Raw genomic sequence first — 576,716 nt, 5'->3', positions numbered from 1 at the left:
TGCATGTTCACACTGTGATTCACACATTCCATCCACTTACCTGGGCCCTGGTTTCTTTCAACTTGCCTGGTTCACCGAATTAATTTTTCCATCTAAAAAATCTGAATTAAAACCATTGTTGGGGTATAAATAGAATAACATCAAATAGACAATAGAGTTAGATTTAGATTTATTTATTAATCACATGTACATCAAAACACACAGTGAACTGTGGAAATGCAGTTAACAACCAACACAATCTAAGGATTTGCTGGGGGTAACTTGCCATATATTCCAGCACTACCATAGAATGCCCACCATGTTCAACAGAACACACAGCCAACACATAACAAGCACCAATGACAAAACCACCACCCCTATCCACACACAGGACAGGCCACCTCCAGACGGTGACCCTGAATTCACCAACCTCGGGCTTCGACCTCCAACTCCTTGAACTTGGGGCTTTGACCTCCAGTCTTCAACCCCTAAGCTTGCTGACCTCTGGGCTTTGTTCCCAGCACTCGCCGTTTCTGACCTCAGGGCTTGCCAACCAACTTCAGACCTCCAGTGCAGGAACTCATTGACTTCAGATCTCCGACTTTCAACCTTTTCAACCTCGGGGATCAATAGCCCTCATTCATTGGGCCTTGAAAAATCCACAAATCTAACACAATTGAAGTCCCAATCATGCCAGATTATCAGAGTTTTACATAATGCATTGCAACTACTTTTGCTGTGGATTTAAATGCCCAACATACTGTTCAGACTGTCCACAGCTCATTTCACATTGATCGCTTTCAATCTTTGGAGGTATAGAAGAGTCTCTTTTCCTCTATCTGTATGTGCCAGAACATCAGAGATGGCTTGGCAAAGTCTTAAACCAACCTGCTTCACTATGCTCCTCTGTCGGGGCTAATTCCACACTGTAGAGTTAATTAAAAACATATCTAAGGTAAAATCTAAAATTACACAGAGAGTGTTGAGTGTCTTGAATGCACTGCCTCGGGTGGTGGTAGAGGCAGATACATTAGGGACTTTTAAGAGGTGTTTAGGTAGGCACATGAATGTGAGAGAAATGGAGGGATATGGACATTGTGCAAGCAGAAAGGATGAGTTTATTTGGTTACTTAATTGGTTGGCTAAAGGACCTGCTCCTGTGCTGTACTGTTCTAAGTTCTAACTCCAGCTGAGGGGAGCAGTTACTTGACATGCAGTGTTAGCAGGAGAGATCAACATTGGTTATCAAACATGATCCCCAAGCAGATAGGAGTGAAAAATATTATTGAAACTGCTGATCTGTTGAACTGGATTATTAAAGAAAAGTTCTATAAAATTTCTTCAGAGAAATATAAACTGTTGCCTCAGTATTCATGGCTTAGATATTAAAATGCCAGAAGCATCAAGGGTTTCATTAATTCTGGTACCTTTTAAAGAGATTTAACCAACTAATATCTTTATTCTCATGAGGTATTCCAAATGCAACGCTCGTTTTTTTTAATAAACAGCAGGAGTACCAACTCGACTTTTGGTCTTAATGCAGCTTGAATACTTGCCAGTGACAGGTAAAATGAAGAATTGGGAACTGGATGTCATAAATGTAATAATCTGCCTAGATATAAGGTGCTCCTGCATATAAATTTACGTATTAGTAAACAAAGTCAGCAAAGCTATGAATTTGCCCTCCCACGCTGTTTGCTACAAACTCAATGGAAACTGCAGTAACTAATTCCCTAAGAACAGAACAAAAAAGCCACCTAAAAAGTGGTGGATACAGCCCAGTCCATCACAGGAAAAGCCCTCCCCTCCATTGATCAAGGAACTACAAGGAGCGCTTCCACAAGAGAGCAGCACGGTAGCGTAGTGGTTAGCCCAATGCTATTACAGGTCAGGGCATTCCGGAGTTCAGAGTTCAATTTCAATGCTATCTGTAAGGAGTCTGTACATCCTCCCAGTGGGTTTTCCCTGGATGCTCCAGTTTTTTCCCACAGTCCAAAGACATACTGGGTAGGTTAATTGATCATTGTAAATTGTCCTGTGATTAGATTAGGGTTAATCAGATTTGTCAGGGTCGCTGGGGCATTCAAAGGGCCAGAGAGCCTACTCTATGCTGTAAGGTTAAATTATAAAAAATAAATAAATGAAGCAGTATCCATCATCAAGGACCCCCACCATCCAAGTCATGTTCTTTTCTCTCTGCCACTATCAGACAGGAGATAGCTTCCACATCACCAGGCTCAGGAACAGTTATTACCCCTCAACCATCAGGTTCTTATGCATTAGTGGATAACTACACCCACCACAACACTGAACTGATTCCATGACCTATGGACTCACTTTCTAGGACTCTGCAACTCATGTAATAAATATTATTTATTATTTGTTTATTTATTTGTTTTATTTATTTATTATAATTGCACAGATTGTCTTCTTTTGCACCATTGGTTGTTTGTCTTTGTATTTCTTTGTATCTACTGTGAATGCCTGCAAGAAAATGAATCGCAGGATAGTATACGGTGACATATACATACTTTGATAATAAATTTACTTTGAACTTTCACCTTGAAGAGGACATTGCCCACTATTATACAGGTGAGAGAGTTACTGCCATTAACGCATTTGGTCCACGGCAGAAAAATGACAAGACATACCCATAAATGGCAAGAGCAAGGGGGCAGGGCTGAAGCTAGATGCAATGCATCCTGATGCCATACACAAGAGATTCTGCAGGTGCTGGAAATCTTGAGGAACATACACGAAATGCTGGAGGAGTTCAGCAGGTCAGACAATATCTGATGACCTCTGTTAATCATGTTCGATCATGGACTTTGTGTTCAAGCTGTTGAAGTCGATATGCAAGCCAGTACAGTAGGATATGGAGAGCAAGCTGCTGCCCATGCAGCAGGCTCCATCTCTCCATGCAGCTGTTGATTTCAAATGGAACTGCAAAGACTGATACTCGTTGGCACCATCAGAGTTGCAGGAGTTGCCAGTCAGTGTTAAGACCACTGCCTTAGGAACTCCAGCTCTGGACTTTTCCTCGGGGTTTACTACCGAAGCTTTCCCATGAGTGAGTATAGCTGCAAGGCAATGGAGGTTTGAGATCAGAGTTTTCCTTCTCTTAGACGAGCTGCCAACCATGGCTGACAAGCCCCATCTGCCCGAAGCGACTGATTTTAAGGGACCAGTAACCCACCTTTGCCTTTTCTCCTGTCATTAGAAACGATTCTGCCGTGTTTAGTGTCACATGTGAAGACCAAGAGCTGGACTTGGTTGTCAGAGGCTATTTGAGATGCACATCACTGGGAGCATTTAATAGGTAGTGGGAGCTTATCCCCACTACCAATCACCCCCCTTAAAGAACCAAACAATGTGCACTGCCCAGCATCTATAGAGGGGAATAAACAGTCAGCGTTTTGGGCAGAAACCCTTCAACAGCACCGGAAAGAAAGGGGGCAGAAACCAGAATAAAAGGTGGGGGGAAGGGGAGGAGTACAAGCTGGTAAGTGATTAAAGAAGAAGGAATGAGATAGGACAGTGGACTATGGGAAAAAGCTAAGGAGGAGGGACACCAGAGGGAGGTGATGGGCAGGGTTGTGTTGTTCCCGGCCAGATTAGAACAGCCCTAACCACATCTGCATTTACAATATATACACTATATAGTAGGAACAACTTTTTTCAGAGATTTTCAATTAAATTTTAATTGCCAGGTTAAAGTTCATTACTTAGTCCTGATGAAGGGTCTAGCCTGAAACCCCAACTGTTTATTTCCCTCCATAACTGAAACCTCAACTGTTTATTTCCTTCCTGTCTGATCTGCTGAGTTCCTCCAACTTTTTGGGTCAGGACTGAGATGGAAGCAGGTACTGTACGTTAGGAGACTTAAAGAGAATCTTTTAAAAGCTCTTCGATAGGTACATGGATGATAGAAAAATAGAGGGCTATATACAAGGGAACGGTTAAATCGATCTTAGAGTATGTTAAAGGATCAGCACAACTTTGTGGACCAAAGTGTCTGTGCAGTTCTATGTTCTATGTTCAAAGTGTAATTACATCAGTACCTTTGAAGGAATGTACTGTAGTCAAGCAGTCCTCGGATTATGACAGGCTCTATTCCTAGCCTTTGTAAATGAACAAAGACAGCACTTGGGAGAGGGTCACAGGAACGGCAGTGAAGGGAGACTGAACAGGCTCAAAAAGAACAGCTGCCAGCCAGCCTGGTGAGACAGTGAGTGAGTCTGCTCATACTCTTGGCTCTGTTCAGAGAAATCAGGAGAGAAGTTACATGGAAATGTCCCTGACCCCATCCCAGCAGCAGCCAGAAAATCTCTCCCCATCCATTCTACTGGGCTCCCAAATGCTCCCTTGTATATACAGTCTGCCCCTAAGTCAAGTGGCGTAACCCAGGAAGGATCTGTAACAGGTTCGCAAAATTCTAATGGACCTTACTGTTTTGCACATTGTCCTTCTTCCCATAATCATCTGACAGAGCAGAGAGGAAAGTCAGACTTATTTTATCAGCAGTACCTCATATTCCTCCGGGGCAGCCACCAACCTGATGACATGAACATTTATTCATTTAACTCCTGGTAATTTCTTCTCCTCATCCTTCTCTTTTTTTCCATTCCCCATTCTGGTTACCCTTTCACCCCTTCCCATTACCTAGCCATCACCTCCCTCCTTCTTCAGCTCTTTACTTCGTCTACCTATCACCTCCCAGCTTCTTACTTCCTCCCCCCACCCACCAGCCTGCCCCCTCACCTGGTTTCACCTCTCACCTGCCAGTTTGTACTCCCTTCCCTTCCCTCCCACCTTCTTATTATGGCTTCTTCCTAATTCCCTTCAAGTAGTGATGCAAGGTCTCAGTCCATAACATCAACCTTTTGCTCCTCTCCATAGATACAGTCATGGCTGACCTGCTGAGTTCCTACAACACTTTGTGTGCGTTGCTTATTTTATCAGACCATTAAATTAAAAACAAAGCACCTTTCAGTCCAGCATTTCCTCACGAGTACATTGGAGAGTCAGCCAGCTCTCTGGATTCAAATGTCTGGAGTGGGAATAGAACCTACAACCTTTTCACTCAAGGGAGACAGAGCAACTGTCAAAGTATTTCATGTAGCAATGAAACAGAATTTTGAAACTATGGCTTAATATTATCACATTTCCCCAGGGGAACATTAACTGTACAGTTTTAACATTTTGTCAAGAATCATTCCAGGAAAGTTATGAATATGATGACATTTTGTATTATTATGGTATGTTGTTTACTGCAGCTGTGCAGAGATATTAATAATTTTTCTGGTTTGTTATTTCTATTCTTTTATAGAATGTTCCAGTTAAATGTAGATCCAAGTTTTATACATAGAAGGAACTAAATGAGGCCTTTCTTGTTCAAATGTTCATGTGTTATGTACACTCAGTGGCCACTTTGAGGTAACTCCTGTATGGCCACAGTGTATGTTTCTGGTCTTCTGCTGCTGTAGCCCATCCACTTCAAGGTTTGACGTCTCGTGCATTCAGAGATACTCTTCTGCACACTTCTGCATGATTATTTGAGTTACTGGCACCTTCCTGTCAGCTTGAACCAGTCTGGTCATTCTTCTCTGACCATTCCCATTAACGAGGCAATTTTGTCCACAGAACTGCCAATTTTTTAAAATGTTTTTCTCACTATTCTCTGTAAACTCTAGAGATTGTTGTGTGTGTGAAAATCCCAGGAGATCAGCAGTTTTTGAGATACTCAAAACATCCCACATTTCACAGGCAAAGTCACAGAACATATTTCTCCCTCATTCTGATGTTTGGTCTAAATAACAACTGAACCTCTCGACCATGTCTGCATGCTTTTATACATTGAGCTCACTTTAGCCTGCAATATGCTTTTGTATTACTTACTACACTAAGAATTTTAATAATATCAGTATGCCTTTCACTCAAATCAGACTGAAAACTGAAATCTTACTGCTTCATTTTTGTGTTTCTTTCCAGTTCTCAAGAACTTATTGGGGCAGTTGTACAAGTGGAAGGAAAATTTACCCTCGCCCCACTTCAATTGCTCACTACAACTGGTTTATCAAGTTTTCAAACATTTCTGACTTCCAAAAGTGCAATTTGCTTGGGTTTCACAAACAGCAATGATGGATTGGTTAACGTCTCGTTAGAGCAGAATAAGTGAAAAAAGGCCACAGGAAAATCCTACCACCAAGGTAATTCACACCAAATTATTATGATATTATGCAATGGATTAGATAACTGGTTGATCAATATCCACATTGATTGCAATAATTGCAGTCACAAATTTGGGAAGCTCTTCTGTCAAAAATTTTAAAATCATCAGTATGTCTGTCCCTCATACTGGACTGAAATCCAGTGCAGAGTTGGTGCTTGAGTTGGTTTAGGAATAGCTTCTTCCCCTCCGCCATCAGATTTCTGAATGGACAATAAACTTATTACACTACCTCAATATTTTTATTTTCTTTTTGCTCTCTTTTTGCACTATTTATTTATTTTAAATATATTTCATTGTAGTTTATAGATTTTTATTATTATCTATTGCAATGGACTGTTACGCAAAGCAACAAATTTCACAACATATGCCAATGATTTTAAACCCGGTTCTGATTCTGATTCTCAGCTGTGTTGCCCTTAGTATCACATCTCAGGGATCTATGAAGGAGCAAAAGATATTTGTATAATTGGGAAGTGTGATAATGTACCACCTGATTGCTCAATCACAAATTTTTGTCTCTCTTTCTGCCTTCTTTAATACAGGTTTAATACAATTTCCAGAGGAGTTTCTCAAGAATGATCCCAAGAATGAAAGGGTTAAAGTATGAGGTGTGTTTGCTTGCTGTGGACCTGTACTCACTGGAGTTTAGAAAAATGAGGGGAGATCTCATTGAAACCAACAGAATATTGAAAACCTTACATAGAGTAGGTGTGGAGACGATGTTTCCTATAGTGGGGGAGTCTAGGACCAGATGGCACAGCCTCAGGATAGAGGGACATCCATTTAGAAAAGAGGAATTTTTTTAGCCAGAAGGTAGTGAATCTGTGGAATTCATTGCTATGGATGGCTGTAGAGGCCAAGTCACTGAGTATATTTAAAGTGAAGGTTAATAGGTTCCTGATTAGTCAGGGTGTCAAAGGTTATGGAGAAAAGTTCGGAGAATGGGATTGAGAGGGATAATAATCAGCCATGATTGAATGGCAGAGTAGCCTCAGTGGGTCAAATGGCCTAATTCAGCCGCTGTGTCTTATTGTCTTATACAGTAAGTTAGTGCACTGGAAAATCTATTGATTTTTGAGGGACCATCAGCAAATCATCACAGTGATATTGAATAAGCTCATGCCAAATTATTAACATCAAGAATGGCACAGTGGTGCAAATAGTGGAGCCACTGCTCGCATCTTCAGTGAGCTGGGGTCAATATGCTTGTGATGTAGCTGCAAGTGAGATTTTCATTGCACTTGTGCACAAAAGTACTTGAGCAGATGTCAATAAATTTGACTTTGACTTTGAATCCTGAACTCAGGGTGCTGTCTGTGTGGAGTTTACACCTTCTACTTGTGACCATATAGGATTTCCATGTGTCCTGGTTTCCTCCCACATCCCAAAGATATGTGGAGTAACAAGCACAAACACAAGAGACTCTGCAGGTGCTAGAAAAACAGAGTAGTACACACAAAATGCTGGAGGAACTCCAGGTCGGGCAGCATTCAAGAAGAAGAATTAAAAGTCGATATTTCAGGCTGAGACCCTTCATCAGTTCCCTCCATAGTCACTCCAGCACTTTGTGTGTGTCAGTCCTAATGCTGGTGAGTGGAATAAGTGTAGATAGCCAAAAATGGTCAGCATGAGCATGGTGGGCTGAAGGATCCATTTAGATCATAACACCTAGGAGCAGAATTAGGCCATTTGGATCATCGAATGTGCTCTGTCATTCCATCATGTCTGACTTATTATGCCTCTCAGTTCCTTTCTCCTGCCTTCTCCATGTAACCATTGACTCTCTGACTATTCAAGATCACATTAACCTCTGCCTTAAATATACCCAGCGACTTGGCTAACACAAATGTCTGTGACAATGAATTCCACAAATTCACATATTTCTGGCTAAAGAATTTTTTCTTCATCTCTATTCTAAATGGGTGTCCCTCAATTCTGAGGCTGTGCCCTCTAGTCTGAGACTCCCCCACTATAGGAAACATCCTCTCCACATCCCCTCTATTCAGAACTTTCAATATTTGATAGGTATAATGAGTTCTCCCCTCATTCTTCTAAACTCCAGCAAATACAGGCTCAGAGCCATCAAATGCTCCTCATGTATTAGCCCTTTCATTCCTGAGATCATTCTCATGAACTTCCGCTAGATTCTCTTCAATGCCAGAATATCCTTTAAGACACACAAAACTGCTCTTAATACTCCAAGCGCAGTGTGACCAATGCCACAAGACCATAAGATATAGGAGCAGAAGTAGGCCATTCGGCCTATCGAGTCTGCTCCTCCATTCAATAATGGGCTGATCCAATTCTTTCAGTCATCCCCACTCCCCTGCCTTCTCCCTAGACCTTTTGATGCCTTGGCTAACCAAGAACCTATCTATCTCTGCCTTAAATACACCCAATGACTTGGTCTCCACTGCCGCATGTGGCAACAAATTCCACAGATTTACCACCCTCTGACTAAAGTAATTTCTCCTCATCTCTGTTCTAAATGGACCCCCTTCAATCCTGAAGTTGTGCCCTTTTGTCCTAGACTGCCCTACCATGGGAAATAACTTTGCCATATCTAATCTGTTTAGACATAGAACATAGAACATAGAATAGTACAGCACAGTACAGGCCCTTCGGCCCACTATGTTGTGCCGACCCACAAACCCTGCCTCCCATATAAGCCCCCACCTTAGATTCCTCCATATACCTGTCTAGTAGTCTCTTAAACTTCACTAGTGTATCTGCCTCCACCACTGACTCAGGCAGTGCATTCCACGCACCAACCACTCTCTGAGTAAAAAAACCTTCCTCTAATATCCCCCTTGAACTTCCCACCCCTTACCTTAAAGCCATGTCCTCTTGTATTGAGCAGTGGTGCCCTATCTATTCCTCTTATTATCTTGTACACCTCTATCATGTCTCCTCTCATCCTCCTTCTCTCCAAAGAGTAAAGCCCTAGCTCCCTTAATCTCTGATCATAATGCATACTTTCTAAACCAGGCAGCATCCTGGTAAATCTCCTCTGTACCCTTTCCAATGCTTCCAAGACCTTTTAACATTGGGAATGTTTCTATGAGATTCCCCCTCATTCTCCTGAACTCCAGGGAATACAGCCCAACAGCTGCCAGATCTTCCTCATACAGTAACCCTTTCATTCCTGGAATCATTCTTGTGAATCTCCTCTGAACCCTCTCCAATGTCAGTATATCCTTTCTAAAATAAGGAGCCCAAAACTGCACACAATACTCCAAGTGTGGTCTCACGAGTGCCTTATAGAGCCTCAACATCGCATCCCTGCTCCTATACTCTATACCTCTAGAAATGAATGCCAACATTGCATTCACTTTCTTCACAACTGACTCAACCTGGAGGTTAACCTTTAGGGTATCTTGCACAAGGACTCCCAAGCCCTTTTGCATCTCTGCATTTTGAATTCCCTCCCCATCTAAATAACAGTCTGCCCATTTATTTCTTACACCAAAGTTCAGGACTGTACACTTTCCAACATTGTATTTCGTTTGCCACTCCTTTGCCCATTCCCCTGAACTATCTAAGTCTCTCTGCAGGCTCTCTGTTTCCTCAACACTACCTGCTCCTCCACCTATCTTTGCATCATCGACAAATTTAGTCACAAATCCATTAATACCATAGCCCAAATCATTGACATACATCGTAAAAAGCAGCAGTCCCAACACCGACCCCTGTGGTACTCCATTGGTAACCGGCAGCCAGTCAGAACAGGATCCCTTTATTCCCACTCTATGATTTCTGCTGACCAGCCAATGTTCCACTAATGCTAGTAACTTCCCTGTATTTCCATGGGCTCTTGTCCTTTCGATACAATGTGTATTCTTGGATGTTAAGCTCCCAGCTGTAACCTTCTTTCAGCCGCGACTCACTGATGCCCACAATGTTATAGCTGCCACTTTCTAACTGTGCTACAAGATCATCTACGTTATTCAGTATAGTATGTGCAATCAAATATAACACCTTCAGTCCAGTATTTGTTGCTTCCTGTTTTAACTGCACCATGCCTCTATTACCACTGGCTGTGGTTAAGCCTCATCTCCTGCCAGTCCTTACTGTTGCACGCCACCTTTGATTTATTTCTGTTTTACCCTTCCTCAGCCCGATCACTCCGGTTCCCATCCCCCTGCCAAATTAGTTTAAACCCTCCCTAACAGTTCTATTAAACCTGCCTGCTAGGATATTGGAACTCTTTGGGTTCAGGTGTAACCCGTCCTTTTTGTACAGGTCGTACCTCCCCCAGAAGAGGCCCCAATGATCCAGGAATCTGAAGCCCTGCCCCCTACACCAGTCTCTCAGCCACACATTAATATGCCTGATCATGCTATTCTTGAACTCGCTAGCACGTGACACAGGCAGCAATCCTGAGATTACTACCCTAGAGGTCCTGCTTTTCAGCTCCCTACCTAACTCCCTGAATTCTCTCTTCAGGACCTCCTCCCTTTTTCTACCTATGTCATTGGTACCAACGTGTACCAAGACTTCTGGCTGTTCACCCTCTTCCTTCTGAATATTCTGCACCCAATCTGAGACATCTTGAACCCTGGCGCCTGGGAGGCAACACACCATGCGGGTATCTCTATCAGGCTGACAAAACCTCCTCTCTGTTTCCCTCACTGTGGAATCCCCTATGACTTCCGCATTCCTCATCTTCCTCTTTCCCTTCTGCAGTGCTAGAGACACGATGCCTTGTAAAGCCTTAGCATTACATCCTTGCTGTTGTATTCTAATCCTCTCGAAAGAAATGATAACATTATATTCCCCCACCCCCCCCACCTTACCACCAACTCAACCTGCAAGTTAACCTTTACGGAATCCTGCAAGAGGACTCTCAAGTCCCTCTGTATCTCCAAATTTGGAATTTTCTCTCCATTTATAAAATAGTCCACACCTTTATTCCTTCTGCCAAAGTGCATGACTATGCACTTCTCTACATTATACTTCATCTGCCACTTCTTTATCTATTCCCCTAATCTGTCGAAGTGCTTCTGCAGATACACTTCCTCAACGTTACCTGCCCTTCCATCAGTCTCCGTACTGTCCACAAACTTGGTCACAAAGCCATCAATTCCTTCATCCAAATCATTGACATGCAACGTGAAAGGAAGCCATCGCAATACTGACCACTGAGCCACACCTCTAGTCACCGGCAGCCAATCAGAAAAAAAATTTTATTCTCACTCTTTGCCTCCTGTCAGTTAGCCAATCTTCTATCTGTGTTAGTATCCTTTTTGTAATAACATGGACTCATATTGAGTTAGGCAGCCACGTGTGTAGCACTATGTTAAAGGCCCTCTGAAAATCCTGGTAAATGGCTCTCCTTTATCTATCCGGCTTGTTATTTCTGCAAAGAATTACAACAGATTTTCTACAAATTCCCTCTCTTGGGATCCAGCACACCAATCGGATTTTCCCAATCTACATCATAATGAAAACCCCTATGATTATTGCAACATTGCCCTTTTTACATGTCTTTTCTATCTCCCATTGTAATTTGTAACCAACATCCTGGCTAACTTTCAGACACCCGTATAGCTCTCATCAGGGTCTTTTTACCCTTGCAGTTTCTTTACTGTACCCACAAGGATTTTACATCTTCCAACCCTATGTCACCTCTTTCTAAGGATTTGATTTCACTCTTTACCTATAGAACCACCTCATCCCCTCTGCCGACCTGCTTGCCCTTTCGATACAATGTGTATCCTTGGACGTTAAGCTCCCAGGTATAACCTTCTTTCAGCCACGACTCACTGATGCCCACAATGTCACAGCTGCCAATCTCTAACTACACTACAAGAACATTTACCTTATTCAGTATACTGTGTGCATTCAAATATAACACCTTCAGTCCTGTATTTGTCACCCTTTTAAATTTTGCTCCCATGATATGGTCCAATTCATCCCACTGACTGCAATTTTGCCATTTTGTATGGCTCTTCTTCCTCACAGTCTCACTACACACTGCATCCACCTGCATTTCAACTGCCACATCCTGAGCCCTATCACTCCAGTTCCCATGACCCTGCCAGATTAGTTTAAACGTTCCCCAAGCTCTACAAACCTGCCTGCAAAGATATATAAAACTCTGGTTAGGCCACACTTGGAGTACTGTGTCTAGTTCTGGTCGCCTCACTATAGGAAGGATGTGGAAGCATTGGAAAGGGTACAGAGGAGATTTACCAGGATGCTGCCTGGTTTAGAGAGTATGCATTATGATCAGAGATTAAGGGAGCTAGGGCTTTACTCTTTGGAGAGAAGGAAGATGAGAGGAGACGTGATAGAGGTGTACAAGATATTAAGAGGAATAGATGGAGTGGACAGCCAGTGCCTCTTCCACAGGACACCACTGCTCAGTACAAGAGGACGTGGCTTTAAGGTAAGGGGTGGGAAGTTCAAGGAGGATATTAGAGAAAGGTTTTTTACACAGAGTTGTTGGTGCATGGAATGCACTGCCTGAGTCAGTTGTGGAGGCAGATACACTCGTGAAATTTAAGAGACTACTGGACAGGTATACGGAGGAACTTAAGGTGGGGGTTTATATAGGAGGCAGGGTTTAAGGGTCGGCACAACATTGTGGGCCGAAGGACCTGTACTGTGCTGTACTATTCTATGTTCTATATTGGTCACCATTGTGTTCAGGTGTAACCTGTCCTTTTTGTGGAGGTCATACCTTTGCTGGAAGAGATCCCAATGATCCAGAAACCTGAAACCCTGCTCCCTGCAACAGTTCCTCAGCCATGCATTCCCACTTGTAGGTCATTCCCTCCGAAAAATATCCACAGCGGTATATGTATTATTATGGGGAACAGCCACAGGGGTACTCTGCACTAATTGCCTATTCCCTTTTCCTCTCCTGACAATCACCCAGGGACCTGCTTCAGCAAATTAAGGGTGACTACCTCTCTGTCGCTACTATCAATCATTGCCTCATTCTGCTGTATGAGCCACAGGTCATCCTTAACATAGTCTCTAAGGAGCTGCAGCTCAATATACTTTGTGCAGATGTAGCTATCAGGGAGACTGAAGGTCTTCCAAATTTACCACATCTCACATAAGGAACATACCACTACTTCCGGGACCATTCTCAGCACACTAGCCATATACTAACAGACAAAAAACTGTAAACTTTTACAAGAAACTTTCTTACTTACTTAGAACCTCCGTTTGTGCTTGCCCAAGCCTGTTCTCACCTAGGTCCATTGAGCCAAAGCTGGACTATCCTAACTTTAACCACTTTAACAATGGCCACTCCACTTAAACCTCCTTTCTTTTATTAGCCCCGTGGGTCATTTCTTTTATTAGCCCCGTGCTGATTGCCACCTGGTGAGAAAAAAGCTGAAAAACACCCTAGCTCTTTTAAAACCTCGTACTGCATCACCAATGAACAACTTCTTGGGCTGATTGCCACCCTCCAAGACTAAAGCCGAAAAACACCCAAGCTCTTTTTAAACCTTGTGTTTCATCACTGATGAGCAACCTCTCATGCTGATTGCCGCCCAATGAGAAAAAAGCCAAAAAGCCCTGTTTAATCCTCGCACTACATCACCAACAAATAACCTCTCACACTGGTTGCTACCTGCTGAGAAAACTTTCAATGCTGAATGAATGTCCCTCATGCAATAGCCAATGTTTTCTCTTCTGAACAGCGAGAATCAGAATCAGAATCAGGTTTATTATCACTGACATGTCATGAAATTTGTCATTTTGTGGCAGCAGTACAGTATAATACATAAAAGATACTATGCTACAATAAGAAATATATTTTTAAAAAGTGGAAAAAGAGTAAAAATAATGAGGTAGTGTTCATTGGTTTATTGTCCATTCAGAAATCTCATGGCAGAGAGGAAGAAGCTTTTCCTAAAAGTATACATCTTCAGGCTGTCTGATGTCAGCCCAAGACCCTGAAGTGGGGATTGAATCCACAATATCGCAACTCTAAGGCTATTTGTGGGGTCAACTGATGCCACCCTAAACACCTTACAGCTATTGCCCATCTCAGAAGACTGCAAATGATCCTATAGTCTTTAGATTACCTAAATAAAGTATGCAGAGTTTCTGCAGATGTTGGAAATCCAGAGCAACACATACAAAATTCTGCAGGAGCTCGGCAGGTCAGGCAGCATCTATGGAGGGGGAATAAACAGTCAACGTTTCAGACTAAGACCCTTTATTGGGACTAAAGGGGAAAGAAGGCTGAATAAGAAGGTGGGGATAGGGGAAAGAGGATAAGCTAGAAGGTGATAGGTGAAAACAGGTGGGTGGGTGAGGGGAATGAAGTGAGAACCTGGGAGGTGATAGATGTAAAAGGTAATGGGTTGAAGAAAAAAAATCTAATCAGAGAAGCGAGTGGACCATGGAAGGAGGAGAGGCACCGGGGAGATAATAGGCAGGTGAGGAGAAGAGGAGAGATAAGAGGGGAATGGAAGAAGAGGGAAGGGGGAGGGGAAAATTACTGAAAGTTAGAGAAATCGATGTTCAGCACAATGGAACTACACAGTGGGTTAATACCTGACTAACTGTGCTTGAAATAATTGGGCTATCATGGTAGAGAGCCTCTTAACATCTACGATCAATGACAGTCACAGACTCTCTCCAATGCTAGCTCTAAAGAAAACTTCAGAGCTTTAAATGCTAATCTAATTCTCTGTGGGATATCAGTCACATAAAGAAGTGCAGAATCTAATTTTGCCCATGTATTCAGTAGACAGAATTGAGGGAACTCAGGCACATTGCTCCCGGTAGACTTGTCTACTGGAATTTTCTAGAAGAGCTAGGATGCACGTTGTTCTCACTGATTAGCCCAGAACTCTGATAGTGATTTTCACCCGTTCCATACTTGGATTATGTTTGAAGATCAGCATAAAAATAGCTGAGCAGTTCTTTTCATTCCAACTCACTAGCATTTAGGTTTTCTTTTTATTCCGCCTGCTCATTCCTTTACACATAATGATGAGTTACATGTCCAATTATACCAGAGGAGGATGCAGGGCTAGGACAGATATGAGATTACAAGGAGAGATTTGAGGGACTGAATTTGAGAAAATTGCACAGAAACATTGAACAACATGAATCGGAGTGTGTAAGCTGAAATACTAATTTCTTATACAGCAGTGGTATTACGTTTGTCTGGAGACTATTTGGGACCAGTTCAAGCAAAGAATTAGGCAATTTACATTCAGTGACCACTTTGTTAGGTGCAGCTGTACACCTGGTCGATAATACAAATATCTAATCAGCCAATCAGGTTGCAGCAACTCATTGCATTAAGGCATTCATACACGGTTAAGATTGTTGTTCAGACCGAAAATTAGAATGGGGAAAAAATGTGATCTAAGTGACTTTGACCATGGAATAATTGTTGGTGCCAGACGGGGTGATTTGAGTATCTCAGAAGCTGCTGATCTCCTGGGATATTCATGCTCAACAGTCTCTGGAGTTAACAAAAAAAAACAAAATAAAAATAAAAACATCCAGTGAGTGGCAGTTCTGTAGGCAAAGATGCCTTGTTAATGAGAGAGATCAGAGGAGAATGGCCAGACTGGTTCAAGCTGACAGGTAGGCAACAGTAACTTAAATAGCCACATGGTACAACAGTGTAACTTAAATAGCCACATGTTACTTAAACAGCCACATGTTACAAATGTGGTGTGCCAAAGAGCAACTCTGAAGTGGATGGGCTACAGCAGCAGAAGACCACAAACATATCCTGATGAAGCCAAGATGGCTGGAAGAACTTTACCAGTCATCATCTAATTGAGGTGATTGAGGTTTTTGTCTTGAGTGACCATTTTCAATGTTCTGGACTTCAAATAAGATTAAGATTTGCTTTATTTTTCACATGTCCATTGAAACATCCAAACCAACACAGTCTGAGGTCTGCAGGGGGTAGCCTGGAAGTGTCACTATGCTTTGGGCACCTACATAGCATGCCTACAAGTTGCTAACCCTATGTATTTGGAATGTGGGAGAAAACTGGAGCACCTGGAGGAAACTCATGTGGTTACGTATAAACATCTTACAGACAGTGTGGAAACCTGAATCTTACAGCTGGTGCTTATAAAGCATTATGCTGCTGTGCTGCTTCAGTTAATATTGCAATGTGGCAATTATGATAGCCAACATATGCAGGAGAGGATCCCCTAAACAGCAAATGACCAAAGAATTGGCCTCAGTAATGTTGCTTGAAGGAACAATGAGCAGATGAACTTATAGGTTGAGTCAGTGGTAAGGAAGGCAAATGCAATGTTAGCATTCATCTCATGGTAGCACAACACAATTGCAGCTTGGGGCATCAGAAATTGGAGTTCAGTTCTGACACTGTCTGTAATAAGTTTGTCTGTTCTTCCTGTGAGCTCATGTATTTCCTCCGGGTGCTCTGGTTTCCTCGCACAATCTAAAGACGTACCGATTATTAGGTTATTTGGTCATTTTAACTTATCATGTGATTAGCCTAGGGTAAAATAGGTGGGTTGCTGGGCAGCGCAGCTCATTGGACTGCAAGGGGCTGTTGCACTCTGAATCTCTAAATAAGTTAAATAAAAGCAAGGATGCAAGGCATTGTAAGACATTGTAACGCTTTATAAGACATTGGTCAGACCACACAGAATATTGAGAGCATTTTTGGGCCCCTTATCTAAGAAAAGATGGCCTGGCATTCGAGAGACTTCAGCAGAGGTTCACAAGAACGGTCCCAGGAATAAAAGGGTTAACATACGAGGTGCATTTGATGGCTCTGGGCCTGCACTCTCTGGGGTTTAGACAAATGAGGGGGGCATCTCTTTGAAACCCATTGAATATTGAAAAACCCAGAAAGAGTGGATGTGGAGAGGATGTTTCCTATAGTGGGGAGGCTAGGAACAGAGGGCACAGCCCAGAAGGACATCCCTTCAGAACAGAGATGATGGGGAACATCATTAACCAGAAGGTGTTAAATCTATGTAATTCATTGCCATAGACAGCTGTGAAGGCCAAGCCATTGGATGAATATAAAATGGACATCGATAGTTTTTTGATTAGTAAGGGCATCAAAGTTTATGGAGAGAAGGCAGGAGAGGGATAATTAATTAGCCATGATGGAATGGTGCAGCAGACTCAATGAGCTAAATGGACTAATTCTGCTTCTATGTCTCATGGTCTTAAATCTTATTTAGTGGAATTCACTGTTTTTTTTTAAGATGCCCAGATGAGCCAAAAGACAGCTTCAACACTTGACTTTGAAGATGCACCTGAGGTAGCTGGATTGACTCCCTCACCACTATCATGGATGAAAGTCAACCCTACTACTTCTTGAGGGAGAGGAGAATGTAGTGCAGATATCCCTTATGTTATTTTGGACAGCGCAAGTATTGCAAGGTGCCCTAATCACACAGCATTGTAAAGTTGCTGCATAGAAATGGAAAGTTACCAGTTACTCATCAAATTCTGATGGGATTTTTTTGCTCTCTTTATTCCTGGATTACAAATGATCTAACTTACAGAAATCCAGCTTTATGGAATTTCTCCCATATTTTTTTAAAAAACACATTTTTCAAGCTAGTATAGGTAATAGGAATAAATTTCTTGATATTTATTATTGACTAGATACAGTGTTTAGTTTATTTATAGATAATGCTGGGGTGATTATTGAAGGAGATGAATAAGATGTATATGTCAGGGACGCTGGAGCAGGGATCCAGTCACAGCCCCAGTACTGTGCACACAGTGATATTAATTGAGTAACAAATCCCGAGGTGCAAACAAAGTCGGCGTCAAAGTTCAGGCACAGATCAAAACATCCCGATTCTGGTTTTTTGGATTTCTCTGGAAACAGGCAGAGTCAATATTCAGATGGTCAGAGTTCAGATACAAATACTGAAAACTCACTGGCACAATCTGGTGAAAACACAGGACTGAAATACACTGAGCAATAAACAGAGAGGCAGATGATAGGTGGAGCACAATGAGACACAGGTGGCAGCAATAATGAGAAACAGGTGAGAGACAGAGTACTCAGTAATACAGGGGCCAGAGCAGAGCAGGCGTGGGGACAGGAGCACATGGCAATACAAAACCACAGACTGACGGCTAGGGGGAGACACACAAAAAGACTGAGTTCAACTGGAGGTACTGACAGTCAAGATTCACTCATTCAGAACTCTTCATGTTCTGTGGGGTTATTCATTCAGTCTAACATGTATTGCTAACGTGCATTTCTTTGAAAGCATTCAAAACTGGAGCACTGAATTACCATCAATATCTGATCATTAGGAAAGACATTGGTATATACTGTATATTATTCAGGCTTACAATGTGATCTTTTTGTGTTACAGTCATAGATACAACAGAGAAATAGGCCTCTTGACCCATCACATTCCCTCTGACCATCAAACACCCAGTTTTACTCCAATCTTACCTTCACTTATTTTATTTTCAGTATATTCACATCAACCCCTTCCAGTTTCTATACTCACTTACATTCTAGGAGCAAGTTTTGTAGGACGATTACCGACTGACATGCATATTCTTGTGAAACTGGTGCACATATGCAGTCACTGTGCTGCCCCAACCTCTAGTATTATTTTGCTGTTTTACTAGAGCACTGGACAGAGCGAGGAAGTGGAATTAGAATAAACTGGTGCAGATGAAAACCTTGAGCAAGCAAAGGAGGACAGGGCAAATTATTTACTTCTGTGTTAGGATCTTGAGGATTCTGCAATAGTTACACAATTTCTTTACCTTATTCAGTCCTTATAATATTAAAAGGAGGATTTATTTTACTATTTTATTGAGTTATTATTCCCTGACCTGTTCAGTCATTCATGAGATGCAGACATTGCTGGCCATGTAGCGGTGTGCTACACACCACACTAGAATAACCACACGGAGTCGGTGAGTTGGAGTTGCGATGAAAGAGATTTATTCAAACTTCGCGGCCCACTTTAAAGCCTTCCCGTTCCCGCCCTCCCTGGGCGGGATTGCTGTGGGGAATGCATATTCCCAGACCCTTTCTGCACGCGGGATTTTCCCCCTGCTGGTGAAGATGGCCTGGTGCCCTTTTTGGGGCCGGCCCTCTGCCTGCGTGTGCTGTTGTGAGCCGGTTCGTGTGTGCTAGAAAGTGGGTCGCCACATAACCCCCCCCACAGAACCGGCGATACCTCCCGCAATGTCCACAGTCTGGATCGGCCTCTGTTTGGGAGGTCTGCCCCTGCGCCGCGGTGCCTGAGCCTGGACCGGCTGTGCCAAGTCCACATGGGCCGGTTTGAGTCGGTCCACCGTGAAAACCTCCTCTCTCTCCCCCCCCCAATGTCCAGCACGAACGTGGACCCGTTGTTCCTGATCACCTTAAACGGTCCCTCGTAGGGCCGCTGTAGCGGTGCCCGGTGTCCGCCCCGTCGTACAAAAAGAAACTTACAGTTCTGCAGGTCTTTGGGTACGCAGGTCGGCCTCTGTCCGTGCTGTGAAGTGGGTATGGGGGCCAGGTTACCGAGCCTCTCCCGTAGTCTGTCCAGGACTGCTGTGGGTTCTTCTTCTTGCCCCCTTGGGGCTGGTATGAACTCTCTTGGGACTACCAGGGGTGCGCCGTACACCAACTCGGCTGACGAGGTGTGTAGATCCTCCTTGGGCGCCGTGCGGATTCCAAGCAGGGCCCAGGGAAGCTCGTCCACCCAGTTAGGCCCCTCCAGGTGGGCCATGAGAGCCGATTTCAGGTGACGGTGGAAGCGTTCCACTCGTCCGTTCGACTGTGGGTGGTAGGCAGTTGTGTGGTGTAGCTGTGTTCCTAAAAGGTTGGCCATACCTGACCACAGACTGGAGGTGAACTGGACGCCCCTGTCGGAGGTAATGTGGGCCGGTACCCCGAAGCGGGCTACCCAGGTTGCGATCAGTGCTCGGGCACAGGATTCGGAGGTGGTGTCGGTGAGCGGGACTGCCTCTGGCCATCTGGTGAACCGGTCTATCATAGTTAGGAGGTACCGCGCTCCTCGTGACACTGGCAGGGGCCCCACGATATCCACATGGATGTGGTCGAACCTCCGGCGGGTGGGTTCGAACCGCTGCGGCGGAGCCTTGGTGTGCCGCTGCACCTTGGCCGTTTGGCACTGAATGCACGTTTTGGCTCATTCACTGACCTGTTTACGAAGCCCATGCCACACGAACCTGTTGGCGACCAGCCGGACGGTTGTCCTGATGGAGGGGTGCGCTAAATTGTGAATGGACTCGAAAACCCGCCGGCGCCAGGCTGCTGGGACGACGGGGCGGGGTTGGCCGGTAGCTACATCACATAGTAGGGTCCTCTCACCTGGGCCTACGGGGAGGTCTTGGAGCTGCAAACCAGAGACTGCAGTCCTGTAACTGGTGATCTCCTCGTCTGCCTGCTGTGCCTCTGCCAGCGCTGCATAGTCCACCCCCTGGGACAGGGCCTGTATGGTACATCTGGATAGTGCGTCCGCCACGACGTTGTCCTTTCCCGAGACATGCTGGATGTCCGTCATGTATTCGGAGATGTAGGACAGATGTCGCTGCTGGCGGGACGACCAGGGGTTGGACACCTTCATGAACGCAAAGGTAAGCGGTTTGTGGTCTGTGAACGTGGTGAAGGGCCTACCTTCTAAGAAGTACCTGAAGTGCCGGATTGCCAGGTATAGTGCCAATAGCTCCCGGTCGAAAGCACTGTATTTGAGTTCAGGTGGTCGTAGGTGTTTGCTGAAGAACGCCAGGGATTGCCAGCGACCCTCAATGAGTTGTTCCAGCACTCCACCGACCGCTGTGTTGGATGCGTCCACCGTGAGGGCAGTAGGAACGTCCGTTCTGGGGTGCACTAGCATTGCGGCGTTTGCTAAGGCTTCTTTGGTTTTAACGAAAGCGATTGCGGCCTCTTCGTCCCAGGTAATGTCCTTACCCTTACCCGACGTCAGGGTGAACAGGGGGCGCATGGTTCGGGCTGCTGAGGGGAGGAAACGGTGGTAAAAACTCACCATACCCACGAATTCCTGCAAGCCTTTGATTGTGTTGGGTCGGGGGAAGTGGCGGACCGCGTCTACCTTGGCGGGCAGCGGGGTTGCCCCATCTTTAGTAATCCTGTGGCCCAGGAAGTCGATGGTGTCGAGTCCGAACTGGCATTTGGCTGGATTGATTGTAAGGCCGAATTCGCTCAGGCGAGAGTAGAGCTGGCGGAGGTGGGACAGATGCTCCTGCCGACTACTGCTGGCTATGAGGATGTCTTCCAAATAGATGAATGCAAAGTCCAGGTCGCGTCCCACCGCGTCCATTAGCCACTGGAAAGTCTGTGCGGCATTCTTTAGACCAAACGGCATTCGGAGGAACTCGAAAAGTCCGAACGGGGTGATAAGTGCTGTTTTGGGGATGTCGTCCGGATGTACCGGAATTTGATGGTATCCCCGGACGAGGTCTACCTTGGAAAAGATCCTTGCGCCATGCAGGTTTGCTGCAAAGTCTTGAATGTGCGGCACAGGGTAGCGGTCTGGCGTTGTAGCCTCGTTCAGTCTGCGGTAGTCACCGCATGGTCTCCAGCCCCCCGTTGCCTTGGGCACCATGTGAAGGGGGGAAGCCCATGGGCTGTCGGACCGTCGTATGATCCCTAATTCCTCCATCTTCTTGAACTCCTCCTTCGCCAGTCGGAGCTTGTCCGGGGGAAGCCGTCGAGCACGGGCGTGGAGGGGTGGTCCCTGGGTCGGGATGTGGTGCTGTACTCCGTGTCTGGGCATGGCTGCCGTGAACTGTGGTGTCAGTACTGGTGGGAAATCCGCCAGGACCCTGGTGAATTCATCGTCGGACAGCGTGATGGAGTCCAGGTTGGGGCTGGCAACTGTGCTTCACCCAGGGAGAACGTTTGAAAAGTCCTGGCGTGGACTAATCGCTTCCCTTGCAGGTCGACCAGCAGGCTGTGGGCTCATAGAAAATCTGCCCCCAGGAGTGGTTGGGCCACGGCGGCCAGTGTGAAGTCCCACGTGAACCTGCTGGAGCTGAACTGTAGCCGCACCGTGCGGGTGCCGTAGGTTCGTATTGTGCTGCCATTTGCCGCCCTCAGGGTGGGTCCCAGTTCTCTGTTGCGGGTGTCATAACTCGTTGGAGGTAAGACGCTGATCTCCGCTCCAGTGTCGACCAAAAAGCGGCGTCCTGACTGCTTGTCCCAGACGTACAGGAGGCTGTCCTGATGGCCAGCCGCCGTAGCCATCAGCGGCGGCTGGCCCTGGCGTTTCCCGGGAATTTGCAGGGTGGTCTGCAGCGGCAGGCCTCTGTGCCCCACCGCTGGTGGTAGAAACACCATTGTTCGTTGGGCTCCTCACTCCCGTCGCCGGGTTTTGTAGGTTCTGCTGCCGGGCCTGGTCTGGCCTGCTGCTGGGCACGCGGCTTGGTGATCTGTGCGACGGATGCCCCTCTCTCTTTCCTGGCGTTCCACAGCACATCTGCTCGGGCCGCCACCTCCCGGGGGTTGCTGAAATCTGTGTCGGACAGCAGCAGGCATATGTCCTTGGGCAGTTGCTCTAGGAACGCCTGCTCAAACATGAGGCAGGGTTTGTGTCCTTCAGCCAGGGCCAGCATCTCGTTCATTAATGCTGACGGCGGCCTGTCTCCCAAACCATCCAGGTGCATTAAGCGGCGTGCTCGTTCGCGCCGTGAGAGTCGGAAAGTCCTTATGAGCAGGGCTTTGAATGCTGTGTATTTGCCGTCCTCCGGGGGCGACTGTATTAACTCCCCAACTTGTGCAGCTGTCTCCTGGTCGAGGGAGCTCAGCACGTAGTAGTAACAAGTGGACTCCGAGGTTATCTGCCGAATGTGGAATTGTGCTTCTGCTTGTTCGAACCATAATTGGGGTCGCAGCGTCCAGAAGCTTGGAAGTTTTAACGAAACTGCGTGAACAGGTACAACGTCGATCATCTCTGGTCCAAATATCGTCTGGGCCGTCGGGGTCACCAATTGTAGCGGCGTGCTACACACAGCGCTAGAATAACCACACGGAGTCGGTGAGTTAGAGTTGCGATGAAAGAGATTTATTCAAACTTCGCGGCCCACTTTAAAGCCTTCCCGTTCCCGCCTTCCCTGGGGCGGGATTGCTGTGGGGAATGCATATTCCCAGACCCTTTCTGCGCGCGGGATTTTCCCCCTGCTGGTGAAGGTGGCCTGGCGCCCTTTTTGGGGCCGGCCCTCTGCCCTCTGTTGTGAGCCAGTTCGTGTGTGCCAGAAAGTGGGTCGCCACAGCCACACCAATATTTCTAATCTATCCCTCTTGAATGGAGTTTTTTCCCAGACCACTACAGAAGTGTGTACTACCTAGAGGCCAGACTAGATAATAATGATAGATTTCCTTCCCTAAAGATGTGACTGAATTAGTTTGGTTTCCAAGACTATCACCGAAACTAACACAAATTTTTGAAAATGTATTTAATTAGCAGAACTTTAATTCACCACAATGGGATTTGAACATGTAACAGGTTCAACGTAGAAGTACAAAGTTCAAAGTAAAATTTATTATCAGATGTTACCACATACAACCCTGAGATTCTTTTTCCGCGGGCATACTTGCAAATCTATAGAACAGTAACTGTAAGCAGTAAACATCAGGAATTGTAAACTGAAAACAAAGTGTGCAAATGCAGATAACAAATAAATAACAATAAAAAACGAGCATGAAATAACAGAGTGTAGTTCTCCCTTTTGTTCAAGAGCCTGATGGATCAAGAATAGTTACTACCCCTCAAGCAAACAGCTGCATAAAATGTATGCACAGTTGAATATATTTACATGGAGCATTGCCACAAAAAACGCAATATCTATCATCAAAGACCGCTGACATCTAGGCCTTGCCCTCTTCTCACAATTGCCATTGGGCAAGAGGTACAGAAGCCTTTGGTCCCACACAGCCAGGTTTAGGAATAGTTTGTGTGTTACTCAGAAATACTTATTGCCATACGATCATCAGGCTCCTAAGTTGACGTGGATAACTTTGTTCACCACAATTCTGAACTGATTCTACAGCTTAAGATTCACTTTAAAAAACTACACAATTCATGTTCTCAGTATATTTTTGATTTGCACAGTTTGACCTCTGTTGCACATTGGTGTTTGCCAGTCTTAGTCTGTTACGTACAGCTTTTCTAAATTCTATTCTATTTGGGAGAGGGTTCAACAGAGGTTCATGAGATTGATCCTGGGAATGAAAGGGTTAATGCACGAGGCATGTTGAATGGTTCTGACTCTGTACTTGCTGGAGTTTAGAAGACTGAGGTGGGAGGGCGGTGGTGGTGGATCTCTTTGAAACATCAAATATTGAAATGTCTTGACAGATTGGACATGGAGAGGATATTTCCTGTAGTGGGGCGTCTGGGGCCAGAGGACATCCTTATCTAACAGAGGTTAGGAAGCGGAACAAGTGCTACACATGCCCTTACACTACGCAGACTGGGATTTGCAGACTACGTTTTGCTGAACACCTATGCTCTGTCCGCCTGAAAAAGCAGGATCTCCCAATGGCTACACATTTTAATTCCACGTCCCATTCCCATTCTGATATGGCTATCCACAGCCTCCCCTACTGTAAAGATGAAGCCACACTCAGGTTGGAGGAACAACACCTTATATTCCGTCTGGGTAGCCTCCAACCTGATGGCATGAACATTGACTTCTCAAACTTCCGCTAATGTCCCACCTCCCCCCCCGTACCCTATCTGTTATTTATTTATATACACACATTCTTTCTCTCTCTCCTTTTTTTCCCTCTGTCCCTCTCACTATACCCCTTGCCCAACCTCTGGGTTTCCCCCCCCCCAACCTTTTCTTTCTCCCTGGGCCTCCTGTCCCATGATCCTCTCATATCCCTTTTGCCAATCACCTATCCAGCTCTTGGCTCCACCCCTCCCCCTCCTGTCTTCTCCTATCATTTTGGATCTTCCCCTCCCACTTTTAAATCTCTTACTAGCTCTTTCTTCAGTTAGTCCTGACGAAGGGTCTCGGCCTGAAACGTCGACTGTACCTCTTCCTAGAGATGCTGCCTGATCTGTTGCATTCACCAGCAACTTTGATATGTGTTGCAGCTCATTCTTCTCCGGGTTTAACTGCACCTGCCACTTCTCAGCCCACTTCTGTATCCTATCATTGTCTCTCTGCAATCTTCGACAATCCTCTACACTATGCACAGCACCACCAACCTTTGTGTTGCCTGCCAACTTACCAACCCACCCTTCTACCCCCACATCCAGGTCGTTAATAAAAATCACGAAAAGTAGAGGTCCCAGAACAGATCCTTGTGGGACACCACTAGTCACAATCCTCCAATCTGAATGTACTCCCTCCACCACAACCCTCTGCTTTCTGCAGGCAAGCCAATTCTGAATCCACCTGGCCAAATTTCCCTGGATCCCATGTCTTCTGACTTTCTGAATAAGCCTACCGTGGGGAACCTTGTCAGGTTTGTTATCAGGTTTGACCTCTAAAGTCCATTCCTGTTTTTTCACATGTCACCATATTGGCAGCATCAGATGTAATGTGAGGCACCATCATGCAGCAAAGTGTATGTTGCTTATCAAGTTTAACTTTTAACCTGGAGGTGAGTTCTTTGCCAATGTTGGAGCGAGGAATTTAAGGAAAGGTAGGGTTGGAAATCTACAAAGTTGCATTTCCTGTATATTTTACAGTATTTATCTGCAGGAGATGTTTTGTTGAGGTTTCCTCCCACAAACTGTCTGAACAGCTCAAAACTTATTCAGAGCTCTACTTCACAAGATCAAAGCATATGAGAGCAGGTTGGTGACTGAGGGGGTTTGAGAAATTGTTGCTGGGTCCAGATCAGAGGGGAAAGGTTCCACTGTGGTTGAGGTTGATCATACTAATACAGAGGAGGCACAGTAGTGCTTTGAGCTCTTGGACTGATGAGATTATGAACTGACTATTTCCATCTAATCAGCTTTGGTTTATTGAATATCTCCATTATCCAAAGTTACAAGAATGCAGTGAGGAATACATTTATTCCGATTGCAATTCTTAAAAGGAATAAACTTGGTTAGACTATATATTACTATGATAAACAGATGAAAACAAACTGGCTCAAAAGGTGGTTCTCCTTATTAATGATTGAACATAACCTAAAACAACAAAGGATCCATATATATAATTTTAAAATACATTTATGTAATTATAGATTTGAAAACCATACCAGCCTTCTCCTTCCCACCCTCCCCCCACCTTCTTTATAGGGCCTCTGCCCCTTCCCTCTACAGTCCTGACGAAAGGTTCCGGCCCGAAACGTCGACTCATCGTTTCCACGAATGCTGCCTGACCTGCTGAGTTCCTCCAGCGTGTTGTGAGTTAACGACTACAAGGAGCCTCAGTTTTCACCAAGCTTGATCTCTGTAACGCCTACCATCTTGTCCGCATCCACAAAGGGGACGAGTGGAAGACGGCCTTCAACACCACCTCAGGCCATTACGAGTATCTGGTCATGCCATTCTCATCATTGTCCCCGCTATCTTCCAAGCCCTGGTAAATGACGTTCTCAGGGGCATGTTGAACCAGTTTGTTTTTGTGTATCTCGATGACATTTAGATTTTTTTTCTAAGTCCCTTGCTGAACACACAGGTCATGTTCACAGAGTTCTCCAGCGCCTTCTGGAGAACCAGCTCTTTGTGAAGGCTGAGAAATGTGAGTTTCATCGCAATAGTCTCCTTCCTGGGGTATGTAATTTCAGGCGGTTCCATTCAGATGGACCAACAGAAGGTCAAGGCGGTGGTCGAATGGCCCCAGCCTTCGACTTGTCGGGAGTTGCAACGTTTCTTCGGCTTCGTTAACTTTTATCACTGTTTCATCAGAAATTACAGTACACTGGCTGCACCACTCACTGCTCTTACCTCATCTGCTGTCAGATTCTCCTGGTCCCCTGCTGCTGAAAAAGCATTCTCTGACCTGAAGGAACGTTTCACCTCTGCCCCCATCCTGATTCAACCCAACACTGACCGGCAGTTCATTGTGGAGGTGATGTGTCTGACATTAGTGTAGGAGCTGTTCTTTCTCAGCGCTCGGCCAAGGATGAGAAGGTACACCCCTGCGCCGCCTTCTCTCACCGCCTCACTCCCACAGAGCAGAATTACAATGTTGGAAACCGGGAGCTGCTGTCTGTGAAGCCAGCTCTGGAGGAGTGGAGGCATTGGCTGGAGGGAGCCAAGGTGCCATTCTTAGACTGGACTGATCACAAGAATCTGGAATATATCTGTACGGCCAAGTGTCTCAACTCCTGTCAAGCTCGTTAGTCCCTGTTATTCTCAAGATTCAATTTTACTCTGTCCTTCCGTCCCAGTTCCAAGAATGGAAAACCTGATGCTTTTTCCCAAAGATTTCCTTTCTCCGGTACCCCTGAGGTACCTGATGTCATCCTCCCTGCTCACTGCCTCGTGGGTGGACATTGAATCCATTGTGCAAGTTGCTCAACAGAACAAGACGGCCCCTAGTCACTGCCCCACTAACCATGTTTATATTCCCAGCTCTGTCCGCTCACAGGTTTTGCAGTGGGGTCATTCTTCCTGGTTATCCTGTCACCCTGGAACCAAGCGTACTCAGGCCTTCATCAGTCGGTGGTTCTGGTGGCCCTCCATGGGAGATGACATCCACAACTTCGTCTCAGCCTGCTCAGTCTGTACTCAAGGCAAAAACTCTAACCAGTCACCTGCTGGCCTGTTACAACCCCTGTCTATCCCCAAGGGACCCTGATCCCACATTGCCCTGGAGTTTGTCACCGGTCTTCCCCCATCAGGTGGTGACACCACCATTCTCACAGCAGTTGGTCATTTGTCCAAATATGTACTCCTCATTCCTTTACCTAAACTCCCTTCTGCCAAAGAAACAGCCAAATTACTAGTACTGCATGTTTTTAAATTACATGGTTTACCTGTAGATGTTGTGTTAGCCAGGGGCTCTCAATTCACATTCAACTTCTGGAGGGTATTCTGTAATCTTCTGGGTGCCTCTGAGTCTGTCTTCCGGATTCCACCCACAGACCAATGGCCAGACCGAGCAGCCAGCCAACAGCTAGAGACAGTATTGCAGTGTCTGGTCTCCCAGAACCCTATGTGGAGTTAGCAGCTACCCTGGGCCGAGTAAGCCATAAACTCTCATCTGTCTTTATCCACTGGTCTGTCCCCCTTCGAGTGCTGCCTTGGCTACCAACCTCCACTGTTTCCTGCCCAGGGAGAGGAGGTTGGCATTCCATCTACCGAGGAATTCATCCGCCATTGTCAGCGGACGTGGAGGCACACTCGCTCTGCCCTTCTCCATGCCTCTGCTAGGATCAAGAGTCAAGCTGACATCCATCGCTCCAAGGCCCCACGTTACCGCCAGGGACAGCGTGTGTGGATTTCAACCCGAGACCTGGCCCCTTTCCCATTGCTAAAGTCATCAGCCCTGCTGCTGTCCATCTCAAGCTCCCCTCCACTCTCCTCCACATTCATCCCACCTTCCATGTGACCCCCATCAAGCCTTTCATGAGATACCCCATATCTAGTCCCCAAACCCCCCTCCCCCATGGCTCGTCAATGGGTCAGAGGCCTTCATGGTGCATCAACTGTTGGACTTCATCGCCAGGGCCATGGCCTCCAGTACCTTGTGGACTGGGAGGTCTATGGTCCTGAGGAGAGGTGCTGGGTCCCTGCCCGTAACATCCTCAACTCCTCTCTCCTCAGGAACTTTCATTGCCAGCACCCAGCTCTACCTGCTGTATTGCCAGGAGGTGTCTGTCGGGGAGGGGTTACTGTCAGTACCTCCAGTTGAACTCTGTCTTTTTGTGTGTTTTTCTCCCTAGCCGTCAGTCTGTGGTTTTGTATTGACATGTGCTCCTATCCCCACTCCTGCTCTACTCCGGCCTCTGTATTACTGAGTACTCTGTCTCTCACCTGTTTCTCATTATTGCTGCCACCTGTGTCTCATTGTGCTCCACCTATCATCTGCCTCTCTGTTTATTGCTCAGTGTATTTCAGTCCTGTGTTTTCACCAGATTGTGCCAGTGAGTTTTCAGTATTTGTATCTGAACTCTGACCATCTGAATATTGACTCTGCCTGTTTGCCGATTCCGTTTTTTGGACTTCTCTTGAATTTTTGATCTCTGCCTGAACTTTGACACTGACCTTGTTGCCCCCCCCCCCCCTGGATTTGCTACTCAGTAAATATCACAGTGTGCACAGTACTTGGTCTGCGATTGGGTCCCTGCTTCAGTGGCTTCAGTGTCCTGACACTCTACTAAATAGTCAAAGAATAGGTATTACCTGGGCAAGGGAGTCCAAGCTGGCCAGGTGATCTTTGTAGTTTTGATTAACTCGCCACGTGTTTCACACAGGGTCACTCATGCCTGTATCTGCAATAGTTATTCTTTGAGGTTACTGCTGCCAGCACACACGAAACATTCACTTCTCTATCCATTCCTTATCAATTCCAATATTGCATTCCAGTGTCATTGGCACAGGCCATGTGTCTGTCCTTTAACACCTTGTTATTGGCTCTGCTCCAAGCCAGCATCCATTTATTACCCTCTTCCCATCAAGTGACAGTCGATAATTTATAGCTCTTTGTTCTCAATCAGTAACCAGCTGGAATCACTCCAGGCCAGTCGCAGACCCCAACATTCACAAATCTGCATATAATATCCAACCAAAGATCGTCTCCCAAATAACTTCTTATTTGGGAATGATCTCCAGTCCAGCAGATTACCTGAAGCATCATTGTGTCTTCTTTAAAACACTGATCAAGTCAAGCACTTCAAGCTCACAAAATGGAGAACAGAGTGTCCTTACAGAATGGCAGCCTCCATCCCAAGCACATGGCAAGAACAAAGACAATTAGTCTGTCTGCTTCCGCTATCCTCGATTCATTTGTATTCACTGATTTGTACTCTGTTGTTCTTTCTGGCCAACGCAATGCTCTGCTACCGCCGATTTCTCTGGGTAACCCAAATGGATACATGTCCTGTGCCTCTTAATGCGGATTTCCAGCATGTGTCCCGTTTGGCCAATATAAGCTGCTCCGCATTCACAGGGAATCCTGTAAACGCCAGCTGTCCTGAGTCCCAGGTCATCTTTGACCCGCATAAGCTGTGATTTGAGTTTCCTTATGGGTTTGCGAATGTTATTAATCCGGTATTTCTTCAGGATCCTGACGATCCTTCCAGAAACCGCGGAAATATAGGGGAGACAGGCACTAGTGACGGGTTCCTCCTAGTTGTTGGGTTTCCAGGTTTTTCCATCTGCTCTTTTAAGGGCCTGATTTGATTCCTTCACCTTGTAGCCATTCTGTAGGAACGTTGTGCGTAATTATCTTATTTCCTCAGGGCGACTCTTTGTGTCCAAAATAGTTTTCACATGGTTAATCAAAGTAGAAAGAACCGCTTGATGTTGAGAGTTGTGTGGTGGCTATTTTTGTTGAGGTATAAGTCCGTGTGAGTTGGTTTCCAATAAACACCATGTCTGAGGCTACCGTCCGGTTTCCGTTGTATTAGAATGTCCGGGAACGGGAGGCAATCATTCTTCTCCATCTCCATTGTAAATTGAATGTTTGGATGTATGATGTTCTGATGGTCGTGGAACTGTTGGAGTGCCTGGAGTACATGAGGCCACACTACAAAAGTATCATTGAGATATCTGAAGAAGCATTTGGAGCATAAGGGCAAACTGTTTTAAACTCCATACATGGCCTCTCACAACTGGGGAAGGCCTCACAGAAACTGGTTGCACTAATGTTTGTGTGGCATGACCTTCGAAAGGTCATGCATGATTCAACTGCAGTCTGTGTGGAGTGCCAGCAGGCAAAAATTAACTGTTATGTCCAGGCACCATTGGAAGATTTTGAGGTCCCTGAGCGATGGTTTGACCGTGTTAATGTAGACCTTGTTGATCCTCTTCCCTTTTCCTGCAGTTTCATGCACCCCCTCACCATGGTGGACCGTACCCCTATGTGTCCCGAGGTTGTCACTCTAGCCTTGACGATGGCCGTAGATGTGGCTCGGGTATTCATCAGCACCTGGGTTGCTCAGTTTAGCACCCATCTGATATTTCCTCTGACTGCGGACCATAATTCATTTCAGTCCTCTGGGCTGGATGTTCCAGAACCTCGGCATTAAGGTACAACACACCACAGCGTATCACCCACAGTCCAACAGCTTATTCGAGCGGTTTTACCATTCCTTAAAGGCTGCTCTGAGGGCTTCCCTGACCAATGAGTGGTGGCCTGATCATTTCCCATGGGTCCTGCTGAGGCTCAGAACAGCTCCAGAAGAGCACCTGTAGTCATCTGCGGCCAAGTTGGTAAACGGACAGCTGTTGCAAGTACCAGCTGATTTAATTTCTGACACTATGACTATCTGGTTGGCCTTTCAACATCGTTTTACCTGCCTCAGTAAATCCAATTCCTTTTCACCTCTTCCTACCTCCCATGATGGCGTGCGGCACTCTGGGGTTCCTGTAGACCTACATTCCACCTCGTTTGATGCACACCAACATCCCTTTGGGTCCCCTTATGATGGCCTGTTCCGCGTTTTGGAATGGGAGTGCAAACTTTATTATAGATAAGAGGGGTAAACCCGAAAGTATTTTGGCAGATTGGAGGCTACCCAGACGGAATATAAAGTGTTGTTCCTCCAACCTGAGTGTGGCTTCATCTTTACAGTAGAGGAGGCCGTGGATAGACATGTCAGAATGGGAATGGGATGTGGAATTAAAATGTGTGGCCACTGGGAGATCCTGCTTTCTCTGGCGGACAGAGCGTAGGTGTTCAGCAAAGCGGTCTCCCAGTCTGCGTCGGGTCTCGCCAATATATAAAAGGCCACATCGGGAGCACCGGACGCAGTATATCACCCCAGTCGACTCACAGGTGAAGTGTCGCCTCACCTGGAAGGACTTTCTGGGGCCCTGAATGGTGGTAAGGGAGGAAGTGTAAGGGCCTGTGTAGCACTTGTTCCGCTTACACGGATAAGTGCCAGGAGGGAGATCGGTGGGGAGGGGATGAGGGGGATGAATGGACAAGGGAGTCGCGTAGAGTGCGATCCCTGTGGAAAGCAGAGAGAGGTGGGGAGGGAAAGATGTGCTTAGTGGTGGGATCCCGTTGGAGGTGGCTGAAGTTACGGAGAATAATATGTTGGACCCGGAGGCTGGTGGGGTGGTAGGTGAGGACAAGGGGAACCCTATTCCTAGTGGGGTGGTGGGAGGATGAAGTGAGAGCAGATGTGCATGAAATGGGGGAGATGCGTTTGAGAGCAGAATTGATGGTGGAGGAAGGGAAGCTCCTTTCTTTAAAAAAGGACATCTCCCTCGTCCTGGAATGAAAAGCATCATCCTGAGAGCAAATGCAGCAGAGACGGAGGAATTGCGTAGGAGGATGGCATTTTTGCAAGAGACAGGGTGAGAACAGGAATAGTCCAGATAGCTGTGAGAGTCAGTCGGCTTATAGTGGACATCAGTAGATAAGCTGTCTCCAGAGATAGAGACAAAAAGATCTAGAAAGGGGAGGGAGGTGTTGGAAATGGACCAGGTAAACTTGAGGGCAAGGTGAAAGTTGGAGGCAAAGTTAATGAAGTCAACGAGCTCAGCATGCATGCAGGAAACAGCGCCAATGCAGTCGTTGATGTAGCGATGGAAAAGTAGGGGACAGATACCAGAATAGGTTTGGAACATAGATTGTTCCACAAAGCCAACAAAAAGGCAGGCATAGCTAGGACCCATATGGGTGTCCATAGCTACACCTTTAGTGACATCAAAGTTGCTGGTGAATGCAGCAGGCTAGGCAGCATCTCTAGGAAGAGGTACAGTCGACGTTTCGGGCCGAGACCCTTCGTCAAGACTAACTGAAAGAAGAGCTAGTAAGAGATTTGAAAGTGGGAGGGGGAAGGGGAGATCCAAAATGATAGGAGAAGACAGGAGGGGGAGGGATGGAGCCGAGAGTTGAACAGTTGATTGGCAAAAAGGATATGAGAGGATCATGGGACAGGAGGTCCAGGGAGAAAGCGGCAGAAGCAGACCACTTCAAAGAGGTTACTTGCAGGTCAGAGAAGCTAGTATAAAAGGAGAGCTTTGCGGGCATTCAGATATTGCAGAGGTTCAATCAGCGGCGGGAGCAGAGCACTGCAAATTAAATAAAAGTACAGAAGGGGTAGGTGAGGCGGCCATTGTTGGGAGTTGGCCAGCAGTGAGGGTAGAAGCATCAGGCTTTGACTCAGAGGCTTCAACGAGAAGAGGCTGAGGCCAAAGGAACAGGTTAGAAGATTTGGTCCTGATTGCCCATTGTACAGTGCAGGCAGGATGGCAGATATGGCAATGGAATGCTCCTCCTGTAGGATGTGGACCTGATAGTCTCCTCAATGACTACGTGTATGGGAAGTGCAGCTAGCTTTGGCTTATGAAAGACCACATTAAGGTGTAGGAGCTGGAGTTGAGTGAACTTAGGATAATCCGGAAGGCAGAACAGTTGATAGATAAGTCTTTTGAGCAGGTGGTTACACCCGGAGTGCAGAATTTGGGGAATAGATGGCTGAACACCGAGAAAGGAGAAAGAAGTCAGTGCAGGGTCCCCTGTGGCCATTTCCCTCAGCAACAGGTATACCCCTTTGGATACTGCTGAGGGGGATGACCTATCTGGGCAAGGCAGCAGCAGCCAGACCAGTAGCATTGTGGTCGGCTCTGAGCCTCAGAAGGTTAGGGTGAAGTCAAGAGGAGCAATTGTCATAGGGGACCCGATGGTTAGGGGGTCAGATAGGAAATTCTGTGGCAGCAAAAACGAAACCAGGATTGTGTGTTGCCTCTCGGATGCTAGGGTCTAGGATGTCTCTGAGCGGTTGCAGAATATGGTACATAGGCAGGAGAGGCATAAAGGTCCTACGCAGTAAGTTTAGGCAGTTAGGAAGGAGGTTGAAGATCAGGAAATCCAAGATGGTAACCTCTGAATTACTCCCAGTACCACGAGCTAGTGAAAGTCAGAACAGGAAGATAACATAGATGAATGAGTGGCTGAGGAGATGGTGTTGGGGGCAAGGTTTCAAGGTCTTGGATCATTTGAACCTTTTCTGGGGAAGGGGTGACCTGTACAAGTAGGATGGGTTGCATCTGAACTCGAGGGGATCCAATATCCTGGGAAGAAGTTTTGCTAATGCTATTAGAGAGGGTTTAAACTAGATTTGCAGCGGGGTGGGAACCGAAGTGAAGTCAGAGGATGGAGCGGTTGGCACACAAGTAGTAACAGCTTGTAGGGAGTTTGAGGAAGGATAGGCTGATGATAGAGCAAAGAAGCACTTAGCCAGATGGTTTGTGGTGTGTCTATTTTAATGCAAGGAATATCATTAACAAGATGGATGAAATTAGAGCGTGGATCAATACGTGGAGCTATGATGTTGTGGCCATTACAGAGACTTGGATGATTCAGGAGCAGGAATGGCTGCTGAGTGTGGTGGGCTTTAGATGTTTCAAAAAGAGCAGAGAAGGAGGCAAAGGAGGTAGGGGGTAGGACTGCTAATCAGGGATGATATCATGGCTGCAGAAAAGGAAGAAGTCATGGAGGGATTGTCTACTGAGTCATTATGAGTGGAAGTCAGAAACAGGAAAGGGGTAATAACTCTACTGGGTGTTTTTTATAGACCCCCCCCCCCCCGCAATAGTACAAAGACATTGAGGAGCAGATAGGGAGGCAGATTCTGGAATGGTGCAACAATAATAATAGGGTTGTTGTGATGGGTGATTTTAACTTTCCTAATATTGACTGGCATGTCAGGTGTCAGATCTCTCAGTGGGAGAGCAATTTGGAGGTCGTGACCATAACTCTGTCTCCTTTATCATAGCACTGGAGAGGGATAGGAGCAAACAATTTTCGAAAACATTTAACTGGGGTGGGGGAAATATAATGATATCAGGCAGGAACTTGGGAGCATAAATTGGGAGCAGATGTTCTCTGGGAAAATGATGGCAGAAATGTGGCAACTGTTCAGGGAACATTTGCATGGCATTCTGCATCGGTGTGTTCCATTGACACAGGGAAAGAATGGGAGGGTAAAAGAACCATGTGTACAAAGGATGTAGAAAGTCTAGTTAAGAAGAAAAGAAAAGCTTATAAAAGGTTCAAGAAACTAGGTACTGTGAGAGCTCTAGAATATTACGAGGGTGCCAGGAAGGAGCTCAAGAATGAAATTAGGAGAGCTAGAAGGGGCCATGAGAAGGCATTGGTGAGCATGATTAAGGAAAACCCCAGGACATTCTACAGGTATGTGAAGAGCAAGAGGATGTGCAATGTGAGAATGGGACCAGTCAGGATTGAGAGTGAAACATGTGTATGGAGCCGGACGAGGCAGCGGAGGTACTTATTAAATACTTTGCTCCAATATTCACCAGTGAAAGTGACTTCGGCAATTGTGGGGATGATTTAGACTGCACTGAAATACCTGAGTGTATAGACATTAAGAAAGAGGATGCGCTGGAGCTTTTGGAAAGCATCAAGTTGGATAAGTCACCTGTAACTTTCCTGTAATTCCATGGGCTCTTATCTTGTTAAGTAGCCTCATGTGTGGCACCTTGTCAAAGGACTTCTGAAAATCCAAATATACAACATCCACTGCATCTCCCTTGTCTCGCCTACTTGTAATTTCCTCAAAAAATTGTAACAGGTTTGTCAGACAGGATTTTCCTTTAAGGAATCCATGCTGAGTTCTGCCTATCTTGTCATATGCCTCCAGGTATTCTGTAAACTAATCCTTGACAATCGACTCCAACAACCTCCCAACCACCGATGTCAAGCTAACAGGTCTATAATTTCCTTTTTGCTTCCTTGCCCCCTTCTTAAATAGCGGAGTGACATTTGCAATCTTCCAGTCCTCCGGAACCATGCCAGAATCTATCGACTTTTGAAAGATCATCACTAATGCCTCCGCAATCTCCATAGCTACTTCCTTCAGAACACGCGGGTGCATTCCATCTGGTCCGGGAGATTTATCTACCTTTAGACTATTCAGCTTCTGGAGTACTTTCTCTGTCGTAATTGTGACTGCGCACACTTCTCTTCCCTGCCACCCTTGAGTGTCCGGTATACTGCTGATGTCTTCCTCAGTGAAGACTGATGCAAAATACTCGTTCAGTTCCTCTGCCATCTCCTTATCTCCCATTACAATTTCTCCAGCATCATTTTCTAACAGTCCAATATCTACTCTCACCTATCTTTTACTCTTTATATACTTGAAAAAGCTTTTAGTATCCTCTTTGATATCATATGATAGCTTCCTTTCATAGTTAATCTTTTCCCTCTTAATGACCTTCTTAGTTTCCTTTTGTAAGCTTTTAAAAACTTCCCAATCCTCTGTCTTCTCACTAATTTTTCCTTCCTTGTATGCCCTCTCCTTTGCTTAAACTTTGGCTTTGACTTCTCTTCTCAGCCACGGTTGCATCCTTTTTCCATTCGAAAATTTCTTCTTTTTTGGAATATACCTGTCTTGCACCTTCCTCACTTCTCGCATAAACTCCAGCCACTGCTGCTCTGCCGTCCTTCCCACCAGTGTCCCTTTCCAGTCAACTTTGGCCAGTTCCTCTCTCATGCCACTATAATTTCCTTTACTCCACTGAAATACCGACACATCAGATTTCGGCTTCTCTTTTTAAAATTTCACAGTGAATTCAATCATGTTATGATCACTGCCTCCTAAGGGTTCCTTCACCTCAATCTCTCTAATCACCAACGGGCAAAGAGACCTTGCTTTGTGGATCCAGAATTGGCTTGCCCCCAAAGGGTGGTTGTAGATGGTTTGTAGATGGCAAAGGGTGGTTGTAGATGGTTTGTATTCTGCACGGAACTTGGTGACCCGTGGTGTTCCACAGGAATCTGTTCTGGGACCCCTCCTCTTTGTGATTTTTATAAATAACTTGGTTGAGGAAGTAGAAGTGTGGGTTAGCAAGTCTGCTGATGACACAAAGGTTGGTGTGTTGTGGATAGTCTGGAGGGTTGTCAGAGGTTACAGCGCGACATTGATAGGATGCAGAACTGGGCTGTGAAGTGGCAGATGAAGTTCAACCCAGATAAGTATGAAATGGTTCATTTGGGTAGGTTAAAGGTAGGACGAAGGGTCTCGGCCTGAAATGTCGACTGTACCTCTTCCTAGAGATGCAGCCTGGCCTGCTGCGTTCACCAGCAACTTTGATGTGTGTTGCTTGAATTTCCAGCATCTGCAGAATTCCTCTTGTTTATAGTTTTAAGGTGTTTGGAAGCAGGGCGATGTCAGGGATAAGTTTTTCACACAGAGAGTGGTGGGTGTGCGGAATGCACTGCCAATGAAGGTGGTTGACGCAGATACAAATAGGGTCTTTTAAGAGACTCTTAAATGCGCACATGGAGATTAGAAAAATAGGTGGCATGCGGTAGGGTAATTTTAGGCAGTTTCTAGAGTAGGTTACATGGTTGGCACAACATTGTGGGCTGAAGGGGCTATAATGTGCTGTAGATTTCTATGTTTCTTTATTTCTTTCCTTCATTGCTGCTTGATGTGCTGAGTTCCTCCGGCATTTTGTGTGTGTGACTCTGGATTTCCAGCACCTGCAGAAAATCTTGTGTTTATGCTGAGTTCCTTCAGTGTCTTGTTTGTTGGTCTGCATTTTTAGTATCAGCAGTGTCTTGGATCTCCATGCCTTTCTTTAAATTCATTGTGCCTTATGTTCAATACATTCTCTTGCAACATGCCACTGCCTTTCATGTTTTCAATGCTTTCATAAAACGCTTGAGGGGCTGTTACAGAGAACCCAGCTCCCCAGAGTCCAGTGGTGAGAGGATCCCGGGTTGAGGTCCTTGACCACAGTATCTCTGTGGTGGCTGTACTAAGCTTCAGTGCATCCCTCAGCATGTACTCCTGCACCCTGGAACATGCCAGCCAGTAACATTCAACTGTGGACTTCTCCTTACCAAACAGTTTTACCCTCCTTCCCTCCTATAAACTCCCACAATAAAATTTTGCCTCCTCTTCAAGAAAACCACCACATCTTTAATCTTCATGTTCTCAGAAAAGCAACTGCGCAAGAAAAGGACTGTGAGAAACCGGACCACACTTTAGAGGAATGCGTGGTATTTAGGGAAAAAAAAATATTTTTCTTTGCATTTACCACAGAAGGACATGGGAAAGGAGACTGAGTATTTTGGGTTGGAGGGTAGTTTCCTCTGTTACACAGTAGGGGGCAGTAATGTTCATTTTTTTCTTATCAGAGGAGAAGTTTGGTCAAATGTTGAGATGGTGCTGACGAACGGTCTAATCTTGCACCCACGTCTCAAATTAATCTTTTCTTCCGTACCAATAGATTCTTTACTGTTTTCTGATGTAAAAAAAAACACAGAAAAGGATGTACTTTAATGCCAGAGCAACCTGAAATCCCAAAAATTTACCATTTGATATTTGACAGTGACCAGTAGGGACTGTACTGAAACCAAAAATATGCAATTTTTTTTACAAAAAAGGAGATCAAAGTTATTGCTGTCAAGTTAACTGAGGCAGAAGAACAAAGACTGTGTTCCACAGAGGAAATGGATTAGTACAGTCTATCTGGAATATGATTCATAAATCAATGACAGTAATATAAATGCATCATTTTAATAGTCACCCATAGAGACCAAGTTTTGCATTAGAAATCAGGATTAGAAAAGAGTTTATATCAGTAGAATGTCATTGCTAACCAGGAAGTCTTGACAATTTGTTTCCTAGTTAGGTCTTTTAAAGGGCAGCTAAAAGAACAGTGTACAGGGTTACATATAGGCCATCTTGAGGAACAGACAGCAGATTTCTTTCCCCTATGGGCAACACAGGCTGTCCCTTGGCCAAAAAAAACTGTTTTATTAGACCAGGGGTTCCCAACATGGCGTCCACGGACCACTTGCTTAATGGTATTGGTCCATGGCATAAAAAAACATGTCGGGAATCCCTGCATTAGGCAAAAGATATTGTTTACTTGGATTTTTGGAAGGAGGTTGACCATGAAGCTGTTAAACAAGATAAAAACCCATGGTATTACAGGAAATATGCCAGCATGGATATAAGATTAGATGATTGGCAGGAGGCAAAGAGTGGGAATAAATTTCTTGTTTGCTGCAGATGACTAGCGGTGTTCCACAGGGGTTGGTATTGGGACCGTTTCTTTTCATGTTGCATGTCAATGACCTGAATGATGGAATTGATAGCCTTGTGGCCGAGTTTCTAAACAGAAACCAGGAAATTATAGACCAATGAGTCTGACATCAGTTGTGGGAAATTTATGGAAGGTATTCAAAGGAAAGGTATTCAAAGTATTTGGATAGTCAGCATGGCCTCGTGTGTGGTAGGTCATGTTGAATCAATCTTACAGAGTTTTTCGAGGAAGTTACCAGGACAGTGGATAAAAGCAAGGCAGTGCATATTGTCTACATGGACTTTAGCAAGACATTTGACAAGATCCCGCATGGGAAGTTGATCAAGAAGATTCAGTCACTCAGCATTCAAAATGAGGTAATAAGTTGAATTAGACATTGGCTTTGTGGGACAAACCAGAGAGTGTTAGTAGATGGTTGCCTCTCTGACTGGAGGCCTGTGACTAGTGGTATGCTACAGGAATCGGTGCTGGGTCTTTTATTGTTTGTCATCTATATCAATGATCTGGATGATAATGTTGTTCACTGGATCAACAAATTTGTGGATGACACCAAGATTGGGGGTGTAGTGTACGGTGAGGAAGGGTATCATGGCTTAGAGAGGGATCTGGATCAGCTGGAAAAGTGGGCTGAAAAATGGCAGATGGAATTTAATACAGACAAGCGGGAGGCATTGCACTTAGGTAGGACCAACCAGAGTAGGTCTGACACAGTGAATGTTAGGGCAGTGGGGAGTATGGTAGAACAAAGGGATCTGGAAATACAGGTCCATAGTTCATTGAAAGTGGTGTCACAGGTAGATACAGTCTCAAAAAGAAAGCTTTTGGCACATTGGCCTTCATAAATCAAAGGACTAATTACAGGAGATGGGATGTTATGTTGAAGTTGTATAAGGCATTAGCGAGGCCTAATTTGGAGTATTGTGTGCAGTTTTGGTCAACCACCAACAGGAAAGATGTAAATAAGGTTGAAAAAGTACAGAGAAAATTTACTATGATGTTGCCGAGACTGGAAGACCTGAGTTATAGGGAGAGATTGAATAGTTTAGGACTTTATTCCTTAGAACGTAGAAGATTGTGAGGAGATTTATAACCATATAACAATTACAGCACAGAAACAGGCCATCTCGGCCCTTCTAGTCTGTGCCGAACACTTACTCTCACCTAGTCCCACTGACCTGCACTCAGCCCATAACCCTCCATTCCTTTCCTGTCCATATATCTATCCAATTTAACTTTAAACGACAACATTGAACCTGCCTCAACCACTTCTGCTGGAAGCTCGTTCCACACAGCTACCACTCTTTGAGTAAAGAAGTTCCCCCTCATGTTACCCCTGAACCTTTGCCCTTTAACTCTCAACTCATGTCCTCTTGTTTGAGTCTCCCCTACTCTTAATAGAAAAAGCCTATCTATGTCAATTCTATCTATTCCCCTCATAATTTTAAATACCTCTATCAAGACCCCCCTCTACCTTCTACGTTCCAAAGAATAAAGACCCAACTTGTTCAACCTTTCTCTGTAACTTAGGTGATGAAACTCAGGTAACATTCGAGTAAATCTTCTTTGTACTCCAGACAGTTCTTCCAGGTGAGGCGACACTTCACCTGTGAGTCGGCTGGGTTCATATACTGCGTCTGGAGCTCCCGATGTGGCCTTCTATATATTGGCGAAACCCTACGCAGACTGGGATATTGTTTCGCTGAACACCTATGCTCTGTCCGCCAGAGAAAGCAGGATCTCTCAGTGGCTACACCATAGAACCATAGAAACCACAGCACAGAAACAGGCCTTTTGGCCATTCTTGGCTGTGCTGAACCATTTTCTGCCTAGTCCCACTGACCTGCACACAGACCATATCCTTCCATACACCTCCCATCCATGTATCTGTCCAATTTATTCTTAAATGTTAAAAAAGAACCCACAGTTACCACCTCGTCTGGCGGCTCATTCCATACTCCCACACTCTCTGTGTGAAGAAGCCCCCGCTAATGTTCCCTTTAAACTATTCCCCCCTCACCCTTAACCCATGTCCTCTGGTTTTTTTCTCCCCTTGCCTCAGTGGAAAAAGCTTGCTTGCATTCACTCTATCAATACCCATCATAATTTTATATACCTCTATCAAATCTCCCCTCATTCTTCTACGCTCCAGGGAATAAAGTCCTAACCTATTCAACCTTTCTCTGTAACTGAGTTTCTCAAGTCCCGGCAACATCCTTGTAAACCTTCTCTGCACTCTTTCAACCTTATTTATATCCTTCCTGTAATTTGGTGACCAAAACTGAACACAATACTCCAGATTCGGCCTCACCAATGCCTTATACAACCTCATCATAACATTCCAGCTCTTATACTCAATACTTTGATTAATAAAGGCCAATGTACCAAAAGCTCTCTTTACAACCCTATCTACCTGTGACGCCACTTTTAGGGAATTTTGTATCTGTATTCCCAGATCCCTCTGTTCCACTGCACTCCTCAGTGCCTTACCATTAACCCTGTATGTTCTACCTTGGTTTGTCCTTCCAACATGCAATACCTCACACTTGTCTGTATTAAACTCCATCTGCCATTTTTCAGCCCATTTTTCCAGCTGGTCCAAGTCCCTCTGCAGGCTCTGAAAACCTTCCTCACTGTCTACCACACCTCCAATCTTTGTATCATCAGCAAACTTGCTGATCCAATTTACCACATTATCATCCAGATCATTGATATAGATGACAAATAACAATGGACCCAGCACTGATCCCTGTGGCACATCACTAGTCACAGGCCTCCACTCGGAGAAGCAATTCTCTACTACCACTCTCTGGCTTCTTCCATTGAGCCAATGTCTAATTCAATTTACCACCTCTCCATGTATACCTAGTGACTGAATATTCCTAACTAACCTCCCATGTGGGACCTTGTCAAAGGCCTTACTGGAGTCCATGTAGACAATATCCACTGCCTTCCCTTCATCCACTTTCCTGGTAACCTCCTCAAAAAACTCCAATAAATTGGTCAAACATGACCTACCACGCACAAAGCCATGTTGACCTCCCTAATAAGTCCCTGTCTATCCAAATGCTTGTAGATCCTGTCTCTTAGTACTCCCTCCAATAACTTACCTACTACCGACGTTAAACTTACTGGCCTATAATTTCCCGGATTACTTTTCGATCCTTTTTTAAACAACGGAACAACATGAGCCACTCTCCAATCCTCCGGCACCTCACCCGTAGACAGCGACATTTTAAATATTTCTGCCAGGGGCCCCCGCAATTTCAACACTAGTCTCCTTCAAGGTCCGAGGGAACACCCTGTCAGGTCCCAGGGATTTATCCACTTTAATTTTCCTCAAGACAGCAAGGACCTCCTCCTTTTCGATCTGTACAGTTTCCATGATCTCACTACTTGTTTCCCTTAATTCCATAGACTTCATGCCAGTTTCCTTAGTAAATACAGACGCAAAAAACCTATTTAAGATCTCCCCCATTTCCTTTGGTTCTGCACATAGCCGACCACTTTGATCTTCAAGAGGACCAATTTTATCCCTTACAATCCTTTTGCTCTTAATATACTTGTAAAAGCTCTTTGGATTATCCTTCACTTTTACTGCCAAGGCAACCTCATGTCTTCTTTTAGCCCTTCTGATTTCTTTCTTAAGTATTTTCTTGCACTTCTTATACTCCTCAAGCACCTTATTCACTCCCTGCTTCCTATACATGTCATACGACTCCCTCTTCTTCTTTATCAGAGTTGCAATATCCCTTGAGAACCAAGGTTCCTTATTCCTATTCACTTTGCCTTTAATCCTGACAGGAACATACAAATTCTGCACTCCCAAAATTTCTCCTTTGAAGGCTTCCCACCTACCGATCACATCCTTGCCAGAGAACAACCTGTCCCAATCCACGCTTTTTAGATCCTTTCTCATTTCTTCAAATTTGGCCTTCTTCCAGTTAAGAACCTCAACCCTAGGACAAGATCTATTCTTGTCCATGATCAAGTTGAAACTAATGGTCTAATGAGCACTGGAACCAAAGTGCTCCCCTACAGAGACTTCTGTCACTTGTCCTAACTCGTTTCCTAATAGGAGATCCAATATTGCATCCCCTCTAGTTGGTCCCTCTATATATTGATTTAGAAAACTTTCCTGAACACATTTTGCAAACTTTAAACCATCTAGACCCCTAACAGTATGGGAGTCCCAATCAATATATGGAAAATTAAAATCCCTTACCACCACAACTTTATGTTTTATTTTAATTCCATTTTAATTCCACGTCCCATTCCCATTCTGATATGTCTATCCATGGCCTCCTCTACTGTAAAGATGAAGCCACACTCAGGTTGGAGGAACAACACCTTATATTCCGTCTGGGTAGCCTCCAACCTGATGGCATGAACATTGACTTCTCAAACTTCTGCTAATGCCCCACCTCCCCCTCATACCCCATCCGTTATTTATTTATATACACACATTCTTTTTCTCTCTCTCTTTTTTCTCCTTCTGTCCCTCTCACTATACCCCTTGCCCATCCTCTGGACTTTTTCCCCCCCTCCCCCTTTTCCTTCTCCCTGGGCCTCCTGGTCCATGATCCTCTCATATCCCTTTTGCCAATCAACTGTCCAGCTCTTGGCTCCATCCCTCCCCCTCCTGTCTTCTCCTATCATTTCCGATCACCCCCTCCCCCTCCCGCTTTCAAATCTCTTACTAGCTCTTCTTTCAGTTAGTCCTTACGAAGGGTCTCGGCCCGAAACGTCGACTGTACCTCTTCCTGGAGATGCTACCTGGCCTGCTGCGTTCACCAGCAACTTTTATGTGTGTTGTCTGTACTCTCTCTATTTTGTTGACATCTTTCCTATAATTGGGTGACCAGAACTGTACACAATACTCCAAATTTGGCTTTACCAATGCCTGGTACAATTTCAAAATTACATTCCAACTCCTATACTCAATGCTCTGATTTATAAAGGCCAGCATACCAAAAGCTTTCTTCACCACCCGATCCACATGAGATTCCACCTTCAGGGAGCTATGCACCATTATTCTTAGATCCCTCTGTTCTACAGCATTCTTCGATGCCCTACCATGTATGTCCTATTTTGATTAGTCCTAGCAAAATGTAGCACCTCAGATTTATCAGCATTAAGCTTCATCTGCCATTCTTCATCTGCCCACTCTTCCAACTGGCCTAAATCTCTCTGCAAGCTTTGAAAGTTATCCACAACTCTACCTATCTTAGTATCATCTGCATACTAACTAATCCAATTTACCACCCCATTATCCAGATCATCAATGTATATGACAAACAACATTGGACCCAGTACAGATCCCTGAGGCACACCACTAGTCACTGTCCTCCAATCTGACACACAGTTATACACCACTACTCTCTGGCATCTCCCATCCAGCCACTGCTGAATCCATTTTACTACTTCAATATTAATACCTAACGATTGAACCTTCCTAACTGACCTTCTGTGTGGAACCTTGTCAAAGGCCTTACTGGAGTCCATATAGACAACATCCACCGCTTTACCCTCGTCAACTTTCCTAGTAACCTCTTCAAAAAATTCAATAAGGTTTGTCAAACATGACCTTCCACACACAAATCCATGTTGACTGTTCCTAATCAGACCCTGTCTATCCAGATAATTATATATACCATCTCTAAGAATACCTTCCATCAATTTACCCACCACTGACATTAAACTCACAGGCCAATAATTGCTAGGTTTACTCTTAGAACCCTTGATGGAGGTATACAAAATTATGAGGGGTATAGATGGAGTAAATGCAAGCAGGCTTTTTCCACTAAAGTTGGGTGGGACTACAATAAGAGATCATGAATTAAGGGTGAAAGGTGAAAAGTTTAAGGGGAACAAGAGAGAAAATGTTTCCACTCAGAGAGTTGTGGGAGTGCAGAATGAGCTGCCAGCATCATCCCAGTGCAGTCAATGGGTGTACATAGTTTTAATGGTTTCTGCATAGACTAGATGTACTTTCCAATGACTTTTCTAGAGGGAGAGTCTAGGACCACAGGACACAGTTTCAGAATAGACATATGTCCTTTTGGAACAGAGATGAGGATGTTCATTAGCCAGGGGGTATTGAATCTGTGGCATTCATTGCCATAGACATCTATGGTGGACATGTCATCGGGGATACAGGTTGAGTACCCCTTATCTGAAATTTTTTGGGCCGGAAGTGTTTTGGATTTCTTCAAGTTTTGCAATGTATAATGAGATATCTTGGGATTACCATAATTTCTTATTCTGAATTTATGTGCTACCAGTAATCAGTCTTTGCCTTACACTTGTCACACCTATGCACTTATCAGTAAAAATCATTACATGCCATTAATATAATGAAAATATAATGTGTGCATGGTAACAAAAGCAGCACAACAGCGTCAGGAGAATACCGGAATCAGCTGTTGAACAACAAAAAACAATGCCAGGCTTTCAGTCTCCACCTACGATGCCGCGTTTTGATTAAAAGTTTATAGTACATTGTATTTCTATTTTACTTTATGTAAAGTATAAGAACAATCAACATTGTAGACTTGTTCTGATAATAGATTTTCACCAGCGACAATCTTTGCAAACTCATCAATGAATTTCTCTACTGCTTTGAGATCCGCAGACGCTTTAAAGTTTAATGCTGTGCCTTTTCTTAAATTTCTGCAACCACCTGCTGAATATTCACAATTACCTTCAATTTTCAGTTCATCGTGATAGATCTTTGCTTGTTTCATGATCAGCATACTGTTAAGCGGCATATATTCACTCCAATGCTGATGAATGCATTCTTTCAATACATATTTGAGATCTTCATTTTTTGCTTAATGCAATGTTTTTCCAATTTTCAATGTTTATTATACAGTATATGTGAGGTCACTTCTCAGAACTGTCGGTGATGCGCAAAGACCTGCTCATCGCCTGGGAACCTTCCCAGTGCCTTATGGAATTTTCTGTTTGTGACATTATGTCAGCACTCGAAAAAAAGTCTGGAGCTTCGATGAGGGGTACTCAACCTGTATTTAAAGCAGATTGTTTTTGATTAGTCAGGATTTCAAAGGATATGGGGTGAAGGTAGGAGAATGGGGTTGAGAGGTATAATAAATCAGCCAGGATGGAATAGTGGGGCAGACTCAGTGACTGAATGGCCTAATTCTACTCCTATGCCTTATGGTCATATGGTCAATTTTGCCTGTATGTTAGAAGATATTCAAAATTCATCCGGTATGGTAACCATATCAACACAGTATCATAATAAATGTTATCAAAGGCACATAGGCTAATACAAAAGAACAATTATTAAGAGTAGGAGAGAGAGGTAATGAGTTCTGCTATTCATAGGAATGAAAGTACGAACATACATCTGAGTAACACACACAATATGCTGGAGCAACTCAACAGATCAGGCTGCATCTATGGAAAGGAATAAACAGCTGATATTTCTGGCCGAGGACTGGAAAGGAAGGGGAAAGAAGACAGAATAAGAAGGTGGGAGGGGGGAAGAGAAGGATTGTAAGTTGGCAGGTTATAAGTTGTAAGTTGGTGGGACCAGATGAGGGGGAAGGTGGGTGGGTGGTATATATACATTTTTTAAATTTAACGTTTATAGGAGCTCATTTGTGTGCAGGGTGTCCATAGGTTGGACATTCATAGTCCAGTGATGGCTTGTAGTGACTTTTCACAATTGTCCAATGGACCTCATTCTTTGCTTTAAGTTTGTTATGCTATCATTTGGATTTAAATCTTCCTGCTGCTATGGTGGAATTTGAACTTGGCTATTTAGCTTACATAGTTAAGGTGATGGGGGGGAAGTCAGAGTACAAAAAATGATGGGTGCATGGAACGCATTGCCAAGCGTGTTGACAGAGGTAAAAACATTAGGAGCATTTAAGAGACTCTTTAATAGGCACATGGATGGATTTTGGTCAAAGTGCCGGCACGACATTATGAGTCAAAGAGCCCATAATGTGATGTACTGTTCTATGTTCTATGTTTCAGGTTCTTTGTCTGCTTGATTACCAGTCCAGTTACTTAATTGCTAAGTAGCCTTCCTTGGTTATGAGATCTTGGAGAGTAAACCAATATTAGCAGCAGTAACTAAGCACAAGAAGTAACAATTGGATATTGAAGGCATTAAAGAATGCAAAGTAAACCATGGGATTGTTGGATTGAGGTGTATAATTGGTGTTTTTCTTGTAGTTTAACTTTCCTACGTTTGTTTGTATTTTTATATAATCGTATATAAACATGTAATTGTTCAGTGAGTTTTCCAGTAGTTATGGTACAGTTACAGTATTTTTCTAGAAACTTCGTTTTCAGTAACAGGGTTAACGCCACCTGAATCAGGCTACTTTAGACCATAAGACATAGGAGCAGAATTAGACCACTTGGCCTATCGGATTTGCTGCGCCTTTTCATCGTGGTTGATTTACTGTCCCTCTCAACCCCAATCTCCTTCCTCCTCCCTGTAACTTTTGACTAATCAAGAACTTATTGTCATAGGGAAGCAGATTTGCGAATTCGGTAAGTAGGACAGAAGACACTGATTGTGAATAAGCACATTAGCCATTTATTCACAACACAAACAGTGAAACACTCAACCAAGCATCATCTGAGTCAGACAAGTACTCATCTACATCTAAGCCACCCTAAGTTACAAAAACTACAACTGCGCAACCTCTAACTCCGACTCCAGCCTGGACCTTGACTAACAGGACGTCCAGGCTGGGTCTTTACGCGCTGCCACTGAAACCCTCGTCTCCCCTTTCCCCACCGCCAATCTGAAATCCCGTCTCTCTGATCCCACTGTCAGCTCTTGGGTCCTTGGAGACTCTATCTTCCTCCCACCACCCCCCTTTCCTGAAAACCCCAACCCTCCCCTCTCCTGTGACACTACCAACCCTCTTCCACATCCGATCCCAGCTCTCATCTGTACCGGGTCTTCACCATCCCCTCAGACCTTCCCCTCTCTGAGACAGAACATTCTGTCCTCTGTAAGGCCCTCACTTTTGTCCCCCTGCACCCACACCTCAGTGAGTTCTGCACCCACCAAGACGCTGATCTTTTCTCCTACCTCCTCTGTGTCCGCGCTTACTTCTTTGGCAAGGGCTCTCCACCCTGCACCAATGATCCCTTCTCATCTCTTCAACCCTCCTCTTCTTCGCAGACACCCCACTCTGGTTTTCTGCCTGCTCTGGACCTTTTTATTGCTAACTGTTGATGGGACATCAATCGTCTTGACCTCACTCCTTCTGAACACACTGCTGTCCACCCTCTCCACACTAATCCTAACCTCACCATCAAATCTGCAGATAGGGGGGTTCTGTGGTGGTCTGGCATACTGACCTCTACCTTGCTGAGGCCCAGCGACATCTCTCAGACACCTCCTCTTGCTTACTGCTCAAAAAGGATCCCACTAAGGAGCACCAGGCTGTTGTCTTCCACAGCATCGCCAACCTTATTGACTCTGGGGACTCTCATCCACTGCCAACAACCTCATAGTTCCCAGACCCCACGCCTCCTGTTTCTACCACCTACCCAAGATCCATAGCCCTGCTTGTCCAGGTAGACCCATTGTTTCAGCTTATTCCTACACCACTGAACTCATATCTGCATACCTTGACTCACCCTTGCTTCAGTCCCTTCCAACCTACATACATGACACTTCACACACTCTAGAGCTTCAAGTTCCCTGGCCCCATCGTCTCATTTTCACTATGGATGCCCACTCCCTATACACGTCCATCACCCATCAAGAGGGCCTTCAAGCTCTTTGCTTCTTTCCAGACAACAGACCCAACCATCTTTATACTTTATTCTTTATTGTCGCCAAACAATTGATACTAGAACGTACAATCATCACAGATACACTTGATTCTGCGCCTCCTGCTCCTTGGATTACAAATCGATAGTAAATATTAAAAATTTAAATTATAAATCATAAATAGAAAATAGAAAAATGGAAAAAAACCGAGAGGCAGGTCCGAATATTTGGAGGGTACGGCCGATCTCCCCTCTGCCTGGCAGAGTTGGTCCTCACACTTAATAATTTCTCCCACTTCCTTCAAACAAAAGGTGTAGCCATGGGCACTCGCATGGCTCCCAGCTATTCCTACTTTTTTGTCAGTTGTGTGGAACAGACTACTCCCCAACTTTTCCTATGCTACATTGAAGACTGCATTGGTGCTCCTTCCTGCACTCATGGTGAGCTCATCAACTTCATCATCTTTGCCTCCAACTTCCATCCTGCTCTCAAATTTACTTAGTCTACTTCTGACACTTCCCTTCACTTTCTCAATCTCTCTATCTCTGGTATCTATCTGTCTCTATCTTCTGATATCTTTTACAAACTCACTGATACTCTCAGCTACCTGGACTCTTCCCACCATGTCATTTGTAAAAGTGCCATCCCCTTCTCTCAGTTCCTCAATCTCTGCCACATCTGCTCTCAGGATGAGGCTTTTCATTCCAGAACCACTGAGATAAGACCATAAGACAAAGGAACAGAAGTCGGCCATTCGGCCCATCGAGTCTGCTCTGCCATTTTATCATGAGCTGATCCATTCTCCCATTTAGTCCCACTTCCCTGCCTTCTCACCATAACCTTTGATGCCCTGGCTACTCAGATACCTATCAATCTCTGCCTTAAATACACCCAATGACTTGGTCTCCACTGCTGCCCGTGGCAACAAATTCCATAGATTGACCACCCTCTGACTAAAAAAATTTCTTCGTATTTCTGTTCTGAATGGGCGCTCTTCAATCCTTAAGTCATGCCCTCTCGTACTAGACTCCCCCATCATGGGAAGCAACTTTGCCACATCCACTCTGTCCATGCCTTTCAACATTCGAAATGTTTCTATGAGGTCTCCCCTCATTCTTCTAAACTCCAAGGAGTACAGTCCAAGAGCAGACAAACGTTCCTCATATGTTAACCCTTTCATTCCCGGAATCATTCTAGTGAATCTTCTCTGTACCCTCTCCAACATCAGCACATTCTTTCTTAAATAAGGAGACCAAAACTGCCCACAGTACTCCAAGTGAGGTCTCACTAGCACCTTATAGAGCCTCAACATCACATCCCTGCTCCTATACTCTATTCCTCTAGAAATGAATGCCAACATTGCATTCGCCTTCTTCATTACCGACTCAACCTGGAGGTTAACCTTAAGGGTATCCTGTACGAGGACTCCCAAGTCCCGTTGCATCTCAGAACTTTGAATTATTTCCCCATTTAATTAATAGTCTGCCCGTTTATTTCTTCTGCCAAAGTGCATAACCACACACTTTCCAACATTGTATTTCATTTGCCACTTCTTTGCCCATTCTTTCAATCTATCCAAGTCTCTCTGCAGACTCTCCGTTTCCTCAGCACTACCGGCCTCTCCATCTATCTTCGTATCGTCAGCAAACTTAGCCACAAAGCCATCTATTCCATAATCCAAATTGTTGATGTACAATGTAAAAAGAAGCGGCCCCAACACGGACCTCTGTGGAACACCACTGGTAACCGGCAGCCAACCAGAATAGGATCCCTTTATTCCCACTCTCTGTTTCCTGCCAATCAGCCAACGCTCTATCCACGTATATAACTTTCCCGTAATTCCATGTGCTCTTATCTTGTTAAGTAGCCTCATGTGTGGCACCTTGTCAAAGGCCTTCTGAAAATCCAAATATATAACATCCACTGCATCTCCCTTGTCTAGCATACTGGTAATTTCCTCAAAAAATTGTAATAGGTTTGTCAGGCAGGATTTTCCTTTAAGGAATCCATGCTGAGTTCTGCCTATCTTGTCATATACCTCCAGGTACTCTGTAACCTCATCCTTGACAATTGACTCCAACAACTTCCCAACCACCGATGTCAAGCTAACAGGTCTATAAAATAGGCCTATAAAATATTTTTAAAAAATACGTCTATAAAACGTATCTGACTTTATCTTCTCCCTCTCAAACTGCAGGGTAAATTCTGAGGTTCCTTTACCGTAATCAAATTTGGTTCATTACACAACACCCAATCTAGCATTTCCCTTATTGGGCTCAACCACAAGCTGCTCTGAAAAGCCATCTCATAGGCATTCTACAAATGTCCTCTCTTGAGATCCAGCACCGACCTGATTTTCTCAATCTACCTGCATATTGAAATCCCCCATGACTACTTAATCATTGCCCTTTTTACAAGCCTTTTCTATCTTCTGTTGCAATTTGTATTGCATATCCTGGCTACTATTTGAAGCCTATCAGGGTCTCTTTACTCTTGCAGTTCCTTATCTCTACCCTCAAAGATTCAACATGTTCCAATCTTACATCATCTTTTTCTATGTGTTTGATTTCATTTTTTACCAACAGAGCCACCTACCTCTGCTGCCTATTGGTACACTGTGTTTCCTTGGATCTTGAGCTCCCAACTATGATCTTCTGTCAGCCACATCTCGCTGATGCCCATGACTGCATAGCTGCCAAGCTCTAACTGCGCTGTAAGATCATCTACCTTATTCCATATACCATGTGTATTCAAATATAATACCTTCAGTCCTGTATTCGTCACCCTTTTCAATTTTGTTCCCATGTTATACTCATCTCACTGACTGCAATTTTGCCCCATCATCTACCTGTCCTTCCTCACAATCTCAGTACGCAATGCATATTTGCTCTCCTTTTGTACTACTTACTTAACTTAATTTTATATATATATTTCTTATTGTAATTTATAGTTTTTAAGAATATATTATGTGTTGGAATGTACTGCTGTATTATTTCAAAACTACAATTTTCACGACATATGCCAGTAATATTAAACCTGGTTCTGAATATCTGTTTTACTGTGAAAGCCTGCAAGAAAATTGATCTCAAGGTAGTACAAGGTGACATATACTTAATTTGATAATAAATTTGCTTTGAACTTTGTACTTTGAACCCTTTGTACTTAACTCACACCATTCTATCCCCTTAGGGCTAAACCTTTTCCCAGACCTCACTGAGTGGAGTGGACAATAATTGGCGTCTAGATCTCAGGAGATAGATCCTGAGGCCCGTCTCCCAGATGTCCTGGTGACCAAAAGATGGCTTGGTACTGTGTAAAGGCTGCTGGATTGTTTATATAAGTCTCTGGCGATCAATGATAGAAATTAATTAAAAACATAAATCTTATGACAAGTGAAGAAAAATACACACAGCAGGTGTAAAGCTGAAGAGAGGACATAAAGTGCTTGCAATGCTTCGGCTCAGCATGGCTAATCTCTGCTCATGAGCTAAATGCTGAGTCTAGCTGAAAGGAAAAGACTGGTATTGGTATTGAAATTGGTTTATTATTGTCACATGCATCAAGCTACAGTGAAAAATTTTGTTGTATATTGTTAATACAGATCAAATCATTACACAGAGCATTGAGCTAGAATAAGATAAAACAATAACAATGCAGCATAAAGTGTAGAAGTTACTGAAAGAGTGCAGTGCAGGTAAAATATAAAGTGGAAGATAATGTGGTAGAATGTGAGGCCATGAGTCCACGAGGTCTGTTCAAGGGTCTGATAACAGTGGGATAGAAGCTGTCCTTGAACCGGGTGGTATGTTCTTTCAGGCTTTTGTATCTTCTTTCTCATGGGAGTGAGGAAAAGAGAGAATGTCTGGTGTGGGTGGGATCTTTGATTATGCTGACTGCTTTACTGAGGCATCAAGAAGTATAGACAGAGTCCATGGAGGGGAGGCTGGTTCCTGTGATGTGCTGAACTATGTCCACAAACTCTCTGCAGTTTCTTGTTGTCATGTGCAGAGCAGTTACCATTATGCAACCAGACAGAATGCTTTCTTTCGTACGTCGATAAAAGGTGATAAGAATTGACGGGGATATGCTGAATTCCTGAGGAAGGTGAACTTTATTGGCCATAATATCAACATGGTTCAACCAAGACAGGCTATTGGTGATACTCACACCTTGGAATTTGAAGCTTTTAAAACTTTCAATCTCAACATTGTTGATGTAGACAGGAGCATATGCACTGCTCCCCTTTCTGAAGTCAATGACAAGCTCTTTTGTTCTGTTGACATTAAAAGAAAGTTGTTGGCATGACACCATGTCACAAACCTCTCTACCTCCTTCATGTACTCCGACTCATCATTACATGAGATGCAGCTCACTGTATCATCTGTAAACCTGTAGATACAGTTAGACCAGAATCCAGCCACCCAGTCATGAGTACACAGAGAGTAGAGTAAGTGACTGAGGATGCAATCTTGTTGAACATCACTATTTAGAATAATCATACTGGAGGTGTTGCTGCCTATCCTCACTGACTGAGGTCTGTTGGTCAGAAAGCAAGGATCTGGTTTCAGATAGAGGTGCCCCATTTCACCATCTGCCCACTTCTGATTTCTGTTTTGCAGTAGTCAGACTCTGATATCAGGAATTCACTGACCCACAAAGAGCACACCCCTGACAGCAGCCTAAGACCCATGCCTTGTGTGACCTGACCCCTCAGAAGCACTTACAGAAAAGCAGGGAAAGAGACAGGTGTTATGTTTCGTTACTCCAAAACATAAAGCTAATTCTAAAGAAACAAGGAGCCGGAAATGCAAGTCCAACTTCATTTTTACTTTAAGTGAGGTGCGCACATATTATGTGATGGCGTGATGGCATATACCATCTATGTACTTTTATATATAACGCATCACGAATTATTTAAACTAACAAGAATGCTTAATCAAGCAATATGTTTACAATATTACTCAAATATTAGTGATATATTAAATGCACAGCACTCCCAACACAATATAGAATGCATTTCAAATTACACACATAGAAATGTAAGATTCATTTATGATCAAAGATTATTATAAAAATTATACAACTTGTGATTTGCTTGCTCACAGGTAGCCACAAAGTAAGAAACCTGAAAGAACACAATTAAAGAAAAAAGAATAAAGATATAAATAAAAGACAAACACTCGATGTGCAAAAGAAAGCAAAAAAATAAAATCATGCAAACAATTTAAGCGAACAACACCAGTATTCCTAATGAAAATTGAATCCTCAGAATCAAACCCCAGAGCAGCCCCAGAGTAGGTTCAAAGCCTCGTTTATCAGCTGATCATATTAGCGGGCATGGAGCACAACAGCCGGTGCAGTCTTCATATACTCAGTGCCATAGAGATGACCATCGTAGAGAATGAGCGAAATTGGCACTCGTCCCAACCGGCACCCTGTCTTTTCAGTATGCTTAAGATGGTGTTTAAGTTGACTCAACAACAGAACAGCGGAAGGCTCCGGGCCCAGGAGTGAAGAGTGAAGATGGTGGAGACCAAGTGAAATTGGCTCTTGCCTCTGATCTGGGCCGACACTTAAATTGTCTAAACAGTGAATCACACCTCATACCAGGCCCAGATCTTTCCTTTCAGCACCCAGAGCAATCCAACCTCACACCTGGGCTAGTTGTACGGGCATCGGAACTCCATCTGCAACGATTCTGCATCACCCCATCTTGGTTCATCCCCAGAACTCACCTCTATATATATATATATATATATGTACAGCCTACTGTATAATGTAACTACTATATAGACATCCACAGAAAAATTTAATCACTATGGAGGATTTCTTCACAGCCTACTGTATAATGTAACTACTATATAGACATCCACAGAAAAATTTAATCACTATGGAGGATTTCTTACTCTTGTTGGATAACATCTTTCCTGACAAAGGAGGTCACTCTGCTCAGCAGATGAAACTTGTGCCTGTGAAACCATTTCAGGTTTGGGGGTCTCCGGCTGTCCCTTGTTTCACTTGGGCTTAATCATAGGCACCTAATGCTCATCTTGGGGCTGGGAATATAAGTGGCCCTGGGTTTGAGTGTGGTTGCTGGTTCGTCTTGTCAGTATCCTGTCCTCGCCTCTGTGGGGTAAGTCAGGCCATCTTTGCCATTACCCTGAGGCTGGACTGTTCCCTTCCCTTCCTCTTCCTTCTGGAGACTTGCCTGCAACCTTGTCACGTTCTACAGCCGAAGCAAGACCGGAGCCTTGCTGCGTCTAGAGAAGGAATTGTTGTTTTGAACTGTCTCTGTGTACACGCCTTCACTAGGTAGGATTGGCCATATGCTGCTACCTACTGTTGTGAATGGTCTCTGTGTCCACGCCTTCGCTAGGGAGGTCTGGCAGTTTGCCACGACCGAGTGTTGGGAACTGTCTCTGTGTCCACACCTTTGCTAGGTAGGTCTGGCCATTTGCCGCTACCTAGTGTTGGGAACTGTCTCATCATGTTCAGCATTCTGTGTGTGAGTCCCGGCCCTACGTCTTGTTCCCAAGGAGGGGTCCCAGCTCTGTGTTCCATCTTCCTGTCTCTCAAGTCCAAGGCTCCATGTTTGCATGCTTGAGACCAAGGCTCTGTGTTCCTGTCCTCCCCAAAGCCAAAGCTCTGTGTTCTGCATTCCTGTGGTCCCAAGTCCAAGGTTCCAAGGTTCCTGTTCCTGTCGTCCCAAGTCCAAGGCTCGGCTGTTCCTGAGTATCAAGTCAAACCTTTGTGTTCTCGGCCTGTCCCTGTCCTCATCCTGTCCTGGAGTTCTTGCCCAGGAGTCTCTCATTCTGTCTTCATGCCTCACCCAGTCCTGCCTCCTAAGACCATGTCATGTCTTCGCCTAGTTCTGGAGTCCGAGCCCAAGTCAAGACCCAGGTTGTGGGTCCTTGTCCAGACTCCAGCTCAGAGTTCGAACCCAAGCCTTGTCATATCCTCGCCACGAAGAACCCAAGCCTCGTCATGTCCTCGCCTTGAAGAGCCCAAGCCTGGTTATGTCCTCACCTCAAAGAACCTAAGCCTCGTCATATCGTCGCCTCGAAGAACCCAAGCCTCGTCATGTCCGCGCCTTGCAGTACCCAGGCCTCGTCATGTCCTCGCCTTGAAGTACCCAAGCCATGAGCTACCCAAGTTTCATCATATCCTCGCCTCGAAGTACCCAAGCCATGAAGTACCCAAGCCTCGTCATGTCCTCGCCTCGAAGTACAAGACCTCGTCATGTCCTCGCCTCAAAGAACACAACCCATGAAGTACCCAAGCCATGAAGTACAAATGCCTCGTCATGTCCTCGCCTCGTCAAGTCCTTGCCTCGAAGTACACAAGCCATGAAGTTCCAAGCCTTGAAGTACCCAAGCCATGAAGTACCCAAGCCTCGTCATGTCCTCACCTCAAAGTACCCAAGCCATGAAGTACCCAAGCCTTGATGCACCCAAGCCATGAAGTAACCAAACCTTGTCATGTCCTCGCCTCGAAGAACCCAAGCCATGAAGGACCCAAACCATGAAGAACCCAAGCCTTGAAGTACCCAAGCCTTGATGCATCCAATCAATGAAGTACCCAAGCCTCGTCATGCCCTCACCTCAAAGTACCAGGCCTCGTCATGTCCTCTCCTCGAAGAACACAAGCCATGAAGTACCAATGCCTCGTCATGTCCTCGCCTCGTCAAGTCCTTGCCTCGAAGTACACAAGCCATGAAGTACCCAAGCCTCGTCATGTCCTCGCCTCAAGATACCCAAGCCTCGTCATGTCCTCGCCTCAAGATACCCAAGCCTCGTCATGTCCTTGCCTTGTAATACCCATGCCCTGGAGAACCCAAGCCTCGTCATACCCAAGCCTCGTCATGTCCTTGCCTTGAAGTACCCAAGCCTTGAATTACCCAAGCCTCGTCATGTCCTCGCCTGAAGGTATCCAAGCCATGGAGTACCCAAACCTCGTCATATTCTTGCCTTGAAGTACCCAAGCCTCGTCATGTCCTCGCCTCAAGATACCCAAGCCTCGTCATGTCCTCGCCTCAAGATACCCAAGCCTCGTCATGTCCTTGCCTTGTAATACCCATGCCCTGGAGAACCCAAGCCTCGTCATACCCAAGCCTCGTCATGTCCTTGCCTTGAAGTACCCAAGCCTTGAATTACCCAAGCCTCGTCATGTCCTCGCCTGAAGGTATCCAAGCCATGGAGTACCCAAACCTCGTCATATTCTTGCCTTGAAGTACCCAAGCCTCGTCATGTCTTCGCCTTGAAGAACACAAGCCTCGAAGAACCCAAGCAATGAAGTACCCAAGCCTCGTCATGTACTTGCCTTGAAGATCCCAATGCCGTGAAGTACCCAAGACTTATCATGTCCTCGCCTCGATGAACCCAAGCATCGATGAACCCAAGCCATGATGTACCCAAGCCATGAAATACACAACCCATGAAGTACCCATGACACATCATGTCCACTCCTCAATTAACCCATGCCATGATGTTCCCAAGCCTCATCATGTCCTTGCCTCGATGTACCCAATCCATGAAGTACCCAAGCCTATTCATGTCCTCGCCTCGAAGAACCCAATCCATAATGTACCCAAGCTATGATGTACCCAAGCCAGGAAGTACCTAAGCCTCGTTATGTCTTTGCCTCAGACTACCCAAGCCATGATGTACCCGAGCTATGAAATACCCAGGCCTCGTCATGTCCTCGCCTCGAAGTACCCAAGCCCCATCATTTCCTCGCCTGGAAGAACCCAAGCCATGAAGTACCCTGGCATCTTCATGTCCTCACTTGGAAGAACCCAATCCATGAGGTACCCATGTCTCATCATGTCATCGCTCGAAGAATCCAAGCCATGAAGTACCCGAGCCTCGTCATGTCCTCGTCTCGAAGATCCCATGCCATGAAGTACCCAAGCCTCGTCATGTCTTCACCTCGAAGAACCCAAGCCATGAAGTACCTAAGCCTCACCATGTACTCGCATCGAAGAACGCAAGCCATGAAGTGGCCAAGCCTCGTCGTGTCCTCACCTCGAAGTACCCAGACCTTGACATTTCCTTGCCTCGAAGTACCAAGCCATGAACTACCCTAGCCATGAAGTACCCAAGCCTCCTCATGTCCTCGCCTCGAAGTACCCCAGCCATGAAGAACACAAGTCTTGAAGTACCCAAGCCATGAAGGACCCAAGCCTCGACATGTTCTCTCCTCGAAGTACCCATGCCATGCAATACCCAAGCCAAGAAGTACCCAAGCCCTGAAGAAAATAAGCCTCTTATAGAACGTAGAACATAGAACATAGAATAGTACAGCACAGTACAGGCCCTAAGGCCCACAACGTTGTGCCGACCCTCAAACCCTGCTTCCCATATAAGCCCCCACCATAGATTCCTCCATATACCTGTCTAGTAGTCTCTTAAACTTCACTAGTGTATCTGCCTCCACCACTGACTCAGGCAGTGCATTCCATGCATCAACCACTTTCTGAGCAAAAAACCTTCCTCTAATATCCCCCTTGAACTTCTCACCCCTTACCTTAAAGCCATGTCCTCTTGTATTGAGCAGTGATGCCCTGGGGAAGAGGCTCTGGCTATCCACTCTATCTATTCTATCTTATCCTCTTCATGTCCTCAGCTCGAATTACCCACGCCATGAAGTACCCAAGCTCTGGAGTAACCAAGCCTCATATGTCCTCGCCATGACGTACCCAAGCCATGAAGTACCCAAGCCTCTTCATGTCCGAGCCTCGAAGTACCCAAGCCATGATATACCCGAGCCATGAATTACCCCAGCCTCGTCATTTCTTCACCTTGAAAACCCCAAGCCATGAAGTACCCAAGCCTCGTCATGTCCTCGCCTCGAAGGACCCAAGCCATGAAGTACCCAGGGCTTGTCATGTCTTCGCCTCGAAGTACCCATGCCATGAAGTACCCAAGCCTTGTCATGTCCTCGCCACGAAGAACCCAAGACATGAAGTACCCAAGCCTCGTCATGTCCTCGCCTCCAAGAACCCAGCCATGAAGTACATAAGCCTCGCCATATCCTTGCCTCGAAGAACACAAGCTAAGAAGTAGCCAAGCCTCATTGTGTCCTCACCTCGAAGTACCCAGGCCTTTTCATGTCCTCGCCTCGAAGTACCCATGCCACAAAGTACCCAAACCTCGTCATGTCCTCCCCTCAAATTACACAAGCCAAGAAGTACCCGAGCCTTGAAGTACCCGAGCCTAGTCATGTCCTCGCCTCAAAGAACCCAAGCCATGGAGCACCGAAACCATGAAGAATCCTCATCACGAAGTACCCAAGCCTCGAAATGTTCTCTCCTTAAAGTACCCATGCCACGCAATACACAAGCCAAGAAGTGCCCAAGGCCTGAAGTAACCAAGCCTCGTCATGTCCTCGCCTCAAAATACCCAAGCCTGATCATGACTTCGCCTTGAAGAACCCAAGCCATGAAGTATCCAAACCTCGTCATATCCTTGACACGAAGAACCCAAGCCTCGAAGAACACAATCCATGAAGTACCCACGCCTCGTCACGTCCTCGCCTCAAAGAACCCAAACCTCGTCAGGTCCTTGCCTCAAAGAACCCAATCAGCAAAGCACCCAGGGTACGAAGTACCCAAGCTGTGAAATACCCCAGCCTTGAAGTACCCAAGCCCTGAAGTACCCAAGCCTCATCATGTCCTCGCCTCGAAGTACCCAAGCCTCATTATGTCCTTGCCTCGATGTACCCAAGCCTCGATGAACCCAAGCCTCGAAGCACCAAAGCACAGATGTACCAAAGCCATGAAATACCCAAACCATGAAGCACGCTAGCATCATCATGTGCTTGCCTCGAAGAACCTAAGCCATGAGGTACACATGCCTCGTCATGTCCTCGCCTCGAAGAATCTATGCCATGAAGTACCCTAGCCATGAAGTACCCAAGCCTCGTCATGTCCTCGCCTCGAAGAACCCATGCGATGAAGTACTCAAGCCTCGTCATGTCTTTACCTCGATGAACCCAAGCCATGAAGCACCCGAGCCATGAAGTACCCAGGCCTCATCATGTCCTCGCCTCGAAGTACCCAAGCCTCGTCATGTCCTCACATCGAAAATCCCCACACCATAAAGTACACAAGACATGACGTACCCAAGTCTTGTCATCTCCTCGCCTCGAAGAACTCTAGCCATGAATTACCCACGCCTCATCATCTCCTCGCGTCAAAGAACCCAACTCTCATCATGTCCTCGCCATGTAGAACCCAAGCCGCGAGGCACCCAAGCCGCAAAACATCCAAGCCGCGAAGTACCCAATCCGCGAAGTGCCCAAGCTTCGAAGTACCCAAACAATGAAGTACAAAAACCTCGGCATGTCCTCGCCTCGAAGTACCCAAACCTCGTCATGTCTTCGCCCTTAAGAACCTAAGCAATGAAGTACCCAAGCCTCGTCATGTCCTCGCCTCAATGAACCGAAGCCTCGATGAACCCAAGCATCGAAGAACCCAAGCCATGATGTACTCAAGCCATGAAATACCCAACCCATGAAGTACTCATGACACATCATGTCCACGCCTCCATTAACCCAAGCCATGATGTTCCCAAGCCTCATCATGTCCTTGCCTCGATGTACCCAATCAATGAAGTACCCAAGTCTCTTCATGGCCTCGCCTCGAAGAACCCAAGCCATGAGGGACCCATGCCTCATCATGTCCTCGCTTCAAAGAATCCAAGCCATGGAGTACCCGAGCCTCGTCATGTCCTCGCCTCGAAGATCCCATGCCATGAAGTACCCAAGCCTCGTCATGTCTTCACCTCGAAGAACCCAAGCCATGATGCACAGGAGCAATGAAGTACCCAGGCCTCGTCATGTCCTTGCCTCGAAGTACCCAATCCATGAAGTACCCAAGCCTCGTCTTGTCCTCACATCGAAGATCCCAAGCCATTATGTACACAAGACATGAAATACCCAAGCCTCATCATGTCCTCGCCTCGAAGAACCCAAGCCACGAAGTACTCCAGCCACGAAGTACCCAGGGCTCGTCATGTCCTCGCCTCGAAATACACATGGCATGAACTACCCATGCCTCGTCATTTCCTCGCCACGAAAAAGCAAGACATGAAGTACCCAAGCTTCGTCATGTCCCTGACTCGATGAACCCTAGCCATGAAGTACCTAAGCCTCACCATATACTCGCCTTGAAGAACACAAGCCATGAAGTAGCCAAGCCTTGTCATTTCCTCGCCTCCAAGAACCCAAGCCATGAAGTACACTAGCATCTTCATGTCCTCGCTTCGAAGAACCCAAGCCATGATGCACCCTAGCCATGAAGTACCTAAGCCTCACCATATACTCGCCTCGAAGAACACAAGCCATGAGGTACCCAAGCCTCGTCGTGTCCTTACCATGAAGTACCAAGGCCTTGTCATGTCCTCACCTTGAAGTACCTAAGCCATGAAGTACCCAAGCCTCGTCATGTCCTTGCCTCGAAGTACCCTGGCCATGAAGAACCCAAGTCTTGAAATACACAAGCCATAAAGTACAGAAGCCTCGTTACGTCTTCGCCTTGACGTACCCTAGCCATGAAGAACCCTGGTCTTGAAGTACCCAAGCCATGAAGGATCCAAGTCTCATCATGTCTTCGCCTCGAAGTACCCTAGCCATGAAATACCCAAGTCTTGAAATGCCCAAGCCCTGAAGGACCGAAGCCTTGTCATGTCCTCACCTCGAAGTACCCAAGCCTAGTCATGTCCTGGCCTCAAATTACCTAATCCATGGAGTACACAAGTCATGAAAAATCCTAGCCGCGAAGTAACCAAGCTTCGTGATGTCCTTGCATCGAAGTACCCATGCCATGAAGTACACAAGCCTCGTCATGTCCTCGCCTCAAAGTACCCAAGCCATGAAGTACCCATACCTCGTCATGTCCTCAGCTTGAAGAACCCAAGCGATGAAGTATCCAAGCCTTGTCATGACCTCACCACGAAGAACACAAGCCTCGAAGAACCCAACACATGAAGTACCCAAGCCTCGTCATGTTTTCACGTTGAAGATCTCAGTGCTATGAAGTACCAAAGACAAATCATGTCCTCACCTAAAGAATGCAAGCCATGAAATATCCGAGCCTCATCATGTCCTCGCCTCGACGAACCGAAGCGATGATGTTCCCAAGCCTCATCATGTCCTCGCCTTGACGTACCCAAGCCATGAAGTACCCAAACCTCTTCATGTCTGAGCCTCAAAGAACCTAAGCCATGAAGTACCCAGGCCTCGTCATGTCTTTCCCTAGAACCTAAGACATGATGTACCCTAGCATCATCATGTCCTCATCTTGAAGAAACCAAGCCATGAGGTACACATGCCTCGTCATGTCCTCACCTCTAAGATTCCAAGCCATGGAGTCCCCAAGCCTAGTCATGTCCTAGCCTCGAAGTACCCAAGCCATGAAGAATCCTAGCCACGAAGTAACCAAGCCTCGTTATGTCCTAGCCACGAAGAACCCAAGACATGAAGTATCCAAGCCTCGTCTTGTCCTCGCCTCGAATGATCCAAGCCATGAAGTACCTCAGCCTCGCCATGTCTTCAACTCAAAGAACACAACCCATGAAGTACCTCAGCCTCGCCATGTCTTCAACTCAAAGAACACAAGCCATGAGGTACCCAAGCCTCTTCGTGTCCTCACCTCGAAGTACCCATCCTCATCATGTCCTCACCTCGAAGAACCCAAGCCATGAAGTACCCGAGGCATGAAGTACGCAGGGCTCGTCATGTCTTCGCCTCGAAGTACCCATGCAATGAAGTACCCAAGCCTCGTCATGTCCTCGCCACGAAGATCCCAAGACATGAAATACCCAAGCCTCGTCATGTCCTCGCCTCGAAGAACATCAGCCATGAAGTACCCAAGCGTCGCCATGTCCTCGCCTCCAAGAACCCAGCCATGAAGTACATAAGCCTCGCCATATCTTTGCCTTGAAGAACACAAACTATGAAGTAGCCAAGCCTCGTCGTGTCCTCACCTCGAAGTACGCAGGCCTTTTCATGTCCTCGCCTCTAAGTACCCATGCCATGAAGTACCCAAAACTCGTCGTGTTCTCGCCTCAAATTACCCAAGCCATGGAATACCCAAGCCAAGAAGTACCCGAGCCCTGAAGTACCCAAGCCTAGTCATGTCCTCGCCTCGAAGAACGCAAGCCATGGAGTACCAAAGCCATGAAGAATCCTCGCCACGATGTAGCCAAGTCTCGTCATGTCCTTGCCTCGAAGTATCCAAGCCATGAAGTACCCAAGCCGCGACATGTTCTCTCCTCAAAGTACCCATGCCACGCAATACACAAGCCAAGAAGTGCCCATGCCCTGAAGAACCCAAACCTCATCATGTCCTTAGCTCAAATTACCCAAGGCCTGAGGTAACCAAGCCTCATCATGTCCTCACCTCGAAATACCCAAGCCTCATCAATAATTTGGCTTGAAGAACCCAAGCCATGAAGTACCCAAGCCTCATCATGTCCTTGACACGAAGAACCCAAGCCTCGAAGAACACAATCCATGAAGTACCCACGCATTGTCATGTCCTTGCCTCAAAGAACCCAAACCTCATCATGTCCTCACCTCAAAGAACCCAATCAGCGAAGCACCCAAGCTGTGAAGTACACAAGCCTCGAAGTACCCAAGCCATGAAGTACCCAAGCCTCATCATGTCCTTGCCTCGATATACCCAAGCCTCAATGAACCCAAGCCTCGAAGAACCAAAGCACAGATGTACTTAAGCCATGAAATACCCAAAGCATGATGCACATTAGCATCATCATGTCCTCGCCTCGAAGAAACCAAGCCATGAGAAACACATGCCTTGTCATGTCCTCGCCTCGAAGAATCTATGCCATGAAGTACCGAAGCCTCGTCATGTCTTCACCTCGAAGAACCCAAGCCATGAAGTACCCAAGCCTCGTCACTTCCTCGCCATGAAGAACCCAAGACATGAAGTACCCAAGCCTCGTCACTTCCTCGCCACGAAGAACCCAAGACATGAAGTACCCAAGCCTCGTCATGTCTTTGCCTCGAAGAACCCAAGCCATGAAGCACCCGAGTCATGAAGTACCCAGGCCTCGTCATGTCCTGACATCGAAGATCCCACGCCATAAATTACACAAAACATGAAGTACCCAAGTCTCATCATGTCCTCTCCTCGAAGAACCCTAGCCATGAATTACCCAAGCCTCGCCATGTCCTCGCCAAGAAGGAGCCACACCTCGAAGAACACAATCCATGAAGTACCCACACCTCGTCATCTCCTCGCCTCAAAGAACCCAACCCTCATCATGTCCTTGCCGTGAAGAACCCAAGCCGCGAAGCACCCAAGCCGCGAAGTACCCAATGCGCAAAGTACCCAAGCTTCCAAGTACCCAAGCAATGAAGTACCCAAACTTCAGCATGTCCTCGCCTCAAAGTACCCAAGCCTCGTCATGCCTTCGCCTCGAAGAACACAAGCCTTGAAGAACCCAAGCAATTAAGTACCCAAGCCTCGTCATGTACTCACCTTGAAGATCCCAATGCCATAAAGTACTCAAGACTCATCATGTCCTCGCCTCGACGAACCCAAGCATCGAATAACCCAAGCTATGATGTACCCAAGCCAGGAAGTACCTAAGCCTCGTCATGTTTTCGCCTCAACGTACCCAAGCCATGATGTATCCAAGCTATGAAGTACCCAGGTCTCGTCATGTCCTCGCCTCGAAGTACCCAAGCCTCATCATTTCCTCGCCTCGAAGAACCCAAGCCATGAAGTACCCTGGCATCTTCATGTCCTCACTTCGAAGAACCCAAACCATGAAGTACCTAAGCCTCACCATATACTCGCATCGAAGAACACAAGCCATGAAGTGGCCAAGCCTCATCGTGTCCTCACCTCGAAGTACCCAGGCCTTGACATTCCCTTGCCTCGAAGTACCAAGCCATGAACTACCCTAGCCATGAAGTACCCTAGCCTCCTCATGTCCTCGCCTCGAAGTACCCCAGCCATGAAGAACACAAGTCTTGAAGTACCCAAGCCATGAAGGACCCAAGCCTCGACATGTTCTCTCCTCGAAGTACCCATGCCATGCAATACCCAAGCCAAGAAGTACCCAAGCCCTGAAGAAAATAAGCCTCTTATAGAACATAGAATATAGAACATAGAATAGTACAGCACAGTACAGGCCCTAAGGCCCACAACGTTGTGCCGACCCTCAAACCCTGCCTCCCATATAAGCCTCCACCTTAGATTCCTCCATATACCTGTCTAGTAGTCTCTTAAACTTCACTAGTGTATCTGCCTCCACCACTGACTCAGGCAGTGCATTCCACGCACCAACCACTCTCTGAGTAAAAAACCTTCCTCTAATATCCCCCTTGAACTTCCCACCCCTTACCTTAAAGCCATGTCCTCTTGTATTGAGCAGTGGTGCCCTGGGGAAGAGGCGCTGGCTATCCACTCTATCTATTCTATCTTATCCTCTTCATGTCCTCAGCTCGAATTACCCACGCCATGAAGTACCCAAGCTCTGGAGTAACCAAGCCTCATATGTCCTCGCCATGACGTACCCAAGCCATGAAGTACCCAAGCCTCTTCATGTCCGAGCCTCGAAGTACCCAAGAGATAAAGTATCCAAGCATTGTCTTGTCCTCGCCTCGAAAGATCCAAGCCATGAAGTACCTCAGCCTCGCCATGTCCTCACCTCGAAGAACACAAGCCATGAGGTACCCTAGCCTCGTCGTGTCCTCACCTCGAAGTACCAAGGCCTTGCCATCTCCTCGCCTCGAAGTACCCAAGCCATGAAGTGCCCAAGCGTCGTCATGTCCTCGCCTTGAAGAACCCAAGCCATGAAGTACCCAGGGCTCGTCATGTCTTCGCCTTGAATTACCCATGCCATGAAGTACCCAAGCCTCGTCACGTCCTCGCCTCCAAGAACCCAGCCATGGAGTACATAAGCCTCGCCATATCCTTGCCTCGAAGAACACAAGCTAAGAAGTAGCCAAACCTCATTGTATCCTCACCTCGAAGAACCCAGGCCTTTTCATGTCCTCGCCTCGAAGTACCCATGCCACGAAGTACCCAAACCTCGTCATGTCCTCCCCTCAAATTACACAAGCCAAGAAGTACCCGAGCCTCGTCATGTCCTCCCCTCAAATTACCCAAGCCAAGAAGTACCCGAGCCCTGAAGTACCCGAGCCTCGTCATATCCTCGCCTCAATGAACCGAAGCCTCGATGAACCCAAGCATCGAAGAATCCAAGCCATGATGTACTCAAGCCATGAAATACCCAACCCATGAAGTACCCATGACACATCATGTCCACGCCTCCATTAACCCAAGCCATGATGTTCCCAAGCCTCATCATGTCCTTGCCTCGATGTACCCAATCAATGAAGTACCCAAGTCTCTTCATGTCCTCGCCTCGAAGAACCCAAGCCATGAGGGACCCATGCCTCATCATGTCCTCGCTTCGAAGAATCCAAGCCATGAAGTACCCGAGCCTCGTCATGTCCTCGCCACGAAGAACCCAAGACATGAAGTATCCAAGCCTCGTCTTGTCCTCGCCTCGAATGATCCAAGCCATGAAATACCTCAGCCTCGCCATGTCTTCAACTCGAAGAACACAAGCCATGAGGTACCCAAGCCTCTTCGTGTCCTCACCTCGAAGTACCCAAGCCTCGTCATGTCCTCGCCTTGAAGAACCCAAGCCATGAAGTACCCGAGGCATGAAGTACGCAGGGCTCGTCATGTCTTCGCCTCGAAGTACCCATGCAATGAAGTACCCAAGCCTTGTCATGTCCTCGCCACGAAGAACCCAAGACATGAAGTACCCAAGCCTCGTCATGTCCTCGCCTCGAAGAACACCAGCCATGAAGTACCCAAGCGTCGCCATGTCCTCGCCTCCAAGAACCCAGCCATGAAGTACATAAGCCTCACCATATCTTTGCCTCGAAGAACACAAACTATGAAGTAGCCAAGCCTCGTCGTGTCCTCACCTCGAAGTACGCAGGCCTTTTCATGTCCTCGCCTCTAAGTATCCATGCCATGAAGTACCCAAAACTCGTCGTGTCCTCGCCTCAAATTACCCAAGCCATGGAATACCCAAGCCAAGAAGTACCCGAGCCCTGAAGTACCCAAGCTTAGTCATGTCTTCACCTCGAAGAACCCAAGCCATGATGCACACTAGCCATGAAGTACCTAAGCCTCACCATATTACACTTCGAAGAACACAAACCATGAAGTAGCCAAGCCTCGTCGTGTCCTCACCTCGAAGTACACAGGCCTTGACATTTCCTCGCCTCGAAGTACCAAACCATGAAGTACCCTGTCCATGAAGTACCCAAGCCTCCTCTTGTCCTCGCCTCGAAGTACCCTAGCCATGAAGAACACAAGTCTTGAAGTACCCAAGCCATGAAGGACCCAAGCCAAGAAGTACCCTGAAGAAAATAAGCCTCTTCATGTCCTCCTCCTCAAGCCATGAAGCACTCAAGCCTCATCATGTCCCCTCCTCAAATTACCCACGCCATGAAATACCCAAGCCCTGAAGTAACCGAGCCTCATACGTCCTCGCCTTGACGTACCCAAGCCATGAAGTACCCAAGCCTCTTCATGTCCGAGCCTTGAAGAACCCAAGCCATGATGTACCCGAGCCATGAAGTACCCCAGCCTCGTCATTTCTTCACCTCGAAAAACCCAAGCAATGAAGTATCCAGGCCTCATTATGTCTTCGCCTCGAAGAACCTAAGACATGAGGTACCCTAGCATCATCGTGTCCTCGCCTCGAAGAAACCAAGCCATGAGGTACACATGCCTCGTCATGTCCTCGCCTCGAAGATTCCAAACCATGAAGGACCCAAGCCTCGTCATGTCCTCACCTCGAAGTACCCAAGCCATGGAGTCCCCAAGGCTAGTCATGTCCTTGCCTCAAAGTACCCAAGCCATGAAGAATCCTAGCCACGAAGTAACCAAGACTCATCATGTCCTTGCCATGAAGAACCGAAGACATGAAGTATCCAAGCCTCGTCTTATCCTCACCTCGAAGGACCCAAGCCATGAAGTACCTCAGCCTCGCCATGTCCTCACCTTGAAGAACACAAGCCATGAGGTACCCAAGCCTGGTCGTGTCCTCACCTTGAGGTACCAAGACCTTGTCATCTCCTCACCTAAAAGTACCCAAGCCATGACGTACCTGAGCTTCGTCATTTCCTCGCCTCGAAGAACCCAACCCATGAAGTACCCGAGGCATGAAGTACTCAGGGCTCATCATGCATCATGTCTTCTCCTCGAAGTATACATGCCATGAAGTACCCAAGCCTCGTCATGTCCTCGCCATGAAGAACCCAAGACATGAAGTAACCAAGCCTCATCATGTCCTCGACTCGAAGAACCCTAGCCATGAAGTACCCAAGCCTCGTCATGTCTTCGCCTCAAAGAACCCAGCCATGAAGTACATAAGCCTCGCCATACCCTTGCCTCGAAGAACATAAGCTATGAAGTAGCCACGCCTCATCGTGTCCTCACCTCGAAGTACCCAGGCCTTTTCATGTCCTCGCCTCAAAGTACCCAGGCCTTTTCATGTCCTCGCCTCAAAGTACCCATGCCATGAAGTACCCAAACCTCGTCATGTCCTCGCCTCAAATTACTCAAGCCATGAAATACCCAAGCCAAGAAGTACCTGAGCCCTGAAGAACCCAAGCCTCATCATGTCCTCAGCTCGAATTACCCAAGGCCTGAAGTAACCAAGCCTCATCATGTCCTCGCCTCGAAATACTCAAGCCTCATCATGTATTCGCCTTGAAGAGCCCAAGCCATGAAGTACCCAAGCCTCGTCATGTCCTTGACATGAAGAACCCAAGCCTCAAAGAACACAATCCATGAAGTACTCCGCCTTGTCATGTCCTCGCCTCAAAGAACCCAAACCTCATCATGTCCTCGCCTCGAAGAACCCAATCAGTGAAGCACCCAAGCTGCGAAGTACCCAAGCCTCGAAGTACCCAAGCTTCGTCATGTCCTCGCTTCGAAGTACCCAAACCATGAAGTACCCAAGCCTTATCATGTCTTTGCCTCGATGTACCCAAGCCTCGATGAACCCAAGCCTCGAAGCACCAAAGCAAAGATGTACCGAAGCCATGAAATACCCAAACCATGAAGCACGCTAGCATCATCATGTCCTCGCCTCGAAGAACCCAAGCCACGAGGTGCATGTGCCTCGTCATGTCCTCGCCTTGAAGAATCTATGCCATGAAGTACCCTAGCCATGAAGTACCGAAGCCTCGTCATGTCCTCACCACGAAGAACCTAAGACATTAAGTACCCAAGCTTTGTCATGTCTTTGCCTCGAAGAACCCAAGCCATGAAGCACCCGAACCATGAAGAACCCAGGCCTCGTCATGTCCTCGCCTCGAAGTACCCAAGCCATAAAATACACAAGCATCGCCAAGCCTCGACATGGGATTGTATTACACACCACCCAATAGTCAACGAGACTTGGAAGAGCAAATCTGCAGAGGCATAGCAGGCAACTGCAGGAAACATTAAGTTGTGTTGGTAGGGGATTTAAATTTTCCATATATTGATTGGGACTCCCATACTGTTAGGGGTCTAGATGGTTTAGAGTTTGTAAAATGTGTTCAGGCAAGTTTTCTAAATCAATATATAGAGCGACCAACTAGAGGGGATGCAATATTGGATCTCCTGTTAGGAAAGGAGTTAGGACAAGTGACAGAAGTCTGTGTAGGGGAGCACTTTGGCTCCAGTGATCATAACACCATTGGTTTCAATTTGATCATGGACAGGGATAGATCTGGTCCTAGGGTTGAGGTTCTGAACTGGAAGAAGGCCAAATTTGAAGAAATGAGAAAGGATCTAGAAAGCGTGGATTGGGACAGGTTGTTCTCTGGCAAAGATGTGATCGGTAGGTGGGAAGCCTTCAAAGGAGAAATTTTCAGAGTGCAGAGTTTGCATGTTCCTGTCAGGATTAAAGGCAAGGTGAATAGGAATAAGGAACCTTGGTTCTCAAGGGATATTGCAACTCTGATAAAGAAGAAGAGGGAGTTGTATGAAATGTATAGGAAACAGGGAGTAAATCAGTTGCTTGAGGAGTATAAGAAGTGCAAGAACATACTTAAGAAAGTAATCAGGAGGGCTAAAAGAAGTCATGAGGTTGCCTTGGCAGTAAAAGTGAAGGATAATCCAAGGAGCTTTTACAGGTATATTAAGAGCAAAAGGATTGTAAGGGATAAAATTGGTCCTCTTGAAGATCAGAGTAGTCGGCTATGTGCGGAACCAAAGGAAATGGGGGAGATCTTAAATAGGTTTTTTGCATCTGTATTTACTAAGGAAACTGGCATGAAGTCTATGGAATTAAAGGAATCAAATAGTGAGATCATGGAAACTGTACAGATTGAAAGGGAGGAGGTTCTTGCTGTCTTGAGGAAAATTAAAGTGGATAAATGCCCGGGACCTGACAGGGTGTTCCCTCGGACCTTGAAGGAGACTAGTGTTGAAATTGCGGGGGCCCTGGCAGAAATATTTAAAATGTCACTGTCTACGGGTGAGGTGCCGGAGGATTGGAGAGTGGCTCATGTTGTTCCGTTGTTTAAAAAAGGATCAAAAAGTAATCCGGGAAATTATAGGCCGGTGAGTTTAACGTCAGTAGTAGGTAAGTTATTGGAGGGAGTACTAAGAGACAGAATCTACAAGCATTTGGATAGACAGGGACTTATTAGGGAGAGTCAACATGGCTTTGTGTGTGGTAGGTCATGTTTGACCAATCTATTGGAGTTTTTGGAGGAGGTTACCAGGAAAGTGGTTGAAGGGAAGGCAGTGGATATTGTCTACATAGACTTCAGTAAGGCCTTTGACAAGGTCCCGCATGGGAGGTTAGTTAGGAAAATTCAGTCGCTAGGTATACATGGAGAGGTTTAAATTGGATCAGCAAATTTGCTGATGATACAAAGATTGGAGGTGTAGTAGACAGTGAGGAAGGTTTTCAGAGCCTTCAGAGGGACTTGGACTAGCTGGAAAAATGGGCTGGAAAATGGCAGATGGAGTTTAATAGTGTGAGGTATTGCATGTTGGAAGGACAAACCAAGGTAGAACATACAGGGTTAATGGTAAGGCACTGTGGAGTGCAGTAGAACAGAGGAATCTGGGAATACAGATACAAAATTCCCTAAAAGTGGCGTCACAGGTAGATAAGGTCGTAAAGAGAGCTTTTGGTACATTGGCCTTTATTAATCAAAGTATTGAGTATAAGAGCTGGAATGTTATGATGAGGTTGTATAAGGCATTGGTGAGGCCGAATCTGGAGTATTGTGTTCAGTTTTGGTCACCAAATTACAGGAAGGATATAAATAAGGTTGAAAGAGTGCAGAGAAGGTTTACAAGGATGTTGCCGGGACTTGAGAAACTCAGTTACAGAGAAAGGTTGAGTAGGTTGGGACTTTATTCCCTAGAGCGTAGAAGAATGAGGGGAGATTTGATAGATGTATATAAAATTATGATGGGTATAGATAGAGTGAATGCAAGTAGGCTTTTTCCACTGAGGCAAGGGGAGAAAGAAACCAGAGGACATGGGTTAAGGGTGAGGGGGGAAAAGTTTAAAGGGAACATTAGCGGGGGCTTCTTCACACAGAGAGTGGTGGGAGTATGGAATGAGCTGCCAGATGAGGTGGTAAATGTGGGTTCTTTTTTAACATTTAAGAATAAATAGGACAGATACATGGATGGGAGGTGTATGGAGGGATATGGTCCATGTGCAGGTCAGTGGGACTAGGCAGAAAATGGTTCGGCACAGCCAAGAAGGGCCAAAAGGCCTGTTTCTGTGCTGTAGTTTTCTATGGTTTCTATGGTTCTAAAAATTTGAAGTAGGAAGTCTGAGAATTGGAGCGGGAGTGCGGAGGTAGCCATTTCTGAATTTTTTGGTTTTTTTTCCCATCGGCGTTCAGAGAGGCAGGACTGTGCAGGCGTGTGACTTCGGGCAGTGCAGCGCAGAAGATTTAAAAGGACAGAAATCCTGCTTCAGGTTTAATTCAAAGAAGGAAGTCTGAGAATCGGAGCAGGAGTGCGGAGGAAGCCATTTTTCAATTTTTTGGATTTTTTTCCCATCAGCGTTCAGAGAGGCGGGACTGTGTGACTTCGGGCAGTGCAGCGCAGAAGATTTAAAAGGAACAGCGCCTCATACAGCGGGCAGAGTAGTTTGCGGGTGGCGGAGTGAGCCGGGAGCAGAGTGAAAGCTTAAGGGCTTCGGTTCAATAGGCTTATTTTGAAACGGGCGAGGCGAGGAAGGTTTGGTATTCATTTTTTGTTGTTATTTGAGGAGAGGGGCAGTATGAGTGTGAGGGCAGTTTGTTGTTCTCGGTGCCGGATGTGGGAGGCCCTGGAGTCTCCAAGCCTCCTGGACGTCCACATCAGCGCCAGGTGCGCTGAGATGCAGCTCCTAAGGGACCACGTTAGGGAACTGGAGCTGCAGCTCGATGACCTTCGTCTGGTCAGGGAGAGTGAGGAGTTGATAGAGAGGAGTTACAGGCAGGTGGTCACTCCAGGGCCACGGGACGGCAGACAAGTGGGTCACGGTTAGGAGGGGGAAGGGGAAGAGTCAGGTAATAGAGAGTACCCCGGTGGCTGTACCCCTTAACAACAGGTACTCCTGTTTGAGTACTGTTGGGGGGGACAGCTTACCCGGGGGAAGCGACAGTGGCCGTGCCTCCGGCACAGAGTTCGGGCCTGTAGCTCAGAAGGGTAGGGAAAGGAAGAAGAGGGCAGTTGTAATAGGGGACTCGATAGTAAGGGGGTCAGGCGATTCTGTGGACGCAGTCCAGAGATCCGGATGGTAGTTTGCCTCCCTGGTGCCAGGGTCCAGGATATTTCTGATCGTGTTCACGATATCCTGAAGTGGGAGGGTGAGGAGCCAGAGGTCGTGGTACATATAGGTACCAATGACATAGGTAGGAAAAGGGAAGAGGTCCTGAAAGGAGAATATAGGGAGTTAGGAAGGGAGTTGAGAAAAAGGACCGCAAAGGTAGTAATCTCGGGATTACTGCCTGTCCCACGCGACAGTGAGAGTAGGAATGCAATGAGGTGGAGGATAAATGCGTGGCTGAGGGATTGGAGCAGGGGGCAGGGGTTCAAGTTTTTGGATCATTGGGACCTCTTTTGGCGCAGGTGTGACCTGTTCAAAAAGGACTGGTTACACTTAGGTGGACCAATATCCTGGCAGGGAGATTTGCGAGGGCTACTGAGGTGACTTTAAACTAGAATGGTTGTGCGGTGGGAATCAAATTAAAGAGACTAGGAGAGAGGAGGTTAGCTCACAACAGGAGGATGGGAACAAGTGCAGAGAGACAGAGGGATGTAAAATGAGGGTAGAAGCAAAAAGTCGTAAGGTGAAAAGTAAAAGTGGCAGGCCGGCAAATCCAGGGCAAAAATCAAAAAGGGCCACTTTTCAACGTAATTGTATAAGGACTAAGAATGTTGTAAAAGCAAGCCTCAAGGCTTTGTGTGTCAATGCAAGGAGCATTCGTTACAAGGTGGATGAATTAAAAGTGCAGATTTTTATTAATGAATATGTTATAGTTGAGATCACAGAGACATGGCTCCATGGTGACCAAGGATGGGAGCTCAACATTTAGGGATATTCAATATTCAGGAGGGATAGACATGAAAGGAAAGGAGGTGGGGTAGCATTGCTGGTTAGACAGGAGATTAACGCAATAGAAAGGAAGGACATTAGCCGGGAGGATGTGGAATAAATATGGGTAGAGCTGCATAACACTAAGGGGCAGAAAACGCTGGTGGCAGTTGTGTACAGGCCACTTAACAGTAGTAGTGAGGTTGGGGATGGTATTAAACTGGAAATTAGAAATGTGTGCAATAAAAGAACAGCAGTTATAATGGGTGACTTCAATCTACATATAGATTGGGTGAACCAAATTGGTAAGCATGCTGAGGAAGAGGATTTCTTGGAATGTATGCGGGATGGTTTTTTGAACCAACATGTCGAGGAACCAACTAGAGAGCAGGCTATTCTAGACTGGGTATTGAGCAATGAGGAAGGGTTAATCTTGTCGTGAGAGGCCCCTTGTGTAAGAGTGACTATAATATGGTGGAATTCTTTATTAAGTTGGAGAGTGACATAGTTAATTCAGAAACAAAGGTTCCGAACTTAAAGAAGGGTAACTTTGAAGGTATGAGACGTGAATTAGCTAAGATAGACTGGCAAATGACACTTAAAGGGTTGACGGTGGATATGCAATGGCAAGCATTTAAAGGTTGCATGGATGAACTACAACAATTGTTCATTCCAGTTTGGCAAAAGAATAAATCAGGGAAGGTAGTGCACCTGTGGCTGACAAGGGAAATTAGGGATAGTATCAATTCCAAAGAAGAAACATACAAATTAGCCAGAAAAAGTGGCTCATCTGAGGACTGGGAGAAATTCAGAGTTCAGCAGAGGAGGACAAAGGGCTTAATTAGGAAGGGGAAAAAAGATTATGAGAGAAAACTGGCAGGGAACATAAAAACTGACTGTAAAAGCTTTTATAGATATGTGAAAAGTAAAAGATTGGTTAAGACAAATGTAGGTCCCGTACAGACAGAAACAGGTGAATTGATTGTGGGGAGCAAGGACATGGCAGACCAATTGAATAACTATTTTGGTTCTGTCATCACTAAGGAGGACATAAATAATCTTCCGGAAATAGGGGACAGAGGGTCCAGTGAGATCGAGGAACTGAGGGAAATACGTGTTAGTAGGGAAATGGTGTTAGGTAAATTGAAGGGATTAAAGGCAGATAAATCCCCAGGGCCAGATGGTCTGCATCCCAGAGTGCTTAAGGAAGTAGCCCAAGAAATAGTGGATGCATTAGTGATAATTTTTCAAAACTCTTTAGATTCTCTACTAGTTCCTGAGGATTGGAGGGTGGCTAATGTAACTCCACTTTTTAAAAAAGGAGGGAGAGAGAAATCGGGGAATTATAGACCGGTTAGCCTAACATCGGTAGTGGGGAAAATGCTAGAGCCAGTTATCAAAGTAATAACAGCACATTTGGAAAGCGGTGAAATCGTCGGACAAAGTCAGCATGGATTTGTGAAAGGAAAATCATGTCTGACGAATCTCATAGAATTTTTTGAAGCTGTAACTAGTAAAGTGGATAGGGGAGAACCAGTGGATGTGGTATATTTGGATTTTCAAAAGGCTTTTGACAAAGTCCCACACAGGAGATTAGTGTGCAAACTTAAAGAACATGGTATTGGGGGTAAGGTATTGATGTGGATAGAGAATTGGGTGGCAGACAGGAAGCAAAGAGTGGGAATAAACGGGACCTTTTCAGAATGGCAGTCAGTGACTTAGTGGGGTACTGCAAGGCTCAGTGCTGGGACCCCAGTTGTTTACAATATAAATTAATGACTTAGATAAGGGAATTAAATGCAGCATCTCCAAGTTTGCAGATGACATGAAGCTTGAGGCAGTGCTTGCTGTGAGGAGGATGCTAAGAGGATGCAGGGTGACTTGGATAGGTTGGGTGAGTGGGCAAATTCATGGCAGATGCAATTTAATGTGGATAAATGTGAGGTTATCCACTTTGGTGGCAAAAACAAGAAACAGATTATTATCTGAATGGTGGCCGATTAGGAAAAGGGGAGGTGCATTATACACCAGTCATTGAAAGTGGGCATGCAGGTACAGCAGGAGGTGAAAAAGGCGAATGTTATGCTGGCATTCATAGCAAGAGGTTTCGAGTACAGGAGCAGGGAGGTACTACTGCAGTTGTACAAGGCCTTGGTGAGACCACACCTGGAGTATTGTGTGCAGTTTTGGTCCCCTAATCTGAGGAAAGGCATCCTTGCCATAGAAGGAGTACAAAGAAGGTTCACCAGATTGATTCCTGGGATGGCAGGACTTTCATATGATGAAAGACTGGATCGCCTATGCTTATGCTCACTGGAATTTAGAAGATTAATGGGGGATCTTATTGAAACATATAAAATCCTAAAGGGATTGGACAGGCTAGATGCAGAAAGATTGTTCCCGATGTTGGGGAAGTCCAGAATGAGGGGTCACAGTTTGAGGATGAGGGGAAACCTTTTAGGACCGATATTAGGAAAAACTTCTTCACACAGAGAGTGGTGAATCTGTGGAATTCTCTGCCACAGGAAACAGTTAAGGCCAGTTCATTGGCTATATTTAAGAGGGAGTTAGATATGGCCCTTGTGGCTAAAGGGATCAGGGGGTATGGAGGGAAGGCTGGTACAGGGTTCTGAGTTGGATGATCAGCCATGATCATACTGAATGGCGGTGCAGGCTCAAAGGGCCGAATGGCCTACTCCTGCACCTATTTTCTATGTTTCTATGTAACCCAAGCCATGAAGTTCCTAAGCCTCGCCACGAAGGACCCACGCCTCGAAGAACACAATCCATGAAGTACCCACGCCTCGTCATCTCCTCGCCTCAAAGAACCCAACCCTCATCATGTCCTTGCCATAAAGAACCCAAGCTGCGAAGTACCCAAGCAATGAAGTACCCAAACCTCGGCATGTCCTCGCCTCGAAGTACCCAAGCCTCGTCATGTCTTCGCCTCGAAAAACCCAAGCAATGAAGTACCCGAGCCTCGTCATGTACTCGCCTTGAAGATCCCAATGCCATCAAGTACCGAAGACTCATCATGTCCTCACCTCGAAGAACCCAAGCCGCAAAGCACCCATGCCTTGAAGTACCCATGCCTTGTTATGTCCTCGCCTCGAAGAACCCAAGCCATAAAGTACCCAAGCCTTGTCATGTCCTCGCCACGAAGAACACAAGCCATGAAGTACCCAAGCATCGTCGTGTCCTCACCTTTAAGTACCCAGGCCTTGACATGTCCTCACCTTGAAGTACCCAAGCCATGAAGTACCTAAGCCTCATCGTGTTCTCGCCTCAAAGAACCCAAGCCATGACGTACCTGAGCTTCGTCATTTCCTCGCCTCGAAGAACCCAACCCATGAAGTACCCAGGCCTCGTCATGGCCTCGCCTCGAAGTACCCAAACTATGAGGTACCCAAGCCTCGTCATGTTCTCGCCTCGAAGAACACAAGCCATGAAGTACCCAAGCCTCCTCGTGTCCACACCTCGAAGTATCCAGGCCTTGTCATCTCCTCGCCTCGAAGTACTCATGCCATGGAGTGCCCATGCCATGAAGAATCTAAGCCATGAAGTACTCAGACCTCGTCATGCCCGCACATTGAAGTACCCAAGCTTCGTCATGTCCTCTCCTTGAAGTACCCATGCCATGAAATATCCAAGTCAAGAAGTACCTGAGCCCTGACATACCCAAGCCTTGTCATGTCCTCACCTCGAATTACCCACGCCATTAAGTACCCAAGTCCTGAAGTAACCAAGCTTCGTCATGTCCTCGCGCTGAAATACCCAAGCCGCATCATGTCCTTGCATCGAATTACTCATGCCTGGTCATGTCTACGCCTCGAAGTACCCAAGCCTCGTCATCTCCTCGCCTCGAAGTACCCAAGCCATGAAGTACCCAAGTTTTGTGATGTCCTCGCCTCAAAGCACCCGACCCTCGTCATGCCCTCGCATCGAAGTACCCAAGCCTCGTCATGTCCTCGCTTCGAAATATCCAAGACTCGTCATGTCCTCGCCTCAAAGTACGCATGCCTCGTCATGTCCTCGCCTCGACGTACCCAAGCCATGAAGTTCCCAAGCTTCGTGATGTCATTGCCTCGAAGCACCCAACCCTCGTCATGTCCTCGCCTCGAAGTACCCAAGCTTTGTGATGTCCTCGCCTCAAAGCACCCAACCCTCGTCATATCCTCGCATCAAAGTACCCGAGCCTTGTCATGTCCTCTCCTCGAAGTACCCAAGCCTCTTCATGTCCTCGCCTCGAAGAACCCAAGCCATGAAGTACCCAAGCCCCGTTCCTCAGGAAGCTGAATAGTCTAAAGGTAGGTAAATCTCCCGGACCAGATGGAATGCACCCTCGTGTTCTGAAGGAAGTAGCTGGGGAGATTGCGGAGGCATTAGCGATGATCTTTCAAAAGTCGATAGATTCTGGCATGGTTCCAGAGGACTGGAAAATTGCAAATGTCACTCCGCTATTTAAGAAGGGGGCAAGGAAGCAAAAAGGAAATTATAGACCTGTTAGCTTGACATCGGTGGTTGGGAAGTTTGTTGGAGTCGATTGTCAAGGATGAGGTTACAGAGTACCTGGAGGCATATGACAAGATAGGCAGGACTCAGCATGGTTTCCTTAAAGGAAAATCCTGCCTGACAAACCAGTTACAATTTTTTGAGGAAATTACAAGTAGGCTAGACAAGTGAGGTGCAGTGGATGTTGTATACTTGGATTTTCAGAAGGCCTTTGACAAGGCGCCACACATGAGGCTACTTAACAAAGATAAGAGCCCATAGAATTACGGGAAAGTTACATACGTCGATAGAGCATTGGCTGATTGGCAGGAAACAGAGAGTAGGAATAAAGGGATCTTATTCTGGTTGGCTGCCGGTTACCAGTGGTGTTCCACAGGGGCCCATGTTGGGGCCATTTCTTTTTACATTGTAAATCAACGATTTGGATTATGGAATAGATGGCTTTGTGGCTAAGTTTGCTGATGATACAAAGATAGGTGGAGGGGCCAGTAGTGCTGAGGCAATGGAGAGTCTGCAGAGAGACTTGGATAGATTGGAAGAATGGGCAAAGAAGTGGCAAATGAAATACAATGTTGGAAAGTGTATGGTTATGCACTTTGGCAGAAGAAATAAACGGGCAGACTATTATTTAAATGGGGAAAGAATTCAAAGTTCTGAGATGCAACGGGACTTGGGAGTCCTTGTACAGCATATCCTTAAAGTTAACCTCCAGGTTGAGTCGGTGGTGAAGAAGGCGAATGCAATGTTGGCATTCATTTCCAGAGGAATAGAGTATAGGAGCAGGAATGTGATGCTGAGGCTCTGTAAGGCGCTGGTGAGACCTCACTTGGAGTACTGTGGGCAGTTTTGGTCTCCTTATTTAAGAAAGGATGTGCTGATGTTGGAGAGGGTACAGAGAAGATTCACTAGAATGATTCCGGGAATGAGAGGGTTAACATATGAGGAATGCTTGTCCGCTCTTGGACTGTATTCCTTGGAGTTTAGAAGAATGAGGGGAGACCTCACAGAAACATTTCGAATGTTGAAAGGCATGGACAGAGTGGATGTGGCAAAGTTGTTTCCCATGATGGGGGAGTCTAGTACAAGAGGGCATGACTTAAGGATTGAAGGGCGCCCATTCAGAACAGAAATGTGAAGAAATTTTTTAGTCAGAGGGTGGTGAATCTATGGAATTTATTGCCACGGGCAGCACTGGAGAGCGAGTCATTGGGTGTATTTAAGGCAGAGATCGATAGGTACCTAAGTAGCCAGGGCATCAAAGGTTACGGTGAGAAGGCGGGGGAGTGGGACTAAATGGGAGAATGTATCAGCTCATGATAAAATGGCGGAGCAGACTCGATGGGATGAATGGCCAACTTCTGCTCCTTTGTCTTATGGTCTTATGGTCATTTCCTCGCCACGAAGAACCCAAGCCTTGAAGAAACCAAGCTTTGAAGAACACAAGCCATCAATTACCCAAGCCTTGACATTTCCTCACCTCGAAGAAACGAAGCCTCATCATGTTCTCGCCTCGAACATCCCAAGCCATGAAGCACCCAAGCCGCAAAGCACCCAAGCCGCGAAGTACCCAAGCCTCGAAGTACCCAAGCCATGAAGTACTCAAGCCTTGTCATGTCCTCGCCTCGAAGTACCCAAGCCATGAAGTACCCATGCCTCGTCATATCTTCGCCTCGAAGAACCCAAGCCATGAATTACCCAAGCCTTGTCATGTATTCGCCACGAAGAACCCAAGCCATGAAGTACCTAAGCTTCGTGATGTCATCGTCTTGAAGCACCCATCCCTCGTCATGCCCTCGCCTAAAAGTACCCAAGCCTCATCATATCCGCACCTCGAAGTACCCAAGCTTCATGATGTCCTCGCCTCGAAGCACCTAATCCATGGAGTACCCAAGCCTCGGCATGACCTCGCCATGAAGAACCCAAGCCTCAAAGAAACCAAGTCTCGAAGAACACAAGCCATGAAGTACCCAAGCCTCGTCATGTCCTCGTCTCGAAGATCCCAAGCCATGAAGATTCCTAGCCACTAAGTAACCAAGCCTTGTCATGTCCTTCCCTCGAAGTACCCAAGCCTTGTCATGTCCTCTCCTTGAAGTACCCATGCCATCAAGCTACATTTCACAAGCAACTGCCTGATTGGCATATCAGAAACTTGCTCATTCTTCTACACTCCCAACCTGCTCAACCTCTTGTCATATCTCAGTCCCTCTGGTCCCAGAAACATCCTCCTAAATCTTCTCTGCACCTTTTCCAGCTTAACAGCATCTTTTCTATAGCAGAGTGATCAAAACCGAACACAATATTCCAAATGCAGTCTCACCAACATCATGTACAACTGCAATCGTGTGTCTATAATGATGCAATGTCTCAGTGAATATTTTATTCTTTTTCAAGTGTTCACATTTTCTTTGCCTGAATAATTTCAATGCATTTACATCTTATCTTAATATTTTATGAGAGCATTAAAAAATAATCCCAGTTGTACTTGCAAATAACAGCTACAATTTTATTACAAAAATAACCTACCAGTCCCCTATGTCTACTGAGCCTACAAAGCTCAGCCAGACTCAGTAACTTAGAGGTCAGGAGGATGAGGATCCTAACTCACTGATCCCACTCTTCTTGTAGGAGGTGGTCATACACTATTCCGTGGAATCAGGGGTGTTTACTGCTGAGAGAAAGCTATCTCCCATTGTTCCATGGACTCCGTTTGTTCTCTGCTGCCCAAATTGACACTCACTGTCTCTCTCTCTCTCTCTCTCTCTTTCCTGTCTCTGTCTGTCGGTCTCTTTTCCCTCTTTCTTCCTTCTCTCTTCTTTGTCTCTTTCTTTCTCACTCTTTTTTTCCTGCTCTTGCTCTTCCCTCTCTTCTCTCTCTTCTCTATCTCTGTATTGATCATTCTCTTTCTTTCTTCCCTCTTTCTTCTCTCTGTCTCTGTCAGTGTCCCTCTGTCTCTATCTGTCTGTCTCTCTCTCACGTCAGGAGCAGAGGAAAATGAGGGGTGATCTCATAGAGGTGTTTAAAATCATGAAGGGCATAAAGGGTGTAAATTGGCACAATCTTTTTCCCCATATTGGCACATCAAGAGCTTGAGGGCATAAGATAAAAGGGGAGAGATTTCATAGGAACCAGTCGGGCATCTTTTTCACCCAGAGGGTGGTATGTATATGGAATGAGCTGCCTGTAGAAGAGGCTGAGGCAAGTACTTTAACAACATTTAAAAGGTTCTTGGACAGATACATGGAAAGGAAAGGTTTCAAGGGATATAGGCCAAATATGGGCAAATGGGGCATTCTTAGATGGGAATCTTGGTTGGACTGGAGTATTTAGGCTGAAGGGCCTGTTTCAGTGCTATATGACCTTATGTCTCTGTCTTTGTCTTTGTCCTTTTCTCTCTCTCTCTCTCTCTCTCTCTGTTTTGCTCTCTCTGTTTGTCTGTCTCTACCTCTGTCTCTGCCTCTTTCTCTGTGTCTGTCCCTATCTTTGTCTCTGTCTCTGTTTCATTGCCTCTTTCTCACTGTCTCTATCTCTGTCTGTCTATCTGTCTATTTCTCTCTCTCTCTTTTCCTCTCTCTTGACTGCATATCACCACCCCAGTGGCAGTACAAATGATAATGCTTTAACCTTCCATAGGCAATTGACTATACAGGCAGACCCCACTGAGACAATCGGCAGAGCGTGCGGTGAGGAACCTAATCCTGCCATCTCAAAACCCTAAAATCATCAACAAAGGAGATGTCAGGAGCTTTCTAGAAGGCTCTGCACTTGTCTGAATGAATGCAGTTCACTAGCATACAGGAAACTCACCGACATCCGGGAAGAAGCAGCCCACTGCTTGTTTTCTGAATGCAAAGGTATAGTCAGGTCAAAACATCAACCACTCCTTTACCCACACGTGTTGTCTGATCTACTGAGTTCCTTCAGCAGCTTGCCCTTTGCTCCTGATCCCAGCTTCTGCAATCTTCTGTTGTCTCACAACTTAGTTTACTGGTTATCTTAAGGTGAAAGGATATGGAATCAGGAAAAGAGTAAAGTGGGGAGAATGAGATCTACAGTGATGCAATTCTGTAAGTCATTAGACTTCTGTGGAAATCCACTTGTTCATCTTGTGCTTTCTTCCTGAGGCCCTTGAGTACTTTGACTGAACTCTCTGCTAGAGCCTTAGATTTTAGATGATGTGGGCTTGAAGCTGTATGTTGAAACACCCCACCCCCCACCAAGCATTGACAAAAGTACTCAAATTCACAGCTTGAAAATAGTGGACTATTGTCTTACTACTTCACATTGAACTCGATGCCTCACAAACACAGTTTTCAGGAAGGCGATGACTGCTTTGCTGGATGTTGATTGCAGTGTTGCACCCTCTGTGTAAATGGAAAAGTAGTCGGTAGCAACAATATGACTCTTCCCATTACAATCAAACAAATCCACTCCAGATTTGAATTACGGCCTGTCTGGTACAGGGTGTTGTATAAGTGGTTCTGCTTGCTGCTTTGGACTGTAGATAATGGTGTGCAATGGTCTGGCTGATATCTTGGTTCACTCTTGGTTTACTCTTCACCAGAACATCACTTCATGAGTTCTATGTTTACATTTTTCCTCACTAAAATACTCTTCATGTATCTTGTGGAGCATTTCCCTGTATAGCGACACTGGAATCACAACTTGTTCCCTTTGAAGACCATAGTTTTCACTACTGACAGTTCAGCTCTGCATGCCCAATAATCCCGAATACATATTGGACAGCCATTCTGACCCTGCTGCTTTCCTAATCTACTGTACTCTATCAGGAGATGCTGGAAGGGAGGTGACAATCATGCATAGGCCTCTATATGTGTGTTAACTCTTGTTCACAGAAACACAGAAACATAGAAAACACAATACAGGCCCTTTGGCCCACAAAGTTGTGCCGAACATGTCCCTACCTTAGAAATTATTAGGCGTACCTATAGCCCTCTGTTTTTCTAAGCTCCATGTACCTATCCAAAAGTTCCTTAAAAGACCCGAACGTATCTGCCTCCACCACCACTGCCGGTAGCCCGTTCCACGCACCCACCACTCTATGAGTAAAAAACTTACCCCTGACATCTCCTCTGTATCTACTCACCAGCTCCTTAAACTGTGTCCTCTTGTGGCAACCATTTCAGCCCTGGGAAAAAGCCTCTGACTATTTACACAATCAATCATCTTATACACCTCTATCAGGTCACCTCTCATTCTTTGCTTTCTTTTCAACTGCTCGAGACAGTGCATCAGCACCAAACATGTATTTTCCTGGTGTATAGATATTCTTCACATCATATTTCTGCAGCCTTATCAACAGGCGCTGTATCCTCATGGGACAGTCATTCAATGGTTTGGATATAATTGAGACCAATGGTTTATGGTCTGTCTCCACTTCAAAAGCTTGTCCACAGATGTACTGATGAAACCTTTCCCATATATATGTGCTGGTGAGAAGCTCTTCCTTTATCTGTGCATAGTTGGCTTCTGCACTTGTAAAAGCCCTTGATGCACAGGCCACAGGTTACCATGTGTCATCATACTGCTGCAGTAGTACTGCTCCAAGACTGTGCCAGGATGCATCAGTTGAGATCCTAGTACATCTTTCCGGATCATAAAACTTCAGCACAAGCATTTCAATTATGAATCTTCTCAGCATCTGGAAACACTCTTCTTGCTCGTAAAGATCAATCCACTCATTTTGCTTCTCAGCAGGTGACCTAAGTGGGGATGACACAGTTGATAATCAAAGGATGAACTAAACCAGGTAAGCCAACATCCCTAAGAAACGTCTCCTCTCCCCTTTATTTTAGGACATCTCCACATTCTCAATGGCTGATGTCTTTCTTGGGTCAGGCTTCACTCCCTCTTCAGATATGACATCGCCTATGAAGATCAGTGTCTTAATGCCAAACTCACATTTCTCTTTGTTTCATTTCAAATTAACGTTCCATGCCACGTCAAGCACTTGTCTCAGTCGTGTATCATGTTCATCCTTGGTGGACCCCCCAGACAATATCAACCCAAATGGTTTCCACACCAGGTGTGCCCTCAAAGATCATGTGGATGGTTTTATGGTAGACCTCTGGTGTGGACAGAATCCCATATGGTAGCTGAAGAAAGTGATACATTCCTTGTGGTGTGTTAAAAGTGCACAGTCTCAAACTTGCCTCATCAAGCTTTATCTGCCAAATCCCAGATGACGTGTCGAGCTTGCTGCATCACTAGGCACCTGTAAACCAGGACATGATGTCCTCCTGGGTTGGTAATTTAAAAAGCTCTCTCTTGATGGCTTCTTGGGTTGAGACATATCGACAATGCTCCATTTTTTTGCACCGTGACCAGTGAGTTCACCCAATCTGTTGGTTCTTCAATTTTCTGTACTACATTCATCCATTCCATGCCTACTAGTTCTTGTTTAAGTTGATCTTGAAGTGGAAACGGAACTTTCCTGCATGCATGGTTAACAGGAGTCACTGTTTCAGCTATATGAATTGTGTCTAAACCAAGTAAGCATTCAAGCCCCTCAAAGACATCTGTGTACACTTCCATGAGTCTTGTGTGATCTTAGGTCTGTGAAGCACTATGAAAAATCTTTTCACCAGGTTAAGCTTTTCATATGCACTCAGACCAAATATTGGCTGTACTCTCTTTTCTGCAATCAGTAGCTGTGGCTTTAGGTGCTGTCCTTTGTACTTGAAGGTCACTATACAGCCCACTTTTACTGGAACGTTCTCTCCATTGTAGCCTGTCACTTTTAACTTCACTGGGTAAATATTGCTCTTTACTGTGAGAGTCTTGTAATCATCCATGGATAACAGATTCACTTGGGCTCTTGTGTCAAGTTTGAATGGAATTACTGTCTCATTCAGTCACTGGAATGGCCCTCCCTGTTTTCCTAGCACTAACAGTCTGCAGAGAATCCACAAAAAATTTCTTCATTTACTCAGCAATTGCGTACATCTTTCTCTTGGTAGCCCCAGCTTTGCAGCACTTTGCAAAATGATTCTTCTTTCCACAATTATTGCAGGACTTTCCATAAACAGAACACATCTTTGGAATGTGATTACCTCCATATTTGCTGCATTTGCTGTTTCAACCTTCCTCTTTGCTCTGCTGTTGCTTTGGGAAATGCCTTGAGCACTGCTCCTCTGTTTTCACAGCATGCTCTGCTGTGTCTACCCTGTGCAGCTCCTTAGCTTGTGCTCATGTGGTCTCTGCTACCCTACACATTCACAGCCTTTTCCATCATCAAATATTTTTCACACAGCAGTCTTTCTCTGAACCCATTATCTGGGATTCTGCAAACTATTATGTAGCTAACCAGTGAATTTCTCAAATCTCCAAATTTACAAGACTTACTCAGTGTGTGAAGCTCAGGCCTTGTTTCTGGTCATAGGGAAAACACTGTCAAACGTGATGTTTTTACTTGGGACAAAATACTCAAATTTTGTCATCAGAGTGTCCAATGTAAAAGCTGGCTCATCAATTTGAAAGCTGTTATGGACATCTAAAGCATCTTCGCTAATTACATGCAGAAAAATAGACATTTTCAATTTTTCAACCTCCTCTCGGCCCTCTACAATACCAGCACATATTTTCTTAGATAAGAGGTACAAAACAGCGCACAATATTCCAAATGTGGAATGGAGGTGTTGCTCAGTCCTATACTTCAGGAAAGTAGCTATTTTTAAGTCTGGTGGTCCAGACATGGATGCTATGCATCCTTCTCCCTGATGGGAGTAGAACAAAGCAGGGTGTGTGGGATCCTTCATGATGTTATTTGACCTTTTCTGGCATTTTTCTGTATATATGTCCTTGATAGAGGGTAGGCTAGTGCCAATTGGGCAATTTTTACCACCTGTTGTAGAGCTTTCTGTTCACTGCAGTGCAGTTTCCATACCATGCAGTGATGCAGCTTGATAGGATGCATGTCTGTAGAATGACGTGAGTATGGATGTGCAAAGTCCGGGTCTCTTCAGCCTCCTCAGAAAGTAAAGGCTTTGGTGAGCTTTCCTGATTGTGTAGGATGTGTTCTGTGACCATGCGAGGTTGAGTGTGATTTGTACTCCCAGGAGTTTGAAACTGCTTGCAGTTTCCACTGCTGTACACAAATGTAAAGAGGGGTGTAAAATGTAAAATGTGGTGAGAGTTTTCCTGTAGATAAATAGCTCCTTTGTCTTGTTGACATTATTCACACATTTTGCCTCCTGCCAAACAGACAATGCTCTATCCATGCTCGTATCTTTATAATAGAACTTTAACTAGCAGCCAATCTGGACATCGGAGGTTTGGAGAGGAGGGGTCTTCAATCAGGTCCACCGTCTGAGGATAAAAGGCAGGAGTGGGTCACGGCAATGTAATAGAGTGTTGACCAGTGACCAATCAGCACTTGGAATTGATTAGTAAGAGCAAATTAAAGGAAGGCAGGGACAAGCTGCAGCAGCCGTCATCTGAGTGGACATAGGCAAAGTGGTGATCTTAAGGCTATAGCTCTTCGAGGCTTCCGCAAAGAGAGGCATCATTCAGAGAAAGCAAAGGAAAAAGAAAAGCTCTTTTTTTTCGTTCAACACTTTATATCTGCTCAGCTAGGACAGTAAGAATGACAGGCAGGATAGTGAAATGCTCCTCTTGCGGAATGTGGGAAGGCAGGGAGACCTCCAGTGTCCCTGATGACTCCAGTGCATCCAGCTGCAGCTTCTAACAAACCGTGTCAAGGAGTTGCAGGTGGAACTGGATGAGCTCCAGATTATCCAGGAGGCAGAGGGAGTGATAGATAAGACATATAGAGAGGTAGTTACACACAAGGACACAGGAAACTGGGTGACAGTCAGGAAGGGGAAGGGGGTTAAGGAGCCAGTGCAGAGTACCCCTGTGGCCATCCCCCTCAAAAACAGGGATATCTCTTTGGATACTGTCAGGGAGGATGATCTAACAGGAAAGTCGCAGTGGGTGAATCTCTGGCACTGAGTCTGCCTCTGTAACTCAGAAGGGAAGGGGAGAGAAGAGGCACGCTGTGGTGATAGGGGATTCGGTGCAAATGAGATTCCCAGATGGTATGTTGCCTTCTGGGTGCTAGGTTATGGAGGCAGATTTTGGTAAGACTTCGGAAAAGTTAGGAATCAAAAGGTTGAGCATGGTACGACTAATATCCTGAGCTGCATATCTTTCAATGCAAGGAAAGGCAGATAATAGTGCTGAAGATGAGCCAGCTGGTTCACAAACAGAGGCAATGTATAATGAGGAGAGGCAGATGACAGGGTAAAATTGCAGTCAACTGGATGAGTTGCAATGTAAAAGGCGGAAAAAATCAAAACGAATGAATACAGGACTAAAGGTGTTGTATTTGAATGAGTGCAGTATACAGAATAGGGTAGATGAACTTGCAGCACAGTTGCAGATTGGCAGCTATGATGCTGCAGGCATCACTGAATCATGGCCGAAAGAAGATTACAGTTGGGAGCTTAACATCCGAGGATACACATTGTATCGAAAGGACAGGCAGATAGGCAGAGGGGGTGATGTTGCTCTGTTGGTAAAAATTGTAATGAAATCATTAGAAAAAAGTGACGTAGCTGTTAAATCATTGTGGATAGAGCTAACGATCTGCAAGGGGAAAAAGACCCTGATGGTACAAATTGCAATGGGAGATAGAAAATGCATGCCAAAAAAGGCAATATTACAATAGTCATGGGGGATTTCAATATGCAGCTAGATTGGAAAATCGAGTTGGTGCAGCATTACAGGAGAGGAAATTTCTAGAATGCCCACAAGATAGTTCTTTAGAGCAGTTTGTGTTTGAGCCTACTAGAGGATCAGCTATTCTAGATTGCGCGTCATGCTGTGAACCAGAATTGATTAGAGAGATTAAGGTAAAATAACCCTTAGGGGAAAGTGATCATAATATAATCAAATTCACCCTGGAATTTGAGAAGGAGAAGCTAAAGTCAGATGTATCATTATTGCTGTGGACTAAAGGGAATTATAGAGGCACGTGATAGGAGATGGCCAGAATTGATTGGAAAAGAACACTGGCAGGGATGATGGCAAAGCATCAATGGCTGGAACTTCTGGAAGCAATACAGAAGGCACAAGATATACACACCCCAAAGAGGAATGAGGACACAACCGTAATAAGAGAAGTCAAAGCCAGCCAGCATAAAAGACAAATTGTATAATTGAGCAAACACTTGTGGGAAGTTAGAGGATCAGGAAGCTTTTAAAAAGTCTTTAAGAAGGTAAAGATGGAATATGAAAGTAATCTAGCTAATAATATTAAAGAAGATACCAAAAGTTTCTTCAGATACACAAAGTGTAAAGGAGAGGCGAGGTATCAGCCACTGGAAAATTATGCCGGAGAAGCAGTAATGTAGACAATAAAATAGCGGATGAACTGAATAGGTATTTTGCATCAGTCTCCATTGGGGAAGACACTTGCAGTATGGAGGAAATTCCAAGTGTCAGAGTCCTAAAGTGTGTAAAGTTACCATAACTAGAGAGAAGGCTCTTAGGGAACTGAATATTCTGAAGGTAGATAAGCCACCTGGACCAGGGTGTACGCCTCAGAGTTCTGAAATAGGTGGCTGAATAGATCGTGAAGGCATTAATAATGATCTTTCAAGAATCACTAGATTCTGGAATGGTTCTGGAAAACTGGAAAATTGCAAATATCAGCCCACTCTTCAAGAAGAGAGAATCTTCGGGAGAATGAGGTGTTTATAGATAGTAGCTTCAGGGAGGTAGTTACGACAAAGGAACAGCGCACAGGTAATTGGGTTACTGTCAGGCGAGGGAAGGGGAAAGGGCAGACAGAGCAGGGTTCCCCTGTGGCCATTCCCCTCAACAACAAGTATACCGCATTGGATACTGTTGGGGGGGATGACTTACCTGGGACAAGCTGCGGCAGCCAGATCTCTGGCACTGAGTCTGGCTCTGCAGTGCAGAAGGGAGAGTGGAAGAAGAGGAGAGCGGTAGTGATAGGGGACTCGATAGCTCGATAGTTAGAGGTACAGGCAGGAGGTTCTATGGTCGTGACAGAGACTCCTGGATGGTTTGTTGCCTCCTGGGTGCCAGGGTCAGGGATGTCTCTGATCGCGTGCACAGAATTCTGAAGTGGAAGGGTGATCAGCCAGATGTCGTGGTGCACATCGGTACCAATGACATAGCAAGAAAGAGTGAGGAGGTCCTGGAGAGTGAGTATAGAGAGCTTGGTAGGAAGTTAAAAAGCAGGACCTCGACGGTGGTAATCTCAAGATTACTACCTGTGCCACGTGCCAGTGAGGGTAGGAATAGGATGCTCTGACGGATGAACACGTGGCTGGGGAAGTGGTGTGGGGGGCAGGGTTTCAGATTTCAGGATCAGTGGGACCTCTTCTGGGGCAGATGGGACCTGTACAAGAGAGACGGGTTACACCTGAACTACAAGGGAACCAATATCCTTGCAGGGAGGTTTGTTAGTGCTTTTGCAGAGGGTTTAAACTAGATTTGCAGGGGGATGGGAACCAGAGTGCCAGAGCAGATAGTGGAGCGGGGGTGAAAATAAATGATGTTAAAAGTTCATGCAAAGTCACAAATAGAAGGGTTTTCTGTGGCGGTAATAATCTCCTGAGATCTATTTCAATGCAAGGAGTATTGTGGAGAAGGCTGACGAGCTGAGGACGTGGATTGACACATGGAATTACAACATTATAGCCATTAGTGAAACTTGACTACAGGAGGGGCAGGACTGGCAGCTTAATGATCCAGGGTTCCGATGTTTCAGACGTGATAGATGCAGAGGAATGAAGGTTGGGGGTGGGGGGCGCGGGAAGGCATTGCTGGTCAGGGAAAATGTTACAGCAGTGCTCAGGCAGGACAGATTAGAGGGCTGGTCTACCGAGGTCATATGGGTGGAGCTGAGAAACAGGAAAGGTATTAATGGGGTTGTATTATAGACCACCCAATAGTCAACGAGAATTGGAGGAGCAAATCTGCAGAGAGGTAGCAGACAACTGCAGGAAACATGAAGTTGTGATAGTAGGGGATTTAAATTTTCCACATATTGATTAGGATTCCAATACTGTTAAAGGTCTAGATGGTTTAGAGTTTGCAAAGTGAGTTCAGGAAAGTTTTCTAAATCAGTATATAGGGGTACCAACTAGAGAGGATGCAATATTAGATCTCCTATGAGGAAACGATTTAGGACAGGTGACGGAGGTGTGTGTAGGGGAACACTTTGGTTCCAGTGATCATAACACCATTAGTTTCAATTTGACCATGGATAAAGACAGATCTGGTCCCCGGGTTGAGGTTCTAAACTGGAAAAAGGCCAAATCTGAAGAACTGAGAAAGGATCTAAAAGGTGCGGATTGGGACAGGTTGTTCTTTGCCAAGGATGTGATTGGTAGGTGGAAGGCCTTCAAAGGAGAAATTTTGAGAGTGCAGAGTTTGTATGTTCCTGTCAGGATTAAAGGTAAAGGGAATAAGAATAAGGAACCTTGGTTCTCAAGGGATATTGGAACACTGATAAAGAAGAAGAGAGAGATGTATGACATGTGTAGGAAACAGAGAGCAAATAAGGTGCTTGAGGAGTATAAAAAATGCAAAAAATACTTAAGAAAGAAATCAGGAGGACTAAAAGAAGACATGAGGTTGCTTTGGCAGTCAAGGTGAAGGATAATCCAAAGAGCTTCTACAAGTATATTAAGAGCAAAAGAATAGTAAGGGATAAAATTGGTCCTCTTGAAGATCAGAGTGGTCGGCTATGTATGGAACCGAAAGGAATGGGGGAGATTTTAAATGGGTTTTTTGCATCTATATTTACTAAGGAAACTGGCATGGAGTCAATGCAAATATTGTAAGGTAAACAAGTAGTGAGGTCATGGAACCTATACAGATTGAGGAGGAGGAGGTGCTTGTTACCTTGAGGCAAATCAGAGTAGATAAATCCCCAGGACCTGACAAGGTATTCCCTCCGACCTTGAAGGAGACTAGTGTTGAAATTGCAGGGGCCCTGGCAGATATATTTAAAATGTCGGTATCTACGGAGGATTGGAGGATAGCTCATGTTGTTCCGTTATTTAAAAAAGGCTCTAAAAGTAATCCAGGAAATTATAGGCCAGTAAATTTGACGTCGGTAGCAGGTAAATTATTGGAAGGAGTACTGAGAGATAGGATCTACAAGTATTTGGACAGACAGGGACTTATTAGGGGGAGTCAACATGGCTTTGTGTGTGGTAGGTCATGTTCAACCAATCTATTAGAGTTTTTTGAGGAGGTTACCAGGAAAGTGGATGAAGAGAAGGCAGTGGATGTTGTCTACATGGACTTCAGTAAGACCTTTGACAAAGTCCCGCATTGGGAGGTTAGTTAGGAAGATGCAGTCACTAGGTATACATGGAGAGGTAGTAAATTGGATTAGACATTGACTCAATGGAAGTAGCCAGAGAATGGTAGTGGAGGAGTGCTTCTCTGAGTGGAGGCCTGTGACTAGTGGTGTGCCACAGGGATCAGTGCTGGGTCCATTGTTATTTGTCATCTATATCAATGATCTGGATGATAATGTGGTTAATTGGATCAGCAAATTTGCTGATGATACAAAGATTGGAGGTGTAGTGGACAGTGAGGAAGGGTTTCAAAGCTTGCAGAGGGATTTGGACCAGCTGGAAAAATGGACTGAAAAAAAAACCCTAATATAGACAAGTGTGAGGTATTGCACTTTGGAAGGACAAACCAAGGTAGAACATACAAGGTAAATTGTAGGGCACTGAGGAGTGCAGTAGAACAGAAGGATCTGGGAATACAGATACAAAATTCCCTAAAAGTGGCGTCACAGGTAGATAGGGTCGTAAAGAGAGTTTTTGGTACATTGGCCTTTATAAATCAAAGTATTGAGTATAAGAGTTACAGAGAAAAGTTGAATAGGTTAGGACGTTATTCCCTGGAGTGTAGAAGAATGAGGGGAGATTTGATAGAGGTATATAAAATTATTATGAGTATAGATAGCGTGAATGCAAACAGGCTTTTTCCACTGAGGCTAGGGGAGAAAAAAAACCAGAGGATATGGGTTAAGGGTGAAGGGGGAAAAGTTTAAAGGGAACGTTAGGGAGGGGCTTCTTCACATGGAGAGTGGTGGGAGTGTGGAGTGAGCTGCCAGATGAATTGGTAAATGCGGGCTCACTTTTAACACTTAAGAAAATCTTGGACAGGTACATGGATGAGAGGTGTGTGGATGGATATGGTCCAGGTGCAGGTCAGTGGGACTAGGCAGAAACATGGTTCAGCACAGCCAAGAAGGGCCAAAAGGCCTGTTTCTATGCTGTAATGTTCTATGGTTCTAAGGGAGAGAGGCAGAAGAAAGGAAGATATAGGCCAGTTAGTCTGACTTCAGTGGTTGGGAAGATGTTGGAGTCAGTTATTAGGGCTTTGGTCTCGGGGTACTCAGGGACACATGATAAAATAAGCCGTAGTCAGCATGCTTTCCTCAAGGGAAAATCTTGCCTGACAAATCTGTTGGAATTCTTTGAAGAAATAACAAGCAGGATAGACAATGGAGAATCGGTCGATGTTGTGTACTTGGATTTTCAGAAGGCCATTGAAAAGGTGCCATGCATGAGGCTGCTTAAGAAACTTCAAGCCCATGGCATTGCAGGAAAGATTCTAGCATGGATAAAACAGTGGCTGATTGGTAGGAAGCAAAATGTGAGAAAAAGGGAGCCGTTTTTGGCTGACTGCCGGTGAGTAGTGGAGTTCCACAGTGGTCTGTGTTGGGACCGAATCTTTTTACATTATATGTTAATAATTTGGATAGTGAAATTGATGACTTTGTCACAAAGGTTGCAGATGATATGAAGATAGGTGGAGTGGCAGGTAGTTTTGAGGAAGTGGATAGGCTACAGAAGGACTTTGACAGATTTGGAGAATGGGCGAAGAAATGGCAGATGGAATACAGTGTCGAAGTATATGGTCATGACTTTTGGTAGAAGAAATTGAAGGGTTGACTGTTTTCTAATGGAGAGTAAATACAAAAGCTGAGGTGCAAGGGGCCTTGGGAGTCCTTGTGCAGGATTCCCTAAAGGTTAAATTGCAGGTGAGTCTGTGGTGAGGAAGGTAAATGCAACGTTAGCATTTATTTCAAGAGGACTAGAATATAAAAGCAAGGATGTAGTGTTAAGACTTTGTAACGCGCTGGTGAGGCCTTACTTGGAGAATTGTGCTTCCTATCTTAGAGAGAATGTGCTGGAACTGGAGAGAGTTCAAAGGAGATTCACGAAAATGATTCCAGGATTGAATGGCTCGTCATATGAAGAACATTTGATGGCTCTGGGTCTGTATGGACTGGAATTCAGAAGAATGAGGGGTGAATTAATTGAAACCTGTTGAATAGTGAAAGTCCTTGATGTGGAGAGGGTGCTTCTTACGGTGGGAGATTCTAAGCTCAGAGGATACAGCTTCAGAATAGAGGGGCATCCTTTTAGAATGGAGATCAGGAGAAATTTGTTTAGCCAGATAGTGGTGTGGAATTCATTTCCACAGGCAGCTGTGCAAGCCATCTTTCTGTGTATTTAAGGCAGAGTTTGATAGTTTCTGGATTAGTCAGAGCATGAAGGAATACGGGGAGAAGGCAGGAGACTGGGGCTGAGAGGAATATTGGATCAGCCTTGATGAAATGGCAGATCAGGGTCGATAGGCCAGATGGCATAATTCTGCTCCTACATATTATGATGTTATGGTCTTATGGTATTTTCTGCAATACCATGGGCTCTTATTTTGTTAACCAGACTCATGTGTAGGACCTTGTCAAAGGCCTTCTGAAAATCCAATTAAGCAACATCCACTGACTCTCCTTTGTCTATCCTGCCTGTTACTTCCACAAAGAATTCTAACAGATTTGTCAGGCAAGATATCCCCTTAAGGAAACCATGCTGACTTCGGCCTGTTTTATCATGTGCCTCCAAATACCCCGAAACCTCATCCTTAATAATAAACACTGAAACCCAAGGTAAATTCTATCATAGATGATCACTGCCTCCTAACTGTTCCCTTACCTCCAAGTTCAAAGTTCAAAGTAAATGTATTATCTAAGTATATATGTGTTGCCATATACAACCCTGGGATTCATTTTCTTGGGAGCATATTGTGCATAATAGAACCAGTGAAAGATCGCACCAACTGGGCGTCCAACTAATGTGCAAAAGACGTCAATCTGTGGAAATACAAAGAGAAAGAAATAATAAATAAATAAGCAATAAATATCGAAAATATGAGATGAAGAGTCCTTGAAATGGAACCATTGGTTGTGGGAAGAGTTCAGTGATGGGGCAAGCAAAGGTGAGTGAAGTTATCCCCTTTGTTTCCAAAGCCTGATGGTTGAGGGGTAATAATTATTCCTGAACCTGATGGTGTGACTTCTGAGACTCCTGTACCTCCTTCCTGACAGGAGCAGCTAGAGGAAACCATGACCTTGAGCTCCCTAATCAAATGTTGATTCATTACATAACACCCAATCCAGAATTGCATTTCCCTTATTGGACTCAACCACAAGCTGCCCTAAAAAGCCATCTTATAAGCATCCTACACAATCCCTTTCTTGGGATCTAGCACCAACTGGATTTCCCCAATCTATCTGCATATTGAAATTCCCCATGACTATTGTAAAATTACCTTTTCGCATGACTTTTCTCTCTCCTGTTGTAATTTGTATCCCACATCAATGCTACTGTTTGGAGGTCTGTATATAACTCCCACCAGGGTTTTCTTGCATTTGGAGTTTCTTAACTCTACCCACAAGCGTAGAGTTCTGACCCTCGCATCTTCCGACCCTATGTCACCCTTTTCTAAGGATTTGATTTCACTTTTTACCAATAGAACCACCACATCCCCTCTGTCTACTTGCTTGTCCTTTCAATACAATGTGTATCCTTGGATGTTAAGCTCCCAGCTATAATTTTCTTTCAGCCACGACTCACTGATGCCCACAATGTCATAGCTGCCAATCTCTAACTGTGCTACAAGATCATCTACCTTAATCAGTGTACTATGTGCATTCAAATATAGCACCTTCAGTCCTGTATTCATCACCCTTTTAAATTTTGCTCCCATGTTACAGTTCAATTCATCCCACTGACTGCAATTTTGCCCTCTCATCTGCCTGTCGATTCTTAGTCTCACCATACACTGCATCTACTTATATACCAACTATTCCATCCTCAGCACTAACACTTCAGTACACTTCCCCCTGCCAAATTAGTTTAAACCCTCCCCAACAGCTGTAGAAAACCTGCCCAAAAGGATATTACCCCCCCTTGGGTATACCTTCCCCTGAAGAGATCCCAATGATCCAGAAATCTGAAACCAGATCCAATCTTGCATCAGTTCCTCAGCCATGCATTCATCTGCCAAATCATCCTATTTTTACCCTCACTGGCATGTGGCACAGGCAGCAATCCAGAGATTACTATCCTGGTGGTCCAGCTTTCCAGCTTTATACCTAAATCCCTATATTCTCTCTTCAAGACCTCCTCCTTTTTCATTCCTATGACATTTGTACCAATATGTACCACGGCTTCTGGCTGCTCACCCTCCCCCTTTAGAATGCTGTGGACCCAGTCCGAGACATCCCTTACCCTAGCAGCAGGAATGCAACATACCATGCACATTTATGACATACATGTGAATGGCTTTAATGAGAGACCATGTGAAGTACGGTGTGGTTTTGTTTACTTATCAATGAACAGATATTATCATCATGGAGAAAGATCTGCAAAGATTTTAGTAATGGTGAGTTTGACATACAAGGAGTAAATTGGGATATCATTCTCTGTAGGGAGTGCTTCCAGAGAAGGGTCTACAGAAATGCTGTCCCATGAAAGGAGCATTAATCATCAAGGACCCCCATCATCCAGGCCATGTTCTTTTCTCACTGCTACCATCAGGAAGGAGGTACAGGAGCCTTAGGTCGCACATCACCAGGTTCAGGAGCAGTTATTACCTCTCAACCATCACCCTGAACGGGCATGGATAACTTCACTCACCTCAAATCTGAAATGTTTCTACAAATTATGGACTGATTTTCAATGACTCTATGTCAGTGTTATTATTTACGTTTCTTTGTATTTGCACAGTTTGTCTTCTTTTGCACATTGGTTGTTTGTCAGTCTTTGAAGTTTTTCATAGATTTAATTATATTTCTGTGTTCTGCTGTGAATGCCTGCAAGAAAAAGAGTTTCAAGGTAATATATGGTGACATTAATAATAAATTTATTAACAGCCTCTCTGTAGATGCTGCCCAACCTGCTGAGATCCTGGAGACACACACAAAATGCCTGCAAGAAAAAGAGTTTCAAGGTAGTATATGGTGACATTAATAATAAGTTTATTAACAGCCTCTCTGTAGATGCTGCCCAACCTGCTGAGATCCTGGAGACACACATAAAATACTGGAGGAACTCCACAGGTCAGGCAGCACCTATGGAAAGGAATAAAGAGTCGATATTTTGGGTCAAGACCCTTCATGAGGACTGAAAAGAAAGGGGGAAAAAGCCAGAATAAGAAAGTGTGGGAAAGGAAGGAGTAACAGCTAGAGGTGATAGGTGAAGTCGGGTGAGGAGGCCAGCATTTTGTCTGTGTTGCTCTAGATTTACAGCATCTGCAGAATCTCTTGTGTTTGTGAATAAAAAGAATAGTCTGTCTTCACCTGAGCAAGGCTGAAATACATCCTTCCTCACCTGCATAACCATGCAATGCAGTAATGCCATTCTGTATGAAATTTAATGCAATGTTAATTAACTCATTCATTCATTAAGTGCCATGTCATATGTTCTGGACTTTCAAGGTCTTGACCATGATTGTTTTGGGAAATTTTTCTACAAAAGTGGTTTGCCATTGTCTTCTTCTGGGCAGTGTTTTCACAAGATGGGTGACCCCAGCTCTTATCAAAATTCTTCAGAGATTGTCTGCCTGGCGTCAGTGGTTGTGATATGTCAGGACTTGTGAGATGCACCAGCTGCTCATATGACCATCCACCACCTGTTCCCATGGCTTCACTTGACACTGATTGGGGGACTAAGCAGGTGCTACACGTTGCCCAATGGTGACCTGTAGGCTAGCGAAGAGAAGGAGTGCAATGCTAATAGTGCTGAAATTCAGAAGCAGAGATCAATGAACACAGAGATGCATTTATGCCTGATCAATCACTCTCTTTTGATCATTCATTCACTCTTCCCACATACACAAGCTCTGTGTCACTTTCTGTCACACAAACATACTCTCTACTCCAATATCTGCGTGGCTGGCATTGATTCTGGTGGCTGCATCAGAATAATACTTTTATAAAAAGACAGCACAGCTATAAAAAGCAATGTTTGCTGGGTGTTTTTAACTCGGCTGCCTGTCTTCATCATTGGATGTTGGCACCATTCCATTCCTCAGATATATGAGCACAGACAAGAGGCCTGTGGATTGTGTAAGACCTAAATCTTCTGTCTCCTTCATTTTGAAGTGATATAATTTTGCTTTAAATTGCTCGATCAGTTTAATTACTGGAGTGGTTAAGCCTGATTATATTTTCTTTTTTGTAATTTACATTCATTGCACTTATCAACGAAAAACATAGATCAAAGATGTTTGAAGTGAGTTACACACACAAAATGCTGCTGGAATGCAGCAGGCCAGACTGCATCCATAGGAAGAAGCACAGTCAGCTTTTCAGGCCGAGACCCTTCGTCAGGACTAACTGAAGGAAGAGTTAGTAAGAGATTTGAAAGTGGGAGGGGGAGGGGAGATCCAAAATGATAGGAGAAGACAGGAGGGGGAGGGATGGAGCCAAGAGCTGGAAAGTTGATTGGCAAAAGGGATACAAGGCTGGAGGCGGGAGAGGATCATGGGACGGGAGGCCTAGGGAGAAAGAAAGGGGGTAGAGAGCATCAGAGAGTGTACCTTAGGGTGTATGTGGCCAATAAACCTTCGTCAGCTGGAAAGACAAGGACAGCAGCTAGCAAAGTATTCCAGTAATTGAATATATTCAGAACTGCGATGGATACATTATTGAACAGTGGGACAACAGAGGGACATTAGGAAAGGGCAGGAAAATGGAATTAAAGCTGATTAAAGTAAAGCAGTCAAGTTACCAATTCAGCTCCTATCTCTTATGTTCTTGCACTTCAATGTCACCTTATGTACTTTCATTGCATGCCACTGTTGTAGCATAGATAACACTATATCAATATTCACACAGAAAGCTCTCACTAAGAGCAATAAGATAATGACTAGTTTGTTTATAATGTTGAGTTAAGTGGCCAGGATAATGGGAATAATATATAACATAGAACATATTTGGAGGGCTATGGTCCAGGTGTAGATCTAGGGGCTTGGCAAAGTAATAGTGTGGCATAGACTAGAAAGGCTGAATGGCCTGCTTTTTTTTTCTTTCTTTCTTTCTTTCTTTCTCTCTCTCTTTCTCTCTCTCTCTGTCTCTCTGTCTCTCTGTCTCTCTGTCTCTCTCTCTCTCTCTTTCTGTCTCTCTCTCTCTCTCTCTTTCTGTCTCAAAAATTGCAGCACAGTACAGGCCTTTTTGCCCACAATGTTGTGCTGACTACTTAACCTACTCTAAGATCAATCTAACACTTCCCTCCTACATAGCCGTCCATTTTTCTGTCATTCACATGCCCAAGGGTTTCTTAAAAGTCTCTAATGTATCTGCCTTTACCACTACTCCTGGAACCCACCAATCTCTGTGCAAAGAACTTATCTCTACCACCTCCAATCACCTTAAAATTATGCCGCCTTGTATTAGCCATTGCCACCTTGGAAAAAGCCTATCTTCCTTCAGAATGCTGCTTGAAGTAAAAATGAATGTACACGGGTTATCTCTCAGCTCCTTTGTTTTTCTTTCAATTATTTTTTATGTTATGGGGAGACAGTGTCAGTTTGACACCTCCGTCAGGGATACAAGAGGAATGTAGTGGAAGCACAAGCAATAAGCAATCTGCTGGTCAAATTTGTTATGCTTTGTAACTATAACATAACAACTAATTAAAAGGAAAACAAAGGAGCTGGGAGATAACCTGTGTAAGTTCATTTTTACTTTAAGCGAGGTATGCACACATCACATGGTGGTGTGAAGACATATGCTACTTATACACTTTTACAGATGACCCACAATTCATTATGTAAACAACAAAGAAAGTTTAATCAAAGAATATATTTACAATATTACTCAAATATTACTGAAATATTAAAGACAGAGACCTCTCTGCTTAGTTATAAATTCCAAATTCATCTCAACTTATATAATGTGATGAGCATTTGGTCCATAATGACAGACAAGGAAGCTTGTTAACTCAATAACTGTGTTATGATGATAAACACAAAACAGACTGGGCACCATGACCCAGAGAGTGAACCTCACTGATGGGGGAGGTGACCATCACACACCCCAGTTAGAGTTAGAGTGACCCACAAATACACAAGCAAATAACTGTATAAACAAAGCTAAAATGTCACAATAAATGAACTGGAACTTTCCACCATAATCCCACAAAAGCGTTTTAACACAAGAACAATACACAGTACTGGTCATTAGAAATGCAGGGGCGGGCAGTCAACCACACTCCCCCCCCCCCCCCCGAACATCACAATACATATACGTATATATAAAGTTGCTTTATATTATATAATAAAACTACTATATAGATGCTGGCTGGTGGCACAGTGAGATCAGCGCCGGACTCCGGAGCGAAGGTTCCCGAGTTTGAATCCAGGTCGGGCCACCCCTGAGCACGCTTTCCATCTGTGCCGGGTTGAGTGTCGAGCTAGCCCCTCAGCCTCATAAAAAAGACAAGGGTCAAGTCAGGAATGTTCATAATGTGACCCGGTTAATCCTGACACCACGTGCCAGACAAGAATGGCTGAATGCCTGGTACAACACGCTTAAAAAAACTATACAGATGTCCACAGCATAGTAAATTTTTAAATTGTTCCATTTAGGCCTAAAGATTTAATCACTTGTGGTGGCTTTCTTATTCTTGTGGGATAACATTTTTCCTGACAAGTGGGGTTACTCTGCTGGGCAGGTGAGATGTGGTTCTGGGTCCTCCTCTGTGGTGGTTGTAGGAGTTCACTCTGAGACTGCATAAGTGGTTCTGACAGATCTAGACCTTTCTTCTCCTTTTCTTGGCTTTACTCTCTCTGGATCTATTTTGATCCTTGCTTCTCTCACGGTCCTGATTCCTTTCTGTCTTTATCCCACTCTCAGTCCCTTTCTAAGTCACGCTCCCTTTCATTATCCTTGGTTCTCTCATGATCCCTATCACAGTCTCGCTCTTGGTCCTGATCCCATTCATGCTCTCATTCCTGCTCTCTTTCTTCCTCACATTCCTTCTCTATTTCACACTTTCGCTCACATTTTTTCTCTCTGCCTCTTCCCTCCTTTTCAACTTCGTCTTTCTTTTTCTCACCTTCCTTTTCCTTCTTCCAGATTTTTGTAAGTATTTGCTAATTTACTGAGAAATTAGCTCTCATTTATCCTCTTCCGTTTCCATAGCACTTACGTCATCCTCCTCTTTCATTTTGTTTTCCTTCTTTCTAGGATGTGCATCTTGATTTTGGAAAGGTGTAATTAGTTCACTGGAATATTTTCTTATTAATCCTTCTATTGCTCCCTTTACAATCTGATCTCTCCTCTTGGTTTCTTTATCCACATCATCTGACGAATTCTCTATTTTCATACCTCCATTGACTTCTTTCTTTCTGGCCTTCCATTCATCCTGCTGGGCTTTGATCTTTTCATCTATGTTTATAAGCAGCTTTTTGTCTCCACTTGAAGTTCATGCAATAACCGTAATGCACGCAGAGTAGATTGTGGTTCTTTACACTCAAAAAAGCCGAATGCTTGCAACTTTCCTGAAGGCCCTTGAACTCCCTTCCAATTTAAAACCAAACCTTATTTTATAAGTAACTACCTGATCAACATATCAGAAACTTTCTCAGATATGTTGCCTACAAAAACTGTTGTAGACAGGCCACTGCTTTCATTACTTTCGTGATTCCTCTGAGCAGTATGGTCCTTTCTTGGTCCATAATGCTTTCCAACCAGAGGCATAGAGGTTGACACCAACAACTGTTTGCCTTCTGCTGGGCAACGGTTCATAGTGTACAGCATGGAGACAGTTGTGGCATTATTGAGTACCTTTCTTAATTCACTTTCAGTTGACTCTATTACAGGGGATGTGGTATGCTAATATCTGATGGATCTCCTATCAAATTGTAGTTGTTTCAGCCAATAGCGTCCCCACAATGCTGGCCCTCCTGTTTTTACCACATACCAGTCTAATGAGACTGGTTGGTTGTTGTATTTCACTGTTATAAATGTTATTCCCACAGGAACTTGTCATGGTCCGGATCGGGGTCCCTTTAAATTTACCTTGTTTATGTTACGATCCGGACCATTGATTCCCTGTTTTCCCGTGTCCCTCGACTTTAGTGATTAGAGGCAATTAACACTCGGCTGAACCAGTAGTTTATAGTCTCCGGCTTTCAGCCGTTCGGCGCGGGAGCGTCTGCAAAGTCACCTAAGGTACGGCGTGCCAATGTCATCTGGCCGAAGCAAGCCTAGTCTCCGCCCGAAGTGAGTGCCGGTAATTCGCCTTTCCTCACCGGAGCAACCCTGTCAAGTCACCTCACCAAAGCGAGCCTGCAGAGTTTCCTCACCGAGGTGGGTCCGTCAGTTAACCCGCCGGAGGGAATCAAGAACCACTGTCTACTGTTCCCAGGTCGAGTCGAGAGCTCGCCACTACCCGGAGGCTCCAAGTCAAATCCTGGCTCCGGAGGCATTCAAGTACCAAGTCAAGTCCTGGCCCTGGCGGCATTCAAGCACCAAGTCCAGTCCTGGCCCTGGCGGCATTCAAGCCCCAAGTCAAGTCCTGGCCCTGGCGGCATTCAAGCACCAAGTCAAGTCCTGATCCTGGTGGCTTCCCAGTTCTGAGAAAAGTCCTAGCCCTGGCGGTCTGTGATTCCTGTCCTACCCCATTGTCTGAATCCCTTCTCTGCCCCTCTCGCCTCTAGCCCTCATCTGCAGCCCCTGCCTACACTTCGGTCTAGTTCCATCACCGGAGCTAGATAGGAACTGTCTGGTGTTCATTCGTGTTGGTCTTGTCTTTTCGTGTCCTCACCTCTGTGGGGTAAGTCAGGCTGTCTTGCCGTTGCCCCGCGGGGAGTCATGTCTTATCTTGTCTTGTCCTCACCTCCGTGGGGTAAGTCAGGCCGTCTTGCCATTGCTTCGCGGGGGGTCATGTCTTGTCTTGTCTTGTCCTCGCCTCCGTGCGGTAAGTCAGGCCATCTTGCCATTGCCCCGCGGGGAGTCATGTCTTGTTGTGTCTTGTCCTCGCCTCCATGGGGGTAAGTCAGGCCGTCTTGCCGTTGCCCCGCGGAGGGTCATGAGTCCCGGCCCGATCTCCTGTACCCAAGGAGGGGTCCCGACTCTGGGTTCTGTGTATGTGTCCATGGTTCCATGTACCTGCTCTCCTGAGACCGAGGCTCTGTTTTCCATGTTCCTCCTCTCCCCAGCCCATATCATGTCCATGCCTGGTTCTGGGGTCCGAGCCTGAGGCAAGACCCAGGTGCCCTAGCCTCTTCATGTCTCCTCTAGTTCTGGGAGCCGATTCCGAGTCCTAGCCCAGACCCTTGGTCCCAGCCTAGTCGTAGTCCTCCGTCCTTGTCCAGTTTGCTACTCCTTCTCCTGCCTAGCTCTCCTGATATCGAACAATAAACTAAGTTTAATTAACCTCACAAGATGTGTCTTGCATTTGGGTCCACCCTTGCTCCCTATGCCCCTGCCATTGTGACAGAACGCTCCCGCCAAACATGAACCCAGCAGACATAAACTGTTTTTCCAAACTCTTGTCAGCCTGAAAGTCAAGGTTTTGTTGTTCTGTTTTGCCCACTGGCCTAATCCCCCCACCCACCCAGGTCATCGATAATATAGGCAAATCTGTTGGTCGCTTGCTGGCTCCCATTGGGAGTGGGGTACTGTCATGGTCCGGATCGGGGTCCCTTTAAATTTACCTTGTTTATGTTACGATCCGGACCATTGATTCCCTGTTTTCCCGTGTCCCTCGACTTTGGTGATTAGAGGCAATTAACACTCGGCTGAACCGGTAGTTTATAGTCTCCGGCTTTCAGCTGTTTGGCATGGGAGCGTCTGCAAAGTCACCAAAGGTACGACATGCTAATGTCATATGGCTGGAGGAAGCCTAGTCTCTGCCCGAAGCAAGTGCCGGTAATTAGCCTTTCCTCACTGGAGCAACCCTGTCAAGTTACCTCGTCAAAGCGAGCCTGCAAAGTTTCCTCACCGAGGTGGGTCTGTCAGTTAACCCGCCGGAGGGAATCAAGAACCGCTGTCTACTGTTCCCCAGTCAAATCGAGAGCTTGCCACTACTCGGAGGCTCCAAGTCAAGTCCTGGCTCCGGTGGCATTCAAGTACCAAGTCAAGTCCTTGTCCTGGCGGCATTCAAGCATCAAGTCATGTCCTGGCCCTGGCGGCATTCAAGCACCAAGTCCAGTCCTGGCCCTGGCGGCATTCAAGCACCAAGACGAGCCCTGGCTCTGGCGGCTTCCCAGTTCTGAGAAAAGTCCTGGCCCTGGTGGTCTGTGATTCCTGTCCTACCCCCTTGTCTGAATCCCTTCTCTGACCCTCTCGCCTCTAGCCCTCATCTGCAGCCCCCGCCTACACTCCGGTCTAGTTCCATCACCGGAGCTAGATAGGTACTGTCTGGTGTTCATTCATGTTGGTCTCGACTTGTCTTGTCCTCACCTCCGTGGGGTAAGTCTGGCCGTCTTGCCATTGCCCCGCGGAGGGTCATGAGTCCCAGCCCTATGTCCTGTACCCAAGGAGGGGTCCCGACTCTGTGTTCTGTGTATGTGCCCATGGTTCCATGTACCTGCTCACCGAAACTGAGGTTCTGTGTTCCCATGTTCCTCCTCTCTCTAGCCCACGTCATGTCCTTGCCTGGTTCTGGGGTCCGAGCCCAAGGCAAGACCCAGGTACTGGGTCCTTGCCCAGTCTCTGGCTCGAGTCCATACCCCAGCCTCTTCATGTCTCCTCTAGTTCTGGGAGCCGATTCCGAGTCCTAGCCCAGACCCTTGGTTCCAGCCCAGTCGTAGTCCTCAGTCCTTGTCCAGTTTGCTACTCCTGCTCCTGCCTAGCTCTCCTGATATCGAACAATAAACTAAATTTGATTAACCTCACAAGATGTGTCTTGCATTTGGGTCCACCCTTGCTCCCTATGCCCCCACCATTGTGACAGAATTATCTTTTCTCCAGTATAAGTTCTTAGTTGGATATCTGCAGTCTTCAGTTTAGTATCTTGTGAAATGCTGTTCAAACTTATTTGGCAGTATGACTGAAACAGCTGATCCAGTGACCAATTCCATTTTAATTAATTTACTGTTCACTTCTGTTGTAAGCCATATTGTGAGTATCCACATTGTAAATCCCAAGGTTACACAACCCTGTGTCACTCTCATCATTATCACAATTTGCTCTGCCAGGCCGGTTTCTGTTTGGATGTTGCAATTTTGCTCATGCTCACTTTCATTCCTGACTACAAATGAATTGTGTGGCTGTCTGCTGTTTCCATCGATAAAGCAACTTCAACTGCTCTTTTAAATGTAAGTTGTGCTGCAGTTTGGAGCTGTTTTTGAATGCTTTCTTTTAAGATTGCACCAACCAAACAATCTCTCAGTGCACATTTATGCCCATTACCAAACTGACAATGCTTAGACAATCTCTTCAGTTCAGCTATGTACACTGAAATAGACTCCCCTTCCTTTTGATTCTGCTTATGAAACCTAAAGCATTGTGCAATCAACAATGGCTTCAGTTCTAAATATTCCTTTATTACTTTCACAATATCAGCAAAGCTCATTCTGGCTGGTTTGGTTGGAACAGCCATATTCCTAAACAAACTATATTTTTTCCCACCCAATGCATTCAGCAAAGCAAGTACTTGTTTCTCATTTGCTTTTCCATTTGTTTAAAATATTGCTAAATTTGTTCCGTATGCAGCAGGTAGTTTGGGAAATCAAACATGTCAATAGTTCTGATGTAACCAGCCATTTCTACTTTTAATTTTATGATTATTATCACCCTGTACTCCACTGTTTATGAACGTGTGAATTTTTGTTTTCTGCCTTTTTTTTCTAACTAGACAGTCTCTGTTCATTCCTGAAGAAGCATATACTGCACTTTTTTTATTTTTTTTGACCATTTCTCACTGTACTTGTTTCAACAAGTAGGTAGTCGCCTTGGGTTCATTTTAAAAATACCTTGTCACCACTGTTACGCTTTAATGCAATAAACCCACAGCAGCCTACTTCGAATGAGACCTTCCACCCTCTGTCTCTGCACTCTGATCTTAATTCTGCATGCTTGGTTAACTTGCGCTCATGGGCTTCATCGATGTTGTCTTCCCAGGGGACTGTGAGTTCACCAATAACCACTTCTCTACTGGTGTCAGACCATACGATTATATCTGGACGCAATGTTGTGAAAGCTATTTGCTCCGGGAAACTGCCTTTCCCGTCCGGGTCAGCCTTGACACACCAATCATTGGCTGAAGAAAGTATGCTTGATCATGAGCCTATGCTGTACACCCTTGACTTGGAGCCTTCTTTCACAAATGATATGCGATGTTCTGTGCAGCATGGGGCATGAGATAAGTTGTGCTGCAGTACTCTCTGCTCAGCTGCTTCTGTTACAACTTTGAGAACATTGTTATGTCTCCAAGTGTACATGCCGCTGGAAAGATTGACTCTGCATGCACTCAAGATATGTTGAAGTGTTCCCTTCTCGCCACAAGCAGCACACCTGTCTGTCTTATCTTCATACCAGGTGCTGAGGTTGGCAGGTGTTGGGAGCAGGTCGTACGCTGCTCTGCATAGAAAAGAAATGCGGAGCAGTTCCATCTGCCACAGAACATTCCAAGATAGATGTCGTTGTTCAACACTTTCCCACCGGGTCCGAGCCCCTTGTTTGGCCAGGCCAGCTGTTTTAGCTAACCTCTTCTCCTCTTTTACTTCTCGTATTTCTTGTGTTGAGAAAATGGTCGGAGGAGGCTTATGAGGCGCTCCAGGGTTGTTTTGAGGGGACAGACTGGCAGGCACTCTGTGAGCCACATGGAGAGGATATTGATGGGCTCACAGAGCGCATCACTGATTACATCAACTTCTGTGTGGACTGCAATGTTCCGACAAGAACTGTCCTTTGTTATTCAAATAACAAGCCATGGGTGACAAAAGACATTAAGGATATCCTGAACGCTAAAAAGAGGGCGTTTAGAGATGAAAATAGGGAGGAGCTGAGGGGAATACAGAGGGACCTGAAAGCCAGGATCAGGGAGGCTAAAGACAGGTACAGGAGGAAGCTTGAGTGGAAACTCCAGCTGAACAACATGAGAGAGGTCTGCAGTGGGATGAGGACCATCACTGGGTTCCGGCAAACTAGTAACAGAGGAGCTGAAGGCAGTGTGGACAGGGCCAACGAACTTAACCTGTTCTTTAACAGATTTGACATTGTGGCCCCTGCCCATCCCCCACATGAGTCATCTGTTGTCGGCCCCCAACCAACACATATTCCACTCTCCCCTCCTACCCCTCCTCACAGTCCCCCACCCTGCTCTCATGACTATACCCCTTCCCCACACGAAACCACCACGGTGGGCTTCACAGCCGAACAGGTGAGAAGACAGCTGAAACGTCTCAACCCAAGCAAGGCTGCAGGACTGGATGGTGTCAGTACCAGGGTGCTCCAAACCTGTGCCCCTCAGCTATGTGGAGTACTTCGCCATGTCTTCAACCTGAGCCTGAGGCTCTGGAGGGTTCCTGTACTGTGGAAGACGTCCTGCCTCGTCCCTGTGCTGAAGATGCGGCGCCCCAGCGGCCTCAATGACTACAGACCGATGGCATTGACCTCCCACATCATTCGTACCCTGGAGGGACTTGTTCTGGAGCTGCTCCGGCCTATGGTCAGGCCACACTTAGATCCCCTCCAGTTCACCTACCAGCCCCGACTAGGAGTTGAGGATGTCATCGTCTACCTGCTGAACCGTGTCTGCGCCCACCTGGACAAGCCAGCGAGCACTGTGAGGGTCATGTTTTTTGACTTCTCCAGTGCATTCAACACCATCCGCCCTGCTCTGCTGGGGGAGAAGCTGACAGCGATGCAGGTGGATGCTTCCCTGGTGTCATGGATTCTTGATTATCTGACTGGCAGACCACAGTACGTGTGCTTGCAACACTATGTGTCCGACAGAGTGATCAGCAGCACTGGGGCTCCACAGGAGACTGCCTTGTCTCCCTTTCTCTTCACCATTTACACCTCGGACTTCAACTACTGCACAGAGTCTTGTCATCTTCAGAAGTTTTCAGATGACTCTGCCATAGTTGGATGCATCAGCAAGGGAGATGAGGCTGAGTACAGGGCTACGGTAGGAAACTTTGTCACATGGTGTGAGCAGAATTATCTGCAGCGTAATGTGAAAAGGTCTAAGGAGCTGGTGGTAGACCTGAGGAGAGCTAAGGTACCGGTGAGCCCTGTTTCCATCCAGGGGGTCAGTGTGGACATGGTGGAGGATTACAAATACCTGGGGATACGAATTGACAATAAACTGGACTGGTCAAAGAATACTGAGGCTGTCTACAAGAAGGGTCAGAGCTGTCTCTATTTCCTGAGCAGACTGAGGTCCTTTAACATCTGCCGGACGATGCTGAAGATGTTCTACGAGTCTGTAGTGGCCAGTGCTATCATGTTTGCTGTTGTGTGCTGGGGCATCAGGCTGAGGGTAGCAGACACCAACAGAATCAACAAACTCATCCGTAAGGCCAGTGATGTTGTGGGGATGGAACTGGACTCTCTCACGGTGGTGTCTGAAAAGAGGATGCTGTCTAAGTTGCGTGCCATCTTGGTCAATGTCTCCCATCCACTACATAATGTACTGGGTGGGCACAGGAGTACATTCAGCCAGAGACTCATTCCACCGAGATGCAGCACTGAGCATCATAGGAAGTCATTCCTGCCTGTGGCCATCAAACTTTACAACTCCCCCCTTGGAGGGTCAGACACCCTGAGCCGATAGGCTGGTCCTGGACTTATTTCATAATTTACTGGCATAATTTACATATTACTATTTAACTATTTATGGTTCTATTACTATTTATTATTTGTGGTGCAACTGTAACGAAAACTGATTTCCCCCAGGATCAATAAAGTATGACTATGACTATGTTACAAGCTCACGGCGCTCCTTACCTGTAGAAGATGACCATCACTTGTGGGTTGTCCATCCAAGTCCCTGGTGGCCTAGCTGGATAGCCCCAACCGTCTCCTTGTGCTTCAATCTAGACTCTGCCTCGTCAACTGCTACACGGGCTGACCACTTCCTGCCTGATCTCACATCCGGCTGGGTGTTCTTGATGACAGGGTCTTTTGAGTCTCGAAGCATCAAGAATGATCTTACCTTGGCTACCTTGACCTCCTCAACAAGGGATTGCACTGGGATGGTAAGCTTTGTCTGGCTGCTGTGGATTGCAACATTGGTGAGGCTGCTCGCTACTCCAAGCCACTTCTTTACATACTTGTTGATCTTCCGTTCCATTGCCTCAACATGGGACATTGCCACTTCATAGACAGTTAGTGGCCACATTATCCGTGGCATCAGTCCCTACTGCAAGCACCACAACTTCAACTTGCCAGGCAAGCCACACTTGTCAACAGACGTCAGACCTCTGCTGATCTGTTCTCCTGTCTCTTGAACCCTCTTGGTGTCTCTCAGCTCCTCTGTGTACCATCGCCTGAGGCTCTTAAATGGTTGGTCCTGAATGGTTGGAATCTCCTCTCCACAAAGGGTGAAATGAAAGTCAACCAGCTTTCCTCTCCTAAGAACAAGGCTCCTTGACTTCTTGGTCTTGAACTTCATTCTTCCCCAATCCATTAGCTCCTCGAGTCTAGGTAGTACATTTTCCACTGCCTCCGTGCTGGGACCCAAAAGGGTAAGATTGTCCATGAATGCTCGTATTGGTGGTAACTCCCCGCCGCCATCAAGTGCGACACCTGGTCCCACTGATTCTGCAGCCCTCACAGTGACCTCCATGGCTAACACAAAAAGGATGAGTGAAATTGCACATCCCATTGGGATTCCAACATCCAAGCTCTGCAACCTAGTTGTAAACTGCTGAGTGGAAAACCTCATCCGGAAATCGTTGTAGTACTGCATAACAAAGTCCCTCACCTTAGCAGGAATCCATAGGAATTCCATCGCAAACTCAATCAGGACATGGGGAACAGAACCATATGCATTTGCCAGATCAAGCCAAACTACAGCCAGATTTCTTCTCAACCTTTTTGACTCCTGGATGGTATGCCATATCATACTAGAATGTTCAAGGTATCCTGGGAAGCCTGATACCCCTGCCTTCAGCACAGATGTTTTTACTAATCCATTCTCTATCACAAATAAAGATATTCTTTCTGACAGAATGCGAAACATAATCTTCCTCTCTACATTCAGGAGTGAAATTGGTCGGAACTGATTCAATGTAGAAGAATTCTCTTCCTTCGGGATGTATACTCCTTCAGCCTCACTCCATGACAAAGGAACAACACCTTGTCTCCACACCACCTTTAACAATCTCCACAAGTATTTCCTCAGCTGTTCACACTTCTTGAACACCTTATACGGCACTCCATTAGGTCCTGGCACTGAGCCTGACCTTGCCTTTCTGATGAACCTTTCAACTTCTGCCGGTTTGGGTTCTGACAGATCGAACTTCACTCCTGGCTTGGTAGGCTTCACAAGCCCTGAAATGTCAAGCAAAGGAGCCTCCCGCTGTTCGTTAGAGTAAATGCTTGCCAGGTGATCCTCAAGTTCTTGTTGAGAGATGTTAAGCTGCCCGCTCATACCTTGTTCAAACAGTTTCTTTGTAAACTCATGAGGGTTCTCAAAGAATGACTTTCTTACCTCCTCTCTCTTCTTTCTCCTACAACTCAAATTACAACTCGAGATAGAAAATGAACGTTGAAAGGGCAATGTGTTACGAAAGTCATGGGGGATTTCAATATGCAGGTAGATTGAGAAAATCAAGTTGGTGCTGGATCCCAAGAGAGGGAATTACTAGAATGCTTATGAGATAGCTTTGTAGAGCAGCTCATGGCTGAGTCCACTGGAGGGTCAGCTATTCTAGATTGCGTGTTGTACAATGAACCAGAATTGATTAGAGAGCTTAAGAAAAAGGAACCCTTAGGGTCAAGTGATCATAATATGATAGAATTCATCCTGTAATTTGAGAAGGAGAAGCTAAAGTCAGATGTATCAATATTACAGTGGAGTAAAGGGAATTACAGAAGCATGAGAGAGGAGCTGACCAAAATCGATCGGAAAAGGACACTAGCAGGGATGACCATCAGACCATAAGATATAGGAGCAGAATTAGGCCATTTGGCCCATCGAGTCTGCCCTGCCATTCAATCTTGGCTGATCCTTTTTATTCTACTCCTCAACCCTCATTTTCCGGCCTTCTCCCCATAATCGTTGATGCCGTCCGATCAAGAACCTATCAATCTCTGCCTTAAATATATTCAATGACCTGGCCTCCACAGCTGCATGTGGCAACAAATTCCACAAATTCACTATCCTATGGCTGAAGAAATTTCTCCATATCTCGATTTTGAATAGATGCCCCTCTATCCTGAGCCTGTGCCCTTTCGTCCTAGACTTTCCCACCATGGGAAGCATCTTTTCAATGCGAACCCCCCTCATCCTTCTAAACTCTAGTGAGTACAGACCCAGAGCCATCAAACATTCCTCGTATGATAACCCTTTCATTCCTGGAATCATCATTTTGAACCTCCTCTGGACCCTCTCCTATGCCAGCACATCTCCTCTAAGATGAGGAGCCCAAAACTGTACACAATACTCAAGGTGAGGCCTTATAAAGACTCAGCATCATATCCCTGCTCTTGTATTTGAGACCTCTTGAAAGGAATGCTAACATTGCATTTGCCTTCCTCACCAACGGCTCAACCTGTAAGTTAACCTTTAGGGTGTTCTGTACAAGGGCTCCCAAGTCCCTTTGCATCTCAGGTTTTTGAATTTTCTCCCCGTTTAGAAAATATTTCTACTACCAAAGTGCATGAAAATGCATTTTCCAACATTATATTTCACTTGCCACTTTCTTGCCCATTCTCCTAATCTGTCTGTCCTTCTTCAACACGACACAACACAACAGTAAATTGGAAACAGATGTTCAAGGGTGAAAGCACAGAAGTAATGTGGAGGAAGTTTAGGGGCCACTTGTGCTGGGTTCAGGATAGGTTTGCCCCACTGAGACAAGGAAAATAATGATAGGAAAAGGGAACTGTGGCTGACAAAATACATGAGACAACTCGTCAAGAGGAAGAAGGAAGCATATGTTAGAAATAAGAAGCAGAAAGCAGTAGGGGCTCATGAGAAATATAGGGTAGCCAGGAAGGAGCTTAAGAAAGGTCTTAGGAGAGCTTGAAGGGAGCATGATAAGGCCTTGGCATGTAGGATTAAGGAGAACCCAAGGCGTTCTATGTGTATGTGAAGAACAGAAGGATGACAAGAATGGAGGTGGGGCCGCTAAAGGATAAAGAAGGCAGCATGTGTCTGGAGGCGGAGAAGGTTGGGGAGGTCCTAAATGAATACTTTGCTTTAGTATTCACAAGTGAAAAGGACCTTGATCTGGTTGAGGTCATAGAAACATAGAAACATAGAAAATAGGTGCAGGAGTAGGCCATTCGGCCCTTCGAGCTTGCACCGCCATTCAGTATGATCATGGCTGATCATCCAACTCAGAACCCTGTACCAGCCTTCCCTCCATACCCCCTGATCCCTTTAGCCACAAGGGCCATATCTAACTCCCTCTTAAACATAGCCAATGAACTGGCCTCAACTGTTTCCTGTGGCAGAGAATTCCACAGATTCACCACTCTCTGTGTGAAGGAGTTTTTCCTAATCTCAGTCCTAAAAGGCTTCGCCTTTATCCTCAAACTGTGACCCCTCCTTCTGGACTTCCCCAACATCGGGAACAATACAATCTTCCTGCATCTAGCTTGTCCAATCCCTTTAGGATTTTATATGTTTCAATAAGATCCCCCCTAAATTCCAACGAGTATCAGCCTAGTCAATCCAGTCTTTCATCATATGAAAGTCCTGCCATCCCAGGAATCAATCTGGTGAACCTTTTTTGTACTCCCTCTATGGCAAGGATGTCTTTCCTCAGGTTAGGGGACCAAAACTGCACACAATACTCCAGGTGTGGTCTCACCAAGGCCTTGTACAACTGCAGTAGTACCTCCCTGTTCCTGTACTCGAATCCTCTTGCTATGAATGCCAGCATACCATTCGCCTTTTTCACCGCCTGCTGTACCTGCATGCCCACTTTCAATGACTGGCATATAATGACACCCAGGTCTCGTTGCACCTCCCCTTTTCCTAATCGGCCACCATTCAGATAATAATCTGTTTTCCTGTTTTTGCCACCATAGTGGATAACTTCACATTTATCCACATTAAATTGCATCTGCCATGAATTTGCCCACTCACCCAACCTATCCAAGTCACTCTGCATCCTCTTAGCATCCTCCTCACAGCTAACACTGCCGCCTAGCTTCGTGTCATCTGCAAACTTGGAGATGCTGCATTTAATTCCCTCGTCTAAGTCATTAATATATATTGTAAACAACTGGGGTCCCAGCACTGAGCCTTGCGGTACCCCACTAGTCACTGCCTGCCATTCTGAAAAGGTCCTGTTTATTCCCACTCTTTGCTTCCTGTCTGCCAACCAATTCTCTATCCACATCAATACCTCACCCCCAATACCGTGTGCTTTAAGTTTGCACACTAATCTCCTGTGTGGGACCCTGTCAAAAGCCTTTTGAAAATCCAAATATACCACATCCACTGGTTCTCCCCTATCCACTCTACTAGTTGCATCCTCAAAAAATTCGATGAGATTCGTCAGACATGATTTTCCTTTCACAAAGCGGCCAGTGCGTGAGCGGGCCAGTGAAGGAGAGGAGCTTTGAGGCTTTGACTCGAGAGATTCTGGCAGTTTTGGCAGTTGGTCTGTACAATCAAGTCAATCAAGTTTTGAGTAGATCAGCAGAAAGCCGGCGATTAGACAATCAAGGTTTGAATAGCTCAGACTCAGCAGAAAGCAGCTGATTGGACAGTCAAGGTCAGGTGACCAAACATTTTGAAAAGGTCAAACAGATAAATAGAGGGATAGCTCAAGTGAAGTGGCCTGTGAGTGAGTGGGCCAGTGAAGGAGTGGAGCTTTGAGGCTTTGACTCGAGAGGCTTCAACGAGAAGAGGCGGAGGACAAACTTGCTCGCAGTTAGTTTTTACAATGTCTCCTGAGACGGTGATGTGCCTCTCATGTGAGATGTGGCAGTCTTGGGGGACTTCCCCTCTACTTCAGAGTCACATCTGCCAGAAGTGCATACGTCTGGTCGATCTGGAAGACTGTGTAAGGAATCTGGAGAAGCAGCTGGATGACCTTCGACTCATAAGGGAGAATGAGGCAGTCATAGATGAGAGCTACAGGGAGGTAGTCACACCTAGGCTGTCGGAAGCAGGTCATTGGGTGACAGTCAGAGCGGGGAAAGCAAAGGTGAGCAGACAGGTAGTGCAGAGCACGCCTGTAGCCATTCCCCTGAATAATAAGTTTACCGTCCTGGATACTGTTGGCAGGGATGACCGACCAGGTGTGAGCCACGGTGGCAGGGCCTCCGGCATTGAGTCTGACCCTGTGGTGCAGAAGGGTGGGATGGAGAAGAGGAGAGCTGTCGTCATTGGAGACTCTATAGTCAGGGGGGCAGACAGGAGATTTTGTGGACGTGAGAAGGACACCCGCATGGTTTGTTGCCTCCCGGGTGCCAGGGTCCGGGATGTCTCTGACCGGGTGCACGACATCCTGGTACAAAAGGGAAAGCAACCAGAAGCCGTGATACATGTTGGGCCCAATGACATAGGCAGGAAGAGGGATGAGGCTCTGAAGTGTGAGTTTTGGGAATTAGGCAGAAGACTGAAGAACAGGACCTCAAGGGTGATGTTCTCAGGATTGCTGCCAGTGCTACGTGACAGTGATGGTAAGAATTGGAGGAGATGGCAGTTGAATGCGTGGCTGAGGAATTGGTGCAGGGAGCAGGGTGTTAGATTTTTAGATCATTGGGATCTCTTCTGGGGAAGGTGGGACCTGTACAGATTGGATGGGTTGCACCTGAACTCGAGGGGGAGCAATATCCTTGCATGTAGGTTTGCTAGCATGGTTCGGGAGGGTTTAAACTAATTTGCAAGGCGGAGGGGACCCAGAGCGATAGAGCAGTGAAAGAAGTGCATGGAGTAAACCCAGATCTAACATACAGAGAGGCTTTGAGGAAAGAGAAGCAGAATAAACTGTGTAAAGACAGTAAGGTAGAAGGGCTGAAATGTGTGCACCTCAATGCAAGAAGCATCAGGAACAAAGGTGATGAACTGAGAGCTTGGATACATACGTGGAATTATGATGTAGTGGCCATTACAGAGACTTGGCTGGCACCAGGGCAGGAATGGATTCTCAATATTCCTGGATTTCAGTGCTTTAAAAGGGATAGAGAGGGCGGAAAAAGGGGAGGAGGGGTGGCATTTACTGGTCAGGGATACTAGTACAGCTACAGAAAGGGTGGGTAATGTAGCAGGATCCTCTTTTGAGTCAATATGGGTGGAAGGTAGGAACAGGAAGGGAGAAGTTACTCTATTGGGGGTATTCTATAGGCCCCCTGGTAGCAGCAGAGAAACAGAGGAGCAGATTGGGAGGCAGATTTTGGAAAGGTGCAAAAATAACAGGGTTGTTAACATGGGTGGCTTTAACTTCCCTAATATTGATTGGCACCTGATTAGTTCCAAGGGTTCAGATGGGGCAGACTTTGTTAAGTGTGTCCAGGATGGATTCCTGTCACAGTATGTGGACAGGCGGACCAGGGGGAATGCCATACTAGATCCAGTACTAAGTAATGAACCGGGTCAGGTCACAGATCTCTCAGTGGGTGAGCATCTGGGGGACAGTGACCACTGCTCCATGGTCTTTAGCATTATCATGGAAAAGGATAGAATCAGAGAGGACAGGAAAATTTTTAATTGGGAAAAGGCAAATTATGAGGCTATAAGGCTAGAACTTGCGGGTGTGAATTGGGATGATGTTTTTGCAAGGAAATGTACTATGGACATGTGGTCAATGAGATCTCTTGCGGGATGTTAGCGATAAATTTGTCCCGGTGAGAAAGATAAAGAATGGTAAGGTGAAGGAACCACGGGTGACAAGTGAGGTGGAAAATCTAGTCAGGTGGAAGAAGGCAGCATACATGAGGTTTAGGAAGCAAGGATCAGATGGGTCTATTGAGGAATATAGGGAGCAAGAAAGGAGCTTAAGAAGGGGCTGAGAAGAGCAAGAAGGAGGCATGAGAAGGCCTTGATGAGTAGGGTAAAGGAAAACCCCAAGGCATTCTTCAATTATGTGAAAGAAAAAAAGGATGACAGGAATGAAGGTAGGACCGATTAGAGATAAAGGTGGGAAGATGTGCCTGGAGGCTGTGGAAGTGAGCAAGGTCCTCAATGAATACTTCTCTTCGGTATTCACCAATGAGAGGGAACTTGATGATGGTGAGGACAATATGTGTGAGGTTGATGTTCTGGAGCACGTTGATATTAAGGGAGAGGAGGTGTTGGAGTTGTTAAAATACATTAGGACAGATAAGTCCCCGGGGCCTGACGACCATGATCGAAACGCTTAGTTACGTTTAGTTTTACACTAAATGTAACACCCTTACGAGCTCTTTTAGGCTTTTCTGATACCTTAGGACTCATCTTGCTAGCAGATACACAAAATAAATCAGATAACGCACGTGTTTAAGCAATGCCAGCTAGAATGCAGTTCCAGGGGAGGAGCTTGGCTGTTTGGGCGTGCGCTGCCTTTTCTTGTAACAGTGAAAACACTTTCTGTTAGCGAAAACAGGTAACTAATGTAGGTCTTTTGTAACAGTGAGGTGTCGTAAATTGAACGTTTGGAAAATGGGGGCCACCTATACGACATCCACCTGTTCCCCTCTATTCACTGCACTCATTATGTCCTCAAGGAACTCCAGTAAGTTTGTCAACAGGACCTGCCCTTTCTGAATCCATGCTGCTACTAATGGAACAACTCCTTTCTAAGTGTTTCGCTATTTCTTCCTTAATGACAGCTTCAAGCATTTTCCTGACTGCAGATGTTAAGCTAACTGGCCTAGTTGCCTGTCTTTTGCCTACATCCTTTTTTAAGAAGTGGCGTGACATTTGCTGTCTTCCAATCCGCCAGGACCTGCCCAGAGTCTAGAGAATTTTGGTAAATGATTACCAACGCGTTTACTATAACCTCTGGCAATTCCCTCAGCACCCTGGGATTCATCCCATCAGGACTAGGGGACTTATCTACCTTCAGGCCCTCTAGTTTGCTCATCACTATTTCTTTAGTGACAGTAATTTTATCGAGGTCCTCACCTCCTATTTCATCCATAACATCATTCTTTGGCATATTAGATGTGTCCTCCACCGTGAAGACCAACAAAGAAGTGGCAGATGGGATGCAGTGTCAGGAAGCGTATGGTCATGCACATTGGAAGAAGAAATAAAACAGTAAACTATTTTCCAAGTGGAAAGAAAATTCAAGAATCTGATGTCCAAAGGGTAGTACTTCTGCAGGATTCCCTAACGGCTAATTTACAAGTTGAGTTGGTGGTGACGAAAGCAAATGCTATGTTGGCATTCGTTTTGAGAGGGCTAGAGTATAAAAGCAAGGATGTAATGTTGAGGCTTTATAATGCACTTGTGAGGCCTAACGGAGTATTGTGAGCAGATTTGGGCCCGTCATCTTAGAAGGGATGTGCTGACATTGGAGAGGGTTCAAAGGAAAGGGAGGTTCACGAAAAAGACTCCGTGATTGAAAGGCTTGTCATATGAAAAGCATTTGATGGCTCTGGACATCTACTCACTGGAATTCAGAAGAATGAGGGGTGATCTCATTGAAACCTATAGAATGTCAAGGAGGAATTTCTTTAGCCAGAGAGTGGTTAATCTGTGGAATTTGTTGCCACAGACATTTGTGGAGGTCAAGACATTGGGTATACTTAAGGCAGAGTTGATAAGTTATTGATTAGTCAGGGCATGAAGGGGTATGGGGAGATGGCAGGAGATAGGGGCTGAGAGGACAAATGTATCAGCCATGATGAAATGGCGGAGAAGACTCAGTGGGTCAATTAACCTAATTCTGGTTCTATATCTTATGTTTTTATGGTCTTATGTAAACAACAAAGAATATTAATCAAACAATGTATTTACAATATTATTCAAATATTGTAAATACAATATTTAAATATTAAATACACATCAGGATTCAGAAGGTTGAGCAGCATCTGTTGGAGTGAAAGAAATCCTCTCTTATGCTGATGAAGGATCTCACTCCAAAACACCAACTGTTTATTATCTTCCATAGATGCTGTCTGACTTGCTGAGTTCCAGCAGCATTTTGTGTGTGTTGCTCTGGAGTTCCAGCATCTGCAGAATTTCTTGTGATAATGCATTGTAATTGGTTGGTGTCAAAGTGACACAGGAGGTAGAGCTGTTGTCTCAAAACTCCAGCAACCATGGTTCAATCCCCACTTCTAATGCTGACTGTAAGCAATGAGAAGATAAAGTCTATTTGAGAGAGAAGAAGTTATAGGTAGTAAGGGTGGTGAATCTATGAAATTCATTACTATAGGTGGCTGAGAAGGCCAACATATTGGTTATATTTAAAGCAGAGGTTGACAGGTTCTTGATTAGTTTAGGGTGTCAAAGATTACAGGAAGAAAGCAGGAGGATGAGGTTGAGAGGGAAAATAACTCAGCCATGTTGGAATGGTAAAACTGACTTGGTAGGCCGAATGGCCTAATTCTGCTTCTGGCCTTCTGGTTACATAACTGGATGTAGTGGGGGAGTTAGGACCAGAGGGTACAGCTTCAGAATAAAAGGATGTCCCTTTCGAGGAGAGGAGACGAGGAATTTCTTTAGTCAGAGAATTGTGAATCTGTGGAATTCATTGCCATGGACAGCTGGGTATATTTAAAACAGAGTTTGATAGGTTCTTGATTAGTAAGGGTGTCAAAGGTTATGGGGGGAAGGCAGGAGAATGGGGTTGAGAAGGAAAATAAATCAGCCATGATGGTATGGTAGAGCAGACTCAATGGACCAAATGGCCTAATTCTGCTCCAATTTCTTGTGGTCTTATGATCTTACTATGGTAAGTGGGGACTTGAATTCACTAGATGCCGATCTCACTTTTACCACCTTGCACTACCATGGACTCTTGCTTTTTTTGTTCTAATTGTGTCTTTTCTTGTAAAAATTGTGTATATATTTTTTATTGTCAATGTTGCGAATCAGATGCTGCTGCAAGTAAGTTTTACATTGCATTTGTGCACACTGTGCATACGACAATAAACTTGACTTTGACTTGCTGGAGCCGCCATCCAGGATTCCATCTGCTCACTTACATCAAGACATGAGAAACCATTTGGCCCATCATGTCCATGCTGGGTTTTAGTGCAATCCTATCCCCACTCCACCCTCCCCCCCCCCACTTACTTCCCTGTAACCTATGGTAGGAGAAGCTTCACAAGAAAGACAGCGGCTTTTCAGGAAGGTAAGAAGGCATCTCACCATCAGCTTCCAAACAGCAGGTCAATAAAGTATGTATGGTAAATGCTGGGTCTGCTGGGAACATGACCCTGAAAGTGAATATTATAAATGAGTAATTTGTACAGAGCAAGATTGCACTAACCAAACAATCTGATCTCAGTAGCAGTAGAGGTCCATGTCAGCATGTCACCTAAAACTTTGACAAACTTCTATAGATGCATAGTGGAGATTATCCTGACTGGTTCCATCACAGCCTGGTAAGGAAGCACCAGTGCTCAGTAACAGTGTAAAAATTACATAAAGAGGTGGATACAGCCCATTCCATCACAGAGAAGTCCTTCCCACCATTGAGCACATCTTCCACAAGAAAATAGCATCCAGCATCAAAGACTCCCTCCATCCAGGCCATGCTCTCTTCTTGCTGCAACCATCAGACAGAAGGTAGGCCTTAGTTCCCACAACATCAGGTTCAGGAACAGTCATTAGCCTACAACTATTAGCTCCTGAAATGGTATGGATAATTACTAGTGACACTTACGGTCTGTCCAGCACAATCCTTGCTGATCTGATTTGATGGAAGTGACACATTTCATTTTTACGATGTACATGTGATTGAATAAAAGCTAATCCATCTTTATTTCTTTAGTGTCATGGAGTCATAGAAGACTACAGCACAGAAACAGGCCCTTTGGCCCATCTTCTCTGTGCCAAACCACTTAAACCGCCTACTCCCATTGACCTGAACCGGGCCCATAGCCCCCCATATCCTTACCATCCATGTACCTATCCAAACTTGCCTTAAATGTTGAAATCAAAATTGCATCCATCACTTGTGCTGGCAGCTCATTCCACACTCTCATCATTCTCTGAGTGAAGAAGTTCCTTATGTTCCTCTTGAATATTTCATCTTTTACCCTTAACCCTTGGCTTCTAGTTGTATTTTCTATGGTTCCCTAAATGTACTTTTGACCTCACAATCACTGATGTATGTTGTTAAATTTGTTGTTTTGCAGCAGCAGTACAATGCAAAACCTGAAACTTGATATAAGTCATAAAATTAAATAGATAGCTGGATGGATGAATGAATGGTACAAAAGAGGAATAATAGTGTTCATCGGTACATGGATCATTCAGAAATCTGATGGCAGAGAGGAAGAAACTCTTCCTAAAACACTGAGTATGGGACTTTGGGCTCCTGTACCTCTTTCCCAATTATAGGAATGAGATGAAAGCATGATATTGTTTTTTCTCATACTGCCTTAGGTGTGTTAGGTTTGTTATGTGTGCTCAAGAAGGTTTCTTGATACAATATGTAGATAAGCCTACAAGAGGAGAGGCTGTACTTGATCTGGTATTGGGAAATGAACCTGGTCAGGTGTCAGATCTCTCAGTGGGAGAGCATTTTGGAGATGGTGATCACAATTCTATCTCCTTTACCGTAGTATCGCAGAGAACAGACAAGTTAGGAAAGTGCTTAACTGGAGTAAGGGGAAATATGAAGCTATCAGGCAGGAACTTGGAAGCATAAATTGGGAAACGTACGGAAGAAATGTGGCAAATGTTCAGGGGATATTTGCATGGAGTTCTGCATAGGTACGTTCCAATGAGACGGAAAGGATGGTAGGGTACAGGAACCATGGTGTACAAAGGCTGTTGTAACTCTAGTCAAGAAGAAAAGAAGAGCGTACGAAAGGTTCAAAAAACTAGGTATTGATAGAACTCTAGAAGATTATAAGGCTAGCAGGAAGAAGCTTAAGAAAGAAAGTAGGAGAGCCAGAAGGGGCCATGAGAAGGCCTTGGCGGACAGGATTAAGGAAAACCCCAAGGCATTCTACAAGTATGTGAAGAGCAAGAGGATAAGGCGTGAGAGAATAGGACCAATCAAGTGTGACGGTGCAAAAGTGTTTATGGAACCGAAGGAGATAGCAGAGGTACTTAATAAGTACTTTGCTTCAGTATTCACTATGAAAAAGGGTCTTGGCAATTGTAGGGATGGCTGACAACGGAATGAAAAGCTTGAGCATATAGACATTAAGAAAGAAGATGTGCTGGAGCTTTTGGAAAACATCAAGTTGGATAAGTCACCAGTACTGGACAAGATGTACTCCAGGCTACTGTGGGTGGCGAGGGAGGAGATTGCTGAGTCTCTGGCGATGATCTTTGCATCATCAATGGGGACAGGAGAGATTCCGGAGGATTGGAGGGTTGAAGATGTTGTTTTATTATTCAAGAAAGGGAGTAGGGATAGCCAGGGAAATTTTAGACCAGTGAGTCTTACTTCAGTGGTTGGTAAGTTATATAACCATATAACAATTACAGCATGGCAACAGGACATCTCAGCCCTCCTAGTCCGTGCCGAACGCTTACTCTCACCTAGTCCCATCTACCTGCACTCAGCCCATAACCCTCCATTCCTTTCCTGTCCATATACATATCCAATTTTTTTTACATGACAAAATCGAACCTGTCTCTACCACTTCTACTGGAAGCTCGTTCCACACAGCGACCACTCTCTGAGTAAAAAAGTTTCCCCTCGTGTTACCCCTAAACTTTTGCCCCTTAACTCTCAACTCATGTCCTCTTGTTTGAATCTCACCTACTCTCAATGGAAAAGCCTATCCACGTCAACTCTATCTATCCCCCTCATAATTTTAAATACCTCTATCAAGTCCCCACTCAACCTTCTACGCTCCAAAGAATAAAGACCCAACCTGTTCAACCTTTCTCTGTAACTTAGGTGCTGAAACACAGGTAACATTCTGGTAAATCTCCTCTGTACTCTCTCTATTTTGTTGACATCTTTCCTATAGTTCAGTGACCAGAACTGTGCACAATACTCCAAATTTGGCCTCACCAATGCCTTGTAGAATTTCAACATTACATCCCAACTCCTATACTCAATGCTCTGATTTATAAAGGCCAGCATACCAAAAGCTTTCTTCACCACCCTATCCACATGAGATTCCACCTTCAGGGAACTATGCACCATTATTCCTAGATCCCTCTGTTCTACAGCATTCTTCAATGCCCTACCATTTACCATGTATGTCCTATTTTGATTAGTCCTACCAAAATGTAGCACCTCAAACTTATAAGCATTAAACTCCATCTGCCATCTTTCAGCCCACTCTTCTAACTGGCCTAAATCTCTCTGCAAGCTTTGAAAACCTACTTCACTATCCACAATGCCATCTATCTTAGTATCATCTGCATACTTACTAATCCAATTTACCACCTCATCATCCAGATCATTAACATATATGACAAACAACATTGGACCCAGTACAGATCCCTGAGGCACAGCACTAGTCACCGGCCTCCAACCTGACAAACTGTTATACACCACTACTCTCTGGCATCTCCTATCCAGTCACTGTTGACTCCATATTAATACCTAACGATTGAACCTTCCTAACTAACCTTCCATGTGGAACCTTGTCAAAGGCCTTACTGAAGACCATATAGACAATATCCACCGCTTTACCCTCGTCAATTTTCCTAGTAACCTCTTCAAGAAATTCAATAAGATTTGTCAAACATGACCTTCCACACACAAATCCATGTTAACTGTTCCTAATCAGACCCTGTCTATCCAGATAATTATATATACCATCTCTAAGACTACTTTCCATTAATTTACCCACCACTGACATCAAACTTACAGGCTGATAATTGCTAGGTTTACTCTTAGAACCCTTTTTACCACATGAGCAGTACACCAATCCTCCGACACCATCCCTGTTTCTAATGACATTTGAAATATTTCTGTCAGAGCCCCTGCTATTTCTACAGTAACTTCCCTCAAGGTCCTAGGGAATATCCTGTCAGGACCTGGAGACTTATCCACTTTTATATTCCTTAAAAGCACCAGTACTTCCTCTTCTTTAATCATCATAGTTTCCATAACTACCCTACTTGTTTCCCTTACCTTACACAATTCAATACCCTTCTCCTTAGTGAATACTGAAGAAAGGAAATTGTTCAAAATCTCCCCCATCTCTTTTGGCTCCACACATAGCTGTCCATTCTGATTCTCTGAGGGATCAATTTTATCCCTCACTATCCTTTTGCTATTAATATAACTGTAGAAACCCTTTGGATTTATTTTCACCTTACTTGCCAAAGCAACCTCATATCTTCTTTTAAATTTTCTAATTTCTTTCTTAAGATTCTTTTTACATTCTTTATATTCCTCGAGCAACCTCATTTACTCCAAGCTGCCTATATTTATTGTAGATCTCTCTCTTTTTCCAAACCAAGTTTCCATTATCCCTTGAAAACCATGGCTCTCTCAAACTTTCAATCTTTCCTTTCAACCTAACAGGAACATAAAGATTCTGTACTCTCAAAATTTCACCTTTAAATGACCTCCATTTCTCAATTACATCCTTCCCATAAAACAATTTGTCCCAATCCACTCCTTCTAAATCATTTCACATCTCCTCAAAGTTAGCCTTTCTCCAATCAAAAATCTCAACCCTGGGTCCAGTCCTATCCTTCTCCATAATTATAATGAAACTAATGGACCCGAAGTGCTCCCCAACACATACATCTGTCACCTGACCTATCTCATTCCCTAACAGGAGATCCAACACTGCCCCTTCTCTAGTTGGTACCTCTATGTATTGCTGCAAAAAACTATCCTGCACATATTTTACAAACTCCAAACCATCCAGCCCTTTTATGGAATGGGCTTCCCAGTCTATGTGTGGATAATTAAAATCTCCCACAATCACAACCTTGTGCTTACTACAAATATCTGCTATCTCCTTACAAATTTGCTCCTCCAATTCTCCCTCCCCATAAGGTGGTCTATAATACACCCCTATAAGCGTTACTACACCTTTCCCATTCCTCAATTCCACCCAAATAGCCTCCCTAGATGAGCCCTCTAATCTATCCTGCCAAAGCACTGCTGTAATATTTTCTCTGACAAGCAATGCAACACCTCCCCCTCTCGTCCCTCTGACTCTATCACACCTGAAGCAACGAATTCCAGGAATATTTATTTGCCAATCACACCCCTCCTGCAACCATGGTTCACTAATAGATACAACATCATATTTCCAGGTATCAATCCATGCTCTAAGCTCATCCACCAATGCTCCTAGCATTAAAATAGATGCATTTAAGAAACTCTCCACCTCTTACTCTGTTTATCCCTAATGGTGTAAACAACTTTATTATCTTTTTCTTCCTTCTCCCCTACATCTTCAGTCTGAGCGCTTCCTTTCTCTGTCACCTGCCTATCCTCCTTCACACACTGTCTACTAGCTAGCTTTCTCTATTTGTGAACTAACCTCCTCTCTCCTAGTCTTTTCAATTTGATTCCCACCCCCCAACCATTCCAGTTTAAAGTCTCCCCAGTAATCTTCGCAAATCTCCCCAGCAGGATATTGGTCCCCCAGGATTCAAGTGCAACCCGTCCATTTTGTACAGGTCACACCTGCTCCAAAAGAGGTCCCAATGATCCAGAAACTTGAATCCCTGCCCCCAGCTCCAATCCCTCAACCACGCTGATGGAGAAGATCCTGAGAGGCAGGATTTATGGACATTTGGAGAGGAATAATATGATAATGAATAATCAGCATGGCTTTGTGAAAGGCAGGTTGTGCCTTAAGCTTCTGATTAAATTTTTTGAGAATATGACTAAATACATTGATGAAGGTAGAGCAGTAGATGTAGTGTATATGAGAAGGTACCCCATGCAAGGCTTATTGAGAAAGTAAGGAGACATGGGTTCCAAGAACACATTGCTTTGTGGATCCAGAAATGGCTTGCCCGCAGAAGGCAAAGAGTGGTTGCAGACAGGTCATATTCTGCATGGAGGTCAGTCACCTGTGGTGTGCCTCAGGGATCTGTTCTGGGACCCCTACCCTTCGTGATTTTTATAAATGACCTGGATGAAGAAGTGGAGGGATGGGTTAGTAAATTTGCTGAAGACACAAAGGTTGGAGGTGTTGTGGATAGTGTGGAGAGCTGTCAAAGGTTACAGCGGGACATTGATAGGATGAAAAACTGGGCTGAGAAGTGGCAGATGGAGTCCAACCCAGATAAGTGCGAGGTGGTTAATTTTGGTAGGTCAAATATGATGACAGAATATAGTATTAATGGGAAGACTCTTGGCAGTGTGGAGGATCAGAGGGATCTTGGGGTCCGAGTCCATCGGACACTCAAAACTGCTGCGCAGGTTGACTCTGTGGTTAAGAAAGCATACAGTGCATTAGACTTTATCAATCGTGGGATTGAGTTTAGGAGCCGAGAGGTAACGTTGCAGCTATATAGGACCCTAGTCAGATACCCCACTTGGAGTACTGTGCTCAGTTCTGGTCGCCTCACTATAGGAGGGATGTGGAAACCATAGAAAAGGTGCAGAGGAGATCTACAAGGATGTTGCCTGGATTGGGGAGCGTGCCTTATGAGAACAGGTTGAATGAACTCGGACTTTTTTCCTTGGAGTGACAGAGGATGAGAGGTGACTTGATAGAGGGGTATAAGATGATGAGAGGCATTGATCATGTAGGTAGTCAGAGACTTTTTCTCAGGGCTGAAATGGCTAGTGCGGGAGGGCACAGTTTTAAGGTGCTTGGAAGTAGGTAAAGAGGAGATGTCAGGGTTAAGTTTTTTATGCGGAGAATGGTGAGTGTGTGGAATGGGCTGCCAGCAATGGGGGTGGAGGCAGATATGGTAGGGTCATTTAAGGGACTCCTGGATAGGTACATGGAGCTCAGAAAAATAGAGGGCTATTGGAAACCCTAGGTAATTTGTAAGGTAAGGTCATGTTCAGCAGAGCTTTGTGGGCTGAAGGGCCTGTATTATGCTGTAGGTTTTCTATGTTTCTATGTTACCTTAATACACAGTTGCAATGAAATAATCTGTATGAATGTCAAACAAAACAAAGTTTTTTCACTGTACCTCAGCACATGTGACAATAATAAACCAATTTACCAACACTGCATGTTTCCAGGAAAGAAAATTTTTAAAAAGTGACACTGCACTAACTCAAGAAGAAAAGGATAAATACCTGGATGGTTCAGATCAGAGACTATAACCCTAACTCTAACCTTTCAGTGTTAAAGGGGTCATGCAATGCAAACACTGCCAACTAGGTGGATACATAATCATAGTCAGCTGAATGTCCTGATCCTTGTCGCGCATCGCCGCAGAGACTCCACGGAAATGTTTGCATAGTAGTTCAGCTGCAGTTTGAAAACTTATGTTGATTCTGGGCTTATTTCCAAGAACTTTTTTAATAGAACAGGAAATGCTGCAGTGCGATTGGACACTGCCCTTTCACCCCTGCTAACCATAAGCATAAGAGAATCTACAGATGCTGGAAATCCAGAGCAACACATACAAAACGCTGGAGGAACTCAGCAGCTCAGACAGCATCTATGGAGGGAAATAAACAGCCAAAGTTTCAGGCCAAGACCCTTCATCAGGACTTGGTTCATCACATTTGTTTCCATTTGAGACCGAAGGAGTGTAAAGCATCCTCCCCTTGTTGTCCATTCGGGGTGTGTAAATTCATGAGTGCCCACTTTATTAGGTACAAGAGGTATCTGTGTGTTTGTGGCCTTCTGTCGCTGTTGCCCATCCGCTTCAAGTTCGACATGTTGTGCATTCAGAGATGTTCTTCTGCACACCACTGTTGTAACGTGTGGTTATTTGAGTTACTGTCGCCTTCCTGTCAGATTGAACCAGTCTGGCCATTCTCCTGTGATCTCTCTAATTAACAAGGTGCTTTCACCCACAGAACTGCTGATCACTGGGTGTTTTTTTTGTTTTTCACACCATTCTCTGCAAACTCTATCCACTATTGCGCATGAAAATCCCGGAAGATCAGCAGTTTCTGAGCTATTCATAGCACCTAGTCTTTCATCAACAATTATTCCACAGTCAAAGTCACTTAGATCACAATTCTTCCCCATTCTGATGCTTGGTCTGAACAGCAACTGAACCTCTTGACCATGTCTGCATTTTGCCCACAGGACTACCACTCACTGGATGTCTTTTGCTTGTTGTACCATTCTCTGTAAATTCCAGAGACTGTTGTACGTGAAAATCCCAGGAGATCAGTAGTTTCTGAGATACTCAAACCACCCCATTTGCCTCAACAATCATTTCACAGTCAAAGTCAGTTAGGTCACATTTTTTGCCCATTCTGATCATCTTGATCATGTATGAATACTTTTATACATTGAGTTGCTACCATGTGATTGGCTGATTAGATATTTGCATTAATAAGCAGATGTACAGGTGTAGCTAATAAAGGTCCATATTCCAGCATCAGCAATCTCTTCTGTCTTCAATAATTGTGGTCAACTTAAATTATCTCAGAGTTGGTGTGAAGGGAGAGCAACAGCTGCAAACCTGGTGAAGCGTCTTGCCCTGAAATGTTGACTGTTTAACACTGACTCAACCTACAATTTAATCTTTAGGCAAATCCTGCACAAACACCCTCATGTTCCTTTGCATCTCAGATTTTTGATTTTTTTCTCTATTTAGAAAATAGTCTATACCTTTATTCCTTCTACAAAAGTGCATGACCATACACTTCCATACAATATATTCCATCTGCCACTTCTATGCGCATTCTCCCAATCTCTCTAGGTCCTTCTGCAGCCTCCCTGTTTTCTCAGTAGTGCCAACCTTTCCACCTATCTTCACATCATTGCTAACTTAGCCAAAGAGACAGCAGTCCATCATCCAAATCATTGACGTACTGTATAATGTGAAAAGAAGTGGTCCCAACACCGACCCATGTGGAACGACACAAGTCACCAGCAGTCAACCTGAAAAGGCCTGTTTATTCCCATTCTATACCTCCTCCAGTCAGCCAGTCTTCTATCCATGCTAGTATCTTTCCTGTAATACCATGGGCTCTTATCTTGTTAAGCAGCCTCATGTGTGGCATCTTGTTAAAGCCCTTCTGAAAATCCAAGTAAGCAACCTCCACTGACTCTCCCTTGTCTATCCTACTTGATATTTCTTCAAATATTTCCAACATATTTGTCAGGCAAGATTTCCCTTTACAGAAACCATGCTAACTATGGCTCATTTTATCATGTGCCTCCAAGTACCTTGAATAATCTATAATGGTGAACAATTAACATCCTTAATAATGGATACCTTCCTGAAGTCAGGCTAACTGGCCTATAATTTCCTTTCTTTTGCCTCCCTCCCTTCTTAAAGAGTAGGTGACATTTGTAACTTTCCAGTCCTCCTGAATCATTCCAGAATCTAGTGATTCTTGAAAGATCATTACTAATGCCTCAATAACCTCTTTAGCTACCTCTTTCAGAACCTTGGGTTGTAGTCTATCTGGTTCAGGTGACTTTGCTTCCTTCAGTACTGCAGTTTCCCAAGCACCTTCTCTTTAGTCCACTGAGTGCAAGTTTTAGGTCTTCTGCTGCTGTAGTCCATCCTCTTCAAGGTTCGACATGTTGTGCATTAAGATATGCTCTTCTGCACATCACTGTTGTAACACATGGTTATTTGTGTTACTATCACCCTCCTGTCATCTGGAACCAGTCTGGCTATTCTTCTCTGACCTCTCTCATTAACAAGGTGTTTTCACCTACAGAACTGCTGCTCACTGGATTTTTTTTTGTTCTTCACAACATTGTGCATAAACTCTAGAGGCTGTTGTGCGTGAAAATCCCAGGAGATCAGCAGTTTCTGAGATACTCAAACCACCCTCTTTATAACCAATGACCATTCCACAGTCTAAGTCACTTAGATCACATTTTTCCCCATTTTGTTCTTTGGTCTGAGTAACAACTGAACCTCTTGACCATGTTTGCATGCTTCTATGCATTGAGTTGCTGCCACATGGTTGGCTGATTAGGTATTTGCATTAATGAGCAGAGGTACAGGTGTGTCTAATAAAGTAGCCACTAGGTGTACTTAATAAAGTGGCTACTGAGTGTACTTGCTTTGCAAGCTATTAAAAAATAGGTTCACAGAATTGATTCCTAGATTGAAGAATTTGTCTTATGAAGGTTAGGTCAGTACTCACTAAAATTTGAGGAGTTATTGGATCTTATTAAATCATACAAGATCCTGCAAGGGATTGACAGGTGGATGCTAAGAGGATATTTCCCCTAGCGATAGGGCATAGGTTGAGGTCACCTATGATAAGAATAAATTTCTTCTCTCAGAAGCCGGTCAGAGTTTAGAATATTCAAAGAGCCATTGAGGGTGAGTCATTGAATATCTTTCAGTGCCAAAAGTGAGGGAGCTCAGGCAAAAAAGTGAAACTGAGGCTGAGATCAAATCAGTCATGATCTTGTTGATTGGCAGAAAATGTTCAAGGGATTATACACCCGGGTGGCCACTTCCATTGAGAAGGGTCAGAGGAGAATGGTCAGATTGGTTCAAGCTGACAGGAAGGCAACAGTAACTCAAATAACCATATGCTATAATAGTGGTGTGCAGAAGAGCATCCTTGAACATACAATACATTGAACCTCGAAGTGGATAGTCTATAGCAGCAAAAGGCCATGAACATATGCTCAGTGACCACTTTGTCATGTGCAGGTACCTAATAAAGTGGCCACTCTGTGTATGATCAACTCCATTTCTTAACAAAAGGGCTAGATTTGAATCTTATCCAGACAACCAGCATAATCAGTCCCTCTTTCAAAGCAAAATTCATTTTGCTTTACTATCTCTGTAATGGCCAACTGGAGCTGAATCATCTCATCACCGTTATCTTATTTGCTTCCTGTATCTGTGAAAACTATTCCCAATGGAGGAAGCTTCAGGAAGCAAGGAAACTGGATCCATTGTCTTTAATGACACAAAATCTTCATCAAAGTGCTCCATTTAACATTAATACTAGATGAGCACAAGCAAAAGCAGGATGAAACCAATGCACTAATGATATCAAAACTGTACGGTCATCATGACAAAGGCAGTTAGGTGGCTCTGGGCCTGTACTCACTGGAATTTAGAAGAATGATAGGGGATCTAATTGAAACCTATTGAATATTGAAAGGCCTAGAGAGAGTGAATGAGGAGAGGATGTTCCCTATAGTGGGGGAGTAAACAGTTTAAATGGTTTTGGGATGGACTAGATGGGCTGTAAGACCTGTTTCTGTGCTGTACTTCAAGGAATTGACAGGTGGATGCTGAGAGGACTCTATGACTCTATGACTAGAGGGTAAAGGCTCAAATAGAGGACATCACATTAGAATAGAGATTAGGAGGAATTTCTGTAGCCAGATGGTAGTGAATCTGTGGAATTGGTTGCCACAGACAGCCTTGGAGGCCAAGTCACTGGCTATATTTAAGGCAGAGGTTGATAGGTTCCTGATTAATAAGGGCAAAAAAGTTTACCGGGAGAAGGCAGGAGAATCCTGGATCACTGGGGCCTCTTCTGGGGGATGTACGACTTGTACAAAAAGGACAGGTTACACCTGAACCCAAAGGTGTCCAATATCCCAGCAGGCAGGTTTAGTAGAGCTGTTAGGGAGGGTTTAAACTAATTTGGCAGGGGGATAGGAATCGTAGTGATAGGGCTGAGGAAGTGGGGTAAGTCAAAGATAGCGTGCAACAGAGATGATAGAAAGGACAGACAGGAGACGAGGCATAATCGCAGTCAGTGGGATGATTTACAGGGTAATAGAGGCGTGGTGCAGTTAAAACAGAAAGCAACAAGTACTGGACTGAAAGTGTTATATTTGAATGCACACAGCATAAGAAATAAAACGAACGATCTTGAAATTCAGCTGCAGATTGGCAGGTATGACGCTGTGTGGCCATCTCTGAAACTTGGCTAAAGGATGGCTGCCATTGGGAGCTGAATGTCCAAGGATATACGGTGTATCAGAAAGATAGGTTAGTTGGCAGAGGGGGTGGTGTGGCCCTGTTTATAAGAAATAATATTAAATCATTAGAAAGAGATGACATAGGATCAGAAGGTGTAGAGTCTCTACGGGTTGAGTTAAGAAATGGCAAGGGTAAAAGGACCCTAATGGCAGTTGTATACAGGCCTCCAAACAGCAGCCAGGATGTGGATTACAAATTACAGCAGAAGATGGAAAAGGCGTGTCAGAAGGGTAATGTCATGATAATCGTTCGGGATTTTAACATGTTATAAAGAAGGCAAGACAACGGCTATACTTTATTAGGAATTTGAAGAGATTTTATTCTATTGGTCCGTGTGCAGGTCAGTGGGACTAGGCAGAAAATGGTTCGGCACAGCCAAGAAGGGCCAAAAGGCCTGTTTCTGTGTTGTAGTTTCTATGGTTCTATGGTTCTATTTGGAATGTCAACAAATACACTCAAAAACTTCTATAGTTGTACTGTGGAGAACATTCTGACAGGCTGCATCACTGTCTGGTTTGGGAGGGGCTACTACACAGGACCGAAAGAAGCTGCAGAAGGTTGTAAATCTAGTCAGCTCCATCTTGGGCACTGGCCTACAAAGTACCCAGGACATCTTCAGGGAGCGGTGTCTCAGAAAGGCAGCATTCATTATTAAGGACCTCCAGCACCCAGGGCATGCCCTTTTCTCACTGTTACCATCAGGTAGGAGGTACAGAAGCCTGAAGGCACACACTCAGCGATTCAGGAACAGCTTCTTCCCCTCTGCCATCCGATTCCTAAATGGACATTGAACCCTTGGACACTACCTCACTTTTTTTAATATACAGTATTTCTGTTTTTACACATTTTTAAATCTATTCAATATATGTAATTGATTTATTTGTTTATTTATTATTATGTTTTATTTTATTTATTATTTTTTTCTCTGTCTGCTAGATTATGTATTGCATTGAACTGGTGCTGCTAAATTAACAGATTTCACGTCATATGCTGGTGATAATAAACCTAATTCTGATTCTGATTCTGAAGTGGATTGGGAAAACCAAGCCAGTACTGGACCTCAAGAGAGAGAATTTGTAGAATGTCTAAGGGATGGCTTTTTAGAACAGCTTGTTATTGAGCCCATTAGGGAATTGGCTGTGCTGGATTGGGTGTTGTGCAATGATCCGGAGGTGATAAGAGAGAGTAAGGTTAAGGAGCCCTTAGGGAACAGTCATCACAATATGATCGCGATCACTTTGAAATTTGAGAAGGAGCAACTAAATTCCAATGTGCCGGTATTTCAGTGGAATAGAGGAAATTACAATGGCATGAGAGGGGAACTGGCCTAAGTTGACTGGAAAGGGATATGAGTTGAAGGACAGCAGAGCAGCAATGGCTGGAGTTTCTGTGAAAAAAGAGGGAAGTGCAAGACAGATATATTCCAAATAAGAAGAAATTTTCGAATGGAAGAAGGACACTATCGTGGCTGACAAGTGAAGTCAGAGCCAAAGTAAAAGCAAAAGAGAGGGCATACAAGGAAACCAAAGCTAGTGAGAAGATAGAGGATTGAGAAGCTTTTAAAAATTTGCAGGAGGAAACTAAGAAGGTCATTAGCAAGGAAAAGATGAATTATGAAAGGAAGCTGGCAACTAACACAAAAAAAAGATACTAAAAGCTTTTTTAAGTATATAGGGAATAAAAGAGAGTTGAGGGTAGATGTAGGACCAATAGAAAATGACGCTTGAGATATTGTAATGAGAGACGCAGAGATGACAGAGGAACTGAATGCGTATTTTGCATCAGTCTTCATAGTGGAAGCCATCTGCAGTATACCGGACATTCAAGAATGTCAGGGAAGCGAAATATGTGCAATGAAAATTACGACTGAGAAGGTGCTCAGGAAACTTAATGGACTGAGGGGGGATAAATCCCTTGGACCTGATGGAATGCACCTTTGGGTTCTGAAGGAAATAGCTCGAGAGATTGCAGAAGCATTAACAATGATCCTTCAAGAATCGATAGGTTCTTGCATTGTACCGGATGGCGGAAAATTGCAAATGTTACTCCACTATTTAAGAAGGGTGGGAGACTGCAGAAAGGAAACTATAGACCTGTTAGCCTGACATCAGTGATTGGGAAGTTGTTGGAATCGATTGTTAGGGATAAGATTACGGAGTACCTGGAGGCACATGACAAGATAGGCCAAAGCCAGCACGGTTTCCTGAAAGGAAAATCCTACCTGACTAACCGACTGCAATTTTTTTGAGGAACTTCCTCAACTGTCTGAGATGAAAGAGGTGCTGTTGTGTCTGTTGTGCCACAGCTGGTGTGCACGGACCATGTGAGATCCTCGGTGATCTGGATGCTGAGGAATCATCCCTCTCAACCCCAGATCCATTGATGCAAATAGGGGTTAGCCCGTCTCCATTCCTCCTGCAATCCACAACCAGCTCCTTTGTTTTTGTGACATTGAGGGAGAGGTTGTTTTCCTGACACCACTGTGTCAGAGGGATGACTTCTTCCCTGTAGGCCACCTCATTATTGTTTGAGATAAAGCCGATCAATGTAGTGTCCTCGGTAAATTTAATTAGCAGGTTAAAGCTGTGGGTGGCAACACAATTATGGATATACAGGGAATAAAGGAGGGGGACTTAACACAGGAGCCCCTCAGGGCTGTGTACTGAGAGTCGGGGGCGGGGGTGGAGGTGAGAGAGCCCACTCTCACCATCTGCCGGTGATCTGACAGGAAGTCCATCATCCAGCTGTACAAGGCAGAGTCAAAGCCAAGGTTTCTGAGCTTCCTGTTGAGCCTGGATGGAATTATGTTGTTGAATGCTGAACTGTAGTCCCAGAACAGCATTCACACATAAGCATCCTTCTTCTCCAGATGTATAAGGACAGTATGTAGAGCAGTGGCTATTGCATTGTCTGTCAGTCTGTTGTGTCGGTAGGCAAATTATCGGGGGTCCATTTTGGATGGTAGCATGCTGCAGATGTAGTCCTTGACCAGCCTCCAAAAGTATTTGCTTATTATTAGATTAGATTAGGTTCAACTTTATTGTCACTGTGCCAAGTACAGATACAAAGCCAATGAAATACAGTTAGCATCTAACCAGAAATGCAAAGAATAGCAAACAACAGCAATTCTGCAGATGCTGGAAATTCAAGCAACACACATCAAAGTTTCTGGTGAACGCAGCAGGCCAGGCAGCATCTCTAGGAAGAGGTAAGGTCGACGTTTCAGACCGAGAATGAAGAGTCCTGACGAAGGGTCTCGGCCTGAAATGTCGACTGTATCTCTTCCTAGAGGTGCTGCCTGGCCTGCTGCGTTCACCAGCAACTTTGATGTGTGATGCAAAGAATAGTGTTATTTACAAAATAACTGCAAATAAATTATTGACGTGAGTGCGACAGGAGGCCAGTTGTTCAGACAAGTTACCTTGGTCTTTTTTAGTACAGGGACAATGGTGGATAATTTGAAGCAGGAAGAGAATAATCCACCCTTCTACCAAAGTGCATGACCATACACTTCCGAACACTAAATTCCTTCTGCCATTTCTTTGTCCATTGCCCTCGTCTGTCTAAATCCTTCAGTAACTTCTGTACTTCCTCAAAACTACCTGCCCATCCAGCTATCTTTGCAACAAAGCTATCAATTCCATCATCTAAATCATTGGTATATAACATGAAAATAATCGGTCCCAACATAGATCCCTGTGGAACACCACTAGTCACCGGTAGCCAGCCAGAAAAGGCTCCCTTTATTCCCAATCAACAAGAATTCTGCAGATGCTGGAAATTCAAGCAACACACATCAAAGTTGCTGGTGAACGCAGCAGGCCAGGCAGCATCTCTAGGAAGAGGTGCAGTCGACGTTTCAGGCCGAGACCCTTCGTCAGGACTAACTGAAGGAAGAGTGAGTAAGGGATTTGAAAGTTGGAGGGGGAAGGGGAGATCCAAAATGATAGGAGAAGACAGGAGGGGGAGGGATGGAGCCAAGAGCTGGACAGGTGATAGGCAAAAGGGATACGAGACGATCATGGGACAGGAGGTCCGGGAAGAAAGACAAGGGGTGGGGGACCCAGAGGATGGGCAAGGGGTATATTCAGAGGGACAGAGGGAGAAAAAGGAGACTGAGAGACTGAGTGTGTATAAAAATAAGTAACAGATGGGGTACAAGGGGGAGGTGGGGCATTAGCGGAAGTTAGAGAAGTCGATGTTCATGCCATCAGGTTGGAGGCTACCCAGACGGAATATAAGGTGAGTGTGGCTTCATCTTTACAGTAGAGGAGGCCGTGGATAGACATGTCAGAATGGGAATGGGATGTGGAATTAAAATGTGTGGCCACTGGGAGATCCTGCTTTCTCTGGCGGACAGAGCATAGGTGTTCAGCAAAGCGGTCTCCCAGTCTGCGTCGGGTCTCGTCAATATATAAAAGGCCACATCGGGAGCACCGGACGCAGTATATCACCCCAGCCGACTCACAGGTGAAGTGTTGCCTCACCTGGAAGGACTGTTTGGGGCCCTGAATGGTGGTAAGGGAGGAAGTGTAAGGGCATGTGTAGCACTTGTTCCGCTTACACGGATAAGTGCCAGGAGGGAGATCAGTGGGGAGGGATGGGGGGGACGAATGGACAAGGGAGTCGCGTAGGGAGCGATCCCTGCGGAATGCAGAGAGAGGTGGGGAGGGAAAGATGTGCTTAGTGGTGGGATCCCGTTGGAGGTGGCGGAAGTTACGGAGAATAATATGTTGGACCCGGAGGCTGGTGGGGTGGTAGGTGAGGACCAGGGGAACCCTATTCCTAGTGGGGTGGCGGGAGGATGGAGTGAGAGCAGATGTACGTGAAATGGGGGAGATGCTTTTAAGAGCAGAGTTGATAGTGGAGGAAGGGAAGCCCCTTTCTTTAAAAAAGGAAGACATCTCCCTCGTCCTAGAATGAAAAGCCTCATCCTGAGAGTAGATGCGGCGGAGACGGAGGAATTGCGAGAAGGGGATGGCGTTTTTGCAAGAGACAGGGTGAGAAGAGGAATAGTCCAGATAGCTGTGAGAGTCAGTAGGCTTATAGTAGACATCAGTGGATAAGCTGTCTCCAGAGACAGAGACAGAAAGATCTAGAAAGGGGAGGGAGGTGTCGGAAATGGACCAGGTAAACTTGAGGGCAGGGTGAAAGTTGGAGGCAAAGTTAATAAAGTCAATGAGCTCTGCACGCGTGCAGGAAGCAGCGCCAATGCAGTCGTCAATGCAGTCGTCCAGACCTAATCAGTTCCCCTCTACCACCACTCTGCTCCGTCTAGCGGAATTAGTCCTTACTCTTAATAATTTCACCTTTGGCTCTTCCCACTTCCTCCAAACTAAAGGTGTAGCTATGGGCACCCATATGGGTCCTAGCTATGCCTGCCTTTTTGTTGGCTTTGTGGAACAATCTATGTTCCGTGCCTATTCTGGTATCTGTCCCCCACCTTTCCTTCGCTACATCGACGACTGCATTGGCGCTGCTTCCTGCATGCATGCTGAGCTCGTTGACTTTATTAATTTTGCCTCCAACTTTCACCCTGCCCTCAAGTTTACCTGGTCCATTTCCGACACCTCCCTCCCCTTTCTAGATCTTTCTGTCTCTGTCTCTGGAGACAGCTTATCCGCTGATGTCTACTATAAGCCTACTGACTCTCACAGCTATCTGGACTATTCCTCTTCTCACCCTGTCTCTTGCAAAAACGCCATCCCCTTCTCGCAATTCCTCCGTCTCCGCCGCATCTGCTCTCAGGATGAGGCTTTTCATTCTAGGACGAGGGAGATGTCTTCCTTTTTTAAAGAAAGGGGCTTCCTTTCCTCCACTATCAACTCTGCTCTTAAACGCATCTCCCCCATTTCACGTACATCTGCTCTCGCTCCATCCTCCCGCCACCCCACTAGGAATAGGGTTCCCCTGGTCCTCACCTACCACCCCACCAGCCTCCGGGTCCAACATATTATTCTCCGTAACTTCCGCCAACTCCAGCAGGATCCCACCACTAAGCACATCTTTCCCTCCCCCCCCCTCTGCATTCCGCAGAGATCACTCCCTACGCGACTCCCTTGTCCATTCGTCCCCCCCATCCCTCCCCACTGATCTCCCTCCTGGCACTTATCCTTGTAAGCGGAACAAGTGTTACACATGCCCTTACACTTCCTCCCTTACCACCATTCAGGGCCCCAAACAGTCCTTCCAGGTGAGGCAACACTTCACCTGTGAGTCGGCTGGGGTGATATACTGCGTCCGGTGCTCCCGATGTGGCCTTTTATATATTGGCGAGACCCGACGCAGACTGGGAGACCGCTTTGCTGAACACCTACGCTCTGTCCGCCAGAGAAAGCAGGATCTCCCAGTGGCCACACATTTTAATTCCACATCCCATTCCCATTCTGACATGTCTATCCACGGCCTCCTCTACTGTAAAGATGAAGCCACACTCAGGTTGGAGGAACAACACCTTATATTCCGTCTGGGTAGCCTCCAACCTGATGGCATGAACATCGACTTCTCTAACTTCCGCTAATGCCCCACCTCCCCCTCGTACCGCATCTGTTACTTATTTTTATACACACATTCTTTCTCTCACTCTCCTTTTTCTCCCTCTGTCCCTCTGACTATACCCCTTGCCCATCCTCTGGTTCCCCCCCCCCCTTGTCTTTCTTCCCGGACCTCCTGTCCCATGTTCCTCTCATATCCCTTTTGCCTATCACCTGTCCAGCTCTTGGCTCCATCCCTCCCTCTCCTGTCTTCTCCTATCATTTTGGATCTCCCCCTCCCCCTCCAACTTTCAAATCCCTTACTCACTCTTCCTTCAGTTAGTCCTGACGAAGGGTCTCGGCCTGAAACGTCGACTGTACCTCTTCCTAGAGATGCTGCCTGGCCTGCTGCGTTCACCAGCAACTTTTATGTGTGTTGCTTTATTCCCAATCGTTGCCTCCTGCCAATCAGTCACTGATCCATGCCAGAATCTTTCCTGTAATACCATGGATTTGTAGCTTGTTAAGCAGCCTCATGTGTGGCACTTTGTCAAAGGCCTTCTGAAAATCCAAGGACACAACATCAACCAATTCTCCTTTATCTATCCTGCTTGTTACATCTCAAAGAATTCCAACAGATTTGTCAGGCAAGGCTTTCCCTTGAGGAAACTATGCTGACTACAGCCTGTTTTATCATGTGCCTCCAAGTACCCCAAAACCACATTCTTAATAATCGACTCCAATCTTCCCAACCACTGAGGTCAGGCTAACTGGCCTATGGTTTCCATTCTTCTACCTCTCTCCCTTCTTGAAGAGTGGAGTGACATTTGCAATTTTCCAGTCTTCCGGAGCCATTCCAAAATCTGGTGATTCTTGAAAGATTATTACGAACGCCTCCACAGCTCTTCAGCCACTTCTTTCAAAACTCTGGGGTGTACACCATCTGATTCAGGTGGCTTATCTATCTTCAGACCTTGCAGTTTCCCAAGCACCTTCTCCCTGGAAATGATAACTTCACCCACTTCATTCCCCCTGACACCTGGAACTTCCAACATACTTCTAATGTCTTCCACAGTGAAGACTGATGTAAAATACTTATGAGTTCATCCGTCATTTTGTTGTTCCAAATTACTACCTTTCCAGCATCATCTTCCAATATCCACTCTCACCTCTCTTTAACACTTTATGTATCTGAAGAAACTTTTGTATTCTCTTTGATATTATTGACTAGGTCACTTTCATATTCCATCTTTACCTTCTTAAAGACTTTTTAGTGGCCTTCTGTTGGTTTTTAAAAGCTTCCCAATCCTCTAATTTACCATTAATCTTTGCTCTATGAAATACCCTCTCTTTGGCTTTTATGTTGAGTATGATGTTCTCCAATGTGTTGGTATTTGTGTGTCTTCATGTTGCTGTATATCCAGGATCCACCTATTCTGACACAATCTTTCCCCCTTCATCACTTGCAGATCACCATAGGACTTAATCTGGCGTTACACCTTTCTGACATGGATTAAGGTTAATTATAGTATCTAAAATATATGTAGGAGGTAACGTCGGAAAGGAAGAGAGTATAGTACTTAGGAAATTTCTAACTTGGAGATATCTAAAAAAATGTATTCTTGGTAAGTTATATTTGTTAGATAATTGTTCAAAAGACATAAGACAAAAGACCTATTATGAAATTTAGGAAAGCTCCATTCGATAAGATGAGGTCAGATTGGGAAAAAGAACTGGGTTTTATTATTCCGGTGGATGACTGGGCGCATATTTTACAACTAGTCAATACTTCCTCTATCTGTTCTAAACACTCCCTAATTCAATTTAAAGTTGTCCATAGAGCACATATGTCCAAAGATAAACTAGCTCGCTTGTGACAGATGTCATGGGGAGATAGCTTCCTTAACTCATATGTTTTGGTCCTGTCCTACTTTAGAAACTTTTTGGAGAGACATTTTTAATATTATTTCAAAGGTATTGAATATAGATATTTCTCCCCATCCTATTACTGCTATTTTTGGATTACCTAAAATTTCTAGTAATCTTTCCCCTTCAGACCGTAGAATGATTGCATTTCTTACTTTAATGGTGAAAAGATGTATTTTACAACATTGGAAGAAGACTAATGCTCCAACTATGTTCTTTTGGTTTTCCCAGACGATACTATGTTTAAATTTGGAGAAAATTAGAAGTAATCTTTATGATACTTTGGTTATATTTGAACAGACCTGGAGATCTTTTATTCAACATTTTCATTTAATGTAACTTTTTTTCTCTCTCTGTCCATATTTACATTCCCTTCTTGCTTTTTAACTGTTTTTAATGGAGGTCGGGTTTGAGGTCGTGATTGTTTTAAGTTGTTTAACTCTACTTGATAGCTACCTAGCCCATTGCTTTGCTTTGCTTTTTAGATTAGTTGCACGGTGGGTTTTTTTGTGTTTTTTTTTTCTTTTCCTTATTGATATGTATGAAAATTAGTATACCTTGTTATTTTATATCTAAACTGCACTGTTTGTACTAATTTCTTTTTGTGTATTAATATCTCTTGTAAAGTTATATTGCAACGGTGTATTAGTGCCTATATAGTTTACCTTTTGTGTACTAATTCAATAAAAAGATTTAAAAAGAAAGGACTTAATCTGGGATGTTAGGCTTGATCCCCTTACTGGTGAATGCATGTGTGTGACTTTATTCAACATGGGGAGGTTGATTCACGGGTAGCTACTACACCGTCCTTGATAGATCAGAGTCAGGGACCATTGGCATGGAGTGCAATATGACTGGGGACCTTTGACTGCTGCAGCCTTCCTCCATCTTCACTGTCGTTGTGATGTGTCATCATCTTCCACTAGCTCCACCTTTGAGATCTTGGTTGGATCACTCTTTGTCTGCAACCTTCTCCTTGAGTTTACTGCCATTGTTGACCTAACAGGAGCTAAGCACCAGATGGATCAATTCCAGATAGCATACTCTGGAGATCTCAGGAACTTAAAAGCCTCTCCACCATAACAAGGAGACCATCTTCAGAGAAGAATTTTGTACCTTAAAAAAATATACTTGCTGTAGAGGGAATTTAGTGAAGATTGAGTCAGGTAGAGCTCTAATTTCAAGAGTTTTGAAAAATGAGAGGGAGTGGGATTGATGGGATTGCTTTGACTCCTGTCATGGAGTTGATAGGCTGAATGGTACTAAGGTATGGTATGCTCAGTTGAAAGTATGCAATCCAATCTGAATTGAGCACACCTCCCTGCTCACCAACCTCCTGACAATTCTGAGTCTCACATGGGGATGGTAATTTTACTGTTGTACCCTGTAGTACCATTCATGATTATTTGTGAAGATGTTGCCAGGACTTGAGAGACTGAGTCAATATACAGGGGTTGAGCAGGTTGGGACATTTTCATTGGAGCCTAGAAGAATAAGGGGTAATCAGAGAGAGGTGCATAAAATTATGAGGAATGTGGATAGGCTGGATGTGCACAAACTTTTTCCCAAGGTTGGGGAATCAAGATCTAAAAGACATAAGTTTTGGATGAAAGGGGAGAGATTTATACAAACCTGGGGAACAATCTTATCATCCAGAATGTGGTCAGTGACTGGAATGAGCTGCCAGAAGAAGTGGTTAAGGCAAGTACAACATTTAAAAGGTACATGGATAGGAAAGATCTAGAGGGCGATGTGCCAAACACAAAGAAATGGAACTAGCTTAGGTGGGAATCTTAGGCCAGTTGGGTTGAAGGGCCTGTTGCTGTGCTGTAAACTCTATGATGTGTGCTATACCATTTTAAAGGGAACCTACAACCAGCTGCCTAAAGCACATGTTTGCTTCAAACATCATTTCATGGTAAGCAGGATCCTGTGAAACAATTGATGAAATAATGTATTTTGTATTTCCTAATATGGGTAGGACATATAATAACTGGCAGAGACCTTGGAAGCATCGTGTATAGAGGGATCTCCAGATGCAGTTTTCTAGCTCCCTGAAAATGATGGCACAGGCGAAGAAGACATTCAACTTGCTTGCCTTCATAGGCAAGAATATTGAGAATAAGAGCTGGGACATCACATTGCAGCTGTCCAAGACATTATAGTTAGTCCACACTTGGGATATTGCACGTACTTCTGGTCACCACACTTTAAAAAAATGTCATAACTCTAGAAAGAGTCAGAAGAGACTCTAGGATTTTGCCTGGATTGGAGGATTTAGTCACAAGGAGAGATTGCCTGTGACTATTCTTACTAGAGCACAGGAAGTTGAGGGGTGACCTTAAAGATGTTTATAAAATTATGAACAGTGTAGATAAGGTAGATATCCTCAGTCTTTTTCCAAGGGTCAGGGCTTCTAAAACAGGAGGACAAGATGCAATTTGAGAGGAACAATCTTTAAAGATCTGAAGGCAAATTTTTCACAGAGGAACTAGTGGGGATATGAAACACATTGCCGGAGGAGGTGGTAAAGCATTTAAGATCTCAATATTTAGAAAGCATTTGGATAGGTATGAGGAAAGGATCTGGGTCAAATGCTGAAAATCTGAAGTTATCGACACTGGTTAGAAAGTCTGATAGCTGAAGGGTAATAACTGCTCTTGAACCTGGTAGTGTGGGACCAAAGGCTCCTTCCCAATTGCAGCAGTCAGAAGAAAGGCTTTACCACTCTTGGACATTAGTGTTTCCATACTAGGCTGTGATGTAACCAGTCAGGATACTCTCCACTGTACATCTATAGAAGTTTGTCAAAATTTTAGATGACATCCTATCCCAAATCAGTGCAAATTTCTAGAAAGTAGAGACGCTGACTGTGTAAAAACTGGGTTCTTTCCTCTCTCTCTCTCCTTAAATGCGATCCTCTAATATTTGACATTACTCATCTCGGAAAAAGATTCTAACCGTCTACCCTATTTATGACTCTCATAATTTTAAAAACTTCCAGTAGGTCTCCCCAGAGTCTCCAACTCCAAAGAATACCACAAGACCATAAGACATTGGAGCAGAAGTAGGCCATTCGGCCCATCAAATCTGTCCCACATTTGATCATAACTGATCCATTTCCCTCTCAACCCTATTCTCTTGCCTTCTCCCCATAACCTTTCACACCCTGACTAAACAAGAACCTATCAACCTCCACCTTAAATACACTCAATCTCCTGGCCTCCACAGACACCTGTGGCAAATAATTCCACAGATTCACCAAACTTTGGCTAAAGAAATTCCTCGTCAATTCCATTCTAAATAGATGTTCCTCTAAACTGAGGTTGTGCTCTCCAGTCCTAGACTTCCCCACTATATGAAACATCCTCTCCACATTCATTCTATCTGGGCCTTTCAAAATTCATAGGTTTCAATGGGATCTCCCTCATTCTTCTAAATTCCAGCGAACACAGGCCCAGAGCCATCAAACTCTTCTATGTGATAAGCCTTTCATTCCAGGAATCATTCTTGTGAACCTCCTCTGGACCCTCTCCAATGTCAGCACATCCTTTCTTAGATAAGGGGCCCCAAACTGCTTACAATACTCCAAATGAGGCCTCACCAGTGCCTTATAAAGCCTCAACATCACAGTCTTGTTTTTATATTCTAGTCCTCTTGAAATGAATGATAACATTGCATTTGCCCTTCTCACAACTAACTGCAAATTAATCTTTAGGGAATCCTGCACAAGGTCTCCCAAGTCCACTTGCACCTCGGATTTTTGAATTTTCTCCCCATTTAGCAAATAATCTACTTTTTATTTCTTCTACCAAAGTGCATGACCGTACACTTCCCGGCACTGCATTTCATCTGCCACTTCTCTGCCCATTCTCCTAATTTGTCTAAGTCCTTCTGCAACCTTGCTGCTTCCTCAACACTATCTGCCCCTCCACTCACCTTTGTATTGTCCGTAAACCAAGCCACAAAGTCATCATTTCCATCATTCTAAATCACTGACATACTACATTAAAAGAAGCGGCTCCAATACCAACCCCAGAAGAACATAACTAATCACCAGCAGCCAATAAGAAAAGGCTCCCTTTATTCCCACTCTTTGCCTCCTGCCAATTAGCCAGTGCTCTATGCATGCTAGTATCTTTCCTGTAATACCATGGGATCTTTTCTTACAAAGCAGCCTCATATACAGCAACTTTTGAAAGGCCTTCTGAAATTCCAAGTGAATAATATCCACAGATTCTCCTTTGTCCGTATTTCATTTTACTTAGAGTCATAGAGTCATAGAAAAATACAGCACAGAAACAGGCCCTTCAGCCATCTAGTCTGTGCCAAATCTTTTAAACTGCCTACTCCCATCAGCCTGTATCTGGATCATGGCCCTCCATACCCCTACCATCCATATACTTATCCAAACTACTCTTAAATATGGAAATTGAACTTGCATCTTATCACTTGTGCTGACAGTTCGTTCCACACTCTTACGACCCACTGAGTGAAGAATTTTCCCCTCATGTTCCGTTTAAACTTTTCACCTTTCACCCTTAACCTATGACCTCTGGTTGCAGTCCTACTCATCCTCAATGGAAAAAGCCTTCTCGCAAAAAGCCAATGTCTAATCCAATATAATACCTCATCTTGAATACCGAGTGACTGAACCTTCTCGACCAACCTCTCATGTGGGACCTTGTCAAATGCCTTGCTGAAGTCCGTGTAAACAACATGCACTGCCTTGCCTTCATCCACTTTCCTGATAACTTCCTCAAAAAACTCTATAAGATTGGTTAGACATGAACTACCATGCACAAAGCTATGCTGTCTATCCGTAATCAGTCCATGTCTATCCAAATAATTAAATATCTGGCCCCTTAGAATACCTTCTAATAACTTTCCCACTTCTGCTGTCAGGCTCACCGACCTATAATTTTCTGGTTTATTTTTAGAGCCTTTCTTAAACAGCAGAACAACATTGGCTGTCCTCCAATCCTCTGGTATCTCACCAGTCGCTAAGGATGATGTAAACGATTTCTGCCCCGGCAATTTTTGCACTTGTCTCCCGCAGGTTCTAGGGGAGCACCTTGTCAGGCTCTGGGGTTTATCCAGCTTAATTTACCTCAGGACAACAAACATCTCCTCCTCTGTAATCTGTATAGTGTCCATGAATTTGATGCTATGTTGCCTCACCTCTGTAGACTCTGTGTCCATCTCCTGAGTAAACATAGATGTAAAAAACACATTTAAGATCTTGCCATCTCTTTTGGCTCCGCACAGGTATTACCATCCTGATCTTTCAGAGGACAAATTTTGTCCCTTGCAATCCTTTTGCTCTTAACATATCTGTAGAATCCCCGAGGATTCTCCTTCACCTTGTTTGTTAGGGCAATCTCATGCTTTCTTTTAGCCTTCCTAATTACTTTCTATGTGTTCTCGTGCATTTCTTATACTCTGTAAGCACCTCATTTGTTCCTATCTGCCTATACTTGCTATGCACCTCCTTTTTTCTCTTAACCAGAGCCTCAACATCTCTTGAAAGCCAAGTTTCCTTACACCATTTTGTGTGTGTTGCTTGAATTTCCAGCATCTGCAGGTTTCCTCGTGTCTGCGTTTCCTTACACCTGTTATCTTTACCTTTTATTCTGACAGGCACATACAAGTTTTGTATTCTCAAAATTTCACTTTTGAAGGCCTCCCACTTAACACTTACCAGTACACTTTTGCCAGAAAACAGCCTGCTCCAATCCACACTTGCCAGATCACCTCTGATATTATCAAAATTGGCAGTTCTCCAACTTAGAATCCCAACCGTGGACCAGACCTATCTTTTTGCATATTTACTTTGAAACTGATGGCATTGTGATCACTAGATGCAAAGTGTTCCCCGATACAAACTTCTGTCACCTGCCCTGTCTCATTCCCTAATAACAGATCAAGTATTGCAAACTCTCTCATTGGGATTTCTACTTACTCAACACATTTGACAAACTCTATCTCATCTAGTCCTGTTATAGTATGGGATTCCCTCTCAATATGTGGAAAGTTAAAATTACTTACTACGCCAACCTTATGTTTCTTGTGATAGTCTGAGGGATTTAGAGGAGCAAATTTGGATAGAGGTTGCCGCTTTAACGTGATCCTGCCTTTCTTATTTCCAGTTCCACGCATAATGTCTCAATAGACGAATTCTCCAGTCTGTCCTGACTGAGCCCTGCCGTGACATTTTCTCTGACTAGTAACGCTGCTCCTCCTCCTTTACTCCTTTAATCCTTCCCACTTTGTCACATGTGAAACAACAGAACCCCAGAATATTGAGCAGCCAGTCCTGCAACCAAGTCTCAGTAATGGCAACAATATCATAATTTCAGGTGTTGATCCATGCCCTGAGCTCATCTGCTTTTCCTACAATGCTTCTTGCATGAAATATATGCAACTCAGGACACTAAATACACCATGCTCAACCTTTTGATTACTGACTTTGTCTGAGGTCTTACAACCTGTCTCCACAACCTCTCCACTAACTGTTCTGGCACTCTGGCTCCCATCCCCATGCAGCATTAACAAACCTTCCCGCTAAGATATTAGTCTCCTTCCAGTTTGGGTGCAAACTGTCTCTTCTGTACAGGTCTCACCTTTCCTGGAAGAGACCCTAACGATCCAAAAATCTCATGCCCACCCTCCTACACCAACTCCTTAGCCATGTGTTAAACTGTATAATCTTCTTAGTTCTGGCCTCACTAGCATGTGGCATGGATAGCAATCCTGAGATCATAACCCTAGAGGTCCTGCCCTTTAGCTTAGCACCTAACTCCCTGAACTCCATTTGCAGAACCTTGTCACTCCTCCTACCTATGTCACTGGACTACGACCTCTGGCTGTTCACCCTGCTACTTAAAAATGCTGAGGACTCCATCAGAGATGTCCCGGTACTCGGGAGGCAACATACCATCTGGGAATCTTGTTCTCGTTCACAGAACCTTCTTTCTGTTCTCCTAACTAACGACTCCCCTATCACCACAGCTTGCCTGTTCTCCCCACTTCGCTTCTGATTTGCAGAGCCAGACTCAATGCCAGAGACCTGACCACTGTGAATTTCCTCTGTTAGGTCATTCCCCCTGCCAACAGTATCCAAAGTGGTATACCTGTTGTTGAGGGGATGGCTATAGGGGTATTCTGCACTGGCTGTTTAATCCCTATCCCTTTCCAGACTGTCATTTAGTTTCATATGCCCTGCACCTTGGGTATAACTATCTCTCTATATGTCCTGTCTATCACCCCTCAACATCCCGAATGATCTAGAGTTCATCCAGTTCCAGCTCCAACTGGATTGTTAGAAGCTGCAGCTGGATGCACTTCTCACAGTTGTGGTCGTTAGGGACACTGGATGTCTTCCTGCCTTCCCACATCCTGCACGAGGAACATTCCACTATCCTGCCTAGCATCTCTACTGTTCTAACTGAGCAAATGTAAATAAGGAAGAACAATAAATGGTGGGGAGGGGCCGGGCTCTACCTACTGCTTTTTTATCTTCTCTCAGTGAAGCCTCTTCTGGCTCCGGATGGGTGGAGAAGATATGGGGTACTGGGTACCAAGAAGCCCAGATTGCAGCATTGGCTCAAGAGTGATGTCCTGAAAAGTACAAAAAGCAGTAAAACAATAAACAATAAACAGTAAGATCTCCAGCCTCCCTGATGGCCACATCTGCACCAGGTGCACTGAGATGCAGCTCCTCAGAGACCGTGTTAGGGATCTGGAGCTGCAGCTTGATGACCCTACTGCTTATTAGGGAAAGTGAAGAGGTGATAGACAGGAGCTACAGGGAGGTAGTCATCCCTAGGCTACAGGGGTCAGAAAACTGGGTCACTGTCAGGAGAGGGAAGGAAAATGCCTGGATAGTGGAGACACCCCTGTGGCTGCCCCCCTCAGCAACAAATATATTGTTCTAGATGCTGTTGAGGGGGATGACATGATGGGGGACGCCCATGGTGACCGGGTCTCTGGCACTGAGCCTGGCGCTGTTGTGCAGGAGGGAAGGAGGGAGAAGAGGAATGCGGTAGTCATAGGGGATTCCATAGTCAGGGGAACGGACAGGAGATTCTGTGAGCCTGATAGAGATACCTGCATGGTGTGTTGCCTCCCAGGTGCCAGAGTACGAGATGTCTCGGATCGGGTCCAGAATATTCTGAAGGGAGAGGGTGAGCAGCCAGTTGTCTTGGTATATGTTGGTACCAATGACATAGATAGGAAAAGGGAGGAGTTCCTGAAGAGAGATTTCCAGGGGTTAGGAAGGAAGCTGAGAAGCAGGACCTCCAGGGTAGTAATCTCGGGATTGTTACCTGTGCCACGTGCTAGTGAGGGCAAGAATAGTAGGATCAGGCAGATGAATGCGTGGCTGAGAGACTGGCGCAGGGGGCAGGGCTTCAGATTCTTGGATAATTGGGATCTCTCCTGGGGGAAGTATGACCTGTTCAAAAAGGACGGGTTACACCTGAACCCAAAGGGGACCAATATCCTAGCGGGAAAGTTTAATAGAGCTGTTAGGGAGGGTTTAAACTAATTTGGCAGGGGGATGGGAACCGGAATGATAGTACAGAGGAGGGGAAAAACAGAAATAAATCTAAGATAGTGAACAGTAAAGATGTCAGGAAGGACAGGCAAGCCTCTTCTCGCTGAAGCCTCAAAGAGTTAAAGCCTAAAAAAATTCTCTATTTTAACTCTGACCATCCCAACAATGGCTGCTCCACTTGTCCCTGCCTTACTTTAATTTGTTCTTGCCAATCACGAACATTGATTGGCCATCGCTCAAAGCACTAAACTGCCATGTGTCGCTACCTTCTCAACTCAGTTGCAGAACCTCAGTGTGCTACATCTTCTCAGGCTTCAGATTTCAAATTTTCTGCTGCTCAAAGAATGCCAACAGATTTGACAGGCAAACATTTCTCTTAAGGACTCTGTGAATCTGTCGTTCCTACACCTTCTTTCCGAGCCCCTTTCACCCACGCTGTTTTTATCAAGGGAGATAGAGCTTTACTCTTTGGAGAGAAGGAGGATGAGAGGAGACATGATAGAGGTGTACAAGATAATAAGAGGAATAGATAGAGTGGATAGCCAGTGCCTCTTCCCCAGGGCACCACTGCTCAATACAAGAGGACATGGCTTTAAGGTAAGGGGTGGGAAGTTCAAGAGGGATATTAGAGGAAGGTTTTTTACTCAGAGAGTGGTTGGTGCGTGGAATGCACTGCCTGAGTCAGTGATGGAGGCAGACATACTAGTGAAGTTTAAGAGACTACTAGACAGGTATATGGAGGAATTTAAGGTGGGGGCTTATATGGGAGGCAGAGTTTAAGGGTCGGCACAGCATTGTGGGCCGAAGGGCTTGTACTGAGCTGTACTATTCTACGTTCTATGTTCTATATTTCATCTTTTCCTTCCTTATGACTTTTTAGTTGCCTTCTATTGGCTTTTAAAAGCTTCCCAATTCTCTAACTTCCCACTAATTTTTGCTCCATTATATACCCTCTCTTTTGCTTTTATGTTGGGGTTGACTTCCCTTGTCATCATCCTGCTTTTAGAGTCATAGAGAGGTACAACACAGAAACAGGATCTTCATCCCATGTAGTCCATGCTGAAGCCATTTAAAGCACTCACGCCTATCAACCTGCACTGGGACCATAACTCTCCGTACACCTACTATCCATTTACCTGATAGACTTAATAGAGTTTAGAACACCTTTTTGTCTTTCCTGTGCCTTCCAAATTTCTCCCAGAAACTCCAGCCATTGCTCCTCTAACATTATCTCTGCTATTGTTCCTTTCTAATTAACTCTGGCCAGCTCCTCTCTGGCCTCTGTAATTCGCTTTACTCCACTGTAATACTGATGCATTTGACTTTAGCTTCTTCCTCTCAAGTTGCAGGGTGAATTCTATCACATTATGATCACCGACTCTTAAGGTTTCCTTTACCTTAAGTTCCCTAATCAAATCCAGTTCACAACACCTCATCCAGAATAGTTGATCCCCTAGTGGGCCTAACCGCCAGCTGCTATAACAAGCCATCTCATAGGCATTCTACAAATTCCCTCTCTTGGGATCCAAATCAGCACCAGCCTGATTTTCCCAATTCACCTTTATATTGAAATCCCCTATGTCTATTGTATTACCCTTTTGACATGCATTTTCGATCTCCTGCTGTGATTTGTCACCTACATCCTGGCTACAGTTCAGAGGCCTGTATATAACTCCCATTAGGGTTTTTTTACCCTTGCAGTATCTTAACTCGACCCACAATTCTAATGTTCTAACCTTAATGGGATCTGATTTCAGATTTTACCAACAGAGCCACCCTACGCCCTCTGCCTGTCTGCCTTTCCTTTCAATACAATGTGTTTTCTTGGACGTTAAGCTCCCAACGATAATCTTCTGAAACCCTTTTTTACCAGGCATCTCTGGAGATGCAGCTCGTTAGCCCTTTGCTAACAGCCACTGGATTCAGCAGTGAGAAAACCACCTTTCTCAAACTCTGCACGTCTAGAGTTGGTATGACCTGGGTCCCACCAAAACCAGGAAGCTGGGATGTCTTGACCACCCAAACCCTGAATTGTGCAAATACTGCCTCCATGCAATTAGCTGTCAGCAAGAAATAACAGGTGCATACAATTATAAAGAAATTATATTTACAAATGTCAGCTTTATTGAACAGTTAGTAGGAAAAAGAAAAGGAAAACCCAGTCCAAATGTGCACATAAGTCGTAGCTCATCTTGCAGTTGTCTTTAACTCACGCACTGGATCCAAGGTCTGCGTGAAAGCACATACCATCTTCTGAATGTCACTCAAAATCCACCTCGAACAAATGGGCTCCCCCATGGGGGTATTAGTCCTTCCTCTTTGAAGTCAAACTACTTGTGCAACAGGGATAACACCCTCAGCCATCTTTCCTCCTGTTTTCTCCCAGCTCCCACCAAAAAGGCCTTGACCCACATCAGTGTCCTTCATCAAATTCTCTCCACCCGGCATTTTCTAGAATGCAATCCCCACTTTGTTGGAGAGTGTCCAGTTCTGTCCTTAACCTTTCCAAGTTCACAATTTTGATCATCTCTGCAGTCCCTCACAAGGACTGCTTGTCAAAGAGTGAAACATCGAACCTCCTTGTTTGAGGAACCCTCAATTTATCGCAACTGTTTGTCCTGCATACTCCTGTGATTTGGTTTGAGGAGATCCAAGCGTTGAATCAAGGGATGGCCCAGGAACAGCACAGCTGTTGAACTATTGACTGTGGAGTGTACTGCATTGCAATATGCAAGGTCAAAATTGATGAACTTCTGATTCAGTGTCAGTGTAGTCTGTTCTGCTGATATTGCTCACAGTGCGTTTTTTAGACTCTGCACAAACCTTTCTGCCAAGCCATTTGTAGCTGGGTATAATGAAGATGTAATATGTCTTATTCCATTCATTTTCAGGAATGACTGAAATTGTTCCACAACAAACTGTCTTCATTGTCACTGACTAAGTGTTCTGGAACACCAGTCCTTGAGAAGAGGCTTCTCAACACATTAAAAGTGTGCAAGGTTGTAGTGGAGGCAATTCTGGCCACTTTGTAGCTACATCCAATCTTACCAAGAAATTTATACCCTGGAATGGTCTGGCAAAATCCACATGAATCCTCTGCCAGGGCAAAGTAGGACATACCCAGGGATGGAGAGGTGCTGCTCTTAGCATCTCCTGGATGTGCTGGCAACCTGAACAGTGCATGGAAAGCTGCTCAATCTACTGATCTATCCCAGGCCTCCAGACAAAGTGTTGAGCCAATGCTTCCATTTTGGCCACACCTAGATGACTGGCATGTACAGTAGTTTCTCCAACACTTCAGCTGTCATTTGGTTGGTACAACAACTCTCAATCCCCATCAAGGGCAAGTTAGAAACTGGAATTTTTGCTGCCATTCAGCAATTTTGGGTTGCCATGTGGACCTGAGACAGTATCGGTTTTTTTCTGGTTTCCTTTTAGATGATCTCTGCCGTAATATAGGGAGACTTTCACTTTGCATTTGGGGAAAGTAGGCACTGCTAGAGATCTAGAAAATTACAAGGATGTCAGGAAGGAGCTCAAGAATTAAATTAGGAGAACCAGAAGGGGCCATGAGAAGGCCTTGATGAGCAGGATTAAGGAAAACCCCAAGGCATTCTACAGGTATGTGAAGAGCAAGAGGATGAGCAATTTTAGAATGGGACCAATCAGCATTGAGAGTGAAACATGCACATGGAGCCGGAGGAGGTAGCAAAGGTACTTAATGAATACCTTGCTTCAGTATTTACCAGTGGAAAGGACCTTGGCAATTGTCGGAATGACTTACAGCGGACTGAAACACTTGAGTGTATAGACATTAACAAAGAGCTTTTGAAAGGTATTAAGTTAGATAAGTCACAGGACTGGATGAGGCTCCTGTGGGAAGCAAGGGAGAAGATTACTGAGCCTCTGACAATGATCTTTGCATCATCAATAGGGACAGGAGAAATACCAGAGGATTGGAAGGTTGCAACCATTGTTCCCTTGCTCAGGAAAGGGCGTAGAGGACCAGGAAATTATAGACCAGTGAGTCTTACTTCAGTGATGGGCAAGTTGTTGGAGAAGATCCTGAGAGGCAGGAATTATGAGCATTTGGAAAGGCATAATCTGATTAGGTCAAATACGATGGCAGAATTATAGCATTAATGGCAAGACTTCTGGCAGTGTGGAGGGTCAGAAAGATCTTGGGGTTTGAGTCCATTTTGGTAGGTCAAATATGATGACAGAATATAGTATTAATGGTAAGACTCTTACTCTTGGCAGTGTGGAGGATGAGGTATCTTGGGGTCCGAGTCCATAGGACACTCAAAGCTGCTGCGCAGGTTGACTCTGTGGTTAAGAAAGCATACAGTGCATTGGACTTCATCAATTGTGGGATTGAGTTTAGGAGCCAAGAGGTAATGTTGCAGCTATATAAGTCCTTGGTCAGACCCCACTTGGAGTACTGTGCTCAGTTCTGGTCGCCTCACTACAGGAAGGATGTGGAAACTATAGAAAGGGTGCAGAGGAGATTTACAAGGATGTTGCCTGGATTGGGGAGCACGCCTTATGAGAATAGGTTGAGTGAAATCGGCCTTTTCTCCTTGGAGTGACAGAGGATGAGAGGTGGCCTGATAGAGGTGTACAAGATAAAGAGAGGCATTGATCATGTGGATAGTCAGAGGCTTTTTTCCCAGGGCTGAAATGACCAGCACAAGAGGACATATTTTTAAGGTGCTTGGAAGTGGGTACAGAGGAGATGTTGGGGTAAGTTTTTTTACGCAGAGAGTGGTGAGTGTGTGAAATGGTCTGCTGGCAGCGGTGATAGAGGTGGAAACGATAGGATCTTTTAAGAGGCTCCTGGATGGATACATGCAGCTTAGGAAAATAGAGGGCTGTGGGTAAGTCTAGGTAGTTCTAAGGTAAGGACATGTTCGGCACAGCTTTATGGGCCAAAGGGCCTGTATTGTGCTGTAGGTTTCCTATGTTTCTATTAGGGATAGTCAGCATGGCTTTGTCAAGGGCAGGTCATGCCTTATGAACCTGATTGAATTATTTGACGATGTAACAAAACACATGGGTGTAGTGTAACACACATCAAAGTTGCTGGTGAACGCAGCAGGCCAGGCAGCATCTCTAGGAAGAGGTACAGTTGACGTTTCGGGCCGAGACCCTTCGTCAGGACTAACTGAAGGAAGAGTTAGTAAGAGATTTGAAAGTGGGAGGGGGAGGGGGAGATCCAAAATGATAGGAAATGACAAAAGGGGAAGGGATGGAGCCAAGAGCTGGACAGGTGATGGGACAGGAGGCCCAGGGAGAAGGAAAAGGGGGAGGGGGGGAAAAACCCAGAGGATGGCAAGGGTATAGTCAGAGGGACAGAGGGAGAAAAAGGAGAGAGAGAGAAAGAATGTATGGGTCCTAGCTATGCCTGCCTTTTTGTTGGCTTTGTGGAACAATCTATGTTCCGTGTCTATTCTGGTATCTGTCCCCCACTTTTCCTTCGCTACATCGACGACTGCATTGGCGCTGCTTCCTGTACGCATGCTGAGCTCGTTGACTTTATTAACTTTGCCTCCAACTTTCACCCTGCCCTCAAGTTTACCTGGTCCATTTCCGACACCTCCCTCCCCTTTCTAGATCTTTCTGTCTCTGTCTCTGGAGACAGCTTACCCACTGATGTCTACTATAAGCCTACTGACTCTCACAGCTATCTGGACTATTCCTCTTCTCACCCTGTCTCTTGCAAAAATGCCATCCCCTTCTCGCAATTCCTCCGTCTCCGCCGCATCTGCTCTCAGGATGAGTCTTTTCATTCCAGGACGAGGGAGATGTCCTCCTTTTTTAAAGAAAGGGGCTTTCTTTCCTCCACCATCAAATCTGCTCTCAAACGCATCTCCCCCATTTCACGCACATCTGCTCTCACTCCATCCTCCTGCCACCCCACTAGGAATAGGGTTCCCCTGGTCCTCACCTACCACCCCACCAGCCTCCGGGTCCAACATATTATTCTCCGTAACTTCCGCCACCTCCAACGGGATCCCACCACTCAGCAGATCTTTCCCTCCCCCCCCCCACCGCTTTCCACAGGGATCGCTCTCTATGCGACTCCCTTGTCCATTTGTCCCCCCCCCCCCCCATCCCTCCCCATTGATCTCCCTCCTGGCACTTATCCTTGTAAGCGGAACAAGTGCTACACATGCCCTTACACTTCCTCCCTTACCACCATTCAGGGTCCCAGACAGTCCTTCCAGGTGAGGCGACACTTCACCTGTGGGTCGGCTGGGGTGATATACTGCATCCGGTGCTCCCGATGTGGCCTTCTATATGTTGGCGAGACCCGACGCAGACTGGGAGACCGCTTTGCTGAACACCTACGCTCTGTCCGCCAGAGAAAGCAGGATCTCCCAGCGGCCACACATTTTAATTCCACATCCCATTCCCATTCTGACATGTCTATCCACGGCCTCCTCTACTGTAAAGATGAAGTCACACTCAGGTTGGAGGAACAACACCTTATATTCCGTCTGGGTAGCCTCCAACCTGATGGCATGAACATCGACTTCTCTAACTTCCGCTAATGCCCCACCTCCCCCTCGTACCGCATCTGTTACTTATTTTTATACACACATTCTTTCTCTCACTCTCCTTTTTCTCCCCCTGTCCCTCTGAATATACCCCTTGCCCATCCTCTGGTTCCCCCCCCCCCCCCCCGTCTTTCTTCCAGGACCTCCTGTCCCATGTTCCTCTCATATCCCTTTTGCCTATCACCTGTCCAGCTCTTGGCTCCATCCCTCCCCCTCCTGTCTTCTCCTATCATTTTGAATCTCCCCCTCCCCCTCCCACTTTCAAATCTCTTACTAACTCTTCCTTCAGTTAGTCCTGACAAAGGGTCTCGGCCCGAAACGTCGACTGTACCTCTTCCTAGAGATGCTGCCTGGCCTGCTGCGTTCACCAGCAACTTTGATGTGTGTTGCTTGAATTTCCAGCATCTGCAGAATTCCTGTTGTTTGGGTGTAGTGTATATGTATTTCTGTAAGGCATCTGTTAAAGTTCCCCATTCGAGGCTCATGCAGAAAGTAATGAGGCATGGGATCCAAGGAGACCTTGCTTTGTGGATCTCGAATTAGCTTGCCCACAGAAGGCAAAGTGTGGTTGTAGATGGTTCTTATTCTGCCTGGAGGTTGGTGACCAGTGGTGTGCCTCAGGGATCTGTCCTGGGACCCCTCCTCTTTGTGATTTTTATAAATGAACTGAATGAGAAAGTAGAAGGGTGGGTTAGTAAGTTTGTTAGTGAAACTAAAGTTGGAGGTGTTGTGGATAGTGTGGAGGGTTGTCAGAGGTTACAGCACGACATCAATAGTATGCATTACTGGGCTGAGAAGTGGCAGATAAGTGTGAGGTGGTTCATTTTGGTCAAATTTGAAGACAGAATATAATATTAATGTTAAGATGCTTGGCAGTGTGGAGGATTTGAGGGATCTTGGGGTCCATGTCCATAGGACACTCAAAGCTGCTGCGCAGGTTGACAGTGCTGTTAAGAAGGCGTATGGTGTGTTGGCCATCATCAACTGTGGGAATGAATTCAAGAGCCGTGAAGTAATGTTACAGCTATATAAGACCTTAATTAGACCCCACTTGGAATACTGTGTTCAGTTCTGGTCACCTCACTACAAGAAGGATGTGGATACTATAGAGAGAGAGCAGAGGAGATCTACAAGGATGTTGCCTGTATTGGAGAGCATGCCTTATGAGAATAGGTTGAGTGAACTTGGCCTTTTCTCCTTGGAGCAATGGAGGATGAGAGGTCACCTGATAGAGGTGTAAAAAATGATGAGATTCATTGATCGTGTGGATAACCAAAGGCTTTTTTCCAGAGCTGAAATGGCTAACACGAGAGGGCACAGTTTTAAGCTAGTTAGAAGTAGGTACAGAGATGTCAGGGGTAAGTTTTTTATGCAAAGAGTGGTGAGTGCTTGGAATGGGCTGCCAGCGAAGTTGATAGAGGCAGATACAAGACGGTCTTTTAAGAGACTCTTAGATAGGTACATGGAGCTTAGAAAGATAGAGGGCTATGCGCTAGGGAAATTCTGTGCACTCTCTATAGTAGGTTACATGGTCTGCACAACATCATGGGCTGAAGGTCCTGTAATGTACTGTAGATTTCTATGTTTCTATGTATCTCCATCTGTAGGTTGGCCTCAGCTAAGTCCACTTTAATAAAGTGTTTTCATCCAGGAAGGTTTGCAAAGATATCCTCTACCTTGTACAGAGGATATTGATCTACTTTCAGTACTGAGTTGATGGTGACTTTAAAATTACTACAATCCAGAAAGACCCATTTTCTTTAGCTACTGGGACCACTGGGCCCCACTCCAACCTGGAGAGAATTCCTTCAACCTCCATGTGATCTAGCTCACTGGTTACTTTATCATAGATGGTATAAGGAATCAGATGGGCTTTGTAAAACTTAGGTGTGGGATTTACATTTACCCTATACATGTTTGAATTTTGTATTACCCTCCTGGAACACTACTGTGGTATCATCTAGTACCTTTCTTGGTTCACTTTCAGTTGAGTCTATAGCAGTGGATGTGGCATGCAACTTGTAGATGGATATACAATCAAGCTGTTGTTTCAACCACTCATAGCCACACAATGATGGCCCTCCTGTTTTTACCACATACAAGCCCAATGTGGCTTGTTGGTTATTGTATTTCATTGTTACAAATGTCATTCCCACGGGAGTTATCTTTTCTCCAGTATAAGTTTTTAGTTGAATACCAGTATTTTGAAATGTCGTTCAAACTCATTTTGTGGAATTACTGAAACAGCCGAGCTAGTGCCTAAATTCATTTTAATTAATTTGCTGTTCACTTTTGGTGTACACCGCATTGCTTGTCTGTCAGTTTTCATAGTGTAAATTTCAAGGCTACGCAGTCCTGTGTTGATCTCAGCATTATCAGATTTCTCATCAACACCATGCAGATTAGTGCTCTTTTTAAAACTGCAGCTTGACTTTTTATCTATTTCTCTTCCCTGTGCAGTCCATTTTTTTTTCTGCCCAACATACCCTTTGTACGTGTCCTAATTTGGTGTATTTTCTGCAAGTTATGCCTTTAAATCTGCATTGGTCTGGTGTATGTGAGCCTCTCCCACAATAGTAACAGCATTTTTCAGCCAGGCCAGCATTCTGTTTAGATGTTTCAATTTTGTTCATACTCACTTTCATTCCTGACTGGAACTCAATTGCATCTCTAGTTGCCGTTTCCATTGATACAGCAACTTCAACTGCTCTTTTAAACGTGAGTTGTGCTTCAGTTAGGAGCCTTTTTTGAATGCTTCTTGTAAGATTCCACTAGCTAAACAATCTCTCAGTGCATCATTAAGCCCATCACTGAACTGACAATGCTCAGACAACTTCTTGAATTCAGCCATGTACGCTGAAATGGACTCTACTTCCTTTTGGAACCACCTATGAAACCAAAAGTATTCAGCATTCAGCAATGATTTTGGTTCTAAACATAGCTGCATGAGAACATAGAGCATAGAAGAGTACAGCACAGGAACACACCTTTCAGCCCTCAATGTTGTGCTGAAAAGTAAATCAAAAACCCCCAAAAAACTAATCCCTCCGACCTACACAATATCCATATCCCTCCATCTTCCTTATATTCATGTGCCTATCTAAACATCACTTTCAAAGCCTCTAATGCATTTGCCTCTACCACCATATCAGGCAGCGCATTCTAGGCATCCACCACTTACTGAGAAAAAAAAACATACCCCTCACATCCCCTTTGAACCTATTTCCTCTCACCTTTAGTGCCCTCTGGTATTAGACATTTCTACCCTGTCAAAAAGTTACTCCCTGTCTCTTCTTCTCACATCTTATAAACCTATCAGCTTGCCCCTCAGCCTCTGTCATTCCAGAAAAAATAGCCTCTCATGATAGCACATGCTCTCTAGGCAGCATACTGGTAAACATTTTCTGCACCCTCTTCAAAGCCTCACCATCCTTCCAATGAAAGGGTGACCAGAATCATATGCAATACTCCATATATGATCTGACCAGAGTTTTATAAAGTTGCAACATAACCTCTTGACTTTTGAACTCAGTGCCTCAACTAATAAATACAAGCATTCCATTAGCCTTCTTAACATCTTGTCAAACTATGTAGCCACTTTTAAGTAGCTATGAATTTGCCCTATCAAGGTGAAACACCTCTCATTTACCTGGGTTAAACTCCAACTGCCATTTCTCTGCCCATATCTTCAACTGTATTCTTTGCCAGTCATCTACACTATCCACAATTTCATGAATCTTGATATCATCTGCACACTTACTAACCCGCCCATCCAGGTCATTCATATACATCACCAACAGCAGAGGTCTCAGCACAGAATCCTGTGGAACACCACCAAATACAGACCTCCAGCTAAAATAAGTCCCTTCAACCTGGCGGTTGGCGGGCGGAGAAGATGGCGACCTCTCCGGTGATGAATATCTGTTATCTGTCAAGTAGGATGCCATGCACAATTCTGATTTGATGGAAGCAGACATGAGAGCACGGAGGAACATCTGGTGAAACTTCGGAAATGCCTGTTTTGCTGCCGCCGCTACTGTGTGAACCGAAATCTCTGGAGTGGAAGGCCCCGAATTCTCGGCTTTGCCAGTTGCTTGGCGGCCGGGGCTGGGGTCGAAGCGCTCGTCAAGGATGGTGCTTGGTGCTCGGTGTCGGAGGGCTGGTTGGAGGCTCAAAGTTTTCGGACGGACTCAGAGTCGGACTGTGGTCGGGTGCTTCCAGGATGCTGCATCGGCAAGTTTGCGGTGCTGGAAGCTTATGGCAGGGAGAGTTTCTCCCTTCTACTGTCTGCGTGAGATGTTGGGCTATCGGGACTTTGAGACTTTTTTTTACAGTGCCCATGGTCTGCTCTTATCAAATTATGGTATTGTTTTGCACTGTTGTAACTACATGTTATAATTATGTGGTTGTTGTCAGTTTTAGTCTTGGTTTGCCTTGTGTTTCTGTGATATCATACTGGAGGAGCATTGTATCATTTTTAATGCATGCATTACTAAATGACAATAAACGAGGACTGAGTGTCCTCATAATCTAAATCTAAACCACTACTATGCGCAAGCCAGTTCTGAATACAAACAGCCAATTCGCTGCGGACACCATGCACCTTAATCTTCTGGATTAGCCTCCCATTAGGGACTTTGTCAAATGTCTTACTAAAATCCATGTAAGCAAAATCTACTTCTCTACCTTCATCAATCTCTATTGTCTCCTTGTCAAAAAACTCAATCAAGTTGATAGGACGTGACTTACAGATGACACCATGATTTGGGGTCTAGTGGACAGTGTGGAAGACTATCAGATCTTGCAGTCTGATCTTGACCAGCTGGAAAAATGGTGGATGGAATTTAATGCACTTTAGCTGTACAAACCAGGATAGGACTTAACGATGAATATTAGGGTACTGAGGAGCGTGGTAGAACAGAGGTATCTGTGAATGCATATCCATTATTCCTTGAAAGTGACATTATAGGTAGATAGGGTCATAAAGAGAGCTTTTGGCACAGTGGTTTCCATAAATTTGAGTACAGGATTGGGATGTTATGTAGGAGTTGTATAAGACATGGGTGAGGCCTAATTAGGAGCATTGTATGCTGTTCTGGTCATGTACAGGAAATATTTCAATAAGATTGATTCAGTACCCCCAATCCAACAAGGATCAATGCTTTCAGAAAAGGAGTAACAGCCCTTAAATCTTCATCCAGTGCCCTGTTTTCTTCTTCATATTGGAAAACAGCAGTACTGTAAAATTTTTTCCAACGATTAGGTCATGGAAATATTGTCTAGCCAGCCTGGTGAACGGTGAACCACTTGGGAGATCTGAGCATGCCTACATCCTGTGTGGTAAAACATTTCAGATTACACATCTGCACTGCCACTTTCTGTGAACACACAGAGATGAATTTATTATCTAATTAGCAAGTTATGCTCTTGATATCCAACATTGAGTTCCTTTAATCAGTCAACTTTTGAACACAGTGCATGAATATTATTTCACAGATGAATCAAAATGCTCATTTGACTCATGTGGATTCTGTAATCTTTCTATTGGGCCCCTGACTGCTAATCTGTGTGGAAAATCTTTATGCAGATGAGACAAGTTCTGAAGAGTGGAAACAGCTCTCAAGAGTGCAGCAGCATGGAAAGCAGGTTAAAGGTACAAAGCAGAGAGTTAACAATTCCAACACAAAGAGTAATGAGGCTGTAAGTTTTCAGAAATGAGTATAAAATGCCTCATGTTGTTTTAAAAAAAACCTAAACAATCAACTTATTGTAATCCAAACACTTAACACAAAGTGCGATAAAAGGACTTCACATAACTACATCATCACGCCAAACCAGCCAGCCTCTTAAAGTGAACCCCAACTCAATGTTGGTGGTTGTGAATATGTACATATCCACAAATTGCATTACCTTACAAGGTATTTAATATGATTAGGAAGAAAAAGGACTGAGAATTTTTTCAGTGCAACTCATTGCTTTGATTAGGAAAGCAGGAAAGCATCAATGAAAGGGTAATGCAAATAGTTTGGATCGAGGATCAACCTTATTCGCCATTTACATTTATATGTATTAGAGATTTGCTGTTGTGACAACATTCAAAAATTACAAGAATAATGAATTATATAAAAATAATGTTAGAGGTTGAATATTAATTTTAACAAATGCATTGAATAAGTATCTAGAAAGGGTTACAAAGTAGAAGTAAAATGGATCTCAAAAAGCAACTACAAATGTGAAACAAATCATCTAAATCTTAACTGCTGATGAGGTCGCTCACTCTTACCATTTACCAGACATTACTCAAATCAGAGTGACGTGTTTCTTAAACTTCTATAGATGCACAGTGAAGAGTATCCTACCTGGTTGCATCATGGGCTGGTGTGGAAACATCAATACCCAGGAACAGAAAAGTCTAGAAGAAGTGGTGGATGCAGTCCAGTCCATCTCAGGCAAAGTCATCCCCACCCTACCACTCGACATATTAAATTAGAGTGCAGCTACAAGAAAGCAATATCCATCATCAAGCACACCCACCAGCCAGACCATGCCCTCTTCTCACTATTACCATCTGGCAAGAAGTACAGGAGCCTTTGGTCCCACACCACCAGGTTCAAGAACAGGCTCCTAAACTGGTGTGGATAACTTCACTCAACACAAACCTGAATTGATTCCACAACCTATAGACTCACTTCCAAGGACTCGATAACTCATGTTCTCAGTATAACTCAGTATTAATTTTTTATTTTCATAATTTGTCTGCTTTTACATATTGGCTGGTGAGTCTTTGTTTATGTATATGTTAGTTCTATTGTATTTCTTTATTTTCCTATACCTTTTTTTATTAAGTGCAGTCGTGAACAATAGCCAGATCAGAAATGCTGATCAAGGCAACTAGTTCCCAAAGAGAACTCTGATAGGCCAATCAGATGGTTCACTGCTGCTCAGCGATAGAACACAAAAAAATCATATGTACAATTAAGAAACATTAAAAACTAGTAGAAATACAGGAGTCATGATGATCATAATGAGGTCTGCTGGAGAGAGATATTTATACACATGCTGTCCTCCATAATTCAAAGAGATTGAAGGATAAGGTTGCAGGGTGACAAAACGTGGCAGGAGCACTTGGAACTAAAAACTAATCCCTACCGGGAGAGAACAGCACCTGTTCTTTCTGCGCTGTTCTCCAGTAGTTTAAGGACTAAGTCCAGCCGGAACATAACTCACAAGTGCTCTTGAAAGTCAGGGATTAACCCTACCTGCAAATTTATTACCTGCAAGAAGATGAATCTCAAGGTAGCATATAATAACATATACGTACTTTGATAATAAATTTTACTTTCACATTTAGACTTTGAATTCAAGCTCTTGGATCTTGATAGAATTGCAGGGAGGAGATGAGACCGCGGGGAGAATAAAATTTATGTAAATAGATGCTTGACAGTCAAATTAGACTCTTGGGCCAAAAGGCTGTTTCCCAGCTGAATGACTCCATGCCTTTATTTTGGTTCCAATACAGCACAGGCATCTATGTTCAGACTCTCTTTATTGGAGTCAACTGTTGCACAACCACTGATACAAAAGCAGATTGACAGTGTAACATGTTTACATTCACATTTTCAATTATAAAATGGAATATAGCAATTTTGAATGAGAAAATATTGGCAAAATGTGTAAGTAAGATTTTTAACATGTCAATAGACCACAGATTCTCAAACGAACCCCATGGATTATTTTTGACAACTTTGCCTGTTCTTCATACATTAAAATCTAAACCTAACTTTGACTTCCACAGGGCAAAACAGTAACAATCAGATAGAGTGTACTTATAATGATCACAAAGGTTATTTTTGACATTTAAATCATATTTCCTAATTTATTTCGTTTATACTTGTAAATTAAGTGTAAGGGGTTTCTTTTTTATGTCAGTGTGTAGTCTAACTAAAATGGCTTCTTTGTTATGTTATAATTGAAAGAGCTTCTTTGTTATGTTAACTGCTGAGAAAGGCCTTCCCGCAAGCAGATTGTTTTGGATTATCTATTGATAAGAGGACGAATGAACCAATTGCGATAGTTGGTATGCTTTTGGTGTGTCTGTAAGATATTGTATGTGTAGGGTTTTGGGGGGGAAGGCGGGAGAGAGAGACAGAGGATGGACCAGGTGCTGTGAGTCCGCTAACGGGGTTGGACCCTGAGTGGGGTGTTCGGCAAGGAGAGGATACGGAGACAGACTCGTGTGGAGTGTCTGGTCGACCACCGCTGTTGGTCCCAGGTGGCTGGTCGAGGTGGTCTGAGGGGTCGCAGGGTGAAGAAGAAGGGTCCTGAGCTCCAACTGTTTGTGCACGAAGAGATTAATCAAAAATAAGTGTCCTTTTAAAACTGCATTTTATATGTATGTGAAATTTGATTAATTTATCAAGAATATAGTGTTCAGATCAGCATAATAATCCTTGGCCATTTCTTCATGGAAAACAACGAAATTTTAATAACGCTGTGCATTACTAAGACTCTGCGTATCTAGCAGAAATATAAATGGGATTAATGATAAGCCTTTAGTTGCAAATTTCCACATATTGCTGGTTGATTCACAGCAGATGCCACTTGGCTTGGACCCACCACATTCACAGCTTTAATCTTAAACACAAGAGATTCTGCAGATGCTGGAATTCCAGAGTAACACACATAAAATTCAGGAGGAATTTAGCATGCATGTCAAGTAGCATCCATGGAGAGGAATAAAGAGTCAACATTCCAGGCAAAGACTCTTCATCGGAACTGGAAAGGAAGGGGGAAGAAGCCAGAATAAGAAGGTAGGGGGAGGGAAGGAGTACAAGCCGGAAGATAAGTGAAGCCAGGTGGGGGGAAGGTGAGTGGGTTGGTGGGGCGGGGGGAGAAGTGATAGGTGGAAAAGGTAATGGGCTGAAGAAGAAGGAATCTTTAATATCCCTGTTTAGCTTTAATCTTCCTGCTTTTGTTGAATTTGCACATTAATTTACCATTAAATTCACCACTGAAATTAGAGTTAGTGATTAAAATTGCAAGGATCCTCACAGTGATCTGACAAATGTGATCTCGTATCTGACAGTAACTCAAATATAAGTATGGCAGTCAAATACAATTACAACTCAAATAGCTATGTGTTACAACAGTGGTGTGCAGAAGAGCATCTATGAATGCACATTGAACCTTGAAGTGGATGGACTACAGCAGCAGAAGACCACGAACATACACTCAGTATTAACCTTTTAGGTGCAGGAGGAGAGATCCAATAAAATGGCCACTGAGAATAATTTTCAGCTTTGATCCTGACTCTGTTGTTTTTTTTTGGTAATTGACTAAAGATTAAGCACTCAATAACCCTATAGTGATTGCACTATAATCAATAATCTTTCAGCAGGGCTTTATCATACATTACAGCTCTGTAGCTCTTTAGTTTTTATAGAACTTGCTTTCTTTGCAAAATTAAAAGACCTAACTGGAAATAAAATCAGTTCAGTGAATTAAATCACCTCTAGGTACAAGGACCCCACTACCTACAACTTCCAAAATGATCATAGGCAGTTGTCTACATCTGGCAGACCATACTTGTCATCTGCTATTATCACTGGATAATTGCAAAGGCTTTGCTTAAAACATATTAGGATGTTGATTACATTGGACAGTTCAATAAATATTGCTCCTTATTAATCTCCTGCAATTATCAATGTAGTAATAAATCCTTGTTTCTTTTTACAGTGCAAAAGGAACTGTATAAATGTTAAGCTGCCCAGTTTGTGCAGATGAATGCTTGTTAATGAATATGCATTTGGACTAAATGAGTTGACATTTTGGCATCAATAATACAGCTGTAACCATCTAAATGAACGATGTTTCTAAGATTTCATTTGGAATGCTGAGACAATGAATGTCCTAAATTCAAGATCAACAGCATTTTTTACAGCAGAGTGCACCATACAGTGAGAAGTAACAAGTTACTTACCCTTATCAAAGGTGCAGCTGTGTGTTTCATTGTGACAGCCTAATACAGTTTTACCATCCATTTCTTAAAGAGAATGACTGTACATGGAATGCCAGCGCTACATGGAATGATTAAGAAAGAAAACCTTTGCTTGGAAATTGATCCCAGCTGGTAATATTGAGTGTCAGCGCATGGTATTCAAGTATCAAAACTCATTCCTTCGGTGTTAATGAAATGAATCTTAGAGGCAGATAGATCCCCAGAACAGGGACATAACTATTTAGTACAGTTAGTGCTGCTAACCAGGAATGAATTTAGAGGGCCTTGTATTAATATAGCATATTTATGGTCTTTAACATATTACCATATATTTATATCATCCATAAGATGCTACATAATACTTTACATACAGCAATTTTTTGAAGGGTGGTCAGAACTGCAATATTATTAAGACAGCATTCAATCTGCACACAGCTGTATTCCAAAAACCACAAAGGAGTAAGGTAACCCAACCATCGAAAGCACCTTCTTGAGGCATTGCCCGAAGACCCAAATGTCCCAGTTCAAGAACTCCTTCTTTCCTACAACCACCAGATTGTTGAACTGACCTGCACAACCTTAACCTAACCTCAGCAATGGAACACTATTGACCACTTCTTGCACCACCATGGACTTCCTTCTGATTGGTCTTTTTGTACTAATGTCTTGTTTTAAAGTCTCTTTCTTCACTGTATGTTCTTTGTGATGTCAAAATCTGCATGCCTATGTCGCTGCTACAAGCAAGTTTTTCATTGCCCCTGTGTCTCACCGTTCTGGTGCACATGACAATAAACTTGACTTGATCACAATGAAGAGATAAAGGTTAGCTGGTACGCGGTAAGGTTTGCTCAATGATGGTACAAAGTCACACTCATCCACGTGATCAGGTACAGAGGGCTGGATTTAGAAACTCATTTGGGAGACAGTAGCTCTGATGTTCAGTACTTCCTCAGTACGCCCTCAAGTTGTGCTCTCTTGGGCAGTTCCTCTACTTGAAGAATAACTTCCACTGAGTAGGAGAAGATATCTTTTAAAGTGAGGTGGCTATTGTACAATGACCCTACATGGATCAATAGAGTTAGATCTTGACCCAGTGGCAGGGAGGAGCAAATGGAGAACAAGCTGTCTGCAGCATGGACAGCAAATGTGCATGAGAGCACACACACACATTTTGAACTAAGCAAACACATAAGTAAGCTTAAACAAAAATTCAGATAGAAGACTCTGCAGATGCTGGAATCTGGAGCAAAAAACAAACAAACTGCTTCAGCAACTCAGCAGGTTGAGTGTCATCTGTGGGTCTTCCCCCACCTGCCACATTTTTCCAATAAGTTGTTTATTTACACTCAACTAAAATGCTGTTGAGATTGGAGATCTAAAATAAAAGCAGAAAGTACAGGAAATATTCAGCATTCACAGAAAAAAAAATGTTCCATGTTTATGGCCTTTCTGCAGACAGCCCTGGTGTGCATGCAAAGTGAGGGTACACAGGTACCTTTTTTGCATATGAAACCCTGTAGATTTATGTAAGAAGGACATATATACAGAAAAGGATCAGTAACATCATGAAGGAATTCACCCACACTGTTCATGGACTGTTTGTTCCACTCCCACCAAGGAGGAGGCTAAGCAGCATTCTTACTAGGACCACTAGATGCAAAAACAGTTACTTTTCCCAAGCAATAAGGTTGATCAACACCTCCACCCACTAACCCACCCCTCCACAACCCCGACCAGCACTACTTTATTACTTACTGTCAGTCACCATATGTATAGACATTCCTGTACCTAGTATCACTTTATGGACATACAATCAATCTATGTATATAAGCAATCTTATGTATTTATAGTTATTGTCTTGTTTATTATTGTGTCCTTTATCTTACTGTGTTTTTTTGTACTGCATCAGATCTGGAGTAGCAATTATTTTGCTTCCCTTTACATTTGTGTATTAGAAATGACATTGAACATTAAATACACCATTCTTGAGAGATCACTTCATCTTGAAATGTAATTTTATCTCTGTATATGTTACTGTAACTTCTGAGGGATTTATTGAGTATGCCCAGAAGAAAATGAATCTCAGGGTTGTATATGGTAACATTATATTTACTTTGAACTTTGAACTTGAATTTTGAGATGCTATATTGGTGCCAGAATATGTGGCGATATTTACACATTTCTAGTATGTGTTACACACATAAAAGTCTGGAGAAACTCAGCAGGTTGGTCAGCCACTATCGATAAGAATAAACACTAATGTTTTGGGTTGAATCCCTTCATCAGGACTAGAAAGAAAGAGGGAAGAAGCCAGAATAAGAAAGTGGGCAGAGTGGAAGGAGTACAAGCTGGTCGGTGATAGGAGAAGCCAGGTGAGGGGAAAAGTAGGGTTGTTGCAAAGGGGGGAATGAATTGAGAAGCTGGGAGGTAATAGGTAGGAAAGATAAAGGACTGAAGAAGGAAGAATCTGTGGACCATGGGAGAAAGGGAAGGAGAAGGGACTCCAGAGGAAGGTGCAAGTCTGGATGAATACATGGTCGAAGAGTTAGAGAGCTGCAGAGATCATAGAGGTTGCATTGATTGTTAACACAAATGATGAATTTTATTGTATGCTTAGATGTACATATTAAAAATAAATCCGAATCTGATTCTTACCAGCAGCCAAGCCGGGAAGGAGGAGATGCACAGATAATGGGACATTCGATCATGAGGGCCACAGAGAGATGCAGAGGAATTCCAAACTTGGTTCTCTACATCAATGAGGATAGCTAAGAGAGGGGGTTATCCCACTCATTGACCTTTCCCCTTCCTCCTCAAGTATGTAGAAATAAAGGGTCAATACAACATTTTTGAAGATAGTGGGAAAAGATTCAGTACAGAGTTAGTGACTACTCAGCCTCAGTATTGAAAGGAGAAAGTTTCCATCAAGAATTTTGAATTGCTTTTTCCACACCCTAATCTTAATTTAACCCCTTCTCTGCCTCACCCTCCATGAATCTGTGCAGTACTTTAGCCTTGACTCTGAACTCTCATCATAATGATGAATATTTGAAATATACACACACTGGTCACTTTATTATGTACCTCTTGTACCTAATTAAGTGGCTACTGAGTGCATGTTTGTGGTCTTCTGCTGCTGTAGTTCATGCTGTTTGACATATTGTGCATTCAGAGATGCTCTCCTGCACACCACTGTTGTAAATTGTGGTTATTTGAGTTACTGTCACCTTCCTATCAGTTTGAACCAATCTGGCCATTCTCCTCTGACCTCTCTCATTAACAAGGCATTTTCGCACACAGAACTACTGCTCACTGGATGTGTTTTTTTTTCACCATTCTCTGTAAACTGTTGTGTATGAAAATCTCAGGAGATCAGCAGTTTCTGAAGTACTCAAATCACCCCATCTGGCACCAACCATCATTTCACAATTTAAGTCACTTAGATCACATTTCTTCCCCATTCTGATGTTTGGTCTAAACAACAACTGAACCTCTTGACCATGTCTGCATGCTTTTATGCACTGAGTTGCTGTCACGTGATTGGTTGATGAGATATTTGCATTAATGAGCATATGTATCTAATAAAGCGGTCAAAATTCAAAACATCTCTCAATCATAGGTAGTGACCCACCACCCCTAAAAACAGATCCATAGTAGTCCTATTTACATGTGTAAAGCAGATAAACTATGTTTCTAGGCCAAGTAACAACTAAGTAACAAGCCATCAAAACATATAGGTCTATCTGCCTCATTATGATCTTTTTCATGCATTGCACTTTTTAGGTCACTTTTACACTTTCATCTATATTGTTATTGTTTTACCTTATTGGAGAATTGTGAGTAGTTTTGGGCTTCTTATTGAAGAAAGGATGTGCTAGCACTGGAGTTGGTCCAGAGAAGGTTCACAAGAATGATCCTGAAGAAACTTTTGCGAAGTGTATGAGGAGTGTTTGATGGCTTTGTGCCTGTACTCCATAAGACCATAAGACCATAAGACCATAAGACAAAGGAGCAGAAGTCGGCCATTCGGTCCATCGAGTCTGCTCTGCCTTTTTATCATGAGCTAATCCATTCTCCCATTTAGTCCCACTCTCCCGCCTTCTCACCATAACCTTTGATGCCCTGGCTACTCAGATACCTATCAATCTCTGCTTTAAATACACCCAATTACTTGGCCTCCACTGCCACCCGTGACAAAAGATTACTCGCTGGAGTTTAGAAGAATGAGGAGAGGATCTCATTGAAACCTATTGAATATTGAAAGGCCTAGATAGAGTGGACATAGAGAAGATACTTATTATAGTGGGGAAATCAAGGACCAGAGGGTACAGCATCAGAATAGAAGGACAACCCTTTGGAACAGAGATGAGGAGAAATTTCTTCAGCCAAAGGGTGCTGATTCTGTGGAATTCATTTCCACAGCCGACCGTAGCAGTTATTAGGTGGATTAGCAAGAGTGGGGAGAAGGCAGAAGAATTGGGTTGAGAGGAATAGGCTGAGTGGATGCTGGGCCAATTGGCATAACTCTCCTCCTAAGCTTTATGGTCTTATGCCCTAAGACAAGTTTTTCACTGGATCTTGGAACACCTAACAATATTAAAATAATTCCAATGCCAAAAAAGAGAAAAGAAAGCTGTGATCAATCACATCTGGGCACATATATTTAGCTTATGTTCATTGTTGGCTAAAATTTAAAAGAAAACTCTTTGTCTTCTCTCCAAGATGCTGAATCATGTTGGCATCTCCTCCCATAGCAGTGTCATTTGATGAGTAAATATCGCACTTTTCTAATTCAGTTAATAGAACATTCACAGTCAGTCTGATCAATGCAAATAAACGGGACTGAATAGAAGATTTCACGAGGAATATTATCGCTACTGAGCCAATCATCTTCAGGTAACTGAAGGCAATTGTAGTAGCTAATTGCTGCTTCCCATCTCACAACTCTACACACACAGGAACATCCAGCACAACATCAGTCCCGATCACATAATACTACCAAACCTTAATACACCCGCCCGCAGTCCGAGCAGCATCGCCCCTTTTCTCAGTTGCAGCCAATCACGGGCGCCGGTCAGGGTATCGTATTTGCAATGGCATATGCTAAAAAGGCGCGAGGAGCCAATCAGCGGGCGAGTGGGTGTGGTTAGGTTGATAATGTATCAAAGTTGTGGAGTGGGAGAAAAATACATATACTGGGCGCCCGTGCAGCTTGGAGATCGCTATACCGGTAATAAATATAGCATAAAAAGCAAACGGGGATTTAAAACCCGCATAAACAGGGTGATGACTGAAAACGAGACGGAAAGCGAACCTCAGAATACAGAACTCCAGAGGTCGCCTGGTTCTGTGTGCAGCCAGCAGGAAACAAAGGTAAGGCAAACGATATTGGGTCAAGTGATGGCAAATACTGGGGTGTGGGTCTGAAATAGGCACATCTTTCAAATAATCGCCATTGACACAGAATGGCCTGAATGACGAGTCTCAATGTTAAACTTTGAAGAAATATTTGCTTACGCCAAATTATTGTGTTAAATTACTTGCCAATAAGTCTGCATTTATATCTCACTTTTCTTTTGCAACGTTGGTGATCTAAAGCTGGGAGGTTACGTGGACAACTGTCCTAAAATAGGTTTTTCCGTTTCTCTTTAATTATTGCATATTTGGAGAGAGGTGGAGAGATTGTAGGCATATGGATACACGCGCTCGTTTCCTCGTTTCATTACTGCTGCTGAAATGCTCATTCGCACGGGAGATGTGCCAGTAACTGATGTACGCCTTTTACAAATTGTAAAAGGTGGGTGGGTGTGATGGGTAATTGCAGAAAGGACGTACACGTGGATGTGAAAATGGGATGGACTGTGACCACTTTCTCTCTGGCCACTCGCTCCACCTTTGTGCATATAACTCTTTATAACTGGGCCAGATACTGAGCCGGTCCGTCCTGGGTACAGTACTTGCGGGGTGTACTGTAGTTGGGCAAGAAATGTTCTTGGAGTTATGTACAAATCAATTAATGTACTCAGTCCTAAGTGTACCTCAGTTCTTCCAACCCTTTGAACACACATATTTCGGAGGACTCGGCATCACATACACGCTGTTGGGCGGAAGAATTAAAATGCTGTCTTCTGTATACAGCGATGATTTCTGGATGATTCACGAAGATCAGATATGAGAGTAGCTGTTAGCCCAACCCTGTGATGCAAGCGTACACTTGCATCACACTGAGACTGAGATTTGCAACAGAACGTGGCACATGGAGTGGATTAATCTAAAGTGCTGAATGACAAAATATATCAGAAATAACCTTCAACTGATCTTATATAATGTTTCAGGCCAGTGTGGGATACTGGATCAGCCTCCAGCTGTTCCAGAGGCTAATCCAGTATCCCACACTGACCTGAAGCAGCTCTTGAATTTAAGTAAATTTCTTGTCTTTTGTGGTACCCTATGAAATAGCTGGATTGTTCTAATATATACTGTACTCCAGGAAAGAAGCTCAGCTGTGCTGACCTGCTCTGATTTGTATGTGACTCCTGACCCTCTATTGTGATTAACTCTTAATGAGCACCTCCATTCCAGGAAGTTAGGACTGACAAATGCTGAATATTTCCAGTAAAGTCAAGGTCTCATGAATAAACAGTTATGTTGGTATCCAAATGTATCACATGATGTTGATTTCATTAGCTCAGTATTACATGCAGAAAATCACTTGATGTCCATTTTAAAATTCTGCATTCAAAATCTTAATGAGCTTCACAGTGCAGAAATGTTACCTCTTCTGCCTGAACTTGAACTTCAACAAATTTTAAAATGCCATCAGCAAATTCATCAGCTGATGCTGAGCCAAAGATTGTATGATTTGTGTATTAAAACACTTGCATATTTTAATTAAATGAAGATTAGTGTTGATGTTCCCGATCTGTCGGGACTGGCCTGTAATCATCAAGACTTGAGCCATTCCCAGAATCCTTATTGCCATCTGGGGGAAATAGAGCCCATGGTATTACAGGAAAGATACTAGCATGGATAGAAGATTGGCTGATTGGCAGGAGGCAAAAAGTGGAAATAAATGGGGCCTATTCTAGTTGGCTGCTGGTGACGAGTGGTGTTTCGCAGGGGTCAGTATTGGGACTGCTTCTTTTCGCATTCATATGTCAGTGACTTGGATGATGGAACTGATGGCTTTGTGGTCAAATTTGCGGATCATACCAAGATAGGTGGAGGGGCAGGTAGTGTTGAGGAAGCAGGGTGTCTGTGGAAGGACTTCGATAGATTGAGGGAATGGGCAAAGAAGTGGCAGATAGAATATAGTGTAGGGAAGTGCATGGTCAAAGGAATGGACTATTTTCTAAGTGGAGAGAAAATTCAAACATCAAAGTATTTGGGCTCGGGATTCCTTGTATAGGATTCACTAAAGGTTAATTACAGGTTGAGCCGGTGTTAGCATTCATTTCGAGAAGACTAGAATACAAAAGTAAGGATGTAATGTTGGGATTTCATAAGGTATTGGTCAGACTGCACTTGGAATATTGTGAGCAGTTTTGGGCCCCATATCTAAGAAAAGGTATGCTGGCATTGGAGAGGCTCATGACGAGATTCACGAAAATGATTCCAGGAATAAAAAGGTTAACATATGAGGAATATTTGGTTTTGGCCCTGTACTCACTGGAGTTTAAAAGAATGAATGGGGCATCTCTTTGAAACCTATCCAATATTGAAAGGCCTAGATAGAGTCGATGTGAAGAGGATGTTTCCTAGGATCAGAGGGCACAATCTCAATAGATGGGGCATCCATTAGAACAGATGAGAAGTAATCTTTTTCAGCCAGAGTGGTGAACCTGCAGAATTCATTGCCATTGAAGGCTGTGAAGGCCAAGTAATTGTGTATATTTAAAGTGAAGGTTTATAGATTCTTGGTTGGTCAGTCTGTCAAAGATTATGGGGAGAATGGGTTGAAAGGGATGTAATCAGCAGATTCGATGGGCTGAGTGGCCTAACTCTGCTCTTGTTTCATGGTCTTATGGAAAATCTTAAGGCTATTCAACAAAATTAGAATCAGGTTTAATATCACTGGCATATATAATGAAATTTGTTTTGTGGCATCAGTATAATGCAATACCTGAAAAAGCTATAAATTACAATCAGAAATGTATAAAACATTAATGCAAAAAGAGAGCAAAAGAAAAGTGAAATGGTATTTGTGTTGGTCCATTGTCCATTCAGAAGTCTGATGGCAGAGGGGAAGAAGCTGATCCTAAAACATTAAGTGTGTGTCTTCAGGCTCCTGTACCTCCTCCCTGATGGTAGCAATGAGAAGAGCATTCTTTAAGCATTATTTATTGATTAAAATCTATTCAATGTTTGGCTAAGTAGATGTTCACACATCTGGAGAATAAATGGCAATTATCACTAAAAAGTGAGTTTTTACTTGTTCTATTTGAGGGTGTTTGTGTGCCCTTTGAAAGTTTTATTTCCTCTGACACTTTTCCACCTTTTAACACCTTGGTGATTTTTCACACATGAGCTCAGACATCAAGAGACAGAAAGCTGTGATATGGCAAGCTACAGTAGTGGTAGGCACTCCCATCAAGTTCCCAACTTGATTGTGGGAAATGATTTTTGTTTTTACTTTTCCTACTTCAGATACATGGGAGCCAACTATAGAACATAAAATGAGTGGGTTCAATTTTGACCAAGTGTAGTGGACCTTGTGCTACTGTTTTTTAATTGTAATCCACCAGATTCAAAAACAGCCAATTCCTTTCAACCATTCTGTTCTTGAACCAACGGGCAAAAACTTAATCACTGCAGTTTGGCAATGCTATTATCATTTCGCACTGAAATGGACCTTATTTTTGTTCTAATTTTATCTCAATAAATAAAATAAACAATGTCGAATAAGTCCTCTGAACTGTCACCCAGCAACCCGATTTAACCCTAGCCTAATCGTGGGGCAATTTACAATGACTTATTAACCTACTAACCGGTACGTCTTTGGATTGTGAGTGAAAACTGGAGCACCCAGAGAAACCCTATGCATTCCACAGGGAGGGCATGCAGACTCCTTGCAGAGGACATTGGAATTGAACTCCAAATTCTGATGCCCTGAACTGTAATAGTGTCATGCTAACCGCTACACTACCACGGTGCTCTGAAAACTGTGCTTTCTGGTAAACGAAATTGTGTGATTCATGTTTAATTTGTTTTTGTGCATATTACTAATATGCAATGTGCCTGTGATGCTACTGTAAGTTTTTCATTGCACCTATGCATACATATACTTGTGCATATGACAATAAACTCAACTCTGACTCAGTTTTTCCTCTATATTTCTTCAATCGCATCTGTGATTTCTGGTCTGAGTGGTCATATCCTGTCTGTGACATGGAATTGCAAAGACTCCATCTTTGAGCAAGGGATGATGGGGAAAAAAGTGTCAATGTCTCTGCTTTTGATTCCCAAAACCTTTGGAATGTTGGACCATATTGTATACTTGTATTGCTGATAGAGTTAACTAACCAGATTGTATGAAAATTTGGTCAACACAGAAACTCTCAGTGTATTTAAAGTGCACAAACCTTGAGGTGTATTATCGATCCGGAGCGAGGTAAAATGGGTTTGGGGTGGAAATGTCTGTCCTGGCATGGACACTGTTAGCTAGTTAATTAAGCCCATCACCCATAATGGGGCACAGGGTGCGAACAGCAGCTTGCCAGAGTCCTCTGTCCTGGGCCAGTCTTTCAGGTTGTCCTTGGGTGCAGATCATCTTTAAAAATCCATCCTCTCCCAGGGATGAGGTCTTTGGAGCTTCTGTCAGGGTTTCTGTAGCTCTGGGTTTTTAACAGGATGGGGTTGCTAGCCCCTTGCCCAACCCTCCTCCTTTCACAGCTGGGGTTGGACGAGCAATGGACAATGTGGACTATGCTATTTTTTATTTTCTCTTTAAAGCTTTTATTTGTATTTTAACTTAATTCCTTCCCACTCCAAACTGGGTGCAGTTACATCAATTGAAAACAGGAAGAACACGAAGCAGTATGAAGTTGCTTTGCTTTCCTATTAAGGGGTCTATTGCAAACTGCTTTAAATAATGGTTGCCCTGTCTCTGGAAATGGAATAGCTTTATTACTTTTGCCGATATTTCAGAACTGTTTTGTTATCCTGATGACTTTTTCTCAGTGTAACTCTGGAGATGTCATTCCTTGAGGTGACCAAGAGTTTTCGACCTGAAATGGCAACTGTTTCTCTTTCCACAGATGCTGTCTATGCCTGCAGGTTTTCATTTTCATTTTATTAGGGAGGGGGACTAATTGCTTCATGGCTTCCAAAGTTTTTGGGATTGTGGAATTAACATCACCATGAAAGTATTGCCCCATAATTTTAAAATGAAGGGTGTACAGTTAGACAAATATTCTGGAGCTATTGATTTTAAAATTCAAAGTACATATATGTCAACATTTACAACCCTGATATTCATTTTCTTGTAGGCATACTCCAAAAAACTATAATAGAATAATAACCATAAGAGAATCAGTGAAGGACCGCACAAACTTGGGTGCAAATACAAAAAGAAATAATCATTGTTTATTATTGAGAACATGAGATGAGTCTTTGAAAATGAGTCCATTGTTTCGGGGAACATTTCAATGATGGGGCAGATGAAGTTGCGTGAAGTTATTCCTTTTGGTTCAAGAGTCTGATGGTTAAGGGGTAATAACTCGGCGGTTGATCGGGACAGGACTGCGCAAGCACGTGCAAGTCAGTCCGTGAGTCAGCGGGAGTATTTAAAAGAGAGCAGTTTGACGGAGCGGGTGATGTTGTAGCAGGCAACGGAGAAGTGGGAGACAGAGTAGGAAGGCTTTGGCTCGAGAGGCTTCGGCGAGCAGAGGCTGAGGACGAGCTTCACTCCAAGTGAGGTAAGGCTGGGTAAGTTCCTTTAAAAGGAGAACGATCTGCAGCGGTATTTTATTTGAAGCAAGGAAGGCGGCGAGGCTGTAGCGTATTGGTTAGGTCATGACAGCTGAGATCGGCCCTGTGGTTTGTTCCTCCTGCAGCATGTGGGAAATCAGGGATACTTCCAGTGTCCCTGACGACTATGTGTGCAGGAAATGTGTCCAGCTGCAGCTTCTGGCAGACCGCATTGAATGGCTGGAGCTGTGATTGGATTCATACTGGAGCATCCGCGATGCTGAGAAAGTCGTGAATAGCACGTTCAGTGAGTTGGCTACACCGTAGGTAAAGGCTAAACAGGCAGAAAGGGAATGGGTGGCCACTAGACAGCGTAGCAGTAGGCAGGTAGTGCAGGAGTCCCCTGAGGTCATCTCCCTCCTAAACAGATATACTGTTTTGGATACTGTTGGGGGAGATGTCTCTATCAGGGGAAGGCAGCAGCAGCCGAGCTCATGGCACCATGGGTGGTTCTGCGGCACAGGAGGGAAGGAAAAGGAGTGGGAGAGCTATAGTGATAGGGGATTTGATTGTAAGGGGAATAGATAGGCGTTTCTACGGCCGCAAACGAGACTCCAGGAGGGTATGTTGCCTCCCTGGTGCAAGGGTCAAGGATGTCTCTGAGTGGCTGCAGGGCATTCTGGAGTGGGAGGGTGAACAGCTAGTGGTCGTGGTGCACATATAGGTAAGAAACGGGATGGGATCCTACAAGGCGAATTTAGGGAGTTAGGAGATAAACTAAAAAGTAGGACCACAAAGGTAATAATCTCTGGATTACTACCAGTGCCACGTGCTAGTCAGAGTAGAAATAGGAGGATATTTCAGATGAATATGTGGCTCGAAAAATGGTGCAAGGGGGAGGGATTCAAATTTCTGGGGCATTCAAACCAGTTCTGGAGGAGGTGGGATCGGTACAAACAGGATGGTCTGCACCTGGGCTGGACTGGAACCAATGTCCTAGGGGGAGCGTTTACTACTGTTGTTCAGGAGGATTTAAACTAATGTGGCAGGGGGATGGGAACAAGTGCAGAGAGACAGGGGTGTAAAATGAGGGTAGAAGCAAAAAGTAGTAAGGTGAATAGTAAAAGTGGCAGGCAGGCAAATCCAGGGCAAAAATAAAAAAGGAACACTCACAATGCGCTGGAGGAACTCAGCAGGTCAGTCAGCATCAGTTGAAAAGATTAGTCGACGTTTCGGGTCGAAACCCTTTGTCAGGACTGAAGGAAGAACTTTGGGGAGGGTTTGAAGAATGCTGGTAGTTGAAAAAAAACAGTAATTTGAGACAAAGGGGAGGGGGAGGGGAAGCAGGGAGGTGATTAGCAGGAGAACAATGTGCAGTAGTAGAAGGAGGCGGAACTATGAGGGAGGTGATGTGAAATGGGGATAAAGGAAGGGAGGGGGGAGGGAATTACCGGAAGTTGGAGAGTCCTATGTTAATACCAAGGGGCTGGAGACTACCTAGACGGTATATGAGGTGTTGCTCCTCCAACCTGAGTTTAGCCTCATCATGGCAGTAGAGGATGCCATGTATGGACATATCTGAATGGGAATGGGAAGCAGAGTTGAAGTGGGTGGCTACCGGAAGATCCTGTCTGTTGTGGCAGACGGAGTGGAGGTGCTCGACGAAGTGGTCTCCCAATCTGCGTTGGGTTTCACCGATGTAGAGGAGGCCGCACCAGGAGCACCGGATGCAATAGATGACCCCAACAGATTCACAAGGGAAGTGTTGCCTCACCTGGAAGGACTGTTTGGGGCCCTGAATGTTGGCAAGAGAGGAGGTGTTGGGACAGGTGTAGCACTTACGCTTACAGGGATAAGTGCCGGGTGGGAGATCCGTGGGGATGGACGTGCGGATAAGTGAAACCCGACGCAGATTGGGGGACCACTTCATCGAGCACCTCCACTCCGTCCGCCACAACAGACAGGATCTTCCGGTAGCCATCCACTTCAACTCTGCTTCCCATTCCCATTCAGATATGTCCATACATGGCCTCCTCTACTGCCATGATGAGGCTAAACTCAGGTTGGAGGAGCAACACCTCATATACCGTCTAGGTAGTCTCCAGCCCCTTGGTATTAACATAGAACTCTCCAACTTCCGGTAATTCCCTCCCCCCTCCCTTCCTCTATCCCTATTTCACATCACCTCCCTCATAGTTCCGCCTCCTTCTACTACTGCGCATTGTTCTCCTGCTAATCACCTCCCTGCTTCCCCTCCCCCTACCCTTTGTCTTTCAAATTACTGTTTTTTTTCAACTACCAGCAATCTTCAAACCCTCCCCAAAGTTCTTCCTTCAGTCCTGACAAAGGGTTTCGACCCGAAACGTCGACTAATCTTTTCAACTGATGCTGACTGACCTGCTGAGTTACTCCAGCGCATTGTGAATGTTCCTTTGACAACAGCATCTGCAGATTATTTTGTGTTTACAAAAATAAAAAAGGGCCACTTTTCAACATAATTGTATAAGTGTTGTAAAAGCAAGCCTGAAGGCTTTGTGTGTCAATGCAAGCAGCATTCGTAACAAGGTGGATGAATTGAATGTGCAGATAGTTATTAATGAATATGATATAGTTGGGATCACAGAGACATGGCTCCAGGGTGACCAAGGATGGGAGCTCAACACTCAGGGATATTCAATATTCAGGAGGAATAGACATGAAAGAAAAGGAGGTGGGTGGTATTGCTGGTTAGAGAGGAGATTAACACAATAGAAAGGAAGGACGTTAGCCGGGAGGATGTGGAATCGATATGGGTAGAGCTGCATAACACTAAGGGGCAGAAAACGCTGGTGGGAGTTGTGTACAGGCCACCTAACAGTAGTAGTGAGGTTGGGGATGGCATTAAACAGGAAATTAGAAATGCGTGCAATAAAGGAACAGCAGTTATAATGGGTGACTTCAATCTACATACAGATTGGGTGAACCAAATTGGTAAGGGTGCTGAGGAAGAGGATTTCTTGGAATGTATGCGGGATGGTTTTTTGAACCAACATGTCGAGGAGCCAACTAGAGAGCAGGCTATTCTGGACTGGGTTTTGAGCAATGAGGAAGGGTTAATTAGCAATCTTGTCGTGAGAGGCCCCTTGGGTAAGAGTGACCATAATATGGTGGAATTCTTCATTAAGATGGAGAGTGACATAGTTAATTCAGAAACAAAGGTTCTGAACTTAAAGAGGGGTAACTTTGAAGGTATGAGACGTGAATTAGCTAAGATAGACTGGCAAATGACACTTAAAGGATTGACAGTGGATATGCAATGGCAAGCATTTAAAGATTGCATGGATGAACTACAACAATTGTTCATCCCAGTTTGGCAAAAGAATAAATCAAGGAAGGTAGTGCACCGGTGGCTGACAAGAGAAATTAGGGATAGTATCAATTCCAAAGAAGAAGCATACAAATTAGCCAGAGAAAGTGGCTCACCTGAGGACTGGGAGAAATTCAGAGTTCAGCAGAGGAGGACAAAGGGCTTAATTAGGAAGGGGAAAAGGATTATGAGAGAAAACTGGCAGGGAACATAAAAACTGACTGTAAAAGCTTTTATAGATATGTAAAAAGGAAAAGACTGGTAAAGACAAATGTAGGTCCCCTACAGACAGAAACAGGTGAATTGTTTATGGGGAGCAAGGACATGACAGACCAATTGAATAATTACTTTGGTTCTGTCTTCACTAAGGAGGACATAAATAATCTTCCAGAAATAGTAGGGGACAGAGGGTCCAGTGAGATGGAGGAACTGAGCGAAATACATGTTAGTAGGGAAGTGGTGTTAGGTAAATTGAAAGGATTGAAGGCAGATAAATCCCCAGGGCCAGATGGTCTGCATCCTAGAGTGCTTAAGGAAGTAGCCCAAGAAATAGTGGATGCATTAGTGATAATTTTTCAAAACTCGTTAGATTCTGGACTAGTTCCTGAGGATTGGAGGGTGGCTAATGTAACCCCACTTTTTAAAAAAAGGAGGGAGAGAGAAACCGGGGAATTATAGACCGGTTAGCCTAACGTCGGTGGTGGAGAAACTGCTGGAGTCAGTTATCAAAGATGTGATAACAGCACATTTGGAAAGCGGTGAAATCATCGGACAAAGTCAGCATGGATTTGTGAAAGGAAAATCATGTCTCACGAATCTCATAGAATTTTTTGAGGATGTAACAAGTAGAGTGGATAGGGGAGAACCAGTGGATGTGGTGTATTTGGATTTTCAAAAGGCTTTTGACAAGGTCCCACACAGGAGATTAGTGTGCAAACTTAAAGCACACGGTATTGGGGGTAAGGTATTGATGTGGATGGAGAATTGGTTAGCAGACAGGAAGCAAAGAGTGGGAATAAACGGGACCTTTTCAGAATGGGAGGCGGTGACTAGTGGGGTACCACAAGGCTCAGTGCTGGGACCCCAGTTGTTTGCAATATATATTAATGGCTTGGATGAGGGAATTAAATGCAGCATCTCCAAGTTTGCGGATGACACGAAGCTGGGCGGCAGTGTTAGCTGTGAGGAGGATGCTAAGAGGATGCAGGGTGACTTGGATAGGTTAGGTGAGTGGGCAAATTCATGGCAGATGCAATTTAATGTGGATAAATGTGAGGTTATCCACTTTGGTGGCAAGAACAGGAAAACAGATTATTATCTGAATGGTGGCCGATTAGGAAAAGGGGAGGTGCAACGAGACCTGGGTGTCATTGTACACCAGTCATTGAAAGTGGGCGTGCAGGTACAGCAGGCGGTGAAAAAGGCGAATGGTATGCTGGCATTCATAACAAGAGGATTCAAGTACAGGAGTAGGGAGGTACTACTGCAATTGTACAAGGCCTTGGTGAGACCACACCTGGAGTATTGTGTGCAGTTTTGGTCCCCTAATCTGAGGAAAGACATTCTTGCTGTAGAGGGGGTACAAAGAAGGTTCACCAGATTGATTCCTGGGATGGCAGGACTTTGATATGATGAAAGACTGGATCGACTAGGCTTATACTCGTTGGAATTTAGAAGATTGAGGGGGGATCTGATTGAAACATATAAAATTCTAAAGGGATTGGACAGGCTAGATGCAGGAAGATTGTTCCTGATCTTGGGGAGGTCCAGAATGAGGGGTCACAGTTTGAGGATAAAGGGGAAACCTTTTAGGACTGAGATGAGGAAAAACTTCTTCACACAGAGAGTGGTGACTCTGTGGAATTCTCTGCCACAGGAAACAGTTGAGGCCAGTTCATTGGCTATATTTAAGAGGAAGTTAGATATGGCCCTTGTGGCTACGGGGATCAGGGGGTATGGAGAGAAGACAGGTGTAGGGTTTTGAGTTGGATGATCAGCCATGATCGTACTGAATGGCAGTGCAGTCTCGAAGGGCTGAATGGCCTACTCCTGCACCTATTTTCTATGTTTTAATGTTTCTATGTAACTGAATCTGTTGGTGTGAGTCCTGAGGCTCCTGTATCACCTTCCTGATGGCAGCGGTAGAAGAGAAAATGCTTTGGGTGATGAGGGTTGCTGCTTTCCTGTGACAATGCTTTGTGTAGATGTGATGGACTGGGCTGTATCCATTAATTTTTGTAGGATTTTCTGTTCAAGGGCATTAGTGTTTCCATACCACGTTGTGATACAACCAGCCAATATACTCACCACTGCACGTCTATAGATTTATCACCTTCTGCCATGGAATGTGGAGGTTGAAAAAGAGGACAACAGTGGAATAATTGGGAAGGAGAATATAACATTTAACCATTTGAGTTTGTTATGCCAGATACAGATTCGTTTATTGTCATACATTCTAGGATGCATTGAAATTCCCTATGAAACAGGACTTCAATCATATTTCTTGCTCACATGAGACCCGCAGAATAAATGTATAATAAAAAGCACAAAAACAGCAAAGGTACAAGGAATAGCAGTTTACAAAGGCATAGTGACACTAACAAAAGAAAATAGATTTAAGTCTTTGACAACATGGCAACACCCTCAGGAAGGGGATAAGAACGAGGTGATTGGCTCCGATATCTGACTGCAGTGGGGAAGAAGTTGTTTTGATTCTGTTAAGTCGTGCCTATCATATCTCTATTTGAATTGCCAGATTTGTATTTAACTCTTTTTACCAAGCTGAAATTGATCAGACTTTATCCTAAGTGATTCAGTTACCTCAGTTTTCATAGATGCTTGCAGTGGATAATGCCAAAATTGTTCAGTGTTTTATTTTAAGTGGGGGAAAAAATTTTCACTTTGCTCCCTAATTTATGATGGGTTCATTTTCTTGCTTGATATGAGTTGAGTTGGAAGATGATAAGATGATGGAAGGAACTAGGTCAATGGGTTAAATTAACTTATTTTATGCCTTTTTTGACATTACAATACAGAAGCTGGGTGAGTGCCATAGTTTACAGAAAGCTCTGGAGCTGATTGCAGGAGGCCATGTAGTTATGCAACACTGTTCAAAATTTGTCATATATTTGAGAGGAATTAAAAAGGAATTATGAAAAATTCAAAATACAAATTGTCACAAGCAAGTAAATAGGATTAGAGCAGAGTGCTCTAGTGTGGAACTAGTATTGACAGTTTTGTGATGAGCAATGCATCCTTCCCCTGTGGAGAGAAATGCAGTTTTTTTAAAAAAAAGAATTTTGACTATGGATAGAAGGAGATCTGCAAATCATTATGTGCCAATCGTGCTTCATTATTCTAGGCAAAGTAAACATTAACACAGGAGGTTCAGCAGATGCTGGAAATCCAGAGAGAGAAACAAAATGCTGGAGGAACTCATCAGGTCAGGCAGCATCTATGGAAAAGAGTAAACAGTCGATGTCAAGCCAGTCCTGATGAAGGATGTCTGCTGAAACGTTGACTGTTTATTCCCCTCCGTAGATGCTGCCTGACCAGATGAGTTCCTCCAGTGTTTTGTGTCTGTGTTGCTCTGGATTTCAAGCATTTGCAGAATCTCTGGTGTTATGAATCACAATTCTACCACCTTTTGGGATTTGAAAGGATTCAGTGGTGGAGAGGCAAGGGGCCAAGAAAATAGTGAAATGATATTGCTTTTCGTCCCCTACACACACATCAATATTACATAACTCTGGCAATTGTACTGAATGTTGGCCGTGACAATGAAACAGATTATCTTAAGTGTCTACAGTAAAACTCCAATTGTCTGCTGTCTGATCCTGTGGAAATCCTCATGCAACACAAAATGCTGGAGGAACTCAGCAGGTCAGTCAGTATCTATGGAGAGGAATAAAGAGGGGATGTTTCAGGCTGAGAGTCTTCAGGATAATCTGACCTCACCTATTACCTTCCAGCTTGTACTTCTTCCCTTCCTCCCCACCTTCTTAATTGGGCTTCTTCCCCCTTCCTTTTCAGTTCTGATGAAGGGTCTTGTCCCAAAAGTTTGTCTGTTTGTTCAATTCTGTTAATGCTGCCTGACCTGAGTTCCTCCTGCATTTTGAATGTGTTGCACCAAAATTTAAATACTGCTAAACTGAAGATGGGTGGAGTCATTTTTACCATGTTAGTAGTGCTATAATAAAGATTCTTTTGAGAACATATCTGAACACAGCTGTTTTCAGAAGACCCGCTGTGATCTGTTTTGGCTATGTTAATGTTGGTACAATGCAAGTACTGTATCTCTGAAGTAAATTTCACATTTTTAATGTTTTAATATACAGTATTTGCAGTGAGAGCTAGAATATTGGTCCCATCATTATCAGTTCTGCTTTGCTTTGTGGTGTTGTAACATTGTAATATTCCAGGACAATAATGCCGCTTCATTACCGAGCATGATTTCCATTCCGGCTCCCCTTTTGCTCATTCTCTTCTCCTCACCTGCCTATCACCTCCCTCTAGTACCCCTCCTCCTTCACTTTCTCCTGCAGTCTACTCTCCTCTCATATCAGATTCATCCTTCAGCCCTTAACTTTTCCACCTATTACCTCCCAGCTTCTCACTTGATCACCCCTTCACCAACCACCTTTCAATTTGCCTGACTTCTTCCCCCTTACTTTCTAGTGCTGATTAAGGATCTTGGCCTGAAACAGTGACTGGTTATTCCTTCCCATAGATGCTGCCTGTCCTGCTGAGATCTTCCAATATTTTGTGTGCTATCCTGTGTTGCTCTGGATTTCCAGAATTTGGAGAAGTGTTGGACTTTTTGAAGTTATTTATCTCACTGTTATTTTTAAGTGTTCATGGAAATAGTTGCATAGACATTGGATACTCCTCATTGCTCCCTCCCATGTACTCCACAAAACAACGTAGAATGACAACAATTGATCAGCTGTTGTATGGACGTTCTTGAGACAAATTCCCAATTAAAATAAGATTATACAAGGGCCAATGAAACTCATTTCGTGTTGGAACAATAGTCAAGAGAGACTTTTATTCCCAAATGCATCAGAAGCTGGAGTTCTAAGGATTATGATGGCAGCCTCTAACTCGTTTTACCTGACACTTAAGATAATCAATTTCATTGTCATGGCCATTTTCAGTACAATAGTGATAAGTGTCCATAGGAGAAAATAAAGCCATTTCACCACTTCCCTGGCCCTTGCCTCTTCACCATTGAATGCTTTCAAATCCCAAAGAAGGTAGAATAGTGACAAAGGAGAATTGACAGATGTTGAGTACTTGGATTTTCAGAAGGCCATATGAGGCTGCTTAACAAGATAGATAGATAGATAGGTATACTTTATTGATCCCGAGGGAAATTGGGTATGAGCCCATGGTATGACAGCATGGATAGAGGAATTGGCTGATTGACAGGAGACGAAGTGGGAATAAAGGGAGCCATTTCTTGTTGGCTGGGTTTGGTTTTGGGTCACTTTTTAAGCTATATGTGAATGATTTCAATGACAAAATTGATGGCTCCACAGCCAAGTTTGCAGATGATATGAAGATAGGTGGAGGGCCAGGTAGTGTTGAGGAAGCAGGGAGGCTGCAGAAGGACTTGTGTTAGGAGAATGGACAAAGAAATGGCAGATTGGATACAGTGTCAGGGAGTATATGGTCATGCACTTTGGTAGAAGAAATAAAAGCGTAGACTGTTTACTAAATGTGCAGAAATTTCAAAAATCAGAGGTGAAAAGGGACTTGAGCCCTTGTACAGGATTCCCTAAAGGATAACTTGCATGTTGAATCTGGTGAGGAAAGTAACTGCAATCTTAGCATTAATTTTGAGAGGACTGGAATATAAAAGCAAGAATGTAATGCTGAGTCTTTATAAGGCACTGGTGTATTATCAGCAATTTTGGGGCCCTTGTCTAAGAAAGGATGTGCTGGCATTAAAGATGGTTCAGAGGAGATTTACGAGAAAGATTCATATGAGGAGCATTTGATGGCTCTGGGCCTGTACATGCTGGAATTTAGAAGAATTGTTGGGGCGGGGGAATGTCATTGAAACTAATCGCATAATTCAAAGTCCTAGATAGAGTGGATGTGGAGAGAATATTTCCTATTGAGGGGGATTCTAGGACCAAAGGGCACAACCTCGGAATAGAGGGACATCCATTTAGAACTGAGATGGGGAATTTGTTTTGACAAAAGGTGGTGAATCTATAGAATTCATTGCCACGGGTGGCTGTGGAGGCCAGGTCATTGAATGTACTTAAAGTGGAGGTTAATAGGTTCTTAATTAGTCAGGTTGTGAAAGGTTAAGGGAAGAAGGCAGGAGAATGGGGTTGAGAGAGAAAACGGATTAGCCATGATAAAATAGCAAAACAGAATGAATAGGCTGAATGGCCTAATTCTGCTCTTATATTTTCTGAGGAACAAACACAATGCTAAAGGAACTTGACAGGTCAGGCAGCGTCTATGGGGGAGGAGTAAACAATCAATGTTGTGGCCTGTGACCCTTCATCAGGACGTGTGATACAAAAGTGGAATTATGATGCTATTTTGCTTCCCAAAGTATAATCTTGTCTTACAATTTATTTGTTTTTAAGTAATCTTTATATAGCAGCCAAGAGATAGTCTAACACAAGACATTGTGTGCAAGAGATTGAATATGCGGAAGTTGATGAGAATTTTGGAGAATAAAATGGGATTTGTGTAGATTTATCCTTGATGATTGATGTGGAGTTAGTGGGCCAATGGGTTTGTTTCCATTGTATATGAATCACTGACTCCAATTCTGATAATGTAATTGGATCTCTTGGAAGACTTCAGTTTTAATCTGACATCAAAATTGGGTTAAAGTATACTTGGAAATGGGTCTCAAGTAACCAGGTTAGAGCAAAGAAGTCAAAATCCTAGTTCATGTTTCAATATTACATATTGTTTCCTGTAGTGGGCACAGCCTCAATAGAAAAACATCTCTGTAGAACAGAGAGGAATTCCTTTAGCCAGAGGGTAGGGAACCTGGAATGCATTGCCACAAACTGCTGTGGAGGTCAAGTCATTTGGGTATATTTAAAGTGGAGTTTGAGAGTTTCTTGATTAGTAAGGGAGTCAAAGGTTACGGGAAAAAGGCAGGGGAATGGGGTTGGGAGGGAAAATAAATCAACCATGATGGAATGGCGAAGACAACTTGATGGGCTAATTCTGTTCTGTCTTGTGGTCTTGATTATCTCTAATTGTGTGTTTATATATGGTTAACCAATTCCTAGTAATGAAACAATGAGTAGCCTTGTAAATTTACATTGCATTCCTATAAATGAAAGTGCAGCTTTAACATTTCATTCAATAACATTTTCAAGGCCCTCTGGCCTCTGTAGTTTGGATAAGACAGGTAGAATATTCTTCTGATTTTGAAAATCATTTGAAGTGCAATGACCTGTCTGTTCTTTGTACAGAAATTAAGCACCAGTCAATAAAATTGAAATTAGTCATAGAAAAGTACAGCACAACAGGCCCTTTAATCTGTGTTCAAACTTTTAAACTTCCTACCCCTATCAGCCTGAAGTGGGACCATATCCCTCCACACCCCTACTATCCATGTACCTATCCAAACTTCTCTTAAATGTTGAAATCGAGCCTGCATGCACCACTTGCACTGAGAACTCATTCCAAACTCTCATGACTACCCTGAGTAAAGAAGTTTCTCCTCGTGTTCCCCTTAAACTTTTCACCTTTAACCTCTTGTAGTCCCACCCAACCTCGGTGGGGGAAGAAAAACCTATTTTAAACATTTACCCTATGTATACCCCTCATAATTTACCTCTATCAAATTTCCCCTCAATCTTCTATGTTCAAAGGAACCTATTCAATCTTTCCTTATAACTTGGATCCTCCAGTCACGGCAACATCACTGTAAATTTTCTCTACTTTTTCAACCTTATTTACATCTTTCCAGTAGGTAGGTGACCAAAACTGCACACAATACTCCAAATTAGGCCCCAACAATGTCTTGTATGACTTCAACATAACATCCATCTCCTGTACTCAATACTTTGATTTATGATGGCAAATATGCCAAAAGCTTTCTTTTTGACCCTATCTACGTGTGACGCCACTTTCAATGAATTGTGGACCTGTATTCCCAGATCCCTTTGTTCCATCGCACATCTCAGTGTCCTACTGTTCACTGGGTAAGATCTGCCCGGGTTGGTCCTACTGAATTGTAGCACCTCGCACTTGCCTGCATTGAATTCCATCTGCCACTTTTGTTTTTTCCCAGCCCCTTTTTCCAGCTGGTCCAGATCCTGCTGCAAGTTCTGATAGTTTTTCTTGCTGCCCAATATATCCCACTTCTTGGTGTCATCTGCAAATTTGCTGATTCAGTTACTACATTATCATCCAGCCCATTGATATAGATGACAAACAACAAATCTAGCACCAATCCTTGCTGCACTCCAGTAGTCACAGGGCTTCAGCCAGAGGTTCAAAGCTTTAACCTTCATCTGCGAGACACAGAAGAAATTTGGCATCTTCCTTTTTGTCAGAGAAGCTCTTGGCATTCAGAATCAAAGGCAAACTACTCAAAATTGAAAATGGATTAACGGGCCTGGGCTTCAATGGTATATCCAACCTACATTCAGTGGCCACTCTTTTTTTTTTGTTTGGGTACAGGAGTGGAACTCGGCTGCTATAGCTAGTCCACTTTAAAGCTCAACATTTGGAGAAGGAAGTCTGAGAATCGGAGCGGGAGTGCGGAGGAAGCCATTTATGAATTTTTCGTTTTTTTTTCCATCGGCGTTCAGAGAGGTGGGACTGCACTGGCATGTGACGTCGGGTAGTGAAGCGCAGAAGATTTAAAAGGAACACAGCCTCATACAGCGGACAGCGTAATTTGCGGGCGGCAGAGTGAGCCGGGAGCAGGGTGAAGGCGAAAGGGCTTCGGCTCAACGGGCTTAGGCGGAAACGGGCGAGGTGAGCAAGGTTTGGTATTCATTTTTTGTTGTTATTTGAGGAGAGGTGAAGTATGAGTGTGAGGGCAGCTTGTTCTCGGTGCCGGATGTGGGAGGTCCTGGAGTCTCCAGGCCTCCCGGTCGTCCACATCTGCGCCAGGTGCACCAAGATGTAGCTCCCAAGAGACCACATTAGGGAACTGGAGCTGCAGTCAGGGAGAGTGAGGAGTTGATAGAGAGGAGTTACAGGCAGGTAGTCACACTGGGGCCACGGGATGCAGACAAGTGGGTCACGGTTAGGAGGGGGAAGGGGAAGAGTCAGGTAATAGAGAGTACCCCGGTGGCTGTGTCCCTTGACAATAGGTACTCCTGTTTGAGTACTGTTGGCGGGGACAGCTTACCTGGGGGAAGCGACAGTGGCCGTGCCTCCGGCACAGAGTCCGGGCCTGTAGCTCAGAAGGGTAGGGAAAGGAAGAGGATGGCAGTTGTAATAGGGGACTCGATAGTAAGGGGGTTAGATAGGCGATTCTGTGGACACAGTCCAGAGACCCGGATGGTAGCTTGCCTTCCTGGTGCCAGGGTCCGGGATATTTCTGATTGCGTCCAAGATATCCTGAAGTGGGAGGGTGAGGAGCCAGAAGTCGTCGTACATATAGGTACCAATGCCATAGGTAGGAAAAGGGAAGAGGTCCTGAAAGGAGAATATAGGGAGTTAGGAAGGGAGTTGAGAAAAAGGACCTCAAAGTAGTAATCTCTGGATTACTGCCTGTGCCACGCGACAGTGAGAGTAGGAATGCAGTGAGGTGCAGGATAAATGTGTGGCTGAGGGATTGGAGCAGGGGGCAGGGATTCAAGTTTTTGGATCATTGGGACCTCTTTTGGCGCAGGTGTGACCTGTACAAAAAGGACGGGTTACACTTGAATCCTAGGGGGACCAATATCCTGGCAGGGAGATTTGCGAGGGCTACTGAGGTGACTTTAAACTAGAATGGTGGCGGGGTGGGAATCAAATTAAAGAGACTAGGAGAGAGGAGGTTAGTTCACAACAGGGGGATGGGAACAAGTGCAGAGAGACAGAGGGTAGAAGCAAAAAGTAGTAAGGTGAAAAGTAAAAGTGGCAGGCCAGCAAATCCAGGGCAAAAATCAAAAAGGGCCACTTTTCAACATAATTGTATAAGGGCTAAGAGTGTTGTAAAAGCGAGCCTGAAGGCTTTGTGTGTCAATGCAAGGAGCATTTGTAACAAGGTGGATGAATTAAAAGTGCAAATTGTTATTAATGAATATGATATAGTTGGGATCACAGAGACATGGCTCCAGGGTGACCAAGGATGGGAGCTCAACATTCAGGGATATTCAATATTCAGGAGGGATAGACATGAAAGAAAAGGAGGTGGGGTGGCATTGCTGGTTAGAGAGGAGATTAACGCAATAGAAAGGAAGGACATTAGCCGGGAGGATGTGAAATCGATATGGGTAGAGCTGCATAACACTAAGGGGCAGAAAACACTGGTGGGAGTTGTGTACAGGCCACCTAACAGTAGTAGTGAGGTTGGGGATGGCATTAAACAGGAAATTAGAAATGCGTGCAATAAAGGAACAGCAGTTATAATGGGTGACTTCAATCTACATACAGACTGGGTGAACTAAATTGGTAAGGGTGCTGAGGAAGAGGATTTCTTGGAATGTATGCAGGATGGTTTTTTGAACCAACATGTCGAGGAACAAACTAGAGAGCAGGCCATTCTCGACTGGGTATTGAGCAATGAGGAAGGATTAATTAGCAATCTTGTCATGAGAGGCCCCTTGGGTAAGAGTGACCATAATGTGGTGGAATTCTTCATTAAGATGGAGAGTGACATAGTTAATTCAGAAACAAAGGTTCCGAACTTAAAGAGGGGTAACTTTGAAGGTATGAGACGTGAATTAGCTAAGATAGACTGGCAAATGACACTTAAAGGATTGACAGTGGATATGCAATGGCAAGCATTTAAAGGTTGCATGGATGATTGAATTAAATTGAAGGGATAAAAGGCAGATAATTCCCCAGGGCCAGTGGTCTGCATCCCAGAGTGCTTAAGGAAGTTGCCCAAGAAATAGTGGATGCATTAGTGATAATTTTTCAAAACTCTTTAGATTCTGGACTAGTTCCTGAGGATTGGAAGGTGGCTAATTTAACCCCACTGTTTAAAAAAGGAGGGAGAGAGAAACTGGGAAATTATAGACCGGTTAGCCTAAAATCAGTGGTGGGGAATATGCTAGAGTCAGTTATCAAAGATGTGATAACAGCACTTTTGGAAAGCGATGAAATCATCAGACAAAGTCAGCATGGATTTGTGAAAGGAAAATCATGTCTGACAAATCTCACAGAATTTTTTGAGAATGTAACTAGTAGAGTGGATGGGGAGAACCAGTGGATGTGGTATATTTGGATTTTCAAAAGGCTTTTGACAAGGTCCCACACAGGAGATTAGTGTGTGAACTTAAAGCACACGGTATTAGGGGTAAGGTGTTGATGTGGATAGAGAATTGGTTGGCAGACAGGAAGCAAAGAGTGGGAATAAACGGGACCTTTTCAGAATGGCAGGCAGTGACTAGTGGGGTACCGCAAGGCTCAGTGCTGGGATCCCAGTTGTTTACAATATATATTAATGACTTAGATGAGGGAATTAAATGCAGCATCTCCAAGTTTGCGGATGACACAAAGCTGGGCGGCAGTGTTAGCTGTGAGGAGGATGCTAAGAGGATGTAGGGTGACTTAGATAGGTTAGGTGAGTGGGCAAATTCATGGCAGATGCAATTTAATGTGGATAAATGTGAGGTTATCCACTTTGGTGGCAAGAACAGGAAAACAGATTATTATTTGAATGGTGGCTGATTCGGAAAGGGGGAGGTGCAATGAGACCTGGGTGTCATTGTACACCAGTCATTGAAAGTGGGCATGCAGGTACAGCAGGTGGTGAAAAAGGCGAATGGTATGCTGGCATTCATCGCAAGGGGATTCGAGTGCAGGAGCAGGGAGGTACTACTCCAGTTGTACAAGGCCTTGGTGAGACCACACTTGGAGTATTGTGAGCAGTTTTGGTCCCCTAATCTGTGGAAAGACATCCTTGCCATAGAGGGAGTACAAAGAAGGTTCACCAGATTGATTGCTGGGATGGCAGGACTTTCATATGACAAAAGACTGGATCGACTAGGCTGATACTCGTTGGAATTTAGTGGGGATCTTATTGAAACGTATAAAATCCTAAAGGGATTGGACAGGCTAGGTGCAGGAAGATTGTTCCCGATGTTGGGGAAGTCCAGAACGAGGGGTCACAGTTTGAGGATAAAGGGGAAGCCTTTTAGGACTGAGATTAGGAAAAACTTCTTCACACAGAGAGTGGTGAATCTGTGGAATTCTCTGCCACAGGAAACAGTTGAGGCCAGTTCATTGGCTATATTTAAGAGGGAGTTAGATATGGCCCTTGTGGCTAAAGGGATCAGGAGGTATGGAGGGAAGGCTGGTGCAGGGTTCTGAGTTGGATGATCAGCCATGATCATACTGAATGGTGGTGTAGGCTCAAAGGGCCAAATGGCCTACTCCTGCACCTATTTTCTATGTTTCTATGTATTTGGAGACGCTCCTCTGCATAACTCTGTAACACATGGTTACTGTAGCCCTCCCGTCAGCTTGAACCAGTCTGGCAGTTCTCTTCTGACCTCTCCCATGAACAAGGCCATTTTTGCCCAAAGAGCAGCCGATCACTGGATGATTTTTTTGTTCTTCGTACAATTCTCTGTAAATTCTGAAGACTGCGTGTGAAAATCCCAGAAGGTCAGCAGTTTCTGAGATACTCAAATCATTTGGCACCAACCATCATTCCATGATCAAAGTCACATAGCTCACATTTCTTCCCCATTCTGATGTTTGGTCTGAACAACAACTGAACCTCTTGACCATGTTTGCACTCTTTATACATTGAGTTGCTGCCACATGATTGGCTGATTAAATATTTGCATTAATGAACAGATGTACCTATTAAAATGACAACTGACTATTTTAAATTTCTGATCATGGGTTTTAAGATGCCATAACATGGACAGCAATGTTATCAGTTATATACCCTGGTTTGGCTTGGACAGAAATGATACCTGAAATTAAAATTATAATCTACGCTAGTTTCTGGCTGAGTATGGAAGGGATGTTAATAATGCTTTCTGTGTCACTTTTAATTTGCTTCTAATACCACAAGGAACAACAGGAGCTCAGACTTAAAATGTAAATGTCTCTGTAAGCATTTGCAGCTTTCATTAGAAAATAGGTTTGAGGGAATTGCAGTTCAATTGAAATTACCATATAAACCATGTAACCATATAACAATTACAGCACGGAAACAGGCCATCTCAGCCCTTCTGGTCCATGCTGAAGTCTTACTCTCACCTAGTCCCACCGACCTACACTCAGCCCATAACCGTCCATTCCTTTCCTGTCCATATAACTATCCAATTTAACTGTAAATGACTATATCAAACCTGCCTCAACCACTTCTGCTGGAAGCTTGTTCCACACAGCTACCACTTTCTGAGTAAAAAAAGTTCCCCCTCATGTTACCCCTAAACTTTTGCCCTTTAACTCTCAACTCATGTCCTCTTGTTTGAATCTCCCCCACTCTCAATGGAAAAAGCCTATCCACGTCAACTCTATCTATCCCCCTCATAATTTTAAATACCTCTATCAAGTCCCCCCTCAACCTTCTACGCTCCAAAGAATAAAGACCTAACTTGTTCAGCCTTTCTCTGTAACTTAGGAGGTGAAACCCAGACAACATTCTTGTAAATCTCCACTGTACTCTCTCAATTTTATTGACATCTTTCCTATAATTTGGTGACCAGAACTGTATACAATACTCCAAATTTGGCCTTACCAATGCCTTATACAATTTTAACATTACATCCCAACTCCTATACTCAATGCTCTGATTTATAAAGGCCAGCATACCAAAATCTTTTTTCATCACCCTATCCACATGAGATTCCACCTTCAGGGAACTATGCACCATTATTCCTAGATCCCGCTGTTCTACAGATTTCTTCAATGCCCAACCATTTACCATGTATGTCCTATTTTGATTAGTCCTACCAAAATGAAGCACCTCACATTTATCAGCATTAAACTCTATATGCCATCTTTCAGTCCACTCTTCTAAGTGGCCTAAATCTCTCTGCAAGCTTTGAAAACCTACTTAATTATCCACAACTCCACCTCTCTTAGTATCATCTGCATACTTACTAATCCAATTTACCACCCCATCATCTAGATCATTAATATATATGACAAACAACATTGGACCCAGCTCAGATCCCCGAGGCACAGCACTAGTCACCGTCCTCCAATCTGACACACAGTTATCCACCACTACTCTCTGGCGTCTCCCATCTAGCCACTGCTGAATCCATTTTACTACTTCGATATTAATGCCTAACGATTAAACCTTCCTAACTAACCTTCTATGTGGAACCTTGTCCATATGGACTTCAGTAAGGCCTTTGACAACATCCACCGCTTTACCCTCGTCAACTTTCCTGGTAACCTCTTCAAAAAATTCAAGAAGATTTGTCAAACATGACCTTCCATGCACAAATCCATGTTGACTGTTCCTAATCAGACCCGTCTATCCAGATAATTATATATACCATCTCTAAGAATACTTTCCATCAATTTACCCACCACTGACATCAAACTCACAGGTTTACTCTTAGAATCCTTTTCAAACAATGGAACAACATGAACAATACACCAATCTTCCGGCACCATCCCAGTTTCTAATGACATTTGAAATATTTCTGTCAGAGCCCCTGCTATTTCCACAGTAACTTCTCTCCAGGTCCTAGGGAATATCCTGTCCGGACCCGGAGACTTATCCACTTTTATATTCTTTAAAAGCGCCAGTACTTCCTCTTCTTTAATTGTCATACTTTCCATAACTACCCTTCTTGTTTCCTTTCCCTTACACAATTCAATATCCTTCTCCTTAGTGAATACTGAAGAAAAGAAATTGTTCAGAATCTCCCCCATCTTTTTTGGCTCTGCACATAGCCATCCACTCTGATTCTCTAAGGGACCAATTTTATCCCTCACTATCCTTTTGCTATTAATATAACTGTAGAAACCCTTTGGATTTATTTTTACCTTACTTGCCAAAGCTGCCTCATATCTTCTTTTAGCTTTTCTAATTTCTTTCTTAAGATTCTTTTTACACTCTTTATATTCCTCGAGCACCTCATTTACTCCAAGCTGCCTATATTTATTGTAGATCCCTCTCTTTTTCTGAACCAAGTTTCCAATATCCCTTGAAAACCATGGCTCTCTCAAACTTTTAACCTCTCCTTTCAGCCTAACAGGAACATAAAGATCCTGTACCCTCAAATTTCCACCTTTAAATGACCTTCATTTCTCTATTACATCCTTCCCATAAAACAAATTGTTCCAACCCACTCCTTCTAAATCCTTTTGCATCTCCTCAAAGTTAGCCTTTCTCCAATCAAAAATCTCAACCAATTACAGTTGCATAATCCAGCCAAACTGAAGATAATTAACCTTAAATTTTGGTATTTGTCTTTGAAATCAGTCCATTTACAATGTTGATTGAAATATGAAATTTCTTCACTCTGCGCATTTGTTAGGAATAATCAAAGCACTTTTCCAATATTGAGCAAACATCTTAATTGGCTAATTTTTATTATCCTGAATGTTCCAAGACTCTTTAGCTCTTTACAGCAAATGAAACACTCCTGATGTAAAGTACAGTTGCAGTGTAACAGCAGCATTGTAGTGTAGCGATTTCACAGCATCAGCGATCACCGATCAGGGTTCAATTCCCGCCACTGTCTGTAAGGAGTTTATGCATTCTCCCTGTCACCACAGGGTTTCATCTGGATGCTCTGGTTTTCCCCTATATTCCAAAGATGTACAGGCTAGGGTTAGTGAGTTGTGATCATGTTATTTTGCTGCCGTAATCCTCGGACTGTGGTCGTTGATGCAAATGATACATTTCACTCTGTGTTTTGCTGTCTATGTGACAAAGCTAATCTCTCTTTTAGAATTGTAGCAGCCAATTTGCACATAGCAATGCCCAATTTAGTTATGTGGCTACCCTGTTGATCTTTAGTGTTGTGGGATTTTTGCCATTAGCAGTGGAATTGGGAAAGGACCTGGTTAACAGTTTCCAACACTTCTGAGTGGAGCTACTAAATGGCCAACACAGCAGTTGGCGTAACACTTGGCCAGCTGTAACATTAGGGTTCAATTGCCACTGCTGTCTTTAAGGAATTTGTACTTTCTCCCCATGACTGTGTGAGTTTCCTCTGGGTGCTCCAGTTTCCTCCCACATTCCATAGACATCCGAGTTAGGATTTAGTAAGTATGCTATGTTGGTGCCAGAAGCATGGTGACACTTGGCTGCCCTCAGTACATCCTTGATGCAAAATGATGCATTTCACTGTATTAGCATTGCGATGTACAAGTAACAAATAAAGCTAATCTTCTCTATAAACCCAATGTGAACCTCACCAGGCCATGGCTAGTTTCAATCAAATGTGAGAAGAGAAATTGTTTTGTTTTCCATGCCCAACCCCACTGTCTGTATATTCAACAGTTTCAGACATGCCGTTGACCTGTCTGAAGTTGAAATACCCAAATATTGATTAGAAAGCAAAGGATCTGTGTAGGAGCTGTAAGTAAATTGCCTGACTATGTACTGGGGAAGGTCGATGAGAATAAAGGACTGACTTGGGACAGTGCTGCTGATTGTGAATGTTTTATTGGAATCCACACCTGACCTTAACCTACTGGACCTAGTTGGGGTCCTATTAGGCTTGGGTCAAAAAGTAGGCACTTAATAGATTTTTTTTGTGCTCAGTCCTCTTGGGAGTGGGACTGAAACCCCCCGAATCTTCTGAGTTGGGACCACAGGGCTACAGTGAAGTAATGAGTGCTTTGATAAAGTGGTAATGAATAAGGATGGATTATGAACTAAATGGGACCTGACTGCTAATTGACAAGTTGTATCGTGATGTGAAATACCACACAAGTTGCTGGCTGCAGGGAGCATCTCCTGCAGTAGGAGATCAACTTTTCTTTTCTGTGACACTTTATTTATTGAAATACAGTGTGAAGTACGTAGTCCCTTCAAGCCACACTGCCCAGCAATCCCCCAATTTAACCCTAGCCCAATCATGAGACAATTTATAATGACCAATTAACCTAACAACCAGTACATTTTTGGACTGTGGAGGAAACCCATGTGGTCACTGGGAGAATTTACAAACTCCTTACAGGCAGTGGTAGGAATTAAACCCTGGTCACCTGTACTGCAAAGTGTTGTGCTAACCACTATGCTACCATGCTGCCCAAAATCTGCTCATAATTCCATAAGACATAGGAGCAGAATTAGGTCATTTGGCCTAGCGAATCTGCTCCCTCAATCAATCATGGATGATCCTTCCCCAGCCCGCACCCCCCCCAGCCTCACTCCCCAGCCTTCTCCCCAGAACCTTTGATGCCGTGTCCAATCAGGAACCAATCAAGCTCTGCCTTAAATAAACCCTATGACCTGGCCTCCACTGCTGCCAGTGGTAATAAATTTCACAAATTCACCACCCTCTGGCTAAAGAAATATCTCCACATCTGTTTTAAATGGGCGCCCTTCTATCCTGAGGCTGTGCTCTCTTGTCCCAGACGTCCCCACCATAGGAAACATCATTTCCATATCTACTGTGTAGGCCTTTCAACATTTGAAAAGTTTCAACAAGATTCCTCTCCCCCGGCACCCCCCCCCCCCCACCACATTATCCATCTATACCCGCTGGAATTTAGACCAAGAGCCATCAAATGTTCCTCGTATGATAATCCATTCATTCCTGGAATCAGCCTTGTGATTCAACTTCCTCTGAACCCTCTTCAATGCCAGCATATCTTTTCTAAGATGAGGGGCCCAAAACTGTTCACAATACTCAAGGTGAGGCCTCACCAGTGCCTTATAAAGCCTCAGCATCATATCCCTGCTCTTGTATTCTAGACCTCTTGAAATGGATGCTAACATTGCATTTGCCTTCCTCACCACCCACTCTACCTGCAAGTTAACCTTTAGGGTGTTCTGCACAAGGGCTCCCAAGACCCTTTGCATTGCAGATTTTTGTAACTTCTCCCCATTTAGAAAGTAGTCTGCACATTTACTTCTATTACCAAAGTGCATGACCATGCACTTTCCAACATTGTATTTCATGCTTGCCCATTCTCCTAATCTGTCTAAGTCCTTCTGCATCCTACCTGTTTCCTCAACAATACCTGCCCCTCCCCCAATCTTTGTATCATCTGCAAACTTGGTAACAAAGCCATCTATTCCATCATCCAAATAATCGATATACAGCATAAAAAGAAACATTCCCAACAACCCGTGCAGAACACCACTAGTCACTGGCAGACAACTAGAAAAGGATCCTTTTATTCCCACTCAGTGCTCCTACCAATCAGCCAATACTCTAACTATGCCAGTAACTTTCCTTAATATCATGTGCTGTTAACTTGGTAAGCAGCCTCATGTGGCACCTTGTCAAAGGCCTTCTGAAAGTCCAAATGTATAATATCCACTGCATCCCCTTTATCTTGCATGTAATCTCCTTAATGAATTCCAACAGGCTCGTCAGGCAAGATGTTCCCATAAGGAAACCATGTTAACTTTGTTCTAACTTGTCCTGTGTAACTTAAGTACTCCATAACCTCATCCTTGCCAATTGACTCCAACATCTTCACTGAGGTCAGGCGAACTGGCTTATAATTTCCTTTCTGCTACCTTTTTCCTTTCTCAAAGAATGGAGTGACATTTGCAATTTTCTGGTCCTCTGGCACCATACTAGTCTCCAATGATTTTTGAAAGATCATCACTTATGCCTCCACAATCTCTATTGCTACCCCTTTCAGAACCCTAAGGTGCAGTTCATCTGGTCCGGGCGACTTGTGTACCCGTGGGTATTTCAGCTGTTTGAGCACCTTCTCCCTTGTAATAGTAACTGCACTCAATTCTCTTCCATCACACCCTGCTAATGTCTTTCACAGTGAAGACTGATTCAAAATACTCATTTAGTTCATCCGTCATCTCCGTGGCCCCCGTTATTAATTCTTCAGACTCGTTTCTAGCAATTCTATATCCACTTTCATCTTTTAAATTTTTACACACTTGAAAAAGTTTTTGCTATCCATTTTGGTATTGTTTGCTAGCTTGCTTTCATATTTCCCTCTTGATGATTCTTTTAGTTGCTCTCTGTAGATTTTTAAAAGCTTCCTAATTCTCTATCTTCCTACTAATTTTTCCATTGTGGCATGCTTTCTCTTTTGCTTTTACATTAGCTTTGACTTCCCTTGTCAGCCATGGTTGTACTATTTTGCCATTCAAGTATTTCTTCATTTTTGGAGTACATCTATCCTGTATCTTTTTAAAAACGCAAACATGAGGAAATCTGCAGATGCTGGAATTTCAAGCAACACACATAAAAGTTGCTGGTGATGAACGCAGCAGGCCAGGCAGCATCTCCAGGAAGAGGTATAGTCAACGTTTCGGTCCGAGACCCGAAACGTGGACCTATACCTCTTCCTGGAGATGCTGCCTGGCCTGCTGCGTTCACCAGCAACTTTTATGTGTGTATCCTGTATCTTTCTCATTTTTCCCAGTAACTCACATCATTGCTGCTTTGCTGTAATCCCTGCCAGCATTTCCTTCTATTTTACGTTAGACAACTCCCCTCTCTATATTCCAAATATTCTTTGAAATAACTCCTCTATATTCCAAATATTCTTGCTATTGGGATTCCTGTTGTAGTTATAAGAGGCTCAATAATATAGGAGTCCTTACAGCTTACTGCCATTAACTATTTCTTGAGCATTGTATGGATGCCTCAGATATTCATCTAGAGAGTGAATTCAAAGATCACATGAACATTTTATTTCACTTCTCCCAGTAATGAAAACATCTGCAATCAGGTGAACTAGATTATTTCTTTTAAGGGATAGAAAAATTGTAATAATATCTTAGGAAGTCCTGAGATTGGGGATGGGTGGCACAGTAACATATCAATTAGTGTAAAGCTATTACAGCACTAGTGACCCGAGCTCGATGCCACCACTGTCTATAAGGAGTTTATACGTTCACCCGGTGACCGCGTGTGTTTTCTCCAGGTGCTCTGGTTTCCTCCAACATTCCAAAGAGGTACAGTTTTGTAGATTAATTGGTCACATGGGTATAATTGGGTGGTGCAGGCTTATTGGGCCAGAAGAACCTGTTGCTGTGCTGCATCTCAAAAAAAACAAATAAATAAGAAAAAAATAATTGACTTTTGTTCCAACTTGGGTTTTGAACATGTGCTCAGTGGCCACTTTACTAGGTACAGGAGTGGAACCCAATGTGGTCTTCATCCACTTCAAGGTTCAACATGTTATGCATTCAGAAGTGAATGCACACCACTGTTGTAACACATGGTTAGTTGAGTCACTGTCACCAGTCTGGCCATTTCCCCCTGACCTTTAACAAGGCATTTTTGCCCACAGAACGGCTGTTCCCTGGACTTATTTATTTATTTTTTTGTTTCATACGCCATTCTCTATAAACTCTTGAGACTGTTATCTGTGAAAATCCCAGGAGATCAGCAGTTTCTGAGATGCTCAAACCACCCCGTCTGGAACCAACAATCATTGCACGGTCAAAGTCACATAGAACATAGAACATGGAATAGTACAGCACAACACAGGCCCTTTGGCCCACAATGCTGTGCCGACCCTCAAACCCTGCCTCCCATATAAGCCTCCCACCTTAAATTCCTCCATATACCTGTCTAGTAGTCTCTTAAACTTCACTAGTGTATCTGCCTCCACCACTGACTCAGGCAGTGCATTCCACGCACCAACCACTCTCTGAGTAAAAAACCTTCCTCTAATATCCCCCTTGAACTTCCCACCCCTTACCTTAAAGCCATGTCCTCTTGTATTGAGCGGTGGTGCCCTGGGGAAGAGGCGCTGGCTATCCACTCTATCTATTCCTCTTATTATCTTGTACACCTCTATCATGTCTCCTCTCATCCTCCTTCTCTCCAAAGAGTAAAGCCCTAGCTCCCTTAATCTCTGATCATAGCGCATACTCTCTAAACCAGGCACATCCTGGTAAATGGTAAATCTCCTCTGTACCCTTTCCAATGCTTCCACATCCTTCCTATAGTGAGGTGACCAGAACTGGACACAGTACTCCAAGTGTGGCCTAACCAGAGTTTTATAGAGCTGCATCATTACATCGCGACTCTTAAACTCTATCCCTCGACTTAAGAAAGCTTATGGGATGTTAGCTTTCATACCTACCCTATCCACCTGTGAGGCAACTTTCAGGAATCTGTGGACATGTACCCCCAGATCCCTCTGCTCCTCCACACTACCAAGTATCCTGCCATTTACTTTGTACTCTGCCTTGGAGTTTGTCCTTCCAAAGTGTACCACCTCACACTTCTCCGGGTTGAACTCCATCTGCCACTTCTCAGCCCACTTCTGCATCCTATCAATGTCTCTCTGCAGTCTTTGACAATCCTCCACACTATCTAAGATAGTCACTTAGATCACATTTCTTCCCTATTCTGATGTTTGGTCTGAACAACAACTGAACCTCTTGACTGTGTCTGCATTCTTTTATGCTGTCATATTGGCTGATTAGATATTTACATTTATGAGCAAGTGTATACGTATACCTAATAATGCGGCCACTGAGTATACATGGACAGTTGTTGAGATACTCTGTTTATATGAAGTCTCTTTAATGCAGAGAGATGTCACAGAAACCCAGACCCAGACAAGGGGAAGCTTATTCTATCTATACCCCTTTTTTTTTATTTTAATTTTTTATTTTGGTCCTTTCTTAATCTCCTACACTCTAGGGAGAAAAGATCTCGCTTCTCTCTAATCGCTCCTTATTCCAGGTGAATCTCCTTTGCATCTTCTCCCATTATAGTACATCTTTCCTATACCTAGCTGGAGTACAGCTGATGTCTGATCAAGATTTTATGAAGTTTGAGTATAGCCTCCCTGCTTCTGTATTCAGCACCCTGACTAATTCCACTTGCCTCCCTGTCCACATTGTCTACCTTCTGGAAACTAAATTTTCTTTCCAGTATTCTTTGCTCCCATTCCACTATTTTGGACATTTGGTGCCTCAGTCCCTCATCCAAGTGGTCATTGTTAAAACCCTTCTGTAGGTGCTTATTAGCCAGTTAGACATGCCTGTCATGGTGAGTGGGCCAGTAAGTAAAATAGATACAGTATGTATCTGTACAGTACTTTTCACAGCATTTTAATATTTGCAATACTAAAGCAATATTTTGTAAAAGAAATGGGAGCAAATTCATTGTAATTAATTTGGGAACGCAGCAGCCAACATGTATACACCCCACCCCCCAAAATAGCAATGGGGACTGGTGTGTTTTGAGTAGGTAACTGAAGGGTATATATTTACAGGCCACTGAAGATAGCTCCTTTGGTCTTCAAAATAATGCAATGGAATTGCGTGCACCACCCAAGGGAGTAGATGTGGCCTCTCTGAAGGATGATGCCTCTAATAATGTGTTGCTCCTTTACTGAAGTGAGAGCCGAGATCCTTTCGCTTTACTCTCCGCAGTTTGTCCCGAACCTATGCCATTCTAGCCCAGAAGTGAGAGAGTATTTATAATGACAGGAAATAAACAAAAACACAATAGAAACAGCACTGACTAGTTTCAACTCATGTTTCTAATGGTAAGAATTTTTTTAATGAAGGTAACTAATAAAGTAAACTAATAAAGCTGGCAGCATTTTAAATTTTGAGGCAAGTTGGTTTTCTCAATGCACAAAATTCCTGAACCAATAGAAGGGATAGTTAACCAGTTTTTTGCCTCCTCGCTCCCAGCATTGAACATCTGTGACTTGCTCATATCAACATGATGTGTGATAAACAAGCAACAATACTATGCAGCATCAGAGCAACTATTTCATTGGAGATGGAACCAAACCAGGGCAATTATATACCTAATAATTTAAAAATAGCTACATTTGCATATGCTTCCTGTCTGTCTTATCACATTTTTCTGACACGTTTAATTATAGACTAGTTGCTTGCGATTGATTTGATTTCTATTTCTTCAACTTTTTTTTTAAAAACGGTCATTAATTGCCCCCGTACAGAGAAATATACTGGAAAAACTTTTTAATGGAAGGTAGCTTGAAACAGGCAGAATATCTGTGATTTCTGATTTAAAATTATTTTTAAACATCCACCTGCAATGGAACTAAAAGTTATAATTGTGCCCTGGAGTGAAACTCACATTCACACCAAACAATTAAACTTCTGACTGGAGCAAAAACAGCCATCGGTCAGTAAATCAAAGTGACCTAAGTGGGGAAATGGATGTTAAGCAAAGCTCCATCTTGTCAGCAATTCCATCTGTAGTCTCCACGATGAAGGACACCATCTTCAATGTAGTCTACAGCCCAATTCTTGCCTGCATGCCTTATGATACATTAATGCATTTTCCACCCTCATTCAGCTTGCTGTGCCATTACTTTTATCACTTCGTCTCTCCTGCACAGTCCTATCACAGGACTTTCCCTTTTTCTTCCCTCTCTATCCACATTTTAAAACTTAGCTCTAGCAGGTACATGGTAAATGGACAGGTACATGGATAGAAATGTTTAGCTGGATATGAGACAAATCTGGGAAAGGGAGAGAAGCTTGAATAAGTTGGACTGAAGGGTCTGTTTCCATGCTGCTTGACTCTTACTGCAATGGTATGAACAATGAACTTTCTAGTTTTGGGTAACCTCCTTCAATGGATTTTCTTTCCCCATTCGAGTCTTCCCAATTTTGGCCCCAAGCCCCATCATCTATCTTTGTCCAACATATAAAAGTCTGGAGGAACCCTGATCAGGTAGCAGCTATGGATAGAAATAAACAATTGACACTTTGGACCTAGACACTTCACAGATGACCTGCAGAATTCCACAAACATTGTATGTGTTTTGCTTAAGATTTCCAGCATCTACAGAATCTCTTGTGTCCATCTTTGTACCCTTCTCCCTTCTGGTTCCATTCACAGTTCACCCACATGCTTTGCCTCCCCACACCCCACTCCTTTCCAAACCTTTCTGCCCCCTCTCTGTTCTGGTTCCAGCTGCCATTTATCTCTAGTCGTTTGCATTATCACCTTTGAATATTGGTGTCCAGCCCATGGTGCTCCTGCTCATCTCCCTCCAGCAGTTGTCTTCAACTGTACCCTATCCTCCTGTCGCCTCACTCCTGGTTAACAATCCATTAAATCTTTGTCTGCCTCCCATCCATCTGTCATTGTCTCTTAGTTCCAGCTTTCCCTGACCTGGCTAGTTGTACACCCTTCCTCAGTCCACCAGTCACCTCAGGATCCTGAATTATCACTCTCCCTATCTTTTATTCTGGCCTTCTCTCCCCTCCACTTTATCTTGGTACTGATTTTTTTTTGACCCAAAACAGCAACCATTTCTTTTGCCCCACCAACACTGCTGAGTTCCTCCATTTTTTTTGTTGCTTTACATGGTATAATGGCACTCTTGTTGTAAAGTAGTCTGTAATGATGACAATGCTCTAGCTAGTAAGGATGGCAATGATTGGCTCATTCAGGATGACATCACTGCAGTAAGTGACTAGATTGGTATTTATTTGTACTACTCATTTGCATTCACTCCATGTTTTCTTGAAAAAAGTCTAGTTTATTTCCTCTGCTCCTTAAATAAATTACTCAGGAAATAATCTGACACTAGTTTGCTACTCAGCAGGTTTCTTATAATCGTGTAATCAGAATCTTTTTCTCCCAGAATGGCAGGTGTGTGGAACAGGCTGCCAGGATAGTGGTGGGAGCAGAAATGATAGGCACATGAATACATATTGAGGAGGGGTATAGATCATGTACAGGCAGAAGAGATTGGGCATTGTGTCTGGTACAGGTATTGTGGCCCAAGGGGCCTGTTCCTGTGCTGTAATGTTTTATATGTCCTGCCTTGCATATAATTTGAGGGCTAGCAAAGTATTAGTAATAAATGCTCTGTAAAAACACAAATGTATACAGTTCACCATAATTTGTGTGAAAAGTATTTTTGAAATGTACATCCAACACTTAAGACTTCATATCCTGTTACTAATGAATTGTGAAATGCTGGCAGAACATGATGTGGTGTGAAATGCATGTCATATTCCAAACTGCAAGTATTCATTTCCTAAGCATAAATTGCATATCTGGCAACATAAAAAGTTATATAATCTGGGACTGAACTGGCATGCTATTTAAGGTAAAAAGGGTTGTGAAGAGCGCTCTGGCACACTGGCTTTCATAAATCAAAGTATTGAGTACAGGCGTTGGGAGAATATGTTGAAGTTGTACAATATGTTGGTGAGGCCAAATTTGGAGTATAGTGTGTAGTTCTGGTCACCTACCTACAGTAAGATTGAAAGAGCGTGATGAAAATTTACAAGGATGCTGTTATGACTTGAGAATCTGAGTTCCAGTGAAAGGTTAAACTTCATTCCCTGGAGCTGAGAACAATGAGGGGTGATTTGATAGAGGTATACAAAATTATGGTGGGTATAGTTAGGGTAAATGCAAACAATCTTTTTCCACTGAAGTTGAGTGAGACTACAATTAGAGGTCATAAGTTGAGGGTTACAGAAGAAATGAGGGGAACCTGAGGGAGCACTTCACTCAGGGTGGTGAGAGTGTGGAATGAGCTGCCAGAGTGGATATTGGTCCCATTGCAACACTGAATGGAATTTTGGGTGTAGGTTGCTGGGACTAGACAAAATAACAATTCAGCATTAACTCTATTTCAAGCATACCATAGCTTGAATCTTACTCCCTAACAACGGTCTGTGAACAGGCAAATTGGATTTGCATTTTCCTCTGTACAACATTGCCAGCATATTGGGTAGTCAACTTTTAAGGAAGAATTGGAAGGGGAAGGTTGTAGAGAATTTTAGAGTTGGAAGCTATGGAACAAGGACAATGCTTTTGCAGTAATTTTAGATTTGGATCTTGGTGATAAATTTAATTAAACATAAAGTCCTTTTTTTAAATGAGAAAAATAATATTGCACATATCTTGATTCAGCTGTGTGGTACTCGCAAATTGGCATGAACAGAAAACTAGGAAGTGACATCCATACAGTCTTTTTTCCCCCAATCATTTAATGTTTTCAGTCACTGAATATGATCAATCTAGGCAGCCACTCTTCTAATTATTCCCTACTCCAATAGCAAATGCCTGCTTTGATGTTCAGTTATTTTGCTCCTGTTACGTCTCTGATCTTAAAAAGTAATTTTCTCTCAAAAAATTAATGATTTGGTCACAGTAATGTAAATCCACAGAGAATTTGTATCATGATCAACATTAAACTAGCATTAAAATACAGTTCTGTACAATTACTGTTCTCAGGTAGCTCCAATGCCTTCCATACATGCTATTGCAAAACTATGTTGAATAAGCTATTACAGGCTGTTAGTTGCTGTTAATTTTTCCATGGTTGCTATGACTTGGATTAATGAACATTATTTCTGAGCAAATCTACAAATCCCAGATATTTGCAATGTTTTAGGAAAGCCATTTTCTCCGGAACTGTTGGGGATTGAGCGATGGACATAGCATTAGTGTAGATATCATATTTCTCTATCATGATAGGGTGGCACAACTCTAAGGATTCTCCTTGAGATGAGCTTGATTTACTGTCTATAGCACCTCATTCTGTCTAGATAGCCTCCAATCTGATGAACACAGACTTCTCTAATTTCTGGTAATTTTTCTCCCCTTTTTCTCCCCCCCCCCTTCCATTTCTCATTCTGGCTCCCCTCCTTAATTGCTCATCACCTCCCTGTGGTTCCACTCCTCCTTCCCTTTCTCCTATGGTCCAATCTCCTCTCTTATCAGACTCCTTTACGGCTGATTTATACTTCTGCGTCAAATTGACGCCGTAGGTACGGCGTCACCGCGAACCCTATGCAGAACTTACGTGGATCCCTACGCCGTAGCCTGACGCACACCTCTCCCAAAATGTAACTACGCGTCGCGGCAACACAGACTGCAACAACTGTGATTGGTCTGCTTGGTAGCATCGCATTTCCTCCTACGCTGCAATAGCTTCCCATTGGGCGACTGAAGGGCAGGGAAGGAACTCTGGCTGCAATGCTTTCCATCAAGCTTTACAGACCTCCGAAATTATGGAGGGCACATTTCGCTTTTACAAAAAAAGATGCTCGCTTTAAACTTGTTTACCCCGAGAAAGACTACCAAGACCATGAAGCCTTGCACGGGCAGGTGTGTGTGCATGCGCGACGTGCCTGAATTGCCGAGCACCTTAGACACACAAACGCACAAGTATAAATGTTCACAACGTGCGTAGGTTACGGTGTCCATTTTACGCACAAGTATATATCAGCCTTTAGCCTTTACCTTGTCTGCCTACCACCTCCCAGCTTCTCATTTGATCACCCCTTCCCCAACCACCATTCTCAGCTGGCTTCACCTGTCGCCTGTCAGCTTGTGCTCCTTCCCCTCTCCCACCACCTTATTTTGGCCTCTTTTTGTTCCCCTTTCGTTCCAGTCCTGATGAATGGTCTCAGCCTGAAACACAGATGCTGCCTGACCTGTTAAGTTCATCCAGCATTTTGTGTGTGTTGCTTTGGATTTCCAGCATCTGTAGAATCTCCAGTGTTTATGTAGCACTCCCTTTAGAACCTTAAGGCAGTAAGGAACCTCCCTGAACTATATTCACTATTGTAACAAAGACAACATAGCAGCCAGCCAGTTCATGACTAGTCCTACTTAATGGAAATATGATGGTAGCCAGACACTAGTTTGTCCTTTTTTTTGTTTAAAAGATGAGCATTGAAACAGAATAGGCCATTCGGCCCCTCTGTTCTGCTGTAAACATTTGATCTTTGTGGATCTGCATTGTATCAAACCAAAACGGGTAGGTGGTATTCAAACACCCCCTAGACATACATGATTAACTTTTTCATTATTCAAGACTTTTTTTATTGGAGGATAGCTCATGTTGTTCCGTTGTTTAAAAAAGGCTCTAAAAGTTATCTGGGAAATTATAGGCCAGTAAGTTTGACGTCGGTAGCAGGTAAATTATTGGAAGGAGTACTGAGAGATAGGATCTACAAGTATTTGGATAGACAGGGACTTATTAGGGATAGTCAACATGGCTTTGTGCGTGGTAGGTCATGTTTAACCAATCCATTAGAGTTTTTCGAGGAGGTTACCAGGAAAGTGGATGAAGGGAAGGCAGTGGATGTTGTCTACATGGACTTCAGTAAGGCCTTTGACAAGGTCCCACATGGGAGGTTAGTTAGGAAGGTTCAGTGGCTAGGTATACATGGAGAGGTAGTAAATTGCATTAGACATTGACTCAGTGGAAGAAGCCAGAGAGTGGTAGTGGAGGATTGCTTCTGTGAGTGGAGGCCAGTGACTAGTGGTGTGCCACAGGGATCAGTGCTGGGTCCATTGTTATTTGTCATCTATATCAATGATCTGGATGATAATGTGGTAAACTGGATCAACAAATTTGCTGATGATACAAAGATTCGAGGTGTAGTGGACAGTGAGGAAGGTTTTCAAAGCTTGCAGAGGGATTCGGACCAGCTGGAAAAATGGGCTGAAAAATGGCAGATGGAGTTTAATACTGACAAGTGTGAGGTATTGCACGTTGGAAGGACAAACCAAGGTAGAACATACAGGGTAAATGGTAAGGCACTGAGGAGTGCAGTAGAACAGAGGAATCTGGGAATACAGATACAAAATTCCCTAAAAGTGGCGTCACAGGTAGATAGGGTTGTAAAGAGAGCTTTTGGTACATTGGCCTTTATAAATCAAAGTATTGAGTATAAGAGCTGGAATGTTATGATGAGGTTGTATAAGGCATTGGTGAGGCCGAATCTGGAGTATTGTGTTCAGTTTTGGTCACCAAATTACAGGAAGGATATAAATAAGGTTGAAGGTTTACAAGGATGTTGCCGGGACTTGAAAAAGTCAGTTACAGAGAAAGGTTGAATAGGTTAGGACTTTATTTCCTGGAGCGTAGAATGAGGGGAGATTTGATAGAGGTATATAAAATTATGATGGGTAAAGATAGAGTGAATGCAGGCAGACTTTTTCCACTGAGGCAAGGGGAGAAAAAAAAAACAGAGGTCATGGGTTAAGTGTGAAGGGGGAAAAGTTTAAAGAGAACATTAGGGGGGCCTTCTTCACACAGAGAATGGTGGGAGTGTGGAATGAGCTGCCAGATGAAGTGGTAAATGCGGGCTCACTTTTAACATTTAAGAAAAACTTGGACGGGTACATGGATGAGAGGTGTATGGAGAGATATGGTCCAGATGTAGGTCAGTGGGACTAGGCAGAAAAATGGTTCGGCACAGCCAAGAAGGGCCAAAAGGCCTGTTTCTGTGCTGTAATGTTCTATGCTTCTATTTTAGGGATACAGCAGAGAACAGGCCCTTCCAGCTCAACAAGCCGTACTGCCAGCAGCCCATCTATATTAACACAAACCTAATCGTGGGACAATTTACAGTGACCTACTAACCCATACATCTTTGGACTGTGGGAGTAAACTGGAGCACTTGGAGGAAACCCACTTGGTCATGAGGGAAAGCTCCTTACAGATGGTGCTGGAATTGAACTCTGAACTCCATCTCCCTGAGCTGTAGCAGTGCTGCACTAACCACTACGCTAACAGTGGTGATGTTTAACTGAACATTGGGGACAATTCCCATGTTAGTTTTGGGGGGAAATGGTGCCATAGGATCATTTGTGTGACATCAGCTTAGTGTCATATTTGAAAGATGACTCTGGCATCAGTAAATCACTCCCACAGTGTCGGGATGAACCTTATACTCTAATTTTCGGAGTGGGACACAAACGTGCAGGTAATATGTCTTTCACTGAGGCTCCCCCACCAATGTGTCTCCAGAGCTAGCAGTGCCATGGCAGCCAACCAAATCTGACCACAATGTGGGCTAGGAAAGTCCTTGGGTTGGTCATGAGTCATGACTTCCAGCTACAACAAGCAGACCATTTGGCCCATCATGTTGCTCAACCATTTAATCACAGCTGATTTATTATCCCTCTCAACCCCATTCTCCTGTCTTCTCCCCATAATCTTTGACACCTTTACTACTCAAGAACCTATCAGTCTCCATTAAATATACCCAATGACTTGGCTTCCACAGCCGTCTGTGGCAATGGATTTCAGATTCACCAGCATCTGGCTAAATAAATTCCTCATCTTTGTTCTAAAGGGTCATCCTCTTCTGAGACATTCTTGCTCTAGATTCTCCCACTATTTGAAACCTCCTCTTCACATCCACTCTGAGACTTTCAGTACTCGAGAGGTTTCATTAAGATTCCCCCCCCCCCATTCTTTTATACTCCAGTGAGTGCACACCTTGAGCCATCATGTGCTCCTCATACATTAATTCTTTCATTCCTGGGATGATGTGTGTAAATGTCCTTTGAACCTTCTCCAACACCAGCACATCCTTGGATAACGGGCCCAAAACTTCTCACAGTACTTCAAATGTCGTCTGATCAATGCCTTATAAAGCCTCAGCATTGTATCCTCTTGTATTCTAATCCTCTCAAAATGAATGCTAACATTGCATTTGCCTTCTCTACTACAGACTCAACCTGCAAGTCAAGCTTTGGGAAATCCTGCATTTGGGTTCCTAAGTCTCTTTGTACCTCTTATTTCTGAGTTCACTCCCCACTTAAAAATTTTAAAAAGAAGTAGAGATAATTGTGGACCCTTTTTACTTGTGTTTTTACCAATGCTGTGTGATAAGCTTCAGTTGATTGAGGTTGGTTGATGCTTTATAGTCAGTGATATTTTTTATGAGGCAATAATCTGGCATTTTACCTACTGTTGGTGTGTTCTTGTTGAATTTAATAATAAAAAATCATCCCTTGGCTCTATTTCACAGGAGTGCTTCGGGTTTAACTTAGAGAATGCAATTGTTGCCACATTATTGTTTGTATAATCATGTTCTACTTGTGTTAACTGTTGGTTATATTACAGCTACTATTGGCTCTGAGACCCTATTGGGGGGGGGGGGTTCCTGAATGGGATGAGGGAGTTGCTATATAAATGCAAACTGTTTTAAAATCTTGTGATGCTTAAACAATGGTGCATATGATTTACAACTTCCTGCACCCATTCTGCACAGTTACTGCAGAGAGGTTTAGACTAATTATAGTTGAGTTTGTTTAGAATGGATGACTCATCTACATCCAAGAAATAAACAAGTCAATGCAAAAACATAATGTGATTTTTGTGCCTACTGTGGGGAACTGCATTGTAAAACAGTTGGAAATTCCTTGTGTGGCATTCTTTTTTAAAATCTGAAGAACGCTAACCAAATCACAGCACAAGACTGTGATAGGAGCATAATTGAGCCATTTGGCCCATCAAGTATGCTCCTCCATTCCATCAAGGCTGATTTCAAAGCTTCAAAGTAAAGTTATTATCAAAGTACATAAGTCACAATATACAACCCTGAGATTTATTTTCTTGTGGACATACTCAATTCATCCAATAACCATAATGGAATTAATGAAAGATTGCACTCAGCAGGGTGACAATCAGTGTGTAAAGGGCAACAGGCTGTGCAAATACAAAAAGGATAAAAAGGTAGATAAATGTAATAATTATTGAGAACATGAGATGAGTGTCCTTGAAAATGAGTTGTGGGAACAGTTCAGTCATGGATCAAGTTATTCCCTCTGGTTGAAGAGCCTGATGGGTGAGGGGTAATAACTGTTACTGAACCTAGTGGTGTGTGTCCTGAGGCTCCTGTACCTTCCTGATGGCAGCAGCAAGAAGAGTGCATGACCTGGTTGGTGGGGGTCCCTGATGATGGGTGCTGGTTTTATGCATTAACTCTCCATGTAGGTGTACTCAATGGTGGGAAGGGCTTTACCTGCAATGGACTGGACCATATCCACTACCTTTTTGTAGGATTTTTTTTTCCAAGGGCACTTTTTTTTTTGATACCTGACTGTGATGCAGGCAGTCGACATACTCTCCACCACACATCTTGTCAAAGTTTTATGTCATGCTGAATCTTAGCAAACTCTTAAGGAAGTAGAGGCCCTGCCATGCATTCTTTATAATTGCACTTTCGTGCTGGGCGCAGGACAGGTCCTCTGAAATGATAACATAAAACCGAGGAAATTAAAATTGCTGACCCTTTCCACCTCTGACTTCCCCCAGTGAGAAGTGGTTCATGGACCTCCAGCTTCCTCTTCCTGAAGTCAATAATCCACTCCTTGCTCTTGCTGACATTGCGTAAGAGATTGTTGTTGTGGCACCAGTCAGTCAGATTGTCAATCTCCCTCCTATATGCTGATTTTTGTCCTATGACCATGGTGTCGTCAGCAAATTTGGATATGGCATTGGAGCTGTGCTTAGCCACAAGTGTAAAGTCATAAGTGTAAAGCGAGTACGGCAGGGGAAATAAGTGTACAGCCTTGTGGTGCACCTGTGCTGATAGAGATTGTGGAGGAGATGTTGTTGCCAATCCAAATTGACTGGAGTCTGCAAGTGAGGAAATCAAGGACCCAATTGCAGAAGGAGGTATTGAGGCCTAGTTTTTGAAGCTTATTTTTTAGTTTTGAGGGGATGATAGTGAATGCCAAGCTATCATTGATAAAGAACATCCTATGTGCATCTTTGCTGTCCAGCAAAGATGTTGTTGAATGCTAAGCTGTAGTCAATAAGAGCATCTTGCTGTCCTGCTGTTTCAGAGTTGAGTGAAGAGCCAATGAGATGGCATCTGCTATGGACCTGTTGCTCTGTTAGGCCAATTGGAGCAGAGACAAGTTGCTTCTCATGCAGGAGTTAATGTTTCATCACCAACCCCTCAAAACATTTCATCACTCCCCCTACTGATGACCCCTTTTCCCATCTCCAACCCTTCTCCTCCTCCTGGACACCCCACCCGGGCCTCCTACCTGCACTTGATCTTTTCATCTCCAACTGTCACAGAGCCATCAACTGTCTCAACTTCACCACTCCTCTTTCCTGTTCTAACCTCACTCCCTCTGAACGCACTGCCCTCCACTCTCTCTGCACTAATCCCAACCTCGCCATCAAATCCGCAGACAAAGGTGGTGCTGTAGTAGTCTGGTGGACTGTCCTCTACCTCACTGTGGCTAAACGGCAGCTCTTGGACACCTCTTACTTACCCCTGGAACAGGACCCCACAAAAAAACACCAAACCATTGTCTCTTGTACCATCACCGTCCTTATCAACTCCGGAAACCTTCCATCCTCAGCCACAAAACTTATAATTCCCACACCCCGCACTGCTCGGTTATATCTCCTCCCCAAGATCCACAAGCCTGACTGTCCCGGTAGACCCATAGTTTCTGCCTGCTCCTGTCCCATCGAACTTGTATCTGCCTACCTGGACTCCATTTTGTCACCCATAGTTCAGTCCCTCCCCACCTACATCCGGGATACATCCCTTGCCTTCCACCTCTTAATAACTTCCAGTTCGCCGGTTCCGACCGCTTCACTTTCACTATGGATGTCCAATCCTTACACTCTTCCATGCCCCATCAAGAAGGCCTCAAAGTCCTCCGCAACTTTCTGGACAATATACCTCACCAGTTCTCCAAAACCACTACCCTCCTCTGGTTGGCAGAACTGGTACTCGCACTTACCTTCTCTTTTGGCTTTTCCCACTTTCTTCAGACCAAGGGTGTAGCTATGGGCATTTGCATGGGTCATGTGGAACAGTCTGTGCTCCAAACCTATTCTGGTATTGCTCCCCAACTTTTCCTTTGGTACATTGACGACTACATTGGTGCTGCTTCCTGCACCCATGCTGAGCTCGTCAATTTCATCGACTTTACTTCAAACTTCTACCCAGCCCTCAAGTTCACTTGGTCTATCTCAGACACTTCTCTCCCCTTTCTCGATCTCTCGGTCTCCATCTCTGGAGACAGACTGTCCACTGACATCTTCTACAAGCCCACTGACTCTCATAACTACCTTGACTATACCTCTTCCCACCCTGCCACATGCAAAACTGCCATTCCCTATTCCCAGTTCCTCCACCTCTGCCGCATCTGCTCTCAGGATGAGGCTTTCCGTTCCAGGGCATCTCAAATGTCCTCTTTCTTTAAGGATCGTGGTTTCCCTTCTGCCGTCATCAATGATGCCCTCACCCACATCTCCTCCATTTCCCGCACTTTGGCCTCACCCCATCCTCCCGTCACCACAACAGGGACAGAGTTCCCCTTGTCCTCACCTACCACCTCACCAGCCTCCAGATCCAGCACATTACCCTCCGCAACTTCTGCCACCTTCAACAGGACCCCACAACTAAGCACATCTTTCCCTCTCCGCTTTCCGCAGGGATCGGTCCCTCCGTGACTCCCTGGTCCACACGTCCCTCCCCACGCATCTCCCACCTGGCACTTATCCCTGTAAGCATAAGTGCTACACCTGTTCCTAATCTCCTCTCTTGCCACCATTCAGGGTCCAGGAGAGGCAACACTTCACTTGTGAGCCTGTTGGGGTCATCTATTGCATCTGGTGCTCCCAGTGTGGCCTCCTCTACATCGGTGAAACCCAACGCAGATTGGGGGACCACTTCGTCGAGCACCTCCGCTCCATCCGCCACAACAGACAGGATCTCCCGGTAGCCACCCACTTCAACTCTGCTTCACATTCCCATTCGGATATGTCCAGATATGGCCTCCTCTACCAATCAAATATCGCTATGATGATTATACGTTCTAGTACCAATTGTTTGGTGACTATAAAGTATAGAAACATAGAAAATAGGTGCAGGAGTAGGCCATTCGGCCCTTCGAGCCTGCACCGCCATTTATTATGATCATGGCTGATCATCCAACTCAGAACCCTGCACCAGCCTTCCCTCCATACCCCCTGATCCCCGTGGCCACAAGGGCCATATCTAACTCCCTCTTAAATATAGCCAATGAACTGGCCTCAACTGTTTCCTGTGGCAGAGAATTCCACAGATTCACCACTCTCTGTGTGAAGAAGTTTTTCCTAATCTCAGTCCTAAAAGGCTTCCCCTTTATCCTCAAACTGTGACCCCTCGCTCTGGACTTCCCCAACATCGGGAACAATCTTCCTGCATCTAGCCTGTCCAATCCCTTTAGGATTTTATACGTTTCAATCAGATCCCCCCTCAATCTTCTAAATTCCAATGAGTATAAGCCTAGCCGATCCAGTCTTTCATCATATGAAAGTCCTGCCATTCAGGAATCAATCTGGTGAACCTTCTTTGTACTCCCTCTATGGCAAGGATGTCTTTCCTCAGATTAGGGGACCAAAACTGCACACAATACTCCAGGTGTGGTCTCACCAAGGCCTTGTACAACTGCAGTAGTACCTCCCTGCTCCTGTACTCGAATCCTCTCGCTATTAATGCCAGCATACCATTCGCCTTTTTCACCGCCTGCTGTACCTGCATGCCCACTTTCAATGACTGGTGTATAATGACACCCAGGTCTCGTTGCACCTCCCCTTTTCCTAATCGGCCACCATTCAGATAATAATCTGTTTTCCTACTTTTGCCACCAAAGTGGATAACTTCACATTTATCCACATTAAATTGCATCTGCCATGAATTTGCCCACTCACCCAACCTATCCAAGTCACTCTGCATCCTCTTAGCATCCTCCTCACAGCTAACACTGCCGCCCAGCTTCATGTCATCCGCAAACTTGGAGATGCTGCATTTAATTCCCTCATCCAAGTCATTAATATATATTGTAAACAACTGGGGTCCCAGCACTGAGCCTTGCGGTACCCCACTAGTCACTGCCTGATGAGGCTAAACTCAGGTTGGAGGAGCAACACCTCAGGTACCGTCTGGGTAGTCTCCAGCCCCTTGGTATGAACATAGAATTCTCCAAATTCCGGTAATTCCCTCCCCCTCTCGTCCCCTATCGCAGTTTCACTCTGCCCCCTCCCCCAACTGTCTATCACCTTGCTCATGGTTCCACCTCCTTCTACTACCCAATGTGTTTTCCCCTATTCCTTCTTCACCTTTCCTGCCTATCACCTCCCTGCTTCCCCTCCCCCACCCCTTTATCTTTCCCCTTACTGATTTTTCACCTGGCACCTACCAGCCTTCTCCTTCCCACCCTCCCCCCACCTTCTTTATAGGGCCTCTGCCCCTTCCCCCTTCAGTCCTGACGAAGGGTTCCGGCTCGAAACATTGACTGATCATTTCCACGGATGCTGCCTGACCTGCCGAGTTCCTCCAGTGTGTTGAGAGTGTTGCTTTGACCCCAGCAGCTGTAGAGTATTTTGTGTTTACGATTCAGCACGGTGCGTCACATTAAGACAGAATTCAGAAGTCAGCTGTCTCATAAAACACTTGTGAATCTGATGTCTTGCAAAATTAACAAATTCATTGACACAGACTGCTATGAGGTTGAGACTTACAGGGAATGCTCAAATCTGCCAAGAAGCCACATCACAGTACAAGGAAAGTTTGCGAAAGAAATAGAAAAGCTATTTGCATTAGCATTTAGCTATTAACATTGAGACTGCCAACAAAATACTCAACAAGGAATATATATAATATGTGTGTGTAAATAGTTTCAATATGGGATCAAATAAATTGTTGTGTTCTTTCATAATCAAATGTCCTGTATACATACACCTTGGAGGTCGACTGGGGGTAGGGGTGGGGGTGGTGGTGCTACCTCCCTGAAATGAGTTTTTGCAGGGTGGAATGTCTGATTAGTACAATATAGGGAAGTGTATGGTCATCCACTTTAGATTAAATAAAGGAATAGACTTTTTTAAAGTGGAGATCAAATTCAGAAATTGGAGGTGCAAAGAACCTGGGAGTCCTCGTGCTGAATGTCCTAAAGATTAACTTGCAGGTTGAGGTGGTAGTAAGGAAGGCTAATACAATGTTAGAATTCATTTAGAGGGCTTGAATATTAGATTATGAGGACACGCAGTCCTTGTTTATTGTCATTTAGAAATGCATGCATTAAGAAATGATACAATGTTCCTCCAATATGATATCACAGAAACACAAGACAGACCAAGACTAAAACTGACAAAAACCACATAATTATAACATAGTTACAACAGTACAAAGCAATACCATAATTTGATAAAGAGCAGACTATGGGTACGGTTTTAAAAAAAGTCTCGAAGTCCCGATAGCCCATCATCTCACGCAGACGGTAGAAGAAACAAACTCCTCCTGCCATGAGCTTCCAGCGCCGCAAACTTGCCGATGCAGCACCCTGGAAGCACCCGACCACAGCCGACTCTGAGTCCGTCCGAAAACTTTGAGCCACCAACCAGCCCCCTGACACCAAGCGTCATCTCTGCCAAGTGTTTTGACCCTGGCCCCGGCCGCCAAGCAATAGGCAAAGCCGAGGATTTGGGGCCTTCCCCTCCGGAGATTCTGGATTGCACAGTAGAAGCGGCAGCAAAACTGGCATTTCAGAAGTTTCACCAGATGTTCCTCCGTGCTCTCATGGCTGTCTCCATCAAATCAGAATTGTGCACCGCATCCTACTTGACAGATAACAGATATTCATCACCGGAGTGGCCGCTGCATGCTGCGTTGCGCTGCCATCTTCTCTTCTTACACGTCCATGAATATAAAAACAAAGATATAACGCTGAGGCTTTTCAACACATTAATCAGACTGTATTTCAATATTGTGATCAGTTTTGGGCCCCACATCCAAGAAAGGATATGCTTCTATTGGAGAGGGTCAAGGGGAGTTTACGAGAATGATCCCGGGGAATGTCAGTGTTAGTATGAGGAGCCATCAAACCAACTGGAGTTTAGAAGAATGATTGGAGGTGGGGGTTGGAATCTCATTGGAAACCTTCTGAATATTGAAAGGCCTAGATAAAGCGGCCTAGATGAAGGGGATGTTTCTAATAGTTGGAAAGTCTATAACTGGCGAGCATAGTTTAAGTAGAAGGATGTCCCTTTTAGAACAGAAATGATGAAGAATTTCTTTAGCTAGAAGGTGGTGAATCTGTGGAATTCATTGCCGCAAACTCCTGTGGAGGGAAAGTCATTGACTATATTTAGAGTGGAGTTGATAGGTTCATAATTAGTAAGGGTGACAAAGGTTATGGGGAGAAGGCAGGAAAATGGGGTTGAGGGGGGAAATAAATTGGCCAAGATCGAATGGCAGAGCATACTCACTGGGCCAAATGGCTTAATCCTGCTCTTGTGTCTTGTGATGCATTGGCAAAGCTGTCACTGCGTTAAGTTTTAAAAATTCTGAATCTGGGAAATTTAAGTTGCTAAAATTGATATATATTAAAATATTACACCTAAAATTAATTTAAATGAGACAAGCTCTGCTTTTAATTATTTCCAAAGGAAAGAAATTACAAGATAACTTTTGCCCATAACCTGTATCCACAAACTCCAGTAAAGAGGGCCCCAGATCCCAGGTCCAGCTTGATGCTGGATCAGAGTGAATTCCCCCAGTATTCTGCTGATGAAACCCAGTGAGACTAAGCTTAATTGTTGGGCTTTGTGTGACAGATGTGTCCCTCCATGCCTAGGGGATCTGCCGGTAATGCCTGGACTTGAGGTCTGGCTTTCTCAGTTCAAGTAATTGAAACACCCTAATTCCTTTTGGAAATGGCTTTGACAGCCCTTTGGTTGAACATTTATCTTACTAAGCCTCCAATGGAAAGAGGCATGGCACGTTAATGAATATTTTGCAGGCCGGGCAGTACGCAAGCAGGGCATGATGGGGTAGCAGGAAAGCTGAGACAAATACTTCAAACCATGAACGTGGTTGATGAACAGTACAGCACAGTATAGGCCTCCCACAAAGTTACGCTGGCCTTTTAACCTACTCTAAAATCTATCTAACATAGCCCTCCATTTTTTTCTATCATTTAAGTTTCTTAAATGCCCTTGATGTATCTGCCTCTTTCACCACCCTGGTAGGGTATTCACCCACCACTCTGTAAAGAACTTGCCTTTAATAACTCCCCTCTACTTTCCTCCAATCATCTTAAAGTTATGCTCCCTGATCTTAGCCTTTTACTCAGATAGTGAAAAGCATTTGTTTGCATGCCACCCTTTAAAATAATATCATTCTTCAGTGCATTGAGGTAGTAAACAGAAAAACAGTGCAGGATATGTTGCCTGGATTAGAGGATATGTACTTTAAGGAGAGGTTGGGCAGGCTAGGGTTGTTTTCCCTGGAGTGGTGGAGTCTGAGACTAGATCTAATGGAGGTTTATGAAATTGATCAGCAGAGATGGGGTGGAAATGTCTATTACTACAGGGCATGCATTTAAAATGAGAGGGGTTTATGGTTGCAGAAGGTTGTAGACTTGGCCAGCTCCATTATGGGTACTAACATTCCACCGTTGAGGAGCTTTTCAAAAGGCAATGCCTCAAGAAGGTGGCATCCATCATGAAGGACCTTGGCCAACTAGGACAAGCCCTCCTCTCATTCCTGCCAACAGGAAGAGGTAAGGAGCCTAAAGACCTACCTTAATGATTCAGAAACAGCTTCTTCCTCTCCACCATCACTTCTGAATGGCCCATGAGCGCTACCTCATTGTTCCTCATTATAGAAACATAGAAAACCTACAGCACAATACAGGTCCTTTGGCCCATAAAGCTATGCCGAGCATGTCCTTACCTTGGAACTACCTGGGCTTATCCATAGCCCTCTATTTTTCTAAGCTCCATGTATCCATCCAGCAGTCTCTTAAAAGACCCTATCATTTCCACCTCCATCGCTGCTGGCAGCTCATTCCACGCACTCACCACTCTCTGCGTTTTTTTTAAAAAAAACCTTACCCCGACATCTCCTCTGTACTTACTTCCAAGCACCTTAAAGCTATGCCCTCTAGTGCTAGCCATTTCAGCCCTGGGAAAAAGCCTCTGACTATCCACAGGATCAATGCCTCTCATAATCTTGTACGCCTCTATCAGGTCACCTCTCATCCTTTGTTGCTTCAAGGAGAAAAGGCAGAGTTCATTCAACCTATTCTCATAAGGCATGCTCCCCAATCCAAGAAATATCCTTGTAAATCTCCTCTGCACCCTTTCTATGGTTTCCACAGTACTCCAAATGGGGTCTGACCAGGGTCCTATTATAGCTGCAATGTTACCTCTCGACCCTTAAACTCAATCCCACGACTGATGAAGGCCAATGCACCGTATGCTTTCTTAACCACAGAGTCAACCTGTGCAGCTGCTTTGAGTGTCCTATGGACTCAGATCCCAAGATCCCTCTGATCGTCCACACTGCCAAGAGTCTTACCAATTAATACTATTTTCTGCCATCATATTTGACCTACCAAAATGAACCACCTCACACTTATCTGGGTTGAACTCTATCTGCCACTTCTCAGCCCAGTTTTGCATCCTATCAATGTCCCACTGTAACCTCTGACAGCCCTCCACACTATCCACAACACCCCCAACCTTGGTTTTCCAAATCCAGAAACAAATTGAAAGAAAAACACAGGAGTCGGGAAAACATTTCTACTTAGTTTTTCTTGAGTGAGGTACTCACAGATGACATGGTGGCAAATAACGCATGCCATTCATGTACTTTTACATATAACCTGTAATGAATTATTCATGAAAAGAATGATTAACCAAATAATATATTTACAATAATACTCTAATATAACCTAAAGATTTGGTACACAACATTCCGTGCTTATCTATGAACAACTTTATATAGAATGCATCTCAATTCAAATATGTAACTCATTGCTCTCTGAAACTGTTCTGCAACAAACTGTGGTCCATTATCATTGACTAAGTGTTCTGGAACACAAGACCTTGAAGGGGATTCTTAAACGCATCAAGTGTGCAAGTCTGTAGTGGAGGCTATTAGTAAAACCTCTGGCCACTTTGTGGCTGCATCCACCACTACCAAGAAATTTGTACCCATGAGTGGTCTAGCAAAATCCACATGAATCCTCTTCCAGGGCAATGCAGGCCATTCTCAGGGATAGAAAGGTGCTGCTTTGATATCCTCTGGACCTGTTGGCATGCTGAACAGTGCATCTATCCCAGGCCATCAGAATCAAAATCATTATCACCGGCATGTGACATGAAATTTGTTAACTTAGCAGCAGCTGTTCAATGCTCTGGCAGAGAGAGAGAGAAACTAATAACGGGACACGACTGCACAAGGGCGTCTAAGTCGGACCGTGAGGCAGTGGGAGTGTTTAAAAGAACAGGTTAACGGAGCGGGGGACATTGTAGCGGGCCGCGGAATAGAGGGAGACACAGTAGGAAGGCTTTGGCTCCTGAGGCTTCGACGAGCAGAGGATGTGGAAGAGCTTCACTCCAAGTGAAGTAAGGCTGGGTAAGTTCCTTTAATAAATCTAATTACCTTAGGAGTAGGTAATGGAGGCAGCAGTTAGAGCAGTTGAGTGCTCCGTTTGCAGGATGTGGGAAGTCAGGGCGAGCACAATCGTCCCTGATAACTACACCTGCGAACGGTGCATTCAGCTGCAGCTCCTGACAAACCGAGTTAGGGAACTGGAGCTGGAGCTGGATGAACTTCGGATCATTCGGGAGGCAGAGGCAGAAATAGAGAGGAGTTACAGGGAGGTAGTCACCCCTAAGAATCAGGAGACAGGTAGCTGGGTGACTGTCAGGAGAGGGAAGGGGAATAGACAGAATGAGCAGAGCACCCCTGTGGCCGTTCCCACCAATAATAAGTACATTGTTTTGGATACTGTTGATGGGGACGACCTACCAGGGACAAGTTGCAGTGGTTGCGTCTCTGAAATGGGACCCTCAACTCAGAAGGGAAGGAAGGAAAAGAGGAGAGCAGTAGTGATAGGGGATTCGATAGTTAGGGGGACAGGTAAGAGGCTCTGTGGAAGAGATCGAGAATCCGGGACGGTCTGTTGCCTCCCTGGTGCCAAGGTCCATGATATCTCGGGTCGAGTTCTCGGTATTCTCAAGAGGGAGGGCGAGCAGCTGGATGTCGTGGTCCATGTAGGGACCAATGACATGGGTAGGACGAGTGAGGAGGTCCTGAAAGGTAAGTTTAGGGAGTTAGGCACCAAGTTAAAGGACAGGACCTCCAGGATAGCAGTCTCAGGATTGCTACCAGTGCCACTTGCAGGAGGGTTTAGAAATAGTAAGATAATGCAGATCAACACGTGGCTGAAGACTTGGTGCAGGAGGGAGGGTTTCAGATTTATAGATAATTGGGCAGTTTTCCAGGGAAGGTGGGACCTGTTCCGGCGGGACGGACTACATCTGAACTGGAGGGGGACAAATATTCTTGCAGGTAGGTTTGCTAGAGAAGCTCTGGTGGATTTAAACTAGATACGAAGGGGGAGGGGAACCAAAGTGTAGGAACAGATGTAGGAAAGAAGGAAGAAAAAGAAAATAGTAATGTTGTTTGCACCGTTAGTGATAAACAGCGAGAAAGAGGTGGAAAATTTCTTAAATGCATTTATTTTAATGCTAGGAGCATTATGAGAAAGGTGGGTGAGCTTAAAGCATGGATTCATACCTGGAAGTATGATGCGGTAGCTATTAGTGAAACATGGTTATATGAGGGGTGTGATTGGCAACTAAATATTCCTGGATTTAATTGCTTCAGGTGTGATAGAATCAGAGGGACAAGAGGGGGAGGTGTTGCATTGCTTGTCAGAGAAAATATTACAGCGGTGGTCTGGCAGGATAGATTAGAGGGCTCGTCTAGGGAGGCTATTTGGGTGGAATTGAGGAATGGGAAAGGTGTAGTAACTCTTATGGGGGTATATTATAGACCACCAAATGGGGAGCAAGAATTGGAGGAGCAAATTTTTAAGGAGATAGCAGAGATTTGTAGTAAGCACAAGGTTGTGATTGTGGGAGAATTTAATTTTCCACACATAGACTGGGAAACCCATACTGTAAAAGGGCTGGATGGTTTGGAGTTCGTAAAATGTTTGCAGGATAGTTTTTTGCAGCAATACATCGAGGTACCAACTAGAGAAGGGGCAGTGTTGGATCTCCTGTTAGGGAATGAGATAGGTCAGGTGACGGAGGTTTGTGTTGGGGAGTCCTTCGGGTCCAGTGATCACAATGCTATTAGTTTCAATATAATTATGGAGAAGGATAGGTCTGGACCCAGGGATGAGATTTTTGATTGGAGAAAGGCTAGCTTTGAGGAGATGTGAAAGGATTTAGAAGGCGTGGATTGGGACAATTTGTTTTATGGGAAGAATGTAATAGAGAAATGGAGGTCATTTAAAGGTGAAATTTTGAGAGTACAGAATCTTTATGTTCCTGTTATGTTGAAAGGTAAAGTTTGAGAGAGCCATGGTTTTCAAGGGATATTGGAAACTTGGTTCGGAAAAAGAGAAATATTTCCAATAAATATAGGCAGCATGGAGTAAGTGCGGTGCTCGAGGAATATAAAGAATGTGAAAAGAATCTTAAGAAAGAAATTAGAAAAACTGAAAGAAGATATGAGGTCACTTTGGCAAGTAAGGTGAAAATAAATCCCAAAGGTTTCTACTATTATATTAGTAGCAAAAGGATAGTGAGGGATAAAATTGGTCCCTTAGAGAATCAGAATGGATGGCTATGTGTGGAGCCAAAAGAGATGGGGGAAATTCTGAACAATTTCTTTTCTTCAGTATTCACTAAGGAGAAGGATATTGAATTGTGTAAGGTAAGGGAAACAGGTAGGGGAGTTATGGAAACTATGATGATTAAAGAAGAGGAATACTGGCGCTTTTAAGGAATATAAAAGTGGATAAATCTCTGGGTTCTGATAGGATATTCCCTAGAACCTTGAGGGAAGTTAGTGTAGAAATAGCAGGGGATCTGACAGAAGTATTTCAAATGTCATGAGAAACGAGGATGGTGCCGGAGGATTGGCGTATTGCTCATGTTGTTCCATTGTTTAAAAAGGGTCCTAAGAGTAAACCTAGCAATTATCGGCCTGTGAGTTTGACGTCAGTGGTGGGTAAATTGATGGAAAACATTCTTAGAGGTGGTATATATAATTATCTGGATAGACAGGGTCTGAATAGGAACAGTCAACATAGATTTGTGCGTGGAAGGTCATGTTTGACAAATCTTCTTGCCTGGACAGTGAGTATAGAGAGCTTGGTAGGAAGTTGAAAAGCAGGACCTCAAGGGTAGTAATCTCAGGATTGCTACCTGTGCTAGGTGCCAGTGAGGGTAGGAATAGGATGCTCTGGAGGAGGAACAAGTGGCTGAGGAACTGGTGTAGGGGGCAGAGTTTCAGATTTCAGGATCATTGGGACCTCTTCTGGGGCAGGTGGGACCTGTACAAGAGAGACGGGTTACACTTGAACCACAGGGGGACCAATATCCTTTCAGAGAGGTTTGTTAGTGCTATTGGGGAGGCTTTAAACTAGATTTGCAGGGGGATGGGAACCAGAGTGCCAGAGCTGACAGTGTGGCTGGGGTGAAAATAAATGATGTTGAAAGTTTAAGCAAATCCGCTGATAGAAAGGTTGTGAGTGGTGGTAAAAATCTTCTGAGGTGTATATATTTCAATGCTAGGAGTATTGCGGGGAAGGCAGATGAGTTGAGGGCATGGATTGACACGTGGAATTATGACGTTATAGCAATTAGTGAAACTTGGCTACAGGAGGGGCAGGACTGGCAGCTTAATATTCCAGGGTTCCGATGTTTCAGATGTGATCGAGGTAGAGGAATGAAGGGTGGGGGAGTAGCATTGCTTGTTAGGGAAAATATTACAGCAGTGCTCAGGCAGGACAGATTAGAGGGCTTGTCTACTGAGTCCTTATGGGTGGAGCTGAGAAACAGGAAAGGTATGGCCACATTAGTGGGATTGTATTACAGACCATCCAATAGTCAACAAGACTTGGAAGAGCAAATCTGCAGAGAGATAGCAGGCAACTGCAGGAAACATAAAGTTGTGGTGGTAGGGGATTTTAATTTTCCATACATTGATTGGGACTCCCATACTGTTAGGGGTCTAGATGGTTTAGAGTTTGTAAAATGTGTTCAGGAAAGTTTTCTAAATCAATATATAGAGGGACTAACTAGAGGGGATGCAATATTGGATCTCCTGTTATGTAACGAATTAGGGCAAGTGACAGAAGTCTGTGTAGGGGAGCACTTTGGTTCCAGTGATCATAACACCATTAGTTTCAATTTGATCATGGACAAGGATAGATCTGGTCCTAGGGTTGAGGTTCTGAACTGGAAGAAGGCCAAATTTGAAGAAATGAGAAAGGATCTAAAATGCGTGGATTGGGACAGGTTGTTCTCTGGCAAAGATGTGATTGGTAGGTGGGAAGCCTTCAAAGGGGAAATTTTGAGAGTGCAGTTTGTATGGTCCTGTCAGGATTAAAGGCAAATTGAATAGGAATAAGGAACCTTGGTTCTCAAGGGATATTGCAACTCTGATAAAGAAGAAGAGGGAGTTGTATGAAATGTATAGGAAACAGGGGGTAAATCAGGTGCTTGAGGAGTATAAGAAGTGCAAGAAAATACTTAAGAAAGAAATCAGGAGGGCTAAAAGAAGACATGAGGTTGCCTTGGCAGTCAAAGTGAAGGATAATCCAAAGAGCTTTTACAAGTATATTAAGAGCAAAAGGATCGTAAGGGATAAAATTGGTCCTCTTGAAGATCAGAGTAGTCGGCTTTGTGCGGAACCAAAGGAAATGGGGGAGATCTTAAATAGGTTTTTTTGCGTCTGTATTTACTAAGGAAGCTGGCATGAAATCTATGGAATTGAGGGAATCAAGTAGTGAGACCATGGAAACTGTACAGATTGAAAAGGAGGAGGTTCTTGCTGTCTTGAGGAAAATTAAAGTGGATAAATCCCCGGGACCTGACAGAGTGTTCCCTCAGACCTTGAAGGAGACTAGTGTTGAAATTGCGGGGGCCCTGGCAGAAATATTTAAAATGTCGCTGTCTACGGGTGAAGTGCTGGAGGATTGGAGAATGGCTCATGTTGTTCCGTTGTTTAAAAAAGGATCGAAAAGTAATCCGGGAAATTATAGGCCGGTGAGTTTAACGTCAGTAGTAGGTAAGTTATTGGAGGGAGTACTAAGAGACAGAATCTACAAGCATTTGGATAGACAGGGGCTTATTAGGGAGAGTCAACATGGCTTTGTGTGTGGTAGGTCATGTTTGACCAATCTGTTGGAGTTTTTCGAGGAGGTTACCAGGAAAGTGGATGAAGGGAAGGCAGTGGATATTGTCTACACGGACTTCAGTAACGCCTTTGACAAGGTCCCGCATGGGAGGTTAGTTAGGAAAATTCAGTCGCTAGGTATACATGGAGAGGTGGTAAATTGGATTAGACATTGGCTCGATGGAAGAAGCCAGAGAGTGGTGGTAGAGAATTGCTTCTCTGAGTGGAGGCCTGTGACTAGTGGTGTGCCACAGGGATCAGTGCTGGGTCCATTGTTATTTGTCATCTATATCAATGATCTGGATGATAATGTGGTAAATTGGATCAGCAAGTTTGCTGATGATGCAAAGATTGGAGGTGTAGTAGACAGTGAGGAAGGTTTTCCGAGCCTGCAGAGGGACTCGGACCAGCTGGAAAAATGGGCTGAAAAATGGCAAATGGAGTTTAATACTGACAAGTGTGAGGTATTGCACGTTGGAAGGACAAACCAACGTAGAACATACAGGGTTAATGGTAAGGCACTGAGGAGTGCAGTGGAACAGAGGGATCTGGGAATACAGATACAAAATTCCCTAAAAGTGTCGTCACAGGTAGATAGGGTCGTAAAGAGAACTTTTGGTACATTGGCCTTTATTAATCGAAGTATTGAGTATAAGAGCTGGAATGTTATGATGAGGTTGTATAAGGCATTGGTGAAGCCGAATCTGGAGTATTGTGTTCAGTTTTGGTCACCAAATTACAAGAAGGATATAAATAAGGTTGAAAGAGTGCAGAGAAGGTTTACAAGGATGTTGCCGGGACTTGAGAAACTCAGTTACAGAGAAAGGTTGAATAGGTTAGGACTTTATTCCCTGGAGTGTAGAAGAATGAGGGGAGATTTGATAGAGGTATATAAAATTATGATGGGTATAGATAGAGTGAATGCAAGCAGGCTTTTTCCACTGAGGCAAGGGAAGAAAAAAACCAGAGCACATGGGTTAAGGGTGAGGGGGGAAATGTTTAAAGGGAACATTAAGGGGGGCTTCTTCACACAGAGAGTGGTGAGAGTATGGAATGAGCTGCCAGACGAGGTGGTAAATGCGGGTTCTTTTTTAACATTTAAGAATAAATTGGACAGATACATGGATGGGAGGTGTATAGAGGGATATGGTCCGTGTGCAGGTCAGTGGGACTAGGCAGAAAATGGGTCGACACAGCCAAGAAGGGCCAAAGGGCCTGTTTCTGTGCTGTAGTTTCTATGGTTCTATGGTTATTAAATTTGTTTGAAGGGTTACTCAGAAAGCTGATGAGGGTAAAGCGGTGGATGTTGTCTATATGGACTTCAGTAAGGCCTTTGACAAGGTCCAACACGGAAGGTTGGTTAGGAAGGTTCAATCATTAGGTATTAATATTGAAGTAGTAAAATGGATTCAGCAGTGGCTGGATGGGAGACGCCAGAGAGTGGTGGTGGATAACTGTGTGTCAGATTGGAGGACGGTGTCTAGAGGTGTGCCTCAGGGATCTGTAGTGGGTCCAATGTTATTATGAGGGGGATAGATAGAGTTGACGTGGATAGGCTTTTTCCATTGAGAGTGGGGGAGATTCAAACAAGAGGACATGAGTTGAGAGTTAAAGGGCAAAAGTTTAGGGGTAACATGAGGGGGAACTTCTTTACTCAGAGAGTGGTAGCTGTGTGGAATGAGCTTCCAGTAGAAGTGGTTGAGGCAGGTTCAGTGTTGTCATTTAAAGTTAAATTAGACAGCTAGATGGACAGGAAAGGAATGGAGGGTTATTGGCTGAGTGCAGGTCGGTGGGACTAGGTGAGAGTAAGAGTTTGGCACGGACTAGAAGGGCCGAGATGGCCTGGTTCCGTGCTGTAATTGTTATATGGTTATATGTTTATAATAATAAAACATAATAAATAAGTGAACAATTTAAAGCAATTTGAACCAATGCTTTCATTTTGACCATGCTGAAATGACTGACATGTAGCTTCTCTAACACTGTAGCTCTCAGCGTGAATGGTACAATAACTCTGAATCTCCTCATAAGGCAACTCCAGTCAAAGAGAAGTTTACCCTAGTACTGATAAAAATGGGGGAACTGGAATTTGTGCTGCACTTTCCAGCCATTTTGCATTGCCATGTAGACCTGAGATGTGAGGAGGTCTTTTCTGAATTCCATTTTGAACATTTGCTGTAATGGGGAGACTTTTGATTTGTGTTAGGGGGAATGTATCAAGAGGAGTGTCCTCTTTCGTAAGTGTTTCAGGTATTTCCTTTCCAAAGGTAAACAGGACAATCCATCAGCATTTCCATGATTAGTTGTCCTCTTGAATTTGAACATGTAATTGTGTCCTCCAAGACAGAGCCCATTTCTGCATTCATGCGTACTCCTGTGGATTGAAAATGGACGCTAGTGGCTGATAATCAGTAATGAGGGCAAACTCTATCCCATACAGGTACTGGTTGAAATACTTTACAACACAACTCAGACTCAAGGCCTCTAGGTCAATCTGTGCATAATTTGTCTCTGCAGCAGGAAGGGAACATAATGGAAAGATTATAGGGCATTCACTTCCATCACTCATAAGATGTGAAATGACTGGACCCTTTACCATAAGGCGAGGTGTCACAGGCAAGCTTCACTGGACAATGTAAATCATAATGAGTGCGTGACATCACCTTTGCTTTTGAAAGCCATCTTGCACTGCTCTGTCCATGGTCATTTCTTCCCTCTCTGTAGTAATGAGTTCAAGGGGCGGAGCACAGTACCCAGATTTGGCAGGAATCTGTTATAGTAATTGACAAATCTGAAAACAACTGCAACTGTGATATGTCCTTTGGCCCTACGGCATCTGCCACTTGGTGTTTTTTTTTAAAGCACACTCATGTAATTCTGTGATGTCACTGGTGTGACCACGTAAGTGTGTTATGCTCTGAGCCCATAATCCTCCAATCCTTATAACACTGTATTGATGTTTTGGAGGTGTTCCTTGTCATCCTCATCAGTCACAATGATGTCATCCAGGTAACAGAGTGCTTGGCCAGTGTTATAGCACCTGGTACATAACTTTTAGCCAGAGTGGAGGTGCAGATGCCACTCCAAAAATAAGCCTATTATAGCAATAAAGTCCTTTGAGTGTTTATGGTGAGAAACACTTTGGACTTCCATCTCTATCTATAATTAGGTCTCAGGTAATTCCACTTTGCTGAAGCGTTTCCCTCTGGAAAGGTTTGCAAAGATATCCTCTATCATGGGCAGAGGGTATTGACCTGCTTTCAGTATTGGGTTGATGGGTTAAAATCACCATAGATCCTACAGACCCATTTTTCTTGGCTACTGAGCCCAATTGCATTGTCCATGGGCTCCACTCCAACTTGGAAAGAATTCCTTCAGCCCTCATGTGATCTAGCTCACTGGTTATTTTATCACGGATGGCATAAAGAACCGGACTGGGTTTTTGTTTACCACATGCAAGTTCAATGTTGGTTGTTGTATTTCATTGTTAGAAATGTCATTTACACAGGATGACTTTTCTCTAGTGTAAGTTCTTGCCACAACACTAATATAATTTGTTCTGCCAGGCTGGTTTCTGTTTAAACATTTTCAATTTTGTTCGCGCTCACTTGTATTCCTGACCAGAACTCAATTGCATCTCTGGCTGCTGTTTCCATTGATGCAGCGATTTCAACTGCTCTTTTAAATGTAAGTTTTTCTTCCAGTTAGGAGCAGTTTTTGAATGCTTTCTTGTAAGATTTCACAAACTTAATAATCTTTCTGTGCATCATTAAACCCATCACTGCTTGGACAACTATTTCAATTCAGCCACGTATGCTGAAATGGACTCCCCTTCCTTTTGATTCTACTTATGAAATTTAAAGCGTTCTGCAGTCAACAATGGCTTCAATTCTAAATGTTCCTGCATTACTTTCATGATATCGGCTAAGTTCATTCTGGCTGATTTAGATGGAGCAGTTGAATTTCTAAGCATAGTATATGCTTTTTCACCTATTACACTCAGCAACACTGGCACTCATTTTTCATCGGCTATTTCATTTGCTTTAAAATACTGCTCAATTTGTTCAGTATATATCATCCAGTTATGTTTTGCAATTGAACGCATCCATCTTTCCAATGTAACCAGCCACTTCTGCTTTATCTGTTTATTTATTATCATCATCTGGTTTATGAACCCATGGCTTGTTAATATTGTCTGTTTACTGATTTTTTTTTTAACTCTAATGTCACTCTCCCCTTGCAAAGAAAAATGTACTGTGCTTCAACAGGTAGGTAGTCATCTTGGCTTCATTTCAAAACATACTTGTTGCCACTGTTGTGTTTTGTAACTCCAGAAGCAAATTACAATGTGTGTACTTAGTTTTTCTTTCTGTGAGGTACTTGTATATGATATGGTGGTATAATGCTGTATGCCATTCACATACTTACATATAACCTAATATGAATTTTGTAAATACACAGAGCTTAATCAAGCAATATATTTATAATATTACTCAAAATTTACTGAAACATTAAATACACTATTTTCACTATTTATTTGTTTTTGCAACTTAGTAACTTTTGTCTTGCACTGTACTGCTGTCACAAAGCAACGGATTTCAAGATGTATGTCAGTGATAATGAGCCTGATTCTGATTCAAAGGAGATGTCTGGGGAACATTTATGTTTACAGTGCCTGGAATACACTGCCAGGGATAGTGGTGTAGGCAGATATGATAGAGGCTTTTAGGAGGCTCTTGATATGCAGAAAATGGAGTGATGTGGACTATGTGTAGACAGAAGGTATTAGGTGTCATGGGCTTAATTAGTTTGGTGCAATATCATGGGCCGAAGGGCATGGTCCTGTGCTGTACTGTCTTGTGTTCTAAATCATGGGATTGCTTTAAATGCCAATATGAACTTGATTGCCCAATGGCTGCCTATGTTATGAGGAAAAGAAGTTCTAGTATATGTGGAAAGAGAGCTAATATTTGAGGTCAATGTGGGTACTCTGAGCATTAACCCTGGTGCTCTCTCCTCAGATGCTTCCTGATCAGTTGAGTATCCATAGCGGTTTGTTTTTATTACTAATGAAACATTTCTCTAAGAGGAAGTGAAACTCTACCATCTCTGAGTACTCAATACATACTCAGTGGCCACTTTATTAGGTACACCTATATACCTGCTCATTAAAGTGAATATTTAATCAACCAATCATGTGGCAGCAACTCAATGCATAAAAGCATACAGACCTGGTCAAGAGGCTCAGTTGTTCAGACCAAACATCAGAATGGGGGAAGAAGTGTGATCTAAGTGACTTTGACTGTGGAATGATTAGTGCCAATCAGTGTAGCTGGACAGTCTCCAAAGATTACAGGGAATAAAGTAATGAACAAAATGTCCTGTAAGTGACAGCTTGTTAATGAGAGAGTGGCCAGACTGGTTCAAGCTGACAGGAAGGCAGGTAGCTCAAACATCTACACAATGGTGTGCAAAAGAACAGTAATCAGAGTTTAATTCCTGCTGCTGTCTGCAAGTTCTCCCCATGACTCTGTGGAATTCCTCCGGGGTCTCCAGTTACCACCCACATTCCAAATGTGTATAGATTAGGGTTAGTAAATTATGGGTATGTTCTATTGCCACACAACACAAGGTTCAACCTTGAAGTGGATGGGCTACAGTAGCGATGGCCATGAACAAACACCTAATGGCCACTTTATTAGGTACCTAATGAAGTGGCCATTAAATGTGAAACATCACCTAGTTCTCACTGTATAAATGCATCTAGAGTGTTTCCAGCATTCTTGTTTTGTTCCTTGCATTAGGGTTAGGGTTGTTATTCTACTTCATAATTTCTAAAAATGAAGTTGTGACATGCTTGCAATTTTTTTAAATGACTTGTCTCTGTTTCAGTGTTGCTGACTAGTTTAAAATAAAACAAAAACTTATTTGACTTTTTAATATTCTGCTGAGTAAGGACTTCATTAATGCTGTACCTGCATTTCATAGTCACATTCCTGGAAGAACTGAGGATGAAAGAAATTCGCAACAATATTGGTGCTGCTTGCGTCAGTCTTTCTCCATGGTATTTTTGGCACTCATCAAGATTTTGTTGCTGAGAAATAAAATAGTTTCACTGCTGACATTGGAAATAGAAAATTCTACTCCACTCCTTTTCTGAAAGGGTCCAATAGTAGTAATTAAGTTGCTGGACTTGTGACCAGGTGGTAAATGCAATGTTAGCATTCATTTCAAGAGGGCTAGAATACAAAAGCAAGGATGTAATACTGAGGCTCTATAAGGCATTACTAAGACAACATTTTGGAGTATTGTGAGCAGTTTTAGGCCGCTTATGCAAAAAAAAAGGATGCACTGGCATTGGAGAGGGTCCAGGAGGGTGTTCACGAGAATGAACTCGGGAATAAAAGGTTTAACATATAAAGAGTGTTTGGCGCTGGGCCTGTACTCACTGCAGTTTAGAAAAATGAGGTGGGGTGAGGGAGAGAACTTCCACTGAAATCTTTCAAATATTGAAAGGCTTGGATAAAAGTGGATGTGGAAAAGATGTTTCCTAGGGCGGGAGAATCTAGAACCAGAGGGCACAGCATCAAAATAGAATGACATCCCTTTAGAACGGAGTTGAGGAGGAATTTCTTTAGCCAGAGGGTGGTGAATCTGTGGAATTCATTGCCATAGACAGCTGCGGAGTGGCCAGGTCATTGGGTGTACTTAAACCAGAAGTTGATAAGTTCTTGATTAGGAAGGGCATCAAGGGGTATGGGGAGAAGGCGGGAGAATGGGGATGACATTGAGGCAACCACACCATGGTTGACACCCAGCAGATTAATCCTATCAGTACAATTTCCCCTCTGCACTTTATTTTCCCCCAATGCTCATCAGCACCCTTTTGATTCTTTGTTACTTGGAGTATATTTAGTGCCTCATGTCTTTGGGCTGTGGACAGCAGCCAGTGATTATTGAGAGAATGTGCGAGTGCTACATGGTACCTAAAGTCAGAATTGAAGGCAAAATTCCTGGAGCTGTGAGGATTTATTTCCCAGAGAAGTAGTTGTGTGGTTATTTGAGTCCAGTATGATATTCTCCTAAGGGGTTCTCTCTTGGTGGGTCCTCAGCAACGTTCCCTCTAAGGTGTGCATGCACACTTTTTTTGCTACTAGCACACACAGGAATTTAAACTTTGCACAAAAGGTTGCTACAATCTACCTCATTAGCATCTTAAGTATATTTCATGATCATACACAATCACATTTCCCTTTCTGGTTTCTGATGCAGATGGTGTTCACAACGTGGAGTTTTCAATAATTTGTCTGCAGATTTTAGAGCTGCCTTATTTATACAGTTTTTATTGAAGAAATTATTCAGTATGCACATGTTGTCACTGGGAAAGATTTTTGTGTACACTGGTCATTACAAATTAGAGGGAACATTGGTCCTTGGGTGGCTGTAGAGACCAATTGGGGATCCACATTCTGGTGATGTTTGGGTGGATTCCCTTGATGACAAACATCTGTGTATGACTCTGTTTAACATGAGGAGGCTGATGCATAAGCAGCTACCGTACAGTCCTTGACAGATCTAGGTCAGGGCCCAGTGACATGGAGTGCAAGATAACTAGGGACCTTTCACCGCTGCAGTCTTCCTCCACCTTAACTGATGTTATGTTGTGTCATCATTTTCTATCAGCTCCACTGTTGAGGCTTTAGTTGGATCACTCTTTGTCTGAAATCTCTGCTTTGATCTTGCCACCATGGGTGACCTTACCAGAAGCAAAGTGGCAGATGGCTAAACTTCAGATGGCATCGCTCTCAGAATTTCAGGAACTCTAACATCTCCACAATAAGGTGATGATCCTTGGAGAAGAGAGTATACAGTGATAACATTGCAACATTGAGAATTAATATTTCAAAGTCTGTGTGAAATACAGGCAGGCGATGCCTCCCTAAAAGATGGCCATTGGAAAGATCTTTCTAACAATTGGCACAACAACCAGCTAGAATCTGATGTGTTTCTATGGACACTTTGGGTGATTTTGGATAAGCATTCTATTCTTAACTTCATTCCCATTGACTAGGTGAGTCTATAACAAGTCACCTATCAATTAAAAAAAATACTGGATGAATTCAGCACATTAAGCAACATCCCATTACTCCAAGTGGGTAAATTCATACATCTTGTGATAGGACGTTTCTTTATATTGCTTGCCAAAGTATTACCTTTAGAAATTTGTTATTTTCAGGCTTCTTATAACTTCTTGCAATGGGTCACTTCATACCAATGTCAACAATCTCTTTAAAATGCAATAAACCGTGAGATGTCTGCTCTCCAACTCAGCATTATAAATCTCTACTTTACATATCCATGTCTGTTATGACAGCTCTGGCTTTCATGATATTGTAGCTCTTTGAAATGTAAAAAGAATGGAAGCAGATATTAGTTTATTGTCCTGTGGGCTGGTTAGGCTTTATTGAATTTAATTGTTTTATGATGTGCATTCTTCAAGTAACAAAGAATGATACATATGCCCACATTGGCAGTAAATATTGCACGCTGCCTCAAAATTCAAGGTTGTTTTTGCCATTCTTCAGTACACAAGTGTAAAGGAGAAGGAAATGATTGTTACTCAGAATCTGAAGTAACATTTCAAAAAAAACTATTCATAAAAAGCACAAATATAAAAGCAGTCCTATAAAACATGATGAACAAGTAACTGTAAAGTGTCAGAGCAAGGGGGGAGCATGTGATGAAGAGTGCTGAGGGGCTGTGCAGAAGAGTGGTTGATATGAATGTAGTGGTGGTGGAGTGCCTTAATAGAAGGTGTTGATCAGCCTGACCGCTTGGGGAAAGGAACTATTTTTTAGTCTACTGTTTAAGGATCTGGATATTAGTGGTATCTATATATGCTTCTCCTTCATCTCCTATTCCACCCACCCCCCCCCCCGCCACTGTATCCCTGCTTCTCTGCTTCCCAACCCCTTAAATACTTCATACTTGCAAGTTGACTTGTCACTATTCTGTTCTAAAGAAATAGGATGTCCCTTTAGAACAGAGATGAGGAGGAATTTTTTCAGCCAGAGGTTGGTGAATCTGGAATTCATTGCTACAGACGGCTGTAGAGACCAAGTCACTGGGTATATTTAAAGTGGAAGTTGATAGGTTCTTATTAGTAAGGGTGTCAAAGGTTATGGCGAGAATGCAGGAAGATGGAGTTGAGGGATAATAAATCAGCTATGGTGGAATGTTGGAACAGACTCAATGGGCTGAGTGACCTTATTCTGCTCCTATGTTTTATGGTCTTGTGTCATTTGATTAGTAAACAGCATGTTCAATATCAACGAAGTGTTTGCCATTAACGCATTGAACTTTCTGTTGTGTTGTTATTTAACACTGGATATTTACACTGTGCACATGTTCATTACAAAAACATTTAGTGTTGGGCAAATACTTAATGTCAGCCAAATATTTACTGTAGATGTTTATTTCATAGTCTTTGGGGTATGAAGTGCTAAAGAAGTTCACATCCTTTGCTGTGTATGCACTTTATTACCAGGAGATGTTGGTGTGCAGTTGATGATTATACTGTTAGGGATGTGAGCCGTGCCAGTAGAGCTGGTGATGCCACAGACTTGTGCCTTTGGCACAAGTACACTTGGGTCTCTTTGCTTTTGCTTGAAGGCTCGCTGTCTCCTTGTATCATGTTGTATGGTTTGGCATCCAGGCCATCAGAAATAATAAAACTTAGAACCATAGAACCTTACAGCACAGAAACATGCCTTTTGACCCTTCTTGGCTGTGTCGAACCATTTTTCTGCCTAGTCCCACTGACCTGCACCTGGACCATATCCCTCCATACACCTCTCATCCATGTACCTGTCCAAGTTTTTCTTAAATGTTAAAAGTGGGCCCACATTTACCACTTCATCTGGCAGCTCACTCCACACTCCCACCACTCTCCGTGTGAAGAAGCCCCCCCCCCAATTTTCCCTTTAAACTTTTCCCCTTCACCCTTAACCCATGTCCTCTGGTTTTTTTTCTCCCCTAGGAATATTGCAATGAGACCTCTCAATTTTACTTAAGTATGTTCACATCAAGCCCTGAAGATTTAGCTGAGCAACTACCTAAAGTAAGCTTGGTCTTCTGGAATTGAAAATCCACTTCAATCAGATGCATATCATCAGCTCAACCAACACAGCACTTAGCTGAATGGCTTTGATACACAGTGGGCAGTTTATTAGGTATACTGCTACACCTGCTTATTAATGCAAATATCTAATGATTAGATAACTCTAAATTTGAGTGAGTACTGACCCAACCATCATAAAGCAAATATTTCAATCCAGGAATCAATTCTGTGAACTTGTTTTGAATAGTGTCCAAAGCAAGTGCACTCGGTGGCCGATTTATTAGGTACACCTGTACCCCTGCTCATTAATGGAAATAGATAATCAGCCAATCATGTGACAGCAACTCGGTACATAAAAAAACATGCAAACATGGTCAAAAGGTTCAGTTATAGTTCAGACCAAACATCAGAATGGGGTAGAAATGTGATCTAAGTGACTTTGACCATGGAATGGTTGTTGGTGCTAGATGGGGTGGTTTGAGTATTTCAGAAACTGCTGATCTCCTGAGACTTTCACGCATAACAGTTTCTAGAGTTTACAGAGAATGTTGTGAAGAACAAAAAAAAAACATCCAGTGAGTGGCAGTTCTGTGAGTGAAAACACCTTGTTGGTGTTTGTCAAAGTCCCTCATGAGAAGCTAATCCAACAGATTTTGCAACTATACAGGGTACTGGTGAGGTCACACCTGGAGTACTGTGTGCAGTTCTGATATCCGTACTTGAAGGCTATACTGGCTTTGGAGGCAATGCAGAGGAGGTTCACCAGGTTGATTCCAGGGATGAAGGGGTTAACCTATGAGGAGGGAAGGAGTTGCCTGGGACTATACTCTCTGGAGTTCAGAAAAATGAGAGGGGATCTTATAGAAACATACAAAATTTTGAAAGGGATAGATAAGATAGAAGTAGGAAAGTTGTTTCCATTGGTAGGTGAGACTAGAACTAGGGGACATTGCCTCAAGATTCAGGGGAGAAGATTTAGGACAGAGATGAGGAGAAATTGTTTTTCCCAGAGAGTGGTGAATCTGTGGAATTCTCTGCCCAGGGAAGCAGCTGAAGCTTCTTCACTAAATATATTTAAGATACAGTTAGATAGGTTTTTACATAGCAAGGGAATTAAGGGTTATGGGGAAAAGGCAGGAAGATGGAGTTGAGTTTATGGGCAGATCAGCCATGATCATATTGAATGGCAGGGCAGGCTCAATGGGCCAGATGGCCTACTCCTGCTCCTATTTCTTATGTTCTTATTAAGATGTGAGGGGTCTGTGCTGAATTGGCTGTTTGGATTCAAAAGGGGCTTGCACATAGAAGAGAGGGTAGTGGTTGAAGGGACTTGTTCGAGTTGAAGATCTGTAATTGGTGGTGTCCCGCAGGGATCTGTGCTAAGACCTCTGCTGTTTGATTTATATAAATGACCTGGGTGAAAATGTGGATGGGTGGGTTAGTAAGTTTGTGGATGATGCCAAGATTGGAATTGTGGACAGTGTAGAAGACTGGCAAAGAAGACATCTGCAACTGATCTATATCATGTTATGGGCAGAGAAATGGCAGATGGAATTTAACCCAGATAAATGAGAGGTGTTGCACCTTGGTAGGGAAAATGTAAGGTTACAGTGCACTTGAGGACAAGACTCTTAACTCCAAGATCACAACTTCTTGAAAGTGGCTACACAGGTTGAAAGGAAAGCACTATTTTCTATGAAAGGAAGGAAATTGCCTTTAAAAATTCACGAGAGAGCATATACCATCAAATTTTTTGCTATTAATGTTTCTGTAGCAGGCAATTTATTTTTTTATAAGGTCGAGTTGCTAGCTCAATGCTCAACCCAGCACGGATGGAAAGTGTGCCTGGGAAGCCGGCTGGATTCAAACTCGGGAGCCTCCACTCCGAAGTCCAGCGCTGATGCCACTACACCACCAGCTGGTGACACGGGTTGATAGAGTGGTTAAGAAAGCTTATGGAATACTTGCTTTTACTAGTCAAGACATTGAGTGCAAAAGTCGAGGTTATGTTGCAACTTTATAAAACTCTGCTTAGGCCGTATAAGACCAAAATATATAGGAGAAGAATTAAGCCCATCGAGTCTGCTCTGCCATTTCATCATGGTTGATCCCTCAGCCCCAATCTCCTGCCTTCTCCTCATATCACTTCCTGTCCTGACCAATCAAGAATCTATCAACCTCTGCCTTGACTATACATAAAGACTTGGCTTCCACAGCCACCTGTGGCAACAAATTCTACAGATTCACCACTCTCTGGCAAAAGAAATTTCTCCTCATCCCTTCTATTCCCTCTATTCTGAGACTGTGTCCTCTTGTCTTAGACTCTCCCACCATAGGAACCATCCTCTCCACATCTACTCTATCAAAGCCTTTCAGCATTCGATAGGTTTCAATTGGGTCGCCCTTTATTCTTCTGAATTCTAGTGAATACAGGCCTAGAGCTATCAAACACTCTTCATATGGAATCATTTTTGTGAACCCCTGAGGATTACATGCGGTTCTGGTTGCCCCACTACAGAAGGACGTTGAGGTTTTGGAGATGGCGCAGAAGAGGTTTACCAAGATGCTGCCTGGTTTAGAGGGCGTGTGCTATCATGGGAGGTTGGATAACCTTGGGTTGTTTTCTCTGGAGCACTGGATGCTGAGAGGGAGACCTGATAGAGATTTATGATTGAGAGGCATAGATAGAATAAATGGGGAGTATCTTTTTCTCAGAGGGCATGCATTGAAAGTGAGAGAGGTAGGTTCAAAGGGCATGTGAAGGGTAAGTGTTTTACTCCAACTGCTGGCTGACTAGAATCTGCTGCCTAGTATGGTGGTAGAGGCAAAGACATTTAGAGGCCTTTAAAATCCTTTTGGGTAGGCACATGTGTATGAGGAAGATGGAGGGATAAGGGCATTGTGTAGGTAGGACGGATTAGTGTTGGTTGTTTTTGATTTGCTTTTTATCATGTTCCTGTACTGTATTGTTCTATGAGAGGTCAGAAGAGAATGGCCAGACCAGGTCAAGATGACAGGAAGGTGACAGTAACTCAAATAACCACACATTAAAACAGTGTTGTGCAGAAGAGCATCTCCAAATGCACAACAAATGCAGTGCTTCCTATATTCACTCCAAAATTTACTTTATTTTGCCTTCCAGTCACTGACTTGCCAAGTAACTGAAATACTTCTTTTCTCTCGTACTCAACTGGTTCCCATATCTGAAATTCCAAGCAAATCACACTTTAACTTCCCAAATCTCTCTTCAAGGGCTCAGTTGCAATAAGGAATTATTTCTACCTTGGAAGATTTTGGGATTTATTGCAAGGTATCCTGGTTAATGATCTTAAAATCTACAAATATATTCTAAGATAACAGAATTTCAAAGTGTACTTGTGTTTAAATGATGATTTTGGTGTGACCTCAGTGATGTGTAAAGGGTTTGAGTTGGAGCCTTTTTTTGCATAACAATTACTGGCACCACTAATTATTTGTCACTGAAGTTAATCATCTCTTCATAAATATTAACACAATTATTGATATAGTGAATTGTAATTTCAAATGCAGATGGCAGTACTATTGTAGCCTATCATATGCCAAATCTGTATACTGCCTGACTGTTCATATTTTCTGATAACATCTGGATGTTCCTTAATTTGTTACTTAATAAAATAAAGACATGGAAATGAACAACATAAATCCCAAAGTGCTTTCTTTCATACCCTCAATTATTCGTGATGAATGCATTGATTTTCATGTGTCAGTGTTGTTGATTTATCAACAGCTGAATTGTGTACAACCAGATCCAACTATCATTACCCCTTCACTGCACATCTATGGACAACTATGCAATAAGCCTTCGGTTTCATTGGGTTGCAATCGGTACTATGAGTAGGTTTCCTCCTACATTCCAAAGGTTAACAATTAGAATTAATGTGTCCTGTCAAAGGCTTTCGGCCTGAAATGTCGATTGTACTTTCTTCCATAGATGCTGCCTGGCCTGCTGAGTTCCTCCAGCATTTTGTGTGTGTGTGTTGATCGCACTTCCAGCATCTGCAGATTTCCTCTTGTTAAGGGTTAATAAACTGTGGTGCCTGAAGCATGACGACACTTGTAGCAAAATCCCCACTGACTTCACTGATGTGATGCAAATGTCACACTTCACTGTATGCTTCAATGTTTTGATGTTAATGTAACAAATAAAGCTAATCTTATCTTTAAGGGATAAATTTGTTAACTTGGGGATTTTCTTTGTGTTAGTCAAAGCTTGAAGGGAACTGACTGACCTCAACATTAAACCTAATGAGACCAGGACAATAAATCCAGTTTAGCTCATTCAATAAAAACACATATTTAAAAAATATATATAATGGAAATACAACAACACACAAAATGCTGGAGGAACTCGGCAATTCAGGCAGCATCGTTGAAGGGGAATAGATGGTTGAGGTTTTGAGCCAAGATCCTTAATTCAATCTCCTTCCTGCTATACTGTTACTCTTGAAGTCTCTTCCCAAACCATCAGCAGCTGCAGATATTGAATGAACAGTTCTTGTATTTTTCTTGTATATTAAGTTCACAGTTCTGGTTACCTTAAGGTTGAGTGTTGTCATTATTTTGCTTTGTGATCATCCTTTGTCTTTTTCTGATTATTAGGGGTACATTTATATTTCAATCCTCAATGTTTCCAGTGGAACTGCAGTATCCGATTTGTATGGGGAAATTATACCATTTGTGCTAGCTCAGAGGTGGAATTTAAGGCACATCTGTTTGGAGGATGAAAAGGCAGATGGTTAGGGAGGGAATTATCGCACTTGGACCGTTGATTGCAATGATTAAAGCTAAAGATTCAGCTGAAGGCAGTGTTGCTGTAGTATAGATAGATGGATGGTTAATGATGTGCAGCACATTACTAGCTCTTCTTTCATTTAGTCCTGACGAAGGGTCTCGACCAGAAACGTTGACTGTACCTCTTCCTAGAGATGCTGCCTGGCCTGCTGTATTCACCAGCAACTTTGATGGGTGTTGCTTGAATTTCCAGCATCTGCAGATTTCCTCATGTTAATGATGTGCAGTCCTTTTTCACCTTTTGTACTGGGCTTCCAGGGCATGGACTCCAGGTTCACAGTGCTTTCATGAATATTTCTTTGTCCACTTTGGGCCAGGGATTTCCAGAAGCTAATGGGAATGTTGCACCTTTCCCAAGCAAAACATCCTAAGGTCTTTTTCCTCTGCTCGCTCATTAATCTTAAGTTGTGATGGAACTTTGAATTGTCCAGTATTGGGCATGGGAGCACTTGGGTGGCACAGTAGTGTAGTGGTTAGCACAACACTTTACAGTAGCAGTAATCAAGGTTTGATTATCCTGTCACTGTCTGCAAGGAATTTGTAAGATCTCCCTGTGACCACTTGGGTTTCCTCTGCATGATCCAGTTTCACCACACATTCAAAAATGTACATGTTGGGGTTAGTAACTTGTGGGTGCTGAAGCACAGGAACAGTTGTGGGCTGCCCCCAGCACATTCGTACTCTGCTGATTGTTGACGCAAATAATACATTTCACTGTAGAGCTAATCAGTCTTCATGATGAGCCTGTCATGGGGACAGTGAACCTTTTGTAGGCTGGAATCAGAGAGTGGCAGATTTTCTTTCTTGAGGATACCAGTTGACTAGATGTGTTTTTAAGACAGTGTATTTCTTAAAATGAATTCCAGATTTGTTTCATAATTTCTATTTATTCTTCAACTACCATGGTAGGATTTCAACTCTCATCACTGGATCAATTTGTCCAAAGCTGTGGTTACTAGTGTGGTAAATTAACTTCTATAGCTCCACACTGGACTCTTCAGGAGGCACTCATGGCGTAAGGTACACTTTGGCTTCGCTCCATTCTCTTTACTTCTTTTACCTGTAACCACCCTTATTTGCATTATCTATACCTACACTAAAGGGTTTATACCACAAATATATCTTTGAACTTCGATTTTAACTTACTGAAAATGCTGACCAGAGGACGAGAAGTTAAAAATGGGAAAGATTCCGGTAGGATCAGGAAAAAAGATGGCGATACCAAAGCAAATTCCATTAACTTTTGAAACAATGTCGAAACTTCTAGAGTAGTGGTCACCAACCTTTTTAAGCCCAAGATCCCATAACTCGACCTCAGTGAAAGACAAGATCTACCTACTAAATCGTTTTGAGAAAAAACAGCTCAGATTGTACTTCCAATTTGAGACCTTTTATTTGGGCGAATTGTATTTGAATTACACCAAATACTTTTGTCAAACTTTCAAATTAATTCAAACAAGAAAACACTGTAACTAGCATATCAAACAGGCCACAGCTGTCTTTCTTTAAGAATATTACAATACTTCACACCTTTAATTCTAAGTTTCATTATTTAATTTTATTTCAACACGAAAAATAAATGAATAAAAATTGACTGTTGCACTCAGTGTGATGACTGGGGCTGAATACTTCCTGCTAGTTCCCTGAAGTTTGGCTCATAACTCAGTAGGGTTGCCAACTGTCCTGTATTCCCCCCGCTAAGGTAAAGCGTTCCTATGAAACCTTTCGTGCCGAAATGCTTTAAGCTGAAGAAGCAATTACCATTAATTTATATGGAAAAAAATTTTGAGCATTCCCAGACCCAAAAAAAACCTACCAAATCATACCAAATAACACATAAAACCTAAAATAACGCTCACATATAGTAAAAGCAGGAATGATGTGGTAAATACACTGCCTATATAAAGTAGAAATAATGAAAATTAAGCCAAAACCGATTCGTGGGGTTAAGAGAAAAATCGGCACGTACACGCATGCGCACACAGGTGCCCGTGCAAGGCTTCATGGTCATGGTAGTCTTTTTGGGTAAACACACATGTCTCGGGATTTGACTGCTACTTTTGTTCGTTATTTAGGAGTGAGAAAGTTGGCAACCCTAGTGAGGTGTCTGTCAGTAAGTCAGTTCCTGTACTTAGATTTAATAATTTTCATCTGTGAAAATGCAATTTCACATAGATAAGTTGACTGGAAGTAGGCACTGACCTTTAGTGGTATAAAACCAACGAGCACACCGCGTATTGCTTGGCCCCATCAATAGTAATTGCCACCAGTTTATGAATGGAGATGTCAGTTTCACGGACATTTTTTTTAAACTCATTGTAAATATCCTCACCTCTCATTCTTTCCTTTAATTGCAAAAGAGTGAGGAAGTCCTCCTTTGTTGTGTTACGTACCTTGTAACTGGGTTGCCAAACCAGCAGAAATGGACCACGTGTTGGAGGCTGGTTTAACAGAAACAAATAAAGTTTTATTAAAAAAAATAAGTAACACAGTACTCTAATTGTAAGGATATAAATGCAACAGGTTAGCAATGATAAAACACACATGTACACAGAACTAGGGTAATAGGAATCAACCAAGCTCTATCGCAGTCTAGGGGTAAAATGATCAGTCTCAAGTGACGCAGAGTTCAGTTCAGCTTAGTACAGTTCGCAGTAATCGCTGTTGTGCCATGGGGGGCGGGGGGAGAGAGAGAGATGCAAATCTGATTCAGCAGACCTTTGATGTTCTTCGCAGTTGGCTTTCGGGCGGACCCTTTTTTACGTCTTCTGTGGTCACCGACTGTGACCCCTCCGTTCCGGATACGACCGTTCTTCCGCGGTGAACCTGGCACCCAGGCAAGGGCGGACACACACACCAGGTCCCCACCGATCGTACCCTATTCACCCTGTGCGTCTATGTTCGGTTCCTGCGATCAGACCTCCAAACTCCACCAACTTGTGGGGGCACACCGCTCTTCCAGGGTCTCATTATCTCGTGATCTCGTGGTGTCTCGTGCCTTAGCAATCCTGTTCTTTTTATCCCCCTGCTGGGGTATCGCCTGTCCATCAAACTTCAAACAGTTCAGGTTCAAAGCAACCGTTCTGTCAATATTCTGAAATGTGTTTCTTTCTTGTTAATCTCTCTCTTCTCTCTTATTAGCATTTTGAATGTTTCTCCACTGTCTCACTTATCTCTCTCTCATTAGCATCAATCTTCTGATAACTTGGTTTTTCGTCACACCCCTAACCTTCAAAGGATTTTTACCGGGGTAAAAATTATGAGCCTGAATACATTATTAGATACACACTAATATACAGGGTCATCAGCTATTCAGCTAATACAGAGAACTTTAAGTTTTCAACACCTTGACAGACGGTTAGCAATCACATTGTCCGTTCCTTTTATATGTATTATTTTAATACCAAATTCCTCTAAGACCAGGGTCCTTTTGTTTTTTTTTTTTATCCTTCATAGTGGCCGAAAACACTAATGGGTTGTGATCAGTGTATATTATAAGTGGTTTCTGTGTCGGACAAATATAACAAAGGTCGTCCCACACAAACTTCGCATTCTTTGGCAAGAGCTTAGTAAGAGGGAGGGTAATATCCACAAAGTTTCTGCAAAACTTCCGATAGTACCCCACCATCCCCAAGAACCTTCTCAGGGCTGTCTTGTCTGTCAGGGTGGGGACTTCAGAGATAGCCCGCACCTTAGCCTGCAGCGGTACCAGCTGCCCCGTCCTACCACAAATCCTATATAAGTGACCTTCGCGTGGCCAAATTCACTTTTTTGCAAGGTTCACTGTCAGGCTGGCTTCAGCCAGCTTCTTAAACAGTTCCTCTACTGCCACAATGTGCTCCTCCCACGTGTCACTCCAGACCACTAATTCGTCAATGTACGCTTCTGCGTTCTTTAGCCCTTTTGTCACTGAATTAATCATCCTATAGGGGTGCTGCTTACTAGGCTGACCTGATCTGACAACAACACCATGTCCCGGCTCTTTGCATCGCTTCAGGACATCCGGACATATGTGTGTGTACCGGTTAATTAGCTTTATCAGCGGCTCGCTCTGTTTGGGGGTTAAGTGAGAGAACTCATCAGCAAAGTTGGCCAAAACAATAGAGTTCTCCCATCTGGCCTGCACCATACTTATCTTTTCACAATGGGTTTTCCCCTTATCAGGTGGCACCCTAGCCTCATTAATTTTCGTGATAACACCGACTAGGTCTGCTCGCTTATCGTGGCAAGCTGTTAGCATATCAATAGCCTGTAACTGTGTTAGCTCACGTCTACAATAGTCAATCACATCCTTCCTCCTATGCGGCCAGTAAAACTCTCTCATGATTCTATCGACTGTCTTCCTCAGCCCAAAATGTCCACCGAGGGGTACCTTGTGGGCCAGGTTAAAAATCTCATGCCTATAAATTTTCGGCACTACTACCTGGTGTACCACCCCCGATTCCTCATCTGCGGGCACGGTACTTTGTCTCCATTTCCTCATTAGTACTCCCTCCTTCACATAATAGCCCACTGGCTCCCTTTTTAATTCTGCTTCGGAGAGAGCTGTCTCCGTCAAAACCATCAGCTCTTTGTCTCATTCCTGTGCCTGTATAAATTCCTTCCTTGCTAATGATAAGTCTACCTCAACTCCCTCACTTCCTTCCACTCCACTATGCTCCTTCTTCTCACTTTCTAACCCCTCTTGGTACAAGGCTGGTAAAAACGTCTCAGCTAAATCTACATTCACCTCGGCAGCCTTTCTGGACATGCGCCCAGTCACTGTGCAAACGGGATAACCCTGTGAGTCCATGGGCGGGGCCTCAATGCTGGTAGGCTGGCTTGTCAATCTTACTGCTGGGTACACCTCTCCGCTGGTGAGGTCATTACCGATTGAGACCTCCATATCTTCATCGGTGTTTGGGCCTCACCCCGATCATGACCGGTCTGGAGACCAAGTCTCTTTTTAGGTGTATCTGGTGCAAAGGTACTGCTTCAGTCCCTTTCCCAAAGCCTTTTATCACACTGACCTCCCCAGTCTCGGTGTCTGAACTAAAGTCTAAAACACTCCTTAAGATCAGTGACTGACAAGCTCCAGTGTCTCTCCAGATCCGCACTGGAACTGGGTTTGACCCCTCCTTCACCGACACCAATCCGGCCGAAATAAACTTCTTGCGCCCTTCCTGAACTCTATCAGACCTCTTCTCCCCTAGCGGTTTGTTTACCAGCTCAATACAGCCAGTCGGAGTCATTTTTCCTTTCCCCATCTCCTCCTTTGGGGCAAAGCACCTGGACGCAAAGTGACCGGCTTTCCCACAATTATAGCATACGACCCCAGGAGACTTCCTATCAAACTGCTTCCTGTCTTCCTTATCCTTCTCACTAGTCCCCGGCTTACTTTCTGACTTTCCCGGCGGACTCTCTCCGCCCTCTCGACTACCCTTGTGGTAGCTTTTACTTGGGATAAACTTTGCCTTGTGTGTTAACGCGTACTCATCCGCTAACTTAGCAGTTGAAGCTAAGGTGTCTGCCTCTTTCTCATCTAGGTAGGGTCTCCTACCTTCAGGGACACAACCTTTAAACTGCTCAATCAGTATTAGCTGTAGCAGTCTGTTATAATCCCCATTGACCCCTTTCGAGGCGCACCAACGCTCACAATACATCTGCATCTCACGGGCAAACTCTAAATACGTGCAGTCCCACTGCTTCCTCACATTCCGGAACCTCTGCCGGTATGCCTCGGGGACCAACTCATAAATCCTGAGTATCACCTCTTTCATCACATCATACCTCTGGGCATCTTCTGCGGACAATGCCGAGTAAGCTTGCTGGACTTTTCCTTTAAGTATGCTCTGAAGCAAAACAGCCCACTTATCCCTCGGCCAGTCCTGACTTGCAGCGACTTTTTCAAAATGTAGAAAGTACCGATCAACATCGGCCTCCTCAAATGGGGGAACTAGCCTAACCTCCTGGGTCGCCCTGAACCCTCCACCTTGGTTCGGCATGGGCCCCTGCTCTAGCGTCATCCTTAACTTCTCCAGCTCAAATTCCCTTTCTCTCTGTTTCTCTCTCGTCGTTCTAACTGCCTCTCTTCTTGTTCTAGCTATTTTATTCTCTCTTCTTGTTCTAACTGCCTGTCCCTCTCTTCTCGTTCCAGCTGTTTTACCCGGAACTCATGCTCGAGTCTCAATTTTTCTATCTGCAACTGTACTGCTTCTCCACCAGGTTTGCCCATAGATTCCACCTCCAGCTCCCCTTGGGGAAACACACCTTTAGATACATAATTAACAATGAAAGCTCTGTGCATCTCCGCTCTCCTCATTGTCGACTTCCCCTTAAAAAGATTCAACCGTTTGGCAACAGTTGCCAATTCTGATTTCCTGGCATCCTCTAATGCTTCCAAGGTTGGCGCCTTTAGAAATTCCTCAATCTCCATTTCTGCTGTTTGCCCTTACTTTCTTCTGGGAATTTTAACCCAACCAATTTACCCAGTCCCAAATTTGGTGTTCAAAATCCCGGATGAGATCCCCACTTATGTTACGTACCCCATAACTGGGTTGCCAAACCAGCAGAAATGGACCACGTGTTGGAGTCTGGTTTAACAGAAACTAATAAAGTTTTATTAAAAAAAAAGTAACACAGTACTCTAATCGTAAGGATATAAATGCAATAGGTTAGCAATGATAAAACACACATGTACACAGAACTAGGGTAATAGGAATCAACCAAGCTCTATCGCAGTCTAGGGGTAAAATGATCAGTCTCAAGTGACGCAGAGTTCAGTTCAGCTTAGTACAGTTCGCAGTAATCGCTGTTGTGTCGTTGGGGAGAGAGAGAGAGAGAGAGATGCAAATCTGATTCAGCAGACCTTTGATGTTCTTCGCAGTTGGCTTTCGGGCAGACCCTTTTTTACGTCTTCTGTGGTCACCGACTGTGATCCCTCCATTCCGGATACGACCGTTCTTCTACTGTGAACCCGGCACCCAGGCCAGGGCGGACACGCACACCAGGTTCCCACCGATCGTACCCTTTTCACCCTGTGCATCTATGGTCATTTCCCGTGACCAGACCTCCAAACTCCCACAAACTTGTGGGGGCACACTGCTCTTCCAGGGTCTCGTTATCTCGTGATCTCGTGGTGTCTCGTGCCTTAGCGAACCTGTTCTTTTTATCCCCCTGCTGGGGTATCGCCTGTCCATCAAACTTCAAACAGTTCAGGTTCAAAGCAACCGGTCTGTCAATATTCTGAAATGTGTTTCTTTCTTGTTAATCTCTCTCTTCTCTCTTATTAGCATTTTGAATGTTTCTCCATTGTCTCACTTATGTCTCTCTCATTAGCATCAATCTTCTGATAACTTGGTTTTTCGTCACAGTTGTAAAATCCTGGAAAGCCATTCTGACAAATACAACAAGCTGAGCTGTTTGCATTACATCCAGGGATTCATTGAACTGTAGTGAAAAATATTCACGTCCTCTGACGGTGACTCTACCCTCCTTGTCACTGTTGCAGGGCCAAGCAGTATATTCTGTATTGCAGTTGTGATGCCGTTTTTGTTTTTAAAGTAATTAAAAACAGTCTCTGCGGTAATGACCATTGCTTCCTTGAATAAATCGCCATCTGTAAAAGGCTTCTTGTGTTCAGCCAAAAGGTGACTTACACGAAATGATGCTTCAATAGCTGCCTTATTTTGAGCAGCACACATCAAAGTTGCTGGTGAACGTAGCAGGCCAGGCAGCATCTTGCGTTCACCAGCAACTTTGATGTGTGTTGCTTGAATTTCCAGCTTCTGCAGAATTCCTCGTGTTTGCATTATTTTGAGCAGCATGTTTTGTGGAAAACGATTGCTGGGCCTTCAATCCCGATTTCAGCTCAACTTTCCAGGCACAAATCGCACTCTTTGGGGGGTACGTGTCTTTAAATTCCTGGTGGTTGGTGTTGCGGTGCTGCTCCAGATTCCCTCTTTTAGTCAGTGCTTGTGTTTGGTGGCACAACATACATACACATGTGTCTTTCACCAAGGTAAATAGAAGTTTCTCTTCCCATTCTGGATGGAATTTGTATGTTTTCACCTTCTTTCGTGGAGCCTCCGCTATGCTATCAGGATATCACAAGCGGTTGCCGATTGCATCGCCTCTGATCTGAGCCGACATTTACGTGCCGTGTGGCACCTAATTAATTATCTTGTTAATTTCGGCATTTTTTCTTAAAGATGTGCTGTGTGCATCCCGACTACCACTGTACCACTACATGCTTCGCGGCCCAGAGGCTGGGGACCACTGCCGTATATTGATGTTTGTGACAGTCTGTACTCTTATCTAATCTGATTGGTCACTTTGATGTAGCACAGGCTACGCTGAAAACGCGGTGCATGGCGGGGGAGCTATACACATGCGCACTGGGCAGGAAGAATGGAACTAAACCCCCGCAACCCGGAAACAATCTCTCTTTACAAACAGCTTTTTAGCGAAAATATTGCTATATTACCATTATCCTAATTAGCATTACTTTCTTTTATAATGCTCACATTACAACAGTATTTGTGTATTTATTTTTGATTTTTCTTTGGGATCTGCTGGGAAAGTCTCAAAAATCGACCGGTCGATCGCGATCAACAGGTTGGCGACCCCTATTCTAGAGGCTACACTTAACCAAAGATTTGCTGTGTTTGAAGAAGTTTTGAAGACGATTCAAGATGACGTTAAATCGTTTAGACGCGAAGTCGATCAACAACAGATTAGAATTTCAGAGCTAGATGAAGCCAGTTAGAAGAAAGACCGAAAATTGAATCTCTCGAGAAAAATCTAGCTTCGACATCTCAGCAGTTGGAACATTATAAATCAAAGATTATCGATCTTGAAAATCGATCTCGGCGACAGAAGCTGCGAATAATCGGGCTTCCCGAAGATGTTGAGATGGGCGATCCATACTTTTCTAAATCGTTAATGGATGTGTTTGGTCCAGAAGTTTTGGCCCCCTCCATTGCTACATCGTACCTTACGCCCCAAACTTCCCAAAGAACTTAAACCGAGATCTGTTCGGTTTCACTGTGTTCACATTAAGGATCAAGTAATATGAGCTGCTTGGTGGAAAGGTATGATCGAATTTCAAAGTTTCAGATTTCGCATCGTTGAGGATTTCAGCCCGGAAGTATTGAGGGAACGGATGGCTTTTAAACCACAGAAGTCAGAACTATATTATAAGGGCTTCAAATTAGCGTTGATGTTCCCAGCATGTCTGAGAATTGTTCTGGTGGATAACTCTCGTCGTTTAAGACTCCAGACAAAGCTCAAAGTTTTCTCGACAATCTGTCTTCCTCTGCTAAGGACTAATTAATGCACTTTTTTTTCTTTTTTCTAACTTGCTTTTCATGTTTTTGGGGGGAAAAACTAATATCCAGCTTACAGATTTAGATTTTTATATTTTGAGTGTCCTTGCCTTAGTTTTGTAGTTTAGGTATTTTTTGTATTTTTGAATAAAAGTATTCTTTTCTCTTTTCGTTAGTGATTTTGTATTTTTCACTTTTAATATTTTGGATCTTGAGAGTAACTAAGTAGTAGATTCAGTGTTTTTCCTTTTCTTTGAAACTTTATTGAAGAAGTATTATATAAGATGGCGGATTGCTCTCTCCTCAGAACTTTTTTTCTTGCTGCATCATTTCTGATCATTTATATATGAAAAAACTAATAATATGAACTGGCGCTTGGTCTCTTTCTTTGAAATATGAGTAAGAAGAAACTATTTTATGTTTGTAATTGTTGTAATGTTTTACATTTATAGTAATCGCTTTTTTACTTTTTTGACCACGAGTGGTATTTTTTAAGAAAAACATTTCTTTTGGGTTGCCTTCTAGAGAAATGGGGTTAGATTTAGCATTGGCCACTTTCTGGCTTTTTTCTGTTTTTTTGTGTGGGGGGGGTATTTTTTTTCTTATTTTTAATTTAGATTTTTTCTTTAAACGGGCTAATTTGAAACTACCAAACTGTCCGAAATGTTGTGACTTCCGGTTCCTCTTTGAAATTTTTTCCTCTTCCGGGGTCATGAGTTTGTATTCTGGTTAACCCTTTACATACCTTATGTTCGATTTCAGTACTATGGATAAGATTACTAATTTGGTTTCTTGGAATACAAATAGTTTAAACCACCCGATTAAACAGAAGAATTTTTTTTTAAGTATTCCATAGGATGAATGCTCATATTACTTGCGTACAAGAAACTCATGTGCGGAAAGAGGATAATCAGCCTTTTTTTAGGTTTTGGAAGAAACAACAGTACCATTCGAATTCACAGGCCAAAGTGTAAGGCGTTTCTATTTTTATAGATCCTTCAATTTTGTTTGTACATTATGAGACTATTTCAGATCCGAATGGTAGATTTTTGTTAATTACTGGTTTGTTATTTAACAAAAAAGTTGTTATGCTTAATGTTTATGCACCAAATGTGAATTGTCCTGAATTTTTTAAACATCTCTTTACATTCTTTCCTAACTTAAGCGATTATATGTTGATTATGGTTGGAGATTTCAACTGTTGTTTAAATCCTTTGATGGATAGATCTATGTCTAATCAGACACTCTCGAACAAATTGGCTACTCTTTTTAACTCTTTTATGGTTGACTCTGGAATTTCAGAAATTTGGAGATTGTTACACCCCAATAATAGAGTTTTTATTCTTTTCACATGTATATCATCATTATTCTAGAACTGATTACTTTCTTATTGACGGTCGATTAATCCCACTTGTTATTGACTGCAAATATGACTCCATTGCTGTCTCCGATCATGCGCCATTGAAGCTATCTATTAAGTCAATGGATACATCTTCTAGTACTAGACAATGGCGATTTAATACCACTCTGCTTCAGAACTTGGACTTTGTTAATTTTATTGAGGAACAGATTAATTTTTTCTTCACAACAAATTTTACAGAGGGAATTTCCAGCGGGGTACTATGCGACACTTTTAAAACATATATTCATGGACAAATTATTTCATATTCTGCTGGACTGAAAAAGCGAACTAATAATGAAATACTTAAGCTGGTTGACAAGATCAAAGAAATTGACAAGAAATATTCTATTGCTCCTATCAGAAGCTTTATAAAGAGAGAGTTGAACTTCAAATGGAACATAGTTTATTACCATCATCTTTGATTGAAAATCAGTTAATTAAAACTAGGGGTCAATTCTACATACATGGTGATAAAACTGGGAAACTACTGGCTAATCAACTGAAATCGGCTTCGGTTAAACACCAGATTGTTAAGATTCGTAAAAAAAGGTGATACTCTGACGGTTGATCATGATGAGATAAACAAATCCTTTCAAGAATTTTATACCTCCCTATACCAATCAGAATTTCCTGATGACTCCACTATAATGCACAAATTTTTAAAGAAATTGGATATTCCAAAATTATCACCCAATGAACATTTAAAACTAGATGTACCTATTACGGTAGAAGAAATAAAAAATGCTATTTCCTCGATGAATTCAGATAAAGCACCTGGTCCAGACGGTTATACAGTCGAATTTTTTAAATCTTTCTCTACTATACTTTCTCCTTGGTTATGTAGAACCTTTAGGGATGCAGTATCTATAGGAAAATTACCTCAATCTTTTTATCGAGTTTCTATTTCCCTAATTCTTAAAAAAGATAAGGATCCTACTGAATGTGCATCTTATACGCCTATATCTTTGCTGAATGTGGATTCTAAGATTTTTTCTAAAATATTGGCAACAAGACTGGAGAATGTATTGCCTCAAATTATTTCTGTCGATCAGACAGGATTTATTAAAAATCGTTACTCCTTCTTTAATATTAGGAGATTAATGAATCTTGTTTATACTTCTTTACCTAGAACCCCAGAATGCGTCATCTCATTGGATGCTGAGAAAACTTTTGATAGAGTGGAATGGACATATTTGTTTAATACACTTGAGAAATTTAATTTTAGTCCGATATTTATATCTTGGATTAAATTGATATACCTTACTCCTTTGGCTTCGGTATTTACCAAAAATTAAAGATCTCCCTTTTTATAGTTATTCCGTGGTACTAGGCAGGGTTGCCCTCTTAGTCCATTATTATTCCATATTGCCCTGGAACCGTTAGCTATTGCTATTCGTGACTCTCCTAATATATTTGGTATTACCCGTGAGAATGAGATACATAAATTATCACTATGTGCAGATGACTTACTATTATATATTTCTAACCCTGAGAAATCCATTCCGGAAGTATTATCTCTGGTTGCTCAGTTTAGTAGTTTTTCTGGTTACAAATTGAATTTTGGTAAGAGCGAACATTTTCCATTAAATATGCAGGTTCCCATTTATAAAGGTTCACCATTCAGATTGATTACTGACTATTTTACTTGGGGGTTAAAATTGCTAAGAGACATAAGGACTTATTCAAGCTCAATATTTCACCATTAATTAGTCAGGTGAAACATAGAAACATAGAAAATAGGTGCAGCAGTAGGCCATTCGGCCCTTCGAGCCTGCACCGCCATTCAGTATGATCATGGCTGATCATCCAATTCAGAATCCTGTACCTGCCTTCTCTCCATACCCCCTGATCCCTTTAGCCACAAGGGCCATATCTAACTCCCTCTTAAATATAGCCAATGAACTGGCCTCAACTGTTTCCTGTGGCAGAGAATTCCACAGATTCACCACTCTCTGTGTGAAGAAGTTTCTCCTCATCTCGGTCCTAAGAGGCTTCCCCTTTATCCTTAAACTGTGACCCCTTGTTCTGGACTTCCCCAATATCGGGAACAAACTTCCTGCATCTAGCCTGTCCAATCCCTTTAGAGTTTTATATGTTTCAATAAGATCCCCCCTCAATCTTCTAAATTCCAGCGAGCATAAGCCTAGTCGATCCAGTCTTTCTTCATATGAAAGTCCTGCCATCCCAGGAATCAATCTGGTGAACCTTCTTTGTACTCTCTCTATGGCAAGAATGTCTTTCCTCAGATTAGGGGACCAAAACTGCACACAATACCCCAGGTGCGGTCTCACCAAGGCCTTGTGCAACTGCTGTAGTACCTCCCTGCTCCTGTACTCGAATCCTCTTGCTATGAATGCCAGCATACCATTCGCCTTTTTCACTGCCTGCTGTACCTGTACAATGACACCCAGGTCTCGTTGCACCTCCCCTTTTCCTAATCGGCCACCATTCAGATAATAATCTGTTTTCCTGTTCTTGCCACCAAAGTGGATAACCTCACATTTATCCACATTAAATTGCATCTGCCATGAATTTGCCCACTCACCTAACCTATCCAAGTCACCCTGCATCCTCTTAGCATCCTCCTCACAGCTAACACTGCCGCCCAGCTTTGTGTCATCCGCAAATTTGGAGATGCTGCATTTAATTCCCTCATCTAAGTCATTAATATATATTGTAAACAACTGGGGTCCCAGCACTGAGCCTTGCGGTACCCCACTAGTCACTGCCTGCCATTCTGAAAAGGTCCCGTTTATTCCCACTCTTTGCTTCCTGTCTGCCAACCAATTCTCTATCCACATCAATACCATACCCGCAATACCGTGTTCCTTAAGTTTGCACACTAATCTCCTCTGTGGGACCTTGTCAAAAGCCCCAAATATACCACATCCACTGGTTCTCCCCTATCCACTCTACTAATTACATCCTCAAAAACTTCCAAGATTCGTCAGACATGATTTTCCTTTCACAAATCCATGCTGACTTTGTCTGATGATTTCGCCGCTTTCCAAATGTGCTGTTATCACATCTTTGATAACTGACTCTAGCATTTTCCCCACCACTGATGTCAGGCTAACCGGTCTATAATTCCTTGGTTTCTCTCTCACTCCTTTTTTAAAAACAATTGCTTACTAAATGTCTTTATTGTCTCTATCAATGCTATTAAAATGATTGTTCTACCTAAATTTTTATATCTATTTCAAGTGGTACCAATTTTTATTCCTAAATCTTTTTTTTGATAGTATTGATTCTAAAATTTCCTCTTGTATATGGCAGAATAAAAATCCCAGGTTAAGTAAAAAATATTTACAGAAGTCCAAGAGAGATGGTGGTTTAGCATTGCCAAATTTAAGATTTTGTTACTGGGCAACTAATATTCAATATTTAGTATTTTGGACATAAGGTGGGATATAATTCCAGTCCACAATGGGTAAACCTTGAAGGTTACTCTGTACAAGGATTTTCATTGGTTTCTATTTTAGGAACTTCACTTTCCTTTGTAATAATTAAAGATACATTACAAATATGGTTTCAATTTTGTAAATTTTTGGGTTTGAACAAATTTATATTATCAAATATATATTATAAATTAATATTAATATTAATAAATATTAATTAATATTATATTATAAATTTATATTTATTTCTATCTAATTTTTTTCCAACCCTCTGTTATGGATCAAGCCTTTTTCATATGGAAAATGAAGGATATAACATGTTTCTGTGATTTATTTCTGAACAACTGTTTCATGTCTTTTGAACAGTTATTTAATAAATATAACTTGCCCAGATCACATTTTTTTAAAGATATTTATAAATAAGAAACTTTTTAAATACCACACTGCCTACCTTTCCAATTTCACACTCTACTGATACCACAGACAAAATTTTAGGTTTAAATCCTTATCAGAAGGGATTAATAGCAACTATTTATGATATAATTATGAAAATACAGCCAGGTATATCTGATAAAATTTAAAATAAATGGGAAAGGTAACTTCAACTTCACTTATCTATAGAGAAATGGGAGAAAATTTTTCAATTAGTTAGCTCTTCCTCCTATATGTGCTATAGATACGCTGATACAATTTAAGGTACTGCATAGGGCCCACATGTCTAAAGATAAACTAGCTTGTTTTCACTCCCATATAAATCCCATTTGTGACAGATGTCACTCTGAGGTGGTTTCTTTTACTCATATGTTCTGGTCCTGCCCCCTTGGAAAAATTTTGGAAAGATATTTTTGATATTATTTCAACAGTTTTGCATTTTGATTTACAACCCCATCCTATTATGGCAATTTTTGGTTTACCAATGACGGAACATAGATCTTTATCCTCTTCAGCTTGTCGGATGATCACATTTGTTACACTAATGGCCAGAAGATCCATTTTATTGAATTGGAAAGAGACCAACCCCCCCCCCACCTACATTTCAATAGTTTTCCCAAACTATATCATGTTTAAATTTAGAAAAAATCAGATGTGTCATTTTTGATCCTTCGGTTAAATTTGAAGAGACTTGGAAGCCATTTATTCAACATTTTCATATAATGTAGTTTGACCTTTTCCGAATGCTTTTTATTAACTTCGAATATATGAATAGAAGAGTGGAGTTGATGACATTAATGAATGTATTTGATCTAATATATTGGTTCAGCCTTGTTTTGTTCTGTTTGCACTTTTTTGGGTTTAGCCATTAGTTTTTTTTGTTTTTTGTTTTTTTCTTTGCAATATCCTTTTTATTTTTTTCTTCATGATTAACTATATCAAGAGTTTGGAAGTCTATTACACTTGTACTATTTGTAGTCCTTTTTGTATATGTTTATTAACAATAAGGTAATTCCAATCTCCTTGTATCACTTATTATTATGTTTATGAACTTGAAAATTAATAAAAAGATTAAAAAAGAAAAGCTCCACACTAAAAACACAGCCCAGAGAAATGAAAGATTTGCCTGAAGGCAGGGTTGCATCATCTGCAGAGCTATGAACAGACATGGGTAAAATGGTAGATGTGGGTAAGTCTAGAACTGGAGGTCATGGGTTAAAGGTGAAAATACTTCACTCAGGATGGTGCAAATGTGGAGCAAATGGCCAGTGGATGGGTTGGATGTGGGTTTGTTTGCAACATTTGAGAGAAGTTTGGATAAGTACATGGATAGGAGGGGTGTGGTGGACTATGGGACTAGGCAGAATAAGTTTGGCACAGACTGGCCTGTTTCTGTGCTGCAGTGTTCTATTACTCTGGGACAGTGATCCCCAACCACTGGGCCGCAAAACACGTGCTACTGGGCCGCAATGTAATGATATGATTTGGCGATATGAAATGATATGAGTCAGCTGCACCTTTCCTCATTCCCTGTCACACACTGTTGAACTTGAACAACCCCCTCCCCCCGTCAGCCGGTCCGCAAGGATATTGTCAATATTAAACTGGTCCGTGGTGCAAAAAAAGTTGGGCACCCCTGCTCTAGGAAGTCAACATTTACGGAGAGAAAACTGGATCAGCAGCAATAGAACATTATTGCCGAACCATGTTCTATCAGAACATTACAGACTACCTCTTGCATTGTGATGGTCTTTGATTTGTTGGCACAAATCAAATCCCCTCCCTCACTTTTGTATAGCTTGTATCTACTTCATCTTCTATGTTATCTGTACCTACGTGCCTGTGCTGGTGCTCAAGCAAGTTATTAAATTGTATTGTACCTGTCCTTCACCATAGTTGCGCACATGGGAAAAAAAACTCAACTCTACTTGACTAAACCATTTATCTCAGGGGGAACTTCGGTTAGTAGTTCATGAGCAGAGTTTCCGAATTAAAGATTAAATAAAGATTATCTTTGTCATGTACGTCAAAATGAACAACGAAATATGTTTATGCCAGCCTGAGAATGTACCGGGAGCAGCTTGCAAGTGTCACAGGTCCTGGTGCTAGCGTAGCATGCCAGACATCCCATCCTGCAAAAACTCATTTCAGGGAGGTAGCATCTTCAATCTGTGGCAGACTCCCGGAATTTCCAGGAGAGGTGGGATGTGTGCAATAGAGCCTGCCCCCCCCGCCCAACACGATCTCTCAAAAAATCGATTTCTGGGATATTGTATATAATTTGCGGGTATCAAGGAGCCACTATCAATATGCTGGAGACTCCAGGAACTTCCGGGAGAGGTGGGGTGTCTGGCATGCCCACAACTTACCAACCCTAACCCATATGCCTTTGGAACATGGGAGGAACTACATGCAGTCAGAGGAGAACATACAAATTCCTTGCAAATGGACAGGAGTTAAACCCCAATTTTAAAGCAATGTAAAGCACTACCCTAACTACTGCAATATCATACTGGTGAAAATTGGAGACAACAGCTTTGCTCTTCATTATGAAATTGGAGGAAATTTCTGCCTATTCTATCTTTAAATCAGAATAATTAAATGAGAAGCAGAAGATGGTGTCAAGAGAGATGAAGGTAAAGAAATAACTTGCAAGCCTGATTGTTCCCTCTGTGCCTTTGACAGTCTGGAGCTTTGTCCTACAGATATAAAAGAAACACATAAAATCATTGTGCCAAAAAAACAAGAATAAATGTTACTAAGTTCTCCCCGTAACAAATAATTGCTGCCTTCTGGAGCAAATTCCCAAAGCTGGGTAAGTTTCTGGGAGATGTCACTTCAAATTACAGAAGCTAAATTGTTGGCTGGGTACACTTGAAGAGAAATTATAACAAGACAGTGGCTTTGCACCAAAACAAACTTAAATAAATTGGACTATAGACACCAGAAAGTTTCTCAAGACCTGTCTTCACCTTCCATCCATGGCATCTAGGAAAAAGTCCACCAAGGTCCACCAGAAAAAATTGGAGAAAGTAATTTCATAAATTTTTGCTGAATTATCTTCAAATTCCCCTGAGTCACTCAAACTACCACACTGGAAATATGTCATTGCTAAGGCAGGAGGGATTAAGAACAGAGCATGAGGGACAATCAACATGTGAGGGGCAGATCAGAGATTTGCTAGGATGATGATGAAGAGATCGTAGAGGCATTAGTAATGATCTTACAAGAATCACTTGATCCCAGCATAGTTCTGGAGGAATCAAAAATTGCAAATATCACTCCACCCTTCAAGAAGGGAAAGAGCTGAAGAAAGGAAATTATAGGCCAGTTAGTCTGACCTCAGTGGTTGAGAAGATGCTGGAGTCAATTGTTGATGTGGTCATGGGGTACTTGGAGGCACATGATAAAATAGGGTGTCATCAGTTTGGTATCCTTAAGAGAAAATCTTGCCTGACAAATCTTTTGGATTTCTTTGAAGAAATAACAAACAGGATGGAGAAAGGAGAATCGGTTGATGTGTACTTGGATTTTCAGAAGGCTTTTGACAAAGTGCCACACATGAGACTGCTTAACAGGCTATGAGCCCATGGTATTACAGGAAAGATTCTACCATGGATAAAGCAGTGGCTGATTGGCAGGAGACAAAGAGTGAGAGTAAAGTCGGCCTTTTCTGCTTGGCTGCAAGTGAATAGTGGTGTTCTACAGGGATCTGTGTTGGGACCGATTCTTTGTTTTTACATTATATGTCACTGATTTGGATAATGGAATTGATGGTTTTGTTGCAAAGTTTGCAGATGATACAAAGACGGGTGGAGGGGCGAATAGGTTTTAAGGAAGTAGAAAGGCAACAGAAGGACTTGGATGGATTTGGAGAATGGGTAAAGAAGAAGCATATGGAATAGTGTCGGGAAGTATATGGTCATGCACTTTGGTAGAAGAAATGAAAGGATTGACTATTTTCTAAACGGAAAGAAAATGCAAAAATTTGAGGTGCAAAGGGACTTTGGGGTCTTTGTGCAGGATTCTCTAAAGGTTAATTTGCAGGATAAGTCTGTGGTGAGAAAGGCAAATGTAATGTTAGCATTCATTTCAAGAAAACGAGGGTATAAAAACAAGGATGTAATGTTGAGACTTAATAAAGCACTGGTGAAGCCTCGCTTGGAGTATTGTGAGCAGTTTTGGTCCACTTAGAAAGGACGTGCTGAAACAGGAATTGAATTGACTTTATTTCTTGCCTCCTTCACAAACATGAGGGGTAAAAATAGAACAGTCAATGTAACATAGAAATACACTCAAATCAGCGTGAGTTAATCAGTCTGATGGCCTGGTAGAAGAAACTGTCCTCCAGCCTGTTGGTCCTGGCTTTTATGCTGCGGTACCGTTTCCCGGATGGTTTCAGATGGAATAGATTGTGGTTGGGGTGATTTGGGCCCCTAATGATCCTTCGGGCCCTTTTTACACACCTGTCTTTGTAAATGTCCTGAATCACGGGAAGTTTACAACTACAGATACACTGGGCTGTCTGCACCACTCTCTGTAGAGTCCTACAATTAAGGGAAGTACAGTTCCCATACTAGGCAGTGATGCAGCCAGTGAGGATGCTCTCAATTGTGTCCCTGCAGAAAGTTCTTAGGATCTGGGGGCCTATACCAAACTTCCTCAACCGCCTGAGGTGAAAGATGTGCTGTTGTGCCTTTTTCACCACACAGCTGCTGTGTACAGACCACGTGAGGTCCTTGGTGATGTGGATGCTGAGGAACTTGAAGCTGTTTACCCTCTCAACCCCAGATCCATTGATGTCAATAGGGGTTAGCCCATCTCCATTCCTGTAATCCACAATCAGCTCCTTTGTTTTTGCGATAGTGATGGAGTTGTTGTCTTGACACCACTGTGTCAGAGAGATGACTTCTTCCTTGTAGGCCACTTTGTTATTGTTTGAGATTAGGCCAATCAATGTAGTGTCCTTGGCAAATTTAATTAGCAGGTTAGAGTTGTGGCTGGCAACACAGTTATGGATATACAGGGAGTAAAGGAGGGGGACTTAATTTAGGACCTCCTCAGGGCTGTGTACTGAGAGGGGGGGTTGGAGGTGAGGGAGCCCATTCTTACCACCTGCCAGTGATCTGACAGGAAGTCTAGGATCCAGCTGCACAAGGCAGGGTCAAGGCCGAGGTCTCTGAGCTTCTTGTCGAGCCTGGATGGAATTATGTTGTTGAACTGTAGTCCAAGAACAGCATTCCCACATAAGCGTCCTTCCTCTCCAGGTGTGAAGAGCTGTGGCTAGTGCACCATCTGTTGATCGGTTGTGTTGGTAGGCGAATTGTAGGGGGTCCAGTTTGGGTGGTAGCAATCTGCAGATGTAGTCCTTGACCAGCCTCTCAAAGCATTTGCTTAATATTGAGGTGAGTGCAACAGGACACCAGTCGTTCAAACATGTCTTTGTTGGTACAGGGACAATAGTGGATAATTTGAAGTAGGAGGGCATTTTACACTGGGAGAGGGAGAAGTTAAACATGTCTGTAAACACACCTACCAGCTGTGCTGCACATATTCTGAGTACTTGCCCTGAGATGCCATCCGGTCCCGCAGCCTTACAACTATCCATTCATTGGAAACATTTCCTCGGAGGTTCAGAGTTAGCAACATTGAACTGTAAAAGCGACTGATCATCTACGAGAGAGGCCTCATTGTTGGTGGCGCCTCTAGGTTTGGCTTTGAATTCTGCGATGGTATGCAACCCTTGCCATAAGTCACATGTGCTATTCGTAGTGAATCTTGACTCAATCTTGTCCCTGTATTGTTCAAACGAGGTTCATGAAAAGGATTTCAGGATTGAATGGCTTGTCATATGAAAAGTGTTTAATAGCTCTTGGCCTGTATTCACTGAAAGTCAGAAGAATGAGGGGTGACCTAATTGAAACCTATTGAATGGTGAAAGGCCTTGATAGTGGATGTGGAGAGGACGTTTCCTATGGTAGGTAAGTCTAACACCAGAGGACACAACCTTAGAATAGAGAGGCGTCCTTTTAGATTGGAGATAAGGAGGAATTTCTTTCACTTGTATGTTTAAGGCAGAAGTTGATAGATTCTTGATTGGTCAGGGCATGAAGGATACTCAGGTGGGGAGGTGCAAGATTGGGCTGAGAGTAAAAATGGATCAGCCATGATGAAATGGCAGAGCAGACTCTATGGGCCAAATGGCCAATTCTACTCCTATGTCTTAACATAAGTTGGAGGACTTCAAAAGTGAAATTTTGAGAGGACAGAGTTTGTATGTTCCTGTCAGAATAAAAGACAAAGATAACAGGTTTAGGGAACCTTGGATTTTGAGACATTGAGGCCCTGGTTAAGAAAAAGGAGGAGATACACAGCAGGTATAGGCAGGGAGGAACAAGTGAGCTACTTGAGTATAAGTGCAAGAAATCACTTAATGAAGGAAATCAGGAGGGCTTAAAGAGGGCATGAAGTTACTCTAGTAGATAAGGTGAAAGAAAATCCCAATGGCTTCAACTGCTAAAGAGCAAAAGAATAGCAAGGAACAAAATTGGTCTTTTGGAAGATCAGAGTGGGCTTCTATGCATGGAGCCAAAAGAGATGGGGAAGATCTTAAATGAATTTTTTTTTGCATCTGTATTCACTCAGGAGGCAGGCATGATCTGTGGAAGTGAGATAAAGTTGCAATCCAATCTTGGATTGTATACACGTTAGAGGAAGAGGTATTTGCTGTCTTGAGGCAAACTGGGGTGGAGTAATTCCCAGGGCCTGATCAGGTGTTTGCTCGGACACTGTAAGAGGCTATTGCTGAAGTTGCAGGGACCTTAGCAGAGCTATTTAAAATGTCCTTAAAATGTGAACTGCCAGAGGATTGGAGGATAACTAATGTTGTTTGGTTGTTTAAGAAAAGCTCATGGATTAAGCCAGGAAATTATAAGCTGGAGTAAGTAACATTAGCAACAGTGGGGAAAGTTATTGGAAGGTATTCTAAGGGACTGGCTAGGTAAGAATTTGGATAGATGGGGACTGATTAGGGATAGTCTACATGGCTTTGTGTGGTAAGATGAGTCCAACCTATCTTAATTTTTCAAGGAAGTTACCAGGAAGTGGATAAAGGCAAAGCAGTGTATGTTGTCTACATGGACTTTAGCAAGTCCTTTGACAAGGTCCCACATAGGAGATTGATTAATAAATTTCAATTGCTTGGCATTCAAGATGAGATATTAAATTGGATTAGACATTGGCTTTGTAAGAAGCCAGAGAGTGGTAGTAGATGGTTGTCTCTCTGAAGACCTGTGTATCAATGAACTGGATGATAATATGGTTGACTGGATCAGCAAATTTGTGGATGATACCATGATTGGGGGTCTAGTGAACAGCGAGGAAGGCTATCATGTGTTGCAGAGGGATCGGCATCAGTTGGAAAAATAGGCTGAAATTGGCAAATGGTGTTTAATGCAGACAAGTGCGTGATATTGAACTCTGTAGGGACAAACCAGGGTGAGGCGTGTGGTTGAACAGAGGGGTCTGGAAATACAGATCCATAATTCCTTGAAAGTGGCGTCGCAGGTAGATAGGGCTGCAAAGAGAACTTTTGGCCTTCATAAACCAAAGCACTAAGTACAGGAGCTGGGATGTTATGTAGAAGCTGTACAAGATGGAGTATTGAATAAATGCAGTTTTGGTCACCTACCTACAGAGAAGATGTCAATAAGATTGAAAGAGTGCTGAGTGTGGTTTATGATCCTTCCATTAAATTCGAAAAGACTTGGAGGCCATTTATTCAGCATTTTCATATGACGTAATTTGACCATTTCCAAACTTATTTTACTTCTCTGTAATGTTGGTTGAGAGGAACGGAGTCACCAACACTAAGGTTTTTCATTTCTCCCATTTTTTTATGATGTTAAAACAGCCCAGGTCTTTTTTTAGCTTAGTTGATTAATTCTGTTTAGATTAGTTTTTTTGGGGGGAGGGTTTTTTCCTTTTTCATGATTTTTGTCTAGTTATTTCTCTTTGCTCTATTATTCATTGATATCCTTTATGATTGGGAGTTTTGTCAATCAAATTTTTAGTTCTATAACTACTCGTTAATTATTCCCAATAACTTTGTATTACTACTATGTCATGTTCATATTTTGTGAAACTAATAAAAGGATTGAAAAAGAAAGAAAAAAAAAAGAGTGCTGAGAAAATTTACAAAGATCTTGACAGGACTTGAGGACCTAAGTTGTAGGGAAAAATTGAATAGGCTTGGACTATATTCCCAAGAGAGAAGATTTGATAGTAGTATACAAAATTAAGTATAGATGAGATAAATGCAAGCACGTTGTGTGAGACTAGAACTAGAGGTTACAGTTTGAGGGTGGAATATTCAAACAGACATGAAGGGGAATTTCAGTCAGAGGGTGGTAAGAATGTAGAATGAGCTGCCAGCACAAGTCATGGATAAGGGGTCGATCTCACCACTTAAGAGAAATTTGGATAGGTACATAGATGGGAGGGACATGGAGAGCTGTGGTATGAGTGCAGTTTGATGGTGCTTCACTAGGTGAATTAATAGTTCAGCATACTAGATGGGCCAAAGGGCCTCTTTCTGCACTGTAGTACACTATGACTCCAAGGTCATAAGGAGGTCCAGGTGCATCGAGGTACAGCTCCTTTGAGATGGTGTTAAAGAGCTGGAGCTGCAGCTCGATGACCTTTGGGTTATTAGGGAAAGTGAGGAGGTGATAGACAGGAGCTACAGGGAGATAGTTGCCCCAAGGCTGCAGGAGACTGATAAGTGGGTGACTGTTGGGAGAGGGAAGGGAGAATGCCAAATACTGGAGAGCACCCAGGTTGCTGTCCCCCTCAACAATAACTACTCCATTTTGAGTACCGTTGGAGGGGACAATCTACTTGGGGGAAGCAACAGTGGCCGTGCCTCTGCCCCTATGGCTCAGAAGGGTAGGGGACTGAAGAAGATGGCAGTAGTAAAAGGGTACTCTATAGTCAGGGTGGCAGATAGGAGGTTCTGTGGATGTGAAAAAGAAACACAGATGGTAGTTTGCCTCCCAGATGCCAGGGTCCATGATGTTACTGCATATGTCTGCAATATCTTGAAAAGGGAGGGTGAGCAGCCAGAGTTGTGGTACATATTGGTACCAACAATGTAGATAGAAAAAGGAGGAGGTCCTGAAAGGAAGCTGAGAAGCAGGACCTCATGGGTTATAATCTTGAGATTTCTACCTGTGCGGATTGGAATAGAGTAAGGTGGCTGAAGAATTTGAGAGGGGTCAGGAAGTACAAGCCAATGATTGGATACAACTGCAGACAGAGCAAGAAATTAAGCTGTACCACAGAGGCAAAATTCATAAGGGTGAAGAATGCAAGACTGATGGTGCTACATTTAATTGCATGTAGCATTCAGAATAAGGTGAATGAACTCGTGGTGCAACTAGAGATTGGCCGGTATGAAGTCGTGGGCATTACTGAGTCGTGGCTGAAAGAAGATCATAGTTGGGAGATTAACATCAAAGGATATACTTTGTATTAAAAGGACAAGCAGGAAGGCATAGGCGGTAGTGTGGCTTTATTAGTAAGAGATGGAACTGCATCTTTAGAAGGAAGTGAGAGGGTTAGAGAATGTCAAATCTTTGTGGGTGGAGTGAAGAAACTGCAAGGGTTTTTTTAAAAAAAAAACAACCATCATATAAGCCTCCAAATAGTAACTGACATGTGGGGTCGAGATTGCAAAAGGAGGTGGAAAAGGCATGCAATAAGGGTAATGTCACAATTGCAATGAGTGACTTCAATATGCAAGAGGATTGGGAAAATCAGGTTGGCGTCAGATCACAAGAAAGGGAATTTGTTGAATGCCTACACTTTTTAGAGCAGCTTGTGCTTGACCCTACTTGGGGGTGGGGGGGGAGTGGGAGGTGTAAAAGGCTATCTTAGATTAGGTGTAGTGTAATAACCCAGATCTTGGGGATTCTCTAGGAGACAATGATCATAATGATTGAATTCATACTGCAATTTGAGAGGGAGAAGCTCAAGTTGCATGCATTAGTATCGGAAATGAATAAAGGAAATTAGAAGCATGAGAGAGGAGCTTGCTCAGGTGGATTGGAGGGGGATACTGGCAGGGATGAGGGCAGAACAGGGGTAGCTGAAGTTTCTGGGAATAATTTAGAAGGCACAAGATAGATATATCCCACAGAAGTAGTAGTTCCCAATAGGCAGAGCTAGGCAACAGTGGATGACATGGGAAGTTAAGGACTGCATAAAAGTCAAGGAAAGAGCATACAAGGTAGCAAAAATGAGTGGGAAGTTGGATAATTGGGAAGTTTTTAATCTAACAAAAGGAAACTAAAAACGCTTTAAGATGGGAAAAGATGAAATATGAGGGCAAACTAGCCAATAATATAAAGCAGGATATAAAGCAGGATACCTAAAGTTTTTTTTTCCCCAGTTATATAAACAGTAAAAGGGAGGTGAGAGTTGATATTGGACTACTGGAAAATGATGCTGGTGAGGTAGTCATGGGGGACAAAGAAATAGCAGATGAACTTAAGTACTTTGCTTCAATCTTTACTGTGGAAGATGCTGGCTGTATGTGAGTGTCAGGGAGCAGGAGTGAGTGCCGTTGATATTACAAAGGGAAAAAGTGTTAGGCAAGCTGAAAGGTCTTAAAGTAGATAAGTCACCTGGACCTCATGCACTACATCCCAGAGCTCTGAAAGAGGTTGCTGAAGAGATCATTGATGCATTGGTCATGATCTTTCAAGAATCACTTGATTCTGGCATGATCCCGGAGGGAAAATGTCACTCCACTCTTTAAAAAGAGAGGAAGACGAGAAAATTATAGGCCAGTTAGTCTGACCTCAGTGGTTGGGAAGATATTGGAATCTATTATTGAGGAAGAGGTTTTGGGGTACTTGGAGATTAATGATAAATAAATCAAAGTCAGCATGGTTTCTGTAAAGAGAAATCTTGCCTGACAAATCTGTTGGAATTCCTTGAAGAAGTAACAAGCAGGGTGGACAAAGGAAAGGCAGTGGCCATCATTTATTTAGATTTTCAGAAAGCATTTGATAAGGTGCCTCTCAGAAGGCTACTTAAGATAAAATTCTATGGTCTTACGGGAAAGATACTGGCATAGCTAGAGGAATAGTTGACAGGCAGGAGGCAGCAAATGGGGATTTTGTGGTTGGCTGCCAGTGACTAGTGGTGTTCCTCAGGGGTCAGTATTGGGAATGCTATTTTTACATTGTTTGTCAATGATTTAAATGGTGGAATTGATGCCTTTGTGGCAAAGTTTGCAGATGATGCGAAGATAGGGAGAGGGTTAGGTAGTGCTGAGGAAGCAATGCGATTGCAGCAGGACTTGGACAAGTTGGAAGAATGGGCAAAAAAGAGGCAGATGGAATACAGTATTGCATTTTGCGGAAACAAATATAATGCACTTTGTTAAAAGGAACAATAGTGCAGACTCTTAACTAAATGGGGAGAAAATTCAAACATCAGAAGTGTAGAGGGACTTGGGAGTTCTTGTGTAAGTCTCCTAGAAGATTAATTCACAGGTGGAGTCTGCGGTAAAGAAGGCAAGTGCAATGTTGGCATTTATTTCAAGGGGAATAGAATATAAAAACAAAGAGGTAGTGCTGAGACTTTATAAGACATTAGTCAGGCCACACCTGGCATATTATCAACAGTTTTGGGCCCCTTACCTCAGAAAGGATGTATTATCAAAGGATGTATTATCCGTCTAGAGGAGGTTCACGAGGATGATTCCGAAAATCGAAAATGAAGGGGTTAGCATATGAGGAGCGTCTGTGGGGGGGGGGGCGGGGGGCATGGGGGAGCAACTCATTGAAACTTGATAAATGTTGGAAGGACTAGATAAAGTGGATGTGGAGAGGATGGTTCCTCTGGTGGGGGTATCCAGAACTAGAAGATGCAGCCTCAAAATTGAGGGGTGTCCTTTTCAAACAGGAGGAATTTTTTTTAGCCAAAGGGTGGTGAATCTGTGGAATGCTCTGTCACACATGGAGGCCAAGTCTGTAGGTATATTTAAAGTGGAAGTTGATAGATTCTTGATTGGTTGGGGCATCAAGGGATATGGTGAGAGGGCAAGTGTATGGGGTTGAATGGGATCCGGATGAAATGGCGGAGCTGGGCTGAATGGCCCAATTCTGCTCCTATGTCTTATGGTCTTCTGGAGATTGGCATCAATGTGGTGGCTATTTTAATTTAGAGAATTCAAAGATAAATTCATTACCAAGGTCACCATTACACTACTCTGAGATTCATTTTCTTGTGGGCATACTCAGTAGATACAAAGAGATACAATAGAATCAATGAAAACTACACAAAGGCAAGAAAACTACCAATTTGCAAAAGATGATGTATTGTGTAGATAGAAAAAGAAAAAACTAATAATAATTAAATAAATAACAAAACATTGAGTACACGTGTTCTTGAAAATGACTCAGGTTGTGGGATCAGCTCAGTGTTGTGGTGAGGGAAATTATCCACACTGGTTCAGGAGTAATAAGTGTTCTTGAACCTGCTGTTCAGTGGCGGCGCTGAGGTAGTGCTAGCTGGTGCTATAGCACCAGTAGTCATTATAATAGCACCACCAAGAAATTAACTGAAATTTGACATACAAATTGCAGCTGCTTTCTCTGTATAGTTTTGAATACAGCTTGTTTCTCCAGTTGATCTAGTGAAACAGCATCCCCAATTACCATAGCACCCACGCAGCAATAAAGTTATAAACTCTGCTGGTCTAAGGTCATATCCACTCTACACTTCTGCTTATTTGTTCATTGCCAATGTCTTGCAGTTGCTGTCCTCAGATCAGTTAAGCTGATCTAAGATCACTTAAGGTTGTGATGTCACTCACTCTCACTCACGTGAGAGATTGATAGCATGCATACATTGTGCAGGATCCAAGCGCAGATCCATGGTCTCGTGAGACTAATGGATGCCACACACACACTCTGTCCTTTTACAAGCTAGCTTGGGCCTGGCACGTGCATTATTTTGGCCAGTGTGAAAAATGGATTGATTTTTAGTGAGAAAACGAACTCATCCAGAGGAATCAGTGCTGTCTCAGCCTGAGCCTGTCTTAATTGAAAGTGACATGCAGAAAGAAGTAAGTGGGATGAGGATGACAGCAGTTCATCGAAGGAGTGTGAGGGCGAAGTAGAGGAACAAGAAATGGAGTTGGATTCGGAAGAGAACATGGATATTGCCCTGACCCCCATAGTGATGAAATGTTTTGAATGGCTTGTCAAGCCTCATATCACAGCCAGCCTCCCCTCATCACTGGATCCTCTACAGTTTGCTTAGCGTCCAAATCGCTCTACGGAGGATGCAATATCCACCACACTGCACACAGTTCTCTCTCACTTGGACAACAAAGACACTTATGCCAGAATCCTGTACATTGATTTCAGTTCAGCATTCAATACCATCATCCCGCAGAGACTAGTGGAGAAACTGTCACTGCTTGGCCTTAGCACTGCCATGTGTCGCTGGATTCTGGATTTCTTGACAGAAAGACCACAGTCATTCCGTGTTGGCGGGAACATCTCTGACTCCATCACACTGAGCACTGGATCCCCACAAGGCTGTGTGCTTAGCCCATTGCTGTTTACACTACTAACACATGACTGTGCAGCCAGATTCAAGGAGAACCTGATCATTAAATTTGCAGATGATCCCACAGTGGTGGGGCTCATCAGTAAAAATGATGAAACTATGTACAGGGAGGAGGTCAAACACCTAGAGAGCTGGTGCAGGGATAACAACTTGATGCTTAATGTCTCCAAAACCAAGGAGATGATCGTCAATTTCAGACGGTCTCAGCCTGAGCACACACCCCTCAGCATCAGCGGCTCCACAGTGGAGAGAGTGGAAAACATCAAGTTCCTTGGGGTGCAGATCTTGGACAATCTCACCTGGTCCAGGAGCACCACTGGGATTGTGAAACGGGCCCTTCAGCCAACATTGTTGTGCTGACCATGCAACCTACTTCAGAAGCTACCTAGAATTTCCCTAAGCTCCATGTACCTATCATTGAGTCTCTTAAAAGACCCTATTGTATCTGCCTCTTCCACCGTCGCTGGCAGTGCATTCCATGCACCACCACTCTGTGGAAAATCTTGCCTCTAGCATCCCCCTCATACCTGCTTCCAAGCACCTTTAAACTATGCGTCATTGTGTTAGCCATTTCAGCCCTGAGGAAAAAGGCCTCTGGCTATCCACATGATCAATGCCTCTCATCTCTATCAGGTTACCTCTCATTCTCTTTCGCTCCAAAGAGAAAAGGCCAAGTTCACTCAACCTATTCTCATAAAGCATGCTCTCATGCTCTCCAATCCAAGCAACATCCTTGTAAATCTCCTCTGCACTCCCTCTATAGTATCCACATCCTTCCTGTAATAATCTCCTCTGCACTCCCTCTATAGTATCCACATCCTTCCTGTAATGAGGTGACCAGAACTGAGCACAGTACTCCAAGTGGGGTCTAACTAACGTCTTGTATAACTTTAACATTACCTCACGACTCTTGAACTCAATCCTGTACTTGATTAAGGCCATTGCACCATACACCTTCTTAACAACACTGTCAACCTGCACAGTAGTTTTGAGTGCCCTATGGATGTGGACCCCAAGATCTCACTGATCCTTCACACTGCCAAGAGTATTACCAATAATATTATATCCTGTCTTCAAATTTGACCTACTGAAATGAACCACTTCGCACTTATCTGGGTTGAACTCCATCTGCCTCTTCTTAGCCCAGTTCTGCATCCTATCAATGTCCCACTGTAACCTCTGACAACCCTCCAGACTATCCACAACACCCCAACTTTTGTGCCATCAGCAAACTTACTAACCCACCCTTCAACTTCCTCATCCAGGTCATTTATTAAAATCACAAAGAGAAGAGGTCCCAGAACAGATCCCTGCAGAACACCACTGGGTACTGTCCTCTGTGCAGGATACAAACTATCTACAACCACCCTTTGCCTTCTGTGGGTAAGCCAATTCTGAATCCACAAAGCAAGGTCTCCTTGGATCCCATGCCTCCTTACTTTCTGAATAAGCATGGTATGGGGAACCTTATCAAATGCCTTACTGAAATTCATTTACACTAAATCCACTGCTCTGCCTTCAACAATGTGTTTCGTTACATCCTCAAAGAATTCAGTCAGGCTCATAAGGCATGACCTTCTGTTGACAAAGCCATGCTGACTATCCCAGATCAGATTACGTCTCTCCAAATGCTCCTAAATCCAGCCTGTTCAACAACTTTCTCACCACTGAAGTAAGACTCACTGGTCTATAATTTCCTGGGTTTTCTCTACTCCCTTTCTTGAACAAGGGGACAACATTTACAACCCTCCAATTCTCTACTACTTCTCCATCCCCATTTATGAAGCAAAATTCTTCATCAGAGGCTCAGCAATTTCCTCCCTCACTTGCCACATCCTCTTGCTCCTCACATACTTGTTGAATGCCTTGGTTTTCCTTAATGCTGCTTGCCAAGGCCTTCTCATGGCCCCTTCTAGGTCTCTAATTTCATTCTCGAGCTCTTTCCTGGCATCCTTGTAATTTTCTAGAGCTCTAACAGTACCTAGTTTCTTGAACCTTTCGTAAGCTTTTCTTCAGGAGTGAATCATTTTATTTATTAGCACTTCTGTCCCAGTGAGCCCATGCCACACGATTACACCCATGTGACCAATTAACCTACTAACCTATACATCTTTGGAATGTGGAAGGAAGCCAGATCACCTGGTGGAAACCCACCTGGTTACAAGTAGAGTGTAAAAACTGCTTACAGACAGTGATGGGAATTGAACCCAGCTCACTGACGGTTAGTGTAAGAGCATTACTCTAACTTTTACAGTACTGTGTTGCCCCATTTGCTGACCTCAGTACATCAGTAGTCTTGCGCTATCTGTGTTGCTCATTGACTCAAGTACAAAGAGACTATGATTAGGAGACAATGATCTCCTGGGTAGCAGTGATCCCCACCTTCCTGTACCTACAGTAGGCTCCTCAAAACACTGGAGAAATACCAATACTACCATTGCAAAATCCTCTGAACCCACCAGCAGAGAAACTAAACTGACCCCAACATCACCAGTATTCAATCCAAATTACCCTGAGATGGTTCCACTGTTGTTACATAGATGTTACCTGACCTGCTGAGTTTCTCCAGCTTTTTGTCTGTGTTGCTCAGGATTTCCAGCATCTGCAGAATCTCTTGTATCATGGTCACATTTTGTTTGGTGATTCCTATGAGTGGGCATCGGGCCTTTATTTTCTCTCGAACCACATTACATAGAGTAGTTGAGGGGAAACATTTCTTGATTTAAAAACAGGCATAGACCTGAGTATTTCTTTCTTTTGTTTTTTTTTGTGTGAGACCATAAGGCATAGCAGAATTAGGCTATTCAGTCCATCGAGTCTGCACTGCCATTCTATCATGGCTGATTTACTACCCCTCTCAACACCATTCTCCAGCCTGCTCCCATAACCTTTGACTTCCTTACTAAAGAACCTATCAACCCAATGACTTTGGTCTCTACAAATGGCTGTGGAGGGTGATGCAGATGTGTGAAGTCTGCTTCTGGTTAAAAGCCATGTAATTTCAGAGCCACCAATAAGATGGTGCTTTCACTATTCCATCAAATAATCCAGATAATATGTGCTTAAATCTTTGTTTGTTAACTTGGAACTTGGAACTTGGTTAATACAATCTGGAGTTAAAAAGCTAATAATGTTTAAAGGTAAATGAATCCATTCTGAAAACTCAGGCACTTCACATTTTCTCTTTTGAACACCGTCATCCTTCAGAGTCTGGGCTATGTGTGATTTGAGTGTTCTGTTTAGTGGCCAAATGAGCTAATTATTTTCATAAAACCATGACTGCCTGTTTAATAAATGAATCATAAATTCGTGCAGTACAGAAACAAGCCCTTCAACCCATCACAGTTAATCAAGCATTAATCACTGTTACTAAATGGGAAAGAGGGCAGAAAAGATTTACAAGGAACTTGTCAGAGCTTGTTGTTGAGTTACAGGGTGAGGTTAGAGAGGCTAGGACTTTATTCCTTGGAGCTCAAGAGACTGAGGTGATCTTATAGAATTGTACAAAATCATGAGGGGCATAGGGTGAATCATTCAATCTTTTTCCTCGAGGTTAGGTAATCAGGAACAAGAATGCATAGGTTTAAGTGGTGGGGGGGGGGAATTTTATTACAACTTGGGGCAGCTTTTTTGTGTGGTATGTACAGTGTAAAAGGTCTTCAGGACATCTATGTATATAGACTTTTACACATACTGTAGTAATTTCATGTACTGAACTACACTGCTGCCACAAAAAAAAAACAAATTTTGTGGCATATGTGAGGAATGACGAGCCTGATTCTGATATGGGTCTCTATTGTGGACTGAGAGTGGGAAGTGGGTAGGGAGAGGGAAATCATGGCTGGAAAGAAGGGAAGGGGGAGGAGAGAGACATTCTGTAATGATCAACAAACTATACATACACAGTATATGTACATGTACCTAAGACATTTTTGCACAGTATTGTATCAGATCAAGTTTAATTATCATTCAAACTATACATGACAACCTCTGTCACCACAGCTGGCTCCACCAACACCAGTGCAGCTACCCAGCTACTCGGATCAATGAACAGCTCACTGATGGAGTAGCCCTGCAATACCTGATGTTCTTGAAGTGGAATTGTCTTTAGATTGTTGGGGGGGGGGGAGAAACAAATTTTACAAAGAAAAAAAAGCACCTTCTGTCGCCCCCTCCCCCCCCCCCGGGGGCCACTGCATTCACTCTTGCCGCCATCTTACCAGAAGAATATGCATATGTAGAATAAGCTGCCAGAGGAAATGATTGTGGCAAATACAAAAACAACACTTAAAAGATATTTAGACAGACAGGAAATGTTTAGAAGTTGATGACAAATGAGACTAGCTTGGATGGCGTATCTTGGTTGATATGAACCTTATTGCTTACTTGCATTCCATGTTTTCTGTAGTTATTCCAGCATGTGGACAGTGGAAGCCATGTAAAATAGCCACACATAATTAGTCAGGAAGTATCTATTTATAATTTAGCAGAATGGCTCCACAAACTCCATTTTCCATTTCCATGATTTTAGTTTTTGACAGTACACGGGAAGATATTTAAAGCAACACTGTCAACTTTATAAAATATTAATCAAGAGGTGGGATTTTGGAATGCATAGCATTCTCTCCTGGTGAAGTAAGTTTAGCATAAAGAGGAAGGAAAAGTGTCCTTGTATAACACACTTAAAGTGCTTTTCAGAGTGTTCCAAGTTGTTTTGCAGCCAATGCAGTACTCTCAGTGCTTAGTGTAGGAACTGCAGCAGCCAATTTCTGCATATCATGCTCCCACAAGCAGCAATGTGATTTGGTCAAATGTATTTTAGAGACATTGACCTGAGGGTCAAATATTGGCAACCACACCAATGTGATCTTTTCTGCCCTGCTACAGAACAATATCATGAAATTTGTTGTATTCATTACCTGCTAAATCTCCTCTGGACCCTGTCCAGGCCCAGTACATCCTTGGATAAGGGGACCAAAAACTTCTCACGCCAAGTGAGGCATCAGCAGTGCTTTATGAAGCCTCAGCAGTACATGCTTGCTTTTATATTCTCATCCTCTTGAAGTGAATGCTGACATTGCATTTGCCTTCCTTGTTACTGACTCAAGCTGCAAATATATCTCAATGTAGGAACGATGTGGAGGCTTTAGAGAGAGTGCAGACAAGATTCACCAGTATGCTGCCTGGATTGGATCATATGTACTATGAGGAGAGGTTGAATAAACTAGGGTTGTTTCCTCTGGAGATGTGGAGTTGATAGAATTGCAGGGCCCAGATAGACTGGATGGCCAGTATCTTTTACCTGTGGTTGAAAGGTCTAATACCAGAGGTGTGCATTCTAGGTCTAGATTCATTTATTTATCATATGTACATTGAAATATATAGTGAAATGTGTAATTTGCATTAACAAACAACACACCTAATGTGATGGGGACAGCTCACAAGTGTCGCCACACATTCAAGTGTCAACATAGCGCCCACAATGTTCAGCAAAACAACACAGAATGCAATGAAACAGAAACACAAGAAGCAGCAAAACAGGCCCTGTTCTTCCCTAGCACATACCCACCCACATCCACATACTGTCCCCAAACCAGAGAACAGTCTGACTTTGGCCTCTAGACATTTTAGGTGAGAGGGAGGGGTAAGTTCAAAGAAGATGTGGGGCAAGATGTATTTATTTAGAGGTGCAGCTTGGAACAGACCCTTCTGGCCCCACTGAATTGTGCTGTCCAGTGACCCACCAATTTAACTCCAGCCTAATCTTAGGATAATTTACAATGACCAATTAACCTACCAATTGGAATGTCTTTGTACTATGGGAGAAAGCTGGAGCACCCGGAAGAAACTCATGCGCACATGGGAGTAATGCCCAAACTTTCTTCCAGAGGACGTTGAATTGAACTCTGAACTCCAATGCCCCGAGCTGTGATAGGGTTGCGCTAACTGCTACACTAAGATGGCGCCCTGAAGCTCTTGGGAATATGAATATGCAGAGAATGGAGGGATATGTTCCATGTGTAGGCAGAAGGGATTAGTTTAATTGTCATTAACTTAGTTCAGCAAAACATCCTGAACTGAAGGGCCTGTTTCTGTGCTGTACTCTTCTGTCCCAGAAAGGAAGTGGACCACCCCTTCCAGTCCTGCTGAAGAGTCTCAGCCCAAAACATCACTCTTTGCTCCTCTCCATAGATGCTGCCTGACTTGGTGACCCCTGATGCTCTAGAATGATTCCAGAATTATTGAACATGTCAGCCAACACAGTCCTTTCGAAACTGCCAGAGTTTTGGGAGCAAAATGCCATTGCTTGGTTTGTACAAGCCAAGGCCTAATTCACACTTTGAGAAATCTTCACCAACAACCCTAAACATTTCTATGTAGTAGCATCACTCAGCAACTCCCATGGCTGCAGGAGTGGTGGGTCTATTAGAACACCAGCCTGAACATGATAAATGCTGATCACTGAAAGCTCTCCTTTTACAGACTTTTGGACTACCGGAGTCTGAGCACACCAATCTGTTGCTCTCCTTGCCTGGCCTTGGTGATAGTAAGCCGTCAGAGCTAATGGATCACATGCTGTCTCTCCTGGAAAATCACCATCCTTGTTTTATTTTTAAAGAACTCTTCATGCAGCAAAAGCCTGATCAAGTCCACATAGCCCTCACTAATGCACCCATGAAGGACTACAGGGAGCTTGCTAAAATGGCTGATGGACTCTCTATTTTAAAAGAAATTAGATTTTCTTTTTGTTTACCTGAATGACGTACTTGTCGCCAGTGCATCCAAATCCGAGCATGTATCTCATCTCCGCACACTTGTCAAGCACTTATGCCAGCGTGGGTTGAATACATACCCTGCTAAATGCCATTTGAGTTGTCAACTGTTGACTTTCTTGCCCATTGCATGACCACAGAAGGTGTGAAACCGCTCCCATCGAAAGTAGTCACTATTATGTGTTTCTTACTTTTAGGCATGGTGAATTTCTATCACCATTTCATTCCGCAAGCTGCTGAACTGATGCTTCGCCCATATAGCGCACTTAAAGGCAATATCCTTAATCACATGCAGTGTTCAGCGGACATAACCAGAGCATCTGGTGATAGCAAACAAGCTCTTTCCAATGTGACCGTATTGGTGCACCTGCTCTCTAATGCACCCATAACCATAACTACTGACACTTCAGACTATGCTGTGGGTGCTGTGCATGAACAATTGGACGCAGGTATGTGGCAGCCTCTTACTGCCTTCATCTGGCAGCTTCACACCCACCCCCCACCCCCCCCATCCCCACCCTGAACGGAAGTACAGTATATTTGACTGTAAGCCTCTCTATTTCAGTCTGGCTGTCTTCTATTTTGTTTTCTTCTAGAGGATCACCATTCCACAATTTTCATTGACTATAAAGCCCTTGTGCACGCGATGGCCAAATTAATAGACCTTTGGTCTGCACAGCAGCGACACCAACTGGGTTCACAACTGATATACAGCTTATCAAGGGGAAAAATAATGCCGTGGCTGATTGCATCTCATGGCCAGCTGTTGAGACCATACACAGGGTTTGACTATGCTGGCATGGCAGCTCACCAAGCTACTGAACCAGAGGTCCAGGTTTACTGACCAGCAGTCATGTCAACTTACAGATGTGGCTCTGGTGTTCATCAGCACCTGAGTTGCTTGGTTTAGCACCTCTGACTGTGGTCCCCTATTCATATCAGACCTCTGGTCTGCGATGGCCTAGAACCTCGTCATTAGGCTACATCACACCACAGTGTATCACCTATAGACTAATGTTGTTTGCCATCGGTTTCACCGCTCCTTAAAGGCTGCTTTGAGGGCTTCCCTGACGATGAGCGCTGGCCTGATCATTTCCCATGGGTCCTGCTGGGACTCAGAACAGCTCCAAAAGAGGACCTGCAATTAGCCTTTGTGTCTGAATTAGTATGCGCGCAGCCATTATGAGTGCCAGGTGATTTTACTGCTGACACCATGACCACCTGGTGGGCCTCTCAACAGCGTTCCCCCCCCCCCAATAAATTCAATTCCTTTTCACATATTCCTACCTCCCATCGTGGTGTTTTGCACTCTTAAGTTCCTGTTGAGCTACACTCTGCCTTGTTTGTTTTCGTCTGCCATGATGCAAGTCCCCTTGGGTCCCCTTACAATGGCCCATTTCACATTTTGGAATGGGGAGAAAAGACTTTTATCATAGATAAAAGGGGTAAACCTGAATGTGTTTTGGTAGATCGCCTTAACTGGCTCACCAACATTTGGAGGATTCCACTACTCTGCCCCTGTCATCACGACGTGACCATGAACGTGTCAACACACCTCTGGATAAGCCAGAGGTACCTGCCGTTCCTCCACCCATGGAACATAGGACTGAGTCTGGCTGCTCATCTGAGCTCCGGAGGGGATCTCAATGCCAGTTTCAGTGAACTCTTGTGGGGCCTGTGTAGGGTAATTGATGGAAATGTACTCAATTCACAACCGCCGACATTGAGTTGGGTGTTCACTTTAAGAGGCTGTTTTGACGCAATGACATTGTTAGGTAAAGTACTTTTACCGCGCTTTGAGTTCAATTTTTCGGCATTCAATAAATTAACTGCTATGGCTTTCCTTAAATGTAAAACACCTCCACTGTTTTATTTGTGAAAATCTACAATTGTGCAGGATGCAAGCTCAACAAGGATTGAAGCAAAGTACTGACTGCTCACTCTACATTTTCCTCTTTGCTGATACAGTGAGGCATTAGATGCACATAACCTCAAAGAGAACCTAGAAGTTTTAGATTGAGTGCAGCTCACTGACAGCCACCCCCCTACCCCTGGTCTGTAATGAGCTTGTGGATGAAGCTTGCACTTCTTTCCACCTTAATTAGACCAAAAGGCCATAAGACAGGAACAGGATTAGAGCATTCTGCCTATAAAGATGGTTCTGTCATTCCATCATTGCTCTCAACCCCATTCTCCGGCATGCTCCCATAACTTTTGACTCCCTAACTAATCAAGAACTTGTTGACCTCCACTTTAAATATATCCAATAATTTGGCCTCCACAGCTGCACATGGTGATGAATTCCACATATTCGCTACTACCGGCTAAAGAAATTGCTCTTCATCTCTGTTCTAAAGGGATGTCCTTCTATTCTGAGACTGCCCTTTCGTCCTGGATTCCTCCACTATAGGAAACATCATCTTCATGTCCACTTTATTGACTCCTAAAATCCAGTTTTCAACACAAGCTGTATTTATTATTCCCTGCATAAAAAAAAGGCATGCCAGTAGCTATACTTCATTAGGAATTTGAAGAGATTTGGCATGTCATCAAATACTGTAGCAAATTTCTACAGATGTACTGTGCAGAGCATTCTGACTGATTGCATCACCATCTGGTATAGAGATACCATTGCACAGGATCAGAAAAAGCTGCAGAAGATTGTAAATTTAGCTAGCTCCATCAGAACCCGGTTTAATATCACTGGCATATGTTTTGAAATTTGTTGTTTTATGGCAGTAGTACATTGCAATACATAATAAAACTATAAGTTACAATAAGTATATATTAAAAGAAATAAATAAGTAGTGGAAAAAGAGTGGGAAAAAGTGAGGTAGTGTTCATGAGTTAATTGAACATTCGGAAATCAGAAATCTGATGGTGGAGAGTAAGAAGCTGTTCCTTCAACATTGTGTGTCTTCAGGCTCCTGTACCACCACCTCAATGGTAGCAATGGGAAGACTGCATGTACTCAGTGATGAAGGACCTGAATGATGGATGCCGCCTTTTTGTCACTGGCAAATTTATAGATGGCATTTCAGTTGTGTCTAGCCACACAGTCATGGGTGTAAAGAGAGTACAGCAGTGGGCTAAGCACACTTGAGGTGTGCCGGTGGTGATTATCAGTGAGAAGGAGAAGTTATTTTCAATCCACACTGACTGTGGTCTCCCAGTGATGAAGTACAGGATCCACTTGCAGAAGAAGGTACAGAGGCTCACGGTTTGGAATTCATTGATTAGAGCTGAAGGAGGCAGCGTCTATCATTATAAGGGCCTCCTCACCATTCAGGACATGCCCTCTTCTTCTTACTACCATCAGGGAGGAGGTATACAAACCTGGAGGCACGCATTCAGCATTTTCGGAACAGCATTTATACTTTACACTTTATTGCTGCCAAACAATTGATACTAGAATGTACAGTCATTACAGTGATATTTGATTCTGTGCTTCCCGCTCCCTGGATTACAAATTGATAGTAAATATTAAAAAAATTTAAATTATAAATCATAAATAGAAAATGGAAAGTAAGGTAGTGCAAAAAAAACTGAGAAGCAGGTCCGGATATTTGAAGGGTACGGCCCAGATCCGGGTCAGGATCCGTTCAGTAGCCTTATCACAGATGGAAAGAAGCTGTTCCCAAATCTGGCCGTACGAGTCTTCAAGCTCCTGAGCCTTCTCCCGGAGGGAAGAGAACAAAAAGCGTGTTGGCTGGGTGGGTTGTGTCCTTGATTATCCTGGCAGCACTGCTCCGACAGCGTGCAGTGTAAAGTGAGTCAAAGGATGGAAGATTGGTTTGTGTGATGTGCTGCGCCGTGTTCACGATCTTCTGCAGCTTCTTCCGGTCTTGGACAGGACAACTTCCATACCAGGTTGTGATGCACCCTAGAAGAATGCTTTCTACGGTGCATCTATAAAAATTAATGAGGGTTTTAGGGGACAGGCCAAATTTCTTTAGTTTTCTCAGGAAGTAAAGGCGCTGGTGGGCCTTCTTGGCAGTGGACTCTGCTTGGTTGGACCAAGTCAGGTCATTTGTGATATTGACCCTGAGGAACTTAAAGCTTTTGACCTGTTCCACTTGCGCACCACCGATGTAAATTGGGTCATACGGTCCGCTACTCCTTCTGAAGTCAACAACCAATTTCTTCGTCTTGCTGACGTTGAGGGATAGGTTATTGTCTTCGCATCATGCCACCAGGTTCTTAATTTCCTCTCTGTACTCAAACTCATCATTACCCGAGATACGGCCTACAATTGTTGTGTCATCAGCAAACTTATATATTGAGTTTGATGGAAACTTGGCTACACAATCATGGGTGTACAGTGAGTACAGCAGGGGGCAGAGTACACAGCCTTGTGGGGCACCGGTGCTCAGAGTGATTGTAGAGGAGAGCTTGTCCCCTATTTTTACAGCCTGGGTCCTGTCTGTGAGGAAGTTGGAGATCCAGCTGCAGATCTGAGTGCTAAGGCCCAGGTTCTGGAGCTTAGGAATCAGTTTATTTGTAATGATGGTATTAAAGGCAGAGCTGTAGTCAATGAAAAGGAGCCTTGCGTATGCATCTTTATTCTCCAGGTGTTCTAAAGAGGAATGTAGTGCCAGGGAGATGGCATCTGCCGTTTACCTGTTGCTCCGGTAGGTGAATTGCAAAGTGTCGAGGTTGACCGGTAGGCTGTGGTTGATGTGTGCCATAACCAATTGCTCGAAGTACTTCAGAGCAATTGATGTCAGAGCCACAGGTCGATAGTCATTCGGGCATGCCACCTTGCTCTTCTTCGGCACTGGGATTATTGTTGCCTTCTTAAGGGGATCTTAGATTGATGCAAGGAGCAGTTGAAGATGTCAGCAAACACTCCAGCTAGCTCGCTTGCACAGGCCCGGAGAACCCATCCCGGGATGCCATCTGGGCCCATCGCCTTCCTTGGATTTATCTTCAGGAAGGTCCTTCTATCGTCCTCCTCGGTGACGATGAATCTCGATGCCACCAGGTCCGGTTCATCCGGAGGGAGTGGGACGCTCCTCTTCTGTTCGAATCTTGCATAGAATACGTTAAGTTCGCCAGGAAGAGAAGCACCACAGTTATTGATATTCCCAGCCTTTTGACCCTGCCATAGCCTACTGGCATCCCTCTGGTTAGCCTGGGCTTCCAACTTGGCTTGATATTTCCTCTTGGCGCCTTAATGGCTTTCCGGAGTTCACGCCTGGATTCCGTGTAGGGACTGGTATCCTGGACCTAAAAGCCACAGCTCTAGCCTTCAAAAGGGACTTGACCTCATAATTCAACTTTCCCCTCTGCCATCAAATTTCTGAACAGTCCATGAGCCTCTGAAAACTACCCCACTGCTCGTCTCTTTTTGCATGATTTATATTTTATATATTTTCTATTGTAACATTACTTTATGTATTGCTGCAAAACAACAAATTTCACAACTTATGTTAGTGATAACAAACCTGATTCTGAATGAAACTGTTGGAATCCTGCACATTTTCCATTACTGTGGGACCAATTTCTGTAGCCCCTGACATGTTGTCATGATCCCTCTTGTTGCTAATTAAAACCAAGTGATACACAAGTCAGCTTCCCTCAGTAAAAGAGCACACACTGTGATGCATTTCTGAAGACTCTCAAGGATCATGCAACCAGACTCCAGCCTCAAGATTTATGAGATTTTATAGCTTGAAGATGAGCAATCATATAGCCCTAATCTGCACTCAATACTTGTAGTAATTCATATTGTGAGCTTCTGTGACACTCAGCTTGATGGAATATGATATAATTGCATATGTGGTGTTATTTTTGTGCTTTGATTCTATTTGCATGTACTGACTGTTGTGTAGCTTGCATAGAGGCTCCACTATTGTGTGGAAGTAATTCAACACTGGGCTCAATCAGGTGGAACTCTACACTTACATCTGGAAAAGCTAATTCAAAAATCTGCTGGAAGGACACACACAAAATAATGCAGGAACTCAGCAAATCAGGCAGCACCAATGGAGGGGTTAAACAATTGATATTTCGGGCCAAGACCCTTTATCAGGACTGGAAAGGAAGGGGGCTGAAGCCAGAATAAGGTGGTGGGAAGAGGGGAAGGAGTACAAGCTGACAGGTGATGAGGAAGATAGGTGGGTGGGGGAGGTGAGAAGCTGCGAGGTGATAGGTGGAAGTAAAGACTGAAGAAGAAAGAATCTAATCGGAGAAGACTGTGAAACATAGAAGGAAGGGAAAAATGGGAACCATAGGGAGGTGATGGGCTCCAGCATTTTGTGTGCACATTGTTCAAAATTTCCAGCACCTGCAGAATCTCCTGTTTATGATAATATGATAATAAGACAATAGTCATAGTCATACTTTATTGATCCTGGGGGAAACTGGTTTTCGTTACAGTTGCACCATAAATAATAAATAGTAATAGAACCATAAATAGTTAAATAGTAATATGTAAATTATGCCAGGAAATAAGTCCAGGACCAGCTCAGGGTGTCTGACCCTCCAAGGGAGGAGTTGTAAAGTTTGATGGCCACAGGCAGGAATGACTTCCTATGACGCTCTGTGCTGCATCTCGGTGGAATGAGTCTCTGGCTGAATGTACTCCTGTGCCCACCCAGTACATTATGCAGTGGATGGGAGACATTGACCAAGATGGCATGCAACTTAGACAGCATCCTCTCTTCAGACACCCACTTGAGAGAGTCCAGTTCCATCCCCACAACATCACTGGCCTTACGAATGAGTTTGTTGACTCTGTTGGTGTCTGCTACTCTCAGCCTGCTGCCCCAGCACACAACAGCAAACATGATAGCACTGGCCACCACAGACTCGTAGAACATCCTCAGCATCGTCTGGCAGATGTTAAAGGACCTCAGTCTCCTCAGGAAATAGAGACGGCTCTAACCCTTCTTGTGGACAGCCTCAGTGTTCTTTGACCTGTCCGGTTTATTGTCAATTCGTATCCCCAGGTGTTTGTAATCCTCCACCATGTCCACACTGACCCCCTGGATGGAAACAGGGGTCACCGGTACCTTAGCTCTCCTCAGGTCTACCACCAGCTCCTTAGTCTTTTTCACATTAAGCTGCAGATAATTCTGCTCACACCATGTAACAAAGTTTCCTACTGTAGCCCTGTACTCAGCCTCATCTTGCTGATGCATCCAACTATGGCAGAGTCATCGAAAACTTCTGAAGATGACAAGACTCTGTGCAGTAGTTGAAGTCCGAAGTGTAAATGGTGAAGAGAAAGGGAGACAAGACAGTCCCCTGTGGAGCCCCAGTGCTGCTTATCACTCTGTCGGACACAGTGTTGCAAGCACACGTACTGTGGTCTGCCAGTCAGGTAATCAAGAATCCATGACACCAGGGAAAAATCCACCTGCATCGCTGCCAGCTTCTCCCCCAGCAGAGCAGGGTGGATGGTGTTGAACGCACTGGAGAAGTCAAAAAACATGACCCTCACAGTGCTCGCTGGCTTGTCCAGGTGGGCGTAGACAATAAGGCATAGGAGCCAAATTAGGCCATTTGGACTCTGCATTTCTATCATGCTGATTTATTATCTGTCACAACCCCATTCTCCTGCCTTCTCCCCGTAACCTTTGATGTCCTGACTAATCAAGAACCTATCAACCCCCATTTTAAATATACTCAATGATCTGGCCTCCATAGCCATCCGTGGCAATAAATTCCTAGATTCACCACTCTCTGGCTAAAGAAATTCTTCCTCATCTCCGTTCTGAATGTACATCCCTCTGTTTTGAGGCTCATCCTACACTCCACACACTATAGGGAACATCCTTTCCACATCCACTCTATCTCGGCCTTCCAATATTCAATAGGCCTCAATGAATATTCTTCCAAACTCCAGCAAATGCTGGCCCAGAGCCCTCAAAACCTTTCCCAACACAAGTGGTACGTGTGAGCTCAATTTCCACGTTTAAGAGAAGTTTGGATAGGTACATGGCTGGTAGAGGTATGGAGGGCTATGGTTCCAGTGCAGGTCAATAGGAATAATAAATGGTTTGGCATGGACCAGATGGGCCAAAGGGTCTGTTTCTGTGCTGTACTTTGCTATGACTCTATAAATGCTCCTCATGCATTAACCTTTTCATTCCTGGAATCATTCTCATGAATTTCTTCTGGACTGTCTCTAATGCCAGCACATTAGTGCCTCTACCTATGTGCCTATTCCCTTTTTTTGGTAAGAGGTTTTAAACCCCATCCCCCCTCGCCTCCCATCCCCAACACTTCTCATTCTCTTGGATACTTCTGACTTTTTTTTTAGATTAGATTATGAGAACATGCAGTCATCTTTTATTGTCATTTAGTAATGCATGCATTAAGAAATGATACAATATTCCTCCGGTGTGATATCTCAGAAACACAGGACAGACCAAGACTGAAAAACTGACAGAAACCACATAACTATAACATGTAGTTACAACAGTGCAAGCAATACCATAAATTGATGAAGAACAGGCCATGGGCACGGTAAAAAAAGTTCAAAGTCTCTCGAAAGCCCCACATCTCACGCAGACGGGAGAAGGAAGAAAACTCTTCCTGCCATACCTGACCACAGTCCAACTCTGAGTCATCCGAAAACTTCGAGCTCCGACCAGCCCTCCCACACCAAGCACCGAGCACCATCTCTGCCGAACGCTTTGACCCCAGCCCCGGTCGCCAGCAGCAGGTAAAGCCGAGGATTTTGGGGCCTTCCTTCCAGAAATTCTCGATTGCACAGTAGCAGCGGCAGCAAACTGGGCATTTCAGAAGTTACTCCAGATGTTCCTCCGTGCTCTCATGGCTGTCTCCATCAAATCAGAATTGTGCACCCACTCTCAACCTCTTAGTTTCCAAATTTTGATGTGACATCAACTGTTTTGACTTCTCCACTCCCTTCACCCAATGCAAACTCGCCCCCTTCAAATGTGCAGCTCTCCTATCAGTTTGAACCAATCCCAACCTTGCATACGGTCCAATTGAAAGGTCTAGACTCTCCATTTCTCTCATGCATACTGCGTGACATGCTGAGTTCCTCCAGCATTTTGTGTGTTGTTCCAGACTTTAGCATCTGTTGTCTCTTGCATCTCCATGGTACCATGAATGGTATAGTTCCTTGCAAATCCACAGCAATTTTCCAGATTATAAAATCAAGCTTATATTCTGTGAAATTTAGATTAAGGGATGATCTGGCCAATGCATGAGCCAATGGATCTGTAATATTTACTATGTTGTTTTGAGATATTGAGTTAGAAAGGGACAATTGTTAATTCTCTAATTGAGCAAAGACTCGTTATAGTAGATCTTATTTAATTGTATCTGGGATATTGATATTGGTAGGAAACCAATCCATCTTAATAATGGTATCTGTTGACTGGTCCTCTTTCACAAACATTGGTGGGCTTCATAGTACTTCTACTTTTTTTTTCTTTAGTTTCAATGGTTAAAGAGATCCCTTTCCTTCAAGACCATCCTCAGAAGCAAGAGCGTTGAAAATTTCTTCCAACGGTCCAATAGTGATGTGAAATTCCCACCAGAGATCCTGCCTCCTCCGCCCACTCCCTCACCAACTCCACCCAGTGCGTTCCAACAAGTGGACCCCGATGTTAACGAACCATCAGCAAGGAAATCCTACCAGGACATTCTGCCCCTCAAATCAGTAAGGACGCACAATTTTCAAGAATTTGTCTTCAAAAAGCCCACATTTTGTGATATCTGCCATCACATGATTGTAGGTATGTTTCATGTTAACTTTAACAGCCATGAGTATCAGATTTACTTAATAATAATGGGTGCGCTTTTGAGTTTGTATGCAACATTTTATAATGCGTCGTTGCATCTGCAGTTCATCATCAACATTAATGGGTAAGCAATACTTATTCAGTAACTATGTAGTTCTAGAAATTAGACTCTACATTCTAGCTGGTTGTGGCTATTGTTTGGCATCTCTGCTAGTGGCTTGTTTGGGTTTCAAATGGAAGATGTAGATTTGTAATTGTTATTACAAGAGGCTTTGCAGATGCTGGAAATCCAAAGTAACACACACAAGATGCTGAAGGAACTCAATAGGTGAGGTAGCATCGATGGAAATGAATATATCAGACTGAGACCCTTATCTAAGAAAAGATGTGCTGGTGTTGAAGAGGGTCCAGAGGAGGTCCATGAGTGATTCCAGGAATGAAAGGGTTAATATATGAAGTGTGTTTGATTCTGAGCCTGTACTCATTTGAGTTGAGAAGAATGAAGGGGGTCTCATTCAAATCTATTGAACATTGAAAGGCCTGCATAGATTGGATGTGGGGAGGATGTTCCCTATAATGGGAGAGTCTAGGACCAGAGGGCACAGCTTCAGAATACAAGGATATCCCTTTAGATCAGAGATGAGTAGGATTTTCTTTAGCCAAAGGGTGGAATTCATTGCGACAGACTGCTATGGAGGCCAACTGATTTAATGTGGAGGTTGATAGGTTCTTCATTAGTAAGGGCGTCAAAGGTTATGGGGAAAAGCCAAGTGAGTAGGGTTGAGAAGGATAATAAATCAGCCATTATGGAATGACAGAGTGGACTTGATGGGCTCCATGTCTTGTGGTCTTATCAGGACTTCATTAGTCCTGATGAAGGGTCTTGGTCAAAATGTTGACTCTTTATTCCTTTCCATAGAAGCTGCCTGACCTGTTGGGTTCCTCCAGCATTTTGTGTGTGTCTTGTAATTGTTGCTCTCTTCATGATGTTCAAATTTCCCTGATGTGCACAACAGCAGAGCAATGTATTCTATGCCTGCCTTGGTAAATGCATGTGCTTCCTATATTCCTGATAATTTTTATCAGACATTGAATTGGAATGACATAGAAATTTTGGAGGGGAAATGAGACTTGTCCAAGAAGAGCTGATACCTGTGTTTATGCTTCATACAAGCTTTCCCCCATTCCTGTTTTTGAAGTAGAAGAGAATGAAGAAATTGGATCTGGACAGGATGCAGTGGGAGAGTCCAGGATCAGAGAGTGCAGCTTTAGAATAGAAGGATATCCCTTTAGATTGGAGATGAGGAAAATTTTAACTTAATATTTGGTTGTAATATGGAATGCACTGCCAGCAGATATGGTGTTGGAAGGTTCTACTGACACTTTCAAAAAGATTTGGATAAATAATGAGGAAAAAATGTCAAGCCTGCAGGAAATGATTGCTGAGTGGAATTGGTAAAAACAGACAGTTGGGCTGAAAGATCCTATGTTGTTTCTTTAAGATGTGCAGTAAGTTCTGATATCCCTTGTCTTAGACTATAAGAGCAGAAGATATAGAAGCAGAAATAGGCCATTCAGCCCATCAAATCTGCTCCACCATTCCATCATGACTGATTTATTATCCCTCTCAACCCCATTCTCCTCATAATCGTTGACACCCTCACTAATCAAGAACCTATTAAAATCTGCTTTAGATATACTCCTTGGCCGTCACAGTCATCTGTGGCAATGAATTCCACAGATTCACCACGCTCTGACTAAAGAAATTCCACCTCATTTCTGTTCTAACTAAAGGAATTTTATTCTAATTTGAGGCTGTGTCCTCTGCTCCTAGACTGTCCCACTATAGGAAAAATCCTCTCCATGTCCACTCTATCTAAGCCTTTCAATATTCAATAAGATCCACCTCATGCTTCTAAACTCCAGCAAGGCCCAGAGCTATCAAACACTCCTCATATGTTAATCCTCAGGATCATTCTCATGAAAATCTTATCTTAATCACAGTCATAGTCATACTTTATTGATCCCGGGGGAAATTGGTTTTCATTACAGTTGCACCATAAATAATAAATAGTAATAGAACCATAAATAGTTAAATAGTAATATGTAAATTATGCCAGTAAATTATGAAATAAGTCCAGGACCAGCTCAGGGTGTCTGACCCTCCAAGGGAGGAGTTGTAAAGTTTGATGGCCACAGGCAGGAATGACTTCCTATGATGCTCTGTGTTGCATCTCGGTGGAATGAGTCTCTGGCTGAATATACTCCTGTGCCCACCCAGTACATTATGTAGTGGATGGGAGACATTGTCCAAGATGGCATGCAACTTAGGCAGCATCCTCTTTTCAGACACCACCGCGAGAGAGTCCAGTTCCATCCCCACAACATCACTGGCCTTATCTTCATCTAGGATGGCCTTATATGGTTCTGTTATTTGACTCAACTGGCCCTGTGGAAGCAACTTCAACCATCGAAGCACTATTTGGATGAACATAGAAACATAGAAAACCTGCAGCAGAATACAGGCCCTTCGGCCCACAAAACTGTGCTGAATATGTCCTTACCTTAGAAATCACCTAGGGTTACCCATAGCCCCCTATTATTCTAAGCTCCATGTATCTGTCCAGGGGTCTCTTAAAAGACCCTGTTGTATCTGCCTCCACCACTGTCGCCGGCAGCCCATTCCATACACGCACCACTCTCTGCGTTAATAAAAAAAAACAACTTCCCCTTGACATTTCCTCTGTACCTACTTCCAAGCACCTTAAAACTGTGCCCTCTCATGCTAGTCATCTCAGTGCTGAGAAAAAGCCTCTGAATATCCAGACGATCAATGCCTCTCATCATCTTATACACCTCTATCGGGTCACGTCTCATCCTCCGTCGCTGCAAGGAAAAAAGGCTGAGTTCACTCAGCCTATTCTCATAAGGCATGCTCCCCAATCCAGGCAACATCCTTGTAAATCTCCTCTGCACCCTTTCTATGGCTTTCACATCCTTCCTGTAGTGAGGTGGCCAGAACTGAGCACAGTACTCCAAGTGGGGTTGACCAGGTTTCTATATAGCTGCAACATTACCTCTCGGCTCCAAACTCAATCCCACGGTTGATGATGGCCAATGCACTGCATGCCTTCTTAACCACAGAGTCAAATTGTGCAGCAGATTTGAGTGTCCTGTGGACTCAGATCCCAAGATCCCTCTGATCCTCCACACTGCCAAGAGTCTTACCAATCAATACTATTTTCTGCCATCATATTTGATCTACCAAAATGAACAACCTCACACTTACCTGGGTTGAACTCCTTCTGCCACTTCTTAGTCCAGTTTTGCATCCTATCAATGTCCTGCTGTAACCTCTGACAACCCTCCACACTATCCACAACACCCCCAACCTTTGCGTCATCAGCAAATTTACTAACCCATCCCTCCAGTTCCTCATCCAGGTCATTTATAAAAATCATGAAGAGAAGCGGTCCCAGAACAGATCCCTGAGGTACACACAAAATATTCTGCAGATGCTGGGGTCAAAGCAACACGCACAAAACGCTGGAGGAATGCAGCAGGTAAGGCAGCATCCATGGAAATGAAAAGTCAATGTTTCGGCCCAAAACGTTGACTGTTCATTTCCACGGATGCTGCCTGACCTGCTGAGTCCTCCAGTGTTTTGTGCATGTCCCTGAGGTACACCACTGGTCACTGACCTCAATGCAGAATATGACCCGTTTACAATTACTCTTCGCCTACTATGGGCAAGCCAATTCTGGATCCACAAAGCAATGTACCCTTGGTTCCCATGCCTCCTTACTTTCTCAATAAGACTTGATGAAATCCATATACACTACATCTACTGCTCTACCTTCATCAATGTGTTTTGTCACATCCTCAAAAAATTCAATCAGGCTCGAAAGGCACGACCCGCCTTTGACAAAGCCATGCTGACTATCCTAATCATATTATGCCTCTTCAAATCTTCATAAATCCTGCCTCTCACGATCTTCCCCATCAACTTACCAACCACTGAAGTAAGACTCACTGGTCTATAATTTCCTGGGCTATCTCTATTCCCTTTCTTGAATAATGGAACAACATCCGCAACCCTCCAATCCTCCGGAAGCTCTCCTATTCCCATTGATGATGCAAAGATCATCACCAGAGGCTCAGCAATCTCCTCCCTCGCCTCCCACAGTAGCCTGGGGTGCATCTCATCTGGTCCCGGTGACTTATTCAACTTGATGCTTTCCAAAAGCTCCAGCACATCCTCTTTCTTAATATCTATATGCTCAAGCTTTCCAGTCCATTGTAAGTCATCCCTACAATTGCCAAGATCCTTTTCCGTAGTGAATACTGAAGCAAAGTACTCATTAAGTACCTCCGGTTCCATACACACTTTTCCACTCTCACACTTGATACGTAGGTCCTATTCTTTCATGTCTTATCCTCTTGCTCTTCACATACTTGTAGAATGCCTTGGGGTTTTCCTTAATCCTGTCTGGCAAGGCCTTCTCATGGCTCCTTGTGGCTCTCCTCATTTCATTCTTAAACTCCTTCCTGCTAGCCTTATAATCTTCTAGATCTTTATCATTACCTAGTTTTTTGAACCTTTCGTAAGCTTTTCTTCTTGACTAGATTTACAACAGACTTTGTACACCACATTTCCTGTACCCTACCATCCTTCCCCTGTCTCATTGGAACGTACCTATGGAGAATTCCACACAAATACCCCTGATCATCTGCCACATTTCTACCGTACATTTCCCTGAGAATATCTGTTCCCAATTTCTGCTTCCACGTTCCTGCCTCATATTTCCCCATAATTCAATTAAAAGCTTTCCTAACTTGTCTGTTCCAATCAGCTCTCCAATGCTATGGTAAAGGAGATAGAATGTGATCAGTATCTCCAAAATGCTGTCCCACTGAGAGACCTGACACCTGTCCAGGTTCATTTCCCAATACCAAATCAAGTACAGTCTCTCCTCTTGTAGGCTTATCTACATATTGTGTCAGGAAACCTTCCTGAACACACTTAACAAACTCCACCCCATCTAAACCCCTTGCTCTCGGGAGATGCCAATCAATGTTTGGGAAATGAAAATCTCCCACCACGACAACCCTGTTATTATTACACCTTTCAAGAATCTGTCTCCCTATCTGTTCCTCGATGTCCCTGTTACTATTGGGTCGTCTCTTAAAAATAAACAATAAAGTTATTGATCCTTTCCTGTTCCTAACTTCCACCCACAGAGACTCCGTAGACAATCCCTCCACGAAGTCCTTTTCTGCAGCCGTGACACTATCTCTGATCAACAGTGCCACACCCCCACCTCTTTTGCCTCCCTCCCTGTCCTTACTGAAACATCTAAAGCCTGGCATTTGAAGTTAACCATTCCTGCCCCTGAGCCATCCAAGTCTCTGTAATGGCCACAATATCATATCTCCAAGTACTGATCCACGGTCTAAGCTCATCCGCTTTGTTCATAATATTCCTTGCATTAAAATAGACACATCTCAAACCATCAATCTGAGCGTCCCTTCTCTATCACCTACCTATCTTCCCTCTCGCAGTCTCCAAGCTTTCTCTGTTTGTGAGTCAACCGCCTCTTGTTCCGTCTCTTCAGTTTGGTCCCCCTGGGATTCAAGTGCAACCTGTCCTTTTTGTATGGGTCACACCTGCCTCAAAAGAGGTCCCAAAGATCCAGAAATATGAATCCCTGCCCCCTGCTCCAATCTCTCAGCCACACATTTATCCTCCACCTCATTCTATTCCTATACTCACTGTCACGTGGCACAGGCTGTAACCCGAGATTATTACCTTGAGTGACATAAATAACAAAATGCTGGAGGAGCTCAGCAGTGTAGGCAGCATATATGGAAAGGAATAATCAGTTGATCTTTCGAACCGAGACCCTTCATCAGGACTGGAAAGGAACAGCTTCTTCCCTATTAACTGTTTATTCCTTTCTATAGATGCTGCCTGTCCTGCAGCGGCTGAAAATGGGAATTCTGGTGAATGAGTTTCCATCCCTTTCCCCAACCTTCCCCTTCACTTGATCTCACCTATCACATGCCAGCTTGAATTCCCTCCCCTCTCTCCACCACCTTATTCTGGCTTCTCCCCCCTTCCTTTCCAGTCCTGATGAAGGGTCTTGGCAAGAAACATCGACTGTCTATTCACCTCCGCAGATGCTGCTTGACCTGCTGAGTTATTTGTTTCTTTGTGTGTTATCCTGGTGAATGCTTGTAAACTGATGAAATGTTTTTTTAAAAACTGCAAATGCTGAAAATCTGAAATAAAACTAAATTGCGGGAAGCACCTAATAGATTCACAGATGCTGCCTGAACTGCTGAGTGTTTACTGTTTCCAGAAATGATGATGCATAGAAATAGTATAATGGACTATCTGACTTGGAGAGGACAAGAAGCAACTTATAAAGGTGCTCTTAAATGTAAAATACACTTCAAAATTCATATTTCTGTCTAAATAATCAAGCTGTCATTTAATTATATTAACTTTTTTTTTATTTATTTGTATTTAGAACTAAAACACATAACAGTCCCTTCCGGCCCAATGAGCTCATGCTGCCTAATTACACCCATGTGACCGATTAACCTTTGCATCTTTGAAATGTGGGAGGAAACCAATGCAGTGACAGGGAGAAACTCCTTATAGGCACCAGTGGGAATTGAACCCTGATCGGTGATGTAGCATGTCCACAACTTACTAATCATAACCTCTACATCTTTGGTATGTGGGAGGAAACTAGAGAACTCAAAGGAAATCCATGCAGTCACAAAGAGAAACTCCTTATAGGCAGCAGTGGGAATTGAACCCTGATCGATGATTGCTTGCACTGTAATACAATGCATTCAATGCTATGCTACAGTGCTGCTCAGTTGGAGTATTTGTCAGTATTTAAGGCTGTGTCTTTATTAACTTGCAATGAAAGTGGGAGCATTATAAATGTGCAAAGAATTGATTGTACTGATGTTGCCAAATTAGGTTTCCTGAGGCAAACATTTTTTTCTCACAAAGCTTTGCAAATTTCTAAGGGATAGTGTTGAAATATTGTGGAATAAGCTGGCATTTTGAGGAGGCAACACCCTTAAACTGTGCACTGATGATGGCTTTTCCATTGGAGCTGAAACATCTGCAAACATTTTGCCAAGCTTGGCAATCAACAACTTCCACTAAGGCAGCGATCCCCAACCACCGGGCTGTGGATTGGTACCGGGCCGCAAAGCATGTGCTACCGGGCCGCGAGGAAATGATATGATTTGGCGATAGGAGTCAGCTGCACCTTTCCTCATTCCCTGTCACGCCCACTGTTGAGCCATTATGCACGCGAGGTCATTACCCGAGCATCATCCATGTCGGTGCGGGAAGGAGATCAACTCCTCCAGCTTGCAAATGACGGCAGGCTGAAAAGTATGTTTGGCATAACATCTCTGCCGGTATTCTGGATCAAAGTCAAGGCTAAGTGTCCTGAGATAGCCATGAAAGCACTGAAAACGTTGCTTCCATTTCCAACATTTTTCTGCGAAGCAGAGTTTTCTGCAAAGAATGCAACAAAAACTAAATTGCAGAATAGACTGGACATAAGGAACCCCGTTCGAGTATCGCTGTCTCTCATCACCCCTCAATAGGACCGTCTTGTTGCAGGGAAACAAGCCCAGGGCTCCCACTGATTCAGCGATGCTGGTGTGGTGCAATGATTTTGTGTGTTCATACGGGGAAAATATGTGCTGTGTGTTTAATATCCAAACGTTACTTAAAATGTTATGATGCTATGGACTTATATAACCATATAACAATTACAGCACGGAAATAGGCCATCTCGGCCCTTCTGGTCCGTGCCGATAGCTACTCTCACCTAGTCCCACCGACCTGCACTCAGCCCATAACCCTCCATTCCTTTCCTGTCCATATACCTATCCAATTTTTCTTTAAATGATAATATCAAACCTGATTCTGCCACTTCTACTGGAAGTTCATTCAACACTTACTTCAAGCTCCCCTGTCCTCCCCTGATAATTGACTTATCACTATATTCATGCGAGGAAAATATGGGCTGTGTGTTTAATATTAAATTCATTAGATAAAGCCTTTTAGAAACGAAATTGAGTGGATTAGCCACTTATCACCTATAATCTGGTCGTGATTAACATCACCACCCACCACCCCCGAACAGAATCGCCAAAAACGATAAGCAGTGAAAAAAAATGGGCATGTGCACGCATGCACATGTCGTGCATGCGCACTGGTGCCCGCGCAAGGCTTCATGGTCATTGTAGTCTTTTCTGGTTAAACACAACTTATTTGACTGCTACTCTTGTCCGTTGGCAACCATACCGTCCCCCCCACCCCCGCCCCCCCCAGTCGGCTGGTCCACAAGAATATTGTCAATATTAAAGCGGTCCACAGTGCAAAAACGGTTGGGGACCCCTGCACTAAGGGATAGAATACTGGCAGCACATAGTTGCTGCAGCAGTGATAAAATAGATGAAGGGGGAATATAGTTAATGGGACAGAGACATCTCCTCAGGATGGTTCTTGGACTGGCTTCACTTGCCTCAATGCTGAACTAACTCCACAGCCTGTGGGCTCACTTTCGGGGACTCTGCAGCTCATGTTCTCAGTATTATTTGTTTACTATCTTTTATTTGAACAATATATCTCTTTTGCACATTAGATGTTTGTTGGTCTTTGCTATGTGTAGTTTTTTTGGATTCCATTGTATTTCTGTTTTCCTGTGGGTGCCAGCAAGAAAACGAATCTCATAATTGTATATGCCATACATACTGTATTTTGATAATAATTTACTTTGAATTTTCTTTTCAAGAATCTGTGGCACAGTAGTGTAGTAGCTAGCATAATGCTTTACAGCCTCAGTGATGACCAGGGTTCAATTCCCGCCTTTGCCTATAAGAATCTTGCACATTCTCCCAATGACCCGACAGATTTCCTCCGGGTGTGCCTGATTCTGCCACATTCCAAAGATGTACAGGTAAACAGTGTCCATGATATCTTGGTGCAGGAAGCATGGCAGCACTTGTGGTCTGTCCCCAGCACATTCCTGGACTGTTGATTGTTGACATAAACATTGCATTTCACTGTGTGTTTCAATGTTTAGATGTACATGTGAGAAATAAAGCTTGTCTTTATCTTTATAGTTCTCCAGCAGTTTTAGACAGGCATCAGTTGTTCTACCCATCTGTTATCGGAAGCCAGATTAGATGGCGTGAAATTGATCTGTGCTGCCAATCCTAGGAATACATTCAACTCCTTTTAACACTCTCCTTTTAAACCCATCATGTGCCTTGAATCCACGAATACTGCAGATGCTGAAAATCTGAAACAAAAGCAGAAAATGTTAGAGCAAAACATACACATACACAGACACACACATACCCCCTACCCCACCCCTACTACCACCCTTACCTGGAGGAACTCAGCAGGTCAGGCAGCATCTACGGAGGGAAATAATCTTGAAATTTTGGGCTGAGACTGATGCAGGGTCTCAACTAGAAACAATCAACTGCTTATTCCCCTCCATAGATGATGCTTAAAGAGATGCAATCATTTTTCATTGCAATGCCTCAGCACCTTTGACACTTCTCTTATAGAGCAATCAGGACCTCTCGTTTAACATCTCGCACGTTGCCAGAACTTGAGGGCTGGAGTTATAGGGAAAGGTGAGCAGGTTAGAACCAAGTTCCCTGGAGTGCAAGAGAATGAGGGGAGATCTTGTATACAAAATTGCAGGATATAGACATGGTAGCCTGGGGACAAAGGAGATGGATTGTAGGTTAATGTTTCAGGCTGCTGACTTTCCCTGGATTTGTAGAATTTTAAAGTTGCCTGTCACATGGCAGATGGGCTGAAAGTTGCAGTATCATTATGGGAAGATCTGGCTGTTACAGAGGAAGCAGAGTGATGAAGGAGAAGGGGATGTTGGGTTGCAGAAAAGTCAAGTACCCTCTGTAAGTCTCCCAAAGAATAAAGTTCTAACCCTTCCAACATTTCTCTTATAGCTTAGGTCCTGCCAAGGTAAGAGGTTGAAGAAAAGGTCCTGTTTGCTGGACAAGAGGTGCCAAAGCTATAAGACTATAAGACCTAGGAGCAGAATTAGGCTATTTGGCCCATGAAGTCTGCTGTGCCATTCAATCATGGCTGATCCTTTCTTTTTTAACCCTCCTCAACCCCATCCCCCTGCTTTCTCCCTGTAACCTTTTGATGCCATGTCCAATCAAGATCCTATCAATCTCTGCCTTAAATACACCAAGCGACCTAACATCCACAGCTGCCTTTGCATCTCAGGTTTTTGAATTTTCTCCCCATTTAGAAAATAGTCTGCACATTTATTTTTGCAACCAAAGTGCATGACCATGCATTTTCCAACATTGTATTTCATTTGCCACTTTCTTGTTGATTCTCCTAATCTGTCTAAGTCCTTCTGCAGCCTATCTGTTTCCTCAACACTACCTGCCCCTCCGCCAATCTTCATATCATCTGCAAACTTGGCAACAAAGACATCTATTCCAACGACTAAATCGTTGATATACATCAAAAAAAGAAGTGGTCCCAACACCGACCCCTGCAGAACACCACTAGTCACTGGCAGCCAACCAGAAAAAGATCCTTTTATTCTCACTCACTGCCTCTACCAATCAGCCAATGCTCTAACCATGCTAGTAACTTTCCTGTAATACCATGGGCTCTTAACTTGGTAAGCAGCCTCATGTGTGGCACCTTGTCAAAGGCCTTCTGAAAGTCCAAATATACAACATCCACTGCATCTTCTTTATCTATTACAACACGTAATCTCCTCAAAGAATTCCAACAGATTTATCAGGCAAGATTTTCCCTTAAGGAAGCCATGCTGACTTTGTCCTAACTTGTCCCATGTCACCAATTAGTCCATTACCTCATCTGTAACAATTGACTCCAACATCTTCCCAACCACTGAGGTCAGGCTAACTGGTCTATAATTTCTTCTGCAGTTTTCCTCCTTTCTTAAAGAGTGGAGTGACATTTGCAATTTTCCAGTCCTCTGGCACCATGCTAGAGTCCAATAATTTTTGAAAGATTGGTGAGTTGTGGGCATGCTGTTGGTGCCAGAATCATAGCAACATTTGTGGGCGGCCCCAGCACATTCCTAGGACTGTGTTGGTTGTTGATGCAAAATGATGAATTTCACTCTGTTTCAATGTAGATGTGTCAAATTATAAAGCTAATCTTTATTCCTTCCAGTTCATTTTATATAGAGCCTTGGAGAGACTGTGTCTGAGTTATTACGTATGTGAGATCTTCATATCTAAAGATGATCGAGAATGTGAGGGAGGGAACTCAATGAAGATTCACTAGTTAGATTCCTGACAAGGGGTCCTAGGCTTATAGAGGAAGGGTTAAGCAGACAGGAGCTATGCTCTCAAGTCTATAAGAATGAAATGTCATTTAGGCATTAAAAATTCTTATGGAAATTGATAGTAAAAGGAGAGATGTTTCCTCTGGTGAGGATTTCAGGGGTAGTGTCTCAAAATAAGGTATTGGCTATTCATAACCAATGAGAGAAAATAATTTATCATATGCCAAGTATATGAATGCACAGCTGCAAAGAAAAACTTACTTGCAATAGTGTCACAGGCACATAGCATCAGAGAAGCAGCATTCACAAAAAAAACATAGATTAAATATAAATTATACACAATTTTCAATTATTTGATTTTTCTTAATCATGTTCTAATAGGTTAATATTTTTGGGAAAACCAGGAAAAGCTAACATTCATAAAAACACATTCTGCTAGTGTAGGAAATCCAGAGTAATACATACAAAATGTTGAAGGGGTTTGTGTTGATCAGGAATGGGCCACAAGACAAAAGCAGGAAAAAGTGAATGGTAGAAGACTATTACACCACAAGATATATGAGCAGAACTAGGCCATTTGGCCCATCGAGCCTGCTCCGCTAGTTCATCATGGCTGAACCTATTTTCCTCTCCATCCCAATCTCCTGCCTTTTTCCCCATATCTCTTCATGCCCTGACCAGTCAAAAATCTATCAATCTCTACCCTAAATATGCATGAAGACCAGGTTAGAATGTTTCCTGTAATAGAACATAGAATAGTACAGCACATTACAGGCCCTTTGGCCCACAATGTTGTGCTGACCCTCAAACCCTGCCTCCCATATAACCCCCCACCTTAAATTCCTCCATATACCTGTCTAGTAGTCTCTTAAACTTCACGAGTGTATCTGCATCCACCACTGACTCAGGCAGTGCATTCCACGCTCCAACCACTCTCTGAGTAAAAAAACCTTCCTCTAATATCCCCCTTGAACTTCCCACCCCTTACCTTAAAGCCATGTCCTCTCGTATTGAGCAGTGGTGCCCTGGGGAAGAGGCGCTGGCTATCCACTCTATCTATTCCTCTTATTATCTTGTACACCTCTATCATGTCTCCTCTCATCCTCCTTCTCTCCAAACAGTAAAGCCCCAGCTCCCTTAATCTCTGATCATAATGTATATTCTCTAAACCAGGCAGCATCCTGGTAAATCTCCTCTGTACCCTTTCTAATGCTTCCACATCCTTCCTATAGTGAGGCGACCAGAACTGGACACAGTACTCCAATTGTGGCCTAACCAGAGTTTTATAGAGCTGCATCATTAGATCGCGACTCTTAAACCCTATCCCTCTACCATGGGCTTGTAGCTTGTGAAACAGCCTCATGTCTAGCACCTTGTCAAAGGGCACAATATCAACCAATTCTCCTTTGACTATCCTTGTTACTTCTTCAAAGAATTCCAACAGATTTGTCAGGCAAGATTTTCCCTTGAGGAAACCATGCTGACTACAGCCTATTTTATCATGTGCCTCCAAGTACTCTCACCCCATATCTAAAATTCTCATAACCCAATGGGCAGAGAATGTTTGTAATTCTATATCCAAGTGGTCTGAGTTGGATCAAGTGCTCAGTATATTCAAGGAAAAATTGACTGATTTTTAAATGTTCAAAAAATCCGGCATCTGTCGTTAGTACAGGAAAATGGCACTGAGATAAATTCAACAATGAGCTTATTGATTACATTCTGGTCACAATTTGGGGAAAAAGAGTTATTTTCCCCAAATTCCCTGCTGGATATTTTAGAGACTGCCTTGATGCGATACCTTTGATTTTTGTCTGCAAATGGAATCATCTTCTCTGTCCGTCTCCTTGATCTAAAGCTTAAACTTGAACACAAAAGATTCTGTAAATGTTGGAAATCCAGAGTAACAGACACAAATGATGAAGGATCTCTGCCTTCTCCATAGATGCTGGCTGACCTCCTGAGTTCTTCCAGAATTTTGTGTGTGTTAACTTTGAATAAATTCTTTGGTTACCTGTCAATCTAAGTCATCTGTGATAAACGTTCAAACTGCTAGGTAGTTACATTTATTAACAGCAGCAAGGCAGAGCTTTTGTGAACTCTTAGCAAGGCAGCCAAGATCTTACAACATACCAATAGCAACTGACCTTCAGCGATTAGGCTGGTGACCATGCTGCCTGGAAGCATCTGAAAGGAGAAAAGCAAAATATTAGAGACACAAAGGCTGATTTCTATCTTCTATAATTTAAAAGAATAATAATAGCAAATATATTCACTCCTGAATCTCATAGTTTATTAATGCCGTGGTTTTTCACCATCACAAAATTTGTTTGCACTGAGAGCAGAAGTGAGATCCTCAGCACCAGAATCTGTGAGACCAACATGGACTAGGTTGTGGGCAGATTCTCCCTACAACTGATCTGATCAGTTGGTTCTACTTTCTTGCCTGTTCCCTTCATTGTAGTCCAAATCTCTCAGCCTCAAGTATATTCAATCCCTTTGCTGCCACAGCATACCGGGTGGAGAAGGGTCGAGGATCAACTTTATTCACCATATACACTCAGTGGCCACTTTATTAGGTACAGGAATGGAACCTGATCTGGGGTTCTGCTGCTGTAGTCTATCTATAGTCATTCTCCCCTGACCCCTCTCATTAACAAGGCATTTTCGCCCACAGGACTGTTGTTCACTGGATGTTTTTTTTCCCTTTATCGCACCAATCTCTGTAAATTATGAAAACTGTAGTGCGTGAAAATCTCAAGAGATCAGCAGTTTCTGAGATACTAAAATCACCCCCATCTGACACCAGTAATCATTCTACTGTCAAAGTTACTGGATCATATTTCTTTCTCATTCTGATGCTTGGTTTGAACAACAACTGAACCTTTTGACCATGTCTGGATGATTTTTGTGCATTGAGTTGAGTTACGTGATTGGCTGATTAGATATTTGCAGTAATGAGCAGAAGTACCTAATAAAGTGGCTCCTGAGTGTACGTAGGAATTTGCAGAGTGAGGCATGCAACAAAAAACATTCAACAATTATGAAAAATGATATAAAAAATAAATTTAGTGGTTAAAGGACAGATATGAAATAAAATATAGAAATACCATCATGTAGTTACAATGTAAACAGCATTATACAAGTGGTTTAAAGTTTTTACGGTGCAGTGACTAAGATAATGGAGAGAGAGTGGGTGAGGGGCTTACTAGAATCATTGATCCGAGTAATTGCCTGTGGGAATTATAAGTAAAACTATGAGGGAATTATAAAGGTTCCCACTCTTTGAGAGAAGAAATTTTTCCTTACCTCCATCTTTTTTATATCCATCTTGGAGAGCATTATGACTTGTTACATCGCCATCTGGTATGGAGGCACCAATGCACAGGATCATAAAAAGCTGCAGAGGTTAGTAGACTCAGCCAGCTCCATTGGCACTAGCCTCTGCACCATAGAGGACACGACACTTTATAAGGACTGGAGAGAATGGGGACAGAAGTCAAAATAAAAAGTGGGAGGAGGGGAAGGAGCAAGCAACAGAAATCAGAGTGGTAATAAAGGTCAAGAACAGTTTCTTCCCCTCCGCTATCAAATTTCTAGATGGACAATGAACACATGAACACTATCTCACTATTTTCGCTCACTTTTTGCACTACTTAATTTTTAATACATCTCTTATTGTAATTGATAGTTTATATTGCAATGTACTGCTGCCACAAAACAACAAATTTCATGAAGTATGTCAGTGATTTTAAACCTAATTCTGGTCCTGAGCAATTTCACAGATAGGAAAGGTTTAGAAGGATACAGGCAAATGGATTTACTCAAGAAGGCATCTTGGTCAACATGGAAGAGTTGGACCAAGGAGTTTATTTCCTTGCTGTATAAATGTATGGAATATAAATCTAGAGAACTGATTCAAATTTCACAATGACATTAGTTAATCTGGAATAGTGAGGGGAAAGAAAACTTTTTATTAGTAAAAGATGAAATTATTAGATTGATATTTTAAAAACCCTTCAGCTTCACAAATCTCCTTCTCGAGAAAATCTGTATCTTGCCTTATAGAGAATTTTTTTTTCAGATCAATGACCTTATTAATCATGTATATTGAAAGGTCTCGATAGAAAGGACATAGAGAGGATGACCAGGGAGCACAGCCTCAGAATGCAAGCACATACCTTTAGAACAGAGATAAGGAGGAATTTATTTAGCCAGAGGGTGATAAATCTGTGGAACTCATTGCCACGAACAGCTGTGCTGAGTTTGATATATTCTTGAATATATTCTTCATCAGTAAGGTTGTCAAAGGTTACGGGGTAAAAGCCGAAGAATGGGGTTGAGAGGGTTAATAAATCAACCATGATTGAATGGCGGAGCAGCAACAATGGGCCGAAGGACCTAATTCTGCTCCTATATCTTATGGGGTGGTATAAAGACACCCTACAGTCATTTTACTCCATGTTAAATGTTGATCCTACAGCTTGCTCTTTTCATGCAGTTGGAGTGGCATTCCTTTTGCTGCTTTGTCTTTCTAGGGTATTCAAAACGTGGATGGCGATGCAAACTCTGTAAAATCAATGCTCACCCGCAGTGTGGAGAGGATGCGTGCAGGCAACAGTGTGTGGGGAAATTGGTGAGTGCTGTCCAGAGTTATTACATTTGCACTGATCACCCATGTGAAATGTGGACTAGTTGTTGCATATTTGATGCTTGAAAGTTTCAAGATGTAAGCAAATACAAAATCAGCCTCTTTAAAATAAATCTGCATTGATTATTTTCCCTGTTGCACTCGGTATCTGTAGAGAGATGTGTATCTAATTTGTACAAACGTGTATAGTGGCATAGAAAGTCAATGAAATAAACACATTTGTAAAAGGAAATTGGGGAAAAACATTGCTTGACTTCAAAGTTAAACTATTGAGACAAATTCTCAGGATCTAAATTATTTCTTGGAATTCATAGACACTGTAAATACACAAAAGAGACCATTTGGTCCATCATGTCTGTTGCCAGCACTTGATCTATAGGAATGCCTTGCCATCTGTCTGAGTCTATGGCCAGGAATTTCTTATTTCAAACCTGACACATTTGGGATGAAAACATATTTCCTACCAATTACTTTAAATCTATGACCCCTTAGCTAAAGGAAATGTGTCCTTCCTCTTTCCCTTATCGAGGTCCCTCATCTTTATACTACTCAATTAAGTCTCCCCATAGCTTCTACTACTCTTAAAGATAAAAACCAAGTAACAAATGATTAAGGAATCTATTCTGCTCTTGATCTTTCCATCACTACTAGTAGTGAATATTAATATACATTCCCAGCTCAGTTAATTGTGCTCTACCATTCTGGGGATGAAATATAAATAAGAGGTCTTGTCAGTCCGAGTACTGACTATGTCTGACACATGCAACCTTCTGCATAAGGAGCTAGCGAAAAAACAGCCACAGAAGGCTTCATATTTAGTGTGGCATATCCTGCCCATTGGTAATAAGGGGAGGATCAAGGATCAACATTATTCTCGGTATACAGTTACATGTTTTAGGAATTTGCTGTAGTGCGTTGGTACAGCATACAACAAAAATGACAGCATTCTAACAATTATATAGCATTGGGAATTACATAAAAATAAAGTTAGAAGTACAGATATGTGCAGAAATACATAAATATTAGGATGTAGTTATAATGTAAGCAGTATTATAAAAAGTGGTTTAAGGTGTTTACTGTGCAGCGCAGTGACTGAGGTAATAGATAGAGGGGCTGGGGGCTAACTAGAATGGTTGATCAGAGGAAGAAACGTTTTAAATGGAGTAAAGTTTTTGTTTTAATAGCTCTATAGCGCTTTTAAGAAGGGAAACTGTCTTTTGGAAAAGACAGTTTGCTGGGTGAGTAGAGTTAGTAATGATTTTATCATCTTTGTCTTGATCTTGTAGTGATGGTATTCATTCTGCAGCCAATAACCTTTTCTGCTGACCTGATAGTTTGCTGGAGTTTTTGTATATTATGAGAAGATGTTTCATCAAGCCAAACAGTAATATGAGGATACTCTCTAATATATCAGTGTAGAATTGCACAGCAAGGGTTACAGGGAGCCTATTCTATCTCTGGCAGGACAATATGTGCATGTTACTTTTCTCCTTGCAGTCATGCTCAGTTAGATGGATAAATCATACCATCTCCCATGCTTATATAATCCCGTTACATTTTTCCTCCATTCTCGTCACCCATGTCTGCTCCACATTTGAATGATCAAGCAAGATATTTGCTAGGTCTTTCATTGAAGATTTAAATGAAGGATAAATGCAAGCAGTTATAAATTGATATAAGTAACACACAGAAAATGCTGGAGGAACTCAGCAGCCCAGAAAGCATCTATGGAAAAAGTACAGTCGCCATTTTGGGCCGAGACCTTTCAGCAGAACAGGTCTTGGCCCGAAACGTTGACTGTACTTTTTTCCATAGATGCTGTCTGGCCTACTGAGTTCCTCCAGCATTTTGTGTGTGTTCTAGCATCTGCAGATTTTCTCTTGTTTGTGTATAAATTGACATGCTTGTTTAAGGCAACACAATAGATGTTTCCAGCCAAGAGGAGGGAAAATAGAAACACAATTGATCAGGACACTGGGCTGGGAGAGGAAAAGTTTGATCACAATATATTGAGTTGGCTCCAGCAGGCTTTGTGTAACTTTAAGTAGTAAGTATCAGAAAGTTATGCAAGGAGTGTGTCCAATGTATAGTCTTAATTTCTACACTGTGTGTGGATATTTTTATAAAATTTTGTGCAAACGTGTCAATGATGTATCACTTGTACTTTTGTGTTCAATGCAGTTTTAATCACTTTATGACTATACATGTGAGTGTGTGACTGTGTGAATACAGTCAGCATTCAGTGCAAATGCCTTACTATTTTTAAAAAATAATTTAATGTATTCTCTCAAAATTCAGAGTTTATTACTGTCTTGTGGAATGCATGTGGATGGGCAATATTTTATCGCAAGTAGCTACACTAGAATCTAAGCCCGGAACTTTCTTATTCCTTTCCATAGATGCTGCCTGACCTCCTGAGTTCCTCCAGCATTTTGTGTGTGTTACTTCTAATGGGAATTATTTTAAGTGCTTAACTTATAGTTCAGCTAAGTGTATGCAAGTAATTTATAGACATGGCCATATGTGCAATAGAAAGCACTGAATGGGGTGGGAGGTTGTATAGTTTGTTTTCCCTGAGCATATTGAGGAATTTAAGAACAGCTTTTTTTTTATTATTTATACATTCACTCATTAAATTCACATGGCCAATGTTTAGATTCATGTGAAATAACCTCTATCCCAGTGGCTAAGCATTCAAAGTTGCAAACAGAACATGTTAAAACACAAATGTTTAAACACTCATTTCTAAGCTGAGTATGAGTGGAACCATGTTAAGTAGAACAAGTTTAGCTTCAAGTCTCTTCAGCACAGGTGATCTCTTTCCCTTGCCTTTCACAGACAGTTCAAAGCATATTCACTTGTTCATGATAAGAAGTGTAACCTAAAGCCAAAAATGAGTATCTCAAGTCAAATTAACAAATATTTGAATAGCTGTAAATGAAATTTTTTGCTACAAATCTAATGTATTGGCAATTTAGATAATGTTACTGGTTTAATGGAATTATTTATAATCCCAGGCAGAGCTGTTGTCATCATTGTTTAGTGTTACAGAAATACAGCATGGAAGCAGACCCTATGGCCCACGGAGTATATAATGATCATCAACCTCCCATTTACATCATTTATCTTCTCCCCACATTTTCATCAACTCGCCTAGACATTCAAGGCAACTTACAGCAGCCAGTTAAAATAAATTAAGTAAATAAACCTACCAATTAATACATCTCTGTGACATGGAAGGAAATTGGAGCACGCAAAGAAAACCCACAGAGGCATTCTGTGGAAAGTGGCCAGTGAAGGAGAGGAGCTTTGAGGCTTTGACTCGAGAGATTCTGGCAGTTTTGGCAGTTGGTCTGTGCAATCAAGTCAATCAAGTTTTGAGTAGATCAGCAGAAAGCCGGCGATTAGACAATCAAGATTTGAATAGCTCAGACTCAGCAGAAAGCAGCTGATTGGACAGTCAAGGTCAGGTGATGAAGCATTTTGAAAAGCTCAAACAGATAAATAGAGGGATAGCTCAAGCGAAGCGACCTGTGAGCGAGTGGGCCAGTGAAGGAGTGGAGCTTTGAGGCTTTGACTCGAGAGGCATCAACGAGAAGAGGTGGAGGACAAGCTGGCTCGCAGTTAGTCTTTACAATGTCTCCTGAGACGGTGATGTGCCTCTCATGTGAGATGTGGCAATCTTGGGAGAACGCTCCTCTCCCGCAGAGTCACATCTGCCAGAAGTGCATATGGCTGGGCGATCTGGAAGACCGAGTAAGGAATCTGGAGCAGCAGCTGGATGATCTTTGACTCATAAGGGAGAATGAAGCAGTCATAGATGGGAGCTACAAGGAGGTAGTCACACCTAGGCTGTCAGAAGCAGGTCATTGGGTAACAGTCAGAGGGGGGAAAGCAAAGGTGAGCAGACAGGTAGTGCAGAGCACCCCTGTAGCCATTCCCCTGAATAATAAGTTTACCGTCCTGGATACTGTTGGCGGGGACGACCGACCAGGTGTGAGCCACGGTGGCAGGGCCTCCGGCATTGAGTCTGACCCGGTGGTGCAGAAGGGTGGGATGGAGAAGAGGAGAGCTGTTGTCATTGGAGACTCTATAGTCAGGGGAGCAGACAGGAGATTTTGTGGACGTGAGAAGGACACCCGCATGGTTTGTTGCCTCCCGGGTGCCAGGGTCTGAGATGTCTCTGACCAGGTGCATGGCATCCTGGTACAAGAGGAAAAGCAACCAGAAGTCGTGATATATGTTGGGACCAATGACATAGGCAGGAAGAGGGATGAGGATTGGAGGGAGGTGAATGTTGTCCCCTTGTTCAAAAAAGGTAGTAGGGATAGTCTGGGTAATTATAGACCAGTGAGCCTTACGTCTGTGGTGGGAAAGCTGTTAGAAAAGATTCTTAGAGATAGGATCTCTGGGCATTTAGAGAATCATGGTCTGATCAGGGATAGTCAGCATGGCTTTTTGAAGGGCAGATCATGTCTAACAAGCCTGATAGTTCTTTGAGGAGGTGACCAGGCATATAGATGAGGGGAGTGCAGTGGATGTGATCTAAGTGGATTTTAGTAAGGCATTTGACAAGGTTCCACATGGTAGGCTTATTCAGAAAGTCAGAAGGCATGGGATCCAGGGAAGTTTGGCCAGGTGGATTCGGAACTGGCTTGCCTGCAGAAGGCAGAGGGTGGTGGTGGAGGGAGTACATTCAGATTGGAGGACTGTGACTAGTGCTGTCCCATAAGTATCTGTTCTGGGACCTCTACTTTTCGTGATTTTTATTAACAACCTGGACGTGGGGGTAGAAGGGTGGGTTGGCAAGTTTGCAGGCGACACAAAGGTTGGTGGTGTTGTAGACAGTGTAGAGGATTGTCAAAGATTGCAGAGAGACATTGATAGGATGCAGAAGTGGGTTGAGAAGTGGCAGATGGAGTTCAACCCGGAGAAGTGTGAGGTGGTACACTTTGGAAGGGCAAACTCCAAGGCAGAGTACAAAGTAAATGGCAGGATACTTGGTAGTGTGGAGGAGCAGAGGGATCTCGGGGTACATGTCCACAGATCCCTGAAAGTTGCCTCACAGGTGGATAGGGTAGTTAAGAAAGCTTATGGGGTGTTAGCTTTCATAAGTCGAGGGACAGAGCTTAAGAGTCGCGATGTAATGATGCAGCTCAGTAAAACTCTGGTTAGGCCATACTTGGAGTACTGTGTCCAGTTCTGGTAACCTCACTATAGGAAGGATGTGGAAGCATTGGAAAGGGTACAGAGGAGATTTACCAGGATGCTGCCTGGTTTAGAAAGTATGCACTATGATCAGAGATTAAGGGAGCTAGGGCTTTACTGTTTGGAGAGAAGGAGGATGAGAGGAGACATGATAGAGGTGTACAAGATAATAAGAGGAATAGGTAAGAGTGGATAGCCAGCGCCTCTTCCCCAGGGCACCACTGCTCAATACAAGAGGACATGGCTTTAAGGTAAGGGGTGGGAAGTTCAAGAGGGATATTAGAGGAAGGTTTTTTTACTCAGAGTGGTTGGTGCATGGAATGCACTGCCTGAGTCAGTGGTGGAGGCAGATACACTAGTGAAGTTTAAGAGACTACTAGACAGGTATATGGAGGAATTTAAGTTGGGGGCTTATATGGGAGGCAGGGTTTGAGGGTCGGCACAACATTGTGGGCCGAAGGGCCTGTACTGTGCGGTACTGTTCTATGTTCTATAACCCACATAGTCACAGGAAGAATGTGCAAACTCCACACAGGTCACACCTGAGGTCAGGATTGAACCTGAGTCTCTGGCGCTGTGAAGCCACAGCGCCACTGACTGGGCCAGAAATCTGTCCCATCAGTAGGATAGAGCACTGAGCACATGAAACAAATGGTTCTTCGTGGGGGAGAGGTGACGGGAAAGGCAATGGTGACTAAGGCAAGGATTCCCTTGTTACCTGAACAGTACATGGTGTGACAAGAATACACATAGATTAAGATGTAGCTGTCCTGTGCTGGCACCAGTGGGATCAGTAGTTGGTCTGCCACCTGACTTCAGGAGAGAGAGAGAGATAAGGTAAACAATGGAGCAGCATGTGGAGATGTTAATGAAGGGACGGTGGAGCTGTCAAGATCGGCTCCCCCTTTGAACACTGAACTGTTTGAAGTGATGGACAGGCGATACCCCAGCAGGGGGATAAAAAGGGACAGGTTCGCTAAGGCAGGACACACGACACCCGAGGTAACAAGACCCTGGAAGCGGTGCGTCTCTCACAAGTCGGTGGGAAGTACCAGGCCATAGACGCACAGGGTGGAAAGGCATGATCGGCGGGAACTTGGTGTGTGTCCACCCTTGCCTGGGTGCCAGGTTCACCGCAGGGAAACGATCGTACCTGGAAATGGAGGGGTCACGGTCGGTGACCTCAGATGACATCACAAAGGACTCGCACGAAAGCTGACTGCGAAGGTCTGTCTGGAAGCCTTGAATATTCATTCGTTTTGCTCTCTCTCTCCTTCCCCCCACACTGTCCATCTCCACGGCAGCGATTACTGCGAACTGAACTGAACTAAATTGAACTGACCTTTGCGTCATTTTGAAACTGGTCATTTACCCCTAGACAACGATAGAGCTTGATTGATCCTGTTATCTTAATTCTGTGTACATGTATGTTTATCATTGCTGAACTGTTGCATTCATTATCCTTTTGATTAGAGTACTGTGTTGCTTGTTTCTTTAATAAAACTTTCTTAGTTCTGGTAATCCAGACTCCAACTGAGTGATCCATTTCTGCTGGTTTGGCAACCCAGTTACGGGGTACATAACAATGGGTTAATGTTTTCTGGAGACTTGTCAGTGTTTTGAACACACAGCCACAAGTCGGCCAAAAAGCACTTTATAGAACAGGAGGTTTGATGGTTTGGGAGGTGGTGCACTCTTTTGGTCATCTTACTGGGCTTCTATGTACTTCCAACAATCGAGCCCACATCCACCACTTCCACTGACAGATTGTTTCACAGTCGTACCTCTCTCTGAGTGATGGAGTTCCTTCTCAGGTTCCCCTTAAATATTTTACAGTTCATCCCTAACCTATGATCTCTAATTCTAGTCTCACCCAACCTCAGTGTAAAAAGGCTGCTTGCATTAACCCTATCTATAAGCCCTTTTTTTTTATATTTATATATATATATATATATATATCTATATATATACCTGATAGCTTCATAAGGATGTTAAGCAACACACATCAAAGTTGCTGGTGAACGTAGCAGGCCAGGCAGCATCTCTAGGAAGAGGTACTGTCGACGTTTCAGGTCGAGACCCTTCGTCAGGACTAACTGAAGGAAGAGCTAGTAAGAGATTTGAAAGTGGGAAGGGGAGGGGGAGATCCAAAATGATAGGAGAAGACAGGAGGGGGAGGGATGGAGCCAAGAGCTGGACAGGTGATTGGCAAAAGGGATATGAGAGGATCATGGGACAGGAGGCCCAGGGAGAAGGAAAAGGGGGAGGGGACCCAGAGGATGGGCAAGGGGTATAGTCAGAAGGACAGAGGGAGAAAAAGGGGAGAGAGAGAAAGAATGTGTGTATATAAATAAATAACGGATGGGGTACGGGGGGAGATGGGGCATTAGCGGAAGTTAGAGAAGTCAATATTCATGCCATCAGGTTGGAGGCTACCCAGACGGAATATAAGGTGTTGTTCCTCCAACCTGAGTGTGGCTTCATCTTTACAGTAGAGGAGGCCGTGAATAGACATATCAGAATGGGATGTGGAATTAAAATGTGTGGCCACTGGGAGATCCTGCTTTCTCTGGCAGACAGAGTGTAGGTGTTCAGCAAAACGATCTCCCAGTCTGCGTCGGGTCTCGCCAATATATAGATTTACATTGGGAGCACCGGACGCAGTATATCACCCCAGCCGACTCTCAGGTGAAGTGTCGCCTCACCTGGAAGGACTGTCTGGGGCCCTGAATGGTGGTAAGGGAGGAAGTGTAAGGGTATGTGTAGCACTTGTTCCGCTTACAAGGATAAGTGCCAGGAGGGAGATCAGTGGAGAGGGATCGGGGGGACGAATGGACAAGGGAGCCACGTAGGGAGCAATCCCTGTGGAAAGCAGAGAGAGGTGGGGAGGGAAAGATGTGCTTAGTGGTGGGATCCCGTTGGAGGTGGCGGAAGTTACGGAGAATAATATGTTGGACCCGGAGGCTGGTGGGGTGGTAGGTGAGGACCAGGGGAACCCTATTCCTAGTGGGGTGACGGGAGGATGGAGTGAGAGCAGATGTGCGTGAAATGGGGGAGATGCGTTTGAGAGCAGAGTTGATAGTGGAGGAAAGGAAGCGCCTTTCTTTAAAAAAGGAGGACATCTCCCTTGTCCTAGAATGAAAAGCCTCATCCTGAGAGCAGATGCGGTGGAGACGGAGGAATTGCAAGAAGGGGATAGCATTTTTGCAAGAGACAGGGTGAGAAGAGGAATAGTCCAGATAGCTGTGAGAGTCAGTAGGCTTATAGTAGACATCAGTAGATAAGCTGTCTCCAGAGATAACATAGGTGACAGGATGTTAATCAACCTTTGGTGCGATATTAGATTTACCACTACTCAGCACTTCTTTCCTCCTTTCCTCCCTCCACTTTCTGTAGGGACCGGTGGTGATAAATCAGCATATAGGAGGAAGATTGAAAATCTGGCTGAGTGGTGCCATGACAACAATCACTTACTCAATGTCAGCAAGACCAAGAAGTCAATTATTGACTTCAGGAAGAGGAATCCAGGGGTCTAAGAGCCAATCTTCATTGAAGAATCAGAGATAGAGAGGGTCAGAAACTCTAAATTCCTTAGTGTTCCTGGGTCCAGCACATAAGTGCAATTATGAAGAAAACATGGCAGCGCCGCTACTTAGTTTGCGAAGATTCAGCATGACATCTAAAACTTTGACAAACTTCTATAGATGTGTGATGGAGAGTGTATTGACCGGCTGCATCACAGCCTGGTATGGAAACACCAGTGTCCTTGAACAAAAAATCCTACAAAAAACAGTAGATATTGCCCAGTCTGTCATGGGTAAAGCCCTCCCACCATTGAGCACATTTACGTGAAATACTGTCACGGGAAAGCAGCATCCATTATCAGGGACCCCCACCACTGAGGACATGCTCTCTTCTCACTACTGCCATCAGGAAGAAGGTACTGGAGCCTCAGGACTCGTATCACTAGGTTCAGGAACAGTTATTACCCCTTTAGCCATCAGGCTCTTAAACCAAAGGGGTTAATTTCACTAAACTTCACTTGTCCCATCACGGAAATGCTGCCACAACCTTGACTCACTTCAAGGACTCCTCATCTCATGTTCTCGATATTTATTGCTTATTCATTTATTATTATTATTATTATTTCTTTCTTGTATTCGCACACTGGTTGAATGCCCAGTTGGTGTGGCCTTTCATTGATTCTGTTATGGTTACTATTATGGATTTATTGAGTATGCCCACAAGAAAATGAATCTCAGGGTTGTATGTGGTGACATATATGTACTTTGATATAAATTTACTTTGAACTTGGACTTTTAAAAGTTGTATGCTTTATTCAAATATTCTTGTTATTGGGAATTGTTGGTAAACTTAAATCAATTTAAATGAATTAATAGAGATGCAAATTACCAGAAGATTGCCTTTCTCCCTCTCAGCCATTCCCCGCTCTTGAAATGAATGGCATTGCTGTGCCAGTTTTGGATGTGACCTAGCATTGCTTCAGTAGACATGGAACCTATAGGAAGCTGGCCCTTCATGATGCGATTCCATAAGTCTTGTTTCAAATAAGTCAGCTGGTCCCAGTAAGAAGTTCTCCATTTACATAGAGCACTGCCTCAAGAAAGCAGCATTCATCATTAAAGACCCCTGCCATCCAGGCTATGCCCTTGTCTTACTACTACTACCGGGAAGGAGATACAGGAGCCTTAGGGCCCCACATGAAACCCATTCTCCTGTCCTCTACCCATAACTTTTGATGTCCTTCCTAATCAAGAACCTATTAACCTCTGCTTTAAATATACTCAATAATTTAGCCTCTACAGCCATTTGTGGCAAAGAATTCGCAGATCTCCATCATTTTTTAAACTTCAGTGAGCATAGGCCTAGGTCTATCAAATGCTTCTCGTACATTAACCCTTTCATTCCCAAGATAATTCTCGTGAGCCTCCTCTGGACCCTCTGCAGTGTCAGCAATCCTTTCTTACATAAGTGGCCCCAAAATGCTCACAATACTCCAAGTGCAGTCTGACCAATGCCTTGTGAAGTCTCAGTTCATTGTCATTGGGTGGCACAGTGCAGCAGGTGCTCTACTGTTGCACAACTTTCAGTGACCCAGTTCTGACCCTGATCTCTGTTGCTCTCTCTGTGGTCTGTAACATTTCTCTCTGTGGTTGCATGAGTTTTCTCTGTTTCTTTTCTTTCATTCCAAAAAATGAGCTGGCTGATTAATTAGATACCATAAATTTCCATTGGTAACTGGCAAAAGAATTGGGTATAGTTAACGGACAAGCGAGTTAATGGGGGTCTCATTAAAGGGTGATTCTTTAATTAGGGTAACTTTTCTGTCACTGGAGTAGATATTCAGGAAAAAAATAGCCTTTACAAAAACAAGTGCTGTAATTTGATAGGTAATGGGAACTCTAAACTTTTAGTATGCTTCATAAATAATATTTCCTGAATTTTTAAGTTTAAAAACTTGAATGTGCCAGAATTTCACTATTTTAAGCTTGTCTCTATCCAGACTCTGTAACTTTGTCTTCAAAATAAAGTAATAATAAGTATTAAACTCATGAGACTTTTAGTTTTTATTTTCTCACAAGAACTTCTTAAAAACATGTCAAATTCATGTGGGTTATTTTTATACAATTTGTAATTTTTTAAAGACAAAGAACCACTGTTCTCAATGCACTTATCCTTACCAACACACAACACACTTTAGAGACCAATCAAGATTTTTCAAACAACTACTTTAAGTGAGTCACTAAAGATTTATACCTTCTGATCTGAGAGTGTGTTTATTATGTGTCATTACCAAACAAGTTATTATTGAGTGCTTTAACTGAAAAATAAATAACTTCACAAACAAGAGAAAATCTGCAGATGCTGGAAATCCAAGCAACACACACAAAATGCCGGAGGAGCTCAGCAGGCCAGGCAGCATCTATGGAAAGGAGTACAGTCGATGTTTCGAGCTGAGATATTTCAGCAGGACTGGAGAAAAAAAGATGAGGGTAGAGTTAAAAGATGGGGGGAGGGGAGGGAGAAACACAAGGTGATAGGTGAAACCTTGGAGGGGGGAGGGGTGAAGTAAAGAGCTGGGAAGTTGATTGGTAAGAGAGCTGGAGAAGGGGAAATCTAATAGCAGAGGACAGAAGATCATGGAAGAAAGAAAAAGGGGAGGAGCACCAGAGGGAGTCAATGGGTAGGCAGGGAGATAAGGTGAGAAAGGGAAAAGGGGATGGGGAGCGGTGAAGGTGGGGGGCATTACTGGAAGTTCGAGAAATTAACATTCATGCCGTCAGGTTGGTGGCTCCCCATACGGAACAAGAGGTGTTGCTCCTCCAACCTGTGTATAGCTCATTGTGACAGTAGAGGAGGCCATGTATTGACATGTCAGAATAGGAAGTGGAATTAAAATGGGTGGCCGCTGGGAGATCCCGCTTTTTCTAGGTGCTCGGCGAAGTGGTCTCCCAATCTACGTGGGATCTCAACAATATACAGGAGGCCACACCGGGTACAGTAATTGACTCCAACAGACTTACGGGTGAAGTGTCGCCTCACCTGGAAGGACTGTTTGTGGCCCTGAATGGCAGTGAGGGAGGAGGTGTAGAGGAAGGTATGGCACTTGTTCCAGAGGGAGATCAGTAGGGAGGGTCAAATGGACAAGGGAGTTGTGTAGGGAGTGATCCCTGCGGAAAGCAGAGAGTGGGGTGTGGGAAAGATGAGGTAGGATCCCATTGGAGATGGTGAAAGTTAGAGATTAATGTGCTGGACACAAAGGCAGGTAGGTGAGGACAAGAAGAACCTTATCCCTGGTGTGGCGGTGGGACAATGGGATGAGAGCAGACGTGCTTGAAATGGAAGAGATGAGGTTGAGGGCAGCGTTGATGGAGGAAAGGAAGCCGCTTTCTTTGAAAAAGGAGGACATCTCATTAGTTTTGGAATGAAGAACCTCATCCTGAGAGCAGATGTGGCAGAGACGGAGGAACTGAGAGAAGGGGATGGTGTTTTAATAAGTAACAGTGTGGGAAGGAGTATCGTCCAGGTAGCTGTGAGAATAAATAACTTCTCTTAATTTCTGTATATTTAAATTACATTTACAAGCTAGCTCTCCAGCTAAGTTAACAAGTGTGAGACTTAGCCAACACAACTGGCAGTGAAGTTGTCAAGGTGGCCCCAAAATCATCAGCAGTCCGATCAAAAAAAAACAGAGACGCAATTAAAGAAGACCTAGTGAAATATTAACAATATCATGAAAGAGAAAGAGAAAGATACAAAAAAGGGAGACAGGAAAACTTAAGATCATCTCACAATTACCAAAGCATGAACAGAGACTGAAGAGATGACAATGGAGAGTTAATCAAAGAAACAAAAGGATTGCTGATGAGAAAAGGCACGCAGTACAGAATTTTATAGCACAGAATACCCCACCAGAATCTCCAGTAGGCCAGCAACAAGAACAGAATGACCTGCATCCTCCTGAGGCTTCATCTATGCACGAATGGAGACTATAAGAAGGTGTTTTAAATTTCAAATGTTGCTTTTTTTTTCCCAGAGTTGTTGAGATTTCTGTGTGTTTCATAAGACTTGATTTTAAAAATGTGTGTGGAAGGTTGAGTAAATGTTATGTCCGTGTTTTTTTAAAAAAAAGTGTTCCCTCCTATGGATAGTTGAAAAATAATTATCTCAATAATCTGTTTGAAATTTGAATTGCTGTTTATTTCAGAGTTGGGGAGGATTAGGCAGATGTTTTGTAAGCATTATTGTTCTTTTTAACAAGACTAGACAATGCCTAGTTTAGCTGGGCTGCCTATGTTCATATTTCACATGGATGTTTTTAACAAAGTTCTCTAGCTGCCTGCCTTAGAAACTGTAGTCTCTTATGCAATTTTGATAAATAGTGCGGACTGTAATGATGTGTTTTTAATTGTAAATGTTGCTTCTAGTTGGACAGATGTTTTGTCAGAATTAATGTTAAAGTAAAACCATTGTTTGGCAATGTCAAAAGTATTCTGTCATTACCATCACAATGCATATTTTGATGGGAAATAAAGTTTTATTCAGTCATATTTGTCTGAACTTATTTGCTGGAGTCAAGTGCTTTGATGCCAAAATTAGCATTCTGTCAAAAAGGGTTAAAATTCTTCTCATCTTTTTTTCTCCAGTCCTGATGAAAAGTTGCAGCCCAAAACGTCGGCTGTTTATTCTTTTCCACAGGTGCTGCCTGGCTTGCTGAGTTCCTCCGGTATTTTCTGTGTGTTGCTTAAAATTCCAATAGTCTAATTAGTAAACAAGTGTTTCATTGTTTAGCCAAGGAAAATATTAACAAACTTAAGAAAACGTCTAAAAAAAAAGTAATCTGAATGTACAGTATTGAAAATGAGTTTAAACAATTTTTTTAAAGAGCATGGTTTTTATTTGCAGGATTAATTTTGAAATCTTTGTCATTTCATCTTAAATTAAATTCAATATTTTGATGGTGTGATGGTAATGACACTCATCCATGATAACTCTGCAAAAGCACCTTAAAATATAAAAGTTCTCTTAAAAGTTTTTCAATGCCAAGATCATTCTAGAGCCTAAAATAAAGGTCATAACATAAACAAAAGAGTTTCAAGAAATTTCATTTTTCAGAATTTCAAGTAGTCAAAAGTGCCCCTAATTGAAGAATCACCTTTAAACCTATCAAATGTTGAAAGGCCTAGATGGAGTGGATGTTTCCTATAGTGGGGTAGTCTAAGACCAGAGGGCACAACCTCAGAATAGAGGGACGTCCTTTTATAACAGAGATGGGGTGGAATTTCTTTAGCCAGAAGGTTGTGAATCTGTGGAATTCTTTGCTACGGGTGGCTGTGGAGGCCAAGTTCTTGTGTATATTTAAAGCAGGGGTTGATGGGTTCTTGATTAGTAAGAACATCAACGTTTACAGGTAGAAAGCAGGAGAATGGGTTTGAGAGAAACCGACTCAATGAGATGAATGGCCTAATTTGGCTTCTTTGGTGAGAAGGAATCAGTACGGAATGGTACTGATGGGATTGTGCTGTGAGGGTGATGTAGGTTTGATGGGATGAATAGTCTCCTGTGTTCTGAATAAATGTAAAATTGCACTAGTAGTGCCACTCATTCTCAGGAAAATCCATCCAGTGTGTTACTTGAAATTCTGTAGTATTATAATAAAGTGGCTGAGTGTATTAATTTTCACTGCAGGTGAGAAGAACCATGTATGTGAACAGATATAGGGAATTCTGTAAAGCTTTTTTCACTGTCCCATTGACAAGCTTTCTGCTTTTGACCAAAAGCAACAGTGTTGGCTATAGTTGTAATGTTTCTGCTATCAAACATTTGACAAAAATGTTTAGCTTTCATCTCAAAATAGTGAAATGGGCTTGATCAGATTTCATTAAAAAAATAAAATTTGAGATTTCACATTGGAGAAATGTAAATGTGTCAATGCAAAGCAATGTGATGAAAATACTCAGTTGAAACGACTCATCAGGTTGGGTGAGAAAAAAAAATAAACATTTCAAGTTGGCCTTTCATCCGAACTGGGAAATGTTATCATCGAGTCGAATTTGACATTACAGAAAAAATGGGAGCATGTTGGCGAGCGCAAAGAGGTCAGGGATATGGTGGGGAATAGGGGAGAGTAAATTCACAAATAATACAGGTGCTGGTCTAAAAGTGTGAATAGGAGATGTGAAACCTGAAATATCAGAAGAGGAAGGAGAAAGTATTGTTTGCTGAAAATCTAAGGTACAAAGCAAGAATGACTGATTATCTGGATTGCTGTTTTCATCAATGCACCTGGAAGGTCGCATTGTAACAAGCCAGAACATCAGGTGTTGTTCTGTGAGCTTTACACTGAAATTCTGAAGGATGCCAAAAACAGACAGCATGGAAGTAGCATGGAAACTCAGTGATTGGCAGTTTATGGTCACCCTTGTCGACTTGATCGAGGCTTTCTGCAAAGTAATCAGAATCAGGTTTATTGTCACTGACCTATGTCATGAAATTTGCTGTTTTGTGGCAGCAGAACAGTAAAAAAATAAACTATAAATCACAATAACAATATAGATAAAAATAAATTTAATAACTGGTGCAAAAAATAGCAAAAATACCCATCTATTTCAGCTTCCCCCGTGTAGTGGAGATCTTGTTATGAAGTTTACTGAGTTGAAAGTACAAACTCTTTTTTTCTGCTTTTATTTTGCAAAATATTTTATTTTGTAACTGTCATCAGATTTCTGAACAGTCCATGACTATTACTTTGTTATTCCATTTCTTGTTGCATTATTTGTTTGTTTATTTACTTTAACTTGATGCCTTTGCACTATACTCCTTCAAGACATGAAATCTCATGTTGCATATGTGAGTGACAATAAATCTGATTATTTGCCAGAGGTGATGAGCTGGATAGGTTTAATGCAGGTCTACTTGCCTTGCATGGACTTCAGACCGAGGTAACTAGATACTGTAATCTGAATCCATAAGACCAATAGCCATTATCCATTTTAATTTTAATTCTCTTCTTATTTTATGTCATAATGGAAAGCCAATGGGATTCCGGCGGAATTTTAGCTCCCCACTTCTCATCTATGAACAGTATGGATTTGTTAAGGAGGCCATGCCAATGGGTGAGTTACAAACCATTAACTTGTGGGAATTCAAGCTGTTATATTGCATGCAGTCTTGTATCATGGAGACACCTTAAGTGCATAAACATCAAGGAAAACATAACACACACTAAATGCTGGAGGAGCTCAACAGGTCTGCCAGCATCTATGGAAAGGAATAAGCAGTCAATGTTTCACGATAAGGCTCTTCATCAGGAGTGGAAAGGAAGGGAGCAGATGCCAGAAAAAGAAAGGGGAGGGGTAGGAGTACAAGACAGGAAGTGATAGGTGAGAGCAGGTAAGGGGGCAGGGAAGTGGCAAGGTTGGGGATGAAGTCAGAAACTGGGAGGTGATAAGTGGAAGAGGTAAAGAGCTGAAGAAGGATCCCTCATTTTCATTTTCTCCTCTTCTTTGGATATCATTCACTTCCCTCTTTTTACAACTCCTGGCAGTCCAGCTAAAATTATCCGGCCATCTCAACCAGCACCCCATCACTGTCATCGCTATGTCTCCATCCAATCAGGGCATTCCCTTTCCCCTCTCCACATCCTCCCCCACTTCTATGCAACTTAAAATGGGTTCTCTCTACTTTTTATTAGTACTGAACGAAGTTATTGACTTGAAATATTAACTCTGTTTAGCCCTGCACAGATGCTACCTGGCCTACTGAGTATTTACATTGCATATTACTTTGTAGGAAGGGGAAGGTTTCCTCTAATAAAATTATTGATGTATTTAATGATCATAGGAAATTGTGCCCTAGTTTGAACACCTGGAGTTTGCATGTGGAATAAAACACATCCTGCATTCACCCATTATTTATAAGTAACTTGTGTATTATTGTCACATTGTGCTGAGATGTAGTGAAAAGCTTTTGTTTGCATGCCACCCAGACAGATCATTCCTAACAAAGGTATATCAAGGTAGCATAGAAAGGAAAAGCTGAATGAAAAATATCATTACAAAGAAAGTGCGAGGGCCATGATTAGATCAATTGTGCGATCAGGAGTTCATCAACCAGTCAAGAATCTGATAACAGCAGAATGGGACATAGCAGTTGCCATACTACTACTATAATCCACCTAGATAGGATACTTCCTATGGTGCATCTGTTAAAAATTAGTAAGAGTCATCAGGGACATGCCAAATTTCATAGAAACATAGAAAATCTACAGCTCAATTCAGGCCCTTTGGCCCACAATGTTGTGCCAAACATGTACTTACTTTAGAAATTACCAGGGTTACCCATAGTCCTTTATTTTTCTAAGCTCCATGTACCTATCCAGGAGTCGCTTAAAAGACCCTATCGTATCTGCCTGCACCACCGTCACCCTATTCCACGCTCTCACCACCCTCTGCGTTTTAAAAAAGAAAACAGCTTACTCCTGACATCTCCTCTGTATCAATTTCCAAGCAACTTAAAACTGTGCCTTCTCGTGTTAGCTATTACAGCCCTGGGAAAAAGCCTCTGACTATCCACACAATCAATGCCTCCCATTCTCTTATACTTCTCTATCAGGTCACATCTCATTCTCCGTCGCTCCAAGGAAAAAAGGCTGAGTTCACTCAACCTATTTTCATAAGGCATGCTCCCCAATCCAGGCAACATCCTTGTAAGTCTCTTCTGCATCCTTTCTATAGTTTCCACATCCTTCCTGTAGTAAGGTGACCAGAACTGAGCACAGTACTCCAAGTGGGGTCTGACCAGGGTCCAATATAGCTGTAACATTACCTCTCGGCTTTTAAACTCAATCCTACTGTATGCCTTCTTAACCACAGAGTCCACCTGCGCAGCAGCTTTGAGTGTCCTATGGACTCGGACTCCAAGATCTCTCTGATCCTCCACACTGCCTAGAGTCTTACCATTCATACTATATTCTGCCATCATATTTGACCTACCAAAGTGAACGACCTGACACTTACCTGGATTGAGCTCCATCTGCCACTTCTCAGCCCAGTTTTGTATCCTATCAATGTCCCGCTGTAACCTCTGACCATAGGACACTACTATCCACAACACCCCAACCTTTGTGTCATCAGCAAATTTACTAACTCGTCCCTCCACTTCCTCATCCAAGTCATTTATAAAAATCATGGTGAAGGGGTCCCAGAACAGATCCCTGAGAGACACCATTGGTTACCGATCTCTATGCAGAATATGACCTGTCTACAACCACTCTTTGCCTGTGGGCAAGCCAATTCTAGATCCACAATGCAATGTCCCCTTGGATCCCATGCTTCCTTACTTTCTCAGTAAGCCATGCATGGGGTACCTTATCAAATGCCTTGCTGAAATCCATATACACTACATCTACTGCTCTACCTTCATCAATGTGTGTAGTCACATCCTCAAAAAAAAAATTCAATCAGGCTCGTAAGGCACAACCTTGGCCTCTGAAGAAGTAATGATGTTGGTGTTATTTCTTGACCATAGTGTTCGCATGATCGGACCAGGGCAATTTTTTGATGATGTTTATACAGAGGAACTTGACACTCTCAACCATCTCCACCTCCAAACCATTGATAGAGATGGTGACGTGTTCTCCACCCTGCTTCTTGAAGTCAAATAGGACGGCATTGTAGTGCAGCTTGTAGAGATACTGCCCCACAGTTCTAAAGACTGTATTTTGATGCTGCCCTCTCTTGCTGCCTGCAGTGTATCCTTACACAGCCCAAAATGTACCAATTAGAAGATGAAGTTAGTGATCATTGCTTGTATGTAGGTGGGTGGTAGAATTGGGAGGGGGGTGGGTTGATGGGAACATAGAGAGAATAGAACAAGTTAAGGTAAATAGATGTTTGATGATCTATGTGACCTCGGTGAGCCAAAGGACATGCAGTATGACTCTGATTTTTTGAAGATTTTCAAATAGAACTTGTAACCATGTTGCCTTTGACTGAAGAGCCCTAACCCATAGGGTTCAAAACTACCAATTCATGGAGAACTCCAGCAACTGGTGGTTACTTTGCAATTACCAGTAATCCCCTTCAACAGTCACACCTTCCAGAGGTGGGAAATTGGCTAAATAAACTGCTGATAAAACAGCAGTCTGTATAGGTGCAGAAGTTTTAAAAGCTTCAACCCTGGGTGAGACATCGAACATATTGGAATACTGGAAAGATCCAGTAGTGAGGAAGTGTAGTCCCATTTGGGATATCGGAAGGTAGGGGTGGGGCTGCGATTTGAATTACAGCTGTATGATAGTTTTAACACCTCCCAGCTCAGAAGAAACTCCTTTGTTCAATATTCACTTCCAGTTTCCTGAGTCTTTTGAGACCAGTGCAACATACAGAGCCTCATCAGTTGGGTATTATTGCAGGAGTGCAGATGTGTAGAATTGGCTCGGAGGTGTGCAACTCTCAAGCATCCATAGAAAGTCTGGCATTTGTTCAGAGAAGTATAGAGATTGTTCCAATTTGTATGTCTGTCTGTCTCTCCTGTGTTTAGCCTCAAGCAGTAAAGTGGACCCAGTGTATGAAGCTCTCCGATTTGGGACTTCTCTTGCCCAGATGAGCAGGTCGAGTTTTGGAAGCTTCTCAGAGTCTCCAACAAAGAATTTGGTAAATATGACATATCCGACAATAGTACCTGCATGTTCCCAAAAAGTCACTTTGTAAGTAAGCCCCTGCTCCCAGAGACTCACTTCATTTGTCCTACACTGCTTGGTGCTGTGAGTAGCTTTATTACCACTCCTGATAACACAGGAAGAAAATATAAGATTCCTGTGGCCAATGCTGAGAGACTTGCACCCCTGTTTGCAAATCCATGTTAAGAGATATCCTAATAGAATAAGGAGTTATACATTTAAGATGGAGATGAGGAAGAATTTTCTCTCAAACAGGGTTGTGGGTTCTTGGAAATTTTTACTTCAGAGGCATGAATCATTGAAAATATTCAAGGCAGGACTGGATTTTGGGTCTACAGGCAAATGGGGATGATGATGGCCAAGGAAGAACGTGGTGCTGAGGCCAGGATTGGAGCATCAACTCAGTAGAAAGATGTGACATGGGTTCAGAAGATGTTGAATCGTTGTGGGTTGAGTTAAGAAACTGCAAGGGTAAAAGGACTCTGATGGCGGTTATACAGGCCTCCCCAACAATAGCTGGATGTGGACTGCAGATTACAACAGGAAATAGAAAAGGGGCATCAAAAGGGCAATCTTATAACAGTCATAGGAGATTTTAATATGCAAGTTGATTGGGAAAATCAGGTTGGTAATGGATCTCAAGAGTAAGTTTGCTGAATGCTTACAAGATAGCTTTTTAGAGCAGTTTGTCATTGAGCCTACTAGGGGATCAGCTGTACTGGATTGGGTGTTATGTAATAAACCAGAGGCGATTAGGGAGCTTAAGATAAAAGAACCCTTAGGAGGCAGTGATCACAATATGATTGAGTTCAACTTGAAATTTCATAGGGAGAAAGTAAAGTCTGATGTAGCAGTATTTCAGTGGAGTAAAAGAAATTACAGTGGTATGTGATATTTGATGGCTTTGGGTTTGTACTTGCTGGAATTTAGAAAGATGAGGAGGGATCTCATTGAAACCTTCCGAATATTGAAAGGCCTAGACAGGGTAGATGTGGAAAGAATGTTTCCCATGAATGTTTCCCACTGCCTCAGGATAGAGGGGAGTCCATTTAAAACAGAGATGCGGAGGAATTTCGTTATCTAGAGGGTAGTGAATTTGTGGAATTTATTACCACAGGCGGCTGTGGAGGCCAGGTCATTGGGTGTATTTAAGGCAGAGATTGATAGGTTGTTGATTGGACACGGCATCAAAGATTACGTGGAGAAGGTCTGGAAGTGGGTCTGAGCAGGGAAAAAGGATCAGCTATGATTGAATTGCAGTGCAGACTTGATGGGCCAAATGGCCAAATTCTGCTCCTATGTCTTATGGTGATCTGAATGGATGAGAGAGTGGAGTTGAGAGACTTAACCCTGCTGCTGATCCTTGCATGTTTAGGCTGATGTTTTTTTCCATTGTCCACAGGGTAACAATGGGGACATTGCAGAAGAGCCAGACCTTGGGACGAATTGCTCTGCAGAGAGTGAGAGCCAGAAAGACACCGGTGAGCCAACAGCCAATGAAATACTTTGGTTACTGTTTCAGATGAGCTGAAAACCAGTTTCCATTACTTCCTGTACCCAATAAAGTAGCCACTGAGTATATGTTCATGGTCTTCTGCTACTGTAGCCTATCCACTTCAAGGTTCAACATGTTGTGCATTCAGAGATACCCTCATGCATACCATTGTTGTAACAGATGTTTATTTGAATTAGTGTCTCCTTCCTGTCAGCTTGAACCACTCTGGCCATTCACCCACAGAACTGCCACTCACTGGATGTTTATTTTTGTTTATCACACCATTCTCTGTAAACTTTAGAGATTGTTGTGCATGAAAATCCCAGGAGATCGGTAGTTTCTAAGATACTCAAACCACTCCATCTGGCACCAACAATTATTAGAGGGATAGACATGAAAGAAAAGAAGGTGGGGTAGCATTGCTGCTTAGAGAGGAGATTAATGCAATAGAAAGGAAGGACATTAGCCGGGAGGATGTGGAATCGATATGGGTAGAGCTGCATAACACTAAGGGGCAGAAAACGCTGGCTGGAGTTGTGTACAGGCCACCTAACAGTAGTAGTGAGGTTGGGGATGGCATTAAACAGAAAATTAGAAATGCGTGCAATAAAGGAACAACAGTTATAATGGGTGACTTCAATCTACATATAGATTGGGTGAACCAAATTGATAAGGATGCTGAGGAAGAGGATTTCCTGGAATGTATGCGGGATGGTTTTTTGAACCAACGTGACCAGGAACCAACTAGAGAGCAGGCTATTCTAGACTGGGTGTTGAGCAATGAGGAATGGTTAATTAGCAATCTTGTCGTGAGAGGCCCCTTGGGTAAGAGTGACCATAATATGGTGGAATTCTTCATTAAGATGGAGAGTGACATATTTAATTCAGAAACATAGGTTCTGAACTTAAAGAAGGGTAACTTTGAAGGTATGAGACATGAATTAGCTAAGATAGACTGGCAAATGACACTTAAAGAGTTGACAGTGGATATGCAACGGTAAGCATTTAAAGATCACATGGATGAGCTGCAACAATTGTTCATCTCAGTTTGGCAAAAGAATAAACCAGGGAAGGTAGTGCACCCGTGGCTGACAAGAGAAATTAGGGATAGTATCAATTCCAAAGAAGAAACATACAAATTAGCCAGAAAAAGTGGCTCACCTGAGGACTGGGAGAAACTCAGAGTCCAGCAGAGGAGGACAAAGGGCTTAATTAGGAAAGGGAAAAAAAAGATTATGAGAGAAAACTGGCAGGGAACATAAAAGCTGACTGTAAAAGCTTTTATAGATATGTGAAAAGAAAAAGATTGGTTAAGACAAATGTAGGTCCCCTACAGACAGAAACAGGTGAATTGATCATGGAGAATAAGGACATGGCAGACCAATTGAATAACTACTTTGGTTCTGTCTTCACTAAGGAGGACATAATTAACCTTCTGGAAATAGTAGGGGACCGAGGTTCTAGTGAGATGGAGGGACTGAGGGAAATACATGTTAGTAGGGAAGTGTTGTTAGGTAAATTGAAGGGATTAAAGGCAGATAAATACCCAGGGCCAGATGGTCTGCATCCCACAGTGCTTAAGAAAGTAGCCCAAGAAATAGTGGATGCATTAGTGATAATTTTTCAAAACTTTTAGATTCTGGACTAGTTCCTGAGGATTGGAGGGTGGCTAATGTAACCCTGCTTTTTAAAAAATGAGGGAGAGAGAAACCGGGGAATTATAGACCGGTTAGCCTAACATCGGTGGTGGGGAAAATGCTGGAGTCAGTTATCAAAGATGTGATAACAGCATATTTGGAAAGCAGTGAAATCATCGGACAAAGTCAGCATGGATTTGTGAAAGGAAAATCATGTCTGACAAATCTCAATTGAATTTTTTGAGGATGTAACTAGTAGAGTGGATAGGAGAGAACCAGTGGATGTGGTATACTTGGATTTTCAAAAGGCTTTTGACAAGGTCCCACACAAGAGATTAGTGTGCGAACTTAAAGCACACGGTATTGGGGGTAAGGTATTGATGTGGATAGCGAATTGGTTGGCAGACAGAAAGCAAAGAGTGGGAATAAATGGGACCTTTTCAGAATGGCAGGCGGTGACTAGTGGGGTACCGCAAGGCTCAGTGCTGGGACCCCAGTTGTTTACAATATATATTAATGACTTAGATGAGGGAATTAAATGCAGCATCTCCAAGTTTGCGGATGACATGAAGCTGGGTGGCAGTGTTAGTTGTGAGGAGGATGCTAAGCGGATGCAGGGTGACTTGGATAGGTTAGGTAAATGGGCAAATTCAAGGCAGATGCAATTTAATGTGGATAAATGTGAAGTTATCCACTTTGGTGGCAAAAATAGGAAAACAGATTATTATCTGAATGGTGGCCGATTAGGAAAAGGGGAGGTGCAACGAGACCTGGATGTCATTATACACCAGACATTGAAAGTGGGCATGCAGGTACAGCAGGCGGCGAAAAAGGCGACTGGTATGCTGGCATTCATAGCAAGAGGGTTCGAGTACAGGAGCAGGGGGGTACTACTGCAGTTGTACAAGGCCTTGGTGAGACCACACCTGGAGTATTGTGTGCAGTTTTGGTCCCCTAATCTGAGGAAGGACATTCCTGCCATAGAGAGAGTACAAAGAAGGTTCACCAGATTGATTCCTGGGATGGCAGGACTTTCATATGATGAAAGACTGGATCAACTAGGCTTATACTCTCTGGAATTTAGAAGATTGAGGGGGGATCTTATTGAAATGTATAAAATCCGAAAGGGATTGGACAGGCTGGATGCAGGAAGATTGTTCCCGATGTTGGGGAAGTCCAGAGCGAGGAGTCACAGTTTGAGGATAAAGGGGAAGCCTTTTAGGACTGAGATTAGGAAAAACTTCTTCACACAGAGAGTGGTGAATCTGTGGAATTCTCTGCCACAGGAAACAATTGAGGCCAGTTCATTGGCTATATTTAAGAGGGAGTTAGATATGGCCCTTGTGGCTAAAGGGATCGGGGGTATGGAGGGAAGGCTGGTACAGGGTTCTGAGTTGGATGATCAGCCATGATCATACTGAATGGTGGTGCAGGCTCGAAGGGCCGAATGGCCTACTCCTGCACCTAATTTCTATGTTTCTATTCCACGGTCAGTCACTTAAATCTCATTTCTTCCCCATTCTAAAGGTTGGTCTGAGCAACAATTGAACATCTTGACCATGTCTGTGTCATTTTATGCACTGAGTTGCTGCCACATGATTAGCTGATTGGACATTTGCATTAATGAGCAACTGTACAGGAGTACCTCAAAGAGTGGCCACTCAGTATAAAGTCATAGAGCACTTCAGAACAGAAATAGCCCTACAGCCTATCTAGTCTGTGCCAAGTCTACCATCTATAAATTTGCTGATGATACAACCAATGTTGGTAGAATCTCAGATGGTGACAAGAGGGCGCACAGGAGTGAGATAGGCCAACTAGCGAAGTGGTGTCACAGAAACAACCTGGTACTCAACGTCAGTAAGATGAAAGAGCTTATTGTGGATTTGTGGATTTCAGGAAGGATAAGACGAAGGAACACATACCGATCCTCATAGAGGGGTCAGAAGTAGAGAGAGTGAGCAGTTTCAAGTTCCTGGGTGTCAAGATCTCTGAGGACTTAACCTGGTCCCAACATATTGACGCAGCTATAAAGAAGGCAAGACAGTGACTATACTTGAAGAGATTTGGTTTATCAACAAATGCACTCAAAAACCTCTATAGATTTACCGTGGAGAGCATTCTGACAGGCTGTATCACTGTCTGGTATGGGGGTGGGGTGGTGGCTACTGCACAGGACCAGGAGAAGCTGCAGAGGGTTGTAAATTTAGTCAGTGCCATCTTGGGTTCTAGCCTACAAAGTACTCAGGACATCTTCAAGGAGCGGTGTCTCAGAAAGGCAGCATCCATTATTAAGGACCTCCAGCACCCAGGGCATGCCCTTTTCTCACTGTTACCATCAGGTAGCGTGTACAGAAGCCTGAAGGCACAACTCAGTGATTCAGGAACAGCTTCTTCCCCTCTGCCATCCAATTCCTAAATGGACATTGAACCCATGAACACTACCTCACTTTTTTAATATATTATTTCTGTTTTTGCACGATTTTAATCTATTCAATATACGTATACTATAATTGATTTATTTATTATTATTATTATTCTCTTCTATATTATGTATTGCATTGAACTAACAAATTTCACGACACATGCCAGTGATAATAAACCTGATTCTGATTCCCATCATCCACACCTGGGCCATCGCCCTCCCAATCACTGAGGAAATGGAGGGATGGGTGAGTAAAGTTGCTGATGGCATAAAGGTTGGGAGGTTAAGAAGGCATACGGTGCATTGGCCATCATCAATCGTGGGATTGAGTTCAAGAGCTGAGAGGTAATGTTGCAGCTATATAGGACCCTGGTCAGACCTCACTGGGAGTACTGTACTCACTTTTGGTCACCTCACTACTAGAAGGATATGGAAAGCATAGAAAGGGTGCAGAGGAGATTTACAAGGATGTTGCCTCGATTGGGGAGCATGCCTTATGAGCATAGGTTGGGTGAACTCGGCCATTTCTCCTTGAAGCAACGGAGGATGAGAGGTGACCTGATAGAGGTGTATAAGTTGATGAGAGGCATTGATCGTGTGGATAGTCAGATGCTTTTTCCCCAGGGCTGTAATGGCTAACACGAGAGGGCACAGTTTTAAGGTGCTTAGAAGCAGGTACAGAAGAGATGTCAGGGGTAAGTTTTTTATACAGAGAGTGGTGAGTACGTGGAATGGGCTGCTGGCAACAGTGGTGGAGGCAGATCTGATAGGGTCTTTTAAGAGGTTCTTGGATGGGTACATGGAGCTCAGAAAAATAGAAGGCTATGGGTAACCCTAGGTAATTTCTAAAGTACATGATTGGCAGAGCATTATGGGTTGAAGGGCCTGTATTGTGCTGTAGGTTTTCTATGTTTCTATATACTTATCCAAACTCCTTTTCAATGCTGAAATTGATTCCACGTCCACCACTTCTACTGGCAGCTTGTTTTACACTCTCACCACCTTCTCAGTGAAGAAGTTCCCCTCAGGTTCCCCTTAAACATTCCACATTTCACCTTTACACTCTAGCTGTAGAGTAACCAAGCTTTCATACCAGCTAGGATACAATGGTAGTGTCACTTCTTTTACTTACTTTTAACGGAGCTATGAATATTGGGTGGGATACTGGAATACACTCCTTCTCCTGTTTTCCAAAACTATAATCGGATCATAAAGTTACAGTTTAATATCTCTATACCATTATGACGTTGTAGCCCTCCCTCTCTACTGTACTGGTCTCACTAGAATTTTGAGTTCGCATTATCCAAGTAACAGTGCTGCTTCCTGCATGTGAGATGTCAGTAATCCTGTTGGATAGGTGATTAAATAATATGAAAAGTTTCACCTTAATCTGATGTTCTTTCTCCCTGCTAACATCACTTTTATTTTTCTTCTCTCTCCCTAAAGAGCCCGTGGGGAATGGAACAATTGAAACAGGAGATAAAAAGGAAAGCTCTGTGTCCATTCAGGTAAACCCAATTAGCATCGAAACTTGGAGAGTGTTAGATGTGTGGGTGGAAGAGTGGACTGAATAACATCACCCTGAGATTGTAATTAAAATCGTAGAAATTGCTAAGTCAGAGGGAGTGTATTGGACCCATGGCATCAATGCTGGTTCTATAAAGCCATAAGACAGAGGAGCAGAATTAGGCCGCTCGGTCCATCGGTTCTGCTCTAACATTCCATTATGACTGATTTATTATTCCTCTCAACCCCATTCTCCTGTCTTCTGCCCGTAACCATTGATATCCTTACTAATCAAGAAGTTATCAACCTCCGCTTTAAATATACCCAGTGATTTGTCCTCCACAGCCATCCCTGTGGCAATGAATTCCAGTACCCAGTTGGTAAAGAAATGCTTCCTCAAATCTGTTCTAAAGGGACGACACTTTATTTTGCGGTTCGGTCCTCTGGTTCTAGCTTCTCCACTACTCTCCACGTCTACTTTATCCCTTTAATATTTGGTGAGATTTCCCCCACCATCCTTCTAAGCTCCAGTGAGTACAGGATGAGAGCCATCAAACACTCATCATAATTACCATTTCATCCCTGTGTCATTCTTGTACAGTATGAGAGGTATAGATTGGGTAGAGAGCCATATATGTCTTCCCAGAGGTGGCATACAGCAATACAGCACTGTGCAAAAGTCATATGTGTGTGTGTGTGTGTGTGTGTGTGTGTGTGTGTGTGTATACACACACAGTGGCATGCAAAAGGTTGGGCACTCGGTCAAAATTTCTGTTACTGTGAATAGCTAAGCAAGTAAAAGATGAGCTGATTTCCAAAAGGCATAAAGTTAAAGATGACACATTTCTTTAATATTTTAAGCAAGAAAACGTTTTTATTTCCATCTTTTACAGTTTCAAAATAACAAAAAAGGAAAAGGGCCTGAAGCAAAAGTTTGGGCACCCTGCATGGTCAGTACTTAGTAACGCCCCCTTTGGCAAGTATCATAACTTGTAAATGCTTTTTATAGCCAGCTAAGAGTCTTTCAATTCTTGTTTTGGGGGATTTTCACCCACTCTTCCTTGCAAAAGGCTTCTAGTTCTGTGAGATTCTTGGGCTGTCTTGCATGCACTGCTCCTTTGAGGTCTATCCACAGATTTTCAATGATGTTTAGGTTGGGGGACTGTGAGGGCCATGGCAAAACCTTCAGCTTGCGCCTCTTGAGGTAGACTATTGTGGATTTTGAGGTACGTTTAGGTTCATTATCCTGTTGTAGAAGCCATCCTCTTTTCATCTTCAGCTTTTTTATAGACGGTGCTTCCAGAATTTGCTGGTATTTAATTGAATTCATTCTTCCCTCTACCAGTAAATGTTCCCCATGCTACTGGCTGCAACACAAGCCCAAAGCATGATCGATCCACCCCCATGCTTAACAGTTGGAGAGGTGTTCTTTTCATGAAATTCTGCACCCTTTTTTCTCCAAACATACCTTTACTCATTGCGGCCAAAAAGTTCTATTCAAAAGGTCCAAAGGGACATCTAAACAAGCCTGATGCATTTTGGAAACAAGTCCTGTGGACTGATGAAGTTAAAATAGAACTTGATGTATATATACATACACACGTATATGTGTGTGTGTATGTATGTGTGTGTGTATGTGTATATATATATATAGATCTAGCGTGCCTTTGACTTTTGCACAATACTGTATTTGTCAATGTGGAATGGAGAGCGAGTTTGTAAATCTGGCGTGAGCAAAGAATGTTTGAAATGATGAGGGTGGAACACTGCAGGAGGGGTGTGGGACAGGTGGCAGAGAAAGAGTGCCAGGGGTGGGGCTTGGCGGTGCAAGTGCAGACACACCCGGCCTTGAGATACCAGGCAAGATTATTTGATTCCAAACAATCGGCTTATTGATCATTACAGAATGTCTCTTTGCCTCCCGCTCTCTCCCCTCTCCCTCTCCCTTCCCCTTTTCCCAACCATGATTCCCCTCTCACGAAGGGTCTCGGCCTGAAACGTTGACTGTACCTCTTCCTAGAGATGCTGCCTGGCCTGCTGCGTTCACCAGCAACTTTGATGTGTGCTGCTTGTTATTTTCCTTCCTGCCCCAGTGTTTATCAACCAGCTTTTAAAGGCATTAAGGTTTTCTGCCTCCACTACCCATTTGGTAATGAGACTTCGACTTGCAATGAAAACAATAAAAATCTGGAATTACTTATCAGGTCAGGTGACATCAAACCACATCTCCATCTGGGTGTCTCCTTTATTAACCAACATCACTGAGGACATGCCCTCTTTGCATTGCTACCATCAGGGGAGAGAGGAGGTACAGGAGACTAAAGACACACACTCAGTGTTTTAGGAACAGCTTCTTCCTCTTCAAATCAGATTTTTGAATGGCCCATGAATCCATGAACACTACCCTTACTGTTTTGTTCTCTTTTTACGCTACTTAATTATTTTCAGTATACATCTCTTAAAAGGAGGATGGAGGAGACTTGAAAGAGATGTACAAGATGATAAGACCCTAGATCGAGTAGATGGCCAGAGATTTTTTTCCAGGGTGGAAATGGCTAATACGAGGGGACCTAATTTCAAGGCGATTGGTGAAAAGTAAAAGGGTGATGTCAGAGGTAAGTTCTTTACATAAAGAGTGATGGGTGTGTGGAACCCATGTGTGATGGTAGAGGCAGATACATTAGGGACATTTAAGAAACTCTTAGATCGGCATATGGATGATAGTAAAATGGAGGGCTATGTGGGAAGGATGGGTTAAATTGATCTTACAGTAGGTTAAAAGATCAGCACAACATTGTGAGCCAAAGGACCTGTAGTGTGCTGTACTGTTTATGTTCTTATTGTAACTTATTTCATTATGTATTGCACTGTACTACTGCTACAAAACGACAAATTTCACTGCATAAGTCATTGACAATAAACTTGTTTCTGATTATGAAAAATAACTCAATTTCCCCTCAAATCCCTTCACCAATAAGTTGACCCCTGGTCATTCACCCCTAAGAGAGGTGGGCCGTTCCTAACCATTCTACCAAAGCAATCAAGGGTGCAGTCTGTGTTGTCATGGTTGCAGTCGGGTTTACTCTGACTCTTAGCAAAGTCATGTGATTAATTGTAACACACAAAGTTTCATTAGGCCATGACAACCGAAAGGGTTACGACCAGCTTTGTATAATATGACCATTCTTGACAGTTGAGGGCATTTTTCCAGCAATTATTTTGCCAGCAGTGAAAACATAAATGAGGTCATTAACTGTTTGCTGCTGAACATATTGGTAATATCTTTTCATCTTCCTTCTAATTAGAGCAGCACACTCTAATGGAGGCCTGATGTGATCTGTCCAAGGGACAATTTGCTTGCAATCAAAGTAATAGCCAATGAATTTTGTTTGGATCTTTCAGTTTCTTGTTTACAAACTCCAAAATTAGCTGAGCAGCAAGTGTCATGATGATTTTCATGGGCTGGAATTTTTTTTTTATCCCCTTAGATTTGCACCCAGAATTTATCGCTCTGCAAACTGCCAGGAGTGCTGGTAGGTAACAGAGCAATGAAGGGCAATGAGGCACCTGGGAACAGTAGGAACCATTAAGAAATAGTACAGGAATTAAGTTGGACTTGCAGACAGGGGAAAAAGAAGGCAGGCTGTATAAGAATAGAAACATAGAAAACCTATAGCACAATACTGTGTGGAACATGTAGTTTCTTTCAAAATTACCCAGGGTTACCCATAGCACTCTATTTTTCTAAAGCTCCATGTACCTTTCCAGGAGTCTCTTCAAAGACCCTTTCCTATCTGCCTCCACCACTGTCGCCGGCAGCCCATTCCACGCACTCACCACTCTCTGCACAAAAAAACTTACCCCTGACATCTCCTCTGTGTCTACTTCCAAGCACCTTAAAACTGTGCCCTCTCGTGCTAGCCATTTCAACCCTGGGAAAAAGCCTCTGACTATCCACACGATCAATGCCTCTCATCATCTTGTACACCTCTATCAGGTCACCTCTCATCCTCCATCGCTCAAAGGAGCAAAGGCAGAGTTCACTCAGCCTATTCTCATAAGGCATGCTCCCCAATCCAGGCAACATCCTTGTAAGTCTCCTCTGCACCCTTTCTATGGTTTCCCCATCCTTCCTGTAGTGAGATGATCAGAACTGAGAACAGTACTTAAGTGGGGTCTGACCAGGGTTGTACACAGCTTCAATATTACATCTCGGCTCTTAAACTCAATCCCACGGTTGATGAAGGCCAATGCACCGTATGCCTTCTTAACCATGCAGTCAACCTACACAGCAGCTTTGAGTGTCCTACGGACTCGGACCCCAAGATCCCTCTGATCCTCCACACCATTAATACTGTATTCTGCCTTCATACTTGACCTACCAAAATTAACCACCTCACACTTACCTGGGTTGAACTCTATCTGACACTTCTCAGCCCAGTTTTGCAGCCTATCAATGTCGTGCTGTAACCTCTGACAGCCCTCCACACTATCCACAACACCCCCAACCTTTGTGTCTTCAGCAAATTTACTAACCCATCCCTCCACCTCCTCATCCAGGTCATTTATAAAAATCATGAAGAGGAGGGGTCCCAGAACAGATCCCTGAGACACTCCACTGGTCACTGGCCTCCATGCAGAATATGACCCGTCTACAACCACATTTTGCCTTCTGTGATCAAGCCAATTCTGAATCCACAAAGCAAGGTCCTGTTGGATCTCATGCCTCCTTACTTTCTCAATAAGCCTTGCATGGGGTACCTTATCAAATGCCTTGCTGAAATCCATAAACACTACATCTTCTGCTCTACCTTCATCAATGTATTTAGTCACATCCTCAAAAAATTCAATCAGGCTAGTAAGGCACAACCTGCCTTTGACAAAGCCATGCTGACTGTTCCTCATCATATTATGCCTCTCAAAATGTTCATAAATCCTGCCTCTCAGGATCTTCTCCATCAACTTACCAACTACTGAAGTAAGACTCGCTGGTCTATAATTTCCTGGGCTATCTCTACTCCCTTTCTTGAATATGGGAACAACCTCTACAACCCACCAATCCTCCAGAACCTCAATGCCAGAGGCTCAGCAATGTCCTCCCTCGCCTCCTATATAGTATACCCCTACCTGGGGTATACCTCATCTGGTCCCAGTGACTTATTCAACTTAATGCTTTCCAAAAGCTCCCACACATTCTCTTTCTTAATGTCTGTATGCTTAAGCTTTTCAATCTGCTGTAAGTCATCCCTACAATCACCAAGATCCTTTTCCATAGTGAATACTGAAGCAAAGTATTCATTAAGTACCTCCACTATCTCCTCGGGTTCCAGAGACACTTTTCCACTGTCACACTTGATTGGTCCTATTCTCTTGCATCTTATCCTCTTGCTCTTCACCTACTTGTAGAATGTCTTGGGGTTTTCCTCAATCCTGCTCGCTGACCTTCTCATGGTCACTTCTGGCTCACCTAATTTCATTCTTAAGCTCTTTCATGCTAGCTTTATAATTTTCTCGATCTCTGTTATTACCTAGTTTTTTGAACTTTTCGTAACCTTTTCTTCTTTACTAGATTTTCAACAGCCTTTGTACACCATGATTCCTGTACCCTACCATCCTTTCCCTGTCTCATTGGAATGTACCTATGCAGAATGCCACGCAAATATCCCCTGAACATTTGCCACATTTCTGCCATACATTTCCCTGCCAACAACTGTTCCCAATTTATGCTTCCAAGTTCCTGCTTGATAGCTTCATATTTCCCCTTACTCCAATTAAATGCTTTCCTAACTTGTCTGTTCTTATCCCTCTGCAATGCTATGGTAAAGGATATCTCCAAGCTGCTCTCCCGCTGAGAGACCTGACACCTGGCCAGGTTCATTTCCCAATACCAGATCAAGTACAGCCTCTCCTCTTGTTGGCTTATCACATATTGTGTCAGGAAACCTTCCTGAACACACTTAACAAACTCCACCCCATCTAAACCCCTTGCTCTAGGGAGATGCCAATCAATATTGGGGAAATTAAAAGCTCCCACCACAACAACGCTGTTATTATTGCATCTTTCCAGAATCTGTCTCTCTATCTGCTCCTCGATGTCCCTGTTACTATTGGGTGGTCTATAAAAAACACCCACTGGAGTTATTGACCCCTTCCCCTTCTGAGTGTATCCCTTTTCTATCACCTGCCTATCCTCCCTCTCACACTGTCTGCAAGCTTCCTTGATTTGTGAGCCAACCGCCTCCTCCTCTGTCTCTTCAGTTCGGTTCCCATCCCCCAGTGATTCTAGTTTAAACTCTCCCTAATAGCCTTAGCAAACCTTTCCGCCAAGATATTTGTCCCCCTTGGATTCAAGTGCAACCCGTCCTTTTTGTACAGGTCACTCCTGCCCCAAAAGAGGTCCCAAAGATCCAGCAATCTGAATCCGTGCCCTGCTCCAATCCCTCAGAATGCGAGAAGAAGAAATTTAAGACAAAGAAAGCACAGGCTATTAAAAGAGATAAATAAGGCTGCACACACTAACATGTAATACCATGCAAGCATAATGATTGTGAACCATCGACGTGGTTGATCATCAGCAGCCTGTTTCCCCGTAAGAAATGTCAAACACTGCAAGTGAGACAAGTGCTATACCTGGTCCTACACATCAAAGTTCAAAGCAACACACATCAAAGTTGCTGGTGAACGCAGTAGGCCAGGCAGCATCTCTAGGAAGAGGTGCAGTCGACGTTTCAGGCCGAAACCCTTCGTCAGGACTAACTGAACGAAGGGTGAGTAAGGGATTTGAAAGTTCAAAGTATATTTATTATTAAGCTATATACATGTCACCATATACAACTCTTTGATTAGTTTTCTTACAGGAAAATAAAGAAATACAATATAGCTTATGAAAAACTATACATAACATCAAAAGGATTACAAAGGAGAACATTGGTCCTCCAGAAGATCAGAATGGTAATCGATGTGTGGAGCCAAAACAGATAGGGAGATCTGAAATGAATTTTTTGTATTTGTATTTCCTTGGGACACTGATACAGAGTCTATAGATGTAAGGCAAAGTAGCATCAACTTCATGGACCCTGCACAGACTTCAGAGAAGGAGGTGCTTGCTATCCTGAGACAAATCCCCAGGGCCTGTCAAGGTTCCCTCAGACCCTACAGGAGGCAAGTGCATAATTTGCCAGGGCCCCCAGCAGAGATATTTAAAGTATTCTTAGTGACAGGAGAGGTACCAGAGAATTGGAGGATAGCCAATGTTGTTCTGCTGTTTAAGAAAGGCTCTAAATAGAAACTAGGAAATTATAGGCCAGTGAGTGGGAGATCAGTTGTGGGAAAGTTATTGGAAGGTATGCTAAGGGACCGGATATACAGTGGCATGCAAAGGTTTAGGCACCCCTGGTCAGAATATCTCTTGCTGTGATTAGCTAAGCGGGTAAAAGATTACCTGACTTCCAAAAGGCATAAAGATAAGTTGACACATTTCTTTAATATTTTAAACAAGATTACTTTTTTATTTCCATCTTTTACAGTTTCGAAATAACAAAAAAGGAAAAGGGCCTGAAGCAAAAGTTTGGGCACCTTGCGTAGTCAGTACTTAGTAACACCCCCTTTGGCAAGTATCACAGCTTGTAAATGCTTTCTGTGGCTAGCTAAGAGTCTTTCAATTCTTGTTTTGGGGGATTTTCACCCATTCTTCCTTGCAAAAGGCTTCTAGTTCTGTGAGATTCTTGGGCTGTCTTGCATGCACTGCTCTTTTGAGGTCTATCTACAGATCTTCGATGATGTTTAGGTCAGGGGACTGTGAGGGCCATGGCAAAACCTTCAGCTTGCACCTCTTGAGGTAGCCCATTGTGGATCTTGAGGTGTGTTTAGGTTCATTATCCTGTTGTAGAAGCCATCCTCTTTTCACCTTCAGCTTTTTTACAGTGTGTGTGAAGTTTGCTTCCAGAATTTGCTGGTAGTTAATTGAATTCACTCTTTCCTCCACCAGTGAAATGTTCCCTGTGCCACTAGCTGCAACACAAGCCCAAAGCATGATCAATCCACCCCATGCTTAATAGTTGGAGAGATATTCTTTTCATGAAATTCTGCACCCTTTTTTCTCCAAACATACATTTGCTCATTGCAGCCAAAAAGTTCTATTTTAATTTCATCAATCCACAGGAATTGTTTCCAAAATGTATCAGGCTTGTTTAGGTGTTCCTTTGCAAACTTCTGATGCTGAATTTTGTGGTGAGGATGCAGGAAAGGTTTTCTTCTGATGACTTTTCCATGAAGGTCATATTTGTGCAGGTGTCGCTGCACAGTAGAACAGTGCACCACCACTCCAGAGTCTGCTAAGTCTTCCTGAAGGTCTTTTGCAGTCAAACGGGGGATTTGATTTGCCTTTCTAGCAATCCTATGAGCAGTTCTTTCAGAAGGTTTTCTTGGTCTTCCAGACCTCAACTTGACCTCCACCCTTCCTGTTAACTGCCATTTCTTAATTACATTATGAACTGAGGAAACAGCCACCTGAAAACACTTTGCTATCTTCTTATAGCCTTCTCCTGCTTTGTGGGCATCATTTATTTTAATTTTCAGAGTGTTATACAGCTGCTTAGAGTAACCCATGGCTGCTGATTGTTGGGACAAGGCTTGAGGAGTTGATATTTATAAAGCTTTGAAATTTGCATCACCTGGCCTTTCCTAATGATGACTGTGAACAAGCCATAGCCCTAACAAGCTAATTAAGGTCTGAGACCTTGGTAAAGGTTATCTGAGAGCCCAAATCTCTTGGGCTGCCCAAACTTTTGCATGGTGCTCCTTTCCTTTTTTCACTCTAAAATTGTACAAAACAAAAATAATACACTAATCTTGCTTAAAATATTGAAAAGGATGTTTCGTCTTTAACTTTATGACTTTTGGAGATCAGTTCATCTTCTATTCACTTAACTATTCACAGTAACAGAAATTTTGACCAGGGGTTCCCAAACTTTTGCATGCCACTGTATAAGTATTTGCATAGACATGGACTGATTAAGGATAGTCAGCATGACTTCATGAGTGGTAGGTTGTGTCTGACCAATCTTATAGTTTTCCAAGGATGTTACCAGGAAGGTAGATGAAAACAAGGCAGTGGATGTTGCCTACATGGACTTTAGCAAGGCATTTGACAAGCTACCACATGGCAGTTTGGTCAAGAAGTTTCAGTCACTTGGCATTCAAGATGAGGTAGTAAATTGGATTAGACATTGGCTTTGTGGGAGAAACCAGAGAGTGGTAGTAGATAGCTACCTCTCTGACTGGAGGCCTGTGACTACTGGTGTGCTGCAGGGATCAGTGCTGGGTCCTGGTGTCAGGGAAGTGAGGTAGGTGCAGTGAAAATTATGACTGAGAAGGTGCTTAGGAAGCTTCATGGTCTGAGGGTAGATAAATCTCCAGGGCCTGATGGAATACACCCTTGGGTTCTGAAGGAGTAACTGGAAAGATTGTGGAGGCAGTAACAATGATCTTTCAAGAATCGATAGATTCTGGCATTGTACTAGATGACTGGAAAATTGCAAATGTTACTCTGCTATTTAAGAAGGGTGGGAGGCAGCAGAAAGGAAACTAGAGACCTGTTAACCTGACATCAGTGGTTGGGAAGTTGTTGGAATCGATTGTTAGGGATGAAATTATGGAGTACCTGGAGGCACATGACAAGATAGGCCAAAGCCAGCATGGTTTCCTGGAAGGAAAATCCTGCCTGACTAACCTACTGCAATTTTTTGAGGAAACTACAATCAGGGTAGACAAAGAAGATGTAGTAGACGTGGTGTACTTGGAATTTCAGAAGGCCTTTCAGCAGCACATGAGGCTGCTTAGCAAGATAAGAGCCCATGGAATTACAGGGGAGTTACTAGCACTGGTGAAGCATTGGCTGGTCGGCAGAAAGCAGAGAGTGTCAATAAAGAGAACCTATTCTAGCTGGCTGCCGGTTACCAGTGGAGTTCCACAGGGGTCGGTGTTGGGACCGCTGCCTTTCGTGATGTCTGTCAATGATTTGGACTGTGGGATGAATGGATTTGTGGCTAAATTTGCCGATAATACAAAGGTAGGTGGGGGAGGGGTAGTGTTGAGGAAACAGAGAGCCTGCAGAGAGACTTAGATAGTTTTGGGGAATGGGCAAAGATCCGGCAAATGAAATACAATGTTGGAAAGTGTATGGTCATGCACTTTGGTGGAAGAAATAAACAGGCAGACTATTATTTAGATGGAGAGAGAATTCAAAATGCAGAGATACAAAGGGACTTGGGAGTCCTTGTGCAGGATACCCTAAAAGTTAACGTCCAAGTTGAGTCGGTGGTGCAGAAGGTGAGTGCAATGTTGGCATTCATTTCTAGAGGTATGGAATATAAGAGCAGGGATGTGATGTTGAAGCTGTACGTAACCGGCAACAATGAATATCAATCGAGACAGGTTATAAAAAAAAACAACCAAACATTTATTAAACACGGATAAATGATTTTAAAAAAAACGAAAACCTTAACCGGAAGTTAACCGCTATGCAGCCGTTCCACAAATCATCACTCGGCACTGGTTCTTAAAGTATTAAATGTGGAAACAGTTCTTAAAGCGGTAAAGTCAGATAAAGTTCTTAAAATGGTAAATTCGAAAGTCCAACAGATTTATACGTTCAATTGGGAGAGACTTCTCTGGAGAAGGATTTCTTCATAGACGCAACTTTCCTGCTGGTTCTGTCCAAAGGATTTACGATGCAGTAAATAAACAGTTTAAAACAACTGACCTTAATTTCTTTTAGAGAGAGCAAATCCCGCATGAACTCTTTGCTCTTTTGGCAAGAGTTATCTGCAATGCAGGTCACTACTCCTTCAACGAAAACTCAATAAGATCGATCCTTTGTTAAACTACCGAACGATACCGACTCCTCTCAATCCTTTGGGTCCTGTACTTCGATAAAGTCTTCACTCTCCCGTACTGCTGCTGGAATAAGGTACATCAATACATCTAGCAAAAATTGCCAATCCAGCACTATTGTACCTTGCAACAGAACGTACACTCCGTTTTAAAAATGAAGCTGCGTCATAAAAACAAATACGCAACAGAAATGGAGACACAGTACGTTCTAGCTGGAAAACTAAAAACTAACCGCATCATCTGGGGTCTTCCCTTATATACCCGTGGTGCACATGTCATCACGTGACCTCACATCGGTGGGAAAATTACATCAGGTGACCTCCAAAAGACCATTACATCATTCTCCCAAGAAAAAAATCACAGATCTCCTTGAGGTATGTAACAAGGCTCTATAAGGCACTTGTGAGACCACACTTGGAGTATTGTGTGCAGTTTTGTGCTCCTTATTTTAGAAAGGATATACTGACATTGGAGAGGGTTCAGAGAAAATTCACGAGAATGATTCCAGGAATGAATGGGTTGCCATATGAAGAACATCTGGCAGCTCTTAGGCTGTATTCCCTGGAGTTTAGGAGAATGAGGGGCGATCTCATAGAAACATTCTGAATGTTAAAAGGCCTGAACAGATTAGATATGGCAAAGTTATTTCCCGTGGTGGGGGAGTCTAGGATAAGAGGGCATGACTTCAGGATTGAAGGACATCCATTTAGAACAGAGATGCAGAGAAATTACTTTAGTCAGAGGGTGGTAAATCTGTGGAATTTGTTGCCATGAGCAGCTGTGGAGACCAAGTCATTGGATGTATTTAAAGCAGAGATATATAGGTTCTTGATTAGCCAGGGCATCAAAGGGTATGGGGAGAAGGCAGGGGAGTGGGGATGACTGGAAAAACTGGATCAGCCCATGATTGAATGGTGGAGCAGACCTGATGGGCTGAATGGCCTACTTCTATATCTTATGGTCTTGTGGTCCTTTGTTGTTTGTCATCTATATCAATGATCTGGATGATAATGTGGTTAACTGGATCAGCAAATTTGTGAATGACATCAAGATTGGGCTGTGTTGTGGACAGTATAGGAGACAATCAGAGCTTGCATAGGGATCTGGATCAGCTGGAAAAATAAGTTGAAAAATGGCAGGTGGAATTTAGTGCAGACAATTGCGTGCTTTTGTGCTTTGGCAGGACCAACCAGGGTAGGTCTTACATAGTGAATGGTAGGGCACTGAGGATTGTGGTGGAACAAAGAGATCTGGGAATACAGATCCATAATGTATTAAAGGTGGCATCACAGGTAGATAGGGTCATAAAGAAAGCCTTTACAAATCAACATATTTAGTGCAGAAGATGGGATGTTATGTTGAAGTTGTACAAGATGTTGGTGAGGCCTAATTTGGTGTAATGTGTGCAGTTCTGGTCACCTACCTACAGGAAAGATGTAAACAAGGTTGAAAGAGTCCAGAGGAAATTTACAAGGATGTTGCCAGGTCTGGAGGACCTGAGTTATAAGGAAAGATTGAATAGGTTAGGTCTGTATTCTTTAGAATTTCGAAGATTAAGAAGAGATTTGATAGAGGTAACACAATTATAAGGGGTACAGGTGGGGTAAATGCAAGCACGCTTGCTCCACTGAGTTTGGGTGGGACTTGAATTAGAGTTCATGGGTTAATGGTGAAAGGTAAGAAGTTTAAGAGGGGAAACTTCTTCACTTAGAGGATCGTGAGAGTGTGGAATGAACTGCCAGTGCAATTGCTGCCTGCGAGCTCGATTTCAAAGTTTAAGCCAAGTTTGATAGGTATATGGAAAGTAGTGGTATTGTCCCAGTGCAGGTCAACGGGAGTAGGCAGTTTAATTGGTTTTGGCATGGACTGGTTGGGCCAAAGTGACTGTATAACTTTACGACAAAGACTGACTAATGTGCAAAATCTAATGTGCAAAAAAAGACAAATCATGCCAATAATTTTCTAAAAAAGTATATAAACAATACTGATAATATGAGTTGTTGAGTCCTCGAAAGTGAGTCTGCCCCCACATCACCCTTCAGGATCCCAAACAGTCCTTCCAGGTGAGGCGCCTCTTCACCCGTGGGTGTGTTGGGGTTATCTACTGTATCCTATGCTTGTGGTGTGGCCTTCTCAACATTGATGAGACCAGACATAGAATGGGGTTCACTTCGTTGAGCACCTTTGCTCTGTCCGCAACAAAAGGTGGGATTTCACAGCGGCCACCCATTTCAATTTGACTTCTCATTCTGATTCTGACAAGTTTGCCCATGACCTTCTCAATTGCTATGATGAGGCAACAGGTTGGAGGAGCAGCACCTTGTATTCTGTCTGGGTAGCCACAACTTGATTGCATAACATCAATTTCTCAAACTTCTGATAATTTCTCCCTCCTTTCCCTTTTCTTCTCTTTTTTCATTCCCAATTACCCATTCCACTTCCCCTCTCATCATCAGCCTATCCATTTCCTCTGGTGCCCCTTCTCATTCAGTTTTCTCCATGGTCTGCTGTCCTCTCCTATTCAATTCCTTCTGCAGCCCTTTAACTCTTTCACCTAACCACTCCCAGCATCTTACTTCATCCCCCTCCCCTCCCCCTACCTTCACCTGCCAGCTTGTATTCTTTCTCCTCTCCCCACCAACTTATTCTGGCCTCCTTCCCCTTCCTTTCCAGTCCTGATGAAACATCTCTATCTGAAACATTGACTGTTTATTCCCCTCCATAGATGCTGCCTGATTTGCTGAGTTACTTCACATTTTGTGGGTATATTGTTAAAACTAGAGGATATAGTTAGGATAAGGGGAAAGATACTTAAAGGGATTTGAGGGAGAATCTTTTCATCCAGTGGCTTGGAAAGTCAGAGTATAGAAACAGGCCCTCCAGTGTAACTTGTACCTGTAGACCAAGATGCCCATCTAATCGGATTTAATATCACTGGCATATGTTGTGAAATTTGTTGCAACACACATAAAAAATGTTGGTGAACGCAGCAGGCCAGGCAGCATCTATAGGAAGAGGTACAGTCGACGTTTCAGGCCGAGACCCTTCGTCAGGGCTAACTGAAAGAAGAGACAGAAAGAGATTTTAAAGTGGGAGGGGGAGGGGAAGATCCGAAATGATAGGAGAAGACAAGAGGGGTAGGGATGGAGCTAAGAGCTGGAAAGTAGATTGGCAAAAGGGATACAAGGCTGGAGAAGGGAGAGGATCATGGGACGGGAGGCCTAGGGAGAAAGAAAGGGGGAGGGGAGCCCAGAGGATGGAGAACAGGTAAATAAATAACGGATGGGATATGAAAGAGAGGTGGGGCATTAACGGAAGTTAGAGAAGTCAATGTTCATGCCATCAGGTTGGAGGCTACCCAGACAGAATATAAGGTGTTGTTCCTCCAACCTGAGTGTGGCTTCATCTTGACAGTAGAGGAGGCCGTGGATAGACATATCAGAATGGGAATGGGACGTGGAATTAAAATGTGTGGTGACTGGGAGATCCTGCTTTCTCTGGCTGACAGAGCGTAGGTGTTCAGCGAAACGATCTCCCAGTCTGCGTCGGGTCTCGCCAATATATAGAAGGCCGCATCGGGAGCACCGGACGCTGTATATCACCCCAGCCAACTCACAAGTGAAGTGTCACCTCACCTGGAATTGACAGTAGAGGAGGCCACGGATAGACATATCAGAATGGGAATGGGACGGAATTAAAATGTGTGGCCACTGGGAGATCCTGCTTTCTCTGGCAGACAGAGCGTAGGTGTTCAGCGAAATGGTCTCCCAGCCTGCGTCGGGTCTCGCCAATGAATAGAAGGTCGCATCGGGAGCACCGGACGCAGTATATCACCCCAGCCGACTCACAGGTGAAGTGTCACCTCACCTGGAAGATGAAGCCACACTCATGTTGGAGGAACAACACCTTATATTCCGTCTGGGTAGCCTCCAACCTGATGGCATGAACATCGACTTCTCTAACTTCCGCTTATGCCCCACCTCCGCTTCATACCCCACCCATCATTTATTTATTTATTTATTTATTATTAATCTCTCCCTCTCTCTCTCTCTCTCTATCTCTCTCTCTTTTCTGGCTCTGTCCCTCTCACCATACTCCTTGCCCATCCTCTGGGCTTCCTCCCTTCTCCTTTCTTTCTTCCTAGGCCTCCTGTCCCATGATCCTCTCATATCCTTTTTGGCAATCAACTTTCCAGCTCTTGGCTCCATCCCTCCCCCTCCTGTCTTCTGCTATCATTTCGGATCTCCCCTCCCCCTCCCACTGTCAAATCTCTTACTAGCTCTTCTTTCAGTTAGTCCTGACAAAGAGTCTCAGCCTGAAACGTCGACTGTACCTCTTCCTATAGATGCTGCCTGGCCTGCTGTGTTCACCAGCATTTTTTATGTGTGTTGCTTGAAATTCCAGCATCTACAGATTTTCTCATGAAATTTGTTGTTTGCCCCTGTACATTGCAGTACATAACAAAAACTGTGAATTACAGTAAGAAGTAAGCATAAAAATTACATAAGTAGTGCAAAAAGAGAGAGGAAAAATAGTGAGATAGTGTTCATGGGTTCACTGTCCATTCAGAAATCTCATGGCAGAGGGGAAGAAGCTGCACCTGAAATATTGAATGTGTGTCTTCAGGCTCCTGTACCACCACCTTGATGGTAGCAATGTCCTGGATGACGGGGAACTCCGCCTTTGTGGGGTATCGCCTTCTAGTCCTATTTGCCCACATTTGGCTTGTGAGTACGTGGAACTCACTGCCTGAGGGGTAGCTGGAAGCAGAGACTCTCACTATGTGTTAGTAGTATTTAGATGAGCAGAAGGCTACAAACCAATTGCTGATAAGTGGGAATTAGTGTAGCTGGGTATTTTATAGTTGGTATAGAAAACGTTGGTTGAGGAACCTGTTTCTGTGCAGTGCAACTTTTATGATATTTTGTGTTTTGCACTGCATAGTTCAGAGCACAGTATCGTAGCAGCTAGTGCAATGCTTTACAGCAGCCAGCTCTTAGATTGGGGTTTGATTCACACCACTGCCTATCAGGGGTTTGTACATTTTCCCTGTAACTGCATGGGTTTCCACTGGGTGCTCTAGTTTCCTCCTGCAGTCCAGAGATATACAGTTGGGGTTAGTGAGTTGTGGGCATGTCATGTTGGCACCAAAAACATGTCGACACTTGTGGGCTGCCTCATCACAAACTTTGGTGATTTGACTTGATGCAAAACAATGCATTTTACTGTATTTTTCAATGTACACGTGCAAATAAAGCTAACCTTTTGGGACATGGTTGTTGACTCTAAAGAAAGGGAGTTGATCACTGAGGGTGTCTGTTTAGTGTACGAATGTTGACTTGGAATGTATAATTATGGGTTGTGGAGCACGCTGGGAAAGCTCAATACTCCAGGGGCAAAGTTTCATGCAATTCTCAGCTGGACTTCAGAGTGAGTTGGAAGCCAAGCTGAGCCATTGGGCAGGGAATATGGCATCCCCTAGCCCAGCAGGGCTGTGATTGTGCTGGGAAAGTATATGTTACATGTGGAGCAACACGCAAAAAGCTGGAGGAACTCAGCAGGTCAGTCACATCTGTGGAGGAAAATGGACAGTCAATGTTCTGGGTTGTGGCCCTTCATCTCAACTCCTCTCTAACTGTCTGCACACCCCCCACCCTCAACCTAGAGCCTCTTTTTTTTGACATCTCTTATTGGGGGTGGGGGAGGTTTCCTACTGTCAACCCTATCAATGGCTCTCTTTCATTGCATTAACATGATAGTGGCCAGTATTTCCTGGAAAGTGCAGGTGAAAGGTCTTGATCTAAAACATCAACTGTTTATTCCTCTCTAGAGATGCTGATTGACCTCGCAAACACAAGGAAATCTGCAGATGCTGGAATTTCAAGCAACACACATAAAAGTTGCTGGTGAACGCAGCAGGCCAAGCAGCATCTACACATTGAACATTGACTTCTCAAAGTTCCGCTAATGCCCCACCTTCCCCTCGTACCCCATCTGTTATTTATTTATTTAATACACACATTCTTTTTCTCTTTCTCCCTTTTCTCCCTCTGTCCCTCTCACTATACCCCTTGCCCATCCTCTGGGTTCCCCCCTCCCCCTTTCTTTCTCCCTAGGCCTCCTGTCCCATGATCCTCTCATATCCCTTTTGCCAATCACCTGTCCAGCTCTTGGCTCCATCCCTCCCCCTCCTGTCTTCTCGTGTCATTTCAGATCTCTCCCTCCCCCTCCCACTTTCAAATCTCTTTCTAGATTTTCTTTCAGTTAGTCCTGACGAAGGGTCTCGGCCCGAAATGTCGACTGTACCTCTTCCTATAGATGCTGCCTGGCCTGCTGCGTTCACCAGCAACTTTTATGTGTGTTGCTGATTGACCTGCTAAGTTTCTTCAGCAGTTTATGGTATGTTACTTATTGACTGTGACAAATAGGCTTAAAAACCCAATAATCAAATTATGTCTTCACCAAAGTTCAATAGTTCCATTTAATATCAGAGAAATGTATGCAATATATATCCTGAAATTCTTGTTCTTTGCAGACATCCATGAAAACAGAAGAGTGCCCCAAAGAGTGAGTGACAGTAAAAATGTTAGAATCCTGAAGTCCCCCATTAACCCTTCCCACATACAAGCAACAGCCAAAGCAAAGTCGCTCCCCCATCCACTCCTACGAAAAAGCATCAGCACCCTCCACCCACAAAGCATGCAATAGCAAAGCTCCCAATAAAGACCATGATCTGCAGTAGAACAAAAACTAATTGTTAACCCAACAATTCAACATGTCACAGGGTCTCTCTCTCGCTAATAAATGGAAAAAGAGGTGTCCCTTTTCAGAGCAAGAGGGGAGACATAACAAAACAACTCACTGATTTATGATGTTAAAAGTCTGTCGCGCCACCTTTTCTCCCCCCAAGTACTCTGCCTGGAGAATTTGGGGTGGAGGGGAGAGGGAAAGGGAGTGAGGGAAGAAGAGAAAAAAGAAAGAATGAACATGAGGTGAAGTGTCCTTGAAAGTGAGTCCATAGGTTGTGATGGGGTGAGTGAAGTTATCCCCTCTGGTTCAGGAGCCTGATTGGTGAGGGGTAGTAACTGGTCTGAACCTGGTGGTGTGAGTCCTGAGGCTCCTGTACTACCTTCCTGAGTAGGGAGTAAATAGCATGACCTGGGTGGCGGGGGTCTCTGATGACAAATGCTGCTTTCCTGCAACGCTCCATGTAGATGTGCTCAATGGTGCGGAAGGGGTTACCTGTGATGGACTGGGTTATATCCGCTACATTTTGTAGGATCTTCTGTTTAAGGGCATTGGTGTTTCCATACCAGGCTATGATGCAACTAGTCAATATACGCTCCACTACACACCTATAGAAGTTGGTCAAAGTTTTAGGTGTCATTAGATTAGATTAGATTAGATTCAACTTTATTGTTATTATGCTGAGTACAGATACAAAGCCAATGAAATGCAGTTAGCATCTAACCAGAAATGCAAAGAATAGTGTTATTTACAAAATAACTGTGAATAAAAAATAAGTGCTACAGCACACAAATATAAAAGTGAATCTTTACAAACTCTTAAGGAAGAAGAGGTGCTGCTGTGCTTTCTTTGTAATTGCAGTTATGTGCTGGATCCAGGACAGGTCCTCTGAAGTGATAACACCAAGGAATTTAAAGTTGTTGACCTTCTCCATCTCTGATTCCCCAATAAGAACTAGCTCATGGACCTCTAGTTTCCTCCTCCTGAAATCAATAATCAGCTCCTTGGTCTTGCTGACATTGAGTGAGAGGTTGTTGTTGTGGAAACACTCAGCCAGATTTTCAATCCGCCCCCCTCCCCCCATAGGCTGATTCGTCATCACCTTTAATTCGGCCTGTGACAGTGGTATCATCAGCAAACTTAAATATGGCATTGGAGCTGTGCTTAGCCACACAGTCATAAGTATAAAACAAGTAGAGCAGGGGGATGAGTACATACACTTGTGATGCACCTGTGCTGATGGAGATTGTGGAGAAGAAGTTGTCAATCCAAACTAACTGGAGTCTGCAAGTGAGGAATTCAAGGGTCCAATTGCACAAGGAAGTATTGAGACCTGGGTCTTGAAGCTGATTGATTAGTTTTGAGGAGATGATAATATTGAATGCTGAGCTGTAATTGATAAAGAGCATCCTGATGTACGCATCTTTGCTGTCCAGATGTTTCAGGGTTGAGTGAAGAGCTAATGAAATGGCAGCTGCTGTGGATCTGTTGTGTCGGTAGGCATATTGGAACTGATCCAAGTTTCTACTCGGGCAGGAGCCGATATCTTTCATCACCAACCTCTCAAAGCACTTCATTACTGTGGCTGTAAGTGCTATTGAATGATAGTCATTGAGGCAGGTTACCATGTTCTTCTTGGGCACCGGTATAAATGAAGCCTGCTTGAAGCAGGTGGGTACCTCAGATTGCCAGAGCGACAGGCTAAAGATATTGGTGAACAGTCCAGACAGTTGATCAGCACGGGTCTTTAATACTTGGCCCATGTACCCTGTCTGGGCTGGATGCTTTCTGTGGATTCCGTGGGTTCACCCTCCTGAAGGATGCTCTCACCTCTGCCTCAGAGACTCAAATCATCAAGGATATGGGAGTTTGTGATGGTTCCACCATGTCTTGATGGCCAAAGTGAGCATTGGGGTCATCTGGAAGCAAAACTCTGTTGTCACCTCTGTCACTTGATTTTACTTTATAATTATTCAAGCCCTGCCATAACTGTCGAGCATCCTTCAGTGATTCAAGATTGGTCTAGAATTGCCACTATGCCCATGAGATAGCATGGCAGGCATTCCCGATCGTCGAAAACAGTGGTCTAGTGTGTTGGGACCTCTGGAGTTACAGGTTGTATGCTGATGGTAATTGGGCAGGGATATCTTCAAACAAGCCTGGTTGAAATCCTTGACTGGGATCGGAAATGTGTTGGGGTGGACTGTTTCTTGTTTGGTGATAGCATCATGTAGTATCTCAGTGCCTGTTTACAGTCTGCCAGTGGTGCAATGTAAACTGTGGTCAGGATCACTGGGAACTCTCTTGGTAAATAGAATGGTTGGCATTTGATCATGAGGTGTTCAAAGTTGGGAGAAAACTACCATATTAGAGCACCACAGAAGATTTATAATGAAATACACACCCCCACCTTTTGCCTTTTATTAATTGGTGGTTCATCGCATCCTGTGTATCAAGAATCCTTCGGGTCTGATTGCTCTATGTGGCATACTCTGAGTAAGGCACATCTCAGTAAAACACAGACACAGCAATTTCTTATTTTCCTTTGAAATAGCAATCTTGCCCTCAGGTTCTCAATTTTGTTCTCTAGCAATTGCAGATTTGCTAACAAGATGCTGGGTAGATGGGTCGCATTGCTCTGCATTTCAGCCTGTCTAGGAGTCCCTCCCCCACTCCCTGCCTTGCTTCTGGCCATGGTGATGAAACTTCAAGTTGTACCTACTTGGTTGAGAGTTAAGTCCACCGAGGTTGGGAACGGAAGGGGTCAATAAATTACTGGGTGTTTTTCATAGGCTGCCCAATAGTAACAGGGATATCGAGGAGCAGACAGGGAAACAGATCCTGGAAAGGTGTAATAATTACAGAGGTGTCATGATGGGAGATTTTAATTTCTCAAATATCGATTGGCATCTCCCTAGAGCAAGGGGTTTAGATGGGGCTTATTATGTGTGTTCAGGAAGGTTTCTTGACACAATATGTAGATAAGCCTACAAGAGGAGAGACTGTACTTGATTTGGTGTTGGGAAATGAACCTGGTCAGGTGTCAGATCTCTCAGTGGGAGAGCATTTTGGAGATAGTGATCATAATTCTATCTCCTTTACAATAGCATTGGAGAGAGATAGGAACAGAAAAGTTAGAAAAGTGTTTAATTGGAGTAAGGGGAATTATGAGGATCTCAGGCAGCAAATTGGAAGCTTAAATTGGAAACAGATGTTCTCAGGGAGAAGTACAGAAGAAATGTGGCAAATGTTCAGGGGATATTTGTGTGGAGTTCTACATCGGTACATTCCAATGAGACAGGGAAGTTATGGTAGCGTACAGGAACTGTGGTGTACAAAGGCTGTAATAAATCCAGTCAAGAAGAAAAGAAAAACTTACAAAAGGTTCACAGAGCTAGGTAATGTTAATGATCTAGAAGATTATAAGGCTAATAGGAAGGAGCTTAAGAAGGAAATTAGGAGAGCCAGAAGAGACCATGAGAAGGCCTTGGCGGGCAGGATTAAGGAAAACCCCAAGGCATTCTACAAGTATGGGAGGAGCAAAAGGATAAGACATGAAAGAATAGGACCTACGTATCAAGTGTGACAGTGGGAAAGTATGTATGGAACGGGAGGAGATAGCAGAGGTACTTAATGAGTACTTTGCTTCAGTATTCACTACGGAAAAGGATCTTGGTGATTGTAGTGATGACTTGAAGCAGACTGAAAAGCTTGAGCATGTAGATATTAAGAAAGAGTATGTGCTGGAGCTTTTGGAAAGTATTAAGTTGGATAAGTCGCTGGGACCAGATGAGATGTACCCCAGGCTACTGTGGGAGGCGAGGGAGGAGGTTGCTGAGCCTCTGGCAATGGTCCTTGCATCATCAATAGGGATGAGAGTGGTTCCGGAGGATTGGAGGGTTGCGGATGTTGTTCCTTTATTCAAGAAAGGGAGTAGAGATAGCGCAGGAAGTTATAGGCCAGTGAGTCTTACTGCAGTGGTTGGTAAGTTGATGAAGAAGGTCCTGAGAGGCAGGATTTATGAACATTTGGAGAGGTATAATATGATTAGGAATAGTCAGCATGGCTTTGTCAAGGGCAGGTCATGCCTTACGAGCCTGATTGAATTTTTTGAGGATGTGACTAAACACATTGATGAAGGAAATGCAGTAGATGTAGTGTATATGGATTTCAACAAGGTATTTGAAAAGATACCCCATGCAAGGCTTATTGAGAACTTAAGGAGGCATGGGATCCAAGGGGACATTGCTTTGTGGATCCAGAACTGGCTTGCCCACAGAAGGCATAGAGTGGTTGTAGATGGGTAATATTCTGCATGGAGGTTGGTCACCAGTGATGTGCCTCAGGGATCAGTTCTGAGACCCTTACTCTTTGTGATTTTTATAAATGACCTAGATGAGGAAGTGGAGGGATGGGTTCGTAAGATCACTGATGACACAAAAGGTTGGAGGTGTTGTGGATAGTGTGGAGGGCTGTCAGAGGTTACAGCGGACATTGATTGGATGCAAAACTGGGCTGCGAAATGGCAGATGGAGTTCAACCCAGACAAGTGTGAGGTGGTTCATTAATGGTAAGACTCTTGGCAGTGTGGAGGATCAGAGGGATATTGGGGTCCGAGTCCATAGAATGCTCAAAGCAGCTGCGCAGGTTGACTCTCTGGTTAAGAAGGCGTACGGTGTATTGGCCTTCATCAATCGTAGAATTGAATTTAGGAACCAAGAAGTAATGTTGCAGCTATATAGGACCCTGGTCAGACCCCACTTGGAGTACTGTGCTCAGTTCTGGTCACCTCACTACAGGAAGGATGTGAAAGCCATAGAAAGGGTGCAGAGGAGATTTACAAGGATGTTACCTGGATTGGGGAGCATGCCTTATGAGAATAGGTTGAGTGATTTTCTCCTTTTCTCCTTGGAGCAGAAATGGTTGCCACAAAAGAACACAGGTTTAAGGTGCTGGGGAGTGGGTACAGAGGAGATGTCAGGGGTAAGTTTTTTTACTCAGTGCTGAGTGTGTGGAATGGGCTGCCGGCAACGGTGGTGGAGGCAGATATGATAGGGTCTTTTAAGAGACTTTTGGATGGAGCTTAGAAAAATAGAGAGCTATAGGTAAGCCTAGTCATTTCTAAGGTTGGGACATGTTTGGCACAACTTTGTGGGCCGAAGGGTCTGTATTGTGCTGTAGGTTTTCTATGTTTCTATGAGTCCTTCAGAAGATGGTCCTTCAATAAATCAATTCAAAAGTAGGTTGCTTAAAGGGCACCAGCCTAATTGGGAGGAAATCGTAATAATTCTATATTCATTCATTGATTTAATGATGAAAATCATGACTGCTTTGTCTGGTAGTAGAATTGTGACAGTATTATTGAAAACGGTCTGAGCATCATTATCAATAGAAATGTTAATGGATCAGAACATTAACATGGGAGTATAGCATAGGCTGATGCAAGACCTACCTTGGTTTGCCCAAATTCTTATCCACGAGGAGCAATATCAAAATTGAGACAGAATGATAGAAGCATTGGGACAGGTGGGTAAGATGCTGGATTCTTGAGCCACAATCAATGCTAGAGAAGCTCAACAGGTTGAGCAGGATCTGTGAGAGGGGGAGAGTGGGTGTGGGAGGGGAAGTCCTGATACACAGTTACAATCAGAAACATCGATAATTCTTTTCCTTCCCAAAGAAGCTGCTCGACCCATTGAGTTCCCACTTTCCCACAATGGTCACTGTGGAAATGGGCTGAGGAGCAGGAGGAGCACTGACTGAAGCCCTCCCTCCCTGTAGAGACCCTGAAGCTTATTTTATTTTATTTAGACTTACTGAACAGTAACAGGCCCTTCCGGATCAATGAGCCTATGCCACCCAATTACATGCATGTGACCAATTAACCTACTAACCCGTATATCTTTGGAATGTGAGAGGAAACTAGAGCACCCAGAGGAAACCCACGTGGTCACTGGGGGAACGTACAAAGTCCTTTTAGACAGCGTGGAAATTGAACCCAGGTCACTGATGCTGTATTGGCATTAAAGCTAACTGCTATGCTACCATGCCGCCCAAGTTGAGTAATGCAATGATACAATTCTCACAATAGAATCACTAACTCAGCAGGCCAGGCAGCATTTGTGGAAAGGGAAACATTGTGTGATAGTGTCATTACTTTCTCTGAAGGTTGCTGTTTTCTCTGCCCTATAGATTAGGAAGCCCTCAGTCCGTAAAGATATGCTGCAGATGCATACGTATGTAGCGCTCTACAAGTTTGTACCGCAGGAGCAAAATGACTTGGGACTACAGTAAGTATATCTTTCAACTTCATTGTGTGATGAAAGAAAATAAACCATTCAATTCAAGTTTAATTGTCATTCAATCATACATGAACACAGCCAAACGGAACAGTGTTACCCTGGGGCCAAGGAGCAAAACACAGTAGCACCACAGTGCAAAGCACACATAGCACATATAAGACAGCAAGCCCAAGTAAGATATCTGTAAGATACAGCCACGCAAAAGGGGGGGGGGGGGGGTGTGAGCAGCACCGTCCCCAGCCTGGATGCGGCTCCTTATCACCCCTGGTGGAGCACATCGGCTCTGAGGCCTCTCTTCTGGCAGCTGTAAACAGGAAACAGGTGACACCACACCTTGGGGACTCATCCTCACTACAACCAAGGCTATGTAGCTCCCCTGCCACCTGCTCTTGCTCTCAGCCAATAAGTCAGTGAATTGAACTTGTGGCATTCCACATTAACAATGTCTAAAAGGATGTTGCAAGCACAAGAAAAGCAACCAAGGCAGTTACTCGCTATTAGAAAGCACAATGTGCAGCTCCTTCATTTTCTCCACCAACGAGCAACTTGCTGATGGGGTAGACCTGCAGTACATTCAGTTCTTAATGTATAGCAGGATCTTATGATCAGAAAACTGTTTAAGGAGGATAATAGCACCCTTTGTTGATCCCGTAGAAGCCGCTGTGATCAAATGCACTGTCATCTTATCGGAACTTTGAAAACTAGCAAACTGTTGTTACTAATTCTTCCTACTGGAAATAGATAGGTGAAAATGCCCACCTAATTTGAGAAAAGTATGGGGAATGTCAAGGGTAAGTTTTTTTTTTACGGAGTGCTGGTTGTGTGGAACACCCCAGAGATACATTAGGGCCTACACTGCACCAAAATATGTGGATCCCTGATTGGTCTCTAAAGTCAACTGAGGACCAACCCCTTAGAAGAACAATATACTTGATTCAAATGTGGCTAAACTTTTAGCTGGATATATTTTTCATCAAGAAGTTTTTATCATGTTAAGACATTATACACTTCCCAGGCAGCACAGTGGCTTAGCAGTTATCACAGCCACCTCATGGCTCCTACAGTCCGACTCCAAACTCGTTCAACCCTCGTTTAATTACATACCAAAGAAATGGAAACAGTTAGTTCCTTGAGCCTGTTCTTTTGAGCCACTTGTTCCAACTTTTTTTTTATCAACTTACCCTTTTTTATTCTTCATGGGCCTAACTTGGACAGCTCCATTGCCTACATTTAAGATAAGATTAGCTTAGCTTTAGATGTCACATATACATTGAAACATAAAAATATCAAATATACTGTGAAATGCCTTGATTGTGTCAATAACTAACACTGTCTGGGAATATGCCAGGAGCAGTCCACAAATGTTACTACGCTTCTGGTGCCAACACAGTATGCCCACATCTCACTAACCCTAACCCATATGTCTTAGGAATGTGGGAAGGAACCAGAGCACTTAAAAGAAATCCATGTGATCACAGGGAGAACAGATGAACTCCTTACAGACAGTGGTGGGAATTGAACCGGGGTTACTGGTGCTGTAAAACATTATGCTAGCCTCTATGCTGCAGTGCCAGCCTTTTTTTTTTGCCACTGTTTTGTGTGAGCTATCAGTCTACAATGGCAGTCTATGTGGTTCAAAATGGCATGCTTCCACTTACTTTGTGAGGGTTCTGAAGTGAGTGCTGTGGGAATAGCAGACTGCCTGAAGGAATGGGACAATACTTTGGGAGGTGCTGGTGTCCTTCTACAATTTGCTCAGGACATTTATCTGCCTCCAGCTTTGGCCCTTGAGGTGCTCAGTGCATCCCATCAACATTGACCAATTAAGAGTTAGCAAATCCCAGGAATCAGTGCAGTTGTGGCCTATTCCCATGGAGGCTTTGAACACCTCTATTATCTTTTCCTCCATCAATCCATATCACTTTGGTAAAAGGAATAAAGACATAGACTAGTTGCTAAACAGAGATAAAATTCAGAAATCAAAGATGCAAAAGGAATTGGGAGTCCTTGTGCAGGATCCCCTCAATGTTAGTTTGTAGGTTGACTCAGTAGTAAGGAAGGCAAATGCAATGTTACATAATTCATTTCGAGGGGGCTAGAATATAAAATGAAGGATGTAATGCTGAGGCTTTATAAGGCACTCGTCAGACCACATGATGTATTGCGAGCAGTTTTGGGAACCTTATCCAAGAAAAGATGTGCTGGCATTGGGGAAGATCCAGAGGAGAGTAACGAGAGTGATTCTGGGAATGAAAGGATTAACATATGAGTAGTGTTTGATGGCTCTGGGCCTGCTCTCGCTTGATTTGGGTGATCTCATTGAAACCTACCGAATCTTGAAAGGCCTAAATGGAGTGGATGTGGAGAGAACGTTTCCTATAGTGGGGTAGTCTCGGATCAGAGGGCATAGCCTCGGAGTACTTCATACTTTATTGTCGCCAAACGATTGATACTAGAACGTGCAATCATCATAGCGATATTTGATTCCGCACTTCCCGCTCCCTGGATTACAAATCGATAGTAAATATTAAAAATTTAAATTTTAAATCATAAGCAGAAAATAGAAAAATGGAAAGTAAGGTAGTGCAAAAAAGACGAGATGCAGGTCCGGATATTTGGGGGGTACGGCAGAGTGAGAGGGGCATCCTATTAGAACAGAGATGAGGAGGAATTTCTTTAGCTAGAGGGTGGTGAATTTGTGGAATTCATTTCAACAGATGGCTGTAGTGGCCAAATTATTGGATATACTTAAAGCAGAGGTTAATGGTTTCTTGATTAGTAAGGTCATCAAATGTTATGGGGAGAAGGCAGGAGAATGAGGTTAAGAGGGTTGGAATGATAGAATGGTAGAGCAAACTCAATCAGCCAAATGGCCTAAATCTTCCCCTATGTCACTTGCCAACACTTCCCCCCCCCACCCCCGAAGAGCAGTATGTGTTTCTCCTGTTGTATTTCTTGCATCTCTATTGCTTACAAGCCCACCCTTCTTTGTATCTTTAGTAAAATTAGATAATGGATGGAGTATTTCATTAATAAATATAGTGAATAATTAAAGGTTCTAATATTTATTTTTGCAGAATATCAGCTGGACGCTGTGCTAGTCTGAGCCTCTGTTCAATTTGCTTTGTCCTTGAATCCCACTCTGCCTGTTTCCTAGTCTGGTTAATAATTTACCTTCAATTCCACTGCTTCATCATTAGCAAGTAATCATATGAGGGGCCTCATCCAATGCTTTTGATCTTTTCAACTATTTCCAGCTGTCTCTGACACATTGGAAATAGCAGGGACAGCCTTTGAGAGAAAGAGCTATCAAAGAGCCAAGAAGGTGGCCTGTAGGAAGGGCTGCTGTTTGTGCTGCTCAAGACTCCCACAGCCCACTCTGTTTAGTGGAATGTCCAGGGTGGTGATGGTAGCTGTGGGAACTATGAAAGACCAGTGCAGGGAGGCTTGCTCAGGCAGTGACTGTGAGCCATGGATCTGAATGAATGCAATCCAACTCGGTTTCTCAGCAAGTGGCTTATCGCCAAACTTCTGTGTAAACTTATCTACGAGAAAACTGATGCCGCCTCTCCTAATGCATTATGTGGTTTGCTGTCAGACTTTGTCCAATAGTGGGATGTGATGGAAGACTTGAAGATTCCTTAATACAAGAGATTCTGCAGATGCTGGAAATCCAGAGTAACATGCACAAAATTTTGGAGGAACTCAGCAGGTCAGACAACATCTATAGAAAGGAATAAAAAGTCAACGTTTCAGGCCAAAACCCTTCATCAGGACTGGAAATGAAGGAGGGAGAAGCCAGAATTCCCTAGCTGTGTCATGTTAATCATTTACTTGTTAGATGTCAGTGTTGTGCCTGCCAGTCTTTGCTGCTCATCTTTAACTACTCATACTAAGTGACATGGGGAACCACTTCCTCGGACGGCTGTGGTGATGGAGTTCCAAGGAAGTGTCAGCCCAAGTGGCTTCCAAAAATAGTGATGACAGCATGGTAGCTTAACAATTAGCACAGTGCACAACAGTGCCAGCTATAACACTGAGGTTCAATTCCCTCTGTTGTCTGTAAGGAACTTGAATGTTCTTTCTCTGACCACATGGGTTTGTTCCATATTCTTGAGTTTCATCCCACATTCCAAAGATGCATGGGTTAGGATTAATGAGTTGTGGGCATGCTATGTTGGTGCCAAAAGTGTTGCAACAATTGCAGGCTACCCCCAGCATATCATCGATGTGCGTTGGTCAATGGTGCAAAACTACCTACTTCACTTTGTGCTTCTATGTTCTGATGTGCATGTGACAAATGAATTCAATCTAATCCTTTTCCCCACAGTACAATGTGGGAAGGGAGCTCTGGGATCTTGGCCCTGCCAAAAAATGAACAATGATGTAGTCAGGATGGCATGTTAGAAAAGAGGGCTCTGGGAGAGGGAATGGGGGAATAAGAATGGCTGACAGATTCTACAGATGACAGAATGGACTTGATGGGCTGAGTAGCTACCTCCTGGCTTCTAACTATTCTGTGATTGTAGTTGCACATGATCGCAATTTGGAAATATTCTCCAGCGTCCATGAACCCCCTACATGGTAGCTCTGGGACTCGTACCATCAGGTATACTGTGGCAGTTGAAGATGGCAGCTCATCATCATGTTCTGGACCATAAGGGGTACAAGATAAAACCATTGATAGCAGCAACTAGGAAATACCTTTTTTTAAAGAACAGAAGGATATACACTCGGTGGTACTTTACTAGGTGCAGTCTATACCTAATAAAGTGGCACTGTGTATATTTTTGTATGTTAATGATCATCTGCTGCTATAGCCCAACCACTTCCAAGTTTCAATGTGTTGTGCATTCAGAGATGCTCTCTGCACCCTGCTGCTGTAACGTGTGGTTATTTGAGTTACTGTTGCCCACCCCCACCCCCTGTCAGCTTGAACCAGTCTGGCCATTCTCCTCTGACCTCTCTAATTAACAACACATTTTCGCCCAAAGAACTGCCAATCACTGGATACTTTTTGTTTTTCACACCATCCTCTGTAAACTCTTACAGATTATTGTATGTGAACATCCCAGGAGATCAGTAATTTCTGAGATACTCATTGTCACTTTGATCACATTCTGATGTTTGGTCCGAACAACAACTAAACCTCTTGACCATCTATATGCTTTTGTGCATTGAGTTGCTGTTACATGATTGACTAATTAGATATTTACATTAACATGCAGGTGGACAGGTGTACCTAATAAAGTGGCCACTGCATGTATACTACAGCCAGAGTCATGGAAGATGCAGATATGATAGAAGCTTATAGGAAGCTGTTAGACAGATGCATCAATGTGCAGAGAATAGACCATGTGCAAGCAGAAGGAATTAATTTAATTAGCCATTTTTAGCTTAATTAATTCAACATAACATCATGGGCAGAAAGTCTTGTTCCTGTGCTGTACACATATTTGTTCTATGCACATCCCTGAGAGGGTGGTGGTGACGTTAGCAGACTGCTAATCAAACTTTTCCAATCCTGTCCAAGGGTTGGAGTAATCTTTCATCCCTGCCTTGCTGCAGTGGCTGTGAACCACCAAGTCTGGATATTTTACATTGGAATACCATTCAGATTCAAAATTCAATTTATTTATCACGTGCACATCAAAACATACAGTGCCAGTAGTCAGTATCCCATCTGAGGCTGACTACAAGAAAGGTCAGAGCCATCTCTATTTCCTGAGGAGACTGAGGTCCTTTAACATCTGCCGGACGATGCTGAGGATGTTCTACGAGTCTGTGGTGGCCAGTGCTATCATGTTTGCTGTTGTGTGCTGGGGCAGCAGGCTGAGGGTAGCAGACACCAACAGAATCAACAAACTCATTCGTAAGGCCAGTGATGTTGTGGGGATGGAACTGGACTCTCTCACGGTGGTGTCCGAAAAGAGGATGCTGTCTAAGTTGCGTGCCATCTTGGACAATGTCTCCCATCCACTACATAATGTACTGGTTGGGCACAGGAGTACATTCAGCCAGAGACTCATTCCACCAAGATGCAACACAGAGCGTGTCATAGGAAGTCATTCCTGCCTGTGGCCATCAAACTTTACAACTCCTCCCTTGGAGGGTCAGACACCTTGAGCCAATAGGCTGGTCCTGGACTTATTTCATAATTTACTGGCATAATTTACATTTTACTATTTAACTATTTATGATTTTATTACTATTTATTATTTGTGGTGCTACTGTAACGAAAACCAATTTCCCCCGGGATCAATAAAGTATGACTATGACTAATGTTTCCAATTGCCCAGCCAAAGTTGGACATCACCCTGTCAATAACTTCACTATTTAAGCTTCCATTCTTGGCAGCAAAGCAGGGATGAAAGATTACTTCTGAACTATACTGGGCTGGAAATTCCACAATAGGCTGTAAAGGAGATGCATTTCCAGGATTGGAAATTGGGGGCAATGTTGAGGGATGGTAAAAGAGGAACAGTGTGTGGTAGTGCCTAGTGGCATACAAATGACCTTTGGGATCAAAGCCTGCAAAGCAGACATGTCCTTGAAACACCACCTGTACCAAGAGAGAATCAGAAAGGAAGAGGAGATTGGAAAGTGAATTATTTGAGGGACAGGGAAGCAGCAGAAATATGAAGGGAATGGATGATCAAGGGAGAGCTTGGAACAGCAGTAAGGAAGATGAGAAAAAAGATGGACAAGTGATGTTAGAGAGGTCAATCATTGAGAGCACCTTGGCATCAGAATGCACTCACGTCCGAGACTCTGTATATATCTCCTTTCCTGTGATGTTAGGCTTGTCACCTCCTGATGGAGATTTACACTTCCCTCATTTTCAAGTAATTTATTGGGGCTGTAGTATACCAACCCATGTCTCCACACACAGTCCAGAACATAGCGTGTTCCTGATCTCACACACAAAATGCTGGAGGAGTTCAGCAAGTCTGGCATCATCTATGGAGAGGAATAAGCAGTCAACATTTTGGGCCAAGATCCTTCATCAAGACTTGATCATGAGTGCTGGTAAGAGGTCTCAGCCTGAAACATCAACTGTTTATTCCCCTCTGTAGATGCTGCCTGACTTGCTGAGTTGCTCTAGTATTTTCTGTATGTTGCTCTGGATCTCTTGTGCCACCCCCCCCCCCCCCAGCCAAAACTTGCTATCTAACTATCTTTGCTGATCACCTCCCTCAAAACCATTTTTATACCCTATCCCCATATCCCTTACTTCCTCAACCTATCAGTCACTCCATTGTTCTCAGGGGTAAGCAGTTCCAAAGACTTTCTGCCCGCTGAGTGAAGAGATTTATCTTCATTTAAGTCTTCACCTCAGGGGAATGATCTCCCCAATTCTATCCTGTCAAACAATCTTTCTCCCCACTTCTATTTGTTTATAAATCTGTTTATAAAAAGGGGTCACCTCTTTAATATAGCTGTTAGGGTTTAAACTAAGTTGGCGGAGGAAAGAAACCAGGGTGTTAGGGTTGAGGAAGAGGAAAATAGAAATAACTCAAAGATACTCTGCAGCAAAGATGGCAAGAAGGATAATTTGCTGTGTGATAGAAATATAACAAAATTGGTAACAGATACTGATCTAAATGCACGCAGCATTAGAAATAAAGTGGATGACCTTGTTGTACAGCTACAGGTTAAAAGATATGACATTGTGGCCATCACCGAGTCATGGCTAAATGATGGATGTGATTGGGAGCTGAATATCCAAGGATACACAGTGTATAGGAAAGATAGGAAGGTGGGTAAAGGGGGTGGCGTGGCCCTGATGGTAAGCAACAATATCAAATCACTAGAAAGCAGGGACATAGGATCAGAAGAGGTAGAATCCTTATGGGTCGAGTTAAGAAATGACAAGGGTAAAAAGACACTAATAGCAGTTATATACAGGTCTCCAAACAGCAGCCAGGATGTGGACTATAAATTACAGCTGGAAATAGAAAAAGTGTGTCAGAAGGAAAATGTCAAGATAATTCTGGGGGATTTTAATATGAAAGTAGATTGGGAAAGTCGGGAAGGTAATGGATCTCAGGAGAAGGAGTTTGTAGAAAGCCTATGGGATGGCTTTTTGGAGCAGCTTGTCTATAAGCCCACCAGGGGATCGGCTGTTTTGGATTGGGTGCTGTGTAATGAACCTGAGGCGATTAGGGAGCTGGAGGTAAAGGAACCCCTTGGAAGTAGTGATCATAATATGATTGAGTTCCATTTCAAATTTGAAAAGGAGAAGCTAGTATCAGGTGTTTCGATATTTCAGTGGGACAAAGGAAATTACAGTGGTATGAGAGAGGAATTGGCCCAAGTCGATTGGAAAAGTAAGCTAGATGGAGGGACAGTAGAGCAGAATTGGATGAAATTCCTACAAGAAATAAGGAAAGTGCAGGAAAAATATATTCCAAGAAAAAAGAAAATCATGAATGGAAAAATGGCACAAATGTGGCTAACAAGAGAAGTTAAGGCTAAAATAAAAGCAAAAGAGACGGCGTACAAGGAAGCAAAAATTAGTGGGAAAACTGAGAACTGGATGACTTTTAAAAACTTACAGAAGGAAACTAAGAAAGTCATTAGGAAAGAAAAGATGAATTATGAAAGGAAGTTGGCAATTAACATAAAAAAGGATACAAAGTTTTTTTTTAAATATATGAAAAGTAAAAGAGTGACACGGGTAGATATAGGACCGATTGAAAATGATGCTGGAAAAATTATAATGGGTAACAAAGAAATGGCAGAGCAACTGAATGAGTATTTTGCATCGGTCTTCACAGTGGAAGACATTAGCAACATACCTGATAGCCAGACGTCTCAGAGAATAGAATTAGGTACAGTCAAGATTACTAGAGAGAAAGTGCTTGGGAAACTAAATGGACTAAGAATAGATAAGTCTCCCGGACCAGATGAGGTGCACCCATGGGTTCCGAAGGAGGTGGCTTTGGAGATTGTGGAGGCATTGGAAATGATCTTCCAGGAATCAGTAGACTCTGGCATGGTTCTGGAGGACTGGAAGGTCGCAAGTGTAGTTCTGCTGCTTAAGAAAGGAGGGAGGCAGCAAACAGAAAGTTACAGACCTATTAGTCTGACATCGGTAGTTGGAAAGTTATTGGAGTCGATCCTCAAGGACGAGGTTATGAAATACCTCGAGGTGCATGACAAGATAGGCTGAAGCCAGCAAGGTTTCATGAAGGGAAGATCCTGCCTTACCAACCTATTGGAATTTTTTGAGGTAATCTTGAATAAGATTGACAAGGGAGAGGCTGTGGATGTTGTGTATTTGGATTTTCAAAAGGCCTTTGATAAGATGCCGCATAAGAGGCTGCTTAATAAGATGAGAGCCCATGGAATTATAGGAAAGATATTGAAATGGGTGGAGCATTGACTGATAGGCAGAAAGCAAAGGGTGGGAATAAAGGGATCCTATTCTGATCGGTTGCCAGTTACTAGTGGTGTTCCGCAGGGGTCGGTGTTGGGGCCGCTTCTTTTTACGATGTATGTCGATGATTTAGCCCATAAGACCATAAGACAAAGGAGCAGAAGTCGGCCATTCGGCCCATCAAGTCTGCTCTGCCACTTTACCATTCTCCCATTTAGTCCCACTCCCCCACCTTCTCACCGTAACCTTTGATGCCCTGGCTACTCAGATACCTATCAATCTCTGCCTTAAATGCACTAGATTTAGATTATGGATTAAATGGTTTTGTGGCTAAGTTTGCGGATGACACCAAGATAGGTGGAGGAGCAGGAAGTGTTGAAGAAACGGAAAGGTTGCAGAGAGACTAGGTCAGTTTAGGAGAGTGGGCAAAGAAATAGCAGATGAAATACATTGTTGAGAAATGTACGGTTGTACATTTTGGAAGAAGAAATAATCAGGCAGATTATTATTTAGATGGGGAGAAAATTCAAAAATCGGAAGTGCAAAGGGTCCTCGTGCAGGATACCCTAAATGTTAACCACCAAGTTGGATTGGCAGTAAGGAAAGCGAATGCTATGTTGGCATTCATTTCAAGAGGAATAGTGTATAAGAGTAAGGAGGTGTTGATGAGGCTCTATGGGGCACTGGTGAGACCTCATTTGGAATACTGTGTGCAGTTTTGGGCCCCCTATCTTAGAAGGGATGTACTGATGTTGGAGAGAGTTCAGAGAAGATTTACGAGGATGATTCCCGGAATGCAGGGGCTAACATATGAGGAGCGTTTGTTGGCTCTTGGACTGTACTCATTAGAGTATAGAAGAATGAGAGGGGATCTCATAGAAACATTTTGAATGTTGAAAGGGTTGGACAGAGTAGACGTGGAAAGGCTGTTTCCCTTGGTGGGTGAGTCCAGGACAAGATGCCACAGACTTAGAATTAGAGGGTACCCATTTAAAACAGAGTTGAGGAGAAATTTTTTTAGCCAAAGGGTCAGGGATTTATGGAATTCATTGCCACATACAGCTGTGGAGGCCCGATCATTGAGGGTGTTTAAGGAGGAGATTGATAGGTATCTAATTAGTCAGGGTATCAAGGGATATAGGGAAAAAGCCGGAAATTGGAACTAGATTGGAGAATAGTTTAGCTCATGGTGGAGTGGCGGAGCAGACTCGACGGGCTGAATGGCCCACTTCTGCTCCTTTGTCTTGTGATCTTTGTTTTTCGCAATTCCAGAGGATGGAAGCCTAGCTTACTCAATCTCTCAGTCATAGTCATAGTCATAGTCATAGTCATACTTTATTGATCCCGGGGGAAATTGGTTTTCGTTACAGTTGCACCATAAATAATAAATAGTAATAGAACCATAAATAGTTAAATAGTAGTATGTAAATTATGCCAGTAAATTATGAAATAAGTCCAGGACCAGCCTATCGGCTCAGGGTGTCTGGCCCTCCAAGGGAGGAGTTGTAAAGTTTGATGGCCACAGGCAGGAATGACTTCCTATGATGCTCTGTGCTGCATTGTGGAGGAATGAGTCTCTGGCTGAATGTACTCCTGTGCCCACCCAGTACATTATGTAGTGGATGGGAGACATTGACCAAGATGGCATGCAACTTAGACAGCATCCTCTTTTCAGACACCACCGTCAGAGAGTCCAGTTCCATCCCTACAACATCACTGGCTTTACGAATAAGTTTGTTGATTCTGGTTGGTGTCTGCTACCCTCAGCCTGCTGCCCCAGCACACAACAGCAAACATGATAGCACTGGCCACCACAGACTCGTAAAACATCCTCAGCATCGTCTGGCAGATGTTAAAGGACCTCAGTCGCCTCAGGAAGTAGAGACGGCTCTGACCCTTCTTGTAGACAGCCTCAGTGTTCTTTGACCAGTCCAGTTTATTGTCAATTCGTATCCCCAGGTATTTGTAATCCTCCACCATGTCCACACTGACCCCCTGGATGGAAACAGGGGTCACCAGTACCTTAGCTCTCCTCAGGTCTACCACTGCCTCCTTAGTCTTTTTCACATTAAGCTGCAGATAATTCTGCTCACACCATGTGACAAAGTTTCCTACCGTAGCCCTGTACTCAGCCTCATCTCCATTGCTGATGCATCCAACTATGGCAGAGTCATCGAAAACTTCTGAAGATGACAAGACTCTGTGCAGTAGTTGAAGTCCGAGGTGTAAATGGTGAAGAGAAAGGGAGACAAGACAGTCCCCTGTGGAGCCCCAGTGCTGCTGATCACTCTGTCGGACACACCGTGTTGCAAGCACATGTACTGTGGTCTGCCAGTCAGATAATCAAGAATCCATGACACCAGGGAAGCATCCACCTGCATCGCTGTCAGCTTCTCCCCCAGCAGAGCAGGGCGGATGGTGTTGAACGCACTGGAGAAGTCAAAAAACATGACCCTCACAGTGCTCGCTGGCTTGTCCAGGTGGGCGCAGACATGGTTCAGCAGGTAGACGAACTGGAGGGGATCTAAGTGTGGCCTGACCATAGACCAGAGCAGCTCCAGAACAAGTCTCTCCAGGGTCTTCATGATGGGGGAGGTCAATGCCTCCTTGTGTGACAGACTCATTTATTCCTGGAAGAGTTCTAGTGAGTCTTTGCTGCGCATCCTCTATATAAAATATTTCAGTGAGGCAACCATAATTGTGTATAACACTCAGGGTAAAGTCTCATCAAGGTCACCATATAGTGATAGTAAGACATCTTCACTCTATTCAAAGTCTCTTGCAACAAAATCTAAACATCATTTCCTAACTACTTGCATTTCCATGTAAGTATTCAGTGATTACTGTACAAGAAAGCAGGCTAAAGATAAATTAGCTTTGTCACATTTGCATCAAAACATACAACAAAATGTGCTGTTTGTGTCAACAACCAATGCAGTCCAAGATGTGCTGGTATCAGCAAGCTTCTATTACCAGTATAGCATGCTCACAACTTATTAACCCTAACCCATATGTCTTTGGAATGTGGGAGGAAATCGGAACACCTGAAGGAAACCTCCGCAGTTACAGAGAGAACAGACAAACCCCTTAGAGGCAGCAGCAAGAATTGAACCCAGTGTTATGTTAACTGCTAGGCTACCATGCTGCTGAGATGCTGGAGGAACTCAATGGGTCAAGCAGCGTCTATGGAGGCAAGGAAACAGTTATCATTTGGGTTGAGACCCCTGCATTAAGACAACATACAAGAACCCACCACATTTTCCAATCTCTCACACTTTAAAGAAAACACGCTTTTCTGGTTTCCTTTCTGCCAAAATGGATAACCATTCAGTTTTGTACACAGTTCTCCATCAGCCATGTTTTCATGCACTCTGCTGTCCATATCCCTCTGAAGCCTCTTGCATTCTCATCACTGCTCACAACGCTCACATAATTGAAGGTGGCTTCATTCGTCGATAGGGTAATAATGAGAATTTTTGACACAGTGCCTTCATAAATCAGAGTATTGAGTACAAGAGTTAGGATGATATGTTGAAGTTTTATAAGTATACACGTTTTACACGTATGTCACTATATACTACACGTATGTCACTATGTACTACATCAGGATTCATTTTCTTGCAGTTTTCCAGGAGAATAAAGAAAAACAATAGAATTTATGAAAAAACTATACATAAACAAAGAATGACAAACAACCACTGTGCAAAAGAAAGCAAACTGTGAAAATGCAAAGCTAAATAAATAATACTGAGAGCATGAATTGTCGACTCCTTGAAAGTGAGTCTATAGTTTGTGGAATCAGTTCAGAGTTGAGGTGAGTGAAGTTATCCACGCCAGTTCAGGAGCCTGATGGTTGTAGGGCAATAGTTGTTCCTGAACCTGGTGGCGTGGGACCTTAGGCTCCTGTACCTCCTGCCCGATGATAGTAGCGAGTTTAGATTTGGAGTATTGTGTGCAGTTGCGGTCACCTACCTACAGGAAAGATGTCAATAAGTTTGAAAGAGTGCAGAGAAAATTTACAAGGATGTTGCTGGGACTTGATGACCTGAATTATAGGGAAAGGTTGAATAGGTTAGGACTTTATTCTCTAGAGCATAAGAGAATGAGGGGAGATTTGTTAGAGGTATACAAAATTATGAGGGGTATACATAGGATAAATGCAAACAGGCTTTATCCACTGAGGTTGGGCAAGAGTAGAACTTGATTCAGGGTGAATGGTGAAATATTTAAGGGAAACCTGAGAGGGAGCTTCTTCATTCAGAGGGTGGAGTGAGCTGCCAGTGAAAGTGGTGGATGTGGGTTTGATTGCAACACTTAAGAGAAGTTTAAGTACATGGATGAGAGAGGTACGGGGGACGCGTGTCGATGGGATTTGGCAGAATAATAGATGGCATAGGCTAGTTGGGCTAAAAGACCTGTTCCTGTGGTGTTGTGTCCTATATTGTATGACTGCAAATTTTTCATGAAACTTGAAAATGTTACATTTGATTCCCATCTGGCCAAAACACTGGATTAGATTGTGAATGGTTGAATCCCCATCCCAAATCACTGTGTAACCACGAGTCTCAGTGTACTTCAGGTAATTCCCTCTCATTCCTATTTTCAATTGTATGGCCTGGGTCAGTTAAGACTAGCCAAGAAGCTATTATTAACACCACAGCTAATATTAAGGATTACATGTAATAGATCATAAAATATTGTAAGAAACTGTAAACAAAAGATATAAATTTACTGCTATATACTGTTCAGAAGTACACTTCTTACCCGAGCAATCTTTCAGAGCTGTAACTCCAATTTCTATTTTGAGTGCAACCCTCCTCGGCAATTAGCCAGTATTCATTCCAATCAATACTGATAATCACTGCAAATTGATTATCACCCCAGACTCTTCAAAATTGAACCCAAATTTATACACCTCCAGTTGTTCTTTTTTTAATATAAAAATCATACTCTGCCAACTAATTGACACAAATACCTTCTTATCCTCAGGTTAGGGTCCGCAGTTATTCCCAACAGGGAGGATGTACACAAGCCTAAAAGCTCACACTCAGTGTTTTAGGAACAGCTTCTTCCCCTTCACCATCAGATTTCCAAATGGTCCATGAATCATGAACACTACCTCACCATTTTGCTGTCTTTTTGCATTATTTTTATATTTCTTATTGTAACTTGTAGTATTTATGTATTGCACTTACTGCTGCCACTTAACAGCAAATTTCATGACATATATCAGTGATAATAAACCTGATTTTGGTTCCATAGAACAGAGGGACCGAAAAGTGAGAGTACATGGTTTTCTGAAAGTGGAAACACAGGAATACAGGATGGCACACTAGCCTTTGCTCAGGGCACTGAGCATAGGAGTTGGTATATTGTCTTGCCATTGCACAGGATGTTGGTGAGGCCGCATTTTTGTCGTCCTGTCAGAGGAAAGATGCTGTTAAGCTTGAAAGGTGTCACTAATGTCAGAATCAGGTGTATTATCACTGTAATTTGTTTTGTGGCAGTAGTACAGTGCAAGACAAAAAATTACAAAGTTACAATAAAAATAAATTGTGGGAAAGAAGAACAGTGGTAGTGTTCATGCACCATTCAGAAATCTGATGGCAGAGGGGAAGAAGCTGTTCCAAAAGCATGAAGTGTGGGTCTTCAGGCTCCTGTACCCCTCCCCTGGTGGTAGTAATGAGAAGACAGCATGTCCTGGGTGATTAAGGTCGTTACTAATGGATGTTGCCTACAGCTTAGTAGTGGGATTATATTTGCTACTCTTCTATTTGCAGGAGTTATTCTAGAATCTTAACCTGTTGTAAGTTGCCAAAGCACGCATCCACTGTTTTAATATCCACACCCTTAAGAACTCTGGAGAATAGGTCACTTGGTCCTTATGACTTTCAGTGCTCAAATTCACCAGCAAAAGTTGATTTTTAATTAGTAATTCATTTCATTTCCTCATTTGCATTAGATACATAGTTCCTTGATATTTCTGCAAAAAACTCATGCTCTCGGTATTATTTATGTATTTGTTTTTTGTTGTATTTGCAGTTTGTATTCTTTGGCACATTAGTTGCTTGTGAGTAATTAGTCTTTGTGAGTAATTTTTCATTGATTCTATTCTATTTACTTGTTCTACTGTGAATGCCTGCAAGTTAGTTAGGGGAACATAAGGGAGGTTCTATGAGTGAGAACGAGATTCCCAGATGATATGTTACCTCCCAGGTGCCAGGAAACAGGACACCTCAGATCAAATCCTCAGCATTCTCAAATGGGAGGGTGAAAAGCTTGAAGTCGTGGCCCATGTAGGTACCAATGACGTGCATAGGACGAGTGACGAAGTTCTGTATAGGGATTGCAGGGAATTGGGTGCTAAGTTAAAGGGCAGGACCTCCAGGGTTGTGATCTCAGGATTGTTACCTGTGCCATGTGCTAGCGAGGCCAGAACTAGGAAGGTTATACATTTTGACTCATGGCTAAGGAACTGGTGTAGGAGAGGGCATAAGATTTTGGAATCATTAGGCTCTCTTCCAGGGAAGGTGAGACCTATACAGAAAAGACGGTTTGCACCTGAACTGCAGGGGGACTAATACCCTAGCAGGAAGGTTTGCTAGTGCTGCACAGTGGGGTGGGAGGGAAACTAGATTTGCAGGGGTCGGGAACCAGTTTGAAGTAGTTAGTGGCAAGGTTGTGAAGACAAATCTTGTTTAGACCTCAGACAAAGTCAGGACTCAAAAGGTTGAGCATGGTGCGACTAATGCCCTGAGCTGTGTATACTTCAATGCAAGCAGTATTGCAGGAAAGGCAGATGAGCTCAGGTCATGGATCAACACATGGAATCATGATATTGTAGCCATTAGCGAGACTTGGCTGCAGGAGGGGCAGGAGTGGCAGCTCAGTATTCCAGGTTCCATTGTTTTTGACGTGATAGAGATGTAAAGGAGGAGCGGTGGTGTTAAAAAATAGAAAAAATATTACAGTAGTGCTCAGTCAGGACAGACTGGAGAACTCACCAAGTGAGGCGTTGTGGGTGGAACTGAGAGATCAGAAAGGTATGACCACATTAATGGGCAATATTACAGACCACCTAACAGTCCTAGGGATTTAGAGGAACAAATTTGTCGAGAGATCACAGACTGTTGCAAGAAACATAAGATTGTTATAGTAAGGTAGGGCCGGCTGGTGGCGCAATGACATCAGCACCGGACTCTGGAACGGAGGGTCCCGGGTTCAAACCCAGCCGGGTCCGCTCCCGAGTATGCTTTCCATCTGTGCCGTGTTGAGTGTCGAGATCGCAACTCCACCTCGTAAAATAAAGGGAAAAATGCTGCGGAGTGTCTGTGTGGGGAGTAGCATGCCACACAGTCTCTCTCTCTTGCTCCGTGCCTTATAAAGGCATGAAAAAGACATTGTCCCGCCAACATCGCACACCGACACACGCACGCAGACGCACATGCCGAAAAAAAGATTGTTATAGTAGGTGATTTTAATTTTCCACATATTGTCTGGGACTCCCATACTGTAAAAGAACTTGATGGGGTAATCAAATGTGTTCAGGAAAATTTCCTTAATCAGTAGCAGAAGTCCCAACAAGAAAGAGTGCAATACTTGATTTGCTATTAGGGAATGAGACAGAGCATGTGACAGAAGCTTGTGTAGGGGAATACTTTGCATCTAGTGACCACAATGCCATTAGTCATGAAGTAAATATGGAAAACGATGGGTCTGATCCATGGGTTGCAACTCTCATTGGAGAAAGGTCAATTTTGATAGTATCAGAAAGGATCTGGCAAATGTGGATTTGGACAGGCTATTTTCTGGCAAAGGTGTACTTGGTAAATGGGAGGCCTTCAAAAGAGAAATTTTGAGAGTGCAAAGCTTGTATGTGCCTGTCAGAATAAAAGGCAAGGATAACTGTTTTAGGGCGATATTGAGGCCCTGGTTTAAAAACAAAAGGAGATGCATAGTAGATATAGGAACACATCAGGTACTTGAAGTGGCTAAGAAATGGAAGAGAACACCTCAGAAAGGAATCAAGAGGGCTACAAGAAGGCAAGAGGTTTGCTCGAGCAGACAAGGTGAAGGAGAATCCTACAGATATGTTAATAGCAAAAGGAGTGTTCGGGACAAAATTGGTCCTCTGGCAGATCAGAATGGTAATCCATGTGTGGAGCTAAAAGAAATGGAAAGAAGAAAGCCCTTAACTCCAATTGGAGTCATCAGGACACCGTCATGAAGGTGTTTTTTTAGCAGGCTTTCTTATTTTTACGAGGCCGAGTTGCTAGCTCGACACTTAACCCAGCATGGATGGAAAGCATGCAAGGGAGCCTGATGGATTCGAACTCAGGAGCACTTCACTCCGAAGTCCGGCGCTGATGCCATTACGCCACCAGCCTAAAAGAGATGGGGGAGATGTTAAATAAAATTTTTGCAGCTGTGTTTACTTAGGAGATGGGCACAGAGTCAATAGAAGTGAGGCAAAGCAGCATCAACTTCATGGACCCTGAACAGATTACAGAGGAGGAGGTGTTTGCTGTCCTGAGGCAAACTAGGGTGGATAAATCCTCAGGGCCTGACGAGATGTTTCTCCTGAGGGAGGCAAGTGCAGAGATTGCTGAGGCCCTACCAGAAATATTTAAATCATCGTAGTGACAGGAGAGGTACCAAAGGATTGGAGGATAGCCAATGTTGTTCCATTGTTTAAGAAAGGCTCTAATCAGAAGCCAGGAAATTATAGGTTAGTGAGCATCAGTTGTGGGCAAATTATTGGAAAGTATTCTAAGGGAACGGATGTATAAGTATTTGTATAGACATGAAACCATAGAAACCATAGAAAAACTACAGCACAGAAACAGGCCTTTTAACCCTTCTTGGCTGTGCTGGACCATTTTCTGCTCAGTCCCACTGACCTGCACATGGACCATATCCCTCCATACACCTCCCATCTATGTATCTGTCCAATTTATTCTTAAATGTTAAAAAAAGAACCCGCATTTACCACCTCGTCTGGCAGCTCATTCCACACTCCCACCACTCTCAGTGTGAAGAAGCCTCCCCTAATGTTCCCTTTAAACTTTTCCCCCTTCACCCTTAACCCATGTCCTCTGTTTTTTTTCTCCCTTTGCCTCAGTGGAAAAAGCCTGCTTGCATCCACTCTATCTATACCCATCATAATTTTATATACCTCTATCAAATCTCCCCTCATTCTTCTACGCTCCAGGGAATAAAGTCCTAGCTTATTCAACCTTTCTCTGTAACTGAGTTTCTCAAGTCCCGGCAACATCCTTGTAAACCTTCTCTGCACTCTTTCAACCTTATTAATATCCTTCCTGTAATTTGGTGACCAAAGCTAAAGACAATACTCCAGATTCGGCCTCACCAATGCCTTAAACAACCTCATCATAACATTCCAGCTCTTATACTCAATACTTTGATTAATAAAGGCCAATGTACCAAAAGCTCTCTTTACGACCCTATCTACCTGTGACGACACTTTTAGGGAATTTTGTATCTGTATTCCCAGATCCCTCTGTTCTACTGCACTCCTCAGTGCCTTACCATTTACCCTATACGTTCTACCTTGGTTTGTCCTTCCAAAGTGCAATACCTCACACTTGTCTGTATTCAACTCCATCTGCCATTTTTCAGCCCATTTTTCCAGCTGGTCCAAGTCCCTGTGCAAGCTTTAAAAACCTTCCTCGCTGTCCACTACATCTCCAACCTTTATATCATCAGCAAATTTGCTGATCCAATTTACCACATTATCATCCAGATCATTGATATAGATGACAAATAACAATGGACCCAGCACTGCTCCCTGTGGCACACCACTAGTCACAGGCCTCCACTCGGAGAAGCAATTCTCTACCACCACTCTTTGGCTTCTTCCATTGAGTCAATGTCTAATCCAATTTACTACCTCTCCATGTATACCTAGCGACTGAATTTTCCTAACTAACCTCCCATGCGGGACCTTGTCAAAGGCCTTACTGAAGTCCATGTAGACAACATCCACTGCCTTCCTTTCATCCACTTTCCTGGTAGCCTCCTCGAAAAACTCCAATAGATTGGTCAAACATGACCTACCACGCACAAAGCCATGTTGACTCTCCCTAATAAGTCCCTGTCTATCCAAACGTTTGTAGATTCTGTCTCTTAGTACTCCCTCCAATAACTTACCCACTACTGACGTTAAACTCACCGGCCTATAATTTCCCGGATTACTTTTCGATCCTTTTTTAAACAACGGAACAACGTGATCCACTCTCCAATCCTCCGGCACCTGACCTGTAGACAGCGACATTTTAAATATTTCTGCCGGGGCCCCCGCAATTTCAACACTAGTCTCCTTCAAGGTCCGAGAGAACACCCTGTCAGGTCCCGGGGATTTATCCACTTTAATTTTCCTCAAGACAGCAAGCACCTCCTCCTTTTCAATCTGTACAGTTTCCATGATCTCACTACTTGTTTCCCTTAATTCCATAGACTTCATGCCAGTTTCCCTAGTAAATACAGACGCAAAAAAAAAAACATTTAAGATCTCCCCTATTTCTTTTGGTTCCGCACATAGCCGGCCGCTCTGATCTTCAAGAAGACCAATTTTATCCCTTACAATCCTTTTACTCTTAATATACCTGTAAAAGCTCTTTGGATTATCCTTCACTTTAACTGCCAAAGCAACCTCATGTCTTCTTTTAGCCCTCCTGATTTCCTTCTTAAGTATTTTCTTGCACTTTTCATACTCCTCAAACACCTTATTTATTCCCTGTTTCCTATACGTGTCATACAACTCTCTCTTCTTCTTTATCAGAGTTGCAATATCCCTTGAGAACCAAGGTTCCTTATTCCTATTCACTTTGCCTTTAATCCTGACAGAAACATACAAGCTCTGCACTCTCAAAATTTCTCCTTTGAAGGCTTCCCACTTACCGATCACATCCTTGCCAGAGAACAACCTGTCCCAATCCACGCATTTTAGATCCTTTCTCATTTCTTCAAATTTGGCCTTCTTCCAGTTCAGAACCTCAATCCTTGGACCAGATCTATCCTTGTCCATGATCAAGTTGCAACTAACGGTGTTATGATCACTGGAACCAAAGTGCTTCCCTACACACACTTCCATACTTGTCCTAACTCGTTTCCTAGAAGGAGATCTAATATTGCATCCCCTGTAGTTGGTACCTCTACATATTGATTTAGAAAACCTTCCTGAACACATTTTACAAACTCTAAACCATCTAGATCCCTAACAGTATGGGAGTCCCAATCTATATGTGGAAAATTAAAATCCCCTACCACGTCAACATTGTTTCATGCAGTTGCCTGCTATCTCTCTGCAGATTTGCTCCTCCAATTCTCGCTGACTATTGGGTAGTCTATAATACAACCCCACTAATGTGGCCATACCTTTCCTGTTTCTCAGCACCACCCATAAGGACTCAGTAGACAAGCCCTCTAATCTGTCCTGCCTGAGCACAGCTGTAACATTTTCCCTGACAAGCAATGCTACCCCCCCCCCCCACCTTTCATTCTTCTACCTCTATCATATCTGAAACAGCGGAACCCTGGAATATTAAGCTGCCAGTCCTGCCCCTCCTGTAGCCAAGTTTCACTAATTGCTATAACGTCATAATTCCACGTGTCAATCCACACCCTCAATTCATCCGCCTTCCCCGCAATACTCCTAGCATTGAAATATATACACCTCAGAAGATTTTTACCACCACTCACAACCTTTCTATTAGCGGATTTGCTTGAACTTTTAACATCATTTATTTTCACCCCAGCCACACTGTCAGCGCTGGCACTCTGGTTTCTATCCCCCTGCAAATCTAGTTTAAAGCCTCCCCAATAGCACTAACAACCTTCCCTGAAAGGTCCCCTTGTAGTTCAAGTGTAACCTGTCTCGCTTGTACAGGTCCCACCTGCCCCAGAAGAGGTCCCAATGATCCTGAAATCTGAAACCCTGCCCACTACACCAGTTCCTCAGCCACTTGTTCATCCTCCAGAGCATCCTATTCTTACCCTTACTGGCATGTAGCACAGGTAGCAATCCTGAGATTACCACCCTCGAGGTCCTGCTTTTCAACTTCCTACCAAGCTCTCTATACTCACTCTCCAGGACCTCCTCACTCTTTCTTGCTATGTCATTGGTACCGATGTGTACCACGACAACTGGCTGATCACCCTCCCAATTCAGAATATCATGCAAGCGATCAGAGACATCCTTGACCCTGGCACCCGGGAGGCAACAAACCATCCTGGATTCTCTGTCATGACCACAGAACCTCCTATCTGTACCTCTAACTATCAAGTCCCCTATCACTACCGCTCTCCTCTTTTTCCACCCTCCCTTCTGCACTGCAGAACCAGACTCAGTGCCAGAGATCTGGCTGCTGCAGCTTGTCCCAGGTAAGTCATCCCCCCCAACAGTATCCAATGCGGTATACTTGTTGTTGAGGGGAATGGCCACAGGGGAACCCTGCTCTGCCTGCCCTTTCCTCTTCCCTCACCTGACAGTGACCCAATTTCCTGTCCTCTGCTCCTTTGGCGTAACTACCTCCCTGTAGCTACTATCTATAATCTCCTCATTCTCCCAAATGATCCGCAGGTCATCCAGCTCCTGCTCCAGTTCCCTAACGCGGTTTGTCAGGAGCTGCAGCTGGATGCACTTCTTGCAGGCGTCATTGTCAGGGACACTGGAGGGCTCCCTGACTTCCCACATCCTGCAAGAGGAGCATTCCAACATCCTGCCTGGCATTCTCTCTACTCTAAACAATCTGAACAAAAAACTTACCGGAAACTACCCTGGCCTCTGCCTGTTGAGCCAAAGCCGTCCCACTCTGCTCCCTCTCACTCCGCTGCCCGCTGTATATGGTGGTCTCTTTTTAAACCTTGGCGAGCTACGTCACGTGCCTACACAGTGCAGACCCTTCTCCCTGACCAGTGTTTAAAAAAAACTTTTTGTACCTGATTTCTTCACTCCCTTCTTCTCAGCTGCTTGCTTCGACTGAAACAAGAACCATTGAAAATTCCTCTTTTTAAACCTTGGCGTGCTACGTCATGCGCCTGCGCAGTGCAGACCCTTCTCCCCGAACAGTGTTTAAAAAAAAATAGACTGATTAAGGATAATTAGCATAGCTTCATGGGTGTTAGGTCATGTTGAATCTTGTAGAGTTTTTCAAGGAAGTTACCAGGAAAGTTGATGAAGGCAAGGCAGTGGATATTGTCTACATGGACTTTAACAAGACGTTTGACAAGGTCCCATATGGGAGGTTGGTCAAGGAGGTTCAGTTGCTTGGCATTCAAGAAGAGGTAGTAAATTGCATTAGACATTGGGTTTTTGAGAGAAGCCAGGTACTCTAGACTTAGCAACATACTTGTAAACTTCCTCTGTACTCTTTGAAACTTGTTTATATCTCTCCTGTATGTAGGTGATAAAAACTGCACACAATACTCCAAATTAGGCCTCACTAACATCTCATACAACTTCAACATCCTGTACTCAATACTTGATTTATGAAGGCCACTGCTCTACACTTTATATACCCATGACTGTGTGGCTAGGCATAGCTCAAATACCATCTATAAATTTGCTGACGATACAACCATTCTTGGTAGAATCTCAAGTGGTGATGAGAGGGTGTACAGGAGTGAGGTATGCCAACTAGTGGAGTAGTGCCACAGCAGCAACCTGGCACTCAACATCAGTAAGACGAAAGAGCTGATTGTGGACTTCAGGAAGGGTAAGACGAAGGAACACATACCAATCCTCATAGAGAGATCAGAAGTGGAGAGAGTGAGCAGCTTCAAGTTCCTGGGTGTCATGATCTCTGAGGATCTAACCTAGTCCCAACATATCAATGTAGTTTTAAAGAAGGCAAGACAGCTGCTATACTTATTAGGAGTTTTAAGAGATTTGGCATGTCAACAAATACACTCAAAAACTTCTAAAGATGTACCTTGGAAAGCATTCTGACAGGCTGCATCACTGTCTGGTATGGAGGGGCTAATGCACAGGACTGAAAGAAGCTGCAGAAGGTTGTAAATCTAGTCAGCTCCATCTTGGGCACTAGCCTACACAGTACCCAGGACATCTTTAGGGAGCGGTGTCTCAGAAAGGCAGCGTCCATTACTAAAGACCTCCAGCACCCAGGGCATGCGCTTTTTTCACTGTTACCATCAGGCAGGAGGTACAGAAGCCTAAAGGCACACACTCAGCGATTCAGGAACTGCTTCTTCCCCTCTACCATCCGATTCATAAATGGACATTGAACCCTTGGACACTACCTCTCTTTTTTTAATATACAGTATTTCTGTTTTTGCACTTTATAAAAATCTATTCAATATACGTAATTGATTTACTTGTTTATTTATTCTTATTATTTTATCTATTATTATTTTTCTTTCTCTCTGCTAGATTATGTATTGCATTGAACTGCTGCTGCTAAGTTAACAAATTTCACGTCACATGCGGGTGATAATAAACCTGATTCTGATTCTAAATAGAATAAGATGCAGGGTTATTGGGAAATAGAGGGAGAATGCAACAAATGGAATTGCTCTGTTGTTAACTGATGAGGAGCTAATGAGCTGAATGGCCTCGTCCTGTGAGCTTATAAGTGAGCAGTGTTTGGGGAAATCAGCCTTTGAGGAACTGCTGCTTGTTATTGAGAAGTCGACCAAACAAAGTCCTTTAAAGGTGACTGCAGATGAAGATGAATGTACACTGGGAATGGATTGAGTGACATACCTGCTCTGCTAATGAGATAAAAATTTCTGGTTGTCAGAGATATAGTACAGTCATAGAACAGCAAATAAAAGGCTAGAGTAATCATCCCAAGGACTGGGCTAACAATCCAGAAACTTGTTTTCAAATCCTGCTATGGAATTTTAGTTAAAAATTTAGGATTGGAAGAAAATTCATTAATGACCACAGAACTGATTTTCATTAAAATTCTCTGGTTTACCAATATCCTTAACCAGTGACTCCAATGTGTTGGACAATGCTCTGGTCAAGCACGATTCGGCCATATGACATAGAAGCAGAATTAGGCCATTCCGCCCATTGAGTCTGCGCTGTCATCCTGTCATAGTTGATTTATTATCCACCTCAACTCCATTCTCCTGCCTTCTTCCCGTTACTTCAGATTTATCATCCTCTGGTTAATGAAATACCGCTTCATCTCAGTTATAAATGGACATCCCTCTGTTCTGAGGCTGTGCCCTCTAGTCCTAGATTCCCCATTGCAGGAAACATCCTCTCAATGTCTTCTCTATCTCGGCCTTCAATATTTAATAGGTTTCAATGTGATTTCCATTCCCCCGCCCCCACAATTCTTCTAAATTCCAGCGAGAACAGGCCCAGAACCATTAAATGTTAACCCTTTCAATCATTCTCATGGACTCCCTCTGGACCCTCTCCAATACCAGAACATCCTTTTTCAGATATGGAGCCCAAAACTACTCACAATACTCCAAGTTCAGTCTGAACAATGCTTTATAAAGCCTTGGAGTTACATCCTTGCTTTTATATTCTAGTCCTCTTGGAATGAATAGTAATGAATAAATGAATTGAATTAAATTAAAAACCTCTAGTTTACCAATATCCTTAGCCAGTGATTCCAGTGTGGTGGACATTGCTTTAGTCAAACATGCCACACTTCAAGGACAATTTGGGATGAGCTGCAAATGGAAGCATTTCCACTGATGCCCAGATATAGAAAAATAAGTATAATACATTTTTAGACATGACTTCTCCCCAAGGTTTGTGGAACATGTTTAAATTTCTTTCAGACATACAAGGGGGGAAAATACCTTGAATGTAGAGATAAGAGATAGTGCAGATGCTAGGAATCCAAAGCAACACACACAAAATGCTGGTGGATCTCAGCACACCATGTGACACCTATGGAAATAAATGAACAGTCAACATTTTGGGCCGGGACCCTTCCTCAGGACTATAAAGGCAGGAGGAATAAGCCAGAAGAATAAGATAGGAGGAGGGAGAGGAGGACAAGCTCAAAGGTGATAGGTGAAGCCAGATGGGTGGGTGATATATGGAGACTAATAATGATCTAGAACCCACTGCATATAGAGCTGGTGATGGAAGCAGTCAATCCATGACTCCAAATGGTAATAGGATAGTTTGCAGAATCAGAAAGAAGCAGGAGATTGAAATTGATGGGATTGTCCAACTAGCTGTCGGCAGAGATTCTGTCTATCTTTAATTTCTCCTTCTGGCTCATGACGATGTCTGCTTTCCAAAGCACCAACCCATTAACACTGAAAATTTGCATTAAGAGTCAGATGCCCTACCCAATTATTTTAATAGCCTGGCAGCGTGAATCATTTCTTAGGAGATGTAGGGAACACGAAGCTGCACAGCTTGAGGCATCTTTTAATAATCTTGTTATTATTTTATTAGGCAAGGAGACAGGATTGTGGTCACGGATGACTCCAATGAAGACTGGTGGAAGGTAAATATCAGATGGCTTAATCAGAATCAAGCTGTCAGTCACAGCAGTAAATATTCAGGAGCCTGTACAGAAACAAACCAGAAAATGGAGCCAATAGATGAATAGGAAAATGCTGTTAACCCTGTGGATTAAAACTGAGCTATCTTATTACTGGTTCACTGCTTTAATATGATCTTTAAGTCATAGTGTTTAAAGCAAGAATCTCTTTTTTGAAAATTATGTCAAAAATAATAAAATTAAATAATAACATAATATATTAAATAATTAGAACAATAATTATTTGATATTAATTAGTATTAATATTGATCTAATATTCTTATTTAATAATACAAATAAAATAATAAAAATAAAATAGCAGTAAAGTTGATCCCTGTACCAGCAGAGCTTGTCAGTGATAAAACCAATGTTTGTTCCACGCTCCTAATCACCCCGAAATGATGTCTGTGAACTGCTCTGTGACCATAAAATGTCGAACAATACACTATCAGTTCCAAACACCACGGCGAATAAAAGTAATTCTCTTCTGCTGCTAGGTGCTCCATTTCCAGCACGTTCATGCATCTTACAAAACAGCCCCTGTTGTACCTACTTGCTCCACTTGGCAGACCCTTTTTTAATAATTTTGTAAACTTCGGTTAGATCTCCCCTCAGCCTCTGACGTTCCAGTGAAAACAGCCCAGATTTGACCAGTCCCTCTTTGTAGTTCATACTCTCTAATCCTGGCAGGATCCTGTTAAAAACATTTTGTACCCTTTCCAAAGCCTTCACACCAGTCTTGATACACTCATATTTCGATAAGGCTGATCTTACCTAGGGTCCAGCTCCCTTCTCTGTTCCATTTCTCCAGGGCCTTCAATTTCCCAACCTTTATGAAATTGGTCTATATGTTTACACCCACTCAGTGGCCACTTAATTAGGTACCTCTGTGGTTATTTGAGTTACTGTCACCTTCCTGTCAGCTTGAACCAGTGTGGCTATTCTCCTCTGACCTCTCTCATTGAAGTGTTTTCACCCACAGAACTGCCACTCACTGATACTTTCTTTGCACCATTCTCTGTCAACTCTAGAGACTGTTATACATGAAAACCCGAGAAAATCAGCAATTTATGAGATACTCAAACCACCCCATCTGGCACCAACAATCATTTCACGGTCAAGATCACTTTGATCACATTTCTTCCCCATTTTGATGTTTGGTTTAAAAAAAGCTAGTGAACCCCTTGACTGTATCTGTATGTGTTTATATGTTGAGTTGCTACCAGATGATTGCAAATATTTAATCAACCATTAATGAGCAGGTGTACCTAATAAAAAGGCCACTGTGTGTGTGTGTGTACAGGTATCAGGTCCCCACAATCCTCTGGCCAGAATTAGAATCATATTTATTAAGGCTGACAAATGTTGTTAAATTTGTTGTTGACCATGAGAAGAAATTCTGAAGCATCTCAATTTTAAAATACCCCACCCTTGCAATTATCTCCCCTTGTTTCAGACTCATTCACTCTCTGCTCTGTCAAGGCCAACACCTACCCTGTCATGCACACTTAGGATCTTGCATTTCAATATGATCACTCCTCATTCTTAAGCACTAAAGAATCTAGATCTAACTTATTTTAGTTGTTCAAGACTGGACTACTCTCTCATACCAGGTATTAACCCAGTAAACCTCTTTTAGACTTGCCTCCAAAGATAATGCATCATAGAAACATAGAAAATAGGTGCAGGAGTAGGCCATTCGGCCCTTCGAGCCTGCACCACCATTTATTATGATCATGGCCGATCATCCAACTCAGAACCCTGCACCAGCCTTCCCTCCATACCCCCTGATCCCCGTAGCCACAAGGGCCATATCTAACTCCCTCTTAAATATAGCCAATGAACTGGCCTCAACTGTTTCCTGTGGCAGAGAATTCCACAGATTCACCACTCTCTGTGTGAAGAAGTTTTTCCTAATCTCAGTCCTAAAAGGCTTCACCTTTATCCTCAAACTGTGACCCCTTGTTCTGGACTTCCCCAACATTGGGAACAATCTTCCTGCGTCTAGCCTGTCCAATCCCTTTAGGATTTTATACGTTTCAATCAGATCCCCCCTCAATCTTCTAAATTCCAACGAGTATAAGCCTAGTTCATCCAGTCTTTCTTCATATGAAAGTCCTGCCATCCCAGGAATCAATCTGGTGAACCTTCTTTATACTCCCTCTATGGCAAGGATGTCTTTCCTCAGATTAGGGGACCAAAACTGCACACAATACTCCAGGTGTGGTCTCACCAAGGCCTTGTACAACTGCAGTAGTACCTCCCTGCTCCTGTACTTGAATCCTCTCGCTATAAATGCCAGCATACCATTCGCCTTTTTCATCGCCTGCTGTACCTGCATGCCCACTTTCAATGACTGGTGTATAATGACACCCAGGTCTCGTTGCACCTCCCCTTTTCCTAATCGGCATCCGTAAATAAGGGGCCAAAACTGTGCATATAACTTGGGTGCAGCCTCACCTTGATTATTGTAATCAAATTTCCCTATTTCTGAACTTCAGAACCTGGCAAGAAGCATCAAGTAGCTGTTTGCCGCCTTAATTGCTTGCTGGGTAACTCTTTATTTCATACACAAGAACCCTTAGGTCTACTTTCAGTACTAAACCCACTTGCAATTTGCACACAATTACTTACAGAGATGCAAGAGATTGTAGATGCTCGAGCAATAAATAGCCTGCTGAAGGAACTCGGTAAATTGCATCCTGATGCAGGATTTTGACTTGAAACGTCAAAAATTCCTTCGCCTCCACAGGGGCTGCTCAACCTGCTGAATTCCTCCAGCAGATTACTTGTTGCAATTAAATAATTGTCTGTCTTTCAGCTTTTATTTTACCTTCCAAAATTTATGAACCTGCTTTCTGCACATGAAACCCCTTATTCACCCACTCACTCTAATATATCCTGTTGTAGAATCCAAGTACTTTCCTGGCAGCATGCCTGCCCAGCTATTGTCCTATCCCATCTCTTCCTTGCATCTCTTCCCAACGTCCGTTACTCCAATGACACTGACCATTTGCCTGTGTTAATAAACTTGATTCTGAAAATGAAATGAGGCCCGATACCTGGTCCCTTGTTTCTGCTGCCTTTCCATTCTGTCCAGTGTATACCCTGCCCTTGAATTGCAAATCACCAGTGATCCACTGTGTAAGGATCTGTGACATTTGCTTTCATAATGGAGTACAAAGCTTCCACACAAATTATCCCAGTGGTTCCGTGCAGACATTACAGAATTTCTGCTGATAATTTATACATGCAGTAAAGATTCAGCCAGTCATTGAAGGCTCTGTTGGCTTTCCCATTTCGGTAATGTGCTCAGTAAACCCAAGGTTGGAAATTTTAGAAGAATAATTGCAGAAGAGAGCAGAAGTTTAAAGATATGAAGACACATGTAGGAATATATCCAGAGTTGGCAACTGTTAGTTCTGACTATTTAATTCTTAGATTAGACTGTTTAATTGATATTTTCTTTGCGGTTTAACGATTAATTATCTGATTGTATTTTAAGCTGTTTTTATATGCATGTAACAGTTCTTGTATGCATGCAAGTTCACAGAACATAGACCATAGAATAGTACAGCACAGTACAGGCCCTTCACAATGGTGTGCCGACCCTTAAACCCTGCCTCCCATATAACCACCCAACTTAAATTCGTCCATATACCTGTCTAGTAGTCTCTTAAATCTCACTAGTGTATCTGCCTCCACCACTGACTCAGGCAGTGCATTCCACACACCAACCACTCTCTGAGTAAAAAACCTTTCTCTAATATCCCCCTTGAACTTACCACCCCTTACCTTAAAGCCATGTCCTCTTGTATTGAGCAGTGGTGGCCTGGGGAAGAGACGCTGGCTGTCCACTCTATCTATTCCTCTTAATATCATGTATACCTCTATTATGTCTCCTCTCATCCTCCTTCTCTCCAAAGAGTAAAGCCCTAGCTCCCTTAATCTCTGATCATAATGCATACTCTCTAAACCAGGAAGCATCCTTGTGCTCCCCTAGTGGCTATCCAAAGTATAATTCTGGAAAGCTCTGGAAGCTTCTTTGTTCTGCATTATTTGAATAATGATTTTCTACTTGGTTAGTTCTTATATATAAATGTGATCAGAATTTTCCTTAAAAATAGTGACCATAAGGCAGTGCCAGTTTCTTTTCTTACTTTCTCTCTTTCCCTTCACTTAGTAGACCTCTATCATTATAAGACCATAAGACAAAGGAACAGAAGTCAGCCATTCGGCCCATCAAGTCTGCTCCGCCATTTTATCATGAGCTGATCCATCCTCCCATTTAGTCCCACTTCCCCGCCTTCTCACTATAACCTTTGATGCCCTGGCTACTCAGATACCTATCAATCTCTGCCTTAAATACACCTAATGACTTGGCCTCCACTGCCGCCAGTGGCAACAAATTCCATAGATTCACCACCCTCTGACTAAAAAAATTTCTTCGTATTTCTGTTCTGAATGGGTGCCCTTCAATCCTTAAGTCATGCCCTCTCGTACTAGACTCCCCCATCATGGGAAACAACTTTGCCACATCCACTCTGTCCATGCCTTTCAACATTCGAAATGTTTCTATGAGGTCTCCCCTCATTCTTCTAAACTCCAAGGAATACAGTCCAAGAGCGGACAAACGTTCCTCATATGTTAACCCTCTCATTCCCAGAATCATTCTAGTGAATCTTCTCTGTACCCTCTCCAATGTCAGCACGTCCCTTCTTAAATAAGGAGACCAAAACTGCCCACAGTACTACAAGTGAGGTCTCACCAGTGCCTTATAGAGCCTCAACATCACATCCCTGCTCCTATGCTCTATTCCTGTAAAAGCTTTTATAGATATGTAAAAAGGAAAAGACTGGTAAAGACAAATGTAGGTCCCCTGCAGGCAGAAACAGGTGAGTTGATTATGGGGAGCATGGACATGGCAGACCAATTGAATAATTATTTTGGTTCTGTCTTCACTAAGGAGGACATAAACAATCTTCCAGAAATAGTAGGGGACAGAGGGTCCAGTGAGATGGAGGAACTGAGCGAAATACATGTTAGTAGGGAAGTGGTGTTAGGTAAATTGAAGGGATTGAAGGCAGATAAATCCCCAGGGCCAGATGGTCTGCATCCCAGGGTGCTTAAGGAAGTAGCCCAAGAAATAGTGGATGCATTAGTGATAATTTTTCAAAACTCGTTAGATTCTGGACTAGTTCCTGAGGATTGGAGGGTGGCTAATGTAACTCCACTTTTTAAAAAAGGAGGGAGAGAGAAACCGGGGAATTATAGACCGGTTAGCCTAAAGTCAGTTGTGGGGAAACTGCTGGAGTCAGTTATCAAGGATGTGATAACAGCACATTTGGAAAGTGGTGAAATGATCGGACAAAGTCAGCATGGATTTGTGAAAGGAAAATCATGTCTGACGAATCTCATAGAATTTTTTGAGGATGTAACTAGTAGCGTGGATAGGGGAGAACCAGTGGATGTGGTATATTTGGATTTTCAGAAGGCTTTTGACAAGGTCCCACACAGGAGATTAGTGTGGAAACTTAAAGCACACGGTATTGGGGGTAAGGTATTGGTGTGGGTGGAGAGTTGGTTAGCAGACAGGAAGCAAAGAGTGGGAATAAACGGGACCTTTTCAGAATGGCAGGCGGTGACTAGTGGGGTACCGCAAGGCTCAGTGCTGGGACCCCAGTTGTTTACAATATATATTAATGACTTGGATGAGGGAATTAAATGCAGCATCTCCAAGTTTGCGGATGACACGAAGCTGGGTGGCAGTGTTAGCTGTGAGGAGGATGCTAAGAGGATGCAGGGTGACTTGGATAGGTTGGGTGAGTGGGCAAATTCATGGCAGATGCAATTTAATGTGGATAAATGTGAAGTTATCCACTTTGGTGGCAAAAATAGGAAAACAGATTATTATCTGAATGGTGGCTGATTAGGAAAAGGGGAGGTGCAATGTGACCTGGGTGTCATTATACACCAGTCATTGAAAGTGGGCATGCAGGTACAGCAGGCGGTGAAAAAGGTGAATGGTATGCTGGCATTTATAGCGAGAGGATTTGAGTACAGGAGCAGGGAGGTACTACTGCAGTTGTACAAGGCCTTGGTGAGACCGCACCTGGAGTATTGTGTGCAGTTTTGGTCCCCTAATCTGAGGAAAGACATTCCTGCCATAGAGGGAGTACAGAGAAGGTTCACCAGATTGATTCCTGGGATGGCAGGACTTTCATATGAAGAAAGAATGGATGAACTGGGCTTGTACTCGTTGGAATTTAGAAGATTGAGGGGGGATCTGATTGAAACGTATAAGATCCTAAAGGGATTGGACAGGCTAGATACAGGAAGATTGTTCCCGATGTTGGGGAAGTCCAGAACGAGGGGTCACAGTTTGAGGATAGAGGGGAAGCCTTTTAGGACCGAGATTAGGAAAAACTTCTTCACACAGAGAGTGGTGAATCTGTGGAATTCTCTGCCACAGGAAACAGTTGAGGCCAGTTCGTTGGCTATATTTAAGAGGGAGTTAGATATGGCCCTTGTGGCTACGGGGGTCAGGGGGTATGGAGGGAAGGCTGGGGCGGTGTTCTGAGTTGGATGATCAGCCATGATCATAATAAATGGCGGTGCAGGCTCGAAGGGCCGAATGGCCTACTCCTGCACCTATTTTCTATGTTTCTATGTTTCTATGTTTTCTCTAGAAATGAATGCCAACATTGCATTTATCTTCTTCGCTACCGACTCAACCTGGAGGTTAACCTTAAGGGTATCCTGTACAAGGGCTCCCAGGTCCCGTTGCATCTCAGAACTTTGAATTCTCTCCCCATTTAAATAATAGTCTGCCCATTTATTTCTTCTGCCAAAGTACATAACCATACACTTTCCAACATTGTATTTCATTTTCCATTTCTTTGCCCATTCTTCCAATATATCCAAGTTTCTCTGCAGACTCTCTGTTTCCTCAGCACTACCGGCCCCTCCACCTATCTTCGTATAATCAGCAAACTTAGCCACAAAGCCACCTATTCCATAATCCAAATCGTTGATGTACAATGTAAAAAGAAGCGGCCCCAACACGGACCCCTATGAAACACCACTGGTGACTGGCAGCCAACCAGAATAGGATCCCTTTACTCCCACTCTCTGTTTCCTGCCAATCAGCCAATGCTCTATCCACGTAACTTTCCCGTAATTCCATGGGCTCTTATCTTGTTAAGTAGCCTCATGTGTGGCACCTTGTCAAGGGCCTTCTGAAAATCCAAATATACAACATCCACTGCATCTCCCTTATCTAGCCTACTGGTAATTTCCTCAAAAAATTGTAATAGGTTTGTCAGGCAGGGTTTTCCTTTAAGGAATCCATGCTGAGTTCTGCCGATCTTGTCATATGCCTCCAGGTTCTCTGTAACCTCATCCTTGACAATCGACTCCAACAACTTCCCAACCACCGATATCAAGCTAACAGGTCTATAATTTCCTTTTTGCTTCCTTGCCGCCTTCTTAAATAGTGGAGTGACATTTGCAATCTTCCAGTCCTCCGGAACCATGCCAGAATCTATCGACTTTTGAAAGATCATCGCCAATGCCTCCGCAATCTCCACAGCTACTTCCTTCAGAACACACGGGTGCATTCCATCTGGTCCAGGAGATTTATCTACCTTTAGACTATTCAGCTTCCTGAATACTTTCTCTGTTGTAATTGTGACTGCGCACACTTCTCTTCCCTGCCACCCTTGAGTGTCTGGTATACTGCTGATGTCTTCCTCAGTGAAGACTGATGCAAAATACTCATTCAGTTCCTCTGCCATCTCCTTATCTCCCATTACAATTTCTCCAGCATCATTTTCTATCGGTCCTATGTCTACTCTCACCTGTCTTTTACTCTCTTATATACTTGAAAAAGCTTTTAGTATCCTCTTTGATATTATTTGCTAGCTTCCTTTCATAGTTAATCTTTTCTCTCTTAATGACCTTCTTAGTTTCCTTTTGTAAGCTTTTAAAAAATTGCCAATCCTCTGTCTTCCCACTAATTTTTGCTTCCTTGTATGCCCTCTCCTTTGCTTTAACTTTGGCTTTGACTTCTCTTGTCAGCCACGGTTGCATCCTTTTTCCATTCAAAAATTTCTTCTTTTTTGGAATATACCTGTCTTGCGCCTTCCTCACTTCTTGCATAAACTCCAGCCACTGCTGCTCTGCCGTCCTTCCCACCAGTGTCCCTTTCCAGTCAACTTTGGCCAGTTCCTCTCTCATGCCACTGTAATTTCCTTTACTCCACTGAAATACCGACACATCGGATTTCGGCTTTTCGTTTTCAAATTTCACGGTGAACTCAATCATGTTATGATCACTGTCTCCTAAGGGTTCCTTCACCTCAATCTCTCTAATCACCTCCGGTTCATTACACAACACCCAATCCAGTACAGCCGATCCCCTAGTGGGCTCAACAACAAGCTGTTCTAAAAAGCCATCTCGCAGACATTCTACAAATTCTCTCTCTTGAGATCCAGTGCCGACCTGATCTTCCCAACCCACTCGCATGTTAAAATCCCCCACAATTATCATAACATTGCCCTTCTGACAAGCCTTTTCTATTTCCTGCTGTAATTTGTCGTCCACATCACTGTTTCAATTTTTTCTGTTTCAATTTCCCTTTGTTTTATTAATGCTTAATATAATGATCATGAAACAACAGGTTTGTGCCTCTTTCCTGACTTCTAAAAGAACCTTGGAATAAACCATCAGAATCCAACACAACCATGGACCCTTTCATATCCCTTCCCCACCTTAGAGATCAGAACCCTACCTTATTCCTTATTATAATTCTAGGGAGTTATTAGTTGGAATCAAGCAGCTTGTTTTGAGTCTGATCGCTCCTCCGGGATCAGTGACAATATGTGATGATGGCCTGGCATTTATTTTAATTTATTCTCAGAGGGAGATGTACAGACAGATCAAGGCATTCATCCAATAAAAATGGCTGATTTACATAGCTACTTCGAATGGTAGAAGAAACAGATGGGATTATTTTTTTTCCTTTTTGTGTTTTGCTTTTACAGTTTTGTTATTTGAAAGATTTCCAACAATTCTGAATCACTGAGTTCCTCAGCATTTTGAAAGCTACACAGTAGTGTTGCAGTTATTGTAACGCTTTACAGCACCAGCGATTGGGGTTGAATTCACACTGCTGCCTGTAAGGAGTTTGTACGTTCTCCCAATGACAGCGTGGGTTTCCCTCAGGTGCTCCAGTTTCCAAAGACATATAGGTTAGGGTTAGTAAGTTGTAGGCATGCTATGTTGCTGCTGGAAGCATGGTGACACTTGTGTGCTGCACCCAGTACATCCTCACATTATGTTGGTCGTTAACGCAAAATTGCGCATTTCATTGTATGCTTCAATGTACATGTGACAAAAAAAGCTAATCTTATCTTGAAACAACTTTGCGCACAACAAGCTCATTGCCTAATTACATAACCATTTCTGACCAGACCGTCTCACTGCCCAAGTTACTGGCTGGCATTAATGCTACATCAATGAACTGTTGTACTGAAAGTTTTATTTTGTTCAACAACTGGCTTTGCAAGAAGTAATTGTTTTTTAGACATTTAAAGGACCTGAAGATGCTGGAAATCTGGAATAAAATAGAAATATTCAGTAAGTCTATGGCAAGAGGAACAGGGCAGCAGGGCACCAGACCTGGAATATCTCGCAGTTAAGTGCCGTCCATTTTACCTACCGCAGGAGATTTCCATGATCATTTTGGTACATTCCACCTCAGGCCAATGTCAATCAGGTTTTAGATGATCTGAGCAATGGGTTCAACATGCACAAAACAGCACACCCTATCACCTTCGCAATCGTTTTGGGGGATTTTAACCAGGCAAGTCTGAAAAAATTACTAAGCAATTACTATCAACAGATCACTTGCAATATCAGGGGAAGCAACACACTGGACCATTGTTACACCACCATCAAGAATGCCTACTGTGCTATTCCACGCCCTCACTTTGGGAAGTCTGATCACCTAGCTGTACTTCTACTCCCTGAGTATAGGCAGAGACTGAAGACTGCAGCACCAGTAGTGACGACCAAGAAGGTTTGGACAAGGGAAGCACAGGAGAGCCTACAGGACTGCTTTGAGTTGGTGGTCTGGACCGTATTCAGGGAGTCATCTTCGAACCTGGATGAGTATGCTGCAGTTGTTACTGACTTCATTAAATCCTATGTGGATGAATGTGTGTCTACAAAGACTTACTGGACATTCCCAAACCAAAAGCCGTGGATGAACCAGGAGGTATGTTGTCTGCTGAAGGCTAGATCTGTGGCATTGAAGTCTGGCAACCCAAGTCTGTACCAGAAAACCAGATATAACTTGCAGAGGGCTATTTTGAATAGAGAGACAATTTTGAATGAGGTTAGAGGCAACATCGGATGTACGACAACTCTGGCAGGGTTAACAAGATATTACTTCCTACAAAGCTAAACCCAATAGCATGAATGGCAGTGATGCTTCACTACCAGATGAATTCAATGCTTCTTATGCCTTCTATGCCCACTTTGAAAAGGAGAATGTAAAAGAAGAAGATTCCTGCTGCATCTGGTGACCCTGTGATCTCTGTCTTGGAGGCCGATGTTGGGCTGTCTTTGAAGAGGGTGAACCCTTGCAAGGCGGAAAGTCCCGATGGAATACCTGGTAAGGCTCTGAAAACTTGCGCCAACTAAGTGGCGGGAGTATTCAAGGAGAATAGCCTACAAAGTACCCAGGACATCTTCAAGAAGCAGTGTCTCAGAAAGGCGGCATCCATTATTAAGGGCCCCCAAGCACCCATGGCATACCCTTTACTTCTTGTTACCATCAGGTAGGAGGTACAGAAGTCTGAAGGCACACACTTGGCGATTCAGGAACAGCCCTTCTGCCATCCAATTCCTAAATGGACATTGAACCCGTGAACATTACCTCAATTTTTTAATATATACTATTTCTGTTTTTGCACTATTTTTGATCTAGTCAATATACACTTATTGTAATTGATATTTTATTTCTTCTTCTATATTTATTCTCCTATGTATTGCATTGACCTGCTGCTGCTAAGTTAACAAATTTCACGACACATGCCGGTGTTAATAATCCTGATTCTGATTCTGTAGCGATTAGCATAATACGATTACAGAGCCAATGACCTGGGTTCAGTTCCTGTCGCTGACTGTAAAGCATTTGTACCTTCCCCCCATTACTGTGTGGGTTTCCTCTCGGTGCTCTGGTTTCCTCCCACAGTCCAAAGAGTACATTGATTAGTCACATGGCGTAATTGGATGGCATGGGCCCTTTGTGTATCTCTATATTAAAGTAAAAGAAAGTTTAAAAATTCAGGTTAATCATTGACCTGAAATATTTCTTACTCTACTGGTGCAATGACCTGCTGAGTATTTCCAGCATTTATCTCTGACATGCAGTCACTATTGTAATTCAGGGACAATTTGCACATCGTAAACTCAAAGAGCAAAGTACTGTATTTGATAATCTCCAGATAGCATTTATCAGTGAGAAACATACAAACTGCTGGAGGAATTTATCTGGCCAAGCAGCTTCTGTGGCAGCAAACAGATGATCGACATACACATCAAAGTTGCTGGTGAATGCAGCAGGCCAGGCAGCATCTCTAGGAAGAGGTACAGTCGACGTTTCAGGCCGAGACCCTTTGTCAGGACTAACTGAAGGAAGAGTGAGTAAGAGATTTGAAAGTGGGAGGGGGAGGGGGAGATCCAAAATGATAGGAGAAGACAGGAGGGGGAGGGATGGAGCCAAGAGCTGGACAGGTGATTGGCAAAGAGGATATGAGAGGATCATAGGACAGGAGGTCCGGAGAGAAAGACAAGGAGCGGGGGAAACCCAGAGGATGGGCAAGGTGTATAGTCAGAGGGACAGAGGGAGAAAAAGGAGAGAGAGAGAAACAATGTATGGGTCCCAGCTATGCCTGCCTTTTTGTTCGCTTTGTGGAACAATCTATGTTCCGTGCCTATTCTGGTATCTGTCCCCCACTTTTCCTTCGCTACATCGACGACTGCATTGGCGCTGCTTTCTGCACACATGCTGAGCTCGTTGACTTTATTAACTTTGCCTCCAACTTTCACCCTGCCCTCAAGTTTACCTGGTCCATTTCCGACACCTCCCTCCCCTTTCTAGATCTTTCTGTCTCTGTCTCTGGAGACAGCTTATCCACTGATGTCTACTATAAGCCTACTGACTCTCACAGCTATCTGGACTATTCCTCTTCTCACCCTGTCTCTTGCAAAAATGCCATCCCCTTCTCGCAATTCCTCCATCTCCGCCACATCTGCTCTCAGGATGAGGCTTTTCATTCCAGGACGAGGGAGATGTCCTCCTTTTTTAAAGAAAGCGGCTTCCCTTCCTCCACCATCAACTCTGCTGTCAAACGCATCTCCCCCATTTCACGTACATCTGCTCTCACTCCATCCTCCCGCCACCCCACTAGGAATAGGGTTCCCCTGGTCCTCACCTACCACCCCACCAGCCTCCAGGTCCAACATATTATTCTCCATAACTTCCGCCACCTCCAACGGGATCACACCACTAAGCACATCTTTCCCTCCCCACCTCTCTCTGCTTTCCACAAGGATCGCTCCCTATGCGACTCCCTTGTCCATTCGTCCCCCTCATCCCTCCCTACTAATCTCCCTCCTGGCACTTATCCTTGTAAGCGGAACAAGTGTTACACATGCCCTTACACTTCCTCCCTTACCACCATTCAGGGCCCCAGACAGTCCTTCCAGGTGAGGCGACACTTCACCTGTGAGTCGGCTGGTGTGATATACTGTGTCCGGTGCTCCCGATGTGGCCTTCTATATATTGGCGATACCCGACGCAGACTGGGAGACCGCTTTGCTGAACACCTATGCTCTGTCCGCCAGAGAAAGCAGGATCTCCCAGTGGCCACACATTTTAATTCCACATCCCATTCCCATTCTGACATGTCTATCCACGGCCTCCTCTACTGCAAAGATGAAGCCACACTCAGGTTGGAGGAACAACACCTTATATTCCGTCTGGGGAGCCTCCAACCTGATGGCATGAACGTCGACTTCTCTAACTTCCGCTAATGCCCCACCTCCCCCTCGTACCCCATCCATTATTTATTTTTATACACACATTCTTTCTCTCACTCTCCTTTTTCTCCCTCTGTCCCTCTGACTATACCCCTTGCCCATCCTCTGGGTTCCACCCCGCTTGTCTTTCTTCCCGGACCTCCTGTCCCATGATCCTCTCATATCCCCTTTGCCAATCACCTGTCCAGCTCTTGGCTCCATCCCTCCCCCTCCTGTCTTCTCCTATCATTTTGGATCTCCCCCTCGCCCTCACACTTTCAAATCTCTTACTAACTCTTCCTTCAGTTAGTCCTGACGAAGGGTCTCGGCCTGAAACGTCTACTGTACCTCTTCCTAGAGATGCTGCCTGGCCTGCTGCGTTCACCAGCAACTTTGATGTGTGTTGCTTGAATTTCCAGCATCTGCAGAATTCCTGTTGTTTGAGATGATCGACATTGTGGGTCAAGACTTTGCAACAGTCCTGAAGCCAGTTTGTGCTTTTGTTTTGAATTTCAATGTTTGCAGATCCTTGAGTGTCTTGTCTATTTCAATGATGTTCAGTTGAGGATTAAATGTTAACTAGAACACCAGAAGTAATTGTCTGGTTCTTCAATGCAGATATTTATTCTCTGTCTCTTGCAGACAGAGTAACTGGTAAGATTCAAAGATTCAAAAAACTTTATTGTCATTCTAACCGTACATCAGTTCTGCAGGGCAGAATGAGACAGCGTTTCCCAGGGGCAGTGCAATCATAACATAACAAACGCAACACTAAATAATAAACATAACAATAAATAGTAAAACACAACAGCCATATGTCAGTTAAAATCAAGTTTTAAGTGCCCAGTGCAAGTTAAAAGTGTCCAAAGCAGAGTCAGGTGGAGCAGCTATTTAGCAGTCTGACTGCCTGTGGGAGGAAGCTGTTTAGTAGCCTTGTGGTTTTAGTTTTGATGCTCCTGTAACATTTGCCTAATAGCAGAAGAACAAACAGTTCATGGAGCGGGTGTGAGGGGTCTTTAATGATGTACCGTGTCTTCTGGAGGCATTGACTCTGAAAGAGGTCTTGGACAGAAGGTAGGGAGACCCCAATACCCTTCTCTGCTCCCCTAACCACCCTCTGCAAGGCTTTTTTGTCAACAGCACTGCAGCTGGAGTACCAGGTTGTGATGCAAAAGGTCAGCACACTCTCGACCACGCCTCTGTAGAATGTAGTTAAGATGTTAGTGGGGAGTGATGCTCGTTTAAGCTTCCTCAGAAAGTGCAATCTCTGCTGGGCCCGTTTCACAATCCCAGTGGTGTTCTGGACCAGGTGAGATTGTCCAAGGTCGGCACCCCAAGGAACTTGATGTTTTCCACTCTCTCCACTGTGGAGCCGCTGATGCTGATACGGAGGGCAAATGCAATGTTAGCATTCATTTTGAGAGGGCTACACCCATGTAACCAATTAACCTACTAACTCACACGTCTTTGGACTGTGGGAGGAAACCCATGCGATCATGGGGAGAACGTACAAACCCCTTACAGACAGTGGCAGGAGTTGAACCAAGGTTGTTGGTGCTGTAGTTATGTTACGCTAACTGCTACGCTCCCATGCCACCCCAGAAGAGGAGGAGGACCATCCAAAAGAAACCCATGGTGGGGAGAGAACGCAAACTAACTCAGACAACAGCCAAGGTCAAGATTAAACTCAGGTCACGAGAGCTGTGAGGCAGCAGTGATGGTTGGTACATCACCCAGTAGTTATTATTAGCAAAGTAACACACACAACATGCTGGAGGAACTCTGTAGGGCAGGCAGCATCTATGGAAAGGACCTGCTGAGTTCATTTAACGTCTTGTGTGTGTTATTCTGGATTTCCAGCACATGCAGAATCTCTTCTAGTTATTATAGTGAATCAGTTTTCATGATGAGATTTGATTGGTTAATTCATATAGTGAATGGCATCATCGGGCGGTCTGTATACCTGGGTTAGTTCTAACTCTCCCTACAACATGTTGCTTGCTGTTTAATGCTTTGTGTGCTATTCACAAGGACTCCCTCATGTAGCTGTTTTTGCTTTGTCTCAGGGTAAAATCGGGGACCGCGTAGGATTTTTTCCAGCCAACTTTGTTCAGCGCATCCGACCTGGAGAGAAAGTCTGGCAGTGCAATAAAACATTTCAAGGCAGCAAAGAGCAGGGGCAGTTGCCCCTGAAGGAACTGCAGGTCAGTTAACATCTGAAGCTGGCAGAGGAGATGAGTCATCCTGAACAGAAGTGTCTTCCCTTAATTCCTGGCCTCCTCTGGAGTAGTGGATGTCTCAGGAGAGATGGTGAGGGCCCTAGCTGTCGTCAATAAATCAGATAAGGGAAATAAGCAGAAAATTCCATCCTGCATTCCTATGCTCACTGCTAACTCTGCTTCTGTTGATATTATGTGACTACAGGAGAGGTCACAGCTGTCACGACCCCACTCCCTTTATGGACAGCTGTTGGCACTTAGAACCTTTTTGAGGATATCCTCAATGGTGTGGAGCCTAGTGGGGGATTGATCCATATTGTTAGGTCTTTGCTGTATCACATGGCTAAAGTTGTAATTTAGATGTTTAATTGACCTTCCTGGGCAAGAATTCACATCAAACAGATGGCTCATTGCAGTTATTATGTACATAGCTCTGTTTCTGGGCCAGTTTCAGCTGAAACTGTCCTCCTGTGAACATGGCAGGGTCTGTGCAGAGCCACAGGACATTGTCCTCCCTGCTCTTGGTTTCCGGTCCTGTAAAGGTGGTGAAGCAGTTAATCAGGCCTTCTGAAGGGAATTGGATGAGCACTTGGGTGCTCTGGTTTTTAGCAACATCCCAAAGACATGCTTGTATGTTCTCCCTGTGACCACATGGGTTTCCATCGGGTACTTCAATTTCCTTCCACATTCCAAGGATGTACAGGTTAGGGTTAGTAAGTTGTAGAACAAGCTATGTTGACACTGGAAGCATGGTGACACTTGCAGGCTGCTCAGCTCAATCCTCGTTGATTTAATTTGAGCAAACAATACATTTCACTGTATGTTTCGATGTGCATGTAACAAATAAAGCTCATCTGTTATATTTTAATCTCCTGTTGAGCTGACATGGTTTGAGTGGGCTGAATGGCCTTCTTTGCTATAGCATGTGAAACAGTGCTAAGTCTTTGGTTGTCACCCGGTAATTAATTAATTGCCCCAGCATACTCTGTTTAAAAGTTATAAAGCCTAGAAGCAGGCCCTGCTCATTAATGTCAACCAAGATGCTCATCCAAATTAGTCCCATTCACCTGTGTATAGCTCATATCCATTTAAGCATTTTTTCATCCATATTCAACTGCTTTTTAAATGTTTTTCTTGTACCCACCCCTACCAGTTCCTCTGGCAGCTCATGCTATATATGCACCATCCTATGAACTAACTTTCAAGGACTCTACAACTCATGTTCTCAATGTTATGTGTTTATGTACTTATTTGTTATATCTGCACAATTTGTATTTTGTACATTAGTTTTTTGTCAATCTTTGTAGTTTCTCGATGATTCTGTTGTATTTCTCTGTACTGTGAATGCTCACAACATAAAAAATCTCCAGGTGACATATACATACTTTGATAATAAATGTATTTTGAACTTTGAACTTTGAACTCTGTGAGAAGAAATTACCCCTATGTCCCTTTTTAAATCTTTCCCATCTTGATTCTCTACTTCATCATAAGAACATTGACGCCAAAATAAGACACCAGGCCTCTCAAGCTGGACACATTGATTGTGGCAAATCTTCTGCCTCGCCACCATTACATCCTCTTTCCCCATAGCCCTTAACTCTATTAATAGCCAGGAATTTATTGATCCCTGTTTCAAATGAGATTCAGATTTATTTACCACATGTATATTGAAGGAAACGAGTGTTGAAATTGCAGGGGCCCTGGCAAATATATTTAAAATGTCAGTATCTATGGGTGAGGTGCCGGAGGATTGGAGGATAGCTCATGTTGTTCCGTTGTTTAAAAAAGGCTCTAAAAGTAATCTGGGAAATTATAGGCCAGTAAATTTGATGCCAGTAGTAGGTAAATTATTGGAAGGAGTACTGAGAGATAGGATCTACAAGCATTTGGATAGACAGGGACTTACTAGGGAGAGTCAACGTGGCTTTGTGCATGGTAGGTCATGATTAACCAATCTAATAGAGTTTTGCGAGGAGGTTACCAGGAAAGTGGATGAAAGGAAGGCAGTGGATATTGTCTACATGGATTTCAGTAAGGCCTTTGACAAGGTCCCGCATGGGAGGTTAGTTAGGAAGATTCAGTGGCTAGGTATACATGGAGAGGTGGTAAATTGGATAAGACATTGGCTCAATGGAAGAAGCCAGAGAGTGGTAGTGGAGGATTGCTTCTCTGAGTGGAAGCCTGTGACTAGTAGTGTGTCACAGGGATCAGTGCTGGGTCCATTGTTATTTGTCATCTATATCAATGATCTGGATGATAATGTGGTAAATTGGATCAGCAAATTTGCTGATGATACAAACATTGGAGGTGTACTGGACAGTGAGGAAGGTTTTCAAAGCTTGCAGAGGGATTTGGAGCAGCTGGAAAAATGGGCTGAAAAATGGCAGATGGAGTTTAATACAGACAAGTATGAAGTATTGCACTTTGGAAGGACAAACCAAGGTAGAAAATACAAGGTAAATGGTAGGGCACTGAGGAGTGCAGTAGAACAGAGGGATCTGGGAATACAGATACAAAATTCCCTAAAAGTGGTGTCACAGGTAGATAGGGTCGTAAAGAGAGCTTTTGGTACATTGACCTTTATTAATCAAAGTATTGAGTATAAGAGCTGGAATGTTATGATGAGGTTGTATAAGGCATTGGTGAGGCTGAATCTGGAGTATTGTGTTCAGTTTTGGTCACCAAATTACAGGAAGGATATTAATAAGGTTGAAAGAGTGCAGAGAAGGTTTACAAGGATGTTGCCGGGACTTGAGAAACTGAGTTGCAGAGAAAGGTTTTACAGGTTAGGACTTTATTCTCTGGAGTGTAGAAGAATGAGGGGAGATTTGATAGAGGTATATAAAATTATGATGGGTATAGATAGAGTGAATGCAAGCAGGCTTTTTCCACTGAGGCAAGGGCAGAAAAAAACTAGAGGATGTGGGTTAAGGGTGAAGGGGGAAAAGTTTAGAACATAGAACATAGAATAGTACAGCACAGTACAGGCCCCCCGGCACACAATGTTGTGCCGACCCTCAAACCCTCAAGCCCCCACCTTAAATTCCTCCATATACCTGTCTAGTAGTCTCTTAAACTTCACTAGTGTATCTGCCTCCACCACTGACTCAGGCAGTGCATTCCACGCACCAACCTCTCTCTGAGTAAAAAACCTTCCTCTAATATCTCCCTTGAACTTCCCACCCCTTACCTTAAAGCCATGTCCTCTTGTATTGAGCAGTGGTGCCCTGGGGAAAAGGCGCTGGCTATCCACTCTATCTATTCCTCTTATTATCTTGTACACCTCTATCATGTCTCCTCTCATCCTCCTTCTCTCCAAAGAGTAAAGCCCTAGCTCCCTTAATCTCTGATCATAATGCATACTCTCTAAACCAGGCAGCATCCTGGTAAATCTCCTCTGTACCCTTTCCAATGCTTCCACATCCTTCCTATAGTGAGGCGACCAGAACTGGACACAGTACTGCAAGTGTGGCCTAACCAGAGTTTTGTAGAGCTGCATCATTACATCACAACTCTTAAACTCTATCCCTCGACTTATGAAAGCTAACACCCCATAAGCTTTCTTAACTACCGTATCCACCTGTGAGGCAACTTTCAGGGATCTGTGGACATGTACCTCGAGATCCCTCTGCTCCTCCACACTACCAAGTATCCTGCCATTTACTTTGTACTCTGCCTTGGAGTTTGTCCTTCCAAAGTGTACCACCTCACACTTCTCCGAGTTGAACTCCATCTGCCACTTCTCAGCCCGCTTCTGCATCCTATCAATGTCTCTCTGCAATCTTTGACAATCCTCTACACTATCTACAACACCACCAACCTTTGTGTCGTCTGCAAACTTGCCAACCCACCCTTCTACCCCCACATCCAGGTCGTTAGTAAAAATCATGAAAAGTAGAGGTCCCAGAACTGATCCTTGTGGGACACCACTAGTCACAATCCTCCAATCTGAATGTACTCCCTCCACCACCACCCTCTGCCTTCTGCAGGCAAGCCAATTCTGAATCCACCTGGCCAAACTTCCCTGGATCCCATGCCTTCTGACTTTCTGAATAAGCCTACCATGTGGAACCTTGTCAAATGCCTTACTAAAATCCATATAGATCACATCCACTGCACTACCCTCATCTAAACATCTCGTCACCTCCTTAAAAAACTCTATCAGGCTTGTTAGACACGATCTGCCCTTCACAAAGCCATGCTGACTGTCCCCGATCAGATCATGATTATCTAAATGCCCAGAGATCCTATCTCTAAGAATCTTTTCCAACAGCTTTCCCACCACAGACGTAAGGCTCACTGGTCTATAATTACCCGGACTATCCCTACTACCTTTTTTGAACAAGGGGACAACATTCGCCTCCCTCCAATCCTCCGGTACCATTCCTGTGGACAACGAGGACATAAAGATCCTAGCCAGAGGCTCAGCAATCTCTTCCCTCGCCTCGTGGAGCAGCCTGGAGAATATTCCGTCAGGCCCCGGGGACTTAACCGTCCTAATGTATTTTAACAACTCCAACACCTCCTCTCCCTTAATATCAACATGCTCCAGAGCATCAACCTCACTCATATTGTCCTCACCATCAAGTTCCCTCTCGTTGGTGAATACCGAAGAGAAGTATTCATTGAGGACCTCGCTGACTTCCACAGCCTCCAGGCACATCCTCCCACCTTTATCTCTAATCAGTCCTACCTTCACTCCTGTCATCCTTTTTTTCTTCACATAATTGAAGAATGCCTTGGGGTTTTCCTTTACCCTACTCACCAAGGCTTTCTCATGCCCCCTTCTTGCTCTTCTCAGCCCCTTCTTAAGCCCCTTTCTTGCTTCCCTATATTCCTCAATAGACCCATCTGATCCTTGCTTCCTAAACCTCATTTATGCTGCCTTCTTCTACCTGACTAGATTTTCCACCTCACTTGTCACCCATGGTTTCTTCACCCTACCATTCTTTATCTTCCTCACCAGGACAAATTTATCCCTAACATCCTGCAAGAGATCACTAAACATCGACCACATGTCCATAGTACATTTCCTTGCAAAAACATCATCCCAGTTCACACCCGCAAGTTCTAGCCTTATAACCTCATAGTTTGCCCTTCCCCAATTAAAAATTTTCCTGTCCTTTCTGATTCTATCCTTTTCCATGATAATGCTAATGTTTAAAGGGAACATTAAGGGGGGCTTCTTCACACAGAGAGTGGTGGGAGTGTGGAATGAGCTGCCAGATGAAGTGGTAAATGTGGGCTCACTTTTAACATTTAAGAAAAACTTGGACAGGTACATGGATGGGAGGTGTATGGAGGGATATGGTTCAGGTGCAGGTCAGTGGGACTAGGCAGAAAAATGGTTCGGCACAGCCAAGAAGGGCCAAAAGGCCTGTTTCTGTGCTGTAATGTTCTATGGTTCTATGAAACACACAGTGAAGTGCATTGTTTGCATTAACAACCAAGGATAGTCCACAAGTATCGTCAAACTTTTTAAGGGTGGCATGGAAGCATAGCGGTTAGTGTCAGACTATTACAGAACCAGCAACCCGGGTACAATTCCTGATAGCGTCTGTAAGGAGCATAGACGTTCCCTCTGTGACCACATGTGTTTCCTCCAGGTGCTCCAGTTTCATCCCACATTCCGAAGATGCACAGATTAGTAGGTAATTGCTCACGTGTAATTGGGCAGTGCAGGCTCTTTGGCTAGAAGGGCCTGTTACCATGCTGTATCTCTAATAAAAAAAAAACATTCTGGCACAGAAGAAACAAAATCGCAAAATTACCCATTCTGGCAGTGGTCAGAATTGAACCCACTCTACTGTAGAAACAGGAACACCTGATATCTGCATTAGGCCAGGCATGCTACCAGCTCAGTGACCTTGCCTCTGCTACCCTCCAGCATAGAAAAGATTCGTCCTCTGAGTGAAGCAATCTCTGCTCAGTTCTAAGTGGCCTGCCCCTTATTTCAAGACTGTGATGTCTGGTTTTAGATCCCTCAGTCAAGGGAAATATTCTCTCAGACACAGGTCTGTTGAGACCTGTGAGTAATTCAATGAGATTATCTCTCATTTTTCTAAACTTTAAGAATACAGGTCTCGTCAACTCAGCTTCTCCCTTTATGGCAAAAACATTGTCCCAGGCATTGGATGGGTTTATCTTTGCTGCCTTCCCTCTGTGGCAAGTACATCCTTTATAGGTAAGAAGACCAAAACTGTAAACAGCACTCCAATTGTGGTCTCACCAAGGCCCTTTATAACTGTGGAAAGATGTCCTTACTCCTGTATTCAAATCCTTTTGCAATAAAGACCAAAGAAACCATTTACCTTACAATTACTTGCTACCTGTGTATTAGCTTGCAATCAATGGTGTACAAGGACTTTTCCCAATCTGTCATTATTTTAAAAAAAAATGTACCTTGCTTTTTGGTTTTGTACATGCAAGTGGTTAACTGCAAATTTTTCCCTCTTTATTTCATCTCCCATGTTCTTGCACGCTCCTTTAGCTGATGATCTTTAAGTAACTCCCCCATTTGCTTTTACTTGATCTAATCTCAGTTACACACACAAAATGCTTGAGGAGCTCAGCATTTTCAGGACGCATCTATAGAGGGTAATAAACAGTCAATGATTCGGGCCAGGTCCTGATGAAGGGTCTCAGCCCAAAGCTTTGACTGTTTATTCAACTCTATAGATGCTGCTTTACCTGCTGAATTCCTCCAGCATTTTGTCTGTTTTGCTCAAGTTTTCCAGCATCTGCAGAATCTCTTGTGTCTAATCCTTTAATATGTTGCTGGGCTGTTTATATGCCACAGTGAGCTTTTGTGTTTACATGCCTTCTAACAACTCTAGTTCCATGCTCACTGTGTGAACAGTGAGAAGATCTTTGACAGCACAAGGAGATATTTAGAAATAAAATTTTAAGGAAATAAAAAACAAAATCATTCAGTGAAGAAAAGATATCAAAAATTACAGGGGAATCTTGATCATTTCAGTGTGGGTTGAAGATTGGCAAATAGCTATCATTTTGGGAAGTCAAGCCAGGGTAAGACTTATGCAGTGAATGGTCGTACCCAGGGGGAATATTGTGGAACAGAGGGACCTAGGAGAAATTTTGTAAATAAAAGCGGGCATCTGCTCCCTCTGCTACTCGTCTTCCTGCAACCATAGAACATGCCTGTTCCGCACACAGGAAAGTGGGTCAAACACTGGAATGGGGTGAATGAATGAATCCATGAGGATTTGCTTGGGGTATCTGAGGGAGGGTTTGTGATGAGCTGCTGGGGGTTAGCTGGGATCCTAATTGGTTGATTGAGGCAGGGTATTGTTTGAGATGTGAAAGGGGTAGATCTTCAGCTTAAGAAGGGGGCATGAGAACGCCTTGGCGAGTAGGGTAAAGGAAAACCCCAAGGCATTTTTCAATTATGTGAAGAACAAAAGGATGACAGGAGTGAAGGTAGGACCGATTAGAGATAAAGGTGGGAAGATGTGCCCGGAGGCTGTGGAAGTGAGCGAGGTCCTCAATGAATACTTCTCTTCGGTATTCACCAATGAGAGGGAACTTGATGATGGTGAGGACAATATGAGTGAGGTTGATGTTCTGGAGCATGTTGATATTAAGGGAGAGGAGATGTTGGAGTTGTTAAAATACATTAGGACAGATAAGTCCCCGGAGCCTGACGGAATATTCCCCAGGCTGCTCCATGAGGCGAGGGGAGAGATTGCTGAGCCTCTGGCTAGGATCTTTATGTCTTCGTTGTCCATGGGATCGGTACCGGAGGATTGGAGGGAGGCGAATGTTGTCCCCTTGTTCAAAAAAGGTAGTAGGGATAGTCCAGGTAATTATAGACCAGCGAGCCTTACGTCTGTGGTGGGAAAGCTGTTGGAAAAGGTTCTTAGAGATAGGATCTCTCGGCATTTAGAGAATCATGGTCTGATCAGGGACAGTCAGCATGGCTTTGTGAAGGGCAGATCGTGTCTAACAAGCCTGACAGAGTTCTTTGAGGAGGTGACCAGGCATATAGATGAGGGTAGTGCAGTGGGTGTGATCTATATGGATTTTAGTAAGGCATTTGACAAGGTTCCACATGGGAGGCTTACTCAGAAAGTTAGAAGGCATGGGATCCAGGGAAGTTTGGCCAGGTGGATTCAGAATTGGCTTGCCTGCAGAAGGCAGAGGGTGGTGGTGGAGGGAGTACATTCAGATTGGAGGATTGTGACTAGTGGTGTCCCACAAGGATCTGTTCTGGGACCTCTACTTTTCGTGATTTTTATTAATGACCTGGATGTGGAGGTAGAAGGGTGGGTTGGCAAGTTTGCAGACGACACAAAGGTTGGTGGTGTTGTAGATAGTGTAGAGGATTGTCGAAGATTGCAGAGAGACATTGATAGGTTGCAGAAGTGGGTTGAGAAGTGGCAGATGGAGTTCAACCCGGAGAAGTGTGAGGTGGTACACTTTGGAAGGACAAACTCCAAGGCAGAGTACAAAGTAAATGGCAGGATACTTGGTAGTGTGGAGGAGCAGAGGGATCTGGGGGTACATGTCCACAGATCCCTGAAAGTTGCCTCACAAGTGGATAGGGTAGTTAAGAAAGCTTATGGGGTGTTAGCTTTCATAAGTCGAGGGATAGAGTTTAAGAGTTGTGATGTAATGATGCAGCTCTACAAAACTCTGGTTAGGCCACAATTGGAGTACTGTGTCCAGTTCTGGTCGCCTCAATGTAGGAAGGATGTGGAAGCATTGGAAAGGGTACAGAGGAGATTTACCAGGATGCTGCCTAGTTTAGAGAGTATGCATTATGATCAGAGATTAAGGAAGCTAGGGCTTTACCCTTTGGAGAGAAGGAGAGGAGACATGATAGAGGTGTACAAGATAATAAGAGGAATAGATAGAGTGGATAGCCAGCGCCTCTTCCCCAGGGCACCACTGCTCAATACAAGAGGACATGGCTTTAAGGTAAGTGGTGGGAAGTTCAAGGGGGATATTAGAGGAAGGTTTTTTACTCAGAGAGTGGTTGGTGCGTGGAATGCACTGCCTGAGTCAGTGGTGGAGGCAGGTACACTAGTGAAGTTTAAGAGACTACTAGACAGGTATATGGAGGAATTTAAGGTGGAGGGTTATATGGGAGGCAGGGTTTGAGAGTCAGCACAACATTGTGAGCCAAATGGCCTGTACTGTGCTGTACTATTCTATGTTCTATGTTAAGTCAGTAATGTGTCCTTGAAGCTGCTCCACAGCAGAAGTGCTGAATAAATCCAGTTTTCTTTTTCAGATTTGTGTCGGTCGAGCAGAAGAAATGAATGGGTTTATCAAAGTGTGCAGCGGCAAGAAAAGGGGAGTCGTGCCAGCAGACATTCTGAATGAAATTTGATCTTTTTTTACCCTCCAAATTAAGCACGACCATGACCGCCTCCAAACGGAATATATGCAGCAGATTATGTACCTAACACTTAGCTCACTTTATTGTGTCTGTCTCTCTTTGCCACCGCACTGCATCAGTCAGCAGGAGATTGGTTGGTCCACAATAACACAAATGGCAATCCTTCTCCTCCTTGACCCATGACACACACCTATCAGTGCACATTGAAACTCGTAGAATGAGAGCTGAATACTGAATTGAACTCTGCTCAAGGGGCAGTCAGAAGGCAGGTCGTGCCAGCTTTCACCATGTTGTCCAGTCTGCTCTTCGCCAAGACACCGTGCATTTTTAAAGGCACCAGAGCAGCCCCTAAGGTCACTCACAGTTTGTCCATTGTCTACGCACAGAGGAAATTGCCCAAAATTGCCCCACCTCTTCATGGCAACCAACAACACTTTGTCATTGTTGATATTTTCAGACCCTTTTTTTTCTGGTTTACTGAAATATTGGACATTTTGGCTCTGGGTATACATTGGGGATAACAGATTGGGAGTATCATTCAGTCACTTTCAAGCTAAGTGTAAATTATCTTTGCTTGGTGTCAGGAACCTTGGACTCAGTTTCAACCCAGAGTTTAATTGAGAGAAGAGGATTGGTGCAGTGCGAGGAAAGGTAGATGGCAGAAGGTCAGAGTTTCAGGCCCTGGATGTATTACCTCCTTAGCTAAATTTAATTGTGGCTGGTCCACTTACTGTACCAAATATAGGCCAGATCCTTGGCAAAACCCAGTAAAGGGGCCATGCCTTGTGAGCATGGAAGAGAATGGGGATGACTGTACCCTGTTCTAATCACTTTATCCAGGTTTATTTATGGTTGACCCTGATTAAACCACATGCTGCATCTCTGAATGGCATAATTTTCAAAGGCTTCTATCTGTTTTCGTTAATTGCTTATGTTCCTTTTAAGCCATATGGCATAGGATGGAATTACAGAACTGTACAGATTCAGATTTATTTATCACATGTGCATTGAAACAAACAGCAAAATGCACTGTTTGCATTAACAACCAATGCAACCTGAGGATGTACTCCCATGTCGCCACACATTCCAGCGTCAACATAGCATGCCCACAACATTCAGCAGAAGAATGCAAGCAGCAACTGCAATAAAATAAAACAACAGCAGCAAAACAAGCCCTTTTCCCACCGTCCCATCCACAGACAGGCCTACAACCCCAGGATAGGCAGTCTCTGGGCCACCAGTCCTTGGCCACGGACTCTTGACTCACAGACATTGGACTGGACCACCAACCTCTAGTCCCTGGCTCAGAATCACAGACTCAAAAGCATTGGGCTCCTAACCTCCAGATAAGCTGACATAGGGGCATTGACCTTTAGACTTTGACCTCTGGACTCACTGACTACAGGATGGAGAAAGGCCCTTATGGCCCATCTTGTCCATGTTGCCCTTGCTACCTGTCTATGCTAATCCCATTTACCTGCATTAGACCCATTTCCCCCAACTCCTTTCTAATCCAATTAACTGTCCAAATGCCTTTCAAATATTATAATAGTATCCTCCACCACTGCCTCTGACAGCTCTTTCCAGATACACACCACATTCAACCTATCCATCAGACGTCCTCTGAATTTCTTTCATTCACCTTATATTTTTCCTCTCAAGATTCAGGATCTGAGTGGAGAACAAGGGAGATTCAAGAACTAGGGAGCTATTTTGGGTAAATGAAGTTAGATATTGTAGACTTTGTGATGCTGCTGTTCCAAGATTGATGTATTTAATGCAGTCTTTACTCTTCACAATAAGAATCCAGTGAAGGGTTGTCGTTGCATTCTTTGCATCTCAGTTTTCAATTTTGGAAGGGAATTCTCAATTGGATTCCCTGAGCAATTTTTCTGAGAATAGTGAAAATAGGAAAGCATGTTCCATAAGATCATTGGCTGATCTGATTCTGGTCCAGTTCCACTTCTTTGCCAAACCCCTTCTCTTCTCACCTGCCCATCACCTTGCTCTGGTGCCTCTCCTCCTTCCCTTTCTTCCATGATCCACTCTTTTCTCCTATCAGATTCCTTCATCTTCAGTCCTTCAACTTTTCCACCTGTCACCTCCAGCTTCTTGCTTCATTCTCCTGTTCCCACCCACCCTCCCCCTCACCTGGGCTCACCTATCACCTGTCAACTTGTACTCCTTCCACTCCCCCCCCCATCCCACCTTTCAGTTTCTTCCCCATTCTTTTCCAGTCCTGATGAAAGGACTTGACCCAAGGAGTCAATAGTTCCTTCTTCATAGATGCTGACTGATTTGTTGGTTTCCTCCAACATTTTGTGTGTGTTAAGTTGATCATTGGTTTCCCTCTAGGACAAAATAAAGCTGATCTATGAATACATTCAATGATGTTGCCTCTGCAGCACTCTGGAGAATGAGAACAATTTATGATTTTGGGAGGAAGTCAAGTCCTCCTACTCTGAAGCCATTTCTCCTTGGTCTAAACAATCCCACTAAGAGAAACATTCTATCAATCTCCCTCAAAAGCTTTTGTGTTTGGGGTTACCTTCTAAACTTAACCTTTCTTAAAGCCCAGTTCAGTTCTTCATTACAAGATGTTCCAGGGATCAACAAGAGGCAATTCTACAGGTTGAACTGCCTCCAGTATCCCTCCTCAAATAAAGAGACCTGTGTAAGTACCTCACTACACAGGATGTGGAAACCATAGAAAGGGTGCAGAAGAGATTTACAAGGATGTTGCCTGGATTGGGGATCATGCCTTATGAGAATAGGTTGAGTAAACTTCGCCTCTTCTCCTTGGAGCGATGGAGGATGAGAGGTGACCTGATAGAGGTGTATAAGATGATGAGAGGCATTGATCGTGTGGATAGTCAGAGGCTTTTTCCCAGGGTTAAAATGGCTAGCACGAGAGGGCACAGTTTTAAGGTACAGAGGAGATGTCAGGGGTAAATTTTTTTATGCAGAGAGTGGTGAGTGTGTGGAATGGGATGCCGGTGACTGTGGTGGAGGCGGATACAATAGGGTCTTTTAAGAGACTCCTGTATAGGTCCATGGAGCTTAGAATAACAGAGGGCTATGGGTAACCCTGGGTAATTTCTAAAGTAAGTACATGTTTGGCACAGCTTTGTGGGCCAAAGGGCCTGTATTGTGTTGTAGGTTTTCTATGTTTTGTATGTTACAGCCTTTCTGAACAGGAGTATCAAAGAAGGGCAAGTTGGACCAGGGAAAAAGACACTATCTATGCCTCTTATAATTCTGCTCCTATAACTTATAGTCTTATAGTAGTGTTTTTACCAATAAAGTCATTTCTTTTGTGTTCCTGATATTTCATTAATGCAAAAATGTTTGGCTAAGATAGTCCTGGTTCTCGAAGTGTCAATTCTCAGTGAATATTTAGCATTCAATATACTCATCTTTCCACTAAACTGACAGCTACTGACAGTTAGGTTACATCTTGGGCCCTCTATCTAAGAAAGGATGTGCTGGCATTGGAGAGGATCTGGAGAAGGTATACAAGAATAATCCCAGGTATTAAAAGGTTAATGTTGGCTGTGGGTCTGTATTTGCTGGAGTTTAGAAGAACAAGGGGGGGATCTTATTGAAACCTATCAAATATTGAGAAGCCTGGATAGTGTGAATATGGAGAGGTTGTTTCCTGTAGTGGGAGAGTCTACAGGGGGCACAGATTCAGAATAGAAGGACATGTCTTTAGAACAGAGATGAGGAGGAATATCTTTAGCCAGATGGTGGTGAATCCGTGGAATTCATTGCTACAAATGGTGTGGAGGCCATGTCACTGGGTGTATGAAAAGTGGAGTTTGATACATTCTTGCATTCTATCAATTGTTTTCAAGAAAAAAATAGGAAATGGGGCTCAGAGGGAAAAGAAAAGAAATCAAGCATGATCAAATGGCAGCGAAAACTTGATAGACAGAATGGCCTAATTCCACTCCATATGTCTTATGGGTTTATGGTTGAAGTACAGCAGGTGGATGAGGCAATTGTCGTAAGGCTTATTGAGTAGCGACGTCATAGGAGCCCTCATATTAATTCCCCAGCTCTGTTGCTTGACTACCAAGGGAGGGAATTATCACAGAGGGGGAAAAGATCTACTTGCTTATTGGAACGAAGAACATTTCATCCCAAATAGAAAGCTACAATATTCTAAAACTGAAACACTTACTAATTACCACTTCATTTTTTAAATTCATTTTTCTAAGCTCCTGTGCATTTGTATCAAGGGTTGTTTCACTCAATGTTTACAGCTGGTTGTGATGAGATCAATGATCATCGAATGCTATCAGCCAAGGACTCCCTTGCAGCTCATATAATTTCAAATTTAAAAAAATATACATCATCATCTGCCTAGACATGATTATTCACGATTAAAGGTTTATATTTGTTCTCTGACAACTGTTTAAGCTTGTGTGGAGAATACACGTGTAATACTGATTTAGTCTACACATTTGACGAAGCATATAATTGCTCTGTGACACAGAAAATTCACCAGATTGATTCCTGGGGTGAAGGATTTGTATCCTGAGGAGAAACTGAGCAGGTTGGGGCTATATTCTTTGAAGTTTAGAAGACAGGATGTGTTCTTACAAATCTGTATAAAATACCAAGGGGGTTTCTCATTGTGGGAGGGGTGGGAGAAGATAAAACTAGATGGCATTATCTCAGGATCAGATGGAGAAAAGGAGAAACTTCTCATGAAGAGTTGGAATCTGTACAATTCTCAATCCCAGGGAACTTTGTGGGAGGACTGATTGAAATAACATAAACTGAAATAGATTTTGGACTTCAGTGCAACCGTCGGCTTGGAGGAATCAAGAAAGAAAATCATACTAAGGCCAAGATTAAATTAGTCATGACCTTACTAGAGGGTAAAGAAGACTTGAGAGTCTGTTTGGCTGACTTCTGCTGCTATTTCTGATTTTTATTAAGCATGAGAATTTTTAAAAAAATCTGATTTCTAACTTCTCCACTGCATTGTGAGTAGATTGTGCTAGTGTGAATCAGTGTTTTGAGACTGCGTACAAAAGAAACTTACTTGTTTTTCTCCAAGCAATGTGCATTGCCATTATTGTCCCCTAAATAAGATGTTAATTGAAAGTTTAGTCAGCAAGTTCAGTCATGGTTGAGTGAACTTGGCCTTTTTTCCTTGGAGCGATGGAGGATGAGAAGTGACCTGACAGAGGGTTTATAAAATGATGAGAGGCTTTGATTGTGTGGATAGTCAGAGGCTTTTTCCCAGGGCTGAAATGGCCATCATGAGAGGGCACAGTTTTAAGGTGCTTGGAAGCAGGTACAGAGGAGATGTCAGGGGCAAGTTTTTTATGCAGATGGTAGTGAGTGTGTGGAATGGTCTGCCAGCGATGGTGGTGGAGGCGGATATGATAGGGTCTTTTAAGAGACTCCTGGATAGATACATGGAGCTTAGAAAAATAGAGGGCTATGGGTAACCTTAGGTAATTTGTAAGGTAAGGACATGTTGGGCACAGCTTTGTGGGCCGAAGGACCTGTATTGTGCTGTACTTTTTCTGTGTTTCTATAATCATCATATCTATAATATAAAGTTAAACCAATTACACTAAACCTCGTCACATCACTGTGAAGCATGCCCAATTTTATATGGGATTTCTAAAGTAAGATATGTGAATAAGCAGCACTTTGTTTTTGCCAGGAAAGTGGGTTGTGGTCATACTCCAGCAGTTATAAATTCACTATCTAGGAGATTTCAGAAACACATAATTGGTTTGCAAATTTTAGTCGTAGGCTGAAGCAATTCATTGAATTTTGTGCTTCGAGTAAAAGCTCTAATACATCAAATGAGAATCTTCTCTATTGTTTCAAATTCTAAAGGCATCAGAATTAACAGGTTCAATCTGTTGTTGCAATTGCAGCTACAATTTACCACAGCTGTATAATCATGGTTATTATTAATATGGAACAGTTCAATTTCAATGACAAAAGGGTTCCATGTAGAGGTGTTTAAATTGTCTGCAAGTGTGAGCTTGCAAAGCAACTTGCTTCTTTGAAGTGAAATCACAGAACGGGGAAGTAAAAGACTAAAAGGCAGAAAGGAGATCTTAGCAGGACCTAAACCTTGAGGAGAGTCCTATAGTCGGCGAGTCTAGGACCAGAGCACACAGCCTCAGAATACAATGATGCCACTTTAGAACAGAGATGAGGAGGAACTTCTTTAGCCAGAGGGTGGTGAATCTGTGGAATTCATTGCCAAAGGCTGTTGTGGAGGCCAAGTTAGTGGGTATATTTAAAGTGGAGGTTGACAGGGATAATTGAGCAGGCTCAATGAGCCAAATGGCTAATTCTGCTCCAATATCTTATAGGTCATGGATTAAAAGGAAAGACTTAACAAAATTGACAACTGGAGGGGTAAAAGGTAGATATGAGGTCCTCTCCTTCTCCAGGCTCAAACATTGAAGCAATTGGATCCATAATATCAAAATCAATTAGATTGAAAGAGTACAGAGAAAATTTGCAAGGATGTTGCCAAGACTTAAGGACCTGGGTTATAGGGAAAGTGTAGGGGAATGAGGGGAGATTTGATAGAGGTATACAGAATTGTGGGGGGCATAGATAGGCCATTTTTTCACTGAGGTTGGGTGAAACTCGAACTAGAGGTGATAGGTTAAGGGTGAAATGTTTAAGGGGAACAACTTCACTCAGAGGGTGGTGAGAATGTGAATGGGCTGCTAGCAGATGTGATGAATGCAAGTTAGATTTCAACATTTTACTTTACATTACTTTATTGTCGCCAAACAATTGATACTAGAGCGTACAATCATTACAGCGATATTTGATTCTGCGCTTCGCGCTCCCTGGAGTACAAGTCAACAGTAAATAGTAGAAATTTGAATCATAAATCTTAAATAGAAAATAGAAAAGGGAAAGTAAGGTAGTGCAAAAAAAAAACAAGAGGCAGGTCTGTATATTTGGAGGGTACGGCCCAGATCCGGGTCAGGATCCATTCAGCAGTCTTATCACGTTTGGAAAGAAGCTGTTCCCAAATCTGGCCGTACGAGTCTTCAAGCTCCTGAGCCTTCTCCCGGAGGGAAGACAGATGAAAAGTGTGTTGGCTGGGTGGGTCGTGTCCTTGATTATCCTGGCAGCACTGCTCCGACAGCGTGCAGTGTAAAGTGAGTCCAAGGATGGAAGATCGGTTTGTGTGATGTGCTGGGCTGTGTTCATGATCTTCTGCAGCTTCTTCCGGTCTTGGATAAGTTTGGATAATAAAGGGATGGGAGGGGTGTTGAGAGCTATTTTCCAGGTGCAGGCCGAAGGTCTAGGCAGAATAATACTTCGGTATGGACTGGATGGGCCAAAGGGCCTGTTTGTATGCCTCAGTACTCTCTGACTCTATAAGTGGCTAGGGCAGACTCTGATTGTTCTGAACTATAACCAGTTGTGTGACTTTACAGGCACTTTTTAACTCACCAAAAAAATATAACTTCTGGCTTAACTTTAACATTCAATGGCACTGCTTGTATTGTACATAAAGAAAAACATTTTACATGCAGAACTTATTGCTTTCTCATTGTTTATGAATGGATTTGAGTTTATTTGTAGCCTCCCACAGATTTGCCATTAAAATTAATTTGCCTGTTATATTTTGGATGTTGTGCTAGTTAGAAATTCGTTGTCTAACATCTTGTTCTTTAGTTTGATGGTCCTCTCTGTTCTCAGTGTGTGGTTTTGCACTTTGTGAAGTCATATGTTAGAGGAAGGTATACAGTAAATGCAGGACCCCTGGTGGTATCAATGTACATAAGTGTCTTGGGATGCAAGTCCAAAGTGGCAAGATAAGTAGAGTGGTAAAATATAAGGATGGTAAAGAAGGCTAATGACTCACTTGCCTTCATTGGTCAGGGTTTTGCCCTTGAAGGTTGGGAGATCGTGTTGTAGCTGTATAAAACTTTGGTTAGGCTGCATTTGGGGTATTGTGCACAGCTCTGTTCTCCTTGTTACAGTAAGGATGTGGAGGCTTTGGAGAGTGTGCAGAAAAGATTCACCAGGATATTCCTGGAATAGAGTGTGCCAGCTATATGGGCAGATTTGACAAGCTTAGATTGTGGACTTGTTAGAAGTACAGTATATAAAATTATGAGAGGCATCGTGTATTTTTCCAGGCGAGGGGGAATGTTAAATACCAGAGGGAAGAGCTTTGACGTGTGAGGGGGAAAGTTTAAAGGAGATTTGCAAGGCAAGTTTTTTATTACACAGGGAGTGATAAGTGCCTGCAACATGCCACTATACTTTATACTTTATTGTCACCAAACAATTGATACTAGAACGTACAATCATCACAGCGATATTTGATTCTGCGCTTCCCGCTCCCTGGATTACAAATCGATAGTAAATATTAAAAATTTAAATTATAAATCATAAATAGAAAATAGAAAAATGGGAAGTAAGGTAGTGCAAAAAAAAAGAGAGGCAGGTCCGGATATTTGGAGGGTACGGCCCAGATCTAGTGCCAGAGGGTACAGCACTAGACAAAGTGATGGAAGCAGATACAATATCAATGTTGAAGAGGGCATTTAGGCAGGCACGTGAACAGGCAGTGAATGGAGGGATATTAACTGTGTGCAGGAAATATTTTGTTTTGTAACTTCAAAGCATTAAACTAATTCAAAGGAGGACACAAGAGTCTGAAATGTGAGTCTATCTTAGTGCTTACTGTGACCAAGTTGTGCATGTATCACGTGGTAGTATGATAATGTATACAATTCACATATTTCAAGGTTCAGGGTACATGTATTGTCAAAGTATGTATGCAGTATACGACTCTTAAGATTCATCTTCTTCAGACAGTTACAAAAACAATGAAAACCATGGAGGCCATTCAAAGAAAAACACCAACCCTCCTCCCCCATGCGCAAAAAAACAAATCATGCAAACAGCAGCAAGAACATCAAATTCTCCATATGCAAACAAATTGCGCAAACAGCAACAAAAACATCAATCACCCCACGTGCAAAAATAACATTGTGCAAATAGCAACAAGAACATCAACCCCCCCATGCACAAACAAATTGCGCAAACAGCAACAAGAACATCAATCACCCCGTGCAAAAATAACATTGTGCAAATAGCAACAAGAACATCAACCCCCCCATGCACAAACAAATTGCGCAAACAGCAACAAGAACATCAATCACCCCACGTGCAAAAAAAACAAATTGTGCAAATGGCAACAAGAGCATCAACCACTCCATGCACAAACAAACAAATTGCACAAATGGCAACAAGAGCACCAAGCCCCCAGCGTGCAAAGAACAATTCATCCAAACAGCATCAAGAACGTAAAACTCCAAACCCCTCCTCATGCAAAAAAATTGTGCAAATGGCAACAGGAAAGAATGGACAAAACCACAGAATGTAAAAACATAAAACTGAAAGCATCCAAGTGAACTAGAGTCCAATCCAAAGCTTCAGTACCATCCTCCAACAGAATCAAGGGAGAGAGAGACCATTCGAATGCAGACACATTCCTTTGGCAGCAGCAAGCGAGAGACTGGTAGATGGCACTGAACACTTGTTCACCTCCTGCACTCGCCTCAATGTTTCAGTCTTCCTCGATGCTTTAATTGGCGAGATCAGCTAGAAATGGATTTGATCATGGACTCACCCAAGTCTCTAAGCTTCGAGGGTTCTCACCTCCTAGGATCTTCTCAGAGACACCAATGTACCAGATCACTCAATCAATCTTCAAACTATAGATCACTGGTTCCAACAGCACCAGAAACACATTTAAAATAAAAAGAAGAAGAGAAAGAAACAGTTCTGTGGACTATCTGAAAGATATCGCCCAAGGTAGCAACACTCATGTTTAGTAGGTTATTTGGTCATTTTCAGCCACGTCGCCCGAGGTAGCATTATTTGCTGGCACCATCTTGAGCGGAAGAGGTTTATACATAAGGAATTATTTAAACAATGAAGAATGCTTAATCAAACAATATGTTGACAATATTACTCAAGTACCATTGAAATACACAACAGGAAGGAAGATGGGATTAATTAAAATTGGTGTCATAGTCAGTACAGACATGATGGGCTGAAGGACATATTTTGTGGTTCTAATTCGTATTTGAATGCTCTCTGTGTCCCTGAGCATTTCATGATGCTATCATAGTTACTGCAAGCAGAGATCAGTTGTGAGGCTGAAGGAGTTGGTAGTATGTGACATGTGAAATATCTGCAAATGCACGGTATTGGTATTATAATGTGTGCATTTATTGCTCTTTGGTGGCCATTAAGCGGGCTAGAAAATTGGTAGCTGGGGTCACAGTGAACAGGCTGCAAGAGGTCTGTATAAATTTCAGGTGGATAGTTTTGGTGCTGGCTCACATGAGCTGACATAGTAGTTAGCAAAATACTTTACAGTACCAGCGATAAGGGTTCCATTCCCACCACTGCCTGTAAGGAGTTTGTACATTCTCCACATGACCACGTAGGTTTCCTTCACAGACCAAAGACATGCTGCTTAGTAGGTTTATTGGTCATTGTAGATTGTCCTGTGATTTAGGCTGGGGTTAAATAAGTGGGTTGCTGGGTGGTGCAGCTCGTAGGGCCAATTCTGCACCCAATAAATAAATAAATGTTGGGATTAAGGTTTTTAATAACAGCTACAAAGCAATCAAGGACTGTAAAGAAGAATCAGAGATAGGATAGGGTTAGTGTAAATTGGTGTCTCATACTCAGCACAGGCTTAGCGAACCAGAGAGCCTTTTTCTGCACTGTATGACTCTAAAACTCTCTAAAGATTTGAATAAGAGATTGCCTTCTGCACTTATGTTAACAGTCCAACAAGTGCAATAAAGGCAGAGTAATCCAGATATACTGTTGTAAATAAACATATTGAACTGCATGTTATAGAGAATATTTCAGCATATATTTCCTGAAGCCATATACGTGTATTAAAGTGTTATCTAAATACTTATGTGTAACTTGATCATGACCACACTGGCACACAAACCACATCTATATTGTCACACAAGAGAGACTGCAGATGCTGGAAATCTGAAACAACTCACAGTATTCTAGGAACTCAGGTGGTCAGGCAGCATCTATGGAGAAAAATGCACAATCAACATTTTGGGTTGAGACCCTTCATCAGACCATAAGACCATAATCCATAAGAGCAGAATTAGGCCATTCAGCCCATCAACTCAGCTCTATCATTCAATCATGGCTGCTTTAAATTCCCTCTCAACTCCATTCTCCTGTCTTCTCCCTTTAACCTGTGATGCTATTAATAATTAAGAACCTATCAACCTCTTTAAATATACTTAATGCCTTGTCCTCCACAGCCAATTATGGCAATGAATTCCACAGATTCACCACCCTCTGGCTAAAGAAATTTCTCCTCATCTCTAGGAAGACACTTTTTTGTATTCTGAGGTTATGCCCTCTGATGCTAGACTCCCAGACTACAGGAAACATCCTCTCCACGTCCACTCTATCCAGGCCTTTCAAAATTCAATAGGTTCAAATGAGAATCTCCCCCCCACCCCCACATCCTTCATTAAAACAGGAAAGAAAGAGGGAATAGCCATGTGTAGAAAGGTAGAGGGAAGGGGTGAAGCAAGAGCTCACAGACAAAAGGTGAATCCAGGTGAAAGGGGATTGACAGTCAGGTGAGGAAAGGGAGAGTATGAATTATGTAAAAATGTGGAAGGTGATTGGTGGAAGTGACAAAGGGCTGAAGAAGATGGAATGTGATTGGAGAGGGTGGTGGAGCATGGAATAAAAGCAGGGAGGTGGGGAAGAAAACCAGTAGGAGAAGTGTGTGGGTAATGGGGTGGAGACAAGATAGGGTGATGGGGGTCATTTGCACTGTTCCCTCTAAGCTGCATGGGTGCGTGGCCACTCAATAACTGAAATGCTCCCAAGCACATAGCCTTCATTGCCGTGCAGCTGGAATTTTCTTTTATGGAATGTTAATATAATTTTGAAATTATGTTAATATATTTTTGAAATTATACTAATGTAATTTTGAAATCTATGTTAATATAATTGTGAAATGCCCTGTAATTGTGCTAATGAATATAATCCTTAAATTTTCTAAATAATAAACGTACGGCAACCTTCACTTTGAAACATTTTAGAGCTCCAACTTATTTACATTGTCATTGTTTCAAGGTACAACACTTACAAATTGTAACAATAAACATAGAATGGAAGTCAGTAGCTCATTGTTAATAAACCGCCGGCCCATTGTATGCCGACGCCGTTTTGTCAAAACATTTTACCTTTGCCATTGTGCCTGACAGTTGTTTTGACTACTCTGGCATCATTTACTTGTGTTGTAAGTTATGGTTGTGTTTGTCTGATGTGAAAAATTCTATATTCTGAATTTTTGGTAAGTAATTTTTTCAATAAGTTATAAACTAATTAGAATTTTTAATTAAAAATTGTTCGAATAAGATAAAAATTTATTTCTGTAAAATTGTTTGCATGACTGTGCTTATTTCATTAAAATTATATATATTTTTTACTTGTTAAAATTTTCAAAAAATAATGATTATTTTTAGTATTCTCAAATATAATTACTATTATTTTTAGTATCCAAAGGATGTTGAAAAGAAAAGCAGAAGAAGAGTTAAATGTTTTGAAGAACAAAGCTTGTACAAATTTTAAGGTAGAGTAACTTTTGCAACTTGCAGATACTGAACTACTGTCACCGCATCAAAAACAAAAAGTACAAATTGGTGATATTTTTACATATCATGAAACTGGCAATGTTGTATGCACCATTTGTGTGGAAGTGAAAATTGGGGGCGAGTTTGATAGTGGAAAAGAATGAGACAAATGTAAGTTAGGTGACTTAAAATGACATCTTAACCAGAGAATTCATATAGGTGCAGTTACCAAATTATGCAACCAGAAGAAATGCGGAATTTTGCACATCAACTGAAACTCCAAAAGAGCGTGAAGCAAGAGTGAATCAAGATGTGTGAACAAGTCTAACTCTGATATGGTCAAAGATAATGATAACATTATCTTAGAAATTAAAATTAATGCTTCTATGCATTCCGTGCAAGAAATCCATGCACATGTGGCCAAATATGAAAGTACATCAGAGAGTTAGTGCAGCAACAACTATGTATTTGAATTTGTTGGGTGCAACAGCTTTGTGCTTCAGAAAATGATAATGGAAGAACTGCGGAAATCTGCTTTCCATACACGAATTGCTGGTGAAAGTACAGAAAATGTTAGTTTCGTATTTTTTAAGTTCCAACCAGAAAATGAAACTCACTATAAGACAGTGCTTGTTGGTATTTTGAAACTAATTCATGTGACAGTATCACTATTTTTGATGTAAAAGAAGTTATATCAACAACAATCTTGATATTTGAAAGATAATGCTTATGTCAGACAGGGAAAATATTATGTTTTGAAGGAATAATGGTGTGGCAGCAATTCTTTGAAGAGAAATTAAGCATCTATCTGAGCAACATTGTGTTGCACATAGAGAAGATCTGCAATTAGACAAAGCATGAGAAAAAGTATCAATTATCCAGGATATAGAAACACTGCTATGAACAGAAGCTACAATGTTCAGCAGGTCATCGGTTAAGAAAGGAAAGCTAGAAGAATTAGCTAATGTTACAGGATGTGATGTTGTGTCATTTAGACCAATAAACAAAGTAAGATGGCTGTCAAGACGTTTTGTCAGTACTGTTTTAATGAAGAATTGTGAAGTTTTGATCCAATGTTGCAAAAAGCAATTTAATGAATGTAATGATCCAATCAGCAACTGAAGATTTTGACCGATTCACAATATCGAGTAGCATTAACTGTCCTTAATGATGTTTTAGAAGATCTGGCATCTCTTTGTAAATTCGTTCAGAAAAACTGTTTGAGTACAATTGAAGCACTGCAGTATGGAAAAATAAAACTTAACAAGTTATGATCAGTATCTTGGTGATACCGGTTATTGGAGTGAAAAGTGAAAGACCAGCTTGCATCTATAAGTTCTGACGTCAATACTGTGCCTATTATTTGATTAATTCAATGTGTGTGTAATCACTTGGGTAATAGATCTCCTGACAATGAGTTAAGAGAATGGAAAGGTTTTGAACCTGTTGCTATTGGAAATGCAACCAATTCTAAACTTGCAGAAGAGAATGCTATATGACTGACAAAAAAAAGCTCAGTTACTCTTATGAACTATGAAGAAAGTGTCTCAAAAATATCACAGCAATACTGTGATTTCAAATGTATTGTTTCTGAGAAAGTTAAGACTGGTTCAATAAGACATTCACTGATATGTTGAATTATGTGCTTAGAAATGAAGAATTTGAAGAAGTAGCAATTTTTGTTGACATTGTTGGAACATTCCAAGCTTCTAGTGCTGACTGAATGTAGATTCATTCTTATGAATTGAATCAAATGTAAATGTAAATGCACTTTTGCAGTGTAAGCTGAAGTCTCAGAGGTGCAGGATGGTTGCAGCATGCTGTGTACGGGCAAATTGAGATGGCGGAGTCTGGGCCCGAGAGTGAGGAACGAGCAAATATATGGCCGTTGCTGGAGCAGAATTGGAACCAATTCGAAGTGGTAGATCCGACGTGAGGCAGTGTCGAGGTGGTGGGGCCTGTGCCTGAGAATGTGGAACATCCTGTGGTTTGGCTGATTTAAGTCTTGAGCCAGATTGAAAAGGTTAAGGTGTCGGGGCCGGAGAAGAGGACGGGCTGGTGTTCAGCTTGCTGATCGGCGAGGTTTACACGCCTTTGCGCTGAACTAAGGCTCTGACCTGCAACTGACAGGCTCCCGGATTGACTGTGACTGGCTTCATGGCCGTGAACTCACTTTTGTGAACTTCAGTTCTGAATGTTATTTGATAAAGTCTACATGGACAAATCGGGCCGTGAACTCACTTTTGTGAACTTCAGTTCTGAATGTTATTTGATAAAGTCTACATGGACAAATCGGCCTTTGACAAGTTCCCACATGGGAGGTTAGTTCAGAAGGTTCAGACACTTGGTATCCAAGAAGAGGTAGTAAACTGGATTCGAAACTGCCTGTGTGGGAGAAGACAGAGAGTGGTAGTGGATAATTGCTTCTCAGGCCTGTGACTAGTGGTGTGCCTCAGGGATCTGAGCTGGGACCATTGTTGTTTGTTGTCTGTATCAATGATCTAGCTGAAAATGTGGAAAATTGGATCAGCAAGTTTGCTGATGACACTAAGATTGGAGGCATTGTGGACAACGAGGAAGGCTTTCAAAGCTTGCAGAGGGATCTGGACCAGCTGGAAAAATGGGATAGAAAATGTCAGATGGAATTTAATGCAGAAAAGTGTGAGGTGTTGCATTTTGGAAGGACAAATCAAGGTAGGACATACACAGTAAATGGTAGGGCACTGAGGAGTGCAGAGGTACAAGGGGATCTGGGAGTTCAGATACATAATTCCCTGAAAGTGGCATTACAGGTGGACAGGGTGGTAAAGAAGGCTTTTGGCATCCTGGCATTCATAAATCAAAGTATTGAGTATAGGAGTTGGGATGTTATGGTGAGGTTGAATGAGACATTGGTGAGGCCAAATTTGGAATATTGTGTGCAGTTCTGGTCACCTCACTATAGGAAGGATATCAGTAAGATTGAAAGAGTGCAGAGAAGATTTACTAGGATGTTGCTGGGTCTTCAGGAGTTGAGTTACAGGGAAAGATTGAACACGTTAGGACTTTATTCCTTGGAGTATAAAAGAATGAGGGGAGATTTGATAGAGGTTTACAAAATAATGAGGGGTATAGACAGAGTAAATGCGAGTAGGCTCTTTCCACTTATATTAGGAGAGATAAACACGAGAGGACATGGCTTTAGGATGAAAAGGGAAAGATTTAGGGGGAACGTTAGGGGAAACTTCTTCACTCAGAAAGTGGTGGGAGTGTGGAATGAGCTGCCATCTGATGTAGCAAATGCCGGCTCACTCTTAAGTATTAAGAACAATTTGGATAGATACATGGATGGGAGAGGTCTGGAGGGTTATGGACTGGGTGCGGGTCAATGGGACTAGCGGAATAATGTTTTGGCACAGACTAGAATGGCTGAATGGCCTGTTTTTTGTGCTGTAGTGTTCTATGGTTCTATGTCTACTTTTCATTGTTTGCCCGATTTGTTCTTGTTTTGCACATTAGGTGTTTGATTTTTTTTTAACAGGGCCTATTGGGTTTCTTCGTTTTGTGTCTGCCTGTATGGAGATGGATCTCAATATTTTATACAGTATATATACTTTTATAATAAATGTACTTTGAACTTTGAAATCCAGAAACAGACTATAAGTGGAACATCTTGGATGACCTAATGAGGATTAAGGCATATCTTTCATCTAGATACAAAATTAATCTGGATAGTTTTCACAGACAGTGGATTTGTAATAAAGACAAACAAGAAAATGTTGAGGAAACGTCAAAGATTTTCTTTGTACTGTATTTCATTATACCTTCAATTAATAAATAAAATTAAAACTCTGTGATTATAAATATGCATTCTATATATATAATATAATAGTCCGTGCAGCTGTAAAAAAAAAGTTAGAGGGAACGTTGGATCAGGAGGAGAGAGAAAAGTGAAAAGGGGACAGACCGGAAGTAGTTACTGGAAGTCAGAGAATTCGATGTCATGTCTGATATGATGTTCCTCCAGCAATCTGTATGTTGCTCCATGTAGGAGGAAGTTTTCAGAAACCGCATTGCACTTTATCATTGCCTGGACATTATTTCCTAACATATTCACCACTCAATTGGCATACAGACATCCCACCTCTCCTGGAAGTTCCAGGAGTCTCCTGCATATCAATAGTGGCCCGGAAATTATATAAAATATCCCAGAAATCGATTTTTTGGAGAGGAAGAGCGAGAGCAAGCATCCTGATTGGTCTCTCTTTGTGCTAAGAGTGGTCCCCAACCACCAGGCCGTGAGGAAACAATATCATTTGGCGATATGAGTCAGCTGCACCTTTCCTCATTCCCTGTCACGCACTATTGAATTTTAACGCACGGGAGGTCATCAGTGACCCAAGACGTTCAAAGGAATGGGTCCGTGACCCATTTGTGAATGTCCCCTGTGAATCATCCATGTCAGCACAGGAAAAATATCAACTCCTCGAGCTTGCAAATGACGGTGGGCTGAAAAGTATGTTTGACGTAACATCTCTGCCGGCATTCTGGATCAAAGTCAAGGCTGAATATCCTGAGATAGCCATGAAAGCACTGAAAACGTTGCTTCCATTTCCAACATATTTCTGCAAAGCGGTGTTTTCTGAATGAATGCAATGAAAACTAAATTGCGGAATAGACTGGACATAAGGAACCCCCTTCGAGTATCGCTTTCTCCCATCACCCCTCGGTAGGACCGTGTTGTTGCAGGGAAACAAGCCCAGGGCTCCCACTGATTCAGCGATACTGGTGTGTTGCAATGATTTTATATGTTCATACGGGGAAAATATGCGCTGTGTTTAATATCCAAACGTTACTTAAAATGTTATGATGTTATTAGTAGTAGTAGTAGTCATACTTTATTGATCCCGGGGCAAATTGGTTTTCGTTACAGTTGCACCATAAATAATAAATAGTAATAGAACCATAAATAGTAATATGTAAATTATGCCAGTAAATTATGAAATAAGTCCAGGACCAGCCTATTGGCTCAGGGTGTCTGAGCCTCCAAGGGAGGAGTTGTAAAGTTTGATGGCCACAGGCAGGAATGACTTCCTATGACGCTCAGTGCTGCATCTCGGTGGAATGAGTCTCTGGCTGAATGCTCTCCTGTGCCCGCCCAGTACATTATGTAATGGATGAGAAACATTGACCAAGATGGCATGCAACTTGGACAGCATCCTCTTTTCAGACACCGCCGTCAGAGAGTCCAGTTCCATCCCCACAACATCACTGGTCTTACGAATGAGTTTGCTGATTCTGTTAGTGTCTGCTACCCTCAGCCTGCTGCCCCAGCACACAACAGCAAACATGATAGCACTGGCCACCATAGATTCGTAGAACATCCTCAGCATTGTCCAGCAGATGTTAAAGGACCTCAGTCTCCTCAGGAAATAGAGACGGCTCTGAGCCTTCTTGTAGACAGCCTCAGTGCTCTTTGACCAGTCCAGTTTATTGTAAATTCGTATCCCCAGGTATTTGTATTCCTCCACCATGTCCACACTGACCCCCAGATGGAAACAGGGGTCACTGGTACCTTAGCTCTCCTCAGGTCTACCACCAGCTCCTTAGTCTTCTTCACATTAAGCTACAGATAATTCTGCTCACACCATGTGACAAAGTTTCCTACCATAGGCCTGCACTCAGCCTCATCTCCCTTGCTGATGCATCCAACTATGGCAGAGTCATCCGAAAACTTCTGAAGATGACAAGACTCTGTTCAGTAGTTGAAGTCCGAGGTGTAAATGGTGAAGAGAAAGGGAGACAAGACAGTCCCCTGTGGAACCCCAGTGCTGCTGATCACTCTGTCGGACACAGTGTTGCAAGCACACGTACTGTGGTCTACCTGTCAGGTAATCAAGAATCCATGACACCAGGGAAGCATCCACCTGCATCGCTGTCAGCTTCTCCCCCAGCAGAGCAGGGCGGATGGTGTTGAACGCACTGGAGAAGTCAAAAAACATGACCACCATCATATATTAACTTATAAGTGACTTATAATTCAATGGTCCCCAGCCTCCGGGCCGCGAAGAATACAGCGGTGGCCGGAACACACCCAGCACATCTTTTAAAAAAAAGCCGAAATAAACAAGCTAATTAATTAGGTGCCACCCACCACTTAAATGTCGGGCCAGATCAGAGGTGATTGCAGATTGCATCGCCTCTGGTCTGGGCCGACATTTCCGTGCCGGGTGGCACCTAATTAATTAGCATTTTTATTTCGGCTTTTTTCTTAAAGATGTGCTGGGTGCATTCTGGCTACTGCTGTACCACTGCATTCTTCACAACCCGGAGGTTTGGGACCACTGTTATAATTGACTTACCACTACATTCATGCGAGGAAAATATGCGCTGTGTATTTAATATTAAATTCGTTAGATAAACCCCTTTAGAAACAAAATTGAGTGTATTAGCCACTTGCAAGTGACTTATAGTTGACTTATCACCTATATTCTGGTCGTGTTTAACACCCCGCCCGCCCCCCCCCCCCACCGGTCGGCCGGTCCACAAGAATATTGTCAATATTAAACCGGTCCGCAATGCAAAAAAGGTTGGGGACCCCTGATTTAAACTAGCTGGCTGGCTGTCAAAGAGCTACGCTATTAATGTCCTACATGATGAGGCCAAACTCCCTGTAGACTTGCTTAAAGTTGTATTAGAATAAACATGACAATATAATATAATATAAGTACATATTTTAATGTCACATTTGCTCCACATACCCAACTTGGTTTACAGATTAGACAAAACCACTAAACAAAGCATTACATATACCCTTGGAGGTCAACGGGGGATGGGGGGGTGGTGGGGGATGCTACCTCCCTGAAATGAGTTTTTGCAGGGTGGGATGTCTGGGCATAGATGCCCTTGTTGATAAAGTTTGTAATAAATGTCAAACTGTATATTTTTGTGCAGCAATTAGATCTCCCCTGAGAGTGAGTGTAGCTATCCACCACACTTGAGATTGCAGTGTTATACAAGTTTCAGAAATCCATTGCAACTCTATCACAGCTATGTTGTTGATGTCTCCCACTTCAACCTCTTTTTCCTCTCACAAAACACCCTTCTCCAACTTCTGCTCTAAGATAGACACTGCATTATTAACCAAAATAGTTAAATTGCTATTTCATTCAAATACATTTCCACCACCTTCCATTAATCTTTTTTGGTACAATTTCCTCACAAGCAAAGCACAGGCTAATTTCTTCTTCCACAACCTTACACCATATGTGATGACATACCATGAGCTCATGCCCATTTCCCACATTCCAATACTGAAATGATTTGAGAAGGGGGGAGGTTATTGATTGTTAGGAATCTGGAAGGATCATTTAGCTCCTCAAGCTCTCCTATCAGGATTGTCCTTGAGTCCTGAGCCTTTTAATGTCCCTTTGTTTCAGAACTCCTGGCCATAATCTGTTCTAGCATTTGACGAAAGGAATAAATCCAGCCAATGAAAGTCAGTTCAATTCTCAATCCTTGCCAGATATGTTTGCCTCATATATTTTATATCTGGTTTCAAACTAAAATTTTACTACCCAGTCATGGAACATAAAATAGCTGCAGCTCAATGACCTTCAGTTCCTATGGGAGAATGAGGATGTGATCGTTTGGAGCTACAGGGAGATAGTCGCCCATAGGTTGCAGGAAACAGGTAACTGGATGACTGTCAGGAGGAGGAAGGGAAAATGGCAGCCAGTGCATTGTACCCCTGTGGCCAATCCCCTCAATAGTAAATATACAACTTTGGATACTGTTGAGGGAAGGGTGGGAAAAAACCTACCGGGGGGAGCCACGGTGACCAGGTCTCTGGCACTGAGTCTGGAAGAGCAGAGAGATGAAAAGGACTGCAGTATTGATAGAAGATTCCTTAGTCAAAGGAATAGAGATGAGGTCCTGTGAGCATGATAGAGACACTGGATGGTATGTTGCCTCTCAGGTACCAGGGTCAGGGTCAAGGATATCTTGTGCCATTCTCAAGGGCATGGGTAAGCTGCCAGAAGTCTTGGTACATATTGGCACCAATGATTTAGGTAGACAAGGTGAAGAGGTCCTGAAGAGAGATTTTGGGTAGAAAGCTGAGAAGAGGACCTCTAGGATAGTAATCACTGGATTACTGCGTGTGCCACATGCTGCTAGGGTGAGAATAAGGTGATTTTGCAGATGAATGTGTGGGGGGGGGCAGGGTTTCAGATTTCTGGATTACTGGAATCTCTTCTGGGGGAGGTATCACCAGTACAAAGGGGATGGGATGCAGCTGAACCTTGTGGGCATGTTTGCTAGTGCTGTTTGGGAGGGTTTAAACTAATTTGTCAGGGGGATGGGAATTGGAGTGATAGTGCTGGGGATCAGGTAATTGGTTTACAAACATAGGAAGTATGTAGTGTCACAATGGTGGGGCATTGGGAGCAAGGGTGGACCCAAATGCAAGACACATCTTGTGAGGTTAATCAGATGTAGTTTATTGTTTGATACCAGGAGAGCAAAGCAGAAACAGGAATAGCGAACTGGACAAGGACTCAGGACTACGACTAGGCTGGGACAAGGGTCTGGGCTTGGACTCGGAATCGGGTCCCAGAACTAGAGGAGACATGAAGAGGCTACGGTATGGACTCCGAGCCAGGGACTGGGCAAGGACCCAGTACCTGGATCTTGCCTCGGGCTCGGACCCCAGAACCAGGCATGGACATGACATGGGCTAAGGAGAGGAGGAACATGGAAAACAGAGCCTCGGTCTCGGGAGAGCAAGTACATGGAACTACGAACACATACACAGAACACAGAGTCGGGATCCCTCCTTGGGTACAGGACATAGGGCCAGGACTCACACACAGAACAGAGAGACAGGACCCCTCCTTGGGAACAGGACATGGGGCCGGGACTCATGACCCTCCGCGGGGCAATGACAAGACGGCCTGACTTACCCCCACGGAGGCGAGGACAAGACAAGACAAGACAAAACATGACCCCCCGCAGGGCAACAGCAAGACAGCCTGACTTACCCCACGGAGGCGAGGGCAAGACAAGACCAACACGAAAGCACACCAGACAGTACCTATCTAGCTCCGGCGATAGAACTAGACCGAAGTGCAGGCGAGGGCTGCAGACGAGGGCTAGGGGCAAGAGGGGCAGAGGAGGGATTCAGACAGGGGGTGTAGGACAGGAATCACAGACTGCCAGGGCCGGGACTTGACTCAGAACTTGGACGCCGTCAGGGTCTGGACTCGACTCAGAACTTGGATGCTGCCAGGGCCGGGACTCGACTCGGTACTTGGATGCCATTAGGGACAGGACTTGACTCGGTACTTGAATGCCGCCAGAGCCAGGACTTGACTTGGAGCCTCCGGGTAGTGGTGAGCTCTTGACTCAGCCCGGGAACAGTAGACAGCAATTCTTGATTCCCTCTGGCGGGTTAACTGACGGACCCACCTCGGTGAGGAAACTTTGCATGCTCGCTTTGGCGAGGTAACTGGATAGGGTTGCTCCGGTGAAGAAAGGCAAATTACCGGCACTCGCTTCGGGCGGAGACTAGGCTTGCTCCGGCCAGATGACATTGGCACGCCATACCTTGGTGACTTTGCAGATGCTCTCGCGCCGAACAGCTGAAAGCCGGAGACTATAAACTACCGGTTCAGCCAAGAGTAAATTGCCTCTAATCACCAAGGCTGAGGGACACGGGAAAACAGGGAACCAAAGGGAAACAGGGAGTCAACGGCCCGGATCGTAACATAAACAAAGTAAATTTAAAGAGACCCCGATCCGGACCATGACATGTAGTGAGACTGCTAGCAAGGAGAGGCTGATGATAGGGCAAAATTGCCATGAACAGGATGTGTAGTAATTTAAAAGCTGGACAAAATCAAAGAGCGTAAATACAGGACTGAAGGTGTTGTATTTGAATGTGCGCGGTATATGGAATAAGGTAGATGAACTTGTAGCACAGTTACAGATTGGCATACAATATATGACACTGTGGGCATCACTGAATCGTGGCTGAAAGAAGATTATAACTGAGAGCTTAATGTCCAAGGATATACATTGTATCAAAACGACAGGCAGGTAGGCAGACAGGGTTGCTTTGCTCTTTTGGTAAAATATGAATCAAGTCATTAGAAAAAGGTGGCATAGGGTCAAAAGGTGTTGAATCATTGTGCATAGAGCTGAGGAACCGCAAGAGTAAAAAGACCCTGATAGGAGTTATTTACAGACCCCCAGACTACATAAAGATGTAGTCTACAAATTACAATGGGAGATAGAAAATGCATGCCAAAAAGGACAACGTTACAATAGACATGGGGGATTTCAATATACAGTAGATTGAGAAAATTAGGTTAGTATTGAGGGGGATTTTCTAGAATGCCTACAAGATGTCTTGTCATAGGGTTTGGAGGCTTGTGTGCCTCAGTGTCCCAGAGAGCTATGTTGCCTGGAGTCAGGGCTTTATTCTTTGGCTCCTGGTAGAGTCACCCATGCCAAATTGTCAAAGGGAAACTAGACAAAGAGTGGTCCACCGGTCCTCCAGGATCAGGGGTTCAGCTCAGGCCTAAAAACCCTAGCTGGTAAAACTAAATTGTTATGGAAACAGCAATAAAGAATCCTTCGACATCCAAGTGTGGTCGTGTTCCTGAGTTTCCAACCAGGATTTGCATGATTGGCAGTAGTGTAAACCAATAGGAAGCTACTGACACAATGAAAGAAGCCCTGAACACCCCCAGAAATGGAAGACCTTCATAACTGCCCTAAACACCAATGGCTCTTGGTTGAGCCAGCTAGGGAATCAGCTATCCTGGATTGGGTGTTGTGCTGGAATTGATTAGAGAGCTTAAGGAACCCTTAGAAGATGTGATCATAATGTAATAGTATTTACCCTGCAATTTGAGAAGGAGAAGCTAAAGTCAGATGTGAAGTGAAAGGAATTACAGGGGCAAGAGAGAGGAGTTGGACAAAATTGATTGGAAAAGAATTTTGGCAGGGATGCCAAGAGCAACAATGGCTGGAATTTCTGGGAGAATTTCAGAAGGTGCAGGATATATACATCCCAAAGAGAAAAATCTATTCTAAAGTCAGGATGACACAACCATGGCTCACAACAGAAGACAAAGCCAACATAAAAGCCAAAGAGAGGGTATATAATAGAGCAAAACTTAGTGGGAAGTTAGAGGATTGGGAAGGTTTTAAAAACCAACAGAAGGCAACTAAAAAAGTCATAAGGAAGGAAAAGATGGAGTGCAAAAGTAAGCTGGCCAATAATGTTAAAGAGGTTACCAAAAGTTTCTTGAGATATATAAAAAGTAAAAGAGAGGCAAGAGTGGATATCTGGAAAATGATGCTGGGGAGGTAGTAATGGGGGCAAGGAAATGGCAGATGAACTGTGTAAGTATTTTGCATCAGTCTTTACTATAGAAGATTTTAGCAGTATGCCAGATGTTCAAGATGGTCAGGGGGCAGAAGTGTGTGAAGTTACCATTACTGGGGAGATGGTGTTTGAGAAACTGAAAAGTCAGAAGGTAGATAAGTTACCTGGACCAGATAGTCTACACTCCAGGGTTCTGAAGGAGGTAGGTGAAGAGATTGTAATGGCATTTGTAATGATCTTTCAAGAACCAATTAATCCTGGCATGGTTCTGGAGAAATGGACAATTGCAAATGTTACTCCATTCTTCAAGGAGGGAGAACAGCAGAAGAAAGGAAATCATAGGCCTGTTAATCTGACCTCAGTAGTTGGGAATATGTTGGAGTCTGTTCTTAAGGATGTGGTTTTGGGGTACCTGGAAGCACATGAAAAATTAGTCTGTAGTCAGCATGATTTCCTTCAGGGAAAAGTTTGCTTAGCAAATATGTTAGAATTCTTTGAAGAATAACAAGCAAGAAAGACACAGGAGAATTGTTAAACATTGTGTACTTGGATTTTCAGAGAGATTTTGACAAAGTGCCACAATAAAGTTGCTTAACAAGTCAAGAGCCCATGGTATTACAGGAAAGATGCTAGGATGGATAGAGCATTGGCTGATTGGCAGGGCAAAGAGTGGGAATATTGAAAGCTTTTCTGGTTGTCTACTGGTGACCAGTGGTGTTCCTCTGGGGTCTGTGTTGGGACTACTACTTTTTACATTTTATGTCAATGACTTAGATGACAGAATTGATGGCTTTGTGGTCAAGTTTGAAGATAGGTGGAGGGGCAGGTAGTTTTGAGGAAGTAGAGAGGCTACAGAAGGACTTAGACAGATTGGGAGAATGGGCAATGATATGGCAGATGGAATACAGTGTCCAGAAATGTGTGGTTATGCACTTTGGTAGAATAAATAGAAGGGTTGACTATTTTCTTCATGGAGAGAAAATTCAATATCTGAGATAAGAACATAGAACATAGAAAACCTACAGCACAATACAGGCCCTTTGGCCCACAATGCTGTGCCGAACAGGTATATACATTAGAAATTACCTAGGGTTACCCATAGTCCTCTATTTTTCTAAGCTCCATGTACCTATCCAGGAGGCTCTTAAAAGACCCTATCGTATCTGCCTCCACCACCATCGCCAGCATCCCATTCCATGCACTCACTACTCTCTGCATAAAACACTTGCTCCGGACATCTCCTCTGTACCTACTTCCAAGCATCTTAAAATTGTGCCCTCTCGTGTTACCCATTTCAGCCCTGGGAAAAAGCCTCTGACTATCCACACGATCGATGCCTCTCATCATCTTGTACACCTCTATCAGGTCAAGGGACCTGGGACGCCTTGTGCAGGATTCCCTGAAGGTTTTTTTATAGATTGAGTTAGTGGTGAGGAAGGCGAATGAGATGTTAGCATTCATTTTGAGAGGACTAGAATGTAAAAGCAAGGACGTAATGTTGAGGCTTTAAAAGGCACTGGTAACACTTCACCCACCCACCCACCACTCACCTTAAAATTATGCCCTCTTGTTTTAGCCATTTCTGCCCTGGGAAAAAGGAGCTGCTTACCCAATCTATCAATGTCTCTATCAGCTAATCAGTTTATACACCTCAATTAAATCACTCTATCAGCTTATACACCTCTATTAAGTCACCTCTTCAATCCAAAGAGCAAAGCCCTAGCTTGCTCATTCTTTCCTTATAAAGCATGCTCTCTAATCCATAATTCTTCCCTACTCTTTTGTTAGCTTTACAAGAATGATCTCTGCTTCATGAAAGAACCATAAATAGACCTCATTGGCAGCAAGCCTGTGTGTTTTATTTAGGGTCAGTGTGGGCTGTGTCTAACGATCAGCCCAGATCACCGGAGAACAAATGAGATCTGAAAACCTCTTCCAGTGATTAGATAGTGAAATTACATCAACACCACTAACGCACATTGAACAGTTTGGATTTATTTACAAATAGTGTTTAAGAGAAGCAAAAACATAGGCAGGACACTATGCAGTTTGATCAATAATTTACATCTCTGCTCGTGGTTTAAAATACTTTGTTGTTCATCCAGCTCCTTGGAACAAATTGTTCAACATCAGCACTTCTGAAATACTTGTTTTCGATTTTGATTAAATGCTGCAATGGCAAATGAAATCATTGCTTGGAGACTGTGATACCATCTACTTTGTCATCTGAAGAATGAGGTTGGAGCCAGATTCACTGGGAATGTTTTGCAGGGAGCTGGATAAATATCTGAATGCAAAGAACTTCAGGGCAATAGGATTAATGGGGATGAGTCTCCACAGAGGAAGTAAGAATGTAATGGGCTGAATGGTCTCCATGCTGTAATCATTCTGTATTGGTATTGGCTTATTATTTTCACATATATCAAGATGCAGTGAAAAGCTTGCCTTGCTTCCTGTCCATACAGATCTATTCATACACAATGCATTCAAGTAGAACAAGGTCAAACAATAACAATGCAGAATAAAGGGTAACAGCTATTGAGAAAGTATAGTGCAAGTAAACAATAAAGTTCAAGATCATAACGAGGTAGATTGTGAGGTCAATATTCCATCTTATTTTGCAAGAGCTCCATTCAATTATCTAATAATAGTAGGATTGAGGTAGTCTGTACTTTCAGGCTTTTGTATCCTCTGCCTGATGGGAGAGAGGAGGAGAGAGAACATCCAGAATAGGGTGTGGTCTTTGATTATGCTATCTGCTTTACTGGGGCAGTGAGAAGTATAGATAGAGTCCATAGAGGGAAGACTGATTTCCGTGATGTGCTAAGCTGTGTCCATAACTCCGTGCAGTTTTTTGCAGTCAAGTGCAGAGCAGTTGCCGTAGCAAGTAATTATGCAGGAGGACAGTCTTCCCATCCTGTCAATGCTTTGGAGAAAAAGACCATCATTGGGCCAGCTCCACTATCTAGCTCTCCACCCCTAGCTCTTGTAGTGCGACATCTCAGGTGAGCACCCAGGTCATTCTTAATAACATTGACGATTTCTGCTTTTAATGTCTGTGTCAGGCAGTTCCTGCAAAATCCTTCCACTAAATACTTTAATCACAAAACAATAAGATATGGGAGCAGGATTAGGCCATTTGGCCCATTGAGTCTGCTTTGCCATCCAATCACATCTGACTTTTTTTCAACCCCATTCTTCCACCAACTTCTCATAATCAATCTTCTTACCAGTCAAAAACCTCTCAAGCTCTGTCCTAAGTACACCCAATAACTTGCCTTCTGCAGCCCTTTGTCGCAATGAATACCATAGACTCACCACTCTCTTGCAAAAGAAATTCCTCCTCATCTCTGTTCTAGAAGGATTCTGAGGCCGTGCTACTAGATCCTACTAATGGAAACATCCTTTCCATGTCCACTCTATCCAGTGGCATTCAATGAGATTCCCTGCCACTCTTCCAAACTCCGTTGAGTACAAGCCCAGAGATGTCCAACACTCCTCTTATGTTAAGCTGCATATAGCTTCCCTTAGAGAAGGGGCCCAATATTGATCATAATATTCCAAATATGGTCTGACCAATGTAATCCATGTAAGAAAGGGAGATTCAACTTTGACTGTACCGAGGCAGCTCTAATGTTCTATGGTACTGCGTGAAAGTTAACAAGAAATAGACAGCTGATGTATTTCAGATTCCTTCATTGAAGTGAGAGCTGCAATTGATCTTATTCACCCTTTTCTCTTGTCAAACAGTAATGATTTGGAGCAAATTACATTCTGTGGCTTCAGCCCTTTAGCCTCTGATGCAGCGTGCAACGCCCAGCAGCTTTGCAAACCAGGAACAAGCAATGCAAGAGAGTCTGGCAATCAACATGCTCAGTCTGTCTGTCTGTCTGTCTGTCTGTCTGTCTGTCTGTCTGTCTCTCTCTCCCCCCCCCTCCCCCTCTCCCCCTCTCTCCCTCCATCCATCCATCCAACCATCCCATAGGATGATGATGGTTCCTTTCAGTCAGTTAGTGGGGTGGTACCCCACTCCTCAGAAAGGAACAACGTGTGTGTGAATGGATTTTAGGTGAGTAGGGGGTTGCACAAGTCCAGACCCACCCTCTCAACATCCCCTCCCAGATCCAGTGGCATAGGGGGTCCAAGACGGCTGGGGGGAGTTCTGTTGCAGTGAATGGCCAGACCAGGCTTCGATGCAAGGGATGCCCTTTCCGCGCTTCACGGCACATGTTTGCTAGATGGCCGTTGACCCTACAAGAGGGTTCATCCGCCCTTTGGCACGCCTTGTTTTTTGTCCTGCAGGGTGCCTAGCCACCCTCCTTATCAGGCAAGCCTGGTGGGGGAGCCAGTTTAGTTGCCGACCACCCGACCATGCGACAGGTAGTACTGGGTTACATGGTACCAGTAGCACTCAGACGAGTGACCTGCTCAGTAGAGCTGAGCACAATAAGCATTTTCAAGTAATTATCTTTCCTTATCACCCACGAGACCATTCAGCCTATTGAGTCTATGCCAGATATCAGAACAATCCCATCAAAAGCATTCCCCCATGTATTTCCCAATTTCCTTTCCTTCTCACATCTCCCCAAATTTTACTTCCACTAAAGGGAAATAGCAGCAGTCAAATCTAAGAGCTAATAGCTAATTATGAGAGGCATACTGATGACATGATGACATAGCCTCCCTAGGCTACTGTGGGAGGCGAGGGAGGAGATTGCTGAGCCTCTGGCAATAATCTTTGCATCAGCAATGTGTCAGGAGAGGTTCCGGAATATTGGAGGGTTGCAGATGTTGTTCCCTTATTCAAGAAAGGGAGTAGAGATAGCCCAGGAAACTATAGACCAGTGAGTCACTTCAGCGGTTGGTAAGTTGATGGAGAAGATCCTGAGAGGCAGGATTTATGAAAATTTGTAGAGGCATAATATGATTAGGAATAGTCAGCATGGCTTTGTCAAAGGCAGGTCATACCTTATGAGCCTGATTGAATTCTCTGAGGATGTGACTAAACACATTGATGAAGGTAGAGTAGTAGATGTAGTGTACATGGATTTCAGCAAGGCATCTGATAAGGTACCCCATGCAAGGCTTATAGAGAAAGTAAGGAGGTATGGGATCCAAGGGGACATTGCTTTGTGGATCCAGAAATGGCTTGCTCACAGAAGGCAAAATGTGGTTGTAGACGGGTCATATTCTGCATGAAAGTCGATGACCAGTGGAGTGCCTCGGGAATTTGTTCTGGGGCCGCTACTCTTTGTGATTTTTAGAAATGACTTTGATGAGGAAGTGGAGGGATAGGTTAGTAAATTTGCTGATGACTCAAAGGTTGGGGTGCTGTGGATAGTGTAGAGGGCTGTCAGAGACTACAGCGGGACATTGATAGGATGCAAAACTAGACTGAGAAGTGGCAGATAGAGTTCAACCCAGATATGTGTGAGGTGGTTCATTTTTGCAGGTCAAATATGATGGCAGGATATAGTATTAATGGTAAGACTCCTGGCAGTGTGGAGGATCAGAGGGATCTTGGGGTCCAAGTCCATAGGAAACTCAAAGCTACTGCGCAGGTTGACCCTGTGCTTAAGAAGGCATACGGTGCATTGGCCTTCATCAATCGTAGGATCGAGTTTAGGAGCCGAGAGGTAATGTTGCAGCTATTTAGGAGCTGAGAGGTAACGTTGCAGCTATATAGAACCCTGGTCAGACCCCACTTGGAGTACCATGCTCAGTTCTGGTCGCCTCACTAGAGGAAGGATGTGGAAACTGTAGAAAGGGTGCAGAGGAGATTTTCATGGATGTTCCTGGATTGGGGAGCATGTCTTATGAGAATAGGTTGAGTGAACTCGGCCTTTTTTCCTTGGAGCGACGGAGGATGAAAGGTGACCTGATAGAGGTGTATAAGATGAAAGGCATTGATCGTGTGAGTAGTCAGAGGCTTTTTCCCCAGGGCTGAAATGGCTAGCACAAGAGGGCACAGTTTTAAAGTGCTTGGAAGTAGGTACAGAGGAGATGTCAGGGGTGAGATTTTTACGCAGAGAGAGGTGAGTGTGTGGAATGGGCCGCCAGCGACGGCGGTAGAGGTGGATATGATATGGTCTTTTCAGAAACTCCTGAACAGGTACATGGAGCTCAGAAAAATAGAGGGCTATGGGTAACCCTAGGTAATTTCTAAGATGAGGACATGTTCAGCACAGCTTTGTGGACCAAAAGGGCCCGTATTGTGCTGTAGGTTTTCTATGTTTCTATGTTTAATACACCCAACAACCTGGCCTCCACAGCTGCATGTGGCAACAAGTTCCCAAATTCACTACCCTTTGGCTAAAGAAATTTCTCCGCATCTCTGTTTTGAAAGGGCGCCCCTCTGTCCTGTGGCTGTGCCCTGTTGTCCTAGACTCTCCCACCATGGGAAACATCCTTTCTGCATCTACTCTGCCTTGGGCTTTCAATAGTCGAAAGGTTTCAATAAGATCCCCCCTCATCCTTCTGAATTCCAGTGAGTATGGACCCAAAGCCATCAAATGTTCCTCCTATGATAACCCTTTCATTCCTGGAATCATCCTTGTGAACCTCCCCTGGACCCTCCCCAAGGCCAGCACATCTTTTCTAAGACGAGGGGCCCAAAATTGTTCACAATACTCAAGGAGAGGCCTCACCACTGCCTTATAAAGCCTCAGCATCATGTCCTTGGTCTTGTATTTTAGACCTCTTGAAGTGAATGCTAACATGGCATTTGCCTTCCTCACCACCGACTCAACCTGCAAGTTAACCCTTAGGGTGTTCTGTACAAGGACTGCCAAGTCCCTGTGCATCTCAGATGCATCCTAAGTCCTGTGCAGTTTTCTGCTTTTCTGAGCACTAGACTCAGTGCTAGAGACCCAGTCACTGTGGCTCCCCCCATTAGGTCATCCTCCTTAATAGTACTTAAAGTTGTATACTTACTATTGAGGCAAATGGCCACAGCTGTACTCTGCACTGACTGTGCATTTCCCCTCTTTCTCCTGACAATCACCCAGTTACCTGTCTCCAGTTACGTGTCAGTGATAATAAACCTGATTCTGATTCCTGCAAACCAGGGGTGACTACCTCCCTGTAGCAGCTGTCTATCACCGCCTCATTCTCCCGTATGAGTCGAAGGTCATCGAGCTGCAGCTCTAGTTCCTTAATATATTCTCACAGGAGCTGAAACTTGGTGCACCTGATGCAGATGTGTTTATCCGGAAGACTGGATGTCTCCCAGACTTTCCACATCCCACACACATACAAAACACTGACCCTGGAGCCATTCACACTAAATTACTATGCCCTAATAGACAATAGACAATAGGTGCAGAAGTAGACCATTCGGCCCTTCGAGCCTGCACCGCCATTCTGAGATCATGGCTGATCATCTACTATCAATACCCGGTTCCTGCCTTGTCCCTATAACCCTTGATTCCCCTATCCATAAGATACCTATCTAGCTCCTTCTTGAAAGCATCCAGAGAATTGGCCTCCACTGCCTTCTGGGGTAGTGCGTTCCACACCTCCACAACTCTCTGGGAGAAGAAGTTCCTCCTCAGTTGAGGAATAGTTGAGGAATGAACAAATAAGAACTCATGTGACTAATTAACCTATTAACCCATATGTTTTTGGAATGTGGCCTGAAATGGGAGCACCCGGAGGCAACCCACATGGCCATGGAGAGAATGCACAGACTCCTTCCAGACTGACAGACTTGAATTCCAATGAGTGTTACACTGACTGCTATGCTATTATGCCACCCAATGTACAATGAGCTACAAGTACCATAAAAGACTTGCTTGCAGCAGCACTACAGCACATAAGTGCAGACAACATATAGAATATAAATTATTCATAAACTATGCTAGGCAGCAAAGAAAGAGATAGAAACTGCAGTGCAAAAGAAGACTCTAGTGCAAAGAAATAACTACAATGAAACTAAAATCCAAGGTAGTGCTGGATGTAGTCGATAGTTTTCCATTGCTGAGGAAGGATTAGTTTTACATAGGTCAATTAAAAATTGGTTGCAGGAAGGTAGCTGGTTCTGTACCTGCTGATGTGGGACTTCAGGCTTTTGTATCTCCTGCTTAGCAGGACTGTGAAGAGAGGGTATGACACAGTTGTGGGGAACCTTAATGATAGATGCCGCCCTCTTGAGTCAACACCTCCTGTGGATGCTGTCAGTGTCGGGGGGGGGGGGGGGGCTGTGTCTCTGATCAACCAGGATGACCAGTTATAAAAGCATTTAAAAATGGGAAAAATAAATGGTCAAGCAGTTCTTTGAGCTGCTCAGTCATTCCTGACTGATCAATTTTCTTCCCTGTTCCCAGGACTCTTGATTCCACTGTGAACCGAAAGTGAGAAGAAATTTCTCCTCATCTCCATCTTAAATGGATGGTCTCTTATCTGAAACAGTGTCCCATTGTTTTAGATGCCTTCCCTCATTGGAATCATCCTCTTGGTATCCATGTAGGCAACAACAACAACAGCAACAGCAACAACGAAAGAAAACAACAGCAAAACAAGCCCCTTTCCCACCCTCACACCCCATAAAACCATAAGGCATAGGAGCAGATTTAGGCCATTCAGCTCAATGTGTCTGCTCCACCATTCCATCATGGCTAATCCCAGATCCCACTGAACCCCAGACCACAAGTGGAAATGCTGCATGCTAACTGCAGATTCATGAGAAAAATAAAACTTTAATTATAAATATGTTAGGAAAACTCATTAAAATGTTTTCTGTTGCTGCAATAAATTAATGTTTATGCCAAGGACTCGGCTTAGCATTAAAGCACTTGATACGTTTCTTTATTTGCATTACAGAATATCACGATAAAAATAGGTGACAGTTTTAGCCATAAGTTGCTTGGAAATAGAAGTAACTATATTACATGGTTAAATTAAATAAACATTTAAAAGGTAAAAATGCCTCTAAGCCTTAACTAATAATTAAAAACATCAATTGAGCTGTGTAAAACCATTAAAAACCAAACAAAAGCAGGATTTGTTTCTAAAGGAATAGAATTGAAAAACAAAGAAACCTATCTATGGACTCTTTGTTAGACTGCATTTAGAAAACCATGCACAGTTCTACAGAAAGGTAGGAAGACATTATAAAAAATACTAACATAATATCCAATAGGTGAATATGAACAGTGCAGGGCTCTTCTTCCTGGAAGGCAGATTGCTGAAGATTGAACTAAAGTTTAAGGCTATGAAATGGTTTAATAGGTTAGAGACACTTACAAAATGGAAACCCAAGTGTCAGTAAAATAAGGCAATAAATACAACGAGGAAATCAGGTGAATCTTTACTGGGATGTGGACTTCCAAGAAGTGATTGAGGTGAAAAACATAATTTCAACAACAGCTTTTCCCCCACTGACATCAAGTTCATGAACCAACCTGAGAAACCCTAATTCTCTATTATTTTATGTATAATTTATGTTAATTTAAATTCATTACATTTATTTATTTATTTAGAGATCCAGCACAGAAACAAGCCCTTTGACACTGGAGCTCGCACCACCCATGACCAATTAACCTACTAACCTGTACATCTTTGGGATGTGGGAGGAAACCATAGCATTCAGAAGACACCCAAGTGGTCACAGGAAGAATGTACAATTCATTACAGACAGTGGCAGGAGATTAACCCAGGTCACTTACGCTGTAATATTGTTAAGCTAACTGCTGCGATACCATGTGATTTACAGTATGTTTGTCATATTTGCAATGCACTCTGCTGTTGTAATGTTTGTAATGCTGGCATTTACACCCTGGGTATGTATGCCTATGACAAGAAACTTGAAATAGTATCCAAATAAGTATATGAAGGAAAAGATGTATTTACAATAAGTTTTATGGAGGTAAGTGTGAGCTGAATGGCCTTAGTGCTGTGAATTCTGCATAACCTGAATTCAGCAAATCCCTTGCATTTTTAAACAAAAATGTCAAAACAAAACTGTAAGACCTCTTTGGTTCTGAACAATTGGTTTTGTGGGTCCTTTAATATTTCAGTTCCCTACCATTTGATGTAGTCATGAGCCCAGAATGGTTTGTTCATGGCTCTGTGCTGATAGGGTAGTTTCAGTTCACATTTGCAATCCCAGGATCAAAAGAGAAATTTTATAGAAGTGTACTAATGCTCACTCACCCCAACCATTAACCTTCATGTCATTTTGTTCTGCATTCATTTCCAAGACTCTTTAGTGTACAGTTTCAGTTGCCAATCCCATTTAAGTCTATGGTTTTCAATCCCAACCTCCTTCTTCTCACAACTGTAAACACTCAACTGTTTGTTTACCTCCTGGAGTTCAGCCAGTGGAAATATCATCTGTTAAACGTTTCAAGCTGTCCCAATATTTAAACACTGAATGGCATTTTCACAAGTAAATACAAGGTTGCACTAAATCATAATTTACAAGCGGCTTTGGGACATAGTGGAAAATCAGTTCACCCAAAATAGAAAGAACTAGTTTATATTTCGATGATTCGTTTCATTCCCCAAGGACATCCCAATGTATTTACAATTTTGAGTCAAAATATAGGCATTAGAGGGGTGTAGGGAAACATTCATGAGGTCTCACAGACAACACTAAGATAAATAACCAGATAATTTGTGGTAGTGAAGTCAGTTGGTAGCATAGTGGTTAGTAAAGCACTTTACGGTACCACCGACCCAGGTTCAATTTCTGCTGCTCTCTGTAAAGAGTTTGTATGTCCTCCCTGTGACCGTGTGGGTTTCCTCCAGGTGCTCCGGTTTCCTCCCACAGGTAAATTGGTTATTGTAAATTGTCCTGTCATTTAGGCTAGGATTAAATCAGGAGTTGCTGGGCTGCATGGCTTGAAGGGCTGGGAGGGCCTATACTGTGCTGTTTCTCAATAAATAAATGTCATCCAAGACCGCCCTAGATCTTCCAGAAACTTAAGGTTTATCCCACAGACACTGCAAAGAGAAAGCAAGCAGAAAAGCCATAGTATTTGGTTTACGTAGCTTGAAGTGTAGCTAAAAATATGAGCCAGTGCTTTGAAGATATGGGTCTGGGGTAATAGGTCACATGAGAATATAAGCAACAGTTCCCGGCTTCTTAAAATATCGCCATGCGATAAGACCATAAGACCTTAAGACATTAGTAAAATTAGGCCATTCAGCCATCAAGTTTGCTCCGCCATTCCATCATCGCTGATTAATTATTTCTCTCAACCCCGTTCCCCTGCCTTCTTCCTGTAAACTATGACACCATGACTAATCAGGAACCTATCACCTTTCACTTTAAAATACCCAATGATTTGGCCTCCACAGCCATCTGTGATAATGAATTCCATAGATTCACCACCCTCTGGCTAAAGAAATTCTTGTTCATCTCTGTTCTAATTGGTCATCCTTCCATTCTGAGGCTGTGCTCTCTGGTCCTAGACTCCCCCACTATAGAAAACATCCTTTCCACATCCACTTTTTCTAGGCATTTCAATATTAGACCATAAGACCATAAGACAATGGAGCAGAAGTCAGCCCATCGACTCTGCTCCACCATTTTATCATGAGCTGATCCATTCTTCCATTTAGTCCCACTCCCCCGCCTTCTCACCATAACCTTTGATGCCCTGGCTACTCAGATACCTATCAATCTCTGCCTTAAATACACCCAGTGACTTGGCCTCCACTGCCGCCCGTGGCAACAAATTCCATAGATTCACCACCCTCTGACTAAAAAAATTTCTTCGCATTTCTGTTCTGAATGGGCGCCCTTCAATCCTTAAGTCATGCCCTCTCGTACCAGACTCCCCTATCATGGGAAACAACTTTGCCACATCCACTCTGTCCATGCCTTTCAACATTCGAAATGTTTCTATGAGGTCTCCCCTCATTCTTCTAAACTCCAAGGAATACAGTCCAAGAGCAGACAAACGTTCCTCATATGTTAACCCTTTCATTCCCGGAATCATTCTAGTGAATCTTCTCTGAACCCTCTCCGACGTCAGCACATCCTTTCTTAAATAAGGAGACCAAAACTGCCCACAGTACTACAAGTGAGGTCTCACCAGCGCCTTATAGAGCCTCAACATCACATCCCTGCTCCTATACTCTATTCCCCTAGAAATGAATTCGTCTTCTTCACTACCGACTCAACCTGGAGGTTAACCTTAAGAGTATCCTGTACAAGGACTCGCAAGTCCCGTTGCACCTCAGAACTTTGAATTCTTTCCCAATTTAAATAATAGTCTGCCGTTTATTTCTTCTGCCAAAGTGCATAACCATACACTTTCCAACATTGTATTTCATTTGCCACTTCTCTGCCCAATCTTCCAATCTATCCAAGTCTCCTGGTTTCAATGAGATCCTCCTCATTCTTCTAAATTCTAGTGAGTACAGACCCAGAGCCATCAAAAGCAACTCATACATTAACCCTTTCATTTCCGGATCATTCTTGTGAACTTCCTCTGGACCCATTCCAATGCCAGCACATCCTTTCCATAAAGGGCCCAAAACTGCTCACAATACTCCAATGACCAAAACAGGAGCTTCTCCACAAAGCCTTTGCAATAACTACACAAGGCATCAGTGTATCCCTCGGCATGTCCTGCAGCATTCATAGTCATAGTCATACTTTATTGATCCCGGGGGAAATTGGTTTTCGTTACAGTTGCATCGTAAATAATAAATAGTAATAAAACCATAAATAGTTAAATAGTAATATGTAAATTATGCCAGGAAATAAGTCCAGGACCAGCCTATTGGCTCAGTGTGTCTGACCCTCCAAGGGAGGAGTTGTAAAGTTTGATGGCCACAGGCAGGAATGACCTCCTATGATGCTCAGTGCTGCATCTCGGTGGAATGAGTCTCTGACTGAATGTACTCCTATGCCCAACCAGTACATTATGTAGTGGATGGGAGACATTGTCCAAGATGGCATGCAACTTAGACAGCATCCTCATTTCAGACACCACCGTCAGAGAGTCCAGTTCCATCCCCACAACATCACTGGCCTTACGAATGAGTTTGTTGATTCTGTTGGTGTCTGCTACCCTCAGCCTGCTGCCCCAGCACACAACAGCAAACATGATCGCACTGGCCACCACAGACTCGTAGAACATCCTCAGCATCGTCCGGCAGATGTTAAAGGACCTCAGTCTCCTCAGGAAATAGAGACAGTTCTGACCCTTCTTGTAGACAGCCTCAGTGTTCTTTGACCAGTCCAGTTTATCGTCAATTCGTATCCCCAGGTATTTGTAATCCTCCACCATGTCCGCACTGACCCCCTGGATGGAAACAGGGGTTATCGGTACCTTAGCTCTCCTCAGGTCTACCACCAGCTCCTTAGTCTTTTTCACATTAAGCTGCAGATAATTCTGCTCACACCATGTGACAATGTTTCCTACCGTAGCCCTGTACTCAGCCTCATCTCCATTGTTGATGCATCCAACTATGGCAGAGTCATCAGAAAACTTCTGAAGATGACAAGACTCTGTGCAGTAGTTGAAGTCCGAGGTGTAAATGGTGAAGAGAAAGGGAGACAAGACAGTCCCCTGTGGAGCCCCAGTGCTGCTGATCACTCTGTCGGACACACAATGTTGCAAGCACATGTACTATGGTCTGCCAGTCAGGTAATCAAGAATCCATGACACCAGGAAAGCATTCACCTGCATCGCTGTCAGCTTCTCCCCCAGCAGAGCAGGGCGGATGGTGTTGAACACACTGGAGAAGTCAAAAAACATGACCCTCACAGTGCTCGCTGGCTTGTCCAGGTGGGCGTAGGCATGGTTCAGCAGGTAGACGATGGCATCCTCAACTCCTAGTCGGGGCTAGTAGGCAAACTGGAGGGGATCTAAGTGTGGCCTGACCATAGGCCGGAGCAGCTCCAGAAGAAGTCTCTCCAGGGTCTTCATGATGTCGGAGGTCAATGCCACCGGTCTGTAGTCATTGAGGCCACTGGGGCGCGGCGTCTTCGGCACAAGGACGTCTTCCACAGCACAGGAAACCTCCGGAGCCTCAGGCTCAGGTTGAAGACATGGCGAAGTACTCCACATAGCTGAGGGACACAGGCTTTGAGCACCCTGGTACTGATACCATCCGGTCCTGCAGCCTTGCTTGGGTTGAGACGTCTCAGCTGTCTTCTCTCCTGTTCAGCTGTGAAGCCCACCGCGGTGGTTTCGTGTGGAGAAGGGGTATAGTCATGAGAGCAGGGTGGGGGACTGTGAGGAGGGGTAGGAGGAGAGAGTGGAATATGTGTTGGTTGGGGGCCGACCACAGTTGACTCATGTGGGGGATGGGCAGGGTCCACAATGTCAAATCTGTTAAAGAACAGGTTAAGTTCATTGGCCCTGTCCACACTGCCTTCCGCTCCTCTGTTGCTAGTTTGCCGGAACCCAGTGATGGTCCTCATCCCCCTCCAGACCTCTCTCATGTTGTTCTGCTGGAGTTTCCACTCAAGCTTCCTCCTGTACCTGTCTTTAGCCTCCCTGATCCTGGCTTTCAGGTCCCTCTGTATTGCCCTCAGCTCCTCCCTATTTCCATCTCTAAACGCCCTCTTTTTAGCGTTCAGGATGTCCTTAATGTCCTTTGTTACCCATGGCTTGTTATTTGAATAACAAAGGACAGTTCTTGTCAGAACATTGCAGTCCACACAGAAGTTGATGTAATCAGTGATGCGCTCTGTGAGCCCATTAATATCCTCTCCATGTGGCTCACAGAGTGCCTGCCAGTCTGTCACTTCAAAACAACCCTGGAGCGCCTCATAAGCCTCCTCCAACCATTTCCTCTCTGTCCTCGAGGTTGTAGGTTTACTCTTCACCAAAGGCACGTAGCAGGGTTTTAGATGCACCAGGATGTGATCTGACCTTCCCAGTGGGGGGAGGGGAGAGGAGCTGTATGCATCCTTAACGTTAGCGTACATCAAATCCAGAGTCCTCTCCCCTCTGGTTGTACAGCTCACATACTGCGTGAAGTTGGGCAGTGTTCTAGCCATGGTAACATGGTTGAAGTCACCTGAGATGGTAATGAGGGCACTCGGGTACTGGGTTTGTAATCTGGCTATGACGGTGTAAATGACGTTACACGCCGACGTCGGGTTGGCAGAGGGAGGGATGTACACAACAACCACAATTGCATGCGAGATTTCCCTTGGCAAATAATATGGCTGGAGTCCAACAGAAAAAAGTTCGATATCCGGGCTACAGACACGTTCCTTGATCGTAATATGACCAGGATTGCACCATCTGTTGTTTACCAGAACAGCAAGCCCCCCTCCTTTATGCTTACTGCTCTCAGTGCAATTCCGGTCAGCTTGAACGGTCTGGAAGCCCTCTGTGGAAACACTTTGATCAGGTATGTCCTCGTGCAGCCATGTTTCAGTACAACATATGACACTGCTCTCCCGAAATGTTCTCTGACTCCTGACAAGCACTGTCAATTCATCCATTGTATTCCCCAGCGATCTCACATTGCCCATGATGAGAGAGGGGAGACACAGCTTATAACTTCTCTTCTCCATAAGCCTCTGTTGTCTCAGCCCGGTTCTCTTCCCTCGCCTTTTTGATCCCCCTCTGCATCCTCTGTTTTCCTCCAGATTTCACCCGGGGTGTCCGCTGCTCTGTTTACTAAACCAGCCGGCATTCCCTTAACTCAATGTACTAAAAGACCATGTCTATTTTATAAACACAGTCCACAAAGAGATGGGTGATCATCTTGTCCTTATCTCAGCCATCCACAGGACAGTGTGCATTGGGAGCGAGACTCCAATCATACAGGAAGGATCTGATGAGGAGTGCCCCTCTAACCACCAGCAAAGCGAAGTCTTGGTGTTTGTTGATGAGTTCTGGTGATGACATCCTACCAAATATTTGGGGAACCATTTCACAGGATCTATCATGTCCTTCTTCCCAGTGCCTGCAGGGCGTTCCATTCTACTACTGTCTGATGTACTTGTGGTCAAAGGTGTTTTTCCAAAGGAACTTTACTATGAAGGACAGGTCGTGCAGCAATGTCCAACTAAATGAAATATTACACAACAACAAGGCCAGGCCCAAACATTGCAACATCAAGGACAGGTAGACCATAGCACTGAGTGACACATGATGTTTGTGTTCCACACACAGCTTGATGAAGCCACCTACAAAGGTGGCCAGAAGATAAGGGTGATATTGGCTACACATTACCCAGTCCCCCTATAGAACCTGTAGACTTGTGCATTGTAATCCATCAGATGCACTCAGATAACTGAATCCTGAAAAATAAATCAAAATATAAAAGGCATTGTACATAAAACATGAAGCAAGCCATTCAACTCAGCCTATTATGGGCACCACAGTAGTGCGATGCTATTATCGCTGGAGTGTTAGAGTTCAGAGTTCGATTCAAAATTCAAAGTAGATTTTATTATCAGGGTACATATATGTCTCCAAATACAGCCCTAAGATTCTTTTTCCTGCAGGCATACTCAGCAAATCTCTAGATAGTAACTATAATGGGATCAGTGAAAAAGCAACCAGAGTAAAGAAGACAACAAACTGTGCAAATGCAAACTGTACATAAATAACAAGATAAAGAGTCCTTATAGTGAAATCATTGGTTGTGGGAACAACTGAATGGATAGGCAAGTGAGTGTAGTTATCCCCTTTTGTTCAACAGCCTGATGCTTGAGGGGTACTAACTGTTCTTGAACCTGGTGGTGTAAGTCTTGAGGTATCTGTACCTTCTACCTGATGGCAGCAGTGAGAAAAGAGCATGACCTGTGTGGTGGGGATCTTTGAAGATGGATACTGATTTCCTTCAATAGCATTTCATGTAGATGTGCTCAATGGCTTTACACATTATGTATTGGCCCGTATCCATTACATTTTGTAGGATCTTCCATTCAGAGATATTGGTGTTCCCACACAAGGCCATGATGTAGCCAGTCAAAATATTCTCCACTACACACCTAGAAGTTCGTCAAAGTTTTAGATGTTGTTACGTACCCCGTAACTGGGTTGCCAAACCAGCAGAAATGGACCACTCATTGGCATCTGGATTACTAGGTACTAATAAAGTTTCATTAAAGAAATAAGTAACACAGTACTCTAATCGTAAGGACATAAATGCAACGGGTTAGCAATGATAATACACACGTACACAGAACTGGGGCAATAAGGATCAACCAAGCTCTATCGCAGTCTAGGGGTAAAATGATCAGTCTTAAATGACGCAGAGTTCAGTTCAGCTTAGTACAGTTCGCAGTAATCGCTGTTGTGCTGTTGGAGGGGGGAGGGGAATGCAATTTGGTTCAGTCAGACCTTTGACGTCTTCACAGTTGGTTTCGGGCAGACCCTTTTTTTGATGTCTTCTGTTCTGCTGTGGTCACCGACTGTGACCCCTCCGTTCCGGATACGATCGTTCTTCAGCGGCGAACCCAGCATCCAGGCAAGGGCAGACACACACACCAGGTTCCCACCAATCGTACCTTTACACCCTGTGAGCCTATGGTCAGCTCCCACGAACCGGACCTCCAAACTCCCACCAACTTGTGGGGGCACACCGCTCTCTCCAGGGTCTCGTTATCTCGTGGTGTCCCGTGCCTTAGCGGTCCTGTTCTTTTTATCCCCCTGCTGGGGTATCGCCTGTCCATCAAACTTCAAACAGTTCAGGTTCAAAGCAACCGGTCTGCCAATATTCTGAATTGTGTTTCTTTTCCGTTAATCCCTCTCTCCTCTCTTATTAGCATTTTGAACGTTTCTCCATTGTCTCTCTTATCTCTCTCATTAGCATCAATCGTCCGATAGCTTTGTTTGGCGTCACACCCCTCCCCTTCAAAGGATTTTTACCAGGGTAAAAATCATGGGCATGAATGCACATTATTAGATACACACTAATATACAGGGTCATCAGCTATTCAGCTAATACAGAGAACTTTAAGTTTCAACACCTTGACAGACGGTCAGCAATCACATTGTCCATTCCTTTTATATGTTTTATTTTAATATCAATTTCCTGTAAGACCAGGCTCCAACTGAGTAACCTTTTGTTTTTATCCTTCATAGTGGCCAAAAACACTAATGGGTTGTGATCAGTGTAAATTATCAGTGGTTTCCGTGCCGGACAAATATAAACATCAAAATGTTGTAATGCTAGTATGATGGCCAGTAATTCCTTCTCCACAGTGGAATAATTTCTCTGATAAATATTAAATTTCTTAGAAAAGTAAGCGACTGGGTGTTCAACCCCCTCTTTGTCTGTCTGCAACAGCACCGCCCCGGCTGCTTCGTCGCTAGCATCTGTTGCTAGGGAGAAGGGTTTTGAAAAGTCAGGCGCATTCAGCACAGGATGGTGACACAGAATCGCCTTCAGACCCTCGAAGGCCTGTTGACAAAGGTCGTCCCACACAAATTTCACATCCTTTGGAAACAGCTTAACAGCAGAGGGTAACATCCACAAAGTTTTTGCAAAACTTCCGATAGTACCCCACCATCCCCAAGAACCTTCTCAGGGCTGTCTTGTCTGTCAGGGTGGGGACTTCAGAGATGGTCCGCACCTTAGCCTGCAGCGGTACCAGCTGCCCCGTCCTACCACAAATCCTATATAAGTGACCTTCGCGTGGCCGAATTCACTTTTTTGCAAGGTTCACTGTCAGGCTGGCTTCAGCCAGCTTCTTAAACAGTTCCTCTACTGCCACAATGTGCTCCTCCCACGTGTCACTCCAGACCACTAATTCGTCAATGTACGCTTCTGCGTTCTTTAGCCCTTTTGTCACTGAATTAATCATCCTATAGGGGTGCTGCTTACTAGGCTGACCTGATGTGACAACAACTCCACGTCCCGGCTCTTTGCATCACTTCAGGACATCCGGACATATGTGTGTGTACCGGTTAATTAGCTTTATCAGCGGCTCGCTCTGTTTGGGGGTTAAGTGAGAGAACTCATCAGCAAAGTTGGCCAAAACAATAGAGTTCTCCCATCTGGTCTGCACCATACTTATCTTTTCAAAATGGGTTTTCCCCTTATCAGGTGGCACCCTAGCCTCATTAATTTTCGTGATAACACCGACTAGGTCTGCTCGCTTATCGTGGCAAGCTGTTAGCATATCAATAGCCTGTAACTGTGTTAGCTCACATCTACAATAGTCAATCACATCCTTCCTCCTATGCGGCCAGTAAAACTCTCTCATGATTCTATCGACTGTCTTCCTCAGCCCAAAATGTCCACCGAGGGGTACCTTGTGGGCCAGGTTAAAAATCTCATGCCTATAAATTTTCGGCATTACCACCTGGTGTACCACCCCCGATTCCTCATCTGCAGGCACGGTACTTTGTCTCCATTTCCTCATTAGTACTCCCTCCTTCACATAATAGCCCACTGGCTCCCTTTTTAATTCTGCTTCGGAGAGAGCTGTCTCCGTCAAAACCATCAGCTCTTTGTCTCATTCCTGTGCCTGTATAAATTCCTTCCTTGCTAATGATAAGTCTACCTCAACTCCCTCACTTCCTTCCACTCCACTATGCTCCTTCTTCTCACTTTCTAACCCCTCTTGGTACAAGGCTGGTAAAAACGTCTCAGCTAAATCTACATTCACCTCGGCAGCCTTTCTGGACATGCGCTGAGTTACTGCGCAAACGGGATAAACCTGTGAGTCCATGGGCAGGGCCTCAATGCTGGTAGGCTGGCTTGTCAATCTTACTGCTGGGTACACCTCTCCGCTGGTGAGGTCATTACTGAGTAAGACCTCCACGTCTTCCATCGGTAATTCGGACCTTACTCCTATCGTGACCGCTTTTTAGGTGCATCTGGTGCAAAGGTACTGCTTCAGTCCCTTTCCCAATGCCTTCTATCACGCTGACCTCCCCAGTCTCGGTCTCTGAACTAAAGTCTAACACACTCCTTGAGATCAATGACTGACAAGCCCCAGTGTCTCTCCAGATCCGTACTGGAACTGGGTTTGACCCCTCCTTCACTGACACTAATCCAGCTGAAATAAACTTCTCGCACCCTTCCTGAACTCTATCAAACCTCTTCTCCCCTAGCGGTTTGTTTGCCAGCTCAATACAGCCAGTCAGAGTCGTCGTTTTTCCTTTCCCCATCTCCTTCTTTGGGGCAAAGCACCTGGATGCAAAGTGACCGGCTTTCCCACAATTATAGCATACGACCCCAGGAGACTTCCTACCAAATTTCTCCCGGTCTTCCTTATCCTTCTCACCAGTCCCCGGCTTACTTTCTGGCTTTTCCGGCAGACTCTCTCTGCCCTCTTGACTACTCGTCTGGTAGCTTTTACTCGGGGTAAACTTTGCTTTGTGTGTTAATGCATACTCATCCGCTAACTTAGCAGTTGCGGCTAAGGTTTCTGCCTTTTTCTTATCTAGATAGGGCCTCATACCTTCAGGGACACAACCTTTAAATTGCTCAATCAGTATTAGCTGTAGCAGTCTGTCATAATCCCCATTGGCCCCTTTCAAGGCACACCAACACTCACAATGCATCTGCATCTCACGGGTAAACTCTAAATACATGCTTCCTCATATTCCGGAACTTCTGCTGGTATGCCTCTGGGACCAACTCATAAATCCTGAGTATCGCCTCTTTCACCACATCATACCTCTGGGCATCTTCTGAGGACAATGCTGAGTAAGCTTGCTGAGCCTTCCCTTTAAGTATGCTCTGAAGCAAAACAGCCCACTTACCCCTCGGCCAGTCCTGACTTGCAGCGACCTTTTCAAAATGTAGAAAGTACCGATCAACATCGGCCTCCTCAAATGGGGGAACCAGCCTAACCTCCTGGGTCGCCCTGAACCCTCCACCTTGGTTCGGCATGGGGCCCTGCGCTAGCGGCATCCTTAACTTCTCCAGCTCAAATTCCCTGTACTTCTGCTTCTCTCTCACTTCTCATTCTAACTGCCCGTCTCTCTCTTCTCGTTCCAACTGTTTTACCCGGAACTCGTGCTCGAGTCTCAATTTTTCCATCTGCAGCTGTACTGCTTCTCCACCAGGTTTGCTCATAGATACCACCTCCAGCTCCCCTTGGGGAAACACACCTTTAGATACATAATGCTCAATGATAGCTCTGTGCATCTCCGCTCTCCTCATTGTCGACTTCCCCTTAAAAAGATTCAACCGTTTGGCAACAGTCGTCAATTCTGATTTCCTGACATCCTCGAATGCCTCCAAGATTGGCGCCTTTAGAAATTCCTCAATCTCCATTTCTGTTGTTTGCCCTTACTTTCTTTCGGGAATTTTAACCCAATCAATTTACCCAGTCCTAAATTTGGTGTTCAAGATCCCGGGCAAGATCCCCACCTATGTTACGTACCCCATAACTGGGTTGCCAAACCAGCAGAAATGGACCACTCGTTGGAGTCTGGATTACTAGGAACTAATAAAGTTTCATTAAAGAAATAAGTAACACAGTACTCTAATCGTAAGGATATAAATGCAACAGGTTAGCAATGATAATACACACACGTGCACAGAACTAACGTAATAGGGATCAACCAAGCTCTATCGCAGTCTAGGGGTAAAATGATCAGTCTCAAGTGATGCAGAGTTCAGTTCAGCTTAGTACAGTTCGCAGTAATCGCTGTTGTGCCGTTGGAGAGAGAGAGAGGGAGGAATGCAAATTGGGTCAGTCAGACATTTGATGTCTTCACGAATTGGTTTCGGGCAGACCCTTTTTTTGATGTCTTCTATTCTGCTATGGTCACCGACTGTGACCCCCCCCCGTTCCGGATACGATCGTTCTTCTGCGCTGAACCCGGCACCCAGGCAAGGGCAGACACACACACCAGGTTCCCACCGATCATACCTTTACACCCTGTGAGCCTATGGTCGGTTCCCGCGAACCGGACCTCCAAACTCCCACCAACTTGTGGGGGCATACCACTCTTTCCAGGGTCTCGTTATCGCGTGGTCTCGTGGTGTCTCGTGCCTTACCGAACCTGTTCTTTTTATCCCCCTGCTGGGGTATCGCCTGTCCATCAAACTTCAAACAGTTCAGGTTCAAAGCAACCGGTCTGTCAATATTCTGAATTGTGTTTCTTTTCCGTTAATCCCTCTCTCCTCTCTTATTAGCATTTTGAACGTTTCTCCATTGTCTCTCTTATCTCTCTCATTAGCATCAATCGTCCGATAGCTTTGTTTGGCGTCACAATGTCATGCCAAATCTCCACAGACTCCTAAGGAAGTAGAGTTGCTGCTGTGCTTTCTTTGTAATTGCACTTATGTTCTGGGCCCAGGACAGGTCAACTGAAATAGTATCACACAGGAATTTAAAGTTGCCGACTCTCTCCGCCACTGATCCTCCAATGAGGACTAGATCATGGACCTCTGGTTTCTCTCCCCTGAAGATTCAAGATGGCGCCAGTGACTTTCAAGATGGCCCCTCCTCCTCCTATTGGGCACAGCTCCAAGAAAGATCCAGATTCCATGATTTTTCCTCAGTGGATTTACTGCTGATTATCTGATATTGATAGTGCATGTTTTTTGGATTTTCTGCTGTCAGATGAAACCATTCCATCAGTTCCATCATCCTGAAACAAATAGGGAAGGGAAACCTATCTGATACAATGAACACATCAAAGTTGCTGGTAAATGCAGCAGGCCAGGCAGCATCTCTAGGAAGAGGTACAGTTGACGTTTCAGGTCGAGACCCTTCGTCAGGACTAACTGAAGGAAGAGTTAGTAAGAGATTTGAAAGGGGGAGGGGGAGGGGGAGATCCAAAATGATAGAAGAAGATAGGAGGGGGAGGGATGGAGCCAAGAGCTGGACAGGTGATTGGCAAAGGGGTATGAGAGGATCATGGGACAGGCTGTCAAATCTCTTACTAGCTCTTCTTTCAGTTAGTCCTGACGAAGGGTCTCGGCCCGAAACGTCGACTGTGCCTCTTCCTAGAGATGCTGCCTGGCCTGCTGCGTTCACCAGCAACTTTGATGTGTGTTGCTTGAATTTCCAGCATCTGCAGAATTCCTCATGTCTGATACAATGAGTTTGCTAAACAGGGCCACGCAGCTATTTCCTGCTGCTGGTGAGTTCTGGGCATCATGGTTGCGCAGCAGTTGGCATGAAGCTGTTGCACAGGGCGATCTGGAGTTTGGAGTCCAATTCCGGCACCATTTGGTAAGGAGTCTCTACACGTCCTCCATGCGGAATGCGTGGGTTTTCCCCGAGTGCTCCGGTTTCCTCCCACTGTCCAGAGACATACTGGGTAGATTAATTAGTCAATGCAAATTGTCCTGTGATTAGGCTAGGGTTAAGTGGGGTTGTCAGGGGGTTGCTGGGGACAACATTGCTTGAAGGGCCAGAAGAGCCTATTCCGTGCTGTATTGCTAAATAAAGAAAGAAAGAAATCCAAAGCTGGAGGATGATGTCTGTGAATCTGACAGTCCGGGACCAAGTACTAGAGACCCAGAGGTGGCCTTGTCCTCTGGGTGTGAGAGTGGGTGGCTGGGAGGGATATGAAAGGGGGTTGTTTTGCTGTTGTCTTGTTTTGTTGTTGCTGCTGCTTTGAGTTGTTCTGTCAAACATTAGAGGATTTTATGTTTGCACTGGAGTAATACACAGAATATGCTGGACGAACTCAGCAGGTAAGGCAGCATCTATGTAGATGAATAAGCAATCAAAACTTCAAGCCAAAACCCTTTATCAGGACAGTGTGTTATGCCGGATTTCCAAGATGTGCAGAATCACTCATATTTATGTTGGCACCAGAAAGTGTGGCAACACATTGCAAGCTGCCCCCCAGGACATCCTAGACATGTTGTTTGTTAATGCAAACAATGCATTTCAATGTATGTTTGATGTATATGTGATAAATAATTCAGACTTAGTTGTTTCTTAAAGTTCATTGGGATGGTTTTTGGGACGGAAAGAGGAGTTAGTGGTCAGGTAAACAAAAATACGCCGCATTTCACTGTGAGGTTTGATATACATGTGCCAAATACTGCAAATCTGATTCTGGTTCTGATTCTGAAGGTCCTCCCCCAAGTTTTCCAAATTTGCAGATATTAATTTTATCAACTTGATATCATCTTAGTAAATTTTTTCTTACATCTTGACATCCTTTTCACACTACAAAGGACAAAAGTGTGTGTTGTACTCTTAAATACAGCAGAGCAAATGGAGTTGGCTATTCAACCAGAACTCCTTACACAACACTCCAGCATTAACTAGCTGCAAATAATGCCGGCAATTCTGGAAATGCACTGCAAGCCAGGCAGCATCTGTGGAAGGAGAGACAGAGTTAACATCAATATTAAAAAACTTTTAGTTCTGATGAGGGGTCTTCAATCTGAAATTTATTTTATTGTTTTATTTTATTTGGAGATACAGCACAGTAACAGGCCCTTCTGGTCCAACAAGCCTTGTGACGGATTAACCTACTAAACTGTAGGTCTTTGGAATGTGAGAGAAAACTAGCGCCCAGACGAAACCCATGTGGTCACAGGTCACATACAAACTCCTTACAGACAGTGGAGGGAATTGAACCCGGTCACTGCACTGCATTAGCATTCTGCTAACCGCAATGCTACCATACTGCCCACAGTTGTTAATGTAGTAAATGGGGTGTTGTGGACAGTGCATCTGTATTTACTCAGGAGATGAATACAGAGTCTATAGATTTGAGGCAAGGCAGGAGCAAAGTCATGGACCTTATACAGATTACAGATGAGGAGGTGTTTGCTGCCTTGAGGCAAATTAGAGTGGATAAATCCCCAGGGCCTGACAAGGTGTCACCTCGGACCTTATGGGAGGCAAGGGCAGAAATTGTAGGGGCCCTAGCAGAGTTATTTAAAACATCCTTAGCCACAAGTGAGGTGCTGGAGGATTGGAGGTTAGCTAATGTTATTCTGTTGTCTAAGAAAGTCTCTGAGAAAAAGCCAGGAAATTACAGTCCGGTGAGCATTACGTCAGTAGTGAGAAGGTTATTGAAAGATATTCTGAGGGACTGGATATAAGGGTATTTAGATAGACAGGGACTGGTTAGGGATAGTCAACGTGGCCTTGTGTGGCCTCTTATTGAGTTTTTCCAAGGAAACTACCAGGATAGTGGATGAAGACAGAGCAGTGGATGTTGTTTATATGGACAAGGCCTTTGGCAAGGTCCCACATGGGAGGTTGGTCAAGATTCAGCTGCTAGGCGTTCAACATGAGGTAGTAAACTGGATTAAGCATTGACTTCGCAGAGGAAGCCAGGGAGTGGTAGTAAATTGTTTCCTGGTGGACTGCTGCAGGGATCAGTGCTGGGCCCATTGTTGTTTGTCATCTATATCAACAATCTGGATGATAATGTGGTTAACTGGATCAACAAATTTGAAGATGCCAACCAGTGAGGAAGGCTACTAAAGCATACACGATGACCTGGACCAGCTGGAAAAATGGGCTAAATCTGAAAGATGGAACTTAATGCAACCAAGTGTGAGGTGTTGCACTTTGGGAGGACCATTATGAGTAGGTCTTACATGGTGAGTGATCAGGCACTGAGGAGTTCCTTATCAGAGGGATCTGAGAACACAGACCCGTAATTCCTTGAAAGTGGCAACACAGGTAGATCGGGTCAAAAAGAAATCTTTTAGCACATTGGCCTTCATAAATCAATATATTGAGTACAGGAGTTGTGATGTTATATTGAAATTGTATAAGGTTGGTGAGGTCTAATTTGGAGTATTGTGTCCAGTTTTAGTCACCTATCTACAAGGAAGATGTAAATGAGATTGAAAGAGTGCAGAGAAAATTAACAAGAATGTTGCTGAGACTTGAGGATCTGAGTTATAGAAACATAGAAAACCTACAGCATAATACAGGCCCTTCAGCCCACAAGGCTGTGCCAAACATGTCCTTACTTAGAACTACCTAGGCTTACCCATAGCCCTTTATTTTTCTAAGCTCCATGTATCCATCCAGGAGTCTCTTAAAAGACCCTATCATTTCCGCCTCCACCACAATTGCTGGCAGCCCATTCCACGCACTCACCACTCTCTGCATAAAAAACTTACCCCTGACATCTCCTCTGTACCTACTTCCAAGCACCTTAAAACTATGCCCTCTCATGCTAACTATTTCAGCCCTGGGAAAAAGCCTCTGACTATCCGCACGATCAATGCGTCTCATTATCTTGGACACCTCTGTCAGGTCACCTGTCATCCTCCATCCCTCCAAGGAGAAAAGGCCAAGTTCACTCAACCTATTCTCATAAGGCATGCTCCACAGTCCAGGTAACATCCTTGTAAATCTCCTCTGCACCTTTTCTATGGTTTCCACGTCCTTCCTGTAGTGAGGCGACCAGAGTTGAGCACAGTACTCCAAGTGAGGTCTGACCAGGGTCCTATGTAGCTGCAACATTACCTCTCGGCTCTTAAACTAATTTCCATGATTGATGAAGGCCAATGCACCGTATGCCTTCTTAATCAGAGTCAACCTGCGTAGCAGCTTTGAGTGTCCTATGGACTTGGACCCCAAGATCCCTCCGATCCTCCACACTGCCAAGAGTCTTACCATTAATGCTATATTCTGCCATCATATCTGACCTACCAAAATGAATCACCTCACACTTATCTGGGTTGAACTCCATCTGACACTTCTCAGTCCAGTTTTGCATCCTACCAATGTCCCGCTGTAACCTCTGACAACCCTCCACACTATCCACAACACCCCCAACCTTTGTGTCATCAGCAAATTTACTAACCCATCCCTTCACTTCCTCATCCAGATTATTTATAAAAATCACAAAGAGTAGGGGTCCCAGAACAGATCCCTGAGGCACACCACTGGTCACCGGCCTCCATGCAGAATATGACCCGTCTATAACTTTATTCTCTAGAACGTAGAAGATTGAGGGGAGATTTGATAGAGGAATACAAAATTATGAGGGGTATAGATACAGTAAATGCAAGTAGGCTTTTTCCACTGAGCTTGGGGGAGGCTACAACTAGAGGTAGTGGGTTAAGGGTGAAAGGTGAAATGTTAAGAGAAACATAAGGAAGAACTTCTTCACTCAGAAGGTGGTGAGATTGTGGAACGAGCTGCCAGTACAAGTGTTGGTTGCGGGGTCGATTTTAATGATTAAGAGTAATTTGAACAGATACATGGATGGGAAGGGTATGGAGGGCTATGGTCCTGGTGCATGTCAATGGGACTAGGCAAATTAATAGGTCAGCATCAATTAGCCAGGATGCTGTTAGATGTCAGGGAGTGGCATGGTTTCTTCTTCCAAGAAAGGGCAGGAACAAAAACCAAGGTTCCTTGTTCCCAAGAAACCAATTAAGAATTGGAATCCTCTTTAGTACAAGCCCAAAACATTTGGGCTCCCATCTAGAACATTCAGTAAAGAGAGGGGATTAATTCATGTAAATATTAATCTCTCATTTTTTAACATTAACTTTGTACTTTAATGGAATAAAGGCAGTGCCTCTACCTCATCAGAAAGAGAAGAAAATTTGACGTTTCCCAGATGACCCCCACTAATTTTTATAAATGCACCACAGAAAGCATCCTATCCAGTTGCATCACAGCTCTGCTCAAGACCACAAGAAACTGCAGAGGGTTCTGGACACAGCTCAGACTACAATGAAAACCAACCTCCCCTTCATTGATTCTGCATACACTTCCTGCTGCATAGGAAAGCACCAACTTATTCAGAGTTCGCTCACCCTAGGCATTCTTTATCCTCCTCCCTTCCATTGGATAGAAGGTGCAAAAAACTGAACACAAATACCACTAGGCTCAAGGAAAACATCTACCCCACTGTTATAAGACTCAGGAATGGACCTCTTGTATGACAAACATGGACTCCTGACCTCAGTTTATCTCGTCATGACACTTGCACCTTATTGTCCATCGGCACTGCACTTTTCTGTAACTGTAACAATATGTCCTGCATTCTGTTATTGCTTTTCTCTTTGTACCCCTGGATGAACTTATGTTTTGAAATTATCTGTATGGCTAGCAAAACAACGTTTTTCATTATATCTCAGTACATGTGACTAAAAAGCAGCAATTACCAATAAATGACAATAGTATTGTGAAATAAAATACATTCCCATCTTAGTTCCAGGGTCAGGCAGATCCAGTAAGCAGGGAACAGGTTATTAGTTCTGAAAGCCTCCTTTGCTTACCGCACCACTGGAGCATGGTTTAATTTCTGACATCAACCTTTCCATGACCTCTTTAAGTTGCCAATTAAAAGCAAATTTAGGGGCAGTTCTTCTACTGTGCTGTTTGAACTGTCTACATATGTAAATTTATTTTAATTAACTATGAGTCAAATAACAACTTGCAATTTTATCTCAGTAAGATAAAAATGAGTTGATCCAATTAATGATAAACAATATTTCAGTTTGGAATGAACTCTTCCATTGGAATAATGCAGGCATGCCTTAATGACATCATAATAATTCCTTCACTGATGTTCCCATCAGCTAATTAGTTTATGAAATCTCTCGAAACATCCAGAGCTGTTATATTTAACAGCTCCTAATACATACTCAGTGGCCACTTTATTAGGTACAGGAGTGAAACCTGCTGTGGTCTTCTGCTGCTGTACCCACCCAGTTCAAGGTTCAACATGATGTGAGCAACACACATCAAAGTTGCTGGTGAATGCAGCAGGCCAGGCAGCATCTCCAGGAAGAGGTACAGTTGACGTTTCGGGCAAAGACCCTTCATCAGGACTAACTGAAAGAAGAGCTAGTAAGAGATTTGAAAGTGGGAGGGCCACACATTTTAATTCCACGTCCCATTCCCATTCTGATATGTCTATCCACGGCTTCTTCTACTGTAACGATGAAGCCACACTCAGGTTGGAGGAACAACACCTTATATTCCGCTTGGGTAGCCTCCAACCTGATGGCATGAACATTGACTTCTCAAACTTCTGCTAATGCCCCACCTCCCCCTCGTACCCCATCCGTTATTTATTTATACACACACACACACACACATTCTTTTTCTCTCTCTCCTTTTTCTCCCTCTGTCCCTCTGACTATACCCCTTGCCCATCCTCTGTGTTTTCCCCCCCTCCCCCTTTTCCTTCTCCCTGGGCCTCCTGTCCCATGATCCTCTCATATCCCTTTTGCCAATCACCTGTCCAGCTCTTGGCTCCATCCCTTCCCCTCCTGTCTTCTCCTATCATTTTGGATCTCCCCCTCCCCCTCCCACTTTCAAATCCCTTACTAGCTCTTCTTTCAGTGAGTCCTGACGAAGGGCCTCAGCCCGAAACGTAGACTGTACCTCTTCCTAGAGATGCTGCCTGGCCTGCTGCGTTCACCAGCAACTTTGATGTGTGTTGCTTGAATTTCCAGCATCTGCAGATTTCCTCGTGTCAACGTGATGTGATGTGTGTTTAGAGATGTTCTTCTGCACACCACTGTTCTAACACATGGTTATTTGAGTTGCTGTTGCCTTCCTGTCAGCTTGAAATAATGAAATGCTTTGAGAGGTTGGTCATGATTAGACTGAACTCATGCCTCAGCAAGGACCTGGGCCCACTGCAATTTCCCTATCTCCACAATAGGTCAACGGCAGGTGTAATCTCAATGGCTCTTCACACGGCCTTAGACCAGCTGGACAATACAAACACCTATGAACAGCATCCTGACATCGACTATAGCTCAGCATTTAACACCATCATTCCCACAATCCTGATTGATAAGTTGCAGCACCTAGGCCTCTGTACCTCCCTCTGAAATTGCATCCTTGACTTCCTAGCCAGAAGACTATGTGGATTGGTGATAATATCTCCTCCTTGCTGATGATCAACACTGGTGCACATCAGGGGTGTGTGCTTAGCCCACTGCTCTATTCTCCCTATACCCATGACTGTGTGGCTAAGCTTAACTCAAATACCATCTATAAATTTGCTGATGATTGGCAGAATCTCAGATGGAGATGAGAGGGTGTACAGGAGGGAGATATACCAACTAGTGGAATGGTGCCACAGCAACAACCTTGCACTCAATGTCAGTAAGATGAAAGAGCTAATTGTGGTCTTCAGGAAGGGTAAGACGAAGGAACCCATACCAATCCTCACAAAAGGATCAGAAGTGGAGAGAGTGAGCAGTTTCATGTTCCTAGTTTGGAGATTTCTGAGGATTTAACGTGATTCCAACATATCGATGCAGCTATAAAGAAGGCAAGACAGCAACTATATTTCATTGTGAGTTTGAAGAGATTTGTATGTCAACAAAAACACTCTAAAACTTCTATAGATGTACTGTGGAGAGCATTCTGACGAGCTGCATCACTATTTGGTATAGGGTTGGGGGGTGCTACTGCACAGGACCGAAGGAAGCTGCAGACTGTCATAAATTTAGTCAGCTCCATCTTGGGTACTAGCCTACTAAGTACCCAGGACATCTTCAAGGAGCAGTGTCTCAGAAAGGCAGCATCCATTATTAAGGACCCCCAGGACCCAGGGCATGCCCTTTTCTCATTTTTAACAATCAGTTAGGAGGTTCAGAAGCCTGAAGGCACACACTCAGTGAGTCAGGAACAGCTTCTTCCCCTCTGCAATCTGATTCCTAAATGGACATTGAATCCATGAACACGACCTCACTTTTTAATATAGCACATATATATTACTTCTAGTTTTCTGCATGATTTTTTATTCTATTCAATATACATATACTCTAACTGATTTACTTATTTATTTTTACTTTTTCTTCTTCTATGTCACGTATTCCATTGAACTGGTGCTGCCAAATTAACAAATTTCATGAAACTTGCCAGTGATAATAAACCCGGTTCTGAACCAGTCTGACCGTTCTCCTCTGCGCTCTGTCACAAGCAAAGCATTTTTGCCTCAGAACTGCCATTCACTGGATTTTCTTTTTGTTTTTTGTACCATTCTCTGTAACTCTGGAGACGGTGTGAAAATCCCAGGAGATCAACAGTTTCTGAGATATCAGACTACACCAATAATCATTCGACAATTGTTCACTTAGATCACATTTCTTTCCCATTCTGATGTTTGGTCTCAACAACTGAACCTCTTGACCATGTCTGCATGCTCTTACACAATGAGTTGCTGCCACATGATTGGCTGATTATATATTTGCATTATCAAACAGGTGTTCAGATGTTCCTAAAAAAAGTGGCCACTGAGTGTATTTATCTTCTACAACCAATTAGTTGCAATGGTGACCTGTTTTTTGCTTACCACTAGCTCCTCCGGGGTTCTCACAAGAGGATGAAATAAAATGCAGGAGCAGAATTAAGCCATTTGGCCCATCAAGTCCAATCTACCATTCGATCATAGCTAATATATTTTCCCTCTCAACTTCATCTTCCTGTCTTCTCCCAGTAACATTTGATACCCTTACTAATCAAGAACCTATCATTCTCCACTTTAAATATACATAATGATGGCAATATTTCCCATTTGGTCAAATTCATGGGAAACTTGTACATTATTCAACATCACACAAACCAATCATCCATCCTTGGGCTAACTTTACACCACATGTTGTCAGAGTAGTGCTGCCAGGATAATCAAGGATGCGACCCACCCAGCCAACATACTTTTCGTTCCTCTTCCTTCCGGGAGAAGACTCAGGAGCTTGAAGACTCGTACAGCCAGATTTGGGAACAGCTTCTGTCCAACTGTAATGAGACTGCTGAACGGATCCTGAACTGGATCTGGGCCGTACCCTCCAAATATCCGGACCTGCCTCTGTTTTTTTTGCACTACCTTACTTTCCCTTTTCTATTTTCTATTTATGACTTATAATTTAAATTTTTAATATTTATTATTGATTTATATTCCAGGGAGCACGAAGCACAGAATCATCTATCGCTGTGATGATTGTACACTCTAGTATCAATTGCTTGGCGACAATAAAGTATTGAAGGAACCTTAGAGAGATACATCATAAAACAAGCCCTTAGTCCTATCATTAACAACAGGAACTCTGCAGATGCTGGAAATTCAAGCAACACACATCAAAGTTGCTGGTGAGCGCAGCAGGCCAGGCAGCATCTCTAGGAAGAGGGACAGTCGACGTTTCGGGCCGAGACTCTTTGTCAGGACTAACTGAAGGAAGAGCTAGTAAGAGATTTGAAAGTGGGAGGGGGAGGGGGAGATCCATCCTCCTGTCACCCCACTAGGAATAGGGTTCCCCTGGTCCTCACCTACTATCCCACCAGCCTCCGGGTCCAACATATCATTCTCCGTAACTTCCGCCACCTCCAACAGGATCCCACAACTAAGCACATCTTTCCCTCCCCCCCCCTCACCGCTTTCCACAGGGATCGCTCCCTACTCGACTCCTTTGTCCATTCGTGCCCCCCATCCCTCCCCACTGATCTCCCTCCTGGCACTTATCCTTGTAAGCGGAACAAGTGCTACACATGCCCTTATGCTTCCTCCCTTACCACCATTCAGGGCTCTAGACAGTTCCTCCAGATGAGGCGACACTTCACCTGTGAGTCGGCTGGGGTGATATACTGCGTCTGGTGCTCCCGATATGGCCTTCTATATATTGGCGAGACCCGACGCAGACTGGGAGATTGTTTTGCTGAACACCTACGCTCTGACGGCCAGAGAAAGCAGGATCTACCAGTGGCCACACATTTTAATTCCACATCCCATTCTGATATGTCTATCCGCGGCCTCCTCCACTGTAAAAATGAAGCCACACTCAGGTTGGAGGAACAACACCTTATAGTCCGTCTGGGTAGCCTCCAACCTGATGGCATGAACATTGACTTCTCTAACTTCCGCTAATGCCCCACCTCCCCCTCGTACCCCATCCGCTATTTATTTTTATACACACATTTTCTCTCACTCTCCTTTTTCTCCCTCTGACTATACCCCTTGCCCATCCTCTGTGTTTTCCCCCCCTCCCCCTTTTCCTTCTCCCTGGGCCTCTTGTCCCATGATCCTCTCATATCCCTTTTGCCAGTCACCTGTCCAGCTCTTGGCTCCATCCCTCCCCCTCCTGTCTTCTCCTATCAATTTGGATCTCCCCCTCCCTCTTTCAAATCTCTTACTAGCTCTTCCTTCAATTAGTCCTGACGAAGGATCTCAGCCTGAAACGTCGACTGTACCTCTTCCTAGAGATGCTGCCTGGCCTGCTGCGTTCACCAGCAACTTTGATGTGTGTTCCTTAATCCTATCAAATAGTTTTCTTTTATTCTCCTGAAATTCTCATCAATTTCCTCCCAAATCACCACCCCAACCCTTCTCTTTACCCGGCCCCCAGTGAGTCGAGCACTCACCTAACCCTAGGGGCAATTTACAATGCCAGTTTACTTTCCAGCCGACACATATTTGGGATGTGGAAAGAAGGGGGAGTACCCGGAGGAAACCCACTAGTCGCAGGAAAAACTTGCAAACTCCGCACAGATTGCACCTGAGGACAGGGTTGAATCCGGGTCTCTGCCATTGTGAGAAGGTAGCTAAGAATCATAATCACGTTTCTTAGCACAGGCTTACATAATATGATATTTGTTGTGTTGCTTTGTAACACATTGCAAAAGCATAAACTTACTGTAAATTGCATCAATAAATATAGTGCAAAAACATGAATAACAAGGGCTATCATGGACTATTCAGAGGGGGAATGGAGGGGAAATGGCTGTATCTGAATCATTGATTATGGATCTTCTGGCTCCTGTACCTCCTCCCCAATGGTGGTAATGAGAAGAGGACACGCCTGGAATGGTGAGGGTCCTTATTTATGGATGCTACCTTCTTGTGGCACCAGCTCTTGAAGACGTCCTCAATTGCAGGGAGTGTAGTGCCCATGAGCTGGCTGAGTCAACAACTCCCTGCAGCCTCTTTTGATCCTATACGTTGGAGCCTCCAAACTAGGCAGTGATGCAGCCAGTCAGATTTCTCTCCAATACATATTGTCATTGTGATTGACTACTCCACAGCAAAGTCGCTTTGAGTGATACTTACCCTGAAGTTGTTTAAATCTTTTCTTCGACTGGAGTTTGTGGACTGGACCTCACTCACTACTCCCTCTCTGATCTCTGCTGCCCTCTGGCTCTTTGAACATGTGCTCACTCAGACCCGCTACTACAGTCAGAAGCCTCTTTCCCTTCCCCCCACCTTTTTATTCCGGCATATTTCCCCTTCCTTCTCTGTCCTGAAGAGGGGTCTTGGCCTGAAATGTAGACTGTTTATTTTTTCCATAGATGCTGCCTGACCTGCTGAGTTCCTCCAGCATTTTGTGTGTGTTGCGAAAGAAATGTCATCAAAGTGACTTTTACTGTTGGTGCCAGACAGGGTGATTGAGTATGTCAAGAACTGCTGATTTCTGGGGATTTTCATGCACGACAGTCTCTAGAGTTTACAAAGAAATGTCTGAATAACAAAAAATATACAGTGAGCAGCAGTTCTGTGGGCAAAAGTCACCTTGTTAATGAGAGAGGTCAGAGGAAAATGACCAGACTGATTCAAGCTGACAGTAACTCAAATAATAACATGTTGCAACAGTGGTGTACAGGAAAGCATCTCTGAATGCACTATATGTCAAACTTAAAGTGGATGAACTACAGCAACAGAAGACCACAAGCATGCACTCAGTGGCCACTTCACTAGATAATTGAGGTACCTAATAAAATGGCGACTGGGTGTATATTAAAAGACATCATTCTAAAGTGGCTGCAAGAACAGAGAGATTGGGGATATGATGGCTGGTTCTTCACTTGTGAAGATTAGGATGGAAGAAGAGACCCTGGGAGCAATGGCATGATTGTTGGTGCTGTAGAGGCCAATTCTGGAACTGCAGACTATAGAACAATAGGGACATGGAAACAGCTATGATGTGGGAGTTTGGGTAGTAGGATCCTTCCTGTGTCTCCTCTTCTCTTCAGCAGTCACTCTTCTAGATTCCTCAACATTCTTGGCTGCTCTGTAGATCAGTGTTCTCTAGCAGTCTCTGTCACAAGCCAGCTGCTGCCATTCATTTTCCTGAATATTTTCCTGAGAGAGCTTCTGCTTAAGTCGGTCTTTGTACCTCTTGCACAGGACACCATGATCTCCCTTACCCTGAGTATTGCTTTTGGTAACCTGGAGTTGTTCATGTGAGGCACGTGGTCAGATCAGCAGAGCTACTTGAGCAGCAAAGTGGCTTCAGTGCTTTGAGGTTGAGCCTTCTCCAGGACCTCATTGCTGGAGACACAATACTGCCAGCTGGTACCCATGATGGAGTGGAGGCAGCGCTGATGGAAGCGCTCGAGCAACCGGATTTGCTTGAGGTACTAGACCCAGGCTTCAGAGCCATATAGCAGTGTTGTGATGATGGCAGTGTCATACGGGGGAGGGGGGGGGTGCGCTGGGAGCAGACCCAAATGCAAGACACAGACACTGAAGTACTAGGAACAGGACTAGATGAGTCAAGCAAGCAAGGGAAGTGGGGAAGAAAGGACGCTGGACATTGACACAGGCCCTGGACGAGACTAGGATGCAGGGCCTGGGCTAGGACATGGACAAGAAACACAGAACCTGGACAAGGAACTAGGAACAAGGAGCCAAGACTAGTGACACAGAACTTCAGAACCAGAACCTGGACAAGGACCCAGAACCTGGGTCTTGGTTGGGACTCGGAACCTGGGTCTTGACTTGGGACTCGGAACCTGGGTCCAGGCTAGGACTCGGGAATAGGATCTTGGCAAGGACAGGACGTGGCTGCAGAACAGGACATGGAACTCCTGCACAGGACGAGGCACATAGACAAGATGAGAACACCAAGCCTTGACTTGGACAGGATGAGGTCCTTGGACGTGGCTTGGACAGGACGAGAGACTCCTGGACAGGATGAGGGAACTCCAGCACCGGGCTGGGCGAGGTACTCCTGGGCTGGGCGAGGCATATGCACAGGATGAGAACACAAAGCCTTGACTTGGTTGAGGGAGAGACAGAAACACAGAGCCTTGCTCCAGGGAGACAGGGATGCAGAGTCCTGGTAATCCTGGGAGACAGGAATGCAGAACACAGAGCCTTGGTCAAGGGAGAACAGGAACGCAGAGCCTTGGTTGAGGGAGAACAGGAACGTAGGGACATGAAACACAGAGCCGGGACCCTCCTTTGGAACACAATTTAGGGCCTGGACTTGTACACGGAACACAGAGAGAGGGTTCCCAACACAAGGTCGTGGCAAACATCCAGACCTACCTAGCGAAGGCGTGGACACAGAGACAGTTCTCAACTCAAGGGAGTAGCAAACAGCTAGACCTACCTAGCAAAGGCGTGGACACAAAGAGACAGTTCCAAACAACGAAAGACAGTTCCTTATCTAGACACAGCAAGGCTCCAGTCTTTCTCCAGTGGTAGAACTTAACAGCGATACAGGCGAGGACACAGGCAAGGCTTCAGGCAGAGGCTTCAAGAGGAAGGGGAAGGGAAGGGAACAGTCCAGCAAATGAAGGTGAACCCAGGAGCTATTTATGTAGCCAGCCCAAAATGAGAATCAGGTGCCTCAATTAGAGCACCCAACAGAACAAGGGAAAACTGGGAAACCTGGAATAAGGAACGATGGACCGGACCGTGAACTGGAATGCGGACTTCACGGACCGGACCATGTCAGCCAGTCCTGCACATCTGGATTTTTGCGGATGGACGCAGCTGATGGCTCTTCCACACATGTTTCTGGAGACACCTGAAAGCACTGCTGGCTCTGGCGAGTCGATTGTCAACGTCCCTTACTACAGTAGCGTCGTTGGAGATGATGCAGTCCAGGTATGTGAACTGTGGTGAGAGGATGGTCGTCAATGGTGATCCGAGGTGGTTTGTAAACGCCATGAGGGGGCTTCTGATGGAAGATCATTGTTTTCTTCAGGCTGACCGTTAACCTGAAAGCCCTTGCAGCCTTGGCAAACTGAGTGACTGCAGCCTGTAGCACATCCTCTATATGCGTGAGAAAAGCACAGTCATTCATATATAAACACGAGGAATTCTGCAGATGCTGGAAGTTCAAGCAACACACATCAAAGTTGCTGGTGAATGCAGCAGGCCAGGCAGCATCTCTAGGAAGAGGTACAGTTGACATTTCAAGCCGAGACCCTTCGTCAGGACTAACTGAAGGAAGAGCTAGGAAGAGATTTGAAAGTGGGAGGGGGAGGGGGAGATCCAAAATGATAGGAGAAGACAGGAGGGGGAGGGATAGAGCCAAGAGCTGGACAGGTGATTGGCAAAAGGGGTATGAGAGGATCATGGGACAGGAGGCCCAGGGAGAAGGAAAAGGGGGAGGGGGGGAAAAACCCAGAGGATGGGCAAGGGGTATAGTCAGAGGGACAGAGGGAGAAAAAGGAGAGAGAGAGAGAGAAAGAATGTGTGTATATAAATAAATAACGGATGGGGTACGAGGGGGAGCTGGGGCATTAGCGGAAGTTAGAGAAGTCAATGTTCATGCCATCAGGTTGGAGGCTACCCAGACGGAATATAAGGTGTTGTTCCTCCAACCTGAGTGTGGCTTCACCTTTACAGTAGAGGAGGCCGTGGATAGACATATCAGAATGGGAATGGGATGTGGAATTAAAATGTGTGGCCACTGGGAGATCCTGCTTTCTTTAGCGGACAGAGCGTAGGTGTTCAGCAAAACGATCTCCCAGTCCGCGTCGTGTCTCGCCAATATATAGAAGGCTACATCGGCAGCACCAGATGCAGTATATCTCCCCAGCCGATTCACAGGTGAAGTGTCACCTCACCTGTAAGGACTGTCTGGGGCCCTGAATAGTGGTGAGGGAGGAAGTGTCAGGGCATGTGTAGCACTTGCAAAAATGCCATCCCCTTCTCGCAATTCCTCCGTCTCCACTGCATCTGCTCTCAGGATGAGGCTTTTCATTCCAGGACAAGGGAGATGTCCTCCTTTTTTAAAGAAAGGGGCTTCCCTTCCTCCACCATCAACTCTGCTCTCAAACGCATCTCCCCCATTTCACGCACACCTGCTGTCACTCCATCCTCCCGTCACCGTCCCGTCCCGTCCTCAATGAATACTTCTCTTCGGTATTCACCAATGAGAGGGAACTTGATGATGGTGAGGACAATATGAGTGAGGTTGATGTTCTGGAGCATGTTGATATTAAGGGAGAGGAGGTGTTGGAGTTGTTAAAATACATTAGGACAGATAAGTCCCCGGGGCCTGACAGAATATTCCCCAGGCTGCTCCACGAGCTGAGAGAAGAGATTGCTGAGCCTCTGGCTAGGATCTTTATGTCCTCGTTGTCCATGGGAATGGTACCGGAGGATTAGAGGGAGGCGAATGTTGTTCCCTTGTTCAAAAAAGGTAGTAGGGATAGTCCAGGTAATTATGGACCAGTGAGCCTTACGTCTGTGGTGGGAAAGCTGTTGGAAAAGATTCTTAGAGATAGGATATATAGGCATTTAGAGAATCATGGTCTGATCAGGGACAGTCAGCATGGTTTTGTGAAGGACAGATCGTGTCTAACAAACCTGATAGAGTTCTTTGAGGAGGTGACCAGGCATATAGATGAGGGTAGTGCAGTGGATGTGATCTATATGAATTTTAGTAAGGCATTTGACAAGGTTCCACACGGTAGGCTTATTCAGAAAGTTAGAAGGCATGGGACCAAAGAATCAGAAGGGTCATGATATAAATGTATTTTTCACAGTGAGGGGCAAGGTATAGGTTGTGAGGCATGGGAGCCATATATAATTGTGGTATTTAAGAGAGAAGTAGAGATGAGCCAGTAAAAAAAAATGTGCAGTGATGATGTGAGAGGACAAGAAAATGTCCTGGAGGAGCTGGGTTCCCTTCTGCAGCTATTCCAAATATTTCTCAATATGTATTGACCAATATTGAAAAAAGTCCATTATGTATTGGAGAGAAATCTGACTGGCTGCATCACTGCCTGGTATGGAGACTCCAAAGCATACGATTGCAGGAGGCTGCAGGGAGTTGTCAACTCAGCCAGTCCCTGCCATTGAGGATGTCTTCAAGAGCTGGTGCCACAAAAAGGTGGCATCCATCACTAAGGACCCTCACCATTCAGGGCGTGCAGACTTTCTCATGTTTGTGATTTACTGCTCCACTGTGAAGTCTCTTTGAGGGATGCCTACCCTGAAGAAGTTTGAATTTTCTCTGGATTTGCATTTCCAGCATCTGCAGACTTTCTCGTGTTTTTGATCTTTCCCATTCTGAACAACAACTGAATCTCTTAACCATGAAAAAATGTTTTTATGCACCGAGTTGCTGCCATGAGATTGGCTGATTAAATACTTACATTACGTACAGAGCAGGAGTACAGATGTTCCTAATAAAGTGGCCAATGAGTGTATATTGACTCTTCTCCTACTTCTTATCAAAACATATACTTCACATGGTGTTCATATTTTCAGTATTAAATCTCATCTCTCCTTTTGGCTCATTCCTCCAGCCTATTTATAACTCCTTGAAATCTCATACTAACCTTCTCAAACCGTGGCCAAAAAGTTTGTATTATCTTTGTATTTGAAAATTGTACCCTGTAGATCAAAGACCATCCAAGAAAGTCCTGTTTGAGACCAGAAGAACCTGTAGAAGATCATGAACACAGCCCAGCACATCACACAAACCAAACTTCCATCCTTGGACTCACTTTACACTGCATGCTGTCAGAGCAGTGCTGCCAGGATAATCAAGGACACAACCTACCCAGCCAACACACTTTTTGTCCCTCGTCCCTCCGGGAGAAGACTCAGGAGCTTGAAGACTCGTACGGCCAGATTTGGGAACAGCTTCTTTCCAACTGTGATAAGACTGCTGAACAGATCCTGACCCGGATCTGGGCCATACCCTCCAAACATCCAGACCTGCCTCTCGGTTTTTTTTGCACTATCTTACTTTCCCTTTTCTATTTTCTATTTATGATTTATAATTTAAATTTTTAATATTTACTATCGATTTGTACTCCAGGGAATGCGAAGCGCAGAATCAAATATCGCTGTGATGATTGTATGCTCTAGTATCAATTGTTTGGCAACAATAAAGTATAAAGTATAAAGTAATATGCTTTGAAGAAAGCAATGTATATTGGATTGATTGCTGGGGAACTCCATTGTGCACTATCCAGTAGTCTAATATACAAACATTATTGTCCAAAAAAATCAATGTATGTTCTTCAAGGAAATGTTGCAACCTTGCTTAGTCCAACACTTTTGTGACTTCAGATCTTCAATAAAGTGGTTGTTTAGCCACAGTAGGTCATTAATCCTGCTGGAGGTGTTATTATTCTTTGCCAAGAGTGAGAATTTCATTATAAAACTGCTAAGGAGATGTGTACCTTAGTGTGACAGAGGTCAGTGGATCACTGCTTCTTTCGGCCTGGTTACCATAGCTAAAAGGTTCCAGGATGCTGGGTCAGGGTAACCACTTTGCCTGGCCTCAGATTCCCTAATAGGAAGGATTAATAAAACAAGCAGAAATTTCCAGTCTACCTGCTTCAAATAGCAAACAGGAGGTCTGGTTTAGACATATGTAGCCTCCTGGTAAGCCTCAGGCTCACTCAACTCACTGTCATCTAGGGGAAGCAGCCTTTGGCCCCGCCAAACTGGATAATCAAGTTTGTGTGGATGCTGTGTGATGTACCCCACCCCGACAAATAACAGACCATATACGTTTAAATGATTACAATTTATTGATATTACTGGAACTATATAATTAATAGAGATAAAAATATAAAAGGAAAGTAAAAGGCGCCAAACTTATCAAAGTTCAACCTCTTTGTGCACAAACAGTTGGAGCTCTAGTAACGGCCTTCTTTTCACCATTTGATCCCCTCCGACCAGCTCAACCCGCCACCTGGGACCAACCACGTTGGTCGATCAGATGCTCCACACAAGTCTGTCTTCATCTCCTCTCCTCGCCAAAGACCCTGGACCTCAGATTCCGGCTCGGGGCCCACCCCGTCGGCCAGCTCACAGCACCGTGTCCACTCTCTCTCTCCCCATCGCACCTTCTCCCCAAAACACCCGTTCATCACAATAGCTTACAGACACACAAGAAAGAATAACATCTATTCCAATTGGTTTGTTTAACTCTCTTATCAATAATATAACCCAAACAAGCTGCTAGCGAGAGAACTTTCTCAGCAGTTAACGCAACAAAGAAGCCATTTTAATTAGCCTATGCAGTAACATAAAAGAAGAAACCTTTTACACAAAGAACATAGAACAGAACAGACTCTTCGGCCCATGCTGTTACATCAGCATTTTAACCTGATCCAAATTCACTCTACAACTTGTTTCCCACATACCCCTTCATTTTTCTTTCAACATTGTACCTATCTAAAAGTCTCTTGGGCCACGATGGCTACCATGGGCTAATACTCTGGTGCCCCTTAGGTCCATGGGACCTAATGACAACACATGCCAAACACTTGTCAAGATCATAAAATAATTATAGCACAGGGGGAGACCATTCAGCCCATCATATCCTATCTCTAGCATGTCCTAGCTCTACTAGATCAGCACTCCAATCAACCCAGTGTCTGCAAACTTGCAAAGTTTTCTCCCCCGTAAAGATCTTGATGGTCACAATGGAAGCTGCCTCCAGCATATTTGCAGGCAGTGAGTTCCAGATTCTAGCCACACCCTCCATAGAAAAGTACTTATTATGTCACTCATTGTTCTCTTCCCCTTTGACCTCTCTAACACATAAACACTAACTGCACAGTAAATAAACTGCTGTTGCAAACACACCAGGACAAGCTTCAAATTAACATGTTTGCCATCACGTTTCATCAGAGATCCAAGACCTCTTGAACTTTGCAGTTGCTATCACGAAGAGCTGAGGGAGGATGCAACAAGATTGTCAGTGCCAAACCACAGACATTCATGAACAAGCTAAGTCCAAAAAAATTTTGAGTATTTTTAAAATTTCCCCCAATGTCAAGACAGAAGCATAAGTGGCTACACAGTGGCTCAACTCCCACAGAAGCTATCTTATAGTTCCAGAGTCATTCTTAACCCCAGATGCTGCCTTTGTGGAGTTTGCACATTCTCTCTGTGACTTCCTGGATTTTGGTATTGGTATTAGTTTATTCATATCACATGTACCAAGATATAGTGTAATGCTTGTCATGTATACTGTTTATGCACAAATCCCATCATCAGTGAGTTCAGGGTTCGAGGTCTGGAGCTCAGGGTCCCATCACTGGCAAATCCTGTGGTTGATCTTTAACCTCTTGCTTCAGCAATCTGAGGTACTCACCTGCTTCAAGTGGGTTTCCATTATACTGGTGTCCAAGAAGGGCGTGATGACCTGCCTCAAAGAGACTATCGTCCGTTAGCACTTACATTCACAGTAATGAACTGTTTTGCAAGGCTGGTGATGAAACAAATCAACGTCTACCTGAGAAGTGACTTAAATCCACTCCAGTTTACTTACTGGAGCAGCAGGTCCACAGCAGATGCCATCTCATTGTCTCTTTACTCATCTCTGGGATATCTGGACAGCAAAGATGCATACATCAAGATGCTCTTTATCAACTACAACTCAGCATTCAATGCCATCATCCCCTCAAAAATAACCTCTAAGCTTCAAGACCTTGGCCTCAAAACCTGCTTATGTAATTAGACCATAAGACAAAGGAGCAGAAGTCAGCCATTCGGCCCATTGAGTCTGCTCCGCCACTTTATCATGAGCTGATCAATTCTCCCATTTAGTGCCACTCCCCTGGCTTCTCACCATAACCTTTGATGCCCTGGCTACTCAGATACCTATCAATCTCTGCCTTAAATACACCCAATGACTTGGCCTCCACTGCTGCCCGTGGCAACAAATTCCATAGATTCACCACCCTCTGGCTAAAAAAATTTCTTCACATTTCTGTTCTGAATGGGTGCCCTTCAATCCTTAAGTCATGCCCTCTCGTACTAAACTCCCCCATCATGGGAAACAACTTTGCCACATCCACTCTGTCCATGCCTTTCAACATTCGAAATGTTTCTATGAGGTCTCCCCTCATTCTTCTAAACTCCAAGGAATATAGTCCAAGAGCAGTCAAACGTTCCTCATATGTTAACTCTCTCATTCCCAGAATCATTCTAGTGAATCTTCTCTGTACCCTCTCCAACATCAGCACATCCTTTCTTAAATAAGGAGACCAAAACTGCACACGGTATTCCAAGTGAAGTCTTACCAGTGCCTTATAGAGCCGCAACATCACATCCCTGCTCCTATACTTTATTCCTCGAGAGATGAATGTCAACATTGTATTCACCTTCTTCACCATCGACTCAACCTGGGGGCATCCTGCACGAGGACGCCCAAGTCCTGTTGCATCTCAGAACTTTGAATTCTCTCCCCATTTAAATAATTTCCCCATTTAATTCTTCTACCAAAGTGCATAACCATACACTTTCCAACATTGTGTTTCATTTTCCACCTCTTTGCCTATTCTTCCAATCCATCCAAGTCTCTCTGCAGACTCTCTGTTTCCTCAGCACTACTGGCCCTTCCACCTATCTTTGTGTCATCAGCAAACTTGGCCACAAAGCCATCTATTCCATAATCCAAATCGTTGATGTACAACGTAAAAAGAAGTGGCCCCAACACGGACCCCTGTGAAACACCACTGGTAACCGGCATCCAACCAGAATAGGATCCCTTTATTCCCACTTTCTGTTTCCTGCCAATCAGCCAATGCTCTATCCACGTATATAACTTTCCCGTAATTCCATGGGCTCTCATCTTGTTTAGTAATCTCGTGCGTGGCACCTTGTCAAAGGCCTTCTGAAAATCCAAATATACAACGTCCACTGCATCTCCTTTGTCTAGCCTACTGGTAATTTCCTCAAAAAGTTGTAATAGGTTTGTCAGGCAGGATTTTCCTTTAAGGAAATCATGCTGAGTTCTGCCTATCTTCTCATATGCCTCCAGGTACTCCATAACCTCATCCTTGACAATCGACTCCAACAACTGATGTCAAGCTAACAGGTCTCTAATTTCCTCTTTGCTTCCTTGCCCTCTTCTTAAATAGCGGAGTGACATTTGCAATCTTCCAGTCCTCAGGAACCATGCCAGAATCTATCGACTTTTGAAAGATCATCACTAATGCCTCCGCAATCTCCACAGCTACTTCCTTCAGAACACAAGGGTGCATTCCATCTGGTCTGGGAGATTTATCTACCCTTCGATTATTCAGCTTCCTGAGTACTTTCTCTGTCGTAATGGTGACTGCGCACACTTCTCTTCCCTGACACCCTTGAGTGTCCGGTATACTGCTGATGTCTTCCTCAGTGAAGACTGATGCAAAATACTCATTCAGTTCTTCTGCCATCTCCGTATCTCCCATTACAATTTCTCCAGCATTATTTTCTATGGGTCCTATATCTACTCTCATCTGTCTTTTACTCCTTATATACTTGAAAAAGCTTTTAGTATCCTCTTTGATATTATTTGCTAGCTTCCTTTCATAGTTCATCTTTTCCCTCTTAATGACCTTCTTAGTTTCCTTTTGTAATCTTTTTAAAAACTTCTCAATCCTCTGTCTTCCCACTAATTTTTGCTTCCTTGTATGCCTTCTCCTTTGCTTTAACTTTGGCTTTGACTTCTCTTGTCAGCCATGGTTGCATCCTTTTTCCATTCGAATACACAGAATGCTGAACATGACGAGACAGTTCCCAACACTAGGTAGCGGCAAACATCCAGACCTACCTAGCAAAGGCGTGGACACAGAGACGGTTCGCAACACAAGGTAGCGGCAAATGGCCAGACCTACCTAGCACAGGTGTGGACAAAGAGACGATTCCCAACACTAGGTAGCGGCATGCAGCCGGACCTACCTAGCAAAGGCGTGGACACAGAGATAGTTCCCAACACTAGGTAACAGCAGACAGCCGGACCTACCCAGTGAAGGCGTGGACACAGAGACAGTTCCATCTCAACTATAGACAGTTCCTTATCTTGACACAGCAAGGCTCTGGTCTCGTTCCGGCAGTAGAACTTGACAGCAATACAAACAAGGACACAGGAGAGGTTGCAGGCAAGTCTTCAGGCCAAGGCCCCAGGCAGAGGTTGCAGGCAAGGCTTCAAGCAGAGGTTGCAGGCAAGGCAGAAGGTGAAGGGAAGGGAACAGTCCAGCAACTGAAGCTTCTTCTTCTTCTTCTTCTTCTTCTACTATTTCCAGCTGTTTAGATGCATCTAGGCATATTACAGCCCTCCGCAAGATGTATAATTAATTATAGAACTTCAAGGAACTCAAATTCTCGAATACAACCTAGTCTCACGTATGAACTGAATAATAGACTCTTCAATCAGATGTTGATTCTCTTGATGGCTAAACAAAGATTCAAACGAAAACGAAAATAAATTTAAGCCAGACAGCCTCTTGAACAACATGCTTCTTTCAATTTTGTATCGATTACAGCTCAGCAAAACATGCTGGACTGTCTCTGGACTACCACAGTCACATAATCCAGTAGGATGCTTTCCTATTATCTTTAAATAATAGTTGAGCCCACAATGCCCCAACCTAAGTCTTGTAAATTTCACCATATCTCTACAACTTAAAAGGTAACAGTCTGAAGCAACTGAAGCTGAACCAAGGAGCTATTTATGTAGCTAGCCCAAAATATGAATCAGCTGCCTCAATTAGAGCACCCAACAGAAATAGGGAAAACCAGAAAACCTGGAATAAGGAACAACGGACCGGACCATGACAAATTTTTGCTTCCTTGAATGCCCTCTCCTTTGCTTTAATTTTGGCTTTGACTTCTCTTGTCAGCCACGGTTGCATCCTTTTTCCATTCGAATATTTCTTCTTTTTTGGAATATATCTGTTTTGCACCTTCCTCACTTCTCGCATAAACTCCAGCCACTGCTGCTGTGCCGTCCTTCCTGCTAGTGTCCCTTTCCAGTCAACTTTGGCCAGTTCCTCTCTCATGCCACTGTAATTTCCTGTACTCCACTGAAATACAGACACATCGGATTTCAGCTTCTCTTTCTCAAATTTCACAGTGAACTCAATCATGTTATGATCACTGCCTCCTAAGGGTTCCTTCACCTCAATCTCTCTCATCACCTCTGGTTCATTACACAATACCCAATCCAGTATAGCCGATCCCCTAGTGGGCTCAATAACAAGCTGTTCTAAAACGCCATCTCGTAGACATTCTACAAGTTCTCTCTCTTGAGATCCAGTGCCGACCTGATTTTCCCAATCTACTCGCATGTTAAAATCCCCCACAATTATCATAACACTGCCCTTCTGACAAGCCTTTTCTATTTCCAGTTGTAATTTATAGTCCACATCACTGCAGCTGTTTGGAGGCCTGTAAATAACTGCCATCAGGGTCCTTTTACCCCTGCTATTTCTTAGCTCAACCCATAAAGATTCTGCACCTTCCGATCTTATATCACCTCTTTCTAATGATTTAATATCATTTCTTACCAATAAAGCCACGCCTCCCCCTCTGCCTACCTTCCTATCCTTCCGATACACCGTGTATCCTTGGACGTTCAGCTCCCAGAGACATGCATCCTTTAGCCAGGTCTCAGTGATGGCCACAATATCATACCTGCTAACCTGTAGCTGTATGACAAGATCATCCACCTTATTCCTTATGCTGCGTGCATTTAAGTATAACACCTTAAGACCAGTATTTGGTACTTTTTGCTTTGATTTCACTGCAACTTTATTGCACTGCAACTCATCCCAATGGCTACAAATTTGCCCCATCACCTGCCTGTCCTTCCTGACATCTTTACTGTTCACTATCCTTCGATCCTCAATTTTCTCATTTGCAGGCCCCAGTCAGTTTCGATTGGGAACATTTCCTCCACAACCTCCATCAGCATAGGTGCACCACAAGGCTGTGTGCTTAGCCTCCTGCTCTACTCGCTTTATACTTATTACTGTGTGGGTAAGCACAGCTGCGATGCCATATTCAAGTTTTCTGATAACACCACTGTCGTAAGCCAAATCAAAGGTGGTGACAAATCAGCATATAGGAGGGAGATTGAAAATCTGACAGAGTGGTGCCATCGCAATAGCCTCTTACTCAACGTCAACAAGACCAAGGAGCTGATTATTGCCTTGTGCAACTATGAAGAAAGCATGACAGCGCATCTACTTCCTTGGGAATATGCAGAGATTCAGCACGACATCTAAAACTTTGACAAACTTCTATAGATGTGTGGTGAAGAGTATATTGACTGGCTGCATCAAAGTCTGGTAAGGAAACACCAATGCCCTTGAATGAAAACTCCTACAAGAAGTAGTGGATACAGCCCAGTCCATCATGGGTAAAGCCCTCCCAACCATTAAGCACATCTACATCATTAGGGACCTCCCCCCCCCAGATCATGCTCTCTTCTCACTTCCTCCATCAGAAAATGTACCCACAACCAATGGACTCACTTTCAAGGACTTCATCTCATGTTCTTGATATTTATAGATAATTAGTGCTTTAAGATCAAAGCACAAATATCAATTAGATTTCCAATGGCCGAAGCCCTGGGTCTGCAAGTCTCTGAGTCCATTGGGGAAGTCAGAGGCCTGATGTTTGCGAGTCCAATGGAGGCTGGAGGCCCAGAGGCAGCCTGTCTTAGTGTTGCTTTGGTGTAAGTTGTGTGAGTTGGTGGTTGGGTAGTTGGTGGGAGGGGGGAAAGGTCTGTTTTCTTGTGGTTGTTGGTGTTACTTGTGTCGTTCTGCTGAACATCATGAGCATGCTATGTTGGTACCAGAATGTGTGGAAAAACTTGAGGGCTACCCCCAGCAAATCCTTAGCTTGTGTTAGTTGTTCACACAAACAACGCATTTCACTTTGTTTCAGTCTATATGTGATAAATAAATGAATCTGAACCTGAATCTAAAATCATTACACAGTGCATTGAGAACAAGGTAAAACAATAACAGAATGCAGAATGAAGTGTAAAAGCTGCAGAGAAAATACAGTGCAGGTAAATAATAAAGTAATCCTTTTCTTCCCACATCCCAAAGACGTACAAGCTGGTGGGTTAATTGGCGGCTGTAAGTACCTCGATTGTGTAGTTACTGGTAGATTCTTGGAGGAGTTGATGGGATGTGGGGAGAATAAAATGGGATTAGTGTAGGATTGATGTATAAGTATTTAGTATTGATGGTCAGTGTAAACTCAATGGGTTGAAGAGCCTGTTTCTGTGTTATATGGCTCTATGATTAAACATCACCTGCAAGTGACATTATACCAGCTCCTGGGAGTGGATAAATGCACTGTGAACCATTCTTTATTTCTGTCTTTTCTTGATTTTGCTGAGCAAAGCACATTCTCAGCCTGTTATCTCCAGCTACCACTCCAAGAGAAACCTGCACTCTAATCTGTTCTTCCCCTCACCTGCTTTAGAATGAAACTTTGTCTCATGCCAAAAAACTTGGTGGAGTTCAGGAAGTGAAAATAGCCTGCATTCCCATCTCCATCAAGGGAACAGATGTGGAAGTCATTCAGTACATCAAATACCTGGGAACTTACCTGGACAATAAATTGGACTGAACTGCTGCTTGCTTCCAAAAGGCAATAATTATAACAGTGCCTAAGAAGAATAATGTGAGCTGCCTTAATGACTATTGCCCAGTAGCACTCACATCTACAGTGATGAAATGCTTTGAGAGGTTGGTCATGACTAGACTGAACTCCTGCCTCAGCAAGGACCTGGACCCATTGCAATTTGCCTATCACCACAACAGGTCAACGGCAGTCGCAATCTCAATGACTCTCCACATGGCTTTAGACCACCTGGACAACACAAACACCTACGTCAGGATGCTGTTCATCGACTAAAGCTCAGCATTTAATACCATAATTCCCACAATCCTGACTGACAATCCTAATTTTTTCTTCAGCGGTTTGATTGAGGCACAATTGCAACAGACGCGTGAATGTCAGTGAGTTAGACTGGCGGGAAGGGTTTAAAAGATCAGTTTTTGTTCAGTGGTTTGATTGAGGCACGACTGTGGGAAGAACTTAAAAAGAAGACAGCTTTATAGAGCGATGGTTGGAGTAGAGGGTTTTGGTTCAACAGGGCTTCAGCGATAATGGTTCGTGGCGAGGCAAGTTACTTGTGAAGAAAAGGAATAGGAAGTATGTCTGTGAGGCCGGTGTTCTGTACTGGGTGTCAGATGTGGGATGTCCAAGAGACTCCCGGCCTCCCAGACGGCCACACCTGCGCCAGGTGCATTGAGCTGCAGCTCCTTAGGGACCGCGTTAGGGAACTGGGGATGCAGCTCGATGACCTTCATCTGGTCAGAGAGAGTGAGGAGGTGATAGACAGGAGCTATAGGCAGGTGGTCGCACTGGGGCCTCGGGAGACAGATAAGTGGGTAACAGGCAGGAGAGGGAAGGGCAGGAGTCAGATACAAGAGAGTACTGCTGTGGCTATCCCCCTTAACAATAAGTACTCCTGTTTGAGTGCTGTTAGGGTGGACAACCTACCTGGGGGAAGCAACAGTGGCCACACCTCTGGCACAGAGTCTGGCCCTGTGGCTCAGAAAGGTAGGGAAAGGAAGAGGATGGCAGCAGTGATAGAGGATTCTAGAGTTCGGGGGTCAAACAGGCATTTCTGTTGACGCAGGAGAGAAACACAGATGGTAGTTTGCTTCCCAGCTGCCAGGGTCTGGGATGTTTCTGATCGTGTCCACATTACCTTGAAGTGGGAAGGAGAACAGCTAGAGATCGTAGTAGGAAAAGGGAAAGTGTACTGAAAACAGACTACAGGGAGTTAGGAAGGAAGTTGAGAAGCAGGACCTCAAAGGTAGTAATCTCGAGATTGCTGCCTGTGCCACGCGACAGTGAGAATAGGAATAGAACGAAGTGAAGGATAAATGAGTGGCTGAGGGATTGGAGCAGGGGGAAGGGATTCAGATTTCTGGGTCATTGGGACCTCTTTCGGGGCAGGCATGACCTGTACAAGAAGGACAGGTTGCACTTGAATCCGAGGGGGACCAGTATCCTGGCAGGGAGGTTTGCTAAGGCTATTGGGGAGAATTTAAACTAGAATTGCTGGAGTGGGGGCGGGAATCGAACTGAAGTGATGGAGGAAGGGGTGGTTGGCTCACAAATAGAGAAAGATTGTAGACAGTGGGTGAGGGAGGATAGGCGGGTGATAAAGAAGCGATGCGCTCAGACTGATGGTTTCAGATGTGTCTATTTTAATGCAAGGAGTATCATGAACAAAGCGGATGAGCTCAGAGAGTGGATCAGTACTTAGAGCTACGATGTTGTGGCCATTACAGAGACTTTGATGGCTCAGGGGCAGGAATGGCTACTTAAAGTGCCAAGCTTTAGATGTTTCAGAAAGGACAGGGAGGGAGGCAAAAGAGGTGGGGCATAACACTGCTGATCAGAGATAATGTCACGGCTGTAGAAAAGGAGGAAGACATGGAGGGATTGTCTATGGAGTCTCTGTGGGTGAAAGTTAGGAACAGGAAAGGGTGAATAACTCCACTGGATGTTTTTTATAGACCACCCAAAAGTAACAGGGATATCAAGGAGTACATAGGGAGACAGATTCTGGAAAGGTGTAATAATAACAGGGTTGTCTTGGTGGGAGATTTTAATTGACTGGCATCTCCCTAGAGAATAGGGTTTAGATGGGGAGATAGTTTGATAGATGTATTCAGGAAGGTTTCCTGACACAATATGTAGATAAGCCTACAAGAGGAGATGGTGTACTTGATCTGGTGTTGGGAAATGAACCTGATCAGGTGTCAGGTCTCTCAGTGGGAGAGCATTTTGGAGATAGTGATCACAATTCTATCTCCTTTACCATAGCATTGGAGAGGGATAGGAACAGACAAGTTAGGAACATTTAATTACAGAGTAAGCGGAATTATGAAGCTATCAGGCAGGAACTTGGAAGCATAAATTGGGAACGGATGTCCTCAGGGAAACGTACAGCAGAAATGTGGCAAATGTTCAGGGGATATTTGTGTGGGGTTCTGCATAGGTAAGTTCCAATGAGACAGGGAAAGAATGTTAGGGTACAGGAATCATGGTGCACAAAGGCTGCTGAAAATCTAGTCAAGAAGAAACAAAAAGCTTACAGAAGGTTCAAAAAATGAGGTAATGATAGAGATCTAGAAAATTATAAGGCTAGCAGGAAGGAGCTTAAGAAGGAAATTAGGAGAACCAGAAGGGGCCATGAGAGTGCCTTGGCGAGCAGGATTAAGGAAAACCCCAAGGCATTCTACAAGTATGTGAAGAGCAAGAGGATAGACGTGACAGAATTGGGCCAATCAAGTGTGGCAGTGGAAAAGTGTGTATGAAACCAGAGGCGATAGCAGAGGTACTTAATGAATACCTTGCTTCAGTATTCACTACAGAAAAGGACCTTGGCGATTGTAGGGATGATTTATATCGGACTGAAAAGCTTGAGCATATAGACATTAAGAAAGAGAATGTGCTGGAGCTTTTGGAAAGCATCGAGTAGGATAAGTCACTGGGACCAGACAAGGTATACCCTAGGCTACTGTGGGAGTCGTGGGAGGAGGTTGCTGAACCTCTGGCGATGATCTTTGCATCAACAATGGGGACAGGACAGGCTCCGGAGGATTGGAGGGTTGCAGATGTTGTTCCCTTATTCAAGAAAGGGAGTCGAGATAGCCCAGGATATTATGAACCAGTGAGTCTTACTTCAGTGATTGGTAAGTTGATGGCGAAGATCCTGAGAGGCAAGATTTATAACACTTAGAGAGGAATAGTCAGCATGGCTTTGTCAAAGGCAGGTCATGTCTTATGAGCCTGATTGAATTTTTTGAGGATGTGACTAAGCACATTGATGAAGGTAGAGCAGTAGATGTAGTGTATATGGATTTCAGCAAGGGATTTGATAAAGTACCCCATGCAAAGCTTACTGAGAAAGTAAGAAGGCAGGGGATCCAAAGAGACATTGCTTTCTGGATCCAGAACTGGCTTGCCCACAAAAGGCAAAATGTGGTTGTAGACGGGTCATATTCTGCATGGAGGTCAGTCACCAGTGGTGTGCTTCAGGGACCCGTTCTGGAACCCCTTCTCTTTGTGATTTTTATCAATAATCTGGATGAGGAAGTGGAGGGATGGATGGGTTAGTAAATTTGCTGAAGACACAAAGGTTGGAGGTGTTGTGGATAGTGTGGAGGGCTGTCAGAGGTTACAGTGGGACATTGATAGGATGCAAAACTGGGCTGAGAAGTGGCAAACGGAATTCAACCGAGATAAGTGTGAGGTGGTTCATTTTGGAAGGTCAAATCTGATGGCAGAATATAGTATTAATGGTAAGACTCCTGGCAGTGTGGAGGATCAGAGGGACCTTGGGGTCCGAGTCCATAGGAAACTCAAAGCTGCTGCGCAGGTTGACCCTGTGGTTAAGAAGGCATATGGTGCATTGGCCTTCATCAATCGTGGGATTGAGTTCAAGAGCCGAGAGGTAATGTTACAGCTATATAGGACCCTGGTCAGAGTCCACTTGGAGTACTGTGCTCAGTTCTGGTCACCTCAATACAGGAAGGATGTACAAGAAAGAGGAGATTTACAAGGATTTTGCCTGCATTGGGGAGCATACCTTTGGAGAATAGTTTGAGTGAATGCGGTCTTTTTTCCTTGGAGCGACGGAAAATGAGGGGTGACCTGATAGAGGTGTATAAGGTGATGAGAGGCATTGATGGTGTGGATAGTCAGAGGCTTTTTCCCAGGGCAGAAATGGCTAACATGGGAGGGCATGGTGTTAAGATACTTGGAAGTACAGAGGGGATGTCAGGGGTAAGTTTTTTTATGCAGAGAGTGGTGAGTGCATGGAATGGGCTGCCGGTGACTGTGGTGGAGGTGGATACAATAGGGTCTTTTAAGAAACTCCTGGATAGGTACATAGAGCTTCGAAAAATAGAGGGCTATGGGTAACCCTTGGTAATTTCTAAAGTGAGTACATTTTTGACACAGCTTTGTTGTCCGAAGTGCCTGTATTGTGCTGTTGGTTTTCTATGTGTCAGGGTTTCTCTTTTATGTTAACTGCTAAGGCTAATAAAATGGCTTCTCTGTAGTGTTATAATAAAATGGAAATGACGGGACTTTGGAATTCAGTTGCTAACCAAGATGTTATTCTTTCTTGTTTATGTGAAAGCTGTTGGTTTTTGCAGGCTTTGGTGAGAAGGCGTGAGGTGAATGAAGAGAGGAGACACGACTTGAGGAGTCAGTGGGCTGCCTGACTCTCCGGGCTCCGGTAGGAGCCGAGGGTCGACAACGTTCCAAGGAGGAATCAGTGAAGAAAACTGTGAGCTCCAATGAATTGTGCACAAACTGATTAAATAAATTCTTGGCGCCTTTTATTTTATATTTTGTTCTCTATTGGTCTCATAGTCCAAGTAAGACTTATAAAATCTTACCTGTTTAACCGCATATTGTGTACTGTTTGTTATTTCGGGGTACTGATTTGACTTGGGACACTTCACGCAGCATCCACCCAAACGGGAGTTCTAAAGTTTGGCCAGGCAGTGGGGTTACCACCCCTGAGATAATGTGTGCCTCTGTGGGATTGCGGTTAGTAACGTATTGAGTGGGACAGATAGTTGTACCTCGGATGGATTGTTAATTTGATTTTTGGGTATGGTCAAAGCTGTTGGCAAAGTTGAAATTGTAGTGCGAAAGTTTGATAAAATGGTGGGCTCAGACCTCGCTTTTGTACAGACTAGCGCTGATGTCACGGAGGTGGGATTTCTGGTGTCTGTTGGTGCCGCAGGTGAGGCAGGGCCATGAGCTGTCCATACTATCAGGAGTGAGGGTGGTCAGGTTTGGTATATTTAATTAGTCCTTGTCCCCCAGTGAAGAGGGAGATTTCTGAGGTAGTGTCCGTTTTTGTTTCTTCGGCGAATAAATGTTCCAGCTATGGCAGGCTCTGCCTAGTTTGTGGAATAATGCCCACCCCTAAAGGGGCAGAGGTGTATGAGACGTGGGCAGAACGGACCTCCCTGTTGTCAGATGAGGGGCAGTGCTTGGATGACGAAAAGCGACAGAGATTGGTTGAAAGTTTGAATTGGTGGGCTGCTGACGTTGTTAGAACAGGCAGGTTCCTTTACCCCGTACTGACAGCTGCCAGTTATCTGCAAGCGCGGGACAAGGCATTTGGTTCGACTGGGAGCGAAATGCAGCTCGGGGTGGAGTTTCAAAACATGAGTCTGGAGAATGGAGAAAAGCTTTCAGCGTATCTGTTTCGGCTGGAGAGACAGCTAAGTTGGTTGTGGCACTGGAGGGTCAGTCAGGCGGCTGAGGTGGATAAGTTAGGGATGAATCAGATAGCCCCTCCCTCATTTGTTCAGCTGATCCGAGGCATGTTGGGAAATTTAGAGTAGACCTAGTGGGGAAACGGCCTGGTGTCTCTGGGGGAACATGTTCCCAGCAATGTACCAAGGAACTCCCGAAAGAGAAGGACCCGATTCATGAAGGCTTAGTGGGACCACGCTCCGGTGTGTCATTATGGATAGATGGAAGCTTTGCTAAAGCCATCCTCGACACCGGGTCACAGGTCAAGTTACTGTACTATGCATTTTACAACTGGTATCCGAAGCATTTACCCTTGACACCATTCAGGGCACTGGAGTTTTGGGGTATCAGTGCTGGTGATAATCCATACGACGGTTATTGGTCAATAAAACTGGAGTTCTCGGAGATTGATGTGTAGGTGTCTGAGGTTCGGGAATCGTTAGTGCTGATGTGTCCGGACACTGTTGAGACGGGCAGCGTTTCGATTCTGGAGGGGACCAACACCCTGCTTGTGAGGAGGCTCATGGGGGCCTGTAAGAAGAAGGCAGGTGAGAGCGGTTTGGGGACATTGTCCGTGCACCCAGTGTTTTGAGCTGCTTTTGAAGACGTGTGTGGCAGCAGCGGACTGGGTACTGAATTTAAAAGAGGGATGTGTGGTTCACCCAGTCGAAGTCAATGGTGGTACAGCCCAGGAAAGTAGCGAGAGTGATGGGGACTCTAAAGTTTCCCGGAGAGTCTGAAAGAGAAGCCCTCTTAGTGGACATTCCAGAATACCATGGGAGGGGGGGGGAGAATTGACTGCTGAGGACACCCCGTTTGGGGAAAGGTTGCGGCGACTGGCCCCCGCAGATGTTGAGGCTGCGTGGCAGCATTTATGTGAGTTGAAGGAAACGGGGATCATTGCTGTGTTTCGAAGCCTCTATGCGTCCCCACTAGTAGCGGCCAGGAAGAAGAAAGGGTAGGTACGCATGTGTGTGGACTATAGGACTCTGAACAGGCGCATCATCCCTGGCCAGTATGCGGTCCCGGGAGTCGAAGACATGCTGGTCAGTCTGAGTGGTGCGAAGTGGTTTAATGTACAGGATCTGAGGAGTGGATATTACCAGATCCTGATGAGTGAGGCTGACAAAGAGAAGACAGCGGTTATATGTCCCCTGGGATTCTTCCAGTCCGAAAAGATGCCCCTGGGCACATCCAGAGCCTCTACAACCTTCCAGCGAGGCATGGGGAAGACAGGGAGGGGGAAAAAAGGACCAGAGGGTAGAGAATATTTAAACCCGTCGGAGCTTTTTGGTCAGAAGTGGGATGTAAGATGTGAGGAAGCTTTTCAGTTGCTAAAGGAGTTGCTGCTCCAGGCGCTGGTGCTGGTTTCTGCGGACAGCCAAGACGGTTTAGGGGGCGTCCTATATTAGGATCAAGGCACCGGGTTGAGACCTGTGGAGTTTGTCAGCCAGAGTTTGTTGCCCTCCGAGAGAAATTACCCAACGCACAAATTGAACCTCCTGGCGTTGGAATGGGCGGTGAGTGGATGAGCTGAGTGACTCTTTCTACGGGGCCAAGTTTGAGGTGCCGACGGCCAGCAATCCCCTAACTCATATCACGACCTCGGTGAAACTGGATGCCATGGACCATCCGAAGTTGGCAGATTTGTCTGCCTATGAGTTCAGCCTGAAGTACCAGCTGGGGAGCCGGAACATTGATGTGGATGTTTCGTCATGACGGGTGCCTGAGGGGCTGGACATGGACGAGGAGCAGGAGAGTCGAGCTGACACGGAGCACCGTTGCACGCAGCAGCTGAAGGTGAACCTGGAGCTGGAAACCCAGGTCGCCGATCTGAATGAGACACTTCTGAGGGAGGAGATTTGCATCGCTGAGCTAAACACTCAGAAATGCAGATTGGAGACTGAGTGCCGCAATCTTGGGACAAACATTGAAGAATTGGAGTCCATACTCGTCAAAGTGGGGATGGAGAAACAGAATTCAGAGCAGAAACTGCGGTCACTTACTGATGAATTAAACCAGAGAGATGAAACGATAACCAACCTTTGAAAGGATAAGCAGAAAATGGAGACATTGATCCAGAACAGATTGGAAGACTTGCAAGTTGGGGAAGACAAAGAAAGTTGTCTGACTGAGGCCAACAGAAAGCTGAGAGCACAAGGAGGGGAGTCTGAACACAATTCAGAGGAGGCGAAGCAATTGTGGCCAGGTCTTGGAAGAGGGAAGCGGAAGCTTGCAGGAGACCTGAAGATGACCATCAACAGCCTAAATGAAATGGAAAAACTGAAAGTTAACCTGGAAGAAGTCATTAAGAAGAAAGAGCTGGAGATAAGTTCAGTGAACACTAAACTGGAAGATGAACAATCTTTAACTGCTGCTCTTCAGAGGAAGACTAAGGAATATCAGGCCCAGGTTGAGGAACTGGACGAGGCTCAAGGGGCTATAGAAGCAGCCCAGACCAAATGCTCCAGCTTGGAGAAAACCAAACAGCAGCTACAAATGGAGGAAAAGGAGAAGAATACGGATTCAAAAGGTGATGAGAAGGAGGTGTGGTACATGCTGCCTTTCGCTAACTTCCTCTTGTTTGAAGGAGGGACTCCTGGCCCTTCTCCCACTGAGTCAGGTGAGGTGGTGGGGGGACTAGTTGTGGGCAGCCTGGGTTACTACAGGACCCTGAAGGAGAGACAATGGGGCTTGAACACGAGGCAGGGAGCTCCGGGTTGCAGGGGTGCATGAGTGATAGAGTGAGAGTGGATTCGGCAAGCAGACCTGGAGTATCCCCAGTAGTGTGCGAGCCTGAAGAGTTAGGTAAGGGGTACGGAGATCTCAGAGGAGTAGGAAACCCCCGGATAGGTTGGCATATGTAGCGCCTGGGGAACAGGGCTCCTGGGGAGCTATGTCTGGGGAGCTGTGTCACTGCTGGTACCTGGATTGGGTTCTTGTGTTTGCAGGAAGGGTTGGCGAATTATCTCGACATCATGAGGACATGACTAAATTTGGCAGAGGGAGAATGTTATCTGTCCCATAAGTATCTCATGAACATGATGTAATTGTCTTATGCCATTGGAATTATGTAATGGTCTTGTGCCATTAGAATGATGTAATTGTCTTGTGATAGTGGGGTGATATGATGTCACGTGATAGCATGTTCTAACTGGTATATAAGGGGAGACTGCAGCTGTTGCATAGTTCATTTTTAGTGTGAACTCACTGTTGGTAGTTACACCATCAGAGAAGAAGAGAAAGTGAGAGTGAAGAATCCTAACAACCTCAGAGGGATTGGGGTTAACCACCGGCATTTGGCTCATTATGAGTATGACTGACATTTGGAACTGTCCGTACGTAGCACGCACATTTTGTTAACCCTTACAGGGTTTGGGTTGTTAATGTTAATTTGAGTAGAGGTTAATAAATGTCGTTTGTTTTATAAGAATTCGACTCAAATTTATCTCTATTGCTGCTGATTCATAACATGTAGGGGCTCGTCAGGATTTGAACCAATTTAGAATCTAATTGGTTGTTTAATTAACGATCTCATTGAAAAAGGGGAAATAATTGATTCCTTTTATTTGATTGGTTTGTGTGTGGTAATCAGCAGCAATGGATATTGACGGCTTTCTGGCATCACCAGCCCTGGCGGTATTAGCGAAGGCGAAAAAAAGGTGATGTATTCAAGCTTGCTAGAAGGTTAGACTTTAAAGGAATATCGATGGTTACAACTAAGCCAGAAATTCAGAGAAAAATTTCAGAACACGATACAGATTTGGGAGTTTCTGATGAAGCGGAGTTAGATAGGTTCCCTGTAAGTAAAGAGATGATCCAGTTACACCTGGAACAGGTAGCGTTAGAGAAGCTTGGAGTAGAAGCTGAGTTAAAACAAAAACAATTAGAAGTTGACTTGGAACGAAGACAATTAGAAGCATCAAATAAACAGAGGGAGATTGAGCTAGCGATAGCACAGTGAAAGTCCGAGAATCAGTCCTCTGGTTCTAGAAAGCCATTTGTTGTTAGTCAGGAAATTAAATTGGTTCCTCCATTTAATAAGGCAGAAGTTGATAAATACTTCCAGCAACTTAGTCATGTAAATATAATAAAGCCTTATTGTGGGAAACAGTCTGCAGATATGACTGTTGTTGTCAGTGACAATGAGTCTGACCTCCCTGGGAACTTAGTAGCTGATCCATCTGAGACTTGTTTTAAACCCAACAAATTATTTCTGCCAGACTAACAAATTTGACAATTTTGGAAAATATTGATGAGAAATTGTCTCATCTACAGCCACAGCAGAGGCAGCAGATGAAGCAGTTAATTTTGAAAACTAGCGATTTATTCCCAGACATTCCCAAAAGAACCACAGTAGCCTCACATGATGTAGATGTTGGAAATGCCAGACCTATAAAGCAACATCCATGTTGAATGAATGCAGAACAAGAAATTAAGTAATTAACATCATGTGAGGCTACAAGAAATTAACGATGATATTATTAGACCTTCTACTTCGGATTGGAGTTGATCTTGTGTCATGGTGCCTAAACCAGATGGTAGTATTAGGTTTTGTACTGATTACAAGAAGGTGAATGCTGTAACAAAAACTGATGCATATCCAATCCCTAGGGTAGATGATTGTGTGGACAAGGTTGGAAAAGCTACATTTCTTATAAAGATTGATTTGTTGAAAGGGTATTGGTGTGTTCCATTAACAGATAGAGGTAGAGAAATTTCTCCATTTGGGATGCCATCTGGGTTATATGAGTACAATGTTCTGCCATTTGGAATGAAGAATGCCCCAGGAACCTTCCAGAGAATGATTAATTCTGTAATTCGAGGGTTAAAACATACAGATGCCTATATTGATGATTTAGTCACAGGGAATGACACTTGGGAGGCACATATGTCTGCAGTGGGAAAACTGTTTGACAGGCTTTCAAAAGCTAACCTAACTATTAACTTAGCTAAAAGTGAATTTGGGCATGCCACTGTGACCTATCTTGGTTACGTCCTGTTCAGGCAAAAGTTCAGGCAATTTTGGAGGTTCCCACTCCAATTGGTACAAAAACTCTCAGAAGATTCTTGGGAATGGTAGGGTATTACCATAAGTTCTGTAAGAACTTTGCCAAGATTGCCCTTCCATTGACTAACCTCCTGAAGAAAGGTGAAAAGTTTGTTTGGGCAGAGCCTTTTCAGGAAGCATTTAATAAATTGAAAGCTATCCTATGTCACCAACCTGTGCTCAAATCCCCTGATTTTGAAAAGGCATTTTCCTTAGCTGTAGATGCTAGTGATGAGGCTGCAGGAGCAGTGTTACTACAAAGGGATAATGATGATGATGTTGACCATCCTGCAGCTTACTTTTCCAAGAAATTTAACAGGCGTCAAAGAAATTATTCAACCATAGAAAAAGAATTATTATCTCTTATTTTAGCTCTGCAAAATTTTGATGTGTATGTTGGCACAACTCAGAAAACACTTGTGGTTTACACCGATCATAATCCATTGATATTTTTGAGTAAACTGAAAAACAAAAATAGAAGATTACTGAATTGGACTTTAACTTTACAAGAATATGATCTCATAATAGCTCACATTGAAGGCAAAGATGATGTAATTGCCGACTGGTTGTCCAGATGTTTAACTTGTAATGTAATTCTGATATTCTGTTTGCACTCTTGTCATATGTTATATTAGTTGTAGAGTACTGTATAATTGTATGTGTATTGTGAAATATTGTAAATTTTATACATTTGTATATCTTGTTAATTGTAGTTAAAATTTTGCTCTTGTTAGATCAAAATTTTCTTTTCTCGGAGGGAGGTGTTACCTGTCCTGTGCGTATCTCATGAATATGATGTAATTGTCTTGTGATAAAGGGGTGATGTGATGTAATGTGATGGCATGTTCTTACTGGTATATAAGGGGAGACTGCAGTTGTTGCATAGTTCATTTTTGGTGTGAACTCATCGTTGGTAGTTACGCCATCGGAGAAGAAGAAAGAGTGAGAGTGAAGAATCCGAACAAACCCCAGAGGGATTGGGGTTAACCAGCGGCATTTGGTTCATTATGAGTATGACTGATATTTGGAACTGTCCATACGTGGCACGCACGTTTTTTTAACCCTTACACGGTTTGGGTTATGCGAAGACAACTTCCATCAGAAAGATCAGTTACTTTGAGAACTTGTATTCTGCGTCATAACTTCGGAAAAGGTATTTCTGGGCTGGAACCAACGTCCACAGTTTCAACTTCTCTTCATTGCAAGGTTCGGGAAGTCTCTCCTCTCAGTTATTTCATAAATCGTATGGACTTATTAAACTACCACCTTAAGACTGTGCTTAAATGAGATCTGTTGAGAATTTTCTTTAAGTTTGATCGTTTGATAACTAGAGAAGCATAACGCTGTTAACATCTGTTTAAGTTAGTCGTCCGTTTACTGTTCCATGTTAATTTGAGTAGAGGTTAATAAATGTCATTGTTTATTTTATAAGAACACGACTCAAATTTATCTCTATTGCTGCTGATTCATAACAAGAGTGTAAGGGTTTCTCTTTCATGTTAACTGCTAAGGCTAATAAAATGGCTTCTCTGTCGAGTTATAATAAAATGGCTTCTCTGTAATGTTAACTGCTGAGGGAATGGGTTCTCTGTAGCAGCATGTTTGGGTTATAGGTAGAGATAACTGGACTTTGGAATTCAGTTGCAAATGGGTGAGATGTTATTCTTTCTTGTTTGTGTGAAAACTGTTGGTTTTCACGGGCTTTGGGAAGAAGGCGCAAGGGGAATGAAGAGAGGAGACACGACTTGAGGAGTTGGTGTGCTGCCTGACCCTCCAGGCTCTGGCGGGAGCCGAGGGTCGATGACAATCGAAAGAGGAATCAGCGAAGGAAAACCGTGAGCTCCAATGAATTGTGCATGAACTGATTAAATACATTCTTGGCACATTTTATTTTACATTTTGCTCTCTACTAGTCTCATAGTCCAAGTAAGAGTTATAAAATCTCACTTGTTTAACCGCATATTGTCTACTGTTTGTTATTTCGGGGTACTGATTTGACACGGGACACTTCACACAGCATCCATCCAAACGGGAGTTCTAAAGTTTGGCCGGGCAGGGGGGTTACCATCCCCAAGATCATGCCACTCGGCAAAGCGAGTGTTACATATGTTACTATGAGAAGTTGTAGAATCTGGGCCTGTGTACCTCCCTCTGTAATTGGATCCTCAACTTCCTAACCAGAAGACCACAGTCTGTGCAGATTGGTGATAACATATCTTCCTTACTGACGATCAACACTGATGCACCTCAGGGGTGTGTGCTTAGCCCACTGTTCTACTCTCTATATGCACATGACTGTGTAGCTAGGCAGAGCTCAAATATCATCTATAAATTTGCTGATGATACAACCATTGTTGGTAGAATCTCAGGTGGTGACAAGAGTGCATACAGGAGTGAGATATGCCAACTAGTGAACTGGTGCCACAGCAACAACCTGGCACTCAGTGTCAGTAAGACAAAAGAGCTGATTGTGGACTTCAGGAAGGGTAAGACAAAGGAACCCGCACCAATCCTCATAGAGGGTTCAGAAGTGGAGAGAGTGAGCAGCTACAAATTCTTGGATGTCAAGATCTCTGAGGATCTAACCTGGTCCCAACATATCGATGTAGTTATAAAGAAGGCAAGACAGTGGATATACCTCATCTGGAGTTTGGAGAGATTTGACATGTCAACAAATACACTCAAAATCTTCTATAGGTGTACCATGGAGAGCATTCTGACAGGCTGTATCACTGTTTGGTATGGGGGGGGGGGAGGGGCGCAGAGTGGGGAGCTACTGCATAGGACCAAAAGAAACTGCATAGGGTTGTAAATTTAGTCAGTTCCATCTTGGGTACTAGACTGCAAAGTATCCAGGACATCTTCAGGGAGCGGTGTCTCAGAAAGGCAGCGTCCATTATTAAGAACCTCCAGCACCAATGGCATGCCCTTTTCTCACTGTTACCATCAGGTAGGATGTACAGAAGCCTGAAGGCCCACACTCAGCGATTCAGGAACAGCTTCTTCCCCTCTGCCATCTGATTCCTAAATGGACATTCAACCCTTGGACACCACCTCACTTTTTTTAATATACAGTATTTTTGACTTTTGCACATTTTTAAAGCTATTCAATATACGTAATTGATTTACTTGTTTCTTTATCATTATTATTATTATTTTTATTTTAGCTATTACTTTTTTTTCTCTCTGCTAGATTATGTATTGCATTGAACTGCTGCTGCTAAGTTAACAAATTTCACGTCACATGCTGGTAATAATAAACCTGATTCTGATTCTGATTTTGATTCTGAAAATACAGAGGCTCTGTACAAGAAGGGACAGAGCCGACTGTACTTCCTGAGGGAGCTCTGGTCATTCCAAGTCTGCAGTAATATGCTGCAGATGTTCTACAATTCAGTGGTGGCCAGCATTCTATCCTATGTTGTAGTCTGCTGGGGTGGTAGGGTGAGAACAGCTGACACCAAGAAGATAGATAAGTTCGTCAGGAAGGCAGGTTTTGTTCTGCAGTTGGAACTGGATTCTCTGGTGGTTATGCCTGAGATGAGGATGCTGCAGAAACTACAGAGCATTATGGACAATCTCTCTCACCCCCTCCATGACATACTGGACAAACAGAGGAGCACCTTTAGTAACCGACTGATTCCACCGAGGTGCACCATTGAACGTCACAGGGGATCCTTGGTGAACGCAGCAGGCCAGGCAGCATCTCTAGGAAGAAGCACAGTCGACGTTTCGGACCGAGACCCTTCATCAGGACTAACTGAAAGAAGAGCTAGTGAGAGATTTGAAAGTGGGAAACACACACTTTGATGTGTGTTGCTTGAAATTCCAGCATCTGCAGATTTCCTCGTGTTTACAGGAACTCCTTTCTCCCTGTGGCTATAAGACTCTACAACTCCCCCCCCCCTTAAGTATATAAGTATATGGTTTCATTGTACATCTGTATTTTGCAGTATTACTTCTTAATGCACATTTTTTCGTACCTCATAGAGTATATATTTCTGACTGAGCAATGTTGCAACAATAATTTCCTTCAGGATAAATATGTCATGGTCCAGTCCGTGAAGTCCGTGTTCTGATTCACGGTCCGGACCATGGTTCCTTGTTCCGGGGTTTCTAGTTTTCCCCAGTTTCTGTTGTGGGCATGTTTCTTGTTTTGGGGCTGAGACATAAATACCTCTGCAAACCAAGAATTTCCTGCTGGACTGTTCTGTTCCCCTCCTTGTCTTTCCACCCCCCTTGCCTGACTCTCTGCCTGGATACCTCGCCTGACTCCCTGCCTGCTCATCTAGCCTGGATACCCCGACTGTATCACTGAAGTTTTCCGCTGGAGTAAGACAAGAGGCTGGTTAGGTCAAGATAAGGAACTGTCTTTCGTTGTGTGGATTTGTCTCTCTGTGTCCTTGCCTTCGCTAGGTGGGTCCGGCCATTTGCCGCCACCTTAGTTGGGATCCGTCTCTTCATGTTCGGTGTTCTGTGTATGAGACCTGGCCCTACGTCCTGTTCCCAAGGAGGGTTCCCGGCTCTGTGTTCTGTGCTCCTGTCTCTTCTAGTCCAAGGCTCCGTGCTCCTGAAGGCCCTCGTCCAGTCCGTGCCTAGTCCAGTCCTATCTGAGTCCTGTCCAAGTGCCTTTACCTGTCCTTGTGTCTCACCCTACCCAGCAGTTCCTCACCCAAGCCATGTCCAGTCCTGTAGCCTCGTCTTGTCCTCGCCTAGTTCTGGCGTCCGAGCCCAAGTCAACTCCCAGGTTCTGGGACCTTGCCCAGTCTCTGGCTTGGAGTCCATACCCAAGCCTCAAAGTACCCAAGATCCAAGACCCCAGCCTGTCTCCAAGCTCAAGCCTCAAGACCCCAGCCTCCAGTCCTGCAGTCATGTCATGTCCATGCCTGGTTCTGGGCCCTGAGCCCGAGGCAAGACCCAGGTTCTGGGTCCTTGTCCAGTCTCTGGCTCGGGGTCCTAGCCCAAGTCTGCATTCTTGTCCCTGCTCCTTTTCTGTATTCTGTCATGTCCCTACTCTAGTCAAGTCCTGTTCCTTGTACTTCAGTGTCTGTGTCTTGCATTTAGGTCCATTCCCAACGCACCCTCTTGTGACAAAATAAAGTTTTGTTTTATCTTATTTTATCTTCCTCAGTGGATATTTTTTCATATAGGCAATTTCAGTTAACACTTTATCAGTCAAACAATCTTCAAGTCACAAGTGCACCTAAAAAAAAGTGATGTATACAGTCCAGTCTATCACAGGCAAAGCCCTGTTTACTATTGAGCCTGCCACAACAAAGCAGCATCTATCATCCAGGACCCCCACCATCCAGGCCATGCTGTCTTCTCACTGCTGCCACTGGGTAAGAAGTGCAGGAGCCCAAGGTTCATACCACCAGGTTCAGGACCAGTTATTACCTTTCAACCATCATGTTCCTGAACGAGCAACTTCACCCACATCAATCCTGAACTGATTCCACAACCTATGGACTCACTTTCAAGGATTCTACAATTTATATTCCCAGCATTATTTACATGTTTAGTTTGATAGTTTTTTATTTATTTTCTTTTATATTTGCACAATTTGCCTTTTTTGCATATTAGTTGCTTGTCAACTTTTGTGAGTAGCTTTTCATTGTGATTTTATTGTATTTCTGTGTTCTACTGTTGTTACGTACCCCATAACTGGGTTGCCAAACCAGCAGAAATGGATCACTCAGTTGGAGTCTGGATTACTAGAACTAAGAAAGTTTTATTAAAGAAACAAGCAACACAGTACTCTAATCAAAAGGATAATGAATGCAACAGTTCAGCAATGATAAACATACATGTACACAGAATTAAGATAATAGGATCAATCAAGCTCTATCGTTGTCTAGGGGTAAATGACCAGTTTCAAAATGACGCAAAGGTCAGTTCAATTTAGTTCAGTTCAGTTCGCAGTAATCGCTGCCGTGGCGATGGACAGTGGGGGGAAGGAGAGAGAGAGCAAAACGAATGAATATTCAAGGCTTCCAGACAGACCTTCGCAGTCAGCTTTCGGGCGAGTCCTTTGTCATGTCATCTGAGGTCACCGACCGTGACCCCTCCATTTCCAGGTACGATCGTTTCCCTGCGGTGAACCTGGCACCCAGGCAAGGGTGGACACACACCAAGTTCCCGCCGATCATGCCTTTCCACCCTATGCGTCTATGGCCTGGTACTTCCCACCAACTTGTGGGAGGCGCACCGCTTCCAGGGTCTTGTTACCTCGGGTGTCGTGTGTCCTGCCTTAGCGAACCTGTCCCTTTTTATCCCCCTGCTGGGGTATCGCCTGTCCATCACTTCGAGGGTTCAAAGGGTGAGCCGCTTTTGACAGCTCTCCTTCCTTCCTTCATTAACATCTCCAAATGTTGCTCCATTGTTTTCCTTATCTCTCTCTCTCCTGAAGACAGGTGGCAGACCAACTGCTGATTCCACTGGTGCCAGCACAGGACAGCTACATTGTAATCTATGTGTATTCTTGTCACACTGTGAATGACTGCAAAAATGAATCTCAAGGTATTATATATAGAAATATATGTACTTTGATAATAAATTTACTTCGAACTTTTCACCTTGTCAGCCCTATTCCCAAGCCTTCTCCCCATAACCTTTGATGTTATGTCCAATCAAGAATCCATCAAGCTCTGCCTTAAATAGACTCAACGACCTGGCCTCCACAGATGCCTGTGGCAATAAATTCCACAAATTCATCATCCACTGGCTAAAGAAATGTCTCTGCATCTCTGTTTTAAATGAACACCCCTCTATCCTGAGGCTGGGCCCCCTTGTCCTAGACTCCCCCACCATGGGAAACATCCTTTCCACAACTACTCTGTCTAGGCCTTTCAACATTTGAAAGGTTTCAATGAGACACCCCGTCAATCTTTCTAAATTCTGGCTAGTGCAGACCCAGAGCTAACAAATGTTTCTCGCATGATCGTCCTTTCATTCCTAGAATTATCCTTGTGAACCTCCTCTGGACCCTCTCCAATGCCGGCCCATATTTTCTAAGATGAGGGGCCCAAAACCGTTCACAATACTCAAGGTGAAGCCTCACCAGTGCCTTATAAAGCCTCAGCATCATGTCCCTGCTCTTGTATTCTAGACCTCTTGAAATGAACGTTAACATTGCTTTTGCCTTCCTCACCATCAAACTCTACCTGCAAGTTAACCTTTACATTGTTCTGCACAAGGACTCCCAAGTCCCTTTGCAGCTCAGACTTTTGAATTTTCTCCCCATTTAGAAATTAGTCTGCACATTTATTTTTACTACCAAATTGCATGACCATGCACTTTCCAACATTGTATTTCATTTGCCAGTTTCTTGCCCATTCTCCTAAATCTGTCTAAGTCCTTCTGCAGCCAACCTGTTTCCTCAACACTACCTGCCCCTCCTCCAATCTTCATATCATCTGCAAACTTGGCAACAAAGCCATCTATTCCATCATCCAAAGCATTTATATACAGCATAAAAAGAAGTGGTCCCAAGACTGACCCCTGCAGAATACCACTAGTCACTGGCAGCCAACCAGACAAGGATCCTTTTATTCCCACTTGCTGCCTCCTACCAATCAGCAAATGCTGTAACCATGCCAGTAACTTTCCTGTAATACCATGTGCTGTTATCTTGGTAAGCAGATTTATGTGTGGCACCTTGTCAACGTCCTTCTGAAAGTCCAAGTATACAACATCCATTGCATCCCCTTCATCAGGCAAGATTTTCCCTTTAATGTAGTGAATAAACTCTCAAAATGTTTGGCAAGGGCATATCAAACAAGTACCTTCACTGCTATTAAGACCCTTATGGTTATTCCATTCCATTCATACAGAGAACTGATTAACACTCAGGAAATGTTTCATTATATTGTGCTTGATTGATTGCATTTGGAGGGCATCAATCTAAATTCATAGCTCTTGTACGATACAATTTCAAGTGAATTGTCTCACTAACCCATTTTGAGAGTCTGACGACAAGCAGTACTTAGGACTTGGCAGGCAGGAAATTAATTTATAGGTTGTTACCTAAGTAAAGTAGACCAGGTAAACAGCCAAGCTGTATGGGTCCTAATGCCCTTCCCTTGGACAACATTGGTGTCGTGGAGAGGGGAGACTTGCAGCATGGGCAACTGCTGGTCTTTCATACAACCTTGCCCAGGCCTGCGCCCTGGAGAGTGAAGACAAGTGCAGATCCATGGTCTCGCAAGACTAACGGATGCCTTTAACAATTAAACCTGCGAAAAATGCATCTAGCTGAAGCTTTGAACAATCCGCATTCTGAGACAGGTCACAGGAAACTGGGTGACAGTCAGGAAGGGAAGGGGGTTGAGGAGTCAATGCAGAGTATCCCTGTGGCCATTTCCCTCAACAACAGGTATATCTCTTTGGATATTGTCAGGGGGTTGATCTAACAAAGGAAAGTCACAGCAGTCATGTCTCTGACACTGAGTCTGGCTCTGTGACTCAGAAGGGAAGGAAGGAGAAGAGCCGATAGGGGATTTGTTAGTTAGGGGAACAAAAAGCAGGTTCTGTGGGCGAAAATGAGATTCCGGGATGGTATGTTGCTTTCCAGGTGCAAGGGTCTGGGACATCTCGAATCGATTCCTCAGCATTCTCAAGTTGGGTAGGTGAATAGCCAGAGGTCATGGTCCATGTAGGTACCAATGAGATAGGTAGGACAAGTGAAAGGTTTGCATAAGGAGTTCAGGGAGTTAGGTGCTAAGTTAAAGGCCAGGACCTCCAGGATTGCAATCTACCTCAAGTCAAGTTTATTGTCATTTCGACCATAAGTTGCTGGTACAGTACACAGTAAAAACGAAACAACGTTCCTCCAGGACCCTGGTGCTGGTGGAACCATCTGTACCTGTGCCACGTGCTAGTGACGCCAGAACTAGGAAGATTACACATGGCTAAGGGGTTGGTGTAGGAAGGGAGGCTTCAGATTTTTGGATCATTGGGCTCTTTCCCAGGGAAGATGGGACCTGTACAGAAGAGACAATTTACACTTGAACTGGAAGGGAACTAATATCCTAGCATAAAGGTTTGCTAGTGCTGCATGGGGGGAAGGGGGCGTGAAACTAGAGTTGCAGGGGATGGTCACCAGAGTGCTTGAGCAGTTAGCAGAGAGGTTGTGGAGACAGAAGTTGGTAAGATCTCAGACCAAGTTAGGAATCAAAAGATTGAGCATTATGTGGCTAATGTCCTGAGCTGCATATATTTCAATGCATGAACTATTGTAGGAAAAGCAGATGAGTTCAGGACATGGATCAACAGCTGGAATTATGATATTGTAAGCATTAGTGAGACTTGGTTGCAGGAGGGGCATGTCTGGGAATAAAGGGGTTAAAATATGAGGAGCACTTGACAGCTTTGGGCCTCTATACACTGGAACTGTGTACATACATCTATTGATGCTTCTGGACACATCTTCAGTGATGTTCCTGGAATCATCGGGTGTTTCGGGTCTTTCAACATCATACAACCTCCTCCAGGTGAGGAGCGCTTGACAGCTTTGGGCCTCTATACACTGGAACTTAGAAAATTGCTGGGGGATCTCACTGAAACCTACCAAATGTTGAAAGGACTAGATAGGGTGGATGTGGAGAGGATGTTTCTTATGGTGGGGGTATCCAGAACTAGAGGGCACAGCCTCAAAATTGAGGGGTGACCCTTTAAAACAGAGGTAAGGAGAATTTTTTTGTTAGCCAGAGAGTAGTAAATCTGTGGAATGTTCTTCCACAGGCTGCGGTGGAGGCCAAGTCCTTGCATATATTTAAGATAGAAGCTGATCGATTCCTGATAGGTCAGGGCATCAAGGGGTCTGGTAAAAAGGTGGGTGTATGGAGTTGAGTGAGATCCAGAATCAGCCATGATGGAATGGTGGAGCACACTTGAAGGGCAGAATAGCCTAATTCTGCTCCTATGTCTTATGGTCTAATGGACAGGCAGCTCAGTATTCTGGGATTCTGTTGTTTTAGACATTACAGAGCAGGAGAGATGGCATTACAACTCAGGGAAAATATCACAGCAGTGCTCCTTCAGTACAGACTGGAGAACTCACCTGGTGAGGTGTTATGGGTGGAACTGAGAAATAAGCAAGGTATGACCATGTTAATGAGGTATATTACAGACCAACCAACAATCCTAGGGATTTAGAGGAACAAATATGTAGAGAAATCGCAGACTGTTGCAAGAAGCATAAGGTTGTTATAGAAGGTGATTTTAACTTTAGGTGAATCCCATACTGTAAAAGGACTCGATGTTAAATATGTTCGGGAAAGTTTCCTTGATCACTACATAGAAGTCTTGACGAGGGAGTGTGAGTTAGGGCAGGTGACAGAAGCTTGTGTAGGGGAACACTTTACATCCAGTGATCACAATGCCATTAGTTTTAAAGCAAATATGCAAATAGATATATCTGGTTTGAAGGCTGAGATTCTAAATTGGAGAAAGGCCAATTTTGATGGTATCAGAAAGGACCTGACAAGTGTGGATTGGGACAGGCTGTTTTCTGACAAAGGTGTACTTGGTCAGTGGGAGGTCTTCAAAAGTGAAATTTTGAGAGTCAAAGCTTGAATGTGCCTGTCAGAATAAAAGGCAAAGATAACAAGCGTAGGGAATTTTCATTTTCAAGAGATACTGAGGCCCTGCTTAAGAAAAAAATTGAGGTACATGGTAAGTATAGGCAAGTAGGGACAAATGATGTGCTTATGGAGTATAAGAGATGCAAGAGAACACTTAAGAAAGAAATCAGGAAGGATAAAAGAAGGCACGAGGTTGCCCTAGCAGACAAGGTGAAGGAGAACCCTAAGGAGAATCTACAGATATGTTAAGAGCAAAAGGATTGCAAGGGACAAAATTGGTCCTCTGGAAGATCAGAATGGTAATCCATATGTGGAGCCAAAACAGATGGGGCAGATACTCAGGAGACAGACACAAAGTCTACAGAAGTGAGGCAAAATGGCATCAACTTTATGGACCCTGTACAGATTCCAGAGAGGGAGGTGTTTGCTATCCTGAGACAAAGTGGATAAACCCCCAAAGCCTGATAACGTGTTCCCTTGAACCCTACAGGAGACAAGTGTAGAAATTGCTGGGGCCTCAGCAGAGATATGTAAATCATCCTTTGTGACAGAAGAGGTACCAGAGGATTGGAGGATAGCCAATGTTGTTCACTGTTTAAGAAATGATCTAAACATAAACCAGGAAATTGTAAGTGTAAGTGGTGCATACCAGCTCGATTTCAACATTTCAAATAAGTTTGGATAGGTACATGGATGGTAGGGGTATGGAGGGCTATCGTCCCAGTGCAGGTCAATGGGTGTAGGCAGTGCAAATGATTTGACACAGACTAGATAGGCCAAAGGGCCTGTTTCTGTGCTGTACTTTACTATGACTCTATGATGGTCCCAGTTTACAGGAGGTAAGTAAAAATAAGTACACTCAATGGCCTCTTTATTAGGTACAAATGTACACCTGCTTGTTAATGTAAATATCTAATCAGCCAATCATGGCAGAAAATCAATGCATAAAAACATGCAGACATGGTCAAGAGGTTCAGTTGTTCTTCAGACTAAACATCAGAATGGGGAAGAAATGTGACCTCGGTGACGTTGACCATGGAATGATTGCTGCTGCCAGATGGGGTGGTTTGAGTATCTGAGAAACTGCTGATCTCCTGGGATCTTCATGCACAACAGTCTCTAGAGCTTACAGAGAATTGTGTGAAAAACAAAAATTATCCGGTGATCGGCAGTTTTGAGAGAGGTCAGAGGAGAATGACCAGAGTGGGTCAAGCTGACAGGAGGGCAACAGTAACTCAAGTAACTGTATGCTGCAACATTGATGTGCAGAAGAGCATCTCTGCACATGCAACACGTTAAACCTTGAAGTGGGCGGGCTACAGTCGCAGAAGACTACAAACAGGCATTCAGTGTCCACTTTATTAGGTCCAGGAGATACCTATTAAAGGCCACTGAGTTTATATGATAGGGTGCAGAATAGGAGACACTAAATGGAGAAAGAGGTGATGGAGCCATTTTATAGGTGGTGAGTAACAGCAGGTAGATTTAGATGCATAAATAGAAGTTGAATATATATTTGAAAATTCCATTGGAGGCATAAAATTAGCAAGTGCTGGAAATATGAGATTAAAAGGATGGAATTGGTGATTACTTGAAACTGTTGAACCAGCCCTCCTCCTCTGGATACTCAGTAAAGAATTTGCGACCTTCCTTCATTCTGTTTTATCACTATTTACATTTAAGTCGTGTTTCTTGCTGTGTGCATAAGTGGGGTGTAGAATGAAAGACTTGCTTGCAGCAGCTTCGGCAATACGTGGGTACAGACAAAACACAGGATATATATTACACATAAATTATGCAAGACAGTGAAGAGAGGAAAATAAACTTCACAAAAGCAAGACATTAGTGAAAACAAAAGGCACAAGTGCATGGTAGTGCAAAACAGGTCAGTTCAAGCACCTGAAAGCTGGAGAAAAGTAGCTGTTAGAACATAGAACATAGAACAGTACAGCGCAGTACAGGCCCTTCAGCCCACAATGTTGTGCTGACCTTCTAACCTACTCCAAGGTTAATTTAACGCTTCCCTCTTACATAGCAGTGCATTTTCCTTTCACCCATCTGCCTATCTAAGAGTCCTACAAATGTCATCATTGTAACTGCCTGACAACCTACCCCTATCCTTTCCTCCAATCACCTTAAAATTATGCTTTCTCATATTAGCCATTTCCACCCTGGGAAAAAGTCTATGGCTGTCCACTCTATCAATTCCTCTTGGCATCTTATGCATCTTATATATGATATTTTTATCAAGTTGTTCCTGATCCTGGTGGTGTGGGGCTTCAGACATCTGTACCTTCTGCTTGCTGGTAACAGCATGAAAAAAAGGGATGGCCCAGATCATTTCATTGCTCCACCCTCCATTCTGCAGAGACTCCTATGTGTCTCCAGCTTACGTCCACATCTGCACCTTAAAATATTTATCTCAAACTTATCCTAATTCTGATGAATAATGATCAAGTTGAAATTGTTTTTCCTTCCTCCGACATTGCTTAAACTGTGTCTATAACTATATGCAGATTAAGTTAATTCTCCATATATAAGCATACTCTGCAAGTGTACTTATCCTGAATGCATAACTGCCATTTGAAAGAGAAAAACTTCCCATAAATTTTTATAGACTCACAGCAATACCAAAATTACTCTTCAGCACCTTCCCCTTTCACTCTTCAAGATTACCTGCTGATGGGAGTCATGGGCTAGAACCTTGTACCTTGGTCCAGTTTTGGACGCCAGTCCTGACTATTGAAGTGAAAGAGTCAGTGACAACTCTGTTTGGCAAATCTAATTTCTGTCCAGGCCTACGTAGCCAGAGATTTAGGTACATACTATTGATATGGTGTTGCTTAGAAACAAAATATGTCACTGGGGATGAAACTGAAGCTGAAATCAAGTTATCCTTGGTTGTATATTTGGGGTGCAGTTGGCTTGAATCCTCAGAAGATCAGGAGAGGATTAGGAGGGCCTAAAGAGCACAGTAGACCCTACATTACATTAATACACCACTGTTCACCATAAGTGCAACCATTCAGTTCTGAAGGTCAGGAGTTTTGCAGGTGAAAGGCAAGTCATGAAAGACTTGGACAAAGGGATGAGGCTTGAAACACAGGTGCCAGTACAGACCTAGGAAGGCAAGTAAGGGATTAAGGAAGGGAGTGAGTGGAGAGAAGTGATGGAGGAGAGGGGAGTGACAGGAGGAAATGAGAGGTGGGAAGTGACAAGTGTGAGTGAAGTGGGTGAGGGGAGGGAGTGAGAGTAGGAAACGAACTGAGGAAGTGAGGGGAGGGAAATGAGAGAGAGTGAGGGGAGAGGAGTGAGGAGATGGTGCAAGAGGAGGGAATGAGTCAAGGGAGTGAAAACGGGATGGAGTGAAGAGAGAAGAGGGAGAGGAGGGGCGTGAGGGAGGGGAGTGAAGGAAAGGGAACAATGGGAACACTGAGCAGGTCAGGTAACATCTATGGAGAAAGGGCCAACCTTTTCTGTCTTCAGATCCGATGAAAGATCACAGACCCAAATCACTGACTGTTCTCTCTGTAGATGCTGCCTAACCTGCCAAGTTTCTTGGACACTTTCCATTTTTGTGTAAAATTAGGAAAGTTGGGTTTAGTTGGATGAGATGTTGGAAGATCTGGAAATAAACCTGACCGAAGAGGGAAATTGTGGTCCCAGGAATAATATGGAATGGAAACTGGTTCACAGGAACCCATGAGGGAAGGAAAGCCACCCAGTCTGACCTACATGGTCCACTCCATGAGATAATCCTTGATTTCCTCAGAGCACCATAACTTAGCCAGTGAAGTTTGCCCATGAGGGCAGGTAGAAAGAACAACACACGCAAGATGCTGGAGGAACTCAACAGATCAGTTAGCATCTATGGAAATGAATGAACAGTCTATGTTTCAGGCTGAGACCCTTCAGGGAGGAAGAACACTCTTCTGACATCTATGGCACTGTAGCATGGCAGTTAGTGCAATGTTTTACAGTGTTAGTGATCAAGGTTCAATTCTCACCGTTGTCTGTAAGGAGTTTATATGTTCTCCCTGTGACCACATGGGTTTCCTCCCACATCCCAAAGACATAGGGGTTAGGTTAGTGAGTTGGTGGCAGAAGTGTGGCAACACTTGTGGGCTGCCCAGCGCAATCCTCACTGATTTGATTTCATGCAAACAACAAATTTCAAAGCTTTCACAGGTACATTTAATGTCAGGGACATGTATACAGTATACATCCTGAAATGTTTTTTCTTTGCAACCATCCACAAAAACAGAGGAGTGCCCCCAAAGGATGAACGGCAGTTAAATGTTAGAACCCCAAAGTCCGCCCAGCTCCCCTCCCACCCGCACATAAGCAGCAGCAAGCAACGATCCCCCCTCCCCCCACCAGCAAAAAGAAGCACTGGTACCTGCCACCGAGCACTCAAGCGTGAACAAGGCAACAACAAAGACACAGACTTGCAGTACTCTGAAGACTATGTGTTCACCCAGTATTTGACATACCACAGGTTCTCTCTCTCCCTAACAAGGGAGAAAAAGGTGTCTCCGTTTCACAGCGAGAGGGGAGATATAACAATGTTTTGATGCAGATGTGAGAAATAAAGCTAATCTAATCTAAAACTACTTGGATGACTTATCTGTGCTGTAACCAAGGTTATAGAATAAGAACTGGGAGATGAGATTATGATCAGTAGACAGCTCTGCTGGTTCATGATGGCTGAATGGCCTTATTCTTTGCCATAAATCCTTATAATTCTGTTTATGAATTCTGTATTCTGCATTGGCTGCACACTAAGTACCAATTATGTCACTAAATCTACTTCACTACGTGTCTGATCTATTTCATATTCAGTCAATACCATGTCAGCACTGCAGTGGGCTTTATCTAAATTTCTATAAATACACTTCCAGTACAGTCTGGAGAAGGTAATTGACAAGGAGATTCTATGACAATGAAATCAGATGGAATGGAAGTGGATGGAGGCATGAGTAGACTGTGACAGTGAAAGATACAGGAAGATACATTACTGAAGCACACAACAGTTCTGTGAGCAGAGGAGAGACCTGACAAGTCTGAAGACGGGCACATTCTCAAGACTCCATTAGTCAACTGATATTAAACAATTAGCGTTGCATGAGATATATCTTCAGACTTAGTAAAATGTAAGTGATATTCTCCACAACATCTCCATCCCACACCAGCCTCGATTCCCTAGATTCCTCAACTCTTCATCACAGGAAAACTGTTACGGTACAGAATGAAGGCCACTCAGTCTAACATACCAATCTCAATAACCCTATTACAGCTCGAGGCATCGGCATTCCCATTCAATTCTGATGTTGTCTGTAAAGAGTTTATACATCCTCCCTGTGAACGTGTGGATTTCCTCCATATAACCATATAACAATTACAGCACGGAAACAGGCCTTCTCGGCCCTTCTAGTCCGTGCCGAACTAGAAGGTACTCTGATTCTCTCCCACATTCCAAAGACGTATGGGTTAGTAGATTAATTTGTTTTTGTAACTTGTTCTGTGATTAGGCTAGGGTTAAATATATAGGTAGGCTGCAGGGCGATGTAACTCATTAGGATGCAAGGGCCTGTTCCACGCCGTACCTCTAAATAAAATAAAATAACCCCACCATAGACCTGCAAATTACTTCATGTGCCTAAAACCCTTATTTGCACCATTCCCACTGCACCTTCAGGTAGTGAGTTTCAGAACATAACCTCTCTCTGCCTAATTGAGCTTTCTCTTCACAAAGTTCAAGTACAAAGTATGTATATGTCAAAGTATGTATATGTTACATATACGACCTTGAGATTCACTTTCTGGTAGGCACTTAGAACATAAGATCATAAGATATAGGAGCAGAATTAGGCCACTACTTTATTATGGTTGATCCATTTTTCCATTCAGAACCCAATCTCCTGCCTTGCCCCTATATCCCTTCATGCCCTGACCAATCAGGAATTTATCAATCTCTGAATTAACTATACGTGAAGACTTGGCCTCACAGCTGCCCTTGGCAAAGAATTCCACAGATTCACCACTTTCTGACTAAAGAAATTCCTCCTCATCTCCGTTATAAAAGGATGCCCCTCTATTCTGAGGTTTCAATGAGGTCACCGCTCATTCTTCTGAATTCCAGTGAATACATGCCCAGAGCCATCAAATGTTCTTCATATGACAAGCTGTTCAATCCTGGAATTATTTTCATGAACCTCTTTTGAACCCTCTCCTGTTTTAGCACACCCTTTCTAAGATAAGAGCCTCAAAACTGCCCAGAATACTCCAAGTGAGACATCACCAGTGCTTTATAAAGTCTTAAAATTACATCTTTGTATTTATATTCTAGTCCTCTTGAAATGAATGCCAACATCACATTTGCCTTCCTCACCAGAGACTCAACCTGCAAATTAAACCTTAGGGAATCCTGCACAAGGACATCGAAGTCCCTTTGCACATCAGATTTTAGCATTTTCTTTCCATTTAGAAAATAGTCAACCCTTCAGTTACTTCTCCCAAAGTGCATGACCATACATTTCCTGACACTGCTTTCTATCTGCCACTTCTTTGCCCATTCTTCAAATCTGTCTAAGTCCTTCTGTTGCCTCTCTACTTCCTCAAAACTACTTGCCCCTCCACCTATCTGCAAACTTTTCAACAAATCCATCAAATCCATCATCAAAATCATCGACATATAACGTAAAAAGAATCAGTCCCAACACAGACCCTTGTGGAACACCACTAGTCACTAGCAGCCAACCAGAAAAGGCGGCTTTCATCCCACTTTTTGTCTCCTGCTAATTAGCCACTGTTTTTATCCATGCTACAATCTTTTCTGTAATACCATAGGCTCGTAGCTTTTTAAGCAGCCTCATGTGTGGCACCTTGTCAAAGGCCTTCTAAAAATCCAAATACACAACATCAACTGATTCTCTTTTGTCTATCCTGTTTGTTATTTCTTCAAAGAATTCCAACAGATTTGTCAGGAAGGATTTCTCCTGAAGGGAACCATGCTGACTGCAACCTATTTTATCATGTGCCTCCAAGCACCTTGAAACTACATCCTTAAAAATCAACTCCAACATCTTCCCAACCACTGAGGTCATAACCATATAGCAATTACAGCATGGAAAAAGGCCATCTCGACCCTTCTAGTCCATGCCGAAAGCTTACTCTCACCTGGACCCATCTGCTTGCACTCAGCCCATAACCCTCCATTCCTTTCCTGTCCATATACATATCCAATTTTACTTTAAATGACTATATCAAACCTGCCTCAATCACTTCTGCTGGAAACTCGTTCCACACTGCTACCACTCTCTGAGTAAAGAAGTTCCCCCTCATGTTACCCCTAAACTTTTGCCCCCTAACTCTCAACTCATGTCCTCTTGTTTGAATCTCCCCTACTCTCAATGGAAAAAGCCTATCCATGTCAACTCTATCTATCCTCCTCATAATTTTAAATACCTCTATGAAGTCCCCCCTCAACCGTCTATGCTCCAAAGAATAAAGACCCAACTTGTTCAACCTTTCTCTGTAACTTAGGTGCTGAAACCCAGGTAACATTCTAGTAAATCTCCTCCGTACTCTCTCTATTTTGTTGACATCTTTCCTATAATTCGGTGACCAGAACTGTACACAATACTCCAAATTGGGCCTTACCAATGCTTTGTACAATTTTAACATTACATCCCAACTCCTATACTCAATACTCTGATTTATAAAGGCCAGCATACCAAAAGCTTTCTTCACCACCCTATCCACATGAGATTCCACCTTCAGGGAACTATGCACCATTATTCTTAGATCCCTCTGTTCTACAGCATTCTTCAATGCCCTACCATTTACCATGTATGTCCTATTTTGATTAGTCCTACCAAAATGTAGCACCTCACATTTATCAGCATTTAACTCCATCTGCCATCTTTCAGCCCACTCTTCTAACTGGCCTAAATCTCTCTGCAAGCTTTGAAAACCTACTTCATTATCCACAATGCCACCTATCGTAGTATCATCTGCATACTTACTAATCCAATTTACCACTCCATCATCCAAATCATTAATGTATATGACAAACAGCGTTGGACCCAGTACAGATCCCTGAGGCATACCACTAGTCACCGGCCTCCAATCTGACAAACAGTTGTCCACCACTACTCTCTGGCATCTCCCATCCAGCCACTGCTGAATCCATTTTAGTACTTCAATATTAATACCTAACGATTGAACCTTCCAAACTAACCTTCTGTGTGGAACCATGTCAAAGGCCTTACTGAAGTCCATATAGACAACATCCACCGCTTTACCCTCATCAACTTTCCTAGTAACCTCTTCAAAAGATTCAATAAGATTTGTCAAACATGACCTTCCACGTACAAATCCATGTTGACTGTTCCTAATCAGACCCTGTCTATCCAGATAATTATATATACCATCTCTAAGAATGCTTCCCATCAATTTACCCACCACTGACATCAAACTCACAGGCCAATAATTGCTGGGTTTACTCTTAGAACCCTTTTTAAACAATGGAACCACATCAGCAATACGCCAATCCTCCGGCACCATCCCCATTTCTCATGACATTTGAAATACTTCTGTCAGATCCCCTGCTATTTCTACACTAACTTCCCTCAAGGTCCTAGGGAATATCCTGTCAGAACCGGGAGACTTATCTACTTTTATATTCCTTAAAAGCGCCAGTATTCCTCTTCTTAGTAAGAATGCAGATCATAGTTTCCATAAATTCCCTACCTGTTTCCCTTACCTTACACAATTCAATATCCTTCTCCTTAGTGAATACTGAAGAAAAGAAATTGTTCAAAATCTCCCCCATCTCTTTTGGTTCCACACATAGCTGTCCACTCTGATTCTCTAAGGGACCAATTTTATCCCTCACTATCCTTTTGCTATTAATATAACTGTAGAAACCCTTTGGATTCATTTTCACCTTACTTGCCAAATCAACCTCGTATCTTTCTTTATTCTGCCTCTCTCCCTTCTTGAAGAGTGGAGCGGCATTTGCAATTTTCCAGTCTTCTGGAACCATTCCAGAATCTCATGATTCTTGAAAGATCATTACTAATGCCTTCACAATCTCTTCAGCCACTTCTTTCAGAACTCTGGTATGTACACCATCTGGTCCAGGTTTCCTTTTAGTTTCTCAAGAACCATCTCCCTATTAATGGTGACTTCACACAATTTATGACCCCTGACACCTGGAACTTCCACCATACTGCTAGAGTTCTCCACAGTGAAGACTGATGCAAAATACTTATTCAGTTCATCTGCTGTTTTCTTGTGCCCCATTAATACATCTTCAGCATCATTTTCTAGTGATCTGATATCCACTCACACCTCCCTTTTACACTTTATGCATCTGAAGAAATTTTTGGTATACTCTTTTACCTTCTTAATGATTTTTTTTAGTTGCCTTCTGTTGTTTTTTAAAAGCTTCCCAATCCCCATTATTTTTGCTCTATTATATGCCCTCTCTTTTGCTTTTATGTTGACTTTGACCTCGCTTGTTAGCCACGGTTTTACTGCCTTTAGAATACCCTTATCCTTGGGATGTATATATCTTGTGCCTTCTGAATTGTTTCCAGAAATTCCAGCCACTGCTGCTCTGCCACCATCCCTGCCAGTGTTCTTTTCCAATGAATTCTGACCAACTCCTCTCTCATGCTTCTGTAATTCCCTTTACTCTGCTGTAGTACTTTACACATTGGACATTAGCTTCTCACAGGGGAAAAAAAAACTACAATAAAATTTTGCAAAACGAGACAAACTATGCAAATTAATAATAATTATGAGAGCAAGAGTTGTAAAGAGCTCTAGAAAGTGACAATATCTTCAAGCCTATCACAGCCTATCGTTTCCCCAAAACTTTAAATTGTTGTAATCCATGAAGTATCACCTAATGAGACCCATTTCGCACTATCTAAATCATCTTAGTGTAATGTACATTTATTAATTTTTTTCTCAGTTTTCTGTGCTATAAGAAGAACAGCCTCAGAGTCTCTGGTCTAACCTTGAAGTTGGAATGTCTCAACTATAGAACTATTTCAGTAAATCTTCCTGCACTCCCTCTGGGATCATAAGGCAGAATTAGGAGCAAAGGTAGGAGCAGAATTAGGCCAATTGACCCATCATATCTGCTCTGTTCTTCCATCATAGCTGATTCATATCCCTCCCAACCCCATTCTCCTGCCTTCTTCCATAACCTTTGAGACCCTTACTGATCAAGAATCTTTTCTGCAATATCTAAAACTAGATACTGTTATGATCTGGGACTTTGCTCCCTGAACAGCCTTCCAGTTTGTACTCAAACTAACCTACCAGACCTCCAACCCCCACATTCATCCTCTTCTCTTTTCATATCAGAGCACTGAAGAAGAAAGCATTAATTGTTTCTACCGGTAGTTGGGCTTTAGTTTCCAAGCTGAATAAAAACAGAAAGTTCTGAAAACAGTCAGTAGGTCAGACAGAATCTGAGGTAAAACAGAACTGGGCTTCAGGTTGAACCACCTTCAATAGAACATTTGCTGCCTGACCTACCGAATATTTCCAGCATTTGTTGCTTTTATTTCTGAGTGGATTATTTTGAGATTATTCCTATCCCCGTCACTTTTGAAATGTTGTTTTCAGTGACAATCACATTTTCTGCTTATTAACTTACAAAACAAAGAAACACCAGATACACAAGAGACCACAGATGCCAGGTTCTGGAAAAACAATCTACTGGAAGAATCAGTATCAGGTTTATTATCACTGATATGTGATGTGACATTTGTTGATTTGTGGCAGTAACACAATACAAAAAGAGCAAAATATACTGATAAAAATACTGTAAATAAGTAGTGCAAAAAAGGGAATAATGAAGTAGCGTTCATGTACTCATGAATCATTCAGAAATCTGATGGTGAAGGAGAAGAAGCTGTTCCTGAAACATTGAGTGAGGGTCTTCGAATTCCTGTACTTCCTCCCAATGGTTGTAGCAGAAGAGGTCATGTCTTGCATGGTGAGGTCCTTAATATTGATGCTGCCTTCTTAAGGCACTCACTATTGAAGATGCCTTTGATGGTGGGGAGGATAGTGCCTGTGAGAGAGCTATCCGAATCTACAACTCTCTGTGACCTCTTGTCATACCAGGTGATGATGCAAACAGTTAGAACGCTCTTCATTGTACATCTATGAAGAAAATTGTGAGAGTCTTTTGTGATACACCAAATCTTTTTAAACTCCTAACAAATTAGAGCCACTGCTGTGCTTTCTTTGTGATTACATCAAAATGTTGGACCTCTGAGAAGTAACACCCAAGAACTTGAAACTGCTTACCTTTACCTCAATGAGGATTGGTGTATATTCTTCTGACTTCCCCTTCCTGAAGTCCACTATCAGTTCCTTTGTCTTGCTGATGTTCAGTGCAAGGTTTTTGTTTTGACAACACTCAACCAGTCAAACTACCTCAAAGTTGTAAGCTTCTTTATCAACATCTGAGATTCTGCCAGTAACTGCTGGGAAATTCTATGTGTTGAGCAACATGCATGGAGAAAAAGAAATTGTCAACATCTTAGGTCAAATCCCTGCATCAGGACAAGTTTGGAGGAGCCATCCCTCTGCTCTCCATGGCCCTCCTACTCCAACTTCCATTTATCCATTCCTCAGTCCTGATGCAAGGTTTCAACCAGAAATGTCAACAGTTCGTCTCCACCCACATATAGTGCTTAACCGATTGAATTCGTTCAGTAGATTGTTTTTTTGCATATTGAAAATGTAGCCTTCATCAGTTAGTTCATCAGTTGTCCTGAGCAAGGCACTTAACCACACATTGCTCAGCGACAACACCGGTGCCAAGCTGTATCGGCCCTACTGCTCTTCCCTTGGACAACATTAGTGGCGTGGAGAAGGGAGACTTGCAGCATGGGCAACTGCTGGTCTTCCATAAAACCTTGCCCAAGCCTGCACCCTGGAAACCTTCCAAGGCACAAATCCATGGTCTTACAAGACTAACGGATGCCTATTCATCAGTTAGTTACATTGGTGAAGCCTGAATCAGCCTGTGTCTTGTTATATTCAACCCGTCCATGTCTTAACTAGAAAACAGAAGGCTTACAGTAAACAGTTCACCATCCAGTCTCTCCATGCATTGTACTCAGGATTTTCACTCAGTAAAACTCCAGGAACCCAACATCCAAATCTTGAGCAACAAACAAGAAGCTGGAGAAATTCAACAGGTCATGCATCTGTGGAAGGGAAGTAGACATTTACCTTTTCAAGACGAGACACTTCATCAGTTCCCTTGCATTTGGCATCTGTTGTATGTTGTTCCAGGTTCCAGTAGCTTGTGTCTCCTGTTTGTATTCCCTGATGGTCTGACAGCTAACTCAGGTTGCAAGACAGATTGCAAGACCGGGGTCTAGACAGCAAGTCAAGTACTGTAAACAGGAAGGGGTTAAGATTGTGGGCTGAGTGTGTGGCAGAGCCAGCACTTGGGTTGAGAACACCGATAGATTTGTGGCTGTGTTGAAGTCTGGTATGCTTGTATATTTATTACTCTCTTTAAACTCAAGGAGTTCACTGGAAAATTTACTGTGTAACACATAAACAATGTGAAACAAAGGTGTGTATTTGATTAGTAATTAGAGTAAAATCCAGTATTTGAGACAATAATAAACCAATTCCAATTTCAACTATCCACAATATCTGCTCGTGCAGCACAAGTCCCAAGGGTTTACAGGTTCAAAAGGTTCAAAGATTTATTTATTATCAAAGTATGTATGCGGTATACAACTCTGAGATTCTTCTTCTCCAGATAGCCATGAAAAAAAGAAAACCATTGAAGTCAGTACAAAGAGAGACAGCAAATCCACCCCCTGCACAAATTGAACTCAATGTAGGACTCCAGCTCCAGATTTTTTCTCAGGGTATACTCCCAAAGCCTCCCCCATGAGTGGGTAAAGCTACAAGGCAATAAGGTTTTGAGATCAGAGTTTTCCTTCTCCCAGATCAGCTGCTGAACATGGCAGACGAATCTCATCTGCTGAAAGCGACTGGTTTTAAGGTGCCAGTAACTCACCTTTGACCTTTCTACTGTCAGTAGAAACAGTTTCGCAGGGCTTAGTAGCTAAGTCACACATGAAGAGTAGCAGCTGGACTTGGTTGTCAGAGGCTATTTGAGATGGTCACCATTGGCAGCATTTAATAGGCAGTGGAAAAGTATCCCAACAACTTCCCCCAGCTATTACAACTTCTTTTGTACTAAGGCCTTGTGTTTAGAGCAAATCACACAAAATGCTGGAGGCAGCATCAAGAAGTAAAGGAATCGAGAGTTGATGTTTCAGGCTGAGACCCTTCATCAGGATTGGAAAGGAAGGGGAAACAGCCAGAAAAAGACAGTAGATGTAATAAGGAATACCATTCGGCAGGTGATAGGTGAAGCTAAATGAGGAGGAAGTAGGTGGGTGGGTGGGGTAAGGGAGAATGAAGTGAGCAGCAGGGAGATGATAGGTTGAAAAGATAAAGGACTGAAGGTGAAGGAATCTGATAGGAGAGTAGAGTGGACAATGGGAGAAGGGAAAGGAGAAGGAGCACCAGAGTGGTGGTTGATAGGCAGGTGAGGAGAAGGGAAGGGGTAAGAAGAGAGCCATAATAGGGAAAGGAAAAGGAGAGAAGGTGTGGGGGAGAAATTAATAGCAGTTGGAGAAACTGATGCTTATGCCTTACGGCCTCATCGTGGAGTTCTCATTTGGAACACAGAACATAGAAAGGTTTAGTACAGAAACAGGACCTTAGGCCTACAATATTGTACCAAACCAGCTAAAAAGCAAATCAAAAACACCCAAACATTAATTCCTCCTACCTACACAATGTCTATATCCCTCCATCTTCCTCACATCCATGTACCTATTTAAACATCTCTTAAAAGCCGCTAATGTATTTGCCTTTCTCACCATACCAGGCAGTGCGTTCCAGGCATCCACCACTCTCTGAGTAAAAAGCTTACCCCCTTACATCTCCTTTGAACCTACCCCCTCTCATCTTCAATGCTTGCCCTCTGGTATTAGACATTTCAACCCTGGGAAACAGATGCTCTCTCTCCACTGTATCTATGCCTCTCATAGATCTCTATCAGATCTCCCCTCAGCCTTCAGCGCTCCAGAGAAAACAACCCAAAGTTATCCAACCTCTCGTAATAGCACATGCCCTCTAAACCAGGCAGCATCCTGGTAAACCTCCTCTGCACCCTCTCCAAAGCCTCGACATCCTTCCTATAGAAGGATGACCAGAACTGTATGTAATACTCCAGATGTGGCCTAGCCACAGTTTTATAAAGTTGCAATATAACCTCTTGACTTTTGAACTCAATGCCTTGACTAATAAAAGCAAGCAATCAATAAGCCTTCTTAACCACCTTATCGACCTGTGTAGCCACTTTCAAGGAGCTATGAACTTGGATCCCAAGACCTCCCTGCTCAGCAACACTGTTAGGATCTTGTCCTTAACAATGTACTGTCTCCTTCCATTTGGCCTACTGAGGTGCAACACCTCACACTTATCTGGGTTAAATTCCATCTGCCATTTCTCTGCCCATATCTGCAACTGGTCTAAATCACACTGTATTCCTTGCCAGTCATCTACACTATCCACAACTGCACCAATCTTGGTATCATCCACAAATTTACTAACCCACCCATCTACATTTTCATACGGGTCATTTATATACATTAGAGACAGCAGAGGTCCCTGCAGAACTACACAAATTACAGACCTTCAGTTTAGGAGGAATGATGGCACCTAATGGCGACTCCTTTGCTTGCATCTTTGGAAACAGCTCTATTTCTATCTTTAATATCTTTATTTTTCCCTTTCAGGGTTCTTTTGAAGACCCTGATCTGGAGTTACATGCTGACTTCGGTTCTTTGCGGGAATGGGACCCGCTCTCGGGATCTCACGACTGGCCGCTATTCAATATACCAAGGGTGCAGCTTAGAAGACTAGTGCGCCTTCAGGGATTTCATGGCTCTGGAGATGGGCGGACTCGAGATCAGTGCCTCCGCAAGAAATTGGTGTGTTGTGGGAGATGGAAGATCGAAAGCAACAAGCCAGCTGCTGGCTGTGTGCCCAGAGACCCGAGTTCTTTGGGCACAGAGCTTGGAAAAAGCAACGCAACAGACTTTTAACATCGTAAATTAGTGAGCTGTTTGATGTCTCCCCCTCTAGTTGTGAAACGGGGCACCTCTTTTTCCCTTATTAGAGCCTGTGGTATGTCAAATTACCGTGTGAACGAGTAGTTTTTGGGGTACTGGAAGTCTGTGTCTTTATTGATGCTTTACTGCACACTTGAGTGCTTGGTGGGGGCGGGGGGGTGCTGATGCTTTTTTTGCTGGTGGGAGAGGGGTGAATGTTGCCTTGCTGCTGCTTATATATGGGAGGGGGGAGCTGGGGGGGGACTTTGCCTTTCTAACATTTAACTGTCATTCATTCTTTGGGGTACTCCTCTGTTTTTGTGGATGGTTGCGAAGAAAAAGAATTTCAAGATGTATATTGTATGCATTTCTCTGACATGAAATGTACCTTTGAAACTTTTGAATAAGTCCCTTCAACCACTGCCCTCTGCCTTCTATGTGCAAGCCAGTTCTGAATCCAAACAGTCAATTCACTGGAGATCCCATGCATCTTAATTTTCTGGATTAACCTCTCATGAGGTACTTTGTCAGACATCTTATTAAAAATCCATGTAGACAACATCCACTGCTCTACCTTAATCAATCTCTCTCATCATCTTGTCAAAAAACTCAATCAAGCTAGTAAGACACAACCTGCCATACACAAAGCCATGCTGTCTCTCCCTAATTAGGCCATGGGTTTCCAAATGCTCATATATCCTATCCCTAAGAATTTTCTCCAACAATTTCACAACAACTGATGTGAGACTCACCAGTTTATAGTTACCAGGAAATTCCCTTATTCCATTTTTAAATATTCGCCCCTCACCAGTCTTCTGGCACCTCGCCAATGGATAGAGCTTACACAAAGATATTGATGAAGGCCCCAGGAATCTCATCTCTTGCCTCCTTCAGTAACCTGTGGTAAATCCCATCAGGTCCTGGGTACTTATCCACCATAATACATTAGAAGACTCAACACTTCCTCCTCCTTGACATCTAAATGCTCGAACGTATTTATACACTCAGCACTGATCTCCTGATCCTCCATATCCTTTTTCTTGGTAAATACTGAAGCAGAGTACTCACTGAATACCTCACTCACATTCTCTGCATCCAAGCAAATGATCCACCCTTTATCCTTCAGTGGTCCTACCCTCTCTCTCATTATCCTCTTGCTCTGGAGGTATGTATAGAATGCCTTGGGATTCACCTTAATCTTACTTGTCAAGGACTTTGCATGGCCCATCTTTGCTTTCCTAATTCCCTTCTTTTGTTCTTTTCTGGTTTACTTATAATCCTCATGTGTTTCATTTGATTATAACTTCTGAAGCTTTACATACTTTCCCTTTTTCCTCTTGACTAAATTCATCACCTCTCCAGACATCCAAGGTTCTCTTTATCTTACCATCCCTGTCCTTTCTTCTAACAGGAACATAGCTTTCCTGTACTCTGTACAACTGATCTTTAAACACCCTCCACATGGCCGATGTGGACTTGCCAGACAAAAGAGGTTCCTAATTAACACTTCTTGGTACCTGCCCTCATAATGTGCCCCACTTCAGTTTAAAATTCTCCCACAAGGACTATACCTATCCTTATATATAGCAACCCTGAAAGTTAAAGAGTTGTAGTCGCTATTCCTTAACTGTTCACCTCCTGAAAGGTCAGTCACCTGGCCAAACTCATTACCCAACACCAGGTCCAGTACGGCCTCTCCTCTTGTTGGACCATCCACATATTGATTTAAGAAACTTTCCTGTACACACTTAACTAATACTGCCCCATCTAAACCCCTTGCACTAAGAAGGTCCAAGTTTATATTAGGGACATTGAAATCCCTCATGACAACAATTTTATTATTTTTACACGTTTCCTTAATCTTATTACATATCTTTTCCTCAATGTTCATGTGTTATTGAGGGTTACATGGTACCAGCATCAAACTTTCCCTCAATGTCAGCAAAACAAAACAGTTGGTCATTGACTTCAGGAAAGGAGGCAGTACACATGCCACTGTCTACATCAATGGTGTAGATGAATGCTCCCAATGAGAGGGTTGAGAGCTTAAAATTCCTAGGAGTCAATATCAGCAATAGCCTATCTTGCACCACCTATCTTGACATCATGGCCAAGAAAGATCACCAACACCTATACTTCCTCAACAGGATAAAGAAATTTGGCATATTCCCATCCACTCTTATCAATTATTATTGATGCACCAGACAAAGCATCTGACTGGATGCATAACAGCTTGGTATGGCAATTGTTCTGCACATGACTGCAAAAAAAATTGCAGAGGGCTGTGGACACAGCTCAGCATATCACAGAAACCAGACTTCTCTCTATAGACTCTCAAGACTGTAAGACCATAAGACATAGAAAAAGAATTAGTCCATTCAGCCCATCAAGTCAGCTCTGCTATTCCATCATGGCTGACTTCTTATTCCTCTCAACCCCATTCTCCTGCCTTGTCCCTGTAACCTTTGACACCCTGACTAGTCAAGAACCTATCAAACTCTTCTTTAAATATACCCAATAAATTGCCCTGCACAGCCGTCTCTGGCAAGGAATTTCATAGATTCACCAAGCTCTGGTTAAAGAAATTTCTCACAATCTCTGTTCTAAAAGGAAGTCCTTCTATTCAAATGATGTGCTCTCTGGTCCTAGACTCCTTCACTATAGAATATAGAAACAATTATGTAATACTGAGGCTTTATGAGGCACTGGGGAGGTCTCACAGAGTATTTTGAGCAGTTTTGGACCCCTTATCTTAAGAAAGGATGTGCTGCCATTGGAGGGGGTTCAAAGGAGGTGCATGAAAATGACTCTGGGATTGAAAGTTTTATCTTATGAGGAACGTTTGATGGCTCTGGGCCTGTACTTGCTGGAATTTAGAAGACTGAGGGGACATCTCATTGAAATCTATCAAATGTTGAAAGGTCCAGATAGAGTGGATGTGGAGCAGATGATTCCTATAGTGGAGGAATAGAGGATAAGAGGACACAACCTCAGAATAGAATGGAGATGAGGAGGAAGTTCTTTAGCCAGAGGGTGGTGAATCTGTGGAACTCATTGACTCAGACAGCTGTGGAGGCCAGGTCATTGAGTGTATTTAAAGCGGAGGTTAATAGATTTTTGATAAGTCAGGGCGTGAAAGGTTATGGGGAGAAGGCAGGAGCATGGGGTTGAGTGGGAAATGGATCAGTGTGATCAAATGGTAGAGCCAAATGGCCTAATTCTGCTCCTATATATTATGGTCTTATAGAAATATACCCTCCGTGTCCACTCTATGCAGGCCTTTCAGTATTCTATAGGTTTCGATGAAATCCTTCCTCGTTCTTAACCGCGTACAGACCCAAAGCGGTCAAAAACTCCTCCCCTTTCATTCCTGGAATCATTCTTGTGAACTTCTTCTTCAATGCCAGCACATCTTTTCCTACATGTTTGTAGATAAGAAGCCCAAAACTGCTCACAATACTCCAAGTGTCTGACCAATGCTTTATAAATCCTCAGCATTACATCCTGAAATTACTGGGAGCATTGCAATTTATTTCAACATTATTTGCTCCGCATATTATGAATAACATATCTTCTTGAAAAATAAGTATTGACTATGAAGATAGTTTACTGTGATGATGGTCATGTTTCCTCTTCATGGGGTCAGATAGCACTAGTAAGAACAGGATAATTATTCACCCCAGTTGCAGTTCTGCAATCAATGGTGAGAGAGTACAATCAGAATCAGAATCAGTTTATTATCACTGTCATGTCATGAAATGTGATGCTTTGTGACAGCAGTACAGTGAAATATATAATAAAAAAATCATTTACAATGAAATATTTATTTTAAAAAGTACATTAAGTAAGTAGGACAAAAAGAGAGCAAAATAGTAAGGTAGTGGTGGGAGTATGGAATGAGCTGCCAGATGAGGTGGTAAATGCGGGTTCTTTTTTAACATTTAAGAATAAATTGGACAGATACATGGATGGGAGGTGTATGGAGGGATATGGTCCGTGTGCAGGTCAGTGGGACTAGGCAGAAAATGGTTCGGCACAGCCAAGAAGGGCCAAAAGGCCTGTTTCTGTGCTGTAGTTTTTATGGTTCTATGGTTCTATGGTAGTGTTCATGAGTTCATAGTTTGTTCAGAAATCTGATGGTGGAGGGGAAGAAGCTGTTGCTAAAATGTTGAGTGTGTGTCTTCAGGCTCCTGTATCTCCTCCCTGATGGCATTAATGAGAAGATAGCATATGGTGGGTGATGGGAGTCCGCAGTGATGGATGCTCCCTTTTTGAGGCCTTGCCTTTTAAAGATGTTCTTGATGGTGGGGAGACCTGTGCCTATGATGGAGCCGGCTCAGTTTACAATCCTCTGCAGCTTTTTTCGAACTGTGTATAGTGGTATCTCCATACCTTCCCAATGGGACAGTACAAACACAAGAGATTTTGCAGATGCTAGAAATCCAGAAAAACACACACAAAATGCTGGAAGACCTCAGCATCATCTATGCAAATTAATAAATAGTCAACATTCCGTACTGATACCCTTTTTCAGGACTGAAAAGGAAAGAGGAAGATGACAGAATAAGAAAATGAGGGAAGGGGAAGGAGGACAAGCAAGAAGGTGTTAAGTGAAGTCAGGTGGGTAGGAGTGGGAGTATGAAGTAAGAAGCTGGGAGGTGATAGGTGGAAAAGGTAAAGGACTGGAGAAGAAGGTATCTGATAGGAGAAGAGAGTGAACCATGGGAGCAAGAGAATGAGGAGGGACACCAAGAAGAGGTGTTAGGCAGGTGAGGAGAAGAATTAAGAAGTCAAAGTGAGGAAATGAAGAAGAGGGAAGGGGGAGGGGGAAATGACCAGAAGTTGGAAAAATCGATGTTCATGCCACCAGATTGGAGGCTACCCAGATGGATATAAGGGTTACTCCTGCAACCTGAGAGTGGCCTCATTATAGCAGAAGAGGAGGCCATGGACCGACATTTCAGAATGGGAATGGGGATAGCAATAAAGATAGTTGGTCACTAAGAAATACATTTATATTTATGATATAAAGCAATATATACTTTATATTGATTTTGTTTTGAGATCTAAGTGTCATTGCCAATGCCAGCATTTATTGTCTATCCTCTAACAGCCCTTCAGCAGAACAGCTCACTGATCCTCCGTGGACAGAATTTCCAGGAACCCATCCAATCAGTTCTGGCAACCATCCACACTATGCAGCAGTCTTCACCAGTGAACAGAGTGCCACAAGCTCCTGGTGTAAATGTAAATTGTAACAAAGATGTTCAATGTGTTAGGATCATGCTGCCTTAATAATCAACTTGTCATTAAGCACACATTTCAAGTAACACAAATTTTGTACCAACAACTGATTATGTGGAAAGTGATGGGTCCCTAGGAAGTGAACAGCCACCTTGCTATCAATTCTGGCCATTGAGGCACCATTTGTTCAGTGAGATGGCTTCATCAGTCAGAATAAAGTTATAAAGGAGGAAGAAATCAGAATCAGGTTTAATATCACTGACATATGTTGTGAAAATTTTTGTTTTGCAGCAGCAGTACAATACAATACATAAACTAAAACTATAAGCCTGACTTTCTGAACATTTCCAGAATTTCCCATTTTTACAAAATGTTCTTTTTTGTTTAATAGGTTGTCCTGCATTTTACCATTAATCAGTGTTAATTAAATGAATTACAATGGTAGAGTAGACCATGCCAACATTATTGGTAAATGGTTTAGTATTGTCACATTTACTGTGATACAGTGAAAAGTTCGTCATGCATGCCACCTAGACATGTCAGCCACGTGTGATTACATTGAGGTAGTAAAAATAAATGGATGTAGAATATAGAGTCATAGAGTCTTAGAGAAATTCAGCCCAGAAATAGGCTCTCCGGCCCATCTAGTCCGTGTCAAAGCCACTTAAACTGCCTACTTGTCACGTACCCCGTGACGGGTTAAATAGCCAGCAGAAATGGAAAACACTCTGGAGTCCAGTATTGCTATTAACTAATGGTATTTATTAGTAACTATGCAATACAGTAGTATAAATGCAGATATATCAAACGGGTTAACAATGATTATATATAAGTAAGTATATGAGTGAGTGTGGAAATATATGAAAACCAAGCTTCTTCAAGTCTAGGGGTAAATAGATACAGTCTTACGCTGATGAGTAAAGTTCAGTTCAATTGGTGGTATTGAGTTGAGTAGTGATGGAGAGAGAGAGAGGGAGAAATTTGAGTCTTCAGGTGAGCCGACGCTGTCGATCTTCCTGTTGTCCTCCGAAATCCTTTAGAAGTCACCGACTGTAACCACAACAAAAGGGGACCGTTCTTCTGTGGTGGAGTTATCAACCCAGGCGATGGTTGGGCACACAAATAACTCCCCACCGGTCACGCCCTGTTCACACTGTGAGAGCCACTGATTGATCCGCCTGATCAATCCTCCAAAACCCACTTTTTCTGTGGGCACAACAAAGCTCATTCAGTGTCCAAAACCATGTGTCTGAGGTCTGTCATCTGCCGTTCTATTTATCTCCTCATGCTGAATACCAGCTGCCACTCAAACAGCTCCTCCCTTCTCTGTCTGTAAGAATTTCCAAGCAGGCAGCGTCCTTGTAGAAATGTAAACATGCTGTGAGCAGTCTTCGCCTCTCTCTCTCTTAAAAAACAAGATGTTGGTGCTAAATACCCCCCACTCTCTCTTTACAAAAGCACAGTTCATTGGGCAATCGAGCACAGTTCATAGGGGTAATTCAGGACCCCGTCACACTACTCCAATCAACCAACACCAGGACCACAGCCCCCCATATCTCTCTTATACATGTACCTATCCAAACTTCTCCTAAATGTTGAAATTGAGCTTGTATGCACCACTTGTGCTAGCAGCTCATTCCACACTCTCAAAAACCTCTAAATGAAGAAGTTTCCCCTCATGGTTCCCTTAAGCTTCTTGCCTTTCACCCTTAACCCATGACCACTAGTTGTAGTCCCACCCAAATTCAGTGGAAATAGCCTGTTTGCACCTACCCTATCTATACTCCAAATTAGACCTCACCAATGTCTTAAACGACTTCAATAGAACATCCCACCTTCTGTACTCAATGCTTTGATTTATGAAGGCCAAATGCCAAAAGCTTTCTTTGCAACCTGATCTACCTGTGACACCACTTTCAATGAATTATGCACCTGTATTCCCAGATCCCTTTGTTCTACCACACTCCTCAGTGCCCTACCATTCACTGTGTAAGATATACCCTGTCTGGTCCTACCGAAGTGCAAAACCTCGCACTTGTCTGCATCAAATTCTATTTGCTATTTTTCAGCTGATGCGATCCCTCTGCAAGCCATGATGGTCTTCCTCACTGTCCGCTACAGCCCCAATCTTGGTGTTGTTGGCAAATTTGCTGATCCAGTTAACCACATTATTTGTCCAGATCATTGATAAAGGTGACAAACAACAATGGACCCAGCACCAATCCCTGTGGCACTCCACTACTCACAGGCCTCCAGTCAGAGAGGCAACCCACTACTACTACTCTCTGGCTTCTCCCACAAAGCCAATGTCTAATCCAGTTTACTACCTCATCCTGAATGGCAAGCGACTGAACCTTCTTGACCAACCTCCCATGCAGGACCTTGTCAAAAGCCTTGCTAAAGTCCATGTAAACAATATCCACTGCCTTGCCTTCATTAACTTTCCTGGTAACTTCCACAAAAAACTCTATAAGATTGGTTAGACATGACCTACCATGCACGAAGCTATGCTGACTATCCTTACTCAGTCCTGTCTATCCAAATACTGGTCTCTCGGAATACCTTCCAGTAACTTGCCCACTACTGATGTCAGACTCACCCGCCTATAATTTCCTGGTTTCTGCTTACAGTCTTTTTTTAAAAAGCAGAACAACATTGGCTATCCTCCAGTCTTCTGGGATCCATACACCCTGATTTGCCGAGGGATAGCAAAAACCTCCTCCTCTGTAAGTTGTCAGGGTCCATTAAGTTGATGCTGCTTTGCCTCACTTCTATATATGTGTCCATCTCCTGAGTAAGGACAGATGCAAAGAATGCTTTGAAGGTTTCCCCCATCTGTTTTGGCTTCACTCATGGATTACCATTCTGGCCTTCCAGAGGACAAATTTTGTCCCCTTGCAATCATTTTGCTCCTAACATATCTGTAGAATCCATCAGGAGTCTCCTCACCTTGTCCGCTGGAGCAACTTTATGACTTCTTTTAGCCTTACTGATTCCTTTCTTAAGTGTTCTCTTGCTTTTCTTGTGCTCCATAAGCACCTCATTTCTTCCTACTTGCCTATACCTGCTATGTAACTCCTTTTTTCTCTTAACCAGGGCCTGAATATCTCCTGAAAACCAAGGTTCACTACACTTATTATCTTTACCTTTTAGTCTAACTGGCACATACAATCTTTGTACTCTCAAAATTTCACTTCTGAAGGCTTCCTACTTTCCACATACACCTTTGCCAGAAAGCAGCTTGTCCCAATCCACACTTGCTAAATTATTTCCGATACCATCAAAATTAGCCTAACCCTCCAATTTAGAATCTCAACAGCCGGACCTATCTTTTTGCATATTTACTTTGAAACTGATGCCATCGTGGTCACTGGATGTAAAGAGTTCCCTTACACAAACTTCTGCCACCTGCCCTTTTTCATTCCCTAATAGCAGATCCAGTATTGCACAATCTGTCATTGGGACTTCTACATGACAATGAAAGAAATTTTCCTGAACACATTTGTCAAACTCTATCCCATCTAGTTCTTTTACAGTATAGGATTTCCAGTCAATATGTGGAAAGCTAAAATTGCCTGCTTGTGTTTCTTGCAACAGTCTGCAATCTCTTTACAAATTTGTTCCTCTAGATCAATAGGTGGTCTGTAATATAGCCCCATTAACATGGTCATACCTTTCTTATTTCCTTTTTTTAAAATTTATTTTTCATTTATTTATCTTTCTTATTTCTCAGTTCCACCCATAACACCTCACTAGGCGTGATCTCCAGTCTGTCCTGACGGCGCATAGCCATGACTTTTTCCTGACTAGTAATGCCATCCTTCCTCCTTTAATCTCTCCTGCTCTGTCACGTTTAAAACAACAAATCCCCAGAATACTGAGCTGCCAGTCCTGCCCCTCTCACTAATGGCTACAATGTCATAATTCCAGGAGTTGATCCATGCCCTGAGCTCATCCGCTTTTCCTATGTTATTTCTTGCATTGAAATATATGCAGCTCAGAACACTAGTTTCACCATGCTCAACCTTTTGATTCCTGACTTGGTCTTACCAACATCTGCCTCCACAACCTGTCCACTATCTGTTCTGGCACTCTGGTTCCCATCCCCCTGCAACACTAGTTTAAACCCCACCATGCAGCATTAGCAAACCTTCTCGCTGGACTATTAGTCCCTCTCCAGTTCAAGTGCAAACCGTTGCTTCTGTACAGGTCCCACCTTCCCTGGAAGAGAGCCCAATGATCCAAAAACCTTATGCCTTCCCTCCTACACCAACTCCTTAGTCATGTGTTAAATTGTATAATCTTCCTAGTTCTGGCCTCACTAGCACATGACACGAGTAGTAATCCTGGGATCACAACCCTGGAGGCCCTGCTCTTTAACTTAGTACCTAACTCCCTGAACTCCCCATGCAGAACCTCATCACTCTTCCTACCCATATCATTGGTACCTACTTGGACCAGGACCTCTGGCTGTTCACCCACCCATCTTGAGAATACTGAGGACTCAATCCAAGATGTCCCAGACTCTAGCACCTAGGAGGCAACATATCATCGTTAAGTCATTCTCACCCAGAGTTCCTCCTATCCATTCCTCTAACTAACAAATCTCCTATCACCACAGTGCACCTCCTCTCCTTCCTTGCCTTCTGAATCACTGAGCCAGACTCAGTGCCAGAGACATGACCACTGTGCTTTCCTCTGTTAGGTCATCCCTCCAAACAGTATCCAAAGAGATATACCTGTTTTTGAGGGGGATGGCCACAGGGGTACTCTGCACTGGCTCCTTAACCCTTTTCTCCTTCCTGACTGTCACCCAGTTTCCTGTGTCTTGTACCTTGGGTGTAACTGCCTCTCTATATGATCTATCAGTCGCACCCCTTAGACTTCCAAATGATCCAGAGTTCATCCAGTTCCAGCTCCAACTCCTTAACATGGATTGTTAGTAGCTGCAAATGGATGCACTTCTCGCAGTTGTAGTCGTTAAATACTTTGCCCTCCCAAATACTATAAGAGGAGTAATCAGCTATCCTACCTGGCATCTCTACTGTCCTAACTGAGCAGATACAAAGAAGGAAGAACAATAAAACATAAACTAGAGTTTTTTTTTTGCTTTCTCTGACTGAAGCCTCTCTTTGCTGAAGCCTCAAAGAGCTAAAGCCACAAGATCACCACTCTAACTCTGTCCATGTCATGGTCCGGTCCGTGAAGTCCACATTCCGGTTCACGGTCCGGTCCATCGCCCCTTGCTCCTGGTTTTCCTGTCTACCCTGTTTCTGATCCTGTTGAGCGCTAATTGAGGCAGCTGATTCTTGTTGGGGCTGGCTGCATAAATACCTCCAGAGACCAGGGCGTGGCTGCTGGATTGTTCTTGTCCTTACTCCTTGTATTTCTTCCCCTGCCTTCTGTTTCCTCGCCTGAAGCCTTGTTTTGTCGGTAATTCTCGCCTTGCATTGCCTGAAGCCTTGCCTTGTCTTGCTGGTAACTCTCACCTCGTCTTGCCTGAAGTCTTGTCCTAGAGCCACCCTGTACCTAGCTCCTTTCCAGTCCTTTGCCTCCGCCGGGTAAGTCAGGCAGTCTTGCCATTACCCTGTGGTTGGTTCTGTTCCTTCCTGTCCCTTGCCTCCGTTGGGTAAGCCAGGCCGTATTGCCGTTACCCTGCGGTTGGTTCTGTCCCTTCCTGTCCCTTGCCTCCGTCGGGTGGAGTACTGTGCCCTGCCCAGGTGATCCGCACCCTGCCCAGATAATCTGTGCCCTGCCCAGGAGTACCGCACCCTGCCCAGGAGGAGCTTCAAGACCCCAAACTTCGAGCCTCGCCCCAAGCCAAGCTTTAAGACCCCAAGCCTCAAGCCTCTAGTCTCAAGCCTCGCCTCAAGTCTCTAGTCTCAAGTCTCTGGTCTCCGGCCTCACCTTAAGTCTCTGGTCTCTGGCCTCGCCTCAAGTCTCTGGTCTCCAGCCTCGCCTCAAGCCTGAAGACTCCAGCCTCGTCCTGCTTGCCAGCCAAGTCATGTCCTTTCCTAGTTCTGGGGTCCGAGCCAGAGGCAAGACCCAGGTTCTGGGTCCTTGTCCAGTCTCTGGCTCAGAGTCCAAGCCCAGGCTCCTAGTTCTCTTGTCCAGTCCTGTTCCGGGTTCCTGGTTTTCGTGTCCATGTCCTAGCCCTCACCCTGTATCCTAGTCCTGTCCCTAGTACTTCAGTGTCTGTGTCTCGCACTTGGGTCCGTTCCCAGCCACCACCTTATGACAGTCCACTCAGATGATGGCCGGTCCACTTGCCCCTGCCTTATTTGAATTTGCTCTTGCTAATCAATCCCAAGCGCTGATTATTCACTGGTTAAAGCTAAATTATGTTGCTGCAATCTGTTGCTATATTTTCTACTCGGTCAGTGAACCTGAGTGAAATCCCCTCCTCTCAAACTTCTGATGTCCAGATTGGATGCTGCTCAATTACCTAGTGTTACACAGTGTTAAAGTTACAAAGAAAGTGCAGTGCAGATAGACAAAAGAAGTGCAAGGGCCATGATAAGGTAGGTTGAGAGATCAGGAGTTCATCTTAACATACAAGTGGTCCATAACAGTGGGTTAGAAACAGTCAGCCTGGTGGTGCGTAATCTCAAACTTTTGCTCAATGGGCGAGGAAGAAGTAAGAATAACTGGGATGGAAGAGGTCTTTGATTATGTTGGCTGCTTTACAGAGGCAGTAATGGAGGGGAGACTGCTTTCTATGACGTGCTGAGCTGTGCCCACAACTCTGCAGTTTCTTAAAGTCCAGATGCATTCAGATAGGGTGCATTGATAACAACTGGTGAGGGTCAAGGGGGCATGCTAATTTCCTTTAGCCTACTGCTGAAGTACTCCTCTCCACTCACCACTCACTGAAAGTCAATACAGGAGCAGCAAATGATGAAGATTAGATAAGATTAGATTAGATTATGAGGATACTCAGTCCTCGTTTATTGTCATTTAGAAATGCATGCATTAAAAAATGATACAATGTTCCTCTAGAAAGATATCACAGAAACACAAGACAAACTAAGACTAAAATTGACAAAACCACATAATTATAACATATAGTTACAACAGTGCAAAGCAATACCATAATTTGATGAAGAGCAGACCATGGGCACGGTAAAAAGTCTCAAGTCCCGATAGCCCCATCATCTCACGCAAACGGTAGAAGGGAGAAACTCTCCCTGCCGCGAACCTCCAAGCGCCACAAACTTGCCAATGCATTGGAAGCACCCGACCACATCCAACTCTGAGTCCGTCCGAAAAGAAGGCAGCCTGAAGACAGTGAACCTGTGGCATTCTGTACCACAGAGAGCAGCTGAAGTCAAATCATTAAATATTTTCCAGAGGGATATTTTCCTTAGGGCTAGGGGGATCAAACAAAATGGAGAGAAAGTTGCAACAAAGAACTAATGTACAACTCACTGAGTTGCTCCTACAGATTGTTTGTTGCTCCAGATTGTAGCATTTATAGTTTCTTGTGGGCTAAGCAGAAATTGGATAAAATAGCTATGATCGTAATGAATATTAAGTTAAACTTGAAGATCAAGCGGCCTATTTCTGCAATTCTGCAATCCCAAATCAGTGGCTCCTTTCTCCTCCACAGGGCCCACTACTTTACAACATCTCCAGCACAATTAAGGCTGTCAGTAATCTGACAAGAACTTAAGATTTTCGTTCACATCACACATAACATACCCTAAACACGTTAATTATTGCTACTTGAAGTCTATGTGCATTTTAAATGGAATAAAACAGCATTATTACTAATTAACAAAGTCTCTGGTTCTAAGAATAAAACTAATGGACTCGGATTGTAATTCCCTCAAATCATTATAAAGGATTTTTAAAATAATTTATGTTGAGGGTTAATATTTTAGCTTCTAGCTTAATCATGTGGAAGCTTTCCAATCTTTCATTTGCACTATCTAAGCAATTAATTGGAAACACAAGAGAATACAGATTCTGAAATCGAGAGCAACAACTCCTTGGAAGACATAAACACGAGGATTTCTGCAGATGCTGGAAATTCAAGCAACACATATCAAAGTCGCTGGTGAACGCAGCAGGCCAGGCAGCATCTCTAGGAAGAGGTACAGTCAACATTTCGGGCCGAGAGTCCTGACGAAGGGTCTCGGCCCGAAACTTCGACTGTACCTCTTCCTAGAGATGCTGCCTGGCCTGCTGCATTCACCAGCGACTTTGATGTGTGTAACTTCTTGGAAGAAATAGCTTCTCCCCCTCCACCTTCAAGATTTCTGAACAGTCCATGAACCCTCGATATACCTTCTTTTATTTTTCATAATCTATGGTGTTTCCCAGAGGAGGTGGTCGGCACGAGTTCTATTTAACATTTAAGTGAAGTTTGGATATGTCCACAGACAGCAGGGATATGATTGGCTATGGCTCATGTGTAGGTCGATGGGACTAGGGAGAATTACATTTCGGCGTGGACTAGATGGGCCTGTCTCTGAGCTGTAATGCTCTATGACTCTATGACTATAATTTTATGTCTCTGCACTGTGGTGGTGGCATCCGTTAGTCTCGCGAGACCATGGATCTGCACCTGGAAAGTCTAGCTTCAGTCTGTGTTAGAGCAGCGTCTGTTGTGGCTGTAGAGGCCCAAATGGGAGTGACAGTCTCGGCTGCAGCGACTGCACTTGAAGGCACTGTCCTCCAGTGTTGTCTTGGTGCTGTTTTTCCAACGAGTGCGCTTTTCTTCAGCAGCAAGCCTCAGCTTCTCTTCTCCTCTTTTTAGACCTCTGCGTAGTTCCAGCCTCCAGTGAGAGCAATCGCTTGCGATGTCCTCCCACCTCTCGACGTTCATTTTCAGTGACTTCGTGTCTGTCTTGCAAAAGTCTTTGAAACGAAGATGGGGCTGCCCTTGTGCTCTCTTGCCGGAGGCCAGTTCCCTGCACAGCAGGTCTTTCGGGATCCTCCTGTCTGACATGCGGTGTACGTGGCCCAGCCAGCGGAGACGGCGTTGTTGGAGCAGGGTGAAGAGGCTGGGTATCTGGGCGTGGGCCAGGACCTCATTGTTGGTGACTCGGTCAGTCCACGTGCTGTCCAGGATGAGTCTCAGGCTGCGAAGGTGGAAGGCATTGAGACGCCGCTCTTGTCTGGAGTAGAGGCTCCAGGTCTCGCTGCCGTAAAGCAGTGTGCTGAGGACGCAGGCCCTGTAGACTGCAACTTTGGTGTGCGTCGTCAGCTTTCTGTTTTCCCAGACTTTCTTTGTCAGCCTGGCGAATGTTGAGGCTGCTCGTCCGATCCGTCTGTTGATCTTGGGGTCTAAGGAGAGGCTGTCCGTGATGGTGGAGCCAAGGTATGTAAACTTGTGAACTATCTCCAGCTCGTAGTTGTTGATGGTAATGGCAGGGGGGTGCTCAACGCCTTGGCCCAACACGTTGGTCTTCTTCAGGCTGATGGTCAAGCTGAAGTCCTGGCAGGCTCTTGAGAAGCTGTCCATGAGGCGTTGCAGTTGCTCTTCAGAGTGTGTTGCCAGTGCCGCCTCGTCTGCAAACAACACGTCCCTGATGAGTACTTCGCGAACCTTGGTTTTCACCCTCAGCCGGGACAGACTGAACAGCCTCCCGTCCGATCTGGTGTACTGCTGCCATAAAACAACAATTTAATGCCATCTAAGTCAGTGATATCAAATCTGATTCTGATTCTGAAATGTGATTCTGACTTTGAAACTGATTCTGATTCTAATTCTGGCAAGCAATCTGGGAGGAGAATGTTGATGTTTCCAGATATGAACAGTTTTGGTCCTTCCTGGGTTGGGGTTCCTCAGATTTCATCAATGTAATCAATCTCAACCAGTTTTCCTCCATCTCAGAAACTACAAAACAAGTAACTAACACCAGAAGTGGGAAGGTTGCAACTCTGAGAAATTTAAAACAGTTTTCTTCAAAACAAAAGCTATTGAAATTCTCAGTGCAACACTACTTCAAGAATATTATGACAGGGAAATGAAACTAGCTTGTTTGATTGCCCTGTTTCTTGGAGCTGTTCTTTAGAACATTTAGTTAAATGATGATTCATTCTGCCATGGGTCTAGTTCATCATCAACTTTGTACAAAAACTGAAAATATCAAGTTACCAATCTAATTAACAAACATTATGATTCAGTTAGAAACTAAGCTAGATATTTTCCAGAACCTGGAGCATACTTAATATTCATTTTTTTTGATGTCATAATTCATTAAGATTGCACATTACTCCCGTCACAATAATAAAATTAGAACATTCATTTCACAATTTTCACATTTGCCTTATTATCAAACAAGGAGGAATAAAAATGGGCCCTTTTGAGGCTTTGTCATTTTATCCAGTTATTACATAAGCCTCATAAGGACCCTGCGGTGATCCAACACACATGTATACTCTATCTGAATGCCCTGCTGCACCCCTCCCGACTGCCCCACTTTCAACCTGCTCTGCTCAGTTTTCATCATTTATTGCTGCTGTTTCATATATTTATATGACTGCTTGTTTTATTATAATAGTGTCAGTAACATTATACTGTCTTACATAAACATGCACCTCACACTTTATGTCAACCTGTCTATCTTCAGGCCATTGCAGCTAGGGACTCGTACTAATATTATATTGTGCTGGATCATAGCTACATCTGCTGTATGTGACTATACGTACCATGTACATGGAACAATGCTTCGTTTAGCTGTGTGTGTATATATATATATGGCTGAACGACAATAAACTTGAATTTGAACTTGAACTTGAAGTTAAATCTTTCCCTTCTTCCCTAATGCATGTGCTTGCAAAGCTCCAGTTACCTTTGCATGCAAAACAAGTGTTGGAAAGTTAACCATGGTTGTCAAAGGAGAATTCAAAGATGGTACAGACAGGGCAATCAATCACCATCATTTAACAGCATCTCATGTTCCTGTTCTGAGGCCTAGAGGCATGCAAAAACATTGTGCCTTTCTAAATTCAAGAGATCCTGCAGATGCTGGAAATCCAGAGTAACACACACACAAAATGCTGGAGGAATTCAGCAGATCAGGCAGCATCTATGAACAGGAATAAACATAGAAACATATAACAGGACAGCATGGGAACGCAGTTGTGCCAAACCAGCTAAAAAGCACATCTAAAACACCCAAACATTAATTCCTCCTACCTACACCATGTCCATATCCTTCCATTTTCCTTACATCCATGCCCCTATCCAAACGTCTCTAAAAGCCTCCAAGGAGTAGAGTACTTGCCTCTACCACCATACCAGGTGGCATATTCCTGTGATCTAACTCTCTGAGTGAAAAACTTACCCCTCACCTCTCCCTTGAACCTACCATCTCTGCATTTCAACCCTGGGAAACAGATAACTCTCTATCCATTCTATCAATGCCTATCAGATCTCCAAAGAGCCTCCAGCGTTCCAGAGAAAACAGCCCACATTTATCTAGCCTCTCGTCATAGCATATGCTCTCTAAACTAGGCAGCATCCTGGTAAACCTCTTCTGCGCCTTCTCCAAAGCCTCAACATCCTTCGTATAGAAGGATGAGCAAAACTGTGTGCAATACTCCAGATGTGGCTTAACTAGAATTTTATAAAGTTGCAACATAACCTCCCGACTTTTGAACTGAATCCCTCGACTAATAAAACCAAACATTCCATAAGCCTTCTTAACCACCTTATTGACCTGTGTAACCATTTTCAAGGAGCTTTGAGCCTGGAACTCAAGATCTCTCTGCTCAGCAACACAGTTAAGGATCTTGCCCCTAACAGTTCACTGTCCCCTTGCATTTGCCCTACCAAGGTGAAGCAGTTTGCACTTTTCTGGGTTAAGCTCCATCTGCCATTTCTCTGCCCATATCTGCAACTGATCTATATTGTGCTGTATTCTTTGTCAGTCTTCTACACTGTCGACAACTCCACCAGTCTTGGTATCATTCACAAACCGACTAATCCACCCATCTACATTTTCATCCAGATATTTATATACATTACAAACAGCAGAGGCCTCAGCACAGAACACCACCAATTACAGACCTCCAACTGGAATAAGTCTCTTCAACCACTACCCTCTGCTTTCTCCGTGATCCAATTCAACCAATTCGCCACAAATCCCAGGCATCTTAATCTTCTGGATTAGTTTCCCATGAGGGACTTAATCAAACACCTTACTAAAATCCATGTCGACATCTGCCCTACCCTCATTGATCTCTCTCGTCACCTTGTCAAAAACTCAATCAAACTGCTAAGACATGACCAGCCATGCCCAAAGCCATGCTGTCACTCACAAATTAGGCCATGGGTTTCCAAATGCTCATATATCCTATCCCTAAGAATTTTCTCCAGCAATTTCCCTACAACTGATGTGAGACTTACCAGTCTATAGTTACCAGGATTTTCTCTTGTTCCCTTCTTAAATAGAGGTACAATATTAGCCACTTGCTAGAGTGGACACAAAGATACTAGTCAAGGGCCCAAGTACTCAAGTACCTTACTCACGTTCTTTGTATCCAAGCAAATGTTACCCCTTTATTCTTGAGTGGTCTCACCCTCTCCCTAGTTATCCTTTTACTCTTGATGTATGTATAGAATGCCTTGAGATTCACCTTAATCTTACTTGCCAAGGGCTTTTCATGGCCCTTCCTGGCTTTCCTAATTCCCTTCTTTACTTCTTTTCTGGCTTCTTTATAATCCTCATGTGCTTCATTTGATCCTAACTTTCAAAGCTTTATGTACTTTTCCTTTTACCTCCTCCTCTATCTTTTCCAAAACTTCAAAAACCTGGTACATTAACTACCCATTCCTGTCCCTCTCTCAACCAAGTTTCTGTAGTGGCCACAACATCATAGTTCCATATACTGATCCACGTTCTAAGTTCCTCACACTTACCCATAAAGGGGAAGAACCCAGAATAAGAAGATGGAGGAAAGAGAAGGAGCAATAGCTGAAGGTGATAGGTGAAGCCATGTGAGAAGCCATGGTGAACAAAATTGGCCTGGAGACAGATTCCCAGGAAGGATACATGGTTGCAAGTCAGAGAGCAGCAGAAATCATGGGTGGGTGGGGGGCATCTCTCTGAACTCCTATCAAAGTGAAGATTTAAACTCTTTCAGTGTAGGAATTCCTCAAAGAAACTCCACAGTGGAGCAGAAAACCATAAACACAAGAAATTCTGCAGATGCTGGAAATCCAGAGTAACACACACAAAAGCACAATCTGATACATTCCCACAAAAAATGAATCTCAGGATTGTATGTAGTAATATATATGCACTTTAACAATAAGTTGACTTTGATCTTTGAACAGAGTCTACCCATTCTCCCTAATAGCCCTAGGCAGACCATTAAGCAAAGTGATAAAGAGCAGAAGTAGGCTACCTGGCCTATCAAGATTGCTCTGCCATTCATCAACATCATCACTAATCTTCTACCTCAGTGCCATTTTCCTGCACTCTTGCAAAGCTGTCAAGCTCCCCAGTATCCAGAAACCTGTTGATTTCTGATTTGAATTAACTCAGTGCCTGACTCTCCGTAGCCCACCAGGTAAGAGTCAACCACCCTCTGAGTGAAGTAATTTCTCCCAAGGTCACGAAAAGTTGCAGAGAGTTATGGACGCAACTTAGTCCATTATAGGTAAGGAGCAGATTTACAAGTATGTTGTCTGGATTAAAGACGATGTTTTAGGAGGATAGGTTGAGTGAGCTAGGGCTTTTCTCTTTGGAGCAAAAGAAGATGAGAAGTTACATCACAGAGACCTAGAAAGGGTGGGTATCCAGAGACTTTTTCTCAGAGTGGAAATGGCTAATATGGCTGGGTATAATACTAAGGTGACTAGGGGAAAGTACAAGGGGTATTAATAGAGAGTGGTGGGAGCATGGAATGTGCAGCTGGGGTGGTAGTAAAGGCAGATACATTAAGGAAACAAGAGAGTCTTAGGCACAAAGTGATAGAGAAATAGAGGGCTATGTGTGAGGATAGCATAACTTGGAGTAGTTTAAAAGGTTGACAAAATATCATGGGTCAAAGGACCTATACTATGCTGTACTGTCCTATGTTCTATGTTCTATGTGCTCTTTGTTATAAAAATTGTGCATAATTTATGTCTCAATTTTTGTGTATGTTGTAAATCTAATGCTGAAAGTAAGTTTCTCATTCTACCTGTACATACATGAACACATGCATATGACAATACACTCCACTTTTACACTCAGCTGTGATCTTCTTGGCAGTGTGATCACTTGAACCAAGTATAATATTCTCCTAAAGGGTTATTCCTCAATGAAGAATGCCCATGTGTGACTTTGTTTAATGTGGGGATGCAGATTGGGGTCAGGGTCCAGTGTCATGAAATTGAAGAAGATTGGGGACCCTTCACTGCTGGATCCTTCCTCCACCTTCACTGCCATGGTAATGTGTCATCTTTTGGTTTGATCTCTCTTTATCTGGAACCTTGACCTACTTGACCTTACCACCATAGGTACTACCAGGAGAGAAAACTCCAGACAGTACCACTCTTTGAATCTCAGGTAGAAGCAAGCCTCTTCACCATGACAAGGAGATGATTCTCAGAGAAGGATCTAGGTAACTGGGCAGAAGACCAAGGCTGAGATTAGGTCTTTTGCCAAGAGGTTGGAAAGAAGGGAGAGAATAGATTTACTGAAAACAAAGAAAATCTTGAGGCTATTTAATATGAGATGTGATAAAGAATATTTCTGCCACATGAAAGGTGCACATTGTCTTTCATGCCGACTGCATAACAGAGATAACAGGTTTTCAAAAAACAGTTTCAAAAAAAATCTGCAGTTGTTTTTTCAGACAGCTCTCTCCCAGAGCTAGAGTAAGCTGCAGGAGATACCTGACTGTTTTGACAATTCAACTTCACACCACTCTCTACCCTCATTCACAGAGGATGAAAGATGAGTGGAAAGCCAGGAGAGAGTGACTTCCAGTGGTGTGTTTGAAAAAAGTATCAGGAACAAACTATCGTGAATGATCTCACAGCTGGGACCTAAATCTAAAAAACCATGACAATGCAAAAGCAAAAAGGAAAACACTGGGAGAAAACTGACCGACTCAAAGAGCTGATGAATGGCAGGAAGCTAAAGACCATAAGACATAGATCAGAATTAGGCGTTTGACCCATGAAGTCTACTCCGCCATTCCATCATGGCTAATTTATTATCCCTATCAACCACATTCTCCTGCCTTCTTCCCATAAACTTTGATGCCCTGACTAATTAATGTAAAATGTCTCTCCCACAGCCCTGCAAAAGGAAACCCTGAAATTGTGTTGTTCTGCCGAGCATTATAGGCACGCTATGTTTGCACAAGAGTATATAGAGACACTTGCGGGCTGCCCCCAACACACTCTCAGGTGTGTGGGTTGTTAATGTTTCAATGTACATGTGATAAATAAACTTGAAGCTTGAATCTCAAATCTAGAAAGGGGATAAGGGTAGGGATGGGCAGATTTTTATCTGCACTATAAAACTTCTGCATTATATAACTACACTATGTAAACACAACTAAGTTATACATAGCAAACTCCCACAATAAGTAGTGTGACACTGAGGATGTTATTTATTTTATATTCATTCAAGGATATTGAATGTGTGGTTGAGCCTGTATTTACTTGTCCATCCCTAATTGAGAAGTCATGGTGCCTTTTTGAATCATTGCTATCCTTGAGATGTGGGTACACCCACAATATTGTTAAGGAGAGAGTTTAGGGATTTTGACTCAATGACAGTGAAGGAATGATGATATATTTCCAAGTCAGGGTGGTGTGTGGCTTAGAGAGCAATTTCCAGGCAGTGATATTCCTTTGTCCTCTTAGTTGGTAGAGGTTGTGTATGTGTAAGTTGCTACCTAAGGAGTCTTGGTGAGTTTTATTTAATGATGTTGATTGAGAGAAAACTATTGCTTCAGCCATTAAGAACAATGACTCTATACTTATACTGAGCCACTTACAGGAGCAGAAATCATATAGTCTACTCCAAAGCACATTGGAGGATCCCAACAGAGGGCAAGGTTGGCTGTTAGAGCATATGACAAGATACCAAAGTTATGTGACACCAACAACAAAGAGATGGAAGAAGTGAAAACTAACATGGAGTTAGCTCCCAACTCCAGCCCAATGCAGCAGTGTGGGCAGCATCTAACAGAAGCTATAAGAGCTCACTCACTGTCCCTACATCACCACCTGGTGCTGACGTAGAAGACTGATATTCATTTAAACTGTAAGGGAATCAGGAAATATGGGCAAAGACTGAATCAGCCAAAATAATGGGCTAGGCATGAGGGACTAATTGACCTCTCTCCTTTTTCTTATTCGTCATGCATATTTTGATGCACGTCTTTTGATGCATGTCTTCATGCATGACAGGCTTGTCAATGATAAAAGCCAATGCACCAAAGCTCTTTTCCAATAACCTATGTGTGAATAGACACATGCAAACACTCACAAACCACTTTCTGGCATGCATCATTGGGTAGCAATCAAAAGTGGAGGGACACATGAATTCCTTTGGCCAACCTTAAAGCTTTATGGTCTAAACCAGCAGTCCAAATCATGTTCTGGCTTTCATCAGCTAACCTACCAGTGATTTGGATTGAAACCTGGTTTAGAATTGGAATTAGTTTATTCGTATCACACATAATGAGATATAGTGAAAGAGTTGTCTTACACACTGTTCATACAGATTAATACACGGTGCATTGAGGTAGAATAAGGTAAGACAATAACAAAGTGGAATAAAGTGTAAAAGCTACAGAGAAGATGCAGACACAAGGAAATCTGTAGATGCTGGAAATTCGTCCTGACGAAACGTCAACTGTGCTTCTTCCTATGAATGCTGTCTGGCCTGCTGCATTCCACCAGCATTTTGTGTGTGTTGCAGAGAAGATGCAGTGTAGTCAGACAATAAGGTACAGTATCATAACAAAGTAGATTGCGAGGTCAAGAGGCAGCAAGAAGCATAGAGAGCAGTTTCAGCTTTTCCATGTGGATATAAAAGATTAGATTATGAAGAAGACGCGCAGTCCTCTTTCAATGGCATTTAGTAATGCATTAAGAAATGATACAATATTTCCTCCGGTGTGATATCACAAAACACAGGACAGACCAAGACTGAAAAAAACTAACAAAACCACATAATTATAACATATAGTTACAACAGTGCAACAATACCATAACTTGATGAAGAAGTCCATGAGCACAGCAAAAGTTCAAAGTCTCTCAAATGTCCCACATCTCACGCAGATGGGAGAAGGAAGAAAAACTCTCCCTGCCATACCCAACCACGGTCCGACTCTGAGTCATCCGAAAACTTTGAGCTCTGGTCAGCTCTCTGACACCGACTACTGAGTGCCATCTCTATCTGAATGATTCGACCTCTATCTCGGTTGCCAACAGCAGGCAAAGCCAGGGATTTTGAGGCCTTCCCTCCGAAAGATTCCCGACTGCGCAGTAACAACAGCAGCGAATGAGCGTTTCAGAAATTTTTCCAGATGTTCCTCTGTGCTTTCACATCCATCTCCATCAAATCAGAATTGTCCACGGCCCCTATTTAACGGATACGATATCATTTTTCACCGGAGGTTTGAGCACGTGCGGCACGCTGCTCTCTCTCCTCCCGCCTATTTCAAGATTTTCCAGATTTCAAGAATTACCTTTCAGATCCTGAGCAGCATATAATACAATATGAAAAGAGATCAACACCAGTGATCTATTCACTTCTGGTGATGGTGGAAGCTGATACAATAAAGTCCTTTAAGAGCCTCTTAGAGAGGTACTGTACATGGAGCTTAGGAAAATAGAGGGCTATACGCTTGGGAAATTCTAAGCAGTCTCTAGAGTAGGTTACATGGTTGGTACAACATTGTGGGCCAAAGTGCCTATAATGTGCTGTAAATTTCTATGTTCTATGTATTAATCTCCCTGCTGGTTGTGGAACCTTATCATGCACAGTTACTGCCAAATTTCCTTGCACAGCTCAGGTGATTACATCTCAAAGCAAGTTATTGCCTGTGAAAGTATTTCAGGACATCCAAGGAGTGTGATAGATGTTATAAGACAATGGAGCATGATTAGGCCATTTGGCTCATTGAGTCTGCTCCATCATTTGATCATGACTGATCCATTTCTCTCTCAATCCATTCTCTGGCCTTCTCCCTGTAAACTTTCACACTCTTTCACAACATCAAAAATCTATCAACCTCCACTTTAAGTACACTCAATGACCTGGCCTCCACAGCCACCTGAGGCAATGAATTCCATAGATTCACCACCCACTGGCTAAAGAGATTCCTCCTCCTCTCCATTCTAAATGGACGTCCCTCTATTCTGAGGTTGTTACCTTTGGTCCTTGATTTTCCCGCCATTGGAAACATCCTCTCCACATCCACTCTATCAAGACCTTTCAATATTCAATAGTTTTCAATGAGATTCCCCCCTCATTCTTCTAAATTCCAGTGAGTACAGGCCCAGAGACATCAAAGGCTCCACATATGGTTTTATGACAACCTCCTTTGAACCCTCTCCAATGGCAACACATCTTTTCTTAGATAAGGGGCAAAAAACTACTCACAATACTCTAAGTAAGGCTTTACCAATGCCTTATAAAGTCTCAGCATTACATCCTTGCTTTGATACTCCTGTCCTCTTGAAATGAATGCTAACATTGTATTTGCCTTCCTCACTACTGACTCAACCTACAAGTTAACTTTTAGGGAATCCTGCACAAGGATTCCCAAGTACTTTTGCACCTCATATTTTTGAATTTTCTCTCCATTTAGAAAATTGTCGACTCTTTTATTCCTTCTACTTAAGTGCATGACCACACACTTCTCAACACTATATTCACTCTGACACTTCTTTGCCCATTCTCCGAATCTGTCTAAGTCTTTCTGTAGCCTCCCTGCTTTCTCAATACTACCTGCCCCTCCACCTATCTTTGTCAAGCAAATCATATATTAACACAGTATCAGAAACACAGGAGAAACAAAGTCCTGGTTAACAAAGAGACCTGCTTCATATGTTAACCCATTTTTTTCTTTCTTAGCTAAAGGCACTTTGTTAAGTCTTTACAACAGCTGATAAATGTGTTATATATTTTCAATTAATGTGAGAACAGATGCTACTTGAAGTACTCAGTAAGGGTATAAGATACCTGGCAGCTCCATATGATTTTGCAAGGACAAAAGTAAAAAAAAAAGGACTCAAGTGTGGCTCAAGACATTGGAAAAATAATGGAATTCAAACAAGAAAATCAGGTCAGGACTGCAGCATCTTACTGACTTGGGAAGTATCCCAAGTGAGATGGACTGGAGTTATAATGCCTTATGCAGGAGTTTCAAATGAGCTGTACTGATAGACCCGTAAGTAGAAACGGGAAGTACTGAAGATACTCAGCAAGTTGGGCAGCAAAGAAAAAGGGAGAGTTAATATTTCAAGAAGGACAGGTTACTATGAGATAGAGTGGACAGCTAGTGCCTTCTTCCCCGGGCAGCAATGGATAATACTAAAGGACATCTTTTTAAGGTTAGCCAAGATGTCAGAGGTAGGGTTTTTATGCAGAGAATGGTAGATGTGTGGAACACTCTGCTGGGGGTGGTGGTAGAGGCTGATACAATTACAATGCTTAAGGGACTCTTAAATAGGCACGTGGATGTAAGAAAAATACAATGTGGAAGTGAAGAGCTAAATTGATCTTGGAGTATGTTGAAAGGTCTGTGCAGCATTGTGAGCCAAAGGCCTTCTGTACTGTATAGTACTGTTCTGTTCTGTGTTCTATATTCTATGTTCCATGTTACTAATCTGAAGTGTTGTTCACTGTACATATAATACCAACCAGCTGAACACCTATGTAACACTATTACAGCGCCAACAATCCAGGTTCAATTCTGTTGCTGTCTTCAAGGAATTTGTACTTTCCCTCTGTGACCACATGGGTTTCCTTCGGGTGCTCCGGTTTCCTCCCATGTTCCAATGACATACAGGTTAGGATTTGGATTCATAAGTTGTAGGCATGATGGTGTTGGAAGCGTGGCAACACTGGGAGTGTGTTGGTCATTGACACAAAAGATACATTTCACTATATGTTTTGATGTACATGTAATACATAAAATTGATCTTTAATCCATTAATTACTCTGTGTGTGGAAGCCTATCACTTTAACAATGGGCAGTGCATGCAAACCATAGCCGGTCTCCACAGCTGTCGGTGAATGTGTGGGTCACCTTCTACCATTTCTAGAGTCATAGTAGTTTAGTCTGTATCAAACCACTTATAAAATGCCTATTCCCATCAACCTACAGCCAGACCATAGCCCTCCATATCTCTCCCATCCACGTACCTATTCAAACTTCTCTTAAACATTGAACTTGAGCTTGCATGCACCACTTGTTCTAGCAGTTCATTCTACACTCTCACGACCCTCTGAATGAAGAAGTTTCCCCTCATGTTCCCCTTAAGCATTTCACCTTTCACCCTTAACCCTGACTTTTAGTTGTAGTCCCACTCAACCTCTGTAGAAGAAGCCTGCTCTAAAGAGGATAAATCCACAGTCATGAATTCTTTAAGTAATGGTGCTTTTTTCATTGGTATTTCCTGATTTGTCTCTAGGTCAAAAGCATAACCCCATTTAATAGGTTAAAAAGAAAAAAATTCTCTGCTTTTGAGTCTACTTGTTGCTGGGATCCTCTGCAAAGTGAATTTTTCCCTTAGGCCAGAAAAATTAATCAGAATTTCTTTCTTTCTTTCTTTTTAAATCTTTTTATTGAATTAGTACACAAAAGGTAAACCATATAAGCACTAATACACTGTTGCAATATAACTTTACAAGAGATATTAATACACAAAAAAAATTAGTACAAACAGTGCAATTTAGATGTAAAATAACAAAGTAATATAATAGTATACTAATTTTCATACTTATCAATAAGGAAAAGAAAAAAATCAAAAAAAAACAAAAAAAAACCCACAATGCAACTAACCTGAAAAGCAAAGCAAAGCAATGGGCTAACTAGGAATCAAGTAGAGTTAAACAACTTAAAACAATCACGTCCTCAAACCCAACCTCCATTAAAAACAGTTAAAAAGCAAGAAGGGAATGTAAATATGGACAGAAAGAGAAAAAAAATTACATTAAATGAAAATGTTGACTAAAAGATCTCCAGGTCTGTTCAAATTTAGCTGAAGAATCATAAAGATTACTTCTAATTTTCTTCAAATTTAAACATAGTATCGTCTGGGAAAACCAAAAGAATGTAGTTGGAACATTAGTCTCCTTCCAATGTTGTAAAATACATCTTTTCGCCATTAAAGTAAGAAATGCAATCATTCTAAGGGCTGAAGGAGAAAGATTACTGGAAATTTTAGGTAATCCAAAGATAGCAGTAATAGGATGGGGAGAGATATCTATATTCAATACCTTTGAAATAATATTAAAAATGTCTTTCCAAAAAGTTTCCAGAGTAGGACAGGACCAAAACATATGAGTTAAGGAGGCTATCTCCCCATCTGTCACAAAGAGGATTAATATGAAAATAAAAATGAGCTAATTTATCTTTGGACATATGTGCTCTATGGACAACTTTAAATTGAATTAGGGAGTGTTTAGAACAGATAGAGGAAGTGTTGACTAGTTGTAAAATATGTGCCCAGTCATCCACCGAAATAATAAAGCCCAATTCCTGTTCCCAATCTGACCTAATCTTATCGAATGGAGCTTTCCTAAGTTTCATAATAGTATTATAAATAATTGCCGTTACACCTTTCTGACATGGATTGAGGTTAATTATAGTATCTAAAATATATGTAGGAGGTAATGTTGGAAAGGAAGAGAGTATAGTACTTAGGAAATTTCTAACTTGGAGATAAATTAATCAGAATTTCACAGAAACAAAGAGGAGTTTATCAGTTCTGAGCATTCAAACTGATAACGTTCATCAGCCATTCTCCCTCTCTGTATAATTCAGCTTGATATCCTTCACGTGTATGAGTCCAGTAGTATTGGAGAGTTTCACTGATTATGCTAAGAGAGAGTGAAACATGCTTGTAAAATGAAGTATTGTCTGAAATGTTTTCTTTATTGGTGCCACTGTAGCAGAACAATTAACGTGATGATATTACAGCTCAGAGTTAAGAGTTCAATCCCAGTGTCCTCTGTAAGGAGTTTGTATGTCCTTCCCATGGAATGTGTGGGTTTTCTCCGGGTGCTTTGGCTTCCTCCCACAGTCCAAAGGTGTACAAGTTAGTAGGTTAATTGGTCATTGTAAATTGTCCTGTGATCAGGGTTAAATCAGGGGTTGAAGGGTCAGAAGGGCCTGTACCGCACTGTATCTCTAAATAAAATAAGATATAAAATAACTTAAATCAACGTTATAGATGCAACTTGTTTACATTGATCAAGAAAATTAGAAGAAGAGAGGGATCTTGGTGTGCATCGACCCTGAAAATTAGTGACAGGTTACCATGGCATCCAGAATACTCGTCTTTATTGACTAAGATAAGGCATATGAGAACGCAATAGTCACAATTCAACCAAATAAAATATAGGTGAGGCCACAATTTGTGCATTGTGTACAGTCCTGGTCGCCACATGAATGATAGGGGAGGAGTTAAAATGGAAAGTTGCCAGGACTAGTAGGTTCTAGCTCTGAGAGGCTACCCTTGATATGTTGAACAAAACAGAATGAGTAATTTAAAGTTTTGAAAAGATAGAACCAAGTTCCTGGGTGTCAGGATCTCTGAGGATCTAACCTGGTCCCAACATATTGATGTAGTCACAAAGACAACAAGACAGCAGCTATACTTTATTACGAGTTTGAAGCGATTTAGCATGTCAACAAATACACTCAAAAATTTCTATAGTTGTACTGTAGAGAGCATTCTGACAGGCTGCATCACTGTCTGGTATGAAGGGGCTACTGCGCAGGACTGAAAGAAGCTGCAGAAGGTTGTAAATCTAGTCAGCTCCATCTTGGGCACTAGCTTACAAAGTACCCAGGACATCTTTAGGGAGCGGTTTCTCAGAAAGGCAGCGTCCATTACTAAAGACCTCCAGCACCCAGGGCATACCCTTTTCTCACTGTTACCATCTGGTAGGAGATACAGAAGCCTGAAGGCACACACTCAGCGATTCAGGAACAGCTTCTTCCCCTCTGCCATCCAATTCCTAAATGGAATTTGAAGCTTTGGACACTACCTCACTTTTTTTAATATACAGTGTTCTGTTTTTGCACATTTTTCAATAATCTATTCAATATACGTAATTGATTTACTTGTTTATTTATTATCTTTTATTTTATTTATTATTATTATTAATATTATTTTTCTCTCTCTGCTATATTATGCATTGCATTAAACTGCTGCTGCTAAGTTAACAAATTTCACATCACATGCTGGTGATAATAAACCTGATTCTGATTCTGAGATAGAATTCGTAGATGGGGGCACCCAGATTTGAACAGGGAACCTGTTGATCTGCAGTCAGATATTCTACCACTGAGCTTTTTTTCTGTTATTATAAGTCAATGTAAAGGAAGACTAACTATCATTATTTCAATTAATTGAAATGAATTTCCTCATTCATTTGAGCTAGTCCGGAGCTAGAATATTGAGTTAGAAAGTTTGGACTTATGTATATCATGGGACCATTATGCTGTGTAGAGCCTTCCTCAATTTAGATTAGATTATGAAGACACGTAGTCCTCTTTTATTGTCATTTGGCAATGATACAATATTTCCTCCAGTGTGATATCACAAAACACAGGACAGACCAAGACTGAAAAAACTGACAAAACCACATAATTATAACGTATAGTTACAACAGTGCAACAATACCATAACTTGATGAAGAAGTCCATGAGCACAGTAAAGTTCAAAGTCTCTGAAATGTTCCACATCTCATGCAGACGAGAGAAGGAAGAAAAACTCTCCTTGCCATGCCCACCACAATCCGACTCTGAGTCATCCGAAAACTTCGAATTCTGATCAGCTCTCCGACACTGAGTACTGAGCGCCATCTCTATCCGAACGATTCGACCTCCTTCTCGGTCACCAAAAGCAGGCAAGGCCGGGGATTTTGAGACCTACCCTCCGAAACATTCCCGACCACGCAGTAATGACAGCAGCGAACGAGCGTTTCAGAAATTTCTCCAGATGTTCCTCTGTGCTTTCACGTCCATTCTCCATCAAATCAGAATTGTCCACGGCCCCTATTTAACAGATATGATATCATTTTTCACTGGAGGGCTGCGCACACGCAGGCGCGCCGCTATCTTCTCCTCCTGCCAATTTACAAGAGGGATACAATTGATAAAAAGTCACATTAAATAGAATTTTATAAATTTTAAGAGTTGTGTGGAATGCTTTATGGACATCTTATCATTGTGTATTCCTCTGCGTAGAGAGTAACAAAAAAAGTCAATGTACTGTATCAATCAAAGACATTATCACAAACCAGTCAACAATGTTATCATGAGAATTCATAAACTGAGGAATACCCTACCTACTCAAGATCGCAGAAAAACTGAGCAAGACAGAAAAGAACCAAAGGATCTTTTTGCAGATGCTGGAAATCCAGAGCAACACACACAAAATGCTGCAGGAATGCAGCAGCATTGAATGTTACTTTAACAACTGCCCTGTTGTGAGTTACTTTACTATGGATATCACTTCCACCCAGTGTGAAGGTGAGTTATAACATTGTGTATTGTGCTCCTGTGCTCATTTCTGGATGTGCAGCCTTCTTGCCCTACCCAGACAATTTCGTGTCAGTGCTTCCAGCTATCAATCCAATTGACTATATCTGTAACCACTCTGCTGGCACAATTACCAAACATGTTGCAGCTCTGTGAAGAAAGAAATAGTTCCCTGTCACTGCAATTCTTACTCACACTCTGACCTTGCTATCCTTAGTCTCTTGAATTCAGAAAGAAAACAGCATTTTATATTCTGACAAGTCCCTCAGTATTGGATTCAACAACTTGAGATAACCAGCCTTTCCAGGTTGTGTCAGATCATGCCAGTTCTGATGTTAAGTCGGCAAACTGAAACAGAAATTAGTTTAACTCTCATCACAGATGAGTCTGTGTGTTTGTTCCTCTATGCTGTTTTCATTCATCCCTCTTAATATGTCACCTCTTCCAGTCAGATGAATAACAATTTTAAATTGTTAAAACTGAACACGAACAGCTGGAGGAACTCAATAGGCCAGGCAGCTTCTGTGGAAAAGAGTAACCAGGCGACGTTTCGGGCCAGACCCTTCTCCAGTAGTGATGAAGGATCTTGGCCCAAAACATCAACTGTTTACTCTTTTCCATAGATGCTGCTTGGCCTGCTGAGTTCCACCAGCATTCTGGGTGTATTACTTTGATTTTCAGCATCTGCAGATTTTCTCTTGTTAGTAGTTTATAAGTCTTCACCACCTACAAAGTTCAAACTTCAAAGTAAATTTATTATCAAAGTATGTATACAGTAGGTCACCAAACACTACTCGGAGATTCATTTACTTGCAGGCATTCACAGTGGAACAAAGAAGTACAATAGAATCAATTAAGAATGACACACTAACAAATCCTGACAAGTAATCAATGTGTAAACAAGACAAACAGTGCAAATACAAAAAAAAATAATTAATTATACTGAGAGCATATCAATGGTGGGAAGGCTTCCCATAGGGAACACCTGGTCAGACCCTGGGGATTTATCCACCTTGATATGCCTCAGGGTAGCAAACACCTCCTCCTCTGTAATCTGTACCGGAGCCATGAAGTTGATGCCGCTTTGCCTCACTTCTATAGACTCTGTGTCTGTCTCCTGAGTAAATACAGATGCAAAGAATGCATTGACGATCTCCCCATCTGTTTTGGCTCCACACATGGATTCCCAATCTAGAGGACCAATTTTGTCCCCTGAAATCCTTCTGCTCCTAACATATCTATAGAATTTCTTCACCTTGTTCACTAGTGCAACTTCATGCCTACTTTTAGCCTTCCTGATTTCTACCTCTTGCATTTCTTGTAATCTATAAGCATCTCATTTGTTCCTACTTGCCTATACGTGCTATCCACCTCCTTTTTTCTCTTAACCAGGGCCTCAATTTCTCTTGAAAACCGAAGTTCTCTACACTTGTTATATTTACCTTATATTTTGACAGGCACATACAAGCTTTGTACTCTCAAAATTTTGATTTTGAATGGCTCCCACTTTCCAAGTACACCTTTGTCAGAAAACAGCCTGTCCCAATCTACACTGCCAGATCATTTCTGACCTTTCTCTAATTTAGAATCTAAACCTGCAGACCAGATCTATCTCTTTGCATATTTACTTTGAAACTAATGGCATTGTTGTCACTGTCTGCAAAGTGTTCCCTCACACAAACCTCTGTCACCTGCTCTGCCTTATTCCCTATTAGCAGATCCAGTATCGTACGCTCTCTCATTGGGACTTTGATGTACTGATGATGGAAACTTTCCTGACCACATTTGACAATCTCTATCCCATCTAGTCCTTTGACCGTATGGGATTCCCAGTCAATACTTGGAAAGTTAAGATCACCTGCTATGACAATCTGCAAACTCTTTACAAATTTGTTCCTCTAAATCCCATCAAACATTGGGTGGTCTGTAATATAGCCCTATTAACATGGTCATACCTTTCTTATTTCTCAGTTCCACCCATAACAACTCACTAGTTGAGTTCTTCAGTCTGTCCTCATGGAGCACTGCAGTGATATTTTCCCTGAAGAGTAATGCCAGCTCTTTAATCCCTCCCGTTCTGTCACATAGAAAAGAATGGAACCCCAGGATACTGAGCTGCCAGTCCTGTCATTCCTGCAACCAAGTCTTACTAATGGCTACATCGTAATTCCAGGTGTTGATCCATGCCCTGAGCTCATCCGCCTTTCCTACGATACTTCTTGCATTGAAATATATGCAGCTCAGGACACTAGTTGCACCATGCTCAACCTTTTGAGTCCTGACTTGGTCTTACCAACATCTGCCTCCACAAGCTGTCCACTATCCGTTCTGACACTCTGGTTCCCATCTCCCTGCAACTCTAGTTGAAACCCCACAGTGAAGCATCAGCAAACTTTCCCACTAGACTATTAGCCCCTCTCCAGTTCAGGTGTAAACCATCCCTTCTGTTCAGGTCCCACCTTCCCTGGAAGAGAGCCCAATAAGGTGTATGTCAGATGTATCAGTATCACAATGGAATAAAGGGAATTACAGAGACATGAGAGAGAAGCTTACTCAGGTGGATCAGAGGGGAATACTGGCGTGGATGATGGCATAACAGAGGTGGCTGAAGTTTCTGGGAATAGTTCACAAGGCGCAGGATAGATATGTCCCACAGAAGAAGTTGTTCTCAAATGACAAGGCTGATAATCATGGCTGATATGGGATGTTAAGGTCCACATAAAAACCATATAATGTAGCAAAAGTAAGTGGAAAGTTGGATGATTGGGAAACTTTTAAAATCCAACAAAAAACAACTAAAAAGCTATAGGGAGTGAAAAGATGAAATATGAAGGCAAACTAGCCAATAATATAAAGCAGGATACCAAATATTTTTTCAGTTATATAAAGAGTAAAAGAGAGATAATGGGCCACTGGAAAATGATGCTGGTGAGGTAATAATGGGAGACAAAGAAATGGCAGATGAACTTAATGGGTATTTTGCATCTGTTTTCACTGTGGAAGACACTAGCAATGTGTCTGAAGTCTGTGAGTGATTGGGAGCAGGAGTGAGTGCCATTGCTATGACAAAGGGAAAAAGTGCTAGGCAAACTGAAAGGTCTTCAGGTGGATAAGTCACCTGGACCTGATGGACTACATCCAAGAGTCCTGAGAGAGGTTGCTGAACAGATAACTGATGCATCGGTCATGATCTTTAAAGAATCACTTGATTCTGGCATGGTTCCGGAGGACTAGAAGATTGCAAATGTTACTCCACTCTCATGAAGGGAGGAAGGCAAAAGAAATAAAATTATAGGTCAGTTAGTCTAACTTCAGTGATTAGAGAAGTGCTAGAGTCTATTGTTATAGAAGAGGTTTCGGGTACTTGGAAGCTAATGATAAAACAATTCAAAGTCAGCATGGTTTCTGTAAAGGGAAATCTAGCCTGACAAGTGTATTATTCGAGGAAGTAACAAGCAGGGTGGACAAAGGAGAGGTAGCGGAAATGTCATTTACCTGGATTTTCAGAAGGCATTTGATAAGGTGCCACACATGAGGCTGCTTAACAAGATAAAATCCTAAAGATACTGGCATGAATAGAGAAATGGCTAACAGCCAGGAGACAGTGAGTTAATTGCCAGTGACTAGTGGTGCTCCTCAGTGGCCAGTATTGGGACTGCTAATTTTCACATTGTTTGTCAATGATTTGGATAATGAAATTGATGGCTTTGTAGCAAGGTTTGTGGATGGTACAAAGATAGCTGGAGGGGTGAGTAGTGCTAAGGAAGCAAAGTGATTGTAGCAGGACTTAGACAAATTGGAGCATGGGTAAAAAAGTGGCAGATGGAATACAGGGTTGGGAAATGTACAATAATACATTTTGATAAAAGAACAATAGTGCAGACTATTATCTATATGGGGAAAAGTTTCAAACATCAGAGGTGAAGAGGGACTTAGGAGTCCTCGTGCAAAACTCCCAGAAGGTTAATTTACAGGTTGAGTCTGTGGTAAAGAAGGCAAATGCAATGTTAGCATTTATTTCAAAGAGAATATCCCTTGGTTCTCAAGGGATATTGCAACTCTGATAAAGAAGAAGAGGGAGTTGTATGACATGTATAGGAAGCAGGGAGTAAATAAAGTGCTTGAGGAGTATAAAAAGTGCAAGAAAATACTTAAGAAAGAAATCAGGAGGGCTAAAAGAAGACATGAGGTTGCCTTGGCAGTCAAAGTGAAGGATAATCCAAAGAGCTTTTACAGGTATATTAAGAGCAAAAGGATTGTAAGGGATAAAATTGGTCCTCTTGAAGATCAGAGTGGTTGGCTATGTGCGGAACCAAAGGAAATGGGGGAGACCTTAAATAGGTTTTCTGCGTCTGTATTTACTAAGGAAACTAGAATTAAGGGAAGCAAGTAGTGAGATCATGGAAACTGTACAGATCGAAAAGGAGGAGGTCCTTGCTGTCTTGAGGAAAATTAAAGTGGATAAATCCCCGGGACCTGACAGGGTGTTCCCTCGGACCTTGAAGAAGACTAGTGTTGAAATTGCAGGGGCCCCGGCTGAAATATTTAAAATGTCGCTGTCTACAGGTGAGGTGCCGGAGGATTGGAGAGTGGCTCATGTTGTTCCATTGTTTAAAAAAGGATCGAAAAGTAATCCGGGAAATTATAGGCCAGTAAGTTTAACGTCGGTAGTAGGTAAGTTATTGGAGGGAGTACTAAGAGACAGAATCTACAAGCATTTGGATAGACAGGGGCTTATTAGGGAGAGTCAACATGGATTTGTGCGGGATAGGTCAACCAGTCTATTGGAGTTTTTCGAGGAGGTTACCAGGAAAGTGGATGAAGGGAAGGCAGTGGATATTGTCTACATGGACTTCAGTAAGGCCTTTGGCAAGGTCCCGTATAGGAGGTTAGTAAGGAAAATTCAGTCGCTAGGTATACATGGAGAGGTGGTAAATTGGATGAGATATTGGCTTAATGGAAGAAGCCAAAGAGTGGTAGTAGAGAATTGCTTCCCCGAGTGGAGGCCTGTGACTAGTGGTGTGCCACAGGGATCAGTGCTGGGTCCATTGTTATTTGTCATCTATATCAATGATCTGGATGATAATGTGGTAAATTGGATCAGCAAATTTGCTGATGATACAAAGATTGGAGGTGTAGTAGACCGTGAGGAAGGTTTTCAGAGCCTGCAAAGGGACTTGGACCAGCTGGAAAAATGGGCTGAAAAATGGCAGATGGAGTTTAATACAGACAAGTGTGAGTTATTGCACGTTGGAAGGACAAACCAAGGTAGAACATACAGGGTAAATGGTAAGGCACTGAGGAGTGCAGTGGAACAGAGGGATCTGGGAATACAGATACAAAATTCCCTAAAAGTGGCGTCACAGGTAGATAGGGTCGTAAAGAGAGCTTTTGGTACATTGGCCTTTATTAATCAAAGTATTGAGTATAAGAGCTGGAATGTTATGATGAGGTTGTATAAGGTATTGGTGAGGCTGAATCTTGAGTATTGTGTTCAGTTTTGGTCACCAAACTACAGGAAGGATATAAGTAAGGTTGAAAGAGTGCAGAGAAGGTTTACAAGGATGTTGCCGGGACTTGAGAAACTCAGTTACAGAGAAAGGTTGAATAGGTTAGGACTTTATTCCCTGGAGCGTAGAAGAATGAGGGGAGATTTGATAGAGGTATATAAAATTATGATGGGTATTGATAGAGTGAATGCAAGCAGGCTTTTTCCACTGAGGCAAGGGGAGAAAACAACCAGAGGACATGGGTTAAGGGTGAGGGGGGAAAAATTTAAAGGGAACATTAGGGGAGGCTTCTTCACACAGAGAGTGGTGGGAGTATGGAATGAGCTGCCAGACGAGGTGGTAAATGCGGGTTCTTTTTTAACACTTAAGAATAAATTGGACAGATACATGGATGGAGGTGTATGGAGGGATATAGTCTGTGTGCAGGTCAGTGGGACTAGGCAGAAAATGGTTCGGCACAGCCAAGAAGGGCCAAAAGGCCTGTTTCTGTGCTGTAGTTTCTATGGTTCTATGGTTCTATGGAGAATAGAATATGAAAGCAAGGAGATAGTGCTGAGCCTTTATAATGTCACAACCATGGATTCAGCAGCGCAGCAGATACAGCAATTGCACTTGTGAATATGGATATGTCAGCTAATTATTATTTAATTGTGATAGTATTTAACTCCATTCATTCTGTTGTAGTATTCGTCGAGACTTGGACACAGCAACACTTTGATGCCTGTTTTGCATTCTGCCTTGCCTGAGAAATTGGACTGTCGAGTCAATTGACTCTGTTGACTAGCAGTATTTGTTTTATTCATAGTTCTTTTCAGCCGCAGTGTAGGCTTCATTTACCATTTGAGAGTTTTACCTGTTTGGCCTAGTGTTTATTGTTTTCTTTTCCCCTTAGCACTGTTCGCATTAAAGTCTGTAAACTATTGACCTGCTTTGGTGTCTCTCACCCCGCACTTGGGCGATGTCCAAACTTGGTGACAATAAGACACAAGTCAGGCCGCACTTGGAGTATTGTCAGCAGTTATGGGCCCCATGTCTCAGAAAGGATGTGTTGTCATTGGAGAGAGTCCAGAGCGGGTTCATGGGGATGATTCCAAAAACAAGGGGGTTAACATACGTGGAGCTTTGAGCCTACATATGACAGCTTTGGGCTTGTACTCACTGGAATTTAGTGGAATGTGGGGGATCTCATTGAAACCTACTGAATGTTGAGAGGACCAGATAGGATGGATGTGGAGAGGATGCTTCCTATGGTGGGGGTACCCAGAACTAGAAGACACAGCCTCAAAATTGACAAAAACACAAGAGATTCTCCAGATGCTGGAAATTTCTTTCCACAGATGCTGCCTGAGTTCCTCTAGTATTTTGTGTCTGTTAATGGGGATACAATAGGTCTAACAGCAGACAAGAGGTAAAGGTGGCACCATTGATGCTACCAATAATCTCTATAATCAGGTGAGATTGTTGACCAGTTGAGCTCAGTTGATTTTTATCGTTAATAATTAACATTCATTTTACATGCTAAAGCAGTCCTTCTGAAAGTTAGCACAATAAATATTGTACAGGTCAATGTGAAATTGCATTCACCTCGTAAAATGAAAGGTGATCGCAATGTCTAATTTAACGAAGGACAATTTCTCCAAAAACGACAAGAGTGACCTTCCTTCGGGCCCAAACTGTCATTAATATTAATAGTTACATTTTCCCTTGTGATTGCTTCCCAGGTTTGCAAATGCTTCGAGTCACGGCAACCCATGTTGTCTGTGTCCTTCCTTCATATAGACAAGCTTCTCAAAGATATTCTAACATCACAAGCGACCTCCCTCTCCCTGCTTCTCCACCCAAGGTGTTAGTGCTTACCTTCTGCTTAATGTACTGCCTTGTGTCCTAAGCTTCCAAAATAAAAATGTTGAGTTTTAGAAGGAAAATTCTTAATTTGTTCTCTATGAAATTCACTTGCAAATAAATTTGGTCTTGCATTTTTAAAGCACTCTTCATGACTTCCCAGGCATTTTTGCAGCCAGTAAAGTGGTTGCAGCAATGCTGAACATGCAGCAACCAAGTAAATGCACAGCAAACTCCTACAAACAGCAAGCAACCTACCTCGATGTATAATGATTTAGAACAGCAGCTGCTCTGCACATGGGCACCATAAACAGCAGAGAGATGTGGACACAGTTCAGCACATCATGGAAACCAGACTGTCCCCCATGAACTCTGTTTCTACTTCAGTAAAACAGCCAACATAATCAAAAATCCCACCCACGCTGGATGTTCTCTCTTCTCCTCCCTAACATCCTGCAGAAGATACAAAAGCCTGACAGCTTCAATTCCACTGGTATGAGACTATTGAATGATAAGATGGACTTTTGAATTCACAATCTACCCCATTATGATCTTGCACCTTATTGTTCAAAGTTCAAAGTACATTTATTATCAAAGTGTGCACTGCATACAACTTTGGGATTCATCTCCTTACAGGTAGTCACAAAACAAAAAACTCAATAGAACCCATTAACAGAAGACCATCTAACACTCAGTGTGCAGACAAAAAAACAAATTGTGCAAACAATAAAACTAAGCAAATATCACCCAGAACTGAAGTTCATGAAAGTGAGTACACAGTCACAAAGCCAATCACAGCCGATTCAGGTGGCCATTATTTGCAGCCCACACCCTCAGTTCAGCACAGAGACAAGTAAACCCTGTGGAGCAGTGAACTGAACACCTCTCTCCTCCAGCTTCAACATGCTGACCTTTTCTATCTGGCCCAGCACTTATATTTGTAACCAGGTGACCGTCGGATCTTATTCAGTATCGTTAAAAGTGTACTTAGGCATCCATCCGGGTAATGCTAGAATAGTTGTCTGTGCCTTTAAGGGAGACGGTGATGTCATTAGGCATGCGCAGGATAGTGGGGAGACCATTTTGTTTTCTGCTGAAGACACTGATGGGACGTTGGAATTGAGTTCCTCTCTGAGACTGGGCATGGTGAGGAAAGGTAAGCACTAATTGACGATATCCATGTGAATTCATTTATGCCTGTTGGCGAATCGAGAATATTGGTAATTTGACATGCTTTACATGTGGATGCTTAAGATTTTCACGAGTAAAGGCATCAACGCTGGATCGCGTGGCTTATGCAAAGTTCCTCACCATCCAAGTAGGTCAGTCTTCTTGTAAATTAACTACCAGGCAATACCTTGTAAAAGTTGTGCCAAAGTGTACTTTCTGTCTAACTTTATTGTATCGGGACTGATTGTGCATGTAACCGCGTAACGTGAATGTTTAGTCTCTGTTCGAAAGTTCAGCACATGTGTACGTCTTAGATGAGATGTATTTGCTTACATTTTTCGCTGTTATGTATAAGATGCAGGGTGGGTGGGATTCTAATGTTTGCATTGTGTTCCTTCAGGATTGCCACTACCGTATTAATACCATATTAGTTCTGGTATTTTTATACTGCAAACGCAATTCTGTCCATACACCAGGGTGTGGATCGAAAGTTAAACTGAGATTGTAACGGCAAGAACTGGTTGTAAATTCGTTCGTTTTGCTTTGCAACCCTCTTCTGGCACTTAAACATCTAAAACAGATAAAGGAATTAAAACCTGAAAAAGTATTTGTTGTCCTGAATGTGTACTTTTCCCCAGGCTACAAGATTTGGTACCAGGAGTGGGGCTAATTCCCAGACAGTTTAGAGAGTCTCTGATTGTTGTGTGCAGTATAATATACAATACCCAATACAGTAGTGGTGAAGACAGGACCATGTTCCTGTCGGGTGGAAGGAGAGAGCGCAGTGGAGCCTCAGGACTGGGCCGGGACGTCAGCGACTGGCGTCAGGACACAGAGCGGAGGCGTGGACCCAGAGAACTGCAGGCCATGAAGCCATCGCATTTGCAGCAAAGGACGGCAGCAACTCCCTTTTGCAGGCTTGTTGTGAGAACTTTAAAGACTTGAGCTTTTACTACGTCACGCTCAGAGGACGCACCAGTTGAACTTGATTTGGATGAACAAATTAGGGAATTGCGTAGTAGATATGATGAAGCCATGGCAACCATAGATAAATTAAGAAAAAGGTCCTATGTATATGTCCCAAAGGAAAGACACATTGTTCCATTTACGGAGGATGTTGAGAAAGATGGGAGGTCTTATTAAAGAGGTACAACGCGCACTTCATGGTAGAAATCAGTCTGACCAGGATCAGTATGACTTTGTTATGTCCCTGCTCAGGGGTGCAGCCTTAGAGGAAGCACGTATGTGCAGTGGTGCTGGGGAAGACCCCGCCGATGACTTGTTCACCTACCTCAGGGAAGCTTTTAGAGACAAGCATAGTGCACCCCAGCTGTGGCATAGCTTCTACAGTCGCAAACAGCGTGAGGGTGAAGATGTAAGAGAGCTTTCCCATGCCCTAGCCCAAGCTCTTAACTTGATACTGAAGCACTTCCCCAGTGCCGTGACCAATAAGAGAGTTGTGCTAAGAGATCAATTTATAGAGGGAATCAGGGATCCTTCCCTCAGAAGGGAGCTCCACAGATTCGTGCAGAACCACCCTGAGTCCTCAATGATAGAAGTGAGAGAGGAGGCTCGTCTGTGGCTCGTAGAAGAGCCCCTGGGAAATACGAGGTCTGGAAAGTCAAAGTGTAGCAGTGGCCAGGCACAATGCTCGATTCTTAAAGCTCGGGAATCTGAGTCTGTCACACTAGATGATGTCCTTAAAGTAGTTGCAGAGCAGGGCAAAGCCCTTCGTGAATTGACTCAAGCAGTGAAAGATCTACAGAGGGATTTTACACACGCTACTAGTGGCAGACGTAATTTACAGTCTAGGTTCACAGAAGATGGGCAGCCGTTATGTTTCAAGTGTCAGGTGGGAGGGCACTTGGCCAAGAATTGCCCACAGTAGCGGGGTGCAAGGGAAGTGGAGTCTGCATCCTCCTACCCTCAAGAGGTTGGGAGTCGGGCAGTTCGGCAGAACCTCATAGATACAGATAATGTACAGCTATCCCGTGACCAGTTGCTGCAACGTGCCATAGGAACATGTCCAGTTGTTGAGCTTGAAAGATCAGGTGTCACTGTCCATTGTCTTCTGGACACAGGTAGTCAGGTAAGCACCCTGACCGAGCAGTTCTTTCGAGAACACTTGAATGGAGAGGAAGAGGATATGTTGTCCACTGCCGACTGGCTTAGGCTAACAGCTGCAAACAGTCTTGATATTCCTTACCTTGTGTATCTAGAGCTAGAGGTTCAAGCAATGGGCATGAAGATACCAAATTGTGGCTTTGTAGTAGTCAGGAATCCTGCTAGCACTGAACCCCCTATCCCATGTATTGTAGGCATGAACATTATCAGCCAGTGTAGGCAACATGTCTATGCAGAGTTTGACACAACCCTAGAAGGGAAGCTGGATTCTGATTGGAGAGATGTTTTCCAGAAAGTGCAGATGCACACTACTGAAAAGAAAGCAGTAGTCCGAGTATTGGGAAAAGACACTGAGCACATACCTGCTGGATCTGTAGTCACCATTGCGGCTAGCAAGGCCACTGGCGATGCTGGTAGTGACCATAAAATGTTACTTGAACCATTTAACACCCCTTTACCAGGAGGTATCGTAGTCATTCCTACGCTCATTTACTCTGCTAATTGTATAGTGCCAGTGCAGATTTTAAATTTCTTTCGAGAGGATGTATGGTTTGCACCTAGGACCCGGCTGGGTATCCTGTCAAAGGTGGAGTGCATAGATAGTGATCCACAGTGTGCAGTAAGATTTCAGCCGATCTCATCTGGCATTGATCACGTGACAGTGGGTGTAAAGGAGGAGTGTAGTAATCACCAGTTAAAGTCAATTCTAGACAAGCTCGACATTTGGGGTAGTGAAGAACAACAAGCTCAGCTAAGAGCTTTACTGGTTAAGTATCTGGATATCTTTGCGGCTGAAGAGGAAGACCTTGGGTACACTGACAAGGTCAAACATGAAATTCAGTTAATTGATGACGAGCCTGTTTCACAGCCATACCGTCGCGTTCCGCGGAATCAGTGCAATGAAGTGAAAGAGCACATCTCAAAGTTGTTGAGGAAGGGCGTGATTCAGGAGAGCAATGGTGCGTATGCCTCACCTGTGGTGTTGATCCGGAAGGCTGATGGTAGCATAAGACTGTGTGTAGATTATCAGAGAATGAATCTTAAGACCAGAAAGGATGCGTTCTGGCTCCCATGTATTGATGAGAGTTTTGATGCCCTGCAGGGCACGCAATTTTTCTCGACAATAGACCTTGCGAGTGGTTACCACCAAGTGGCGAGAGAGGAGTGTGATAGGCATAGACTGCTTTTTCGACCCCATTTGGTCTGTATGAATATCTTCGCATGCCGTTTGGGGTCTGCAATGGACCGACGGCTTTTCAAAGGATCACGCAGGCAACCATGAATGACTTAGTTTTCAAAATCGTGCTTGTGTACTTGGATGATATTCTGGTGTATTCACAGACTTTCCAGGAACAGTTGGAGAGGCTCGACACTGTGCTGAAGCACCTCAAGGAGACTGGTCTAAAGGTAAAATTGGAGAAGTGTTATTTTCTGCAGTCAGAGGTCAAGTTCTTAGCACACCAGATATCAGCCAAGGGGATAGGCACCGATCCTGAGAATGTCTCAGCTGTTCAGCAGTGGCCAGTACCATCGACAGTTAAGGACTTAAGATAGTTTCTTGGCTTTTTCAGTTATTATCGATGATTCATTCAGGGATTCTCAAAGATTGCAGGTCCATTGTATGATGTAGTGAATTTGTGTACTAATGTAGGGGGTCCCAGTAAAACAAACCGGCTGTTACAACAGTCTTGGATAGAAGAATGTCAGACTGCCTTTGACTTGCTCAAAGAGAAACTGACCAGCTCCCCCATCCTTGGCTTTGCCGATTTCTCCCAGCCCTTTATACTGGAGACCGATGCCAGCATTAGAAGAATGAGAGGGGTCTCATTGAAACCTATTGAATATTGAAAGGCCTTGATAGAGTGGACATGGAGAGGATGCTTCTCATGGTGAGGAAGTCTAGGACCAGAGGACACAACCTCAGAATAGAGGTTTTGAACAGAGATGAGGTGGAATTTCTTTAACCGGAGTGTGGTGAATCTGTAGAATTCATTGCCACAGGCGGCTGTGGAGGCCAGGTCATTGAGTGTACTTAAAGTGGATGTTCAAGCAACACACATTAAAGTTGCTGGTGAACGCAGCAGGCCAGGCAGCATCTCTAGGAAGAGGTACCGTCGACGTTTCAGGCCGAGACCCTTCGTCAGGACTAACTGAAGGAAGAGTTAGTAAGAGATTTGAAAGTGGGAGGGGGAGGGGGAGATCCAAAATGATAGGAGAAGACAGGAGGGGGAGGGATGGAGCCAAGAGCTGGACAGGTGATTGGCAAAGGGGATATGAGAGGATCATGGGACAGGAGGTCCGGGAAGAAAAACAAGGGGTGGGGGACCCAGAGGATGGGCAAGGGGTATATTCAGAGGGACAGAGGGAGAAAAAGGAGACTGAGAGAAAGAATGTGTGTATAAAAATAAGTAACAGATGGGGTACGAGGGGGAGGTGGGGCCTTAGCGGAAGTTAGAGAAGTCGATGTTCATGCCATCGGGTTGGAGGTTACCCAGACGGAATATAAGGTGTTGTTCCTCCAACCTGAGTGTGGCTTCATCTTTACAGTAGAGGAGGCCGTGGATAGACATGTCAGAATGGGAATGGGATGTGGAATTAAAATGTGTGGCCACTGGGAGATCCTGCTTTCTCTGGCGGACAGAGCGTAGGTGTTCAGCAAAGCGGTCTCCCAGTCTGCGTCGGGTCTCGCCAATATATAAAAGGCCACATCGGGAGCACCGGACGCAGTATATCACCCCAGCCGACTCACAGGTGAAGTGTTGCCTCACCTGGAAGGACTGTTTGGGGCCCTGAATGGTGGTAAGGGAGGAAGTGTAAGGGCATGTGTAGCACTTGTTCCGCTTACACGGATAAGCGCCAGGAGGGAGGATGTTGATAGGTTCTTGATTAGGCAGGGTGTGAAAGGTTACAGGGAGAAAGAGAGAGAGGAAAATTGGATCAGCCATAATGAAATAGCAAGGCACACCTCAACCACTAATTCTGGCAGCTCATTCCAAAAACATACAATCCTTTGAGTGAAGAAACTGCTCCTGATGTCATTTTTAAACCTCTCACCTCTGATCTTATACAGTATTTGTGCCTTCTTCATTGGGGCACCCCTCCCTGGGAAAATGACTATGTGCTTTCATCATGACTACATTCTTCATGATCTTCGATACCAATTTTGGGAAAGAATCTCTTCCTCCAATGCAAAACTCCAGTGTGACAAGCTGGGCTGACTCACCACTACAGGACTGAGAGAGCTGCAGTACTGGTTGGCCATCTTTGTGTTGGAATGTGAAAGTACCAAGTTATGATGAAACAATAACTCTGTTTGTCTTCTCTCAGACACAGACACAGACCCAGCCTGACCTGCTGCATAACACACACACAAAATGCTGAAGGAACTCAGGCAGTATCTACGGAGGGGAATAGACAGTCGACATTTCAGGCCTGTTGAGTTGCTCCACATTTTGTGTGGCATCTGCAGAATCTCTTGTGATTCTAAGCTGCTGAGTGTCGCCAACATTTTTTATTGTTCCTCCAGGTTGTCTTGATTGATACCTAGGATGTGGGGCTCACAGGTCAAGAATGGTTCCACACCTTGGACCCATCTCCTGGGAGTGTGAAAGAATGCAATGTGATCTTATTGAAAAATGTAAGATTCAGAGTGCCTTCGATAGGCGGATGTTGAGAGGGTTTTAGATTCTGACATAGCTTTGTATTAAAAGTTAAATCAGTTAAGGTGGAGTTGTGTGAATCTGTGGGATTCTATCCCAGAGAAATGGAAAACTGAGACTGAGTTATTGGGTCATACCATGTGGAAACACCCCCTCCCATCCAGCAATTCTAAATCAATCATAAGACCAAAGAAATAGGAGCAGAACTAGGCCATTAAGTCCGCTCCACCATTCAATCATGTCTGATTTACTATTCCTCTCAACTCCATTCTCATGCTTTCTCCCCATAACCATAATCAGAACTTATTCAATCTCCGCTTTAAATATACCCAATAACTTGGCTTCCACAGTCAGCTGTGGCAATGAATTCCACAGATTCACCACTCTCTGGCTAAAGAAATTCTTCATCTCTGGTCAAAAGAACATCCTTTTATTCTGAGGTTGCATCCTCTGTTCCTGGATGCTTCCACTATGGAAATCTCGAGGAAACATCTCCCCATGTCCAATCTATCTAGGATTTTTAATATTCAATAGGTTCAATGAAATCACCTCCTTATTTTTGTAAACTCCAGTGAGCACAGGTCCAGTGCCACTAAATAGTCCTCATGCGTTAACCCTTTCCTTTCCAGGTCATTCTCATTACTCTCTCCAATGGCAGCACATATTTTCTTTGTTAAGGGACACAGAATTGCTCTCAATACTTCAAGAGACAATTAACCATTTACATTATTCCCATTTCTTTTATTTTCCACAAATTTCTATCAATTCTCCCTTTACATTACCCTCACCTATCAATCTGAAAATCATTAGAATGTAGAAGGTGTCACAACCACAGACTGTGCTGCAGGGCCTTTGCGACCTGCAGGTGGGCTGCGACAATTGCGCTCATAAATATACACATGTCAACTAATTATTATTTTAATATGGTGGTATTTAACTCACTTCTTTTCGTTGTAGCTCTTGTTGAGACTTGAGCAAAAGCACATCTGCCTGTGTTTTGCTATCAACCTGCTTCAGATCTCTCGCTCCGAACTTAGGCCATGTCTGAACGTATGTCTTAAGCTACTGTGGAAGGCGAGGAGGAGATTGCTAAGCCTCTGGCGATGATCCTTGCATTATCAATGTGTCAGGAGAGGTTCCGGAGGATTGGAGGGTTGCAGATGTTGTTCCCTTATTCAAGAAAGGGAGTAGAGATAGCCCAGGAAATTATAGACCAGTGAGTCTTACTTCAGTGGTTGATAAGTTGATGGAGAAGATCTTGAGAATCAGGATTTATGAACATTTGAAGAGATATAATATGACTACGAACAGTCAGCATGTCTTTGTCAAAGGCAGGTCATGCCTTACGCTCCTGATTGAATTTTTGAGGATGTGACTAAACACATTGATGAAGGTAGAGCAGCAGATATAGTGTATACGGATTTCAGCAAGTCTTTTGATGTACCCCATGCAAGCCTTATTAAGAAAGTAAGGATCCAAAGGACCCAGAGAGTGTCCAGTACCACACCTCATATACCACCTGGACAGTGCACAGTCCCACACCTCATATACCACCTGGACAGTGTACAGTCCCACACCTCATATACCACCTGGATAGTGTATAGTCCCACACCTCATATACCACCTGGACAGTGTACAGTCCCACACCTCATATACCACCTGGACAGTGTACAGTCACACACCTCATATATCACCTGGACAGTGTACAGTCCCACACCTCATATAACACCTGGACAGTGCACAGTCCCACACCTAATATACCACCTGGACAGTGTACAGTCCCACACCTCATATACCACCTGGATAGTGTATAGTCCCACACCTCATATACCACCTGGATAGTGTACAGTCCCACACCTCATATACCACCCGGATAGTGTACAGTCACACACCTCATATACCACCTGGATAGTGTACATTCCCAAACCTCGTATACCACCTGGATAGTGTACAGTCCCACACCTCATATACCACCTGGATAGTGTACAGTCCCACACCTCATATACCACCTGGATAGTGTACATTCCCAAACCTCGTATACCACCTGGATAGTGTACAGTCCCACACCTCATATACCACTCGGATAGTGTATAGTCCCACACCTCATATACCACCTGGACAGTGTACAGTCCCACACCTCATATACCACCTGGATAGTGTACAGTCCCACACCTCATATACCACCCGGATAGTGTACAGTCCCACACCTCATATACCACCTGGATAGTGTACATTCCCAAACCTCGTATACCACCTGGATAGTGTACAGTCCCACACCTCATATACCACCTGGACAGTGTACAGTCCCACACCTCATATACCACTCGGATAGTGTATAGTCCCACACCTCATATACCACCTGGACAGTGTACAGTCCCACACCTCATATACCACCTGGATAGTGTACAGTCCCACACCTCATATACCACTCGGATAGTGTACAGTCCCACACCTCATATACCACCTGGACAGTGCACAGTCCCACACCTCATATACCACCTGGAAAGTGTACAGTCCCACACCTCATATACCACTCGGATAGTGTACAGTCCCACACCTCATATACCACCTGGACAGTGCACAGTCCCACACCTCATATACCACCTGGAAAGTGTACAGTCACACACCTCATATATCACCTGGACAGTGTACAGTCCCACACCTCATATAACACCTGGACAGTGCACAGTCCCACACCTAATATACCACCTGGACAGTGTACAGTCCCACACCTCATATACCACCTGGATAGTGTATAGTCCCACACCTCATATACCACCTGGATAGTGTACAGTCCCACACCTCATATACCACCCGGATAGTGTACAGTCCCACACCTCATATACCACCTGGATAGTGTACAGTCCCACACCTCATATACCACCTGGACAGTGTACAGTCCCACACCTCATATACCACCTGGATAGTGTATAGTCCCACACCTCATATACCACCTGGACAGTGTACAGTCCCACACCTCATATACCACCTGGACAGTGTACAGTCCCACACCTCATATACCACTCGGATAGTGTATAGTACCACACCTCATATACCACCTGGACAGTGTACAGTCCCACACCTCATATACCACCTGGATAGTGTACAGTCCCACACCTCATATACCACTCGGATAGTGTACAGTCCCACACCTCATATACCACCTGGACAGTGCACAGTCCCACACCTCATATACCACCTGGACAGTGTACAGTCCCACACCTCATATACCACCTGGATAGTGTATAGTCCCACACCTCATATACCACCTGGACAGTGCACAGTCCCACACCTCATATAACACCTAGACAGTGTACAGTCCCACACCTCATATATCACCTGGATAGTGTACAGTCACACACCTCATATACCACCTGGATAGTGTACAGTCCCACACCTCATATACCACCTTATCATAAGGCGGTAGCTGGGAACGGACCCAAGTGCAAGACGCAGACACTGAAGTACTAGGGACAGGACTAGGACACAGGGCGATGGCAAGGACATGGACAGGAAAACCGGGAACACGGAACAGGACTGGACACAAGAGCTAGGAGCCCGGGCTTGGACACCGAGCCAGAGACTGGACAAGGACCCAGTACTTGGGTCGTGCCTCTGGCTCGGACCCCAGAACCAGGCAAGGACGAGGCTTGGCTGGAGGCTAGAGACTTGAGGCTTGGCAGGAGGCTAGAGGCCAGAGACTTGAGGCCAGGCTTGGCAGGAGGTTAGGCAGGAGGCTGGAGTCTTCAGGCTTGAGGCTAGGTAGGAGACTGCAGTCTTCAGGCTCAAGGCTAGGCAGGAGGCTGGAGTCTTCAGGCTCGAGGCAAGGCAGGAGGCTGCAGTCTTCAGACTCGAGGCTTGGCAGGAGGCTGCAGCCTTCAGGCTCGAGGCTTAGCAGGAGGCTAGAGACTTGAGGCGAGGCTAGAGGCTAGAGTCTAGGCAAGAGGATGCAGTCTTCAGGCTCAAGGCTAGGCAGGAGGCTGCAGCCTGCAGGCTCGAGGCTAGGCAGGAGGCTGCAGCCTTCAGGCTCGAGGCTAGGCAGGAGGCTGCAGCCTTCAAGCTCGAGGCTTGGCAGGAGGATAGAGACTTGAGGCAAGGCTAGAGGCCAGAGGCTATGCAGGAGGCTGGAGTCATCAGGCTAGAGGCTAAGCAGGAGGCTGGAGTCTTCAGGCTCGAGGCTAGGCAGGAGACTGGAGTCTTCAGGCTCAAGGCAAGGCAGGAGGCTGCAGTCTTCAGACTCGAGGCTTGGCAGGAGGCTGCAGCCTTCAGGATCGAAGCTTAGCAGGAGGCAAGAGACTTGAGGCGAGGCTAGAGGCCAGAGGCTAGGCAGGAGGCTGGAGTCTTCAGGCTCGAGGCTAGGCAGGAGGCTGGAGACTTCAGGCTCGAGACTAGGCAGGAGGATGCAGTCTTCAGGCTCGAGGCTACGCAGGAGACTGCAGCCTTCAGGCTCGAGGCTAGGCAGGCGGCTGCAGCCTTCAAGCTCGAGGCTTGGCAGGAGGATAGAGACTTGAGGCGAGGCTAGAGGCCAGAGGCTATGCAGGAGGCTGGAGTCTTCAGGCTCGAGGCTAGGCAGGATGCTGGAGTCTTCAGGCTCAAGGCTAGGCAGGAGGCTGGAGTCTTCAGGCTCGAGGCTAGGCAGGAGGCTGCAGCCTTCAGGCTCGAGGCTAGGCAGGAGGCTGGAGTCTTCAGGCTCGAGGCTAGGCAGGAGGCTGGAGTCTTCAGGCTCGAGGCTAGGCAGGAGGCTGCAGTCTTCAGGCTTGAGGCTTGGCAGGAGGCTAGAGACTTGAGGCAAGGCTAGAGGCCAGAGGCTAGGCAGGAGGCTGGAGTCTTCAGGCTCGAGGCTAGGCAGGAGGCTGCAGCCTGCGGGCTTGAGGCTAGGCAGGAGGCTGCAGCCTTCAGGCTCGAGGCAAGGCAGGAGGCTGCAGCCTTCAAGCTCGAGGCTAGGCAGGAGGCTGCAGTCTTCAGGCTCGAGGCTAGGCAGGAGACTGGAGTCTTCAGGCTCGAGGCTAGGCAGGAGGCTGCAGTCTTCAGGCTCCAGGCTAGGCAGGAGGCTGCAGTCTTCAGGCTCGAGGCTAGGCAGGAGACTGGAGTCTTCAGGCTCGATGCTAGGCAGGAGGCTGCAGTCTTCAGGCTCGAGGCTAGGCAGGAGGCTGGAGACCTCAGGCTCGAGGCTAGGCAGGAGGATGCAGTCTTCAGGCTCAAGGCTAGGCAGGAGGCTGCAGCCTGCAGGCTCGAGGCTAGGCAGGAGGCTGCAGCCTTCAGGCTCGAGGCTAGGCAGGAGGCTGCAGCCTTCAAGCTCGAGGCTTGGCAGGAGGATAGAGACTTGAGGCAAGGCTAGAGGCCAGAGGCTATGCAGGAGGCTGGAGTCTTCAGGCTCGAGGCTAGGCAGGAGGCTGGAGTCTTCAGGCTCGAGGCTAGGCAGGAGGCTGCAGCCTTCAGGCTCGAGGCTAGGCAGGAGGCTGGAGTCTTCAGGCTCGAGGCTAGGCAGGAGGCTGCAGTCTTCAGGCTCGAGCCTAGGCAGGAGGCTGCAGTCTTCAGGCTTGAGGCTTGGCAGGAGGCTAGAGACTTGAGGCAAGGCTAGAGGCTCGAGGCTAAGCAGGAGGCTGGAGTCTTCAGGCTTGAGGCTAGGCAGGAGGCTACAGTCTTCAGGCTCGAGTCTAGGCAGGAGGCTGCAGTCTTCAGGCTCGAGGCAAGGCAGGAGGCTGCAGTCTTCAGACTCGAGGCTTGGCAGGAGGCTGCAGCCTTCAGGCTCCAGGCTTAGCAGGAGGCTAGAGACTTGAGGCGAGGCTAGAGGCCAGAGGCTAGGCAGGAGGCTGGAGTCTTCAGGCTCGAGGCTAGGAAGGAGGCTGGAGACTTCAGGCTCGAGGCTAGGCAGGAGGCTGCAGCCTTCAGGCTCAAGGCTAGGCAGGAGGCTGGAGTCGTCAGGCTCGAGGCTGGGCAGGAGGCTGGAGTCTTCAGGCTCGAGGCTAGGCAGGAGGCTGCAGTCTTCAGGCTTGAGGCTTGGCAGGAGGCTAGAGACTTGAGGCGAGGCTAGAGGCTCGAGGCTAAGCAGGAGGCTGGAGTCTTCAGGCTCGAGGCTAGGCAGGAGGCTGCAGCCTGCAGGCTCGAAGCTAGGCAGGAGGCTGCAGCCTTCAAGCTCGAGGCTTGGCAGGAGGATAAAGACTTGAGGCGAGGCTAGAGGCCAGAGGCTATGCAGGAGGCTGCAGCCTTCAGGCTCGAGGCTAGGCAGTAGGCTGGAGTCTTCAGGCTTGAGGCTAGGCAGGAGGCTGGAGTCTTCAGGCTCGAGGCTAGGCAGGAGGCTGCAGTCTTCAGGCTTGAGGCTTGGCAGGAGGCTAGAGACTTGAGGCAAGGCTAGAGGCTCGAGGCTAAGCAGGAGGCTGGAGTCTTCAGGTTGAGGCTAGGCAGGAGGCTGGAGTCTTCAGGCTTGAGGCTAGGCAGGAGGCTACAGTCTTCAGGCTCGAGGCTAGGCAGGAGGCTGCAGTCTTCAGGCTCGAGGCTAGGCAGGAGGCTGCAGTCTTCAGGCTCGAGGCAAGGCAGGAGGCTGCAGTCTTCAGACTCGAGGCTTGGCAGGAGGCTGCAGCCTTCAGGCTCGAGGTTTAGCAGGAGGCTAGAGACTTGAGGCGAGGCTAGAGGCCGGAGGCTAGGCAGGAGGCTGGAGTCTTCAGGCTCGAGGCTAGGAAGGAGGCTGGAGACTTCAGGCTCGAGGCTAGGCAGGAGGCTGCAGCCTTCAGGCTCGAGGCTAGGCAGGAGGCTGGAGTCTTCAGGCTCGAGGCTAGGCAGGAGGCTGGAGTCTTCAGGCTCGAGGCTAGGCAGGAGGCTGCAGTCTTCAGGCTTGAGGCTTGGCAGGAGGCTAGAGACTTGAGGCGAGGCTAGAGGCCAGAGGCTATGCAGGAGGCTGGAGTCTTCAGGCTAGAGGCTAAGCAAGATGCTGGAGTCTTCAGGCTCAAGGCTAGGCAGGAGGCTGGAGTCTTCAGGCTCGAGGCTAGGCAGGAGGCTGCAGCCTTCAGGCTCGAGCCTAGGCAGGAGGCTGGAGTCTTCAGGCTCGAGGCTAGGCAGGAGGCTGGAGACTTCAGGCTCGAAGCTAGGCAGGAGGCTGCAGTCTTCAGGCTTGAGGCTTGGCAGGAGGCTAGAGACTTGAGGCGAGGCTAGAGGCTCGAGGCTAAGCAGGAGGCTGGAGTCTTCAGGCTCGAGGATAGGCAGGAGGCTGCAGCCTTCAGGCTCGAGGCTAAGCAGGAGGCTGGAGTCTTCAGGCTCAAGGCTAGGCAGGAGGCTGCAGTCTTCAGGCTCGAGGCTAGGCAGGAGGCAAGAGACTTGAGGCGAGGCTAGAGGCCAGAGGCTAGGCAAGAGGCTGGAGTTTTCAGGCTCGAGGCTAGGCAGGAGGCTGCAGCCTGCAGGCTCGAGGCTAGGCAGGAGGCTGCAGCCTTCAGGCTCGAGGCTAGGCAGGAGGTTGCAGCCTTCAAGCTCGAGGCTTGGCAGGAGGATAGAGACTTGAGGCGAGGCTAGAGGCCAGAGGTTATGCAGGAGGCTGGAGTCTTCAGGCTAGAGGCTAAGCAGGAGGCTGGAGTCTTCAGGCTCGAGGCTAGGCAGGAGGCTGGAGTCTTCAGGTTGAGGCTAGGCAGGAGGCTGGAGTCTTCAGGCTCGAGGCTAGGCAGGAGGCTGGAATCTTCAGGCTCGAGGCTAGGCAGGAGGCTGCAGTCTTCAGGCTCGAGGCAAGGCAGGAGGCTGCAGTCTTCAGACTCGAGGCATGGCAGGAGGCTGCAGCCTTCAGGCTCAAGGCTTAGCAGGAGGCTAGAGACTTGAGGCGAGGCTAGAGGCCAGAGGCTAGGCAGGAGGCTGGAGTCTTCAGGCTTGAGGCTAGGCAGGAGGCTACAGTCTTCAGGCTCGAGGCTAGGCAGGAGGCTACAGTCTTCAGACTCGAGGCTTGGCAGGAGGCTGCAGCCTTCAGGCTCGAGGCTTAGCAGGAGGCTAGAGACTTGAGGCGAGGCTAGAGACTTGAGGCGAGGCTAGAGGCCAGAGGCTAGGCAGGAGGCTGGAGTCTTCAGGCTCGAGGCTAGGCAGGAGGCTGGAGACTTCAGGCTCGAGGCTAGGCAGGAAGATGCAGTCTTCAGGCTCGAGGCTAGGCAGGAGGCTGCAGCCTTCAAGCTCAAGGCTTGGCAGGAGGATAGAGACTTGAGGCGAGGCTAGAGGCCAGAGGCTATGCAGGAGGCTGGAGTCTTCAGGCTCGAGGCTAGGCAGGAGGCTAGAGTCTTCAGGCTCGAGGCTAGGCAGGAGGCTGCAGCCTTCAGGCTTGAGGCTAGGCAGAAGGCTGGAGTCTTCAGGCTCGAGGCTAGGCAGGAGGCTGCAGTCTTCAGGCTTGAGGCTTGGCAGGAGGCTAGAGACTTGAGGCGAGGCTAGAGGCTCGAGGCTAGGCAGGAGGCTGCAGCCTTCAGGCTCAAGGCTAGGCAGGAGGCTGCAGTCTTCAAGCTCGAGGCTACGCAGGAGGCTGCAGGATAGTGTACAGTCCCACACCTCATATACCACCTGGACAGTGTACAGTTCCACACCTCATACACCACCTGGATAGTGTATAGTCCCACACCTCATATACCACCCGGATAGTGTACAGTCCCACACCTCATATACCACCCGGATAGTGTATAGTCCCACACCTCATATACCACCTGGATAGTGTATAGTCCCAAACCTCATATACCACCTGGATAGTGTACAGTCACACACCTCATATACCACCTCGATAGTGTACAGTCCCACACCTCATATACCACCTGGATAGTGTATAGTCCCACACCTCATATACCACCTGGATAGTGTATAGTCCCACACCTCATATACCACCTGGACAGTGTACAGTCCCACACCTCATATACCACCCGGATAGTGTATAGTCCCACACCTCATATACCACCTGGATAGTGTACAGTCCCACACCTCATATACCACCTGGATAGTGTATAGTCCCACACCTCATATACCACCTGGATAGTGTACTGTCCCACACCTCGTATTCACCTGGATAGTGTACAGCCCCACAATCATATACCACATGGATAGTGTACAGTCCCACACCTCATATACCACCTGGACAGTGTATAGTCCCACACCTCATATACCACCTGGACAGTGTACAGTCCCACACCTCATATACCACTCGGATAGTGTACAGTCCCACACCTCATATACCACTCGGATAGTGTATAGTCCCACACCTCATATACCACCTGGATAGTGTACAGTCCCACACCTCATATACCACCTGGACAGTGTACAGTCCCACATCTCATATACCACCTGGATAGTGTACAGTCCCACACCTCATATACCACCTGGACAGTGCACAGTCCCACACCTCATATACCACTCGGATAGTGTACAGTCCCACACCTCATATACCACTCGGATCGTGTATAGTCCCACACCTCATATACCACCTAGACAGTGCACAGTCCCACACCTCATATATCACCTGGATAGTGTACAGTCCCACACCTAATATACCACCTGGATAGTGTACAGTCCCACACCTCATATACCACCTGGACAGTGCACAGTCCCACACCTAATATACCACCTGGATAGTGTACAGTTCCACACCACACATAGTTGTAGTTCAGAATTAGCTCAATGAAAAAAAAGAGAAAGCTCCCTGACCCACCTCCCAAGAACCCTAAAACGAGGCCAAGAAAGGCCCGAAAGCTAACTGAGACTAAATCTACCCCCATTTCTCCAGAAGGCGGCTCCCAAATATATGTTGGTAAAAAGACCACCTAAAAAAACTACACTATAACAGCAAAAAAAAACAATAAACTTAACAAATACAGTAAAATACAAACCCCATTTCCAGAAAAGTTGGGATATTTTCCAAAACGCAATAAAAACAAAAATCTGTGATACATTAATTCATGTGAACCTTTATTTAACTGACAAAAGTACAAAGAAAAGATTTTCAATAGTTTTACTGACCAACTTAATTGTATTTTGTAAACATACACAAATTTAGAATTTGATGGCTGAAACACACTCAACAAAAGTTGGGACAGAGTTAAAATAAGATTGAAAAGTGCCCAGAATATTCAAGTAACACCACTTTGGAAGACTCCACATTAAGCAGGCTAATTGGTAGCAGGTGAGGTATCATGACTGGGTATAAAAGTAGCGTCCATCAAAGGCTCAGTCTTTGCAAGCAAGGATGGGTCATGGCTCACCCTTTTGTACCAAAATTCGTGAGAGAGTTGTTAGTCAGTTCAAAAGGCACTGCCTAAGAAACCGTCATGCTACTGTGACAATTATAGCACCTGGGCTCGGGAGTACTTCGGAAAACCATTGTCACTCAACACAGTCCGTCGCTGCATCCAGAAATGCAACTTGAAACTGTATTACGCAAGGAGGAAGCCATACATCAACTCTATGCAGAAACGCCGGCGAGTTCTCTGGGCCCGAGCTCATCTCAGATGGACCAAAAGACTGTGGAACCGTGTGCTGTGGTCAGGTGAGTCCACATTTCAGCTAGTTTTCGGAAAAAACAGGCGTCGAGTTCTCCGTGCCAAAGATGAAAACGACCATCCAGATTGTTATCAGCGAAAGGTGCAAAAGCCAGCGTCTGTGATGGTATGGGGGTGCATCAGTGCCCATGGCATGGGTGAGTTGCATGTATGTGAAGGTACCATTGACTCTGAGGATTTTAGAGAGACATACGTTGCCATCAAGGCGACATCTCTTCCCGGGACGGCCATGCTTATTTCAGCAGGACAATACCAGACCACATTCTTCACGGGCTACAACAGCGTGGCTTTGTAGACACAGAGTACGTGTGCTTGACTGGCCTGCTGCCAGTCCAGATCTATCTCCTATTGGAAATGTATGGAGCATCATGAAGAGGAGAATCAGACAACGGATACCACGGACTGTTGAGCAGCTGAAGTCTTATATCAAGCAAGAATAGACAAAATTTCCAATTGCAAATCTACTACAATTAGTATTCTCAGTTCCAAAACGATTAAAAAGTGTTATTAAAAGGAAAGGTGATGTAACACAATGGTAAACATGCCTCTGTCCCAACTTTTGTTGAGTGTGTTGCAGCCATCAAATTCTAAATTTGTGTATGTTTACAAAATACAATTAAGTTGGTCAGTAAAACTATTGAAAATCTTTTCTTTGTACTTCTGTCAGTTAAATAAAGGTTCACGTGAATTTACATATCACAGATTTTTGCTTTTATTGCATTTTGGAAAATATCCGAACTTTTCTGGAAATGGGGTTTGTAAAATATCTTAGCATTATAATCATTAACATGCTAATAAAATAAAAAGAAAAGAAGAGATACCAATACATATTATTCAACATAAAATATTTGTAAGGGAAAACAGTTATGTGTGGGGAAAAAAAGGCGTATCCGGCAAGAAAAGTATTATAGGGAGAAGAACCCAAAAAGATGGCGCGGTAAAAAAAAAACAAAGGGATAATGGAAAGGAAAAAAACGCCATCATGGTTATACCACAGGGAGAAAAGACATAATATTCCCCCACATACAATATTAGCAAAAATATAGAAAATAACCGATAACAATGGTAAAATTAAGTATAAAGAATGCCAGAGCTACTGATCAAAACTAGAAGTTTTATACTTATAAAAGTCAATCTTTGAAAATGAAGATTTAATAAAATTTGAAAAAAAAAGACAAAAAGCCAAAGCCAATATCGCAAGGATCGTATATTACTTAAACCGTGGCAGCTGATTCAAGTTCTTCCAGACAGCTTCGAACAGCACTTGCAGAGTTGAAAAAAAGTCGCGGGCTGTTCGGAGGAGAAATTCTTAAGTGGGCAGGATACAGTAACGCTGGTTTAAGATCTTTTTGGTAGCATTCCATCATCAGAGGTTTGAAAGCCAATCGCGCTCTCATTAATACAGGGTAAAGTCCTCAGACAGTCAGAATTGATGGTTTTCAAATTTAATCATTCCCTGCCGTCGGGCTACTCGTATGAGTTGCTCTTTAACATGAACATAATGAAATCGGGTAATTACTGGTTTCGGTTTAGACTCAGAATCTGATTTATTCCGAAAAATATGATGTGCGCGATCGAGCAATGGAGGATCATCCGGAAATTCAGAGCTAAACGCAGTCTTTAAAAGTTTAGAGAAGAAAACTGAAGGGTTTCCTGTCTCAACTCCCTCGGGGAGACCAATTAAATGTAAGTTCTTTCTTCTGGATCGGTTTTCCAGATCAGTAATCTTAAATTTAAGACTCTCCAGATGTTTATTTTGTAGCTGATTCTCTACTCATCGCTTCAAAGTTCAAAATCCGAACTTAAAAGTAAGTTAAATAAAGGTGCTCATAGATATAAAAAGAAAAAGTAACAGAGCGAAGCCGAGAGGTGACCTCACTGCGTGAGCACCATCTGGAGAATCCCCCCCAGATGAAATACAAGGTGTTGTTCCTCCAACCTGAGTGTGGCCTCATTGTGACAGCAGAGGAGGCCATGGATTGACATATTGGAATGGGAATGGGAAGTGAAATTAAAATGTGTGGCCACTGGGAGATCCTGTTTCTTCTGCTGGATGGAGCGTAGATGCTCGGCGAAGCAGTTTACCAATCTATGTCAGGTCTCAACGATATGCTGGAGGTCACACCAGGAGCACCGGACACAGTATATGATCCCAACAGACTCACAGGTGAAGTGTCAACTCACCTGGAAGGACTGTTTAGGCCCCTGAATGGTAGTGCTGGAGGAGGTGTAGAAGCAGGAGTAGCACTTGTTCCACTTGTAAGGATAAGCGCCAAGAAGGAGAGCAGTGGGGTGTTGGGGGGTGGAGACAAATGGACAAGAGAGTCATATAGGGAGCAATCCCTATGAAAAGCAGAAAGTGGTGGGGGAGAAGGGAAAGATGTGTTTGGTGTTGGGACCCCTTTGGAGATGGAGATGACCCCTTTGGATGCTAGAAGGGATTCCGGCCACCACTTTTCCCCGAGCAGAAGATTGATGTAGGAGTTCCTGCTGCTGAACAGCTGATCAAACACTACAAGTGCACCTGGAGACAAGCCAGGGCTTCTCTGCTGTGTGCCCAGAAACAAAATGCCCAGCAGGCTGATTGACTCTGCCTACAGGTGAGGTCTTTCAAGCCAGGAGAGGAGGTATAGTTGGCATCAAAGAATCTTCACCTGAAAGTGAAGAGCCACAAATTGGCAATGCTATGTGGGACCGTTTGTAACGGAAAAGGCTGTTAACAATGTGTCGAACAGATTGTGTCTACCAGCATCACTGAAGATCAACCCAGTATTCCATGTTTCCCAGCTCAAACTGGTTAATACCTCTCCCCTGGCCCGTCACCCTACGTCCCCCTCCCCCTGCTTGGTAAATGGTTTCCTTGTCTATACGGTGCGGTGCCTCCTGGCATCTTGCCAGGTACGTGGTAAGGTCCAGTACCTTGTGGACTGAGAAGGATATGACCCAGAAGAACATTCTTGGATCCCAACAAAGGATATCTTGGACAAGTCACTCATCCGGGACTTCCAGCAGACACAGGTCCATAGCACTTCAAGAGCTGCACCTAGCGAAGGAAGCCCTGTCACAACCACAAGCTTGTAGACGCAGCAGATTCAGTAGTTGTGCTCATGAATATGCACGTGTCAGCTAAATATTATTTAAATATGGTGGCATTAAACTTACTTCTTTTTGTTGTAGCACTTGTCAAGACTTGAGCAAAGCACAGCAACATTACACTGCCTGCTTGCATTTGGCCTTGCCTAAGAAAGTGGACTGTCAAGTCGACTGACACTGGAGATTAGCGATATGCATTTTATATTTATATATTCCTTTCAGTCATAGTGTTGGCATTTAGTTTTCCATTTCAGAGTTTTAGTTAATGGCCCTGTTTGGCCTAACGTTTATTGTTTTCTTTTCCCTTAAAATACTGTTGGCATTAAAGTCTGTAAACGATCGACCCAATTCAGTGCCTCTCTCTCTGTGCACTCGGGCCCTGTCCGAATATATTGACAGGAGGAAACCGGAGCACCCACTCAAAGCCAACATGGTCACAGGGAGAACATGCAAACTCCATGCAGACAGCACCCAAAGTCAGTATCCAACCTAGGTCATTAAAGCCACCATCTTCTTCTCACTGCGCTATCCTAGATTTATATATTTAAAATCATTTATATATTTATGTTTCTAACTCGGAGAGTCGTAGAGTCACGCAGCACCGACCTAAGCCCTGATACTCAAATGATCCATACAGACTAAGATCCACATTTAAGCTAATCCCATTTTCCCATGTTTGGTTTATATCCCTCTAAACCTTTCTTATCCATATGTCTGTCCAAGCATCTTTTAAATATTCTTAATGCACCTGTTTCAACCACTTCCTCTTACAGTGCTTCCATATACAGACCATTGTCAGGATGAAAAAGTTGCCATTAAATATATTCAAGTCTAAGAGAATCATTTTTGGACTATTTTGGATTGAAAGGTTATAGGGGAAAGGCAGCAAAAATGGAGTTATATCGAAGATCATATCAGCTGGGAGCTTATTGAAAGGCAAAGGTGGCTGCAAGGACTATGTAGCTAACTCCTGTTCTTGTTTCTTATATAAGTTCTGACAGTACACACTAAAGACATTAATGTTATCAGTCTGAAAGTGGAAAATCAACAATATATATTCTATAACTGAAAGTTGAGAGAAAAATGGACAGCTTCATCAGAGGTAGTAACGATTGTCACATAAAGTTCCCATGAAAAAGCACATGCCAATGTGATGTGGAAGTAAATATGAAAGAGAGCTGCATTATTTCTGCAGAGAAATTGGGAAGTGATTGCACTGCTGCTGTATATATAAAATTAGCTTATCTCTCCCACTCTGATCTGTTTTTGCCACCTATCCTAATTAGCTGAATAATGTTCTGCCTGCACGCACTGCAGCAGAGTATAAATGTGGAATATTCATTGTGAAATCTACTCTTGTTTAATGATCAGGTTTTTTTCTAATTCCCTATCGCTTTTCAAGTCCCACAAGAGCTGCTTTTCCTGTACAATCTGTTGAGTACATGTGCATGGACACTGAGAACAAGCACCAAATTCTGAAACTGCCAGATCTTCTTGCTTATTTGCATAGATTTTATAATGGAAACCACATAATTTTACCTAATAAACAGTGATGTAGGACTCCTGTAGCCTTTCATCATTTGGATGGGAGTTCACCACTTACAGTACTTCTTACTCTGTAGATTCCTTAAAAGGGTGGTGTTCTTGTGGAAAATATACTTCGCAAATCTCACTTATGGTAATTTTTCCCCCTCCCCTTTCTCTCATGGTCCACTCTCCCCTCCTATCAGATTCCTTCTTCTCCATCCCTTTGCCTTTTCCACCTATCACCTCTCAACTTCTCACTTCACTCCACCTCCTGCACCCACCTGGCTTCACCTAATCACCTTTTAGTTTGTCCTCCTTCCCTTCCCCCCAGCTCCTTATTCTGGCTTCTTCCAGTCCTGATGAAGAATCTAGGTCCAAAACATTGACTGGTTATTCATTTCCATAGATGCTAACTGACCAACTGAGAGCCCCAGTATTTTGTATGTGTTATCCTAGCTAATCAGTTCGGTGTTTAGCATAGGCGTTGGGTAGGTGCTAGAACATAGAACATAGAAATCTACAGCACATTACAGGCCCTTCAGCCAACAATGTTGTGCCGACCATGTAACCTACTCTAGAAACTGTCTAGAATTTCTCTAGCGCACATCCCTCTATTTTTCTAAGCTCCATGTAGCTCTCTGAGGCTCTTAAAAGACACTATTATATCCGCTTCCACCAGCACTGCCGGCAGTGCATTCCACACACCCACCACTCTCTATGTGAAAATCTTACCCCTGACAACCCCTCAGTACCTATTTCTAAGCACCTTAAAACTATGCCTTCTCATGTTAGCCATTTCAGCCCTGAGAAAAAGCCTCTGACTAGCCACACAATTAATGCCTTTCATTATCTTATACACCTCTATCAGGTAACCTCTCATCTTCCGTTGCTCCAAGGAGAAAAGGCCAAGTACACTCAACCTACTTCATAAGGTACGCCCTCCAATCCAGGCAACATCCTTGTAAATCTCCTCTGCACTCTCTCTATAATATCCACATCCTTCCTATAGTAAGGTGACCAGAACTGAACACAGTACGCCATGTGCGATCTGACCAAGGTCTTATATAGCTGTACCATTACCCCACAGATCTTGAACTCAATCCCACGGTTGATGAATGCCAACACACCAGACACCTTCTTAACAACACAGTCAACCTGTGCAGCAGCTCTGAGTGTTCTATCGACACGGACTCCAAGATCCCTCAGATCCTCCACACTGCCAAGAGTCCTACCATTTTTATTATATTCTGTCTTCAAATTGGACCCACTAAAATGAACCACTTCATGCTTATCTGGTTGAACTCCATCTGCCACTTCTCAGCCCAGTTCTGCATCCTATTGATGTCCCACTATAACCTCTGATAAACTTCACAACACCCCCAACCTTTGTGTCATCAGCAAACTTACTAACCCAACTTTCTACTTCTTGATCTAGGTCATTTATAAAAACCACAAAGAGGAAGGGTCCCAGAACAGATCCCTGAGGCACACCACTGGTCACCGACCTACATGCAGAATACAAACGATCTACAACCACCCTTTGCCTTCGCAGGCAAGCCAATTCTGGATCCACAAAGTAGTGCCCCCTTAGATCCCATGCCTCCTTACTTTCTTAAGGACCCTTGCATGGGGAACCTTATCAAACGCCTTACTGGGTTGTTGAGAGTCATATGACAGGCCATGTGACATCCTTGCAAAGATGACAGATGACCTTCTAAAGTTCCCCAATTCCCCCCCAAAATAACTCCTCCAACACAAGCAGCGTTTCATTGCCCATAGATTAAAGATTAGCTTTAATTTTCACTTGTACATTGAAACATACAGTGGAATGCATCATTTGTTAACGACCAATACAGTCCGAGGACATCCTGATCCTGTAAAATTATGTAAGGAAATTATGACACCCCTTGGGTTAATAATTACAGAGGCAAGCTTTATGTGGTGGAGATTGCAACAAGTAAGTAGTTTCATGGATTGGTTTTTGGTACTGGGTTATGAAAGCTAAGGAAATGCATATAATAATGAACTCTGCAGGGACATGCTGCAATCAGATGGTAGCAATTAGTTATGAAATTGTGCAAAAACAATAGTCAATTAATCACACTAAAAGCTGCTTGAGTAATCAAGTATTTTTAGACTGAGTAATCATACTTTAGACTAGGAGAGAGAAACAAAGCTGTATGAGCTGTGCGAAATCTTCTGCATTTTTAGTACCATTAGGAGGTGAAATCTGTAACACTATAAGGTTCCTAATAACTTGCTCCAACCTGCCCCATTATGCTTCAGAAAAAGCAAAAGAAGGTGACATGTAACTGTAACTATCTCAACTTCTAATTATTTTTTTAAATTCTGCTGTCCACGCCATATCCTCTAAGATGTTGCATTTCCATTATTGCCATAGCTAACAGCTGGACAATAAACAGTTTGACAAGACTCAAGATTTAAGATTCAAGTTTATTTATCACATGTACATCAAAACATACAGTGAAATGCATTGTTTACATTAATAACCAACATACCCATGGATATGCTGAGGGCAGCCCACAAGTGTCAGAACACATTCTCGCGCCAACATAACATGCAAATTATACTTAGCAGAACAACACAGAATGCAACAAACAACAAAACAACAAAGCAAGCCCTGTTCCTCCCTCCCACCCACACACACAGTCCTTTAACTCCAGGACAGGTCTCCTGCCTCGAGTCTCCAGTGGATTCAGACTTGCAGACATCGGACTTCGATTTCCTCAGCAGACTTGCAGAGATTCATGGACTCGGCTCCAGCCAACAGACCTCAACTTCCAGACTTCCAATTTGATTCTTGGGCATCAATCCTCAGCATCGATCCCTCGACAAGCAGATTACCGAACACTAAAGTCATAGAGTTATAGAATACCACAAAACAGGCCCTTCAGCCCATCTAATCTGTGCCAAACTATTATTCTTCCTGCACCTATCCAATTTCTCTTAAATGTTGCAACCAAACTCACATCCACCACTTCTGCTGGCAACTCATCCACATTCACACATTCCTCTTAGTAAAGTTCCCCCTCATGCTCCACTTAAACATTTCACCTTTCATCCTAGACCCATGATCTCTAGTTTTAGTCTCACCAACTTCAGTGCAAAAAGACTGCTATATCACTCAGGGAGGTACTACTGCAGTTGTACAAGGCCTTGGTGAGACAACACCTGGAGTATTGTGTGTAGTTTTGGTCCCCTAATCTGAGGAAAGACATCCTTGCCATAGAGGGAGTACAAAGAAAGTTCACCAGATTGATTCCTGGGATAGCAGGACTTTCATATGATGAAAGACTGGATCAACGAGGCTTATACTCATTGGAATTTAGAAGATTGAGGGGGGATCTTATTGAAACGTATAAAATCCTAAAGGGATTGGACAGGCTAGATGCAGGAAGATTGTTCCCGATGTTGGGGAAGTCCAGAATGAGGGGTCACAGTTTGAGGATAGAGGGGAAGCCTTTTAAGACTGAGATTAGGAAAAACTTCTTCACACAGAGAGTGGTGAATCTGTGGAATTCTCTGCCACAGGAAACAGTTAAGGCCAGTTCATTGGCTATATTTAAGAGGGAGTTAGATATGGCCCTTGTGGCTAAAGGGATTAGGGGGTATGGAGGGAAGGCTGGTACAGGGTTCTGAGTTGGATGATCAGCCATGATCATACTGAATGGCGGTGCAGGCTCGAAGGGCCGAATGACCTACTCCTGCACCTACTTTCTGTGTTTCTTTGTTTCTATAATGTTATATACCTTTATCAAACCTCCCCTCTTTCTCCTACACTCCTTCTACTTGGGGAGAAATCAAGAGATTGGAGCTGAGGAAAACTGGATCAGCCACGATGAAATGGCGGAGCAGATGCAGCAGGCCAAATGGCCTAATTCTGCTCCTATATCTTATGATCTCAAATTCTGGACTTGTCTCAGAACTCCAGACGAGAACCTGATAAGCACAAGGCAACACTTACCAAGTGGTGTTCTGCTTGAATCTGGATATTTGTGGCTGTAAGATAACAAACTGGCAATCTGCCGCATTTGCACATTCTTAAACTAATTCTACATCAGACTAATGTTTGCAGAGACCTTTTAAGAATATGAGGGAACAATTGTGCTGCTGTGTTTCCTGCATTCAACAATGAAAATACAAAATAAATTAATGCTGAGAATACCTCTTGCTGTGCCAGTGTTATTTGCTCTCAGCTGGTGTACTTTAATTAGACTCAAAATCTTACAACTCAGAGAAGGAACAAGTGTCTTACACAGACTGTGGCTATCTTCCAGTAACAGAAAAAGAAGGAACAGAATTTATGAGAACTTTTTCAAAGTTATTTAGTTGATGCTATTTCAAGAATGATCCCTGAATTCAAACCATTTCTTCAGGTGTTTTGCAAAATGGCTACAAGAGATTCTGCAGATGCTGGAAATCCAGAGCAACACACACACAAAATGCAGGAGGGAATTAACAGGTCAGGCAGCATCTATAGAGAGAAATAAACATAGAAACATAGAAAATAGGTGCAGGAGTAGGCCATTCGGCCCTTCGAGCCTGCACCGCCATTCATTATGATCATGGCTGATCATCCAACTCAGAACCCCGCCCCAGCCTTCCCTCTATACCCCCTGATCCCCGTAGCCACAAGGGCCATATCTAACTCCCTCTTAAATATAGCCAATGAACTGGCCTCAACTGTTTCCCGTGGCAGAGAATTCCACAGATTCACCACTCTCTGTGTGAAGAAGTTTTTCCTCATCTTGGTCCTAAAAGGCTTCCCCTTTATCCTCAAACTGTGACCCCTCGTTCTGGACTTCCCCAACATCGGAAACAATCTTCCTGCATCTAGCCTGTCCAATCCCTTTAGGATCTTATACGTTTCAATCAGATCTCCCCTCAATCTTCTAAATTCCAACAAGTACAAGCCCAGTTCATCCAGTCTTTCTTCATATGAAAGTCCTGCCATCCCAGGAATCAATCTGGTGAACCTTCTTTGTACTCCCTCTATGGCAAGGATGTCTTTCCTCAGATTAGGGGACCAAAACTGCACACAATACTCCAGGTGTTGTCTCACCAAGGCCTTGTACAACTGCAGTAATACCTCCCTGCTCCTGTACTCGAATCCTCTCGCTATAAATGCCAGCATACCATTCGCCTTTTTCACCGCCTGCTGTACCTGCATGCCCACTTTCAATGACTGGTGTATAATGACACCCAGGTCTCGTTGCACCTCCCCTTTTCCTAATCGGCCACCATTCAGATAATAATCTGTTTTCCTATTTTTGCCACCAAAGTGGATAACTTCACATTTATCCACATTAAATTGCATCTGCCATGAATTTGCCCACTCACCCAACCTATCCAAGTCACTCTGCATCCTCTTAGCATCTTCTTCACAGCTAACACTGCCACCCAGCTTCGTGTCATCCGCAAACTTGGAGATGCTGCATTTAATTCCCTCATCCAAGCCATTAATATATATTGCAAACAACTGGGGTCCCAGCACTGAGCCTTGTGGTACCCCACTAGTCACTGCCTGCCATTCTGAAAAGGTCCCGTTTATTCCCACTCTTTGCTTCCTGTCTGCTAAACAATTCTCTATCCACATCAATACCTTACCCCCAATACCGTGTGCTTTAAGTTTGCACACTAATCTCCTGCGTGGGACCTTGTCAAAAGCCTTTTGAAAATCCAAATACACTACATCCACTGGTTCTCCCCTATCCACTCTACTAGTTACATCCTCAAAAAATTCTATGAGATTCGTCAGACATGATTTTCCTTTCACAAATCCATGCTGACTTTGTCCAATGATTTCACCGCTTTCCAAATGTGCTGTTATCACATCTTTGATAACTGACTCCAGCAGTTTCCCCACCACCGACATTAGGCTAACCGGTCTATAATTCCCCGGTTTCTCTCTCCCTCCTTTTTTAAAAAGTGGGGTTACATTAGCCACCCTCCAATCCTCAGGAACTGGTCCAGAATCTAACGAGTTTTGAAAAATTATCACTAATGCATCCACTATTTCTTGGGCTACTTCCTTAAGCACTCTAGGATGCAGACCATCTGGCCCTGGGGATTTATCTGCCTTCAATCCTTTCAATTTACCTAACACCACTTCCCTACTAACATGTATTTCGCTCAGTTCCTCCATCTCACTGGACCCTCTGTCCCCTACTATTTCTGGAAGATTATTTATGTCCTCCTTAGTGAAGACAGAACCAAAGTAATTATTCAATTGGTCTGTCATGTCCTTGCTCCCCATAAACAATTCACCTGTTTCTGTCTGTAGGGGACCTACATTTGTCTTTACCAGTCTTTTCCTTTTTACATATCTATAAAAGCTTTTACAGTCAGTTTTTATGTTCCCTGCCAGTTTTCTTAGCTAATTCACGTCTCATACCTTCAAAGTTACCCCTCTTTAAGTTCAGAACCTTTGTTTCTGAATTAACTATGTCACTCTCCATCTTAATGAAGGATTCCACCATATTATGGTCACTCTTATCCAAGGGGCCTCTCACGACAAGATTGCTGATTAACCCTTCCTCATTGCTCAAAACCCAGTCCAGAATAGCCTGCTCTCTAGTTGGTTCCTCGACATGTTGGTTCAAAAAACCATCCCGCATACATTCCAAGAAATCCTCTTCCTCAGCACCTTTACCAATTTGGTTCACCCAATCTACATGTAGATTGAAGTCACCCATTATAACTGCTGTTCCTTTATTGCACACATTTCTAATTTCCTGTTTAATACCATCTCCGACCTCACTACTACTGTTAGGTGGCCTGTACACAACTCCCACCAGCGTCTTCTGCCCCTTAGTGTTACGCAGCTCTACCCATATCGATTCCACATCTTCCCGGCTTATGTCCTTCCTTTCTATTGCGTTAATCTCTTCTTTAACCAGCAACGCCACCCCACCTCCCCTTCCTTCATGTCTATCCCTCCTGAATATCGAATATCCCTGAACGTTGAGCTCCCATCCCTGGTCTCCCTGGAGCCATGTCT

General features: G+C 43.7%; 1 protein-coding gene and 1 pseudogene across 5 annotated transcripts; one reads left to right on the top strand and one right to left on the bottom strand.

Annotated features, from left to right (window-relative positions):
* Positions 1–100,340: 100,340 nt before the first annotated feature.
* LOC140191492 (RNA-binding protein 25 pseudogene) lies at positions 100,341–104,159 on the bottom strand (annotated as a pseudogene).
* A 65,349-nt stretch (positions 104,160–169,508) lies between these two features.
* On the top strand, positions 169,509–417,825 carry LOC140191638 (SH3 and cysteine-rich domain-containing protein 2-like). Of its 5 annotated transcripts, XR_011883864.1 has the most exons (14): positions 169,509–169,673; positions 284,066–284,366; positions 300,274–300,371; positions 316,150–316,231; positions 319,659–319,771; positions 321,200–321,278; positions 326,801–326,862; positions 327,754–327,810; positions 350,693–350,790; positions 376,602–376,653; positions 391,845–391,982; positions 413,959–414,034; positions 415,815–416,356; positions 417,556–417,825. XR_011883864.1 is itself a non-coding variant. In XM_072249223.1 (13 exons), exons 1-12 carry the CDS (start codon positions 169,587–169,589, stop codon positions 414,031–414,033), a joined length of 1,242 nt encoding a protein of 413 aa, XP_072105324.1. In that variant the 5' UTR covers positions 169,509–169,586; the 3' UTR covers position 414,034; positions 417,556–417,825. The 5 variants fall into 5 exon arrangements, 4 of the variants coding, with proteins under 4 accessions (XP_072105324.1, XP_072105323.1, XP_072105322.1 ...); XM_072249223.1 differs by lacking the exon at positions 415,815–416,356; XM_072249222.1 differs by having other exon boundaries at positions 415,815–417,825.
* The last annotated feature ends 158,891 nt before the right edge of the window (positions 417,826–576,716 follow it).

The sequence above is a fragment of the Mobula birostris genome, chromosome X (assembly GCF_030028105.1).
Source record: "Mobula birostris isolate sMobBir1 chromosome X, sMobBir1.hap1, whole genome shotgun sequence".
Lineage (NCBI taxonomy): Eukaryota > Metazoa > Chordata > Chondrichthyes > Myliobatiformes > Myliobatidae > Mobula > Mobula birostris.
This window is presented reverse-complemented; position numbering and strand designations above follow the sequence as displayed.

What these genes read in the sequence shown, in the direction of transcription:
- LOC140191638 (XM_072249221.1), top strand. Translation starts at nt 169,587, where the DNA reads ATGACTGAAAACGAGACGGAAAGCGAACCTCAGAATACAGAACTCCAG. An exon ending in TGAGAGCCAGAAAGACACCG is followed by an intron (nt 321,279 to 326,800) that starts GTGAGCCAACAG and finishes CTCTCCCTAAAG; the next exon opens with AGCCCGTGGGGAATGGAACA. An exon ending in AAGTTTGGGCACCCTGCATG is followed by an intron (nt 327,811 to 350,692) that starts GTCAGTACTTAG and finishes TCTGCCCTATAG; the next exon opens with ATTAGGAAGCCCTCAGTCCG.